The 470,009-nt window shown below is 41.8% G+C and overlaps 19 protein-coding genes, 1 long non-coding RNA gene and 1 other non-coding gene across 32 annotated transcripts; 15 read left to right on the top strand and 6 right to left on the bottom strand.

Moving 5' to 3' along the window:
- The first annotated feature begins 1,117 nt into the window (after positions 1-1,117).
- On the top strand, positions 1,118-15,366 carry rab5c (RAB5C, member RAS oncogene family). Of its 2 annotated transcripts, none has more exons than XM_034220318.1 (6): positions 1,118-1,244; positions 9,612-9,954; positions 12,861-13,012; positions 13,311-13,433; positions 13,542-13,635; positions 14,116-15,366. In XM_034220318.1, the coding sequence occupies exons 2-6, from the start codon at positions 9,789-9,791 to the stop codon at positions 14,241-14,243; spliced, it is 663 nt and encodes a 220-aa protein (XP_034076209.1). In that variant the 5' UTR covers positions 1,118-1,244; positions 9,612-9,788; the 3' UTR covers positions 14,244-15,366. The 2 variants fall into 2 exon arrangements, with proteins under 2 accessions (XP_034076209.1, XP_034076210.1); XM_034220319.1 differs by having other exon boundaries at positions 1,126-1,244; positions 9,698-9,954.
- Positions 15,367-16,655: 1,289 nt separating this feature from the next.
- kat2a (K(lysine) acetyltransferase 2A) lies at positions 16,656-30,793 on the top strand. Its single transcript, XM_034220313.1, has 18 exons — positions 16,656-17,077; positions 17,428-17,551; positions 17,694-17,839; positions 17,946-18,035; positions 18,193-18,374; positions 18,494-18,685; positions 19,590-19,696; positions 20,333-20,437; positions 22,699-22,835; positions 22,906-23,114; positions 27,055-27,181; positions 27,348-27,458; positions 27,543-27,686; positions 27,775-27,889; positions 27,966-28,002; positions 28,320-28,383; positions 28,664-28,748; positions 28,891-30,793. Exons 1-18 carry the CDS (start codon positions 16,853-16,855, stop codon positions 29,082-29,084), a joined length of 2,394 nt encoding a protein of 797 aa, XP_034076204.1. The 5' UTR covers positions 16,656-16,852; the 3' UTR covers positions 29,085-30,793.
- Positions 30,794-32,534: 1,741 nt separating this feature from the next.
- Positions 32,535-38,423, top strand: dhx58 (DEXH (Asp-Glu-X-His) box polypeptide 58). Its single transcript, XM_034220314.1, has 12 exons — positions 32,535-32,657; positions 32,862-33,052; positions 33,150-33,354; positions 33,453-33,643; positions 33,747-33,860; positions 34,296-34,428; positions 34,920-35,102; positions 35,228-35,478; positions 36,304-36,615; positions 36,699-36,889; positions 37,459-37,552; positions 37,665-38,423. Exons 2-12 carry the CDS (start codon positions 32,876-32,878, stop codon positions 37,851-37,853), a joined length of 2,040 nt encoding a protein of 679 aa, XP_034076205.1. The 5' UTR covers positions 32,535-32,657; positions 32,862-32,875; the 3' UTR covers positions 37,854-38,423.
- A 28,574-nt stretch (positions 38,424-66,997) lies between these two features.
- On the top strand, positions 66,998-68,449 carry LOC117548829. Its single transcript, XR_004569371.1, has 3 exons — positions 66,998-67,075; positions 67,922-68,005; positions 68,149-68,449. It is a non-coding gene; the product is annotated as an uncharacterized LOC117548829 (long non-coding RNA).
- A 9,359-nt stretch (positions 68,450-77,808) lies between these two features.
- Positions 77,809-253,401, top strand: znf385c (zinc finger protein 385C). Of its 2 annotated transcripts, XM_034220315.1 has the most exons (10): positions 77,809-77,923; positions 143,637-143,960; positions 230,942-231,084; positions 236,219-236,329; positions 239,938-240,130; positions 246,245-246,613; positions 246,708-246,895; positions 248,112-248,210; positions 248,783-248,872; positions 250,396-253,401. In XM_034220315.1, exons 2-10 carry the CDS (start codon positions 143,639-143,641, stop codon positions 250,618-250,620), a joined length of 1,740 nt encoding a protein of 579 aa, XP_034076206.1. In that variant the 5' UTR covers positions 77,809-77,923; positions 143,637-143,638; the 3' UTR covers positions 250,621-253,401. The 2 variants fall into 2 exon arrangements, with proteins under 2 accessions (XP_034076206.1, XP_034076207.1); XM_034220316.1 differs by lacking the exons at positions 77,809-77,923; positions 143,637-143,960 and adding an exon at positions 207,022-207,576.
- LOC117548827 (chromodomain-helicase-DNA-binding protein 8-like) lies at positions 124,056-129,121 on the bottom strand. 3 transcript variants are annotated; one of them, XR_004569370.1, is made up of 8 exons: positions 129,038-129,121; positions 128,281-128,350; positions 128,087-128,199; positions 127,801-127,899; positions 126,297-126,408; positions 125,977-126,105; positions 125,721-125,839; positions 124,056-124,341 (listed from the first exon to the last, which is right to left on the bottom strand). XR_004569370.1 is itself a non-coding variant. In XM_034220321.1 (6 exons), the coding sequence occupies exons 4-6, from the start codon at positions 126,049-126,051 to the stop codon at positions 124,164-124,166; spliced, it is 372 nt and encodes a 123-aa protein (XP_034076212.1). In that variant the 5' UTR covers positions 126,052-126,105; positions 126,297-126,408; positions 127,801-127,899; positions 128,281-128,302; the 3' UTR covers positions 124,056-124,163. The 3 variants fall into 3 exon arrangements, 1 of the variants encoding a protein (XP_034076212.1); XR_004569369.1 differs by having other exon boundaries at positions 128,087-128,350; XM_034220321.1 differs by lacking the exons at positions 128,087-128,199; positions 129,038-129,121 and having other exon boundaries at positions 128,281-128,302.
- A 4,821-nt stretch (positions 253,402-258,222) lies between the features above and the next one.
- On the bottom strand, positions 258,223-262,941 carry nkiras2 (NFKB inhibitor interacting Ras-like 2). The gene is made up of 4 exons (XM_034219872.1): positions 262,786-262,941; positions 260,403-260,519; positions 259,427-259,668; positions 258,223-259,264 (listed from the first exon to the last, which is right to left on the bottom strand). The coding sequence occupies exons 2-4, from the start codon at positions 260,494-260,496 to the stop codon at positions 259,022-259,024; spliced, it is 579 nt and encodes a 192-aa protein (XP_034075763.1). The 5' UTR covers positions 260,497-260,519; positions 262,786-262,941; the 3' UTR covers positions 258,223-259,021.
- On the top strand, positions 262,840-269,671 carry dnajc7 (DnaJ (Hsp40) homolog, subfamily C, member 7). 3 transcript variants are annotated; one of them, XM_034219869.1, is made up of 14 exons: positions 262,840-262,955; positions 264,153-264,241; positions 264,374-264,498; positions 265,233-265,346; positions 265,620-265,694; positions 265,772-265,890; positions 266,153-266,306; positions 266,437-266,601; positions 267,122-267,213; positions 267,373-267,446; positions 267,675-267,821; positions 267,927-268,079; positions 268,243-268,317; positions 268,392-269,671. In XM_034219869.1, exons 1-14 carry the CDS (start codon positions 262,882-262,884, stop codon positions 268,427-268,429), a joined length of 1,494 nt encoding a protein of 497 aa, XP_034075760.1. In that variant the 5' UTR covers positions 262,840-262,881; the 3' UTR covers positions 268,430-269,671. The 3 variants fall into 3 exon arrangements, with proteins under 3 accessions (XP_034075760.1, XP_034075761.1, XP_034075762.1); XM_034219870.1 differs by having other exon boundaries at positions 262,849-262,955; positions 268,246-268,317; XM_034219871.1 differs by having other exon boundaries at positions 262,886-262,955; positions 264,347-264,498.
- Positions 269,672-269,921: 250 nt separating this feature from the next.
- On the top strand, positions 269,922-275,599 carry ttc25 (tetratricopeptide repeat domain 25). Its single transcript, XM_034219868.1, has 11 exons — positions 269,922-270,113; positions 272,959-273,090; positions 273,231-273,384; positions 273,499-273,560; positions 273,726-273,876; positions 274,025-274,246; positions 274,333-274,540; positions 274,626-274,712; positions 274,872-275,068; positions 275,243-275,343; positions 275,439-275,599. The coding sequence occupies exons 1-11, from the start codon at positions 269,988-269,990 to the stop codon at positions 275,472-275,474; spliced, it is 1,476 nt and encodes a 491-aa protein (XP_034075759.1). The 5' UTR covers positions 269,922-269,987; the 3' UTR covers positions 275,475-275,599.
- Positions 275,600-276,813: 1,214 nt separating this feature from the next.
- Positions 276,814-281,918, top strand: cnp (2',3'-cyclic nucleotide 3' phosphodiesterase). The gene is made up of 4 exons (XM_034220130.1): positions 276,814-276,958; positions 278,300-279,961; positions 280,061-280,188; positions 280,577-281,918. The coding sequence occupies exons 2-4, from the start codon at positions 278,338-278,340 to the stop codon at positions 281,024-281,026; spliced, it is 2,202 nt and encodes a 733-aa protein (XP_034076021.1). The 5' UTR covers positions 276,814-276,958; positions 278,300-278,337; the 3' UTR covers positions 281,027-281,918.
- A 1,835-nt stretch (positions 281,919-283,753) lies between these two features.
- Positions 283,754-305,603, top strand: aclya (ATP citrate lyase a). Of its 2 annotated transcripts, XM_034220248.1 has the most exons (28): positions 283,754-283,915; positions 286,136-286,315; positions 287,824-287,946; positions 289,824-289,886; positions 290,010-290,200; positions 292,325-292,404; positions 292,860-292,990; positions 296,368-296,486; positions 296,993-297,129; positions 297,218-297,279; positions 297,372-297,489; positions 297,596-297,750; positions 298,701-298,794; positions 299,619-299,760; positions 299,915-300,083; positions 300,531-300,635; positions 300,731-300,927; positions 301,000-301,081; positions 301,171-301,281; positions 301,392-301,519; positions 301,643-301,736; positions 301,821-301,975; positions 302,066-302,216; positions 302,420-302,563; positions 302,766-302,879; positions 302,989-303,071; positions 304,003-304,079; positions 304,184-304,284. In XM_034220248.1, the coding sequence occupies exons 2-28, from the start codon at positions 286,157-286,159 to the stop codon at positions 304,276-304,278; spliced, it is 3,279 nt and encodes a 1,092-aa protein (XP_034076139.1). In that variant the 5' UTR covers positions 283,754-283,915; positions 286,136-286,156; the 3' UTR covers positions 304,279-304,284. The 2 variants fall into 2 exon arrangements, with proteins under 2 accessions (XP_034076139.1, XP_034076140.1); XM_034220249.1 differs by lacking the exon at positions 283,754-283,915 and having other exon boundaries at positions 286,157-286,315; positions 304,184-305,603.
- A 562-nt stretch (positions 305,604-306,165) lies between these two features.
- On the top strand, positions 306,166-310,916 carry LOC117548285 (kelch-like protein 11). 2 transcript variants are annotated; one of them, XM_034219446.1, is made up of 3 exons: positions 306,166-306,252; positions 306,672-307,148; positions 307,655-310,916. In XM_034219446.1, the coding sequence occupies exons 2-3, from the start codon at positions 306,685-306,687 to the stop codon at positions 309,237-309,239; spliced, it is 2,049 nt and encodes a 682-aa protein (XP_034075337.1). In that variant the 5' UTR covers positions 306,166-306,252; positions 306,672-306,684; the 3' UTR covers positions 309,240-310,916. The 2 variants fall into 2 exon arrangements, with proteins under 2 accessions (XP_034075337.1, XP_034075336.1); XM_034219445.1 differs by lacking the exon at positions 306,166-306,252 and having other exon boundaries at positions 306,422-307,148.
- A 5,091-nt stretch (positions 310,917-316,007) lies between these two features.
- LOC117548656 (cytosolic 5'-nucleotidase 3-like) lies at positions 316,008-326,944 on the top strand. The gene is made up of 10 exons (XM_034220041.1): positions 316,008-316,148; positions 316,459-316,557; positions 316,649-316,718; positions 316,811-316,857; positions 317,325-317,410; positions 317,500-317,589; positions 317,682-317,844; positions 317,916-318,116; positions 325,835-326,179; positions 326,245-326,944. Exons 1-9 carry the CDS (start codon positions 316,146-316,148, stop codon positions 325,943-325,945), a joined length of 870 nt encoding a protein of 289 aa, XP_034075932.1. The 5' UTR covers positions 316,008-316,145; the 3' UTR covers positions 325,946-326,179; positions 326,245-326,944.
- LOC117548654 (peptidyl-prolyl cis-trans isomerase FKBP10-like) lies at positions 326,932-336,663 on the bottom strand. The gene is made up of 10 exons (XM_034220040.1): positions 336,391-336,663; positions 333,184-333,329; positions 332,021-332,210; positions 331,801-331,946; positions 330,943-331,132; positions 330,717-330,862; positions 328,799-328,988; positions 327,899-328,041; positions 327,656-327,819; positions 326,932-327,579 (listed from the first exon to the last, which is right to left on the bottom strand). Exons 1-10 carry the CDS (start codon positions 336,576-336,578, stop codon positions 327,397-327,399), a joined length of 1,686 nt encoding a protein of 561 aa, XP_034075931.1. The 5' UTR covers positions 336,579-336,663; the 3' UTR covers positions 326,932-327,396.
- A 2,112-nt stretch (positions 336,664-338,775) lies between these two features.
- Positions 338,776-343,981, top strand: p3h4 (prolyl 3-hydroxylase family member 4 (inactive)). The gene is made up of 7 exons (XM_034219692.1): positions 338,776-339,329; positions 340,259-340,408; positions 340,500-340,671; positions 340,973-341,101; positions 341,190-341,335; positions 341,762-341,845; positions 343,391-343,981. The coding sequence occupies exons 1-7, from the start codon at positions 338,889-338,891 to the stop codon at positions 343,538-343,540; spliced, it is 1,272 nt and encodes a 423-aa protein (XP_034075583.1). The 5' UTR covers positions 338,776-338,888; the 3' UTR covers positions 343,541-343,981.
- Positions 343,982-344,434: 453 nt separating this feature from the next.
- On the bottom strand, positions 344,435-366,866 carry LOC117548407 (disintegrin and metalloproteinase domain-containing protein 11-like). 3 transcript variants are annotated; one of them, XM_034219691.1, is made up of 26 exons: positions 366,360-366,862; positions 365,509-365,699; positions 362,305-362,381; positions 361,881-361,947; positions 359,211-359,293; positions 359,006-359,069; positions 358,848-358,908; positions 358,156-358,337; positions 357,751-357,822; positions 357,406-357,572; positions 357,222-357,306; positions 356,578-356,668; positions 356,036-356,087; positions 355,029-355,128; positions 354,484-354,555; positions 354,301-354,393; positions 353,500-353,580; positions 353,355-353,405; positions 353,210-353,273; positions 353,011-353,116; positions 351,660-351,779; positions 351,412-351,580; positions 349,900-350,011; positions 347,810-347,900; positions 346,642-346,659; positions 344,435-346,293 (listed from the first exon to the last, which is right to left on the bottom strand). In XM_034219691.1, the coding sequence occupies exons 1-26, from the start codon at positions 366,418-366,420 to the stop codon at positions 346,278-346,280; spliced, it is 2,346 nt and encodes a 781-aa protein (XP_034075582.1). In that variant the 5' UTR covers positions 366,421-366,862; the 3' UTR covers positions 344,435-346,277. The 3 variants fall into 3 exon arrangements, 2 of the variants coding, with proteins under 2 accessions (XP_034075582.1, XP_034075581.1); XR_004569329.1 differs by having other exon boundaries at positions 347,810-347,965; positions 353,210-353,405; positions 366,360-366,866; XM_034219690.1 differs by having other exon boundaries at positions 353,210-353,405; positions 366,360-366,865.
- Positions 366,867-375,047: 8,181 nt separating this feature from the next.
- si:dkey-208k4.2 (uncharacterized protein LOC570186 homolog) lies at positions 375,048-377,951 on the top strand. The gene is made up of 9 exons (XM_034220283.1): positions 375,048-375,314; positions 375,409-375,509; positions 375,590-375,686; positions 375,824-375,912; positions 376,153-376,226; positions 376,455-376,538; positions 376,618-376,847; positions 377,033-377,086; positions 377,395-377,951. Exons 1-9 carry the CDS (start codon positions 375,174-375,176, stop codon positions 377,656-377,658), a joined length of 1,134 nt encoding a protein of 377 aa, XP_034076174.1. The 5' UTR covers positions 375,048-375,173; the 3' UTR covers positions 377,659-377,951.
- Positions 377,952-396,920: 18,969 nt separating this feature from the next.
- On the bottom strand, positions 396,921-420,775 carry LOC117548832 (SH3 and cysteine-rich domain-containing protein 2-like). 2 transcript variants are annotated; one of them, XM_034220325.1, is made up of 11 exons: positions 420,262-420,775; positions 411,965-412,313; positions 410,480-410,574; positions 408,576-408,660; positions 406,354-406,469; positions 405,505-405,574; positions 405,214-405,314; positions 405,024-405,112; positions 402,203-402,254; positions 401,025-401,162; positions 396,921-398,998 (listed from the first exon to the last, which is right to left on the bottom strand). In XM_034220325.1, exons 1-11 carry the CDS (start codon positions 420,346-420,348, stop codon positions 398,900-398,902), a joined length of 1,281 nt encoding a protein of 426 aa, XP_034076216.1. In that variant the 5' UTR covers positions 420,349-420,775; the 3' UTR covers positions 396,921-398,899. The 2 variants fall into 2 exon arrangements, with proteins under 2 accessions (XP_034076216.1, XP_034076217.1); XM_034220326.1 differs by lacking the exons at positions 405,505-405,574; positions 406,354-406,469.
- On the top strand, positions 400,275-400,347 carry trnar-ucg. The gene has a single exon. It is a non-coding gene; the product is annotated as a tRNA-Arg (tRNA).
- Positions 420,776-424,027: 3,252 nt separating the features above from the next.
- fbxl20 (F-box and leucine-rich repeat protein 20) lies at positions 424,028-439,295 on the bottom strand. The gene is made up of 17 exons (XM_034220083.1): positions 439,216-439,295; positions 438,824-439,026; positions 438,332-438,518; positions 434,977-435,038; positions 434,135-434,189; positions 433,910-433,984; positions 433,112-433,206; positions 432,924-432,992; positions 432,053-432,148; positions 431,583-431,709; positions 430,114-430,188; positions 429,433-429,563; positions 428,580-428,640; positions 428,366-428,410; positions 428,216-428,272; positions 427,901-428,113; positions 424,028-427,182 (listed from the first exon to the last, which is right to left on the bottom strand). The coding sequence occupies exons 3-17, from the start codon at positions 438,371-438,373 to the stop codon at positions 427,075-427,077; spliced, it is 1,311 nt and encodes a 436-aa protein (XP_034075974.1). The 5' UTR covers positions 438,374-438,518; positions 438,824-439,026; positions 439,216-439,295; the 3' UTR covers positions 424,028-427,074.
- A 1,435-nt stretch (positions 439,296-440,730) lies between these two features.
- On the top strand, positions 440,731-469,781 carry cdk12 (cyclin-dependent kinase 12). Its single transcript, XM_034220082.1, is given in 15 exon segments — positions 440,731-441,598; positions 441,600-442,726; positions 443,556-444,236; positions 445,117-445,302; positions 445,394-445,533; positions 445,645-445,815; positions 454,753-454,942; positions 463,319-463,375; positions 463,774-463,875; positions 464,885-464,962; positions 465,081-465,197; positions 465,286-465,417; positions 465,630-465,847; positions 466,142-466,564; positions 468,162-469,781. Coding segments are annotated over 15 exon segments (4,077 nt in total). The 5' UTR covers positions 440,731-441,541; the 3' UTR covers positions 468,560-469,781.
- The last annotated feature ends 228 nt before the right edge of the window (positions 469,782-470,009 follow it).

Genomic DNA, 470,009 nt, shown 5'->3' with positions numbered 1-470,009 from the left:
GGAAAAACATACATAGAACGTTTTAATTTGCATTATCCAGATACACAATTAACAATCCAACAAATAAATAAATGTCCAATAACATAAAAACGATATGTTACTGTAAATACACATACTCTAATTGTGTACTTAAGTACAGTTCTTGAGTAAATGTACTTAATTATATTATCTCTGTATTCAAGTCACATAGAAAGGTGCAGTTATCTTAAATATAAACCGGATTATGATCATGTACACTACAGCATATTGATGATTTGGTGCATTATATATTTCTAAATCTCTAAATCAAGATCTCAATCGAAAGATTCTCAATCGCGAGTACACATGCTGCAGAGCAAAACATCTGTGATAGTGAGCACTTCTCCTTTGCCGAGATAATCCATCCCACCTCACAGGTGTGGCATATCAAGATGCTGATTAGACAGCATGATTATTGCACAGGTGTGCCTTAGGCTGGCCACAATAAAAGGCCACTCTGAAACGTGCATTTTTGCTTTATTGGGGGGGTCCGAAAACCAGTCAGTATCTGGTGTGAGGGTTAGGGTAATGTTGTGAATCGAGTGGCCTGTGTTCGTCGTCCATAACATACGCCTGCCCATACCATAACCCCACCACCACCATGGGCCACTCGATTCACAACATTACCCTAACCCTAACCCTCACACCAGGTACTGACTGGTTTTCGGACCCCCCCCAGACCCCCCCCAATAAAGCAAAAATGCACGTTTCAGAGTGGCCTTTTATTGTGGCCAGTTTAAGGCACACCTGTGCAATAATCATGCTGTCTAATCAGCATATTGATATGCCACACCTGTGAGGTGGGATGGATTATCTCGGCAAAGGAGAAGTGCTCACTATCACAGATTTTTTCAGATTTGTGAACAATATTTGAGAGAAATGGTTATTTTGTGTATATAGAAAATGTTTTAGATCTTTGAGTTCACCTCATGAAAAATGGGAGCAAAAACAAAAGTGTTGCGTTTATATTTTTGTTCAGTGTAAAATAGTTGCTCTGCAGCAGTTTTACTCGCGATTGAGAAACGGCCTGTGTCCGGAGGGACCCTGAACGCCTCTCGGTGCGGCAGACAGTGGTGTCTCGTGCTGCTGCTGCTCTCATTGGTCAAACTGCCGCTGACAAAAAGTGGGACGTTCCCGGAAAAATCGCTAACCGGAAAGGAAGGCCAGAGCCTCAGAAGAAGAAGACAGCCGTCTCCGATGAGACCAACGAAAGAAGAAAAAGTACTGTAAGTCAAACAACTTAAACATATATAATATGTCTGTGAATAGGGACATTGACCGCATGTTGGACTTTCTTTTCGAAGAGCTGTTAACCGTATTTGGACACGCTTTGTCTCATTTTGGTCAACTGATCAGCCAAGTCCGGGTTCAGCCGAAATGTCCATCAGACAGGATCCACAGAGGCAGAGTGCCTATCCCTGTGAGACCACATCATATGTCAAATGAGCATTGACACACAAAGTACTTAGAGGCACAAGACCTATGTATCTGCCAGAAGCAGACACAATTACAAGTCTGAGTCCTCCAGTTTGTCCAATGTCAAAAAGCAGACGACGTGGGGCCGAGAAAAAGGAAAGTTGTCTAATGACGTTTGCGCTGCTAACCTAGCTAACACCATCAGTAGCCAGTATTCGTTTCCCAGAGTTAAGCATTATTGTTTTGTCGGCAATTCACGCTAGGAAGCTAGTGCTAATGCTAAGAAACTGCCAATGTCAATACTGACGTTAGCTCGTCGACGTTAGTTAGTAAGTTGTTGGCAAACTGCTTAGCACAACTGACGTTATACATGCTAGTCAGTTGTATGCTATCCAAGTTATTGAGGGGCGCTTTAATTTGACCAGCTGTCATAGCTAACGATAAGCTAGATGGACAAACACATTTTGGTTAGCTTAATATTTTTTAACATAAAACAGTATTCAAACTACGTGCTAAATTAGCTTATCACTCTGCTAAGCTAGTGTTGACCACCCAGAGTAAATATTTGTAATTTACTTGCTTTTTACTTTTAGATGCAATTTAACTATGCAAGACATATTTGGTAGCATGCACCTTTGCTATGATTCCTCTTAGCCCGCCGTCACAGATAACTGTCAAACTACTTGTTTTATTCAAGTAGATCTACAAAATAGATAAACTGAGTTTAACCCTATTTTGAAATGTCTGATGGATTTATAGCATGCACAATTAGCTTTGCAGCTTTAACTGGGGTTAAAAGCCGGTTCACAGTTCCTCACACTCAGGTCAGTCAATACAAAATAAAGTCATTAAAATGTCATTATTGCTGACACCATTTGTTATTGTGCCAGTTAACATTGTTGAGATTATGAGTGTGCAGTTCTCCATGCATTTAAAAGCAAATGCATGTAAAATGCCTATATCTCCGCACTAGCTCCTCCTTATGGCTGAATAAGGGAAACAACGTTCAGACCTTTGAGACACTGGGGATTTGCAGGTACTTGCTTGAGCTCTTGTTTCGTTTATTGCGTATGGACCTTGTTCTCTTAAAGTGGAGACACATCTTGACTAAAAGGACTGTTCATTTCTCCACCATCTGTATAATGTTTGGGCTCAAGGAAATCACATACGTTGTAAGTCTGTACTTTTAAACTTGCAACCTGGGCTTAGTTATGTGTTTTAATTTACCAAAGGACTTTATGACCTCAGTATGCGTTTCAAGTCAGTGGTGGTAAACTAGAGAACAAATTCCGACGCACCTTTTTTGTATACCAAAAACATGACTGGGACAAAGGCTTTTGGGGTGACTTGATGGGGTGTGCGAGGTCATTTCTTCAAATGCGTGCACAAGACTTCCTTTTTTTCTTTACCGATGTAAAGTTAATGAAAAATGTGCAAGACTCAGACATACTAAAACACATCTCATGTAGTGTAAGTTTGTGTTACTTGGCACTTTATAAACTACTCTTGCTCATTCAGCCACTGAATAATTAGTAACTTTTGAATAGTTGTTTGTGATTTGGCAAGGAGGTGCAGGTGTGTGCCTCTCCCTATGAATGGCTTTGGACTTGTTTTTTGTTTGGATAAAGATGTGTTCCCAATAAGTCACGAGAAAAGGAAGTGTTTGCTGTGATTTCCTGCCTTGCTAAATGCCAGTGATGAGTATGTTGGCTTTTCCTGTGTTATATCCCCAGTTTCCCTGTGACTGTTTCCAAAGCCATTCTTTCTTAGAAACCTGAACTGTTGAATAGCTTACCTTGGATCAAGAGCATTTTCTGTTTCATTATAGACAGTTCTGCTTTTGTGTCTTTGTTGTATATGAATGCGATTTGCCAATAATGTGTAGGTTATGAATATACAGTTTCACTGTACATAGAAAGTTGCTACTTCCTTGCCAGAGTCTGACTATTACGCATAATAGACACAAGGAGGATGGCGATGCAGCCCCTCATATCTGACACCAACAGTTCTTCCAGGACCCCACCCTTTAAGTGAGCAGAACTGCACAAGTCCCTGCTTGTATTGTTAAAACTGGTATAGTGGCCCCAGCCGCAGTTTGTTTGACTGCTATTTAAATAGATGTGTCACTGAGGGAAGTTTTTGACAATACACGTTGGCACACTGTGATGTTACTTCAAATGAAATGCATTTTATTTCTTTAAATAGTTATGTTCCCTTGCGAATAACTTATTCTCTTATAATGTTTTTTTTTTTTTAATTGCATGGCACTGGAGAAAAAACCCCGTTTGACCTTACATGTTCACGCTAAGGATGAAGAGAAGAATCCAAACTTTCTATGAATATCTAAAACTACACAAAATACAATACAAATGCTCCTCTTTACTTAGAAACAGGGAGTCATAAGAACATGTTAGGAAACTGTACACAGAATCTCTGACCATATAGTTTTATAGGCTTTTATCTGCTACTAAGAATTATTGATTTGCTTTATTACTGGCATTAATGAGTCATATCACTGTCAGTATGTTTTCAGTTCTTTTGACTGAGCAGTGAACAGAAATAAGTCATATGAATTGTATCTGTACTTTGTTTTGTACCGGTTTTGCATTTAAATATAACGGCAAAATATAATTAGGTATTGAATTGGTGCACACATTGTTCTGTACGAAGTTGTTCAAAGCACTTGCCGAGCATACAGGAGGTCACGATGAATATTTCACAGATTCTCCTTCACGTTCGCGCCCCCCCCCCCCCCCCCCCCCCCCCCCCCCTTTCCCTGACCCATGTGCCACAGTCTCTCTGTGACCCACTTTGCGGCAGAGGTCTTCGGAGCCCATTAGGGATGCCATCAAGGCATCCGTCATCGCAGACTGCTTAAGATGTGAGCAGGTCTGTCTCAGAGCAACAAAGAGCCTTTTCATTGCAAGCTACACGGCCACTTCTACCTTTTACATTCTGTGCATAGATGTTAACGCTCAAAGGTTCCCACTTCATCAGTAGGTAGCTGACAGTGTGCATATTTTGCTAATAATAGTTGTGTTCTACGATATCTGTTAACCAACAAATATTTACAAGCCACTACACATGATCATTCAGGGCTCGACATTATAAATGGCCCGCTGGCCCGGAAGCACTATTTAGACCCCCCGGGCCAGCATAACGTACTTTCCACTTGTCCGCTCGGGCCACTAAAAATATTGCTTTAAAAAAAAAATGGTCCTGTGGTATTGGTGTTTTGACTAGCAATTTTGTTAAATTGTTTCCTTTATTAACGCTACAACATAGCGTTTCGTGAGTCGGTTGTCGTTGTTGGGTGAAAAGCAAACAGCTGTTTGCTGCGGATCGCAGTGCGAGCAGGCTCCTGTGAGCGCGAGCAGGCTCCTGTGAGCGCGAGCAGGCTCCTGTGAGCGCGAGCAGGCTCCTGTGAGCGCGAGCAGGCTCCTGTGAGCGCGAGCAGGCTCCTGTGAGCGCGAGCAGGCCTCCTGTGAGCGCGAGCAGGCTCCTGTGAGCGCGAGCAGGCTCCTGTGAGCGCGAGCAGGCTCCTGTGAGCGCGAGCAGGCTCCTGTGAGCGCGAGCAGGCTCCTGTGAGCGCGAGCAGGCTCCTGTGAGCGCGAGCAGGCTCCTGTGAGCGCGAGCAGGCTCCTGTGAGCGCGAGCAGGCTCCTGTGAGCGCGAGCAGGCTCCTGTGAGCGCGAGCAGGCTCCTGTGAGCGCGAGCAGGCTCCTGTGAGCGCGAGCAGGCTCCTGTGAGCGCGAGCAGGCTCCTGTGAGCGCGAGCAGGCTCCTGTGAGCGCGAGCAGGCTCCTGTGAGCGCGAGCAGGCTCCTGTGAGCGCGAGCAGGCTCCTGTGAGCGCGAGCAGGCTCCTGTGAGCGCGAGCAGGCTCCTGTGAGCGCGAGCAGGCTCCTGTGAGCGCGAGCAGGCTCCTGTGAGCGCGAGCAGGCTCCTGTGAGCGCGAGCAGGCTCCTGTGAGCGCGAGCAGGCTCCTTCACTACAGAGTATTGCGCCACCTAACCATTCGTTTTTAATACCACCGGTAACCGGCCAAGCGCCGGGCAAAAAACAATCTTCAAATAAAAGAAAGTCACCGGAGGAGTTCAAGGAGAGTGACAGGGAGCATGATGCCCCGGCCACACGAGGACGAAAACGGCCGTTTGCGTTACTGTTTAGTGTCATATAGACCATTCGGCCACACGAGGACGACCGCATACGGCACTAAACGACTGAGGAAACGACAACGGGTCCCAAGGTGGATAGAACGGCATACGCAACGCTCTGGGGGGTCAAAACAGCTCCGTGTGTGCGCCCTATACGAACTGTTCTGATAGTGATTGCGCAAATAGCCCCGCCTCTCCCCACCTCTGCTGCTCACCTCCGCGTACCCCGCGCCATTGCTGATGTGTTTCGCCACCAACAACAACAACAATGGCGGATCGCAGAGTTGCTATCGTGCTCCGGACGCTACTGACCATGCTACAGTTCTTTGTGCAACATCTACAGCAGACTTACACATCCGGGGGCGATCTTACTCGCTGCTTTTGTGGATATGTACTGCAGCTTCAGCGATCATTTTCTGATAATGATATAGCCCCGCCTCTCCCCACCTCTGCTGCTCACCCCCGCGTCAAAGTAAACTGCACACTGAATTCAGATTATTTATCTTTCTCTCGATATGGACATAAACGCGAGTGAAGTCTAATCTGACAGGACGGAGACACCTCTCAAACTACCTAAACTAGTTATAAATATGTTTATTTTTACTGTCGGCCGGGTCACTCATTACTGGATCAGCTGCTGCATGAAACAGACACTGGCGCTGTCCGAAGAGAGGGAGGAAAAAGAGAGGCTCCATGTATTTTATTATTATATTATATAGATTCGTTATTCATTTGTTTTAAAGCTCAATAAATAACAAAGAAGACCTTTGTCCGGCACTTTTATAATTTTGTCGGAAGATTTCAACTTTAATACACGTTGACTGGCGAAAAACTCTGCCCGGTTCCCTCGGCCCCCACCGCGGAGAATAAACAGAAGGGCAACCATGACAACCATGCTTCTTCGCTGCTTTTGTGGAGGAAGTTACAGCGCCACGTACAGGCTCCTGCAGTACGCAGCTTCTCCAGCGGTTGGAGCTAAGCGGAGCGGTCTCGTGTGGACAGACACTATCCGGATAACTATTGCGTGTGGACGGAAGCTTTTTTGCGTTTGCGTTAATCCTATGCGTTTAGCCGTTTTCGTCCTCGTGTGGCCGAGGTCTGAGAAGAAGAGGGAGAGAACGTTTCAGCCAGCTTGATCGATGGAGTTGGCTTCTAAAACCGTCCTAAAACCCTTTTATAATCTATCGATTAGATTTATGATTCGAACATTATAAAAGTAGGGTAGACATGTGGAGATTATCCGGCTGAACAAAACGTGCATTTATCAAACAGGTTTGTTTTCCACAGACCTTATTTACAGCTATTTTCCAAAACCCTGTGGAGAAATCCCATTGTTTTTTTGTGGAGGGAACCAGCAGCTTACTTCCTGGTTTTAGGACGCGTCACTGCACCTCTCAATATGATGCCAATATAAACAAGGTCTTCTGTCGGCTCTGTACATCAATGCCGACCTATGCTGACAAGTAAGTGAAGAGTAGAAAATATAAAGGTATTGGCTATCGGGAAATGTCCCAGCAGTTTAGGATAATGAAGGTTCTAATCTAATCTATTACATAGCCATTACATTTCTAACTCCTAATGACAGGAAGGCAGAAAGCGCATTATACTAATAATAATAATACTCATAATAGCAGACATTTTTTAACAATGACCACAATATCATTATTTTAATAAACCAAATATGAACAATTGAGGAAAATGAGGAAGAACTGATGATTCAAATGTTGTAGAACAAGTAGTAATTTAGTTAGTGCATAAATGACTATTGCAACAAATGTGTTAATTTTCTTCATTATTAGTCGATTTTCTTTGGACGAATGCTCCGGAGGGCCAGTGGGTACAATGGTGGGGCCAGTGATGGTACAATTCCACTGGTCCTCCGGGCCAGTGGAATTGTACCCTTAATGTCTACCCTTGTCATTTTTGCAACCTTTGTGTCCGACTGTTATTGGTTTAGTGTTAGCAGTGCAGTCTACTCCCTGTTATGAACTATAGGACCCACCTGTCTTATCCAAACCTTCTATACAAGTCGTTTTCCTTAGGCTACCAAATTAACAATTTCATACAAAGGCTTTCTCTTTTGCACAAGAAACGTGCATGCATGGAGGACATTTTCGAGTTGATTTAAAGCTGAATTACAGCAAGTTTTTCCGCACACACTGTTCAAGATAATCCGAGGATAAGCAATTGGGTTCCATTTTGCGCTTTTGCTTGTCAGTCTCTTTTCCCAAACGCATTTCGGCCCTCAGTACAGCTTGTCTCTCTCCGGTCAGGAATGTGAACAGGTGACGGCTCATCTCTGCTGCCTGCTTTGAAGGATTCCCCCTGCTCTTTCAGCCCTGTGTGATTGTGTCAGTCTGTTGGTTAGAGTCCACTGTGACCTCAAGTGCATTGCTGACGATGAAGTCTGATGTGTTTGCAGGTTTACTTCCATGCAGCCTCTTTCAAATCTATATCAAAAGTAAACAGATTTGGTAGCATGCTGAAATTACAGACTATTTCTTTAACATGTGTAAAGCCACATTTTGTAAATCTGAGTAAAAGGGGAACACTGCAAAATACCTGGTCTTTTTTCTAAAATGAAACTAACGCTGCAAAACATAATGGCAGAAATGTGTTCCATCAAACATTCAGAAGTGGCATGCTTCATTTGACTGAGTCATGGTCTGTCACATGCTGAAGCTTAAGTCTGGCTCAGCACCGAGCTGAGATAAGGCCTCGCACAACCAAACTCTAAAGACTGTCAGCACTGACGTCTTACTTTAGCTCTCCACATTTCACTTTTCATTCAGCAAAGGTCTAACCTACTTTTCTTCAGTGTGCTTTTCTGCCAGAAGTTGGGTCAGTGACAAAGCTCAGGCTATCCCAAGTTTTAACGTGCTCAGCAGTAAAATGTCTTCTGCAATCTTCACTTCCTGCTTTGAGCTGAGTTGTGTTTCCTGTCCTTTGACCAAGCAGAAGCTGGCTGACCTCATGTGTATCACTCCTCTGCAAAAACAGATTAGGCAAGGTTTCATAAACGCAAATAGGCTCAAGTGAAGGGAGAAATCGTTGGCTCATTTCTATTGTCTCTGAATGCTGTTATCACGTAAAGTGTGTGGAGAGGTTGGGCTGCATTTGGCTTGATTAAATACTTTAAGTAAACCTCTGTGTTAGGCTATTGGTCTTATAGCTATTTTTCTGTTGGTAAACTCTCTATTTACAACAAGACTGTCCAAATAAAGTTTACATTTACTAATACAACTTGAATCCATGACAAACAAGATGTGATCACCGAAAGTTGCAACATTGAAAGTAATCTATTTTTGACTTGACAGTCATTCTCTGGTTTTGCTATCATTACATGGAAACAGCCACAAAGATGTTCACATGATTCACTGGAAGATATGTTTTAACTGTATGCTGGAAAGCACTCTAATTTCCTGCTTTAACTGTTTGGTCCATTGAGTCCCTCCAGTCTCTCAGTCCACGGTGATGTCATTCAATGTCTTGTTTTGTGAATCCAAAAACAAAAGATGTATGTTAAGTATGAAATGTAACCGAAAGTCATGAGAAATATCCATATTTGAGAGGCTTAAAACGGCAACTTCTGTTATTTGAATTACAAAAAATACTTGAAGGATTCATCTAATATCAATATATGAAGTGTGTACATTTATTTCTCAAATCTTTTCTGAAGTAAAGCCAAATCATGTGTTGTGTAGTGAACCATATACATGAGAGAAAACATGTGTTCTCCTCCAGCACTTGTTTACACTAAACATGGTTCAATGATCAACTCTTTATCCAGAGGCCCCGCCCACTGTGTTTCTGTGTCAACAACTTCAACTCTATAATTGTCAGCTGGGAATCTTGGCTAAATAAAAAAAGATAGATAAGATAGTGTTTGAATAATCTCTTTTTGGAACAAAGAATTCCTCTCTGTTGAGTTTAGATGAAACACTGATTATAACATTCAGCAGACATCCTGGGAAGCCTTTGTTCCGTTTAGAGCAAACTGTAACATACTGAATATGTTTTCCAGCTCCCACTGGTGAGGTCTCCTCTTCCTCCGGCTCATCTACCTGCCTGACTGAACTCCCCCCCCCCCCCCCCCCCCGTCTGTCTCAGCCTCATCTACCCCCTGCACCGACCCAGGCCTCGAGTCAACCAGACCTCCTCCCGACTTCTTCTCCTTTCTCCTGATTAAAAGAACTGCGCTATGGCAGGGCGAGGCGGACCAGCACGGACCAACGGCACCGCAGCGAGCAACAAGATCTGCCAGTTTAAGCTGGTGCTGCTGGGGGAGTCCGCGGTGGGGAAGTCCAGCTTGGTGCTGCGCTTTGTCAAGGGCCAGTTCCACGAGTACCAGGAGAGCACCATCGGAGGTGAGGGTCCTGGTTGTTCCCATGATTATCTCTGCTGTCTAATGCTTTAAAGGTCACCTATTATGCAAATTCCACTTTTCCATGTCTTTTCTACATCAACACGTGTCCCCTCTGTGTGAAGACATTCTGAACCTTTCAGGAAAAAAGATTCGCTTACTTTTTGTCCTCGTCTGAAAAGGAGCTGATCAGATTTTGGCCACTTTGTGATGTCATAACGATGTTTTGGCTTGTGTAACCATTAGCCAATCAGCAACCAAGGGAACCCCCCCCCCCACACATACACACACACACACCTTATCACCTGAATCTCCTCCTAGGAGCACCATTGTGTTCTTTTTAACCAAATGTCTCTCAGAGGGGCGTGGGGAGGGGCTCCTTATTTTCATCTACAGTAACAGACAGAGAATCAGCACTTTGGAAACAGGGCTGAAACAGAGGGGATTATGGGATGCTGCAATGATCTGTTTGGTGTTTGGAGCCAAACACTTCAGAGACATGTTTTGTATGTATCTGAGACCTATAAGATATTGATGAAAAACAGTTTAATAGGGAACTTTAAGAAAACACAACTGTACATTCCTTTAGATGTAAATCACAGCTCAGAGGGATTCAAGTATATAATCAATTACATTGCAGAACTTGCTCTGCATTTTAAAACCAAAGTACTGATGAGTCATTACACAATTGTAATTGAAGTACCCTTGTCATAAATGATCATGTGGCTGAACAGAATCTCCATTTTGAACATGTCCATAAGATGAATGCTGAAGCAGTGAAAACATGTCTCTGCCAGCTCCGAGCAGCTGCTCCATGTGTTCTGTTGTCAGAGCGCTGCAGGAGTGGCAGAACCAGTTATTGCGTCAGATCACCTGACTTTCCTTATGAGCCACACAGCTCCTCACACATGGCAGACGTTTATATTGATTTAACAGAGACGTATTACATTTCTAAATATTGTGTTGACAATAGAAGCTTGACCTGGACAGATCAACTCTTTAGACTGTCTTCTGGAAACAGCAGTTCCTAGGTAGCAGAGGAGTGAGGTTACTTGAAACAGGAAGGAATTGAGAAAACAATGGGGGTTTCCTGGACCTCCTGTAGCACAGGGGAGCTGGTGAAACACTTGTGTTTAGGTTTCAAACAAGAGAATGATAATGTGTCCGTAGCTTTGACATTTTGCAAAGGTAGGGAGTTAAATGACTGGGATAGCTTGAGGGCTACATAGGCACACTTTTAACTTGGCTGTTCAAATCCTCCAGCTGGAAAAACCACAGGGACAGGTTTCCACTGGAGCGGCTGACTTCTGAAACGTGGCTTCATTATTTCATTAAAGCTAGGGAAGGTACTTTGTTTTTAGCGTCATTGGGCAAAAACAACATTTTCTCTCCATTTCTGAAATGCTTAGCCGATATTGTCAGACTTTATTTGTGAAGACTTTCTCTTGTGTCACTTGCTTTGCTGTGTGGACAGTTGTTGCTAATGCATGAATAGTATCTTCTCTGTGCTTTCACCATCAGAAAGTCCTGCTGATGCGGCTTTGTAGAAAACCCACTAGGAGCGTTTTCCTCCCGAAACGACCTGTGATTGGCCAAAGTCTTCAGTCACAGGCTAGACTTTCTACAAACTGCAAACCAAACAAAGACGATCGGCAGAAGTTTTCTTCGACATCCCTAGAATTACGATATGCTGAAAGGCTATTATTTACTCACATCTTTGATTCTTTCCCACTGGCCTTAACACTGACTCTAAGGGTCTGAACACAACCTTTAAAACACTAATAAATTGAATTGTTGAATAAGAAAAATCGCTTGGATATTGAATACCTAGTCGATAAGGCTGCAAGAAACATATTTGTTGAGCCCAATATGATGTCTTCAGTTAGCTTGTTGTAGGAACAACAGTCTAAAGCTTTGTGTTGATGTAAAACAGAGAAGCAGCAAGTGGACGAGCGGGAACTTGTTTCTTCTTTAAACATTTGATGAATGGACTCATTGTCTGTGTCTAAATCGTAAACGTTATCTGGGAACATGTGGCGTTCACTATCTGGTGTAATGCTGTAAGGTCAATTATATGTCATATAGAAACAGAACTTCTTTTGGTGTCAACTCTTTTTAATGTTGCGTTAAAAACAACCTTTATTTGTCCATGTTTCCTTCGTCCTATGAGTAATGTGGCTGTAGGATGTGGGGACAGGATGCTCAGTGCTTACACACACCAAAGACTTACGAGTCAGCATGTTTTATACTGAATCCTGTGGTCAGCTGAATGCATGGTCAAAGATTACAAAGCTTTAACGTATGTACAAGTTAGTGCTCAGGCTCCTGACTCAGCGAGGTGTCGTACCAGCTTGTTGTGATACAGTATGTGTTTACTACACATTTTCTCTTTTTCTTTTTTTTCATGACACTATTCGTGCATTTCCCTGACAGTTTTTCTGACCTGTTTCCTACTTTTTGCTAATTCTCAGGGGGTTAGTTAGTCAGGACATTCATGGCCATTTGTAACTGATAGACACATTGCACCACTGCCTACCAGAGACTATTCCGCTAACAGTCAACTCAACGAAATAGCGTCCAACAAACAAAGTAACTTACAGTAGCCATCCCAAGGGAGCTGAACAACAAAAGTAAAATATATTGTGGAAACTCTCCCGTGCAAAAAGTCCTCATTAATGGAGGAAAAGAAGGTGCAGGGGGAGAGTCATGAAAAACATTCTTTAAGTTGGAAAGAGACCAACAGTAATACGAGGGGAAAGTTATGATTCCTTTTTTTTGTTTTTTTAAATGCATCACTCCAGTGAATCCTTATTGATTCATCTTGGTCTCAATCCAAACGTTTGGATTTGAACTTGCGGACGACTTTTCTGTGAGTTTCTGCTCTTATATTCTTTATGACTTTCTTTCCAGCTGCCTTCCTCACACAGACGGTATGTTTGGATGACACAACAGTGAAGTTTGAGATCTGGGACACTGCCGGACAGGAGCGGTATCACAGCTTGGCGCCCATGTACTACAGGGGAGCCCAGGCCGCCATCGTGGTCTACGACATCACCAACACAGTAAGTTGTTTTTAAAGTGTCTTTTGTTTGCCGACCCTTGTCTTCCAGTTTGGGTTGATGATCCAAGTTTCTTTAGCTACAGTGTAGATATGGCAATGAAACGCGTCACAGGCTCCTCCAGCAGTGCAACATGAATATAGGACATAAAACAGATAAAATAGTGCAAGAGAATTCCTCGATTAAAGACGGCTACAGACCTTCGCCCTTTTAACTCTTACAGTCAAATGTGACTTTTAAAAACATCAGGGATTTACATTTTAAAGGAGCAATGTCTAATTGTTGTTTTGTTTTTTTAAAGGATACATTCACACGTGCAAAGAACTGGGTGAAGGAGCTCCAGCGACAAGCCAGCCCGAACATTGTGATCGCACTGGCAGGAAACAAAGCCGACCTGGCCAACAAGAGAGCCATAGATTTCCAGGTAAAGAAGGATTTTGCTGTCTGATAATGAAGTTTACAATACATTCATTACATGTTTTAATTAATAAATAAATGCTGTATATTTGTCCGTGTTCCATTTATATTTTAGGAAGCACAAGCATATGCAGATGACAACAGTTTGCTCTTCATGGAAACTTCCGCCAAGACTGCTATGAATGTCAATGAGATTTTTATGGCTATAGGTAAGTGCTCCTCAGAACTAACAAGGCAACATTGATCATGATCATACATATAGTTGAACATTCGTTCTATTGATCATCAGTTACCGTTTAACCATACAAAGATTATTGAGAGGAGTATCTCCTATATCTGTGCAGATATTCATATTCTACCAACTAAAAAGCGAGATTACTCTAAACTTGAAATGAATATTGAGGTTAAAATCAGGTTGTCCTCATTCCAACATGAAATGGTTCAAACATGGGAATTTGCTTTACAATACAGTGAATATAATACATTTGGATTTGAACTGAGGGACTAATAAAACAGGGAATCAAATATTGAATGACGTCATCTCTAGAAAATGGTTTCAGTCATTTCTGATGTTTTAACGAGAAAGCTATCAGGAAAATAATTGGAAGAATAATCTAAATGGACAATAGTCATTTGGTGCTCTGCCATGTTGCCTTTATGCAAGTCCTAATTGATTGTACTCCAAACAGCCAAGAAGCTTCCTAAGAACGAGCCTCAGGGTGGAGCGGGGGCCGGCGGGCGGGCCCGAGGCGGCGTGGACCTGCAGGAAGCTGCACCGCAGGGCAGGAGTGGCCAGTGCTGTGGGGGCGGGAACTAACCAACACAACCAATCAACAGCTTCGATCAACCAGACCAGAGATTAGCCAGCTGTCAAACAATGTCCCAATGGTCGAACCACTCCACGGTCGGACCAACCACCCAATGAGCATCACGGCACCAATTAACTGTTAGGCAAACGAGTCCCTGCCAGACCCCTCTGACGGTTGAACCAAGAAAACAACCCACAGGCCCATTTGCAGAATCATGTTTTAACCCCAGGACTTGCCAATCCATGACCTCTCGATCGATGATGGACACTTGACGTCACCTTTAAGGGGAAAAAAACAAAACATCCCAATCATGGATGAAGGAAAAAAAAAACGTCATTGACACAGATGACACATCATAGCGCCATCTTGCTCACCTTTTGTTTCTTATTTGTGTAGAAGATAAAAAAGAAAGCAACAGGAATGAATATAAACCAGCTCATTGGCCCCGTCCTTTCTCTTCTGCTTCCCCATGCTCCATAACGTTCTTAAGTGTTTCCATCATGGTCTTATGACACTGCTCAGACCTCCAGGTGCATGCAGCAGCCCTTCACTTTTCTGTCTTGTTCCTGCTCATCTTCCTGGAGAAGAAGAAGAGAGAAGGTGGAGAACAGGAATGGACAGATAATTCCTTCTTGATAAAGATGTGTAGATTGAATTATTACATTGTTATTGTTATCACTATTATTATTATTATTACTTCCACTTCTTATGACACAGGCTGTTCAGTTTGATTTTAAAGCCTTCATGGTCTTACAATCATCCATCTTTGTTATCAAACCATAAACAGTAAATAGTACTTTATTAAGATTGTCACCCATAAGTAATGTTAGCATTAATGTAATGTTTTTGAATCATGAGTGTACTATGACAAATACATAAAGCAAGATTTGTTTTCTTGACCAAAATCACAACTGTGTGTTGACAACATTGCTGTATTTGTATCAGACTTTTCAAGTTTATAATCAATCAGTAGTTATCGTCAAAACAATATGTTCCCAATCTCTACATGATGTTTAACTAATTATTTTGTGATGGATTTTTGTACGTGTTAATTTTGTTTTCTTCTGACATCTATGGTATTAAATGCACTGGTTCTGTCTCATCATCTTGTGTATTGAGATGTTATCGTCAGCTATATTCCCTTTTCTTTTCTGTCTTTATGTGTACTCTTCATATCAAGGGAGGGGTTACTGTCATCCTGTTATGGCATCAACAACTAGCACAACAGTACCTGCACAGCAGCCACTGCTGTGAGGTGGGTGGGGGGATAATGGGGAGGTGGGTAATGAGTAAAGAAACAAGAACAAATATGTAATTTTACCAATAAACAAGGGCAGGGTATAATTTCTGTATGCCTGTTTAATCATTTCAACATAACCTATCATTGATGACTCAGTCGTTTTTATAGCTGCCAACCGCCAGTGGGACATTATGTTACCTTTTAAAACTGGGTTGTAGTTCTGACTTCAGTTTTCTTTAATATAACACTTTTTACTTATAGATTTTTCAGTGTGAAACCATTGAACAACATTCATAAATACAACTGACTTGTGTCCAGAAACTACTTTACCCACAATCACTGCAATCAAATCGTGTTGCTTTCAGGTGCACTTTAGATGCATAAACAACCACGAAGAATAAGACATTATAAACCAAGGCAGATGTAATCACTCTTCCAATTACATTAAAAGAATACATGAAAAGCGATTTTATAATATGAATTTATATCAATATAATTTGTACTTACAATTATGTAATTGCAGTCTGTAAAAGCAAGTAACTGCCAAAATAATACTTACACTATCATTTTAGAATGAAAACAGTTACATTCGATTAGAAAAGAAAGCACTGAACCTAAAAACTTCTGTTTTAGTATAAAGATTTTTCTTAGAAAAAAAGCTGACAACATAATTTAAGGTAATTTGCAAACGTGGGTAACGAACAATTTACAGCGCAGGATAACATAACAGTAACACCGACTAGACTTATATGCAAATAATGTTAAAGTTAAGCAATACATAGAGAATACAAAATAAATATACAGGACATTAAATAATTACAATTTAGAGACGTGATACTATCTATCTAAATATCTATTTGAGAGTTAAGTCTATTACATCAAACCACATTTTATGTCAGTGCTGTTTTTATGGCCCGAGGTGTAGCTTCGCACTGTGACCACTAGAGGGCTCTGAGCGCAATGAAGAAAGCATATTTCAAGAGTTGGCCTAACAAAACTTCCGGTGAAGACATTCAAAATAAAACATTGACATTACGAGGAGGTGTCGATAAATGCCGTAATATAGATAAATGTTTATGATTTATATAAGTTTGAATGAGATGTAATGATGCCTATTGTGTTGTGGTCACATAGTTTGGGAATGTTGAAGTGACAGACCGACACAATTTTACTTTGAAAGATTAAAAAGTCTACTTAAAGCGTAAATCAGTGATATTTGCATCGTTAATGTATGTTGTCAACACGTCAGTTTTCATGGGGGTAAAAACGTTTCACACTTCTTAACATTGCGTCGGTCCTATTAAGTCTCGTTTTGCCGACAGCACTTGAAGGCAGCATAGGAAGTAAACGGGAGCAGAGGAAGAGCAGCGCGTGGATATGTCGGACCCGACGGCGCAGGCCTTGCAACCCCGGCTTCTCCAAGCCCAGTCTGTCGGCTCAGCTGGGTCCAGCACTGCCGCCACAGTCTCCGGGTCAGGGAGTAGTGACCCGGCCAGACCAGGACTTAGTCAACAACAGCGTGCAAGCCAGAAGAAAGCTCAAGTCCGAGCTTTCCCACGGGCGAAAAAGCTTGAGAAACTTGGCGTATTCTCCGCCTGCAAGGTAGCTAGCTTGGCTAGCCAAAGTTCACCACAACAAAGCACTCCCCGGGTAGTATTAGCACCAGTGTATGGGGATAGAAAATGGTAGCACGGTCAAGGCACTGCTATCACAAGTATAAACGAATAGCGTAATGATTTGAAGTGATTGTTAACTTTTGAAGCTAGCTAGCAAGCTATATAGCGAGTTTCCCGTACACTTGTACTATTCACCTTAACGTTAAGTATTTGGAGATGAATGCATTATCAGCTAGCCTAACCTCACTGTCATTCATAGGCGTGCCATAACAGCAGGTTGTGTAACCGTCTAAGTCGCTTTATTTGGTGTTGAGCATTCTTTGTGTTTTTTGTCAGGCCAATGACACATGCAAGTGCAATGGATGGAAAAACCCAAATCCACCATCAGCCACACGGATGGACCTGCAGCTGCAAGCCGCCAGCCTGAGCGAGCCCTGCCGCAGCTGTGGACATGCTCTGGGTACAAACTAACCGTCCTCCACATACACACCAGCATATATACCTACAGCAAATGCAGCTATATTTCAGGGACTTCTTGTTTCACATTATTGATTGACATCTTACTGTTTGGATTTTAATTGTATGTAATGCCTTGCTTACAGCTGACCATGTGTCCCACTTGGAGAATGTGTCTGAGGAGGAGATAAACAGGCTGTTGGGCATGGTGGTGGATGTAGAGAACCTTTTTATGTCTGTACACAAAGAGGAGGACACTGACACAAAACAGGTCTACTTCTACCTATTCAAGGTAAGCAGTGCGACAGGTAAAACAGACCAACATATAACTTGTTGTAACAAGTCCACGTTTATTAAATGTCTTGCCCAATTTAACAACATGCAAAACTGTCCCTTAGCTGCTGAGGAAATGCATCCTGCAGATGAGCCAGCCAGTCGTAGAGGGATCCCTCGGAAGTCCTCCCTTCGAAAAACCCAACATTGAGCAGGTGACATAACACTTTAAGAACCTACATGTCATTCCCTGATCTAAAGCAGTCACTGAAAATGTGACTGGTCTATAATGCTTGTTTCATATTTCACAAATATCTTACCCTCTTTTTCTCTTGTGCCTCATTAACTTGCACTTTTCTTTTCCTCATAAAGGGGGTTTTGAATTTTGTTCAGTATAAGTTCAGCCACCTGGCACCAAAGGAAAGGCAGACCATGTTTGAGCTGTCAAAGATGTTCCTCTTGTGCCTCAATTACTGGAAGCTGGAAACCCCTACGCAGTACCGCCAGCGCACCCAGAAAGACGATGGGACAGCCTATAAAGTGGACTACACCAGGTGTGTGGGTGTGTTGTTGTTATAGAAAGCAGGTACATGCTTTTACCTTTTTAGATGTCTCTGTTTGGATGTTGACATCAGTCTATACATTAGCAGCGTTTCTTCTTTATTACTTCCAGGTGGCTGTGCTACTGCCACGTCCCCCAGAGTAACGACAGCCTGCCGCGCTATGAGACCACGCACGTGTTCGGCCGCAGCTTGCTCAAGTCCATCTTCACTGTGACCCGGCGGCAGCTCCTGGAGAAGTTCAGAGTGGAGAAGGATAAACTGCTCCCAGAGAAACGCACACTCATCCTTACACACTTCCCCAAGTAAGCAGATTCTTGAAATTCAGTGTGTGGGTTTTAATAATGGCGCTATTCAAAAAGCTTCCCTTATTTATATTTGACTCGATCGGCCGATATTCACTCTCTGCCGATCGGGAGGGCCTGCCCTATCACATGACGTAAAATACATGACACTTTTCTCAGTGCGCGGCAAAACAAGCTCGCCAAAATGGCTTCACGAGTCTGGCAGTATTTTAAGGTGTCCGAAAAAGACGATAAAATAGCAGTATGCAATGTGTGTGAGGCTGAAATCCTGCAGCTCCACCCGCTGTGACGGACCGGTGAGCGGAGCAACACACACACTAAGAGTTAGACTTAACACACTTAGCTATTTTATCTAGCTCTGGAACAAGCTAAACTAGTTATAAATATGTTTATTCTTCACTGTCGGGTCACTCATTACTGGATCAGCGAGCTGCATGAGACGATACTGACCGGCTGTCAGGAGGGAGAGAGGAAAAGAGAGCGCTGCCTTCCGCTCATTTCTCCCGTGTTATTATCCAAAGTTAATGTACTTCATTTGAACGTAATAATGATGTTGTTTGTTGAAGCGCCAGTGAATGAGCCCCATTAACTGAGTTTTAACCATCACTTTAAATGGAAGATCCCCATAGCCCCCACCCACTCGATCGGATCGGTATCGGCCGATACTGATTCCGGCGATCGATCCCAAAATTGGCGATCGGAGCATCCCTAGTCTCCATGATCCCTGCTATAATTAGTGTCAAGGCGCAAGACTTTAAACTGTATACAGAATGGATACAGTGCTTATTTCTGAAACCACATCTAAGGTTTGATTCTGTAGCTCCTCTATCACATCCAGTTTTAGTTTGGCTTCCCCAGCTCCCTTATTTACCTTTGCAATAACATTTACCCTGACTGTCATCAGGTTCCTGTCCATGCTGGAGGAGGAAATCTATGGCGATAATTCACCCATCTGGGAGGCTGACTTCACGATGCCCGCCGCTGACGGCACGCAGCTGGGACATCAGACAGGTGGGGAGACTTCAAACCATGAGAGCTATTTGAACGGGATGAGACAAGTAGGTCAGAGTTTATATAAGCAACGGCTTATGATTCAGCCTTTGGACTGTTCATAAAAGCTGCCATAAGTTCCTATCTCAATCACAAGGGCGGTGGTGGCGAAGTCGATAGGGACTTGGCTTGGCAACTGGAAGGTCACAAGTTCAAGTCCCGGCAAGACCAAGTGCCACCGAGGTGTCCCTGAGCAAGGCACCGTTCCCTACACTGCTCCCCGGGCGCCGTTCAAAATGGCAGCACATTGCTCCTAACACTAGGATGGGTCAAATGCAGAGAAACAATTTCCCCACGAGGGATTAATAAAAGTCCATCTTATCTTACATCACAAAAATGATTTAGTATTGTTGTTAACAAATATTATTTTTCTAGGGTTTAATAATCCCCAGAGGAGAAATGCACACTTTACAACTTGCAAAGAAGCAGGGTACATGGTTATAAAACAGATTAAGAACAAATAACAGAAAGTCTAAATCAGACAAATGAAATTCAATAAGCTTTTTATTTTACAATACTATAGTTTAATGTACACAATATATGTTTTTTCTTGGTTTTGTAATGATGAACCTGTTCCTTGGTGTGTCTCCATTGCAGTGATCAGTCCGGCTGCAGTCTCCGGCTCCCCCGCTCTGTCCAAAGGTCTGAGCAGCATCTCCTCTCTGGGCAGTGCAGACACCGGAGGAGCAGAGCCCATCACAGGTCAGCAGCTCGGCTTCTCTGATCCCCCACAACCCCCCTGCCAGACCCTCAGTGGCTACAGCAGAACACTTAGAAAGAAGTTGCATACAGTTAGACCATAGGAATATTGTGCAACGTTAATATCCTGTAAAGCAACTAACACCCAGCCTCTGACTTCACGTTAGCGGTTGATGATTTCTTAAACCCTCACAAACCCTGGGAGCTCTGGTCCCATTCATGGCTCGTTCTCAAAGCGCAAAACTGTCACAGTGCATGACATTAAGGATTTGGGGAGATGGCCCTGTGGGCCATCTAAGCTAATTTACAGATGGCCCTGAGCCCAATAGAGATTTCCCTGAATAATGAGCGTGGACGAAATGACGCACGAAGGGTTTGGGGGGCCTCCCCCTAGAACATTTTGATTTTTGCAGGTCTTAGATGCTGTCTGGTGCATTCTCTAGACTGAATTATAAGATGAACCACCACAATATTATATTGTTTAATTTTATTCTTCATTTCACTTGTTTGTTTGTGTTTGCTCGCTTGCATGCCCTGCATAGCTATAAGAAACACTTAAGTTGTTGGTCAAGACACTTTCCATCTGATGAAGGCAAATGCCTTCCCATATGTAAAAAAGTAGAACACATTACATTCAGTTATAACTGCCAAAACAAACATTATTTACACTATTATGGCCCCTGTTAAAAATGTTTGTAATGTTATCTACTGTAAGTTGGTCGAACGAATGCCTCCTCATCCGGAAGCTGACAGAGCAGCAGTCGAGAGGAGCCGAGCGCATCCGCGAAGCACACAAAATGGTGACGTCAGAGTTCCCGTTAGCCGGCAAATCTAAATCTCTTCGGTCAAAATGTCCGGTCAAAATAATTTCCCTTTAGCGCAATACCGCTTCAGTTGCGCCACTTATGTGACAGACAAGAAGAGTATGTGACAGACAAGAAGAGTATGTGACAGACAAGAATAGTCAATTCTAATGTCTAACACTTAATGTGGAGAAAGAGATGTCCTGTATGGGTTGATTGTGCGTTGATCTGTTGGTAATGCCTCGGGGTTCCGGTGGGCATGTAGACAAATGCATAATGCTGCGCTATACTTGTGGCCTCACCCGGTTGCGTAGCGACACTTATTGTTTAAGTGTCTTTTAATAAGCAGGTAGTCATATCATTAGCTAGAACTAGCTGGATCTGATCGATATGGACATAAACGCGAGTGAAGTCTAATCTGACGGGAGAGAGAGATCAGCTGCTGCTGACGAGTCGACAGTCAGCTCTGCATGATCACATGCAGCGGTGAGCGGACAAAACACACACTTCAGGTTATAATATCACACGTAGCTATTTTAATTACCTCTCAAACTACCTAAACTAGTTATAGATATGTTTAGTTTTACTGTCGGGTCACTCATTACTGGATCCGCGAGCTGCATGATACTGGCATAATAGATTGCCCGATCGGGCAACCAGCAGGTGAGGCTTCATTGCCCGAGCTAAATACTAGATGGCCCCGGCAGCCCTTTTTTTTTCTTGAGTGCGTAGAAGCTGTTCTTGCCTAAGAACAAAACAAATAAATAGAATAAAGTCAAGAATACTGAAAAGATACCCGAAGAGGATGGAGCACAGGACTCAAAGAAAACTTCAATAATTATGACGTTAATGTGGTTCTGTAAGAGGTGAATGCCAGACAAGCTTCATTTAGAGTGGTACAGTGACGCATCCTAAAACCTGGAAGTAAGCTGCTGGTTCCCTCGACAAAAAAGCGGATTTCTCCATAGGATTTTGGAAAATAGCTCGAAATAAGATCTGTGGAAAACGAACCTGTTAGATAAATGCACGTTTTGTTCAGCCGGATAATATCCACACCATGTCATTTTCGAATCATAAATCTAATCGATAGATTTATGATTAGAAAATGATAAAAGTAGGGTAGACATGTGGAGATTATCCGGCTGAACAAAACGTGCATTTATCTAACAGGTTCGTTTTCCACAGATCTTATTTCCAGCTATTTTCCAAAACCCTGTGGAGAAATCACATTGCTTTTTTGTCGAGGGAACCAGCAGCTTACTTCCAGGTTTTAGGACGTGTCACTGCACCACTCTATTGAGGAGGGTCAGTAGTGGATACCAAAAAAAGCAGGATTTTTATCTCATTAAGAACCTAATGTTTTGTTAAATAATGAAAATAACTATGAAGTTAAGTATTCTAAATGCATTGTTAGCTGTCCCCTTTCATTATTTTAACCTTGTTACTGTCAATTCTGATCAGGAGAGAAACGTAAACTTCCGGAGGTGTTGACCCTGGAGGACGCTAAGCGGATCCGTGTGATGGGAGACATTCCTATGGAGCTGGTCAATGAAGTCATGATGACCATCACTGACCCCGCTGCAATGCTCGGACCAGAGGTAAGATGTTTAGATCGTTTATTAAGGCGACATGTTGACTGTAGTGCTCAGTTTTTGTTTATATTTCCAGACTAATCTGCTGACCCCAAACGCTGCCCGTGATGAGACGGCCAGGCTGGAGGAGAGGCGGGGAATCATCGAGTTCCACGTCATTGGAAACTCACTTTCCCAGAAGTCCAACAAGAAGATCCTGATGTGGCTGGTCGGCCTGCAGAATGTGTTCTCGCATCAGTTACCTCGCATGCCCAAAGAGTACATCACACGGCTGGTGTTCGACCCGTAAGTACATGTTCTCACTCCACATGTAGATGTTCTCACTCCACATGTAGATGTTCTCACTCCACACGTAGATGTTCTCACTCCACACGTACATGTTCTCACTCCACATGTAGATGTTCTCACTCCACACGTAGATGTTCTCACTCCACATGTAGATGTTCTCACTCCACACGTACATGTTCTCACTCCACACGTAGATGTTCTCACTCCACACGTAGATGTTCTCACTCCACACGTACATGTTCTCACTCCACATGTAGATGTTCTCACTCCACACGTAGATGTTCTCACTCCACATGTAGATGTTCTCACTCCACACGTAGATGTTCTCACTCCACACGTACATGTTCTCACTCCACATGTAGATGTTCTCACTCCACATGTAGATGTTCTCACTCCACACGTAGATGTTCTCACTCCACACGTAGATGTTCTCACTCCACACGTAGATGTTCTCACTCCACACGTACATGTTCTCACTCCACATGTAGATGTTCTCACTCCACACGTAGATGTTCTCACTCCACATGTAGATGTTCTCACTCCACACGTAGATGTTCTCACTCCACACGTACATGTTCTCACTCCACATGTAGATGTTCTCACTCCACATGTAGATGTTCTCACTCCACATGTAGATGTTCTCACTCCACACGTAGATGTTCTCACTCCACATGTAGATGTTCTCACTCCACATGTACATGTTCTCACTCCACATGTAGATGTTCTCACTCCACACGTAGATGTTCTCACTCCACACGTAGATGTTCTCACTCCACATGTAGATGTTCTCACTCCACATGTAGATGTTCTCACTCCACACGTAGATGTTCTCACTCCACACGTAGATGTTCTCACTCCACACGTACATGTTCTCACTCCACACGTAGATGTTCTCACTCCACACGTAGATGTTCTCACTCCACACGTAGATGTTCTCACTCCACACGTACATGTTCTCACTCCACACGTAGATGTTCTCACTCCACACGTAGATGTTCTCACTCCACACGTACATATTCTCACTCCACACGTACATGTTCTCACTCCACACGTACATGTTCTCACTCCACACGTACATGTTCTCACTCCACACGTACATGTTCTCACTCCACACGTACATGTTCTCACTCCACACGTACATGTTCTCACTCCACACGTAGATGTTCTCACTCCACACGTAGATGTTCTCACTCCACACGTACATGTTCTCACTCCACACGTACATGTTCTCACTCCACACGTACATGTTCTCACTCCACACGTACATGTTCTCACTCCACACGTACATGTTCTCACTCCACACGTAGATGTTCTCACTCCACACGTAGATGTTCTCACTCCACACGTAGATGTTCTCACTCCACACGTAGATGTTCTCACTCCACACGTAGATGTTCTCACTCCACACGTAGATGTTCTCACTCCACACGTAGATGTTCTCACTCCACACGTAGATGTTCTCACTCCACACGTAGATGTTCTCACTCCACACGTAGATGTTCTCACTCCACACGTAGATGTTCTCACTCCACACGTAGATGTTCTCACTCCACACGTAGATGTTCTCACTCCACACGTAGATGTTCTCACTCCACACGTAGATGTTCTCACTCCACACGTAGATGTTTCTCACTCCACACGTAGATGTTCTCACTCCACACGTACATGTTCTCACTCCACACGTAGATGTTCTCACTCCACACGTAGATGTTCTCACTCCACACGTACATGTTCTCACTCCACACGTACATGTTCTCACTCCACACGTACATGTTCTCACTCCACACGTACATGTTCTCACTCCACACGTACATGTTCTCACTCCACACGTAGATGTTCTCACTCCACACGTAGATGTTCTCACTCCACACGTAGATGTTCTCACTCCACACGTACATGTTCTCACTCCACACGTAGATGTTCTCACTCCACACGTACATGTTCTCACTCCACACGTACATGTTCTCACTCCACACGTACATGTTCTCACTCCACACGTACATGTTCTCACTCCACACGTACATGTTCTCACTCCACACGTACATGTTCTCACTCCACACGTAGATGTTCTCACTCCACACGTACATGTTCTCACTCCACACGTACATGTTCTCACTCCACACGTACATGTTCTCACTCCACACGTAGATGTTCTCACTCCACACGTACATGTTCTCACTCCACACGTAGATGTTCTCACTCCACACGTAGATGTTCTCACTCCACACGTACATGTTCTCACTCCACACGTAGATGTTCTCACTCCACACGTACATGTTCTCACTCCACACGTACATGTTCTCACTCCACACGTACATGTTCTCACTCCACACGTACATGTTCTCACTCCACACGTACATGTTCTCACTCCACACGTACATATTCTCACTCCACACGTAGATGTTCTCACTCCACACGTACATGTTCTCACTCCACACGTACATATTCTCACTCCACACGTACATGTTCTCACTCCACACGTACATGTTCTCACTCCACACGTACATGTTCTCACTCCACACGTACATGTTCTCACTCCACACGTACATGTTCTCACTCCACACGTACATGTTCTCACTCCACACGTACATGTTCTCACTCCACACGTACATATTTCACTCCACACGTAGATGTTCTCACTCCACACGTAGATGTTCTCACTCCACACGTAGATGTTCTCACTCCACACGTAGATGTTCTCACTCCACACGTACATGTTCTCACTCCACACGTACATGTTCTCACTCCACACGTACATGTTCTCACTCCACACGTACATGTTCTCACTCCACACGTACATGTTCTCACTCCACACGTACATATTTTCACTCCACACGTAGATGTTCTCACTCCACATGTAGATGTTCTCACTCCACACGTAGATGTTCTCACTCCACACGTAGATGTTCTCACTCCACACGTAGATGTTCTCACTCCACACGTAGATGTTCTCACTCCACACGTAGATGTTCTCACTCCACACGTACATGTTCTCACTCCACACGTAGATGTTCTCACTCCACACGTAGATGTTCTCACTCCACACGTAGATGTTCTCACTCCACACGTACATGTTCTCACTCCACACGTAGATGTTCTCACTCCACACGTAGATGTTCTCACTCCACACGTAGATGTTCTCACTCCACACGTAGATGTTCTCACTCCACACGTAGATGTTCTCACTCCACATGTACATGTTCTCACTCCACACGTAGATGTTCTCACTCCACATGTAGATGTTCTCACTCCCACACGTAGATGTTCTCACTCCACACGTAGATGTTCTCACTCCACACGTACATATTCTCACTCCACACGTACATGTTCTCACTCCACACGTAGATGTTCTCACTCCACACGTAGATGTTCTCACTCCACACGTACATGTTCTCACTCCACACGTACATGTTCTCACTCCACACGTACATGTTCTCACTCCACACGTACATGTTCTCACTCCACACGTACATGTTCTCACTCCACACGTAGATGTTCTCACTCCACACGTACATGTTCTCACTCCACACGTACATGTTCTCACTCCACACGTAGATGTTCTCACTCCACACGTAGATGTTCTCACTCCACACGTACATGTTCTCACTCCACACGTAGATGTTCTCACTCCACACGTAGATGTTCTCACTCCACACGTACATGTTCTCACTCCACACGTACATGTTCTCACTCCACACGTACATGTTCTCACTCCACACGTACATGTTCTCACTCCACACGTACATGTTCTCACTCCACACGTAGATGTTCTCACTCCACACGTAGATGTTCTCACTCCACACGTAGATGTTCTCACTCCACACGTAGATGTTCTCACTCCACATGTAGATGTTCTCTCTCCACACGTAGATGTTCTCACTCCACACGTCACCCTCCTATGGCTGTGCACTGTTCTGATGTCCTCCCATGTCCACAGGAAGCACAAGACCCTCGCCCTTATCAAAGATGGCCGAGTCATCGGAGGCATCTGTTTTAGGATGTTTCCCACTCAGGGCTTCACAGAAATCGTCTTCTGTGCCGTCACATCCAATGAGCAAGTCAAGGTATATAACGACCGTTCATGAGTTATTTGTTGTACCTTTATTTTTCCTGCACCATACCCTTAAATGCAATAGCAGTTGGGTATAGAAAGTATAACATAGTACGGAGATTCTGTAATGTGTAAAATCACACTTTTAATATCTTTTCACCTGTGCTTTTTAATGTAAGGGCTACGGTACCCACCTGATGAACCACCTGAAGGAGTACCACATCAAACACAACATCCTCTATTTCCTCACCTACGCCGACGAGTACGCCATCGGCTACTTCAAGAAGCAGGTACTGCAGCAAGGACCTGCATTAGCTCTGCTCCGTCTTCCCCCTCCAACTTCTCCTTTTTAGTAATTTGGTCTTTCCTCGCAGGGCTTTTCCAAAGACATCAAAGTGCCGAAGACTCGTTACCTGGGATACATCAAAGACTACGAGGGAGCGACCCTCATGGAGTGTGAGCTGAACCCCAGAATCCCCTACACTGAGCTCTCTCATATCATTAAAAGACAGAAGGAGGTATGCGAGACCCTCTTATTAAAGCTCAATCATGTTTCTGCTTTGAATCTATGTGCTTAGAATAACCACATGAATCTTAATTTGTCAGATTATTAAGAAGCTGATTGAGAGAAAACAGACCCAGATCAGGAAGGTTTACCCAGGTCTCACCTGCTTCAAAGAAGGCGTGCGGCAGATCCCGGTGGAGAGCATTCCAGGCATAAGTGAGTCTTTGGTTTTTCTTACAAAAAAGATATTGTTTAAATGAAATCATATTTCTGACAAGTTTCTTTCTTCCAGGAGAGACCGGCTGGAAACCCAGTAACAAGGACAAAGGGTAAACCTTTAGCAATAATTATAGAAACAATTTTGTTTTGGTTATGCTTGGGTTCTCGCTGATGTAATATTCAGAAGCTGTGGACTTTACCATTTTGTTATTGCCACTGGGGAGCGCCAAAGCATCACAAATTCATCAATTCTACACGCATTACCTTTTTGTTCCCATGTCACAATTACACTTTGCAGTAAGCAGTTTAAAGTCCACCGTTTGTCCCAAATAGAATTCACTCATTTAGAGACCTAAGTGTTTTTCTCCTTCTCCACAGCCTTATCTTGGTTGGGTCAGTGTTGTACTTATCATTGCACATTTTACAGGAAAGAGGTGAAGGACCCTGATATGTTATACAACATGTTGAAGAACCTCCTGGCCCAGATTAAGGTAAGACTCACCTGGAGACACCTGGCAGGAACACACACATGTACAAGTAACAGTAGTTGTGTCTCTTATTTTAGGCCAACTTTGAAAAGTATGCAAAAAATATCTATCTACTGGCTAGGATCAAATCAAACTAGGCTCAGCAAACCGTACGTCCATCAGAATTGTATAAAGTTGTTCCTTTTTTTTATACAGCTTTTCTGTAATTAAATCCTAAATGTGCATAGTAATATGTTACTTAAAACCCGGCTATGGACTTACCAGGTCTTTATTCCCTGAGCAGACTCATCCTGATGCCTGGCCCTTCATGGAACCAGTGAAAAAATCTGAGGCTCCAGATTACTACGAGATCATCCGCTTTCCCATCGGTGAGCAAGAATCTGTTTTAGATTATACAGCATCTTTTTAATTCTTCATGATTCTATTGTTTAGGCCATGATCATATCATACGCTCCTCATTCAATTGTTATTGTTCACATTGATGATGTTTTCCCCCGTTTCCCCCCACAGACCTGAAAACCATGACGGAGAGACTGAAGAACCGATACTATGTGACCAAGAAGCTTTTCATTGCCGACCTGCAGCGAATCATCACCAACTGTCGCGAGTACAACCCTCCGGACAGCGAGTACTGCAAGAGTGCCAACACCTTGGAGAAGTTCTTCTACTTCAAATTAAAAGACGGAGGCTTGATCGAGAAATGAACTCGGCCACAGAGTTATTTACCAAACAACAAATTGACGCTAGCTGTTGTCTTACGAGTTATTAAAAGGGTATGTACAAGACTGACATCTTGCAAGAGAATAGATGGGCAAACATAAAGGAGGGTTTTTCGGTAACACCAGATCAAGTAAAGCATTACAAAGTGTCAAAATGGCATTTCCATCCCCCCTTTAAGTTGTCATCTTCTCGTTTTAGTACTCGCAGTGAGTCAATACTCTGCATATACATGTTTCATTAAGTGTACCAAAGTTATAGGTCCAAGTTATAACAATGCCACACTTTTTACGAGTATTTATAGTATGATTTGAGCTGGTTTTGTTGCATTTATTGACGTTGGATCCAATTTGCTTAAAACACTCAAGCAGAAACATGTAGTGTTGAAGTCTTTCACAGAAGTCTGGACCTCGGGACCTAAAGCCGCGATGCCTTCCGCTACTGACAGACACTTGAACATCCCAGCCATCTTCATGGGTAAACAGATAGACATTCTATGAGGAGTGAAGTCCCCGAAACATTTGGGCCTCAAATATTCTAAAAACAACTTGAAATGTTGATTATTGAAAATGTAATGTGCAAAATTAATGAAATACAATTGGTAAAGTTGTTAATGGAGTGCAAATACTAAAGTTACTACTTAGATATCTGGATATCTTTGGAAGGTTGGTCAGAAACAAGCAAATTATTTATCATTTATGCTATAACTAGATTCATTTAAAAAATCTTCTTTATTCTAAACAAATAATTAAAAACCTTACAGATTAACGGATAATACAAAGGGTTTGTGCACCCTACTGGAGTAGTGTGAGAGACTGCTGATGATGGACTGGGTGACAACTATTTCTAGCACTTTAGTGCTGGACAAAATAATTTCCCCAATTGTTGCCTTCAACATATGTTGACATCAACATAGACATTCTTATTTATACAGTAATTATGATGCAAATTGTTTATACATCCATTTTTCACTGGCAAGATGAGGTCACACATTAGTAAAGCTTTACCATGCTTGCAGGTGATACTGTAGTTGTCATTTATTTGTTGCGTTGCTAGACTCTAGTACAATTACTTCTGCACACACATGCTAAGGATTTAGTGTACAGCCACGTGTTTACTGGATAGTTTAAAAGATCATAACAGTGGTGGGGGGGGGCGAACCAGCAGTCCTCATGGACTGTGGCCTTGTGTGGAGAAGATGACTGGTTTATTTATCACACCTCACACAAGCTGTAGTTGGTGTTGATGCATGGTTGACAGTTTATACATTTGAATTCATAGAAAAACATCCAACTCTTTTTATTATTTTTTAACAGTGTTACAAACGGTGATATGTTTGTTATGGCGGTCAGTGTCAAACGGAGTGCTTCCTGAGATGCATCCACTTATTTTATGCTGGTTGAGCCTGGTTGTTGAATGTTTCATGTGACATTGATTTGTGTGTGTGTGTTTATTTTGTACTTGAATCATGACTAGCTTTGAGTTTCTGAAGTGATGTCTGTTGCATTATTCAGGGTTGTCTATTGCGTACTCCTCCCACGATCTACCTATGCTGCATTTCAGATGTCCTTACACGGGTCAGTCTGAGTGAACTTTCCACCTGTTAGAGGATGGCTACCCTGTGTAGTTATGATGAATGCCATTTACTGTATCTGTAATACTGTTCATGACAATAAAGGTTTGTTTTTGTATAAACGGGGCGTGTACTTGAGTCACTTGACTTGTACTGCAATGAGAATGTATCAGGATGTTAGACATGGCAAAGTAAAAGACCTGCAAGACAGCTTTCGACTCGTGATAGTCTCACAGATTAGACAAAATAACATTTAGTATTTCTATAGACAGCTTCTATGTCATTTAATGTGTAATTATAGTTCCACTGTGGTGCATGCCAAAGTCCTAATAAGAATTGTATTGCAAAAGTAATATGGACCAGTGCAATATCAAACATCTTGACAGAAGCAATAAATGCAAAGATATGTGACAACATATTCAAAAGTAAGGATTGTGCTGATAAAGACATGCCTAGAGTTCTTCAATTACAATTTGAATAATAAAGCTAAAACCATAATTTCCTCGCTACTACAATATCGGCATCATCATGTTATCACAATTACATTTCATCAAAATCATCCAGCTCTATTGTCTCGGCTGTTCACAAATGGGTTAGTAGTTATTTTCATTAGTGTCCTACATTACTGTCTTAAGACTGCTTTAATTTAATACCATTTAGTCCCTTTTTAAACATATTTTATACCTTGTTTTTGCATTTCTCGCAAAATTATAGTTCATCTGTGTATAATATTCTTATTACTACCAAAATGTACTTCTCCTCAACTTGTGTTTGAAGCTGCAGCAATAGGCTTTAGGTTTCATTTTCCAGTAACAAAAAGCCCACACCTTTTTGTTTTTCTCTCAAACAGCTGATCAAACAAGCAGGATTATTTGAATGCTGTCTACATGTCAATCACTTCAACAGACAGATTCTGGTTTAATAATGTGTATTTTATGTACTATAAGTGTATGTTTCAATAGGTCCTGTGATTCCTCTTGAGCCTGGGTAGTAATCCCAGTACCTATCATTTGTAATATCTTGTACTTGTTCCTAATTATCATGTGAATCTTCATCTGTAGAGCTAATTCATCCAATATGTTCTACTAATGCATTTTCATTGTTCCTGTAATCCTCCTTTTGCTTAGCTTTGTACATATGTTGGTTGAGGCCAGAATGTATTCTGAATTTAGCATGTATTTTTCCTACTTGGGATATAAATATTTGATTATTACAGTTTAGTATGTATAGATGTGTATAGCTCTTCTGAAATAGTCAGGATATGAATATTGGTGTTCAGCTGCATGCATCTAGTTGCTTTGTTTAGAAGCTGTTATTTGTATTACTTTGTTGCAGTTAAAAAGGCAGTATTGCCATATGGACAGTTAATCATTCAATGCTGCATATTGATACATTTACAGCTTTACTCAAATCACAAATGTTTGCTTGATTTACGATTGACTTTAACTAAGTCCTTCCAAACAATGACTGGCAACTGAAATCAAAAAGTTGCTGAAGGACAGAGAAGATCCGGTTTCAAGAGTTCCAGTAAAAGAGCTGTGGGGATTTCCTCATGACAACAAGGCTACGGTAGGTTTCGTTTTCCTGATGGAATGAAGAAACTGATGGGGCCCAGTCAGGGAGTTCAGCACTCTGCAGAACCCCCTCAGCGCTGAGCCACTAATACAGTAAATACATAATGTGCAATCATAAGTAACATATTTTCCAACCACGATATTGACGTAGGCATGGCTGCATTTAAAACAGCTGTAATTTATCTGTTTTATGTCAGTTTTAGTCAGGATTCCTCTGTCATTGGATAGTGAGTTGTATCTGTCGTTCCTCCAGAGCCTCCCTCAACAGGCCCTCTTGTCTGAGTTCATAGGGCTTTTACTTTCGTTTAAGCATATCTGCATCACACAGCTGTCCTGAACACAGTTTAAAACCCCACACCCACACTGTGGTGTTAGTGGACAAGGAGAAGCCGTAAACTACACACAGCTGACTGGTGAGTTAATAAACCAACTCTATAACAGCTTAAAGATAAATTATGCTATAATTCAACACGTCTCTCACAATGCATGTTTGTCTAACTATAACTGCGATATAGCCAGGCTTTATAATGTTAGTGATCACAGCTCTGATGTACTGGTACGAACTAATGTCTTTCTTTTCTACCATTATATTTTATTTTTGACATGTGATCTAATAGGAGGAAAGTGAAGCATGGCAGGTTTTGAACTGTATGCATACCAGAAGGAAGTGGCTGAGAGGGCTCTTCACAAAGAAAACATCATCATTTGGCTGCCGACAGGAGGTGGAAAGACCCGAGCTGCTGTCTATGTGGCCAAAAAACACCTGGAGGCCACCCCACGGGCCAAGGTGGTGGTCCTGGTGAACAAGGTACCCACAACCAAAAGGAAATAAAGACGTTTACGACAGACATGATGTTTTACATTCAGTGTTGCTCAATACAATGTGTTTTTTTAATGTACTGTAGGTTCACCTTGTAGATCAACATTACAAGAATGAGTTCAAACCTCACCTGGGACGAGACTACAAAGTGGTGCCTGTCAGCGGAGAGAAATTGGAGAAGGACTTCTTTGGGAAAGTGTTGCAAGAAACAGACGTTGTCATCTGCACAGCACAGCTTTTGCATAACGCTCTGATAAACAAGGAGGAGGACAGACATGTGGAGCTCTCAGGTGAGTAAAAGGGAGCGTAAACATCTGTGACTATAGAGCTGTTATGTAGAATCACATATAGAGATTGTACCCATGATAATAATAATGATTCCTTACAGATATTACTCTACTGATAATCGATGAGTGTCACCACACCAACAAAGATGGAGTCTACAACAAGGTGATGACATTCTACCTGGAGAAAAAACTAAAAGGAGAGAAATCATTGCCACAGATCCTGGGTCTCACTGCATCACCGGGGACAGGGGGTGCAACGGACTTACACAAAGCTGTGGAGCACGTACTGCAGGTCAGAGTTTACCTATTTGCATACCAAATTTCGCACAGCATGAGCTGGGCTGTCTGATCTCCCATTAGTCTCTTCTTCATGAGTTCCTTTCTCTCTCTTACAGATTTGTGCCAACCTTGACTCAGCCATAGTTTCAACTAAAAACTGTGTCTCTGAGCTGAATGAGAAAGTCCCCAGGCCCAAAAAGCAGTTCGACATTGTGGACCCAAGACCTGAGGTAAACCTGATTTTTGTTTAGCTGCCACCTGCAGCTCTATAGCCTGCTCTGGTGAAAACATTTGTCCCCACAATTTAGCAGCAACTGTGTCCAACTAGGAGGCAGACATTTGGCAACGAGGTCAAGTGATGGTTGGGTTTGTGCTGTGATTGCATGACATGTGGATGGATACATGCACGTTCAATGTGGCAGCTTTAAAATAATTGCGCTAGTTCCTCATCTTTTAAAACATTGAAACCTATTTTATTTTATATTTAAAAACATATGCTGTTGCAGACGGTAATGCACCCTGATAATTACTTCACACCCCAACTGACCTGACCTGGGGACATTCATTTATATCTCAATTGTCGTTTATTTAAAAAAAGAAAACTTCAAAGCTATTTAAGAGATTTAAGTTCTAAGTAAACTAAAAACAATACTTTTTTCCTTTAGGATCCGTTCGGGGATCAACTGAAGTCCATGATGCTGATGATCCATGAGTTCATGAACATTCCTCCAGGCTTCAGACTGAGACAGTGTGGCACTCAAGAGTATGAGGCAGATGTGGTGGAACTCGAGAAGAGAGGTACGTTTCTTTTGTCAACTTCTTTACTTGAATGTAGTCATCACTTGTGATGGCAAGGAGAACACTTTAGATTAAATGTAAAACAAAAGTCTACTGTTGACGCTTGTACATTATTTGTTTACATTTGCATCACTTCCACACCAACACTATGTTGCATCACTTCCACACCAACAATATGTTGCATCACTTCCACACTAACACTATGTGCAATATACCATCATTACAATACACTCGCTGCTATATAACATGTGCAATATTAATATTAGTATTATTAATAATATGCTATGAGAATGTGCAATTATGTAACTGCCACTACGTTTTATTTTTTGCATTACTAAATACTGCTAATAATTGCATTGATTGTGTGACCTATGTTTCATGTTTTCTGTAAATGTTGAATTGCTCTTTTTACTGCACTTTTAGTGTACAGTTTTGCTGTTATGCTGCTTGTGTCAATTTCCTTCGGGATAAATAAAGTCTTATCTTATCAGGAGTCAAAAAGGACGACAGACTGCTTGCACAATGTGCACTTCACCTCCGAGAGTACAACGATGCCTTGCTCATCAACGACACGCTGCGGATGATAGATGCCTATCTCTCCCTGGAGGACTTCTACAGCAAGATAACCAGAGAAATTGATGGAACAGACGTCTTCCTGGTGGGGCTTTTCCAAGGTAGGAATCTATTTGTATACATATCTCTTTTATTATTTTAGTGTCTATTTGTATACACATCTCTTTTTATTATAGCAAACTCATCATATTCTAGCATTGATTAATATTACTGTCCTTTTTAACAGAGAATCAGGCGGAGCTGGAGATATTGGCAACAGATTCTCGCTATGGGAACCCAAAGATGGACAAACTAAAAAGCACTCTGCTAGAACAGTTTGTTTCAAGTGAGAATTCGAAGGGGATCATTTTCAGCAAAACCCGTAAAAGCACCCACTGCCTGCACGACTGGGTCCTCAACGATAAAGAGTTAAAGGAAGCGGGTATCAAGCCAGCCATCCTCACTGGAGCTGGCAACGGGATCTCTCACATGACATTGGTGTGTTTATATTCAATCTGTGAGCTTAAAGGTCTCCTATCATACAAAATGCACTTTGTAATGTCCTTTATACATAAATATGTGTCCCTGGTGTGGGAACTCACCAAGTGTCAGAAAATAAAACCCTCTCTTTTCCTCCGTACCCTAATCTCTAAAAACGGGGGTACAGCGGAGCTGATCCAGATTTGCGTCCGATATGACGTAATATCGGAAATGTGGGCTGGCTTTACGCCCACGGCCCTATCAGAAACATCGCTATCAGAAACAATGCGCAACGTGTTTTGGACTTAATATGGTCTTTGTTTACATTAGCAAGCATCGCTAACACTCAGAGCTAACCTGTACTGGAGAGAGTATTTGTAAAAAAGCAGGAAATAAATAAAGGAACTCACCTTGTGGTAAACCCACAAGTGAAAAGCATTTGAGCTCCATACTGTTACATACATAATCCTTGATGTGGTTTGTAACATGATATGGCGTTTAATCAGGGCAGCATTCAGCTGTATCTCGTAGAATTCTGAGCAGGCACAAGCTCCCTCTCCGCTCTTTTTTTTTTCAAGCTAAGGACCCAGAATCAGCACTTCTCTAACAGGGCTGCAATAGAGGGATATGAGGGATGTCTAAAATGCATGATCTGTTTGGTATTTTGAGCAAAACACACCATAGACATGTTTTTACATATTTTTATATATCTGAGACCCATAATATATGCCTAAAAATAGCATGATAGGAGATCTTTAAAGTCATTTCAATTCAGTTACAACTTATCCATAGATGTGTTTCTGTTTTATCTGACCAAGTCGTCCTTACATGCTTTCCTTGCAGAACGAGCAGTCAGAAACAATCCGCAATTTCCGCCGAGGTGCTGTCAACCTCCTGGTCTCCACCAGTGTGGCAGAAGAAGGCCTCGACATCCCTGAATGCAACCTGGTGGTACGCTACGGACTGCTTACAAATGAGATTGCCCAGCAGCAGGCCAGCGGACGCGCCCGAGCAAAAGACAGCCTGTATTCAGTGGTCGCCCAGAAAGGGGGGCGGGAAGTGAGGCGAGAGCACACCAATGATTATCTGAAAGAGCTGACAGAAAAAGCTATTGCTAAGGTCCAAGAGATGAGCCCCCGAGAGTTCTCCAAAAAGGTGAGGCTCTCTGTCCATCTCCATCATTGAATCACGCTGCTTTGGGATTGTTCCATCACCTATGAAATATTCTATGTCTCCAGATAGCTGCACTGCAAAGGGAGGCAGCTATTCAAAAGAGTCTTGATGAGAAACTCAAAATGGAGAAGAGGAGTCTCTACCCTGCTGCTAGTGTCAACCTGGTGTGTCGAAGCTGCTTCACCTCTGTGGCCCCTGGCAGTGACCTGAGACTCCTGGATGGTGTGCACTATGTCAACGTCAATCCTGACTTTGAGTGAGTTGAATTCTTTGCCGTTTTAAAGGTCACCTACTATGCAAAATCCACTTTTTCATGTCTCTTCTACATCAACATGTGTCCCCTCTGTGTAAAGAGATTCTGAAAGTTTCAGGAAAAAAGATTCTCTCACTTTTTGTCCTGATCCATTTATATAAAAACCTGTCTGAAAATGAGCTGATCAGATTTTGGCCACTTTGTGATGTCATAATGTTATTTTGGCTTGTGTAACCATTAGCCAATCACCACCTAGAGCACCACTGTGTTATTTTTAACCAAATATCTCTCAGAGGGGCGTGGGGAGGGGCTCCTTATTTTCATCTAAAGCAACAGACAGAGAATCAGCACTTTTGAAACAGGGCTGAAACAGAGGGGATTATGGGATGCTACAATGATCGTTTGGTATTTCGAGCCAAACACTGCAGAGACATGTTTTGTATATATCTGAGACTTATAATATATTGATGAAAAACCATATAATAGGGAACTTTAAGAGTTTATGCAAAACACATTAAAGGCCAAATTCCTTTGTCTTTACTGCTCTTATCATGGCTCATCTTTGTTCTCAGGAAAAACTACAAAGTCGGTGGGCAGGTGGTGCTGGAAAAGAGTTTTGAGGACTGGGAGCCTGGGTGTAAGGTCTGCTGCAGAGAATGCGACAAGGTAAAGGCTTTCTACCAAATATTACTTTTGAACTCGGAAAATATTTCCCTGCTTAACAAAGTTTGGCTTTTGGATCGTTTTGTGGTGTGATTTATATTCTTTGAATTCACAGGACTGGGGATATGAGATGAAATACAAGGGGGATGCCCTGCTGCCAAATCTAAGCATTAAGAATTTAGCCCTGGATACCCCCAATAACGGCAGGCTCACTTTGAAAAAGTGGAAGGATATCCCTTTCATTGTGGAGGACTTCAACTATGAAGAGTACTGCAATGAGAACCACCCCGACCTCTTCGATTGAGACAACAACAACAGAGTGCACTACTAAACATGTTGTTTTGTATCTGTTTTTAATGACCGTCTATTGGTGTTGGGCTATGCTCAGTTAGTGAGCATCATTGTATTGTTGGAGGTCCCTTTACATGAACACTGGCTTTGTCTTAAAACTCACTCCTCACATGCATTAACTTGTGCTGCCGGGTGCTAAAACCCATTAACCATCGATCATGCTTGAAATGAGCATGACAGCTTTGTTTATGCCCAGGGTCTTTACCCCCTTTGCAAGTATTTCCTCTGCTTTCTCTCAAGTCAAGCACAGATAAAGCAAACAATAAACTCTGCTGTAATATAAATGTTAACTATCATGAGCACTTTTCAAAGAGGATTCCTTATGAATTCTCTTTTTGATATTTTAAAATGTTTGTAAGCTTGTTGTAAGATATTGAGGGGTACTGATAATCTGAAGTAATTACTGATTTGAAGTTAATTGTGTTGCGTTGCTGTATTCTATTTATTGAAAAACAATTATGGTCAATTTTTGTATAGTAAAATTACATTTGCGATTACATTTTAATAAACATTCCTCTTGAAATTATGTTTGCATTTATGAACCACTAGGTGTCAGTGTTGGTTAGCCAATCAATTCAGGCAAGTAAGGTAGTTTTTAAATGTTTTTTATTTTCACTTTTGCATTTCACTATCCTGCTTCTACGTCACAGGTTTATGTATTTCGTGGAGTTTTTATTGGATCATTTCACATTATTACAAAGTGAGGAACAGCTTTATCAGAATAACACAAGATACATTTACTGCACACTTTTCTCGATTTCAGCAATCCCCAAAAGACAGATTGAGCCAGCTAAATGCACACTTTCCCTACAGCAGATGTGTTTACATACATTAATTAAGCTTGATATACAGCAGCACAACTTCAACTATAATGAGCAGTTTTAGGAAAATAATCCAGATTATGAAATGGCAGCAACTGGAAGCCATTACATTCAGGCTGGCAGCTGTATGAGAGAGTTTTACTTTTGATCCACAACACCCCTTTATGTGATTCTCTGGGCAGGACATGATTAGGTCGACCACACTGTGTCACATGGATCATAAGCCTTTCAAACTGAGAGCTGGAGTCAGTGCTGCCGTGGACGTAATCACACGAACAGGCTCTGTTCCCGTGCAATGACTGATTCAGATGCAGGAGGGCGGAGAGAGCCGTACAGTGTATGATTTACTCTGATCAGACTCAGGCTCTATAATCAACGCTGATTACTTCCTTTTACTTCTCAGCTCAACACCCCATGCATCTTAATTGCAATTAGCTCTGTTCTGAAATTAAAGCAGCTTGGAGCATTTGAGCAAAGGGTGATAACATGATGTGTTCACATTTATAGTGCTTTTATTTATTGGTATCTATTCTAGGCCATACATGTCTATCTGTTTACAGGATTAATGTCCAATTATGAGTCCTTTTCTGATTCATTACTACTATACTACTAATACTATACCTACTACTACTGCTCTGTGTAACCATTTTGTTTCTAGCAATTTATTTAAGATCTGAGCATTTGTAGGTCATGCAGTACAGCTTTGAACTCGTTTTTCATTTCAGTTTCTAGGTTTTGGTTTCCAGCAGTGCCGTAAAATGTATTTTGGATCAACAGTTACTTTGTCATTTCACAATTCTGAATTTTAAGCAATGCTTTGCAATTTATTTTAGCTTTCAGAAGTCACCCTTTTATGCAGGAAATGGATTTCGGTATCTGGGACATACACGTGTATGGCTCTACTGCATAAGTGTCCAATGATAAGTCTGTTTATGAATTCCTTGATTTGGTGAGGAGAAGCAAGTCTCACGCAGAGGATCTTATGGTCATCATGTCTGGTATTTACTAGGGACGGGACTTTAACGCGTTAATTAAGATTAATTAATTACACAAAAATTAACGCGTTAAAAAAATCAACGCATTTTAATCGCACTTATTTTTGCACCGCGGAACGTTTCTCACTGGATGAGTTTCAGGCGTACCGATTATACTGGAGCACCAACTAACGTTCATGACTTCAGACAACAACAAACCACGGTGAACAACAGTGGGAAATGTTGTTTTAAAAAACGGACGGATGGAAGCGTTGATAAGAGCACGGTTGTGTGCAAATTATGCAAAAAGGAATTCGCATATCACCGCAGCACATCAAGCCTCAAGTATCACCTCAATGCAAAACATATAGCAGCTAGCGTGGACGTTAGCCTCTTTTATCGCGTTCACACCAAAAAGAGCCGGTACTAAAATTAGTTCATGAGAACCTTTTTACCCCCACGAAAGTCCCTGCTAGTACAGCTCTCTTGTGAGAAAATAGCTATATTTCTGATTGGCTGGGCGGATTGCAAACCACGCCCCGTAAAACTCCCAAAAAGTTTGGTGAAGCCGCCATTTTATTATCCTCGCATTAGCATTATTAGCATTAGCCCAGCGCAGAAACGCAGAGAGACTAACTTATGGCAACACAAAATAAAACATGGGAGCGGTGGAGATGAGGAGGTGTCGGCGTTCTGGCGATTTACTCGGAAGGCTGCTGGGACTCCCAGCAGCTTCTACTGAAGCCAGTCCCCAACTCCGGGGACTTCCGGTGTCAGTACCAGATATGTTCGGGCTACCAGATATGTTCGGGTGTATTTCCGTCGCATCCGTCATCCGTCATATCCGTCATATACTCACCTCCCTCTGCTCCCAGCGCTCTGCTGCCACACACCGGCCGTCTGCGGAACTGCAGCCGGAAAAACTCGGGACAGCTTGTTATGTGTGGGGTGCTATGGTGGGGTCCCATGTAGGCCTACTTGTGCACATAAATAATATTTCTAATTATTTACAATTAAAAAATATATATATTCTGCGTTACTTTAGCCAACACTTTTATAAGGCCACTAGATTAGATAATTACGAAATGTGTAGATAGAATACATATATTTCAGGTTGTTATTTTGTCATTATGTTTAATGTTTTATTTACCTTTTAGTATTTTTATATAGTATCTGAACTTTGGAAAGGAGTTGGGAGACACACGACACATCAAATCACATCTACAGATCAAGGCGAAGCGAATGGATGTACTCCCATACTCCTAGCGTGAAAATGTTTGTGAAAACGTGTGCAAAGTCTCCGAAAATCCTAAAAATAAGCTCATATTTGAATTCCCCATAAAAAAACACATCATTCAGTAAAAACAAGGCCCCACTGATCATCTACTCTCTGAGACGATTCCATGGATGTCTGGCTTGAGTTTCGGCCACCAGGGAAAGTGGACAAAAGTGCCCGAGATCAGCCTCTTAATTTACCCAGGGCCTAGTGCTTGGCTTTGGGCATGAAAATTCAGGAAACTCCCCTGAGTATTTTATTAAATATCTGAACTTTGGAGAGGAGTTGGGGGACACACGACACATCAAATCACATCTACAGATCAAGACGAAGCTATTGGAAGTACTCCTAGCGTGTGAAAATGTTTGTGAAAAACGTGTGCAAAGTCTCCGAAAACGGAGCAGTGGCTGTGATGCTAGCTTTGGGGCTAGCGGTTAGTTGTTATTGTTTGAAGTTGTTGCTATGGAAACAACATGACGGAGAACAAATTAATATCTTCTAGATATAATAACGGACAAAGTAAAGAATGAAGTGTAGGCTATGCCTGTTTGAAGTTGTTGCTAAGGAAACAACATGACGGAGAAAAAGTATAATCTTCTACATATAATAACGGACAAAGTAAAGAATGAAGTGTCGGCTATGTTTAAATGTTCGGAATTTGACCGTGATGGCCCTCTTGAGATGCCGTAAAATATGACGAATATGACGGATGACGGATGCGACGGAAATACACCCGAACATATCTGGTAGCCCGAACATATCTGGTACTGACACCGGCCGGGGACTTTGGGCGGCAGTATACGCCGTGAAGTGGTTTGCGGCCTGCCAGTAAACCCAAAGCAGAAGAAGAAGAAGTGACGTCAGTGGCTTAATTTGTTCTCATGAACTAAGTTCTCATGAACCTTTGTGGGAAAAGTACTGCGGTGTGAATGCGCCTAATGGTATACTAAAATCCATGTGAAAAAAATTGCTTCTCACTGTTCTTAGGTCAAATATTTATATGCGATTAAAAATGCGATTAATTTCGATTAATTAATTACAAAGCCTCTAATTAATTAGATTACTTTTTTTAATCGAGTCCCGGCCCTAGTATTTACATTTGATAACACTTAGACAATTTGTAAAATCAGAATATGGCCTTGTCTTATTCCATTTTCATTTACAATGTGGAAGCAAAATGTATCTTTTATGCCTGTTTTATCAGAAGATATACAGATAGGCCTACCCTTGTTGGGGGGGGGGTCATGTTTAAACAAAACTAAAACTGTGATAACTCAGACATTAATTGTGTTAATTCAGAGTACATACATTCTCAAAAGTATGTTCTTAGTTGTTTTTTTCCATATGATAAGTAGGCTAGATGTTAATCTTGAATATTGTATAGGCTATTGGGAAATTCTAATGGCATATAGGCTACTCACTAGCTACTTTTAATGCAGGATAGCTGACATGTGAGTGTTGACCTATGCAAGGAAGTCAGCAGAGACCTTGGAACTTATTTTGATTTTTCACAATAAAACAGGATATTCAGCGGGCATTTTGATACTCACAACTACACAACATGTTTAGTGCATGATTAGTGCACGATCCGGCGCAGCGGGGCACCAGGTGAGTGTTTCCAAATGAATTGCTAATTTGCAGCTATTTTCATCTACACGTTTACTTTTAAAGTTGTAATTCTCGGCGTAGGATTTTACATTCATGGCGTTGCAGTGCATCATAGTGGTTTACGAGCAGGTGTCCACCTCAGGTGTGTTAATGGCAGTCTGTCAGCATGACAACAGTTTTCTTGATGTTTTTAAACATAGCTAAGTTGCTGGGATTTTGATGGCACATTGTTAAACGCTCATCTCCCAGAAATATAAAGTTCAAGGCTGTGATTTTTCCTCGTCAAATCTTATCTATTTGGCCTATGGTTCACAATCACATGCTATACCAGCAACACAGGCACATGTAGCCTACAGCATGTGCTTTGGTATGCTAACATCAACGTGCTATGCTCACGATAACAGTGCTAGCATGATGATGTTAAGCTGGTTTAGTTGATTAGATAACATGTTCTCCTTTTTAACATTTGGCACAGTATGGATAGGCTGATGGGAATGCCATTTGTTTTTGCAGAATTTGGTCGTACACTAAAGTATTGGGCAGTCATTTAAAAAATAAGTGATTGCATCATGCTGGGAACGTGAGGAATCACCATTTGATTCATCCTCTGGTAATCATGAGTATGCCTGAGTATGCCTATCTGTATCAAATGGTATGCCATCCATTTAGTGGTTGTTGAGATATTTAGGTCTGGACCATAAGGACATTGTTACCATGGCTTCCACAACTGATATGCAATGGTTCTGTAAGCCCTGTATTCAACATTTTGGATGTCACCACCCTGGGTTTTTGCAAGCACAAGTGACATTAACGGGTTTATCAAAATACACTGAATATAAAAAAACGTTAGAAGAATAACATGTCACGACTAACTCTCACAACTGAAAACCCGTGGAGAAAAGCTGAATGTTTTAAGAAGAAAAAATAAAGCACCCAGACTGGAATATGCCATGGTAGCAGCATGTCCATCATAATGTGACCGGCCCTAAAGCCTGATAAGGCCATCCTGCTTCTTCCTCTTTATTTACTTTAAACAAGACCAAAATTACATCAAGTTGTATTGAAGGGGAAAGGTTTTCTGAGATAGTAAATCAAGTAATAAGTATGGTAATTCTCTCTAGGACTTTTATACAACTGAACTTCTTATTGCAACCTGTCGAGGCTCCCCTTGATATTCGAGAGATTGCAAGTCTGTGGCTCTTTTGCATTGGCTTTATTGTCCAGGAACTCGGATGTCGCAGCTTGTTGTGGACCCACAAACAAATCCACATTTCCGCCCATAACATATATCATGTGATACATTGGGTTGTACCACCATTTTGGGAAACCGTGCATTACATTATACTGTATACTAGGTCTGGTACTGTAATAATTATAAATTGTAAATTTGACCCTCATTAGTTCATATAAATCAGGGAAGAACATATCTAACTTTCTTCACCTTTTATAAATGAATAAAAACTGTATACATTCTGTACATACAATGAATGTGGAAAGCCTCTTCATAAGAGTGGACCACATAGCCCATCACTATATGTCCTGGCTGCAGACAGAAGTCACACCTGTTGGGCCAGGGTCGCGTATGAAGCAGCAACACACTGTCAACGGGTTCAAACCACACAGTTGCTTTCTGCTTGTATAGTCGACGCACACAGATTCTCCCCAGGACAAAGACAAAGACAATGACCGACACAAATATCTCGTATAGTCCAGTGAGCCGGTCACCAGAACGGGCATCTCCTTTGGGACCGGTCTGCTTGTCAGCCAGCTGTCTGAGAGCTTGCTGTGTTACTTGTCGGCCCTCTTGTCGAGGAGAAAGGACTTCACACGCTCTATTCTCCTGGCAATAGAAGAGGATTAGGTTATCTGTCAGTGACAACATAGGTGATGACATTTGCAGTGTCCTACTGTATGTTGTTATGGTCGTCTGTGCATTATTTGTAGTTCAAAGCGGTTATCAAGCTGCCGCCAAGCCTGTGTGGTTTGGACGGAGCGTGGGTATCTTTGGCATCTTTGTTTTGTATGCTATGTAACCATTTGGATTTGTCTTGGCAGAGCTTTTTACATTTTACACACAGCATTCATTTCTTAATTTTAACTTCATGGTAGGTTACTTTGTATCACCCAGATGTTTGAAAACAAGTTTGTGTGTATTATTAGAGCAGCGTAAAAGCAATTATAGTACGCAAAGGGTGCATCTTTGGTGTCGCACGTCTCCTTTGATTGAGGATGTCGCTCTCTGAAGTGGACTGGAACTCTGCTGTTGGTGCCAGAGTCGAGAGTTACCCCAGCCTATTATAGAGCAGATAAAAGAGACACTTGTCTTTGCTGTCTGGCACTTTGTGGCAGCGCTTTAGTCTGCTCCTCTCTCTCTTGCCCCTCTTTCTGTCTTCCTCTGAACAGAACTGCCTGCTTGATTGTTTGAGTCTAGAAGCTCAAGGGTGATCTCCCAATAAATTATCTGTCAGGATCTTTAACTCCCTTCTAGATGATACAGCTGTTTCACTGGAAAATAATTCACTCTCAAAACCCAAAACAAGTGCAGCTCCCTGTGTTATTATTCCACAATTCATTATAATAAATCAGCAGTATAACCATTAGCTCTCAGGTTGAAATGTATGGGAGTAAGAGACACTGTTGACAGATTCATGTTCTGAAGTAATCATAGTGCTTTGGGTATTTATTGGAAGTGTGTCCATGTGCATAGCAGTGTGTGTAGGTTGGTTTGGTTTGGACTCAAATAAATGCCTGTCCTCCCTCTATCCCTGCCAGGGTCGGCGTCATGGGGGGTCATTCGAGGGCCATGCCCCCCCAAATGAGTCACTGTGCCCCCCCAACGCAGGGTGAGCAAGCCTTGCCACTTTGCCGTTTTTTTTAAAAATACATCAGAAATAAAGAATACAAATATAAAACACAGCCTGAGCTGTGCTCACTGCTGCTCTCTGATTGGTGTGTTGCTTGACCAATGACTCCCGCCTTTTGTTTTGTTATCATTACGTGGCTGTGTGTTTAGATGAAAGCCCAGTGGCGGTCTGTTAAACTGATTATACAGTAAAGCCATCGAAAATAATATGATATACAGTACAGTACAAGTACCCTACTTCTGGGTCTCTGTGTTTCATTCAAGCTCGGCTCTGTGTGTGTGTGGCACGATCGCATTTTGTGAGTGCGCGAGCGGTAACGTGGAATGTTGTTGTTAGCATCTGGTTAGCTAGCTATGCTAACGGATATAAAGAGCTGTTTCTACACCAAGGTGGAGGAGAGTCCTCTCCTGTCAGACTGAGAGGATCTTATAACGTCAGCTCAGTGAGGTAAGGACTCTCTCAGTGTTTAGATAGTTCACTTTAGTGTAAGTTATCTCAGTGGGTCTCAAACGGTTTGGTCACCATTTATGTAAACAAGTATTTGCGAGGAACACATTTATATGATCATTAGCCTATAGTTATTAAAAAAAATAAGAGAATAAATGAAAAACGGGAATGAAATACTATAGGACAGTAACACAAGAATACCATTTAAAAGGGGAATGATTAGTAAAATATCCATAAAGAAAGAGTAAATCTGTGTACAGTTCTGTTTCATATGGATGCTGAGAGATGTAGGCTATCCATAGATCTCTTCATTTTGCTCTCAAAGTGCACCAGATTGATGCATTTAACTTCAATATTTAAAAAATAATCTTCCCGGGGGAGCATGCCCCCAGACCCTCCTAGAGGAGGTTAGGTCCACCCCCACCTAAAACATGTTCACATGGATAGGATACTAAATACATTTGCACACTTTTCATATGGTGGCCTATGTCCATATGTTTCTGTTTTGGTGATCGTGCCACAACCGTGCATGTATGCACAAGTCATAGGTGCGCTATACAATAGCACTACACCCCTGCAATGTGTGTGAAAGACAATAGACTTTACAGCATGTTTTTTGAAGTTGCGTTGGTGTTTGTGTGTTGGTTGTTGACGGCAGTGTGTGCCCCCCCCCCTTGGTAAATTATTTCCCCCCCATTCGATTTGTTCTAGAGCCGACCCTGATCCCTGCCATTGACTGCAGTTTGTGTCACTCTAATCCCTGTTATTAATCCATGTTGAGTCATTCAGGCTGGTGGGGATTATTGTGGACTTGTATGACGGCCCACCGTTTTTATTTACTCTTCTGTACGCGGATCACTGGAGTGCAGACTTGTTTGCATGGGTATGTGTGAGATGTTTCAGGGTTACCTCAATCAATTTTTGAATTATCCCAAAAATGTTGTGTACTGGTCTGTGACAGTGTTTAATCAACAAGCTGTATAGATTCCACTGTTTGGAAGTGACTGGCATAACTATTTTATGTGTACATAGTTTTTTGCTTAGATTAAACATTGCTTTCCTACCTTTGTAACCACATGTTAAATAAAATGTAACAAAAAAACACAGATATAAACTACTAAATTGTCTAATTCTTCAGCATGATGATTCCCAAGGGGTTTGATTTAAATTGTTGTGTTGTATTTTGCAGTGTTAGTTTGTTACACAGTAGAACAAACCCGTGTAATTAGATGTAGACATAGAATTGTATTGAATTGATCAGCCTCATTATTAAAAATACCGATCGGCGTTTGAGTCAGTGTCAGTTTACTGCTTCCCAATATGAAGAGATTGCTTTTGTTTCTGGAAAATGTGACTATTTTCTGACATTTTATTGACCAAACGATGGTTGAACTTTTTCAGTTTTATTTTAAATATTTGTCAGAATTATCAATAATGAAAATAAATGTTAGAACTCACAACTCTGTATGAACTGTACATTTGTGTTTGTAGTTTATACGTGAGCATTGCAGTGTGTGACACAGAGTCTTTATTATCAAGGCAAGGCCAGGGGCACTTTTCATTGGCTGAAACAATTGCACACACAAGAGGAACCCAAAAGCATTTGGCTATCCCTGAGGGGGGTGCTGAGGGTGATCACATATGCCATGCAAACCTCACTAACATGAAGCAGGCGAGGCTTAGGCATGCAAAGTCTGTTATTTCCAATACCAACTTTAGAAATTAGAAAAACTGGCCAAGTTAAAAAAAAAGCAGCCTTAAAAATATGTAAGAGAGAAGATGATGAAAATAGAACAAGAGGGGCACAAAAAGGAAAGACATGTTGATTATAGAAGGGAGACTATGGAGAGCTATGAATACATGCATAGAGGGTAAAATGAGCAAGGTTGAATTAGAGAGGAGGAACAGCCGCATATGTCCTGAAGAGGAAATACTAACGTACGAAAGTGAAGCCGTTCATCATCTGCAACCTTGCCAGAACACATGACAGACTCAGAAATCTGATGTAAACAGAAATAGACAACAACACAAGGATCTGAACGGACTGGTTGATTTATAATGTTACAGTCCCCAAGCAGCCCAATCCAACCTAGACAAAGCCTTGCTTCCGTGTTCCAGTTGGAGCCAGAGATAAGTAGAGGGCTCATATAGCATACAAAGATTTCAACAGATTTATGGGGCTCTGGCACAGCAGCAAGGTATTGATCCCTCTCCCCCATCCAAAGCCAGTTAAAGGAAAGTGGAGGCTACTGCAAACCTCACTATGGTTTACTTCCATTTTATATTTTGGGTTTAGGTTGTGCTCATCTTCAGAGTGACTTGGGAATATGAGATTCCCAGAGCTACTGTAAAGGGCAGAGGGAAGTCAGCAATATGGATTCTGAAGCACCATCAGTGTCTGTGGATTATTAATAACAATATTAGGACTCTGTAATATTTGTTGCTTTTTTTGTGTGTTTTTCAGTCATTTAAGAGACATACATAATATCCCACTCACCTTTTATTTCTGGATGGCAACAAACCCTTTACCCACAATTATCTCTTGGTCAAATTCGAACCTGATCCGAATAGGCTACACAAGGGAAAAACAAAACATATTCTTGTTCTCAACCCCAGAATTTAGTCATTTGTATCTATTATTTTCTACAGAAATGATTTGTGATTCAACCAACCTGATGCAGGACTCTTACAGACATCCCTGAAAGTGAGTGTAATATTAAATCCTTTAAATTAAGATTTGTGTATAAAGAATTGGAAAAAGACAAAACCCCTTTTTCGGACAGCTGTTGTAATACCATAGCAACTGTAACATGCTTGAAAAGCTTTACATTGTATTCACATTCTTGGCATTTCAATTATTTGAAAGGTGGTGTCTTTGTTTTGTGTCTTTCCAAAGCACAACACACAAGGATTTAGTCAAGATAACACCAGGGCCGCCCCTCCCTACAGGCAGATCACGCAGACTGCGTGGGGCCTCACCTCACGGAGGGGGCCTCATCTTGCGGAGGGGGCCTCATTTTACGGAGGGTTCTTCATTTTGCGGAGGGAGCATCATCTGAAGGTGCACCTACAGTGTAAGCGCGCAGCCTGTCCTCCTACAAAAAACGACCATATAGGTCGATTGTTCAGCAGCTAAATACGACCCAGAGTCTCGTTTTAAAGTGTAGCACCTCTAGTGGTCGTGTAAGAAACAACATGCTCCTGTCGATTGCAAACGCTCCGGAGGGTCGTTTATTCACAAATTACCCTCTGGAAAATCCTAAATTGTGGAATAGTTTGGCCATTAAAATGCTTTTTTATTAGATTTCTAGCGAGAAGTGTATATTGTACTTTTATAATCTACGTCCAGTGGATGTGTAGGATCTACAGTTTGATAGATATACGAAGATGATTTGAGGTCTTGCCAGGAGAACGTGTATATGGGGCAGCTTCCATGTAAAGTTAGCATGGGTGAAAACAGTATTTCCGGTCTCGAAGTTTTCATAATAAAACCGGAAGTATTCCCCACACTGTCAAATGATTACACAGTGATATCTCCATTACTCATCCACTAAAAAACATCAGTTTATCCTTGTTAATTACACAATATGATTGGTTTAAATTGTGTACAATGCTTTTGTGTTTTTAACCTTCGATTCGGAGAAACAAATAGTTTTTTCGGAGTTTAGACACTACAGAGTTTCCGAAGACACTACACTACCCAGAATCCCCAGCTATCGTTTGGGACTACAACATCCACCTTGCTTTACAAACCCCGTGATTAGCCCTCAAGCTCTGTGATTGGATGTTGGAGTGGCAGTGCGACAAGGTTACGCCGAATGTCAAACAGCTCTTTGAAATGGAATGGAACCACGCCAGACTATCCAAAACTGGACTTGGACGGGTCCAGCCCAGCCCTCCCCCCCAGAATTACACATGCTGGCTATTGTGTGTTTCGCAATATGTTCTATGGCACGTCTCTACTGGGAATTGTAGTTTTATAAGACGTTTTCGTATTTCCCACAATTAGAAGTTGCCAGTATTAAACTGTATAAATCCCTGGAGGTTTAGGGGATACGAAACACATTGGTGTTATCAAATTTAAAACATATAATTAATACATGGGTGAAAATTGCTTGTGCCCATAATGGGCATCATTAATATACCCACATGACAGCTAAGGTCAGAAGAGCTTTATTTAACAGCTGGTCTTATGTCTGTGACCCCTCCTGTTGTTAATTGATAAGCCTGAAACATGCACTTGTCAAGGTTCAGATGCACATTTTGCAAATATGGCAGTAGCCATCGATCATCTTAAGATAAGATATACTTTATTGATCCCAAGTTGGGAAATGTTTTTGTTACAGCAGCATGTACTACTTTGTTCTACTCCACTACAATTCAGAGGTCAACCTGGTATTTTTACTCTACTACATTTATTTTTGTTACTTTGCAGATTCTGATTAATGATGTGAAATATAAACAACCCTTAAATCAGACTTTCGTTACACCTGAGTAAAATTCAGCCTTATCAGTTTGTCTGTTTTGCACATCCTCCTGTTAATATCTTTGGACGTCCTGCACTAAACTGTTTTATTGTAGAGATCACAGTATCTTCTTGATATTTTATATTCTATATTTCTATCATTGACCCCTATTTTGTATGTAGGCTACTCTTAATATTTAAATGTTTTCATAAAAATTAAACTTATTCAACAACTAAATTCAATAACGTGCTTTAACCACTAGGAGGTACGGTTTAAACCAGTGGTCTAGTTAATAAAACATAATAATATCAAACATAATATGACTATTCACTTTATTGTGAAATTAAAACAGAACGGTAAAGGAAAATACAGTTTCAGTCTCTCAATGTGAAGCGTATGCATTGTACCATAAACTTTCATAGACCTGTAACAGTCAACTGCATGAGGAGTTGGAAAGGTAGTTCAGAAAATCAGTAATATCTTTAAAAACTACAAAAAAATCCCTTTCTATCAGCTGTGCACCGTTATGGTGTAAATACAGACTATCTACTTATTGGATCAAATATAAAAGTCAGCCGAATTAGTGTTGATACTGCAAGGTGACGTATTGTGTGAAAATAAATGGAAGATGTTGTTTAATTGTTGATATTTTATGGTCCACGTCACATATTCAGTTTTGGCTGCATCTCTTCCAGTTTGTCAAAAGGTCTTCTGATCAGGGCTCTATAAATACATATCTACGGCAGATATGTAATATTTAATGCAGCCGAACCGTGTATTACAATGCCGTTATGTGATGACTTTCAAAGAGAAAAGCAAAAACACTCGGAATAAAGTATTATTTTTATTTTTTAAAATGTTTTCCGATTTCATATCACATAAACACCATATCCCGACGTGCATTGCGGCGTGATTTTAGCCTATCAAAACCTCTGAAAAAATAAATGTGTCTCTCAGAATCGAAAGAGAAAACCCTATGGGAAAAACACAAAAGCATTGTACACAATTTAAACCAATTAATGTCGTATAATTAACTAGGATAAACTGATGTTTTTTAGTGGATGAGTACTGCAGATATCACTGTTAAATCATTTGATCATTGGTTTTATTATGAAAACGTCGAGACCGGAAATACTGTTTTCAACCCGTAACTTTACATGGAAGCTTGCCGCATATACACGTTCTCCTGACGAAACCTCAAATCATCTTCGTAATATCTATCAAACTATAGATCCTACATAACGACTGGACGTGGATTCTAAAAGTACAATATATACTTCTTGCTAGAAATCTAATCATAAAGCGTTTTAATGGCCAAACTATCCTACAATTTAGGATTTTACAGAAAGGGTTATTTGTGAATAAACGACCATCTGTAACGTTTGCATTCAACGGGAGCACTAGAGGCCGAAAACTTTCAAACGTAATTATAGGTCGTATTAAGCGCTTGAACAAACGACATATTTGGTCGTAATAAGGGCTTAAACAATCGACCCATTTGGTCGTATGAGTTGGAGGACTTGTTGTAAGCGCGCCACAGTTTCGCCGCTGCGAGGCTCCACTAGCACCCACCGTCGACGCTCGCGACACAGAGGGCCTCATCATATAACTTTGCGTGGGGCCACAAGTTGGCCAGGGGCGGCCCTGGATAACACTGCTACCCCAGCCAAAGTATATTATATAATTAATAAAATAAGTTAGACCTCAGCCTTTATATCTTTTGTAAACAAGAATAGTCCTTTACACTACTGGATAAAAGACCATATATCATGTTTTTTTTAACCAACAATGTCAAAATCTGTTTGCTACAATTTATCAACGTCAGCCCAGTCAGAAGCCTGTTTTCGACTACTGCTGACTGAACCAATTTTGAACCAATTGCTTTGGAAAATTCTATTATCCATGTGGTCATCGGCATCATCACCACCAATAAAAAAAACAGCAGCAAAATAACAAATGGAGCCATCAATCACATTTTGAGAGCTGCAGGTCATGGGCTGCAGCTTTCCTTAATAGAGGCAGTACATTAACTGGTGGAGAGTTCTGACAGATCCAATTAGAATGAGCTCCATACCTCTGCCCTGCCCTCCAAGCCAGCCTCACACCAGCAACTGTACGGCATCCACGCTCCGGATCATCCAGTCTATTTAGTCTCTTTTATTTTGCTTTTGTAGGTAGACCAATAGCAACGAGCAACATTCCACATTCTTGTTTTTGTGTCTGTTGTTATTCTCGGCTTTGGATATTCTCCTTAAAAGGTATTATACACTGATTACATGCATGTTACTAGAAAAGTAATGTTTCCCCACTGAATACTTTTCATGCTGCTACCACACCCCCCGTTTCCATAGCCGTCAAAATGTCTATTCCTGTCTTTGGTAAAGCTGCCTTTCTTTCGTCTATCCACAAATGTCCAAATGATAGGTTTTGTGTCAAAGGAGAAAAGAGACTCATGCTTCACAAGATGGAGCACAGCAAAAACATCTGACTCCTGCCAAGGAGAGGAAACAAAGCAGGCTAATTTTTTTTGCAAAATCTATTCTTTTGTCCTGTTCTGTGGCCTGTTTTCTTTTGTGTATACCCCTCACTCTTCCTCCAGCCGCAGTCCTCCCTCTCAATTATTCCTGGGAAACAACCCTATGGAAACAATGCATTTGTCAATCTTTTTCTCTTTTTTAATAGCTAATGGTCTATCTATCCCTCTTTGCCCAACAGTCAAGCCAATTAATTCGATCAAGCTGTTGAAAGTCATTTTCAGCCGCAGCGGGAGTGCAGTGCGAGACTGACAGTGTTGACTCACTGTATCCATTGTTATGAGACGAACAACACTGAGTAACCGAGGTAAATTAGCCTGAATGGATCCAGAAGTAATTTTATATCTGGACTATTCAATTATATTTCTGTGTGCATCATTTCACTGTCATTTCGGTAACACTTTACGGTAAGGGTACATGAATCATCATGAATTCATGCATGAAAAAGCATGAATTCATTCATGTAGTACTCATGCACTATCAGTAATGTACAGGTATTAATAGTATCTCATGCATGACTTAATGCAGGAACAATACCTTAATTAATGCATCAACTAAGGTATCTCAATCATCATGACTTCCGAGTTATTAATGATGTTCATGTCTTCTTCATATCGATCTGCAGTTAAAGTGACAGGCCAAAAAACTGACGAGTCACAGCAAGTGTTGTGATCATGGTTTAACTAAGCATGACTTTGTCATTACTTCATCATGTTTGTGCCCCTTCAAATAAAGTGGTGACCTGTTCCATCGTTTACACTGATGACTAACATATGATTAATTAACACACTGAACAGGGTTGGGGTCAACACTTTGAATTCAACAGAATACATGCACTGCTATGACCGGGTCACCACTTTATTTGAAGGGGCACAAACATGATGAAGTGATGACAAAGTCATGCTTAGTTAATCATGATTACAACACTTGGAATTGCTGTGACCGGTCAGTTTTTTGGCCTGACACTTTAACTGCAGATCTGAAGAAGACATGAACATCATTAATAACTCAGAAGTCATGATGATTGAGATACCTTAGTTGAGCATTAATTAAGGTATTGTTCCTGCATTAAGTCATGCATGAGATACTATTAATACCTGTACATTACTGATAGTTCATGATTACTACATGAATGAATTCATGCATGAATTCATGATGATTCATGTACCCTTACCATAAAGTGTTACCGTTATTTCTTCACACAATGAATGTGTGAATATGTGTATTTTGGCAGTCACAGTCAGTGTGAAACCCAGTTTTAGTTTGTTGCATGAATCAATATGTCCTGTCAGTGTGAGCACATCGGAGACTGAGAAATGCTGTTTTTCAGTCTGTCCTTGACACCTGAGAGATGGCATGTGTAGAGGGCAGTTTGTCTTTTTCATGTGTCATACTGTACCATATACCTTATATTTTGTCGCCTGTAGAAACGGATCAAGCACTCTTGAACAGCTTTCCACTCCTCAGTCTCAAGCTTTTATTTGACTTTTCCAAAAGAGAGAGTGTACAGTATAACCTCTGTCGCAACTGCAGAGAAAGATGATGAGTTGTCCAAATACTGTGGAACGAGAATTGTGTATGAATGATTTCTTTCCTTCTTCCCTTTTCTTTTCGTTTTTTTGCTGATGTGAGCTATCAAACCCCTCATGCGGGCCTTTGATGTAGCTATCCATTGTCTTGCGGAGCTGCAGGAAATTGAAAGGGAAGATCAGGGGAGTGAAGTAGAGAAGAGGTGGAGGATGGTAGTGACACGCAGCATGACAGGGTTTTCTAGGACATTGCACACGGAAATGAACAAACCTTGCATGACCTGCTGGAGCGTGCTGTCCAAGTGATGGAGATATACCTGGCAAAGAAGCAAGAACAGTTCTATGAAAAAACACCAGATCAAAGAAGTGTTTTTTTTGCTGCTAAAAAGACTCCAAGTTATTTTTTCTGTAGCATCTTTCCAAGCCCACGCAGGTTCTTACCAGTATATGCTATTTATTTAATTCAACGAAAAAGCGAAACCTTTGGAGAATTACACAAAACACACTCGAACAGCTGTAAAAAAAGAGCGTTTGTCCCTGGAGTGTTGAAAGGGAAGTTTTAATGGAAGCACACTTTGATTTAAAGCTCTCTGAGAAGCTTCCTTTCTCCGTCATTCACCTCCACAATGTAAGTGCTTTCTCTCCGTCTGTCAATGAACACACACTTTCCCCTATTGCTTCTCGTGCAAATGAATTATAATGAATGCACGAACAGGCTGTTTCAGGTTGGAGAGTACAAAGTGGTTTTAGGTAGCGTTAATAAATCCATTTCTGCTCTTTTGTGCGTTCCTGGAAAGTGGAAAAAGCATTTCATTGCAGGATGGCTCCTGCATATTTGTGTGGCTATATTAGAATATTTCCTCGGTCCATATGGTGTACTTCCATATTGAGTCTGTAAATACTTAAAAATCAATAAAACATTTAATTTGCCTATACTTCAGCTGGATGAGATGTAGTGTCTGTCCTAATAAATACCACTTTAAAAAACAAACTTTTTAAAGGGGCCCTATTATCCTGTTTAGGGTATTCCAGTAGTGTGTTAAAACGTTTTTTGTGCATATAAATGGTCTGCAAAGGCTAAAATCCCAAATGTCACGCCAGACGGAGTTTCACACACTTGCCATCTGAAACACCTCGATTGGACTCCTTTGTTTACATCGGTACAAAAATGACATCACTAACACTTGCTCTGCTATTGGTTAGCGCTCCAGCGCATTGTACATGATATATAGCAGGGGTCGGCAACCGGCGGACCGCGATCCGGACCCAGACCTATAATCAATAGGGGATTTCAATTTTGACGGGGTGATTCTAAACAAAAACTAGGGCCAACAGGGTGGGTGGAGGGGGTCTGGAGGACGGGCTTGGGCTGACAGTCCAGGGGCACAGCGGAGGACCCGGAAGGGGTCTCGGCCGGACGGCCCGGGGACAAAGCAGAGTCCAAGGTGGGGCGAAGGCCAGAGCGGGCGAACTCAGGGGGCCGGGCTCGAGGGCGAAGACCAGACAGCTCCGGTGACCGGGCAGGAAAAGCGCTGACGGGACAGCTCCGGAGGCCGGGCAGGACCCGGTGTCGGCCGGACAGGAACCGGAGCCGGTGGGACAGGCTTCGGCAGGATCCCCCACGGAAGAGGACATGGGATTGGCAGGACCCCCGGCAGAAGAGTCGTCGGCGGGACCCCCAACGGGACAGGACATGGAGCTGGCAGGAACCCCAGCGGAACCTCCAACGGCACAGGACATAGGGTTGGCAGGACCCCCGGCAGAAGAGTCGTCGGCGGGACCCCCAACGGGACAGGACACAGGGTTGGCAGGACCCCCGGCAGGAGAGTAGTCGGCGGGACCTCCAACGGCACAGGACATAGGGTTGGCAAGACCCCCGGCAGAGAAGTAGTCGGCGGGGCCTCCAACGGGACATGGAGTTGGCAGGACCCCCAGCGGAACCTCCAACGGACCAGTACATTGGGTAGGGACTTGAGACGTGACTCGAGAGGGGACTCGAGAGGAGAACCAAGGGGGAACTAGAGAGGGGACTCGAGAGGGGAACCAAGGGGGAACTAGAGAGGGGACTCGAGGAGGTACTAGAGAGGGGACTCGACGAGGGACTAGAGGAGAGACTAGAGAAGGGAACTCGAGAGGTGACTCGAGAAGAAACTGGAGAGGGGACTCGAGAGGAGACTTGAGAGGGAACTCGAGAGGAGACTTGAGAGGGAACTCGAGAGGAGACTTGAGAGGGAACTCGAGAGGAGACTTGAGAGGGAACTCGAGAGGAGACTCGAGAGGGAACTCGAGAGGGAACTCGAGAGGAGACTCGAGAGGGAACTCGAGAGGAGACTCGAGAGGGAACTCGAGAGGAGACTCGAGAGGGAACTCGAGAGGTGACTTGAAAGGAGACTCGAGAGGGAACTTGAGAGGGGATTCGAGAGGGAGCTGGAGATGTGGCTTGAGAGGGGACTTGAGAAGGAACTTGAGAGGAGACTTGAGACGGTCGGTTCGCCAACAGAACACGGGGGGCTGGAGTCGGCCGGAATGCCGACAGGGCATGGGGAGCTGGTGTCGAAACCATGGCTGCTGGGGGCCAGGACTGAGGCTGGAACCATGGCTGCTGGGGTCAGAACTGGGGCCGGAACCATGGCTGCTGGGGCCGGAACCATGGCTGCTGGGGCTGGAACCATGGCTGCTGGGGCCGAAACCGTGGCTGCTGGGGCCAGAACTGGGGCAGGAACCATGGCTGCTGGGGCCTGTACTGGAGCCCAAAGTATGGCTTCTGGGGCTAGAGCTGCTAGCTTGGACCTGCGACTCCTTCTCTTAAGAGCCTTTTGGAGGCTCCGTGGACCTCCAAAAGCCAGACGAGTTCCAGAGAATGGCTCCTGGACAGGAGCAGGAACTGGGGAAGAAGCAGAGGCCGACTCCAGACGGAACACACCGAGGCGTATGGCGCCAGGTTGGGAGTTGGGAGGCAGGGTGCTAGCATGCCTGGGGCTAGCAGGCCGAGAATCACACACCGAGAGGAAGTCCAAAATCCAGCCAGGTAAGAATATCACTAAACCTGGGTTCTCTATAGCCATCTGGTGTGCCTCAGCCAGAGCAGCCTCTCGCTGCTGAACTCCAGACGCTCCCCTCCACTTATCAGAGCAGCCAGCCAACGAAAAAAAAAAACTGAGTAATTCCAACTCAAAAGGATCTGCTGGGCCCATCCTTGGTGAGTTCCTTCTGTCAGGGATGAGCGAAGCAGGCAGGACCCAAACGCAGATTTCTCAGAAAAAACACCTTTATTCCAAGGCAAAATTAAACCAAACAGAACTCTTCCCCGTGAACAACGTCAAACTACAACAAGGAACTCACAAAGACTAACAGAAAACATAGAACCTAAATGCACACAGGACTAATCAAACAAACAAGAGACAGGTGAGGAGGGAGGAGAAAACACAGGGGCACCAGGTGAACACAATCGGGTAATCAGGGAGGGAAAACAGACAGAAAGCAACAGGCAAGACAGAAGGTGAACACTTTTCAAAATAAAACAGGAAACCAAAGACAGAAAAAGACAAGACAAAACACAACACAGACAGATCGTGACAGATACAGGGAGAGAAACACAGAAGAAGAGACGAGAGAGCGGCAGAGAGAAGCGGAGAGGAAAGTGAGTGAAGAGAATAATTAGCGATACAGGGAGAGAAGCGGAGAGGAGAGTGAACAGGCGTGTTAGCGGCAGACAGGGAGAGACAACTAATTACACATGGCGCTCTCCAAGAAGAGGAAAGTGGACAGTGAGAACAGAGCTTTTAACCCTGAGTGGACGGACTCATTCATGTTCATCCTGCCCACTGGGAGCACAGAACCAGTGTGTCTAATTTGTTAACGGCCCATCCACACAGCGGCGTGCGTTGAAGCTTCCAACGCTTCTGCCCATTCACTTTGAATGGGGTGACGTCACTTTTAGCCGAACTGCATTTTGGGAAGCGACGTGGAGCGTTGCTGGCATTGCTCGCTTCAAAAGTTGAGCAATGTTCAACTTTTGGCGCCTCAGCAGAAGTGTCAGCCAATGAAATCCCGTGTATGCAAATCTGCCAGTACAAGTGCTAGCCAATCAAACTGCCTGTATGCTGGGAGAGCCTACACAGGTCATTTCCTCATATTCCAAAAAATGGAGGGAAAATTCATTATAGCGGTAGTGAATCATTCGGTGCTGTATGATCAGTCTCTGTTCATCTACCGGGATACAAACCGGAGGAGCCAGGCATGGAGGGAGGTGGCAGAGACAGTGGGTGAAACTGGTAGGTTTTCGCCTGTTTGGGGAGTTTATATCCAGTTTACTTCGTTTTAACATTGCTATTGCTTTGTATGTCGGGGGCGGGAGATTCATGTGATTGGTTGTTGGTCGCGTTGCTCGCAAAAAATCCCCAAGCTTCAGATACGCCCACCTCCAAGCGTCAACGCACGCCGCTGTGTGGACGGGCCGTCAGAGACCGTGGCGCTCATTAAAAGTGCCAAAACACAAAGTGTTTGACCAAACATTCCCTCTCAAGTCAGAACTGAGGTCACACAAACTAAATATCGTTCCAGGGCAAGCTAACCGAGGCTAACCAATGAGCACCTGCATGTGTGTCTGAGAATGGCCCTGATACAATTTCAGCCCAGATTTACACTCCTGGCAGGACAAGCTCGAGCTCAATTCTCGCACTGAACAAAAAAAAGTGAGGGACTGCAATATAAGAGGGAAAGAAAGAGAAACTTAAAACTGTTCAATTGTTATGATGTGTAAAGACTGATATTGTTCTATAATCGTCTGAAACTGTTAAGTCATGATGTGAAACGGTTAACAAAGAAAAAGGGAAACTCAAGCTGCTGCTACACTTTATTTTATTTATCTAAAATTAACCACTTTTAAGATGCACACACATTTTCAAAACCTATTTTATTTTTAAATGCAGCCCGAGAGGAACATTACACATATCCACAGTATTTTACTGTATATCTGTATAGTTCAGTGTTAATTGACAATAAATATTGTTGTTTATGAATTGTACTTTCTTTCTTTATTTGGCAGTCAGTTGTTGATTACATGCAGACGTTGATAAAGCTACAGGCTACTTCAATATATATCACACTAATTAATAAAGCAAGTTAGACATTTTGATGTTCCAGACCTTTGCATGGGGAGATTTTCTCTAACTGGACCTCGTCGAATTTTAGTTGAATACCCCTGATATAGGCTAAGGGGCAGGACATCTCTAACCAATCAGAGCAGACCGGGCTCTGGCAGTATGAGAAAAATAAAGACCCTTTTGAACACCAAAGAATGTAAACATGCAGTCAAAATAGAGGCACAAAATAAAAAAATGAACCTGAAAATCAGCATAATTGAACACCCTTTACCAGAACATGGGTATTTCTGGTTAAAAAAGAGCTAATAACAAAAGGAATGGGGAAATGTGTGGCGCAGTGGATAGAGCATTGGTGTTCGGATCAAGGAAGCACAGGTTCAAACCCCACTGCAGTCAGCATGTCGTTGTGTCCCTGGGCAAGACACTTCACCCCAAATTGCTCCTGTGGGGATTGTCCACAGTATTGAGTATGTAAGTCGATTTGGATAAAAGCGTCTAACATGTAAAGTAATGTGTAGCCCATAAAGTTGCAATAATTGTGTTCCTATTTAATATTCACTGTGTTTGGAAGAGATTGATTAATAAAATATTGTGAAGATATACACTTTATGCATCAAGAATAAATCACATTGTCACAACCATTTCATGAGAAGAGGTAAACATATTTTATTCCAACTTAATGGGCAACAGTGTATATAATATTATATACATTTATAGCAGAGCTTCTCCCATGTGAGTCTATTTGTTTAAATGGAGAACGAGAGGGAGATGAATACAGAGGACTGAGTAAGCAGTTCATTATATTGAAATGACTGAGCGCTGTTCATTTCCCCCTTGCTATTGTGCTCAGGTAGTGCAGCGAAAGAGGTGGGAAGTGTGATGTGCAACATGGCAGGTCAGACCCGGGAAAGTGGGTTTGCTCTGGCGGGAAATGGCTATTTACGTAGCTGAAAATGGAGTGGGCCTTTCTGACATTTTCATAGCCCTGCAGGCAAGAGTAACCTTCAGCAGAAAACAGAGCGATTAAGATACGGGATGGGGGGGAGACAGAGGGAGAGGTGGGGCAGAGAGCAGGTGAAGTGATTGCATGGGAGAGTCGAAAATGATTGGAAACTGAATTTGGGAGAAAGATGTGGAGAAGGAAATAAAGATGGACAGAAATAGACAAAAGAGGTTTGGAGGTCACGCAGAGCTGTGAGGAGAACTCACACAGATTGACAGGTATAAAATAAAGGGAATAATTAAGGGTAATGCTGTGCAAGGTTAGCAAAACACTTTCATCTAATTTACAGGTGTAAAGTTCAATAAACAACACATTTCAGCCTTTTCTTACAGCTTCACACCTTGTTGCACCTCTTGAGCACTGCTATCAAACCATGCACATCTTTCACGCTTGAAACGTCTGTGCTGATGTGACACGACAGAGAAGTTATGCATGTATAAATCATAATAGCCACGCACAACAGCGCAAGATAATATTTCAGTCTGAAATAGATTTGACATGATGATGTGCACCGTAAAGTGTCCTCTTCCCCATTATTGTCTTGTTTGAGTGAGCATCTGATCACAAGCAGGCATCTCTGTCAATTACTTGTCACTTTCAATCACAGGTCCAGTCAAGGTTTGTATATTTCTGTTGCACAAATAAAAATAAAGAAATACAAATAAAATTAAAATGTACTCGTGATATTAACAACATTCAATTTAAAGAAATACCTGCAGGCAGAGTTTTCACTCCATTGAACCTGCATGCCTTAAGACTGTGTGTATACATCCAAGCATAAACACGCACAGGCATGGCATGAAATTAAAAAAAATAAAATGGGACCTCAGAAGAAAATTACTATTATTGTGTAAAATGTTTTGAATTTCCATTATAGACAAACTGTTTGAGGCTTTTTGCCGTTCTTCTAAGTATCTGTCTCCTACACCTTTCCTTTTAATAATTGTGCAAATTACCTAGCTTCCTGATTAAATGTTAATCCGTTGCTAGGAGAACTTACCAGGTGATCATCAGACAGACAGAATTCAGGAGAAACTGGGAGAAATGAAAGATTTTCATGTGCCTGTGTAGCCAAAAGAGAACAGATTATATCATGCTGCTAATAGACCATGATTATGAGCAGCCTCATTTCCTACAAATGACTCTTGCTGAGCCACGAGTGCTGGAATATATTGTCTTTCTTTCACAGCATAACAATGGGCCCATGATGAGAAACTTTGTAAAGACGGAAATGTGTTCAACCTATGCATTTATTTCCTAAAATCTGTCCCTCTGTCTCTGCCATGTAATTATTTAAGGCTACGCGTTCATGAGCTATGACTCTTTCATTACTTCTCAATAGGCTAAGATGTGCTGATATGGGCGAGAATGAGATATCAATATCCACTATTATTCAGGTCTTTATTAATGTTATTCCACCATTCACTGCATTCTTCTCATTCAGTATACCCCCAAGGCTATACATGAATAGAAAGTGTTTTTACACGATACCCATTTAGTGATTCACTCACTTCTATTGAAGTGTTTGGTTATATAACCAGGAGTTTAGACATGAAATATAAAACATCAATAATGATAATTTCCTGTCTCTTTGTAATAAATGTGGAGGTATCATTGGTGGAACAAGTACTCAGATGTTTTACTTAAGTAAAAGTAGCAATACTACTGTATATAGTAAAAATACTAGCAATAGTATTTGCATGAAAACATACATAATAAAAGTCCAACAAGTCCTCCAACTCATACGACCAAATAGGTCGATTGTTCAGCAGCTCATTACGACCTATAGTCACGTTTGAAAGTTTATCACCTCTAGTGGTCTCTAGAGCAGGGGTGCCCAACCTTTTTTGAACCGAGAGCTACTTTTAAAGTTGCCAGTCTGCCGAGATCTACCAGGCCAAATAGAGAGGCGTAGCCATTACTGATAGCCTACTACCAGGTAAATACACACTTCTACTTGTATAAAACTGACCTTTGTACGATTAATACTTCATAAAATACTGCAGATCCTTTATCTTACCTCTTTCTACTCTACACACATACAAGTATTTAACTGAAGTTACACAACAGTGTTGTTGATACAGAGTTGGAGTTTATTCACACGTCACATACTACAGTGGGTAATGTTTTCAAGAAACATTGAACAGTGCTGCCACATATGACACAGGAAAAAAAGAAAAGAAGAAGAAAAGAAAAAGAAAAGAAAAGACACTGAACCCTTTCTTTGCCATTATATAAAAATAGTGTTGCTTATTATACATCCATGCTGTTGACACGGACAACGTCAGCGAACTAGTGCACTGCCCACCAGCCACGCCCCGACACATGGGGTCACACCGGCCAATCACAAAGCTTGGATGCGTTCAAGTGCATTATTCTGGCACAGGAAGATTATGTTATAGGACATAATAAAACAGAATATTGTTGTTCTATTTTTAGACGCATCTCGCGATCGACTGGGAATCTGGTTGGGCACCCCTGCTCTAGAGGGTTATTTGTGAATATAGGACCCTCCGGAGCGTTTGCAATTGCCGCAAATTGTTGTTTCTTACACGACCACTAGAGGTGCTAAACTTTAAAACGTGACTATAGGTCGTAATAAGCTGCTGAACAATCGACCTATTTGGTCGTTTTTTGGAGGAGGACAGGCTGCAAAAGTCAAAGTACTTGGTACTCTAAATGGCTTATTTCAGAATCATAAATTACTATAATATTAATGTGTAAGTGTGTTTATCACAGCTGGCACATGTAGAGCTTGAATTGCTTTATATACTGCTGCTGGATATTAGAATTTATATGTCAAAATTGAATTAACAGATTTTATATTTTCATTTAGCTAATTATCCAAATCCAGAAGGTAATTAGTAATTAAAGCTTTTTTTTTACTGTGGTTAAAAGTATGTTGTTGGCTTCCAACATGTAGTGGAGAAGAAGAATAGAGGAGCATAAACTGAAAATACTCAGGTTAAATACAACTCAATATTGTACTTAAGTATAGTAGTTGAGTTACTATCCACCACTGGAGGTAACATTGTGTTGAAATCAATATACCAGTATTTAACCATGGTCAAAAAGATGAAAACTGTGTTGCATTGTTTCACAGGGAAGGCTAAAATGACTACATTACTCTTCCTGTTGAGACATGGTCATATAATGTAGGTTCAAAAGTAAAACAAATCCCATTCTCTACAAACTGAAGTGCTTCTCTGGACTCTCCTGAAGATTGGAGCTAACAGTTTAAAATATTTCACAATAAACAGTCTTTCGAGGTTGCACAAAAGAGTATACTCACATAAACTAAACACGCCAGAGGGTGGGCTTCCTGATAAACGGACAGTGCCTCAACACAGCTGCAGACACCTCCATGTATAAGGTGGGGAAAAGGCATTTATACTTATTAATATGTATAGCTTTTGCTTCCTCGTCCTCCCTGTGGAATACAAATCTGATAGCGTGTAGTGAGGTTAAGCGCCGAGTTATAAATCACACAGACAGTTTGGTGCTGTGAACATATGGCTGCTGTTACTCTCCTGCTGTGCCAAGAGGTTGTCATTCAATACCCTAGTATAAGATAATTGTCATATTCCAGGTGAACAAAACCTAAAGAAAAAACACATATACTGAAAATAAAATGGGACCCTCCTTCCATTTGCAAGTTTTGTAGTGTGCATATTATTCTAAATCCTTCAAAGATTAGTCTTCAAATAATTTAATTGAGAAACGAGTTGGAGAAAAGGTGCATTTCACCCACACGTCTTTTTTTTTGTGTTCATGAAAATAGCTGGAATCTTCATCTGACGTATACTAATACTCAAAAAGTAAAGGTCTTTTGGAACTGCCACTGAGTTGAAAACAATTATTTAATTGTATGGAAACACTTGGTTAAAACACTATATTGAAATTAAAGGAATACTTTACGACCAAAAATAATTCTTTTTGTATTCATGAGTCATGACTCATCGTGTGTTACCTTGAATTCTTGAAGATGATTTAAGAATTAAACCCTCCCACCCCAATCCCAGGACCTCTCAGGACCAATGACTGCAAACAAATACATCTGTTAAGATAGGCTAGATCCGTTTCTTAAATTTTTCAGCTGTCGACACCCATAAACCGATATTGGACTCCTTAACTCCAATCACGCGTGCAGTAGACGGTTCCATGTAGACTACGTCAAGAAACATTAGTAACCAGCAGGTCACTGAGAGCTTGTCGGGTTGTTTCCACCTCATAGCAACCAATTTCTTGGCAGCCGTAAGGCCAGCATAGAGAGGTCTTTTCTGGTACCCAGTAGCCGGCAGCTGAGATAAGTCATTTAAAAGAAAAACAGATACAGGTACAGTCAAAGAAAATATGTCGGACAACTTAGAGGAAACACCGTTCCAAAAGCGAGCAACAGGCGGGCATTCCCAGAACATATGGAGAAATGTACCAGGAGCCCCATGGAGCAGAGGGTACACCGAGCATCTGCCAGAAGACCCATCATATGCAGCCGCCTGGGTGTCAGGTAAGTTATATGCGCATAGTTCAGGTGGATTTGTTGGTGGTCGGGATTGCGAGACGCCTGACGAATGTTAGCCCAGACTGAATCCCAGTTCAAATCAGGTCTCAATTCTGGGACATCCTTCCTCCACAGTCTATCTAAGGGAAGGTCACCATAAGAGGACTCAAGTAGGTGAGTATAAAACATAGAGACAAAGCCCCTGGATGTTCTTCTATCAGTGATGAGTATGTGGAATGGATGCCGTGCTAGTTGTTGATCCCACGGGACCCCATAAGCCTTAAGGGCTGTCCTAAGCTGTAGATAAACAAAGAAAGAGGTGCCTAGAAGGTCATAACAGCCTTTAAGATCCTGAAAAGAGCGGAGACCACTGTCACTGTAAATATCTCCCAAGGTGTGAAGACCCTTCCTCCCCCATTGGGAATAATTAATAGGCCTCCACCCTATGAGTAATTGGTTGTTATTAAATATTGGCGAATTGAGATGCCAGGGGCATTGAATAGCGCATCATTTCTGTGCATTTCGCCAAGTCTGAATTACATGAGTAATCAGAGGGCCGAACCTAAGCTGACATTGTTTGATAGATATGTTTGTGTAAATTATGTCCTGAAGTCTCCGTGGGGAGACTAACTTCTCTTCTAAAGCCCGCCATGAAACCACAGCTTGGGGTCAAACCAATTAATCAAAGGTCTTAATGAAAAGGACCAGAAATACAATTTAAAATGTGGTACTGCCAGCCCCCCATCAAGCCTCCTTCGTTGAGTAGTGGACATTTTGAGTCTAGGCCGCTTGTTGTTCCAAATACATTTTGAAATTGCCGACTGTAGTTTCTGCCAATGACCATTGGGGGGGCGATAAAGGAAGCATTGAACTGATAAAATTAACTCTAGGCAGTATATTCATTTTAATTATTGAAGCTCTGGCTTGTAGTGAGTTGGGCTGGCTCGACCACCTATTGAGGTCCTGGAGAACCTTGTTGTACGTGTCTGTATAATTATTCTTTATAGTCTTGTTAAGGTTTGGGAATATTTCAATACCAACTTATTTTAAATGTTCTACCACAGGAATGTTTGCAGGGAGAATAGCTGATTTGGCAGCGTCGTTGAGAGGCAAAAAGGCAGACTTGGGCCAATTAATCTTAAAACCTGATAGGTTGCCAAATTCCTCTATTACACTAAGCAGACGTGTTGTAGACGTTGAGGGGTTCCGCATAAAAATCAGTACATCATCCGCATACAGGGCAATGTGATGAAGCGAGCCTTGGATAGAAATGGGGATAATATCCTGTGATTGTCTAATAAATTGGGCCAGTGGCTCGAGCGAGAGGGCGAAGAGCCCTGGTCTCAAGGGGCAGCCCTGTCTGGATGACCTTGCTACAGAAAAAAGCGACAAGATAGTTTTGCCTGTTAAAATCATTGCTGAAGGGGCAGAATAAAGTACTTTGATCATATGGATGAACCCCTTACCTAATCCCATAGACTCTAGAACAGCCCATAGGTATGACCATTCTAGCCTATCAAAAGCCTTCATACGTAGCATCCAGAGATAATACAGCCGCTGGTGTTTTATCATCTTTGCTAGCGTCAATGATGTGCAGCAATCGCCTGAGATTGTCCGAGGCTAGGCGACCTTTTATGAAACCGGTTTGGTCACAGTGAACTAGAGATGTCATAAAGTTCTGTAGGCGACGAGCCAGGACCTTTGAAATTTTTTTTTTTATTCTGCCTAATTTTATGCCCTTGATGTAATACGTTTACATTAATAATTGAATAAAGTAAACACCCTTTGCACCCCGGGCCGGCGGCAACATTTAGCAATTGCCCTGTACGATGGGCGCTGTAACTGTAACTGATGGTCGCTTATCTGGCACCCACGGGCCGCGACTCACAGCCAAAGTGACGCGGCAGCTCCAGCTGAAAGTGTCAGAGATTGCAACGATACAACAGCAAAAGGCAAACAATTAGCATTATGAAAAGGTCCAAGCCTTCAGGGGCAACGGGAAGGAAACGGAAAAAAGAACAGGAGGAATCGAAAGTCAAAGACAGAGGTACGTCGGCTTGTGTAAAAAAGAAAAAAGTCAGTATGTACTGTACCGTTAGACATTTGATTTTAAGCTAGCTAGCTAGCTAAGGAGGTAGCCTGCCCATGATACAGCTTTGATGCCATGCTAGCCGCGAGCCTCTGATACAGAATGATAAATACAAATGATTTAAAGTTTTTATTTATGTGTTATTATTCTTATTTAATCTTTTTGTAAATTATATACTACTTTTCTATTGTGATAGCTGTAAATTGATCCCCCAATAGTGTTTAATTTGTCAGATAGTTTGTTTTCACGGTCAACTTGTGTGTAGGCCTATATATATATATATATATATATATATATTTATATTTATTTTTCTGTTTATTTTCTATTATATTTTAGAATTTGTTTATTTTCTGCTCTTTTTTAATGTCTAATCATTGTGCAATGCTTTGTTTTATATGCTTCTGTAACGAAATAATGTGAATGTTAGCCAGAAGAAAGCTATCTGGATAACTGCTCTTTTGTATAAAGTGAGGCTGACCAACCAATATGGACATGTGTTATTATTTACATTACATGTCATTTGTTAGACGCTTTTATCCAAAGCGACTTACATACATTCAGTAATGTGGACAATCCCCACAGGAGCAATTTGGGGTGAAGTGTCTTGCCCAGGGACACAACGACATGCTGACTGCAGTGGGACTCGAACTTGCTACCCCCTGATTCAAAGTCCAGACCTAACTTTTATATAGGCCAGTTGTGAACTTGCATACAGCTGAGGCAGATTGCAGCAGTTATTTTTGCCTGACTGTATATACATGTTTTTGCTTGTAATGTGCTAATATCTACCCTATCATTTTCCAGCTGCACTTGAGAAATACCTCAAAAAGCCCCCAGTTGCTGGAGAAGGAACATCTGATCTCCCATGTACATCACACTCTGAAGAATGTAAGTTTTGCCAAACATTTATGGTCTCTGTGTAATCGTTAATACACTACTTTTTGTCATTATTATTATTGTTATTATTATGATAAATAATGAAAACTGAAGCATGAATAACTTCTTTGCATGTTTGGATTGCCTGCCTGCAGGTGAAGGAATAACGAGCACAGTATGTGAGTCCACCATTGCAGCCCCCTCAGATCCTGCTGACTGCCCAGGCCCATCTGAGTCCACCATTGCAGTCCCCTCAGATCCTGCTGACTGCCCAGGCCCATCTGAGTCCAACATTGCAGTCCCCTCAGATCCTGCTGACTGGCCAGCACTGAGTGATACAGTGAGAAAAGCCATGTGAACATCACATTGAAATCATGGTCTGATACCAGATGGGAGAGTCGGATCAACAGCATAGAGGCTGTAAGGTATCAGGCTGCAGAAGTCAGAGATGCACTTCTAGAGGTGAGGGATAAAGCCACAGATGGAGTTGTAAGAATTGAGGCACAATCTTTGGCTGAAGAGGTTGGATCATACCACTTTGCAATATGTACTGTGGTATGGTATGACATCCTGACCAACATCAAACATGTCAGCAAAATGTTGCAATCAGTGTCAATGCAGCTGGATATTGCTGTTGACCTCCTGAGAAAAACAGAAGTTTCTTTGGTCAGCTACAGAAGCAATGGATTTGCTTCTGCCCAAGCATCTGCCAAAAGACATCTGTGGCCAAATGAATGTGGAAGCTGTTCTCAAGCAGAAGAGGCTGAGAACAACCAAGAGACAGTTCTCCTATGAGTCCCCGGAGGAGCAAGTGAGTGATGCACTAAAGAAACTCGAAGTTTCTTTTTTCAATATGGTGGTGGATGTTTCCATTGCATCACTGCAGGAGAGATTCAAGGCCTTAGGTGAAGTAGAGGAAAAGTTTGGGGTGCTACTCAACTTCCCTGACCTGCCAAAGGAAGATCTGACAAAGCAGTGTGAAACACTCAGCAACACTCTGAGCTGGGGTGGACAGTCAGACCTGGATAAGAGGGAACTTGCACTGGGGATGCAGAATTTCCCAGCTTTGCCAAAAGCCAACATGACCACCCTGGAACTTCTGACTTTCCTACAGGAGAAGAAAATGAACGAAGTGTATCCAAATATGTGGGTGGCCCTCAGGATCGCTGTCACTATTCCAGTGACAGTTGCTGCTGGGGAGAGGAGCTTCTCCAAATTGAATCTCATTAAAACATACCTGAGGTCGTCAATGGCTCAAGAACGCCTCAATGGATTAGCTTTAATAAGCATCAATCGCAAGGTTTCGGGGCAAATATCATTTGACGATACAATAAATGAATTTGCAGCAAGGAAGTCCAGACGTGTCCGACTTTAAGGATGTGGACTAATTAAAGGACACAATAACATAGCAGAGATGTGTTGTTCTGATTGCCTGTTTCATTTGATTCATAGTGTGTGTAATGTTGTTCATTATCTTAATTTAATTGCAATAACCTCAGTTGTAAGAGCTCCGTTGGCTATATTTGTGTCCACGTTTGCACTTTCTTTTCTTAAAGTTTTAAGAGAAGCTACTTTTGTTTGATGAGTGATTTTGATTTAATAACTACAATATTAATAATAAGGATAAAATAAATAAATATGTTACATTTATTTGTTATTGGCTGTGGGTTATTGGTTATGTTCACATACTTATTTGGTTATTAAAATGTAAACCGATCTTTTTCATATGGGTGTTTTAGAGTTGTACCTCCTATCAGGTCTCTAGTAATTGTGTGCTCAAAGTGCACCAGATTGAAGCATTTTACTTTAAAATGTTAAAAAAATAATCTTTCCGGGGGGGGGGGCATACCCCCAGACCCCCCTAGAGGATGTGACATCCAACCCCCAATTAAAACATGTTCATACAATGAATACATTTGAAACCGTTATGTATATTACCTATGTCAATACGTTTCTGTTTTTGTAGTGTATTGGTCTTTTATAGAGATTTTTCATTTAGTCTTTATATATTCTATTGTGTATTGCTTGGAGGGGGGGGGGGGGGGGCACTAAATCATAATCTCGCCTAGGGCCGGCCCTGGCTTAAGGGCCTGTAGCTGATACAATCAGATGGATCTTTATCCTTTTTTAGAAGTAAAGAGATAAGAGCTGTATTAACATCTCTGGCAAAACTACTTTGTTCTATTGAAAATTCAAACATGGAAAGCAACAGCGGGCCCAAAAGGTCCCAGAAGGTCAAATAGCGCTCTGGGGGGATGCCATCCCACCCAGGCGCCTTACCCTTTTGCATGTCGAGGACCGCTGCTTTAAGTTCCTCCAAGGTAATAGCCTCAGCCAATTGTTTGGAATCATCCTCTGTTAAGCATGGTAATTCCAGCTCATTAAGAAAAGCCTCATATTTAGTTTTATCAAAAGTGATTTCAGGTCTATATAATTCAGAATAAAAGGATTGGAATGCATCATTAATCCGTTTAGGGTCGGTGGTTATCTCCCCTTGCTGGGTTTTGATAGAAGGGATGTCAGCGAAGTGTTCATCAGCACGAATTGTCATAGCCAGCAGGTGACTAGGCCTAGAGCCGTGGAAGTAATAGTGTTGTCTTGTGAAGTGTGTGAAGCGTTCAGATTAGCGTACACATTTTCTAATATTTCCAATTTGGAGAGTCGAGCCTTTCGCAGATTAGATGCAAATAGTGTTGAATTGCTCCTGATAAATCCCTTAATTGAGTCCCACAATATCCTAGGATCTTCGACAGATCCTACATTGAACTCTAAAAATTCGGTGAGTTTTGCCTTAAATTGTTTACAGAAATCATCATTTTTAAGCAAGTGTTAAATCGCCACCTAGGGGCCCGGGAAGAGAGTCTTCTTAGTGAGGCGGAGAGTAAGATGCCTTTGTGATCGGAGAGAGCTATTGGAAGCATGGAAACATCAGTGCTGTCAAAGAGATGGGATGAGGCGAACAAGTATACGATTCTAGAAAAGGTTGTATGTCTGGAGGAGAAGAAAGAAAAGTCTTTCGAAGAGGGGTTAATCAGGCGCCATTGGTCCACTAGCCCTGTTTCGTGAGCCCACGCACGCAGGGCGGAAGAAGCCCTCCTTTGGTCTGATGTCTCAGAGGCTCCTGATCTATCTATAGCTGGGTCCCATATAGTATTAAAATCGGCCCCTACTATAAACGAGTAGTCTGTCAACTCTAACATGGCGGCAGTGAGCACATTATAGAAATCTCCCTCAAATGAGTTAGGAGCATATGCTGAGACCAGCGCAATTTTCCTATTAGAACATTCAACTTTTGCGATAGTTATCCGGCCTGTTGTGTCTGCCCATACATCTAAAACTTTTATATTTAAATTGCGCTTAGCCACTATAGTCACTCCCCGGATGTTAGTACTTGCAGAAGAAGATGCTATGACATGATAGAATTTGTCAACCAGTCTGTGTGTTGCCCTCTTGTTTCTACCAGCCTTTTGGCCATTAGTGCATCAATGGTCAGCCAACATAATTAGGTGATCTTATTGTACGCTTCTAATTAAAACCGATGCCAAGGGCAAGTGACCATGCTAAGCAGCGTGCCCCTCTAAAGAAAGAGCACAAGTAAACCATAAAATATGTTACAATGGGTTATGGGATTTTAAGTAGCTTCACATTTATTTTCAACCCGGTATCACGGCAAGACGTGAACATGTGACGATTTACCATGCTGGGAGACGTGAAGATGTCACGGTTTCGTCCCCTTCAAACGTGACAGCTATACGGTATTGTTAACCCATGTTAACCAGTGGAGAAATAACCGGAAATACCAAGCAAATGCTACCCCGACGTAATGATTTAGTTTTTAATAGTCACACTCGATTACAGCGATTTTCTTGTTGCCCCAGCTGGTCGACACCTCTTTTAGCATAAACAAAGGCTACATTAATGTATTAAATCGATGTTAATCCATGTGTGTGGATGTGGAATTAACGGACGTGACGTTGTGCGATTGAGTTGCCAAGCAACAGCTTCGGTTCATGTTAATTTACAAACTATTCAACTACAACCGTAGTTATATTTAAAAACATGTTAGAAGGCCTCACGAAATACTTTAATGCACATTAAAATGTAAATGTGAAGGAATGTGTGTATAACAAAATACATTGGTCATTAAACGAAACCGGAAACAGACGTAGGCAAGATCCTCAGCTCGATGATTGGATGGTTATCCGCAATGCATGCTGGGATTTGGTGTTTATGTGATGTGAAATCTGAAAACGTTTTTTTAAAATACAATAATACTTTATTCCGAGTGTGCTTGCTTTTCTCTTTGAAAGTCATCACATAACGGCATTGTAATACACGGTTCGGCTGCATTAAATATTACATATTTGCCGTAATTCTCTATTTATAGAGCCCTGCTGAGAAGACTTCTAGACAAACAGGAGAACTGCCGCCAAAACTGAAGACGTGACATGGATCATAAATATATAAGCAATTAAACAGCATCTTACATTTCTTTTCACACAATGCGTCTCCTTGCAGTATCAACACTAATTCGGCAAACTTTTATATTTGATCCAATTGGTAGATAGGCTGTATTTACACCATAACCGTGCAGAGCTGATAGAAAGGGACACCTGGTGGTCAAAGCACGTTATTGAATTGTATTATTTCATTATTAGATATTAATAGGAGGATGTGCAAAACAGACAAACTAATAAGGCTTAATTTAAACATTAAAGAGTACTTTCGGTTAAGGTCTTATTTTGAATAAGAAAAAAGCTTTAAGAAGAATATGGAGGGATGAAACCCTCTTGAAACCGCAGGTCCTTCCTTCAGCGGTCAGACTTTACAACCAGCACTGCCCTAGTAGACCCTCCTACACACACCACAACACAGACTATAACACCCCTTGCTGCTAAATACAAACCAACTTTGTGCTATATGTGCAATATATATATGCCATTAATAACTGTGTAATGTATACCTGGCCACTAAATCAATATATATGCCGTTTTGTTTTTGATCTGTATTTTTGAAAATGATGTAACTTTTTATCTTTTTTTTAGCATATTGTTTATTATATTATAACTTAGTACTTTTTAGCATATTGTTTATTTTATTCTAACTTAGTACTTTTTTAACGCATGTAAGATATGCAACACTAAGCTGTCTGTGGCTCTTTCCTGCTGTAACGCTGCACATTTCCCCTCTGTGGAACTAATAAAGGTATTCTGATTCTGATTCTTTAATGGTCACACATGCAGAGCACACAGCACACACAGTGACATTTGTATCTACAGATAAATATTAAGCCTGACAAAGTACTTAACGTCTAATATATTGCTTTCCTGCAATGTTAACTATGTTTAAGCACTTATTTGTTTATTATTTGTTTATTATTAAACTGATATTATACATATGTATTATACTCTTATAAGATGTATGTAGATAGTATAAGAAATGTGCAGAATGACAGTTTAATGGTGGAGTATACACACATATTGATAGATGTCTTGTAATGCACTGTTGAGGAACCTGCGACCCAAGTTTTTCATTCATTGCATAACTACACAATAGTTGTGTATAATATGATATGTCAATAAACCTTAGCTTAGAAAATCTTGAAAGGGATGTGCAAACTAGTCATTATATACAGTCTTTAATGAACTATTAGTAGAGAATAACGAGTAATGAATATACTTTATAGAGATCCTATTAATATCTAATAATAAAATTCAATAACATGCTTTGACCACCAGGTGTCCCTTTCTATCAGCTCTGCACGGTTATGGTTTAAATACAGCCTATCTACCAATTGGATCAAATATAAAAGTCAGCCGAATTAGTGTTGATACTGCAAGGAGACGTATTGTGTGAAAAGAAATGTAAGATGTTGTATAATTGCTTATATATTTATGATCCACGTCACATCTTCAGTTTTGGCGGCAGTTCTCCTGTTTGTCTAGAAGTCTTCTCAGCAGGGCTCTATAAATAGAGAACTACGGCAGATATGTCATATGTAATGCAGCCGAACCGTGTATTACAATGCCGTTATGTGATGACTTTCAAAGAGTAAAGCAAGCACACTCGGAATAAAGTATTATTGTATTTTTTAAAAACGTTTTCAGATTTCACATCAAATAAACACCAAATCCCAGCATGCATTGCGGATAACCATCCAATCATCGAGCTGAGGATCTTGCCTACGTCTGTTTCCGGTTTCATTTAATGACCGATGTATTTTGTTATACACACATTCCTTCACATTTACATTTGAATGTGCATTAAAGTATTTCGTGAGGCCTTCTAACATGTTTTTAAATATAACTACGGTTGTAGTTGAATAGTTTGTAAATTAACATGAACCGAAGTTGTTGCTTGGCAACTCAATCGCACAACGTCACGTCCGTTAATTCCACATCCACACGCATGGATTAACATCGATTTAATACATTAATGTAGCCTTTGTTTCTGCTAAAAGAGGTGTCGACCAGCTGGGGCAACAAGAAAATCGCTGTAATCGAGTGTGACTATTACAAACTAAATCATTACGTCGGGGTAGCATTTGCTTGGTATTTCCGGTTATTTCTCCACTGGTTAACATGGGTTAACAATACCGTGTAGCTGTCACGTTTGAAGGGGACGAAACCGTGACATCTTCACGTCTCCCAGCATGGTAAATCGTCACATGTTCACGTCTTGCCGTGATACCGGGTTGTTTATTTTACACAGCTCAGTATGTTTACAATGCAGCAAACAGGAATGCAACAGTCACATTAAAGTAGCACATATACAAAACCATGAAAACCGAGAAATGCCTTCTTGAATAAAATGAGCCCTTCAATTGGAGGTTGTTATTATTCCTTTAAGACCAAAATGCAAGTAGTGTTATTTTTTAAAGAAGATGCAGTGTATATCTACACATTTTAAAACATTTTGTCTTTTAAATAATCATACTGAAAATTCAAAGAAAAGGATCGCTGTTTTCATGCATTACTGTCTTTTCAGCCTTTTTTTTTTTATAAACCTCACATTTCCATATTCCATTATGTTTCTTTGTACATGCCACTTTGTCTGCTTTCACGCTGAAGTTAATCAACTGCCTGAAGTGCCATCGTTCCTTCACCCGCCCTTCCTTTGTTTAATTTCCAACTGCACTCACTCTGGTCCTTCAAAGGCTTCATTTAAAGATGTTTTTTAAAGTTCACGTTGGATGGACACAGCTTGCCACTTTGGTTGCTATGGAAACCATAGTGACGCATGGACAATAGGTAGTTGAGAACAGTGGGAGAGGGAGTTTAAGAGGCTATAGAGGCCTGTCAAAATGTATGGATTGAACTGTACCGTTATACAGTCCTAGTGTCAAGTATTCACCAGAGGAAGGGAGAGAATAGACCAAGAAGAAACATTACTCAAAACCAAAGGCATTTAACAAAAATAAAAGAGTTTTCAAGCATACAGATCAGACTTATTTACCTTTTTTTAAAAAAATCTTATTATAAATTGAAAATGTAAAAGGTACTGTGCTGGACTGTTTCTCGGACAGAGCAGCTGTAAAGCAACCAGCAGATCCTCCAGAAAGTGAGAAAGCAATATTTCATATAAGTTTGTACAACTGAACAGGGCTTGGTTAACTGTTTCCATGGCTGGAGTTAATCATTATTTTTTATATTTCAGATTAATCTGACATGTTTTTTTTATCTACTTTTGGTTTGGTCTTTAAAATGTCAGAAAATGATGAAAAAAGTTATTCTCAATTTCTCAGATTTAAAAAAAAAATGTATTCTGATATTCTTTTATACAATATAAAAACATGAAATCTCCATATTTGAGATGCTGAAAAATCCTTTTTGACATACTTAGTGAGATGGGTGTCTAAGTTTCACATCTAACATTTCCTTAATGGACAACAGCCTTCATTTACTGTTTCTGTCTTTTGAGGAGTTGATTTAAGACACTGCACAAAGGTCACAGTTTATCCACCTCCTTTATTTACCCCTACATTTAAGTCTATAATCAGCACTGTCAGCACTCAAAGGGCACGTTGCACCAGCAGTGTGGTGTGGAATCTCGTGTGAGGCAGGTGCATGCTGGGTTGAATATGGTGTAGGGTTGAGCAATCAGATGATTCTAGCTCTGAATCAGACAAACATCATACCATTCAGACATCCCCAGGGGCTCTGTGCACATCCAGAGAGATCTAGTAATGGTGTTGGAAAACCAAATAAATTAGTCAAATGAGAGAAAGGTGTCATGCTTTTAATAAGAATTTGTAAAAGGCGGCACTACACCACGAAAAAGAAATATTCTATGAATGAATTAAAGACATTTCAGGCATCTTAATGAGAGGTGCTAACGGCTGGTGTTAGTGGCAAGAAACGATGGTGTTGCGTTTCATTCACTGTGGTCCCTATGTTCTTGACTGGGTTATTTTTATGGTCAATCCTTGTTCGAGAGCCAGCTCATTTACATGAAGAAGGACATGTCAAACGGTCATAAATAGGAGACCTATAAGTATTCATCACCTCCATGGTGACAACCTGCTCCTTGCATTACTGTCAGTTTGTCACGCTACTTTAATAGCCCCCAGCAATCATGGCACTTGACCTTTCAGTTAATGATGTCAGAATAAAATGAGTATGAAGCCAAAAGGAAAACTGAATGGTAAGTTTAAAAAGGCACTAAAACTGGAAGTTTTTGAATCCCAAAATCAACAAATTAAAAAAACTAAACAATGTTTTTGTTAGTTGGTGAGGACAAGGCTGGTGCTGGGGAATGTTTATTGTTCCTGCAGTAACTATTTTTGAGTCTGGGAAACTGTTCAAATCTGCCAGCATAAACACCTCATTGACTACACTATACACTGTCTGTTGCTTTCAATTTGACCAATAGTACCGGATGGACATTGCATTACACTTCAGGGTTCAAACGAATGATATTAATAATTATAATAACTTGCAACCACATCAAGGTCCTTTTTAGAAACAGTTTTTTGCTAAAAATGATTTGAAAATGTTTTTAGGGAGGCTTGTGATATAAAATGAACCCAATAGATACACACGGCATTTATTGCACGTCTGTCCGTCCTGGGAGAGGGATCCCTCCTCTGTTGCTCTCCCTGAGGTTTCTCCCATTTTTCCCTTTAAACTGTGGGTTTTCTCCGGAAGTTTTTCCTTGTACGATGTGTGGGTCTAAGGACAGAGGGTGTCGTATTGTCATACTGATATTCTGTACAAACTGTGAAGTCCACTGAGACAAATGTAACATTTGTGATATTGGGCTATATAAATAAACATTGATTGATTGATTGATTGATTTTCATGATAGGGTTATCCTTTCAATGCACATGAGGTTATGACGTCAATATTTGTATTGTTAAAGTCACAAATGTAAAGAAAAATGTAAATCCGTGATGTGCTGCTGGATTTATAAGACCAGCGGTCAGTTTGAACTGACCAGCACCACTCGTAAAGAGAACGACATCCGGTCATGAATTTCAAAATAAAACTCACTCAGTTTAATGTCTCTTGTGTGATCAAATATAAAGTCGAAAATAAAAATACCTATTCATCATTTAAGTGTTGAGCTATGTTGTAAAAAAATCTTCAAACTTGTTTTTCATAGTAACCACATGGTCAATAAAATATGTGTGTTGCCCAATGCCATAATACCTCAAAACAGACAAGTTAAACTCATACTGCTTTGGGGACTTTATTGTTTTTCATTCATTGATTATAATTGTTTTGTACTGCTGTTGTATGATCGCTGCTTCTCCGCATTTATTATTAAAAGGCGTTTCCGGTCTCAGTTAGTGTAACGATGTCTGACTTGATAAAGCGCTGCCCTGGACATATCTGCTTCTCCTGTGTTGGCAGCCAGTCTGTGCCAATCTGTTTCCACTGTTGCTGGGCACGGACGAGCACCGGGAAAGTCGGAAACGGAACGCGACCGGTAAGCGATCTCCTGTCTGCTTGTATTGTCTCACGTGAAGAAGAGAGCTGTCTCTGCAAAAGTTTCTGATTTCGCTGGAATTGATATTGATGCCACAGTTTAAGGTGCATCGTGGAGTTCTGGAAGGCTGGAGTTAATTGCATGTGTGGTGTCGTAAAGTTTTTAATTGTTGTCGTTTTTCGGTTTGGATTAACGGCACCTATGTTTGGATAACAGATCGTAGGTTTTTAAACCTTATGCGTAATTGCGCATCAGGAGCACCAGACTTCTAACCCACTTTCTCCACACTTGTCATCCTGTCAGAAAAGCTGTTTTATTTGAGATTATAACATGTTTTACTGGATAAATATTACAATTCATATAATCATAACAAATGTCCCTACATGTTTTTAGTGCGGATGATATATCAGTGTTTCCCGGATATATTGATGTTTTTTTGGTACCTTCTTAATACATTCTATCCACAAATGAGGAAGGACTTTCTTTAACATCTATTAAAGGTTATCATATTTATAGTCAGCTGAGAGTCGATGATGACAACATTCATACTTATGAACTCAGTCCTCCTCTGTACCCAATAAATATGCCCCCATACCGACTTAGTGTATCATCTTACTTAATGGAATTTTACCTGACAATTTTCATTGAGTCTATATCCTGGTTATTTATTTTGATCTGCACTGCAGCCTATTGATTCTCAGTATTAACTTTGCTCTTTAATTGAGTTTTCTTTTTCAAACTTTAAAAGATGAACAACATTGTAGTAACCTCTATCTATTATAAAAGGGAATAATATTCAGGAGATAATCAATGTTGTAACTTTGTGAAATGTTTATGCATATTTATTCTTTCCTGCTGATGGCAATGAAGCTACATAATAACTGGCCAATGTTTATTGTCCTTAAAGTGGCCAAAAAGTGGCTTGATGTAGAGAAATTGACAAAGTGCGGCTGTTATGTACAGACTTTATTTATGGTTAGCACCTTTTAGAACTGGCTTCTCCCAATGAATAGACCTGTCTGATAAATGCTGCAATCTGTCTTGCTGTTATGATGAAGTGTTCAATGACTTTCTCACAGTCATTTGTATTTGTTATTATCCTTTTGTAAAGGATGTTTGGCATATAAGAGTTTTTACCTAGATTGGAGGAGGAAGAGGAAATGGTGGGTTTTTTTGCAAATATTTGTCACAAATTGTTTTTTTGTTGCAAATATTTGTCCAACCCACAGCTCATTGCTGGATTTTTTCGCTTCTCTATTCCCTTTATGTCTATATGTCGTGACTCTACTAAAAGAAAAACCCCAAAACATAATCTTTCTTTTGAAAAAGTGCAAATTGTACCTGTTAAACCTTGTGTCTGTTGTTAGATTTGATCTAAATCGTACTATTACTTCTTTTGTTATGCCAGCGACATCGTTGTACTGAACAGAATAAGAAAGCAAATATGGAAAAACATCCTTTTTTATCTACATCCCCTTTTTGGGTTATTACTGATAAACCATAACCCTCTCAAAGCAGTCATTGAGATGAAAACAGCATTCTGACGTTCTCCTACCTAGAGCATGAAGTGCTTGAGTGTCTCTCATGTTACTCATACTGACACACTACTGTACACACAGTGCATGCAGATATCTAAGTGTCCTAATTTGAGTTGCTAAACCGTGGAAAAGGCTTAACCACCTCACTCAGGTTTAGCAGACTGCAGATTCTTCGGAAAAAATCAGAGCTCTTAGTATAGCTGTCAGGTATTTTCTCTTTGCATTCATCATAAGCAAGAACATAAATAGAAACCAGCTGCACAGTTGTAATGTTTGCAGTCACTAATTGGATTTACCGTGTAGAAAAAGGGTAACATCGCACGTGTTTTGACACCACAGGGGGAAACAAGAAGTTTACAAAGATGATCAAGATTTCAAACATCTTGCTCTTCCTCACCAAAGAAATGTCTGTCTCACACAACCTCAAAGCCACCTAGAAGGCGGTCAAATTGTTTTATTTTATAATTACTCCTAATCCTTACAAATTTCATGTTTTTTCAACCTTACATTTTTTAAATTTTAATGCCAATTTCAGGTATTAAAGGGATTATGAGCTGTTTAGACTTGAGATCATTCGTTTACATGCACTGCTAAACTCATTAAATTATATATATATAAAACATGATCAGCATATACTCCCCAGCTGCATTGTTTTATAGTAAAAAAGGGTTTCTTCCACTGACCCTTCTTTATGGAAAACATACACAACTTATGAGACCAACACTTTTTAAGCATCTTTAATACTTTGACTTGGTGATGCTGTGTTACAGGACCGATTATGTTTCTCGAGCCAGTGTTTCAGTTTGGAAAAATAAGACTTTATTTACTTAATGTGCAAAAACCACAGTATGAACTGTAGGTGTTCATGTATCTTCACCCTGAGACGATAAATAGGTATGTGTTTGTTTTGGGAGTTATTGCTTCGCTTCTAATAGTCTCTTGTTGGCAGCGCTGATAACTGGCAAGAGACAAACAGCCTCTCAGTCACTACATGTTGTTGAGGTAGATACTCGTGTTGACTTCCACCTCAGGTGGCCAGTGGGCAAACATGCCATGGCAAAATGCGTTAAAGTGGATTCATGCTCTTTATGTTGCTCTATGCTGAAGACACTTATTCATCTCACTGGGTCATTTGACAGAAAGCATACATATTAGATGTGAAAGGGGTCACTTTGGGGCTTCCCTCCACATTCTGACCACTTAGAGAAACGGAAGAGTTTTCTCTTTTTTGTAGACGTTATCAGAGATTGTTGGCGTAGGATTGCGCCTCGCATGCAGGGGGAATTGTAAACATGAACCCCATCCGTGTGTAAAGAGAAAAGAGTAGATACAGAATGATAGAGGTCAAATATAAACAATAAGAGTGAGAGGGCATGATTTGGGAACTAGGAAAGCATCCACACACCCATCCCACATATCTTGCTGTAGTGTAAACTGTTTCCGACAGGTGGAGTGTAAGAGTCCTTGTAGACGTAGCGCTGAGTGGTTTATAGTGACACCATCATCATGAACACGATGTGGGCTGAAGCACAACGGCTCTCCCTCTCTGTGTCTTGACAAAAACTATTTTCCTTGAACTCAGCGCCTCCAGCCTTTTTCTCGTCTCCTACAGCTCAGGGTCAGGTTGCTTGTCTGGCCTTCCTGTGACTTAACATCATGTCACATGTGGAACACACAAATGAATATGTCTCTGTATTTTGAGCCTTCAGTCATGCGTACTGCTACTGCTGGTCAAGACTCTATCGGTACATTATCTATATGCGCAAGGTATCTTTTCAAACACTCACCAATGTATGTCTTTTTTAATTTTGTATTGTTTTGCTCTGGGCCTCTTGCTCATACAGTATATCGCTTACCATATAGTTCGCTGCTATTCGAGTGACCTCTCACTATTTTGCTTGGACTTTTCTTTTGATCCTCTTCTTACTGCTGTTATCTGTGGTATCATCGCCTGCTGAGCCAAGGTGACCGGCCCGCTCACACACAGCTGGAGCCCGCAAGGCCTGAGTCTTATTTATACACCTTTTGTTGACCTCTCTTGTTCTTTTTCTCCCTCTGACTCTGTGTGAATATTACCCTTGATTTCATCCAACGCTGAAAATAGTGAGTAGCAGCACGGTGACCTTCAGTTGAATTCTATGAAAAGTTTGCTTCAAGAACTCTGACGCACTTGCTGGTCGCTTTTCCTATTGCCAATACAAACACACAGTTTATTTCCAATTAGCTGAGGAAGCTTGGCACTGGAGGACATCACTGTCAGGCCGACAGAGAAGCACCGTCACAGCTGACGCTATGCAAACTAAATGTATAAAAATGAAACAAAAACACTCTGACTATCATGCATTTAACATCTATTTGTGGGTTGTGCTTTCTGAAATCACAGGTTCGCAATGATTCTGATTTCTTTTTATTCTAAAACTACCACTCATTTTTATAGTTACTGCTTATGCATTGAAATACCAATGCTTCTACTTATTTTGTTAAACATGTCTTTTGGGTGTGCTCAGAATAAATCAGAAATATTCCCAAATGTTTTACTTATTCAGATTTTGTACCTCAAATGACTTTAACAAGCAATCTTAATAGATTATACATTCCCTTGCCAGACTCCAGGGGTTGGGTGAGGAGTGACAGGCCAGGTAACAAGCTGTGCAGAGCTGGTATGAAATAAAAAAGGAAAATCTCTGTAATAAAAAGCCATAATCACTGGCCGTGACTCTCCCTAAAGGAGCGACACGGTAGTACCCTTCAACCCCGGAGTCCATCCTCTGTCCTGAGTTAGTCCTCTGTGTGAAGCTTGAGGTGGCAGAGAGAGGGCGGGGGTCACTGATTATGACAGATGCACGAAGCCTGACTCAGGCCTGCAGTTGCGAGCCCCCCCCCCTCTTCTCCAGCGCCCTGCCTTGCAGACTACCATGCCCAACCAGAGGTGCACAGCCTGGGGATCGACTCTTCAGGCTCTGCAGTGGCAAGCTGGAGAAGTGATACTGCATAACCCTGGTGAGGAAAGGTTTAGGTTTCACTTTCTACCTACCCCCGCACCTCCTCAACCTCCACTCTAAGTGCCCAAACAGGAGGTCATCTGGCAGCAAGAAGTCAGACAGAGGAGAAAGGGGGAACAAGAGTTGGGTTTATCCAAAGCAGAGTGCACCCCCCCTTCAATTGCACATTCACCGTCTGTGTTGAGCTTCATTTGATCCCATTTTGATTCGTTGTTATGAAATCATTATCCTCATTAAACGGAAGTGGCAGAAGTCTGCATCACCACCATGAGCCTTGGATACACACGCCCTCACACTCACAGATGTGTAATGACTCACACTGACAGTGGCCCTAGTGTTAGTGCGGTGCATTCACTTACACATGCGCGCACACACAGTGGTGCGTTTATGCTGCTGAGCTGTTGGTGAATGACGGTGCTCTGGGGTTAACACTGGCTCAGTGTGCTGGGCCAGGTAAACCTCCTCAACCAGTCCGCACAACAACAACATGCGATAAATAGGCCGCCTGTTTGGGTTCGACTGCAGGAAGGGCGGCGGCTAGAGTCTTTTGATCAGAAACATGCAGTTATAGATCGCAGTCATGAATATGCAGATATTGTGTGTCTGGTATTGACTTTTACATTTATTTAAGTAGGTATGCTTGGCTTTTTTCAAAAACACCCTGCTTCACATATACTCATTTATTCAGTTACACACATTCACACATCTGCACAGCACAACCACAGTCTTTCAGTGGAGTTCTGTTGCTGGAGCTGTGAGTGGTTAGTTGCATTGCTCAAGGGCACAATAGTCATTAATATTGAGGGGAGAGTTTTACTCCTTTTATTTATTTATACCTGAGAAGACTGCTTTCTTAGTCTCCACCATGCGTTGAGCTCTTGTTCTCATGTCTTTCCAGGATTTCCCGTACCAAGATTTATTTGAGCAATGTAGGCAATTCATTAAATAAGATCATATTGGAAGTCAGTTTAAAAGACATTTTACAATGTGAAATTTCAGGTAGTGCTGCAGTAAAAGAATCATCACAGGCTATTTTCCCGATTGTTTGCTAAATCAGAATGAATAAAATGCATTAGTTAAAGTAAAATATATTCAGCTGAGGGATTATTTTGAGGTCACATTTCAGAATGAACCTGCACTCTAAAAGCTTTTGAATGATATTCTATGTTTAAACACAATTTGTCCTTACTTAACTTTAGCTTTTGTGTCAACATGTTGTATGTTGAAGAGCTACGTAAGCTTAGTAGCTTTCTCCACTAGTCTGTCTTGATAAAAGCTATCTTTGAGGTCATTATTCCAAGGAATTGTGTCACAATAATGTATATATAAACTCCTGCTTTCTTGTATCATTCTGAAATAGGACTTTAATATCACTGGAAGTATGAAGATAAAGCTTTGAAGAAAAATAAACACTGTGGCTTACTGTAGCATTAACGTTTGAGTCGGGAAAATCGTTTCGGAGTAAATATTAAGATCTGCAAATCATAAAGAAATGTCATCTGCAGGCTGCAGACATTTGGCTGTCACCCAGATATGAAATAGTAGCAAATGATAACACTAGCAGCCATCAGCGAAGACAGACGCCCCACAGATACTCGGATAAGCTATGTGTCGTCTATTTTACATTCAGCTAACGGGGGCTAAAAGAGAATTTGTAACTGTCTGTACCTGTGATATTCATCCTCCTATCGCAGTTAACATTTTTGCTCCAACGAAATATTGTAGAAGTTCAAAATGTTAACAGCTCCCAGAGCTTGTTGTTTTACAGAGATGCTTCATGGCTCTGTCAGTAAAGCTGTTGAGGGATTCAACAGTCACACTTGTCTTGCACTTGACCTGAGTCCTCTTGGTAAAACACAGCGTGCTCAGGGGAGGATGATGCTCACACAAACCTGTTCCATCATTAATTTCCCAGGCAATCAATTCAGAAATGATCTTTTCAAACTTGAGGATGACAACTTCATTTATTAACTGCATTTGTTTTGTGCTTTTACGTTGACATCCATTCTACCGTCCTTTCGGAGCATTGCTGTTTTTATCTCCTGCACAGTTTACGGCTCCTCTTCTGCCCCCCTGCTGCTCCACTATCAGCAATCACAGTCATTACAGCCCGCAGGAGGTGGCACTAAAGCTTCCTCCCCCCCACCAAGCCACCATTCCCCCCCGACTCCATCTCTCATCGATCGGAGACTGGAAAGACATGTAATCCATGCTGATCACAGTAACCTCCAACGTCTGGGGGAGGGAGGGGGGGGGGGGGGGGGGAGTCTCAGACACACACTCTCGTTTTACTTTGTCTCTTATTGAACCGTGCCGGCTGTGAGGACAGGAGGCTGAGTATCGATAGGTGTGGTTCAGGTCGCCCCAGATAGCCTGATAGCGTTGGTGGTGATGCTGAAGATGGACCTGTGGTGCTACTATTGACGTAGCCGCTGACTCAGAATTTCTGATATCATTCAGCTTCATTCAGGTCTGCCTCCTCTTCCTCCTCACAATGAACTAGGGCTTAGTGAACAGGGGCGGCCTGGCCTTTTGATTCAAAGTCAGATTATCACTCTTAAACCATATGTGGGCTAAGCAGCTCTAGGAAACTGACCTTGTTTATCCTTTGAACAGTCTTAGTATTATTTAGTTTGTCATCTATGCGTGTTTAAAATCTTCTTCCTTCATCCTCTTTTTTTCCTCCAGCTGTGGGGTTTTTCGTTTATAGGCTGCACGAATGTTAGCTATGCCCCTTTGCACTCTGCTTGGGGCCTCTTATCATGTGTGTCAGAGTGGTGGGCTGAGAGTGGGAGAGGAAAGCAAGGACAGCTCTCTTCTCTTGAGAAGATCCCACATTAACTCCACTTCCTCCAGTTTAAAATCCCTCTCAGCCCTGCAGCAGCCGAGACATCAGCTCTTAACTCACAAGGCTGACGCGCACATCTACTCACTGATCCACTAAATCACTTCTGTTAACTGCATTGATTCGCTGTGTCCCTCTCCATTTCTTACCTGTTTGGTGAGTCACTGCTTCTACAGTACATCCGGCATGTTCTAAAAGTTAAATAAGACTTCTTCTACCAGTGATTCATCGACTTTTCACAGTCAAATTAGAATTGTGTTGATTTTTGAATTTTGTCCTACCCTATCTCGGTTCAGGCCATCACAAACTCCGCCTGCCTGACAGCCCCTATAATTGAACCATATATTTGTGTTCCTCTCAGTAAAGAGAAGAAGGGGCATCTTTCAGCGCTCTGCTCCTGGGAACATTTTTGCAGACAAAACAGGTGCTGCGGAGGTTGGGTTTACAATTGTAGCGACACTGCTGTTGGAGTGGGGGCACAGCAAAAGATAAAGGGAGGGCAGGATTAACTCGCTTTTTGGAAGAACCTTGAACAGTGGGAGAGGACAGAGGACAGTACAGATGCTGACTTTAAAAGGCTCACTGTAAACAACAGTATTGTGTTTTCAATTAGCATTTCCTTTGCACTAATACATCCCTGCCTCACTATTCAAATCTTTATTTAAAGGGATGTGTTTTTCACATCTGATTGAATAGATTTGGACACCTTAAGTTGATCATCCTTTTTTGTAGTGCTTTTATTGAAGATGTTTCACTCAACCCATCTTTTCTTTCAAGTATTTCTCATTATGCTTCTTGTTACATCTGTGAAATATATTATAGATTATTTTCCAAGTATTTATGTACTTTTTCATGGCATGGGACCTTTATAAGAAAATATTCTTACCATTATCCTTGCTAAAATAATTGGGATTTTTGTTCCAGTTGACAGACTGGCACACAGAATACCAATTAACCTAAAGGGAGCTTATCGTGTCTTAATTCCCCAAGGAAATACTCTTGCTAGCAGCTAGCAGCCAGGAAGTTTAGCTTAGCATAACAGTGAGAAACCGCAAGGATTTCTGTTTGTTCCTGGTGTTTCTATTGATTGCCTGAAGCTAGCTCTCAGCCAATAGAATAGAATAAAAATGTAAATCTTAAATGTTCCTAATAAATATCAGTACCACATAAGGACAGTATGAACTCAGATGCTTTAACATTTTCCTTGTTCATGAATGATATCAAAGAAGTCGTTTTGAGTAACAGGAAGACTCTGTTTTCACAGCTTTTCATACACTGGCTTGAAATCCTCTTGACAGCAGGATGGAAATGTATCAAGTGTAAATAATTCATTTAATATTCCTAACACTGTGCTCAGTCATTGCCTTTTCCCACTTCACAGCCTCTATCAAGGCACTCCTCCTTCACTGTAAACTTTTATGTGGCACATGAACACACAGGCCTCCTCTGGTTGGGGCTAACGTCTAACCCCAAAAGCACACAGTGAAACCTGCCTGCAGGGCGGCTGACCCCTCACAAGGTAGGGGAAACACAGAGAGGAGCCCTGTTCCCCCTCTGGCCCGGGACACAGGGGCACACTGGAGCCTTCAGAAGGGTGAAGGCAGGAGGACACTAATGGTGGAAAGGACACACATTGGAGCTCTGTGTTTCTGTATTGAACTTCCACCTCCCTCTGGCACAGCCCTCTCTCTACACCATCCCATTTCCCTCCTGTCCACACATACGTCTTTGAGATAACTTGCCCCAGAGTTGCATCTGATTTTGGCGGCTGCTATACAGTATGTCCTGCTTTCTTGACTGTTTTTATAGTCTGCTTTGTGATCGCTGAAGCCCACGAGCTCAAGCCAAGTTGAACCATTTCCCTCTGTACCTGTGAGCCCAAATCTTCCTTACAGCATGGACCTACAGAGACTTTATCAAAGAGAGAGTGAGCGAGAAGTGAGAGGAAGCCTGTCTTTCAAAGAGATGAGTAATGGGCCCTGAGGGTACTTCTCAGCCCCCGTTGAAGCATGCTAGCCCTTGCTTTTTCACATGCCAGAGAGATGTTGCATAAATGACAGAACATCCTCGATGGCCACTTTTTGTATGCTAAAAGCCTTCTCCCAGGTCGCTGTTTATGTTAATGACTGTAGTCAGGGTTTGAAGTGCCTGGATGATGAGCAGCTGGCCTAGAAACTAAGGAGTGAATTTGACCTTGGCCCACTTCAGGGAAATGCTCTGGTTTCTGACTAATAGAGATGCCCTATTCTTTCTCCCACAACATGCACTCAAAATAGCCCAGGCAGGCCCCATTAAGCAGCATTGTAATTGTTAACACGGCATACTCTGTCCTTGGCACACATTAAGTACTTCCTTTAAATGTCAATCCCAATTAAAGAAGGGCAGAAAAGATGGTCGTTTAACAATCGCCATTATCAGCTTTTAAGGGAGTTGGAGTGCAATCTCAAACATGAACAGTTTTTTTGGTTATCACCTGATGACTCAGAGGAACTATTAACACTTTTATTTTTTGTGGTTAAAGCTAAGATCTGTTTCATTAGCCATGTGTATTACTATTCACCCCTTAAAAAGGTTTGTTTCTTCTCGGGTTCTGGAGGAGCTTCATTAAGCAAAGGGAAAATAAATATGATCTGAGCTAGGGATAGGAGACAACGGAAAGCCAATATTACAAACAGCGAGTAACAGTTTAAAATGTATTTGCATTTACCAAAACCAAAGGTTTTAAAGACAGTGTTATGTTTGAAAAGAACACTTGTATGATGTGTTGGCTGACCAAACACCTACACTGGAAGGTTAGGTGGAAAGCTATATTAGATTGCTTGAAAAGCCGGGCTCTGTGGGGTAAATGCGGTGCGATGCATGTCACTACAGTTTCCAGTCCCAGGCTGCTGCAGTGCTTGGCATTAGAAAAAAAGGTGATCTTAATTATCGTAAAGCGGTGACAAAGCAGAAGCCTGTGACGGATGTTTGTTTCTCAGTGTGTACACTCTAAAAACAAATGCCTTGGCTCAACAAAGAAAATCAACGCAACAGTTTGCATCGATGTTTATTGAGTTAAGACAACTTTTAATGAAATTGTCTTAAAGCAACAAAGTTATTTGAGTTAGGGGAGAAGGCTTTTCCTCTACAATCAGACGTGTTTTTAATTACCACTTACTTAATAATTGGTAGCATAAACACAAGTTTTGAAGTTGATTACTCAAAAGATTAAGTTGTTCTGACTAGTTTTACCACATGATTTAAAAGGAATTTTAAACAACTGCAAGTTGTATGTAATTAATTACCCTCATTCGGGATACAAGTTTTTAAGTTGATTACTCCAAAAATTAAGTTGTTCCAACCTGTTTTACCGTATGATTTAAAAGGATTTTAAGTTGTTTGTACTTAATTACCATCATTGTGAACACACATTTTTAAGTTGACAACCATTTATAAATTAAGTTGCTCCAAATATATTGTATTCAATAGTTTTTTTTCTTGTTGTTGCCTTTTAAATAAATAAATTAATTGATTCCACAACAAAAATATTAGGCAATTCACTTTTTATTTTGAACTGCAGTTTTTATTTCAACACATGATGTTTCAATCAGGAGAGACTTCATTTAGTTTGTACATTTATTGACACATGCCATATGATAAGGTGCATGAAACCTGAAATCACAGCTGACTGCAGGAGAGAGGAGAACCATTAGTTTGGCTGCAGCACGTTGATTGGCTGCTGGAGAATGAGGTGAAATGTAATAGGTTAAAGAGAACGCCTGTGATGAGCTGATTATATGCAGCTGCGGAGTGAATGTATATACACCCAGTCTTCCTGAAAGAACTTGTGCTGAGCTTCATTTAAATCTTGAAAAAAAAGATAAATAACACAAATTTAAATTGCCCCACAAATAATAAATAAACACATTAGCCATATTACCATGGGAAATGGGGACACAGCAAATAAATGCTGCCATCACAACGAAGTTAGAGGCCTTTGCATATTTAAAACCAGTGCCAAATATGTCAAATCTGTAAAGTCTTTGTAAAACTACAGAAACAAACTCTCAATGGCCACCAATCTGATCACACACATCCATTTTACAAAAGATGTAACAAAGATGTTTACACTGCCGACAGTCATTATTTCAAACAGTATGAACACATTTAACGCAGAATGCTTGCTCATTCATTTGTTTCCCTCCACCACGATGGTTGCCATCGTATGGTCAGGTCCTGGGGTGGACCGGTCACTGATGAAGGCGATATTCATGTCCTTTTGAAGCACATTAAATAATAGGTCAGCACATAAGAGATAATGAATTAGGTAATTGCATACTTTTTAAACTGTCACTCTTAGCGAATTCAGAGCCATTATTACCAGCTGCTAAAGCAACGCTGGTATTGTTTTCCCCTTTTGAGTCTGCATGTGTGTGTCGTCATGGCAATGTGGTCCTGAAGACACACAGAGGTGCTTTTGAGTACTTTGCCTAGTGTTTAAATGCATGTGGACAGATTTTGTCAATCCCAACCGTGCAAGTTTTAGTGTATCTTCTCATCTTCTTTGCAGGTTCCATACAATACTTGAACTGGTTAAGTGAAGAGCAGAAGCCACTTCTCAAATGTTACACAATCCTTTTCCCATGCCATTGCTGTCAACACCTATCCATGCTGAACTTTGCTAAGATATTATTGATTGGGGTGTGGCCAAAATTGCAATATGCTTCAAAATGTAGCTGACAGAGAGCAGTGCTTTTGTCCTGTGTCACTGTGCCCATGGATTGTATGTTATTTCAAGATTTTTTATTACGTCGCTAAACTCCTTGAAAAGGTCCTCTTCCTTTTCTCCAAGGTACACGACAAGGCAGCGGATGGCTATAGTTCTCTGCGTACTTCAATTGTATTGTGCTATTTTTTAAAAAGGATAAAAAAGAGAAATGACCTAAATGAATATATTCTGAATGGGTGACTGCCAACAGCTTGCATTTCAATGACAACTCTAAATAACGATCCTACCTCAAGAAGCATGTCCTTGATCTGCTTCACCGAGATTCATTTTGAATAAAAAGCGATATCACTATAGTAACCAAAGTATTTTTACTCTCACAGTAGCCTCTACTACTGTGTATCCTCTACTACTTTGTATCCTCTCACAGAACTATTCACAGTTCAAAGGCTGCTAGTTTTGGTCAAACAGCAATTTGCCATACAATGCAACTACAACGCTATCTACTGTATTTGAATGACAAAAGATGACACTCACCTTAAAATGTCCTTTGCATATTTCTATTTGTCTTAACTGTCAGAACTTGTCCAGGCATGTTAAGTGGGAGTGGACTTGACATCCTTAACTCAAGGTGTAGAACAATTAAGTTATCAAGCCAATTGCATTACTTACTACAACTTGAATTTAGTTTTAAGTCAATTAACACAGAAATCAGAGTTCAAATTACACACAATATTAAGTTGATGTAATTACCAACATTATTACGTCAACACAACCTATAAATTAATGTTTGCAACTTAAAATGTTTATCTAAATCAATTAACTCACATTTTTATCTTGCAACCATGCATTTAATTAAGTGGAGGTGAAAGGTCGCCTGAATTCGTTTTTAGAGTGTACAGTTCCTCCCTTCCTTCCTCTTTCTGTCGCCCCTGGCTTTACCCTCAGTGAAAACTTCCAGTTGGCACAGCCCCCCCCCCCCCCCCCCCCCCCCCCCCCCCCCCCAACCCAGCCTATAGCCTGCTCAGCTGGGACTCAAACCCCATTTCCCCTGGAGAGTAATGCTAGCATTAGGTTCTGCACGGAGTGGTGTCAGCCCAGGGGCCTGGCATGCAATCGTCCTCGGCTGCAAACAGGAGCACACAGACCCTGAATGCATTCCCAGCGCTGCAGTAACAGATGGATGGCAAACAGGGATGCTCCCAGGTCTAAATCAACTCCTGCAGCTGGGTGATGGAGTCCCGCAGCGTTGAGAGGCAGTGATGGGACCTATTGCATCTTGTTTTTCCCCATTAGCTGCCAAATAGGTCTTTAAGCTGTCTTGATTCTGTATTGTCTTAGAATGTGCGTGTATGCTTTGGTGGATATATATGTGTGAGAGTCTAGCTGCTTGTTATGCACCATCTGATAATGGGCAATGCATCGGTGGCTGCCTGCCTAATGACTTAGGTAGAGGTACTCTTATTGGCAAGCAGGCGCAGTGTTGTCATGGGGATGATGTGTGGGCCTCCCCTCCTCTAGTGGAGTGAGCGGTGCTTGATTGCCCATCACAAAAAGGCGCAAAAACGCAGCCACACACATGCTTACACACACAAGTGCTCATGCAGAAGTACCAAACGTTGCAGAGTGGATGAATCAGTGAGCTCTAGCATCTCAAAGAGGAGGGGGGTGGGTTGTCTGGATTGATCAAGTCTGATAATGCGAGCAACAATGAATCACAGTGTTACCCCGGGTTTTAATCAACACACTTAAGCTACAAATGAGTCACTCGTGGAAAAGCGCATCATTTGCACTTTTGGTTGTTTGCTATTTTAATGCTAATGTGTCTCCCGGGCCCACCACCCTACTTGAATACATTTCATAATTTACTCTTTTGTTTTATAGCCTCTCTCTTTCTGTATCTCTCTATCTCTTGCGCTATCAACCCCTCCACCCACCCACCTTTTCCTCCCATGTCCCGCAGCCCCCCTACTTCTGTCTGCTGCCATGCTCCCATGTCTCCCATTAGGAAAGGAAATGAGGCGAGGTACCGATGCAAATATCTTGGACCCCTCGCTGCTCCCTGACTCACCAACCGGAGACAGAAACCAGGACGGAGTGAGGAAGAGAGGAGGGAAGTGAGGGAGGAAGAGGTGGTGGCTCACAGCGATATAGACATAGAAACAGACTTACACATAGTCGTTGATTGGTACACAATGAAAAAGCAGAAAAGAGGTATATGTTGCTTTATGAAGACAGACTATCATCACGCAGAAATCTTTCTCCGAGTGTAGAACAACAAAGATTGTACAAACCATTGGACGCTGCATTATTTCTTTCCATTCTCCAACCTTTTTTTTGGTTTAACAGTTATTCAGCATGCAGTGCTATTTCAGCAGTTCTGAGGGGGTCATTCCTTTTCTCTGCCTCGTGCCTGTCTATCTGTAGTGCACTTGATTGTTTTGTAGATTATAATATAAAGGGCTCAGCATTGCAAGCTCACAGATTAAAAGCACAGTTTGCTTTTCATTAATATGTGGTCAGGGAGGGTTTGAAGGGAGCCTACAATGCGTTTCTGTTTCTCTACAATTCCTTGCTAGAGACAGATGGGGTGATGGGGAGAAAAACGAGTCATACATTTAGCACAAGAGGGTGAAAACTAAAAAAATGTCACAATTGCTACAAATTTGGCAGCCTTCACACTCTCAGAAGTGCTCAGCTCCATCAACCAGCTGTGGGTGGAACACAATTCAGCACATTCATTGTGTGATTATAACACACTTTTATAGCCACACTATTCAGTGAAGATGTGAAAACTTTAATGATTTTCTTGGGTATATTAACAGCCACTCCCCTTATCTACAGGATTATGCAAATGTAGGAGGATATTGCTGTGACATATTCACAGGAGTTCGAGTTGCCCCAAATATAACTGCATCTTGAAGTGGCAGCTACATACAATTTTTTTGTTTGATCTCAGGAAATTGTCAAGATGCAAGGACAACCACAATTTAACCATGAACGTTGGAAAGTTCCAGGCAAACAACTCAAGCTTTTATACAGGAGGTCAAGTTGTCAACAAAAATCCTCAATTCCAAACTAAATGTATCAAAAGCAAGATTTTACGTTTTAATATAACGGCAATTGGATCAATTGAGCTACATTTTAAGTCCCAAGTAATTAAATAAAAATGGAAAAACAGTAGATTGTTAAATGCCCAAATCTCAGAAGTAAAGTAGGAAAATGTCATTACAACTGCTTTAAACTGACATTTTGATTAGGTATGGTGATAGCTTTTTAGACAATTAATCTAATGGGAAAATGGTTGACAAAATGAATGGCTATAGATCTATCAAAGGTTTTTTAGCAATTTCACCTAAAACTGTCAACATAATTGTGGGGCAAGATATAAGTCAAGGAATAGTCTGTAAGATTCATCATACGGTAACTCTTAATTCCTGTAGATGTTGATTTATTCTAAGTAAGTTTAGTAAGCTAGTGGCGCCAGGGGATCACCAAAGTCATTTAATTGTAATGTCTGCACAAAACGTTATCCAACAGTTTTTTTTAAATATTTCTGTCAAGACAAAAGTGTCAGACAGACCTACGTACCGATAGAGGGGTCGGTAAGATTGCCACAGAGCGATCCTCTAGCATGTCTAAAAAGAGGAATGAGCTTGTATAGAAAACTAGAATCTGCCTTCAAGTTTTGCTGTTCTGTCAATAAAGAGACAATGCACCGCCATGTGAAGACATTTGTCTCAGCTGGGTGTCTGGCCCACAAAGCTCAGCCATGCCTCCAGCATGAGCGTTTTGCTCCAATAGCATGGGCATCAATAATTTTAACGACGGCACAGTGGAATCGTAATGAGTGTAATGATTATCTCTGTGGCCAGCTGAGCCATTTACCCCGCTGGACTCTGACTCTGGTGGATCTCCTGCACCATTCATGCTGTTTGATAAGCTATATGAACCGAGAGGGGGAACATTTGTCTTTGTCCTCGAAGGGGAATATTTGTATCATCCAGATGAAAGTTGAAGCGTCTGTTCAATGCAGTGCCCCCTGGGAGCCCAGTGTGTGTGTGTGTGTATGCCAGTGTGGATTTGTGCAATACACTTTATATCAGTGTGAACTCCAGCCATGTTGCTGCCTCATACATTTGCTTTGAATTATTTCACTTCATGTCGCTATCTCTCTCTGTTTTGCCAATAGGCTAAATAAAAAAGTAATTAGGCCATAGTAAGGCAAGGAAAGTTTATTTATATAGTGTAGTGCCGAGAGACGGGAGTCGGAGGAGGGGTATCAAAGGTACAAGCTAGACTTTTATTTAGCATTTGAAAACACATGTAAGCAACTTCATGCCCGGGAAGCAAAAACCGGCGGAAATAGGAAGTCAGGTTCACTAAAATGTCCGTGCGGAACAATACTCCAACCCATAGATCCGTGGGTGAATAATGTCAATCACCACACAAGCCCCCCCAGTATTCACCCATAGTCAAAATCCTCGTGCCTGGGAGGAAGTACCATCCGACCCCGGTGCATACGGACCACAGGGGCCAAGGAGGGTGGGGCCGCAGGCGAGGGCAAGGGCGCCAACAAGGGCGAGGGCATCCACCCAGGGTGCGGGCCATGGGAGGGTGGCTCCGACGTGGGGGCATAGCCAACTCCAACGGCCTGGAAACGTCCACGTGAGCAGGCTTAATCCGATCAACGGACACAGTCTCAGGTCTGCCATCAACGTCCACCACCAGGCTCTTGTCCCTGAACGGACCGTCGTAAGAGGACTGCGGTGGGCGTTGTGGCGAATAAAAACGAAATCCGCCGACCGTAATCCGGGGGGACACCCGGAAAGCTGGGTTGCTGTGCTGTGACGTGAGGATGGGCGTGAAAACAGGTAGGTGAAACCGTGAGAGGGGGGAAGCGGACCTACGAGGTCGACATTGACATGGTCAAACCTCCTCTCAGGAACCACAAAAAGTTCAAAAGGGGCCCTAGTATGGCGGTGGACTTTGGCCCGTTGACAGGCCACGCACGAGTCGACCCAGGACCTCACGTCCTTCTTAAGCCCCTGCCACACAAACTTCTGCGACAACAACTTCACGGACGGCTTCCTACCGGGGTGGGAAAGATTGTGAACCGCCTCAAAAACGGGTCTGCGCCAGTCCGCAGGGACCAGCGGTCGAGGCTGGCCCGTGGAGACGTCACACCACAGCTTCGCGCCAGAGTCACCAACCGTGACCTCCTCCAGGCGTAATCCCGTGACCGAGGCCTTGAGGGTCTGGACCCCGTGGTCAGAGGCCTGGTCAGCGCCCATGAGGAGGTAATCGAGGCCCAGCTGCACAGCTCCAATGACCGCTCTGGAGAGGCAGTCCGCGACCAGAGATGGTGTACTCTGAGATGTACGAAAGCTGGCGTTGCTGTCGGTTGGACCACGGCTCTGCCACCTTGGACATGCAGAAGGTCAGTGGCTTGTGATCCACGAACGCAGCAAACTCCCAGCCTTCCAGCAGGAAACGGAAGTGGTGAACCGCCAAATAGAGACCAAGGAGTTCTCTGTCGAAAGCGCTGTACTTGCGCTCCCTGGGAGTCAACTGGCGGCTGAAAAGGCGAGCGGCTGAAAAGGCGAGCGGTTGCCAGGCGCCGTCGACCCATTGTTCATGCACCGCGCCCACTGCGTAGTCAGACACGTCGGTGGTGATAGCGATGGGGACCCTGTGTGACGGGTGAGCCAACATGGCGGCTTCGCTCAGGGCGGCTTTGGTGGCGTTGAAAGCGACCTCCCTTTCAGCCGTCCAGTCTATGGCCTGGCCGGGGGACTTGTCCTTGAGGGCCTCGTACAGCGGGCGCATGGTGTGGGCCGCCTGGCGGATGAACCGGTGATAAAACGTCACCATCCCGAGGAACTCTCGGAGCGTCCGAGCTGTAGGCGGTCGTGGAAAGGCAGACACGGCCTCCACTTTCGGCCAAGCCTAAGGGCTGTCTGAGCGGCGGATGATGCCCAGACGCTCCATGTTGACGAACTCCGACTTGGCGACTGCCAGCATGTCAGGGTTGAGCCGTCAGGCCCTAGCGTAGACAGGGGGGCCTTTAGTGTCAATGTGGTGCTCTACCCCGTGTTTGGTAGTGGCAGCGGAAAAGGTGGGCTGCGTCAAGTCGGGAAACTCACTGAGAAGGTGCTGAAACTTGTCGCCCTGTGAGAGTGAGCTGGAGAGCCCGCTGAATGACGCCTCGCCGCGGGTACATGTGAACGAGGCAAACGTCAGTGCGTCCACCAGGCGGCTGTTCTTGACGTCCACCAGCAGTCCGTGAGCGCACAGGAAGTCTGCGCCGAGGAGAGCGAAGGAGATGTCAGCCGTGACGAAATCCCATTTAAACCGCTGACCCTCGAAGCACAGGTCCACTGTCTTTGTGCCATAGGTGCGAATAGGGGTGTCGTTAGCGGACGTTAAAGGTGGGCCGTGGCCCCCACCGGCGGCGTTCTCCACGGTAGCTGGCAGGACGCTCCGCTGGGCTCCTGTGTCACAAAGGAGTCTGCGACCAGAGAGGGTGTCCCTGATGAACAGGAGCCGGCGTTTCCCATTACCTTGTAGGCACAGGGGGGACGGCACATCTTCGCTTTCGCCCCGTAGCGTGCATGGTAATAACACAGGCCAGGGCTGGAGTTGCTGACGTCGGCCCCAGGGGTTCTGCTAGGTGGCATGCCTGTACCAGGGAAGGTGCCGCTGCGTGTCGGGGCCAGCACCTCAGGGGCAAAACGCTGGGTTGCCAGGAAAAACCGGTCAGCTTCTTCGGCCAAAGCGCGGGGCTCAGTAATAGCCGTGTTAGCGAGCGCTGTCTGTACATGCGGCGGCATGTGCCTGAAGAAACAGTTCTATGAACAAAAAATTAGGCTCTTCCGTACCCAGCAGACTGAGCATCATCTCCATGTGATCAGAAGGCTTGTTGTCCCCCAGGCTATGAATAGCGAGCAGGCGCCGGGCCCGTTCCGACCGTGACAGCTCGAAAGTCTTTAGCAGGAAAGCCTTGAATGCTGCATATTTATCCTGGGCAGGAGGAGATGTAATAAAGCCCAGTGGAGCTCCCCAGCGCCGAAACGACGTGAAAATAGTGTGCTGTGTCGTCAGTCACTCCGCGGAGGGCGAACTGAGCCTCCGCCTGAGTAATTAATTAATTCACAAAGGCTGCTAGATCCAGAGAGATTTGTTGAGAAAAATGTTCGCTAAAGCCGTCATGTTAACTTCTCTCTGAAATTAGATTTTTCACTTTTTCACTTTTTGTTGAGTGATCTCTCCCTTCATTTCTGCCTGAATATGAATGTATGATATGTATATTGCATTGTGAGTCCAGGTGAAAGGCACTAACTAGTTATGGACTAAGGCCATGGTTCTGACAATAACATAATTATGTTTGACTGTTGCAATGGTCACTTTTTCAGATTAGACGATTTCTTAGTAGTGGAACTCTTGACTTGACTTGACAAAGACACTTTGAACCAAGACCAGTCAACGCTTGCTATCTTTCCTTATGTTTGACAACGCCTTAGAAATAGGTGAAAATGTACTGACCTTTCCTTGGCTTTACAGTTTCCTATGCAACACCAACATCGTTATCTTTCGCATCATTGATCTTTCACTTCACCATGTTTACAGTTGAAGAGCACTCCAACTGTGTTACTACTGTTCAAGGTCAAGGTTGTGAGGGAACATGTTTTGGAAGGCCAGAGCAATTCTTACATGCTAGTTTTTCTCTCTTGATGGGGTCCAAGATGCCGCATTGGTTGTTGTCTCCTACACGGGATAAAACGAGGCAGCCAACGCTCATTGTCTTTCCCAATCCAAGCCAACACAATGGCTAGCTCAGGCTTTCATCTGTCTGATATGGGGTAGTCTGAACCAGGCATGCATAAGATGATGAGAGTGAAAGGCAACTCAGGATTTTCACACCAATCCTCTGAAGGAATCTTATTAAAATCCCTTTTGCTTGAAGGTTTTACACTCTTTTTTTTCTATGGCGAATTTTCCCCTGCTTCCTCTGCCTTTTTGAGTGTGTGCATCTTGAGCAAATTAAGACCTAGCTTATTAAACAAGTGAGCCAGTTACAACAGACTGGCCTTGCATGCATGGCTGACTGTCAGACCCCTCTCCCCTCCATCTCCAGCAAAAAACTAGCATAACAGGGAGGGTGTCCGTCCATTCTCGGAGAGTGGCCTGATTTAACACCACTGAGATGGAGAGTGCTGTAAGGGTGATTTAACATGATGTTGATGTACTGAGTAGTGTGTGCCTGCTTCTTGTACTTTTGTCTGCTTAGAGAGGGGTAATGAAGGTGAATGTTGGTGCTACTTCAAAAGCCTTTCCTCCCTCAGTTGAAAGTAGTTTTTCTTTGGCTTGATTATGTTTGAATCTTGACAAATGTAGAAGCCTAGTTTCTGGCTTTCATAACTTCCTGATTGCCTTTGATGCCCGGTACTTATTGTGTCTCGCTCTTTGTGTGTGGAAACAATGTGCTGATAGAAATAGTTTTATTTTGGAACAGCTGAGAGGATGTAGCTGTAGCTGAAGAGTTTCGTTTTCCGAAAACTGGATGTTTTTCTTTAGTAACGGCAGGGTCTACATTTTGTCTCACTGAGGATATACCTATTCTCCCTGTTATATGTAATACTTTATGGTAAAACTTGCATTTATAAGACAGATTTCTAGTGTTCGAACCACACAAAGTGCTTTACCACTTCTCAGTGTTCAATCATTCATAGAACTGGGTGCCTGCTCATACATTTAAACAAATACTCAATGCACTAACCGGTGTTCTATCCCAGCCTGCTCACCCTGCATGTCTCACTGGTTGTGTCTAGGGTCACCAGATGTCCCACTTTGTGGGTCCCACTGCTCAACATTTTTATCATTTTTCCTGTGTCCCACAAACTGAGACAATGTCCAGCATTTGATTGATAGTCGCTCTGAAAGTCGAAACTTGGCTTTAATCCAATGGCTGTTAAGGCACGGACACACCAATCTGACAACAAAGAACTGACACAGACGGACCCGACTGTTGCGTTGCCTCGCGTCTCTGTGTTTTGGCCATGTGTCGCACTGGAACACACCGCAAAGACTTCAGCCGACGGCAAAGAAGCACGTACGAACTGCGCATGCGTGAGTGGCAATAACTCTCCTTACCAGCAGGTGTCGGTAGTGTGTATTCGTCATTCAAAAGAGGCAACAACCGGAAGACAGACTGCTTGATACACCGAGAGAAGAAGAACAGACTGCGTGATATAAACAAACAACAAATAGCGTGTGCGTTCCATTTTCACTCTACAACGAGAAGCTAATGGGGCTTTCCCGAACCTGTGTCGAGAGCTGGAGTTAAATTAAATCTCAGATTTGCCTTCTTAATAGTTTGTTTGGGTCCCTCACTTCCGTTTCACTTCTCATGCACTGATTCGCTAGCTGAACAACCAATCAGACTGATTTATTTCGCCGACTGCCTTTGGCCGACTGCCCACCGATTCAACATGTTGAATCGGTGGGTTTACGGCCGAAAAGGCGAGTAGGGCGTGTCGAGGCTCATCGTCGGCCTGACGCCCACCAATGCCGATAATCGGGTTGGTGTGTCCGTACCTTTTAGAAAGCAAAAGAGGCTATCACCATTCGCTGTGTCAGATGTCAATCAATCAACAAAATATGTATTTACTTATGGGTTTGGCCGATGGAGTGTGGATTTCTAGTGTTCTAACTATACAAGGTGCTTTACCACTATATTCAATCATTCATAGAACTGGGTGCCAAACTGCTCATAATTCAAAAAAATACTCAATGCACTGACCGGTGTTCTATCCCAACCTGCTCAGCCACCCATTATGTCTCACTGGTTGTGTCTAAAATAAGTGCAAATGTAAATGCACGCTGTTGATCACAGATGAATTTAGGTCCTTGATCAAGAGGAGCAGTTAAGGTTATATATTTGCTCTGTGTTTTAATAAAAAACACAAAATGTAGTAATTCAAAGCATGACCAGAGAACAAGTATCACATTACATTTCATGTTGAGGTTCTTTATAATTAGTTGGCCAATTATTCCTTGAGGTTGAGAACCAAATCAACAATTTGAATATGAACTTTCTTGTTAACATATTTTAGATTTGATTTGACAGAAACATCAACCTTTTGCATTACATCACACTGCATTATTGCTGAGTAACAAAATATTTTGTTTTAGAAATATGTGTGACGTCATTAATTAACCACTCCCTTAATCAACCATCACTGCTATACGAGCATGTTCTGGGGAATAATGACCTCTATTTTCACACAGCATCTCTGTAGCATCTGTGGTAAAGGTATAAAGATTCCAGTTACAGGACTTCTCGCTCCATATCTTTAAATATGGTTGTGGTCGATAGGTCCTTTCAGCAGAAGTGCAATATCTCTAGGGCACAATACAGCAGTGGGTATTGTGTGAACACACCAAAGAAGGGTTTAATCTGTTTGAATCTGTAGGGGATCTACCAAAAACACATACGTTATCACATCTCAAAACTGCTGAGGAGTTAGACTTTATCTTCGAAAGATTTCATGATTTATAGTGTTCTGACTCCCTTGAGGTGGATAACATCTTTGGGTACTGTAGGCGGTGTTTAGAGCACTTTCCTTTGTCAGGCGAGCGTGGGTTGATTCGATGGAGTGTTTCTGTCTAATTTGAAAAGGAGCAGGGGGCTAAGGAGGAGAATTGGTGTGGGAGGAGTAGAACAAGCTCTCAGGTCTGCTCTGAGCTCTCAGGGGTCTGGAGCAGCAGAGTGAGGATGAATGGACACCTTTCCTCTTTTGCCCACCACAAACTAATTAGGCACCTGCAATTAGGATGCAGTTCATATTTAGACCTACTCAAGCTAATTATGCACTACAGTAAATGACTGCAGTTGGGTGAATATTTAGCAAGAAGTCTAGGTTAAAATGTGGCAGAAAGTTAAATAAAAGGTTACTCCAGAAACGTTACCTCTCACATTCTACCGTCAGTCAGCTGTGACTTGTCAACCAGAAGATTAGACTGACTCATTCGGACATGACATCACCATTTTTTTTTTTACTTAAGGACAAGAAATGTCAAAAAGTCTGCCCAGTGTCACATCTCATGTATTTCTCTCTTCCTCTTCTGCACTACAATCTTCAGTGACCTAGCTCTGTAGCCTGTAGTGTGTGTGACGCAGCGAGCCGCTCTCATCCCTGTTGAAGGAGAAACATATGATGTGAGAGAGCTCTGAATGTGCACTACAAAAGGTTATGTTTCTGACATGTCTGTGACTCAGATATTTCATCTGTGTCGGAGACTTTGCCAGTCTAGATTGAAAAATGTGTGTATGGGTTTATTTCAGACTGCCTCAGGCCATACTCTGTATCTATAAAGAAAGAAATGTTGTTTTGTGAAATATTTGATCTTGGTTAGTCATAGTGTTTGCCCTTGATATAACATCAACATCAGGTATATTGTGCTCATTTTAATCTAGCTTCTATTTTGTATTGTGTTTTCATGTAAATGTGTGCTCTTTTGGTAGTTCCTGCATATGCAAACCAGATACAAATTCTGTGATTTATAAGCAAAAGAAAGACAATCAAGTATTTCGTATGTTATTTCTAATATTTTGAACTTTGTAACTTAATCAGTGAGTTTTTAAAATGTACTTTTTAAAATGATGTGTTGAACTCAAACATTTGAATGATTTGAATCAGAAAATAAACCCTAAATATATGTTTTTCTGAAAACTGTGCTTTAGTTTTGGGAAAAGCACAAGGACAACCACTTTAATGTAATGCAAATGATGCTGTGTTTGAATGGAGGTCCCTGCTAGTTACCTGGCTATAGCAGCATGTTATAAAGGTTGATACACAGTGTGCTTATGTATATGATTCAGAACACCATTTTGAGGGAAAACTGAGCACCAGTTCTTGTATTCAACAGTGTAAGACACATAAATGAATACGCTCCTGGGTTTTACAAACACCCATACTGATTTTGGATAAAAATACACAGTGACAAACTATAAGGCATAACAACAACTTATATTGAATTAAAACTCATTCACAACTATGCTTTGTAAAAAGCACTGTTATTTTCTACACCCTACTTTTCAGACACATTCAAGTCTAAATGGTTTTGTCTGTCGTGATTGTCATGTTGTTACAGCTAGTGCCACTCCAGATTCTTGCCATAATGCGAGCAATTGTCTTTTGACCTTTTTTATTGTTGTCATCTTCCAATATGTGAAAGGCCCATTAGCTGACTAGGGTCACGCAGCCCCACATAAAGCCCTAAGCCTCCATAATGAAGATGAAATGTAAGCGTAACATATAGAGACATGCTGGAGTAGGCTCTGCCTGGGAAGCCATGACCAATTTCCCACAAATTCTTTCTCGTACTGTATCTAAGATACTCACTGGCTCGAGTATTTGTAGTGTGTATATATAGAGAGAGACCATTCATAAATAAAACCAGTGAAAAGCTTCTTAAAATACACCCAGGCTCATCCAGGAATGTCAGCAGGCTCATACAGTAGTCTGACGTTTCTCGATTTCTGATTCTGCCAAATACTCAAACTGTATTAACTTTGAAAATGATTGGAGTGACGTTCTCCTTATTTAATCCCTTGTGTCCTTGTGTCCGTGTGTGTGTCTGTGTGTGTGTGTGTGTGTGTGTGTGTGTGTGTGTGTGTGTGTGTGTGTGTGTGTGTGTGTGTGTGTGTGTGTGTGTGTGTGTGTGTGTGTGTGTGTGTGTGTGTGTGTGTGTGTGTGTGTGTGTGTGTGTGTGTGTGTGTGTGTGTGTGTGTGTGTGTGTGTGTGTGTGTGTGTGTGTGTGTGTGTGTGTGTGTGTGTGTGTGTGTGTGTGTGTGTGTGTGTGTGTACTAAAACTAGAATAATCCACCAGAAAATGCTTAAATGCAGGGCTGTGGTTTGACAGTAAGGAGGAGTTGAGCATACATGAGCCACATAGAAAAGAGCCAAGTATTTGATCTCTAACAATTGTTTCTCTGCTGGTGTGTCAAATGACATAAATGAAAAGGGACAGGGTGAGTAACTGCAACAACGAATATCCCAATGATTCACAATAAACAAAAATAAATACTGTGATTTAAAAACTAGCTTTTTTTATCAGATGCAGTTCCTTTTATACATTGTTTGGACTAAAATTACAACTTAATGTCTATTATTGCAGCCATAATGAGGACATAAACTGATCCACTTTGATTTAGACTTGTGTGTGTCACTGTTTGTTTCTGGCCGAGTCAGTACAGCAGGTGCCTTCCTCATTGACTGGCATGTTAATCAGGTGGGATTAGCCCTCAGTTGAGTACAAAAGTGATGGAAAATGGTTTGAATTACATGCTAAGCCCCCACTGGCTGTAATCCTCCGCCCTTCGCTTGGGAGGGTCATAAAGTGGGATAAACTGTGTGTGTTTTCATCCACGTGCCAGCGTGTGCCTTAGTGTGAGACATACAAACATGGGCCAATCTTAATTGCAGAAACATCCAGTGTCAGAGTTTTACCCCTGGGAGTGACTTCATTTGCTTTTTTTGGCTTTTCTGAAAGGACACATTAGTCAACTAAAAGGCCAGGCTGAGATCTCAGACCCTCACCAATGCCAATGACATAAGTGAAAAATAACTTGTGTATCAGCCCTGTAATCCCCAGTTAATGGGTCCCTCCTTGTCCCATGATGTACCTTCTTCCAAGTTTCATGATAATCAGACTTTGTGTAATTCTGTTTAAAATCAAACAAACTCAACCAAAAACAGAACAGTATATAACAAGTTGATGTGTGGAGGGATGGAGGAAGTTGAAAAAGATGGACAGGAAGGGTCTTGCTGGCTCGAGGCCCCCCCTTGGTGTTTTTTGAGCGACATGTAATCATCGTGTTTGTCCTCTGAGCCACAGACGGCCTGGATGAAAGAAGTCATGCCAAAGCAATAGATCAGTATCTCAAGGACAGTTTACCCGTGTCATAAACTAGACTGTCTTTGGGACAATTAGTTTTACCCCTTTCCTGTCAGTCAGTTCTCATACCACCTGTTATCCCCCTCTACCACAGAAACATTCAAAAATCCCCCACCCCGAAGTCGCTCATTGCCCCTCTGCCAGGTGGTCCAGGCTTCATTATCATCAGAAATCTGCATCATCTGCACAGAGAGGATGACATCCCTTCAGTGGATGAGGGAAGGTTAAATGTTTTAGACATCCAAGAACTGGGTTTGTGTCTGGAATATGTGAGTAAGGAAAAGTGAATGTTAATAAAATCTGAGGATCTATGCTTCTCAAATAAACCAACATCTGATAGGACACTGTGATTGCACTTTTCTTTAAGATCAGTTTACACATTCTTCAAAATTGAAACCTTCAATGCTTGAGTTAGACTTCAGCAGTGAATTAAGCAGTGTCAGAAGCTGTAAACCTGAAACAGATGTTAATAGTTTCATTTGTATCAATACTAGGGGTGTAACGGTTCACAAACATTTCGGTTCGGTACGTACCTCGTTTTTTTGGTCACGGTTCGGTTCGGTACGTTTTCGGTACAGCAGAATTTTTTTTCACAAAACAAAACATATATATATATTTTTTTTTTTTATTATTATTAAACTGTGGATAATGTATTCACTCAAATACAAAATATAATAAAATAAACATTAAGGTGCAGCATTTCGATTAACTGAAATCATCTGTATTTGAACTGTACTGTACTAGCACCTAAGCAGCCAGTTTGACATTATGACTTGCTTGTCATTGTATTTTCATGTTTTTTTTAAAGAAAGATGAACTTGTCCACCTTAGGCGCATTCACACCGCAGTACTTTTCCCACAAAGGTTCATGAGAACTTAGTTCATGAGAACTCTTTAGTTCTCATGAACTAAGTACAGATCGCGTTCACACCGGAATAAATCCCTGGGGGAGGATTAGGCAAATTAAGCCGCTGACGTCACTTCTTCTTCTTCTGCTTTGGGTTTACTGGCAGGCCGCAAACCAGTTCACGGCGTATACTGCCGCCCAAAGTCCCCGGCCGGAAGTCCCCGGAGTTGGGGACTGGCTTCAGTAGAAGCTACTGGGACTCCCAGCAGCTTCCCAGAACGCCGACACCTCCTCATCTCCACCGCTCCCATGTTTTATTTTGTGTTGCCATAAGTTAGTCTCTCTGTGTTTCTGCGCTGGGCTAATGCTAATGCTAATAATGCTAATGCAAGGATAATAAAATGGCGGCTTCACAACACTTTTTGGGAGTTTTACGGGGCGTGGTTTGTAATCCGCCCAGCCAATCAGAAATATAGCTCTTTTCTCACAAAAGAGCCACTCGAAAGTCCCTGCTCTCTAGCAGGCAGGGACTTTCGAGTGGGTAAAAAGGTTCTCATGAACTAAGATCGCATGAACCTTTATGGGAAAAGTACCGCGGTGTGAATGCGCCTATTGCTTGCCGAAAGGGCAGATCTGCTGGCACTAACAATGTCTCCTGCTGTGGAGAACACCCTCTCTAGGGACAGAGGTAGCAGAAACAGCCAGGTAGCGCTTTGCTAACATGGCAACATAAGGATATTTGGCGTTTGTAATAGCTTTGGCTCGGTCTGAACTTTTTGCGATTGGTGGAGGCTTAAATGCTAGCGGGAGTTGGGTTTGCACTTCAGTCATTTTTCTTTTGGGACCGGTGATATTCACGTTCGGGTGATGCCTTTTCAAGAGTGCAAGTTTGATGTATTGCCAGCCACGTAACCAATTTTAGTTGAACAATGCCGACAAACAGCTTTCGTTCGGTCCACCTGTCTTTGTCCGTCATCCTTGAACGTAACTGCGAAACCAAAATGTTCCCAAACCGGAGACTTCAATGATGCTGGAGGATTTTCGAGCTCAACTTTATCTGCGTTCGCCATTAATTTTCGACAGTTCCTCAAATTACTGACTAAATTTGAACGCATCCCTCTGACCAACTCTCATAGTATGCCTCTCGTCCAATGAAATGACTTGCTCGCTCTATGACGCGTTGAACCCAATGTGAGCAAATTACTCTGAATGCTGCGACGCAGCACCTGAGATTACTTCCAAGAAGTTGTTCACGTTCTCAATTTTTTTACGTTTAACGTTATATTCGTTCGGTACACTTCGGTACACACGTGTACCGAACCGAAGGGCCCGTACCGAATAATTTCGGTACGTGTACCGTTACACCCCTAATCAATACACATCTGATCATTAATATTAATCATGCAGCTGCCAACATTGAGTCATCATACCAGCGTAAAGTTAATTGCAACTCTTTTTTTTGCCCATAAAATGTCTTATTCAGTGTTTGGTTGCGTACTTTGGTTCTACCCTCTCCCGTCACTTCTGGTTCCATTACATGGCCTCAGCCAAAAACCAATATGGAGACCGCTTAATTCCAAACTTGAGGCTTACAAACCATAGTCCACAAACCAAGGGTTTGACATCATAGTGGCTACATGCACTTGTTAAATACAGTCTATAGTGGGAAAGCTGTTCCTGTAGATTTTCCTTTGAATTCAGCTTGCATTTTTAAGGTTTTTAGCCCCAAAAACCAAATACCATTGGGCTCTAATTTTTAGGGCGAAGCTATCTCAGGGACAGATACCCAAAAAAGTTTTTGCAGGCCAACAGACTCAAAATTAGAGGCATACGGGGTCCACAGGTTGTTGGCCTTCTTGGTTGAACTAACTATTTAATACGAAACAGGGAGTATACAGTTGATTTTCCTTGGATAAATAAATGTCTATGTGATATATTTCCACAAGCTAAGATACCGATCTCTCTGCAGTGTTCCCAGAATGTGTAACACACACACACACACACACACACACACACACACACACACAGATGCTTCATGAATAGAGAGTAGGGTCATTTGAAATAAGTGTTGTCAAAGTGACTGTCCTCTGTGGAGGAGAGGGGTAATTCTCTTTCACGAGTCATTAACCCTGTGTGTGTGTGTGTGTGTGTGTGTGTGTGTGTGTGTGTGTGTGTGTGTGTGTGTGTGTGTGTGTGTGTGTGTGTGTGTGTGTGTGTGTGTGTTGAGCATCTGCCGCAGCCAATGAGAGGTGTTCATCAGTCTTGGATCGCTCCAAATCCAGCGCACTATACGATGGTGTCTCTTTTCTGTCTCTTCTCTTGTCTTGGGACCAGCCCTCATTTCCTAATGTTTCTCCTCCTCCTTTATGTCATTCTTTCCTTTTCTCTCCCTATCTCAGTCTCTCGGTGATAAAGAGGCACGATCACTCTTGTTTTTGGCTGATAAACCATTTGGTGATGGAAACCTGATTTCATTTCCCTCCCATTCAGCAAGCTCTGCTGCTGTTATCATTTGTTATGCAAAATAGGTTATAATGGCCGCCATTTTTCTATACCTCGGGAAATACATGAATGAGATCATGACAATGGGATGATTTGTTAAAGAATAATGTGTGCTCCCTGCCTATGTATGGTTGTGAGCTATAGGTAGATGTAATGAGTGTACCTTTTCCACTGCTGTCCCATGTGTCATCATTATCATCAACTGATTATTTTGACAGCCACAGCCATCATAGTGATGACTGTGCTAGCTGTGTATCAGTAATCACACACCATAACCTTTGCCTGCTATCTATCTATAATATGTTCCATAAGTAATAACAGATAAATATGAATCCTGACATTTTTCAAATGACATTCTACTAATAAATAGAGCAAAGCTGTGAGTCAGTTCATAACAACTTGTCAGATAATGTATTTGGTCATATTTATACAAAAATATTGAGTGTTTGGGACATAATGGCTGTATGGATCGACAGCAGATAAGTGGATTATACTGAAGGGGCAACTTAATGTTTTCATGGATGCATGAATGGTGTTGCTCCGGGGGAAGCTCAGGTCTCTTTTGGGAAACTATCCTGTGCTGAACATAATAATACAGAAAAACTAGTGTCTCTTTTAGGAAGTATCAACACATTCACTTTGCTCATCATAACAGCTTACAACAAGCAGCTCAGTAGGACGTTTCACGTTTTTATTTCAATCAGAGTCTTATTTTGCTTTAAGAAACATTTATTGACGTGTGAACAAGATGATATAAATGTGAATAGTCTTAGACCCCAATCGTGCTATCATATGCCTAAACGGAGAGTTGCAGCCGTAAGTTGCACCCCCCTGGGGTCTAGGCACTGGTGGTTCTGTTGATGGGATTGGATTTGATGAGGAAATGGGATGAAGAGGATGCTGAAGATCTGGATTTGACGAGGAGTGGACTTCTGATCAGCTCACGCTGGGCACTGGATATGATGACCGGAGGTGGGCCGCAGCATTAAAGCCTGAAATGACAGCTGACTGCAGGAGAGAGGAGAACAGATTTAAAGTTTGACTGCAGCACGATGATTGGCTGTTGGAGATCATGGCAAAATGTAGATTGGTTAAGAGTGGGTGCCTGTTATCAGCTGATTAGATGCAGCTGAGAAGTGATAGTTGTCAAGCTGGTATTCATGACTAAACTTTAGCTTCATTTTGTCACTGCGGCTGCCCAGATATGGAAATTAGCCGTGTTTTAGAATATTTTACCTACAGTATGGCCTTATATAACCTTAGACTGTAAGCACAAACATCCTTACTAATAAAGTGAAGGATAAAGTCGAAGCCCATTTAAAAGATGGTACAGCAGGAGGAGAAATTGTGATCCTTTTTCATTCGCACCAGCATGGGGGGTGGACAATGCTTTATTTTCATTACAAACATCTGTAGGGCAAAAAGACTCATGCCACACTTCATTTAGTTCATTTTTCCTCTGCTTTCCATACCCACACATGCTTGCTGAAAATATACTGTCATATTCCTCTTGAGTCAGAAATCTTGAGGGATGGATATTAACTCTATGACTAACTTATCACCCAATAAGAGAGTGTGTTAGCTTGAATTTCTCAATTTGTGCTCTCTCCTCCTTACAGCATCTCTCATACGTCATTGTTTGATATTAAAAAAAGGCAACCATAAAACTGTCCAATACTAGTTGATAATCCTCTGCCAGGTGGCCTGCAGGTTTTAAGCTCCAGGGTTTGCTGTTGTCCCAGGGAGAGAGATTTAGCTCTGACAGTGAGGCTCCACTCTCTTATCTCTGCTTTTGCCAGAATTTAGTTTGTTACAGTCTGTCTGTTTCTTTGTGTGACCATCATGGCATCAAGCTTGTGCAGCAACAGTTGGATCAAACTCCGGCTTAATCATTTTTCCAGCAAAACACCTACAAAAAACAATCAAAAGAAACTGGACAGCTGGAGTGAATGTCTCCCTGTTCAGGCCCCAGAAGTCAGTCACAGTTTAGCTGGTGACTGCTGTTGAATTTGAAGTTGCACTTGTCAATAATTCAAGTGGACAAAGCCAACGTTCAGAGTGACTGTACAACCATACATCACACAGCACCTAAGTATAGTGCTGCTGTGACACACAGTGACATACTCACCTGTCATCACCGTATCCACTGATCTATCACACTATTCTAAGATTGTATCCTGTAAATGGCAAAAGTGGGACAACAACAGCTTATTGTGTCACACTGACCCACTGATGGGGGGAACTTCTGGTAAACAGCCAGGTTGGATAGGTTACTTTGAATAATGTACTCCTTTAAAAATGTCTCATTGTGTTGTACTGCCATTGTTATAATAGCATACAGTATCCATCAAAGGGATAACTCAAATTATTCCGGTTATATTTTTTGCAACAGTACTTTGATATTGACCCTTGATTGTTGGTTGTATTTTTCATTTTTAGTTTAATTTGGATTATTAAAAAAACCATTTGTGACTTTAACCGGAAAACAATAATCAAGGACCAGCCTGAACTCCAAAAACAAAACATGTATAATAATGTAGCAAAATATGGATTGCTCAAACTTTTCTGATCATCTTTCCTGCAACTGTACTTTGAAATCGGACATTCATTGTTACAGTTTTATTTTAGAAAATATTGTCACCCCGATCTCCTAAAACTCCATCCATCCATCTTCTCCTGCTTATCCGTGGTCGGGTCGCGGAGGTAGCAGTTCCAGCAGAAAGCCCCAAACGTTATTTTCCCTGGCCACATCAACCAGCTATGACTGGGGGATCCCAAGGCGCTCCCAGGCCAGTGAAGAGATATAATCCCTCCACCTGGTCCTAGGTCTACCCCTTGGTCTCTTCCCAGCTGGACGTGCCTGGAACACCTCCCTAGGGAGGCGCCCAGGTGGCATCCTTACTAGGTGCCCGAACCACCTCAACTGGCTCCTTTCTACGCGAAGGAGGAGCGGTTCAACTCCGAGTCCCTCCCGGATGACCAAACTTCTCACCTTATCCCTAAGGGAGACACCAGCCACCCTGCGGAGAAAACCCATCTCGGCCGCTTGTATCCGCGATCTCGTTCTTTCGGTCATGACCCATCCTTCATGACCATAGGTGAGGGTAGGAACGAAAATGGCCCGGTAGACAGAGAGCTTTGCCTTCTGGCTCAGCTCTCTTTTCGTCACAACGGTGCGGTAAAGCGACTGCAATACCGCTCCCGCTGCTCCGATTCTCCGGCCCATCTCACGCTCCATTGTTCCCTCACTCGAGAACAAGACCCTGAGATACTTGGGGTAAGGACCCATTCCCTACTTGGAGTGGACAGTCCATCGGTTTCCTGCTGAGAACCATGGCCTCCGATTTGGAGGTGCTGATCCTCATCCCAGCCGCTTCACACTCGGTTGCGAACCGATCCAGTGAGTGCTGAAGGTCGCAGACCGATGAAGCCATTAGAACCACATCGTCTGCAAAAAGCAGTGGTGCAATCCTTAGTCCACCGAACTGCAGACCCCCTCCCCCACGACTACGCCTCGAAATCCTAACCATGAATATTACAAACAGGATTGGTGACAAAGCGCAGCCCTGGCGGAGGCCAACCCTCACCGGAAATGGGTCCGACTTACGGCCCGTCCACACAGCGGCGTGCGTTGACGCTTGCCGGCGGGCGTGTCTGACACTCGACCAACAACCAATCACATGAATCTCCTGCCCCAGACACACAAGCCCGCGGTTTGATTGGCTAGAGCTTGTACTGGCATATGATTCGATCGGCTGACGCCTCCGTCGAGGCGTCAAAAGTTGAACATTGCTCAACTTTTGAAGCGAGCAACGCCAGCAACGCTCCATGTCGCTTCCCAAAATGCAGTTAAAAGTGACGTCACCCCATTCAAAGTGAATGGGCAGAAGCGTTGGAAGCTTCAACGCACGCCGCTGTGTGGACGGGCCGTTACTGCCGAAGACCCGGACACAGCTCTCGCTTTGGGAGTACAGAGATTGGATGGCCCTGAGTAGAGAACCCTCACCCCATACTCCTACAGCACCTCCCACAGTAACTCCCTGGGAACCCGGTCATACGCCTTCTCCAAGTCTACAAAACACATGTAGGTCGGATAAGCGTACTCCCAGGCCCCCTCCAGGATCCTTGCGAGAGTAAAAAGCTGATTCGTCGTTCCATGACCAGGACGGAATCCGCATTGTTCCTCCTCAATCTAAGGTTCCTCAGGTTTTCTCCTAAAACTAATAAACCTAAATACTGACTCTGACTTGTGTTAAAAAAATACAAGTCAGAGTGAAAAACAGAATTTCCCCATAGGGGGATTAATGAAGGTTTATCTTCTTCTATCTTCTTCTAAATAAGGTAAAAAACATAATTTAAAAAAAACGGTACAAGGCAGTATTATTTAAGTGTTTAGCCAGTATTGACTCCCAAAGGCCTGCTGTCTACACCTTGCTGGTCTCTAGAGCGTCTCATGTACTGTAGGTCCTGTGTGTTCGTGCCCTCACTGTTAACATGCTCATTACCTTGCTCAGCTACTGCAAGGTAATCCTCTGCTAACAAAGAGCTAGCAGTACGTTTATCCCTCTGCAGTTTGATCGATGAGCACCAGTTGGCTCTGTCACTACTGCCAAGATGATGAAGAGTGATGAGGAAGGCCCCTCAATGTAGCTTTCAACCCGAAAACACATTAGGAAACAATCCTATAACCAACAGTGAATTGCTGTACACTCATACACGCATGCACAATCTGTTTTAGTGCCCAGTGCTCGTTAATTGATACGGTGATAAAACTATTTTCCTTCAGGAGTCATTCCAGCAGTAATGGCTGATGTGGAGGCAGCAGCGAAGTGTTTTGTTATAAATAGCCCGTTAATTGAGAGTGGCAACCTGATTGATTCCCTTCACTTCCCGTGAGAGCTATTGACGACTCACAGACATTATCACACATCACACACAATCATGAAAATGGCTCCTTTCTCACAAACGCTTGATTCATACGCACACACATTGTCTCACACGGTGATATAAGTGTCTGCCACCTAATTAGCCTAGTTTAACAGTGTTAATGTGTTCCTCGGGGTCTTTTACGTGCCGTTACAGTAAAGCGGGAAGATATGCCGGCAACTGCAAAGAAGAAGGGCGAATGGTGTCTGTGCTGGTGATTGTGGGTGTGTGTTGTTGTGTAGTACAACTCGTACTTTAGCACTACATGGCTTTGTCTCTGTTTTTTGTTTTGTTTGTATACCCCCCCTCCCAAATGTAAAGCGTCTTTGGGTCCAGAAAAGCGCTATATAAAATTAATATATTATTATTATTATTACATCATGTCATTACACCGAGCCATGCTGCAGAGGAGACTACAACCCTAGTCTCGCAGGTCCCTCAACCTTCTTGCAATACACAGAAAACTGGCAATACGCTTAAAGGCAAAATCAGGAGATGATAACATAGTCAGCTAGTGGTGTGCCGAGTGAAGAGTACAACGTGGGGTTTAGCTGTTCAGGGTGGATGTGGTCACAGTGCAACTAAATTGACCAACAGAGTTCAAAGGTCATGGTACTTTTTCTTTTACAAGTCACAAGAAGGACTTCACAACATGTCTGGTGTAGCAGACAAATACATGTATACGTTTCAATTAGATAGCAGGGTTCTTCTGTCAATATAAACATGCTACACATTGTAAGATTGGATACATTACTGTCATGGAAAACAAGAAAAACATTTATAAAAAGAAGTGATGACCCAGTGTCCTATTGGGTATTCCCAATGTTGACGGGCATTTGTTATAATGATGAGATTTGTTATGTCGGTATGCCAGGTGCTGTTAACTCGGTTGGCGTAAAACTATAGCTTTGTTATTGTAACTTCCTTTGAGCTAGATCAGATGAGTGAATAGTAATGCATGTGTTATTTAAAAGCGTAATTATATTCACATTACTGGCTGAAATAAACTATTTGTTTTTGTGGGATGTCAGTGTTTGTTCCTTTAATTGAAATTCTAGTGTCATGTTTCTCTGTTAAAAGTTTTCATGTGATGCAGATACCACTCAGAGGTTTTGTAAAGCTGATCTATTACTGGGGATGTGTCTAGACTCTATTAATTTGTCTGTTTTGCTAAGCCTGCTCACTTGAGCTTGTCAGCTCTGACCCTGTTTATGACCGTGTTTTGGAGAGCATCCAAACACAGAATGAGCCAGTAGCCTTTCTGTCAGAGCGTTAACAAAGCAGATACACTTCCTCATCGAAAGTTTGGCATGGATAATATCCATATTACAGAAGTGTGCCCGCCCGGTGCCAGTCGCCCTCCACCCTCACTCCCACTGCTCTTCATCTCTGTCTTCATTCTTCTCTGCAGGGGCAGCCAAGTACAGCCTCGCTCTGATTGGCCCATCAGGAGCACAGGCTCAATCACTCGCTCACATTCGACCTTAGACCTGATTATAATCTCTTTCATACATATGCAGTAGACACACAGGGTAGCATTTTAAATCCTGAAAATCTGTCATGCTGTTAGTAATTGTTGTAATTTTTTAAAAGTATGTCCGGCCTTTAAAATAGCCGCATAAAAAGACAACTTCCACTAAATAGATCAGCAGTGTTGAACAATAACTTGTTTTGTTCTGTAAAACTGAAATATACATGAAGTAATTTAAGGTAACTTTTATTTGCTAATGCTAATTCTTTGGAACAAGTGGATTGAATCTGGAAAGGCTTTCCAGCCCGCGCAGATTTACACTTTAACTCCAATATATTCCCATGTGAAGGACTTGTTGACAAACAGATCTAGACTATCTATATCTAGATTTGGATTAAATTAGATCATTGGATGAGATGAAATTAGAGATGTGGACAGGATAAATCCAGAGAACACTAACATTATTATGTGGCGTGTAACAGCAGGGATCAAGAGCAAGAGTCATTTGTGTCTTTGTGGTAGGTGAGATGCATGGAGGTTTACAGTCTGTGTGACGTGGGAACTCTTTAACAGAGGCCAGAGTTAATGTGTTCACTGAAATGAACTCAGCAGGGACTGTGTGCGTCACTAGCATCTATTCACCAAGTCTTTTTTGCAGCATTGTTCTCCTATCAACTCATTTACTCTCCCCTGGTAGTACTGCAAAGAGGCAATTCAAGTTACTCATAATATCCTATTTTAACACAATTCAATCCTATTTAAAGTCTTTCATTGTTTTAAGCACAATTTCTATGCCAATATTAAACATTTTTCAAGTTAAAAGTATGCCAGACAGTGACAATTCACAAAATATTTTCTTTTGTTGAACATTTTTAAAGGCATTTCTTTGTTTCTTAAACTACAAATCTATTTTACTCTATATAATAGTATTACATATATATCATATGGTTGACTTGAAGTAGATTTTAAACTGGGGAGATTGTGCAAGCCCTATTTTAAGAGCACACAGGCTCATTGTTTTGTTTTTCTTGCCTTAAATTCTGCTCTCTTCCATCAAGTTTCTGGCTACAGGCAGCAGCTGTTTTCAGCAAAACCCTCCGATAACACACTGTACAATAAACTGTAAAGCTATACATAGTGTAGCATTTGGCAGCTGAAGAGCAAGGTATTTTATCAACAGTTGGTGCTGGTTGCTTGAAGGAGCTTGAACAATGGCCTTACATTCATCAGTTGGCCAGAAACATGACTTATTATGAATGAGTGCTAATGTTGCACTGTGGATGCTAGATGTTTAGATAAGTAACAAACAATAATACATTTGCCAAATCAACTCTTCTAGTTCGCAAATGTAAATGTTTTTAACTTTATCCACGGCTAACCAGTTACAAAAATAAGAGACATATTGAGATGCAGTTTTAAAATGTTTTGGATGTTTTGTTGTTGGATGTTAAAAGTTGCTCTGGATTACACAATACATTTGCTTTTGTGTTGAAGGGATTTGTTTGCAGTATATGTGCAGCACCATGTTAAGCCCACTATATTTACCAATATTCTGAGGCTTGTTTCTGTAACTGTACTCATCTCCCCAGCATCTATATTAATATACCCCCTCCCAAATCTTTACATTTTGTGTTGTTTTTCCCTGCGAATATGGCAACATAAATTAGGAGTACTCTCAGTTCTGGGAAAATAATCCTTACTCTTTGTTGGAGCTGGCGGTGGGGAATGTGATGGATGCTGGGGAAGCTTATTGGCAAGGACAGCTTGCATGCCAGCATCAACACCAGAGTTGATCCCCGGATAATACAGTTGGATACTCACGCTTAGATAATGCAACACACACACACACACACACACCCACACACACACACACACACACACACACACACACACACACAGAGCTATACATGTGCCGCTGAATTAAACTCACTTACCCCCATGCTGAAACAGCATTTCGGCAGCAACGACTCTTTATCGCCCTTTATTGGGGCTTTGGTCTTTCCTCTGAGACAACTTTCTGCAGCACTGATGGCGTGTGTGTTTCACTCCGTGTGTGCATATGTATATGTTTAGTTTTATGTAGTCTGGCGCATTTGAAATCACAGCATCTCTATGTTCAGGCTGCTTCGTTTCCTTCAAAACATCCACATTTGATGCCAGGCGCTTTGAGTAGAAGTTGCTCTGCTGTTTGCGTGCTCGCTGAATATATCTCCGTCTCCGAATTGCATTTGTTTACAATGGAGCAGGCAATTTGTCAGTGTATCTAATCACATGTGAGGGAGACTCAGCTCTCCTTGTCTAATGAATTCCCTCCGACAGAACTAATGTCATTAAGGACAGGTAGCGATGAGGCTAATGCAATCACTTCCTCGCATTAATTACAACTGTCCCCAGCCGGGGCCCAGATACGACACAGCGATGAAAAGTAGCAGCTCATTAGGAGTGCTTGTAAGAAATACTGCGTAGGCACCTCTTCTCTTGAAGGTGTCATCAGGTAGATTCAGTGAGTGGAAAACATGTGTTGAATCTGGCAGTGTAAAATCTACTGGAAATTATTTTTAATGAGGCAGGACAAAAGTGTCACCAAGCAACATCCTTTACTCCCATTCTCAAAGTGTGTGTCCAGTGTGTGCCAAGGTGAACAGAGGAGGAAGAGGTGGCAGAAAAGGTGTTACTGTGTCTCTGTCTGGCTCTAAGTTACGTTGGTGTGGAGACGCTAATCATAAAAAATAGACTTAAACCTAATGTTTATCATATCCTTAGTTCATTTTATGTACTACAATACTTGTAGTTGTTTGATCCTATTCATTTGAACATGTTTAAAGCGTTTTTTTATCGATATTATGTATCTAACCTTAAAGGAGTTTGACATTGCAGTCTTTTTTATTACACACATCTTAAAAATCAAAGGACCAATAGTTATCTTTCTCATATTTACTGTATATTTATTAAGGTTTTCAAAAAGTTATGTCAAAATCAGCAATCTTCAAACTAACTTTTTTGAAGAACATCTTAAGCTTTTAAGGCAAGACTGTTTTGCCGTAGGCGGTATGAAAGCATTACAACAACAATTTTTAACGCAACAGTGACTTGTGAGGTTGCATGCTGCTGGAGAAGAGGAAGACTGTTTTAATGTCATGACAGCAGGGCTTCTTGACTTTCGCCCCCTGTTTTCCCAGCTTTTTCTGAATCTGTTTTCTTGTCTAAAGTTGTTGGTTGTTAGCGGATTCCTCTTAAACTCGGCTTATAAAAAGCTCTGTGAGGAAATGTCTGCTGCTCTTAGAGGCTGTTCCTAGCTGCAGGTGTTATCTGATTCACTGTGGTGCACTTTATATCCAAAGACTTTGAAACATCTGCTCACTTGTTTAAATATCAGTGACATAGCGTGTTTACATGAAGGAAGTCGTGGCTGTTTTTGTCTTTTTGTAAATATACTTTGTGCTGTGAATGCAGGAATGTAAAAGTAGAAAAGGAAGTTCCTCTCTAAGAAACCATTTTCAGTCTGTGTATGAAAAACAATGTTACACCTGTGCCCAACTCCATCCCTCTTCCTCCTCTCTTCTGTCCTAAAGGCAATCTGTTCTCTCCCCATCTCCATCAGTCATGCTATCCAGCCTAGAGATAACTCTCTGCAGGGTGTATGCAATGCCTGTTTATCACACTGTGTAGGAAAATAACATGGTCTTCACTGCTGTGTCTGAGCTTGTATGGTCTCTGCAGATAACTATTGGAGCGTACTAGACCTTTTCAGCATTTTTAAATATATGCAAGAATAGAGTCTCTTATCTCAAAGCAAAAATGCATTTACCCTGAAAAATCTGTATCCTGCATGTCAGCTCTGAATTAATCCTATTCCCAAGATGTCTGACAGAACACGCAACACCAACTGCGTCTTGATACTGAGTGATACAGCTGCATGAAGATTTATGGTCAGAATGACACAAGCCTAGACTTTCCCCTGTGATGGAGGACTGAAATGTTCTGGCATAATTTTGAGTCAAAGTGAGTGAAGGGAAGGCCAAGGCTAGTCAGCTGGCTACTAACAATTCTGAGTGATTATCTGATTTATACAACCAGCAGTGGCAAATGTCTTTGATGCCTTTTCTGAATCTGATCTTCAGAATTCCTGAGTGTTGACCAAGCACCAGTGGCATGGCTCCTACACTGCCCTCTTTTCCGTAAAGCCAATGGATGCCAGGATAGACATGCCCACTCCTTGAGAATTAAATGGATTTATTCCTGGCTGGTAACACATTTTTCAACACTTCTTCCACATTCTGCTGCGTGTTGTTAGGATGTTTCAGAGCTTGTCAGATGCTTGCTGAAACTTGCAATATTAGGGTAACTGCAACAAAGTACACACAACAATCTATTTATATCCGAAAGGGTTAGTGTGTGTGTGTGTGTGTGTGTGTGTGTGTGTGTGTGTGTGTGTGTGTGTGTGTGTGTGTGTGTGTGTGTGTGTGTGTGTGTGTGTGTGTGTGTGTGTGTGGGTGTGTGTGTGTGTGTGTGTGTGTGTGTGTGTGTGTGTGTGTGTGTGTGTGTGTGTGTGTGTGTGTGTGTGTGTGTGTGTGTGTGTGTGTGTTGTGGGCCTGGGTTTGTCCATGTCTAAGTATATCTAGTGTTGTATGGAACCTCTCCCAGTGTCTGCGGTTACTCCTATTGGGCAGTTCCCCAATTGAGTCTGTGGTGAAATGTGAACAAGGCGAATATGGGACTGTTTTTCCTGTATGGGATAACTTTAGCACACTTTGGGCAGACAGATGTTTGAATAGTGGTGCAAAAACTGGACTGCTCTGTTCTATTTGTGGTGGAAAAATGAAAAGGGCCACACCGGATGGAGTCAGCATTTTCAGCACAGCGGTTGTTTTCCTTTTTTTTACAAAATTATAAAACCCGGGCTGAAGTCGAATAGTCCATTTAGCTTAGGAACCTTCAGTGGCAGCCATGATAAGTGCCGTTCGAATTCTCTAGATGATAGGAAAGGAGGTTTCAAACTTCCTTTATAACCTCCTTTAACTTAGGAACCACTAAGCTAATGTGGTAAGTTGCCAAAGTGCTTTGTTTTGAACGTTCATCAGTATTATAATCAAAAAGAGAAATATGAACGTTAGTTTTTACTGAAATGATCAAATAAAGTCAACATTTCACAGTCTTTACTGAGCTGTGTGGAGTTTGTTCAACTTTTAAAAGATGTTTGAATGGTGATGTACACAGTGATAGGTGTTACTAACGTATCTGTTAAGATCTGTTCACAGTTCATAAAATCATACGTATTGGGATCATTTGTATTAATGTAGACCGGAGGGAGAGGGTGATGAGCATAAGTTTCACTTTCCTTTTTTATTTCAATTCCAACTTTGGTCATGAAGAATATGTTTCTCTGTTGTCCACGTTCATAAAGCATAAAGCAGGGGTGGGGAACCTCCGGCCCCCGGGCCGTATACGGCCCGCGAGACCATTTGGTATGGCCCTCGAGGTAATTTATAAACACACGCAAAAAAATTAAGAAATCTAATAATAATTAATAATTCCTTACATTTATTATAGCGCTTTATCAATGACTCAAAGCGCTTTACATATACACACATTACACATATATGATACATGCAATGGTCAGATACTGTGGACAATACCCACAGGAGCAAGTTCAGGTGAAGTGTCTTGCCCAAGGACACACCGGCAATCTAGACCGCAAAATAATTAAACAAGCAAGTGCCTGTTTTTCCTGGCAACGGTCATGGTCCTTGAACACAACACGAGCCTAACGTGTCATCACGTGGTATATGTCTCGTCTGACAGGGGTGCAGTTCTGACGGAGAGCACCAGAACGCCGCTCCGGGACTTCAAAAATTGCAGTAGGCCTACCCATAAATCCGTACACATGCTGCAGTTTTTGCGTGGCTGTGTCTTTAGTTGTAAGCCCAGTGGCGATCTGTTCATCTGTCATTCTGATCATACAGTCAATAACTTTGTTGTTATTAGCATCTAGCTATGCTAATGAATATAAGAAGCTTTTTCTCCAACCAGTGAGGTAAAGGCACATCTTTATATGATCATTATAGTTATCAAAAAACAAGAGAATAAAGTAAACAGGTATAAAATACTGTATGACAGTAAACAAAAGTTGTTATTAATAAACAATAATACAGTTTGAAAGGAGAGTGATTTGTAAAATATCCATAAAGAAAAAGTTAATCTGCTTACAGTTGTTTCATATGGGTGTTGACAGATGTTTCCATAGATCTCTTCATGTTGCTCTTAAAGTGCACCAGATTGATGCTTTTAACTTCAATATTTAAAAAAAAATCTTCCCGGGGGAGCATGCCCCCCGGACCCCCCTAGAGGAGGTTAGGTACCCCCCCCCCACTTCAATCATGTTCACATGGATAGGAGTCTAAATACATTTGCACACATCTTGTGTCCATATCTTTCTGTTTGGTGGTCATGCCACACCGTGCACGTGCATGCATGCGCGAGTCATGGCAAGATATCTGGATTAAGAGGTTGCTTTTTCTTTGCACAGCATGAAAGAAAGGCCAAATGAATGGGCTGTGATTTTTAAGCAGAGGTCAATAATTTGTACGGCCCTCGGAGGATGTTGAAACAATTGAAATGGCCCTTGAGAGGAAAAAGGTTCCCCACCCATAAAGCAACAGCATCAGAGCACGGTGCAGAGTCTCTAGATTAGTTTACAGTAGCCCGTCGTTCTTATTATACATCCATGTTGTAGTCCGCTATAGAAAACTGTAGTTTCCATAGTTTCCCCACAGCAGCAGACGCACATTCATGACGTCCGCTGGCGCATCATAAACACGTCGGATAGTGAAAGTGCATTCAACTGCAACCCTGGTTCTTGGGCTGCTTCTCAGGTCGATTAAATGAAATCCTTGCTTCCCTCACTTGCGTCGTTTCCCTGCGTTTAGTCCCTCCCACCAGGGAAGCATGGAGAGACGCAAGGAAACCACGAGAAGCAGGGAAATGAGTTTTAAGAGCAATGGGACGTCCTTTCCTCCGGAGCGTCACGTGAAGCGACGTCCGTTTGTGATGACGCCGCACAGCTGATCGTCTGACAGCAGCTCTGTTCCCGTTATTTTCACAAACACCCCCGCTTCTGTTAGTACACATTTACTGACACAAACATTTGTATCATCTGTTGTAGACCCAAATACATTAAATCAAATAAGATCTCATTCTCAAAAAAGATAAACGCCATTCTTAAAATTTATAAACGAACAATAGTTTGATTAATATTGATTAGAGTGCACAAAATAAATAAAATAATTGAGAGAAGAAAAAGAGATGTTATCTATCAAAACCCAGTTAGATTAACATTCATTGGATTGCACACTTTGTTTGTTTGTTTGGATATGTAGTAAATTAACATTTCAATAGCACGTAATGACTGACTGAATGGAAATGACAATAAATGAAAATGTAAAACGAAAAAAGCGATCATGAAAATGTTTCCAAAAAATGAATTAAATGATTTTTGACCACTTTGTTGTTCAGATATATCACATATTTGTAACTAAATGAAACATGAATTGAAACAAAACACGGTATAAACTGAGGAGTGACTCCCGTGAGATTCATGTATTTTCTTCACTCTGCTCTCATGTCAAGAAGCATCAGATCAGTGCATGCGCTGCATCGTCCAATCAGTGAGCGATACACAGTAAGGGGGCGGGGCGAGTATCTGAGGATTTCATCGGAGGATGGTCTGGTGGTTCCTCGGTTATCGCTCCTCCATGATCGCTCCTCGCTCCTCGATCCTCGGTCCTCCGGCAGAAATAAGAGCCATGGGACGGTACTCAAGATGGCGCAGGCAAATCAACTTCCGGTGAGACCGAGGACCGAGGAGCGAGGAAATTAAAATAGTCGACCTGAGAAGCAGCCTTGGCATCCAGGAAGGGAAGTCAAATATGTAACATAACAAGAAAGACAGTTTAAAGAGACAGGACACACAACTAGCATTTATGAAATGTTGATCACAAGGTTACAGTCAAAAGGAAAAAATACAGTAGTACTTAAAGTCACAATGTAAAAATTGCTTTATTTTTAAAGTGTTGTGAAGGACTTTTAAAAGATGGAGAAAACTGGAGAATGTAATGTTTGCATCTTAACCCTCTGGAGTCGGTGGACGCAAGTGCACATTTATTTACGTATTTAATCATAGATTTTCGCTTGTAAGGAGTAGAAATATGATTCTTATATCTGCGGAATCGCTAGAATCGTAGCTTTTCAAGAGTATCTCCTGTGAGACTGTACCCAGGGCACAACAGCCAATATTGCCGCTCAAAGCAGCTTGATTACACTGTGATTGGTGGATTTGTGTGTCAGTCAAGGACATCTCGGCCGGCCGGCCGGCAGCCATGTCGGTCTGAAATGACCAATGGACACTCGAGAAATCTAAGGACCTACCCACCAATAAAAAAACATATAACAGGTGTCTCCCATCAGTTTCAGTATTTTAGTCTGTGAAGTATGGAATGCCATTTAAGCCAATATTAAATAAATAAATATATACATAAATAATTAAATAAATACATATATATATAAATATGCCTATGAAATAAATTATAAAATAAATAAATTATAAAATAAATATGTATACATGTACATTTAAATACACATTTATTTATTTCATGGGACTTTTATTTCATAATGACACATTTATTTATTTCAAGAGACTTGTATTTCATAATGACACATTTATTTATTTCAAGAGACTTGTATTTCATAATGACACATTTATTTATTTCAAGAGACTCGTATTTCATAATGACATATTTATTTATTTCAGATGACTTGTATTTCATAATGACGCGTTTCTTTATTTCAAGAGACTCGTATTTCATAATGGCTTATTTCATGTGACTTGTATTTCATGATGAGACATTTCCATTCCTTATATGCAAATGAACGGGGCGTGGTTAGCTCACAGGTCCAGAGACCCAGACCAAAGCAACAGCACCACACTGACTTCTCGAGAAGAGGAAGAAAATGGAGGAGAAGGACTATAAGGCAAACTACTAAATTCTCAGAGTCAGACATCGCATGCAATCTGATACTCTAAATTTCACCCGCCAGAAATGTTCGCTTCTTCTTCTTCGATGTAAATTGTCCGTTGGCAAACCAGTTGACTTCTTCTTCTCTCGGTTTTTTGGCGGATTGCAAACAACTTTAAGGTGCATACCGCCACCTACTGTACATGAGTGTGAATCATCATATCATTCCATCTCTTAACTCATGGACGTATCTATGATCTAATCCAAAAATAAATAAATTAGGGCTGTCAAACGATTAAAAATTGTAATCAGATTAATCACAGTTTAAAAATTAATTAATCATGATTAATCACCATTCGAACTATGTCCAAAATATGTCATTTCTTTATGTATATTGTTGTGGGAATGGAAAGATAAATGAAAGAAGGCGGATATATCCATTTAACATGTTTATTGTACAAAAAATCTGTGTGTCAAAATGAAAGAGAGCACCTATCAATCATCAAACCGTGGGGTCTTAATTCATTACGTATTGATTTCTATCTTACTTAGAAACTTCAGGAAAGTCGACGGGGGGGCGGTGGAGTGGAGTACTTCGTGACCACAGAGTGTGAACGTTGTGATCAGCTGTTTTAGCGCAGTTCTCCAGTGAAGGGAGGAGTCTCCCTCCGTAGCCGGTTGGCGTAGTTTTGGCACAATTCCGTTGTACAGACCGACGTTAACAGCAGCCCTGTCTGTGCACACGGAGACCGACTCTGTCGTCCGGTGATCTAACCGCCTTCTGGAAAAGCTTCACAAGTACGTCGGTACGCAAATGCGCTTTGTGACACAAGTGACGGTACGCATTTCAGATTACGCACATAACCTGCGTACCAGTTGTGTGTTACCTGTACTACAGCTAAAGTATTCTCCGTCGGGACTTCCTGCAACAACACCACGCCGTTATCTTGATTCTGATTGGCCAGAAGACATTATCAAAGATGTTCTATTGGGAAGACGATCACTACGTGACAAAAGTTTTCAAAACCGTTTCTGGTCTTCCGTATTTCCAGACAAGTGGCTGCTGAAATCAATCTTACTTACTGCTGTCTGTGCAATTTACTCCGCGCGAGTTGGCGGACTTTATTTTGCTTACTTTAACATCATTTTTCATGGTGGGGCTAAGCCATTTATTGGTATGGGTGTAGCCTACCCCAGCCATACCCTGTCTTTATAGATATTTGTCTGCTGGCATACCAGCAGACCAGCATTTATCTATCACCAGCTTATGTTAGTATTAACTATACAATGTATTCTGGTAACTATCAAAATAAAGACATTGTATAGTGTTCATAACAGTATTTTTATTTAATAAATTATACTTAATACAATAATATTACAAAAAAAACCTACATCTAAATAAATATATCATCTAAAAAAGATGCATTTGATTTAAAAATAACAAATATAATTCAAAATGTAAACAGCAACAAAGAAATTATAAACATTATTTTTCTTTTTCTTGTTAATATCCATTATCTTCTCTGTTATGTATCTTCGGTCTTTGCCAATCTGGCCAGCATTTCTTGGTCCTCCACGTCTTTCTCGTGCAGCCACTGCTTGAAGCAAACTGAAAATAAGAAACAACAATTTTTTAACAAATCTTATTCAATTATGTGATGATAGAACTGCAAACAGAATAGCTGTAACTTTAACAAAATAAATAACTCAGTTACCTCTAATCATTAACCCATGTTTGTATCATTGAGTTAACTCTGTGTGTTGCTGCTAGCATACATAATATATACCTGACGTGGAAACGTTACTCGTGGATGGGGCTACAGAGCTACTAGAAAGACAGTCGAACCCGGTGCATTCCTCCGTCTGAATGTGGAGCACTTTTGCTAAATGTTTAGACAAATAGCTTGTGTTACCGCCCTTACATGCTAAATTCTTATTGCACTATTGGCAACTAGCATTTTCCACCTCAAGACCAAGCCCCCAGGAAGTGTGCCGGACTCTGAGGAAAATATTCGTTGTGTCCAAACGGCGGTACTACAATTTCCTTATCAGTCTGTGACGTCGACCGGCCCAGAAATACTTTTTCCCATTGACTAACATTGGAAAGAGACATCTGTAACTCGGTGGATAATTTTTTTGAAACTAAATAAACTACCCAGTATGAACTATTGTATAGCCCTAGAATCATTAAGTTCTTAAAGTTGTAAAATGCACTAAAAGCCGAATCTAGATTTATTCTCTCTCTCCATTCTTTCTAGTGAGCCGAGAGTGTGTGCTCGGGGGGCAGGGCTTAAGGGGCGCATGCTCTGTGAGCGCACAAACGGGTTATTCTGCTCTGACAGCCAGGCATGACGGGTAATCTGTGACGTTTCGATCTCTCAAAAGTTGGGCCATTTTGACTTCATGCGCCAATGAGCAGCTCTCATAGGAAAGAACGAGGCCCCTCCTCCGACGCTGTATCCAGTTCTTATTAAACATCCATGCTCAAGACGGGTAACATAACTACCCTCGGGGCGCTTAGTTCTCTCCGCCATGTGTTTGTGCGCGCGTGCGTGCGTGCGCGCGTGCGTGCGTGCGTGCGGCATGCATGTAGCAGGTTCTGTGTGTAAACTGCCCCACCCCCTCGCACACCGACAGGGGAGAGAGATCTCGTCTGGATTGGAAAGATCGAAAATAAATCAGACGCACTTTGTAGTCTTATTGCATATTAGAAACGGAGTTGCAGTAAGACTGCGATATAATGTTTATGTAGATATAATACATATGACATCTATTTTTTAAATGTCTCCCGTAACGATAAAAAGATTGATAACATTGGACGTTAACGGTACCACGGTCTTTAATAATTCAGCCCCGGGGCCCCGTTAATACTGGGGCTCGGTACCCATCCCTAGTTTTAATTATTACATCATCAATATTACATTTCAAATAACCAAGTACTTGGTTACCAACACAAAGCGCAAGTGGCTAGTGCTGCTAAGAACATACCTGGTGATGGTGATGAAGGTGGCTCTTCGCTGCAGGATCTGGTCGATGTCCATGATGGCGGCGTAGGCTCCTTTCCTCAGCAGGTCCTCGATCTCCTTCTTGGAGAACTGCTGGACCGGCTAAAGGCGACGCAGAGAGACATTTACACAAGTGGATTTAGAAAACTCTTTTTGAAAATAAACTAAGCGTACTGCAACAGCGACTGACCCAAAAATGACTTGGCATCTAGAAATATGACAGATTTTATTTTTCTCACCCCGTTGTTGTTGCCACTCATGCTCTGCAGGACGGGACGGTCCAGCCCGAGCTTCAGACTAGCTTTATCCAGCATTTCACACCTCCACCGCCTTAGACTGGCCAAAACGATGACGAACCGAGCTTGAGCCTGAAATAAAAAATTAAAAGAGGGGTCAAAAGAGCATCATGTGCAGCTGCTGTTCAACGTTTTTAAGCATTAAATGGGAAAATAATATACACTTAAAGAACCGAGGGAATAAACGGAAAGACTGTTGTTGTTGTAGCCCTATTGAACTATCTTTAGGACGGACAGAGCAGATATATATATATATATTGTACCTGCAGGTCATTTTGAGGGTTCCAGTCAGAGTGGAATATCACACAGGTGTCTGCAGCAGTGAGGTTCACAAGCTCTTGATCAGGTGTTTGATGTGGGCTGGCATGATCCTTTCTGCAGCGATGAATAAAGAAAACAAAGAAGACATTATTAATAATAGTAACAACAATAATATTAGTATAACTATTTATATAGCACTTACACAATAATTGCAAAGTGATTCTCACAACAAAAATAAAGAACAAAACAATAAAAAAACTAATTATTATAGGAATGTTAAAATACAAATAAATGATAAACATTCTGAGAGGCCGACTACAAAAGGTAGACTCATACCCCGGCCACACGAGGACGAAAACGGCTAAACGCATAGGATTAACGCAAACGCAAACAAGCTTCCGTCCACACGCAATAGTTATCCGGATAGTGTCTGCCCACACGAGACCGCTCCGTTTAGCTCCAACCGCTGGAGAAGCTGCAGTACATATGCAGGAGCCTGTACGTGGCGCTGTAACTTCCTCCACAAAAGCAGCGAAGAAGCATGGTTGTCATGGTTGCCCTTCTGTTTATTCTCCGCGGTGGGGGCCGAGGGAACCGGGCAGAGTTTTTCGCCAGTCAACGTGTATTAATGTTTAAATCTTCCGACAAAATGATAAAAGTGCCGGTCAAAGGTCTTCTTTGTTATTTATTGAGCTTTAAAACAAATGAATAACGACTCTATATAATATAATAATAAAAATACACGGAGCCTCTCTTTTTCCTCCCTCTCTTCGGACAGCGTCAGTGTCTGTTTCATGCAGCAGCTGATCCAGTAATGAGTGACCCGGCCGACAGTAAAAATAAACATATTTATAACTAGTTTAGGTAGTTTGAGAGGTGTCTCCGTCCTGTCAGATTAGACTTCACTCGCGTTTATGTCCATATCGAGAGAAAGATAAATAATCTGAATTCAGTGTGCAGTTTACTTTGACGCGGGGGTGAGCAGCAGAGGTGGGGAGAGGCGGGGCTATTGCGCAATCATTATCAGAAAATGATCGTATAGGGCGTACACACGGAGCTGTTTGACCCCCCAGAGCGTTGCGTATGCCGTTCTATCCACCTTGGGACCCGTTATCGTTTCCTCAGTCGTTTAGTGCCGTATGCGGTCGCCCTCGTGTGGCCGAATGGTCTATATGACACTAAACAGTAACGCAAACGGCCGTTTTTGTCCTCAAGTGGCTGCAGCCTCAATGGCTCTTGATGACATCAATGAGTAGTCCCAAAACATGCTGCTGTATAAAAAGAAATAGGTCCAGATTTCTTCTATTTAGTGTTGGATGATTTGTTGTATTGATTGCTGATGGATGTTAAGATATGTTTTACAATTATAACAAAAAGATTATTGTAATTGGAATCAAAAAGTTTACAAATCGTAGTTTTAATAAAATGACTAGCAATATAGGATTTATTCAACAGCGGTAAAGTATTAAGTTACTAAATTAACGTACACTGAACTATAAAACTTACCACTATTTAGGAAAGGACCTGATCAGAAGGATTGACTAGTAAGACAGCAAAGAGGCGGAGGAGGTCTCTGTCATGTACAACCATTGGTAGATGTTACACCTGAAAGAAAGATAAGGAAATAAGACAACACAGGAGGACAAACATCTTCTTAAGTAAAAGACCAAATCATGTCAAGCTTTAACTTGAGGCTGTTTTTTCAGTCTTTACAATGCACAGTTGGAAATTACATTCCAAAAGCTAAATTCAAACTCAACACCATAAATAACTGGGTACCAAAGTGCTTTACCTGATACGACACGTTCCACACGGAGCAGCAACCATCCGGCTGGGCCGTATGCTGCATATCATCTCCTCCCTCTCCACTGTTTCCAGTAGATCTCTACTGCCTGTCCAATAAAACTGAAATGCCCCAAAACAATCATATTTCAAAAGTTAAAAACAATAACTTGCTTTTGGCATTCAAATGTATTATAATCTCACCTTTTTCCTGGATGTCAGGAAGGCGTTCCCTTCAAGTCCACAACCAGTCATAGGAGTTCAAATGCAAAGCCTGAAAGATGACAAGAGCGGGAGACTTACATGTTACAAGATAAGTAATACCAGAGCAGTGTTTAGGACATGCAGAGAACAGATCAAATCCCCTGACAGGCTCACACACGTTGGTGATGTCCTCATCTGATAATGATGTTTCATTTTTAGCAGCAAAGTAACATTACTCAAGGTATATGTTGGACCCAACTCATGTACAGTATGTTTTGCATCTCCTCAACAATGGTCTGTATAGTTGAGTAGAAACAAACTGTCCCTACAGTTTCAGGTAGATTAACAAAGAAAAGTTTGCAATGAAGCACAAAACCCCTCTTTGTATTAAGCTAGCTGCCACAAAAAGTACAGCTTAACATGCTAACCTGGTGGAGTTAGCTAACTTCATGTCCAACACAAAACCTCTAACGTGCATTACATTGACGATTTTAAACACAACTTAACTCTCTCAACTTGTAAAATAACGTTAATTTAACATACCCTTAAATAACTACATCACGTTTTTCAGGGGCAACACAAACTGCAGAAAACGTTAGCTGCTAACTGTTGTTAGCTAAGACAGCTAGCTCGTAACGATAGCCTCCTAGCAAACGTAAGGTTACGTTAACATTAACTTAACGTTGTAAGAAAGCAAAACGAACCTTCGAGACATATTTTACTCTCAGACTGGGTGTAATTGTGTAGCGTTGCTTACCTCCAGAAGGACTTTTAGCTGTTTCCCAGTAGAGACTAGAGAGAGCTGTCAGAGCGGTTGCTCTCAGAAGAGCAGCATTGGCCGGACCAGATAAGACCCAGTGCTGGAATTGGGCCGGTACTCACCGGTACGCAGTACTGGCACTTCTGGTTCTGACCCATGGAGTACCGGCACTTCTTGCTCAGTACCGGCATGCTGGCGGTACTCCGGTACTCATGCACCGTGCCAGTACTCAACACTCTCCCGCCGTTCTTATTATACATCCATATATATATATACAGCCGCCCGGTACTCAGTAGATGCGTCATGAGGTGCCGAACGGACATTCTCATCGCTCTAACCGCTGGAGTTTCACAGCGGCTGTCAGCTGTTTACTCCTGTCATTCAAACAGAACGTGCTGGAGAGGGGGCGGGGCTTATCTTCTCCATGTAAATACTGTGGTGGAAACGACTATGTCAAAATTAACCTATTTGACCGTGATTTAATAGTAATACACGTTTCAAAATAATAATAATAATAATAATGCCGAAGTAACAACATACTGAAAACTGTTAGTAAAACCATGTTTTAATGCTTTACAATTTACATACCTAGATGCACGTGTGTTGTGTTTATGCAGTGCAACTCCCACCCAGTGGGTGGCTATGTAGAGTGATAGAACAGAGCAGGCACGCCCCCGAGAGAAGGAAAGCAAGTCACGTCACAAATTAGCATTTCTAAAATGTTAGCATGGATTAATAAAAGTGCAAAAAGACAGCGGTTGTCGCCGGAAGAAACTTCAAATACAGAGAATGCTGTGCCTGTGTTGGAAATTGTGTCTGATGGGGAGCTTTCTTTGGTTGATCCTCCTGCTCCAAGTTCTAGTGCATTAGCATTAGCACTAGCTCCGCCGCCTCCTCCAGAGTCTCTAACGTTAGCTGCTGCTGGCGCAACTGCCACCACCAACACCGGGCAAAGCGATGCACCTGACTGCTGGACAACGGACCAGGTGCAATATTTTTGCAAGACCAATGCATGGCTCCTTCTTAAAGATAAGAAGCTAGGATGTCGGATATGCAGAGATGTCAAATCTTTGGGAATACACACTGGACAAGGACTGAAACTGTCAACTGAATGGGGTGAGTGTGAAGTGTCTCATTTCGGTGTTGACAAGGGCAAACAACAAGCTAGCCTGAAAAAAATCAAAGAACATAAAGAATCACAAGTCCATGTAAAAGCTGCTGACATCCTTACATCTGCTTCACGTGAAACTATTCAACATCAAGTGCAGTATATGCATAAATCTGAATTAGACACCACTATCAGAGTTTTTCGAACGGCATATAAAATTGGCAAACATAGCCGGCCATTCACAGACATGCCAATTGATTTGAATGTACAGAAACTGAATGGGCTGAACGTGGGCAGGGTTTTGCACTCCAATAAAAGCTGTGGCGAAATCATCGACCACATAGCTCATGAGCTGAAGAAAAAAATGGCAAAAGACATTACAGAAAACCAAAGAAAACTCTGTGTTTTGGTCGATGAATCTACCACTATTAGTGGTAAAACGGTGCTTGTTGTGTGTCTACGCTCAGCATTAGCTGATGCTGAGCCCGAAACGTTTTTTTGGGAGCTGATCGAGTTGGATGGAACAACGGCTGATGACATCACAAAGGCGTTAATGGAGTGTCTTGGAAGAGATTTTAACGAGGACTTTTTAGGTCAGTGTTTCGTTTCTTTTGCATGTGATGGGGCTTCAGTCATGCTAGGGAAGAGAGCAGGCGTTGCTACCCAGTTGTGTAGTAAATTCCCAAGCCTGTTTGTGTGGCACTGCTCCAATCATCGTCTAGAGCTGGCAGTTGGGGATGTGGTCAAGGAGGTCTCAGGGCTCAATCATTTCCAGATCTTTTTTGACAAACTCTATTCCTTGTTCCATGCCTCCCCCAAAAATCAGGCAGTTAGCGCAGTGTGCGCAAGCAGTCGGACAGCGTCTCCTGGTGATAGGGCGTGTTTTGTCCATCCGCTGGGTGGCTTCAAGTGAAAGGAGCGTCAGAGCAGTCTGGGAAAACTACCGAGTGCTTCATGATCACTTCACAAATGCTGCAAACGACACGAGCAGGGATTCCAGAGACAGAGCAAAGTACAAGGGCCTGGATGATGTGCTCACATCTGCAACATTTGTCAGCAATCTGGGACTGATGTACGATGCGCTCACAGAACTCAGCGACCTCTCTCGGCAACTCCAAAAAAGAGAGATGACACTGCCTACAGCAGATAGGCTCTTAACTCGAGAAATACGAGTTTTTGAATCCATGGTCACCATGCCTGGCCCACACATGACTACAGTTCATACAGCTCTAGCTGAGAAGTCCTTCAAGGGTGTTCCCTGCGTGAGAATGGCAGGCTTGTACAGATTCATGCAGGTCAGTTTTTCCGCAGTATGGTAGAGAATCTGAGACACAGAATGACTTCCACAACCTCCTCTCATGTCAGCACAAGAGAAATCCCATTACATGGCCGGGAGGCCCGGGACAATCAGCTAATCCAGGACATGAAAGTTATCCATCTTGGAAGTTGGCCTGAAGAGGAGTTAGACGTACAGTATGGGGACGTAGAGGTGCTACGTTTGTGCGAAGTGCTGAAAGTGGACAGAAGAGAGACTGTTCAGGGCTTTCGCGAATACAAGGAAACCAGGGCACCCCGTACACCTGCTGCCATGGAGCCTCTACTGAAAGCAGTCCGAACCATCGCTGTCTCCACTAGTGAGTGTGAGCGGGCATTCAGCTGCATGAACGATATCCTTACTGCAAAAAGGAATGCTCTCTCTGTCAGCCGACTGTCCAGCCTGGTTTTCATTAAATGTAATGGACCATCACTAGGACAGTTCAATCCGGAACAGTATGTGAGGTCCTGGCTGGAAAAGGGAAGGAGAAGTGCTGATGAAAGAGCCTGTCCAGCTCCAGCCCCTGATACTGATGTCCCCAAGGCCTTCTGGAGCCTTTTCTAACAATGTGAAGTATATTGCAAAGCAGCTCACCCAGTGAGAAGACTTTTGGCATAATGTGCCGATTTGTACAGATCCTGGAGATAGAAGGACTTCAGACCAACCAGGGAGTTATCTGATCAGCTTGGTGTTCAATGTAACTCTTTACCATGGCTCAGACTTTGTTACTTGCAGTTACAGTTTCTCATTTTAGATTGTGCAAATTTTGCATTTGTTTTTACATGTTCTTTGTTCATGCTCTTTATCATTTTTCTGAGTTGGAAAGTTAGATTGCATCATAGTTTACTTTATACATATTTGTATTCTTCAGTGGTGAAGTATATTGCAAAGCAGCTCAGCCATGTGAGAAGACTTTTGGCACTTTTTCGTTTTTCGTTTTCTGAGTTGGAAAGTTAGATTGCATTCAAAATGTACAGAAATACTTAATTTTGTTAAAGCTTTTATAAAAAATGCTTCTGACCAGAGCTTTGTTTCCTTGTCATTAATGTTGAACACCACCAGAGGGGCTCTCACCTGAAAGGTCTCTGCTTCATGTGTCTTCAGCAGAAGATCTAGACTTTGATTGCTATATTTTCAGTTAATATTGACCTTACTGAGCTTTAGCCATATCCGCTGCCTATCATAAAAAATGTTAAGTACAGTGAACCTTTCTAAAATATACAGTAGTAAAGAGACAAACCCACCAGCATTATAGTAGCCAAATTCTTGTTTGTGGGCTGTATATATAAAATTGACTTGAAAAAGTTGCTGATTTTAGAGTACTGGCACCTTTTTCATTCCAATTCAAGCACTGATAAGACCAGAGAAGACCAGAGAAGACCAGATAAGAACCAGTTAAGTCTTGGAGCCCACCGACGTCTTCCATGTTGTTATTTTCATTCAGTAGTTTGCCTTATAGTCCTTCTCCTCCATTTTCTTCCTCTTCTCGAGTAGTCAGTGTGGTGCTGTTGCTTTGGTCTGGGTCTCTGGACATGTGAGCTAACCACGCCCCGTTCATTTGCATATAAGGAATGGAAATGTCTCATCATGAAATACAAGTCACATGAAATAAGTCATTATGAAATACGAGTCTCTTGAAATAAAGGAACGCGTCATTATGAAATACAAGTCATCTGAAATAAATAAATATGTCATTATAAAATACGAGTCTCTTGAAATAAATAAATGTGTCATTATGAAATACAAGTCTCTTGAAATAAATAAATAAATGTGTCATTATGAAATAAAAGTCCAATGAAATAAATAAATGTGTATTTAAATGTACATGTATACATATTTATTGCCTAATTTATTTATTTTATAATTTATTTCATAGGCATATTTATATATATATATGTATTTATTTAATTATTTATGTATATATTTATTTATTTAATATTGGCTTAAATGGCATTCCATAGTGAAGAAGATAGAGAAAATGGCTCGAAGGAACTTTACCGTTGCGGACGCGCTGGATTTTATTTTCGCGAGCGGCAGTGACGAAGATGGCTCATCAGAACCTGAAGGCTTCGACTCTTCTGAAGAAGAATAATACAGGGACAGCAGGGATCCATTTGAGGATGGGTAAGTGTAAATATAACTTGTAGTGCATTTGCCATTTTGTGAGGAGTACCGCGAAAATGAACAATGGATTTATCAACCTTTTTATTTTCCCCTCATGAACTTTTTCTCGGGACAAAATAGACTCTTGATTAGTAAACGTTTACTCTGTGTAAATGTTATTGATGTGTAAACGTTATGTTGGCATGTATAAGTAAGGTTACATGTGTAGTTGAATAAAAATAATCCTTTATTCGTCCCACAACGGAGACATTTATAGACATGTATTTTATTTGATCATACTGTTCTGTACAGATGAGACTTTGTCATAGACTTATTTACATGTGTGTCTGTGATTATGTTTACCATACTGTTCTGTACAGATGAGACTGTCATATACTTATTTACATGTGCATTTGCCATTTTGTGGGGAGGAGCACGAAAATGAACAATAGATTCATCAGCCATTTATTTTTTTCGTCATGAATTTTATCTTTGGACAAAATAGACTCTTGATTAGTAAACGTTTACTCTGTGTAAACTTTATTTATGTGTAAACGTTATTTTGGTGTGTATAAGTAAGATTACATGTGTAGATGCATGAGATAATCCTTTATTTGTCCCACAACGGAGACATTTAATTTATTTATATGTGTGCCTGCCATTTGTGGGGAGTGCTATGTAGTAATGGGGAGTACAATACATAGGTGTGTGTGTGTGTGTGTGTGTGTGTGTGTGTGTGTGTGTGTGTGTGTGTGTGTGTGTGTGTGTGTGTGTGTGTGTGTGTGTGTGTGTGTGTGTGTGTGTGTGTGTGTGTGTGTGTGTGTGTGTGTGTGTGTGTGTGTGTGTGTGTTGAACTTCGTAATAATTATTGTCCCACAATTTTTATTTGTTTTACAGAGAGGTTTCACAGCTGCCTGGGCCTAGCGGCCCACAGATGACATTTATCCAGGAGCCTCCAGCTGTGCCTGCCACCATGTTGAGATCTACCGTGGATCAAGGGCCCTCACCACTGCCATCCCCACCAAGGACTAGCGGACCAGCATCACGACAGCTGCCTCCATCTCTGCCTGCGACGAGGTCAAGATACACCTCAGCTCCACCACAGCCACAGCCATCACCATCAACCCGGACAGCAAAGAGGTCTCGTAGAGCACACGTACCTCCCACACAGCCACCAGCTGCCCATGCACCATCACCCCCACCTGCACAGCAGCCAGCTCCACTGTCTTGGAAGACAGGCGAAGACCCTGACACTGCTCCCCCTGTCTCCAGGTTTCAACCTGCTCGCACACCCGGGCCACAGCTCAGCTCAACAGTATCAAACAAACCCCTTGACCTGTTCAAGCTGTTCTTCAGTGCACTAACAGTACAGACACTCTGTACCAACACAAACAAGCGGGCTGCACAGGAGATGGGAAAGGGTAAAACCTACAAATGGACTGACTTGACTGTAGAGGATTTCTATAAATACATGGGGCTGCTTCTATACATGGCCCTGCTGAAACTGGACAATGTATTGGACTACTGGAGGAAGGATCATTTTGTCAGTGTATAATGAATAGTTGGTTGAAGGAAAAAAAGTTCTGATGTTCAATATTGTAAATAGTGAGATTTTGCAGTTACATTTATATACATTGTTGGTATTATAATAAATTGTGGGTTGAAAAAAAAAGTTCTAATGCTCAATTCTTTTTTTTTTACACATCACATGAACCTTGTTATGTATTATGAAGTCATTATTCAGTCCTGATATATCTCAGTCCCTGCTGTGGTGAAAGTAGAGTGATTGACAGCTGTTTTACTCAGAATTCGAATTTATAAAATTTCATTTTAGACATGAAAAACACATTTATATACAGTGTAATTCAAATATTTCACTACTTTTGTAATCCTAAGACTTTGGTAACCAAATCTACAACACCAAAATAATTCGATCACATGAGTACATTTGTGTTTTCACAAGAGTTTTGAAGATTTTCTGAAAATCGGATGTCAAATTTTAAGCTTTTGAGCTACTTATCTCATCAACCAGTGCTCTAAGGTGAGTAATTTGCATATATAGCAATACTAGAGATTGTCCTGAACATTTTGATATGTAACACATGGGTGCCATGTTAGAAGAAATACATTTAAAAGGTGATTTAAGAAAACATCTAAAAATCGAGAAAATACCCTTAGACTCCAGAGGGTTAAAATAATAATGGCAATATAAGCGAACACGAAACTAAAAAATAAAACCTATAGACTGATCAACTAAATGTATTAGTCCAAGCAATCACTCACCATTCTGGCACAATATATGATTATTTATTAGTTATGAGAGATCATAAAATAGATCTATCATCTTTTTTGATTTTGCTAAACAGCAATATGCGATCACATGCAGATAGGCAGATGTTTTTCCTCATCCTGCTGTAAACCTTCTCATACACCACATCTTTAAAGCTCCATTTACACCATCTTTTCTCTACAACTCTATCAAGTACCACTTACAATATGAATGTGGAGCAGTTTTTAATAACATTTCAAAGAGAACATTAAACTGCACTCCAGAGAAAATATAGAAGATTCTCTATTTTCCTGTCTTTTTTCATCTGCAAGTTCACAGGTGGCATGCTGATATTTTATTATGCAAAGTGTGTCACATTAAATAAGAAGGTTTAGTAAATGCAGGATCGTGTGGATAGTTTGCATATGTAATTGTGGATGTGCTTACACACAATGTTAGACCATCCGACACACATTAATAGCTGTTCTCTGGGGGCTGCATGTTGGAGAAGTGGAAATATATCAATCTGGGACCAAGCACAGTAGTGAAGACTAGAGAATACAGACGCACACATTGTGTACTCCTTGCCTGTGTGCGTGAAAGGCATTTAGAAACTGCTTGTTGACTGGATGCTTTGCATGTTGGGAGGAAAACAGGATACAAGCTTCAAGATTCAAAGGCTTTATTGTCACATGCACAATAGCTGCAGTGTAGTTGTTGGCAAAGACAATCTTAAATCCCAGGCTCCAACAATGCAATATACAAAAGACACAAAAAGAAGCCAGGAAGTAAAAGTGGGTAAGAGAAAACAGTGGCTCAGTCTGTAGGGACTTGGCCTTTGAACCAAATGGCTTCTTCTTCTTTTTCTTCTTCTTAAACAGCATAGGGGGTTGAACAGCAAACTCACAGTGAACTGCAGGATGAAGATGTTTATCCCAGCCAGTCAACCAACCTCGGATCATAGAGTGGAACAAAGACTGTGACTGGACATGGCCTCTGTTCAGGATGTTGCCTTGTTTATCTGGTCAAATTATGGCTGCAACATAGAAGCTAAAATGTTAATCCAGTGCTTTTGTTCAGAGTGAAATATATCCAGCTTTGGAGGGATTGGAATAAAAAGATACCTCAAAAGCTGTAAGTGGCCATCGGGCTCTGCTTCATTAGCAAAAAGAGGGACTCAGGCTAAAGAACCTGATTTGATTTAGATAACTTGCCTTCCATCTGATGCTTCAAGCCAAACTTTACATTTGCAACCCACTAATGGAAAAGTTTCTAAGTGAGCGTTGTTAAAGTCCAGTTTCTATCATGTAAGGAAAAGTCTCAATATCCCAAATTGAGACACTCTACTTGTAAATTAACATTAGACTTGACCCAAACTACAGGTTTACATGAATCTACGTCAGCAGAGGGACACAGTCATCCTTAAAATAAACCTGTGTGCATATATTATCCATTAGGCCATGGAACAGATTGTTCTGACTAGTAAAATGTATGCAGGTTTATTGACTTGTTATGAAAGCCTTCATGTCTTTATTAGCCTGTTCCTTTATTTAGAACCCCCCCCCTCATATTCATCACATCTGTCCCAAATATGTAAATGCAATATGTCAGGATCCCTTTGAGGGAATTTATTAAAATGATGCACAGACTTCCACTTATATTCAAGGATGAACTGGTTACACTTGAACAAGGTCACTGTAAGATAAAATGATGTTTTCTAAAAAGATATTTTGGACTGACTCGGATGTTAAAGGTAACCTTTTTAACTTAAGCAGGGGTAGAACATCTGCAAGAGAACCAACACTCACTGTCACACACAACTCTTATACTGCCGGGGGATCAGAGGTGGGAGGAGTACTGAGATCTTGTACCAGAGTTTAGGAATACTCTGTTACAAGTGAATGTCCTGTATTCAATATGTTACTCAAGTAAAATTACAAAAGTGTTAGCATCAAAATATACTAGTAAAAGTACTTCTTATGCAGATTGGTCCATTGCGGAATAATATATTATATGTTCTGATTATAATTATTGATGCATTAAAGTGTTTATCAAAGCTGGTAAAGGTGGAGCTAGTTACTATGTATACTGCAGGGTAGCTTGTGAAAATACTCCAGGTGTAACTAAAGTCTTATTTAAGTGTTGATTATATTTCACATTATTCATCAAAAGCTGTAAAGTAACTAAAGGCAAAACATAAATGTAGTGTAGTAAAAGTACACAATTTGCCTCTGAATTGTAGTGAAGTAGAAGTACAACATAGTATAAAATGTACTTTACAAGTAGCTCAAAATTGGACTTAAATACAGTGAATAAATGTACTTAGTTACTTCCCATCCCCCCCCCCCCCGGTGAAACTATTTTTAGGCCAGGACACATTGACACACACTCATGCACAGGCAAACACTGCAAAAGAACGCCCCTCCCTGTGCGTTGCCAAAGAACTGCTGCAAACAAAGATAAGAGAAAACACATCCATTTCTGTGCCACTGCTTTTGACTTACTCTCAGGCCGGGGCTTGGGGTGACAGAGACTGCAAACACTGGGTCCTATTTCCACTCAGAAGCCAGCCGCACTGTGGTTTTAACTCCTTTTTTAATCGGCTCAGAACTGATTCCTGTATAATTACACTCATTATTAGAGAACAGTAGCCTGGACTTGACATAATCAACACTGATACACTGGACACAAAGACATGGAGCTTCAAAGACCTCAGGCCCGTTCTGTAGTTGCAGTAATGACAATACAGCGGTGCTGACAGTAATGATACTTTGATGATGCCAATTTACAAGTGCCTTTGTACTCTCTTCTCTCTCTCTCTCTCTCTCTCTCTCCTCTCTCTCTCTCTCTCTCTCTCTCTCTCTCTCTCTCTCTCCTCTCTCTCTCTCCTCTCTCTCTCTCTCTCTCTCTCTCTCTCTCACTGTTTCCATATGTCTCCCTCTGTCTCTGCTATCACTGACCTGATGTAGTGAAGTGCCCCGAGCTCTGGTTGATTTTCAGGGAGATTTTGATCTTCAACCGCCTGATACATCAGATCAAATCTGAATCAGAAATCCTTTTTAGGGGCATTCACAGTGTAATAAAGGTACAGTACAGTGCAAATAAAGGCAAAATAAGTAGTACACAACCATGAATAAAAGTAGCAGCATTTAGTAACTAAGATAAAATGATTGAAGGATAACAGAATGTCCTTTCCCACAGTCATATTACATACAACCCTCACTGACTACCTTTTCCTTTTTCTCTAGGCAGTTTATATCCTCTAAAGCAGTATGTCTGTCTACAGAATATGTTTGTTTTGGCTGCTGTGATTCGTGTTGGCTTCATTGGATTACCTTTTTTATCAGGCTTTATTTTTTATTTCGGAAGCATGCTGAGTAGAGCACACATGTATTCAAATGTACCGATTATATATGCATGTTTGCAGGCGTACTCACTCCTTGTTTACAGAATTTGAGGGCCAGTTTAGTTTGAAACTGCTCCTTTAACTGTCCACAAGCATGTCTGTATGCATGCATGAGTGTAACTGTATCTTGCTGACAGTTTGTTTTGAATGTGTGAGAGTAGCTGTGTCTCATCGACTTGCACCCTTGCTGTCGGCGTCCCCCTCTCATCAGTGTGATTTAGGAGCTGCTAACATGCCTGTGGGGTTTGCACTGGTCCATCCTGAGGCCAGTTTTGTCCTGAACCAGGAAGAGCTGACGCCTCCATGCCAACTGTGTCCACAGTGGATGGGTGGGGGTGAACGTCGGGGTGGGTCGGTGGTCAGAGCTGGTTTGAGCCTGGGAAACTGTAATAGTATTTCAGGATAAGTGAGCAGCAGACACAAGATCATAAATAGATTTTATTGCGGGGCAGCTATGCTGGTTGAGCCTGGGTCTTTCAGCGAGATCAGAGCAGTGATTGATGGTTCCCATATGCCGGGGGGGAGGGTGTGCGATAAAGGCCGAGGGGCACATCAGGCAGCGGAAACAGCAGTCATGGCAACGCTGGCAGACCCCTCGCTCACACTTCCCCCCCAGGGTTACCCCTTGACAATCTCCTGTCCTGTGTCAGCCTACAAATATGTGTGTGTGTGCAGACACAGTGGGGGCTCCTGTCTCACACAGCTTCTACCTGGAGCCGAGACCTTTAAAGTCTCCGCAGGCTATTCGTCTCTAACACAAACTCACTTGCGCACAGGTGAGATTTGTAAAACCCCTTTGGATCCGGGTGATTCAAAGCCACTGTACACAAAGGTATCCTATCCCGTTCACTCTCCAGGTACCGGGCACTTCAGAGTGAAGGGCAGGACACTCAGGGTTGGTTTAGAGAAACGGCCCCAGACAGGCAGCCATTTGTTTTGCTGTACAAAGTCTCAACAAAAAAACTAAACAAACTTTTTGAGTTAGATTAATATGGTTTGGTTTTTAATATATGTAATCTAAAGGAGTCTCTTGGGGTTGTGGACCAACATGCTTTTTTTTGGGTTGCTCTAATATATGAACACATTTTTACTGATTCAAACTGAAAAAGAGTTTTCTTGTTCTGCTCCGCTGGCCTTTTCATCTCAGATATTGCTGTTTGTAAGGGTGGCCATTTTTTATGATGATAAAGGGAACAGAGCATGCCAGATCAGCATCACTTATTAATTATCATAATATTGTTTAAAGTATAAGGCTGCAGGGATTAAGGGAGAGGGTGAGAAATGTGAGTTGATAAAGGAGTGAGAAATATTTACATTTACATATTTTAGGTGGTGCTACTGAGAGACATTTAAAATTCCAAAACGACATGTTATATACATTTTAGAATGGTGGTTTGTTGTCTTTTTTGTCCAACGTTAATAAATATAGATGTAAATGTAAATTCATTATGTAATTGTTTCAGTCCCGGAGAAAAAACACTTTTTGTATAGCCGTGATGACATGGCTCATTAAATATGTGTGACTAAATCAATATAGTCGCAAAAATCGTATTAAGTTATAATTTAACAATCGGAAGCTTTTAAGCTTTTTTCTTAACATATATACTTAGGTGGATGTGGATCAATCTCATTTAATTGTCAGTGACAAACAATCCACCAGGTGTGATCAGTCTCTGATTAAAATTCAGCTTAGTGCACAAGAGTAGAAATGACCTTGAGTACTGCCCACTGCAGAGTAGATTTGGCAACAAAAAGCTGTAATTTCCAATATGATATAACCAAAACTGTATAATATTTAGCAGAACCCATCCCTCATAGGGAGCTAATTGGAAAGTTAAGTTATTCAGGGCCGCTTAAACAAGTTTAAGGTCATAAATGACTCAAACTAAACTAAATCAACCCAAAATAACACCAAAAATGAGACAACTCAATCCTGAGTAAAAAAGATATGTTCACCTACCAATACATTGGAAATATGAAATGGCTTTGTTTCTGTAGCTCTATAACAATGTGGGTTTCACCTTGCAGATGTTTGAAATGATTCTCTAAGGTTAATATTATGCAAACCTGAAACAAAGATAACAAAAATCCCTTTTAGCTGCCAAAGCTTACATTATGTTTTTTCTGTGAGAAAATGTTGTCATATCTGTGCCAGGCTGGTCTCTATGGTAACGACCATCATTATGCCATTTCTGAAGAAGGCTAAACTGCATCAAAAAGATGGCTAACATGAGGTTAAGACGCACTGCTTGGGCCATGGTCCTGCTTTTTGTCTTCAGCAACTCGGGAGATCTTTGTGATCATATTATGGTCTGTTATACAGTATGAGTGTGCAATGAAGGACTGCCTCTCAGTACAAGGTGACAGAGGACAGAGGGACGTAATATGCTCTGTATGTTAAGTTCTGCAGGTCTTCACTTGAAGTTTTGTTTTTACAACCATGCTAGTTTTGGGCAGCTAGCTGAGTTGTTTGGCAAGAGTGTGAGGAGGTTGCGTGGTTAAGGACCACAGACATTTTTTTCATTCAGTGCCAGAAAGCAGCATTGCTCAAAGCTTTTGAGAAAACATCTGATGGAGCCTCTTGAGTGCTCCCAGATTGTCAACTTGAATAGCAGCTTTCATGGAGGCGGCTTGCACTAATGTGTTTTGGAGCAATGGTGTGTGTGTGTGTGTGTGTGTGTGTGTGTGTGTGTGTGTGTGTGTGTGTGTGTGTGTGTGTGTGTGTGTGTGTGTGTGTGTGTGTGTGTGTGTGTGTGTGTGTGTGTGTGTGTGTGTGTGTGTGTGTGTGTGTGTGTGTGTGTGTGTGTGTGTGTGTGTGTGTGTGTGTGTGTGTGTGTGTGTGTGTGTGTGTGTGTGTGTGTGTGTGTGTGTGTGTGTGTGTGTGTTTTTTAACGCTTGTATGTATGCATCATAGACTTCACTTTTTGGCTGTTTACATAAATAACTCGAAGCAGAGGCAGAAAGCCAGCAGCAGAAACACACAGCTGGGCATATTTCGGGGACTTTTTCCAGTGGTGATGTCTCAATCCTTCACAGATATATATGTAGACCTACCTTTTTATTTATTTATAGAGACAGTAGCTGCATATGAAACAAACAGCTCTTCTCTCTGACTGTGTATCCCGGGAGTGCTTTTTCTCTGACCAAAGAGTCCTCCATGGAAAAGCTGAAGGGTTTAAACGGCTGTTTTCACAGAAAATGTCTTTTTCGACTGTCCTACTTTCCTGTTTACCCCCACTCCATGTATCCAGGTTATGACAAGTTATAGTGCTTGAACTAATGCTTATTTCCAATATGGATATGCACATTATTGTAGGTTAATTGATTCATGTGTAGAGAGATGTCCATTCCAGTCAGTCCATAACGCAAGAATATTCCTTTTATTTTCTATAAAACAGAGAAACCAATTAAATATTCATATTTGAAAAACTGAAAATAGCATTAACCATGTAAGATCAATTTATTTAATGAGATAGTTGATTTTTGAGGTTATCATAATAGTTGGAGATTTTTTTCTGTGTGCTATTACAAACACAGTCAAAGAAAGACATGTTTGAGCTTAAGCTCCCACACACTTGTATATTTAATGCAGTTGCTGTTCTGTCTGTAATTCCAGCATACTAATCTGAACCCTAATGTCGGCAGACAGAATCAAAGCTGTTTCATAAACCCCTAGACTCCCAGTTGATTTCCTCTTTCTGATTCAGGCACCGCTTGGCTGAGGTCCTCACAGAACAGCTACTGCTGCAGGATTTTGGCCCGCGGGGGTGCACAGACAGCATGCAGTCATCAGAAGTAAAGCAGCCTGAAAGAGGGGCCTCACTGGTCCTTAGAGAGCCACACTGCAGAACTCTGTCTCCCCCAAGTGGTGCGCCGCTACAGCCTAGGACCACCGCCGCCTGGACTTCCCACTGTACATTGTGATCATGTCCATTTAATGCCCACTCCCTTTTGCTTCCTGATGTCTTCATGAGCATGTGTATACGGTGCATGTGTCACTTTGTTCTGTTGGTGCTGACAAGTGCGACTTACAGTATATGAGACACGAACAAGGTCAGATTCCACACGCTCCTCTGCAAAGCTTTGGGAATCGGGGGTATTTTTGCTCGTGTGTCCTCTGCAGCTCAGGTTTGAACAGGCTGGCTTTGTGCGCTGTGTGAGCCAGGTCATGCCAGACTGGGGAAAATGATACCTCCATCCACAGCAGTCTGAACACACTCGCTCTGTTCCATGCTGTGTTGAACATGCTAACAACGGGGCGATTCAGAAAGGGAGGTAGCCTCAGATATGTGAACTCTATGGTCATGAAGGGGTCTGACACCTGAGCAGTAAAGTAAACCTCGAAATAATATGTCCATGCTTTTGTATTCATCCCGTCCTCCTCTTCTATCACAGGTATGAAACGTCCGTACAGCCCAACACTTCTGCCGAACCCCGAGCTGGACAGGAGGGTGTTAGGCCTCGGGCTGGGGGTGCAGATGGATGGCGAGCCTTGCTGCGACACTGAGGATGAAGTACAAGACGAGGAGTCACCAGGGGGCGCTCTGCCTTCTGCACTCTGCAGAGCCAAAAGGGAGAGGAAGCAGCGGAGCTATACATTGTGTGAGGTCTGCAACATCCAACTCAACTCAGCCGCACAGGCCCTGATCCACTACAACGGCAAATCCCACCAGAAGAGGCTAAAGCAGATCAGCAACGGAAAGATGCCAAGTAGCACAGGTAGGCTACGCTCCACTGACCACCATGTTTGTTTATTGCTGCAAAATCTGATGTAAATGCAGAACATTGGATAAAGTCCTGTGCCTCTGGATCTTGTTACCCATGTCTAGCACAATACAGCCATGCACATTACCAGAATCCCACACAGTGTCCTCAGCACACTCTCACCATCCTCTGCCAATCCCCCTACGTGTATCCAATAGAAGTTAAACAAATGCAATTCTATTTGCTAAAATGTCTTCAGACAGAGCCGTGGGCTGAGGACACACACACACATCCACAAACACACATATACACACAACTGGAGCAGTGCTGAGTGAAGTCAGCAAGTGAGACGCTAATTGAGTGCTGGTTGTGTTTGATGGTTGTGTTCCTGAGAGTGATGCGGCTGGAGTGAAGTTAAGCGTTTTGTCATTCTAGTCACAGTCTGATTAGGACTCGGGCGCTTTGCTCTTTCTCCAGCCTTGCCAACAGGAGGAAATAAACCCGCAATGCTCACACAATTATGCAGACAGGCAATAAGCTCACACTCCACTTTCGAAAATTAAAACATATATACATTTGTAAACCTTGTTCAAGCTTAATTAGCCAGATGAGTAGATTTTTTGTAGCGACAGGTCGACTGTAAACGGAGGTCGCAGTTGTTCTCTGAGCTGGAAATCGTCTATCCCATGGTCCACATACTGTATGTCCTCCAGTAATGGTGGCGGCGGCGTGTGGCGCAGTGGATAAAGCCTTGGTGTTCGGATCAGGGGGTCAGGTTCAAACCCCACTGCAGTCAGCATGTCGTTGTGTCCCTGGGCAAGACACTTCACCCCAAATTGCTCCTGTGGGGATTGCCCACAGTATTGAGTATGTAAGTCGCTTTGGATAAAAGCGTCTAACAAGTGACATGTAATGTAATGTAATGCACACTGCCAACAGAGCATTGTTGAGGATTTGCAAATACGAGTTCATTTATGTTCATTTATGTGTGTCTTTCCTCTGCACTCCTGAAAGAGCGTGGCAGTATAACACTTGCACCATCTGAATATGGCATAAAAACATGATAGGATAGAGAATCCTTCAAAGCAAACTAATTAATCCCTAGCAAAGCGATACATGTATATGGCTTATAAATATGCAAAATAGATATTTCTTAGGCAGAAAAGGACTGATGCCCAAGGAAGTAGACTTGTTCAAAGCTTACATTTTCAAGACAGCTGCAAAAATATATATGACACGGTATTACTATCTAAATTATTTATTTCTGTTAGGGCTGTGATTTAAAATAAAGTGTCAATGCGATAGATGCATAATGAAATGTACCTTTTAAAAACAATGGATAACTGTTTGGGATAACTGTGCAGGTGAAGCAGTACCTTTTGATTACCTTGATGTATGGAGTGTACTGTGTTGTGTTCAGAATTGGTTTGTTAACCTGTTTTAATCTTTATAATTAGCAGTTTTCATAGTAATTGTATGCTATTGAATTACATCACAGGAGCCACACCTCTCTTACTTAAGTAACATTAATCCGTGAATGCGATGTCGCTGGTTGCTGGTGGTTGGTAGAATAATTTAAATAAAGAAATTAATAAAGAAAATACAATAAGTAAGAACAATTTAATTCATTGCGCATAAGCTCACACTGCTAACAAACTCCACATCTACTCAGTTATCTAATGTTAAGAGGCCATCTCCTGTAGCCTGTGATTGTTCCTGTAAATGCTCTACCTTTTTGGGTTTGTCATAGACATGTTTTTCTGCATTAGTTTGAAATATTGATTTACTTCAGGAGTCTTATGCAGCACCTAAGGAATTTGTTAGGCAGCAGTTATGACAGTCGATCAAATCACTCATTTAGTCTAGCTTCATCTGACAACCGACGCACAAAAAACATGTCAGCGACAATTCACGGCTCTATTGTTGCCGACAGCTACTGATCACAAAGGAGAGGAGTGTGTCATCAACAGCTATTGTCAGAAGTATGAATGTGGAGTTTAGTTGCTCAAAATAAAAAGAGGAGAAAAAAGGACATTTTAATCGATTTGTCAATGTGGGCAGCAAAACCTTCAGAGATGAGTTCGGAAAATGCGAGCATGGACAGAAAAGTTTCGAACCGGAAACTGAGTTTTCAGTTCCATCTCATCACAGCCTGAGATCAGCACATACTGTAGGAAATGTGCTTATTCTGAGCTGAAGATTGTGTTTATACGCAAAGTGCTTAGATTTTACTTTTTGGTGAGAACTTATTCACCGTTAAAACACCCACGCATCGTATTTATTTTTTATATTGCTTAGGGACCATAGTAGGGAACATATGTTGCACACACACACACACACACACACACACACACACACACACACACACACACACACACACACACACACACACACACACACACACACACACACACACACACACACACACACACACACACACACACACACACACACACACACACACACACACACACACCACACACACACACACACAGTATCCAGGGCCCTGGCTCTGTTGTTTCTAATCGGCCCTTATCAGCGTCTGTTTGCCCGACTCAGCATGCTGGGTGTGCAGCGGAGGCAGCGGTGAGATGGAGCTGTCAGGCTGGATGTTTGCCCGAGCGAAGCAGAGATTGTACCGATTTCATTCAGTAAATCCTTAATTTCCGACTCCATGTTTTTCCATTCTTTTTTGTTTAACAAACAAAGGTCTTTAAACCGACCACTTAAGCTGAAAGCAAGAACTTTTACAGTTCTGCAACTTTTTTTAATTAACACAATCCTTTAAAAATGGCTTCACATTGAAGGTCAAATGTAGGATACTGTGTTTAGTTTGTGTCTCCGTCTTTGGGGTTTCTGTTTGGATGACACACTGATCAGTTACTTCATCTCACAGATTAGTGCGGACACACGTCAGCTTGCTGTCGGCTGTGCTCCAGCTCCAGATATTAAAGCAAAGTGTTTATTATGCGTCCTTCACCACCACTATAGCTCCTTGAGCTGCTTACTGTACTGTAGGTGCAGCAGAGCCGCTAGCATGGAGTACATTTAGTCGATTATTTTTAATCCCAGAAACGCAAGGCCACGTGTCATCAACATTCTCAGTACACTGCTGGAGGTGATGCATATATAAAAGTACATGTTTATGTGTTGCGTTGTGTGTGTGGCGCAGGGCAGGCTGAACTGTTGTGGTGTGCAGATTCTCTCTGACATGCAGTCACAATCACACAGCCTTATCTCTGCTCACCTTCTGCTGACTCCCTCCGGCAGCCAGCCCTGATGTCCTCGGCTCCACCACAGCTCCTCTGCCTGTGTGTGTGTGTGTGTGTGTGTGTGTGTGTGTGTGTGTGTGTGTGTGTGTGTGTGTGTGTGTGTGTGTGTGTGTGTGTGTGTGTGTGTGTGCATCCTGCATGTCTGGATCAGATATTTTTGGAATTCCTAAATGTTGCAGAGACAGTCACTTGCACTGTGGAGACATAATATGTGCTTCAGTGCGTCTGTGTTTATATCAGGCATCTGTGTGTGAGATACGGATCTTTATTTGTTTAAAATAATATCATGCCTTTTCTTTTTTAAATCAATGAGTGCATGTGTATGTAACTCCAAGCAAATCCTCTCCACGTCGGCGTGCGTTTTCTTTCCTCTCTGCTTCACCGAGCTGACAGTGGGTTCAGGCTCTTTTTCCTCCTTCCCTCCTACCTCCCCTGCTTCCTCTGTTTCCTTTCTCTCTCCCTTATTATGCCATGGATGCTGGACATGTGGCGGAACCAGTCCCAGTGAAGGATGAATGAAACACTGATTAAGTGATTTCCCATGGTTATCTTGGAGAGTCATATGTTAAGAAGCTTGCTAACAGATCATGATGGAGAGAATAAGTCTGAATAGTTCTTTGGGTGACATGTTTGAGTGAAGATGTCTTGGTGACAGTTAGTTCAGGTGTAAGTTTATACCCTTTAAAATCTTAATGTTTCATAACGAGCAATATCAAAAATGTGCCAATGATTTATTCATGTTAAAACACCATATGTTGCGTTCAGTTCAAAGTGTGCCCAAGAAAGATGTAATCAAACACATTCTGTGGCAAATTGATTTCCTGAAGATAAAGAAATAACAAATCACAAGACTTTTGTTGTTGTCATGGTTCTTCTGTGGCTTCTAATGCTGGCTATATTTCATCCTGTCCAAAAAGAAAAACAATCACAATGCTGGCAATAATTCAATGCCAAACACATTTTATTAACCAAAACTGGTGGTGAATCGATATTTTACAGATTAATTTACTGATTAAAAAAAATCTCTCTCAACTCAAGTGCTCTGAAACTTTGTAAGCCTTTTTTTAATCTGTTCTGTTTTTCTATTCTTTTGGAAAAACATATACCCAGGTGAACAAGATGACTCATAGTTTGAGTCTTACTCACAAAATCTCTTTAAGTAAAAAAATAGGAAACCGAGGTCCACACTTGTTTTCTGCTCTCGTTCTTTTCTCATTATGTTTCTAGGAATGTTTTGCATAAAATTGTGGCCATCACGGCACAATCCATGTCAGGGCATCATATGTGTGATGTGAAGCTGCAGTTCATCCTAACATGTGCACAGAGACATGCGAGGCTAGATCTGTAAAGTTAGGTTGGTGTTGAATGTATTAGTGCAAGTAGAGCTATAATCCAATATGTGATAAATGTTTCAATGCTAATGTATTGTGATAAAATCATACATTGAGATATAGTGCTACATATGACATCATCTAAAATGATATAATTACAAGCACATAGTCATTTATACTTCTGATTTCAATTATTTTGAGGGAATAATTCTAATTTAATAAAACATTTTTAAAGATTTTGCTTTAGTTTTTTCATCATATTTTGCATTACCACTCAGTTCAATGTGACAAATCAAGCTCCAGGAAAGTCAAGCTTTTGTCTTAAGCTCTTTGAGCACCAGGAAAAGCGCTATATAAATGTAATATATTATTATTATTATTATTAATAATGTTAATACTCTATGTGTATGCTAATATAGTCAGGCAAAAGTAAATTAATTAAATGAGAAAAACACTTTTCAAGCCTATATAATTCACAAAAGACCATGACCATAAAAATGTACTACGTTTTTAAACGTATTGTTATCGAGATATGAAATAACCTATATAACCTATATCATGATGAAAGATGTTCTCATATCGCCCAGCCCCAACTACAATCATGGATTTAATATTATTTAACATTTGAAACATTTAGTTGACACAAGCTGCTGAGCAGAAAGACACATTCAGTTAGCTACTAGCAGTCACATGTGTGATGGTTCATAGTGTGGAATCCCTCCGCAAGATGAGGCCCCCTCCGCGAGCTGAGGCCCCACGCAGTCTGCGGGGGCAGCCCTGATTATTATTTTTTAATGCAAGCCGTCATCGATTCGCCACGGAGGAGTACACAGCCTCTGTAGTTGTAAAAAATAAAGTAAGAAATCATTCCAATGTGTAATATAGGACAGTGAAAGAAAAAACAGTTTAAAAGGGGAGTGATTATTAAAATATGCATAAATAAAAAGAAAGAATGCTAACTAGGTAACATAAGATAAGAATAAACAAGTTTAAATGACTTGTTATTGGTTGTGATGATATTCTAAAGATGTTTGGATTATTGAAAAGTATACAGCTCCCTTTAATGAGTGTTGAGAGCTGTATCCATAAATTCATGTTGTGCTCAAAGTGCACCAGATTGATGCATTTAACATTTTAAAAAATATGGAGCATGACCCCGGACCCCCCTAGAGGAGGTTAAGTACACCCCCAAATAAAGCAGGTTAAAATTATTAAATTGCATACATTTTCTTTTAGTATACACTGAAAACGGGTCCCACAGACCCAAACAGCACACAAAGGGTAAAGGTAAGCATATAATAACGTTAAAATGTGCTAAATATTGTAAGGGGCTGAGAGGCAGGGTAGTGGGAGGCACCTACATTCCCAACAGGTGGCTCCACCCTCTTCCAATTAGCAGTATTGGGAGCAGGGGTGGAGACCTCACACCTGGTGCTAATCACTCCCTCAAGGGAGACAAAGCACACAGAGTTGCTCAGTTGTGTGTGGCACATGCGGGAGCAGGAGGCTCCCAGTGTGAGGAAACGTTTTGGTAAGCTGGTAAGTCGGTTAGCGGCCTGGCTACGTTAGCCTTTGTTTAATGGAAGGTATTTTTGAGTTTGGAAGCAATAAAGCCTTTTTTTGGATTTGAACACTGCCTCTGTCATGATTGCTGCACTACCACTTTCCTCTTTATCTGCCCAGTCCTGTTACAAACACTGCAAAAAACAAAAAAGAGGAGTAAAAGTAGCCCCTGACTTGTTTTATTTTTTGAAAGTAGCTCTCATCTTAAAGAAGGTTGGAGACCCCTGCTTTAAGCCATAAGCATTATTCATTTTGGTCAATGACATGAAGCCAATCCCACAAATCAAGAGACAATTAAAAGACACCATGCCTCTGAAGGACGTGCCTTATGCATACACTCACAATGTTGCATTACATCCTCAAATATGAGGCTAAACTGCTGCAGACATTCCTCCTTTTCAGAGGAGACGATCAAATGTTGATGGAAGGGTGTGGAGAGAGAAAAGGGAAGGAGAGAGTGGACAGCAGCCTGGCCTGATGTGACCCACAGAGGCCCCTGAGGATCGGTAAATCTAACAACCTGACAACACTCTGCTTGCCTCTGTGTGGTTGTTTGTATTTTCTGTTGCGTTAATCTTGCTTAGCTTTGTAAGGAGGCATAAATCTGTCATGTGTGGACCTGTTTTCTGTGACACAAAGAAAGCGAGAGGGGGGGGGGTCTGCAGTGGTTGTTTTTCATGGTCCTCCATCACTCAGTTTCCTTTGATATATGCATTTTTGTTGTTGTGTGTTTGCGTGTGGGTGTGTGAGTGTACTGTACGTTTGTGTAATGTGAGCCTCCTCCTCATGGCGAGTCTCTTCATCACGGTTCCTGTCTGACTCCCTCTCTCTGGCTCTGTTTTAATAAAGTGTGAGGAATTGGATTAAAGGCAAGGATTTTCTGCTTGAATGCAATTGCGCTGCGTTTTATTTTTGTGCTGCTTTGCCGTTTTCCCATTTTTGTTTTCCCCGTTGGAGTAAAATGACTTCTCCCTCCCCACGCCTTTGGACATACATGTGCACACTTACTGCGTGTGATGTTTGTGAAGCAAGCAGCGTTATCTTGATCTCTGTTATCAAGTGTTGCCTGCCTCTAGTCCCTTTATTAATCAATGTATACTACTATGTAGCTGTTTGGTTGTTGGCTATGTCGAATGACTGAAAACGCTTCCCCTTTATGACATGCAGGCATACTTTTAATAAACATTGAAAAATAGTTAATGATCAAAACTATTATAATAACATATGCTTTAAATGTATAAATAATATGAAAGGTAAATAAATATCACAATGATGACATGTACAGTATAGGAGGTTTCAGTGACCTATTTTATATTTGCACAAGTTAATCAATGACCTTTAATGATTTTAGTGATAAAAAAACCCGTCCTTTTCGTTGCAATTGTGCAACCTTCTGTACTGCAATGTGGCTGTGGAGTCGTGCACTTTGTTCGAACCCCTCCACCTCCATTCCCTCCGCTCGCTGTCCTTCTCTCTCTCCCTCCTCTCTGTATCGCCCCAGGGTGCTCCTTTCTGTGTGACGGCAGTTCAAAATCTGAGAAAAAAGGTCGGTGGGTGTACCGGGTCATCACACAGAGCCCAGTGGAGCGAGAAACATGAGGAGCGGCGTTTATAAGGCCACAGGGAGAGGGTCGCGTCCCTCAGAAATCATCCGATGTCTGTGTTTACCCGGGTTCTGACAGGTCGAGCGGCTCTGTCTGCGGATAAGGCCAAACGAATCTCACTATGAGCCCTTATCTCGCCTGTCTGATACACAAACCCATATTGCATCAGCCGCCGCAGACATATCTGCTAAATGAATTTAACTGTTTGCCAGATTCCTAAATGTCAGAAAATATCAGTCAATTTCAACAGTATTTTGTCAATTCGGTCACCTAGCATGACTTTGTCTTTCTTTTTCTCTCCCTAGTGCTGCGTACCGGTACGCCGAACCGGTACTGGACTTGTAAAAAGTTTCGGTTCAAGTCCGGTTAAAACCGGAACGTCGGGAACCGGTACTTGGACTCGCAAAAAAACTAGCACTTACGTATATTCTGGTGTCTGTTGTTATTTAAACATTCCCTGATAAACGTTATTCAGCCTCAATAAATGAGTGCTAATCCCAGTGTGCTCAGTGTACAACATCACATGTCAATTCACCTTCGATTTACGGTTTGAAAACGTAGCATTTCGCCACATGCTAATGCTAACCGGAACTGAAGCATTTTCAGAATAAAAGTATTAAGTTAATAGTGTGAACTTCCGGTTTTTTCAGAATAAAACTGATTTAAATTAAATAGTGTATTTAATTCAAAATTACGCCATATCAACATTGATTTTAATTTCTAACAGTATGTATGTACATCACTATGTATGTAGTATACTGTATAATGTACACATGTAGAGTTGTAGAAAATACATGGTGTACACAGACAGTACAGTACACTCTGACTGTACAGTCACTACAGTGTACTACTGTATAGTAGGTGTGTAACAGTGTAATGCATATAGTCTACTCTACACTCTACCTTTCAGCAAAGCTTTAGGGATTTAGGCTCAGTCAGCTCAGGGACTGTTTGGTTATTTTAGTTTGGTAAATGAAATACATGTTTGAACTTTGTAGTAGTTCACTGTAGTTGCTGTCATAAGTCATTTGTAGACTAAGTGGCAAAAAGTGTTTACATTTGTACTTTGTAGAGAAATGTAGACACAAGTTGGAAGGGAGCACAATAAACCTGACGAGTTTGAATTTGAGTTGATTATGATAATTAGCTCACAATAAGTTCACTTTAGTTACTCACACAACTTGACACAAGCCAGGTTCAGGTCCGGACTTATAAGTCCGGACCTGAACCTGAACCTCTGGACTTGAGTCCGGACCTGAACCTGAATGTCAGTCCAGGTACGCAGCACTACGTTGTCTTTGTTCCTTTTTAAATGTGTCCTTTTTATTCCTTATCTGCATCAGAGTTTTGTATACATGTCGTGGAGGAAATTACAGCTTCTGCAATACACACTGAGCATCAGTATATATATATTGCACATATGATATAGAAAAAACAACGGTACTATGTGACCTGATGAGCCTTTCTTTTTCTCTCACTCCACCTCTTTCTCTCTTGGCCAATTTCACCCTCTTCCCCCAGTGGCTCATTGTTAAAGGACCATGAAAGGCTTTCTTTCTGGGCAGAGACGAGTCCTTTTAACCCCCCCACCCCCCCCCCCCCCCCCCCCCCCCCCCTCATCTCGCCTGCACCTTAACCATCCTCTGAGCCCCATCATTACAGGCCTTTAGAAGGGCAAAATTACAGCAGAGTGACTTATTACCAGCTGCATCCAGGGACAGGGATGGAGGTTACAGAGGGAGAAGGTAGGAATTAAGGTGAGATGGAGAGTGATGAAGCAGATGAGGAAGAGGAACAAGGAAGATTGAACCTCTGAAGGAAGGATCAGTGAGATGGAGAGAAGGGGTAGAGATGAGGAAAGAGATTGAGAGGCTGGCTTGAATAGAGAGAGTGGAGCAGGCATAGACAAACACTGTCATTTACCGAGCGAGGCCGAGCTGTCGGCTAATGGACAAATGTTACATGGCCTCAGAAAGTTTGCTCTGCCTCACAGTTCCCAAAGTTCCCATGTACCTCCCATCCTTCACATGCAGTGCTTCGCCAACAGACGCAATGCACTATGGGATTCAAGACCCAGCTCTCTCAACCCAGTCTCACGGCATTTCGTGTTCACCAACACGATTTTTAATCTATTGATTCGTGTTCACCAACACGATTTGCCCCTTTTTTTTTCGTGTTGCACAGCACGATTTTAAAAGCAATGTATTTCTACTGCCTGCAGCACGTCTTTTTCTCCGGTCGGGTCGAGGAAGACCGGAAGCTGTGTGGTTCATAAAAACATGTTCTTACTCAATATCAAGCCACAGTTATTGCTTTTATTTGAAATCGTATAATTTCGGACTTTTGTTGCCGTCTGTGAGGAAAATAAATGGGGCTCAGAGCCTCAGAATACGGAAATCTGTATTTTTAAATATTTTTTTCCTTCTAATTCGATATTCTTTTTAAAATAACACACTGTTATTTACTCACCAATAACACACAATTATCCTTGCTTTTATTTATTGGTTTAATTCCATAATCTCGGGCTTTTTTGGCGTCCGTCAGGAACTGAATTTCAAAATAAAAATAACCGGAAACAGACGTAGGCCTATAAGGGACATTTCGAGCATCATTGCGATTGTCAACATTTCTGAGTTTAGGATGGCCGAAGACACTACACTACCCATAATCCCCAGCTATCGTTTAGGACTACAGTCCCCGTAAGGTTACGCAGAGCGTCAAACAGCTGTGTGAAATGGAACGAAACCACGCCAGACTATCCAAAACTGGAATCGAACGCCCCCCCAGAACTACACATGCTGGCTATTGTGTTTCGCAAAATGTCTATGGGACGTCTCTACTGAACGTTTTCGTTTTTCCCACAATTAGAAGTTGCCAGTATTAAACACATTGGTGTTATCAAATGTAAAACATATAATTAATAAATGGGTGAAAATCGCTTGTGTCCATAATGCGCAGCCTTAATACCCACATGACAGCTCATTGTTACTTTGTAATTCTACTCCACTACAATTCAGAGGTTAACCTGGTATTTTTACTCCACTGCATTTATTTGAGTTACTTTGCAGATTCTGATTAATTATGTGAAATATAAACAACCCTTAAATCAGACTTTAGTTACACCTGAGTACAATTCAGGTAAGGTGATTGTCAAGTGCCAACAATCAGGAGAGATATTTGATAGTTGGTGCTTGAGAAGACTAAACATGTATCTGCAATTGACATGAATGGAAACGAGTAATAAAGTATATTCATTACTCGTTATTCTCTACTAATAGTTAATTAAAGACTGTATATTATGGCTATTTTGCACATCCCTTTCAAGATTTTCAAAGGTGTATTGACATATCATATACACAACTACGGTGTAGTTATGCAATGAATGAAACACTTGGGTCACAGGTTCCTCAACAGTGCATTACAATACATCTATCAATATGTGTGTACCTCCACCATTAAACTGTCATATTCTGCACATTTCTTATTCTATCTACATACATAAGAGTATAATTCATATGTATAATATCAGTTAAAATAAGTGCTTCAACATAGTTAACATTGCAGGAAAGCAATATATTAGACGTTAAGTACTTTGTCAGGCTTAATATTTATCTGTAGATAGATACCCCCAACGTTTTTTTCTTATTTAAAAGAAGACCTTAATCTGTTATTTAATGTTTAAATAAAGGTTAATTCGTTTTTCTGTTTTGCACCTCCTCCTATTAATATCTTTGTACATTCTGCACTAAACTGTTTTATTGTAGAGATCACTTATAGTATCTTCTTGATTTTTTATATTCTATATTTATACTTTCCCCCTATGAAAGTATGTACTCTTAATATTTTTTTAATCAAATAAAACACAATAATTCAATAACGTGCTTTAACCACTAGGCGGTGCACACAAGGTACACACAGCCATAATAACTTTGTATTATTAGTGTAGGACACTTATGTTTTCGTACAACATCTGAAAATGTGTAGTTTTATGCATGCTTTCACATAATTTTACAGCATATGGCTATACTATTTCAGACTCAGTATTTACATTCTTACATTCAAAGAAAATCAGTAATATCTTTAAAAACTACAGTCCTTTTATATCAGCTGTGCACCGTTATGGTGTAAATATAACCTATCTGTGAATTAGATCAAATGTAAAAGTCAGCCGAATTAGTGTTGATACTGCAAGGAGACGTATTGTGTGAAGAGAAATTGAAGATGTTGTTTAATTGTTGAATATATTTATGATTCACGTCACGTATTTAGTTTAGACGGCAGTTTCTCAGTTTTTCCAAAGGTCTTCTCATCAGGGCTCTATAAATAAAGAACTACGGCAGATCTGTAATATACAATGCAGCCGAACCGTGTATTACAATGCCGTTATGTGATGACTTTCAAAGAGAAAAGCAAGAGCGCTCGGAATTAAGTATTCTTTTATTCTTTTAAAATGTTTTCCGGATTTCATATAATATAAACACCAAATCCCAGCATGCATTGCGGCTAAAACATCCAATAAACGAGCTTAAAACCATAGCTGAGGATCTTGGGAAATCGCTCGAAATGCCTACGTCTGTTTCCGGTTATTTTTATTTTGAAATTCAGTTCCTGACGGACGCCAAAAAAGCCCGAGATTATGGAATTAAACCAATAAATAAAAGCAAGGATAATTGTGTGTTATTGGTGAGTAAATAACAGTGTGTTATTTTAAAAAGAATATCGAATTAGAAGGAAAAAAATATTTAAAAATACAGATTTCCGTATTCTGAGGCTCTGAGCCCCATTTATTTTCCTCACAGACGGCAACAAAAGTCCGAAATTATAGGATTTCAAATAAAAGCAATAACTGTGGCTTGATCTTGAGTAAGAACCTTTATATATACAGTCTATGGTAAGAACATGTTTTTATGAACCACACAGCTTCCGGTCTTCCTCGACCCGACCGGAGAAAAAAACGTGCTGCAGGCAGTAGAAATACATTGCTTTTAAAATCGTGCTGTGCAACACGAAAAAAAGGGGCAAATCGTGTTGGTGAACACGAATCAATAGATTAAAAATCGTGTTGGTGAACACGAAATGCTGTGAGACTGGGTTGGCTCTCTAGAGGGGTCACAAAGTGTTTTGACCGTCAGCTTTGGGCATCCTTTTTTTTAGAACTTGATATGATCTCATTAGAGCCTTATCACACCAAATGAGATGAATCAGCAGCAAAGTAGTCTGACAGTGTGTGGACCTCCAGAGACCCTCACTGTGTCGTACACAAAACTGAAGCAGACAAGCTTTAGTAAACAGATGTAAACTAGGTGGAATGGGATGAGAAGGAAAGTGGGAGGAGGGGACGTTTGGTGCACTAACAAACAGAAATAGACATCTCACTGGGGTAGGTGGGAGTAGCACACACAAATAAAAACACACACACATCCTTGTGTCTTTGTTTCACACTGACATATTTTGCATAATGTTAATGTGCACTAAACTCAAACTCAATCACATGATAACACATATTAACTAAGTGCTAACACATACGACGGTAAAGTCCACTAAGACAAACGATACTGGGCTGTAAAAATACACTTTGATACTATTCATGTGATAGGACACAAAGGGATGCAGTGGGAAAGTCAACTTTAATAACTTATTGTCAGTCTGAATGAAATAATTTTGCCAGCAAATCATTATTTTATTATTGTAATTGATATTTTTAACTGATAATTATGAGGATAGGCAGGATTTTTTTTAATGCATGGTTCAAACACTGGGGATACTTCAAAAAGCTAATGTGGGATGAGCAAGTTATTTAGCTGGAAAAAGGGAACACAGATATTTTTAGCCTTTGCAGACCATTTACATACACAAACGTATCAAACTACAGGAAAGGCAAAACCCAAAAAAGGGCCCCTTTTAACGTTCCTGTAAATTACAGATTTTGGTTTTAATCCTGACTGACCGAAGTCACTGCACAGGATGTGATGTTTCTCAGGACAGGATTGAAGATGACGCAGTTTGTAATGCAACATTTCTTGCCCACCTGACTTTTGATGTTAGTTTCCGTACTGTAGGTATGCCAGTTCTTAGAGGTTTTATGCAAACCCATTCCCTGTTGAGCTGGGCTAAAAGAGACAACTACAGCTCCTGCTGACTCTCACACACAATCATGACAACACACACACACACACACACGCACACTGCCATTTAGAGAGCGAGCGAGGCAACTCATGGACCATTTTCATTGTTATTCATATATTAATTTATACGGTCATGGCAGATGTGAAACAGGGCTGTAATATGCAGATGTGGGTTTGTTTCTCGATGGGAATTTTCCGGTCCACTGCCTCTAGCTGCCACTAATAATAAAGACAGGCATGGAAGGTGGAGGAGGAAAAGGAGGAGGGAGAGAGAGAGCGAGAGAAATGGGAGCTTGGAGTTGTCAAGATGCCTCCAGTCATACACCACCTCTAAAACACCTCGACTACTCCCTTTTCCCCACACACTTTCAGACGCACACATGCAAGCACTGACCAGGTGTGATCTAGCTGTGAATAGGCTTGTCCTTGACATGAAGGTGAGCATGTAGAGTTGTCTTCTCTTTTGTTGACAAGACTCCTGAGCATCTGCAGGCTGTTGCTCCTCCGTCTTTAGATTGGCAGTAAAGGTGGATTTTAAACTGGCTATTGTTAATGCAACAACACATTAAGTTACTTTAGGAAACGTGCGGCCCACAGTACACTGAAAGCTCAAGATGTTGCTTAATATAAGGCTTGACAAACTGCAGAGGAATACGTTTTGACCCTTGTCAACATCTGGCTTTACTTTTCAGCTGATAAGATAATGAATATCTCTGTTGTGCAGCTGCTAAAAAGCTAATGCATTTGCATGTGCTGCTTTATTGGAATGAAGTCTTGGTACAAGCAGTTGAACAAACTGACTGTGTCACTGCCCGAGACATAAATAGCCAGGGACTGTTAGTCACCCTGTAGGCAATTGGCTGTGAGACATGTTGTTTTCTGTGTGTGCTGTTGTTGTGTGGCTCTGGGGTTAGTTCCTGCGGGAGGGTCATAGACGGGAAACATTGCTTGCCGGGGGAGTAATGATGTCAAAGACGAGATGCTAACAGGCTGCGAAGGATTCACTCTATTTTCTCTTCACTGCTGCATTTATTAGATATTAACCCCCTCCTGTCTCCATGATTGAGTGGAGGGATGGCAGCTAGAAGAAAGAAAGGAGAAAGATGTCCCGGAAGAGTTCAAATAGAAACGGATCCTAATACAAAGCCAATCACACAGCGGTATTACTCAGATGTTGAGCTATAAAACGGGATATGTGACAGGCGAAAATAAACTTTGGATGCAGTTTGCAGTTACCTTCAGATAACACAAATAAAAAAAAGATGTATAACCACCATTGCAAATAAAATGCTGAATTATTTTTTGATTTGATTTTCAATGTTATACTCTCAGGATGAAAACAACAGTTTAAGTACAATATGGTGTTATATCATACAAGTCATTTCTGTACCCAGTAACTGACAATCACATATCATGTGCTTGAATGATGATGCATAAACATGCAAGAAGGAATGTAATGTTGCAGCTGCTTGTTATATTAATCTGCAAAGTATTAACTTAAGCTCTCAGATGAGTGCAGTGGTGGACAGTAACTAAGAAACTGTTCTCAAGTACAATACTTAACTATAATTTTTGGGTTGCTTTGGCTAAAGGTAGCTTAGCTTAAACTTCTACCCCTATACATTTATGAAATGGAGTACGTTTACTTTAGGATACTTGTGTGCTTTTACTTTCATAAAGTAAACCTTTGAATAAAGACATTTGTTGTAACAGAGTTATTCTATACTGTGATTTTATACGTTTAGTGCAGTCAAATATAATGATTATATAATGTGAAATAATGTTTCCCTCTGAACATTTTTGTGTCAGTATACCCTGCCAGAAAATGTTAAAAGTCTAGAAAGTTCCTCAGAATTGCACTTCATTAGCGTAATTTGAAATGGACTTGTTTACCTACATGTTCTAAACACAAACCTACAGCATCCACCATGTCTTGTTCCCCCCTGATTTGTAGACACACACACACACACACACACACACACACACACACACACACACACACACACACACACACACACACACACACCACACACACACACACACACACACACACACACACACACACACACACACACAGGGCTAACTGGAGCTGAAGCCCACAGGCATGCGCCCAGGCCGTAGTCCAAGCCGTGTCAAATCAGCGTAGTCTTCACCAGAGGCCAAATCTGTAGCGTATAATTAGCTTTTAATCAGCACCCTTATTCAGGCGAGCAGTAAAGATTAGCCCAGCTTGGGCTCTGCTTAAAATAAGCATTCATAAATGCGTGTGAAAGCATCTGACCCATCGCATCCAATCATACACACACAATACCAAGCTCCCTCCCCAACGTCCTCTCTCTTCCCGTTTCCCCCTGCTCATGCATGTGAAGCTCCCCTCTCTTTTCCCCTCCTCTGTGAATTTGTTCTCATTTCCCATGGGCTTTGGTCAACTCAACCACATTTGTACAGGACATTCAAGTTTTATTTATATAGCACATTTCTAAACGATTTTTGGTCGAGCCAAAGTGCTGTACATATAATAAAAATAGCCTACAGTAGAGACACTTTACAGCAAATACAACAGCACAAGACAAGACATGTAACAGCAACCTCTGCTGTTGAAATACAGATAAATGATCACCACACTTCAAGGGCACGAGGACACAAGCCGATACATAACACATCACGCCTGACCTTCATGACACCTCATGTGCTGGAGGGTCTATTTGGATAATCCAATATGGCGAATTTAAAGCGAGTGTATTTATTAAATAAAAACTGCTGGGGTTCGAGAGCGTAACATTTTAGAGCAGCTCGTCTCGTCTAATCCCTGCCTCTCTGGGGTGAGCCGCAGCATTTATGCCAGTAATGAAGTGCAGTGAGATGAAAGCCTTTTTAATGGGATTTAGTTAAACTGGGACACAAACCAGAATGTCAAGGAGTGGGGGGGGGGTACACTTCCTCATCACATCACAGCTAACGTCATTGTTATTTCTGCTTGCATACTGTGATTATTTAATGAATATGTGTCACCTCTCTTTTTCTATTGGCTGTGATAAATGTCAATCGCAGACATCCTGTAGTGTCTTGTCATTTTTGTGTTTTTTTCTTTTGCTCCTCCACTGGCAGACCTCATCCTCTGTTGGTTGACGGTGAACAAGAGTGACTTTAGTGTGTGTCGCAGGTGGAGCGGCATGAGTGTGTGACTTGATGGATGACAGGCTGGTTGGATGGTTCTGTCTCTAACAGCACAACATGTTCCGATTCAGATCTACATTATGTGTGTGCAGAAAGAGCCCCAGCTTTAGAGATCTGCAAGGTGTGTGTGTGTGTGCGTGTGTGCGTGTGTGTGTGTGTGTGTGTGTGTGTGTGTGTGTGTGTGTGTGTGTGTGTGTGTGTGTGTGTGTGTGTGTGTGTGTGTGTGTGTGTGTGTGTGTGTGTGTGTGTGTGTGTGTGTGTGTGTGTGTGTGTGTGTGTGTGTGTGTGTGTGTGTGTGTGTGTGTGTGTGGCCTACCATTACTATACTTGTTGGGACCTAAATCTGTTTACACAGTCACGTGTGGGGACTCGCCTCCCTTATGGGGACAAATTGGAGGTCCCCATGAGGGGAATCATTAATTTTAGGGTGAAGACTTGGTTAGGTTTAGGGTTAGGTTTAGGGTTAGGCATGTGTTGGTTATGGTTAAGGTTAGGATAAGTCTCCAGGAAATGCATGTAAGTCAATGTAATGTCCCCTGAAGTGATGTATACATGGTGTGTGTGTGTGTGTGTGTGTGTGTCCCACACTGTACCTTATCTGTCTATTGAGGCATTTTCTTGTGTGTATAGACAGTCGGTGTGTAGAAGATCCTTAGCTGGAAGTTGAGACACAAAGCTAGCAGCCCCAGGCAGTCTCTCTCTTCTATGATCTGAACGAAACCCCTGACACACACACACACACACACACACACACACACACACACACACACACACACACACACACACACACACACACACACACACACTCAAACACACACACACATACACACACACTCAAACACACAACGAACACATCACAGCTTTATTAAAGCACCAAGAGACCCAAAGAAGCGTAAAAGGTACAAAGTACTTTTAAGAAAAAACCCATAATTGTTAGTGTTCTAAAAATAGAAATGATGGGTCTTAAGTGTGAAATAATTGAAGAAGTTTGGGCTGATTATAGACTGATTGCACCAAGTAGAACGTGAGTTGGTTGTTTCAGCCATCTTCAGTTGATTGTTTGGAGAAACATTTGTCATTTTTGAGTAGTGATATAATTTGCCTTATATTACATTTGTTCCCACTGATTCCAGGTTGACTTTGTGGATCTCGTGATGGGAATTAGGACCATTGTTGTCTTATAAGAGAAGAAGAAATTACATTCTGGGCTTGGTATATATATTTTCTTGTATTCTGCATGTCAGATCCCATCTTTAGACGTGTCACTATCCACACCCTGTGGATGAGGGAAATTGGAACATGCTTATAAGAAAACAAAATCACTGCAAACTGCTGTCGCGTTCAGCCTGCGAGAGCCGGTGTGTGTGACCAGCGGTGAGTCCAGCACGCTCCAGCCAGCCAGCGATCCTGCTGCTGCTGCAATGAGTTTGGCTCCTGACCTCCTCTGGGCCGCACTGCCATACTGGCCCCCTGCGTATTGTTCTGTCAACAGCATCTGTTGGGCCTGATAACAGGATTAGACCAGCCCCCTGTAGGCCTGATGGAGCTAGCCTGGATTAGCCAGTGAGGCCTATGTGTGTGTGTGTGTGTGTGTGTGTGTGTGTGTGTGTGTGTGTGTGTGTGTGTGTGTGTGTGTCTGTGTGTGTGTGTGTGTGTGTGTGTGTGTGTGTGTGTGTGTGTGTGTGTGTGTGTGTGTGTGTCTGTGTGTATAACATATAATAAAATTAACTCAGTCAATCCCTTATTTCCTGTCAGAGATGTCACACTGCAGCAAAAGAGGTCTGAAATCCGCTCTCATCTTTTCTCTCATCCAGCAGATAAAACCTAATTTATTTGTCTTGCCGTATCATTGTCAATACTACACTTTACATGTCTCTTATAGCACAGAGAGCCTTTACTATAGGTTCACCACAAGAATGGACATTTGTCTAAAGAATGGACTCTGGAGTGCAAAGTAAATCGAGCATTATTATCCCGACCGTTGGATTGAAGGTCGTGTCAAGGTCCAGTAGTGTGTTGCTCATGAATATAACATGTTTCTCTCCAACTCCATTACACGCTGTCCTGGTTTTCCAGGTAATAAACTGTTTTCTGGATCAGAAAAGCAGGCATACTAATACATCCCTGGATTAATACCCCAAGAAAAGTAAAGCTGTATGATAATAATCTCTTTCCGACTGTAGTGTTGTTTGTTGTGGCATCTTCCTGAGTAATCTATTAGAAAATCAGTACCAATGACAAGCCAACAACAGCTCTTAACGTCAGGAAGACAAGCACACACACAGGTCGATAATGGCCTTGGCACCCTGTAGGGATGTGAGAGGCACACAGGAAGAGCACAATCCCAGAACAAACAGTTGGAATCTCACGGGAGAATGGTAAAATCGTCCTGACTTCCCCCTGGGATTCACAAATCCCACTTCGCCATGTTTTTCGCCGCTGAGAATACCTGCCAAAGTGATCGTCCTCATGAGACATTCCTGCCAAGCCCAGCACCCGCTGATCTGTTCAGTTCCATTTGACCCAGGAATTTGGCAGTATTTTGAATTAAAAGTGGAAGGAAGGTTCTCCACTGCATGTTAGACTTGGTGTGTGTTTTCCCATGGCTGTGTGTTTCCGTGTCAGACAAACAGCTGAGACCTTTGGAGTAAAAAAAAAACACTGCTAGTGACTTAATGCAGATCAGTGACTTTTTTAGTAGGAGCTGAAGAGAACAGTAAAATAAAGTAGTGTCGGTCACGTACCACTCCCCATCCTCTCTTCTCCGCTCCGTCTCTCTAATCCGCATCCTCCTTCCAGAGCCGTAGCCTGGGAAATGGACTTCCAGCTGCTTAAAAGACGAAGCTATTGTGCAGCTTCATGTCATGACACACTATCATAGCTAACATTTTTCACATAACCACCATTTCCCCCCCTGCTCAAAACGAACAGCGCATTGCCATGAAAATGAATGCAGTTTTCCTGTTTCCTGTTCCATCCTAGGTTGTCAAAGAGCTCTATTTAACATGGCTGGCAGATGCCACGCTGCAGTGTGGTGATGGTTGGCATGTACAGTGTGTCACTGCGACTCTGTGTCAGGAGGCAACATTCATTCCCAGCACTCAGATTAAACAAGACACTCTTCAGAAGAGGCCACTGGTCACATGCTCCCTAAGAAAAGCAGAGCTGAGGAAAGGGCTGAGAGGTGCAACTTTAATCTTTCCGGGCCACCCAATACCCCTCAGGCTTGTCGCCTGTAAACACCATTTGCTCCTCAGGAATGCTCAGTATACTGCTTGCACGATACACAGCACAGACTATATTCTAGTATATCAAATATCAAACCTTTGTTTAATGAAAGATCCAGTGTGTATACTCTGAGTTCATTACAAATAGATGTTTTAAATGCATTGGTTTGTAGCATTGGACAATCATATGCACATATCCTTTAAGAGTTGATGTTGTATAAATGGATAAAAAGTAAATGCAATGAAATTCATGGATCTAGTTATCGCCATAGTTGTGGCCCGCCTACAAAATAAAATGAGGATGTTTTTGTCCGAAGCCAGACATGCTGATTTTAGGAGAGTCGACAATAAGAGTGAAAACTAATCGATATAATCCCTGCAATATCACTCTTTTGCTGTCTTCTATTGAAGCCAATTAATCAATAATAGTCTATTTGAATTGCCAGACAATATTGGCATTATAGGTTAAAGTGAGCTTCAGTATCGTTCTCTCTCTCTGTGTGCTGAGAGAAGGAGAGTGCTGTAAGGGCTAGCAGAGAGCTTCAGAAGCTTCGTTTCGCAACTTTGAACAGAAAAGGCGCTCTTTCCCTCCGCCTGCTCCTCTTCCTCCTCTTCTCCTTTCGCCCCCTGACAGAGCTCGTCTATCTGTCTATTGTCTCGCCATCACATTGACTCCCTGTCACTGCCTCTATCTATTATTCGAACTCTCATGTCTGTCAACCTCTCCTGCGCTCTCTTCCTCTCCACACTGTTAACCTGTTTCTGTCAAACAGTTTCTCATTCTGTGTCTACTCGTCGGCCCCCCGCTCTTCATCCCGACATTTGCTCTGTCTTATTTTAAGAGGCATTTTATCATATAACCATGTCTGTCTTTGTTCGTGCACACACTCCAGGCACCCCCCCCCCCTTTTCCTAGGTAATCTAGATGATAAGTGCACACATAGGTCCACGTCATCATACACACACACACACACACACACACACACACACACACACACACACACACACACACACACACACACACACACACACACACACACACACACACACACAGACACAGATGGTGTGCAGGTGTAAGATGTGACACAGTCCAGATAACAAGCCATGGCCTCCTCCAGTCCAAATCGCAATATGAAACGGGGCTGGATTCCACCGGCAGCTCTTTAGTTTCCCTTTCCCTTGTCTTTCCTTTTATTTGTGTCCATCTGCCAGTGGCCCTTGTGCTGTCCCTGGTGATAGTCGCATTAGTTGATAAAATGTTGTCTGGTGGTTTTTATTTTGCCCACGGGAAGCCAACTAGACAGTTCTGTCTGCTCCATCCAAACATTGAGAATGAAATACTGAGCTTTTACTGGTTTTATGTTTGCAATTATTATATAATTATGATTATAATAACAGTCATTAATCATAACTTCTAGCAGAAAAATGCAGCCAGCTTTATGATGCATCATTATGCCCTCTGGTACGACTCCTACTAGTACCGTACTGACACAGTTACGGATGCATACACACTGAATGTGCACAGTGGTGCTCATACACTGTTGCTATGTGGTTTGTTCTCCATAGTATGTATGTTTGTTTATGTGTGTGTATGTGTGCAGGGGAAGGGGTGGTGGTAGAAGATTGTGCTCGGTCCAGTAGACCCCTCCCAGTCAGAGCATAGCTGTCTCAGCTAGTCAGCATTAAACTCGCCTGGCACCCTGATCCGCCTTGACAGTCAGCCACAGGAAACGATGGGACGTGAAACTGCCCTTAGCACCCATGTGACCCGGTGTGCAGTCAGGACTGGGGGGGGGGGGGGTTTGGATGTGATGGAAAAACAGGAAGGCAGCAAGGTGATGTGTCCTCACAACAGCAGAGGCAGAAAACACTGCCCTGCCTAGCACAACACAGACAAGACACACAACATCTTGGCACACACACACGGACATAAAACACACGTACACAAAGAGACACACAGAAAAATACACACAGAGACTTTGGGTGCACGCCACAACTGCTGTGATATGTTATCCGGTTGAATGGCGGTGAAATGTATCTCAGCATGCCTGGCTTTAGACCTTTAGGAGCATGCCATTGTCTTTAACTCCACATGCTCCAGCTACCACAACTAAACACGAACACAGACACGGACACACACACACACACACACACACATATACACACACACAAATACGCAGGTGGGTCCAACCTGATCACAGAACAAACACAGTCTGCCCTGCACTGCAAGAGCACAGTGTAAATAGGTATTTATTATTACTATTATTAACCGTCTCAAAGATCTAGAAACCAAATGACCACTTAATGATGATGAGCCGATGAATTGGTGGTTGGTAAATGCAGTCAATATTGCCTGGATTTCACATCTAAAAGTAGAAATGTCAAGCATATTCAAATTAGTCAATACAAGACCGGCCAATGGGGTTAGTAGATTCCACTTTTAAAAAAAACCTTTTTCAAAAATGTTATTCAAATCTAATGATTTTGAAAAAAAAATGTCTGCGTTCACTCAACTATAGGTCGACTATATAGGTCAAATATATATATACATAGGACATAGAATAGAATATAGAATACATACATAGAATACATACATACTGTACATACATTAGGGCTGTGCGATTATGGCAAAAATCATAATCACGATTATTTGGGTCAATAATTGATATCACGATTATTTTGACGATTATTCATTGACCATTTATTGAACTTTAAAACAAATAATATTTTACCAATAAACAAGATCAACAAATATGTTGGAGCGCACTTCCAAAACCATACTAAACATATATTATTAATATGATAAATAAAAATAAATTAGACCAAAATAAATGAAATCAAACATGTTGCAGTGCACTGTCACAACCTACTGAAAACTCCTTAACATATAGCCAACATTTTGGTAAAACATATTCAACATATTCCACTCAGTTAAACGTTGAAGGCTGGCCAACTGTCATGGTCCAGAAGTAACAGGAAATAAATGTTGAACTACAATTTAAGACCAAATAAAAATGTTTAGGCCACCATGGCAAATGCTGGTAGGACTGCTCATGTCATCTCTTAAAGATTGTTCGCAAGAAACACCAGCCTGTTTATATGGTCTGGTTTCAGAGATGAGCGCAGGCAGGTGACAATATTGCCACCTGTACTGAAGACCCTCAGCCACGCTCCGACACGACGCCGGCCAATCACAAAGCTTTGATGCGTTCAAGTGCATTATTCCGGCACAGGAAGATTATGTTACAGGACATTAACGATAAAACAGAATATTGTTGTTCTATTTTTAGACACATCTCGCGATCGACTAGTTGGGCACCCCTGGGCTAGACCATAGGTCTGTTGTGGTAGCAAAGTAGTCAGCTGAAGCCACATCTCTCTCAACTTCCCCACGGCATTTGTCATATAGCGCAGGCAGCGCAGACCTGCTGAAATAATACCGAGACGGCATCGCGTAACGCTTGTCCAACGTGTTGACAAGTTGCTTAAAGCCCTGGTTGCTAACAGTGCTAACTGGACACATATCTTTAGCGATGTGAAATGTAATGGCACCTGTAATATCTCTGTGTCTCTGCGAGCTCGTCGCGTAGGCCGTTCTGTACAATGCGTCCTGAATCGATGACTGTGATGATGTGGTGGATGAAGTCGAGCGGGCATCTGCTTTTTGTTGTATTATTGCCTGGTCGTATTGCACTTTGTGGTTGTATTTCAGATGATTAAAGAGATTGGTTGTGTTAGCGTGTGGTGCCAACACAACCTGGTAACAAATCCTGCACTGTACTTTGTTTTGCTCCACGTCGGACTCCTGAAAGCCAAAGTACTTCCAAATAGTGGAAATAGTTGTACCCTTCTTTTTAACGAGTTGCTGCTCTTGTTCTGACATCTTCGCTCGCTCTGAACACTCACAACACATGTCACTCCCACGTGGCCGAGTGGGCTTTTAGGGAGGGGCGAAAGCGCACCCAGCAAAAATAATCGTATTTTGTCAATTATGCTGTTTTCATAATCGTCGCAAACCATAATCGTAATCGCGATTAAAATACGATTAATTGCACAGCCCTAACATACATACATACATACATAGAATATATAATACATACATAGAATATATACATAGGACATACGACTATATAGGTCAACTATAGGTCACTCAACTATACTCAACTATATATTAAGTTAGATAGAGTAACTCATATCTATTGAGTTTCAACGGTATAGTTTCAATTTGAACACAGGCTTGGACTTGCCCGGACTTTGCTAGACCGCATGTTGAGTTGGAGCAATCTGTGTTCATCCTGGAAGCAAAACACTTGGTAGAAGTGGAACAACAGGATTTTAATATAATAATCTACCAAGTAAGTAGCCATTTTTGTTCAGCTTAATTTATAACAGCTGCTTACTGCATATACAGTGTAACACAAGCTGCATTAGCTACTTGTTTTATACTGCATGCATAGCATACTGATTAGCTAGCTGTTTGTATCCTCCTGTATCCTTTGTTTCACAGATGCAGTCAAAGTTCATTGCTTGTAATAGTATGTATGTATGTATGTATGTATGTTAGTATGTATGTATGTATGTATGTATGTATGTATGTATGTATGTATGTATGTATGTATGTATGTATGTATGTATGTATGTATGTATGTATGTATGTATGTATGTATGTATGTATACATTTTCGTGTTAGTATTAACGTTACATTTGATAAAAACTAATTAAAAATATATATGAACAGCAACTGACAATACTCGGCATGTTCAGTTTTTGCAAACGAGCCTTTGTTTTTCTTTCTCAACATTCAAATGTTCTCCTTTTAACGATGATTCGGTGGAAAGAATAACAAATGTTGCTATCCGGTGCTTGGTGGTGTGTCTTCATAAAAAGGAGGATCTCTTCAATGAAAATGTAAGTAAGTAAAGAAGATGCTTAAATAATACTGTAACTTGTGTTAACCCGAAACACAATGCAATGTTTTCAAATCTAAGTGCACCAAAAACACTGAAATGTATTTTCTAATCTACTTATTCCAGGATGGTGAAGTGGAAGTTAGCAATGAGGTGCTGAAGATTTTCTTGACCAGGGCTGCGGATGCAAGAATAGTGATTGAAGGAACAGAAGTCCTTCAAATCTCGGATGCGACAAGAGCCTGTGCGATGCTAATGGGGCTAATATACAAACTCAACCTAAAGTACCTAAAAGAGATGTTAAAAACGTTGGAAGCAGGTTCATGCCTTTAATTTAATGTTTGTATTTACTTTTATTTCATATTTAAGAACATTTGTTATAAAAAGGTCATTGTGTAATGAACATTTTGTGATGTGGGGTAGGTAAGTTTCAGAAACCGGCTGGAGTGCACTAAAATTTGAAAGTACACAGCCGAAAAGAATCCGCCCCTTCCTTCAGACTTCCTTCCAGAGCACCTCCTCCAACACACATGAACGCGCACATGACGTCAGCAGACTGGTGAAAGTGGCCGCCTGTTGCTGGCGAGTCATTGAAGTACTGCTGTGCACGCCCAATGACGGCACGCCCAATGAGGGCACGAGATACATTTGTGCGTGCACAAGATGGAAGGCTGACAGACAGAGCGGCATTCCAATCCGTTTAGCCGGCCCGGCTAAACGGATTGGTTGTACTTTTTACAGTACTACGGCTTCCACAGATGACATTTTTTAATGGATTTTTTGTCAAAGCACTTTAGATATTCATTGCTATCGGGATGTAAAGAGCATTCCATGGAATATAACAAAAAGTGTATCTCGAGCCGGTTTCTCAAACTTACCTACCCCACCTTTAAATGTGTATATTATTTTTGACTCAAATAAATGAGTTTCTAATACTGAAACAAATTAAGGTAACAATTTGCATGGACCTTTTTCAGTAGTATGGACTTAAATAAATAAATTACAATAGCTTAAATTAAACAAAATGCAACTTAATGTCACTCCATCTTTACAATTAAAATTAAGTTGGTTCAACTTAATTTAGTTTTTAAAGGTGAAAGCAAATTATGTTTGTAGTACTGAACTAATTGACTTAATCAGATTACAAATGGGTACTCGGATTAATTTAATAATCAATTAAATTGGAAATACTTAAAAAGATCAACGCAAATTGTCACCTCAATTTATTTAAGTAGAGCCGGCGTATTTCTTTTTTTAGAGTGTATGCCATGACTGTAAATGTGCAATTTTTTAAGAATTATTTAAAAGATTGTATTTTGGATTGACCTGATGGAGATGGTCTGGTAATTTGTTTTTGATAAAAAAATGTAAAAAGTGTAAATATAATTAAATTATACCTAAGAAATATGCCAAACCAAAATAATATTTCTTACTGAAGATGCCTGTACTTAAAAAAAGGAAGAATATTAAAAGGGCTTATTGTTTGTCTTTCTTCTGTATGTCACACAGAGGCAGAGAGGTTATGGGCCGGGTGGGGCTGTAACTTGGTCTTGATGTGAAGGAAGAGGACAGGGAGATACTGCATATACAGGCTTTTTCCAAGGCTCAACCCCTATAGCCTTTCACATTTATGGCCCCTTTTTTTACAGATTTTCCATCAGGTGCGTCAGACGCTGTCATATTTCCAGCGCAGAGAGAAACCCCAGTGTTTCCACTGGCCCATCCTTGGCTCAGTGCATAATTCCTGGTGGAATTCTTTCCCCTCTCACCTTCAATATCCCCCTCTTACTTTTATTTTGAACCACATCTCAAATCATATGTTCATCCTCTCTGTGCCTCTGTTTCCCCACTGTCTGATGGTCTGCTTCCATACTGTCACTTCGTGTTAATCTAACGTGGAGAGCAAGAGAGCTCCTTTGCTTCTTTGTAGTACTTTGGTTTTAATGTCAACCACAGGCCGGCTGTGATGCCTCTGTGGTGGTTTCAAGTGTCCAATATTGCACTGCTGCTCCTCTAAAGCACAAAGCCTTGTTCAGAAACAGCTACAGTATGGTGAAGAAATGCTCATCTTTACATTAAACAGATACAAATTGCAAACACATGCTCAAACAAGTAGTTTGACTGTCATTGGTTGTGTCTCAGATACCTCGTATGGCCCCTTTCTTTCTTTCACTTTATCTAAATAAATGCTACGTTGACCTTGCTGATTTTGAGGACAGTCAATAGCCACATTTATTATGTGAAAGCCCTTGCCTTCGACTCTGAATAGCCTTATCTTTAGTGTACAAAGCAGCATTCTGTGACTAAAGGACTGTCCTTCCCTTTATCTGTGTCAGCGAGTACACTTGCATCCACTGACTGCCACATTGTATTATTTATTGGACCCAAAGACACAAACTCTTCAAGGTGAATACAACCAAAATATACCAACATAGCATGCTGTACCTAAATATATATACTGTATATTGTGTGTATATATATATATATATGTATTGTGTATAATCCAACATTGAATAGCCCATTGTTTTTCCTTGATATTTTAAGAGAATTACCATTTGTAACCTCAAGGCATTACAAGCTAGAAAACTCAATCGCATGTGTAGACATTTACATTTTGTAATACTTTATAGACAGAGCAACTCATCAGTATGTGTGAACATGTGTAGCTATTAGTGGTCTATTTGGTGGTAATGTACAGCCCGGAGCCACTACTCTGATATAAATTAGAGATTGATTTTTGGCATCATGCTATGTTTGTCTGCTGTGGTAGAGCAGACAAACATAATTTATTCAACGTCAGTCAACCTGGCTTTTATCTCTATAATCTTTTACATATTTTCCAGATGACTTGCATAGGGGCTTTACTTCAACATTACAGCATAGTCTTTTTTTCAATACTGAATGTTTTATAAGGTTGTTTGTACAGCACTAAAACAAAACAGTAATGCTTTTCAAGGCTAAGATTCAACTCTATTTCCTTTTCAAATGCTTTCTCATGTGAAGCAACACTGCAGAAGTCAGTCTGAAAAATAAATAAATGTGTAACCCCCTTTTATTACAGTTTTGAGCGCCACGGCAGCAATTATTAATAAAAGTACAATCCATCAGCATTAGTCACTCTCACCCTGCCTTATTAGTCAGAAAAGGAAATATAGAAGAGAGAGAACCGTACCAAGTAATGATTCATCATCTGATTAAAATGCAGTGGATTTTATAGGAATACAGGCTTTTTAAGAAACTGTGTCGTGGTTTATTTTGTTAGTCATTGGGACACCAAGGTAGTGGGAAACTAAGGGAGCAATTAGGGGTCAATGGATTTCAAACACATTTCATGCAACTTTTTATTAGTTTAATCCCTGTGGCTGTTGGGCTCTGTGACTAAAAGAGCCTTTGCCTTGAAGATGTTAAGAACAATCATAATGTGCTACAGCTATGCAAATCCATAACCTCCCGAAGAAGAAAACAGCAGTGAGTTGTTTCTCCTGTAAGCATGTCAGAGAAGGAAAAGCAGAAAAGTTGTTCAACTTGACATGAACCCAACTGAATGCAGCCTTTTTTTACGTTACAATATATATACTTGTGTTTATGAGTTCTCATACGGATCTTCCACAGCCAACGCGTCCGGTTATTTTTGGCAGCAGCTACGTCAGGATGCCTGCAGACGCTCTTGTGTTTCCCATTCCTCTCGGAACACGAAGCAGACATTAGGTTTCCCACCTGCCTGTCATTCCCCTCAGCCAACAGTTTCCCCTCCCCACCTGATCTGTTTCTCTCTCTCCCCCCACCTTCCCCTCCTCATGCAGCATCCCTCCTTCATCTTCCACTCGTGCACCCAGCCAAGGCAACGAAACACATTAATGATTTATTAATCGTAGGGAAGCCATCTTTCCCTTTTTCCTTACAACTCTCAAACATATACACACACACACACACACACACACACACACACACACACACACACACACACACACACACACACACACACACACACACACACACACACACACACACACACAACTTTCCCTCTGTCTCTACTTGTGTTTGTCTGGCTGTGAAACCATATGTGACAGTGATGCTAAATGGGGCATCCGTTCTGCTGTTGTGATGAAATAAGGAATGTGCAGGTGGCAGAACTTACGAGAACAACACACACACTCACATGATCGAACTTTGACACTGTGTTCTTCTTTTTTTTAAATAAATGCAATGTGACACTATACTGTAGATGACGACTTCTGCCATAAACGCTGTTACCGACAAAAGTTATGCATGTATATCCATTATTTCAAGAATTTCAAATATCTCCAGCTGGTCATATCTGCTGTAGTAGCCCGGGTTATTTTTGGAGCAGTTTACTGCACAGTGACTGTGAGCATCAGTCTCGCCAGCCATCGCCCACAACATTCACATTTTGTGTTGGGGGAAGTCTGCCGAATCCAACCTTATGTTATCTGTACATATACAATCTGACTCATAATAGAAACTGATTTCCTGGCCATTTACATTTACAATTTAGAGTTAATATGCAGCAATCTATACAAGGAGTTTTATACACTTTTTGTAATGGTTTTATTAATGGCTCATATCAATTACAAGCCATTTGTAAAACGTTGTCTGAATTATAATGTTGTTAAATATCTCTTATTGTTTTATCTTTATATGCAAGCTATTCATTCTTCAGCAACATAACTTCAATCAATCAATCAATGTTTCAATATCACAAATGTTACATTTGTCTCAGTGGACTTCATAGTTTGTACATAATATCAGTATGACAATACGACACCCTCGTACAAGGAAAAACTTCCAGAGAAAACCCACAGTTTAAAGGGGAAAATGGGAGAAACCTCAGGGAGAGCAACAGAGGAGGGATCCCTCTCCCAGGACGGACAGACGTGCAATAGATGCCGTGTGTAAATCGAAGAGATAAAATTACATTTACATCATAGGTGGACCAAATGTTTGGAAATGCATGTGTCTTGTTGGAGCGCTGAAGACGGTGGTCTGAAGCCCACCTCGGCTCCGCGCGTCCCTTGATGAGCTGGTTAAATTATAAAAGAAGGAATTCGAAACACCAGGATAAAGGATAAACGATAATCTGTTTTAATGGTAAAAAACAACAATACAATTAAAAGGGGTACCCCTGCTCTGGTCCTATTGCTGGGAGATCTTACTATCTTGGCAGCAGGAGGAAAAAGAGACCGGACCGAGGGCACAACAGGGCTACATGTAATTCCAACGGGAGGAGTTGTGTTGGATGCTCCTCCCACAGGGGTCATCTATTGGGAGATACAAAAATGATGGCCTGTCACAACGAATCAGCGCGAGCCAGCCGAGGCGACCCTGAAACAAGAGTCTCTTAAGTTTGAGGTATTTTGCATAGACTTCCTTCTCTCCGGCCCCCTCCCCCATCAGTTTAATACACACAGTTTCACATACTTTTGGCATTTTTAAGATATGTTTAAGATATAGTTGTTTATAGTTGGCTAATACATGTAAGTTACTTTAATATCAATAATAACGAGGAAAACATTACCTCTGCTCTCAAGCAGTCCCACAGCAATGCTTTGAAGTAGTAGAACTTTACAGAAACATATGGCTCTTCGACAGAACGCACACACATTTCACCATGCAGCCCTCCAGATGTCCGACACGCTGTGTCCAAACAAGGACATCCCATCTCTCACATCTCCACCACTCCCAATACAAATGTTTCACTTCTCATATTTCCAGCTTCTTGTTATACAGACTGCTACCATTTGATACAAAGTAATTAAGCACACACATATGTTTAAGCAAACTCATATCTGGACACTGGGAACACAGGTTACTTTAGTCTATAATAAGAAGATGAATCCACGAGGATGTCAACAATCCTGTGGGAGCCATCAGGGAAATAGTATGATGAGTCAGGCAGGACCACAGTGACAGGTTCAGCCACGACTCGAAGTCCAGGACTCAAATCCAGAACTCAGGATAGAGGATCCAGGACACAGGATCCAGGACACATGACTCAGGATCCAGGACACAGGACCGCAGCAACAGGATCAGCCACGACTCAGGATCCCGGCGTAGATAGACACCAAAAAGAAATTTGGGGGAAGCTGGGTTATTCAGAACATGAGTACACATGTACAGACAAGGGCTGCACGATATTGAAAAAAACTGACATTGCGATATTTTTTTCCACTGCGATATATATTGCGTTTTTTTTAACTATATTTAACCGGATGAAGGCTTTTAGTCACGGACGTCTGGATCTTAACTGGTTGACTCATCATACCTTAAGTCATGATCGAACATGTCATGATCATGGGCGTAGGAAGCATTCTGAATGTGGGGGGGACCCTAACCCCACGAAAAAAAATAGATTTCCTGTATTCTGGTGCATTTTAACAGGTGGTTTGATACTTTTATATGGCTATACTAGCATGAGGAAAATGATGGGTACATTTTGTAATTTCATCCAGTAGTAAAGAAAGGAAACATATTTTGCCTGAGATCGCATGCTGTGGTTTTATTAAATGTGACAAGTGCTAGGACTGTCTTAGGGAAGAAAGCTTTTAGATGTGCAGCTGCACTAACATGGAACAGTCTGCAAAAAGAATGGAAAATTACCAAGCTAGTACCACTACATGTTTTTAAAGCTCGGTTGGATGCTACAAAATCAGATGTTGTTGGTACCTGTACATGTGGTTAGATATGTAAATTGTAATCCCTGTACATTTTGCTGTATGATGTCCTTTTATTGTTCTGTTGTTTATGTTTTTATGTCTTCTTGTGGAACCTATACTGCTGCAGGTCTCCCTTGAAAAAGAGATCATTGATCTCAATGGAATTTTACCTGGATAAATAAAGGTTTTGAATTGAATTGAATTTGATTATTAATTCAGAGCCGTCTTTGAATTAATAAAAAGCAGTTTAAATGCCAATTTTTTTTACATTTATATACAACAATAAATATTTGTGAGTGCATTGAGAGATATTGTTGTGGAGTCATTTATATATAAATCGCAAAATACATTTGTGAGCATTTATTAATATTGAGACTGATCTGACTCCATACAGATGTTAAGTTCACCTAGGAATGGTATCATTGACTTAAATGTTCAAATAAATGTTGCTCTTCTGTCTATATTGGTCATATGATGCCCCTTGACTGAAATGCTTCCTGTTCAATATCCCCACTGATTTCCTTAAAATTCTGGGATGAGAGTCCACATCACAATTGACTCTAAACTGTCATTTCCCTTTCATCACTCACCTCAGCAACGGACCTCTCTCCACTGTCCCTGTGTTCTGCCTCTGACTCACTCTCAAGCGCCTAGATGTCAAGAAAGGTCGTGAAGTGATCATTATTTATTGAGCAGTATACTCTTTCACATTGAATCATAACAAGTCATACTGAATGTAAATACAACTGACTCTAAAGTAAGTCCCAGTCTGTGACATTGGACATTTTGAAGACTCAAAGTCCCAAGCAGTAGGTAGAATTTTAGCTAGTCTATGTAATGTGCACAGAAAATAAACAGTTAACTGAATACTGGGATGGAAATGGCCTATAAGCACTCAGTAAAACATAAACACACACAAAAAGCTTCTGAATGATAAGAAGTATAATTAAAACATAATGCACATTACCATTTTGAGAGAGAGTACCGAAGTTAAAGAACTCAGAAAATAATCTCTTATCGAACTGAGGCTCCAGTAAAACACACTGACTGCGTCTCTACATGGACATCATGGTGTTTACATGAGCAGAGAGATCGGTTATTCATGTTCCCTGTTTACATTATAAATACTAGTAACCTGGCATTTCGATGCCTTTTCTCATCTAAACTATTCAGTATTTGTATCTCTCTATCATGACATAAAGACGAAACTCCTCTCCAGAAGTGAGACGCTTTTGCCGCCCCGCCATCACTGTTAACTGATTAACTGCTACCAGCTGAAGACTTACTTTCCTATTCTTTGAAAAAAATGTTGTTATGTCCATGTTGTCTGGGGGAGAAAACATATCAAACCAAGAGATCGTCAGCTTTGATTTTCGCTGTATTAACAATGTCCTGAACACTTGGTGTGTGTGCCTTACCTCCGCTACCGGCATCGCTTCATACAACAGATCTGAGCTGTCCAACTATGACAACACTCCTTGAACATGCGCACGATATGGGAGAATCTATAGGTTACTTACGTAACCCCAGTTCTCAGAGTAACATGAAGTGAGATGTCTCACTATGGGATGCGCCTCATCGCGGAGCAAACAGAAGTATCAATCTCATTACGCCAATCCTGATTGGCTGGAGATCTTGACGTCAGCGTCAGGGAAATCACCCCCTATAAGTAGCTTGCGCCACAACGCATGCGCCATTCAAAATAAGCACCTCTTCTCGTTTCACCATAGCAAGGAGGGCCGTCTGGTGAGACATCTCACTTCATGTTACTCTGAGAACTGGGGTTACGTAAGTAACCTATAGTTCTCATTCATAACACTCCGTTCGATGTCTCACTATGGGAAATTGTAGCTCCCGTATTGCCAGACGAGCTTATCTCGAAAATCACCAAACCAACCAGAACTTAACAGGTAGAGCTCTGACTCAACCAGGTGCCCAGCACTGCTTGAGTCACACTGGGAGCAGAACGTCCAGCCTGTTAGGAGGCAGACAAAAGTGAGCGGCGAGGACCAGCTCGCCGCTGCACCAATGTCTTTGATGGGAGACATCCTGGACAGAGCCCAGGATGCAGCCAGACTCTGAGTCGAAAGAGCTCGCGGACCCGAGGGTGCCTGCGAACTCTGACTCGTATGAGCCCCAAAGCAATTGCTTCCACAGACCAGTGGGAGAGCCGTTGCTTAGTAACAGGCTTGCCCTTATAAGGGTTAGCCCAGGACACAAGGGGTTGGTCATTATGACAAAGCACACTTGATCTGTCCCTGTACGTGCGTGAAGCACGGGCTGGACACGGCAAATCCGGCCGCTGTTCCCCGGAGGAATACAATGGCGGGGAGGATGCCTTAATGTCAAATGTGGTACCCGAACCGACCGCCTTAAGATAAAGGCAGGGTCAGGTTTCAACCACACTCTGTTTGCCCTGGGGCAAACTGAGTGCATGAAAACTGTACAGATAGTGCATGAGTGCCACTGGCTCGCTTGGCAGCTGCCAGGGTCAGCGTCATGTCACACTGTATTCAGATTGTACCACTCACGGGCCAGGCCCATAGAGCCAAGCGCTCTGGGTGTGGGTGAAAGATCGCCCCCCCCCCCGCTTGGGACAATATGTCCCTGCGTAGTGGGAGCTGCCATGGCTGCCCGCACAGCAGCTGATATATCTCCGCTAGCCAGTACATAGCTGGCCAGTGCGGAGCTATCAGGATAAGTGTGTGGCGTTGCTCTCTCACTCTGGCCAGAGTTGGGGGTATCAGAGCCAGGGGTGGGAAGGCGTACAGGAGGCCCGGGGGCCAATTGTGCGCGAGTGCATCCACGCCTAACGGTGCATTTAGATCGCGCATTGAAAAGAACAGCTGACACTGAGCGTTGTCTTTCGATGCGAACAGATCCACCGCGGCTCTGCCGTAACGCACCCACAGCTGGCTCACAATCCTTGGATGTAGAGTCCAGTCTGCATAAAGTGGTATACCTCTGGACAGTAGATCTGCCCCGAGGTTCCTCACTCCCGGTACGTGCGTCGCTCTCAGAGAGAGGAGACGCCTACCGCTCCATAGGATAAGTTTGCGCGCCAGTGTGTGTAACTGGAGAGAACGCAAACCCCCTTGGCGGTTAATATACGATATTGTGGTCGTATTGTCTGTCCTCACGAGGACGTGATGTCCCCTGAGGAAAGGCAGAAAGCGTTTTAGGGTGAGAAACACCGCTAAAAGCTCCAGGTAATTTATGTGCGCCCGCTGAAGGTCTCTGCTCCAGAGACCCCTCACCGGGCGACCTTCATAAATACCTCCCCAACCTGTCAGACATGCGTCCGTGGTGACCACTTTCCGTGAAAGGACAGCACCCATAGGCACACCTCGTACTAGAAAAGTCGGGTGCAGCCAGTGGCGCAGTGCCATTACGCATTTCACAGTAACCATCACTCATGGCGCGCGGGGTTTAGTTTTAGGGCGGCCACCCAGCGCTGAAACTCCCTCATGTGTAAGCGTCCCAGTCGTACGACCAGGATGGCTGACGCCATGAGCCCCAGCAATCGCAGGCATGATCTGAAGAGAACATGTTTGCGCAGCTGGAAAAGAGCGAGACAAGCTCTGAAAGCTTTCACTCTATCCGCTGACAAGCGAGCTGAAAAGGGCACCGAGTTCAGTTGTAAACCCAGGAAGAGTATAGTCTGCGCGGGGCACAACATGCTCTTCTCTGTGTTTATTATGAAACCCAGGTTGAGCAGGTGCTTTACGAGGACATTTGTCTGCGTAACAGCCTCCTGCTCCGACTGTGCGAGAAGCAGCCAGTCGTCCAGGTAGGTCGCCAGGCGAATACCCTGTTGTCTTAACGGGGCTATCGCGGCTTCCGTACATCATACAAACACCCTTGGACTGAGAGACAGACCGAAGGGGAGTACTCTGTATTCATAACAGATCCCCTGAAATGCGAATCTCAGATATTTCCTGTGTGGATAATATACTGGGATGTGAAAATACGCATCTTTCAGGTCGACTGATGTGAACCAGTCGTCTTGTCGCACGAGCCGCAGCAGAGATGTGTGAGTGAGCATTCTGAACTTATATCTTCTTAGATATTTGTTCAGAGCCCTCAAATCAAGTATTGGCCGAATTCCGTTCCCTCCCCGTTTGGGAACGAGGAAGTACTTGGAATAGAAGCCGCCCTTACTCTGCTCGGCGGGTACAATATATATAGCCCTCTTTTCTAGGAGAGAGAGAATCTCTTTCTCCAGAATATGGGCTGACTCTCCTCGGGCCTGCGAATGCAGAATGCCCGAGAAGCGAGGGGGGGGTGACAGCGAATTGGAGTCTGTAGCCCCGTGTTACTGTCTTGAAAACCCAAGCAGATGATGTGAGCATCTTCCACTGCATGCTCCTTAGAGCCAGTGGAGATGTCACATCTCTTCCCCTCTGAGTCTCTATTTGTTGTGTTATGGGGCCCTCTAGTGTCTGAACACAGTGGTGCCCCCTTTCGACAATCCCCACCGACACTGCGCATGCGCATGCGCATGACGGTGGTGCCTTCACAACCCCAGCCGGCACTGCGCATGCGCGTGGCGTTGGTGCTTTTAAAACCCCAGCCGGCACTGCGCATGCGCGTGACGGTGGTGCCTTCACAGACCCGCCTGTAATCCGCCTTTTGAGAGATGCCGAAGCTGCTCTCAGAAGGGGAACAGTTGACGGGCTGTTTATTGGTTTTATTGTTTTTCTTATCATTTTTTTGAGCTGCACCCTCGGCCTGAAGCCTGGATGCGTCAGCGGCAAATGTTTAATGACAGAGGAACAAACAGATTTGTGACATGTGTTTCTGCGGACTTGAGGATGGTGTTGAGGCATCTCTCGAGGCGGCGGGAACACATTTAGAGCTGGGGAACCGTGGACTTCCAGCTCTGTCACGGAGGGGAGAAAGAGGGGCTGTCACGCCGCTCGCTTCTTCTTCCTCGCCTGCTGGCCGAAATTCTGGGTTGGCTGCGCCTGAGTTGCAGCCGGAACCGGAGATTTTCTGGGCCAGCTCGCCCTCGTCTCCAGCCTGGGCTGGGGACTCGGGGCGGGCTGCGACCACTGCGTTTTCGGTGTTTTAAACCGAGCAGGGTTCAAGGCAGCTTGGGCGAAGGACTGCTGCTGCGAAGGCAGCGGCTGGACCCTTCGAGGGAGGCAGAGGTGGAGTGCCTCGTCCTCCCTCTTTTTCGACTCACACCTCTTTTGCATGGAAGCAAGAGCGGAGCCGAAAATTCCCTCGGGAACGATGGGCATATCCAGCACATCCTCCTTTTCCCGGTCTGGGAGGTTGGTGAGGTTGAGCCATCTCGCTCTTTCCTGCACCACCATGATCCCAATTGCCTTACCCGTGGCCTGGACGGCGCAGCGTTGGACACGGAGACATATGGCTGTGATCGCTGCCATCTCGTCCAGAGTGGCTGCCCCCGGGTTATACTTACCTCCATCTCGAAAGTCATGGAAAAAATAGTATATGAACAGGTCGAAAAGTACCTCGCGGAAAAGAAACTAATCTATGAATTTCAATCTGGCTTTAGAACATCCCACTCCACTGACACATGCCTTCTTTATTTGAGCGACCACATCAAACAAGAGGTGGACGAGGGCAAGTACTGCGGCATGGTGATGCTGGACCTACAAAAGGCTTTCGACACTGTCAATCACCCCATTCTGATTGACAAGCTAAAAGCAATTGGTTTTGATAAACTATCGGTGAGCTGGATGCAATCCTACCTGGAGGGGAGAGAACAGATGGTGGAGGTAAACGGTACTCTGTCCCCCCCCCCCTCCCAGTGAGCTGTGGTGTTCCACAAGGAAGCATATTAGGTCCGTTACTGTTCCTAATTTATGTAAATGACATGTCATCAGCATGTGACTGCAACTTGTTCCTGTTCGCGGACGACTCAGCCCTGCTGGTCTCTGACAGGAACGGGTTGCAGGTTGAAAAAACCCTCAGCTCCGAGCTCGGCAGAATCTGCACCTGGCTCGCCGATAATAAATTATCATTACACCTTGGTAAAACAGAGTCCATTCTCTTCGGTTCGAAACATAATCTCAGCAAATCCGATGACTTCTCAGTTGCAGTGGGCGACATTATTGTCACAAGTAAGAAGGAAATTACATACCTAGGATCTATTCTTGAGGCAAACCTCTCCTGTGACAAAATGGCATCCAATGTAATAAAAAAAGTCAATCAAAGAACTAGATTCCTATACCGGATCTCCTCTCTGGTAAACAAAAACACCCTGAAAACTCTGGCAGGAGCACTCATTCAAGGGTACTATGACTATGCTTGCATGTCATGGTACCATAGCACCTCCAAGGCGCTAAAAATAAAACTTCAAACATCGCAAAATAAACTGGTCAGACTACTGCTTGACCTTTCATCTAGAACCCACCTCACCTCTGCCCACTTTGACAACCTAGGATGGCTTAGAGTAGACGACAGAGTACAGCTACTTGCAATGGGCCTGGTCTACAAGATCCACTACACCTCTATGGTACCCATGTACATGTCAAAATTCTTCCCAAAGGTCAAGGAATACCATGATCATAACACCAGAGGGAGCTCCACAAATCATGTGAAACCCAGATTTGGCACAAAAAAGGGGGAATACACGTTTCGCAATTATGCCACATCAAGGTGGAACGCTCTTCCCACAACTGTAAAGGAAAGTAAAACTATACTTACCTTCAAAACCTCTCTTAAAGAGCACCTTCGGGGGAGAGCATTGCAAAACTGGCCCCGGTAATGGTACAAATCTCAACCTGTCGTTCAATGGACAGCTCCCCCCCCCCCCCCATCTATGTATATACTCGCATTTTAGACTCTGTTACTAACTGTATATCTGTAGACTTGGTATGTCTTAAATGTCCGGTTAGGATGTATTAGAACGAAATCTAAAATGAAAATTGTAAATAAGCAATCTGTATGTAAAAAACCACCTGTATGTAAATTGTAAATAAGCCATCTGTATGTCTTATATGTCTTAAATGACATGATGAATTGGAAATGGGGGACCCTGATGTAAACAAGACGAAAGTCTTTCTCTGGTCTGCATCCCCTTAACAATTGTATGTCTTGAGCTGTACTGTACTGTACCCAATATACAAGCTGTTAATAAACTTCTCAATCAATCAATCAACCCGACAGGTCCTCGCAGAGCTCCGCTTGGTAAGCGGTTAGCAGCGAGGCCACATTCAGGGCCCTGGCGGACAACGCTGCGGCTTTGTAGGACCGTTCAGTCATTGTCGACTGAAATCGGTCCGACTTTGCCGGCAGCGTGGGGTTCCTGCTTGGTGACGGGCCCATCCTCGGTAGGAGGTGGGCTGCTAGCAGCGGTTCCATGGGCGGCATGCGGAGCAGGCCGAGCTTCTCCATTCCGTCACAGTCTAGGGAGGAGGCACCCTGGATTGGGACCTTGTTGCTGAAGGGCCGGTCTCTCCACGAGACCGACACCTCATCCAACATCTCCGGGAAGACCGGAAGGAGTTGCCTCTTTGTCCGCGCTGCTTGAGGAAAATGTTTCCCTTCGTAGCGGGACCTGGAGGTCTCCTTGGCCATTTCAGGCCACGGGATGTCGAGTCTGGCCGCAGCGCGTTTGCACACGGCCTGCAGGTCCATACTCAGACAGGGCGAAGCTGGTGTGCTATCGTCTGGGAGAGCAGCCCTCGCTCCAGGCTTTGCAGCCTGAGCCGATGACATGAAGATGTCCTCTTCATGTTCATCCGATTCGGACCGGAGGAACACTGAGGCGTCCTCTTCGTCCTCGTCGTAGTGAAGCTCGAGGACATCCTCCGCGGGTGAGACCATGGTGAGGTCTAACTGAGAGCCCCAGCTCGGTAAAGCGTGGGGTCCCGTTCCCGCGTGTCTTGCCGCCACCGGGTCCCGGCCTGCCAGGGCGCGGGAATCCGGTCCTGCGGCCATCTTAGATACTGAGCCCCAGACCGACATGGAGAGGGGTTCACTCTCTGTGGCAGATGTCCCCGCGTCTTGACTGCCGGCCGGCAGGTCAGAGGACATGGGGGTTTCCTGCTCCGACAGGCTAGCTTGGCGTGCTAGCCGTCGGCGGAGGCTCTTTACGGTGAAGCGGACACAATGTCCGCACGAGCCGGGGTTGTCGATAGCGCCTCGGGCGTGTTCCAGCCCGAGGCAGGACGAGCAGACCTGGTGTGTGTCTGTGCCCGAGATTTTCAACCCGCAGCCGCAGAGTCGAGCCACCGAGTCCCTGACTCCTCTGGTGTGAGGGAGAGAGGCGTCCATCTTGTTCGCCTCGTGGCGTGGAGAGGACCCGCTCTCAACAGGTAAGTTGGGAGAAAAAAGGTGTTACCACCCTGTCCTTAATCCGGAGAAAAGGACGGTGTGGGTCTTTTATTCCCGGAGAATACTGACTGGTGTGGCAGTATGCTCCTTTTAATCCTTTCCTCCTCCGTGGGGAAGAGAAATAAAAGACTTCCTCGCTACCGTGGTGTCGGTAGTGAGGGAGCAAGCTAACGCTAGCTTGAAAAAATCAGACCTAGCTTACTTTCCGGGGAAAGAGAGCGGCGAGGTCGATTTCAACAATAACTAGCGTTAGTAATTACCGTCTTCCTGCGAAGCAGAAGGAGTAGCCGGCAAGCGCCCGTTGACCGAAATGGATATTTGGGTTCAGTCTGTGGACCGTGAAGCTTGTCCGGCTACCATAGAGATGTGCTCTGAAGCGAGAAGAGGTGTTTGAATGGCGCATGCGTTGTGGCGCAAGCTACTTATAGGTGGTGATTTCCCTGACGCTGACGTCAAAATCTCCAGCCAATCAGGATTGGCGTAATGAGATTGATGCTTCTGTTTGCTCCGCGATGAGGCGCATCCCATAGTGAGACATCGAACGGAGTGTTATGAATGAGAACTTCCTTGGTACAAAGTAGCAGTGAAAACATGGTACGGAGTTTCATTGATTTGGGCATTCTCTCAATAAGCAAGTGGAATGGATTTGATAGTGAAGCACTGACACAGCGCTCTATAAAGTGCGGCGAGTGGAGAGACCGATTCACGGACTTTCCAAATGGTAAAAGTGGGGGGGTCTAAACTAATCATTTGAAAAAGTGGGGGGGACTTGTCCCACCCTCTTATAATAGCTGCGACGCCCATGGTCATGATAATGCATGTTGCTTACCGTCAAATAAGGGGGTTCATCTGTGAATGAAGAAGAGAAGAACCTTTTTGTATCCAAAATAGTTCCAGATGGCAGATGTTGCTTTTCTTTTTGGAAGTAAATCTTCATTCTCGGCGGTATTGCCCTCCTGTTCCTCGCTCATTTTTTACCGGTGTTTTGATGGTCTGCAAACTAGCGGGGCAGGGCCTGCTGTGATCTGATCAAGAATGATTGTGATTGGTGGTTTACTGTGCATGCAGAGCCTACATGTCACTCACTCAAGTACCCCTGACATGAGAGCTGCGCACGTTTTCCTTTTGTAGCAAGCAGCAAAATAATTGTAACATGACGTTTCATCAAATCGCACGTCCCTGTGATGTGAATATCGCGCATGCGCATATCGCGGTTATCGCCATGACACGATATATCGTTCAGCCCTAGTACAGACAGACAGAAGGAAGAAGTAAGATGTCCCCCAACAGTCTAAGCCAGGGGTGCCCAACCTTTTTTGAACCGAGAGCTACTTTTAAAGTTGCCAGTCTGCCGAGATCTACCAGTCCAAATAGAGAGGCGTAGCCATTACTGACAGCCTACTACCAGTTAAATACACACTTCTACTTGTATAAAACTGACCTTCGTATGATTAATACTTCATAAAATAATGCCTTTATCTTACCTCTTTCTAATACCTCTTTCTAATCTACACACATACAAGTATTTAACTGAAGTTACACAACAGTGTTGTTGATACAGAGTTGGTGTTTATTCACACGTCACATACTACAGTGGGTAATGTTTTCAAGAAACAATGAACAGTGCTGCCACATATGACACAGGAAAAAAAGAAAAGGCTCTGAACCCTTTATTTGCCATTATATAAAAATAGTGTTGCTACAAAATTAGGCTTACTAAGACAACTCAGATCTGAAGCTACACAGGAATCTGCTGCAACAGTGCAATAAAAAAGACAAAATTAATAGAATCAAACCCTTTTTTTGTTGCATTTTAGTAGATTATAAAAAGAAATGCCTTTAAAATAGAATGCAAGCAACACTAGTTTCTTAACCTGAATTGATAGACTATAATCAATTTAAGTTTTCATTCTTATACCATTTTGTACAATAATTATAATGAATAAGTTCAAACAAACTAAAACTTACAGCTGATTAATAACGGTATCTAACTTGAGTTTTTATTATATCAAAAACCTGTTGAAATGCTACCGGTTTTTACTGTCCCCCAAAAGTGCGTCGCAGCCTCCAGGAAAGCTTCTTTCACAACTTCGCCGTCTTTGAAAGACTTCATGTGTTTCGCAAGAACGTGACTGACACGATAAGATGCTGTGGTAGCAGCCTTGCTCTTGTTGTTGGGCCTGGTGAAAATGGACTGCTGTGCATTTAGCTGTCCTTTCAGGCCCCTCCCCTTTTGGGAGCGTAGGGCAGAATTAGGAGGGAATTCCGTCTCGTAGCGTTTGTGCACTGTTTTGAAATGCCGCTCCTAAATTACCCTTCTTCGATAAAGCTACGCTCGCATTGCAGATGAGACAGATGGACTTTGAATTGGAATAAATACAAAAATAATCATCCTCCCACTCGGAGTTAAAATTATATATGTTTTGCTTCTGCCATAATTGCGGTCTTGTTTGTGTGCGTGTCTACGTACACGGACTCCCTTAGGATAGGTTTGAGGGAAAGAGGTAGCAAGTAAGATGTAAGGAACAGAGGTGGAGAGGCACAACGTGTCTACGTACATGCACTCCCTTAGGATAGGGTGAGGGAAAAGAGTAGAAACTAAGATGTATGCGCCACATCTATACCATGAGCGCATTGTTCCTAAAAGCAATATCTTTCTGGCACTGACACCAATCAACAGTTGTGCGTCGACTCGGCAGGGATCAAGGCACGTGTATGCCTCTCCCTGCTTCCACCGTCTACACACACAACCTAATTACATATATACCATTAGTGAGGGAAAAGAGTAAGAACTAAGATGTATGGGTGAAGAGGCACAACGTGTCTACGTCAATGCACTCTTATTCGATTATTTTTTATTTTATCACTATAAGCTTTATCAAAAAGGAAGGTCTTAATCATACTCTTAAAAACGGATAGGCTGTCTGCCGCCCGAACACAAACTGGAAGCTGATTCCACAAAAGTGGAGCTTGATAAGAAAAGGCTCTGGCTCCCATTGAACTTTTAGAGACTCTAGGAACAACCAACAACCCTGCATTCTTGGAACGCAATGCGCTAGTAGGACAGTAGGGTATAATGAGTTATTTAAGGTAAGATGGCACCTGCCCATTAAGGGCTTTGTAGGCGAGAAGAAGAACTTTAAATTATATCCTGTGTTCTATAGGGAGCCAGTGTAAGGCAGCCAGAACAGGAGTAATGTGGTCCCTTTTCCTAACTCTGGTTAGTACACGCGCTGCAGCATTTTGAATCAGCGGAAGCGACTTAACTGACTTGTTGGTACACCCTGATAATAAAGAGTTACAATAATCCAGCCTTGAAGTAACAAATGTATGGACTAGTTTCTCTGCATCGTTTTGAGGCAAGATACAGTGGAGCAAAAAAGTATTTAGTCAGCCACCAATTGTGCAAGTTCTCCCACTTAAAAAGATGAGAGAGGCCTGTAATTTTCATCCGAGGTATACCTCAACTATGAGAGACAAAATGAGACAAAAAATCCAGAAAATCACATTGTCTGATTTTTAAAGAATTTATTTACAATTTATGGTGGAAAATAAGTATTTTGGTCAATAACAAAAGTTATTTCAATACTTTGTTATATACCCTTTGTTGGCAATGACAGAGGTCAAACGTTTTCTGTAAGTCTTTCTGTAAGTCTTCACAAGGTTTTCACACACTGTTGCTGGTATTTTGGCCCATTCCTCCATGCATATCTCCTCTAGAGCAGTGTTTCTCAAAGTGGGGTCCGTGGCACTCTGCCAGGGGGTCCGTGAAAAGTTTTCAGATTCATTAATTTAAATTATCATGATATCATTTTTTTTTCATTTTTTTATTTTTTAAAACAAATAATATATATATTTTTTAATCTAAAATATTTCATAGATTACGTTCAAATCTAACAAATAGATATATTTAAAAATCAAGCGCGTTACCGTGGAAACAACAATAACTGTTACGTCAGTCAAAGAGCGCCGCTGCAAGCATCATAGAGATATAACACGGCTAGCATACTACGAAGATGGACAGATTTTTAAAACGACCGGTTACTTGTTAGTTTGTAGCCTTTATTTAACCAGGTGAAGCCCCTTGAGATCAAAAGATCTCTTTTTCAAGGCTGATCTGCAGGACATTAGTTACACATGTAACATAAAAACAACAGAACAACAATAAGGATGACATACAACATAATGTACAGGGTACAGTTTACAAACTCTATTTACAGAGACAGGTACCATGAGTATCAAACAGCATGCCACCCAGCTGAGTTACGGCTACAAATGAAGTAAATGAAAAACAGACAGGTCCACAGAAAACTACCGGTATGCTTAGTCCTAACTTACTTTAGTTACTGTACTGCAAAAAGCAGACGGCGCTGCGCTCAACACATCAGACAGACTTCAAAACCAGTGACACACTGGCACAACATTAAATTACATAAACAATTTCTAGGCCTAAATTGCATAAGCTACAGTAGTGCAACTAAGCAGACAGTTCCTCTCTCTCTATCTCTATATCTCTATATAATCCTTATCCTCTCTGATGAGCGGAGAGCGAGAGAGCGAAGATATTCTCCTCTGATCTAGAGGAGCTCTCTCTCTCTCTCTCTCGAGAAGGTATCTCTCCTTCTGTCTCTCTCTTTCCCTCTCTCCTCGTCTCTCTCTCGTCTCTCTCTCGCGCTCTCTCCTCTCTCTCTCTCTCTCTCTCTCTCTCGCCTCTCCTTGTCTATTCGCGACGATCTCTCTCTCTCGCATCTCTATCTTTCTCTCTCTCTGTGTGTGTGTTGAACAAATTGTAATTTAAAACACATTTCCTACATGTCTACACCACCTTGCCCTCTTTGGATTTAATCAAGAAACATTAACCCTGTATAATGTTAACCAAAACTGTAAAATTATGTTATATTACTAAAAACGTATTATTGGGAATCGCGAGAAGTTTCAGAGCGACAGAGACACAGAGCGTCCCCGTAACCATGGTAACTCACTCTCACTCCTGCCTGGTGCGCATGGCGCGAGAGGAGAGGGAGAGACGCAGAAGTGAGACTGATTACTTTGAGCAACATGCATGGGAATAAGTTACAATATAATACATTTGTGTATATTTCTCGCTATTCAGATGGTCATGGTGCTGCTGTTGCGCAATGTGCAGTAGTGTCTTATTTTCGCACCATGACATTATCAGTTATGAATTTGTTTTTCACTGCTTGAGAAAACGGACTTGTGGCTGAGAGCGTGTGAAAAATGTCAATTGTGTGAGAGTTGGCAGCCCTGTGAACTCGCTTGACATTATTATGTATGAAACTGCCAATCAGATTTATTTACTTATTAATCGAAGGTGCCGGAACGCTGTTCTGGATCGTTCCGGCCCACTTTAACCCCTGTGTGTGTGTGTGTGTGTGTGTGTGTGTGTGTGTGTGTGGTGTGTGTGTGTGTGTGTGTGTGTGTGTGTGCGTGCGCGCGCGCGTGCGTGCAACAGAAATGTCAGATATGTTGCATTTATTGATTTAATTTGATATGCGTGTCTTCACTTGCAGAGAGAAGCAATCAGCTTCATGGACTGCCTTGCATCACTCCAATAGTGTCCAGAGCTGGCTGCCATTACAAGTAGTGGTTTGGGATTGTAGCAATGCAGTTGCAGTTGTTTTGCAATTTACTTGATATATGTTTCAATGCAGGCATGTGTTCAATTGTTTATAACCTGCATTTATTTTGCGATTAGACTTTTATAAATAATTTAACTAAGAGTGAAACACTTGATGTGTTATCTTTATGTGTGTGTGTGTGTGTGTGTGTGTGTGTGTATGTATGTTCTGATATGCACTTCAAATGATCACTTTTCTCTTGATTTCCCTTTGATATTTTGTTTAGGTACAGTGTTACTTGCAGCTAATTGATTGATTGTTTTATGGGTATTCTGTGTTGAGATGGTGCAAATATTTTTAATATATATCCAATATCTTTCTAATACATTTCTCTTGTATTGTTCTTTCACATAACTAAGACTATAGAAGTGTAAAACATAGGCTACATCAGATTATTCCAAGGGACATACATGTCAAATCAAGTACATTTTTATTTATATAGCCCAAAATCACAAATCAAAATGAGGGGGTCCTTGGTGTATTCTCTATCTTGTAAGGGGTCCTTGGCTAAAAAACAATTGAGAACCTCTGCTCTAGAGCAGTGATGTTTTGGGGCTGTCGCTGGGCAACACGGACTTTCAACTCCCTCCAAAGATTTTCTATGGGGTTGAGATCTGGAGACTGGCTAGGCCACTCCAGGACCTTGAAATGCTTCTTACGAAGCCACTCCTTCGTTGCCCGGGCGGTGTGTTTGGGATCATTGTCATGCTAAAAGACCCAGCCACGTTTCATCTTCAATGCCCTTGCTGATGGAAGGAGGTTGTCACTCAAAATCTCACGATACATGGCCCCATTCATTCTTTCTTTTACACGGATCAGTCGTCCTGGTCCCTTTGCAGAAAAACAGCCCCAAAGCATGATGTTTCCACCCCCATGTTTCACAGTAGGTGTGGTGTTCTTTGGATGCAACTAAGCATTCTTTCTCCTCCAAACACGTCTAGTTGAGTTTTTACCAAAATAGTTCTATTTTGGTTTCATCTGACCATATGACATTCTCCCAATCGTCTTCTGGATCATCTAAATGCTCTCTAGCAAACTTCAGACGGGCCTGGACATGTACTGGCTTAAGCAGGGGGACACGTCTGGCACTGCAGGATTTGAGTCCCTGGCGGCGTAGTGTGTTTACTGATGGTAGCCTTTGTTACTTTGGTCCCAGCTCTCTGCAGGTCATTGACTAGGTCCCCCCCGTGTGGTTCTGAGATTTTTGCTCACCGTTCTTGTGATCATTTTGACCCCACGGGGTGAGATCTTGCGTGGAGCCCCAGATCGAGGGAGATTATCAGTGGTCTTGTATGTCTTCCATTTTCTAATAATTGCTCCCACAGTTGATTTCTTCACACCAAGCTGCTTACCTATTGCAGATTCAGTCTTCCCAGCCTGGTGCAGGTCTACAATTTTGTTTCTGGTGTCCTTTGACAGCTCTTTGGTCTTGGCCATAGTGGAGTTTGGAGTGTGACTGTTTGAGGTTGTGAACAGGTGTCTTTTATACTGATAACGAGTTCCAACAAGTGCCATTAATTAGTTAACGAGTGGAGGACAGAGGAGGCTCTTAAAGAAGAAGTTACAGGTCTGTGAGAGCCAGAAATCTTGTTTGTTTGTAGGTGACCAAATACTTATTTTACCGAGGAATTTACCAATTAATTCATTAAAAGTCCTACAATGTGATTTCCTGGATTCTTTCCCCCCATTCTGTCTCTCATAGTTGAAGTGTACCTAGGATGAAAATTACAGGCCTCTCTCATCTTTTTAAGTGGGAGAACTTGTACAATTGGTGGCTGACTTAATACTTGTTTGCCCCACTGTATGCCTGATTTTTGCAATGTTACGTAGATGAAAGAAGGCGGTCCTTGAGATTAATTTTATGTGGGTGTTAAAGGATAAATATAACACCAAGATTCCTTACAGTCTCACTGGAGGCCAAATGAATGCCATCCATAACTAGTATATCTTTAGGTAGTTTGTTTCGTAGATTCTTTGGGCCGAGTACAATAACTTGTTTAACATGAAAAAATGTAAGGTCATCCACGTTTTGAAGTCCTTGAGGCAGTCTTGAATTTTATTTAGATGATTGGTTTCATCAAGCTTGATGGATAAATATAGTTGAGTATCATCCGCATAACAATAAAAATGTACAGAATGATTCCTTATAATATTGCCTAACGGAAGCATATATAATGTGAACAAAATAGGTCCAAGCACTGAGCCCTGTGGCACTCCATGGCTCACTTTGGTTTGCATGGAAGATTCATCGTTGACACACACAAACTGAGACCGTTCAGATAGATACGACCTAAACCAGCCTAAAGCAGTTCCCTTTATGCCAACTAAGTGCTCTAGTCTTTGTAATAGGACTTTATGGTCAATAGTGTCAAATGCAGCACTGAGATCGAGCAAGACAAGAATAGAGGGGGAGTTTACGCTGTTGACAGGAAGTTGTTGTTGCTATGGAAACACCAGATACCATTTCGGAGGGATATGATACATATTAACTTTCAATGTTATGCATTTCAGTTCCTCAATAACATTACTTAATTAACACTTCACTTTCCTGACACAGTTCCACTAACATACATTCACTGTCGATTGTTATTTTTTAATATTCTTTGCGGAATTTGGCAGTGTAAAATGTCCTCTTGGGTTGCCGTACAGCCAATGCGTGACGTCATTAGTAAGCGTAACGGACCCCGTGCTGATCTGGTAGGCCCATGGATGTATAATAAGAACTGGATACAGCGTGGGAGGCGGGGCCTCATTCATTCCTATGAGAGCTGCTCATTAGCGCATGATGATAAAATGGCCCAACTTTTGAGAGAGTGAAACGTCACAGATTACCCAGCATGCCTGAGAAGTACCCGTATGTGCACTCATAGAGCATGCGCAACTTTAACCAAAATGCTCGTTCACATCAAACACGTCAATTTGCGTACACGTAACAGCACCGCGCGTTCATGACAGCATGGTAATGGATGTTGTTATCATGGATTTGATATGAACGAGGCGGCAGTTAGCAGCTAGCGGCTAGCTAGTAATGATGCTAATGTACACATCAATCATTATGTACTTATATTACGCTGTAACAGGATCTAGTGATATCCAACAGAGCTTCATTTAGCATGAAATAATTATTGCACTGTATATATATATATATATATATTTATATACAGTGCAATAAGCTTCTTAGTGCAATACGAAGCTACAGGGACGTGTGGTGACACGTTATTGGACATAATTCACCTTGCTTATTGTGTTGCCACACGGACCCTTTAGTGGGGAACACCGGTAGCTTTAGCTGCCATTCCTGCTAGCTCATCAGGCAGAGCAGTGCATGTGTTAACCTCTCTGAAAGGAATGGATAATAAAGATTGGAACTCCATTCTTAATACACCGCCTCCGACTCTCTTTTCACGGCACTACACTGGTGACCCTGACTTTTCCGAGAAAGTTTCCGGAAAATTAACGAACATGGCTGAGCGCGATGTTTTCATAAAGCTGCCGGAATTCTGGGAGCACACCGCGGAGGCATGGTTCGCACACGTGGAGGCACATTTCGCCTGCCGACAGGTCCGTGACGGGGACCTAAAATACTACCATGTGGTAGCAGCGCTGGGGAGCTCCACGTCGTCCAGGTTGGTGGGATTCATCGCAGCCCCCCCACATCATGGCAAATATGAGGCGATTAAGGCCCTTCTCCTTAAGACATTTAGCTTATCTGCTAAGGAGAGGGCCCGCCAGATACTTGACATTCAAGGCCTAGGAGACAGCAAGCCATCCCAGCTAATGGAGAAAATGCTAAATCTGCTAGGGGGGGAAGATCCCCGTATTTTATTCACGGAGATTTTCCTGCGTCACTTGCCTCCCCGGGTACAGACGGCGCTGGCCAACACGCCTGTCACGGAGCCCCGTGCTTTGGCTGAGGAAGCGGATCGTTTTTTTCCTGGCTACGCAACAGCCCGGAGCAGAGACGTTAGCCGCGACGCTCAGCGGCCCACCGGCAGTCAAGAAAGCGTGGCGGAGGCCGGACACGGCTGTGGCTAGCCGGCGTGGAGACGCCGGAGAGTGCGTTTACCACGCACGTTTCGGGACAAGGGCGAAGAGATGCATCGCTCCGTGCAGCTACAAACCCCCGGGAAACGGAGGGGCCGGCGCTCAGTAGTGGCTCTGAGCGTCGGCGGCACGTGCAGGCTCCTCTTCGTCAGCGACAGCGTTTCGGGGAGCCTGTTTCTGTGTGACACGGGCGCTCAACGGAGCGTAGTTCCAGCGTCGAGTGAAGACGTCGCCCGTGGGGGGCACGGACCGCGATTGACGACGGCTAACGGCAGTCCCATTCGCACGTACGGCGTGAGGCCTATGTGTTTGTGCATCGGAGGACAGCGTTTCAGCTGGGATTTTGTGACAGCGGACATTTCTTTTCCCCTCCTCGGAGCGGATTTTTTGTGTGCTCATGGACTCTTAGTGGACGTTAAGAATAGGCGTTTGGTTGATGCCTTAACGTTTTCTTCCCTCGTGTGCACACTTGGCAGCGCAGCGGAGCTGTCAGGCTCGCTGTCAGGTGCAGACACGTTTCTCAGACTGTTGGCCGAGTTTCCAGACCTGTCGCTACCCACCTTCTCTGCGCTTACCACTAAGCATGGCGTGGAACACCACGTCACTACCGGGGGGCCTCCTGTCTACGCCAGGGCTCGGCGGTTGAACCCTTCTAAGCTGGCTGTAGCGAGGGCGGAGTTCGCAACCATGGAGCGCCTGGGCATTGTCCGCCGCTCCGACAGTCCTTGGGCTTCCCCCCTGCACGTCGTTCCCAAATCGAACGGCGGGTTCCGCCCGTGCGGGGATTACCGCCGACTCAACGACGCCACTACGCCTGACCGCTATCCGGTGCCGCACATTCAGGACTTTTCGGCGCATCTGGCCGGTACGGGGGTGTTTTCCAAGGTGGACCTGGTGCGTGGATACCACCAGGTGCCCATGCACCCCCTGGACATTCCCAAGACAGCAGTGATAACGCCTTTTGGACTTTTTGAGTTCCTGCGGATGCCTTTTGGACTCAAGAATGCCGCTCAGACGTTCCAGCGCCTGATGGATTCGGTGCTGCGGGACCTGCCGTTTGTGTTTGTTTACCTCGACGACATACTCGTCGCCAGCGCTTCAGTGCAGGAGCACCTGTCCCACCTCCGAGCCCTTTTCACACGGCTCAACGAACACGGATTAATCATCAATCCTGCAAAGTGCCAGTTCGGGGTGCCGGACATCGATTTCCTGGGGTACCGCGTCACCAAGGGCGGTGCGACACCTCTGCCAGCGAAGGTGGAGGCTGTTGCGGCGTTTCCTCGCACGCTCACAGCCCGGTCGCTCCGTGAGTTTCTGGGGATGGTGACTTTCTACCACCGTTTCATCGCCCGGGCCGCACACATCATGCGGCCGCTGTATGAAGCGTTGAAAGGCAAGACCCCCGTCCAGGAGATCAACTGGACAGCAGAGGCGGACGGCGCTTTTGCTGAGGTCAAGACCGCGTTGGCTCAGGCGGCTTTGCTGGCACACCCATCATCTACGGCTCCCATCTCCATCACCACGGACGCGTCAGACTACGCGGTCGGCGCAGTGCACGAGCAGTGGGTGGAGGGCGCTTGGCAGCCGCTCGCCTTTTTCAGCCGCCAGCTGACGCCTAGAGAACGCAAATACAGCGCCTTTGACCGGGAGCTCCTCGGACTTTATTTGGCCGTGCGGCACTTCCGTTTCATGCTGGAAGGCCGTGAATTTACGGCGTTTGTCGACCACAAGCCGCTCACCTTTGCCATGTCAAAAGTGGCGGAGCCTTGGTCGGCACGTCAGCAGCGGCAGCTGTCCTACATATCGGAGTTCACTACGGACATTAAGCACGTGGCTGGCAAGTCGAACCTGGTTGCTGATTGCCTCTCCAGGGTCGTCATCAGTGCCGTCCAGTTGGGCCTGGACTATACTCGCATGGCGGCAGACCAGGTCACAGATCCCGGCGTCCAGGCCCTGAAGGTGGAGAGCGCGGGGCTGCGCTTGGAGGACGTGGTGTTCGGCGACGCGGGCATTACTCTCCTGTGTGACGTCTCTACGGGCCTGGCGCGGCCTGTCGTCCCTGCCAGCTGGAGGCGTCCTGTGTTCGAGGCTGTGCACGGCCTGTCACACCCCGGCGTTAAACCTTCGGTCCGTTTGGTAGCGGCGAAGTTCGTTTGGCAAGGACTGAAAAGGGACGTGAGGACTTGGGCCAGGGAGTGCGTGGCTTGTCAACGCGCTAAGGTGCACCGCCACACGAAGGCCCCATTGGAACGTTTCCTGGTGCCTGAGAGGAGGTTTGATCACGTCAACATTGACCTGGTTGGTCCGTTGCCTTCCTCTCAGGGGTTTTCCTACCTCCTCACCATGGTGGACAGGACGACCCGTTGGCCGGAGGCGGTTCCGCTCGTTTCGACATCAGCCGCAGACGTTGCCCGGGCCTTCATTTCAACGTGGGTGTGTCGTTTTGGCACCCCGTCAGACATTTCCTCAGACAGGGGCTCTCAGTTCACGTCCGAGCTCTGGAACGCTGTGGCAGGCGGTTTGGGGGTTAAGCTGCACAGGACTACCGCTTACCACCCTCAGGCTAACGGTCTCTGCGAACGCTTTCATCGCTCCATGAAGGCGGCCCTCAAGGCCGGCCTTACGGACGGTAACTGGGTCGACAAGCTGCCCTGGGTGATGCTGGGCCTGAGGACCGCACCTAAGGAAGATCTGCAGTGTTCTACAGCGGAGATGGTCTACGGTCAGCCGCTGAGAGTTCCGGGGGATTTCCTCCCAAATGCATCGGCTCCCTGGTCGGCGTCGGCCCAGCGGGCTTTCCTGCGTGACGCCGCTGAGGCCTTTGTTCCGATCCCTACTACTCAGCACGGTACTCAGGTGTCCCAGGTTCCCGCAGAGCTCCGCTCGGCGGAGCACGTGTTCATCCGGCACGATGCGCACAGAGGCCCCCTGCAGCCCCCTTATGATGGGCCTTTCCGGGTCTTGGAGCACAGGGACAAGCACCTTGTGGTCGACCTGGGTGGCAAGGCCGAGCACGTCTCGGTGGACCGGGTGAAGGCTGCTCACCTGGACTTGGACCAGCCTGTGGTGCTGGCTCGACCTCCGCGACGGGGCCGCCCCCCGGCCTCGTCCCCTGTCACGGATTTAAGACCTGTTGTTCCGGTCCCTCCCCTTCCGGGGGCCGCACAGGCGGGAGTCACTTTTCCGACTCCCGTGCTCAGGAGTCGTGGGGGTCGGCGTGTCGTTCCTCCCCGCCATGCTGATTTTGTTTATGTGTGAATTCTGGGGGGGCTTGTGTGGTGACACGTTATTGGACATAATTCACCTTTCTTATTGTGTTGCCACACGGACCCTTTAGTGGGGAACACCGGTAGCTTTAGCTGCCATTCCTGCTAGCTCATCAGGCAGAGCAGTGCATGTGTTAACCTCTCTGAAAGGAATGGATAATAAAGATTGGAACTCCATTCTTAATACACCGCCTCCGACTCTCTTTTCACGGCACTACAGACGTTAATAATGTCGGTAATATTAACTTTATTTAATACAACATTTACGGTACAAGATTTAATCATACAGCCCATGTAGTATGATAATGAATTACAGCAAACATGTGCAATATATCCATTATTACAGCTCCGTGGGGTGGCAGTAAGACGATATGGGTCCGTTCTTATTGTGCATCCATGGGTAAAGATAAACGCAACTCACATTGGTTTCTCAAACAGCATCTCTGTAAACTACGTGTATTCACTGAATTTCACTCTCTGCCTTTAACGGCTCGTTGTAGCTCCAATAGCTCCAATAGCTCCAGCCCCCACCCTCCCTGTGAGCAGTGTGCTCTGATTGGTCGGGACACGTAACATGAATGTGCCGGGCGGCGCGGTCCCGTGGGTTAGATGCGCGTTCATAATGCAGAGGGAAATAACTCTCAGAATAACGTTATTAGCACATTTTTACAACTTGAGGAACGAATGTTTTTAATAAGGGCTATACAAACGTTCATACTGGGTAGTTTATTTAGTTTAAAAAAAATTATCCAACGAGTTACAGACCACTCTTTCTCCATGTAAGTCAATGGGAAAAAGTGTTTCCGGGCCTGGCAACCAAACGGAAGTGTAGTACCGCCGTTTGGCCAGCACGAATATTTTCATCTGAGTCCGGCGCACTTCCTGGGGGCTTGGGTAGGCCGTGCAGATATGGTTGTCACTGTCACTACCCGATCTGCAGCTCTGCCCGATCTGCAGTGCGCATGTGCGAGATGGTCCGCCATATTGGACAACTCCGGACGGCAACCCAAGTAGGACAACATTGACACAGTGGCTTTTGGCAAAGCTCAAAAATAAAACGAGAGAGAGATGAGTTATTGTTATTACAACGTGACTTCATTATTATTTAACAACTCTATATATTGGGTTCTTTTATTTGGGGTTAAGTACATTGTCAGAATAAGTGAGAAATGGATTTAACTTCTGTTAGACAGCTATCATACTGAATACTTGCTGTGAATGTGTGCAAAACGTATGGCATATCCGTCCGGAGTTGTCCAATATGGCGGACCATCTCGCACATGCGCACTGCAGATCGGGTAGTGACAGTCAGTGTCACTACCCGATCTGCAGCTCTGCCCGATCTGCAGTGCGCATGTGCGAGATGGTCCGCCATATTGGACAACTCTGGACGGCAACCCAAGTAGGACAATATTGACACAGTGGCTTTTGGCAAATCTCAAAAGGAAAACTCGAGAGAGATGAGTTATTGTTATTACAACGTGACTTCACTATTATTTAACAACTCTTTTTATTGGGTTCTTTTCTTTGGGGTTAAGTACATTGTCAGAATAAGTGAGGAATGAATTTAACTTCTGTTAGACAGCTATATGCCATACATTTTTGCATACATTCACAGTAAATATGTATTCAGTATGATCAGGGCCGGCCCTGACCAATTTGCTGCCCTAGGCAAGATTTTAGCTGGCACCCCCCCCCCCCCCCCACCCTAACCCTAACCCTAACCCCCCCCCCCCCCCCCCCCCCCCCAGATGCAGACACTTACACTTACTATGACTTGCGCGTGCATGGTTGTGGTGTATATTGTGTAATATTGAAGTTAAAAGCATCAATCTGGTGCACTTTGAGAGCAACATTAGGAAATCTATGGATACATCTCTCAACACCCATATGAAACAGAACTGTAAGTAGATTTTCTTTTTCTTTATGGATACTTTACAAATCACTCCCCTTTCAAACTGTATTCTTGTTTATTAATAACAACTTTTTTGTACTGTCATATAATATTTTATACCTGTTTTTCACCTATTCTCTTATTTTTGTATAACTATAATGATCATATAAAGGTGTGCCTTTACCTCACTGAGCTGAGGTTATCAGAGCCGCTCAGTCTTTCAGGAGAGAGCTCTCTAAAGCTCTCCCCCCCGCGGCCGCTTACACAGTAAATTCCAATGTTAATAAAAGCACACAGAAGCTGTGTACGTTTTTTGGGAGTTTGATTTATTTTAAATTAACACAAATATAAAATTAAAACCTATAATTGCACACTACCATTATTAAAAAAAAAGAACAATTTCACATAAACCTCTGGTTTTTACTGGGGCTGGGGCAGTTCAACTTGATTTTTGGGGGGGGTGTGTGCCATAGTTTATGGGCGCTGTACGCAATATAGTCGTAGTTCTGTTAGTATAAGATAATAAGATGTACTTTGTTGATTCAAAATCGTGAAATTGTGTTGTTATGAAATTTAAAAAATATATTTTTAATTTCTAACTTTTTTTTTTTTTTTTCTCCCCAATTTTCGGCGCCCCCTATGGGTTGATGCGCCCTTAGCATTCGCATATACTGCCTATTCAGAGGGCCGGCCCTGAGTATGATAGCTGTCTAACAGAAGTTAAATCCATTTCTCACTTATTCTGACAATGTACTTAACCCCAAATAAAAGAACCCCATAAAAAGAGTTGTTAAATAATAGTGAAGTCACGTTGTAATAACAATAACTCATCTCTCTCTCGTTTTATTTTGAGCTTTGCCCAAAGCCACTGTGTCAATGTTGTCCTACTTGGGTTGCCGTACAGAGTTGTCCAATATGGCGGTCCATCTCGCACATGCGCACTGCAGATCGGGCAGAGCTGCAGATCGGGTAGTGACAGTCACTACCCGATCTGCAGCTCTGCCCGATTTAAATGATTGTGGAACATAGCCTGATAATAAATACATATTCATAATATTTAATAAAGAAGTGTTAATTAATGGAAAAACGTCCTTTAACAGCTTAGTTGGAATTGGGTCTAACATGCACGTTGATGGTTTAGAACAGGGGTGCCCAACCGGTCGATCGCGAGGAGATTCCCAGTCGATCGCGAGATGTGTCTAAAAATAGAACAACAACATTCTGTTTTATCTTTAATGTATAATGTTCCTGTGCCAGAATAATGCACTTGAACGCATCAAAGCTTTGTGATTGGCCGGCGTGACCCCATGTGTTGGGGCGTGGCTGGTGGGCAGTGCACTATTTTCGCTGACGTTGTTGTCCGTGTCAACAGGAGTGACAGTAAAAAAGCAAAAAAGCCCAAAATATATAATTTTCACTCCGAGTGGGAGGATGATTATTTTTGTATCTATTCCAATTCAAAGTCCATCTGTCTCATCTGCAATGCGAGCGTGGCTTTATCGAAGAAGGGTCATTTAGGAGCGGCATTTCAAACAGTGCACAAACGCTACGAGACGGAATTCCCTCCTAATTCTGCCCTACGCTCCAAAAGGGGAGGGGCCTGAAAGGACAGCTAAATGCACAGCAGTCCATTTCCACCAGGCCCAACAACAAGAGCAAGGCTGCTACCAGAGCATCTTATCGTGTCAGTCACGTTCTTGCGAAACACATGAAGTCTTTCAAAGACGGCGAAGTTGTGAAAGAAGCATTCCTGGAGGCTGCCGATGCGCTTTTGGGGGACAGTAAAAATAACAGTAGCATTTCAACAGGTTTTTGATATAATAAAAACTCAAGTTAGATACCGTTATTAATCAGCTGTAAGTTTTAGTTTGTTTGAACTTATTCATTATAATTATTGTACAAAATGGTATAAGAATGCAAACATTAAGATCTGTTCCGTTTAAATTGATTATAGTCTATTATCAATTCAGGTTAAGAAACTAGTGTTGCTTGCATCCTATTTTAAAAAGGCATTTCTTTTTATAATCTACTAAAATGCAACAAAAAATGGTTCGATTCTATTAATGTTGTCTTTTTTATTGCACTGTTGCAGCAGATTCCTGTGTAGCTTCAGATCTGAGTTGTCTTATTAGTAAGCCTCATTTATACTTTTGTAGCAACACTATTTTTATATAATGGCAAAGAAAGGGTTCAGAGTATTTTCTCTTTTTCCTGTGTCATATGTGGCAGCACTGTTCAATGTTTCTTGAAAACATTACCCACTGTAGTATGTGACGTGTGAATAAACTCCAACTCTGTATCAACAACACGGTTGTGTAACTTCAGTTAAATACTTGTATGTGTGTAGATTAGAAAGAGGTAAGATAAAGGAAGGATCTGCAGTATTTTATGAAGTATTAATCGTACGAAGGTCAGTTTTATACAAGTAGAAGTGTGTATTTACCTGGTAGTAGGCTGTCAGTAATGGCTACGCCTCTCTATTTGGACTGGTAGATCTCGGCAGACTGGCAACTTTAAAAGTAGCTCTCGGTTCAAAAAAGGTTGGGCACCCCTGGTTTAGAAGAAAGAATCATTGAATTTAATTGTTCAAGGTTTATGGCTGAAAAGCATTCTAGTTTACTATCTAGTGTAATATTAGAACTTACGTTTCCGGGAGCTGTTGATAACACTATACTGGTCAAAGGCAAGAGGTCATTAATTTTGTTTCTAAGAGTAACAATTTTAACATTAAAAAAGCACATAAAATCCTTACTACTGAGTGCTATGGGAATAGAAGGCTCAATAGAGCTGTGGCTCTCTGTCAGCCTGGCTACAGTGCTGAAAAGAAATCTTGCATTATTCTTATTCTCATCTATTAATGAAGAGTAGTAGGCTGCTCTCGCTTTACGCAGTGCTTTCTTATATTCATTGAGAGTAATATGCCAAATTAAACAAGATTCTTCAAGTTTAGTGGAACGCCATATCCATATCAAGTTGTCTCGACTTTTTCTTTATTTTGCGGGTTTCGACATTATCCCATGGATCTAGTCTATGTTGTTTTATTTTCTTCTTTTTCAAAGGAGCAACAGAGTCTAATTTTATTCGCAGCGCATCTGTAGCACTATCAACAACATGATCAATTTGGGGTGGTGTACATTTTGTATACGTTTCTTCTCTTACAGACATGCTATCGAGTTAAGTATTGGTGGAATCTCTTCCTTAAATTTGGCTATAGCACTAACAGATAGGTTTCTGCTGCAGGAGCTTTTTGTAGTCTAGTAACAGTACTTCAAAAGTTACTATGAAATGGTCGGATAAAGCAGCATTATGCGGTTCGACTAATAGTTGCTCAATTCCAATACCATAAGTCAGAACAAGATTGAGAGTGTGATTATAGCAGTGGGTTGGTTTATTTACACTCTGACAGAAACCAACAGAATCTAATATAGAGTTAGATGCAACAGTAAGGCTATTTTTATCGTCGTCAACGTGAATATTGAAATCACCTACGGTAATTACTTTATCTGTTTTGAAAACTTAAGAGGATCGGACATACATCTATTATCTTTCTTTTAACAAGTCCTTACCACAACATTAATAACTCCAGATGTGATTGATTATTAGAGGGAACTACAGTATATGAAAAGACAAAGAAGGGGGATGTAAAAATTAGTTGTAAATGTTACGGTAATAGTTGGCACGATGCTCTGCAGCTCTTTTAAACTAGTGGTGAATTAAATAATGGAGCACATCAGCCAAATGGATTTTTTAAAACCTGGCAACCGAAATGATGTTCTTACAAATGAGCTCTTTTTATTAATGAGCCATTTTAGTTTTTTTTCTCCAATAAAAAATATAGACATAACAAGGCTTTAGGGTCAACTCTCTATTCGTCCACCACTATCAAATATGTTCCTTTTGTAGCATGACAAATGCTTTTCTACATATTGGGTTTAGATAATGTAAACAACAAAGTAATGGGAAGATATTACAGGTGAATAGGAAGAACATGTGAGCAATCTTTCAGTGACACACGAATAATATTCTTATGTGCAGGTTGACCAACTAGCTTATCACCTAGACTACACACACAGTGAGAGTTGCCTTCGGGTGCTGTCATACAGCAGGGCATCGTACACTGTCACCCATCAGCATCTGTCTTTCGTGTCCACCCATCTTAAATTACTTTGGCTGCTCACTGTCAACGCGCTCAGTCCTCCTCCAGCCTCCTGTCAGTCTTTCTGTCACACAGTTAGTTAGTCTCTCTGTCAGTCAGGTAGCCGGGCAAGCCGTTAGGAATCCAGGGCGTTCCTTCCTAATGTCCTTCAATCCAGTGGATTGTTTGTCAGAGAAAGAGGAAAGAAGAAGTGTGGAGATATATAGAGAGATTTTGGTCTAGTGAGACATAGTGAAGTGGAAAAAATATGCCAATGAATAAGCAAATAGCCTGAGGGACTGAGAGAGAGGGAGACAGTGCGATGTCAATTTAGGGAGGGAGAGCTTACTGTCAGATTTAAAAAAAATAAGAATGTGAGAAAGAGAAGTTAAAATGACCAGAGTTTACTCTAGACAGAAAATGTGATTTGCGCTAGAGAGAGAGGAAGAGTGAAAGCTTTTTGTTTGGAGAGTGAGAAAGAAAAACTGTTAGTTTTAGAGACAGAGAGAGACGGAGTGATAGATGGCTGTTTGCCTCGTGTGCGGCTGCCAGTCATTACCTAGCCGGCCTCAGCGGCAGGTTGGCAGCGCCGGCTCTAATTGAGGAGGCCGCTGGCTCGGAACAGCAGACAAAGAGGCAGGGCTAGCTTTCCTCTTTGATGGTCCATAAATTAGCCTGTCACTCATTACATCCTGGCATGTGGTTGGGATCAGAAAACACAATTTCCAAACTAATTTGCATTTGTCATACATTTATATAATATAAAGCAAACGCTCATAAAGCCTGGCTATGCTGATTATTTGTTGTGTTTAAAGTGAACACCACACACGTACGCTGTGAACTTTCCGATGATCCCTTTACAATGAGAATACAGCAGAATAATGAATATATTCTTCAGCATTGCATCAATATCTATTAAATCAGAGTGGCAGCAGCAAGTGTCTTGTTTAGAAAACAACACAACTCCTAAAGCCACATTCCCACATTCTTATATGTGCACCAGCTCATCAAAAACAGCTGTGTCACTCTCATCATGTTCTTGCTTTCCCTCTGGGTATTGGAAAACAAAACGTTGGACATTACGAGGCTGTCACACCATGACAGCTATTGATCAGGCTGCTCCTGAGAGACAGCTAGATAAACTTCACATCAGCACCAGGGAGAGGGTTGCTGGGTATTTGTTGCCGTCTGTTAATGACCAATGAATGCCGGGATATGTGGGGAAAAAAGAGAAAGAGGAGGTGAGTAGGTGGATGTTGTAGGGATGCACAGATGCCACCGCTAAAAAGATGTCACATGGTATTAGACTTGCACGGCGCTGTCATCTTCACAGGTGACAACAGCTATCTCCATATTTCACGCTTCCACTTACTTCCTCCTCTCATGTCTCTTGCCCTCGCTGTCATGCCTTCAGGTAGCACCCAATCTCCCCCCCACCACTTTTTCCCAACCATTTATACCCACACCAACCCCACTGCTTATCCACCCCGAACCAACCCGGCCAGCTGCGGTGACAGCGCCGGCATGCAACAGCGAACACACTCTGCATGATAATCACAAGTCGCTCACCTCTTCTGTAGTTTCCACCCACCTTCCCATCCTCAAAATCACACACACCATGTAAACAGATCTCGATGCACCGACAACATTTCTGATACATCTTTCACTTCTAGTATAGAAATCCAGCATTGAAACTTTTAGTATTTGCAGAAATAAAAGTGGCTTTAGCTGAGCAGAAAAGTGCAGAGCTGTAAAAAGACAACACCATTTGGTGTGACAGATTGACCTTCTCTTCTCTCCAGGGTCCGTCAATCATCACCATAGATACTCGGCTCTCGGCAACTCAGTAAATACCATAAGCACGTCCACCGGTGTTAACTGCACATTCAACTCATGAAGAGACACAATCATGCTTGAGATCATTTCTGCTGACCTGAAATGCATTAGTATCACTTGCAATGTAGCAACTGGAAAAAGAGCGAATATGTTAAAGTCATTTTAACCATGACATAGTTTCAAAGGGTGTCAAATTATGGCCATCTCTCAGCTGCCTGAACTGTGTGACCAATAGAGTGACTAAACTCTGGATAAGCACTGTAGGTGACTTTATGTTTTTCAGGTCGAGAACTCTATTAATTTACTATTAGGTCTTAAAAGATATCTGCAGTGAGGTGAGCTAGCTCTGTGATTGACATGTTTTCCAATAACTTGCCTTAGTTCATGGTTTGGAAAGCCTGGAAAAGCCCCCCCCTCGGAGCACCAGGCCCGCCTCCCACTTTGCAAAACCCTTGGCTTGGTTATTTTTCAAAGAATACCATTTTATAACGTAATACTACATTAATGCCTGGATAATGTTCCTCTGCAACACGTTTCTAGATTACGCTACACAGATTGTTGTAACCAGAGGCATTATGCTTTGACACCTGTTGCAAATAAGTAGTATAACAATGTATTTTCTAGTAGAGAGGTTTGTAAAATTAACAATGTTGCAGAGGTAGAATTTACCACTGAGAGATGTGACCATATTTTCTTACTCCAGTGGAGTTTTAACATATCGTACAAAACGGTTCAAAAAATCATTGCTGAGGCTGACTGATGTAAAAGCTTGGAGCCCTTCCCATGTATCTAATTAGCCCCAGCTCTGGCATGCCAGCCAGCAGACCGATGGTTGGCATGAGGCAGCAGGACAGCCCAGCTGCCCCCGTGTCCTCTTCTCTGCCTCGGGGGGTACTTTCTGGGTCCACTGCTGCCTCGCTGAATGACGAGAAACAGAAACCTGGATCAGAGGGGAAAGGTAGCTCTCACCCTGCATAACACTCTGTCAGAGGCAATATTTCATGCTTAAAGGGAACTCTCCATCAGCAATCTGATCTCCTCACTGCTGCCACGCTCCACATTCACACTTGCAGTGTAACCCTGTAAAACAGCGCATTCACTACAACATAACAAACTGACTGCAGCATCATGAGTGGGTTATTGATATGCAAGTTTGAAAATACAAAATATAAATGCACAGTAAGGACAGCGGAAGAGCTCTTGTTATTTCTGGGTGCACAGAGGGAAGAAAGATCAAGGCGCAAGCCTTTTCCCACGATGACGGCACGAACACTGCAGCTCCAGCGTGCATTTGTGCCAAACTGGCGAGTGCAGGAGAGGGGGAAAAGAGAAACAAGAGATAAAGGCAGAGGAAGACGGAGAGAGAGGCATGTGTAACATTATATGGATAGACTTTTTGAGGAGAAGGAGTTAGAGAAGGAAGGGGGAGAAAAGGGTAAAAAAGGGGAAGTGAACTAAGAGTGGGCGAGCAGCAGAGAGGGAGCAATTTAATGCTGTAATTAAGTTCCTGATAGCACCCTGGGAGATGTTCTTTGGCTTGGCTCCAGGACAGCTTAGCGTTGCACCAAGACTCTTCAACCCACTATCTATGCTTACACACACACACACACACACACACGGCATTTGAACAAACTCAAATTTAATACGCGCCGGCTCTCTTTGCTCTCGAGCCAATTCCGAATCCCCGAATATGTGTCAGCTTCACCAAATTATGCATTGACAAGAAGAGACACAAAGGAGAGCAGACTGGCAAGAGGGATGGCTGTGAGAAACCATCACTTGCAGTCACTCTCCCGTCGCTCTTACTCACACTGCCGTGCACACGAGGCAGCTGCCTTGACAAGTGCTAGCAAATCATCCTTATGAGAGCACAAATGGAAACCTGTGTCAGAAAATACTCCTTTTCTTTTCCTTAATGTTAACAGTGCTCCTATCATGCTTCTGCCACCTGAAGCCTGTCAGAACCTTTCCACCACACCTGGTGTTTCTTCTTATTCACTCGCTGCCATGGCAGGGCATATGTATGTCTCAAACATTTGATGCTGACCTGTAAGACAGTACGTTTGACAAGAGGGCTTGCCGAGTAGTTATGACTGTGGATAATGGCAGCTTATTTCCCCATCTGTGCATTCTTGTCAAGTGGAAAGGTGCTCAGTGAGAGAACGAGAGAGAACGAGGTAGGACTACAGAGAGAAAAAGGATGACAGGGATAGAGGAGTCAGAGAGAGAAGGGGAGAGAGAGAGAAGTCACAGGCAGTACACCCAGCCTCTCTCCTACAGCCCCATTCCTCGCCTCCTTCAGGCCAAGCGGAGCAGCAACACGAGCGATAGGATTTAACTGAGGATACCGCGCATCAGTAGGATCTGAGATTTATCGGGGATTTGTCACCAAAAGACTGAGAAAAAGAGGATACATAAGTTGTCATTACAGAGACAATAGAGTGGAACAAATCAATTGGAATCTGTCGGGGCTGATTCTGCTCTTAACAACTACAGGACGCGTCTGGTTCGCACCTGTCCTCCCTCTCCGGGGATAAAAGTGCGTAAAATATTTACCGTTTTTTACGCACGGTGACTCGAGCTGGAGAGACTCGTATACGGTCCCGGACGCACGATGTTGATCGGTGAGTGTTGAACACCTTCAGTACTTCACTATTTACCGGTGATGATGTGGCTGCGCTGACTGTAGTAACTTGAACGACACATGTATAAAGGATAGCAGAAATAGCACGGCGTAGGTCCATGTGGATGTCAGAGAAATAATGCAGCGGCACTTTGAGAAACGAAATTATATTTAATTATCTTATTCTGTCACTCAAAACACGCAAAGTATCTGACAGTCAAAACACATTATTGAGAGGAACAGAAGTGGCTGTCAGGAATATCAGAAATGCGGAGGATTCTTTCTGAGGAAGTGTAATCGGACGCGCACGGGCAGTGTTAAAAGAGAATCGTTTTATGATTGAATTGTGTGTGGAATTTATTAATAGCCTTGGTCTCGACACTATAATTGTGCCGGCATTATTTCTACTGTATAGATCAAGTTATATAAAGCTCCAAATAGATCCCCAAATCCAAATGTGTGTCTTCTTACCGGTGCGGAGTTACGGACACCTCAGCCTCTTCCTCATTCCTCCATAGCGCGAACTTTTGTCTCATATTGGGACAACAAAGCACATTCTTGGGCACATTAATATTGATAATGTTAAATGTCTGATCTGGAAGTATCGAATGCATCCTGTTAAGATAGGCCTATGAAACCTGACCTTTCGTTAAGAATTGATTGTGTTGAAATGATTTGCTATTTGTGAACCAGAATTCGTTTCATAGACAGTGTTAGGGTCACTGTGCAGAGGATATACATTTTTTTTAATATACTTCATATCTGCTTGATAATACAAAGAGTCAGACATGCTTCTGAGTAATAAATCACTTATTGTACCAGAGAGTCTTCAGAAAATAACTTGATCTTTAGTTTTTATTTAAAATTATGTATTAAATTAGTGAGTTTATTTTTTAAAGGGAGGGAATGCATGCTCTACATTATATTTGATACTTTTGCTTGAATTTTATATAAATATAGCTGCCAATAGGGTGGAAAACCCCATTAAATCTAGAATAGAGAACTTCATTTCATTTCCATAATGAACTCCATCTCATCACTCATAATATCAGATAATAAAGGTGTACATTTTTCTGTGTGGGCTGAGCGGAGGAATGGACCTGCGCCATTGTGCTTTATATGAAACACTGATTTATAGTCATGGCTAAATCTTGTCTACCTTTCATGCATATCAATGATTTTTTCTGAGTGGACTATACACTTTGAGTCCTTACTTATATTTCAGAGATGAAGCAATCGAAAACCAAAGAGAATACGAAAAGGATGAGATTACAAAGATCTAAAGGGAATATGCTGTCAGTCTTCTTTACTGAATTGGATTGAATGGTTATATACTCACACACTCACACAAAGGTACACCAGACCTTCCAATGTGATTGATCTAGCTTTAAGTGAGATTGTGGGGTGCTTTGACATCTCTTTGCTCTTAAAATGGCTTCGGTGCATGGGCCAATGACTCGTGCAAATGGTGCCACATTAGCATTTCTCCAGATATTTACTTCCAACAACGCCACTTCCAAATCCGATGGATGCAGCCTTCAACATTCAGGTTCATCATGTTTGTGCTCTTTCTGCCTTTTCGTCAGCTCATAAAAGTGCAGCTCTCCTGTCAATTGGAGCTCTAACTGCTCTGGCCTTTGCCTTCTGATGATTCCAGCTTGGCCATTATGTCCTCTTAAAAGCCGCTTGGTGGGTCACAGGGGAGCTCTGCGGCTGCATCGGCTTCTTCACAGTACTAGATAATAACTGTCATTATTTGACGACGGCCATTATTATTCAGTGTGTTGTTGTGAAAAGGGGCAGGGCTCTGTTCCTATTCAGTATTGACTTGAGGATGAAAAAGGGCTGGTGGTGGGGGCTCAACCTTGTCTGACTTCACCCATCCGCTCATGACCCCCTGCCGGGCCCCCAGGCGGGAGACAGGCTGTGGGGCTGTGGGAGGGCTGATTATAGGCCTGTCCCTCTGGGAGTGGGTGACATTCTTCCTCTTCCACTCTTTTTTTATCTGCAGGATCTAAGGTGGGGGCGTTGGCAATGCATGGGAAGCGGGGCTAATCGGCGCTAAACAGGGCCCCAAGCTTGATCAGGGCTAATTACATGAGGTTAGGGTTACAGGCTGTGACTAGAGTGGGGTCTGGCCACATCCTTAAATCAGGGCTGTGAAAGATTGATGGACAATAAGAAGATAAAAGCAGTGTGTTTTTTGTAGTAGACGAGCATAATTATAGCATACTGTATGTAACCCAGCAGTCAGTGATCGACCTTGAAATTTCCACTTGCCATTGGTTTCAGCTTTTATGTGTTGAGGCTTCAGGGGTTCCCAAGCAGTGGGCAGCGAACGCACGTCTGTTTGAAGTGGTTGTGCAGGGGGAAGGGGAGTGAATGGGGGGGTTAATTAAAAGGTTGGACTGAGGGTCCACTTCCCACCAACTCCACATCTGCACCGTCAGCCTCTCAGACAAACATGGGCTTCCTCAAGTGTTTGCTTTAGTGTTCGGTTTAAGCAGCAGTGGGCTTCCATCTGAGCTGACTGTGTGTGTGTGTTTGTGTGTCTGTGCACTTGCATGCAAAAGCAAAGTGTGTGAGGCAATGAGACATGATGATGGATGGATCTCCTGAGCCTCCCGTCTCTTTGTTCATCCCTCATGGGCCAGAGGGATGGAGGTGGCAGCTCTCCAGCTCCCGCTCAGCCCATTTCTACCCTCTCTCTCTCTCTCTCTCTCTCACACACAGCAGCAGAGACAAATAACCCACTGCTCTATTAGCTCAACAAACACCTCACCTAAAATGACAAATATGTAGTCAAACTGACTTTTTTATTTTTCATTACCTCTGCGCCTATTAGTCTGCGTCATCTGAGTAAAGACTCCTGTGAGAACGAGAAGAATGCTACTACTACCACTAAGTGTATAATATATTATTTCATATGTATTGGTTCTCATCTGACTGCATTTTATACCTCGTCCCACTGATGTAAAGTTCTATACCACTTTTATGCAGTAGTCGATGAATGTGTGTGGCTTTTTTCACTTTAATGTGCCAGTCAGTTATTTATTCCAGGAAACAGGAAATGTGGGGTGTGTTATTATCCCTCCTAAACTATTTGTTTTCTTCTTCTTTGTTTTAGTCTTGCTAGACACTTTTCTTGATCTTGTTTTATCTTTCCCTGTAGCGCTCAGTCAAGGAGGTGATGAGAGTTTTAAAGGAGGTTTCTATTCAAGGATGCTCTCACAGTGTTGTGTGTCATCAATGTCTGATGTTTAGTGCTTTTCAGGAGTCGTCTCGCTCTGCTATTGGAGTCACAACTTCTACTCATAATGCTCTCTTCCTTTGGGGCTAAGTGGAAAAATAAGAATACCTGACTAAATTCTGATGGATTTCTTTCTGTATCATTGCATTATGTTAAAGGAGCACACCAAATGTTACATTCTAAAGTCTGTTTACATGTCTCGGGGAGTACTGGTGCTCATGACAGAGAAGTAATATGAAGACTGTTGTGGCTCCTGAGGGAGGTGCACAAAGAAAATCTGTGTAGCCTTGTTCATACTCGTATTTTTGCGGGAATTTAGGCAGCAAGTTTTGACGAGCCTGGAATAAAAAGATATATATCTCTGGTTCTGCTGCATCAAATTTGCTTGGGTCGAGCAATATAACAAGAGTGCAAAGGCCTTGAGCTGATTCTAAAACATGGACTCACACCAACACAGACATTTTATGTTTATGTTGTATGTTCTGTCTGGGAGTTGTCTCTGAATAAGTTGGTGGACATTATCTTCACCAAACTCCACTGTCTCTGACAGAACCTCTACTAGATATATGCAGGAGTATAACATCATACATTAAAGGGAAATGCACATTTGTCTGTACATTTGTTTGAGTGTTCAGGGTGGATTTTGTGTGTGAATTGTATGGAAGATTTAGAGAGTGGGTGGACCGTTGAAGTGACAATAATTAGACCTGTCCTCATGGGTCTGTATGCGCCTTTCAGGCAGGTCAGGGGTCAGCACAGAGCAGAGGTCACAAGTCAATGAAGTTACTGAAACATGACCAATTCTGTGCTGGTTTTCCCTGACCCCAATAGTTATTCATGAGATATGTTTCTTTATTTGCATAGAGACACTTGTATACTCCTTGTATTGCTATTAATATGTAAGTATGTGATTTGTATTGTAACATAAACTACATTTGCTTTTCACATGCAGCGTTTGTATGCACAGTTCATATATGCACCTTCCTGGCCTCAGGGGAAGCCCCCCTGTGGGGAAAATGCCCCTGTGTGAGTGACAGTCCAAGTCATTTTATTGAAGTGACAGCGAGGGTTTGATTGGCCCGCCTGCTGAAGTGATGGCTTCTGGGTGCTGAGAGCTGCCGGCATATGGGAGGCCCAGCGGGGGCTTTGACAACATGAGAAATGGTCCCGCGCTGCTCTCGGCACCGGAACCTCAACACTTAGCCTCTCATCCCTGGGTGCAGGGGCTAAAGATGGAAGACCTTGAAGGGGAAGCAGCGGCACATCATCTCCCACTGCAGCATGTTTGTGTGTGTGTGTTGTTCTGCACTTGCAAATGAATCGGTCTTTACCAGTTAGGGCAGCTTTTAACTGAGGTGGGCCACATCCTCTGACCTTGACTTGAATGAGCGAGAGAAGAGTTAAAGGCTGTTAAGAGACTTAAGGATGAGAAGAAGCATGAAGAAAAAGAAAGCAGACAAACGAATAGAGCTAGAGTAGAAACTGAGACAGGTGCAAGTAGAGAGGATTGAAACATAAAGGGAATACAACTTGAAAATGATATCTCCCTATCATGCTCTCCCGTATTCTCCGTCCTCATCTCAAGTGTATTTGTAAGTCATCAAACCAGACTGTCTTTATAACCACCCGAGCTCTCCAAGCAGGTGGAGGATCATCAGTAGCTGAGAGAGTAACAAAGGCCATCGATTTTACAGTCAGCTCCAGCAATCAGAACATGGTGCCCTGTCCACCGATCTGCAATACTCCGGGGTCTAATGCTCACAATAGAGTGCAGCTAGTGTGTAAATGGTGGTAAGTGTAAACAGAAGACTCTGTGATCCAGCTCTAATGGCTGTATCTGCTCCAGCTCTTTGTTACCCGTCAGGATGCTGACCTCCTCCTGTACTGCACGGCATCTTTTTAACAGCTCACCGCTCGCCGGATTAATTACAGTGGCTGGGAATTAATGTACGAACGTTGCACTGGATGCACACAAATATAACTTGTATGGAAAATCACAAAATGCCTCCAGAGAATAACAAAAGCAAACATTAGACGCTCTCTCTGTCTTATATCTCTTGAATTGATTAACAGCCATTTCAATAAACAGAATACATCTAAAAACAACTAAATCTAGTTGTTTCATGTTTCTGTTAAATGTTTGATGATGAGTTGTACTGTAAACAGCATTAAAAAAAGTAATTTCTGTTAAATATTATATTTGATTAGATTAAACATATTACAAAAATCCCAGGAAACGTAAGGGTTGTACGAAATGTATAATTATTCGAAAACAATTAATCCCAATTCATAAATTATAGCTTCTTTTTTTGTGTGAACACACTTAAAAAAATTAGACCTCAGCTCTGAATTGCTGTGCCTTAACACCAAAGGAATAAACATAAATCAATTCACAAAATGCAATCACCAAAATACATGGTTTGCAGTTTCTTTGCACACACGATTCAATCTCCAATGTAAATAGTAAGCATTTTCTGCACACACACACACACACACACACACACACACACACACACACACACACACACACACACACACACACACACACACACACACACACACACACACAGACAGACAGACAGACAGACAGACAGACAGACAGACAGACAGACACATACAGTGACATGTACAAATTGTCAGAGCTTGTGGCTAGCAGAACACACTTAGTACATTTATGATACACATAAATCAAATTAAAAGCCACAAATACAGAAATGTTAGCAAGCATTTTTGTTCACGCAGACGCACATTTAAATGCAATCACTGGTTTGTTGTGTAATGGGAGTGCAACGAGTCCTCACAAACAGAATATGAATATACATAAATGAGTCTTTAAAAGGCAGATGCAAGTACACACATACAGTATAGGTGTGGGTGTTTTTGCGCGCGAAAAACATAATTATATATGGAACACATCGAATATGTACAAGCTTTTGTACATAAATACATCCCAAGTCACCTGCTGTTCAATGCAAACGCCTCACTTTTTCTCCGTGTTGATATTTTGCAATACAAATGTTTCTGTGTGTTGGCTTACATTTCCTACAGAAATTGGCATTCTCTTCTGTACTGAGCCGCGGTGGAGAGAGCCTGACTGGGAATGATCAGCTCTAATGATTTTATGAGAGTCTACATGATTAATGTTGGCACAGCAGTGTGTTTGCGAAAAAAAGCTCTTTCTCTCATTCTCTCTCTCTCCCCCTCCCACGCCACCCTTCCTCCCAGGGAATATCCAGTCTCACTGCGTGCTGATTTCTGTGGCGCTAGCTGCCGTTTGCCACATTAGTGTGTGACAATGGGTCTCTTTGAAGTGGGTTATTGTAGCGCGGCCCACAGCCCGGCGCAGCGGAGAAGATGTGCCAGCTCGCTGTGCAGACAGGGCCAGATACGAGCACAGGGATAGACAGAAGGCACGGACGCACACGTGCACGCCAGCAGAGACTAAATACCCGGGGTCAACAGAATAGCTTTTACACCCACATCCTCTAAATACGCTTTAGGTAAGCACTTCCATGGCAGACAAAAGCCACGCACTCCTCCTCTGCAGGCACACATCTGTCTGCAAGCGCAACACAGCACCATCCTCCCATCACATCATCAACTTTCTACCCATCTTTCATCCATTCATCCATTCATCCGTCTTTCCTCTGTTTTTTTTCACACCCTCCTCTGTTCCCTCTGTAGGCCCAGGCCAATCTGAAAGCTTAGTTGAGCTCCGTCTCTCTCGGCTTATCGCCAAAAGCTGCCTCTTTCATTTGAGTAAATGCCTTCATTCCCAGCTCCTCTATGAGGAAGCTGATAAGAAATGTCTTTTATCCAAAGAAGATAGCCCCCCCCCCCCCACTCCCAAATGCCCAGTGTGGGTGCATGTGTGTATTCAAACGCCTGCACAGCATATGCAAAATATGTATGAGATTATACGTGTCTGAATTTATTTTGTATATATATTTTTTAGAATATGAATAGTTTTATGCATGAGAATAGCTGATGATTCTATGGTGTGCTTGAAGCCGTCTTCCCATGCTGCTTATCATTCAAATGTGACATTTCTATGATTACACATAATCACACGAGGCTGCTGCTACCTTGCAGGTGTCTCTAATAGGAAGTGATTAAGTGGGACAAGCTAATCATCACTGTGCCACTGTGTGTGTGTGTGTGTGTGTGCGTGCGTGCGTGCGTGCGTGCGCGCGTTAAAGAAGACGCTGTCTAACCAATGGATTGGGGATTTGTTAGCAGGCATGGAGAGATACGTTTTGTCTGTGTTTCTCTCGGTCTAATCCTTTGCCAAATGCTGCGTTCTGTCCCGCTCTTAGTAAACAAATACATTGATCGGTCTTTGATGCGTCACATGTCGCGGCGTCATTGATGGCAAGGCAAGGCAAGGCAAGTTTATTTATATAGCACTTTTCAACACAAGGCAATTCAAAGTGCTTTACAAAAAATGAAAGAGATTAAGAAAATGGCATTTAAAATCAGTCATTAAAAAGAAAAGCTAATAAAATTGAAGACGTGTTTAAGTGTTCAGAATCAGACTAAAGGCAACAGTCTGTTCCCGACCCTCTCATTTCTCATATTAATTGTCATTCTCTACATGGCTCAACTTAACTGTCCCTTTTGGCTTTCCATCAGAAAAAGTTAGGAATACTACCTGGTAGAGAAGTCATTTTCAGCACCTGGTTCCAAACAAACTAGCCAAAGTTTAAAACCCTGCACACTGCTGATTACCAATCATTACTAATGATGCACATAATGACAAAATGTATAAGTCAAGCTACTTTCATTAGCAAACGCAATCCTTTTATTTACTTGACCCAGTTTTTAAAAATGGCAGCTTGCAAAAGGATGCTGTAACATTGGTGATGTACAGGTGTTCCTGTTTGGCTTAGTGTCTTGTGATAAAATAGTAATCCCGCCTACAATAAGGAGGTACAATCTGCATTAAAAAACGTAATACATAAAAGGACCTGGTAACTTAAATGACTCGAGTCCTGCAGAGCTGTGCAATGCAATGAAATCGCTCCATAAGTGTCTTTTTTCTCATTGTCTTCATGCTTCCGTCTTTCTTGCGCTTCAGTCCCAGGGGACGTATCCTGCTGTGTCATGGAGATTAGGTTATGGGGGTTTCAGCAAGTAGTAGCAACGTTGTTCTGCTTCTTTTTCCTGATCTGGGTGAACATCTCTATGTGTAGTAGTTCAGGGCCAGAGGATCTGCCGCTGCCCTTTTCTATCCTCAGTAAGACACAGCTTGTCTCCTCAGATATGCATATTTGCAACATGGCCCTGCCTGTTAAGAGCTCCTGCCCTCCCCTGAAGCATCAGCACGCTGTGGTCTGTTCTCTCTAGGGACATATGAATAAAATGTGTAAAGCTATTGGAGCCACAGCAAGAAAAATACACCTCACTGCTCCCCGCGGAGCCCCAACCTCATTGACCTGGGTTTGTTTGCCTGAGGCCAACGATTGTGTACCGGCTGATCTCCGCGGAGTAGCGAGTGCAGAGTCAATGAGAATGATGCATTAGCAGCTCTGCATCTATTAAAGCTGCTTGCTGGAGTTGAAGCACACACCACTTTGAAGGGATTTATCAAGCCGCACCAAAAAGAGGTGATTTAATTTATTTGCTTACTAATGAGGAGGGATTGCGAATTGTACACTTCCACGGCTACACTTCCACCTGCTAAAGCCATTTGCTCATTACTGCAATCAAATACAGCGTTTGTTCTGTATAATCAAACCTTTTTGTCAGCTCATCAGCCGCCTTTGTGCATTTTTGGTACTCAAAGTCATTTGACAAGGCCAGTCTACATAGTGGAGCTAAATGAGTAGCTTAATTTAAGTCTAGTGCAAAACTATCTGTATTGCCTTATGTTTGGGTGAAACATTTCACTGATTTATTTGTTATGTTTGTGCACTTAAACATATCAACAAGACAGATTGGTCCAAACCACACTATTAAGTATACTTCCAAGAAAGTGTGAGCAATTTGCAAAGGACTAACTCAGGTCAGAGTCCTCTTTTAACTCTAATTTAGTCTGTGTTTCTTTTTTTTCGCTTGATCCTACACAAAACAATCAAGAGTAATTAAATCCAATCAAATAAATGTTGGCTCTCGTTTGCTCTCCCTTTCTCTCAGTCAATCAGCCGAATTGATTTTATTAGAGGTAATTGTTCCCCGTTTGATGTTCATGATGTCTTGATTAGTCTTTTTCCCTGGAGTGTTGTCTATAGAGAGCATGCTCTCCTGCTGTTGTTTAGTCCAGATTAACTCTAAATCCTCTTTGTCTTAGCAGACAGACGCAGACTGGCTTGAGTGGGTTAGCCGAGTCGACTATCAGTCAGACGAGGTTACAGCATGTTAGCCAAGGGTCAACAAAGCTCTAGTTACACCAGAGTTATGTCATCAACTTTATAGGGAGGACTCCCTTAGATGCTACCTTTATAAATATAGGATTGATCTCCACGATGTAAGGACTGATGTAACTGTTTGGAAAGATCTTGTACCGCACACTCAGCTGAATGACATATCTCACATTTAATCATGCATTTGTTTCCTTAAAATCTACTTTAAAGCGGCCCTATTATGCTCACTTTCAGGTTCATATTTGTATATTGTGCACTTACTATGACAGCGTAAATGCTTTACTGTTAAAAAAGCTCTTTATTTTTCTCATACTTCCTGTGCTGCAGCCCCTCTTTTCCCCCTCCGTCTGAAACCAGAGCCCAGTCTGCTCTGATTGTTGATAGGTCAACCATTTGAAGATGTCCAAACCCTTAGCATATCACGTATAGTGTTTTGGAGTGTTAGCCAATATACGTGTTACATGGTGATGTCACTTTGTCCAATGGAGGCGTTTCAGGCAGGGGCGAGTGTGTGGGAGACGTACTCCCTCTGCAGGGAACTTTGGGGTTTTAGCCTTTGCAGACAATTTACATACACAAAAACATATATAACACACTACAGGAAAGGGAAAACCACAAAAAGCACTAAAGGGCCTATTTAAAATAGAAATGTATTCAAAGATTAATACAATTCTAGCCATATGAAAAGTTGTGATTAATGGTATGTGTATTGTAACCAAAGCCACACTGTAACAGACCTCAATGTGCAACAGTGATCTGATTAAGGGAGGCAGCTCACAGCCTGGGCCAGGCCACAGAAAACGCACAGCTCCTTTATGTCTCACACATTTATTAATTGGAAGCAGCAGCTTATCAGATAACCTCAGGGTTTTGGAGGACAGTGACAAAGGTAAAGGTCACTGAGATTTGCTGGAACTGTTCAAAACTGAAAAAATAACTTCACCAGTAAAATAAGTTGATTTAACTAAAGTCCTGCATGATGTTAAAGATCCTTATCAGCCTGCTGCATCCAGTGACCCCTGGCAAGTGTTTAGGCAGTGATGCTCAGTGAAGTGAAAATAAGTGAAGGTGAGTGCCTTAACACCTTGTTACAGATGATATTTGTTGAGTTTGAGTGTCTTTCAGATGCCAAAACTGTGATTCTCCTGTTGTTACAAGTGGTGGGAACATGAGATTCATGCAGTTCCAACAGCAGCAGCCAAAGCAGGCAGACTGAGTCTTTCAAATCAAGACTTCACGTCATGATGGTCTCGTCTGTGGGCTCTTTACAGTCCTGCCCGCTTCGTGGGTGTTTGTCCATCCCAAATGACCTCATAGCTTATTGTCTTTTCATTGGATCGTCTCCACTGTGCTTTCCAGCGATAAGTAGCAATGCTTTGACGCTTGAGGACACTTCAGCGACTTTCAATCGAGACTAATCTGTATTTGAGATCTGCCAAGGTCTGCGTGGATGCACAGCGGAGAGAGAAATAAAAGGCAGTTGCAGAGATCGGCCATTTGTAGCTGCTGTCTCGGAGACGTGCTTCCATTCCCTCTTTGCAACCAGAGGGGACAGCTCACTATATCATCCAGCCCTTTGTGATTTTGTCTGAAGCAGGAGTTGGCCAAAGGGGGAGAAATGTGAGTCTCTCTTCCCAGCTGCCTGAAGGTGAACCCCATGCATCACAGAGAGTATGAGCTTCTGTTTGCATGCATTCTTGTGTGTGTGTTCATGCCGATGTCCACATCAATATATGAGAATAAATGGGAGGCTTACTCTTGAGCTATCAGGTGTCAGAGACTATTGTTCAGGCTGAGTGAACCAGATTGAATTCCGTGTGATTCAGTTTGGTATTTCTTTGGTGTTAAACTAAGCAAACCAGACGGGTAGACTGTGTTTTTTGACAACATCTGCTTATTTCCAGCCCTTACCCTCTTTGTCTGTCCAACACACCCTGTTCTCAGCAGTTTTCCTCTTCTTTTCTTACGTGACAAACCCCTCAAAATAAATACTTATACTTGTAATACAGTTCTCAAAGAGCTGAAACTGAGTCATTGTGGACTCCATGTTACTCCCTAGGTGTATATGGGCATTGTGTGGTCACGAGGAGTTGGAGGCCCCAGCCCTCCCCAGTGAATCGCAGTGATCCGCGTTTCTGCTGCTTCTGCTGCAGTTATTAAAAGCCAGGGGAAAGGTTACAGTAAATGCCACTCGGCTGATGTGCAGCTCAAGCTTGGCAGACCTCCCCGACCCCCACTGCCACCCTGGGTGTTACTCTCGCTTTTAGGGGGAACAGTCATTTACTTGCTTCCCCCCCCCCCCCTAAAATTGGCAATCCTACTCTCCTTTCAAAACACCTTCCATGGAGCCGTACATAAAAGTCTGCTGAAGCTGCATGCCCTGCCACATAATTACAATTATAAGGATGAAAAGCAAAAGCAGACCCAAACCGTACCAAGCACCTGAGTCTAACAAATTGGCAGTTTCCTCTGAATCCCCCCCCCACCCTCTCCTCCGCCACGTCTCCAGTGCTGTCCCTCCGAGGCGTCCTCCCCCCCCCCCCCCCTCCTTCCCTTCCCTTGTCACCACTTCTTCCAGACACCCTGGGCACTCATCACAGAGGTCGCGCACCTGTCGCCTGCTGTAAACAGGAAATGAATAATTCAGGAGTCTTCGCTGGCTGACTGCAACAGCTGATGGTCTCTCTGTGACGAGCAAAGATTTATCTCAAGGATTCGCATTATAATCCTCTGCTGGAATCACGCTAATGAGAAACGCTCTGTAGAGAGTCTGAGGACCCACTCGGAGCCAGACTGCAAGTCCTTGACCTCTATGGGTGATAAAGTTGGTTTGAAACGGCAGCCTGTAGTGCAACAAGGAACTTCTGCCACACTTCCTGCTTTGCATTGTTAGGTTTGCAGGAGAAAGGTGCAGATACAGTAAAAAGAAAATGCACTATAGGCCTAACTCTGAATAAAAAAAGCTTCTCTCTTTGCCTTCAGTATCTCCTCTCTTGTTTCCTACTCTCTTCTCCCTAGGCAAAAGCCCACTGTGGAGCTGACCTATAACAGAAAGCCGGTTATATTTGAGAGAAATGCCCAAGTAGCAGGTTGAGAGGCAGCAAGACGCCAGTTGGGGCTGCCGGGTAACTGGAGTGATTGCTTTTCGTTTCTTATCACCACACCAGCAGGTGTCTAAGACGCTCTGTACTGCGGGACCCTGAGGGGATTCACAATTATAACACCCTGGCCAACAACTCACCCATCACACCAAACACACACACACACACACACACACACACACACACACACACACACACACACACACACACACACACACACACACACACATCCATCCCTCTGCGCTTCTTTTCTTACTCTCTTCACATTGAGTGAAATCCTGCTGGCCAATAGTAACTCAGGAATCCTGTTATGGCCTCACTTCTCCAAACACCTGCACACTCTCTGATAAGAATCCTTATCTGCTCAGCTCCTTGTCTCTCCTCTGCACCGGACAGAGCAGGAGGACCCTACTGCTGAAGTACAATGGGTGGTCGCATTGTTTGTTTTTTAACCATATTGTGTCTGGTGTGTTAACTTGTTGAAAGGGATGAGGAAGTAGTCCGTCTTTAAATGATGTTCTATGGTGAAGATCTCCCATTTAAAGGCACGCAGGCTGCCCGGGTGTGCCGCCTACAGTACAATACCTCATGTAGAATCATCCCTTTATGCCACTCTCCCATCTTTGTAATTACACATGAGGAATGAGAGGAGACATCTGCATGCCAGCACTTTGAGGAGAGGAGGAAGAAGACAACAAAGGACAGAGCAGCTTCTCAAAGGCTTTCTAATTTGCAGCTTGCAGCTGTTTCTCTTCAGAGAGCTTGTCAGCCCGTCCTCTCTCAGCCTGAAAGTGGCTCACAATTCCAATCGCTGATTTCTGAGCCGCATTTGAAAACTATGACACTTTTCCTCTTGTTAAAATGTGTTGACTGTGTCTGAGCCTGACTCTTCTCCTCCATTAACAGGTGGACATGATAACAGACCAATCATTTGCTGATGACAGTTATTCACAGCGGCACTCACATACATCACCTTCTGCTTAGAGACATGGGTTTCTGCGTTTGTCCTCATTGCACACTTTGTATAGGTGCTGGTAACCATGTGCATGTGAGTGTTTGGTTATTTTCCTTCTTTTCCTCACCATGTCCCCCTCTTTGTTTGGCTCCATATGCTTTACAAGATTGAAAACCAAATGAGTCTGGATCCACAAGGCATGGCACTGCGACCCGTAAATGAAGTCCCACAGATGTGCGTCTGTAGATTAATCTTCACGCTCCTGAGCAATTATACTGGCAGTGACGATGAGGCGTGAGGTTGATTTGAAACAATTACAGCACAGGTTGGGAAAGATTAGCTCATTTATTTCACAAGGCCACTGCTGATTGAGAGTGGGGGCATTTTGCAACCAAGCAACCAAGGTGTAATTAGTTTTTAACATGGGCTTTGTCCTTCAACTAACCTTTCAACCTGACCACGGACACTTTAGGGTTAATTCATTTCTGTAAAATGGCTTTCAGTCAACACAAATGAGTCATTGTTCATATTGTGTAAGCTACTTAATTGTATTTTTGTATTATCTATGAATTGCTACTGTGTTTGTTTTTTTCTCGATGTGCTATCTACATTATAGAATGTAAGCTAATTTATGCATTACTACAGTTCACAGCTGGAGGACTTTTATTACCAGAGTCGTATTCCCGTCCCATAATTCTCATGTAACTGCATTTTCTGTTCCTCAAATATTATAAAAGCTCTCTCCCACTTCCCTGCTCTGTGTTAAGAGAAAGAAACGTGGCCCTACAGCTAGGACCTGAAAAGAAAAGGAAAGCTTTGCCTTTTTATAGCCAGTACACATTTCCATTAAGAGTTTTAATTGGTCAGAGACACATGCCTGAAAGGGACATTTAAATTAGCTGTGTTATATGAAGATAAAACTAAGAACTTAAAATACGTGGGAAAGTGTTGTTATGAGAAAAACTAATTCAGGTGGGATATGGGTATATGATCAGCAGGCCATTTGATAAAAAAAAAGGATCTGCTGGGGGAAAGCAATTGACTGGCTTACTGCTAATACAACTTCTTTAGCAGGAGCTCTTTTGCATAACAATGAATGTAATAATACACAAGTAATGTTCTGTACAATGCTCTCTGCAAGCATTTTGCTAGTGTCGTTTATATAAATAAAAGGACCGTTCCCGCCTGCGACACCTAAGAATCTCAAAATACTTGAAGCTGCGTAAATGAATCATTAATTTATTTTGAAGAGCTTGTCTCGTGTGTGTGTGTGTGTGTGTGTGTGTGTGTGTGTGTGTGTGTGTGTGTGTGTGTGTGTGTGTGTGTGTGTGTGTGTGTGTGTGTGTGTGTGTGTGTGTGTGTGTTGTACACCGTTCATCTCTGATGAGAAATTCAGGAGAGGATAGTTCCACTGTGTTCGGCGCAGCTACAATTTCAATTTCATTTCCCATTCGTCACAGCCTCGTAACCACCTTTATGTCTGCCTCTCTGTTTTCATCTCTTGCTGCTCTCAACTCATCAGCTGAGGAGTTTAAAATTAGAAAGCAACCTCTGTCTTGTCTTATTCCTCTTGCACGCCACATCCCTCCCTCTCAAAGATCCAACCAGTCCTGCTCGCCTACCATATCTAATCAATTTATAATGACCTGTCACAGTTGGCATGATGGCTGCGTGACGCTTGGTTGACCAGCCTGATATTTATTCATGTAAAAAATGATGTCGCACTTAATGCCACTTCCACAAATTGCTGAGGAAACGAACCTCATCTGAGTTCCTGTCAATCCTGTACAATTCCCAGCCCTTTTTACGTTGTTATATGTGTTGGCTAGGCACTACTTTGAATTAGTTTATATTCGTTTTTTTTGACAAGATGCTAGTTATGGTAAATGAAAACAGAGATGATGCCAATGTCGCCTCTCTCCGCCAGATGTTTAAACTGCTTTTATTTTAGCTTTGATCATCTCCCACCTTCTCAACCGCACATTTCAGAAGTTTGTTTGTACCTAGAGGGAAAGGTCCGACAGCTGCCATTATCTTTGTAAAGCAAAGGAAGGAGATTAGTAAAAGTGTGGGTGATTTCAATAAAGCTGCTCACCCTAAGGCTTGTAAGCAAATACAAATGTATTTTCTGATTTTCTTTTTTGCCGTTTATCATTGAGTTTTGCGTGCAGCTGCTGCTTCTGCAAAGCAATGGCTGGCCATCGGCACCATCTGCATAGATTAATGTGTTTGATATTTCCCTACTTCTCTTCCGTTTTCCTGTGTAGAGAATCAGAAATCCAACGCATCTCTGTTGCCCGCCCGTAGCTTGCCTGCCTCGCAGGGCTTCGCAGTGGGGAAGCTGAGCAATTTGTTTCTGGATGGCTCCAGGCTTATCCTCCCAGCTTGACAGATGGGCCTTGCCTCTGCTCAGGTTGGGTTCAGTAGCTCCGCTGTTCGCTGCTTGCCTGACAGAACTCATTACAGACACTCTACATGAGAAGAAGCTTCTCCACCAGGTCCTGTTACCACTGTCCGACTGCCATGACTATAAAGCCAAACATACTAAAACTTTCTGTATAGTCTATGGTGAATGTGTAGGATTATATAAAACTGTTCTTATATTTTCACGTCAAAAAAGCAACAATTAATGGTGAGATTAAACATAATATGATACTAGAATGAAACAAATAAATACAGTGTTGTTAACAGGGTCGTGTTGGCCTCACCTCTCATTGTACAGAACTTGTCATAATTTATTAGGGACCCTAACTGTGGTTTGTCATTGGCAGTAACACTGACAGGTTTATATTTTTCTTTGGTGAGGCAGCAGCTGAATATTGATCTTATTTATTTTCAGTCATATTTTATTTATTAGCTTTAAATTACACCATATACCTTCATCCACAGTGTGATAGAGCTGCATGAAGGCTAAATATCCTCATAAATCTTCTTATCTCACGGTATGCTTCTTCTCATTTTGTGTTCTGTGATTAATGAAGCACTAAAATGATGATGTTAATTTACCCGAGCCAGCAGGAGAGCAGACGCCCGGCTGAGTACAGGTGAGATGTTGGGGTTGACTGAGAGATTAACTCGACAGATCCAGTGTCTTACTTTGTATAATTCCTCTAAGACTGCATGTGGAAGTAAAGTTAAGAAGTCTTCCCCCTTGCTGAGAGTGCTCTATTTTCAGTGGCAGGGCAAACTGTGCTTAGCCTTGCATATAATCAGGACACATGGAGCAATCTGGCACCTCCTGCAACACAGGGAAACGGAAGAGAAAGGAGGGCAGAACTTCATATGAGATTTTTTTCTTTAAAGATTATCTTAAAATAGGGTCGCAGACAGAAAGTATTAGTGCTGAGATTAAATGTAATCCTCATAAGAACACCCTTCACAACCTTATTAGAGCTTGGATCCAGTTCCTCTGCTGGAAATATCTCAGCCAACCTTTTATCATGCAGCTCTTCTCCCCCTCACATGGACACAAACGTAAGATGACAAGCCGACACTTGATTGTTCACACATCAAACAGGGTAAAGTTGGAGCTCTTTTCTGCTCAAATATTCCTTGCACATATTTACCGAATAAACTGTATCTGCCTGCTGCACACACACCAGAATACAAACTGTCATGTGCAGCACACAACTCACACACTCCAGTACACAATACAGTCACATTGCAGCCAGCACGGCATGCCGAGTGACCCAGAAAGAAGAGCAAAACATGATTCAAATAAACAACTTTAAAGGCTGTAAAGTTAGGAGAGGAAACGGGAGAGGAAGGAGGGTAAAATGATGGGGCTCTTTGTAAAAAATTGAATAACATGCAATTGTTAATAGTTAATAGTTGTTAATAGGAGACATAAAAGTCTCCAAAACGGTCAATTTGATTAGAAAAGCAGCTGAAATTATGTATTTATATACCCTCTTTCAGGATTTGCATCTCATTCAGAATAACGCTTTATTCGTCATGATGAGATCATATCTGCAGCTTAAGAGAAGCATATAATTATTGCCTGTTTCATGCATCTGAACCAATGAAAATGTCTTAATTGCGGGCTAATTGAAGACCTTTCATCATCTCAGCCCTGTTTCATCTAATCAGCCCAGTAACCTGCTATCTTAAAATCAGGTTTGCAGATAATGATCATATTTTAAGGGGAGTGGAGAGTAGAAAGTGGATAATAGAAGTTAGGGAGGAGTGGCTGGGGAAGGAAAGAAATAAAAAGTGTCAGTCTTTAATTAGAACTGATGGTGGTTAATGTTCTCCGTCCATGCCATAATGGTTCCCACATTGGCCCTCACACCAACTCCTGATCAAGCGGAAGCTAATTGGCTGTTGAGAGTCACTTTCCTCTCCCCCTGTTTGTCTCGCTCACTATGTCTCTCGGTGGAGTACATTTGGACTTCAAGAGGCAGTGCAATGTCATTTAATGCCCTTGAATGGCTGTGAGCCTCTAATAAACTACGATGCCAATTTACCATTTCCAGGTGCAGAGCTTGTGATATAGCCATTTGTATGCATAGCATTTTGGGGGTTATTTTAATTTTAAAAAAGGCCCTTGTTGGTTGGGTTATTGTAAGGAAACAACTTCAGTTCTATATTTAGATGGAGGCATGTAGTTGCAGGCTCTTCCTGCCCTGTCAGATCCAGTCCCATCAGAGGCAGGACGGCGGCTGCTGGGAAATGTGCGGGGGGGCTGGGGGATGGTGAAACACTGTGGCAAGAATGTGGCAGATGCACAATGAGCATCGTCGTGTTATGACTCCGATTGTGTGTGTCAGGACCATAGACGGTCAGGACTCAAGTGTATGCACATTTGGTAGAAGCATATAAGGACGGTGATAAACATCATGAAAATAATAGAATGATTATTATATGTACTTGGCCACTGACAAAACAATCATCCACATGGTGCAGAGTTATTATGCTCATATAGTGCCTGCAATAAGTGCTCATCATTTCCCCGGTCAGCAATTTCCCTATTCAACAGATTCAACTCAGGATGTGTAGATATTCATTATCGCAGCTGGATAATCAGATCAGAAGCTGAATGGCGAAGGTCTGTCTGACAGTCCAACTGTTTCTCAGCAGGCAGGCAATACATAATAGCCTTCAATTCTGCAGAAATCAACAAAAGGAAGTGCTCCGAAAAAAGAAAAAAAACAACACAAAACCCAAGACAAGCTAACTCCATCTGTGGTGTATTCTTTTAAAATATTCTTACACAAAGGATTTCATCATGTTTTCTTTTCTGCTAGGCCTTAAGCAAAATATAAGTCATTATTTTCCTGGTATTCCCTTCTCTATTGGGGTTGTGGAAGGATTTGGCAGCATGAGAAGTCTTGTAAATTATTTTACTCATCAAGCAAACTTTTTAAATTGTATACAAACATTATTGAACAAGTAATTTGTCTCCTCGAGGATCCACAAGGGTACATCACTAGCAGCAGTACATGGTCTTGGTTTTTTTCTGTCTCTTGGGAATTAAGACAGAGAGTTCTGCTGTCTAGAGTCTAGACCATGTGTGTATTGATAACCAACGTGTCTACAGTCTCTTCTTGTTTGTTTGTAGCCTTTATTTAACCAGGTGAAAGCCCCTTGAGATCAAAAGATCTCTTTTTCAAGGGTGACCTGCAGGACACTTTATACCAAAGTGAAGCCAAAATATCCCAGATCGGGGGATTCCAACTTTTTTGGACGTTATTTTGAGTCGACTCGGCGCTGTAGTTCTTTGGTGGCTAAAGCGGCGTTATTGAAGTCCCGCCTATACATTAGCCAGATCACAAGTCAAGCAATGAGCCTAAACTAGCTTTATTTATTACAACCTCACTTATCTGAAAAATGTAAACATACAATGTTAGAAGAAATACCTAAAATGATAGAAAACACACCTGCGAAAATATTATTTGATGTGCACTTTTTAGATGCCCCATGTCCCATCTGCAAACATGGCGGGTGTGATTTAAGATCTATACTGCAGCCAGCCCCTAAGGGAGATTGAGATGTTTTATCTTTACTTTTTGGAGTTTTCATGTCGTCCATATAGTCTATGGACTGGAAAAATAACTTTTGAAAGAAGGTGTTGACATGTTTCTTATATTTTTTTGGATGACTGTTCCCATATTTTTCTGTTTAAAGCAAACACCAGAGCCAGGCTTTTTAGAGCACTGTCTCAAAATGGCACCTGTTACAAACAACTTAATTCAAAGCCAAATTGTGGGTATTTTTTTTGAGAGGCAACAACAGACAGAAGGAAAAAGAAGGTGGAGATCTACTCAACCAACTGTAAAACCCTGCTGTGCCAGCATCTATTCCCACATAATTACACTGGGCCGCAAATAGAAAGACAGTTTTCTCTCCTCCCCGACCCTCTGCATTTCTCCTGCCTGAGACGCTAAGCAGCACTTTGCAAGGATACGCACAGCACAGGGGGCGGCGTGGTCGTATTTAGATGTGAGAAAAGGCAATTTGTCAAAAACCTAAAGAGTACCGGAGTAATGACAAGAGAATTACAGCAGAAGGACTAAAAGGTTGAATTGAGATAATTCTGTCAGCGCGGTAGAGGAAGGCTCAGTAAGTGTGCTTGTTCACGTTGGAATCCATTGTTTTCTCAGATGAGCAAGATGAAAATAATTAAAAAATCAACATTTTTAATTTTATGGCTCAGATGCACCACACAAACATACAGGAATCGGAGTAGATGCGATGTGACGGCGGCTGTTGTGTAACTAAGCCCAATGAGTCATGAGAGGGAGGAATGCGCTGTTGTGATGGTTGGAGGAGGAGGAGGTCTGCCTGGGGAGAGACTGACGGAGAGAGTCAGATCCGTAAGCAAAGTCATCTGGGAGAGAGAGGAAGAGGCTGGACATTTGATTTCAGGCCATGCCTCAACTTGTCTGGACCCTGGACCACAAGTGAGGCGTAAATAAACCTGAGCCTCCAAGCAGACATGGCTCCGGACAGAATGAGCCCATGTGCACATAACCACATACGCATGTAAACATGAACATATGTGCACACACACACACACACACACACACACACACACACACACACACACACACACACACACACACACACACACACACACACACACACACACACACACACACACACACACAATATGAAATGACTGGAAAATCACGCAGTGTGATAGAAGGAGGTTACCATGGGCTGCAGGCAGAAATAAGCCATCCTATTTTGTTGCACACACACACACACACACACCCACACTTTGCTTCAAAGTATACACCTACTGGATGTGTGTGTTCGTTCATTTGATGTGACTGTGTTTATATTGACTTCCCCCTTACCCTGGGAGCTATTTGTTTTCAGAGGTGCGTAGGCTGTTTGTGTGTGTGTGTGTGTGTGTGTGTGTGTGTGTGTGTGTGTGTGTGTGTGTGTGTGGGTGTGTGTGTGTGTGTGTGTGTGTGTGTGTGTGTGTGTGTTTGTATGTGTGTGTGTGTGTGTGTGTGTGTGTGTGTGTGTGTGTGTGTGTGTGTGTGTGTGTGTGTGTGTGTGTCTCGTACATGCATTTGAAGCACACACAGTCCTGCGCTCGTTGTCGTACATGCCTGGATCCGGGTTGCGCCTCCATGGCTGCGTTATCACCCAAAGAGGCAAACACCCTGATTTAATAAGCTGCCTAGGGAGTCACAGAGAGGTGGGGAAGCACTATCAGCTGATAACTGTCCTCCCTGCAAGCCCAGCTTTTTCTCTGATAGCCCTGCCAAGAGGAGACTCAGCTTTGCCTCGTCTTCTGTGTGAATGTGTGTTGAGTGTGTGAGTGATCCCCTGCCGGCTGCTGCCCACGTGTCTGTAGGCTGGCTGCGCCCATGCTTTGCTGCATCTCTGGAGGTGTCAGACAGACAGCAGAGGAGAGCCCACACATGGCAAAGGCAGGCCTGCGCCCAGCACTGAGGAACATATGCTCAGAGCTTCCGTCTTTCAGCCCCCCCCCACACACCAAAAACATACACCTCGCGTCATAGTGCCAATCCTGCCAAGCTGCGCAAACCATGGGCCAGACTACTGACAGATCTCCCATTCGGTTCTGTACTTCGCACAGGCCATAGAGCAGAATCATCTCCTTGAAACAAGTGCTAGGAGAACAACAAATACTACTATTATGCTGAAACAAACAAAGAAAGAACACAGCTAAATTGGATTTTCTATTGATGTTTCTGATGGCTTTGTAGTCATACTTGAGTAATCTAGGGGAATGATCAATGGGATGGCTTTATAATTCATCCTGTCCATGCAGTCTTTCTAAGAGAAGTGTAGGAGTGTCCTCCTTGTAACGAACCAAACAATAGGGTTATTGGTGCATGTTTTTTTTCTTCAGATTTATAATTTAAGCTTTTTAATGGTGGGATGTATTTTTGATCAGGTGTAGTTCTAGAGAAGATTCAGTTCAAGATGTGCTCACCTTTTTTGACCTGCCTCTATGTTTTTAGCTACATAAGTGCTGGATTTTGCAGTGACTGGAGAATGCAATCCTTTGTGTTTGAAATTAATCTCATCAATTAATCATCCTGTGGTAACTTCCATGTGTGATAAAAACCTTTTTTTGCATGACTCCTCAGTGAACAACACTAAACAGAGAAGTCTTGATGAATTGAACGTCTGTTTATCTTGAGTTTTTAATTGGCCGTTTTTATCAAACATGCATTCTACTGTAGTGAGCATCAGAGTTTGTACACTATGTTTTTATATAGCATTGATAAAGGGGTAGTACAGCTTTATATTTCTACGACTCAGTGTTGAATTACGTTTTTTTTCTCATAGTGATGTTGTAAATGTACTTCAACAACATGCTTGCTATGTAACAAATACAGTACAGAACAGTGCCATACATGATGCACAGTTATGAATATATTACTGTAGCATCTTTTTACTGTCTCTCTCTTCACCTTTCCTTTTTGTAATCCCACCATCTGTCTCTGAAATTGCACATCTCCATTCCCACCCAGAGAAGAGGCTCCTTTTGGGCAATCTTTTGTATTTTCTAAGCCGCTGGTATTATTGTTGGTGATTGCTTTTTGTATGTGTGTACGTGTGCGCATGTGGGTGTGCGTGTGTGTTGCAGTAGGGCTCACATGATAGGCATACTTTGGTGTGGCCACGGTGACCTGAAGCTGACACCGATGATTGATCCTGGTGCTGCGATAAGTGCCTATGCACCGGTGAGCACACTGGTCTACTGAAACGCAGCCAAGCGGAAAATTAGAAATCTCTTCATCCCTGGTCCATTTGAAATCCGATATCTCCCATCTTTCCCTCGCACAGGCACCTTTCCTCAGCCAATAAATCAGTAATTAAATGATGTGTATGTACATGAGGACAGGTGGCTTGTCCTTGGGGGATCAGGCCGCTCAGCTTGGGTGATGGGAGTATTAAGTCTCCAGCTGGACTGCCCGTGTACACCTCCTTTTGTCCACTTGAAAACCGAAACACACGCTGTATTGTCCCGGGTACAAACACACTTGTACACACACTTTTGAGTGGTTCTATGTGTGTGCTGTGTGTCAGCTGAAGGTGTAATGTTGCCTCTGGTATCAAATAAATCAAAGTCAGGCCCCCTCTGAGAGCACCTCACCTTTTGGAAGTCATTGGTGCAATTCTGCCCATTCTAGAGCAGAAAAGTCCCACATGTTCACTTTTTAAGTTGTTTTCTTAACTTCTAGCATCAACCTCTTTGTGTTGTCCAGGTACGTCGGCTCAGGGCAGCCCCCTCCTCGCCTCCCTGCCCCTCCCGGGACGGCCTCTGCAGCCGCAGCTTGACCTCAAACATCTCCTGCCCTTCAGACTCAACGGATCCTCCCCCCTCAATCTCTTTCCTAACTTCAACACGGTAAGTGCAATAGATCCCAGTTAGATGAAGTGGAACTGATTGATCTATGACTTTTATCTACAAGGATTTTTAAACAATAAAGGTCGCTGGCAGAGGCCGACCTGCAAATGATATACTACCCAATTAGATCCACCAGAAATATCATGTGAATAGTTGGCTAATTTCACAGAAGACATTTTTTATGTCTACACTGTTTTGTAACTTGCTTTTTATAGCTTGAGAACAAAATGTCTTTGGTCCTGTCTCGTCTTGCACACACTTGCAAATATCAGTGTATTTGAATTAAAGACATGTTAACCCCAACCGACATGTAAACATCTTTTTGTACGCTGGGGCAGGAACTACCTTAATTTTATGTGTCAGGGTTGCGAGCCCCATACTTCATAAATTCAGTTTCAATGTTCAACCCCATGATCAGGTAGAGGGATAAAGACAGACAGGCCATAAAATCATGTCCTTATTCATCAACTCACTATCTTTACTGCCAGACCTTAGCCTCCAGTACGTGTCCCATAAACTCTCCCCCTGTCAGAGGCCATCCCTCAGGTTCGGGGTGCTAATCTTCATTCAAGCAGGGTTTCACCTCTCAGCATTCTAGTTGTCACCTCAGTATCAGCATCTCTACAGATGAGACCCTTATTACTTTGCTTCGAATGTCAGCAGCAAACTGTTCAGTTCTCAAGCACTGAGGCTCTGAGGCTTGCCTTCCCTCGGTGCCTGGAATTAAAAGCCTGTATCTTTGATCCTTTACTTACCAGCGCTATATCCATTGTCGTTTTGTGTGAGTATGTATGTGTGTAGGCACTTCTGATATCCATAGTTTCACGGTATGTGTGTGTGTTCACCTCCCTCATCGCACACTGTGAAACCATCTCCAGTTCTGTAGTCTGTAAATGAAACATAAGCTAGAGCTTTCTCTCCTGCATATGCTTTACACCTTTTCAAACAAAGCGAAAAAAGGCAGAGAGGAGGAGAGAGGGCCACACAGACATCTGGCTGGCTGGTTCAGACAGTGGGTGATATGTGCAAGGGGTGGGGGGGGGACAAACATGTGCTTCATGTGTGTGATGATGTGCCATGTGAAAAGTGCAGTTTATTCATTTGGTCAGCCACCCACTGCTGTAGGTCGGGGGGTCGCCTGTACTGCCCTATGGAGGAGGGAGTTTGCCTTGCAGCAGTAGCAGCATGGAAAACAATAATCCTTCTAACACCCTCATGTATTTGTATTGGTCAGTGTTATGATTATGTTTCAAAGGTTCAATTGCTTTTTCTATTCTCAATACAACGTATTGCCTTGCAGCTCTGTTCAAACCTTTATGATGACTGATAAAAACAATGTGTGACATTCCACAGCAAATATATTTCAGAAGTAGTCAAATAAACTCATTGGGGGGGCTACATGCTTTCTTCTTTAACATAAAAGGGAAAAGCATTAGAAACCTTTACTGAGGAAAAAAAAGGCAGTAGATTATGAATGCGTGCAGCACAGCGACTTCACAGGAAATCCAATCAATTGCAAAGATATTGAGTTCTTCAGTCATTGTTAAGGAGAATACAACTCGCAGTAGGACGGGAAATCAACCACAACCAGAATGCAGAAATGGTGATAACTGTGGGAGTAATATCAAATCAGTGTCGCTTCAGTCCCGGGAGGAGATGATTAGCCTCCATAACACACTGTCTGACGGCGCAGCTGTGGCATTAATCACAAAGTCCATTCAACTGGGAGCCCCAGGTTCTCTTAGCACTGATAAGGCCCACGTTGTCCCGGACGTGTGCAGGGGGGAAGATGAATGCACCTGTCTTCAAAACTAAATATCCTCTGGTCCCTCGCTGTCCCTTATCCCCCCCCCCCCCCCCCCCCCACCTCTCTCTTTCTACCTATTTCTCTCTACCAATCCTGAAACCCCATCACGTCTCAGCCGCCCGGCGCAGGATAAGTCCTGTCTGCACCAGGATGGAGGGGGAGGACGGAGGGCTGGGACAAAAGACTCATTTATAGCAGTCGGTTCAGGATGGCTGCGGACAGACAATGGGCACATTCTTCAGTTCCCAAAACAAATAGCTGTGTGCAGCCTGCTCTGCTCAGGTGCACGGGGGGCAGCAGGAGTGGGAGAGCTAGGTTTCAGCGGTCAGGCTTCGGCTAGGGAAGGGAAAAGTCAGTTGCTCCCAGAGGTAGCTTTTAGTCATGTAGAAGAGGCCAAAATAAAGCAACATAAGCAGAGAGAGCCCTGAGGGAGAGATATACCTCCTGCATAGTGGTTTCAGTGTCAGGTGTGTTTATATTCCCTCTCACACCTGGCCTTCTTGAGGAATCCATAGTAAACAGACGCCACTCTTGCAGAGGAGGCAGCTGCAATGGACGAGCCACAGCTCTTTGTGTGATAGGAAGGGATCTAATCCTGTTCAGGCTTTTGTATCAGAAGTTAGGTAAGGCAGTGTTCAATACAACAACACCCCCTGATCTCTGGGCAGCTGAGGCGTTCTGCCGTGCCACCGGTATGGTTCCAGGGATTGGTGTGTGAGAACAGCGCTCCCCTTGCCATCCTTCTGCCATGCGAACAGAGGAATGAACTGGGCCACTCTGGGGGGAAATCTAAGATGATTGTTATATGAAGGGTGCGTCAGTGAAATCAGCTGTCATGATGGCATGCAGACCTTCTGATGTAGCCTCGTCTGTAACTGTTTTTAGTAGGCTGTTCGTCTGCAGACAACACACAGACGGTTAAACCCTAATTATGTCGGTCCAAAACCATCTTCTCTTTGGGCTGCAATATCATGACAGAACAGACACATAGCTGAGATTACAATGAACTCTAACTGCATTTAAAATATGAGCTGTTGCCTGGCTCCTAACAAAGTGAGAATACAGCTGTGATAAGAACAAACCCATACTATAAGGGTTAACAGGAGTTCCCCTTGGATACCTATCACGTAGGTTTGATCTATAGTAACTTAAAATGTAATTTTATCATGTCTTATCTTGTTACTTAATAGAAGAGTATCACTGTGGAATCTCTGTGTTTACCTTACATCCATTCTTTCAAAGCGCTGTCTGTAGATCTATAGTGCAATGGCTTTGCTAGATGTGTGTTACTGAAAGAGAGTCTTTGTTCAACTTCTTTAATGTTGTCTTCACGCTCAACTATCTCTGTAAGTATCACAAACCTGAAGGAGAAAATACCATGACGAGGCTGGCCAGTCGTAGTTCTTTAAGTCACTGGGAATTATGTCTACATTTGTATTCGTAGGATCATACTTATCCATGTGGGTCTCTTGATAGAAACTAACATCTTAAGCGACTGGTAAGGCGTTCCTCACAGTTAAAAAGGAAGAAGGGATATGAAAGTTTGAAATGCACTACGGATGATACAAATCTTGCCTGCAAATGTGAAGGCATTTTGAGGAGTATAATATCAGTAGGTTGTAATTGGGTGATTTTACACTATTGACCCAGGAAAACATACTGTAAATTGAACATTTGACCTAAGAAAACAATATTGCTGAGAACATTTGTCCGGAATCAATTTTGAATCAAATAACCTAAGGATCATAGATACGCTCCCGCTTATGGTCCTGATGTATAGTTGCATTTTATAAAGAAGGCTCACATGTATACAATATAGTATAGACCCTTAATGCAGAGGTACATCTAGCTTATTACAAATGGCTTGTTAAAGACGGCAAAGATCATTGGCATCCAGCAGATATCTAAATACTCTTCTACTTATGGACATTCTTGGGCTGGGTGGAGTAAAACGTTTAGATTTTGATGTCAGCAAGAATCATTTATGGAGCCATTTTTTCAGAATTGTTGCTATTTCTATCCTGGACACTTGCATAAAGCCCCAGCTCTCTATATACAGCATGCGGTCTGTTTTGGCTCGGCCCCATTTTTTAGGTCTGGTTGTTAAATTATAGGGTCTTTGTAGTGGTTAGAGGGTGGGGGAGTTCTATTAATATATTCCGCCCTGTGAGAGCAGGGGGCGGCAATGGTGATCGCTTAAGCTTGCAATGCATTATGAATTGGCACACATCCTCATTATCTAACACCGTGACCAGTCACATACAGCAAAAAATATTGTACACTAGCAGAATGTCTTATGTCTTTACAATGAGGGAAATTAAGATAAAAAAGCCACCAATAACCATATCTGAAATCCAAATATTTGTGCTTTGATTGTAATTCATAACACAAAAGTACTCATGTGTACAATAAAGTGTCTCCCAGACCTTCATAAGTGCGTACAGGGACGTACTTTCAGGTCATTACATTTCATAACATTACACTTCATTGGGCTGACGCTGAAGCGACTTACAAAAAGTTCAAAAAGCATAAAGAGTCAAACTCCGAACAACAAGGAAAGTGCAGATATTTTCACTTCAAGCAAGTCATACCATTGAAAGTGCTGGTGAATTAGTTACGAGGCCTAAATTAACTTTTTAAGTGAATTCACTTTTTTATTTAACTCCTACATTTAATATAGCAGGCAAAGGTGCAATCATTGAGCCTTCGAGCAACAGCACCGATACCATATATACTGAATATTGCTAATTAGCCTACAGTGTTATGAGTAAAGCTAAATGATATTGCTAAGCATAATATTTGAAGCAATCAATCTAAACTCACTGCAGTAGGAAAATATTTCTACAACATAAATTGTTTTGGAATTGTGGTATTGTTAAAAAAACTAGTGCAATTAATATGCTAATGCTATACATATGTTAATCAATATGAGTGGCATGTTCTCTTAATGCCCTCTGGTAGCAATCAGGAGGTTTTAAGATTGTGGCAGTACCACAAACTAGAGTCTCCAGAATTAATATTCAGGTTTATCCACTCTTAGCTTTAACAATAAATTAACATGTGTACCTCCGTGACCGGTAGGATTTATTGCAGGACTGTTGAATTAAAATGCATTTGTTTTATCTAACGTTAACCTATCTTATTCTGAGGGGCTGAAACAACGTACCTCTAACTATTGTAGCTGCTGGAAGTATTTGCATGAGATGCTGCACTGTCCTGGAAACAACCTCACCTCTGAGTAGTTCTGCAGCACAGGCAATTCTCTTTTGGGAAAATAAAGTCTTCCAGAACGTCTGTTGTTTACTATCTTTTCTCTCTGTCTCTCAGATGGACCCTGTCCAGAAGGCAGTGATCAACCACACATTCGGTGTCCCTCAGCCCCTCAAGAAGAAACAGATTATCTCCTGCAACATTTGCCACCTGCGCTTTAACTCAACGGTAAGAAATGTTTTAGTGGCTTTATGTCTCGGTGTTTACGGGAATTACAGAGAGGTTGTGGGCATGATAAGACTGAGAGAAAAGCTGGCATGCTGTGAGATATACAACATAAAAGTGATCTGTAGTCTAGCCTCAGAGAACATCATCTCTTTGTTTTGTTTTTGAATGGCGGTCTTTTAATTACCTTAGCCATTATCATCCCCGTTAGTGTGTTTGTGTACGCTGAGTGTTTGTGTGAATAACCAAATGTGGATATATTTGTGTCTTAACGCAAAACAAAAACTACTAGTAAAAACTTTTTACAAATGATGTCAAAGTTAAGGTTACTCTTTTCATTCGTTTTTTCTACTTATGTGCATATAACAGTTTGTTAAGTTTCCCTTTCAGTGATTTTGTATGTGTGTGTCTGTCTGTTGTTTGGTGTGAGGGATTAGACAGCAGGGAGAGCTGTCGTTTATCTGCAGAGCGCAGAAACAATCAGCAGCCCCAGCAGGAAGCAGCATCCTCGGCTCATCGCTCCATTTTTCCTATCCTTGCCACCCCTAACACACAGATTTACACACACTCGCACACATACTGCACACTTGCTAATATGCACACTAGAGCACAGACTTACACACATAGACACACTGGCAAATTCCCATGATATTAATTGCATATTCACATAAACAAATAGATAATAGTCGAGAAAGCCCTAAGACAACTCTTGTCTGGGCAAAGTAAAAGCACACTCTTTTGGTCTCCATCTTCAAAGAAGGGCTGAGGCACAGGGGACAGGGAGCTGAGGGGGAGAGGAAACTCCGACGTGCTCCCAACACACAAGAGCAAATCCAATTCCCCGCCTCCACACTCCAATTTAAAGGAGAGTGTCAGGTCTGACTGTTGCTTTATCTGTCTCTCTGAGAGCATGAATACTTTCCTAACACTCCCATGTACCCTCCTCTGAGTTTGCTCACATATTATACCAAGCTATCCTTATGCATAATGCTCAAAAGTGAAATAAGTAACCTTTCTCTGCTTCTCAGTGTAGCACAAAGAACAATCTAACACCAGTTTATAATCTAGTTTTTGCTGACCTCCTGTGGTTATACTTAGCTGCAGTGATGTAGAGGTGTACCTCAGGGCGTGTTGGTGCACTGTGACATAACTGCTGGGTGTGGTTGGGGTGCAAAAGAGCACATTTCTTTATTGTGCGAATGCTCTAATCAAAGATAAACTTAATTTGTGTACCCGACCCGTGATTCGTCGCACACACACACACACACACACACACACACACACACACACACACACACACACACACACACACACACACACACACACACACACACACACACACACACACATATACAATGGTATGGGTTCTTGCTTCATCCATGCTACACCCTTCCAAGATGAACATATATCTAGACATCAACATTTTTTTCCAATACTCCTCTGAAAAATATCCAACAAGCAAAAGTTCCTCAAATGTCACACTAAAGGAACAGCTTATATCCCTGGTTTTCCTTTAACCTTGCTGCTATAAAGCTAAATTGCCCTCTTCAATCCGAAGAAGGGAAATGAAAAGGATTGAGAGTTACTACAGCATTTTGCAATAGATCTATCTGCAATAGATTTGATTATATTTCAGTTATATTTCTTTTTTTATACCAAACAAATAGATAGTAGGGCTTCTTCTGTCAATGGCTTTTCAAGACAGCTAGTGCCGGTATATATTTTAAATGTTATGTCTTTCCTCTTGTTCATCATATTCAATTTAAATCCTGATAACATAAAAGAACACATTCAAGTTACACATATTTATAGCTCAGTGCAACTACAAAAACCTTCAGAGACAACTGACTGGCAAATAGACTGGCTTTTACAAAAGGCGATATTTTTGACCGACATATTTGAGGAAAAAACATGCACGTCCACAACCAAACAGGCTGCTCAGTGATTGTCTAATCAGGCAAACTGGCAGATCCATTTGAATTCTATGTCTTTGTTATTTTTGCTACAGGCGAGTAATTTTGGGGAGAGAGGATTCATTTCAGGGCTTATGGGAGGACTTGTTCCACCCACTACACATTGCTATGCACCAGATAGTGTCCAATGTTTACTTTTAGCCGTAGGATTGCTTAATCACAGGACAATAAAAAATCCCTCAGAAGAGTAGGCTATACTGTGTCCTGCTGGCCGGCATGCTGATGTGAAAACCAAAGCTCATTTCACACCTTGTCCATATGCCTCCTCTGAGACTAAAACGGACGGAGAGAATGGTGGCGGAGAAGGCGCTGGCTGAATTTATCACATCACGCTAATCTCTGAAGCCTTTTCACGGCAGTTCAGTCACACGATGTGCTAAAGTGTTGGAGTTGTTTTAACAGATGCTTTGACAGCCACATTATTCATAGGCCTCCACTATGTCACACCATTAGGCTTGCTAATGTGAAGTGTGCATGTTTAACTCCATCCCCAGTCTGCTGGTGTTTACAGAGAGCTAACACAGGAGACAGGTGGTGTGTGTGTGGCTGTTACCTCACAGCACAAATACACATCATATTAATCGCTAACGTGATTTAATGTATTGTTGATGGTAATCAGAGAAATCCAGATTTAGCTCCCACTGACATTTTTATTTCTCACTTAAGAGTCCTTCAAAATGAAGTCCAGCCTCTTTACTTAACTTGTGTGGTCCCTGAGGATTTGCATGATTTATTTCTTGACGTATTAAAACTGGATGAGAGCTAGGAAGGACACTTTTAATCATGGAGGAAAGATTTACCTTCTCCACATGTCAAATCATATACCCTTCAGAAAAAAAGGCTACTTAATTTCTTAATCCATCACTCTTAATCCGTTTATCTTTTACATTTGGACGGGATGAAATGTATCCAACTCAGTGTTCACTATAATTCGAGTTATTTCGGGACATTTAAGATTCCGTTCACACTTTGGATTTAATTTAAACAAAACCCCTCATTTAGACAGGTCCTGCTCCTCCCTTCTATAAAAGCTTCTATCCAGGAGCCGATGAGGGCCGATCCCCGGAGTTTGTTTTGGCTTTTAATGAGTGATCCCTGTATTGATTTCTCTGCTATTCCTACGTATCCACGCTCGCTCTGACAATAGGGGCTTTGTTCTCAGCTTGAACCGGGCCGTGAGAATGATGAGAATGTGAAGGTAAACCTCAATCCAACCGGAGGGAAATGTGTGTAAACGTATTAAATGCTGCATCACAGTCAGTCAGTCAGAATGTGTGTGTGCGTGTGATTTGTACGTGTGTGTTTGTGTGCTCAGATGTGTGTATGTGTGTTGTCACGTGTCTAGGATTTGCAGCCTCTTGCAGCGCACATTAATAGGGTAGTTTTGGAGATGGGATCCTCTTTCTTGTTGCATATTACACATGCAATTATACCTCTGGCCTCCCGATGTGCCAGCGCTGTTATCAGGTGGAAACAGACTCTCGTCCTTGCAGCCTGTGCATGCCTGCAAGAGAGCGAATATTCAGGCGTGCATTTTAACAATTATTGCACGTCTTTCCAGCCGATAATGCATTGAGTCAAACACTCCTTTCTGCTTCCTCCATCCTAATCTGTTTTTTTCCTCTCATTTCCCTGCAGAACCAGGCAGAGGCCCATTATAAGGGTCACAAGCACACCCGGAAGCTCAAAGCCATGGAGGCCCAGAAGAACAGGCAGCGAAGAGCTGGGGAGGCCTCATCCACAGGAAGAGACAGAGAACGAGACAGAAGCAAGACGTCCACATCAGAGCCTCTTCCCACGCTCATGGATACAAGCTTAATGGAGGGATCAAGTACGTAAACAAAAATCCTCTCTTGATGATAACTCATGATGTTTTAGTTCAGGGGTGTCCAAACTTTTTTCTCCGAGGGCCACATATAGAAAAACATACAAAGGTCTGGGCCACTTACTAGAGGAGCGGTATATTGCCTCATAAGTTGAGTTAGAAGTTAGCAAAATCAATCAAATGTAGGCAAATGATGCTTTATACTTGAATATACTTCTTTTTTTTTTAAACAGCCAATATGACAGCTCTCCTTAAAACATAAGCCTCAGATTGCCCATAATAAGAGGACATAAAGGGTATATTTCGAGCTGGTTATGGAAATAAGTTATTAGGCTTTTTTTATCAACTTAGATTTGTTAGAAAATGTTTTCAACTTTCATTGATGGAATTCATTTGAAAAGTGGGCTTATTAACACATGAATACTACTGTGTAATATATGTTTGCATATATATTTATGAAGTACAATACAAGAAAAGCAAAAGTTTCATTTGGGGGCCATATTTCATTATACTATTTGAATTAGCTGTGGAGCGATTCAAAATGGCCTGCGGGACGCATTTGGCCCCCGGGCCGTAGTTTGGGCACCCCTGCTTTAGTTCCTCCCTTTTCTCTTTCTAAACCCCTTCCACAAATCCTCCTCTCACATCATCGACCGCTTCCAACCTCCTCCTCCATATCCTTATCTCTTCCCTCCTCCATTGTGTTTCTGTTGGAGATGATATCTTCTGTACACCTTCAACATCTGTCGTCTCTGTGTTTCTGTGCATTCAAACCTTTAGCTTATTCAACTTGCACCGGAGCTTGCTACAACTCTCTGACCTGACTTGTCCCTGTGCTATGTGATGGATGGTGGACTACAAAGCTGTGGGATCATGGGATGTCTAAGGGCAAGAGATGTTGTGTAAATAAAGGAGCCGGCTGAGATCGATCGAAGCCTCACTGGGGTTGTTCTTACCCCCTATGCCTCTTAATTTCCACTGCTTGACTCTTGTGCTCCCTTCTATCTCTCTCCGTTAGATACAGAGGGTAGCTGCAGAAGCAGAATTAGTGTTTTTGTGCAGCATGAAAAGAACGACACACAGCTCTCACTGAATTGAGAGGGAGGAAAATAGTGCTGAGAGTTTTCATATAAGGGGCTGTCAAATCAAAGGCACTCAACTTATTTTACAAACAGTTCAAATGTTTTCATTGGTGGTGTGAATATAGACATTTTAACGTGTTATAAAGAAAGAGGACTGCATTGGTTTCCTTTCAGCAGAATATGAATGTTTACCAAACGCCATTGCTGCAACTTTAGTCAATAGAGCCAAAATTGCTCCGATGTCATTTTGACTGCAGAGTGAGCCCATTACCTTCTCATGTTGCACTCGTCTGGGTCCATACTTTTCATTTATCCATTGAAGGTGCAGAGCAGTTCCCCTCCCTCTCTTCTACTTTCCTACTTCATCCTCCCCTTCACTTTCCCTGCCCAAAAGAAGATCAGTATCTGAGCAGAATTTCAAAATGCGCCTGGATGCTAGATGGAATATCCGAGATAGCATCAGGATGCTGGGTGTGGAGGGAGACATGAGACACGCTCATGTGCACGTGGATGCACATGCTCACTGTTTTGCCTTGAGCACTAAGAGTCTCCTTCAGAAAGGAAAAAGTGGACAAAAGACTGGGGGCCTGATAACACTCTCATCAAATCTCATTTTAATATTCTGCCATTGCAAAGGGGGAGCTCTGAAAGAGGGAAGCAGCAGTGGAGACGAAACAAGATGAGTGGAAAACGAAAGATAAGATGAAATGAATGAAGGAGACACAGAGAGAGAGGGGGGAACAATGGGGAGGAAAGGGGTCAGAGGAGAAAGAAAGCAGATAAGTCATTGCCAGTTTTTATGCTGTTAATAATTGTACAGTTCTCAGGCAGTTTTGTGAGGAGGAACCCTTTTTAATAAGCCCAATTGTGTGATTGTCATTGGCCTAATGTGAAATTGAAATGCAGCAGTGCGAGCCAGTGGTGGCAAGCACCACAATGCCAACCTTTAATGGAATAGCGCTCCAAATTAACTATTAAATGAGTTATGTCTGCCATGAAACATACGGCTGGTGGGGAGCTGTCTGAGGGTAATGCCCACATTGTCTGCCATCAGGAACTAATAACAAACCTGTCGGCACTCTGTCTGCCTCAGAATAAACACACTCTACACCCCCAAGGTCAGCCTCTTCAGCTCCAAATGAAGAGCCCTCTACCATTCATATACATGGACCACATTTTGACTGTGAGCTTCTACATAACGTCCCTCGTTTTTCCAATTATAATTAAATTATTAAACTAATTATGAAACACAATGGCAAGTTTATTTGGAAGAGTAGAATGGGCTAGGCTGTTAAGATATATGCCTTGTCAAAAGGTTAACAAAAAAACAGAATACTTCAGAATGAAATAGAACATTTGAGGGTTCCAGACTCAAAGCAGGTCCATTAACTAGATGCTCCAACCATTTTATAATAAACTATAAAAAGTATAAAATTAAATGTGTTTTTTACAAGGAATTAAGTCAAATGATTTGCTATTTCTTTGAAGATTGAAGGTTACAATTTTAAAGGGCTTTTTTTAGTAGGATGGAATTAAATGAATGAGTTTTGACAATTTAAATACTCTAAATTGACTACCAAATATCAACAATATAAACTTTTTAATTATATAACTTTAGCAAATGATGTTAATGAACTAATGTCAGATTATTAAAGGACTGTATTATTTTTTTAGATTGTATATAAGTCCATGAAAAAAGGACCTCACTTCTCACTCAGTAAACATATTCCTGAAAAATGTATGGTTTTGATTTCAAGTATGGGTTAGTTTCAAGTCTTCAATACAAATGCATGAGCAGCGGTTCCCAACCTGTGGGCCGCGGCCCCCTAGTTGGCCGCAAAGGCATTGCAAGTGGGCTGCCTAATAATTTCATGTTTTTTCATTTCAATTATTATTTATATTTTTATTTATTTGTGTACAGGCTACAGCAGGGGTGGGGAACCTTTTTCCTCTCAAGGGCCATTTCAATTTTTACAACATCCTCCAAGGGCCGTACAAATGATTGAACTCAACCTCTGCTTAAAAAAACTAAAACCACAGTCCATTCATTTTGCCTTTCTTTCATGCTTTGCAAAGAAAAAGCAACCTCTTAATCCAGATATCTTACCATGACTCGTGCATGCATGCACGTGCACGGTTGTGGCATGACCACCAAAACAGAAAGATATGGACACAAGATGTGTGCAAATGTATATTCTATCCATGTGAACATGATTTAAGTGGGGGTGGACCCATCCTCTAGGGGGGTCCGGGGGCATGCTCCCCCGGGAAAAATATTTTGATTCTTAAGTGGGCCCTGTTTTGAAAAAGGTTGGGAACCACTGATCTACCTGTAGTTTACAAAAGATAAATCTGTGTATGCTTGGCTACCTTGTCAATTGATAAGTCGTCTCTTCCACTGGGTTGTCCGGTTAAGGTGTGTAATTTTGTTTTACAACTTGAAATCTTCCGCTGTGTAATTTTAATTGACATTGACATTTTGGCTGTCTAAAATGTTGACAGCAAGCTTTAGTTCTATTACATTACATTCAAACTTTCCAGCATCTCTTACATTCTAAAATTATTCTGTCTTTAAGGGTACCACAACTAATAATACAAGAGGGAGGGTGACGGGGAAGAGCAAAGACAGCGTTTTAAACCATACAAAGGGATTAATCAATGGTTATAAACCATGTCCCAGACCAACAAAGGAGGGAGTGAGCACGCAGCGAATGAGCAAGTAAGCAGCAGTCTGGTGCCTAGAGACAGAGGGCCTGCATCAATTGTGACAAGCATCTATCAGCCTCCGCTTTGATTGACTCCGCTGTTAAAGCCATTTTCACTGGGATTGTCAACACAATAATGATGATTTAAAGCGAGGATTTGTTCCCCCAGGGAAGTTGTTTATGTTCTGCTTCGAATCAGCAAGCTTGTGCATAATGAGTCCGATATTCATTTTCTGTTTGGCTGTGGTGGAAGTTCTCAACAAATCAATAGGCTGAATTGAGATCTCTCTTGATGTGTTTACACTCTGAAAGCCTGTCTGAATTAATTGGATTATTAAGAAATTGACTGAATTATTTAATGTTAAAGAAAACTGATGATTGCCTGCATAATGTTGATCCAAATGTCAATGATTTGCCGCTGTGTAGTTCTACCCCACGGAGGCCCTGCTGGCACTCCCAATTCGCTGGCCTTTAGCCTGACACTTTGCCAATGTCAGTGTCAGTTTCTCTTATCATGTAGAGGGCCAGAGAGCGAGAGGCACAACTAACACTGCACGCATTTTCTTAGAGAAGAGGGTTGCACAGTCTTTGTTTGTCAGTTCCACAGGATGATCAAAAACAACAATTTGTACAGCTTCCCATAAGGCTTGTAACTAATGATTGTTTCCATTATCAATAATGTGTGCTGTTTTTTAATAAATCAATTAATCTTTGCAGTCTTAAATGCAGAAATGCCACTTTGTCACCGCCGCTTGATAAATGACTGGGATGATTATTAACATTTCCTGTAGACTGCTTGATTAATGGAGCAATAAAGATAACTTTACTGGGGTTTAATATCTGTTAAAGTTAAAGTTTTTTAAAATAGGGATATATTAAACTCAGCAGGGAACAGCTGAATTGATTCCTTACTGAATGACGTCCTTCAGGATCTAAGTCTTTGGATTTTTGAGCATGTTGATTCCCTCCCGCCTCCAAATCTTCCTCTGTCAGGTTCCTGCTAAATCCATTGATCAATATCACTCCCCCCCAGAGACTTCTCAGGTGGCCCTGTCTTTCACATAAGCTCAGGATCATACCAACACCCACCTACCCGAACAGAGCAGTTGAAATCCCTCAGGGGTCACTCTCATTACGCCGAGGGAAGCTCTAATCTTGCTCCTATATAGTTTCTTTCTTCTTTGGCGGGAATGAGAGAGGAAGACCCTTATCTCCAATGATGAATTTACTCTAAGACGTAAAAGGGAAAATCAATAGAGCAGGGTTGTACAGAGGAAGGTTGTGACTGTGTGCGGGAGAAAGCACTAAATGAAAATGAGATATTCAGTGAGCGTAGGGCACAGTGCTCTGGGGTGAAGTGTGTGACTCCCTCGGGAAGACGGGGGTGAAGGGGAGATGTGTAATGGAACTCCAGTGACTTATGGGCCAGCCCCAGCACTCGATTGGTTTGTTTATATTGACTGAGACCCCGGGTCCACTTGATATTTGAATAGTAAGGGGGAGAGGGAAGAAAGGGGAAGGGAACAAGGAGAAAGCCTGATGGCATTTTTCTAGCCCAAACCAAAACTAATCCAGTGTGTTCCACGTGGTTTAAAGGAAAAGGCTGATCATATATCACAAAATGCCACAAAGCTGGTATTTGAAAAGCCCTATTAAATTGGTTCAAGCACTCTGGCTCAAATGTTGTATTAAAAGAGAGAAAGTTATTTGGAGATTAATTCAGCCAACTCCGTCCTTGCACTCAAAACTTTCAGTCATTCAGAAGAGTTGGATGGAGATTATCAGCAGGCATGCTCACAGTTAACAACCAAATAGGAGTACAATTTACATCAATAAAATAAAGATAGTTAGCTATACATGATTGTACATGATACAAAATATAAAACACACACATTTATATATATACACACATGCATCCACACATGTATACTCATACATATACTGTACACATACATACAATGCATACAATACAATATCACATTCACACAATTAAAAAAGACCACAAAAGACTTCAGTTCTCTCTATAAACACACCATGGTGAAGATAGTGGAGAATTTAGCGAATGAGACATATGCTTTCCAGAGGAGTTGTTTGGGACTAACAACAGTGAACATTGGAAATAGATCAGGCCAAATGCACGACTCCAAATGAATGATAATGTTGCTCTGTAATTGCTGGATGTGTAAATAAGCAACTGCTGACAAGGAAATAGTCAATGTTGTTTTCAGAGCTTGTTTTCGCTGCTCCCAGGTGGCAAAACAAATCAATTTTTGCAGGTTTAAATGAAACACACTTTGCTGATGTTATCCTCGATATGAACTTCTTTTCTGCAGGTCTTCTGTCTGACCAGGAACCAACCAATCTGGAGGAAAAGCTTGACGAGAGTCCGAGGATTTCAGTAATGCTGACGCCAGTATCTGAGGTTTCCTCCGTGGAGTTGGTCACCCTTTCCCCTCCTCAGATTTCGCCTTCCTCACAGCTCTCAGAGACCGCCTCGGACACCAGCGGCCCTGAAGTCCCCGAGGCCATCGATACTGAGGGCCCAATCACTGAGGCAGGCAGCCCTGTGGACGCCTCCAGCATAAAGGAGGAGCCACGTACAGATGAGGACCCCGACTCCAACAAGAGCAAAGCTCACCTTCATTGTCCTGTCTGTAAAGTCACAGTCAACTCCACCTCCCAACTGGATGCACATAACAGCGGTATTAGGCTTTTTTACATATGTTACTGACCTTGAACAAATACATTTTATACATTTACCCTTTCCCTAAAACAGCTCTCTGTTCTCTCCACCAGGTACAAAGCACAAACTGATGCTGGAAGGTCACAGTGTCCTGCCCCGGCGCAGGGGGAAGGTGGTGGCAGCTCGGGCAGGGTGCAAGAGCAAGAGGCTGGCCAGCAAAGGCAGCGTCGGGGTGCCCAGCAAGAACTTTCAGTGTGAAGTGTGTGAGATCTTTGTGAACTCAGAGACACAGCTTAGCCAAGTAAGTGTCAAGAGAAACACAATAATATGTAGGCTGTGTTGCATATTATGTATAGTTTTCCAATTAATAGACCATTGTGAATCGAGGACATTGTAAAATAAAAACTCAAGTCTGTACAAGTACATGTATGATATCTGGTATAATCAGATAAAGAAATGGACAGAAATGTTCATGGGAAGCAATGACCTTTGTGAAAAAACCAAACATATATACAAACGTTTTGGTTATGAAGAGCTTTCCCTCTGGAATTCCTCTTTCTGTGATGTATGACGTGTATGCTGAGCACAGAAACGAGGGCTTGAGGAAGTCCTGCAGATTGGTCGTGGCAAACTAACCTGAGTATATTGAATTGAAGTACAGTTGACTCTGAAGGGAAGAGCACTCCTGCCCAATCACAACAGGCAGTGGAGAAAGAGTTGCATATATTTACCTCACCTCCACAGAATGAATCTGCCTGCTCAGTTAGCACTTACCTTACACATGAAGAGATATGAACTTAGACCAAACGGACCTATAATGTTACAATCATAAAAGCTATCAGAAATGCTTTGCTTTAAAATGATAAAAATGCTTGCTGCTAATTTGAAAGACCTTACATAACAACACAAGAGGCCATTTTAAAACCACCTTGGCTTAAATTAAAGCAGCACTTTCATGTACAGCCACATGATTGCAGCCATTGAGTACATTCAAGCAGCAGCCATTTTTCCACATTAGACGGATAACATCTGATGCCATGACTAACTGCAAAGCTCTTCAGTGAGCAGGCATTTATTTCACACTCATTATTGCAAGCTACTAATTTCTCCTGTATTAAATGTTCTGATTATGTTGGCATCGAACCAAGTTGGCGAGGTAATTTCTCCTCCTTTGATGTTCATTAAATACTATATCACATTTTCTTGGAAACTTTGCATAAGCTAGAGTGTGGAAAAGATGCAGGATATGCTGGCGTGTTTGAACAACCGGCCGTGAATGCATTCCACCAGTCTTATATAAACAACCTCTATCCCAGGAGAGCATAAGCCCGCCGGTACCGCAGCCAGAGGGAGATAGTGTGGCAGCCGTAGAAAGTAATGTGATGTAATGTATCTGCTCTTCAGTCATACTCAATGTGTATCCATTATGAATCAGCAGATAACATTTGAAGTTGTTCCACTGTGGTACAACAGATGCTTGTTAGCTCACTGACTGTGTTTTCTTCTGGTCTCGGCAGCACATGAATAGCAGAAGGCACAAGGATAGGCTGGCCGGAAAACCACCCAAACCCAAATTTACCCCCCACAGCAAGATCCAGCCAAGCACCAGCTTAGCGGTAAGTCTCAGCATAAAGACACAGACAAACAGAACACAGTCCCCCAAATATGTGCGCATGCACACACACTTAGGGAAGACAAACAACTCGTAATTGCCTTTCTCTTGCAGCAGATATGCTTGAACAGGCTGTACACGTTGGCATAAATGAAGTCTAGCTTGTAAACTAATGCATTTTTAAACACCAATTCATCTCCAGCTACAGTAAACTGATATGAACCTGACTCCGACAGGCATTCCGTTAAGAAACACACCCATGGATCTCATTACTTTGGGCTCAGGGGCTTCTACAGTTTGTCTCAGGGAGGCAGCATGTTTGTGTCATAGAGGTTAAGCACACTGTTGTTCTCTGTGAGTCCTCTCCCCCTGAGACAGCTCTAAAATAGTTTGATCATCTCTCACAACAGCAGCCTGAATCAGCACTCCAGATTAATCAATTCTTTGCTCCTGTCATAAACACACCTCTCTTTCTCCCCTGACTCCTCCTCCTCCTCCTCCTCCTCCTCCTCCTCCTCCTCCTCCTCCTCCTCCTCCTCCTCCTCCTCCTCCTCCTCCTCTTCTATCGTCCTCCAGAACGTGAGATGGAGTGGCTATGCGGGCCTGGCTGTGTCTGCCATGAAGAAAGCGTTCAGCCAGTACAATCTCACCTCCCTCTCCGTGCAGGTCAGTGACAGGAGAGTCTGGGGTGTGATTTATAATAAAACACGGTATTTATATAGCACCTTTCAAACAGAGTGCTTTACATAAAAACAGAACACAGTTAAATACAATGAATGAAACTAACTAAAGACCTTGTAAAAGTAAGGAAGTAAAACAAAGTAAGGAAACCATTATAGAACACGGCGAGTATAACAAAGTAATTAAACATAAATAAAAGCCATTCTAAAAAAGTGGATTTTTAAAAGAGCAGATGGAACTCAAAGCCTGGCCGTGGGGCAAGGACTGATCATGAAGAAGTCATGTTTATATTGAAGGGATCATTTAGTTTTCTTTTTCCCCACAATGTTTTACCCATGTATTCAATCAATTGATCAATCAATAAATAAAAAACTTTGATTGATTGATTATTCACTAATGGTGATCTCAATAGAGTATATCTTTGGAAAGAGTTATTTCTAAGGTGGTATTCAGGCGCAAACAGGTCATCTGAAAATCAGAAGAACTTGTGTGTGTGTTGGATTTTGCCTGTGTTTTTGAATTGGCATAGCCTATTTGCTCTTGTATACCACCATACTGTGTGTTTCAAGTGCCCCTGATGTCTTGAAGAAATACATGTTAGTGTAGAAAGTTGCAATGATCCTATTGTTCTTTCAGTAAGCTAAGAATCATCTAATTTAAGGTTTTTCCAATTCTGTTATGTGCATCGATAATTATAGGAGGCAGCTAAAAAATACCCTGATGAAGAAACTGATTATACAATCTGCATCTTAAACAAATGAACGCCTGGGTTTGTGATCATTTTCTGATCAATTCAGTTACCATAGCATCTTGTTTTCTTCAAATACTCATTTAAAATGTGTTGCTCTATCTGTAACAATGGTAACTATAGCTCATTGGTATTATTTTTAATTGATCAAACTGACAGACAAGACTTGATCGCCCAGAACCAAAATTCAAACAATTAAAATAATTGTATGATGCTTGAATCTCCACTTAGTTCCTTTTTTTAATCATTAAACGATTTTAGTTGCGTGACAGACAGGTCTGCACATTATGCATATCAAATACTAACTCCTTATAGGCTTGAGAACGTTTATAGTTTGTTCATTCTCAGAGGAAAGCAGCAGTCAGTTTGGCTTTACACTTGGATTAAAATGACAGCCCGGGACACAGCTTCAAGAACTTATTAAAACATTCATAATAACTTTTGCACTAAAGCCTTTTTTCATCTGTGTGTTCCAAACAAGTTGTGCTCTGCAAATACATTGCTAAATATGCTACAAGGAAAAGGTGTATGTGATAAGTGCTGTATTCAGCAATTCTGTTGAAAAATTATTTCCATCAATCTTATAACTGCTGCTACTGCGCTGTGTGAAAGCGCAAACTACAAATGATTTTAATGAAAAAATGTCACTTTATGTCAAAAAGAATCTGAACCATCTTTTAACATCCAAGAGTTTAAAAGTTAAGTGTTGCCATTGTATGGTGAAAATATGCTAACGTATGCCCCCCCCCCCCTTCTCCAGACCAAACTGGCCTTGCAGAAGCAGCTGACCAAGAGCTTGACGACTGGCTTCCTGCCCAGCCCCCTCACCCAGCCCACCCTGTGTACAATGGCTAACCCACTGGCTCTGCGCCACCCAGTGGGCACCACCTTCATCCAGAACCCCTTCCTGGGCCCTGCACTGTTTCGGCCTGCCCCGGGGCCGCTGAGGGCCACACACACACCCTTCATCTTCTCCCCCTACTAAAGACTAAACGCCCTTCCCATCTGAGCTCCACCCTTGTCCCTTTACCAAACCCCAGGCCCTCCTTTAGTGTGTCCCACATGACAAGGCCACACGCAAACTATGCAGCCCGCCTGACTTATAATAGAGAGAGAGCACAAGTCCTCATGCTCAGTAGGCACTTATAGGCCTGACAGCTGTTCCTATCATAACGGCCAAGATCCCCCATCATGCCTTCTTTCTGCTCCTCTTATAATGACCAAAGGAGCAGGACAGGCCTCCAGACAGTGACTGGTGCACAGAGGCCGCTTTTATAGCCATTTCATGGGTCATCATGGTTTGGATTATGGATATTATTGTGTAATTTATTAGAGAACAAATATAGACAAGTCTAGATGTATGTTTAGTGTGGTTGCCACAAAAGAAGGTCCCTTTACTTGATGCTCTTTTAAAACGTTTTAACTTATTGGTTTGGGGGTTCAATGAAAGGTTGGAGGATCATAAGTCATTAAAGCAGCTGAACCGAGGCATCGTTCTGAATGGCTGGACAGGAGGGTGGCATTGATCAGTATTTTCATGTTACAAGCTTAAAGGATCATCATGTCTCTGATATGGTAATTATCTAAGAGTCCACACTGTGTGATGCTATATCTGTATGTTCATATATTTAAAACCCCACCACCATTTTGCACCTCCAGCTGTTTTCTCAAGCCCTTCACTCTTTCTGAGTCACAGACACAGTCATAGCCTCTCCAGACTTGTTCTTCTCTTTCTGTATCCTCAGGATTAAGCTCTCATTAAGATCAAGAAAAGGTCAGCTTGTCAACTTGACATTGTTTCAATTTGCAAATCTGTCTTTGGAATTATTTTGTTCTGTGTGTCTTTTATGTATGTCTCGCCAAACTAGCGGTACGAAAACATGTGTGCAGCTGTGGATGTCTTACATTGAAAAATGCCATTATTTCTTCCTCCTTGTGGCTGCTCATTTCCTTTCTCCTTCCCCCCACTCTCACCTCGTCGTTGCCCTTGATTTTTCTGTGGCGTGATCTCAGCATGAGATGATGATAAAGAGCATTGAAAGCCTCTCGCACTACACGAATGCGCAAAATCACACATGATAAAACACAATGGATCATTTAAAGACTTGCTTTCAGAGCTCCGCGGAAATGTTGGATGACAATGGGGGGGGGGGCTGCTCAGCAAGTATTTGATTGACAGCCTGTCACAGTGTCAGCGCACAGCGTGGGAGGGAACAAAGCACAGTGCCATGGCAACCACATTAAGAGCACCTTAAAACTAATTTAGTTACAAAAGCAATGAAAATGGTGTTGATATTTGCCTTTGTGTTGCCCTAGGTGTATGTTTTTACAATCCCATGTTAGTTTGAAAGGAAAAAAAACAATCAGGTGAGAATTTACACGTTATGGTTCATTCATAACTAAGACAAGTCTCTCACATTTAAAGCAATACATTCTGTGAGTTTATGTTTATGATGTGTTTTTAGTGTGTCAATAGCTTTATCTATTCTATACTGTACACACATGTATGAAGTACTCCAACACAGCCAAGGGTTCACTCTGAATTGAGGGGTGGTCCTGCCGGTGCTGGCCTTGATGCTCACGGTCCGCCTCCACGACTCTGGACCGAGCTGTTCGTTTAAAGCCGCTCTGAGAGGCGGCTTCAGCGCCATATGATGTTCCTGTTTCCCTTTTTAGTGCAGGAGAACTTTTGTATGATTTCCACTGAGCAAAACAACGTTACGTCAGAGACAAGTGTTATGGGATATGTGTCACAAGCGCATCATCAACTGTCATATTGCTGTTCATGCGTGTGGGCCGCCCCACCCCTCCCTCATTACCCAGGACATCTACTGACACTCAAACCCTCCCTCTGCCAGAATGGACTGTTGGCAAGATAGGAGCGTACATGTGACCCTTCCTTCAACAATCATACACAATCATGTATTCTTAAATTACAGTAATGGAGCAGATCCTATGCATTTCGCATTGTGCAATATGTATCGTTGTGTGTGATGCAACAGTGCCATCTGTCGTGAAAACCCTGTAATGCCATCCAGTACTAGTGCTTCTGAAAACCTTTGCTCTGTGTACCTTTCTGTTTAAGAACCCCCAAGTCCTTCTGGGTAAGCGAGGCCATACTGATGTGATTCTCCCAAGTCGCACTACTCCAGCCAGCCTTTAATCTTCATTGTTTGTTTGTTTCTATCGCTCAGTGGGAACTCTGACCTAAAGAACTGAGACCTTCTTAACATAAAGAATCTAGAGATGGAAATTATATGTAGAAATCATAGAGTAACTATAGAGATTTTATCAGAGTTGCTATTGTTATCTGTATCATAATGAACTGCTATCATAGAAGAGAGTAGATTATGTTATTGTAGGCTCTGTGCGGCATACAGGGAAAGGAAAAATCCTTTGCTTTCTTTTGTTCTTTGTTTGTTTCTTTACATGTTTTTTTTTAAGTACAACAAAACTTATTTAAAACAAAAGTTTAATGAGTGAGTTTTTCTTTCCTTGATGACAGTGACGGAATTAATATTGTAATTCAAGGCCTTTTTACACAATATCCTAAAGTCACATTAGTCAGGCCTTCTCAGGGGTGACAGGTTGAGCAAACGTTAACATGACCATCCATTCAGGGTATCCCTCAATAGCTCTAGGGAGCAGGAAACACTGTACGCATGGATGGATTGAAAAGAAAAAACCAACCTTACAGTGCTGTACCATAGAGAGGACAAGGGATGGATTTTGGACAATAAAGCTTTTAGAACTTGTACCAAAAAAATGGTTTGAATGATTATCTGAATGTGTGTGTGTCCCTGCATCATGGGTAAAAATGAAAAACAGCATCCCACAAGGCTATACTTTGACTCTTTGATATTTGAGCGGTTACAACATGTGTGTGGGTGTGTGAAGAAAAAAACCAAGAGGAGACACAGGCGGAGTATTGATAATGAATCAACATGAATGCTCAGATTTGCAAAGATGCTGTTTCAAAATATTAACCAGAAATTGAAAACTGAGTATATCCAGCTCTCAGGAAATAAAACAGATTTGTATTGTGATCCTGAATTTGTGCTGGCTTCTACGGAAGTGTGCAACACCCTCACAAAATCTGTTCAGCCCACAGTTACTCCTTTTCCAGTCGTTTCATAGAGGCAACTTGTGACAGCAGGGCTGGTGTTTGGTCAAGATACGATGGTGAATGCAAATGGAAACAAGTGTCTGAGCTCTCATGCATCTGTGGCACACAGAGGAGTGATACAATGATATACCTGAGTGGCTGATGTGCTTTAGAGCCTGGCTAATCTCCTTTATCTACAGATGATTCTCCACAGATGGCCATCGCAGAGTGAATTGTATTCTGGGATGGCTTTAGCGACTGCAGGAAGATCTGGTACTTAACGATGAATCCTCCTGAATTTTTCAACCGCAGCTGTTCGCTTGCCAACATGATACAGTGTTGCCCATCTCTGCTCATCCCTAAGGCCAACTTTACGCAGTGAAACAGTTTAACTGAGCAGAGAGACATCTAAACATCTAATCATGTATTTAGCTCTGTGTCAATTTTACAGTGTTGCTTGTTTATTTAAAGGAGAGCCCTTGTCCTCTATACGTTCTTTGTGGAAGCACATCGTCCAGGTCTGGTGCCAATCAAAGGGATCCACTAAAGTGAAATGGAAGAAGGACATGATGACCTTGTTGAGCTGTGACACTGGTGTGTATCCGCTGTATTGATCCATTATCTTATCTTACTTCTCTCCATGGAGAGAGTGACACCCTTATCTCCTGTTGTGTGTCTTCCCTCAGCTCTAGAGTCAACCCTTATACAAATAAATCAAAAAGACAAGGCCAGTCCTTGTGGTGCCACACTCAGCTTGATAATTATTGTATGGGAATTATCATGACAAATAATGTAACATTATTTCGAGTGAACATTTTTATATTTTACAACAGTAGCAGTTTATCTGCTGCTGGTTTTAGTTTCATTTCTCAGGTTTGCTTTACATATTGGACACTTGGTAATATGTATTGCTGACATTACAGAAAATTATTGATGTTGTTTATTTCGGTAATGCAGTACAATTATGTCTTAGATTCAATTATCAAATCTAAAACATTACTAGTCACGATAGGTCAATTCCTTTTTAGGCGTTATTATTTTATTGCAACTATTATATGGAGTGTTATTCAAATAAAGCAATATATTTTAAATTCAAACCCATTTTAATTCCTCCTAGCTCACTGACATAGAAGTTATTACATCATTTTAGTGTTGAAGCATTTGACAAAAAAGGCGTCAATATTTCTGCACTGTTTGTACGTCAGGGACAAGGAGACAGATGATTGGAATGAATCCATTTGTTTTTCAGATCCCACATTGCCTTTATGTATTCCTTTATTGAGCTTAAGTTGTCTTTTTATTGACTGGTGAGAGAAATTGTGTCAACATGTCCCCATGGATAATGTCAGAGGTGTCAAACTCTTTCATCATATCACAGCACAAACTATGAGCAATAACTACGATCCAATTATTGCACATTCTGACTTATCCCACATGAAATCCCCTTGTGATCTTAGGACAAATGACCTGTCTCAGAGGCTCGTGGGCAGCCAGCATGACGACTAACATTTGACATAACTAATGGCTCCAGAGCTGCTGGTATTTCCAGCCCACAGAATAAAAAGCCAGATAGCACAGAGAATAAAGGTGGCACTGCCATTTAGACCGTATGTGTTCACTCCTGTGTGGAATTGTTTTGTTAATCTGGTGCCTCGTCGTGATGGGGACAGTGAAACAAGGGTCAATGGAAGATTAAGTCTAGTTTATCTTCTAAAAAGAAACTGAAACAAGTGAGGGATCAAATGTTATCTATTTCCCCTGGGGGAGCAGGATACTCAGCTGTCATAAGACACACAGTCATGCAACAGTAAAAGGGTATTACTGGTAAGGGCATCGCCTTGTTGCGTTGCTGCGACTGAGGCAAGCAAGTGTGCTTTTCTCTTTTGTGGTTAGTGTAGTCTGAAGGAAGAAGAAGGTTCATAAATCACACAGGCATGTGACAAATCGATCCCCGCTCTGGCACACTCGCAGGGTTCCATGTTTTGTGTTGTGGATCTTTTTCTCTTTATGTGGGTCAGTACATATGTTAAGTCCTTACACAGAAAGGCTTTGAAACGTATTGACAACTTCTCTTCCTTGCTGTTAGAACTTGGGGACATAAAATGACCACAAGTGTGTACTGACATAGTCCAAATGTGTGGTACAATAACTAAAGCCTGTTGAGTGAAGTAACTGCTGCGCACTGGCTCTAGTCTAGTCATTAAAAATAACATGATTGAAATGAGATGGTAAATGATAACACCCTCGGGGGAAACTCAGGTGAGTGTACCATCATTTCATAAATGTTCCACTTGAGGTTTTCTCATTATCTTGCATTAACCTATCCAGTCGATATGCCCGTGTGGAACTAGAAGAGCATTTCCTTTGCCTGAAAATCGTTGACATCGTCTGACCTTCAGTGTTTTCCTGCCACTCACAAACTGGTTTGAACAAAGCAAAGGCAGCAACAACAACATTGGTCAGATGGATATAGAATGCCAAACTAATTCATGATACAGAAAATGTTCAATGTGTACCTTATTCACTTTAGTGCATTGCAAAATTTTAACATGAATATTTGATACATGAAATACATCTGTACTATCATTGATTTATTAACATGTTAATGAATGACTGTACACCACCACTCTATACAAACAATGTTGTCTAGTGTTGTGAGGACGACAAACACATATTACTGACATTTGATGCAACTAAATTGTAAAATCAAGGCATAAATTAAAGATTGTTGTAACTGCAGATTAGATACAGTATAATGCAGAGATCCTACAATGAATCCATCGCATGGATATTTATTACCTTTAAAAGATCATTGATAAGCCCTTCTGAGTAGATATAAATTGTTTTACTGGAATATCAGAGACATCTACTGGCTATGAAAAATACTACAACATAAATTAAAGCTGCAAGCACCAATGAATGGGACAGATTTTAGATCTGGTACAAAATGTGATATATAAATCACGTTTTTTTTACCAGATCTAAAATCTATAAATGTTAAGGCCTTCAAAATAGCAATTTACTTTTAGGAAAAATAATAAGAAATACCTGATGGATAGGCCCTCCACTCTGACTGTTGTTGTTCGGGACCTAATTAACTATACTAAAAGTAATTGACTGGGATTGGATTTATTTGTGGATATGAGTTTTACTCTCACTTAACTTGAGACGATAAGTCGTTTCAGCGGAACATAAAAAAAAAAAATACTACTAATAACCACATTTTAATGTCACAACTCTGACGAAAGGGCTTTTGTAATAAAACAGTCGTGCTGTGTCTAAATACAACCACAGATTCTGGTTCAGCACAGAAAATTTTTTTTATATTGTTTACAAAAGCATGCAAACAAATATCAAGTGAACACACACAAAAGCTTGAATCACAAAAAAAGTTGCAAGTTTGATACATAGTGTTAATGACACAAACACATGAAACAAATACTACGTTAACACATTTCCTCTTTTTAGTCATACAAACAATAAAAGCCGCTCATTCTTTGACTCATGTAGCACCCGAACTAACAGTTCTATGGTCTACTAATGAATAGGAGTTGTATTCTACACCTTAGATAAACATATACTAGCAGTAACTGACGGATTATATGATGAGTCATGTTATTTATGCTAGGACGTTTTACTATATACACTGAACAAAAATATAAATGCAACACTTTTGTTTTTGCTCCCATTTTTCATGAGATGAACTCAAAGATCTAAAACATTTTCTATATACACAAAATAACCATTTCAAATATTGTTCACAAATCTGAAAAAAATCTGTGATAGTGAGCACTTCTCCTTTGCCGAGATAATCCATCCCACCTCACAGGTGTGGCATATCAAGATGCTGATTAGACAGCATGATTATTGCACAGGTGTGCCTTAGGCTGGCCACAATAAAAGGCCACTCTGAAACTGCATTTTTGCTTTATTGGGGGGGTCTGGGGGGGTCCGAAAACCAGTCAGTATCTGGTGTGAGGGTTAGGGTAATGTTGTGAATCGAGTGGCCCATGGTGGTGGTGGGGTTATGGTATGGGCAGGCGTATGTTATGGACGACGAACACAGGCCACTCGATTCACAACATTACCCTAACCCTAACCCTCACACCAGATACTGACTGGTTTTCGGACCCCCCCAAACCCCCCCAATAAAGCAAAAATGCACGTTTCAGAGTGGCCTTTTATTGTGGCCAGTTTAAGGCACACCTGTGCAATAATCATGCTGTCTAATCAGCATCTTGATATGCCACACCTGTGAGGTGGGATGGATTATCTCGGCAAAGGAGAAGTGCTCACTATCACAGATTTTTTTCAGATTTGTGAACAATATTTGAGAGAAATGGTTATTTTGTGTATATAGAAAATGTTTTAGATCTTTGAGTTCATCTCAAAACAACACAAAAGTGTTGCGTTTATATTTTTGTTCAGTGTAGATTGGCTATGTCTTTCATGTGTCACAAACAGAAAAATAAATAGCACCTGAGCCTGCAGAAACCACCTTTCATTCAAACAATGTTTATCATGATATTTACATTTCTAAAGCCTGTAGAGAAGGCAATATGTGGTGAGGAATGTCAAACATTCAATCAACTGCATCCAACAGTGAATTTCAGCAAATAACAAATATAGTGTAACAAATCTCCAGATCAACAAACAGCACAGTTACTGTACATCAATCATGTATCAATAATCAATCACCTTTAAATCATTTACAACATGTGAAATTCAGCATTTGTGTGATTCAATAAGTAGGTAACATTAGATAACTGCTGCCTTTTTGATTACATCTGTGTAGTAGCCAGTGTACATGTGTGCTCGATCATACGGTATCTATACAGTGGGCACCATGATTCTCTGAGCTTGACTGGTTAAGTATAAATTACATGTTGATTGTCAGTAGTTTAGGAACTAAATAGTGTGGGTCCAAAACATGAATCCTGATGTCAACAGCTGTTATTGTAAAGAATGTGGATGAATAGTTTGACCATATACCAAGTAAAAGAGGGTTGAAAAACAAAAGCAATTTGCTTTCATAAAATTCTTAGCTGATAAAAGATCAGCGGTTTTTTCAAATTTATGATAAAAGTGTTTCACCAAGATACCAACAGTGCTCACTCTATATAAATATTTATACAATCACCCTGCCTTTTTGTCATCTCAGTCTCCTAATCTAATTATCCTTCATATTATCAAAATAGTTTTTCAGCCAAGCTAAGATCCCTTTAACCTATTTCTTCTTCCTTGTTCCCTTCTCTTTAACGTGACAACAGTGTCTGATAACTCAGCTGTCTGTGGAACCACTGCCCTTGTTCTTATTGCGACTGAGTGGGAAAGTGGACTTGCTCTGAGGCTGGGTCATTTTGCTGGCCAGGTAGACGAAGGGTTCGATCAGGGTTCGGCGTTCCACCACCGACACCTCCCACAGACGCACCTTCTCATTTTTTGCCCAGTTCTGAACCATGTTAGAGTCCACTCTCCTCTCATCCTGCTTGTCCAGCTTGTTACCCAGCACAACAATGGTCACCTGTGGATCAGGGTCAACAGGTTAGTCCCATGTCAATGTAATCTACTGTCGACATCAGTGCATTTCGTCTCAATACTAGCATGAAAACAGCTATGGCAGGTTATCTATTGGGACTTTAAGAGAATCAGGAGTAAATAACATTCAACTGTGTTCAGTCTTTACCTCTTTCTTGTCTCTGTGACGGTCAATGTCCTTCTTGAGGGCCTCCATCCGCTTAAAGGACTCTTTACTGTCAATGCTGTAGACCAGTACAAAGCCATCTGCAAAAGTGTAGTAATGTCGAGGAAACTCCATCCCATCCCTGAGTCCGCGGGTGTCATAGAATCGCACCTGCTCTCTTGTGCCACGATCAGTTTCTATAGAGCCGATGTAGATGTCCTCCAGGGTCTCCATGGGCTCTGAACCTAAGCATGCATAACAAATACAGGTAAACATGGTGTAATACTGCGAGAAAAGTAAGACATAATTAAAACATAAGTGAGCACTTTTAAACGTTCTTATTTAAAACAAATAGCATTACATATAAAACATATGCAGGTAATCTGTTCGACATTACGCAGAAGAGTAACTGGGGGATGGGGTTACTTACTTAGTCATTTTTAGTAAACAGGATTCTAATTTGGCAACAATCATGTCAGTGATGGTAAAGTGTGTGCCAATCAGAAATAATCCATTTTCAAAACATGCAAACAAATATAAAGTAAACAGAAATCTAATTTGGCAGATCATGTTAATAATTTTAGCAAATTAGTTTTTTCCCAAAGAGAACTTTAGAAACTGAAAGCATATCATTGGTGTTGCAGTAGTAACAATAAAAAAGATCTAACATCTCCAAAAAATAATGTACGTTTTTTAGGGCTGGTGCTGAATTTCTGAAACTTTGAAGATATCTACGTGCAAAAAATGAATATGCTCTCTGGATTACGCTTCATGACTTTGTACTGCAATTCAAATAATATATGCTTGTTTAATGTCTGTTCCCTAATGATTACTAAATGCATGTTGGATAACTTAACCCTAAAAGTACCAGTATAGGAGGAATACGAATTGCTATCAATATAGTGCATCAGAGGCGTGTCAATAGGGTTCGTTTGAACGAATACATCAAAAGTACATTCTTATCATTCAATAGGAATACCTGCAACATGGTTGGCATACAGCAGTTGTTCCAGTACAGCCGTTTTACCCACTGCAGCCTGGCCACAAACAACCACCTTGCAGCTTTTTCCCATGGCTTACTCTCAGGTCGGAATATCTGTGTTTCGGAGAAGACACACAGGAGGAAAACTGTCAACATACTTTATAAGCGTTACGGTGTTAGTGCATACAAAAAGCATGCGTTTTGGGTAAGGCAAGGCAAGGCAAGTTTATTTATATAGCACTTTTCAACACAAGGCAATTCAAAGTGCTTTACAAAAAATGAAAGACATTAAGAAAATGGCATTTAAAAGCAGTCATTAAAAAGAAAAGCTAATAAAAGAAACATTAAAAGAAAAAATACATGGATAAAAGTTACAGTGCAGTTTAAGATGTGAATAGTTCAATTAAAAGCAGCGACAAAAAGAAAAGTCTTCAGCCTGGATTTAAAAGTAGTCAGAGTTGTAGCGGACCTGCAGGTTTCTGGGAGTTTGTTCCAGATATTTGGAGCATAATAACTGAACGCTGCTTTACTATGTTTAGTTCTGACTCTGGGGACAGAAAGCTGACCAGTCCCTGAAGACCTGAGAGATCTGGATGGTTCATAATTTAGCAGGAGGTCAGAAATGTATTTTGGGCCTAAACCATTCAGTGCTTTATAAACCAGCAGCAGTATTTTGAAATCTATTCTTTGACACACAGGAAGCCAGTGTAAAGACTTCAGAACAGGAGTGATGTGATCCACTTTCTTAGTGTTAGTGAGGACTCGAGCAGCGGCGTTCTGAATCAGCTGCAGCTTCCTAATAGATTTTTTAGTGAGACCTGTGAAGACACCATTGCAGTAGTCGAGTCTACTGAAGATAAAAGCATGGACAAGTTTTTCCAAATCCTGCTGTGACATTAGTCTTTTAATCCTAGATATGTTCTTTAGGTGATAGTAGGCTGATTTAGTAACTGTTTTAATGTGACTGTTGAAACTCAGGTCAGAGTCCATGACTACACCTAGATTTCTGGCTTTATCTGTTGTTTTGAACATTGCAGACTGAAGCTCAGCGCTAACTTTTATACGTTCTGCCTTGGCTCCAAAAACCATTACCTCAGTTTTATCTTTGTTTAATTGGAGAAAGTTCTGACACATCCAGTCATTGATTTGTTCAATGCACTTACTCAGTGTTTGAATTGGAGCATAGTCTCCTGGTGAAATTGTTACGTACATTTGTGTGTCATCTGCATAGCGATGGTAACTTATTTTGTTGTTCTTCATTATCTGAGCCAGTGGTAGCATGTAGATGTTAAAGAGAAGAGGCCCCAAGATGGAGCCTTGAGGTACCCCACATGTCATATTTGTCAACTCAGATGTGTATACCTATAGAAACAAAGTTGTTTCTGTCCTTTAAGTAGGATTCAAACCAATTTAGAACTGTTTCCGAAAGTCCCACCCAGTTTTCCAGTCGGTCTAGTAATATGTTGTGGTCAACAGTGTCAAACGCAGCACTGAGATCTAATAATACTAACACTGAAGTTCTGCCACTGTCTGTGTTTAAGTGGATGTCATTAAAGACCTTTACAAGAGCAGTCTCAGTGCTGTGGTTTGGACGAAAGCCTGACTGGAACACATCGAAACAGTTATTTAAATTCAAGAAATTACTCAACTATTGAAAAACAACTTTTTCAATGATTTTACCTAGAAATGGCAGGTTTGATATGGGCCAGTAATTGTTCATTACTGAAGCATCTAGATTATTCTTTTTTAAGAGCGGTTTAATGACTGCAGTTTTCAGGGCCTGTGGAAAAATACATGAGTGAAGAGATTTGTTTACTATATGAAGTAGATCTGAGGCCATGCAAGGCAAAACATCTTTGAAAAATCCTGTTGGAATAATATCAAGGCCGCAAGAGGAGGACTTCAGAAGTTGTATAATGTCCTCTAGGTTTTTATCATTAATCTGATGGAATTGTGTCATGATGTCTGAATTGATGTTAAGTGGAGATAGGGACAACACATTTGCTGTTCCTGATGCAGAGGCACTGACTGCTTGTCTGATTTTCTGAATTAGGTAGCAACATTGCTAACATATGATGGTGTTATAATCATCTACTGACTAAGAGCAGATCAAGATGACCAAATATAACATTAGTCAAGCTAATAGTATTACAGTAACGCTAGCTAGCTGAGTATGCTGACGTGTTTACAGTGTATGAACTGAAACATTAGCATAGCATTAGCTTTCGGTGAAATCCAGGAACAGTATTTTATATACCAAGGTAATGTAACGTGAAACTGACTAACCCGAATCAATGTCGTGTCATCAAAAATACATACACACGGGTGTTGGCTACATGCAAGGAGATATGTATACACATTGGTTTTATGTTTTACTTACAAGCAAACTGCTCTTCTTTCCTAACGGGCTACTTCCTGTTTACACTGTACGTAACGACTGCAGTAAGTGGCCCCGCCCCTCCCCATTGACGGCAAAATGGCGAAGGAGAGCTGTGATGAAGTGAACATGGACCCTGATATGGATCTCCTGAGTGACGAAGAATTAGAAAGGTAATACAAATTGTAGCCGTGTTGTCAGAAGCAGAAAAACACATTTATCGAAGCGTCTTACTGACATGTGTGATAAGATGCCCTTCCAGCATTAATTATCTTCGCATTTCGCACTATGTAAGCTAACTAGCGCTGTACCGCTGAATGCGGGGTCTCGTTTAGCTTGGCTGTCCTCCTCTTTTAGCTAGCTCCTGTGCTAGATTTCTGCTTTACAGCCAGGCACATTGTCCTATCCATGCATTTGTCTCAAGGTTCACCAATATTGAACTATTGCACTCTTTTGCAGTATTACCAGTAGGAAACTTCCAGAATAACTAGTCAATGACCGCTCCTCTCACTGTGTGGTCGTGATGTAAAACATGACAAGACTTCCAAAAAAAGTAACGGCGGTGGCCCACAGCATGGTGTCAGATGTTGCTGGCTTTGCTCCTTGTCAGCTTCACAAAATAGACTACGTGTAGTAATTTGTGCCCTGCCTGCTTGTTAGGCTCTTTCTATGTTTAGCTAACTTTCCAGCAAGCTCTCCAATGCACACTGTCAGTCACAATCCTGGATATGCTCTCTTTACACATGCTTATTAAGGTGATGACTACACTTTTGAATTCAAGGAGCTTTTTTGCCATGGAAAGTTGAAGAACAATGTTGCCAAAGCATCAAGATATTAAGGATATTATGTCCATGTGGACACTACACAAATGACAGTGATCAGTGATGTGTTGATTAACACAACATAGAGATATCAATTATGTACACTATAAATATTGTCAGCAAGACATGTCACATGTCACTTTCTCATGGGAGTAATTAAAAAATGTTAAGGCCATGAAGCTGTCTTAAAGTGTACCTTGTTAAAGTAAAGCCGGTCCTTATTTTATCAATCGTTTGCCAATGTACAATGAAGTACATTTCTGTCTTAGAATCTCCTGTCAAACAGAAACTACATATTCAATTGTACTCTTTTGGTTGCCAGGATTTTTTGTGTCTTCCTTTTTAAATATTTCTGGTCACTGAGCCTATACTGGTTTGGGATCTGTCTTGTCTGCCTTCAATCGCTGACATTAGAGAGATTCTATAACATCATTATCTCTTTTAGGGCCAGATCACTTTAAAATCTACATTTAGTTTTTTCTTTCCAATGTTCCAAACAGGTTTCTTTTAATTGCTTTAGTTGCTGTCTTTCTGTCCACTTTAACACAGGGATGCAGAGGTCTTCAAGGAGCAAGGCAATGCCTTTTATATCAAGAAGGATTACGCAGAAGCATTCAATTATTACACCAAGGCCATAGGTAATTCAAACAATGTGGGACTTTCTTCCTGTTAGTCGATGGGGTTATTCTGATTTTCCTGTTTCAATAAGAAATAAAAGTTTGAATTCTGTCTGTCCTTGATAGGATGTCAATAACTTGTTTGTTATACAGACATGTGTCCAAAGAATGCAAGTTACTATGGAAACCGGGCAGCCACGCTAATGATGTTGTGTCGGTACAGAGAGGCTTTAGAGGATTCCCAGCAAGCAGTACGACTAGATGACGACTTCATGAAGGTGGGTTACATTATATTAAAGGAAAAATGACTCGGCTTGCAAAAAGAAATTATTTTCAAGTGTCATTTTTGTTTTGCTTACAAACACTGTTACTCAGCATCTTTACTCATTTCTTGCTAAGAGATTTCTAACATTTGTCCTAAATGCTGTAGACAATGCATAGAAAAGGGACATCACCGCTTTTTGAAATAGCAGTAATATTTTGTGTAAAGATTCTTTTCATCTTTAAATTGTTGTTTATTGTGCGATGTGGCTCCTAAATACATTTGTTATAAAAACCACACCCCTATGTAATACTGCATGCCTGAATTAAAGTATGTGGTTAAGATATGCTTTAGAGATTTTACCATTTCAAGATTTTTAAAATAATTTTAAAAATAATTTTAAACTTGTCTTAAAAGGGTTGTTGCTAACAAATTACTTAATGTGTCTACAGAGGTTGTCAGGGACGTTAGGGGTCATCACGTTGGAAACCTGCTCCTGTGGTTTGTTTATAGCCCAACATAAGCTTTTTTCTTCCAGTGATTCTCTTGCTGAACAACATTTGTCATTATCATATACCTATGTTGGCCAAAGAGGTTATTTTCTGCTCTTTTCCAAAACTGACAATAACAATGTGTTACATTACAAAGGTTTAAGATAAAGCTAGTCATGGTTTAATATTACTTCTTTGAACCAGGGAACTGAGTAAAGTTATCAGCTTAGTTTGTAAACTGTAAATCTTTTACCCACAGGGCCACCTGCGAGAGGGCAAGTGCCACCTGACGCTCGGCAATGCAATGGCTGCCAGACGCTGTTTCCAGAGAGTTCTGGAGCTGGAGCCTGACAACGGCCCGGCTCAGCAGGAGGTGAGACTGACTCAGTTTGACAGAGCGTGAACTGACAACTTGGACATGATTTTCCACTCTCAGACGAGCTTTGGCCAAGCTAGTGCAAATAAAGTGGAAACAGGCTGATACTTGGCAGCTTAAGACGAGATATACTAGAGATGGTGTTAATGCTCAATGAGACAACCATGAGGACAGTTTTAGACACAGAAGAGAGGCCATTGGTAGCTGTTTAGCAATACATCTACTGCAGGTCTTTGAATTCTTTATCTGACTACCACAAATTCCTTACAGGTCAAGAATGCAGAGTCCATCCTTGAATATGAGAGAATGGCAGAGATTGGATTTGAGAAGAGAGACTTCAGGATGGTAAGCTACACATTAATTACAATCTAATGATCCCAGTTGTGTATGTCACCAGTAACACAATATGTGATTGTGTCCAGGTTGTTTTTTGCATGGACCGTGCCTTGGAGTCAGCTGCAGCCTGTCACAGGTTTAAGATACTGAAGGCAGAGTGCTTAGCACTGCTGGGACGCTACCCTGAAGCTCAATCTGTGGCCAGGTAAAGCAGTCATTCTCACAATTAAAAGGTACAAATGAACAGTTTTCGCTTGGGCCCTGCTCCCATTATGGATGACATTTTACTATCAGTTGCTAAAAGTCTCATCGCTGCGGGGGAGCATATATTAGACATTTAAATGCTGTTTTCAGATGTGAACTCACCCTTTAAATATGATGACACAAAATGTTATTTCTCCTTTGGTGTCATTTTTGTATTTGTGCTTTTTTTTCACCATAAATAATGTTTTTTTGTTCCTGTTTAGTGATATACTCCGAATGGACTCCACTAACGCTGATGCTCTGTACGTGCGAGGCCTCTGTCTGTACTATGAGGACTGCATTGAAAAGGCTGTCCAGTTCTTTGTTCAAGCCCTGCGCATGGCACCTGACCACGACAAGGCTCGGCTCGCATGCAGAGTAAGTATTATTAATCAAACATATTACAAATAAATTGTGAATTCCCTCTCATCTAATTAAGTCCTATTGAAATTGAAGTTACTGTGGCCCAGAGTAGCGTTTAAGGTTGTCCTATGTCTTCTCTTTCCAGAATGCAAAAGCACTAAAAGCCAAGAAGGAGGAGGGGAACAAGGCGTTCAAGGAGGGGAACTTTGAGGCAGCCTGTGAGCTTTACACTCAGGCCCTCACAATAGATCCCAACAACATCAAGACTAATGCCAAGCTGTTCTGTAACAGGGCCACCGTTGGATCGAAGGTGAGGAACATGCACAGGAGAGATGCTACTCATTTACATCTGACGAGGTGTTTTGTGTGTCCAACAACTGTACAGGTCATCTTATCATACTCTGTGTCTATTTGCCTAACGCCACTGCAAACACATGTGTTGCTAAGGGGGTATTGTAGCTAGGATACTTGTAATTGCAAATGAGTCATTAGATTTGTAAATATTGCATATGAGACTGACGAGAGGAATATGGATAAAGGTAAGCAAAGAAACATTATCAACCTTACAAAAAGTACAGAACTGCATCCAATGAATTAGTCTTGATAATAGAAGTTTGATCAGGCAATAATTGATATTTAAGTAAACAAGTTATACTTTGTGTATAACACACATATTCACACCCTAATATAGTTATTCATATGTAAGCACACGCATTGTTATTGTCGCCATATTATACGTTCTTCTGTCACATGAAGAGAATTGTAGGCCATCATTATTTCTCTCTCTGCCCCTCTCTTGCATTATCACACATCCCTCTTTTTCTTTAAAGCTAAATAAACTAGAACAGGCCATTGAAGACTGCACAAAGGCCATTAAACTGGATGAGACCTACATCAAGGCCTATTTACGGAGAGCACAGTGGTATGTCCCAGTTTTTCTAACTTGGTTGTTAATAGAGAGATTATGTTTTGTCGTACTTTCTCTTCAAACAGAGGACATTATCATTATCTGCACTTCTCCTATTGTATTGTTCAAACTGGACTGAGAAACAATTTCACATGTGTGCTCTCTGTGCTGCAGCTTCATGGACACAGAGCAGTATGAAGAGGCAGTGCGAGATTATGAGAAGGTTTACCAGACAGAGAAGACAAAAGGTGAGAATCCAACCCCTCTTTTTTGACAGCTGACTCAGTTTCAGCATTACTGAAGTGTCTCTACTGTAGGCTAATTTTATTATATGTACAGCACTTTGGCTCGACCAAAAATCGTTTATAAATGTGCTATATAAATAAAACTTGATTTGATTTGATTTGATTACAAATATCTCCTCTTTCTGCTTATTGTTTTTTTAACATGTCCTGTCTTTTTATGTTATCCTCTAGAACATAAGCACTTCCTGAAACAGGCCCAACTGGAGTTGAAGAAAAGCAAGCGGAAAGATTACTACAAAGTGCTTGGAGTGAATAAGAACGCCACAGAGGAGGAAATCAAGAAAGCATACCGCAAACGGGCACTTTTACATCACCCAGGTGCTTAACTGAACAGAAAAGTTCCTGTAAAAACAAAGCAATCATTGTGCAATTCAGCGTATACTGCTCGGTCTATATGTTTATTTCACTTCTCCTTCCCATCAGACCGTCACAGCGGAGCTAGTCCTGAGTTGCAGAAGGAAGAGGAGAAGAAGTTCAAGGAGGTGGGCGAGGCCTTCAGCGTGTTGTCAGACCAAAAGAAGAAGACACGCTATGACAGTGGTCAGGATCTGGAGGATGACAGCATGAACATGGGAGGTCAGTTCTGGGCGATTCTTGGGGTGTGGAAGGGTGAACAGAATAAAGGGAACGTCTGAGCTAATAAACCGCCTTTTTATTATTATTAAAAAGCAGTCTCCATGGTGAGAATACGGCGTGAAAGTTCTCTGCGATTATGTTAATTATTCCTTTTTGTCTCCAGCAGACTTTGATGCCAACAACATTTTCAAGGCATTCTTTGGAGGCCCAGGAGGTTTTAGTTTCGAAAGTCAGAAATGTGAGTTGAGTTTTTTAATCTTTTAACCATTTAAATTTGATATCAGATATTGACTTATCTGTTTTATCTTTCAGCATCTGGTCCGGGAAATTTCTTCTTCCAGTTTGGTTAATCGGAGGAGGATTTGTCTACCTAAAGAGTTACTACATCAGGACTTTTCAACAATATCAACCCCAACCCACCATGCGTATTTAATGACTGGCTAATTGCAAGTCAATTCCCTGTCTATGCCATTGACTGAATGAATGCAACCCAATGACCACATGCAACAAGCGATGTACTTGCATGTATTGCAACGAGACCAAGTGCACAGGATGAGTTGATAGCATTACTGCTTTTAAATAGTTTTTTATTCTTTTCAGAATGAAACACACTTTAAAGATAGCAATGGCTGCCAACAATGGTCCAAATACTTGCTGATAGCAGAGATTGTGCAGCTATCATATCAGAGCTTTTAGGGATGCATACAGGAAGTGACATCTTTAGGAAACTTTGGAGATGCAACTAAGCCAGCTTTTATCCAGCTCACCTTACTGCTGAGGCGGCACTCTGCATGAAAGTAATAAGTTGTTTAATGATTTCTGAAGCAAATCACTTAGACTGTCTCTGTAGAGGCAGACAGTTGGCTGCTATAAATTTGCACTAAAAACTGCCTTCTTGTCATAAGCCAATAGAAGCTCTTCAGCGTTTAGTTTTAAATTCACAGCTGGTGTCTCGAGCTCCACTCGCAATACAGCTGAAGTACATTAGAGAGATGGCAACAAAGACAGCGGTGGCCCCCTCCCTTCGTTGCCACAAGTTTTATGTTTGATGTTGCCATTCACAGATTGCTGAATTGTACATTTTACTGGAATGGAAAGTGTTTATTTGTGATTTTTTTGATTTGTATATTTATTGTAAATTTGCTGTCTAACAGAACCATTGGTGTAAGATGAGGACACTTTTCTCTGAAAGGTTTGTAAGAGTTTATGATCAACCCTTTGACACAAATTCAGGAAGGTAATTGTTTTTGCTTGGCCTACACATCATATTATGCTGAGATTATACTCCATGTGTTCATTGACTGTGAAGCAAGTTATCAAATGTTACTCAATTCAACATATGACCATAAGAAAATAACCTATGTGTTTGCTATTGTCTAAGAAAGTCAGGCAGTGTGCAATGGTGTATTCCTGGTAACGTTCAGTTACTTCCTGATGAGTGTTGTTGTTCTATTGGTGCACTTAATGAAGAAAAGAAAAGCGACCTCATCTTTACTCATTGTTGTTGCCCTTATGGTGAAACCATCCTCTTTATCCTTAAAAAAAGTACCAGCCAAGTCAATAAAGTTGGCCTCCTCTGGGTTTCCTCTAAACTGTTTTTCTTTCTTTGAGTTGCATAACAATTAAAACTTGAGTTAATCTATAAATATTGAATATTTGCGCCTAGAACATTGTTAGTATTATTAGTATTTGAAGAGATTATTAACAACAAAGTTGTTAAAAATAGAATTGTTTACATGTCATAAAGATGTATGTGTAATACGTAGGTCGTGAAGAAGATGGCACTGTTTCCCACTCTCGGTTTGTTATTGTTGTTGCTAGGATACCAGTTGACCGGAAACGCTTATGAGTTAAACACACGCTAAAGTTAATGTCTGCAGGAGTTTTTACACAACAGTTTGCCTAAAAATGTCAGACGCAGGCCTAGATCAAGATGGACAAAAACCAAAAGGCGTATTCTCTACTTTAATGGCTGATGGAGATTGGATGTACACTAAAGGGGAGTACAAAAAGGCGATACAAAGCTATACAACGGTAAGTAACGTTAGTTACTAGCTAAGTAACGTTAGCTACCTATGCAGGGTGAGTAGCCTACAACAACACTCAAGTTTATCATGGTATGGTGATAACTACAGAACATTTTCAAATTAAAATACGTTAAGGATGTCAATGCACATTTAATATACGTTTTAAGGCCAAGTGTTCAAAATAGACTTTGAAAGTACTCAACAACATTACACAGAAAATAGAAAAGAACAACACAGTCATTCAGATATAACAAGGGTAAGAAATATAAGTGCTTTAATGCAGGGGTTCCCCCGGTCCGCGGAGGTACTGCCGGGCCGCGAAATAGCTGTGAGTTTATCGTAATATTTGCAGAATTATAAATATATAAAAATATTTTATCATAATATTTTTTTCAAAAAGTGTTTAATGTTCGCACCTATAGGCTACCTATATTATTTCATCCAGTAGCCTAGTTAATCTTTCACCAGATAACCGTTGAAAATGTCTTTTATGATGTTCCGAGGGATTTGGCGGCTCAGCCTGGGCTGCTTCTCAGGTCGACTATTTTCATTTCCTCGCTCCTCGGTCTCACCGGAAGTTGATTTGCCTGCGCCATCTTGAGTACCGTCCCATGGCTCTTATTTCTGCCGGAGGAGCGAGGAGCGATAATGGAGGAGTGATAACCGAGGAACCACCAGACCATCCTCCGATGAAATCCTCAGATACTCACCCCGCCCCCTTACTGTGTATCGCTCACTGATTGGACGAGGCAGTGCATGCACTGATCTGATGCTTCTTGACATGAGAGCAGAGTGAAGAAACATACATGAACCTCACGGGAGTCACTCCTCAGTTTATACCGTGTTTTGTTTCAATTCATGTATCATTTAGTTACAAATATGTGATATATCTGAACAACAAAGTGGTCAAAAATCATTTAATTCATTTTTTGGAAACATTTTCATGATCGCTTTTTTCGTTTTACATTTTCATTTATTGTCATTTCCATTCAGTCAGTCATTAAATGCTATTGAAATGTTAATTTACTACATATCCAAACAAACAAACAAAGTGTGCAATCCAATGAATGTTAATCTAACTGGGTTTTGATAGATAACATATCTCTTTTTCTTCTCTCAATTATTTTATTTCTATTGTGCACTCTAATCAATATTAATCAAACTATTGTTCGTTTATAAATGTTAATAATGGCGTTTATCTTTTTTGAGAATTAGTTCTTATTTTATTTTATTTATTGGGGTCTACAACAGATGATACAAATGTTTGTGTCAGTAAATGTGTACTAACAGAGGCGGGGGGGTGTGTGGAAATAACGGGGACAGAGCTGCTGTCAGACGATCAGCTGTGCAGCGTCATCACAAACGGACGTCGCTTCACGTGACGCTCCGGAGGAAAGGACGTCCCATTGCTCTTAAAACTCATTTCCCTGCTTCTCGTGGTTTCCTTGCGTCCCTCCAAGGATTTCATTTAATCTACCTGAGAAGCAGCCCTGGTCTCAGCCTCTTGTGCGCACGAGAAAGTTACCGGTGCGCCAAGTAGGAAGAGGAGGGCACAGGAGACAACCGTTTAATTGCAGACTGTTATGTTTATGTGGGGAAATGACAGTGCATACATTATTTGAGATATATTTCAAACTCGGACTTCAAAGGACATGTCGGCCAGGGGTGTAGAGCTATATGTTTATGTTATTAGCTTTTCTTTTTAATGACTGATTTTAAATGACATTTTCTTAATGTCTTTCATTTTTTTGTAAAGCACTTTGAATTGCCTTGTGTTGAAAAGTGCTATAAATAAACTTGCCTTGCCTTTGTTTAAGCACCGGATTGGCAAAACAGGAGAGTATACCAGTCTGCCTTGATCTATGAATTCATGTCCGGGACTCTCACGGTATCTGCTGCCTGCCCGCAGATACCGTGAGAGTCCCGGACATGACATACAAACAAAACCAAAACGTTGATTTATCTGTTTTCCCGTTTTGGTTTAAAAACTGAATAACGTCGGTTTTTTGGTTTTCCGTTTTTCCGAAAAACCAAAAAACGACAACGGTTCTAATATGTTTTGGATGCATATTGTTCTAGTAGCCTATTTGTTCAGGCTGTTACATACAATTAGCCTCTGTTGCTAATGCTACCTGCTGGTGAGTAAATATTAAAATCTGTTAAAATTGACAACCGGTCCGCGATTTTGTTTTAATGTATCTGCCGGTCCTTGGCACAATAAAGGTTGGGAACCCCTGCTTTAAGGTACACACGTTTGTGTGGTGGAAAAGGGGTATATATACAAAGCACCATTGACCAACAATATAAATATTGTTTTGATATACAAGGTAAGTGTTTCTGTAACCTGTACACAAAGCAAATATGTGTGTTGGGAGCAACCCAATGGAGCAATGGAAAAGAAAGGCATATCCTTCTATATCCGACTCAAACCACTGCAACCCACTCTACAACTATGGCAAGACAAGTGCTTTCTGCATGCTTCTTAGGTAACATTAAGCTGTCTTTGGCTCTTTTCTGCTGTAACAATTTCTCCTCTGTGGGACTAATAAAAGTATTCTGATTCTGATAAACCAATGGGCTCCTGTTATTTCTTATTGTAGATTAGATTATGTGAGAAGGCACCATGTGATCTGATTGGAGTTTGTCCAAACCATATGTTCTCATTGAATTGTTATGTTTCATTGTCCTGACAAAAGCAGCAATGTATAGGAAACATACTGTAGGTATAAACACGCCTTTCGTTTATTTATTGAATAATTGTAACAGTTAACAGAGTAATGTCATGCATATGGAAATACACTTATTTTTTCCTGAGAGCATTATGTAATGACTATTTGTTTGTATTGTTCTAGGCACTGACATTAAAGCCTAATGATAAGACATGCTACGTTGGCCGATCCAAATGTTACCTGAAGATGGGGCAATCTGAAAACGCTTTGAAGGATGCAGAGGCTTCACTCAAAGAAGACAAGTCCTTTTTTGAGGTAACCTAGGTGACAGAAATTGTAATGCCTGTTAAAGTTGTCTTATATTTACAGAGAGCCAACAACCCTACACCCAGTGTAAATATGAAATCAGTTATGAAAAGTGAATCTAATCTTTATTTTACTCTGACTTTTTTTAGGGATTGTACCAGAAAGCAGAGGCCTTGTACTACATGGGGGAATTTGAATTTGGGCTGGTGTTTTACCACAGAGGACAAAAGCTACGTCCACAAATACAGGAGTTCAGACTGGGTATCCAGAAAGCACAGGAGGCCATAGAAAACTCTGTTGCAAGTAAGTAATTTGAAAATAACACAAAACTAGTTACAAAATAACCTCAAACAAAACACATCTTCAAACAATCCTCCTCACACCTAAAAACATTCGTTCTTATCTGGCATCTTCTAGGCTCTTTCTCTGTAAAACTGGAGATAAAAGGGGACCTATCATTTTTACAAAAAGATGAGGAGGTAAGTCTTTTTTGTATTCCCCTTTGTATAACCCAGTATTTAACAGGAAAGGTGAAGGTAGAGTGGCTGTAAGTATACGTGTCCACATTTCCCAGACTGAACATGTATTGGTATGCAAAGTTCAACCCTGATGCACAATACTGTTTTCTTTCATAATGGGTAAAGAGGGCCCAACCAATAGCTGCTATTCTGAATCTGACCACGGAGAAAAAACTGCAGACAAAGAAGACGCCCAAAAGTGAGAAGACAACCAAACAACTGCTTGGAGAGTTTTACAGTGATAAGAAGTATCTAGAAACCCTGCTCAAAGATGAAGGTACTGGGGGATTTGCTTACTGCTGTGATTTTGTTTCTGTGCGTATTTCATTTGCTGGCAGCACAGATATTGAAAATGACCAAAATTCAATTGTTTATTTTCACTTCTTTAAGACTAATATCTAAAAGTGTTGCACAATGATCTGCAGATCTGGTAAAAGGCAAGACAAAAAGTGGGGAGCGACTTCAGGACGTCATTCAGGGCTGCCTCACATACCTTGACTCTTGCACTGAGTTTTGGAACCAGGAGAGACCTATTGGTGCACACAAAAAGGAGCGCAAGGTCAAGCAAAACAATTGCACTAAAGGGCACAGCGCACCCTCTGAGACTGTTCAGTTTCTTCTGAAGAGCCTGGATGGCATTGATGCAGGTAAGGCAGGCTTCTGGCTGATTTTGTCACCCTTGGTGTTTTTTTAAGTCTGCAAAAAATGGCTTTCTGTATGTTGGTTGTCGTAGAGTTGACATCAGGAAATGCAGAAGGTAGCCTGATGAAGGCAGAAGAAGTCATGAAGGTAGTGCAGGGCTGGTCCGAGAAAGAGGTGCCTAATAAGAAAGAGGTTATTGGCAGCCTGCACAGTTGTATTGGGAATGCCTTGATCGACCTGGGAGACATGGACAAAGCTTTGGAGCATCATCAAAAAGACTTGGAGTTGGCTAAGCAGTGGTGAGAGTGTACAGTTGGACACAACATAAGTGAATATATTTGACAGCAAAACATCACATATGTAATAATGTTTTTGTGTCAACAGCAAACTCCCAGATGCAATGTCCAGGGCTCTGGACAACATTGGGCGGGTTTACGCCCAAATTGGACAGTTCGCACAAGCCATCGAGTTGTAAGCTAAACTGCAGCTGTCCTTTGCAAAGCATGTTTTTTTACCGTTATCTTGTAATCACACCTCTCAACATGCATGACTGAAGATTAGTATATCGATTATTGTATCTTTTGATGAACATTAGTTTCATTTTATTGTATGTGTCTGTTTCAAATTCAGCTGGGAGATTAAGGTTCCCTTGGTCTGTGGTGGTTTGGAAAAGACCTGGTTGTTTCATGAGATCGGCAGGTGTTACCTGGAGCTCAATCGCCACGAAGAAGCCCGAGCCTATGGCGTCCGCTCAGTGGCTGCTGCCGATGAAATTGCTGATGAGAAATGGCAGATGAATGGCCATGTTTTGGTGGCACAAGCAGAATGTAATTATCTGTTTTTTATTTAATACTATTCGACATTGTCCAATATTTATAATTTGGGAAACTGTGACATGTTATCTTATTACTCAATATTTCAATGTATATGTAATTAGTGTCAGGGGGCTGTTGTCAATCAATGATCCATCTGATAAATCAATTCCCTTCTGTTTCTCTCAGTGAAACTTGGAAACGTTGGATCTGGTGTCTTTCACTTTGAGAGAGCTTTGACCCAGGCCAGATTGCAAGAAGATGACTCTGCCATGAATGTCATTCAGAAGGTTTCCTCTTTTTTGTCTATGCTTGTCTTCGCCATATTTTGTAATTCCATTTAAGGAAATATTTGTATTGCTGACATTTGTCATTCTGTTTTCAGGCCCTTGATGAAGCCAAGCAACACCTTCCACAGTGAGGATGACCATCGCAAGATATGTGGTGCTTGAGTGTTAATTGAGCAGAAGGCATACAGAAAACACATATAATAAAATGGAAAATTGTAGAATAAAAATATACCAATAAAAGGAAATTGGCAACTGAGATATTATAATTTGTACTTCTTAAAATGCATGAATGCATTTTGATGGTCGCCTTGGAAACACATTTTTCAATAGAACTGTTTTAAGACACAATCATTTATAAGCAAGACCCAGTTTGATTTATGTAATAACTTCTTAAAGGTCACACACGTTAACCAGATCCTGGATCTCAGGGTTGTACTGTAATTCTATCACTTATTTCAGCTAACATTGAGCTCACAATGCCATAGAGTAGTGCTTGTGCATACTGTTCTCTGAAGTAAAAGATATGTATATGGAGAAGTGTTGTGAAGCTCAATATCTGGCCTACATCCTTATTTTCAGTTATCGCCATATACAAAATACAGAGGGATCTTATCACACGTTTTTACATGCACACCGTTACCTGCCATCCATAAACCTTGTTTGCTCTTGATAACTTATAAGTTCCCCATACAGAGCCCTACTTGCTGCAGGGAACTTCCTCTTGTTGTCACCTCTGCAGCTGTCTAAGCACGGAGCTATTAGCATACAGATGACTGCTTCCTGCAGTGCTTACACTTATACTCAGTATATGTGTATTGTTCATGTATGGTTCTGAGACAGTAAAATAGCAATTAATGGTCATTTCCTGCTTTTGATAATAGCTTACTTTTCCTATATATTCTTTTTTACGAATGTGAAACAAAGTGGTTAACAGTTTAATTTCAAAGGGTTTGGTAACGTCAATTTAATTTTGTATTTATTAAGATATAGTTCTGAGCCTGAAAATTGTGCAAGTAGCCCTAAGTAAACATTTCCACAACCATTTTTCATGTGAACTTTGTCACTTCATTTATGTGTTACATAGCTGTGTCAATATATCTTTTGCATATTGTTTTATTAGCTTACAGACTACGTAAGGCACACACAAAATACGAGAGAACTGATAACAACAACAAAACTAAAGGATTTTTTTACACTTCATATTATTTATGCATTTTCAAACTATACAAAAAAGATTTTAAATATATGTAAATGAAAATAGTTAAATGAATTTGGAGAAATACTACAAAGCTGTATCAATATTTTTTTTGCATATGGTTGTATTAGCTTACAGGCACACACAAAATACGAGAACTGATAACAACAACAAAAGTAAAGGATTTGTTACACTTCATATTATTATTTCTTTTTTCATATTTTAAATCTTCTCCAGTGGCGTCCTTCCGGTCCTCAGGGGCGTGCCCGTGACCACGCCCAGTTGCGCGTTACCGGGAATTTCCGTTTTCCTCTTGAAGAGCGAAGCGGGTGCATGTGTGTGCCAGGGTTTGCCTTGTCATTGTATCCTGAGAGAAACGCGTGGTCAGCGGCCACCGACAGCTCCACTGCAGCCTTACCGGTAAGCTGGCATTTCAGCAAACAAAAGCCTTTCATACAGAGTGCTACTGCTCGTCCTTCATATAATAGTTACTTAATAATTGCATAGACAGCCTGCAAAAAGTTGCTCCGATAACATACAGTGATTTGTAAACGCCAGAAAGACATGATGTTAGGACGTGGCGCTGTAGCTGGTGATGATATAGCCAGCATTACTGACTGCCAGGCTAAATTGTTTTTGTCTAGCGAGCTAGGTGCACGCCACTCCCCGCCTGGCCACATTGTGCAGCCAGTTCGTAAAAATGCAAGGATTTGGGTTTTCTCTGTGTAAAACAAATCAAAACAATATTTGAGTTCACTTGGACCCCGTCTTCGAAACTTATTTCCTAAAGCAATATTCTTAATTATATTTTGTATTTAATCTAAACTTGCTACCATAATGCCTCGATGCGACATTTACTGATACTGTACCCTTCTTTTCATATCGAAAGAGATAACGTTTAATACATGTGAAAGGGTCCTTATTTTCCCTTTTACTTCAGTTTACTTTCGCTTTTTGTGTATACCCTAACTGGAAAAATACTGTTAAATGTTTGTCTTTGTTGACACATTGGGTTGCTGTGAGAGCTTCCCCTTCTGTCTCATGACACAATGTGGTTTCACACGTAGGCCTATGTTTAATCCTGCCTTTATTTCCAAATATTTCACTAAAATGTAAAATAACTTGGCACACGGTACACAATACAATGAAGTCATCATTTTTCAGCATTATCCCGTTTTGTAAGTGCCCTTTGTCTATTTACTGTAAAGGTTATTGCGGAGGTAATTTAGCAATGGTAAGGTATAGTGTTTTTGCAGGCATGCTTCTGTGTCTATAACACTATCTTTGTGTTTTTAAGCCATTTTAATTATTATTTGATTGAGCTGTGGTGCCTAAATGTTGCCCACCACTCCTACTGTATGCCCAAGGGTATAACGCCTCTACTGAACCCAAATGTGTCCACGTCTTGCCCATTGAAAATGTCTAAAACGTTTATTATATTATTAAAAAAATCCACCTCCTTTTAATTCCTGTCTCTTTCTCAAATCATTGATATTGGGTAACTTCCTGTTTGAGACATAAAAACCACAGTCCTTATAAAACTATTTGATTTTGGCCTCTAGGGTACAAAATGCAGTCGGAAGTGAAAGTATAAAAGCATATTCCCTTTTTTTTATTTCAGTTAAACTAATTTCAGTCAGCTTTAATTTAGAATTATGCTGTACCACAGGGCCAACGTTTCTGAAGCTTGAATCTATTTAAAAATTGTTTCCAAATTGATCTAAATATATAATTTCTCTCTTCTCTAATTTTATATTTAAGGTACATGGTTCTGTGTTAAGTCCGACTGTAGGCTAGACATGGACACTGGAAAGAGTGTTGAGGTTTTAAACGCATCAGAAAGTCCACAGCAAGAGGACACTGACATGGAAAAAGGGATTGTGTCAAAGTTGGAGACTCCAGAAGAATTCTCAGAGCCTGAGAACCCCCCAGCTGTTGAGGACGAGACCGAGCAGCTGGCGGTGAATGGCCATGATAAAGAAGTCATAAACTTGACAGAAACAGAAGAGTTGATTGTGACAGAAAATGTCGTGCTGTCTGAGGAAAAAACTAAAATGGGGGACAACTTGCCCACAGAAAAATCTGAAATGGAGTCTGAGGCTAGTTTGGTGGCTGAACTAGATGAGTCATCTGAAAAGATCTCTGACCCACATGCAGCTCTACACGCAGAACCAGAAAACATCCAGCTCTTGCCAGAGAATGACCCAGAACCTGTGCCAGTGCAAACACCTCTGGCCGAGAGTGCCCCAAAACCAGAGTCAGAGAAATTGGCAGAATCAGTTCCACAAGAGCAAACATTGCCTGAACCAACTGCGCTGCTGCCGGGAGTAGATAAGCAGTCTCCTAGCAAAGAGGAGGAAACTGAGACAGAATTGCAGATGACATTAACTAGTGGGGAAGAAGAAGTTCCAGAAGAGAGGGTTGTGGAAAAAGATGTCCTAATTGAGCCTACAAAGGAAGTGGCAGAGACTGTGTTGGTGGCAGGAGAAAAAGTGGCGGAGACTGTGTTGGTGGCAGAGGTTGCCTCAGAGAAGCCAACAGAAGCTGTGACATTCGCTGAGGCAGCAGAGCCTACAAAGGTTGTGGAAGAAGAAAAATCAGCTGAGACTGTGTTGGAAGCAGAGGTTTCCTCAGAAAAGCAAACAGAAGTGGTTCCATTGAAAGACGAGGCATCAGCTGAAGTTGCATCTGTGAAACCTTCAGAGGCCGAGAAGGAAGTTGAACCAGATAAATCAGTGGAGTCTGATACTCTGAAAGGAGCAGCAGCTGAAACATCTGAGAAGAACGATGCTGAGGTTCAGAAGGAAGAGGATGCAGTCCCTGCATCTGGCTCCCTGTCCTTTGCCCTCCTGGAACAACAGAAAACCAAAGACTCCATGCGAACCTCTCGTACACTTGTCGTCCTCAGAGGCCTTCCCGGAAGTGGTAAAAGCTTCCTGGCGCGTGCCATAGCAGATGCCTACGAAGACCACTGCACTCTTATCACTGCTGATGACCATGGTATAAAGCCAGAGAATCCAGAATCCTCTGTGGATGGGTACAAGGCTCTGGATGAGGCTGTGGTGGCCTGCTGCACTGCAGGAACCACCTCCTCTGTGCTGATAGTGGTGGACGACACCAACCACACCCAGGATCGGCTGGCTCGCATGGGTGAACTTGCCGAGCAACACCACCTTGTTACTGTCTTTTTGGAGCCACTTACTGAATGGAGCCGAGATCCAGCTCAGCTAACTAAGAAGACCAGGCGTGGACTGGAGGAGGCCCAACTGGAAACCATGAGGGGTCCACTAGAGGAAATGTCCCTTCCTCTCTTCTTTGGCTGGTTTCTTCTCCCCTCCGTCCAGGACAAGGTCCGATGCACATCAATGGACTTCCTGAAAACGCTGGACACATTGGAGGCCTTCAAGAAACACTTGAGTGACTGTGAGTGTATCTTATGTTGTGTTAATTTATTGCAAACTATTACGTCTTTAATATGTTTGGCATGACTAAAATGCAACCAATATCGTCTTGTGTTTACAGTCACTGGGAAAGCTGAGAAGGAGGTGGATTTGGAACAATACTTTCAGGCCAAAGGAACCCTCCATTGCACTACGGAATTCTGTGACTACGGAAAAGCTCCTGGTGCCAAAGAATATGCTCAGAACACAGTATGATCTGTCATTTTATACTTTCTTAATATGTGTATTTATTTTATTTGCAGTAAGTTACCAGATACATATCAATTTGATGGCTTAATGTGTTTGAATGATGTGTACAAATATTAGTGTAAGTGAACAACTGACTTATAAAGAGATGTTTTACAATGAAGAATTAATTGAGATATATATTTTCTAAACTCTGCAATTGGCATACTTCATCACGCTACATCTCACATGTTAATAGCTTGCTCGTTACAAATAAACTTCCCTTTTTGAAATATTCCGCCCCTTTACAACCCTAGTTTATAAGCTGTTAATAAATAATTGTTTTATTTCGTGCATTGTTAGTGCTCATTTCAAAGAGTTTTCTCATCCTATTCTTTCCTCTGCTCTTCAGACGGTCAAAGAATTCTACGGTTCTGCATTCGAGTTGTCCCTGAGTGCCCTCTTTGTGACTCCTCGCACTGTTGGTGCCAGAGTGTCCCTCACCGAGGAGCAGCTTCTGCTGTGGCCAGCTGATCCCAAAGAGGAGGCAGGGTCCACCTCCCTGCCACGGGGAAGCCGTGCACACATCACCCTGGGATGTGCCGAGCATGTTGAGCCAGTTCAAACGGGTCTGGATCTGCTCGAGATCCTGACCCTGCAGCAGGAGGGCCAGCAGGGGGAGCCCATCGAGGAGATGGAGCTTGGCTCGCTGACCTATTACGGCGAAGGAAGGTGGCTGCTCACCCTCAGGGAGCCGATCTGCACCCCGGCCTGCTTCTCCAGCTTCTACGGGCGCAAGGAGGTAGAGCCGACCAAAAAAGAACCAGAGAAGAAGAAGAAGCAAAAGTGCACCATACTGTAAATGGCAAACATGGGGATGTGTGGCCGGGATGACTGGTGAATTACGGTTAGGCTTACTCTGTGCAAGGTTTGTGTGTTTGTGCAGTGTTTAGGGTTTCAGTTATAGCCACCCTAAATCCACAAGCTGTGTGCCTTTTTTACTGTTGATTTGCACCACAACCTAAGATGCCTTTAATACAGACAGGCTTGTTGTCAACGTTTTTCGGTATCTTGTTTCACAGATCTGTTGCATTTCCTGGCTATTTGATGAGGAGGTAGCTGCAGTTTTAGACTAATGTAGTATAGCATCCCCCTACAGGTCCACAGTTATCAACAAGTTAGATTTCCTCCTCGGTACATGTCTTGTCTCTCAGTATTCAGATGTTAAAAATTAGGTACTTTCATTGCATGCATCCCAGTATTGGTATAGTAGCAACTGTCTGCCTTTCTAAAAGAACCTTTGCCGCTTCCTTTTGGCTTAGTTGTAAGTGAAAAAGATTAGCTGTCATTTCGGGTCGTGTGTGTTGCCTATGAAATAATTGTTACAACAGCATATGGGCCAAAGTTGATTAAGTGTATTAAAATGTATGTCATTAATTGAGGTCCTTCCTTGTAAAATCTTTGCATAGTTTAAAGGGAGAATGCTGATGAATTGTGTTTGTTTTAACAGCTTGCACTTGTTCTTATCAAATGCTGTGAATCCAGGTTCATATTTTGCAATCTTTTCTACTGTTCAAGGCTGCATCATTGATCTGTTTTATTGTCTTTGAACAGCACTTCCATGTCTTGCATTTCAATTTGTATCCTTTGTGACTAATCTTTGAAGGACAGTTCCTACTTTGTGTAGCTCTTACGAATCACTATTTTTGCACTTGTTTTGTACACTTAATAAAAAAGAACATGCCTTGCCTCAATTACGCAGTCTGTTGTATGTTCAGTACCGCTGTTTGGTGATTAACATGCAGGCTAGTTGCTGCAGGTTTATTTGCACATGCTCATTTTCTTAAAGTATCTGGCTGTAGTTAACCATATAAACCAGCAGAGGGCACCCATTCTTTGTGCAATGTGTACTGACCATAGACTGGTACTGACCAGTTGTAAAACGTTTAATAGATGAATCTGTATTAGCTTCTGGTGCATTGTGTCAGAATGTGCTTGCGCAAGAGATCTAAACAAATAGTGTATCTTCAAACATTGTACCTGGATTGCACCATTTTATTTATCCCCCCTGTGTTGCTTAAGAATCTGGCAGTGAAATTGCTAATCCTAAACGGTATCGCTGCCAACAAAACAACGTCCAGGGTGTAGCTTCTGATGGAGCAAATGCTCAGTTTAACAAGCTCTTTCTCCATATCACAACTCTACTTTAAAGCTTTCATCCCATTTGTTTTACCCAATGCATTTGTGCTTCATGTAATGGCCATACATCTCTTAGGTTATTTTTGCATCTTATGTAGGTTAAAACAAATACTGCTTTCTGTTTATACTAAACAGTGGGGATGTACTTAGTAATTCCTGCAGTCGGCATTTGACTTGACACAAATTAATGTAAGGTATTAGAATCAACACATACTTAGCAAACACAAAGTAAAAGTTATTTTGTGGGATGGCTTGTTATGTTTTCATTATATCATTGATCTACATTTTTTATGCACAAATCCCTTTAATGTTGCAGCTGGTAAAGGTGGAGCTTGTATAACTACATATTTATTTCCTGATAGCTTGTACATTTCATAGAAGGATCAATAAAGTATTATCTCTATAATACGTGTTTTGGATTGCGTTTTAGTCCATAAAGTAACTAAAGGTATTTTGTATAGTTAGAAGTTACTTTTACAGTAATTGAGTAAATGTACTTTGTTACTTTCCAACCTTCTGTACAAAAATCAATTTAATTTAAATTAATGTAAAATACAAAGAAAATGCCATTAAAACATGTTTTATCATGCACAAATCTCCATACATTAAATGTAAGCTTGTTGATGCTAACTACAACTTAAAGACTGTTTTAATACTATAAGTGCCAATTAACTGAAATATGAAAACGTGTGAGTGATCTCCACTCCACCACATCCTTGAAAATATAACTATTGGTTTATGGTCAAGGACAGGTAAAAGAGCATGACCTGGTGCTCTGCATTCACATTGTCCCCTCACAGTGCACGATGGTCCGTGCAGGACACCTGATGTGTTGGCTGTGTGCAAGATGAAGCGATTTCCTCATTGGTTGCTGTGTACATAAAGAACAATGTCAACCAATCATCATCAGCCCTCCTTCTCAAAGACTCGTGTGTGTGCGTGAGTGCAATGAGAAGAAACAATGATACCTTCAAGTACTTCCCGTAATCACTGCAGTTGATTTTGTCCAATAATCTTATTTTGTTATATGTGAAGTTTACGGAAAATTCAAGTGCTTTTAATCAAACGTATTCAGATGATGTACTTATGTTCCTTACTGTCTCAAAATATGATGAATTTGTGTTTGTTTCTGATAAACTGAAAGATGTTGTGTTTTTCTGAGCACTTCGAGTTGCACATTAATTCTGAAAAGGGTTTTACCCAAACAATGTTTAAATAGCCTACATTTATTTAAATAAATGCTCTGAATATTTATTTCACCATTGCTTCTTTGCCCGTTTGAATTCATTATTCTATACGTGTGCCTTCCACCGTGTTGTTGTAATATGTCCTAGTGTCCCTGAAGGCATCAATAGAGCATGGTGTGGATTAAACCAATCATAAACCAGGAAACATCAGACAAGCCTATCGGCAGATGGGCGACGGAGACAAAACTCCCAGAAAGCGCTGCTCTCCGGTACCTCTGGTATCCACAGTGAATCAGCACTGCCGATAAATTCCGCCTTATAACTGCAACATACTTCCAGAGTCGTCTAAGGAAGAAAAAGACAAGGTAAATAACTTATTGTTATTAAAAATAACCATTTAATTCACTTTTTTTCATTACCTGTCCCTCTTTCACTGTCTCTTTCTGTATCTGACACGTAGTGTAAAACAAGTTGAACTGCTCTGTCAAACCCAGCAGCTCTCCTGCTTAAACAGATGATGAAGAAGAAGTTATAGTCATCATCACTAAACGTGTTGAATGGTGATGTGGATATTTGCCACACAAATATATAAAAAAAATCATTGCTGTCTGGCCGGTTCGTTAATCAATGAAAGAGTTGTCTGAATCCTCTCTCTCTGGGATCTTAAACCGTTAAAAAGTCAAACAGAATTTGTGTTAGTACGTGAGTCTTGAGTGAATATATAAGCTTCACTTGAATTTGTTTACCTCCCTGTCTGTTTGTTTTTGCTGTAGTGTGCACTTGTCCTGATTTAGAGCTGTGCCTTCATATAGCCCCCCCCCCCCCCCCCCCCCCTCCAACCCATCCCATCCATCACCCCCTACATCATTTTCAATGTTATTGTGCATCATCTGAATCAGTTATTGCTGGTGTGAAGCAGTAACATTCAATACATTTGACAGGTCAGTTGCACAGAGAAAGTGGATGTTATATATTGTCCCTGGATGAGCTTTGGAAAAACCATGTTCTTGGTGACTCAGGGACAAGGAAGATCAATAGTAAGGACCAGGACAGTCCCATTAATCCATTGAAGGAATAGCTGCCAGGGCCGCAGTGTTTGGGACGACACCAGAGCACTCAGCCTAATGAACCATAGAGCCATCCTGCCAAGGTTACATGATAGAGTTAAGCTTTGATTTAGGAGAGATTGTAATAAAGCCTCATTGTGTTATAGCCTTAATACGCAACTTTCTTCAATACTGATGTACATTTACTGCAAGGAGTGATATTATTTGCCTCAGAGGGATCCGTTGGAGTATAGATAAAAGCAGGTGCTGCAGCAAAAAACAGATACTGTTGCATTCAATTGACCCTGCCAAAAAACCTTTTCTTAAATCTAACAACACTTCTATCAGTTTGAGTCTACCATTAGAAAACTAAACGCTTTGGGTATGGATACAAATTGATGAATTGATTTAAAGATTGATGTAAAAAGGCAACAGCAAACATCTGGGAGAGGTTCAGTGGCGTAGCAATCCTTTGGACAGCACCATATTGTTGTGATGTCATTCTAAATAACACACAAAAATCGATTTTTCTATTTTTTCCCGATCGTCATTGAAGAAAAATTATTCCATGCTGCGTCATATGCGCTACTTCAAGAGAGAGATGAGGATTTGTTTACGTTTTGAATCTATATTATTGTTTTAATGGGAGTTGGCATTGGTGGAATTCTTCACCTTTTTTCATGACTTTGCTCTGATAATAATATTTGCTGTATTGGTGTATCCTCGAGGGAATAATGATGTCAAATCCCTGTTTTAAATCGTCCTGTTGTGAGCTGTGTGTTTCACCACTTCTTGAGATTACCTTGAGAGAAGCTTGAGGCCAAAGTGTAAAGGTCACAACTCCTCCCTCTTGTCATAACATTTATGGATGCTATTACAATTTAATTTCATACTTTACTTCCGGCACAATAAATGTCAGGTCTGTGCTGCTAATAAACATTCACATCTGATCAGCCTGTTACTTGTGTATATTATTGTGAGAGTCTTGTTCCTTCTCTGTGTAATCTCTCCAGTAGGAGCCTGATTGTTTGAGTAGCAAATAATTGCCCATTACCTCACAAGTGTGCAGGTCAAACAAACCAAGGCTTATCGTGCTGCCTTCAGCTTCCCTGACTTCACTGTCTGTGTCTTGCTGGTTTCAGCACACTTAATAAACAATGTGACTGCAAAAAGACAGGAGTCCTGCACTTCACATCAGATTTTCTAGCAGTCTCTCTTAATTCTGTGCAGTTAAACAGCATTACGGAAGGCTGTTCATGGAAAATACAAATAACAAGGCTGTCTTTCACCTGCTTACCAGAGCCTTTCTGACTGATCTGACAGCAGAGGATGTCAAGCAGGTTTCTTTTCCTCATTCATAAAGGGGATTAATTCAGAAAGCCAAACAATAGAAACCCTCTCTTTCAATTTCTCCATTTTCTTTGTCTGCTTTTCCGGTTCCCTCCATGTCCCCATGTCTATTTATCTGTATTCATCCATCTCACTGCTAATGTGTATATCTCCCAATCTATCTCTCTGTGTCCATCTTCCTCCTCTCAGGCCAGTCTAGCCTCAGCAGTCATGTCGGCAAAAGCCATCTCCGAGCAGACGGGAAAAGAGTTCCTCTACAAACACATCTGCACATCGGCAGCCGTCCAGAACAGATTCCGATATGCCAACGTGAAGGCAGAGACCGACTTTGACCAGCTGGCAAAGGAGCACCCATGGCTGCTCACAGAGGTGAGGCAGAGGAACCAGTTTGACGAAACTGAAGGTGGATCATGACGTTAGATTTTCTTAAGCTGAGTGAGCAGACAAGTTGTTATCTCCTATCTATAGCCTTTTTAAAAAGCCTATAGCGCAGCCACTTCATCTGGCACAGAAAATGATCTTCCCTTTATGGAGACAATTACTTAGGCTGCAGCAGAGTGCTCTCCTGATGCTTGTTAGCTGACGTCTCCGACAGAAGAGCAACCAAGCAATTGGATTTGAAATGAAGCATTAAACAGAAGTGTACACAGCAGAGAAATGCTCTTTTGTCTTCCATTCTTTATAGGTAAACAATGTTTCTCACTTGCAGAGTAAAGGGAGGTCAAGGTTCAGCAAGGGTATCATTTCTTGTAAAAAAATGTTCTCCAGGTCGCCCTGCTTTCAGATCAACTCTCTGTTCCTCATAGCGAAGCACCAGCAGATAGACAGGCTCTAATAGGAGTTAATTGAATGACGTCGTGACTCATCCTGCAGGGTAAGATGACATTCTCCCCCTGTGTCTCCATACCGGCTGAAGGATTTTTATCTGCAAGGTCTGAGGAGGAGATATGTGCTGCAGTTAGGATTGATTAGGAAATCACATTAACTTTCACCCTCTTACTTTGCTCTCTGGCGAGCGCCCAGATACTAATGGTCCGCTGTCATAAGTCATTCTCTTTATCTGTCTCGCAACTGAGAGGAAGCAGGCTCAGTCGGTGGGGGTTAGGTTTTGCATTTGCGTCAGAAGGGAGAGATCCCACCTCACTCTTCAGGTGAAAATAACAAATATTGTTATGGAATCTTGAATTTGTTGATGCATCACAGAATCAGTAAACATCTGCCGTCACATGTTTGAAGTCAAGATGTAGAGAGTCGGTTATGGAACACACTCCCGTGCTATATTCCTGTTTTGTGTTTTTTATGTGTCAGTTGTTGGATAAGGCTCTAACTATAATATGTTTGTATTGATTAAAACATCTAAATCACTGCTTAATAAATGGTACAAAAAAAAACATTCACAAATGCCCATCACAATTTCCAAAAGCCAAAGTGGACAACTTCACACAGTAGGTTCATTATGACAAGAATCCAAAACGTAAAAACTCAATTGACTATTATAGAAAAGGCAGCAATTCACATTTAAGACATTTTGACATTTTAGAAAGTAAATCTGGATTATTATCATGAATCAAAAATATGTGCAGGTTTTAAATGTTACTACTCATTTCAGCTATCTGAATCTAAAGAAAACGAATCCAGAGCAGTGTCTATGTGAGAGGTAATTTACATTACTTGACAGTTTTACGAGGTTTGAATTAATTGGATGTCAGCTTGTTGCTTTCAACAGATCAATATTCTGTCAGGGTGTAAATGCTACAGAGCTGTTTGATACATCATATCTCAAACCAAATGCAGTCCTTTAAAATATTTATTTCAGTGAAAGAAATCGTCAGTTTGAAGGTTGGTGAAACTAAACATTGTTTATCTTCCTCCTGCAGAGGCTGGTGGTGAAGCCGGACCAGCTGATCAAGCGTCGAGGGAAGCTGGGGCTGGTCGGCGTGAACCTGGATCTGAGCGGCGTCAGAGAGTGGCTGAAGACCCGCCTCATGAGAGAGACGACAGTACGTCACCCCCCTCCCTCCCCCAATGTTTGAGAGAGTGCACTTTATTGAACACTCCTTCAATCAATATTATCCCTGAGCTTCAGTCAGACCATCCTCCTCTTGCCCCTTCCTTCACCCCCTTCCTGTTCTATGTTTCTAACTGTGCCCAGTTTTATGAGGGGTTCACGTGATCAGTCCACTAGCTTTAAATCAATGCAGTCAATTGTCAATAAACAGTCAGTCTATCTACCCAGTCAGCACAACACAATATACAAGATACCATTACTGTGGACCAGGAGTAGCTGCTGTGCCTCATAAACCAAGAAGCAAGCTCTCTCTGTCTGTGTCTGTGTCTGTGTCTGTTGTGTGTGTGTGTGGTGTGTGTGGTGTGTGTGTGTGTGTGTTGTGTGTTGTGTGTGTGTGTGTGTGTGTTGTGTGTGTGTTGTTGTGTGTGTGTTGTGTGTGTGGTGTGTGTGTGTGTGTGTGTGTGTGTGTGTGTGTGTGTGTGTGTGTGTGTGTGTGTGTGTGTGTGTGTGTGTGTGTGTGTGTGTGTGTGTGTGTGTGTGTGTGTGTGTGTGTGTGTGTGTGTGTGTGTGTGTGTGTGTGTGTGTGTGTGTGTGTGTGTGTGTGTGTGTGTGTGTGTGTGTGTGTGTGTGTGTGTGTGTGTGTGTGTGTGTGTGTGTGTGTGTGTGTGTGTGTGTGTGTGTGTGTGTGTGTGTGTGTGTGTGTGTGTGTGTGTGTGTGTGTGTGTGGAGAAGATCTCTTCACAGATGAGATGAAACTGTCAGCTGCTGCTAGTGGCAGTAAACAAGAATAAATGAAGCTATAACTGTAAAGTGGGCAGTATTTCAGCTTGTATCTTTATCGTGCTCTTAAGAGTATATATACATATAAAGAGTAAGAGTAATTATGCAGATGTATTAGCATCGTACATTGCTGACAAATGCAGACATACTAGTCTTATAATAGGTAAGAAAGCTACGTTTCTTAATAGTATTCAATTAAAAAATAATATTGTGATTGTGTATTCAAGTGTTGGGGAGCCATAGGAGTAAGTGTCCTTTTAAGAGGGTAAAGAAATAAAAAGGAGGGTTTAGGAGGGTTGATTTTTCTTTATCTGTTTTTTCCTTATAAATGTATAATTAATCTTCATTTCAGGTTAGTTGTCCTTTGTATATAATTAACTTGTCTGGCCTCTGAGCTTTTCTTCAATAGATCAAGCTCTGTCAGATGTGTCGACAAAAAAGTCGTTGTGAGAGATTTCGGGTTGTCCACTTCAAGCTGCAGTTGCCCATAATTTGTATCTTTATAAATAATCCATATTTTGTGTGCACAAGTGGTTAAATTGAATCATTCATACACAAATTGCATTCACAAACAAACCGCTTTCTGTTCCTATGTGAGGCGGTAACGGAGGTGTCAGTTTATTTATCTGAATCGGCCTCAGCCCCCTTGTGGGTTTTTCAATCAGATCGTCTTTCTCTTTTCTTCTGCCTATTATCAAAAACCTTTTTATTCGGACACTTCAAAATGGCAACTCCCTCTCTGCCCTTTTAATTCTTTTTGCTCTGTTCTGTCCGGCTGGCTGCTCTCAGCGGCTGCCTGGTTACTTTGTGCCGTTGGCCTTTAACAGAGGAACCATGACAGCCTCGCCAAATGAGCTGTGGCTTTGCTGAGACCATTACATGACATTTTCTTTCTACTCCTTCTCCACCTGTCTCCTTTCCTCTTCTGAAACGTTAATTGGCCCACTTTAATCATTTTGCTTTAATATCCCTTTCATCCCTTCTGTCCAGTAATCTGAAGATCAGTGAGTTCATGATATGCATTGTTAGCGCCTGTTTCTTTTATCTACTAAGCATTTTATCTCCTATATATTTTTTTGTGATCCTCAGGTGGGAAAAGCCAAGGGCGTTCTGAAGAACTTCCTTATTGAGCCGTTTGTCGCCCATAAGCAGGTAAAGCCGTCATTACACCTACTCTACATCTGTCCAAATCACAACTAGACTAGAAGCAGTGATTATACAAGATGTTGGTTCAAAAAGATTCTCATTTATTGAGGACTGTTTTTCATTATTCAGGAAGAGGAGTTCTATGTTTGCATCTACGCCAGCCGGGAGGGGGACTACATCCTGTTTCACCATGAGGGGGGGGTGGACGTGGGGGATGTGGATGCCAAGGCGAAGAAGCTGCTAATTGGGGTGGATGAAAAGATCAGTGAAGACTCTGTGAAGAAGGAGCTGCTGACTCACGTCCCCAACGACAATAAAGCGTGAGTAACTTGGAAACAGTTGGCAGTGCATATGCAAACACTTGTGCATTTTGTCAATAATGGAGAGTAAAAGACAAACATTGAGTGGATACAATGTTGACAATAGTGGAATATAATGCAGGACAAAAGCCTGAAGTGTACAGTGTTACTGTGTCAGAGATGTATATGTATTTATTCTACACTGGCAATGTTTGATGCTATAGTTTTTGTATCATATGGTAAGGTTGAGATAGAGCTCTTTAAAATGATTCATAAACACAGACTAGTGATTAAAAAACTGGCCCTACAGTTAAACCAATAACTAATTCTAACATTTCAAAAAATATCTAATTAAAGAAGCTATAATACTAAATAGTTTTAAGTAAAATCATTTGGCTTTTGTATAAAATTAGAAGCACAATCATGCATTTGGCTTTCTCCAAATGCAGTTAATTGACCAAGTTCATTTCTGCAAACAGTTTTTAGATTTGAAGTCACAAATTCCAGGTTAGATTCATTTCAACCCTGTGTTCCCAAAGCCCAAACAATCTTTAAGCTTCTAACTCACTACAGATGTGTTTAAGTAGCTTGAAACCAAATAACAAAACAAGGTGGATTTTTTCCTTATACATTTGAATGGACAGAAAAACCAAAGCACGACAGAAATATAATAATAGAAAGCACTTTGATATTGCCAATAAATGTGGGGGTGCAGGAGGAGATGGATGGTTTCCATTAGACAAATGACAAACTCCCCTCTGCCCTGCCTTCTTTTCGATCAGCCCCCACCCCCAGCCTCTTTACGCTACAGCCACATTCAGAGCACGTCCCTGTTATTGTGATGGCTACAGTACATTGCCCCCCCCCCCCCCCACCTCAGACCCTATCCATCTCTCCAGCAGATTGTGGACAGACTCACTGTCTTGGCTGACATTGAGGAAGCTGACCCAAAAATCTCCCTGCCAACCCCCGCTCACCCCCCCACCCCCAGACTCTCTGAAATGAAAACAAGAGTGGCACTCTAGCGGTTTTCCTGCCCCCCCCCCCCCCCCATCAGACCCAGACACGTGAAGCTGAGTCACTCGGGGGGGCTTCAGTCCCAGTCGGCCCCCACGGGCCGGTCACAGTCCTGACAACAGGCTCAGAGCTGCCTTCATAACTGACAGGCAGGAGAGCAAAACACTGCCCCCCACTTCCTCCTCCAGCAACCCCCCCACTCCTCACTGCTCTGTCTTGACATGTGAAGGAGGAAGTAAATTAGATTTTTCCTTCTCCGCAGAAAGCACATTTAAAGGTGGACTGTTTCCTGTCGAGCTCAAGCAATCTGTCAATGATATTGCCTGCAGTTTGTCATGGTTTGAATTATGTGGAAATGATATATTAAATTGTTTTTGGTTTATTTTTTATCGACCAGGAATATGTTCTACAGGAACATTTTATTGCAGCACCCAGTATTAAAGATTCAAATATTAAATGCTTTGACTTTATCTTTACTCTGTTGTAGGGAAATCTTAGAACAACAACAGTTTGCTAATAGTCAAAAATGTATAGGCAAAATAAGACTATACACATTAAATTATATATATATACGGTTTTTGAAAGATGGCTTTGGGGTTGATTATGTTTTAATTAACTATTTATAATATAAATATATGATGAACGTAAACAAAAACAGTGAATTTGTTTTTTCAGTTTCCCATTGGAATACTGTCAATGTTTAGTAGATAAGTTGGAAGATAATTAAATGGACATTTGTCGGTTTAGTTTATAATTAAATGTTTTATTTTCTTCTAGGCTAAAGTGATCTTACACATTAAGGGCGACAACTACTGATTATATAATTTGCCTATAAATCTAAAAATGATTATACTGATTAAAAAATAGTTTTGTCCACAAATTGTAATAAACGTTTAAGCTGATACCAGCAAATGTTTACCCTTTTGCTTAAAACTGATTCAAATGAGTAGTCTGTTATTATAAAAGTTGCAGATTAATGTTTCTCTATAGATTGATTATGACATTTATTCTGATGTAGTTGGATAATAAACCCCTCTTTATTTTGTGACATGATTGAATCACTGTATATTCTGGTGCTGCAGAAACCAATCAGAAGCTGAGTGTCATGTGTTGACTGTCTCTCTGCAGAGTGCTGGCCAGCTTCATCGTGGGGCTCTTCAACCTGTACGAGGATCTGTTCTTCACCTACCTGGAGATCAATCCACTGGGTACGTTTCTTTGCTCTGTTTTTATTCCAACACAGGTTCATAAATATATGATCAGATTATGAAAGGGGGACATCAAACGGAAATTGAAGATGAAAACATCAATGCATAATAAAACATTATCTGGAAACCAACATTTTTAACACTGAGGGAGGAAACCAGTAATTCATGCATGCATCTGTTTGATGAAGGCAGCGTGTGTTTATTTTTAATGGAGTAATTGGGCAGCAGTACGTGCCCTCTGGCAGCTGTTCCTGTGGAAGTAGCGGGGGTTGCTTTGATTTCACTCCAACCACCCCCATCTTCACTTTCCTTCCACCTCCTGCAGGGACAGGAGGAAGGTGGTGGTCACCTGCGCCCGAGCGTGGTGCAAACATAATGAAACTCAGCAGGTGGGTGCTCGTAAACCTTGTAGGAGTATAGATCTCAACACTATTGTTGTTCCCCTCTTCTCTCAGTGGTAACAAAAGATGGAGTTTACGTGCTGGACATGGCAGCCAAGATCGATGCCACAGCGGACTATCTCTGCAAGGCCAAGTGGGGCGACGTGGAGTTCCCCCCCCCCTTCGGCAGGGAGGCCTATCCTGAGGTGAGGAAGGCATCGGAGATACAGAGCTAGGAATGCATCACATTCGTCTGTCAGTAAATTAATTCAACTTTTTCTGAACAGCACTTTTCATACAGCTTAGTGCAGTTCAAAGTGCTTCACAGATGAACCACAAGCCAATCATAAGACGGACCTGAGGGCCAAGACCAAAACTATTCAGCTACTCGAGATAAATGAACACAAGACAATAAAACAATAAATATAATTGTATGCTATATAATGAAGGTAAGAGCAGTTAATTAGTGTGAAGAAATGTATTATAGAAATACAAAGTTATAGAACAACTTGTAAATACAGTAGAATAAGTGGAAAAAAAACTATGTAAACGTGTCAAACGGGGTAGTGGTGGTCTAATGGATAGTGAGGCGGGCTGAAGATCGGAAGGTTGTGAGTTCAAATCCCGTCTGGAACACCACCACTAGTGTGCCCTTGAGTAAGGCACTTAGCCCTTAATTACTCCAGGGAGAATGTCCCTGTAATTGGTCATTGTAAGTCGCTTTGGATAAAAAGCGTCAGCTAAATGAAATGTAATGTGTCGATAGACCATTTCTAATCAAAGGTCTGGCTGATTTGATTTATGTTTCCACACTCGCTGTCCGCATCATTAGGCTGCTGTGGTTCTCCAATGAGGGAGATGAAACTGTATGAGGTGTTGAGTAGGATTTGAAATTGTGAAAATTACAAATACTAGAGGTGACCAAAACATTTGGATTGGAGTATTTACAATATCTTCAATAAATGAATTGGCTAATTTATGACTGAAGTAGTTTCCCTCCCATATAATGAGTGGATTAATTACTTATGTGTCAGTCTTAAGAGAGGTGAGGTAACTCGCCACATGTGACCCTATCCCAGCTGGAGTTAATGAGGAAGGGCAGTAACAACACACAACCATTAATCAGCCTTTATGACTCATTCTGGAGAGCTATGAAGACGTGGAGACATTTCCAAGTAAAGGTCGTCTGGGCAGAGACCTGCGTGTAAAAACTTGATAAATAATGTAATGGCGTCATGTTTCAATGTCATCATCTATGAGATGCCTGTTTGGAATAGAGCTTTGTGGTGAACCTGTTAAGCCCCAAAGACCCCTTTGGGCCCTTTTTTTCTGTGTCTCAGGGCATCTTAATATTTAAAAACCTATTAATGTGTTATACCAGATTAACGGGAAGAATCTCAGCTAACTGACGATACAAACCATTTTTACCAAAACAAAACACAAGTCTCATAAGAAGCATCTAAATGACCCCTGAGCGAAAAATGCTAACGTACTTTGGCACAGAACTCAAGATAAAGATACCATTATTACTTATCGTAACTTCACATACAAGATATCCGATTAAAGCTGAGACTCCACAGATTATATAGGTATAGTATCATCACTGAGTGATCAGAACTCGCGACAGGGGAAGCAAACACAGACATCACAACACGTAGCATTACGGAGGAAAAAAGGGGCCATCGTCTCACCTTAGCGGTTATTCTGATCAAAAGTCGTGTTCAATGGCATTAAAACGAGAAAAAACGCAGGTTAATTGAATGTGTCTGTCACTTTGAAAAAATTATTTATAATCCATAATTCCATTTTATGTAAAAATCGGAGAGTAAAAGTTAGCTGCTAATGGTAGCTACCAGAGTTATCGCAGCTTCCGGTTTTGGCTATGCGTCACTCTCACTCCTTATTTGGTAATGTGTGTATGTGGGAGTTCCCCTTGATTCCATTGGCTCTGACGGTTAGAAAAATATGTCAATCATCAAAATCGACCAAGGGGGGCCAGAGATATGGAAAATCCACCCAAATGACCCCAGAAGTGTTTTTTTGTGCTAAATCTCTCTAAAAAGATCACATTTCACTTGTTTTGCATCAATATTGATACAGGGTACTTATTATATGTTGTGGTTTGGATTCCTAAAGCTTTTAGTCTACCATCCCGTCATTCAAGGGTGGTTTTCACTAAGTAATTTTTTTTTTGGACCGACACAATCATTTACATTTTTTTACTGTGTTCAATCTGAATTTACTTTAAAATAAAAAGATCTATATTGATGCTGACACTTCTACATTCAACTCACAGATGTAACCTTGCTTTGAGAAAAAAGATTATTAATGTAACCCTTTTAGAAGGGAAGATATGGTCATTTGTTCTGGGAATGTCATTTTCGAGCCTGAGACCTGAAAAACAGGCTCGGGGCTTAACAGGTTAATTGTTTTGCTTTTTAGAATGTAGGCTTATTGTAACAAAGACTTGTTTTTGTGAAGGTATTTGATATATTATGTTTACTCTTGAAGAACATCTGATTCACCTGCATGACAGGGCTCAATTTAATATATGTTTGGCAGATGCATGTAGGAGCTCCTCAGAGACAGACGCTGTGTACCAGACGGGCTCGTCTAATTGGGCTGGGGTGGAGACGAGGGACAGCGTGGGCCTTTGATTGGGAGCCTTCTTTACACTCAGCCACCAGCTGTGGCCCTGACTGGCACAAACAACCACTGAAGCACATCACATCCACTCTTAATATTTTTCACAATATTTTCATTTAATCAATGCAGGCACAAGAAACTAACTATGGTCAAATAGACCACTTATGCTCTGAGGTGGAAGATGTACTCAGGTATTTTTCTGAATTAAAAGTAGTAATACTACAGTGTAAACATACGGAGCCCCTAAAGCAGTGTTTCTCAAACTTTTTCATACCAAGGACCACTTAACCAATAAAAAAACACTCGCGGACCACCTAACTCCACAAATATCCAAAAACACATCGTTTTTTACAAATCGCCTGAAAATTGTACAAACAAGTGGCAACATGTGTGATGAAGGTGCTTATCTGGGCTATATCATGCAATCGAAAGTTAAACTTAAGCTCGTTCCATTGCGGAGATATTCCCGCGAGAGTGCGAACAACTTAAATAAATGTATTTATTTCAAATGTGAAATGTTACCAATATACTCACGGACCACTAGGGGGCGCTCACGGACCACCAGTGGTCCGCGGACCACACTTTGAGAAGCACTGCAAAGGGACATGGAAAAAAAAGAGAGAGAAAAAAAAAAAGTTTAGAAGTTTTTTAGATATATTTCGAACTTCATCGGGTTAGAGCTTAAACAAATAGCTCTACAGCCCTAACCCGTTATCCCGACTGTTTTATTTATTTCTCTGTCTTTTTTTTTTTTTTCATGTCCCTTTAGGAGCTCCGTATTAAACCAGTCAGTAAGTAGGCCTACAATATTGCTCTCTAAGATGTGGTGGAGCAGAAGAATAACAGAGCCTTAAATGGAATGGCTTATCTTAAATATAAAAATATTTTAGTACTGTACTAAGGCATTTTTATAACCTTTTTTCTTGTACTTTTACAGGAGGCCTACATTGCGGACCTTGATGCAAAGAGTGGTGCCAGCCTTAAACTGACCCTGCTCAACCCCCGAGGCAGGATCTGGACCATGGTGGCAGGGGGGGGCGCCTCGGTGGTGTACAGGTACCCACACTACTTAAAGCAAAGCCTGAATAAATAGGACGCAGTAGCCATTTATCTGAAATAATCCACTTGGATGTTTTCCTCTGTTTGCTTAAATTGTCCCTTGACTTTTTCCTAATTACATTGATTATACTACGCATAATTGAGTTTATGCTCAGACTTCAGCTGCCTGCTGAAGTTGATTCTCAGATGTTTACATTTTGGTGAGAGTCTGGAGGAATGAGCTGTGTCTGCCTCACTCCACCGTCTGTTGGAGGTGTGAAGCGTGACACGCAGACACATCAGCCATGACTAATTATTCCCTCTGTGCACTGTTAAGTTGTGTCTGTTTACACTACATTATTCATTTATAACTGATGCAAAAAAGTGCATTAAGTGTCTAAGTGTATCTTAAGCTTAGTGCTAAAGTTAAGTTGCTGTCTTATAAATGTCTGTATAATTGTGCCAGCTTTGGACACAAACAGCTGTTGCTTTTCGTGTGGTTGACTAATGTAAACCTCTCCTAGTGACACAATCTGTGACCTGGGAGGCGTCAACGAGCTGGCTAACTACGGGGAGTATTCAGGAGCACCAAGTGAACAGCAGACCTACGACTACGCCAAGACCATCCTGTCCCTGATGACAAGAGAGAAGCACCCTGACGGTAAGAAAACAGATCCAGCTAAACTTTCTGTGTGCACTCGAAGTGGTAATATCCCCTAAAATACTGTTTTTATAATGATGTTTTCTAGGAAAGGTTTTGATCATTGGGGGAAGCATTGCAAACTTCACAAATGTTGCAGCAACTTTTAAGGTAAAGTATCAAATTCTTGTCAATTATATGCTAACCTAAATGCTAAACTTAAATATAAAGTTTTTCACAGAGCATGTTCTTATCTTTTCTAGGGGATTGTCCGAGCCATCAGAGACTATCAGGTGCCACTGAAGGAGCATGAGGTCACCATCTTTGTCCGCCGGGGGGGCCCCAACTACCAGGAAGGTCTCAGAGTGATGGGAGAAGTTGGTATGTTTCACATTATTTAAACACACTTCTTGAGGGCAGTTTTATCCGCAAGCACCTGCTCATTTCAATGCACCTTAATTTATTTCCCTCTACCTGCTCTCCTCAGGCAAGACCACTGGGATCCCTCTCCATGTCTTTGGCACAGAAACTCACATGACTGCCATTGTCGGCATGGCGCTGGGCCACCGGGCAATCCCCAACCAGCCTCCTGCCGCTGCCCACACGGCCAACTTCCTTCTCAACTCCAGCGGCAGCCCCGGGGTATGACAAATAGTGACTCCACAGAGACAAATTGGCTGTGGTGATGTTGTTCCAGCTCACTGTGTAGTGAATTCACATCGTCAACCCCGCCGAATAGTGTGGTAAAGTTTAAAGGCAGAGTGGGAAAAATACTTGAATACCTCAGCCTGTGTTTCAGTTATTGTCTTGCCCTTTTAGTGAACCAGATTATCAGAACCCTGAAGGCTCTTTTCTATAAAAGCATTGAAGTGCATGGTGGACTCCTCTCACTCAGGAGTCGTGAGACTGCAGTCAGTAACGCACTGCACCGCCCCGAGGGATCCATTAAGACTTTGCAGTGCGTAGGCTTTCAGTAAAGTGAGTGTGTGTTTCTGCAAACGGCTACACATGTGTGCACTGTTTGCTTCAAATGTAGAGGTAGGAAGAATACTAAAAATTGAAGATTTAATATTATACTATATAAGAATCGGAACCAAAAATACTTCCGTGGGGGAATTAGGTTAGATTACACTCGCTCTCATTCAAGGATATAAATATATTTAAACATAGAGCACATTGTAAGAAATAAGAAATGCATATTTAAAACTTTGCATTGTACTACAATATACTTTATAACAACAAAACATATGATTATTACAAAATAAAAGTAATAGCAAAAATATTTTTTATTAAATTATATGACAATTCTTTCTAAAAGCTTTTGATTCAAATAAAAGTGTCCACTCTAAAGCTTAAAGCACTGACATCCAGTTAGCTTTCTTAAGTGGGCGATGCATAAATAAATTAAACTAAGACTCGTTGTGTAACTGTGCGCAGATGACATCAATCTCCTAAAATATAAAGGATCACTGCCAGTATTTACAGTTAAAGCAGATCAGTTCTCAGTAGAGCTGTCCCTATTAGCACAAATGTTTTTTAAATATGCAGGGCAGAATACAAAATGAATTGATCCTTTATTGTGTCGTGTCCAGACCCCAGCATCCAGCAGAACTGCTTCTTTCTCTGACAACAAAGCCAAAGTTGAGGACTCACCATCCAAGAAGGCCAAAGCTGGAGCTCCCATCGGTGAGAAAACACTCACCCACACTCACTCAGACTCACACACACACAAATGCACACTGGGAAGGCTGAGGCTTTGATGAGTTCTTATGTATGACTGCACAGCTGGAATAGCCTTGTGATGCATGACAGAGTTCAGGTATGCTAGCTCCCCCTTTGGGCAGGAAAAGGAGTGCAATCCACACTCACTAAAATGGAGCTTCGGTGTACTGATATATATTAGCACACATACACATCTATTCCTGTACACAGGGCCGCCCCTCCTTACATGCAGATGGGGCCTCACCTCGCGGAGGGGGCCTCATCTTGCAGAGGGCGCCTCATCCGTAGCGCAAATGCGGCGCACCTCTATGCTCTTATGCGGCGCAATTACTGTAAGCGCGCCACAGTTTCGCCGCTGCGAGGCTCCGGCGCGTGCTCCACTATCACCCCCCCGTTGACGCTCTCGACACAGGGGGCCTCATCGCATAACTTTGCGTGGGGACACAAGTTGGGCAGGGACGGCCCTGTCTGTACATCTTTAAGATCAACATGTCTTTGTTATTTGCTCTGAATATTTAAAACTTAATTAGGCAAATTATTTAGATTTACAATCCCTCTGTAGGATTGAAGTTAATGAGAGACTTTTTCTTTCAACCTTATAATATTATTTATGGCCAAAAAGGTGTCGTGGCCCTTTGTAAAAAAAGTAAAAGTGTAATTATTTTAACCTCATTCATTTCATGTTCACCTGCCCCTTTAATGCCCATGTGAAATATAGATTACTCAAACTTTATAAGAGGTTTTGTAAATGCATGCACACAGTATGTGACGGCTCTCTCTCCCTGTAGCCAAGGCAACTTCCCTCTTCAGCAAACACACCAAGTCCATTGTGTGGGGTATGCAGACTCGGGCGGTGCAAGGCATGCTGGACTTTGACTATGTCTGCTCCAGAGAAGAGCCATCCGTCGCCGCCATGGTCTACCCGTTCACGTGAGTGTGCTCCGTCCTTCCTCTTTAGTGTGTGTTCACTTTGTGGAGCTGGCAGTGTAAATGCTGAGGAGTTATTTAAAATAATAAAAATCTCTTTAAGAAACTGTGTCCTTTCACTGTGTGACAAATGCTTTTCTGCATGGCTGCCTTTCAGTGGAGACCACAAACAGAAGTACTATTGGGGCCATAAAGAGATCCTCCTCCCTGTCTATAAGAACATGAGTGATGCCATGAAGAAGCACCCGGACGTGGACGTGCTCATCAACTTTGCGTCATTGCGTTCGGCCTTTGATAGCACTATGGAGACCATGCAGTACCCTCAGGTAAATGCACCATCATCCCGTACTTAGTTTGAACACTTTTTACCACCTGGCCATCAGGTTTCTAAACGTACTAAGTATTATATAGTAGTGCACTTTTTAAGTTTTACATCATCATCATACTAGTGCCTTTATGCCGGAAATATGACATACCTTTGTAAAAAAAAAAATTGTAGTTAGAAATCCTCTATTTCATGTGAAAGCAGTTCTATATTTGTTGTATCTCTCTCTATTATCTGGTCCAAAACATTAAATTATACCAGAGTAACCATCTGCAAGGCAGATAACAGCTAAGTTATTTATTTGTTTTATGTCTTATATATATTTATGTTGCATTGTTGAAGGAACCTGTGACCGAAGACTTTAATTGCACAAATACACTGTAGCTATGTACAGTATGTGAAAAATAAAACCTTTGAAGTTAAGCTTTTTTGAATGACTTGCTTTCAGATTCAAACCATTGCCATCATCGCTGAGGGAATCCCTGAAGCCCACACCAGGAAGATCATCAAGGCTGCAGATAAGAAGGGTGTTAACATCATTGGACCAGCAACTGTTAGTCTTGCTTCACTCTTTTTCATCACAATTTCACTCTTTGTTATTCTATCTGAGCATACCAATAAAACCTCTCTGTCTGTGTTGTTTCTCAGGTGGGAGGAATCAAGCCAGGCTGTTTTAAGATCGGGAACACCGGAGGAATGCTGGATAACATCCTGGCCTCCAAGCTGTACCGCCCGGGCAGCGTGGCCTACGTGTCCCGCTCAGGCGGCATGTCCAATGAACTCAACAACATAATTTCCCGCACCACCGACGGTGTTTTTGAAGGCGTAGCCATTGGTGGGGACAGGTATGTAACTATCTTATATCCGCAGAATGTGATCTTGTTTGAGTTGCTCTTTACACTTTTACTTGTCTCCAGATACCCAGGCTCAGTGTTTACTGATCATGTTCTGCGCTACCAAGACACCCCCGGAGTAAAGATGATCGTAGTTCTGGGAGAGGTGAGGATTAAATCCACACACATTGTTGCCTGCAGATTTGAAACAGTATTTGATTAGCTTCATCCTGAATCTGTCTCTGCCCTCTACAGATTGGAGGCACAGAGGAATATAAGATCTGCCAGGGTATCAAACAGGGCAGGATCACAAAGCCAGTGGTGTCCTGGTGTATTGGCACCTGTGCGACCATGTTCTCCTCAGAGGTGAGAGGGCAGCGTCTGGTGCCTTTCAGTGCTTTGAACAAAGATAGATCAAGGGCATACGGAATGGTTTTATTATATTTCTGACCCATTTGGCTTCTTTTCCCCCTCAGGTTCAGTTTGGCCACGCAGGAGCTTGTGCTAACCAGGCCTCTGAGACAGCATCGGCTAAGAACAAAGCTCTGAAGGAGGCCGGTGCCTTCGTCCCCAAGAGCTTTGATGAGCTGGGAGAGATCATCACGTCAGTGCATTTTGTCTTTTATTATTCCTTTAGTGCTTAGATAAATAATCAGTTTGACAAAAATGTTGTTAGTATTGTTTAATCCTGATTCCTGGGCCTTCTTTGTGTTTTGATTCCATGCAGTTCTGTTTATGATGGCCTTGTTGCCAAAGGGGTTATCGTGCCAGCCGAAGAGATGCCTCCCCCGACTGTGCCGATGGATTACTCTTGGGCACGAGTAAGTACGCCTCTGAACACACCTGAACATTATGAATCATTGGTGATTGGTTGAGGGCAAGACTAAACTAAAATGTCCCTGCAGGAGCTGGGACTGATCCGTAAGCCTGCTTCCTTCATGACCAGCATCTGTGATGAGAGAGGTCAAGAGCTCATCTACGCAGGCATGCCCATCACTGAGGTCTTCAAGTCAGAAATAGGCCTGGGAGGAACTCTGGGGCTTCTCTGGTTCCAGAGGAGGTCAGCCTGTTAACCTCTATACCTTAACTCTTTGTAGTTCAGTAATCTTTAAACCTCATAAACCATTGTTGTTTATCCCTTCGTGTGCAGGTTGCCCAGATATGCCTGCCAGTTCATAGAGATGTGTTTGATGGTGACCGCTGATCACGGCCCTGCTGTTTCTGGAGCGCACAACACAATCGTCTGTGCTCGAGCTGGCAAAGACCTCATCTCCAGCCTCACCTCCGGCCTTCTAACCATCGTAAGATCATTTCACCTGTCATTCATGTTTTAGTTTAGTTCGGTTTTTCACAGACTTATAGAACAACAAAATACACATGTAAAAAAACAGAACAGAAAACCGTACAGAGCAGTTCTATTTGCAATACTTCTAGCTCTCTTCTGTAACATGTACTGCAAAAGCTGAGTCTGAGCATTTCTTTGTTCCTGTCTGTCACTTTTCAGGGTGATCGCTTTGGGGGTGCTTTGGATGCTGCAGCGAAGCAGTTCAGCAACGCTTTTGACAGCGGCATGCTGCCCATGGAGTTTGTCAACAAGATGAAAAAAGATGGCAAGCTGATCATGGGCATTGGACACAGAGTAAAGTCGGTGAGTCCAATGGCTCTGAAGCGCCTGATCAGACGTAGAAAAATTAGATTTAATATTGTGTTTCATAGTGAACAGGGGTGTAATACACTGCCAGTGTTGGGGCTACACATATAATGTAAAGGACAAGTAGAGAGGGAGGGAAACCAGATTGAATGGAGGATAAAGATTTCGACTGAAAGGGAATTGTCTGTTTTTTGCTCAGATTAACAATCCAGACATGAGAGTCCAGATCTTGAAGGACTTTGTGAAGAAGCACTTCCCCTCCACCCAGATGCTGGACTACGCTCTAGATGTGGAGAAGATTACCACGTCCAAAGTAAGATTTATCACTTCCTCTAGCCAATCACAGCCTTTATTAAATAGTCACATGATACATCTTTCAATTACATGTTTGTTTCCCCCTGTGTGTTTATTTGTTGTTTTAGAAACCCAACCTGATCCTGAACGTGGATGGTTTCATTGGTGTGGCCTTTGTGGACCTGCTCAGGACTTGTGGTGGTTTTACAAGGTGAGCCAATAAATATGGACATTTTTATGTCTTTTTACAGTTACAGTTGTTTAAAAAGGGACACCTTCACTATATTTGAGACAAAATTGAGAAACAGGCATTCCAATTTCATTTTTATATTGGAGCCATGTAGTGGGAGATAAGATCCTTGTTTTCTTGCTTTAACTAAATAATACTCTTTACTTTCATATAATAAATAGGTGAAAACAAAGCAGGGACAGCAAGAAATCAAACAGTATTTGTCCAAACAGAAAATGACACCTAATTCCAACATTGCATTTGATTTTTAATCAATTACGCACCCTGTGTCTCTTTTAAATTAAGATATACCATAATGCATCTACACTTAAAGGTGGGGTAGGTAAGTTTGAGAAACCGGCTCAAGATACACTTTTTGTTATATTCCATGGAATGCTCTTAACATCCCGATAGCAATGAATATCTTAAGTGCTTTGAGAAAAAATCCATGAAAAAATGTTCATCTGTGGAAGCCGTAGTACTGTAAAAAGCACGACCAATCATTTTAGGCTAAAATAACTGGATGGCCTTACTGCCTGTCAGCCTTCCATCTGTGCACAAACTTATCTCGTGCCCTCATTGGTCATGTGCGCGTTCGTGTGTGTTGGAGGAGGGGCTCTGTAAGGAAGTGGCAGATTTCTTCCGGTTGTGTATTTTTTTATTCTAGCGCACTCGAGCTGGTTTCTCCAAAATTACCTAAATTTGTGTTTTAGTTTTCTTCAAGAAATCAAGGTAACATTGGGTGGGTTATTAATATGCAAATGATTATTTTATGCTGGAAGTATTCCTATAAATTAAACATGTCATCCTGCACTTTTATGCGCTTATGATTTACGTATTATGCCGATATTGTATTTAACAATCTTTTCAGTGCATCCACTCTTATCCCTGTTTTCCATCATGCCCACCACAGGGATGAAGCTGACGAGTTTGTGGAAATTGGAGCTCTGAACGGTATCTTTGTCCTGGGGCGCAGCATGGGATTTATTGGTGAGTCACTTCTGTGTGCAGACACATTGATACGCCACAGTATGTAAGGCTCTGAAGACTTCTACCCAGTATGACAATAATCCTTCCTCTTTGTATCTCTTTAGGACACTACCTGGACCAGAAGAGGCTGAAGCAGGGTCTGTACCGCCACCCCTGGGATGACATCTCCTACGTGCTGCCAGAACACATGTCCATGTAATCAGAGGGTATAAACCATAGAGTGTCACCCAAACCTTCATCCCCCGCCCACACCGTGATCTTAACCCCTAAACAGTGGCGTTATATAGGGAAGATATTACTATCGCTGTAAATTGCAAATGTTAAAAAGAAGAGTATGTTTTAGTTTTGGGAACCTGTCGGTGCTGCAGCTCTGTGAATATTAGAAAAATCTGGTACACTGTGAAGCTCCAGTAAAGCAAAGTCAGGGTCTAACTGAGGGAGATTTTAAAAGAAATCAAGTGAAGGAGTAAAAGGGGATAATCCATGGCTTTTTAAGTAATGTTGTTTTCCCCAAATATGTATAATTGTCGTATTAACCTAGCATGTCTCACAGACTGTTGTGTCTCTGTGCAGCTCTCTTCCTCGTGCCAATTAGATCATGATCTTGCCACAAAGGGGTGAACATGTAGTGCAATAATACCTGTAATAGAAACAAATACTGTAGACCAGAGCTTTATTTATGTATAGATGTATTGTCGGTGAAATTAAATGGTACAAGAATGATGTAGTTTATGCTATTTTATTATTTTGTTTACATATTTTTGAAGTCGAAAATATCAAGCTGTGACAAAGGGACCGTGTTATGACATTTGGAGGCAAAATGATCTCTCAGCTGGTGGAACATTTGGGAGTACTTTCTAAAGTGGTTTAAATGGAAGTTGAGTGTTAGTCATAACACAAATAAAAATGTTTTTCTTTCTGAAGTTGTTGAGTGGATTAGGGAATTGTTGCCAAAAGCCCCAGGATGTGTTTATAATATGATTTTCTATGAGGAATTAACAATGAAAATAATCATATTCACTATTTTTCTCCATTACACTTACATCAGTCTTTAGAATACTTTGATGTCAGCACTTTAATAGGACAGCAAATTATTTTATCTGTTAAATACCATCATTTATTTTATGTCTTCACATCTTTTTGGGAATTAATATTGTTAACTTCTCTGTTAATATTTTAAGTGTCAAATAATGATCATGTTACAATCTGGAAAGAAGCTTTATGTAGACAATCTGCTCATTACCATTAGAGTGCAGGACAAAACTTAAATTCTCTTTGAAACAAGAACATTAAACATTCTCCCAAAATGCATATAGTCCAAAACAAAATCTTTGACAGCCATCACCAGTACGAATGTAACAAAACAGTCAAATAAATCTTCTGACAACTAATAACCTCAACAGTGTTGTTGCAAAGTGTATGTCCTTAACTCTCTCAATGTGAACTGAATGTGCCTCTGTACTGATTTGTTGTTAGTTGACAACTGTGTAATTGAGTAAAATAAATGTCATTAATGTAATAATACAATGTGTGTTCAGTGTTATCTTTCAAATATAGTGTAACATTTGCAAGTGAGCGCATGTGTCAGGTTTAAGGAATTATGTTTGATAAGCACTTTATTACATTGAATTACTACTAATTTGATAATGATTGCAAACTATGTTTGTGTGCCATTGTGCATCAGGCCCAATTGCTAGGACACATAACCACACAGCCATTATTAATTACGCTTGGGCTTTTCCTTCCATTACAAGTCAAACGTCTGCAATGAGTTGCATGCTTATTCTGTCTGAATTAGAGTATGTTAATTAAAGTGTTTTATATATTATTTTTTTTAAATCAGTCCGAAAAGGCAATAAACAAACTCAATATATAGCAGCAGATTTAAACAATGCAATATACTAAGATTTATATGTGGATGTGCATTTATTGCAAGCTTGAGTGGTTTGACCTTCCCTTTCCCTTTGCCAAGGCAACTATACGTGTAAATGCAACTTTTACACCATGTGCAAATCAGAGCTCCATTCAGCAGAGGGAACTGCCCCTGACGTCAACGACGCGGTCACGCCTTTCACCCACTGCGCATGTCAGGGATTATAGCTGTGTTTACCAAACCGAAGTTGGTTCCGTATTCGTCGTTTACAAAAGATTTAATCTCTTTGATATAAAAAAGGTAAAGTCATTATGTTTTAGCTTGTGTTTGAATGGTAAAGCCTTTATAAATATAGGTTAATACCCTAGATATTGTGCACAGATATTTAAATAGTTACATTTAGCTGTGTAGGCTACGTGTTGCATAATCCTTGTTGTTTTGTTTTAAATCTACTACTATTTTGATATGAAAATTAACCCTTTGTTTAATTGAAAACCAGAATATGGTCATCACAATATTGCAGTTTGTAAGGACGATGTGTTATATGAATGACTTTTTATAAACTACCCATGTTCTCCTCTTAATCGAGGATATAAAGCTCCTAATACGAAACGCGCTTCACTGTCGTTGTCTATTTTGACTCCATGTATGTGTGGCTGCGTATGTCGCCTTCTCTCCTGCACTAGTTTACTTCATTTTCCCCCATTGCTCACCTCCAGAGCCGGCAGCACGATGGCAGCGGCGGCCCCGAACCCGGAGGACTCGGCCAGGAGCAGCGCTACCGGCGGCACCAGCACACCCAGCGCCCTTGCCGGAGACGGGGACGCCGAGGAGTCCGAGGACTTCACCTCCTCCTCCCACTGCTCAGAGCTGTCTCGGCGGCAGAACGAGCAGCGGAAGCAGGGCTTGTTCTGCGACGTGACGCTGGCCTTCAGCAGCGGGGCGGCTAGCGGGAGCGTGCAAAGCTGCGAGTTTTCAGCCCACAGGTCCGTCCTGGCTGCGGCCACAGATTATTTCACCCCCCTGCTGGGAGGACAGTTCTCCGAGTCCCTGTCCGGACGTGTAGAGATGAAGGAATGGAGCTCAGAGCTGGGACCAGACCCGGATACGGTGCAGAGTGTCATCCAGTACATGTACACAGGGGAAATACGCGTTAGCACCTGCAATGTACATGAAGTATTGGAGCTAGCTGACAGGTACGATGTTTACAATGATGTTTTTACAGTTAATGTGTCAGAACATTTCAGGTGCATTGATTGAGCACATTTAAAAACCACAAACCATATCCAGAGTGCTTTACAAAGAGGTTTAAACACAGCCATAGGGAATACAAGTCAATTAATAAAAGTATATCATTTAAAATGGAAGCAAATGGTATACTAATACGCAAACAACATTGCACAAACAACATAATTAAATACAAACTATTAAAATGTAGATTGTGGTCAGGTATGTATGTCATGATAAGTATAAATATTATAACAATAGAGATGGGTTTTATATCTGATGGACCTCAGAAGGTTAACATGAGGCCTTTTGTGGCTGCTCTGTTGTCCAAAACAATTGTTGTTTTGTGCTCTGCTTGCAGAAAGCAAGACTTGCCTGGCCCAACTGGTTGAAACAGAGTAGTATTATCTAGTTACAGGAACAGTTCATTCTGATGACATCCTATACTGTATTCTCTCTGTTGGTTCTGTATTAGGTTCCTCTTGCTGCAGCTGAAGGACTTCTGTGGGGAGTTCCTCAAGAAGAAGCTGAGCCTGACCAACTGCGTGGCGGTGCACAGTCTAGCCCACATGTACACCTTGGACCAGCTGGCTCTACGGGCTGCAGACATGATCCGTCGCAACTTCCACAAGGTCATCCAGGATGACGAGTTCTACACGCTGCCCTTTCACCTGGTTCGTGACTGGCTGTCGGATGCAGAGATCACAGTGGATTCTGAGGAGGTGCTTTTTGAGGCTGTGGTGAAGTGGGTGCAGAAGAACCCAGAGGACCGCAGCCGCTACTTTGAGGAGCTGTTCCGTCTCCTGAGGCTGCCTCAAATCAAGCCCACCTATCTGACCAGGGTGGTGAAAACTGAGCTGCTGGTGTCCAGCAATGAGGCCTGCCTACGGCTGGTGTCAGAGGCCGTGGAGGGTCACGCTATTCGCTTTGAGAACCTCAAGTCAACGGATATGGAGTTCTGGTCTTCCCACATGGCCTCCTTTCAGCCTCGCTTTGGCCAGAATATGGATGTAATCATGGTGGTAGGTGGTGTGTCAGAAGGAGGGGACTACCTGAGTGAGTGTGTGGGCTACTTTATTTATGAGGACCGCTGGGTCAACCTGCCTCACATCCACAACCACCTGGACGGCCACGCCATCGCCGCCACAGAGTCCCACATCTACGTAGCTGGTTCTATGGAGCCTGGCTTCGCTAAGACCGTAGAGCGGTACAATCCTAATCGCAACACCTGGGAGCAGGTGAGCAACCTGACCACACGCAAGCACTCATTTGGCCTCACCTGTATAAAAGATATACTGTACAGCATCGGTGGCCATGGTAACTTCAGTCCAGGTTTCAAAGATGTCAGTATATACGAGCCAGAGCAGGACAAGTGGCACAATCTGGAATCAGCTCCCAAAATCCTGCGGGATGTGAAGGCAGTGAGTGTGGAGGACCGCTATGTGTACGTCACTGCACGCACACCTGTCGATACGGATAATGACGATGGACTAAAGACGGTGACCACGCGCTATGACACAGAGAGCCGCCAGTGGCAAGACGTTGACTCCTTGCCACTTATTGACAACTATTGCATCTTCCAGATGGCTGTGGCTTCTACTAACTTCTACCACACGGCCTCTTGCTGCCCCAAGAGCTACACAGTGCGGGATGAGGTTGCCAAGCAAAAGATCAGTGGGCACATCTCTGATGAGATCCTGGAGAGCCTGCCACCAGAGGTCACCAGCATCGAGGGTGCTGCCATCTGCCACTTCGATGAGGACGTCTTCATCATCGGAGGCTGGAAGAACAGTGACGATGTGGACAAGCAGTACCGCAAGGAGGCTTACCGCTACTGTGCAGAGAGGAAACGCTGGATGCTGCTGCCGCCCATGCCTCAGCCTCGCTGCCGAGCCACCGCCTGCCATGTTCGTATCCCCTACCGCTTCCTGTACGGCTGCCAGCGCTACCCCATGCCCCAGAACCTGGCCCGCCAGCGAGACCGCATGCAGCAGATGCAGCAGCTTCACCGGCGCACGCTCACCTTACGCCGGCAGCTCCAGTCGCAGATAGAGTGCTGAGCAAGTCGGCGAATGCTTAATTTAAAAACGACATGATTTATCGGAGGATACACTGCAAACATTATCTCCATTAAAGCCATCTTCATTGACTCCCTCTCATTCATAACATCCTGCAGTGGGTCTTGTTTGGCTATCATACTGGATTACATGAAACTGAACTCGTGCCATCAGCTCCCATGCTGTGTTGTGTTAATGGCTGATTTGTGGAAAGCCATGAAGTGTTTAGACAGATGTCTGTGAGGAGGAACAAGGGAAATGTAAACATGTGAATAAGAGTGTTATATACTATAGCAGCCAACAACTGAAAATCCCTTTGTCAATGTTGGCATAGATGCTGTTTATCTGTTTGTACATACATAGGATAAAGCTGTATATGTAAACATTTATGGATATTTTACATTCCTTAATTGTATGCCTGTACTAGGTAGGCTATGTGACATTTCCAATAACTGCATTCCTACATTCAATCCAACTCGCTTAATGAAGTCTCATTCCATTTGAACACTGTGACAATCTCCTCATGCAAGTAGAACATCTGTCCAAATGTCTTACATCTAACTTATATATCATTACTGCTTTATTAGAACGGCTCTGCTTGTTAAAGAGCAGCCTCAACAATTACATGTTAATTCCTTAAGAAAGGCTGTCAAAATCCCATAGACTAGTTTACTTTTGGATTACAGTTTCCCTTCAACGTTTGTACTGAGTGTATCTAATATCAATTAATTTGTGTTGCTCATCTAATATTTGAAAACTAGTCATTTATCTCATGGTTTCTGAGGTGGGGAAATGATGAGAAAACTGTGATGTTGAAAAGATGTGATAAGATTGAATTAAACGAATCCCTTGATTTATCTTAACGTTTAAACAAATATATATTTAGCCACTGCGTTTGGTGTCCATCACTGGCAATGGCTCAATCATTCCTTTCATTTGCACTTTGGCAATCCATTGCTCAGTGTGTTCTCATTCACTCGAGAAAAAGACATTGAAAATGTATATTTCTGCGAGTGGGGGAGTATGATTTGTGTTTGCAGAGAGGAGTTTCTCTACAACTGCACTTTTTGACATCCAATTGTTTAAGTCTTACAGAAGCATAGGGATTTAAGTTGCCACCGCACTTTGACTTTACTTATTTAATTTGTTTCTTATCAGACAAGGTGATTGTAAAATGGAAAAGCTTTGTTTTGGCCAGCAAACTCAGTACGTTTTGATCTTCTTTTTAAAAATAAAAACGTTATCATTATCTGCAGATTTGTTTCCAACATTAAATGTCATGGTAAACCTTGTTATTGTACTGCTCTTACAGTTGGGTGTATATTAGAGAACTGCTATGTTGTTCTGTGGTCTCCTCTCACCCTCCTAAAAGTCTTACAAATAAGTTGAAAAAGAATCCGACTTATAGACCAAGCTAACCAGATTGTTATATAAATGTGTTGTGACTGACATTCAGAGATTCCCGCTGTCCTTGCAGCGCTTATTACAGCATAAAGGTTACAGAGCGCAGAAATGATATTCATTTCCACGTTATGACCAACATAAATAGCACTGTAAATATGAAGTGGGATATGCTATGTAATTTGCTTCGCATGTGATGGTTCTGACATTGTGTGCTTATATTGGATGTAAGAAATGCTAAGGTCATCACTTGCAATTAAAGTTGTTTTGTAAAACAAATGGTTCCATTTAAAGTGTATTAATATTAAGTTGGACTTGTTAAAGAGTATGATGATAATACTTTATTGTTGAATCGAGTGTGTATTTTTTCTTGCAACACAGTATTTCCATTCGCAACATCAACAAAGACTGTAAATTACGGGGGGAAAACAATAATGCATACATTACATTACATTGCATTTAGCTGACGCTTTTATCCAAAGCGACTTACAATAAGTACATTCGACCAGGAAGACACAACCTTGAAGAAAACAGAATCATATAAGTACATCAGGTTTCATAGAGCCAAACATTTCAAGTGCTACTCAACTGGCTTTAGATAAGCCAGTCCTTTATTAGTATATAAGTGCTTTGTTAATAAATCTATCGCTCGAAGTGGAGTCGAAAGAGATGAGTTTTCAGTTTGCGCTGGAAGATGTGCAAGCTATCTGCTGTCCTGATGTCAATGGGGAGCTCATTCCACCATCTTGGAGCCAGGACAGCAAACCCACGTGTTTTTGCTGATGGGAACTTGGGTCCCCCTCGCAGTGAGGGTGCAGCGAGTCGTTTGGCTGATGCAGAGCGTAGTGCACGCGCTGGGGTGTACGGTTTAACCATGTCCTGGATGTAGGAAGGGCCAGATCCATTCGCAGCATGGTAAGCAAGTACCAGTGTCTTGAAGTGGATTCTAGCAGTTACCGGAAGCCAGTGAAGGGAGCGGAGGAGCAGAGTGGTGTGGGAAAATTTAGGAAGGTTGAAGACCAGACGAGCCGCTGCATTCTGGGTGAGCTGCAGAGGTCGGATGGCACATGCAGGTAGACCAGCCAGGAGGGAGTTGCAGTAGTCTAGGCGTGAGATGACGAGAGCCTGGACCAGAACCTGCGTCGCTTTCTGTGTCAGCTGGGGACGTATCTTCCTGATGTTGTAAAGCGTGTATCTGCAGCATACATTTTATAACATTACAATTAAGTCCTGTCAACATATACTTGTTAAAGGATTCATCTCCATATTTAATTTTAGGATTGACTGGTGCATAAAAGAGTGTTTCAGTTGAACTTGTGGGATTCTGTATTACTAAATACATGGTAATTGTTTTTTATTTAGCTATTATACTATTCATTGAATAGTATAGGCTAAATACACTGAACAAAAATATAAACGCAACACTTTTGTTTTTGCTCCCATTTTTCATGAGATGAACTCAAAGATCTAAAACATTTTCTATATACACAAAATAACCATTTCTCTAACATATTGTTCACAAATCTGTGATAGTGAGCACTTCTCCTTTGCCGAGATAATCCATCCCACCTCACAGGTGTGGCATATCAAGATGCTGATTAGACAGCATGATTATTGCACAGGTGTGCCTTAGGCTGGCCACAATAAAAGGCCACTCTAAAAATGTTCAGTTTTATCACACAGCACAATGCTACAGATGTCGCAAGTTTTGAGGGAGCGTGCAATTGGCATGCTGACAGCAGGAATGTCCACCAGAGCTGTTGCCCGTGAATTTAATGTTCATTTCTCTACCATAAGCCGTCTCCAAAGGCGTTTCAGAGAATTTGGCAGTACATCCAACCGGCCTCACAATCGCAGACCACGTGTAACCACACCAGCCCAGGACCTCCACATCCAGCATGTTCACCTCCAAGATCGTCTGAGACCAGCCACTCGGACAGCTGCTGCAACAATCGGTTTGCATAACCAAAGAATTTCTGCACAAACTGTCAGAAACCGTCTCAGGGAAGCTCATCTGCATGCTCGTCGTCCTCATCGGGGTCTCGACCTGACTCCGGTTCGTCGGCGTAACCGACTTGAGTGGGCAAATGCTCACATTCGATGGCGTCTGGCACGTTGGAGAGGTGTTCTCTTCACGGATGAATCCCGGTTTTCATTGTTCAGGGCAGATGGCAGACAGCGTGTGTGGCGTCGTGTGGGTGAGCGGTTTTCTGATGTCAATGTTGTGAATCGAGTGGCCCATGGTGGTGGTGGGGTTATGGTATGGGCAGGCGTATGTTATGGACGACGAACACAGGTGCATTTTATTGATGGCATTGTGAATGCACAGAGATACCGTGACGAGATCCTGAGGCCCATTGTTGTGCCATTCATCCACGACCATCACCTCATGTTGCATACAGGGAACTGCTTTAGGCTGGTTTAGGTCCTATCTATCTGAACGCTCTCAGTTTGTACGTGTTAACGATGAATCTTCCACGCAAACCAAAGTTAGCCATGGAGTGCCACAGGGTTCAGTGCTCGGACCTATTTTGTTCACATTATATATGCTTCCGTTAGGCAATATTATAAGGAATCATTGTGTAAACTTTCATTGTTATGTGGATGATACTCAACTATATTTATCAATCAAGCCTGATGAAATTAATCATCTAAATAAAATTCAAGACTGCCTCAAGGACTTAAAAACGTGGATGACCTTAAACTTTTTGATGTTAAACACGACCAAAACTGAAGTTATAGTACTTGGCCCGAAGAATCTATGAAACAAATTATCTAAAGATATACTAACTATGGATGGCATTAATTTGGCCTCCAGTGAGACTGTAAGGAATCTTGGTGTTATATTTGATCAGGATTTATCCTTTAACGCCCACATAAAATCAATTTCAAGGACAGCCTACTTCCATCTACGTAACATTGCAAAAATCAGGCATATCTTGCCTCAAAACGATGCAGAGAAACTAGTCCATGCATTTGTTACTTCAAGGCTGGATTATTGTAACTCCTTATTATCAGGGTGTACCAAGAAGTCAGTCAAGTCGCTTCAGCTGATTCAAAATGCTGCAGCTCGTGTACTAACCAGAGTTAGGAAAAGGGACCACATTACTCCTGTTCTGGCTGCCTTACAGAACACAGGATAGAATTTAAAATTCTTCTTCTCGCCTACAAAGCCCTTAATGGGCAGGCGCCATCTTACCTTAAAGAACTCATTATACTCTACTGTCCTATTAGAGCATTGCGTTCCAAAAATGCAGGGTTGTTGGTTGTTCCTAGAGTCTCTAAAAGTACAATGGGAGCCAGAGCCTTTTCTTATCAAGCTCCACATTTGTGGAATCAGCTTCCAGTTTGTGTTCGGGCGGCAGACACCCTATCCGTTTTTAAGAGTGCGCTTAAGACCTTCCTTTTTGATAAAGCTTATAGTTAGGGCTGATTAGATTCAGCCCCTAGTTTTACTGATATAGGCTTAGTTTGTCGGGGGACATCTTACTTCTTCCTTCTCTCTGTCTATACCTGTGTACTCTCATGTTCCGATTAACCCAACTTCCCCAAATGTCTTTCTTTTTGGTGTCTATATACGCCGGGACACGGAGTCATGGATGATCCTGCGGTCCTGTGTCCTGGATCGCGAGCCCTGGATCTTGAGTCGTGGCTGTGGTCCTGGATCATAGGTCCTGGATGGATATCCTCGTGGATTCATCTTCCTATTATACACACATGCATTTCCAAACATTTGGACTACCTATGTTGCAAATGTATTATCTTTTCAATTTACACACGGCATCTATTGCACGTCTGTCCGTCCTGGGAGAGGGATCCCTCCTCTGTTGCTCTCCCTGAGGTTTCTCCCATTTTCCCCTTTAAACTGTGGGTTTTCTCCGGAAGTTTTTCCTTGTACGATGTGAGGGTCTAAGGACAGAGGGTGTCGTATTGTCATACAGATATTCTGTACACACTGTGAAGCCCACTGAGACAAATGTAACATTTGTGATATTGGACTATATAAATAAACATTGATTGATTGATTGATTGATTGATTGATTGATTGATTGATTGATTGATTGATTGATTGATTACAGCATGATAATGCACGGCCCCATGTTGCAAGGATCTGTACACAATTCCTGGAGGCTGAAAACATCCCAGTTCTTGCATGGCCAGCATACTCACCGGACATGTCACCCATTGAGCATGTTTGGGATGCTCTGGATCGGCGTATACGACAACGTGTTCCAGTTCCTGCCAATATCCAGCAACTTCGCACAGCCATTGAAGAGGAGTGGACCAACATTCCACAGGCCACAATCAACAACCTGATCAACTCTATGCGAAGGAGATGTGTTGCACTGAGTGAGGCAAATGGTGGTCACACCAGATACTGACTGGTTTTCGGACCCCCCCAGACCCCCCCAAAGCAAAACTGCACGTTTCAGAGTGGCCTTTTATTGTGGCCAGCCTAAGGCACACCTGTGCAATAATCATGCTGTCTAATCAGCATCTTGATATGCCACACCTGTGAGGTGGGATGGATTATCTCTGCAAAGGAGAAGTGCTCACTATCACAGATCTTTTCAGATTTGTGAACAATATTTGAGAGAAATGGTTATTTTGTGTATATAGAAAATGTTTTAGATCTTTGAGTTCATCTCATGAAAAATGGGAGCAAAAACAAAAGTGTTGCATTTATATTTTTGTTCAGTGTAGAACCATGTCCTGAATACTATCAGGACATGGTTCTAAGATATTTTAAATTAATTTTCTATCACATACTATACTATGATTTGTATTGCATAATATTCATAATATTGCAGGTCACCCTTGAAAAAGAGATCTTTTGATCTCAAGGGGCTTTCACCTGGTTAAATAAAGGCTACAAACAATTCTGTGTTTTTTTTGTTACAATATTTCTCATTACATATTCTATATTTTGGCTTTCTATTGCATTTTTATGAAACACTATACAATAACCTTTTCACTTAAACACACTTCACTAATATTGTATTACCATATAATGAAATTGTATAACGTTTTACGATATTCAAGTGGGAACCTTCTATCTGTGCCTTTGCCCTGGGTGGAGGAATACATGACGTCCCACTTGAAGTTATACAAGTAGTGGTGATGCATTTAAGTGTTCACCATCAAACTCGTACTTGTGTATATTTTCATACGGAAATAAATGCTTGGAATCTTTATGTCGCAAAATAAATGATATTAGTATCTTCATATTTTCTGTAATATATTTCCATTCATCGCTCCTAGTACACGTTACATTTCAGCTATGGGGAACAAAACATTACTGTTCACAACATTGTTTTAGTCACTTGAAAATAAATTCCTACACTTTGGTCAGTACCGGAAGGCAGCATCACCGCTCTATCAGCAGATGTCAGATGATTCTTGAGCTCGCTCTCCCGTAGCAACATTAAGGGGACTTATCAACGGAGACTGGCAACTGTTGAAACATCTTTTATCAACATTAACTGAGCAGCAACCTATATCCAGACAATGGTAATCATATGTTTTAAGTTAAAGTTGTTAGTGTGCCATGCACTAAAAAGAAAAGCAACAAACTTGCATACTAGCTAGCTAGGTCAGCTAAACGTACCTAGCATGGCTGTTGGCATCACTGTGGCTAATATTAGCTTATGTTCCTCTTTGTTAGCTGCATCGTCTATAACAGTACATTCAATTATTATTTGTCTATGGTGTCAATGTTTGGTACTACTGGCAAATGGTGTGCGTTAAAACAGCTGTCTGGGGGACATTGTGGTTTGTTTGTGTAAGACTAAACTAACCGGCATATGTATTCAATGCTCAGATTCCAGAGTTGTCCAACCCCTCGGTGTGTATGAGGGACCCTCAGAGGGTGGAGGAGATCCTGCAGTCCATGGTGAAGGCTGGCTCCAACACCGTGCAGGTACATATCCACTAATACCAAGTGTTTTCCCTAAATTACACGTGCAATGTGAAGAAGTGTGATATTCTATTTCTATTCCTATTCTATTCAGGTGATCGCAGATTTTGACATGACTCTGACAAGATTTGCATACAAGGGCAAAAGGTGCCCTACATGTCACAGTAAGTGCCAGATGTAGTTTGGGGTTTTCATGCATTCAAAGGTTGGTCTTGGCCAAATGTTGTAGACATTTTGTCTCTGATTTTATTTACAGATATTCTTGACAACAGCAATCTTATCTCCAATGAATGCAGAGAAGAGGTAGGAGTGAGCCTTTAGTGCAAAAATAATTGTTTCCATTTGTAGGACTATTTACAACTAACTTCCAATATATTTTTCTGTAACTGTAAGCCGCTTCGGAGACACAATGCAGTTAATGCACGTTCAAATAGTTAGATATTACAAGTGAAATATATGCATATTTGCCTTTTTTATCTTAAGTGAAAATGCTTACATCTTAAGAAGCAGATTACCTTAGTACAAACAAGCACAATTCTTTGAAATACCCAGTAAGACCAAATATTGCTTATTATTTGGGTGTACTGTATATATTCATTTTAAGAGTGTTTGGACATTATCAGCATTTTAAACACAGAAAGAAACACATTCCAGAATCCCTAGGACAAAAATAAGTTGTAAACTGACAATTATTTCTAATTTCTCATTGGGTAAAAAGCAGTAGTTTCCTAACTGTTACAGTGCTCTAAGTATTGTCCTGTCTCTGTCAGCTGAAGGTTCTGCTCGACACATACTACCCTATAGAGATCGACTCGGCACGATCAATAGCAGAAAAGCTGCCCCTGATGGTGGAATGGTGAGTATCTAACACACCTTTTACTCAAAATATCATATTCCTTACTTTAATGTGTTAATACAACTGAGTCACCCACCTATATGTCACAGGTGGACTAAAGCTCACAAAATCCTGGTGCAGCAGAAGATTAGGAAAGACCTGCTGGCCACGGCGGTGCGGGATTCTGACGCCATGCTGAGGTCAGAGAGAGTGATCCCTCAGAAGACCAGAACATCCATTTAATAGTCTACATGTTGAAAAAGATGTGTATTAACGGTTGCTCTTTCATCAGGGAGGGCTACCAGCTCCTCTTCGACCACCTGCAGGAGCACAGCATCCCCCTCCTCATCTTCTCTGCTGGAATTGGAGATATCCTAGAAGAGGTTATCCGCCAGGCCGGAGTCTTCCACTCCAACGTCAAAGTCTTCTCCAACTACATGGACTTCGATGAGTCTGTGAGTATCCGCGCCTCAAACTACGGTTGACCCCCGCACCAGGGATTGACTTCATGTATTTGCTGCTACAGGGATTGTTGAAGGCTTTCAAGGGAGAGCTGATCCACATCTACAACAAACGGGAAGGCGCTCTGCTGAACACCGGTCATTTCCAGGAGCTGCGGACGCGCCCCAACGTGCTCCTGCTGGGAGACTCTCTGGGAGATCTGACCATGGCCGACGGGGTGCAGGACATGGAGAACATCCTCAAGATCGGCTTCCTTAATGACAAGGTAAATACAACCTGACACACAGCTTTTATACACCACCTGACTCGGGGACAGTTTATCCCACAGGCCATACGACTGCTCATCTCCTGAGCTTGCATTTTGTATTCTTTTTCTGTATTCATTTGTTCTATTTCGTATATGGCTTCGCCCTCTAAGGCTATCGCTATTGGGTTATCCCTCTGCGCCCCCGTGCAGCACTGAAACACTTGTAGTCCACGCCCATCCGCCAGGTGGGCCCCACCCTCGGGCCTCCTTCCGGTATAAATAGGAAGGGTGCCCGGCAATCTGCTCCCTCTTTTCTTCAGCAAACCAGCACAGTTACTGAAGCACAGCCTACCTGGGGTCAGAGCACGCATACGTGGCTCTAAACCAGCAGGTAGCATGCACACACTGCGCTCCCCTCCCCTCGGGCGACAGGAAGCGGAGAGCGGACGCTCTTGCTGCTGTGGCCGAGGAGGACGATTGGCCCGTCCAGGCTTACGAGCCCGCGGACGGGGCCGAGTGTCCCTGGGGCCGAGTGTCCCTGGGGCCGAGTGTCCCTGGGGCCGAGTGTCCCTGGGGCCGAGTGTCCCTGGGGCCGAGTGTCCCTGGGGCCGAGTGTCCCTGGGGCCGAGTGTCCCTGGGGCCGAGTGTCCCTGGGGCCGAGTGTCCCTGGGGCCGAGTGTCCCTGGGGCCGAGTGTCCCTGGGGCCGAGTGTCCCTGGGGCCGCGTGTCCCTGGGGCCGAGTGTCCCTGGGGCCGCGTGCCGGGCAGGAGTCCGAGGAAAAAGGCAACTCCTGCCCCGTCTCCCTCCACAGTTCGGTTCTCCCCTCCCTCCTCTCCCCCGGACGGGGGAGACAGAGTCGGAGCAGGGTGCCAGCTTGGTGGCCGAACATGCTTTCCCCCTCTCCGTCACCACAGCACGGCGGCGAATAACATCGCGCGGCTCTCCAACTCGGTGGGGACACTGGTAGAGCGGTCCACCACCGAGGCAGAGGAAATCAGCAAGGCGGCCAGCACGGCGCTCATTCTGTGCGCGTCCGTCGCTGGCAGGTGAGGATTTCTGCGTGGGTGACACAGATCCAGCGCCACCTTGGGCTGAAGTTAGTGTTAATTTCGTCAGCTATTTTTTTATTTAGTTTTAGTCTTAGTCCTTTGTTAAATTTCCTTTTTAGTTTTAGTCATATTTAGTCACCTTCATCCTGTTTTTATTTAGTCAAGTTTTAGTCGACTAAAAGTCTGAGCATTTTAGTCTTATTTTAGTCGACTAAAACAGTAACTATTTTAGTCAAGATTTAGTCGACTAAAAGTCTGAGCATTTTAGTCTTATTTTAGTCAAAGAAAACTAATTATTTTAGTCTACTTTTTGTCAATGAAAACTGTTGAGTCTTTTTTAGTCATCAGATTATATAGAACATTTCAGTCAAACTAGTCTAGCCAAAACCAATAATTTGTCATTTTAGCAAATATAAATAAATAAGATTATATATTGTCCTTATTTGATGAAAACCACAGGTTGAATGATTAAGAAGCTTTGCAGAGAGTATCTGCTCAGGTTTGTGGTGTTTTTACCTGTGTTATGGCCACATTGCTTCCCTTCTGATGAAACAATGCATTGGCGTTTTTTCTCCGCCTCATTGTAGCAAAAATGGGCCCAAATATCACGTCGTTTCTTTCTCCCAAGCAGTGGTGGCTTAAGACTTTTTCGTTGTCAGTCATTTTGACGGACAGGATCGTAACATTTCCGTCATAATTCATTATTACCCGTCGAGTACACAATTTATCACTCACTCGCACTGACGGGGGGGTATTTGGTTAACGCGAGTGCGACCACTGCTCCCAAGCCCTGTTGTTGCCATTTTATTTTATGTTGAATAAGGTTAGTTAGAGACCATGAGTTAGACCCGAGTCTTCCTGACAGTTCATATTGTGCCGCTGCCCGGTGTAATTCAAATGTACCGCCGCGCGCAGCACAGACACACAGCTGCTGCCCTGCCGCAGCCCCGGAAATGGAACTGCTGGGAGAAAAACTGACTATCAGAGATGTAACGTTATCTTTGATAATATGTGCTACTGGACGCTCCAATCAGCCCGGACGGGCTGCTCGCGCCCCAGTTCCACGCCATGGTGGAGTCCATGAAGACGGCTGCGGAACAGGTGGACGGCATTCGCCAGCATGTACAGCTGGCTCCAGCTGGCTGAGCTGCCACAGCGGCATCAACGCCCGCAGCAGCTGCGGCGTCTACGCCGGCCACAGGAGGCCACAAGCGGAGAGACGCCCACAGCAACCGCCTCGGCGTCAGACTCGCCCTTCGGCGGCTGCAGGGGCTCCGTCCCACGTCTCCACTCCGCCGCCACCCCAGAGACAGGGTCTCCCGGCGGCGAGTCAAAGGGGAGTGAGGCTCCCCGCTCCTGGTCTGCTCCGCGAGAGCCTCCGAGGAAGCAGAGCCGGTAATTAAGCCGGCTGCCACTAATCTGTTGATTAAGTAGACAGCAGGGCTCCCTGCAGAAGCCTGCTGGTTTTAACCTATCGGTTAATAACCTGCAGAGCTCGCGGCATTCCTCTGTCCGAGATACGCCTCCTACACACGGTCATAATAACCCATGAGCGCCGTTTTAACGCCTCATGTGGACAGCACTGCACACACCTCCACTCATCCCCTGAGCGTGTACACGCCTCATGATGACAGCTGGAGTGAAATGCAGCGTGTGGAGGCTTCCTCGCAGCCCTTTCGCGGCTGCCACTAATCTGTTGATTAAGTAGACAGCAGGGATCGCTGCAGAAGCCTGCCGGTTTTAACCTCGGTTAATAACCTGCAGAGCTCGCGGCATTCCTCTGTCCGAGGTACGCCTCCTACACACGGACGCCTCATGTGGGCAGCACTGCACACACCTCCATCCATCCCCTGAGCGTGTACGCGCCTCATGATGAGAGTCGGAGTGAGACGCAGCGTGTGGAGGCTTCCTCGCAGCCCTTTCGCCTCACGGGCAGTGGCGGCGAGGGTAATGGCGTGGCTCGTCACCAGGACGACCATTACAATGCATCACAGAGAAGCCAGAACGGGGGAAAGAGCAGTATTCCAGGTGCCCCCAGCGGCAGCGCCCGCAGCGCCACGGCGTCAGGGCTCGCTGCAGAATTCTGCTGGTTTTAACCTATCGGTTAATAAACTGCAGAGCTCGCTAATTAAGCCGGCTGCCACTAATCTGTTGATTAAGTAGACAGCAGGGCTCGCTGCAGAAGCCTGCCGGTTTTAACCCCTGTTAATAACCTGCAGAGCTCGCATTCCTCTGTCCGAGATACGCCTCATACACACGGCCTTAATAAACCCATGAGCGCCGTGGTAACGCCTCATGTGGGCAGCACTGCACACACCTCCATCCATCCCCTGAGCGTGTACGCGCCTCATGATGAGAGTCGGAGTGAGACGCAGCGTGTGGAGGCCCCCGCGCAGCCCTTTTGCTCTAGGCCCACCTTGGGTTGCCTCACGGGCAGCGAGGGCTCTGGCGTGGCTCGTCGTCATGACGACCACAACACATCTCGAGCATGTGCGCCCGCTCAGTGTTTCTCGGAGTGGCAGCGCGTGTGTCTGATGGACAGATGGAGGAGCAGGCTGATCAGCAGAGGGTACACCCTGCAGTTCGCCTCCCCCCCACCCCCACAGTTCAACGGGATACAGGAGACACGCCTGTCATCCCAAGAACAGTGGCTTGCGCTCCAAGCAGAGCTACGGGAACTCCTGTTGAAAGAGGCTATTTCCAGGGTTCCCCAAGAGGAAGAAAATCAGGGCCAGCTGCCTCCAATCTGTTGATTAGTAGGCAGCAGGGTTCGCTGCAGAGGCCTGGTGGTTATGACTTTTCGGTTATTAAACCACAGACCTCGCGGCATTCCTCTGTCCGAGATACGCCACCTACACACGGTCACAATAAGCCCATGAACGCCGTGGTAACGCCTCATGTGGATGTCACTGCACACACCTCCACTCATCCTCTGAGCGTGTACGCGTCTCATGATGAGAGTCGGAGTGAAATGCAGCGTGTGGAGGCCTCCTCACAGCCCTTTCGCTCTAGGCCCACCTTGGGTTGCCTCACGGGCAGCGGTGGCGAGGACTCTGGCGTGGCTCGTCGTCATGACGACCACAACACATCTCGAGCATGTGCACCCGCTCTCAGAGTGTTTCTCGGCGTGGCAGCGCGTGTGTCTGATGGACAGATGGATGAGCAGGCTGATCAGCAGAGGGGACACCCTGCAGTTCGCCTCTCCCCCCCTCCCCACAGTTCAATGGGATACAGGAAACACTCCTGTCCTCCCAGAAGCTTGCGTTCCAATCCGAGCTGCTGGAACTCCTGTTGAAAGAGGATATTTCCAGGGTTCCTCAAAGGGAGAAAAATCAGGGGTTTTCACTTCCGTTATTTTTCTAATCCCAAAAAAGACTGGGGCAATGAGACATCCTCGTTCTGTCAATATTCCACATGCTGACGATCAAACAGGTGCTGGAATGTGTTCACCAGGACGACTGGTTAACTTCCACCTGAAGGATGCATACTTCCACGTACCCATCATCCCGAAACACAGGAAATTCCTGCGGTTTCTCATTTCAGGGAATATCAGACCAGACAATCGTCTGCCGTTTGGATATTTCCTGGCTCCTCCCATTTTTGTGTAGAGAAGGCTGGAGCCGCTACACAGAGGAGGGATGAGAGGGTGGTTTCCTCTGGACGACCTGCTAGTTGCTGGCTCGCTCCAGGGAGGAAGTCGCTTTACAGACGGTACATCTCGTATCGCATCTGTCAAAGCCTGGGTTTCATAATAAATTGGAAGAAGAGCTGTTCTCTTCCCTCTCAGACAAACGTTTATCTGGAGTGGAATTAAAAACTCAGCCAGCAGCAGAGCGTGCTCTCGCGGCAGCGAGTGGAGAAACTGACAGCTCTCCTCCGGCGTGTCACAACCCACACAGCACTCTCCGTGACGCAGCTGCTCGGCATTGGCGTCAGCTGGTCACGGGGGGGATTCCCCTTGGTCTCTTCCAACTGGGGGACACTCCAGAGGTGCTTCATTCACTGCAGAAGCCTGCTGTTTTAACCTATTGGTTTATAAACTGCAGAGCTCGAGGCATTCCTCTGTCCCAGATATGCCTCCTACACACGGTCATAATAAATCCACGAGCACCGTTATAAAGCCTCGTGTCGATAGCATACACACACCTCTCATCCTCTGGGCGTGTACGCGCCTCATGATGAGAGACGGAGTGGAATGCAGCGTGTGGAAACTCCCTCGCAGCCCTTTTGCTTCATGGGCAGCGGTGGCGATGGCGTGGCACGTCACCATGACGACCATTACGGCACATCACAGAGAAGCCTCTCCCCCCAGCAGTTCCATGGGATACAAGAAACACTCCCGTTATCCCAGGAACAGTGTCTTGCGCGGTTTACTCCCGCTATTTTTCTAAATCTCGGAAAAGAACGGGGGAGTCGCCCCGTTGCTGTACAATCAAACATGTGTTGATTTGCACAGACCACGGCTATGGAAGCAGCCTACCTCAATCGCCAGGGAGGAGTACGATCTGCGCAGCTTCTGAACGCAGCCAGGCGGCTGCTGTTCTGGGCGCGCACACACGTTGCTCTCCATCAGAGCAATGTATATTCCCGGCGAATTTAACCAAGGGGCTCGCAGAACGCAGCAGCCGTTGTATGCGAGGAGTATGGAGACTCAGACCTGTGTCACGCACACTGGCGACTCAGTGGGATTTGGCTTTGGTGTTACGCGCACTAAAGCAAAGCCCCATTTGAACCTGATCAGGTTCCCCTTAACTGTATTCAGCCAAAGTAGTACTGCTCTTGGCTCTATCAGAGAAAAGGGTGAGTGATTTGTCTGCTCTCTCTGTGGCTCCGTCATGTCTCCGGATCCAAGGAGATGCAGTTCAGCTGTTTTACGCCCTAACCCGGCTTCATGCCTAAGGTCATCACAACTCTTTTAGGTCAAGAGTGATCACCCTGGCTGGCTTCTTCCCCCCTCCTTACAGGTCGAAGGAAGAAGCCACATCTCATCTCCTCTGTCCGGTGCGCGCGCTGTCCTGCTATGTGGCGCGCACGGCGGCATTGCGCCGTTCTCAGCGCCTGTTTGTGCATTACAGAGAGCGCTCGATCGGGCAACCTCTGTCTACACAACGGCTGTCACACTGGCTGTGTGAGGCTGTGTCACAGGCATATGTCTCCTCTGGGGTGGAGCCCCCGGAGAATATCAAAGCGTACTCCACCAGAGGAATTTCCTCCTCCACGGCGTTGCACGGAGGAATGTCAGTGGAAGATATTTGCACGGCTGCATCTTGGTCTTCCCCCTGTTCATTTATTCAATTTGATTTGAGGGATGTCTCCCTTTCCTCTCTGACGCACCCTGTACTGGGTGTCCTGTCAGAGTGAGTGACGTCAGGGATCCAGCTGTGCGCCTCTCTCCTGCCTCGCGGCACACAGAGAGCGGCCCTTTTTTCCCCTCGTATGAGAGGGATGTTCCCTTTACTCTGACACACTTCGTATGGAGTGCCGGTCAGAGTGAGTGACGTCAGGGATCCAGCTGAGCGCTCTCCTACCTGGCTGGCACGGAGAGAGCGGCTGTTCCCCCTCTATGATCGCAGGACAAGGTGGGACCTTCGTCTCTACTTTCTCACAGCGGTCGGTATGTATTGTTCCCAGCCTTCACCCCATCAGGAAGAAGATAGACATGTTTTGCTATGTTCCAGGTACGGTGATGCGCCATTACGCATGGCACAACAGGCAGGGGGGTGTTATTAAGCAGGTATGTCTGTGCTTCTAATGCCGGACGGACCCAGTGGGGCGCAGACTACATCATGCTTCGCCCTTAACCCAATAGCGATAGCCTTAGAGGGCGAAGCCATATACGAAATAGAACTGAGGTTACCTACTGTAACCCAGCTTCTATGAGTATTGGCGCAGCCCTCTAAGCGCTGGGCCCCACTGGCTCTACGAATAGCTGAAGAAAGGTTATTTTGTATGGGAGCAGATTGCCGGGCACCCTTCCTATTTATACCAGAAAGAGACCCGAGGGTGGGGCCCACCTGGCGGGTGGGCGTGGATGTGGACTACAAGTGTTTCAGTGCTGCGCGGGGGCGCAGAGGGATAACCCAATAGCGATAGCCTTAGAGGGCTGCGCCAATACTCATAGAAGCTGGGTTACAGTAGGTAACCTCAGTTATGTCTTGTTGTGTATACTGTATTTATATTGCATTGTTGAGGAACCTTTGACCCTAGTTTGTCATTACACAACTACACTGTAGTTGTGAATAGGACATTAACCCTTTGAGATCAAAATTACCACATGGTTACCACTTTATATTTATGACAATCTTAACCTGTTTACATTCAGGGCATTGTGTACATTTGGTTTTCGCACCTTACTGATAATCTGTGTTTACTTGCACTCTGTCTTACATTTCTCCTTAACTGCTACAAAGAATTGTGATCACCTGCTGCTCCGAGATGAACACTCACATTTAACTTCTAAGAGAACAATAAGCATACATTTGTACGAAATCATGTTATTTAATGACTGTATGGTGATATGAATTTGGACACTGGTGATACTAGTTGATGGAGAAACTTTTAAAAACTAAATTTCTCTCTTTAATTGTTTGTATATCATTTTGTTAATGTAGCTTTTATGTTTTTTGAAAATCCACTAAAGAAAGTGTAAAAAAACCTACTGACTTCACATCTCCTTTTTCTCCTCAGGTGGAGGAGAGGAAGCAGTCTTACTTGGACTCGTATGACATAGTGTTGGTACAAGATGAGACCCTGGAAGTCCCCAATGCCATAATGCTCCACCTGACAGGCAATAAGTAAAGTGAGCACTGCTGTTTTCTATTGTACGCTCCAGTGCCATCAGCTGAAGCTCAGAAGGTGCCAGTGGAAGGCTTATTTCGAAAGTTACACGATTGTTTTACAAAACTCTTCACAAGTCCAGTTTACAGACACGGCTCACGTTCACCATGTCACCCTTTGATATTTTCCTCCATTGGCCTTCCACTCATGTTTATAGTCAAACTGACCATACTGTGTGTGATTTGTTTGGTGTGTGGGGGGGGGGGGTTGTGTGTGTGTGTGTGTGTGTGTGTGTGTGTGTGGTTATGTTTTTATTTGGGGGAAGAAATAAGATAATATTGTTTTTGTTGGTGGGTCTGTTTTTGTCTTCATATAGGATGTCATGATAAAGGGAAAAAACGTTACATAAGTGGCAGCATTGGACATCTGGTTTGAAACCAATTCCTTACAATAAGCTCTTTACCAGCAGATACAAACTTGAAACTTGATTTTTTTTTCAAAAGCGTTTTCTTACAGTGTCAAGTCTTCCAGTTTCTGGACTCATTGTAAGTTTACAGTACAGGTTGTATTTGTTATGAACATTTTTACATTTTGCAATGTTTTTGTTAACATTATAAGGGGTTAACTCTGGCAAATACATCAGATTTTAAGCTTAAAATAAATAGTCATTTTTTAAATGTGGTGGAGTGCACTGAAAGGTCAACGTATTTAAAATGACTAACATCTATCTCATAAGTGTTGGTATTAAGATTATCATAACTTAGTGTGTTTACATGAAGTAACCTTCTGTCATTTTAACAACGGTTGATTCAAAAGTGTGCACTGCAACAAACACATTTGTTTTTTAATTCAATAACCAGTTTAATAATTAATTTTTCATATGGATAATAAAATAAATGTAGTTTGATTCTGTCACACATGTCATACCTCTATCTCCTCCATTTCGACACAGTTGTCTGTCAAATCAAACTGAAACATGTATTATGATTGTGTGAAATAAAGTTTCATTTTACTACAAAACTGTTTATTTTATGTTTCACAACACATTTTGATAGAACATTTTATATAACAAACCTTCTGATATTATACAAAAAAGCTACTCCAACGTAATCTGTGTTTTTTCATCATGTTTAGATGAGGCATTGATTTCGTATTTAATAAAGTTGTATTCTGGAAGAGGGGCCCAGCCCAAATGCTTTTTACGGTTTGTAAATGGAAAGATATCAAATTTGCCTCGTTCAACAGAACACAATTTCACTACAGACGATTGTTCTTCCTTTCACATTTTCACACCTGTTTCATGTTCACACATTATTTTAATAAAACCAAGTTAAGTAGGACTGCATTAAAAGGCTCAACAATGTTTCTATCTCCGAAGCATTTTCAAAATAGTTGCAGGACAGATTCTCATATGACGACTTCAGCCACTGCCTGCCTGTTCCTCTCCACCAATACAATACAGAACGTCCCATTTACAGCTCGTCTCGTCTCACTTGTTGAGACTCCCCCTGAAGTTTCAGTTCATCTTCAATAATCTTCCCGTCTTTATTTAAGTCCTGGTTATTGAACATGTCCTGAATGATGGTGTCGGCATCAAACCCTGGCCGCAGACGACCTTTGGCCTCCTTAACCTGGAGCATGATGAAGGCCGAAAACTGGAGGAAACAGGAGATGGTTGTTAAAACATATTCACTGTGTATATCCAGGCTGGATAGATTCAGTTACTCTTACCTCCTCTAGAGGGACCTCTTTGTCACCATTGAGATCCATGGCAGGAAAGAGGGGGTCTGGGCTGTCCCCCAGCCACACAAACATGAAGCCTTCCGGAATACCTTTCTGCAGCTTCACTAGCTCCAGCTCGAAGAAGAGCACGGCGCTCCCGGGAACATCACCAGCTTGGGAACAAAAACAGAGCAGAGGAAATATGAGTTGGGGTAAAAAGAAAAGTGTGTTTAGAGTGAAGTTCATACTGACCTCCATTTTCACCATGTCCCCAGTGTGGTGGAGCGACCACCTCCCTCCTCTCGCCCACACACATGCCTCTCAAACCTTCCTCCAGACCCGGAATCACCATATTCGCTCCGAGAGTCGTGATGGAGGGGGAGTCAAACTGGTCCCTGGAAAAGGACCGATAACTGGTTAAGGCTTTTAACAGTGGGGAGTTAACCTTTATGCATCAGGACATTTTGGCTCTTTCATTTGATTATAATTGTCGATGCGTCATTGATGCATATTGCATATATTTTAATTTAACTGTGTAGCCAACAAAGAGACAATCAGAAACCCCCCCCAATTTGACATACAATTCTTTGATACCCGGGCTTTAAATCATCTCAATCTAAAGCTCTGGCTTTACATTTTTAATTTTTAACTGTTTTCCACAAAATTGAGCTTGTTTTTAATGCTCAGGAATGTTTTGCCTATTGGGACATGCCGCCGTCCTGTTTTAAATTAGGCATATCCCAAACTGTGAAAAAAATCTCCCTGGCATTAAAAACACAGAAAATAATAATTCATCAACAGTGGGATTATTTATAAACTTGCATTTAAAGGGTTACAATTCAGAAAGAAATATTATGATAAAAAACTGAAGTAGATTAAAAGATCTAACTTGAGGGAAAATAGAAAAATAATAATAATTTTAAAAAACACTTTTTTTCCCTCTAAGAACATTAAATCAACTTTTTTTTTAAAGGGATGCAAAGGGTTAAAAATGCTAATTAAAAACCTATGCAGGAATATGTGTTGTAGTCACGGATACATAAATGGAGTTAGATCTGCAGTTCTAGTCCCACAATAAATCGATGATTACATGCATGCAGCAGCAGGGGGGTGCAGTGTAGCAGGGGGTGCAGTGTAGCAGGGGGCGCTCACGAGGAGTACAGCAGGGTGCCGTCCATCAAGGAGCAGTTATAACGATACTGAATCAGATCATCAGCTTCACTGGTCACTGTGCATTCCTGGGGCTTGTGGGTAACTTTAATGTCGACTGTGTCTTCGGGGTTGTGGAAATCTATGACGTGAATGTCGAAGACCAGAACAGCAGAGCCAGGAATCAGGTCAACTGGGGGGGGGGGAAATAAACAGGACTAAGTGGTTTGTTGGTTCATACAAAGTGTCTTTTGATTTTTCTTAAAGGTCCCCTATTATACTGTTTTTCATTACTTTAGAATAGATCTCAGATATATACAAGACATGTCTCTGAAGTGTTTGGCTTGAAATACCAAACGATCATTGTAGCATCCCATAAACTCCTCTGTTTCAGCCCTGTTTCAAAAGTGCTGATTCTCTGTCTGTTACTTTAGATGAAAATAAGGAGCCCCTCCCCACGCCCCTCTGAGAGATATTTGGTTAAAATAAACACAATGGTGCTCTAGGAGGAGATTCAGGTGATAAGGTGGGGGTTACCTTGGTTGGTGATTGGCTAATGGTTACACAAGCCAAAACATCGTTATGACATCACAAAGTGGCCAAAATCGGATCAGCTCATTTTCAGACAGGTTTTTATTAGGGCTGGGACTCGATTAAAAAAATTAATCTAATTAATTAGAGGCTTTGTAATTAATTAATCGAAATTAATCGCATTTTTAATCGCATATACATATTTGACCTAAGAACAGTGAGAAGCAATTTTTTTTCACATGGATTTTAGTATACCATTAGGCACATTCACACCGCAGTACTTTTCCCACAAAGGTTCATGAGAATTGAGTTCATGAGAACTCTTTGAACCTGGGGGTGGATTAGGCAAATGAAGCCGCTGACGTCACTTCTTCTTCTTCTGCTTTGGGTTTACTGGCAGGCCGCAAACCACTTCACGGCGTATACTGCCGCCCAAAGTCCCCGGCCGGAAGTCCCCGGAGTTGGGGACTGGCTTCAGTAGAAGCTGCTGGGAGTCCCAGCAGCCTTCCGAGTAAATCGCCAGAACGCCGACACCTCCTCATCTCCACCGCTCCCATGTTTTATTTTGTGTTGCCATAAGTTAGTCTCTCTGCGTTTCTGCGCTGGGCTAATGCTAATAATGCTAATGCGAGGATAATAAAATGGCGGCTTCACAAAACTTTTTGGGAGTTTTACGGGGCGTGGTTTGCAATCCGCCCAGCCAATCAGAAATATAGCTCTTTTCTCACAAGAGAGCCGTACGAAAGTCCCTGCTCTCTAGCAGCTCTCTGCTCTCTAGCAGGGACTTTCGTCGGGGTAAAAAGGTTCTCATTAACTAATTTTAGTACCGGCTCTTTTTGGTGTGAACGCGATAAAAGAGGCTAACGTCCACGCTAGCTTTCACGCTAGCTGCTATATGTTTTGCATTGAGGTGATACTTGAGGCTTGATGTGCTGCGGTGATATGCGAATTCCTTTTTGCATAATTTGCACACAACCGTGCTCTTATCGACGCTTCCATCCGTCCGTTTTTTAAAACAACATTTCCCACTGTTGTTCACTGTGGTTTGTTGTTGTCTGAAGTCATGAACGTTAGTTGGTGCTCCAGTATAATCGGTACGCCTGAAACTCATCCAGTGAGAAACGTTCCGCTGTGCAAAAATAAGTGCGATTAAAATGCGTTAATTTTTTTAACGCGTTAATTTTTGTGTAATTAATTAATCTTAATTAACGCGTTAAAGTCCCGGCCCTAGTTTTTATATAAATGGATCAGGACAAAAAGTGAGCGACACTTTTTTCCTGAAACTTTCAGAATCTCCCACACAGAGGGGACACATGTTTATACATAAAAGACATGAAAAAGTGGATTTTTTTCATAATAGTTGACCTTTAAACGCATTTGTCCAACTCACCAACTCCTTCCTCGCCGTACGCCATGTGAGGAGGGATGGTAATCCTCCTCTTCTCTCCTATGCACAGCCCATGCAGGGCTTTGTCCATTCCTGGGATCACGTATCTCTTGCCGATGTAAGTGTTATAGGTGCTGTTCCGCTTGTAGCTGTCAAGAGAAGCGTTACACTCGATTATTTTCCAGTTATATGTTTTATTTCTCTCCTGGAAATGGAATCCTATGTTCACCTGGAGTCGAAGGCGGTGCCGTCCTGGAAACTGCCGTTGTAGTGGTAGCGGATGTAGTCTCCAGACACCGTCCTGCGGGTGCAGCCTTCAGGCACCTCCTTCACCACAAACATGAGATCATCTTTAGGGTTGAACACATCCACCAGCAGCACCTCAAACACCAGCGTAGCCTGAGGAGGGACCGAGGTTCCTATTGGAAGAAAAAACAAAATGCGTCTTTATTTCAAATTCTAATTTGGTATGCAGTAGGGGGGAAGTAGTGGAGTACAAATACTTCGTTACTGTACTTGAGTACATTTTTCTGGTATCAGTACTTTACTGCACTACACAACTTTTTACTTTTACTTCTTACATTTTTAACACAAATACCTGTACTTTCTACTTCTTACATTTTCAAAACAGGCTTGTTACTTTAGTTTTAATCTGCGTTTGTTGGCGTGATCATTATTATTTAGAGTCATTGCGTGCCTATTGATTTTAACACGATCCGTGTATCCATCATTTCCTGGTCTTCTCTAAAGAAGAGGGACCAATGAAAACGTTGTCATGTTGCCATTGTTCAGCATTCATTAGTAACAATGACCTTATTGTTCTATTAATATAAAGGGAGGTCAGTTACTCTTTAAAACAGCTGGTAGTTATGGGTACTTTTTACTTAAGTACATTTCGAAGCCCATACTTCTTTGCTTTTACTCGAGTAAAGAAGTTTAGTCAGTACTTCTACTTTTAGTATTTTTAAACACGAGTATCTGTACTTCTACTTGAGTAAAGGATCTGTGTACTTTTGCCATCTCTGTTGGTATGTGAAATGATAAGCTATTAGCCAACTTTAACTCAAGATGATTTATTAGTTAGTACCGTGGCCAGTCTCTCCATACGCCAGGAAAGGTGGGACGATGATGATCCTTCTCTCCCCGACACACATGCCCAAAAGCCCCTCGTCCATGCCTTTGATGAGGTCGCCCTGTCCCAAGTAGGCGTCATAGGTTGAATTCCTTGCGTAACTAAATCAAACACAAGGTAGGTGAGGATGGAGGAATCCCACAACAGTCACCTTAATGTTAGAACCTAACCTCACCTGGAGTCGAAGGCTGCACCCGACAGCAGGGTGCCGTTATAGTGGTAACGGATGAAATCTGATGTCTTTGTGGTGCGTTTGCAGGCTGCAGGTTTGCCGAAGGAGCGGATATCCACCTTGTCCTCTTCGTTCCAGATGTCCAGCAGGAGAATATCATACACCAACACAGCGTCAGGAGGAATTACACCACCTGGGAGGCAAACAGCACAGATTTGGCCAACACCAGTACAGATTATGCATCCAACAAAGGGCTCTTAATCACCCATAGGGTTTGACAGTTTGAATCTGGATGGAGTCAACGATCACTTAACCATGGTTGAAAAGTTATGAAATCTATACATCATTTTTAAGATACGCTAATATTTTTTATTTCCCATGTCACATCGGTATCACTTTCAAATGCACCTCGTGGAGACCAGTAATACATATTTTGAGTTAATGTAAATGGAACTGATTGTGTTAAATATATATCTTATATCGTAACCTCTTCTAATTGAATAGATTTGAAAATATTTTTAAATGTGATATTGGATCCTTAGCCAAAGACTCTATTATATCCAAGGCCGGATTAACCATGGGCAACCTGGGCTATATAACACAGCTTTTCTATAGGGTCAAATTACTGTAGGTCTCACTATGTATGCGCTCAACTTTATTACTAAGCGGCGGCGGTGTATAGCTGAATCACAGCCCCACCCTTGAGCAACCACACAATTTCACTACATATTTTATTTTTGTAACTCTCAATGTTTGTGACTGAGAACTCCTCGTGTACTTGTACAGCCAGCCAGTCATATTTTGGCATTAAGTGGGGTGCTGCTCTGAGGTTTTGATTGGTATTACCTAGGTATTCCTGAGCCATCTTGGGATCTTATCCATTGTATCTTTGTCTTGTGTTTTTTGACTGAAAGGGCATGGTTGAACTATGTGGCTGCGTCGCTGCTTTTGACAAATAGGTGTGCGATTTGACATGCCAGATTGACTGAAAATTCTAAATATTGGTCATGTTGGTAGGATTGGGTAGGCGTGGTGTTATTTGTTGGTATGTGGGTTGGGGGGGGGGGGCCATGAGTGCTCAGTGCCCAAGGGCCCCTGGAGGTACTAATCCGGCCTTGATTATATCATATCATTTTGTGAAGAAACTTCATCATGTGTTTCTTCACCTGCCCCAATGCTCCCATAGGCCAGGTAGGGGGGGATGGTGATCCTCCTTTTCTCATTGACACACATGCCCTGAAGGCCACGGTCCATCCCAGCGATCAGTCTGCCAAAGCCCACCTGGCTGATGAAGGCCTTGCCTCGGTCATAGCTGTAAACAAAGAAGAGAGCAGGGTGAGAGGGCATAATCAATGGAAACCACTGAAGGTAAGTAGGTTGAAGGATCCAATTAGAAGGCAACATAAGAAAAAAGTTATGTTCTATTGTAAAAAGCTAACGTCATGGTGCTATGAAAATGTTATGGTGAAATAAAGTAAGCATTCAATGTTCCATCCACATTAGCAGTATTATAAAAAAGGACAATATGGGATGCATCATAATCAACCATTTTTTAAAAATATTTAAACTTTAAAAACTGGGAAGTCAACAAAAGACACAATTGATTTTGAATACTTAATTAATGCCTAGATTAAAGTCCTATTTATATACAGGGTTCTTACACCTTTTCCAAAGTCAAATTCAAGCACTTTTCAAGCATTTTCAAGGTGCATTTTCCAGCTTTTCAAGCATCTTACAGCTGTTGTAAATTACATATTTATATACACATACTCAAATGATTATTTCCCTACCTCACATTAAATCAGATGTTCTTTATGCTATAAACAACCAAATGTGTGTTTCGTGATAGCCTTCTACACGAGGATGAAAAATTAAAGAAAATAAAACTAAGTTTAATATTTCAAAATGAGTGACCCATCTGTATGTCCCATATAACCTGTCTGAGCCGATATAAAACAACCAGCCAAATAACTTTTCAATACATTATTGATTACTATTTTTGAGGTACTTTTAGGTTGGCAGTAAACACAAGTCAGAGGTACATGGTGTACTTCTACTCCACTACAGTTCAGAGGTACATGGTGTACTTCTACTCCACTACAGTTCAGAGGTACATGGTGTACTTCTACTCCACTACAGTTCAGAGGCACATGGTGTACTTCTACTCCTCTACAGTTCAGAGGCACATGGTGTACTTCTACTCCTCTACAGTTCAGAGGTACATGGTGTACTTCTACTCCTCTACAGTTCAGAGGTACATGGTGTACTTCTACTCCACTACATGTATTTAATACTTTTAGTTACTTCACAGATGTGGATGAATGATGTGAAATCTAATCAAGTGTTAAATCTATGGTTCCACCTGGAGTAAATCCACAAGCTACCCTGCAGTATACAAAGTCATTCAAACTAGCTGCACCTTTACCATCTTTGAGAACACTTTCATGATCAATCATTATAAAACACATCATATATATTATTCTGAAATGGACCAATCTGCACAACGACTACTTTTACTGTCGCTACTTTAACTATATTTGGATGAGAATACTTTTCTACTTTCACTTGAGGAATATTTTGAATGCAGGACTTTTACTGTGACAGAGTATTCCTACACTCTGGTACTTCTACTTTTGCTAAGTACAAGATCTGAGTACTTATAATTTCACTACAAGATCTGAGTACTTGTACTTTTACTCAAGTACAATACCTGAGTACTTATTCCACCTCTGGTAGCGTATTAGTCTGAATTGTAGCCACAAAATCATGCAGAGCTGCATACAAATAGACTCACAATGGTAACAAGTGGAAAATAATATTTACAAATGTGTACAATGATTTGTAGGTAATGCTGACTACTCAAGACACCTGACTTATACATCTTCAAAGGAAGACTGTGTTCATTCTACAATTACATGGGATTAAAGCAACATGTAGTTTTACTTGTATAATACTTCAATTTTATATAAAGACAGTTTGTTTTCATCTGTTTTCAAATAAACAAAGTCTTGGCTTTCAGAATATTAAACTTGTTTCGGCAAATTCAGATGATAAATACAACTTTAAAGCTTCGGCATAATTACAAGCGGAGAACTGAGTAACTTAACGTCACAGCAGGCATAACAACAGCTGGTGTTTCTTGTGAGTGTTTCCCCGGGAAACAAACGCAAAAATACACAAACACACTCGCGAGCTTCCCCCAGACCAGTAATACAAACGAAAATGTGTCTTCGGGTCAATGTGACTGATTTCGATAGAGCAAGTCACATTTGGTTTAGGCACGAAACATACTACCAGTAGAAATACATTGCTTTCAAAATCGCTCTGTGTCGAATCAATAGATTATATTTCGTGACTATAACACGAAATGCCGTGAGTGCTTCATCCTCTGAACACCACAGGATGGCGACTGTAACGCACATAACATAGGTACGCTCATCTGAAATGATTGTCCCCTGCAATTATTATTATCCGTCAATCGAGTTCGCTAATCAGCTAGCTAACGTTAGCTTAAACAAACGTAACATGCAACGTTAGCCTAATCTGAAATGCTCTACTACGGCGTACCTTTCATGTGGCTCGTCAGCGCAGACTCTCGCATCGTTATTTTTGCAAACTTTGCAGGAGGCTACTCGTGGGCTTGACCCTCGTCTTAGCCATGGCTTGTATTTGTCTTCTGCTAGCCAACGCTCGTTGAAACTGCAACCTCCTGGCACACAGTCATCTATCACTCTCATCAGAATGCCCAGGTCACACATAACACAAACACTTGTTTGCGGAGCTGTTTTATGTAAAAGCAAAGCAATTATTTTCTTTTAATCTAAAAAGCGAACTATTCAGTCAGACAGCAATTTATTGTAAAAGTAAAGCATTTACATTTTCAAGCACTTTATCTCAATTTCAAGCACCATTCCCAAAATTCAAGCACTTTCCCAACCTTGAAAACACCACGTCAAATTTCAAGCATTTTCAAGGATTTCAAGCACCCGTACGAACCCTGTATATAGTTCCATTGACAATTTCAATGTGATATGGCGATTGACACGTCTGCAGTTGTAATCTCAGTAAATGATCTGTGAATCCATCAGGAAAAATGGTCGCATTTCGATGTCGTATTGTCTCCAGGAAAGTAAATAACAATACCTTATAAATACATTCTTATCCCACTTTGCAACACAATTTTTGGAAGAGCTAATATGACATGGTGCATGCTGGGTTCCATTATACTTTTGCAGATGCATGTAAGGTTTGATGTTACTGTAGCTCGTTGTTTACTTCACAACATATGTAGAGAGACAAACTTAAGGCTGTGAATGAGCTCACTCTAAACTAATTGTATTTACATTCAATTATGTTTTTTGCTGTAACTGCACCTGGAGTCAAACTTTTTCCCGTCTTCAAAGAAGGTTCCGTTAAAGTGATAACGGATAAAATCGTCAGTCCCCACTTCTCGAGGACACACTCTCGGTATGTCGTACCGATCCACAACAACGTCCACAAAATTACAATAAACAGTAAGTACATGAAGGCAAAATGAAGCACTATATATTAACAGATCCATTTGAGCAGTTGTGACAATAACTGCGGAAGAGAGTCTGTAACGGGGGAGTGATGAGGTTAAAGAAGAGTGGAGAAAAGTACAGACAGACGAGCTGGGTCAAGATTGTCGAGTTGAGACGGACTACTTCCGGTTAAAATTACAAAAATAAAAGCCTTCTAATAGAATAAACGGATACACACACAGGCAGAGGTGGAAGTAGGCTACTCAGATCTTGTACTTGAGTGAAAGTAGAAGTACTAGAGTGTAGGAATACTCTGTTACAGTAATAGTCCTGCATTCAAAATGTTATTCAAGTAGAAGTAGAAAGGTAAAATCATAGGTTTCAAATATACTTAAAGTACCTAAAGTAAAAAATACTCATTATGCAAATGTGTCAATTTCAGAATAATATAAATTATATGTTTTGATTATAATTATTGATGCATTAGACTAGATCACTTTGCATGCTGCAGTATAGCTTGTGAATTTACTCCAGGTGTAACTAAAGTCTTATATAAGTGTTGTCACATCAATAAAACCAAATCTGCAAGTAGCCTAATTAAAGAAATGTAGTCGAGTACAAGTACAAAGTAGCATAAAATGGAAATACCGACCAAATTTCTTTCACACAAAAGTATGGTTGAACTATACGATCAAGCTTGGTAAAAACGCATTGGAATAATTCTGGTCAATATTTATTGTGTACATTTTCAATAACTTCACAATATGTTATAGTAAGTACTAAAAGTACTACCAAATGATCCTCTGTTGGTTGCACTTCACTAATACGTTATACGTTTTTTTGTTTTTTTAAACTATTTAACAACAACAATGCTTTGCCACATAAATGATCGACTGCTAGTTGTGCTACACTGGTAAAATATGCTTTAAACAAATGTTGGTGTATATTTACATTGAACTATTTTCAACAACTTCACTCTTTATATTTATTTTATTAAAGAGAAAAAAGCATTTACTTTGTGCTTTTACTTTGGACTGGAAACGACACAACTTCCGGCCTTTGTTGTCTCTGTCTTGCTTGACGCATCTTGGGATCGTGAACTCCTCAGAGCAGCAGGAGGTGTGGCCCCTGGGCCCCGCCCTCTTTTTAATGGAATTCTGCAAACGTGTAATGCCTGGCCCAGAGGCCTGACTGCCCCCATAGTCTCACTCATGAGTTGAGCCGAAAATTCTAACTCTGTATCATCTGAAAGTAATCTTTAGTTTCAGAGAAAAAAGTTTGGCTTACTGTTATACTGCAACTTTCAATCAGTTATTATTACACACTTTTTGGAGACTTCTGTCTGAATCACAATAAAAGGCCCTGGGTCCTAATCCTGCTCAGAGTTCTATCAAAACATGCCTAGTCTGATATTTATGAATGTGGAATGATACAGATATTGCAGACTCAGGTGTTATATTTGCCCAAAATCAAACATGCAAATGATTTTGTATCTCACCAACCCAAGTCTCAGCCTGTCAGTTTGAGCCTCGGAATGTGGGCAACCAAGATAAAAAACAACTCTTAAAACTCTTTGGACAAATGTTCAGTCAATATCATTTATGAATACACCATATTCCCACAGTTAGAGAGCTGCAGGGAACATTAGTTCAAGTAGCCTATATACAAATTAAACGACTATATCCCTGTTTTTAAGTTACATTTTTGTTCAGGGGTCTGTTGAGTGTTATGACCCTGTAAATCACTGAGGAAGCTGGACCCTATGTTTTTTTTGTTTTTTTTTTACCAGGTCCTATCAGTCTAAATGCTCTCACGTTTGTCAAGCACAACATATTTATCATCATGTAAACCGGAAGTAAGGACTTGTTTTTTCACGGTCATTTCATGGCAGAGACCATTTTACCTGATTAATATTGCAAGTTTTTTTTTAAATAAGTTTCTTGATCAAAATGATTTAAGTAAATAATAATAGAGAAGTCTACTGCAGGCCAAAACAATTACTTAAAGATTAATAAATGCACAAATTACGTTCCTGTTTTTTGTAATTAAATGAATGCCTTGTGGAAGTAAATGGAGTGGAGACAAACCACATACAATATCTAAAATACTCAGCCTGCTAATTGAGACTTGTTTCATTATAAATATATATGTGAACATTGGAGTAAATGTGCCCAAAATAAAAAAGATCCATCACACAAATCAGTGCAACCTTTATTTTGAAAATCATAGCCAGAAGTTCTTGTTTTCAGCATCTGGTTGGCCGCAGCTTTCACATACGTGCAAGCAGACATGTACATTCCCTGGTGAAGAAAGGAAGTTTCCTGCTCCATTCAAAACAAGAACTCCTGCTGGAGCCGGCCGAGGTAACGATGCTCCTGAAGGGCTTATTTCTGGCCCTGCTCCTCCCGGCCCTGGTGCAGGCTCAGTATGAGAATTACAGCTTTAAAAGTTTCCCCCAGAAGGACATCATGCCGCTGGACTCCTCATACAACTACGCACTGGAGCAGTACGGGGCCGAGAACTGGGCAGAGAGCATCAAGTTCCTGGAGCTCAGCCTGAGGCTCCACCGGCTGCTGCGGGACAGCGAGGCGTTCTGCAGCCGCAACTGCAGCTCAGTGAGCCGGGACAACGGCTCTGTGTCCGCCGACTGCAGCCTCCGCGTCGTGCGCCACATCCTCCTGAGGGCTGCGTGCCTTAAAAAGTGCAAGGCAGATTTTCCAGTGTTTAAAATCTCATACCCACGGAGGGATTTACTGGAAAGTTTCGAGAAAAGAGTACCGTATCGGTACATACAGTACGCACATTACCAGGTGAGAGCAAAGGCTTGATGTGTCGACATTTGTGCCAAAGACTGGATGCAAAATAAATGTAGGCCTACGTTATGAAGTTACACCAAAGTGGATGTTATAAGAATGTCAAATAAATTGCGATGTGGCTGTTATGGTGTCATTAGAATGTATAATAACAGTAGTATACAGTAGCCTACATGTGATTGAGCATTAGCTGTGCGTAACGGGCGCTATTGCACAGCAAAAATCATTTGCAGTCGGTTTCCTAAAGCACATTGACTGAGTTTGACTCACGGAGAGGTAATATGTGGCTGGTCGGTGTGCTGTATAGTTTCCCTGCTGCTTTGTTGCTCCCTCCTGCTGAGCGAGCCGGAGTTGAGCATGTGCCACGTCTCTTCCAGTGTTCCCCCCAAACAACCCCTTATTATGCTCTGCCGGCAGGGTGATGAGGACAGGTTACAAGGCAAAAACACTGACCTTATTTAGCTTTTCATAAAGTCTTTAAAGATCTCCAGGTAATCTTCTTGTCATTGTGAATACACAGCCACCACCACAAGCCCTTTAACTGTGCTATGATCCTCCATAAACTAAATTAAATTATTGACATGACACAATTGAATTAGAATGAATTGGAATAGTTTAAATTATTCTTGTAAATTCAAAGGTGAATCAAAGCTCTCAATATGGTGATAAAAAACCCACCCATACACTTTTACATGACTTTGATTTTACTCACTATTTTTGTTTTACAACCATGAACATAAGAAATTGTTGTAAGTGTCAGTATTTCTACCACATTTCTGCATAAAGCACCACAGCAGTCTTTTCCCTGACTCAACACAAAATCATATTCTGACATCAGTGGTCCATGATGATATCAGTATGAGAGATGATGTTTCATAATTAAATGAATATAATACCCCAAATGCTTTGATATCCATTGTCCTCAGATGAACAACTTGGAGAAGGCCGTGTCAGCGGCTCACACCTTCCTGAAGAAGAACCCAACTGATCCCTATCTGATCAAGAACATGAACTACTACAAGACACTGTTTGATGTGGAGGAACATATCATCGACCAAGAGGAGCAGCCGTATGAAGTTTGTAGAATAACATTGAAGTTATTATCCAGTGGACGAATTAAACCCATGCTAAACTATCCCTATCCACACGTCTCTCTTTGTTATCCAGAGTGTTTTCATGAAAAGTGTGACGCTTTACAACAGCGGTGAGTTCAGCAGCAGTGCCCAAAACATGGAGCAGGCCATCACGCAGTACTTTGAAGTGTACAGTCTCTGCTTGGCAGGCTGCGAGGGCTCATATGAGATTGTGGAGGTCAAAGACTTTTATCCCACCCTGGCAGGTAAGGCGACAAACCCCAGACTTAAACACTGTTTAATTGAACTGGTGAATTCTGAAATATTGGGCTCTTTTACTTATATAACATCTTTCAGACTAGTGAAAAGGAAACATCCATTATATTTCAGGACGAAAAACTTTTTAATGTTACTTATCATCTGGGGAGGTTTCATAGTGATATCTATCAGTTGAAATGTGTACATATTTTTTATCTGAAGTGTGTCCATGTAAGAAGAAGGTAATTTAAAAGCTGTTTCTGTTCAGAGTGTTTTAGATTCTAAATAATATGCTTGTTTTTTCCCCAGATCTTTACACTGATGTGCTGAAATGTAAGGTAAAATGTGAAGAGCACCTGAAGCCCAACGTTGGAGGCTTCTTTGTGGAGAAGTTTGTCGCCACCATGTATCACTACCTCCAGTTCTCCTATTATAAATGTAAGAACTATGACTCTGGATTCAGGCTTTTGACAGCAGTATGTGTAGGATTGTTTTTTAACACATATTATTTTGTGGTCCTTTTCAGTGAATGATGTAAAGAACGCTGCTCCGTGTGCAGCCAGTTACATGCTGTTCGACCGTAATGACCAGGTGATGCAACAAAATGTAGTGTACTATCGCTTCTACCGGGAGCAGTGGGGACTCGAGGAAGACGACTTCCTGCCTCGGCCAGTGAGTGAAACAAAGACCTTATTACTCTTCTGGGTGAACCAGAGGCAGCAGAAAGTGTTAGCACATTTAACACAGGCTGTTCTTAACCGAAGAAGGAAAACTATAGCATAAAGCGGTCTTGGCGTTAAGATTAACACGATCTCAGGGTGGTCATTAGAAAGCCATGTTTTCCTGTAAAAACACTTGCTTCCTATATTTTTTCAGCTTGTTGCAGAGTTGTCAACAGCTGCAGTGTACTAGCTGTTTTTCTTCTGAAGCGGCCCCAGCCTCAATCAAATTTGGCCCTGTTGTAAATACTTTAAGGCTTCCACAGCGAGAGGCAGTAAACAAAAGGACACCAGGCCAAATTTGTTTTTCTTAGCGGCGTGAAATAAAACAGGCTTTGGCTTGTTTGTGCCTTCTGCTGATGTTCTTTTTGTTTTTCAGGAGGCCCTGAAGTTCTTTAATGAGACAACCAAGCAGAAAGAGATGCTGGAGTTTGCACTGAACTACCTACAGACTGACGATGAGGTATGTTTCTAATGGGCAGCAGAGTGATAATGTTAGCTCAGATAACTTGCTTAATGTCTGGATATTATAATTGAGTTATCCCATGAAAATGTCTGTAAAGCAAGCCTTTGTAACTTTTGTTAAAACGGCACCACTGCATACATAAGTGACAATTGTAAAAAATAATGTTAAATGCTTAATCAGTGTAGCAGTAGCTGTAATATATCTATACCTTATGTCTGCTAACATTAGCAACCATAAGCTAATTGTCATACCAGACTGTAGCTGAAAAAAATCATACATCTATGTATACATTTTTCTATACATTCACAATATGTTACAGAATCCTTATTAATATATCATCTGACAAATGAAAGATTAAAGGACCATTTCACCTAAACAAGACGTGTAAAATGACTTACCCCAAGTAGTGGTATCTCAGTATGATTTGATCTGATGACGTTTTCAGATGTCCATTCCAGAGATTATTTTTTTAACTGCACAAACACAATTCCATCAACCTCTATTGTGCTAGAGTGGCGGCTAGAGTCAGACATCTCTAAACCTCAGCAGATAAAACTGTCTGCATGACTAGACAACCTGAAGGGTGCTAATGTATCCGAATGTGAACTGACACTTGAACTTGTCTCAACAATAACTAAAGTGGATGTTGTTGTGTGAGTTTGGGCTTTTCTTTTGTTTATTAAATCATTTAAAGAGGCCCTATCATGCTTATTTTCAGATTTATTGGATTTCTGCCTCTACTGTGTGTCTAAGTTTCCATGCTTTAAAGTTCAAAAGGCTCTTTATTTTTCGTGCTGCATCACCTCTTTTCACCCTCTGTCTGAAACCAGAGCCCAGTCTGCTCTGATTGGTTAGCTGGCCGGCTCTGTTGTGATTGGCCAATGTCCCACACCTTAGCCTTTCACGTTCAATGTGTTGGAGCAATAGCCAATAGAAGAGCGACTGTTGCATAGTGATGTCACCATGTTACATGAGTAAACCAAGGAGTCAAATGGAGGCGTTTCAGACAGGGGGGGGGGGAGTGTGTGGGAGTGAAACTCTCTGGAGGGATTTTAGCCTTTGCAGACCCTTTACATGAACACAAACCATAGCACATACTACAGGAAAGAGAAATCACCAAGAAGCCCCTAAAATATTTTTGGGGATGTAAACGTTTACTATGCAGGATTTAACTAGCAGACTAAATGCAAGCTGCTGTTGAGGTTATGGAAATGGAAGCAGGACAAAAAAGTCTAAGAGGATGAAAGAGATAGGAAGAGAAAGCAGGAGGGGGGCTGCGCTTTCCGCCAGCAGCGTGTGGTATGTAGCTGAGAGGTGTTGGCCACTGAGGCTGTGCCACATCCATTTATCTCCGTCAGCCCCTCCCACCCTGCCTGGACCTGAGGCTGGGGGGGAGGACGCAGAGAGTTTAAACTGAATTACAGGGTGCACAAGTGACAGATTTACAGACATGAAAAGGAAAAAGTAGGTTTTTGCTAGATCAAATGAAAGAATGTAAGATGATTGCTGTTGACTGTGAGTACTGTGTGTTATCTTTTTAAGGACGAGGTGAGTCCAGAAGAAACGGCCTCCCCTCACACGCCGCAATCTGACGCTGAGTTCGAGGGGATGGGAGACTACGAGGAGGCCTTCCTGGCTGACTGGTGGCAAGAACCCAAAACTAAGTGGGACGCAGGAGAGGTTTCAGACTGACCTGGCTTCCTGTGCAGAACGCTTCTTCATCTGGCTCTATTCCACCTTTAATGGCGACAAACCAAAGAATGCTGATCTCCATGCACACAGACACTGACATGCACAACAGTATTTAGCAGAAAAAGCACAACTAGGCTGTGTACTTTCATCCAGCTGAAGAATAAAACGACAAATATATCCATCATGTTGATCAGGAATCAGATTGACATATTGTGTCTGGGCTGCCATCAGCCTTTTTAAACTGTTATTGTTTTATTAATAATTGGCCTCTATGCCAATACCTGTCAATGACTTTTATGCAGTTTTTATTTAATGAAAGCTGAATGCCTCTGTGTGGTGATTTAAGGAAAGTGATTTTGCTTTTAAATAACAATTTCTCATTCCTCAACTGGGTTTTTGTTGTAATAATTTGCTTATAAATAAAGTAATATTTTAATATACCTTTTTTGTTACTTAATATTCCATTAGATTATCAGAAAAGTATAAGGCGCACCATCTCCCTACATTTGATTGGTTTAGACTGGTTGAAAATAGTCAGATGCCTGTTCCACGTTCACAAATGTCAGGTCTTGATGCTTTTTCTCATTTTTATTTTGTAAATTGTACCGGTTTTATCTATTTAGCCGGATTAAAGACAAATGAACAAATCAAAGACGCCAGTTTGGACTCTGAGAAACTAACAGTGATTTTTGCAGTTAATTGATTTTACATGAATTAATAATACAAATAATCGTCAGTCAAATATAGATGGATGATCTTCAAATTGTACATAATTTAAGTCAAATTATGAATGTTTCATTTAAACCTTTGCACCCTTGTTTTCTTTATACCCACTATAATATATAATCATTATATATCACAATTATGAACTTTCAGAAGCAGAAAACCAAAGCATTGAAAAAGTATAATCATTTATTAAAATCATGAACTATAAATACCAAAAAAAAAGCAAGGTAGCCAGAGATGAAGGTGTGTTTTAAATGTTTCAGTATTTTATTTTCCTTCATTGTCAAATCAACTACAATCTTTTAGTTAATTTCTCTCTTTTTGTCTCAATTCGAAAAGATTGTGTCTAAAAATATGGGATACGATTGATCTTATTCTCTTTTTTTAATTTACCTTTTAAATCAAACGGATTGTATTTCATACCGCTGTACATTTTCTAATTACAATAGTGCAGCTGCCATAGTGCAAAGCTCAAATGAACCAAACTGACCTACGTACAGTTTCAGACGAGCTGCCTCCTGGACCCCCCCACTAGATCTCTTTAATCTCATTTACAGCGGCATCATTACAAAGCCTCTTGGTGGAGCTGTTCACCCAGGGCTCAGGGCTATCAACAAACGTACAAAATATCCTGGACATCTAAGGGACAGCTGGAATGATAAGAGTGAGAGATTCATGGACAGTGTTGAATATTGGAGAGATCTGCAGATGTCTTGTCAGAATACAACTCATTATTTTAACATAGCTTTTAAATACATCTTCATACAGTGCATTCAGTCATTCTTGCACATATTTACAAATAAGTGTGCATACAGTTGGCTAGTGCTCCTTTTCTGTAGATACATTAAATAAAAACAGTTTCATTCTGTATTAATGTGCTGCCTTTATGGTTCCATGGCTGCCGTTTGTAGAAAGAGATGATATTCTAAGGTTCAAAACCTGCCAATCTACTGTGATAGGAGGAGTGTTAAAGTGTACATGGACACAAATGGCCCCTAGCACTAATGTAAACACACATACATTCTTACTTTCTTTAAAAAAAAATCTCTTACATGCGTACATTCATCTGTGAACAGACATACAGATCCGACCTGGGAGAGGGTACACACTTTGGGTCAGAAAGTGGTGAGCACACAGACAGATAAAGTGGAATGTATGTCGGCTGGAAAGCACTAAGTTACGGTCTCTGCTGAAGTTCAGTTGTTTTTAAAAATGATCCCAAAACCATGACACCTTGCTTCCCTTTTTGTACCTGAACACTTGTGTAAGGGGGCAGGTAAGATGCCTCAAGTTTAAAGAACAAATAACGACGAACATAAACTCGGTTATCAGTCTGGGATCTGGCTAGTGACTGACTGGTTTTTGAGCCTTCGGTTGAGCCCTTCCACATCAGTCCAGTGTTTTCTTTTCAAATTCATGGTGCCAGACTTGTGGATTGAAACAGACTATTGTCCACTTTGAGGGCCTGTCCTTTGAGGAACTGTGCCTTGGGTCATTTTCAAAAGAAAGCATTCAGCTCCTTTTACATTAGTTTAGTCTATTAGAAGTCCAGTCTGTCCAACATTTAGCTGTGGACTCAGTTGGTGGCCAGATTAATTTGTATCCAGACAGGCAGGCAAGACAAGTCTGATATAGAATTGGACGTCGATATGATCTTCACCAGACTGTTCAAAAGGAGGTGCACAGACACCGAATCACACTCCACCAGACTGGAGGAAGACCCCGGTGTCTCTCAGGGGACGGACCCCCTGCTCGGGCCCACACACAGTCCTCGGTGGCGACGATGGAAACAGCCACAACAAGTCTGACTTGGCTGGTTTGGTGAATGGAGCTCCGCAGGGCCCGGATGGAGGACGGACGATAGGAGGAGACGGTATTCAGTAGAGGTTTGGAGAAATTTGAGATGTGGAAGACTTTTTTTTTGTTTCCCTCTTCTCTGATGTGGAAAGGACACAGTGCGAGGAGGAAGACAGGAGTAGACAGGACAGACAGACAGAGAGACAGACACATCTTATCCACCGCCAGATCTGAAAGAGAAGGGAAAACGGAGACAGGTAAGAGAAAGAAAAACAAACTGTGTAGGCGACAGGAGAGGAAGTTGATTTAGAAATGGGAAATGCTATTCTGCCTTGCAATGATAAAGGGAATATTATGGGATAAGGGACAGGAATGGGGAGTTTTTTAAGCAAGAATTGGAATGGGGTGAAAGCAGAAGGAGCAGTGGGATGAACAGGACGCATGAGGCACTGTGGGGACAAACCAAGGGAAGAACTTGAGAGGGTGACTGAGGGAGTAAGGATCCATGGTGAGGGGTTTTGGGATGTTTTGTGATGCTGCTCCATGAACAGAATATCAGAAGATTGTGCAGGTTATACCTTCCTCTCCGGATGTTCCTGCATCCAGTGAAGACACGTCAAGAGAAAAGACAAGAACAAAGACATGTCAATATCAAAAGGAAATTATGAGAAACTCACAAGTAATTACCTTTTTAAGAAGCATGTAACGAAGATGATCATTCAAATTGCATGGAATCAAACAAACAAGCAGGCTTCCTTTGTGGCTTCAATCAAGCTTTAGTTCTGCAGTAAGAAACCAAATCATTCAAAAGGCAGATGTTATTTTATCCCATAAACATTACCCTGTCAACAATGTTAAGTTAAAGCAAACAAAATAACTGGTATATTGCCACTTCAATTGTCATATCAAATCTGAATGAATATTTGATTTCCCTTATAAGATTTAACAAAACTACACACAGTAATTCCTTCAGTCCATTATTCATCTTCCAGTCCTCTCCAAAACATGTTTTGCCAGATTATAATGATGGCATCACATGCAGCATGTACAGGAGTCATTGGACTGACCCTTGGCTGAAGGGTGTCTCATTCGGATAACTTCGTACAGCTTCTCACATGCACAGACTCTTACCTCTGGCCCTAAAAGGACTGGCTGCATGCCATCAGTTATAAACATGTTGTCTTCAAATAACAAGGCTTTTCATCAGCCTCGATTATCTTATGAATCTAAGAGCAGTCCTTTTAGATCAAAGTGTAAGGATTGAACCAGAGCAACATGCAGAGGTAGAACAGAGCAAAATGAGCGCATTAGGGGTTAGGATGCAGCCTGTAGGAGAACAACTGGGTATTGCGGGCTAAGGGAGCACCAGCGGTTAAACACATATTTCAGAAAAAGCCTATTTAATTAAATGTTTTCATAAAAGGATAATAAATCTAGTGGATCCAAGAGAAGCTCTGCAGCGGTCTCTGGCAGATCAATGTCTCTGTCCTGCCCTTACACTAAAAGGGACGGAGAGGTGCATGGTGTTCCTCAGGGTTCATTAATGGTTTGATCAAAACAAGGAAAACGGTGTGACGTTGCGTAAGGAATTTGGCGCTAAAAGCAGCATTAGAACAGACAAGCTCTGACTCCCTTTTGGACGATGAGTTGCAAACGGGCATCTAGTGGTTCTGAGTGAGAGTGGGAGGAGCGGGGGTCCTTTAGGTAGAAGCAGACAGGTACACAAAGGCATGCCAGAACTCTTACTTAAATCCCCATCCTGTCCCCCCTAGGACTATAGCTGCCAGGAGAATAGCCCCTGCGATGGACCCTATTATGATATTGGTGCCACTGGGACCTGCACAGAGGAAGGAGTAGGGAGGAAGAGTGCGGAAGAGGAGGGGCAGAAACAAAATAACACCACTAAAAAACACACGTTAGAGGACAGCATCAACACTGTACATCAACAACGACAACTAGAGAGAGAGAGAGAGAAATGCAGATGGTGGGATACCTGCAGACAGAGAAAGAGAGATGGAGGAGAGGAGGATACCAGCACATTGGGTGGAGGTGGGAGAACGGGGAGGTGAGTGAGGGAGGTCAGGGAGACAACAGTAACAAAACAAAGGAGAGAGAGTTTTATTACTTTGTGTTTATTCCCCCTCTCCTGCTCTCTCAGCTGGACACCCTCTGGTGCTTTAAGGCCCTATGAGCTGCTGCTCTATTGCTCTGTGTCAAGGGCAGACTGCGAGAAAGTAAGGAAGACACTTAAAGATGGCACTGTGCCTGCAAGATACACACACACACACACACACACACACACACACACACACACACACACACACACACACACACACACACACACACACACACACACACACACACACACACACACACACACACACACACACACACACACACACACACACACACACACACACACACACACACACACACACACACACACACACACACACACACACACACACACACACACACACACACACACACACACACACACACACACACACACACACACACACACACACACACACACACACACACACACACACACACACACACACACACACACACACACACACACACACACACACACACACACACACACACACACACACACACCACACACACCCACTCTCTCCCAACATTGAAACCAAGACGCGGCAGAAGGGAAAACACTGTGGTCTAAAAAAGTGATGTTAAAGGGAGAGTTTAGATAGTTTGAAGTGGGAATGAATGAGGGACTTATCAATAGGCATTGAGATGATGGTAGGCGGGTCCCAGTTTTGAGAAGCAGACAGGAGTAGAGAATAGAATATAGAATAGAATTGTTTAATGTCATTATACAGAGGCAGAGAAGCTAAGCAATGTACTGCTGTGGAGGGGGGCAGCAGCAAATGAAAAACAGCCCACCTAAATAAATCAGTGTTGTCTGTGTTAGGCAGGTTTGATTAACCTTGCTGTCGGACAGCCTGAGGGAAACTGAAGCTGTTATCCAGTGATGGAAGAAGTACTCAGATTATTTAGTAAGTAAAAGTACAGATACTATGGTGTTAAAATACTTGATTACAAGTCGATTTCCAAGTAACGTTTTTGTTTTTCAAAAAAAGAATGAAAGTATTACAATCAAAATGTATGTAATCTTTATGCACATTGGTCAAAATTGCAAAAAGTACATTAACTTACTTTCTATCACTGCTGTTATCTATGCTCTTGTCAAAGCCACCAGACTATATTGACAAAAACAGTCCTTTCAACTTGTAGAACAGCTACTCCCTTTTTCGTCTTATTTTGTGACTTTTATTATTTCGGATTAGCTAAAGTCACGCATTAACACAAGCTGAGTAAATGATCGAGGCAGTCTTGTTCTGCAAGGTTGAAGTGCTGTTTCTGTCAATAAGGTCTGGTGGCTTTTGAGAAAGCGTTGATGAATATAACGGCTTCAGTTCTATGTTGAATAAAAACTGTCTGACAGCAAGGAGAAGTGGTGAACATATTCAAACAGACATAGAGCTGGCCTTTCTTTTAGGTTGCTACAATAACTTTTGCTGCATCTTCAGCAGCACGTTTATTTGCTCCTGTGCCCGTGCAACCACCATCTACTGTAGATCACACACTGACTATGGATGAGAGCATCATAAGACCCCCTTTAAACAATCCAAAGTATCCCCTTTGACTTACAACCATCAGCAGAACTACTCTGTGTGTTGAAAAGGATGAGATACTGTGCTCTGCTCAGTACATAGAGAAGCTACAGGGATGATGGGTAGAGACTATGAGGGGGTATGAGAGGCAGACAGAAAGAGAGACATGGGCAGGTGGGGAGGGGTATGGACCTTTCTTCTCTGGGCCTGTTGGGACGGTTGGCTCTGGGATGGGGTCGAAGACACTGCAGTCCTTGCCTGTGTAGTCCCTGTCACAGATACACTTCACTTCATTACTGCAGGTCTACAGAGAGAGGAGAGAGAGAAGGAGAGATTAGTGTAGTGTTCAATAATAGCTGCTAAGAAGAGAAAGATGTTTAAACTACATCAATGTTTAAAACACATTGTAGCTAGTTAGTATGAAGTCGGTGAAATGCGTCACTCTGGTCCAAATATGTCACTCTTTCCTACGTGAACTAGCCAAACTGTTGTAACCCATAAGGACCCACCGTGACACAGGTGTCACATGACCTTTAAATGTTCTGGAAAGTTCCTTAGACAACTTTAGCCTTTATTTTATCTCATGAAGTCCCTAAGTGACACGCACTGAACAGTTTGGTGGGTCATGGTCCAGGACATTTGATTTTGTGTTCCCATGACAACTTGTCCAAGATGTCCATGTGCCAGAACTAGCTACATTTCAGAAGCTTGTTTTTTGTTGCTAAAGGTACAATTCAAGCCATTTAAGAATTAAAATGCTTACATAACATGTCCTTTATTACATTTAACCTGTTTTGGAAACATTTCTTCATCAAATTGATATGAAACAAACATCGCTGTGACACTGATGTCACATCGGGACTTTAACCCTAAACATTCACAGTAAACCCGGAGGGACATATATGTACAATTAGAAATATTATGATCTGCTCAGTTAATTTAGCTGATTCAATTATATTGAGTTAATATATTCTTTATTCTTCAATTCAAAGAATGTTCAAACTAATTTAAACCAAAAAATCTTCCTCCTTAATTAAGTTATAAATAACAGTTACTTTACCATTAAAGCCCAATTTGACATATATGTCACTTTTCAGATATTTGACACTAGGGGGGGGTTACTTGTCAGAAATGTGTTCTAGGTGGTCTATTTAGTCTAAATTATGTTCCCCTTAATTTCCCCAAAAGTAGAAATGGGTCCGGGTTCTTATGGGTTAAGGTTGTTTTTTGTCTTTGGGTGGATCTATGTTATTTTTGTATTACTATTTGTCATAGTTATGCTTTGAAAATGATAAGCAATAGATTATGAATGCATCTAATTAAGTATAAGGTTGAGACATTATATTCTTGGTGGAACTTGGGAGCTTTGAGTATAAATAATCTACTTATATTTTATTTATTTTTGTTCTTAATTTCAGTGTATACATACATATGCTTTGGTTTGTCCTAACTTGGAAATGGCTCATATTCTTTTTATGAATGGTTTATATGTGAATTTAAATTTTAAATAGAAAATGAAATGAATAAACTAAACTATGACCACTTTAATACAAATACTGTAGATATATGTTCCCCTAATTGTCACCAAAATGAGCTTCATAAATATGACACGGCTGTTGTTTTAGATGCACAGGTATTCCTTAATGGTGTATGTAACTTGTATGACTGTAAATGTTGAGTTGTGAGCTCAGGACTATTGTTTACCCCGTGGTCGGAGCAGATGCGCCCAAAGGTAGATCCCGAGCAGGTGCTGAGGTTGAACGTGGCCACAGGGAGGCAGCGTCGCTCCAGACACATCATGTTGGGCCCGCAGGGGGCGCCGTCCTCCACATAGCCCAGGTCGGAGCCGTCCTCCAGCAGAGCATGGCCTGCTCTGAGGGGAGCATCACACATGTGAGACAGGTAGGAGAGCAGGAGGAGAACTACACATCAGATATATGTGACCCACTGACCTGCAGTCCAAGTACTTGTTCTGGTGGTAGAGGGTGAAGCTGGTCACCTCCCCCTGCAGGTCTCCAAACTTTGGCTTCATGGTGACGTTGGCACAGAACAGGAAGCCGCATAAAACATCCCTACACAGGAGGAGTGATGTCAGAGAACAATGGGGGCTTTGTTCACAGAATTCAACTTGAATAAAAAAAAAAGCTTCAAGTAGAACTAGAGCTAACACATGGAGCTTATTTTGGTGACTGAGTTATTACAAAGGATTTGTTGCAACATAGTTTCAGGCAAGGCAAGGCAAGTTTATTTATATAATGTAGCACCTTTCAACACAAGGCAATTCAAGGTGCTTTACAAAAATGAAAGACATTCAGACAAAGGCATTTAAAAACAGTAAAAGATAATAAAAGAAACATTAAAAGAAAAAAAACATGAATAAAAAGTACATGAATAAAAAGTTACAGTGCAGTTTAAGATATGAATAGTTCACACAGAAGTTCCACTTTACTGATGAACACAACGGCTCAGTTTCAATTAAAAGCAGCGACAAAAAGAAAAGTCTTCAGCCTGGATTTAAAAGTAGTCAGAGTTGCAGCGGACCTGCAGGTTTCTGGGAGTTTGTTCCAGATATTTGGAGCATAATAACTGAACGCAGCTTCTCCATGTTTAGTTCTGACTCTGGGGACAGAAAGCTGACCAGTCCCTGAAGACCTGAGAGATCTGGATGGTTCATAATTTAGCAGGAGGTCAGAAATGTATTTTGGGCCTAAACCATTCAGTGCTTTATAAACCAGCAGCAGTATTTTGAAATCTATTCTTTGACACACAGGAAGCCAGTGTAAAGACTTCAGAACAGGAGTGATGTGATCCACTTTCTTAGTGTTAGTGAGGACTCGAGCAGCGGCGTTCTGAATCAGCTGCAGCTTCCTAATAGATTTTTTTAGTGAGACCTGTGAAGACACCATTGCAGTAGTCAAGTCTACTGAAGATAAAAGCATGGACAAGTTTTTCCAAATCCTGCTGTGACATTAGTCTTTTAATCCTAGATATATTCTTTAGGTGATAGTAGGCTGATTTAGTAACTGTTTTAATGTGACTGTTGAAACTCAGGTCAGAGTCCATGACTACACCTAGATGTCTGGCTTTATCTAGGCAGTTTACTAATTATCCTCCAGGTGTATGTAATACATACATTTTGTATTTGTTTAATTGTAGGTCATTAATCAGCTAACAGCAGTTTTGGTCTTTTCATGGAATTAGCTTTACCATTTGGTAAAAACTGCACAAAATGCCGCTGAGGCAGCACCGTTTTTGCAAAAACAACAACATCTTATTCTTCTATGAAATGATCAGCAGACTCACGGCTTGTTGCACTGCAGCCAGCCCTGGCCCTCAGGACCCGGACCACAGTTTCCTTTCTCTGTCCCCTCAGCGTTCAGCTTCTCATAACAAAACCTGTCTGCTGAATCTGGGAGGAAAAAGAAAAGGAGAATAAGACTACAAAGCCATAGATAAAAAAAAAAACCTTTACAACTATAATCTTCTTGTGCTCTATACTTACTATAACCCCAGAGGCCCCTACACTGTCCATCACGAGTCCTACATCGTCCTCCGTAACAGCGGCCCTGAAGAAATGAGGTAACAACAATCAAGAATACATCATAACTCAGAGTGAGCAGCAGACTAGAAAACAAACCTGCCTTTACCTGACTCGTATCACATATGTAGCCATCCAGCTTGTGCACATTGTGAGGACACTGCAAGAGAAGAGAAGTACTTCATGTTCTGAATACTATTGTTAATCTTGTAGTTCTGCCCCCCCCACTGGTATTACATAACAGTAATCTGTACCTGGCTGGAGTCTCCGGTGCAGGTCTCTGGGATATCACAGTCGTTCACAGCCTCTCGACACACCACGCCTCTCTGCTCATACTATGTCACAGCATGAAAAGGAATCAGGGAAATGCTGGATATGAAATATTCATTAAACATTTCCATTATGTTTGCCTTTTATTCCAGTTTAACTTTTAAGTAGTTGACAGGATGCCTGGTTTCTAAATGTGGTCCAACAGAAATTACAGCATGCACAACACATTTGACTATTTTAAGTGGAGGCAATAAAAGAGCAGAGTAGCAAATGAGATACAGATACCTCCATGTGCCAGGGCTCACTGAATAATTGGTGAGTATAACAATGATGTGAATACAAATGCTTTGTCCGTTGAAGTGGCCAGATCACAACCCAGTTTCACAGTTAGACCATCATGAAAGACATCTCCAAAACCATAGTTTTTATAATAGAACAACTATTCTTAATTGTATCCTATTAAACTATGATTGTCTCTGATACTTTATGTCCTTTTCCCATGCCTGGCGAAGTTTGATTTCTGCTGTACTTTGATCTTGATCTCAATTACCTGATCAAATGAAGTTGGTCTATATAAATGAGGGAACATGTGGTGGAGGAGGACTGGTGTTTATCCCTCCCATAAAGTCCCACAGACTTGAACAAGATGCACTGCAGCTATTCTCGAGGCTTGCCCGACTCTAAACTAAGACACTTTATGTTGGTTTTTCCTTTCATTTGTCACCTATCAATTTACATCTGGTTCCCGTTTTTGATCCCCTGTCATATACTGTAAGTGGGCTCACCTTGCAGCCGCTGCAGCAGAGTCCGTTACTGCACATGGCATCATGGGTAAGTGTGCACTTTTTACAGCAGGCTCCTCCGCTACGGGCGCACTCCTGCAGCCACAGATGGAAAACAAACCTTCAGCTCATTTCCAGAAAACAGCTTACAGTAAGAGCTGGCACGGTGTCCGACTGGGTACTCACCACCTGGGATCCACAATCACACTCTTCCCCCGGCTCCACGAAGCCATTCCCACACTCTGGAGGGTCCAACAGCTGATGGAGACAGACAGGGACATATATCAGCACTTATTTATATAAGTGGGAGTCAGATGGACAAGAGAGGAAATGTGTCAGTTGTATAGGAGATGAGCAGAGATACTAATATGAATTACTGTAAAGAAGAAGGAAAGAAATTCAAATATGTGTTTCCAATGGAAATGAGACCACAAGAAAAATAATAATAACACTAATTATAATAATTATAAATATAATAATAATACAAAATTAAATATAATAGTCCGTATTATTAAAATTAGAATAATAAGAGACACTTTACATGGTAATACAAAACAGAAAGCAATAACAGTACAAATAAATATTAGTCATCAAATATTACAAGCAGATTTACATAGTTGAGTGTGTTTTGGAAAAAGGGCAGTCGGAGGGAGAATGTCAGAAAATTAATTAGTATAAAAATGTTATGCAGAGAGGCTGCTCCTCTCACCACATCCCATCATGCCCCTCACCTTGTTTGGCTTGTTGAAGAGGCAGCTCCCGCCCCCCTGGAGCAGGAACTGGCTGTACTCATCAACACTGCAGCGAGAGAACTTTCTGGGAAGATAGTATCTGTGTGTACACACACACACACACACACACACACACACACACACACACACACACACACACACACACACACACACACACACACACACACACACACACACACACACACACACACACACACACACACACACACACACACACACACACACACACACACACACACACACACACACACACACACACACACACACACACACACACACACACCACACACACACACACACACACACACACACACACACACACACACACACACACACACACACACACACACACACACACACACACACACACACACACACACACACACACACACACACACACACACACACACACACACACACACACACACACACACACACACACACACACACACACACACACACACACACACACACACACACACACACACACACACACACACACACACACACACACACACACAGAAAGAGATTGAGACCAGGACGTGGCAGAAATGTCCCATCACTTTGCAATCGGACAGTAATTGCATGATCTGTAGTAGGATATTATACAAATGAATAATTCAAATCTGTATTGCACCATCTGGTCAGCAGACACATCTAAATCATGCATACTGTGTAGTAAATACAAATTCAATATGTAATTCTTGGTTAGCATGCTGATGTTTGATATATCAACACATGTTCCTGTTGCATGAAATCCAAGCTGTGATTATCACAGGCATGGCTCATTGAAGACAGAGTACAAGTCAAAGCATCCCTCTGCTACAGGTGTTTAATTCTATAATTGAGTGAAATTAACGGAACAAATCACAGCTTAGGGTGAATGCGAAAAGAAACAGTCCTGCTGTTTAATTGTGTCAACAAACAGAGAAGAGATTGATGTTTTGTTTTTGTTTAGTTCAGTGTGCTATAATGAGGATATTTACCCCGTGTCCTCCATGATGCAGCCCAGCCAGGCGTCTGGACACCTGCAGTCTCCTGTGAGGAACACCAGGAGGAAGAAGAGCACAGAAACTTCAATAAATAATGTAAAATAAATAACGTAGATCAGCATTTAACATCCGAGCTGTGACACTTCACATGCTGCAGCTCATGAGGAAGATGTATGATCTGAAAGGAATAGAACTGATGTCTATTGGAAGATAAATGGAGAGCCTATAGTGTGCGCTCCTGGCATTGAATAATGGACCTGATGGCTCTTCAACATTAATCACAGAGCACATTGTTCAGTTGCAGCGAGGCTCTAACCCCCACCCCCGCCTTCTTGGAGGCAGGTGACTAATCACCGAATGGAAAAGTCTAATTACAGACGAGACCTGCTGGACAAGGTTACCCACAATGCTCTCCCTCCCTGCCTCCATCCTTCCCCCACTGATCCTACTCTCTTGCTTTGATAATTAATTCAGTTCTACCATTAGTTTATAGATGTCTCTATCCTCCCCCATCCACATTCACTGTTATCGTTTACCTGCAGAGTTGCGCATGTTGTTCCACCTCATGCCGATGTTCTGGCCGAGACTCTGGCACAAAGTGATGGCCATCGCCCCTACATTCCCATACTGCAACAATCACACAGAGAGTCCACACACAGGAGAGCTTTATTGTGAGATGGAGACAACACTGATATAAAACGCTTAAGGAGCTAGGCTTTGACCAACATGATGTTCTGCAAATCAGGATTAGAGGAAGATTTTAGCAAGAGAAGATCAATATCACAACACATAGCAAGCTAGCAGTTTTCAGTTTTTTCCATTATTGATGCTGAACTAACGTACTGCTGGTTCAAGATAAATGTTTTACTTAAACACGAGAGGGATCAGAAGCAATCATCTCTTATAAATCTTCTTCTTAAATAGCATATTTCCCACAATGTCAAACTATTTCTTTATATCAAGATTAGCTAACAAACTAATTTGAAACCTATAATATGTAAAATGCAAACATTTCTTCATCTCTTGATTTAAACCTGGCAATGTGGAAACAGACTTTACCAACAATTCTACCTCTGAACTCGACTGGTTCAAAAGAAAAAACCTTTTCAATCTTAGATTCAGATAAACCTCATGTTCTAATATACAAAGGAAAATAGATATATTTGTAGCTTTCCCTCACCTCGTTGATGCCCCCTCCTCTTGTTAGAGAGCACACCCCCCCGGTGTAGGCCGTCCCACTGCGGCTACTGTGAAATGTACGCCCTCTGAGGCGGAAAAAAAAGATACCATCGTTTAGAATCAAACGTATCAAGCACCCAAAAATCATCCAAGCCTTAAATCTCCAGATATTTAAATTGCCTTACGAGAAAAGTTGGACGAGGTCACTCTGATCTTTGATGTTGTCTTTCCTGTATCTCATGAAGTTCTGCAGCGTTATCAAAGGATCTTCCAATACTGGCATCATATTTTTAGAGGTCCAGGTCTCCATGGCAACCAGCACGATCCGCGTGTTCAACTGTTCCTTGTAGATCTGAGGACGGAAAACCGCCATCACTTTCCTGCTTTGTTGGTGCGACACCTGTGCTGTCAACACTCTGTGTGCTATCTGGCATGAATTATTGGAAATAAACACACAGTCCCTGACAGGTGGCTGTGTGCCGAGCAAGCGGAGTTTAAGAGAAGGAGGACTGTTAAACAAAGCTCTTACCCGCATCTGCCATGTTGACCACTGCTTTGGCAAAGTTCTTGGTTTGGCTGCTGGAGTGACGCAGCTGTACAAACTGTGGAGACACAGAGATACACAGATGGTGTGAGAGATCTCCTTCTATCTCTCACACACAAAAGGAATACAGACAAACAAATATATAACTGATCCAATCCATCCATATATCCGTAAATTCATCCAATCATACATTTATACATCCATCCAATGTCTCCGGCAGCCAAAATGTAGCTTTCATTTTCATTTGTCTCCAGATCTCCCTTTAGATCTAGGTCCTGTTAAACAGCCTCATTGACTCAGACAATTCAAATTTCTCTGTACGACAAAGACCACCAGTGCAGATGTCTGACGTCTAAACAATCTTAACCGGAAAGAGTACTTTTTTACTAACCATTTCGTTGTCGTTGACCACCATCAACTCAATATATTTGGTCTCAGTCTGGACAGAGGGTTTGCGGACAGATCTCTTGGATCGCCTCAGCCCCCCTGACACCTGCTCTTCTGTGGTTTGGTCCGGTCTGTCGTGATCACCATCACCTCCTCTGCTATCCCACTCACTGTCCTCTGTACAGTCTGGACACACAGAGAAGCTCCAGGCACTCAGAGCAACACTACTTTTTATAATGCTGTATGGTACAGTGCAAATATTTGTATCTACATTGTCAGTCAAAGATTTAAAGATCCCAATCCAAAAGCTGAATTGTACATGGGGGTATTAGGACCATTGACTACGGCTTTGTATTCAAAACGTGTTATTCCTACAGTACATAAAACCTACGCCTTTGTTCACTTTTCTCTTTCACTGATGTGAAGAATTCCTCTCTTTGACCTCAATGAGAAAATAATTACTTTTTGTATATAGGAACATTTTGGAGTGTTTTTGTATAGTGACATAACAGTACCTATGAAATATTAAGCAACAGTGCATTTGAAATGATTGCAACAGTGGAATGAAGTGAAATCTAACTTGAGGCACTGCGGTTATATTAAAATCTAATTAAGATGAGAAGATTAGAAAAAATACTTTAACGCAGTATTATTCTGATGTGATGCGAGTGTCAGTAGTTTGTTTTAGTAATTTACCTGTGCAGTGAGGGGAAAGTCTGATATCAGGCATCCTGCGGATTAAGTGAGCACCATCCTCCTATAACACAATCAATACAGATGACATTACACACATTAGTACCTCAAAATTCAACATCCAGATCTCAATATTGTATTAATATCACTCTCCTATTTACCTGATTGCTTCCATTTTGAACAGGCTCGATACCGTAAGAGAAGAAGCCATCAGAGAACATGCCGCTAGGAACCAAGAGACGGGTGGTGAGATGTAGAGCAGAAAGAGACAGACAACTCGTAAATTAAGTACAGTTCATAGGAAATGTGTTTTTTAACAGGACAACGAATGTGATTTTATAAATAAAGGTTTACTGTGGGGCTCACCACAGGCCGTGGCAGGTGGAGAGCGCTGCCCAGGACTCGGGTAAACCTCGTAACCTTCCCTGGTAGTAGCAGTGCTCTCCTCCCTGTGGACACAAGAAACAACCTCTACTGACACACTTCAGGCTCACTTTCATACTTCATTGGATATTATAATAGGTCAGCCCTGAGTAGAAAACCTCCGCAAAGGTAACTCCCCGCTCCTTCTTTCCACACTCGTGCATTTACGGCACAGTTTTTGACCTACTTGTGTCCTCTTCTCTACCCCACTCTTTTCTGCTTCACTGCCAATAAAGGTGGAGGTAAATCCTTGACAAGGATCTCTTCAATAAATCATCAATCTTGTTGCCCACACAGTTAGATCTGAGAATTTAAAATGGGATGACTAGTAGGTAGGTTGCAACTGAAAAACACAGGGTGAGAGAAAAAAAAGGAAATCGCGCTCTGCTCTTTCCTGTCCTAGTAACCTTGAAAACCACAATAGAGCGTTTTGCCTCCAGCTAACATTTCCTCAGAAGTGGGCGCACCGCTTCACGAGGTCACAGTGAGCAAGATGAATCACCAGGAAAGGTGAGAAAAGTGAGAAACATTGGTTCACCACGACCAAATTGAGTTCAGCAGGGTGTCTCAGCCTTGCCACAACAGCTCGGGCAACAACAAAAATGCCTCTTGCTTTAAATGGAAACAAAAGCCGGGGTAACAACACGTTTTCCATTTGAATTTATTTCCCCATCGGACTCACACTTCCAGACCTCTCTGTTTATTTTAGGACCACATTTGACATCTGAGTAAAAAAAAGCTTGATGCTTATTGTTACAAAATGTTTTTAAAATCCAAGAGTTACATTTTGACTATGAAGGCTATTATGTTGCCAAATAATTGCCAGAGGATTGAAGAGTCTGTTTATTTGCTGATATAAATCAATCAACGGAAACCCACAGGATTTCAGGCTGTAGAAGTACATCAGTGTAATATTATTGTTTTTTGTACCTGTAACTGTATACTTTCACTCCAGACAATAACACAGAAGGGATTCATCTATTCACTATTTATCAGGGTATTTCAAAAGAGAACTTAAGTGTATTAATGTTGTGTTTCACGGCACCCTCTCATACATTGTTACCATTCTGGAGTCAATGCCAGTAAAAACAAACTTCTTGTATTTACATTTTTTTCAAAGAATTCTACACTTTATATTTTAGAAAATAAAAAGAGGTCTGGAAACACAAACATCCTTCCGTACTCTGTAGTGTTTTCTATATAATGATCAGGTACTATCTGGATAAATAAAGGTTTTGAATACTATAAATTACTGGAATACAATTCATTAGTTTTCCATGTTGTGTAGGAACCCTACAAAAGCATTTTGGCGACTGAGAACAGTCCGGTGACGTGCTGCCCTGAATGCATCACACCTGCGATGTCCAGCAGCACAGAGGCATGATGGGAGGCCACCGTCCAGCTGAGAGACAATCTGTCCTGACCACAGGTCTCCATCCCGGACATTTTAAGCCTCCTCCCCCTCCTTCCCGCAAAACTGGGAACAAACTGATCATCTATGACCGCACACACACCCCCAAAATTATCCAAACTTATATTGCCTTTGTATTCAATGGCATTTAACACCTCAATATCCTCCTTCTCTTCTCTCGCCGGTCTGCTCTTCCCTCCCTCTCGCTCTTCTTCCATTCTCCTCACCGCCAAGTACTTAATGACACTGCTGAGCTAACTGGTTGCTATGGAAACAGGCTTGTGATAGGTCAGGTGGAGTGAGGGAGAGTTTGGCACGATTGTGGGTGGGGACATGTAGTGCTGGTGGGTGGGTGGGCTGACTGCTAGGGGGGCAGTGAGTGACACATTTATACAGAAAAGAGCCATCCCTCCTGGGTAGCAGAATGCAGTGACATTCCTCTAGTCTATGCTCAGAAGCGCACATCACATTAGATGTCGAGGCTTTCATCCAGTTTCCTGTTATCTCCTAATTCTTTCTCTGAGCTCGTGGATTTTACACCACAGGCATCTGCTGCCTTTCTTCTTGGCTGTCGGAGAAAGGCCACAGCAGAGAGGCATCGTGCACTCCGCTGACAGGAGAAACCCACGTATGTACAGCACGGTAACATACATCATCTTAACAGCTACATGGTAGTGTACTTTGAAGCAGAGAGCACACAATGCTCTTTCTATAAATAGTTAAAACAAGAAGATGAGATCAAACTTTAATAAAACATCACATCAAAATCCTCGAAAGATAAAAACAAAATGTCTTTTGTTGCTAAATGGAGACTTTAACCAAACAGATCTGTGTTAGATGAGCCTAAAATATATATTTCATATCAAATATAAATTCACCCTTCTCTTGTATTGGTTATATGGCTTTTATCGTTTCTGTTTTTATTACCATGATAATTGCCTTTGAACTTCCTTTTAAGTAAAATGGTGTTGTATAATGAGCTCTGGTGAGGCATTGCATCTGACAAACAAAACTTTACTTTCATTCTAACATTCATGGCAACAGCAAGATGTGAAAAGTCTCAGTTTCTGCATCCAAAGAACTGAACGCTGCACTGCCATTCTGGTCACATCATTAATATGCTGAAGTCTTTGTGCCAAAAGATAAGTTAACTCACTAGAATCGTGTCAGTACACACCCCCACCCCACACAATCAGTCTTACCATCGACTGTGAGGGTCTGCCATCATGGTTAAAGTGCCGCTCCACATATTCTGAAGACAGGAGGTGACTACAAAGAGAGAAGAGACACCATTAACATCCTTAACAGCATTATCTCAATCACCATGTCATCAAAATTGGTTATCAAAATGATGAGTATTCTCAACCTCCCCTCAAATGTATTTCACAAAGAATACATATTAACATGTGATGTTAATAAAAATCAGTGGAAGCTCATGAAGATGCAGCAGTGTGTGTTTGCCACATTGGTATTCCCCGTCTTGTCATGCAAAATAGAGGGCTAAGTGCATTTGCTTAAGTGCTGGTAATTGCTAATGAGTACAGCTGCAGTGGATTAGGAGCACCTACTGTTACAAGCGTGTGCAAAAAGGCAGACCTGATGATTTTTTTGGATGGTAATACTAACTGGTTTAGCTCCAGGTCCAGAGTGAAGGTGTGTCCAAACGCTTCCACTTGAAAATAGCTCTGGGCCAAGTGGACAGGCTGAAAAACAACAAAGAGCGAGAGCGAGACAAATTGAATAGTTGATAAATCAAAGTGTAACAAAACAATTGTGGATAAGAGAGTCGCTCTATAACAGCCACAGAGTGATTGTGAAAACAGTGCTATGAATAATACAGCAGATTCAATAGTGTGCGCGCTTTAGCAACTCAGCAGCTGATATAATATGATTGATAACGTCTCCATTGATCGACAATGGCCGCCAGCATTTAGGCAGGCCTGACTGCAGAGAGTTATGGTTGTTAAAGAGCTAAACTAGGATTTCGTAAGAAGGTGGGAAGAGGAGGACAAAACTTTGCTGGTATCGTCCCAATTAAAAAAGAGAAAGACTAGGACAGCACAGATTTGATTTCTTAGTATTGCCTTCTATATTGACTGGTAATCTTACAAATTCAAATTGGAGTGCTGTCATAGTCTTTATTTGTTCAACATTTGCATTAATGATCTGGAATCCAGTTTAGTGTTTTAATTTCTATGGTCTATATTCAGCCATGCTGCCCTGATGGACATCTGGCGGAGGAGGTGAGGAGGAGACAGCAGGGCCAGGAGAGAGGAAGGCTCACTGCAGACTGAACAGTGTGTCTCTGTAGCAGCTCTGGACTTTGATCTCAGTCTGGAGGAACCAGGCTGATCCAATGCATCACTTTGCAGGAATCATTCCAGTGAGCATGGACAACAGACGTCTTACTGCCTTGTTACTGTCTATAGGGGCTTCTGTCTCTGTACAGTGCCGTGTTCCACAGCTTTATATTTGTGTTCAGATCATAAAGTGTGACTGCTCTTAGGTAGGTGAGAATGGAGAAACCAGCTCGAGTGCGCTAGAATTTGAAAGTACACAGCCGGAAAAAAAAGGCCCCTTCATTCAGACTTCCTTACAGAGCCCCTCCTCCAAAACACACGAACGTGCACATGACCAATGAGGGCACGAGATATGTTTGTGCACGAGATGGAAGGCTGACAGGCAGGTAGGCCATCCAGTTATCTGCCGCGGCCCGAGGAAGACAATTGGTCTTGCTTTTTACAGCGCCACGGCTTCCACAGATGAAATATTTGTATATATTTATTGTCAAAGCATTTAATGTATTCATTGCTATCGGGATGTTAAGAGCATTGCATGGAATTTAACAAAAAGTGTTTCTGAAGTGAATTACCTACCCCACCTTTAAGGTGGTTGCCAAACCTTTTATTTATCTGCTCAGAAGGATGTCTATGTTCAAATGTAAATTTGCTAGGCACCTGAAGGACTTCTAATTAAGGTTGTTCAAAAGGTGAGATTCATTATTTCTTCTTGACAAAAACAGCTCCATTTAGAAGCTGCTCTCGCAAATGTTACCCTGAAGGAAAAAGTACTTAGTTAACTTAGTTTTCATAAAACTTTGGTGGGGGGCTGTATCATAGTCCAAGTCAGAATCCGGTACATGTTTGGAGCTGAATCATGCTGCGTATACACACATTATGTTTTTGTTACGGAAAGGGTCTTGACAGAGGGCTTCATTCAACAAGTCCCCTTCTACTTTTTAGATAATAAGTAATGCCAAGGAAGTTGAATGACCTCTTTATGTTAAGCATAAAAACACATGTGGGAATTGTTCTCAAAGTGGTTGTTTCACAAATGACATACAGGGCTTTAATGAACCAATCAAATCAATTTCAGATAACCTGACGGTAGATAACCTACCAGCCAATAATATAGCTGTCCTTGAACAGCATGTCAACTGCTAAACCAGAAATGAAGTCTTTATGCTAAATAAAACAGAAAGAAAGGAATCTTATTATTAGTTTTTTAGGGACACAAATAATTTATCACAACAAAAACAAGTACGGCAAAAGCACTGTGTCAACAATTTTCATCGCAGCATGATGTGACACAAGAGAAAGAAAAGGGTCAGCTCAAGATCCCCAGCTGCTTCTAAATGTATCATGTCCCTCACTCCAAGTGTCTTTAATATTTAAAAAAAACAAAACACAGCAGGTCTGGAGAAGAGCAGCAGCTAAAACATGGACCTCTGAAACATTGTATACTTGAACAGTGTCCTTATTTGTATATTCTGAATGTCTATCATGTGAGATGCTGTCGTGTTGTATTCATAGTAGCTTGCTCTCCAGGGGCAATAACATTCATTTGACCTATAGTCTTTAATCATGTGCTCTCTCATAACAGTTACATGAACTACATCATATCAGCATGACCAAAAGAGAGAGATGGGGGGGTTTGCTAAAGCCTCTTTGGCCATGCAGTATTTCTCACACAGGCCTGCTTTATAATGAATGGGGACATACTTTAACACACCACTGAATAATGAAGAAGTGGAGAGCTCAGCCCAGCAGCCGGATGATCGGAAATAATGAGTCAATATTTCAGGGCGGGCTAAGCTTTATCATGTGAAGATGAGAGGCACTACACACAAACATTTAAAGACATTGTTGGTCAACTGTGCATTTACTACAAAGCTTGCACGGTAAAAAGAGAAAGCAGGTCTAAAGGTTCAAGTTGGCTTGAGTTTAGGCAGAAGAAAAAGGCTGTAAAAAACACAATGTATGTCTGTGCTTCCTCTCAGCTGATATTACTTCACGGTGGACATTCAAAGGTATTTTCAGTGACTAACTAGGTCAAAATCAGAGAGGAGTCTGCTGCAAAACAGCGCCCTGCCATCCCCGTGCAGCTTCAGCAGCACTGTTACAGACACTGGAACAATGTGGTTCCCACCAGCGGAGTAACAGTCTGTCTTAATGTCACACACACACATGTGCACACACACACTTGGTACAATGTCCCTAATAGTGAATCTTCCTCAGTAAGGTTGTATGATGATACTGAACACTAGATAAAACATATTCAATGATTTCCTGAACTCACAAACTGCATATCAAGCTGCAAGCCCCCGCTCCAGGTGATTTTGGTCCAGAAAGAAAATGAACCAATCTACTCCTGATTTTTGCTGGGGGATTCTTAAAACCCTATCAAAGCCCCATTGATGTTCCTCACCCAAAACACTTAAAACACTACGACCACTGAACTCAGAATTTCAGATAGAACCAATGTGAAAATGAACAGAAGTGGGGATATGAGAAATAATTGATGCCAAAAGCTGTGTTACTTAGAACTTACCAAAGTGTTCTCAGTGCTGTTCTTCACCCTGGTATCCAAGTAGTCACGAGCCATTTCCCCCTCCGACTCGATCTTTTGGACCAGCCGCTTTGGATAGGTGACCTCGATGGCAGTGTCCCCGCTGTCCGGCTGCCCTGCTGGGGTGAACCAGTCCCAGATGCCTCCATCCTGCACTGGGCTCCTGTCCACACCTGCAGGACGAACAACAGAGAAACTCACAGGGAGGGAGGGCAAGGGTGTGTTGGCCATGTAGGCAGGCACACACCTGTCTAAATTGGCTGGTAATGTGAACATTATAGAGGTGATATATTGTTTAATAAAACACAATGTGGGATGACCGAGATAAGTGTTTGTTTCTTTAATTGTATGGTGATGTAATTGATCACACTGACGAGTGAATCTGTCACTGATCTATTCTAATGTAATGGCCACAATAAGATATTGTAGGAAATAATGAATGTGGCAATTTGCAATAGTTTTTAGGCTACATTGTAGACTGACGCCCATCTTAATAATTGCACAGGGCCATAGCCTCACATTTCAGCAATCGTTAGACAGGCTGTCAAACACGGTAACTGGTGTTTGGCAGGTTATATCATTGTGCGTTTATATGAATTAAACACCGCTGGTAATGGTTATGGATAAATGCGAGGGGGGCTGCGATGGGAATGTGTTGATGCAGCAAATCAATCGCCTCGGAGACAGAGTGCTGCTTGGCACCGGGTGACTCCTACAATAAAATCGCCGGACTTAGAAAGTGCTGGTGCAAGTGAAAACAAATTGTGGATGCAAAGGAAACGAAAAAGGGTGCTCCCGCTCTTTATCCAAACCTCCCTCACACTCTCTCTTACCTGATACCGTAAGCCTCTCGCCCACTGCAGCAAAGACCATGAAGCACCACACCGCCAGCATGATCTTCACATATTCCCTCGGATTACAACATCGAGAGCCGCAACAATGTCACGAACTCGGCCGACGGTAGGGAGGAAAAAGACCAAGAACCGCACAGCAGGAATGACGGCGAAGAGCGAGAGAGGATCTGCTAAACATCTGATGATGCGGGTCCTTTCATCTCTCCCCCTCTCTGTGTTTCTCTCTCTCTCCCTTTCTCAGACAGACACCGAGACTTTGGTGAGCATATCAGAAGGATCAAACGCGAATCATAACCCGGACCTATGGCGAAAATTATATATTGATCAGTGCGGAAATAGTGAGGGGAAGGGAGAGTGCGCGCTTCGGATGCATCGCTCCGTGGGAGAGTTTGGGTGTATATGGGTGTGAGGATGTATGTCAATCTGCGGTATGCGGAAATGATGGCACGGGGAAGCGGAGAGAAATGTGTCTGCGGTGAGGAGGGCACGTGGGACAGCGGGACCCTCCCTCGTCCCGGGCAGCCTCCTCCTCCCGTTGCCAGGGAGAGGATGCGACAGGCTGGGTGCTGCTGAGGAGGTGAACCGCGGAGCAGGAGCCGGGGGGCATTCATGGCCTCACTGCACACGAGGATGAATGGGTGAATATATCTATGGTCCCCATCATCATGATTTAATTCCCCCCTGTTTCCATGGTAACCAAGTAAAACTGTTTATATGTTTGTCAATCCTTTTTTGTTTCATGTAGGCTAGCCTAACTTATTGTGACATAGCCTATAAGTCCATGTCTTTCTCTTCTGTTAAATGTACAATAAAGTCAAATTTCATGAAACCACACAACAGTTCTATGACTTATTTTCCTGGAATTGACGAAGGAAAGACTACATCATGTTTTTATTTCTAAAAACGGTGTGATGATTGAAAAGGATGTTAGATGTTCCTATAGTGTCACGGTAGAGCGAAGGAAGCAGGACCCAAATGCAGATTAACCTGATATACCTTTATTTCAAGGATAATGAAAAATAGAACTAGGACAGACAGAACACTCACCGGTGAACACAGTCAACAACGAAAGACAAACCGACAGAAAAACCAGAACTTAAATACACACAAGACTAATCACACAAACAAGACACAGGTGAGGAGGGAGGAGAAAACACAGGGGCCACAGGTGAACACAATCGGGTAATCAGACACACCAGGGAAACTAACGCAGACAGAAAACCAAAAACAGATCTAGACAAGACAAAACACCACAAAGACAGATCGTGACAGTACCCCCCAGGGGCGGAGCTTCCTACAGGCGATACAGGCGGTTGCCTAGAGCGCCACCCAGAGGGGGGCGCCAAAAATTGCACACAAAAAAAAAAACTTTTTTTTTTTTTTTTGTTGCTTGGCGTAGTTTTGGCGCCCCCCTCTATATCTGCAACCATTATTCTTACATAAAAAAAAATTCTAACATAAGGGGAAATAAGACAAAAATCTAAAACGGTCGGTCGGTCTAAGAGCCTCGGCTTTAGGTGTTCACAGTCAGAACATGCTAGAGCGCTGTGCATTGATGAGTATCGGTCAAGTGTTTCTAAATTGAGCGTTGAGGAAAGAAAGACTAACGTTAGAGAACTATGAAGAGGCAAAAGCCATCCGGGGCGCAGTATAAAAACAGAAGAAGAGAAACGTGCCAAGGTGAAATGTATGCAATTTTGATTGTATTGTCAACATTAGCGAATGGATCATGTAATCTTGCTAGTTAGCCAAGCCAAAGTTAGCTAGCCAGCATTTGTTATTGCCATTCAGTCGAAACTGTCATAAGGCTATTTTCGTTGTGTCATGAAATAGAAATATTAGTAATAATAACAATGTTAGTTTTGGTGTAGCGAGCTAGCCAGTGTGGTGGAATGTTAGTTAGTTGGTAACGTTAGCTAACGTTAAGTTTACCTCAGAAAGCACATTGACTATCCGAGTCAAACATTTGCCAAATTCAACCCTGTTATAATGTGCGCTAACGTTAGCTAACTAGCTCAGTGGTTCTCAACTCCAGTCCTGTTGAATGTTTTAGTTCCAACCCAGAACTAACACACCTGGTTCAACTGTTCTAATAACATAGGCATAGCTCTTGATTAGTTCAATCAGACCTGTCAGGCTGTCCAAATGCTTACTAACTAAATAATAGCTACATTTAACAAATGGAAATTATTCAATGTTGATAATACACATTTTGTTATATCATTTTAGATTCACTTTTAAAATATCTGGGACCACCTGCTGCATCAGTTGACAAGGAACAAAAGCGGCTGAAGTCAACAAAGAGGCACTTCTCATATGAGTCTCCTGATGAGACATTGAGGGATGCCTTGCAAAATCTCGAGGTAACCTTCCTTAATGTGGTGGTGGATGCTGCAGTGTCAGCACAAAAGGAGAGGTTTACCACTCTTAAACATGTGCAAGACAAGTTTGGCATTCTGTACTTCCCAGACCTGCCACACCAAGAGCTGATGAAGCAAGCAGAGGCAGTTGCACACACCTTAAGCCATGGAGGGAAATCGGATTTGTATGGGAAGGAGCTGGCTCAGGAGTTGGAAAATGTACCTGACTTGCCATCAAAGAGCATGACAACTCTTGAGTTGTTGAAATTCATACACACAAAGCAGCTCACCGAAATATATCCCAACTTGTGTATTGCTCTGCGGATCAGTGCAACGCTACCAGTAACAGTAGCTTCAGCCGAGAGGAGTTTTTCCAAATTAAAACTCTTGAAAACATACCTGAGGTCAACCATGGCTCAAGAACGCCTCAGTGGTCTGGCTGTAATCAGTATTAACCATGAGGTTGGTGGTCAGATTTCACATGATGATGTGATTGATGACTTTGCAGCGAGGAAGGCCAGAAGGATTGCACTGTAAATGGAAACCAGTAGGAGCTAATATGTAGGCTAACCTTGTGTGATGATAGTGAGTGGAATGTAAATAGTTCTTAATTTTTATTTATTTGTTTAGCATATTATATATTGATTATTTGACATGTGTAACATATTTTACATTTCTTCTTAATTTTCTTTTTTTGAAATTTGAACATTCTTTTATTGTTTGTTATTATTATTATTGTTTGTTACCTAAGTTGTTTGTTTTAATTCTTTAGTGTGCACTTTACATTTATTCTTAGCTCTTGTCCTTGCTTGTAATAAATAAAGGTGCAGTACTTTACTGTTAAGATGTTTTGATATTGCGGGGGGGGGGGGCGCAGTGGTGAAGCTCGCCTAGAGCACCAAATGTGCTAGGTCCGCCCCTGGTACCCCCCCTCAAGGGACGGATCCCAGACGTCCCAAAAAAAGAACACAAAAGTCCAAAACCTCAAGCAGGGTGGGTGGAGGGGGGTCCGGAGGAGGGACGTATCACTAGGCCACCAGGGTGGGTGGAGGGGGTCAGGAGGACGGGACTGAGCTGACCGCCCAGAGGCACAGCAGAGGACCAGGAAGGGATCTCGGGCGGACGGCCCGGGGGCAAGGCAGAGTTCAAAAAGGGGGATTCGGGCGGACGGCCCGGGGGCAAGGCAGAGTCTAAGGTGGGGGACTCGGGCGGCCGAGCATGAGGGCGAAGGCAGCGGCAGGAAGAGTCAGGAGGACGAGGGCAGCGGCAGGAAGAGTCAGGGGGCCGGGAACGCGGGCGAAGACCATGGCTCACAGAGGGCCGGGATCGAGGGCGAAGACCGCGGCTCTCAGGGGGCCGGGCTCGAGGGCGAAGACCACGGCTCACAGAGGGCCGGGATCGAGGGCGAAGACCGCGGCTCTCAGGGGGCCGGGCTCGAGGGCGAAGACCAGAGAGCTCCGGAGGCCGGGCAGGAAGGCGCTGACGGGCCAGCGCCGGAGGCCGGGCAGGACCCGGTGTCGACCGGAGAGGAACCGGAGCTGGTGGGACAGGCCTCGTATGGTGCCAGGTTGGGAATTGGGAGACAGGGAGCAAGCATGCCTGGAATCACATGCTTGAAGGAAGTCCAAAATCCAGTCAGGTAAAAACTCAACAAAACATGGTTTCTCTGCTGCCAACTGGAGCGCCTCTACCAGATCTGGGTCCATCTGTTTGTCGGTTCGTTCTGTCACGGTAGAGCGAAGGAAGCAGGACCCAAATGCAGATTAACCTGATATACCTTTATTTCAAGGATAATGAAAAATAGAACTAGGACAGACAGAACACTCACCGGTGAACACAGTCAACAACGAAAGACGAACCGACAAAGACAGACAGAAAAACCAGAACTTAAATACACACAAGACTAATCACACAAACAAGACACAGGTGAGGAGGGAGGAGAAAACACAGGGGCCACAGGTGAACACAATCGGGTAATCAGACACACCAGGGAAACTAACGACAGGGAACCACAGACAAAACACAACGCAGACAGAAAACCAAAAACAGATCTAGACGAGACAAAACACCACAAAGACAGATCGTGACATATAGAGGCCTTTCAAGGAATACTGTAGATGAATTACTTTAGAAAATCATAAAATAAATGTTAGGCTGTTGAGCATTGGCTGAGGTGAATACATGTGCCCCTCACTTGGAGCAAATTCAGAAACAAGACAAGTTTGTTGAGAAATAAAAAAGGCTTTTTTTGGCATAGGTCTACAATTGCAAAAAAACATTACAGCCCATAAGATAAACTCCACCCCTGAAAACCGTACACATGGCATTACTTCAATGAAATAAAAAATATTAGTAAAATGATTTATCATAGGCAGGTCACCTGAAAAAGTATATTGATAAATACTACAAACATCAGCATAAACATTTGAATCTGTAGATGTACTCTGACAACATTAAGTAATACACTATTTAAGTAAACATGAGCGGGTCTGTATGATGTGTGAATGTATTGTGTGAAAGATATTGCAGCAGACAATCAATTGGTTTTTATGAGGACCCATACAAAGATCAATCAAAGAATGAGGCTGCAGAGCTAAGTGTTGCTGTCTCAGCCCTGTGACCTGCAGGATTTGCTTCCTTGATAACGTTAAGTGTTCCAGCAGCCATCCTGCTAATGGAGGCACATTGTGCACTGATAGCCCACTCTGAATATTTCATCTGCCCCCCTTTGAGACAGGGATCAAGAGATAGTGGGGAAGAGATGGAGCGGAAAGCAGCAGGATGAGGGCAGCATCCATGCTAAATATGTGCTCGTTCTGACAAATTGGAGTTCTCCAACTCGAATCAGAAACCAGTTAAGACTGAGCCTTTCTTCTGTTAATCTGAATTCAAACATCACCACATGTGCCTTTTGGTGCCTTACATGGGATGAACATCTGATCACACAGTGCTGCTCAATTAATCAGCAGCGTTGAGTAACAAAAACTCCAGAAAGAGCTCTGAGAAGTCAGGCTGCTTCAGAAACTAAATGATTATTATGAGCTGTGGTCCAGATTTAAACAAGTGTTTAAATCCTTTACTGAGGTAGAACCATCGATGCCAAACTGTGAAAACACTGCATTAACCCTCCTGTTGTCTTCGGGTCAAATCTGACCGATTTACTTATTATAACTTTTTTGTTTTACATTCGATTGCATTAAGGCTTTATGATATCCTTCACAATTTGAACATATACAATTGCTGATCACTACTTTCATAGAATTTTGGATGATTTAGTCAACTTTGTAACACCCATGGTGTTCCCGGTCAAAAATGACCGCCATAAAGAAAAGGAATTAGTAACCATCCGGATCAGATACACACACACACACACACCACACACACACACACACACACACACACACACACACAGACACACACACACACACACACACACACACACACACACACACACACACACACACACACACACACACACACACACACACACACACACACACACACACATACTCTAGATGTGTGTCCCCCATGTGCCCAATCCCCCCATGTGAATCACACCTGGCACACACGAACACACAGAACAATTTGACACATTTCCCGCTCTTATGTGCCCATCCCCCCACATGGATCACACCTGGCACACGCAATACATGTTCAGTGTCTAGTCTTTGTGTGAGGGAATAATTCTCCTTTACTCCTAAGATATTTAACCTTATTGCCTGTTGACGTTTACGACCAAACCCTAGCTCTGTTATCTCTCTTAAGGAATGGGAGGCTCCAGCTGTCTTGATAAACCAGTTCAACTCTCGGTCACAAAATGGTTTACGGCTGTGGGAACGCTGGCTTTCTAAAGCTCCACAGATGTTTACGCCTCCCCCATTATGCTCATTAACTCTCTGTAAACTAGTTAAAAGGTATATTGAGAGATAGGCTGATCAGAATTGACATGACAACCCACCCGTGCAGTCAGAACCTTTTGCTGCTGTGACTTGTGATATGAATTCTCCGGCCGTTGACTTGTAATAAACTACCAGTGTTTGACATCAAAGCTCCAACTCTCCTTGTGTCTCTCTGAGTCCTGACTCTCCATTGCTGCAGAAGTTTCCCTTACACTTTGTATATTTTATTTACTGCAGTTTTTCATGTATACCAGTAGTGAAAGGGTGTTAAATGAAATTTGGTGATGATTAATGGTTTTTGTGTTAATGTAATGGCAGTTAAAACAGGACCGGTCAAATTTGACCACGAACAGCAAAGTAAGGGGGGGAAACGAAGACAATAGGAGGGTTAAGGAAAGGGCCTGCATTGAAAACCTTAACTAAGTTAAATAATAGGTATTAATATGAAAGTGTACTTCAAGTATCACGCTAATAAAGTAAGCACACATTGCAGTTATTTGCTAACGGTCAGCGTTTTCATTCTTCATAGACTGTTGGATGTTTAATCTACACAGCAATGCATCATATTCAATAAAACCATCATTTGTAACTTATAGCTATCATGTGAGAACCACCTACCAATCATTCAGTTTCCTGAGCTCTGAAAAACAGCCTTGTTTGAGCCTTGTGATGATGCATTTAGAACTAATCCAAAAGGGTTTTGAAATAGTGTATTTATAAGAAGTTTTCACAATTTATGAAGACATTTTTAATCCTCCAGTGATATCAAAAAACTGATATCATCACATTCAAAGAAACAAGATTTTACCTAGACAGCAAGGGATTGAAAACAAATATTTTGTAAAGCAGAGCTGTTAGCTATAGTTGAGTACAAAGTATAATCATTTAGTCACAAATGTAGTGCAGCAAAGTCCAAAAGCAAAACAACTCCACCCTGAATAAAATTAGGAATTAATGAGACGTAAGTCCTTATAAAGTCTAAACATATATAAAGTTATAAAGTTATATAAGTCTCTTATAGTCTGATGGTTTGACCTGATATGAGAGAGACATGAAGGAAGTCTTTTCCCTAAAATACATTTAAAAAAACAGAGACACTAAGGAAGATCACAACAGGACTTACCCAGATATTACAAAAACAAATCCAAACAGTGTACAGTCAAAGTAAATGCCAGTGAGCCAGAGACACACTACCCTCTACTGTGCAAATAGCTGCATCACACTTACAACAGGCTATTTGCAACTATCAAGTCAGCCAGGAGAAGGGCAAATATAACTCTGACCACTTTTGGAAATAGATTGCTTTCTTTCTTCTGCCATTGTGTCAGGCGTAGTGTTATTAAGAGTGGAGAATATGCCTTCTAAAAAGTTAAGAAAGCATTAAATGTGTTGATAATCACATTCTTTGGAAGAGTTTTTTTGATAGAAACTACTTCACAGTGTATTATTGTACTAAATACTAGTGATGTTACGTATTGCGCCGAGGCTTCGGAGCGTGTGTCGAGTAATCCCCGAAGCTTTTTGTGAAGCATGTATCGAGGCTTGTATCGTTTTGGGCCAGTGACGTCATCGATGACAAACGAAGCCTCGCTGCCTGTCGATACCACGTGACGTGGTCGGAACATGTCATAAGTATAAATAGATGCAAGCATAAATAAATGTAGGAATAAAAACATCAATAAATACAGGAATACATATCGTGCAGTGTTTCAGTGAGCTTTAGTGTGTGTGCTGTGGCTCAGCTGGAAAGCAGTTAACTCATGACCGCAGGGTCCCTGGTTCAACGACTGAACAATACGTATTTTTTGTTGTTTATAAAAGCTACAGCTATGAGATAATGTAGCCTAGTTAATAAATGTATTCTTTGATATGGTTTAGCCTTTCTCAGGCTACAACATGGTTAAGTTTATGAATATTATTAAGGAATACAAATCCCTCTTTGCAATGTTTACCAGCCTCCTTAGGCTTTTCAATCACAATCATTAAACTGGAATAAATACAATATTGTTAACATGAAAATATGATTTTATGTTCGTTGTTTAGAGTTATTATAAGGCTTTACTCAATGGGAACTCGGTATGAGATGATGGAGCACACTGTTGAGATGTCCAACCTGCCTGTTTTACATTGTTCAAATGAAGCCCATGATGAAGCCTCATGAGATGAACCCTTTTGCGAACAAATTGGCTGGAAAGCTTCAAAGCTTCATAAGGCTTCATCTCGCCATCACTAATACAGTGCGAGTCTCTTTAAACACTGATAGGCAACACATTAGTGGCGTTAAAAAGTTGGTGCATGTGTTGGCTTGCCCGTGTTTTACGTTTGTTTGCACACAGCTGAGCTGCGCAGGGCAATCAAGTAAATTAGTTTCAGCTTCACTTCTTGAGCCGAGCCAAGTGCTAAATCATTGAACACATGCTGGTGACCAGGCGCTGCAAATTAACCAATTAGCTCTCCCTATAAGACAGGGTGATGAAAGTGGCAACCTTTCCATTACATTTCATCTTAGGAAAAGTGATCACATATCGAAGAAAATGAATGGTGTACCCAACGGGAAAGCTGTCGTCAGTCCGCCGCTTCAGCTGTTCAACTGCGAGCAAGCTCACGATGCCTGTGGAGCGTCGTTCATCAGAAAGTGGAGACTGATGGAGCACCAGATGGTGCACACTGGAACGGTGAGTTAAATGTTCAGAATTTCTAAAGTAATACATCAATGTAACTTTTAAAATGCATTTTGCCAAACAAACATGACGTTGTTCCGTCACACAGCGCCCGTGTCTCTGCACAATTGCTGGCTGTGGTCATCGTTTCACGAGAAAGTCCCACTTGAGCCGCCACATGCTTCAGCACAGAGGGGTGAAGAAATTCCAGTAAGTCACATAATGTCACTGTCCTGTTTCTCCTCACAACCAAATCCCACGTCCTCATTCTTTAATTTCCCTTTTGGCAGATGCAAATTTGCGAGCTGCACGCAGAGTTTCTTCCACACAGGCAATCTGAAAAGACATGTTCACTACGCCCACGGAGACAAAGACACGTATTTCAAGGTTTGTCTTGGTAAACGAATGTTCCCACAAGATGGCGCCAAAGGGTCGTATTCAAACAGCGTCCCCTTAAATGTACTGCTTGACGTTCAATAGCCAGTTCAAGTCCTTTGTGTCATTTTAATATTTTTCTCCTACAGTGTAACCAGCAAAACTGCTCATTGACATTCAAAAAACGCAGGCTGTTTAAACTGCACTTAAAGGAGCATGGATTGCCTTCTAACTCAAAGTAAGTCTGTCAAAAAAGATTAGCTTACATGTCAGAGTAGAAGACTACGATGTTCTGTAATTTAAAATCAGACCGTTTTGTCCTATGAGTTAATTAAATGCATGTTAAATAATATGCACTTGCAATTTATATAATAAGATCCTTAATACCTGGCATGCAGGTTCTAGCAGAGATAAATTAGTGGGTGAAGTTGATTTTTAATTCATTTGTAATTCTTCCTGTCCTTGGTGGGTTACTTAGGTGTTCGGAGGCTGGATGTGCTGCCATGTTTGACTCCCATATTGAACGCAAAGCCCATGAGAAGAGGCACGCAGGTTGGTCTATTTCATAGCAGGTGTCCTTTAATCTTCTAACCCTGTGAAATTCTTTAATTAAAAAGGGGGTTGTGGCTTCATTTGCATGTAACCTTTTTGTGCATCCAAGCGTATTATTTTAAGACTCATAACATGTATGCCAGTTCCTCAAATGGATCCAGAAGGGAGCCAACTGGGGCCGATCCTTTAATTTCCCCACTCACTGGCCTTGTTGTTTGGTCCCTGCAGGTTACAGCTGCCCTCATGATAACTGCCAGGTGTTAGAACACACGTGGAGCAAACTTCAGAAGCACCTGCGTGCCAAACACCAGGGTAAATATGCTCTAAATGTTCTAAAGTAATTTGTACCAACATTTTGTTTTGTTTCTCACACTTTGAAAATGTGTTGTAGCCACGTTCATATGCCAAGTGTGTAAGAAGGAGTTAAAGAAAGCAGAAGCTCTGCGGAAGCACAAACGGATCCACGCTTCCCATAAGCCTGTGCTGGTTTGTCCCAAGGAGGCCTGCCAAGCCTACTTCTCTACGACCTTTAACCTGCAGCACCACATCCACAAGGTGCACCTCAAGCTCTTCAAATACAGATGCTCCTTCCCTGACTGCCCACGCACGTTTGCCATGAGGGTAGGTAACCCTGTATCCTGTAAGGAGATTTATCATTTTCTTTGTAATTAATGGCTTTTCTGGCACTGTTTAGGTAAGAATTGTTAATTTCTGGTTGTAAAGAAAATGCCGAATTAAGTGTTAATAACATGGATGAATTACATAATTTATATTCGTTAAATGTGTTTTCTTGTATTATTACATAGGAGAGTGTGACCAGACACCTGCTTCGCCACGACCCAGACGCCACTACACTGAAGGCAAGTCTGCAGATGTGATCTAAAGCACCACACATTAGTGAGCTCTAGAGCTAACTGGGAATATTGAATTGGGTTTTCTCTTTGAAACCTGTTTATCTGACTCCTCTGTGCTTCTGGCCAACTGAAGCTTTAGAAAGTAAGGGGATATGTGAATATTGGGGGGATGTATATGGTAAATTCGGCCTTGGATTTACATGATCTTGTGTCCAAGCATACCAAATACTATTTAATCCAAATGTGACATTGCACCGCAAGAACAGCCATTTTTTTTCAAAATCGTTCTCATAAATTGCTTAATTTCTCAACAGAAACATCGAAGGCCTAAGAAGTCCTGGATGAAGCGTCTGGACGGACACCATCTGCCCCTTGTGGAGGAAGACCTGCGTAATCTCTTTGCTCTGCGCATGAGGATCTCCAGACGTGCCAAAGTGGAAACCAACCTCCATGGCCTCTTCAATGAACGCAAGATCCGTCATTATGTTGACCCTGAAGTCAACCTGCGCAACTTGTTTGGTATCAAACGGCCTTATGTTTTCGAAGAGAAGCCTGAGGTCGAACCACTAAAAGTATGAATGATAATCCCTCCCAATAGCAGCAAAGTTTGAATATCTGTTATTGGACTGATTTTTCTTTATTTTTGAGAAAATTGGGTCTCTTTGGTTTAGTTGTATTTAATGTAGATGACATACATTCAAATATTTGTATTTCAAAGTAATTATTTGAATATGACTTGACACATTGATTGTCAAGCTTTGGTGAATTTCAAAGATTGAATTCTAGTTCTTGGAGACAAAGGGTACTCTTGAAATGTTTAATTTGTAATATAACAGGTAAATAATACCCAATAAAATGAGTTACATTTTGATCAAAGTTTAAATGGCGTTTTATCTTTTTTGGCTCATCAGGTATCATCTTCCAGACCTAAGATGCTCAGTCTCATTTTGTTGCAATGTAAAGAGTATTTAATTGTTGCCAATATTTAAACAGTCATTTTCTTCCAGAGCATCTATATGTTATGCTTGCCTTGGCTTCACATATTGGTTGATATTTTCTGAACATTTTGGATCTCATGAAGTATGGACAAAAGGAAAGGACTTTGAGTAAGAGCTGAGTCACTGAAAGTATGTCACTTTGGGGGTGGAGGAGACCTTTGAACACACAGTCGATGAGTAGCAGCTGTCCAATCTTTTAAAGGTTAAGCTTTTAAATTTTGATATGGTCCTTACCAACATTTACATAAGATGGTGCTTGTGTGTAGTTTAAATGCTTTTAGTTACTTTGATTAGTCTAAAGTGCTTTCTAGGTTTTCATTACAACTGTTTTTATAATTTTTCCAATGTATATGATGGATTTCTGTTTCGTGTTGGAAATGTATTTAGATCATTTACAAAGTAAAAGTAGCAAAACATATTTACAAGTAAAAGTATTTCATTCAAAACTACCAAATAGTTATCAGCAAAATTGTGAAGAATAAAGTAACTACAATCCAAAATATCAGAGCAGCATTATATATATTATACCATTTTAAATATTGCTTTACTTGAAGCACCTTATTGTTTGTCAGAAGATGCTCTAATTCTGTAATTTTTTGTAAAATGTGCTAAATATGCAGTTAATTAACGTTAGACTTACATTTGGGTACAAATCTAGAATTTCCTCTAGCGTAGAATCAAAAATAGGTATACTTAAAACACGTAAAGAAGGCCCACCACTTGACTCATGCCCACTAAATGTAGCAGACTCCATTACTCTCCACCCCTGTTGTCAAAGAACCAATGACAGCGAAACCTGGCGTTTCATTCCCAGGTGAACTATAGGCCTACCAATTTTCTTTTACCACAAAATAATGGACATGGACAGCTAAACTACGGAGCCCCCTAGGGGACATGGAGAAGAAAAATGATTTGCGAGATATCGCACAACCTTTGAGAGATCTTGCAAAACCTTTGGGTGGGCTTTAGGGGGCTCAGTACTAAACATACCTGACGGAGAATCTCCATCTTATAACTGGCCGCTGCAGTTTCTACACAGATTAGACAAAACAGAAATAAATGCTAGCAGAACTTTGAGCTACTATAGCAGCGTCAACATGGGAAGACGTATCAACAAATTCGAGCAGTACAACTCAGTATTTGGAATTAGACTGTATTTGGATAGTATGTTTTACGCATAGACTGTATACAATTTGTTTTAAGCGGCAACCCACCTCTCTTCTTTGTTCTTCGAATTACCGGCACGTTCCGAAGGGGTTAAAACAACCGTAGAAGAAGAAAACACGAGTGTCCTTCCTAGTATTTTCTTTATGTTTTGTAAAGCCTAAATATAACATCTTTATGAATTAATGGAATTACTAGCTTGAGCTTTCCTGCAATATTTGCATAATGTGTTTTTATTTAAAATAAATAATCAATCAATCAATGTTTATTTATATAGCCCAATATCACATTTATGTTACATTTGTCTCAGACTTCGTGTTTGTACAGAATATCAGTATGACAATACGACACCCTCTGTCTATAGACCCTCACATCGTACAAGGAAAAACTTCCGGAGAAAACCCACAGTTTAAAGGGAAAAATGGGAGAAACCCAGTGGCGAACCGTGTCTATCACAACTGGACCTTCTGCAGACACACACCACATTTGGCAAAAGTGCACCCCATTCAGACGGAGGAATGCACCGGGTTCGACTGTCTCTCTAGTAGCTCTGTAGCCCCCCCATCCACGAGTAACTTTTCCACATCAGGTGTTATGTATGCTAGCAGCACCACACAGAGTTAACTCAATTTTACAAACATGGGTTAATGATTAGAGATAACAGAGTTACTCTTTATTTTGTTAAAGTTTCAGCTATTCTGTTTACAGTTCTGTCATCAGATTATTTAATACGATTTGTTAAAACATTGTTGTTTCTTTTGATGTGAAATATTATTTATTTAATTTAAATAAAAAGCAATGTTAATTTTGTAAACAATTTGTTAAGTTAATTTAATAATATACGTATTTTTGAATCAAGTATTCATCTTTATTGTCCTCATTGTTAGTTTCCACATGCCTAAAACAACCTCAAGCTAAATCTAAAAGTTGATGGCTAAATAAGAGCGTTTGAGAAATTGTGCAAGGCATACAGTAATAGTCCGAATAGTCGATTAATCGTTTCATTAATCGATAGATTAATCGATTATCAAATTAGTCGTTTGTTGCAGCCCTATTGTAGTTATCCATGTATAAATAAAACGTGTTATTCAGCAACCCTTGCAATTTTGGATTTTATTTTTGGTTGGTAGACCTCAGTGAGCTGGTCATTTCAAAAGTAGCTCACCAGCCAAAAAAGTGTGGGCACCCCTGATCTAGATCCTCTGCCTCGAGCCAGTTAACTAGCGGGCCTTCTAGAGTACCCTGGAACCGAGGGGAACTCTGAAAGAATACGCCCATTGGCTACAAATCAATATATGATTGGTTGATCAAACTGTCAGTCCAAACGTACGCTCTCATTCAGTGCAACGGCCAGGGCATTCTATCAAGGATGTAGAATACCTTGGTTGAAGGATATTCTACCCAGAGACCCAGAACAAGATCTGATTGGGTTGCTTTCTTTTCTAACACAAAACCACTGAAATGCGTAGTGCATGGTCCGAGAAGGACAAACAAATCAACGTAACACTGTAATATTACAGATCATCAACACAGATATGATTCTCATTTATTCATTTTATATACATTTTATTTATATAATTAAATCGATTTTTTGTTTGTTTTATCTGAGTGTTCCAGGGTATTCTGAAGGCCCTGACGGTTCGCCACTGGAGAAACCTCAGGGAGAGCAACAGAGGAGGGATCCCTCTCCCAGGACGGACAGACGTGCAATAGATGCCGTGTGTAAATTGAAAAGATAATACATTTGCAACATAGGATTCCTTTAGAATTCAGGGATATTGAGCTCAGCCCACATTTTAAAACGTTTGTTACAACCATAGACTGTATAGGTTACAACATGCACTAGGTGTGGCATGTATGGCTATACTATTTTAATGATTCCTTCTGGTGTGGTTGTGGTTGTAACATAGGGTTGTAAGTTAACCACCTGAGATTTCAGGAAGGTCTTATGTGAAGAAAAGTCGCAGAAGTGAAAATAGCAAAAATTGTCCCGGAGTACAGATTTTATTAACAGGATGTTGTGGTATGTGACCAGTTACATAAAGATGTCACACACTGTTGAAAACTGTAACCAGATATTTTTACTTTTTTAATATTTCCTTTAAAATTGATGATTCAAACTCCCAAATAGTTTATAATAAAAGTAATGTTCTTGTTTTAATTATTGATTAATCTAATAATCCTTAATATTTGCATCTAGAACACAAGATTAAACAAGAATAAACAAAAGAAGATTATACTTCACATTTTGCTTTAGTTTGGTTAGGGCTATAGGTTAGGGTAAATAATTATATTTATGGACGCCTTGGTGTTTTAATATAGATTTTGTTTAACAACTTATCCTGGTGTTTGCTTACATTAAGAAGTAGGAGAGGAGCTTCATACAAAAATGAAATATACATTTTTAAACAACATTTTTCCTAAATGTTGAAGGGGCCTTGTTTCAAAAGTTCTTTTAAATGGCTCCTTTTTGCATTGCAGCCTCAGGCCACCTCTCTTCCCTTAGGTAACATACATTAACCTATCTGACCAGAGCTGACCTGCAACTGTATCGCACTGCAGCACAGCTTCACAACAGAAACAGGTGCTTCAACAGCTGTCTGTTTCATTCCTAATTATCTTCCGGTAAGTTATTGTACGTTTCATTTCTTTGTAAGAAAACAAGCATCAATCAGACACTGAGTGCCTCTTAACATTATGGCAATGTGTTGGATTAAGCCTTTCAAAGTCAGCTCAGGATGGTCTTGTTCCTATGGTGATCATTTTTTAACCTAGTTTACTGTGTTGCATGTGTGTGTTGTTAGAATAAATAGACTGTGTTTGCAGGTGTTCAGCAGGTGTGGAAAGTACTCAAGTGATTAGATGTTCCTTGTTTACTCCAGAGTTGTTTTCCACCAGTGCTCTCGAGTCCCAGAGTGATGTAATGAAACTGCAGGTTGTTTTAGGGGCTGAGGCCCAACTAGCAACACTTTTAAACTGTATCACGTATACCAAAAACTTCACCAGCACCCTCTGATGCTCCAGAAAGGCCATGTCAATTATACACAGAGTGAGCATGACCTTTATTGTAAAACACCATGCTTGATTAGCAGAATATGCATCACAGAGCAGCATAGGGGAAAAGCCACGACCACAGCAAGGGACACTCATTCCAAATGGCACAGAGGGACTAGTTCAAAGGCCCCATGAAAATCTACAGGAATGGATAATTAATGTCAAATGAAAAAATAAGGAAAAGCCTCAACAATCAGTGTGTTCATATTTTATACAAAGGCTCACAATGTGTCTTAATCTGCTGGAAAAAGCCGTAAAAGAGAAGTGGTTTCATTATTATTACACCGTGCCAAAGTGGTACAAGGACTTTTATTGCATATTTTTTGTTCAACTATGTATGTTTTTATAAATATTTATTTATTTATTTTACTGGTGCAACCATCATGGAACCCAATTTCCCCTTGGATAAATAAAGTATTCTGCTTATCTTATCTTTTCAGTTTCGATCGCAACTAGCATACATTTACCTGGTTGTTGGATGAAATACTTTAATCATCTTGAATCTTTTGTGAATCACTTCATCCCATTGATGATAGCTCCTTGGGAAAACATCACCTTGACCAACTACGGGAACAAGTACTTACTGAGTGACTTGGCAAGCGACAAAATTATGACATGATGTCTTCACTACAGTAAAAAACTGAACCTTTTGCTTTTACTACCAACACAGCAACTCCTAACACTAAAGTTCTAACTCTGCTATACTTTTACAGATCGACCTGGAAACAATAAGGTTTATTCGTAGTTGTGATTCAACTATAAATATAAAAACAAACATTGCATAAATTAATTTGGCCAACATTTTGTGCAAAATGTATCAACCAAAATGGAAACAATAGATAGAAGACAAAAAAAATGTAAGCGCATTATTCCGAAACAAACCAATTAGAGGACATGTTTCAAGTGCTAATACATGCTAGATGACTGAAGATTTTCTTTTTGAAGTAATTTCTGGGATAATGTATGGGGCAGTAGTCTTGACGTCTAACTCTTACTGTTTTTTCACCCTTTTATTAATAAAACATATCCTTTATTTTTTCTTATTCAAGCAGGAACACACATTTATTTTTTCCTTTTCACTTTACAGAATGTACAGGGGAACAAACAAGCAATCATAGAACAAGAAAAAAACGTTGCCTAAAAAACCGAAGCAAGGAGATAAATCAAAGTAGGTTAACCATACAGTCGTCATGCCCTGATTTAGCCTGCTTCCTCCAGAATAGATGACCCAAAAGCTCTTCTACCCTCCCTTTCCTTCCTTTTCCCATGGCCCTGTTTGGAGAAAGGTTTTCTAGTTATAACACAACTGCATGCCTGCTGAAAGTGAAATGACAGGATTAACATAATAAGCATAAGATAAGGAGCCCATTGCACAGGTTTAAACTAGAGGTGTAAACATGCTCAGCTCCTCTGCATTAGAAGCTTTTTTACAAATTGTGCCAAGCAAAAAAGCTTTGAAAATTCAAATGACATATGCAGACCTGATTCATTTGTGTTCCTTTGTGAGCACATGCCAACAAATATAACAGTATTATTTGAAGGTGTTACCTTGAAAACAGTTGAATGAGTCTGGATGTTAGCCAGATCAGATTGTTTGTGTCTTGTGGCTCTCTGTTTGATTCTGTCATTAACTCTGCTTCTGTGAACACCACAGTCTGTAACTCTGAAAAAGGTGTTTTGGAAAACCCTTTTAGTTTTACTCCTTTTACTGTTGATGTTGTTCGTGAAGTTTTAACCAAGTTAGATCCTAAGAAACCGGCTGGCCCGGACAATTTAGAGCCTTTCTTTTTAAAGATAGCTGCTGATTTTATTGCTCCACCGCTCACTACTCTTTTTAACCTCTCCCTCAGCACTAACACAATTCCAAAATTGTGGAAGTCAGCTTATGTCCTGCCTTTGCTAAAAGGAGGGGAGGCCACTTTATTAAATAATTATAGGCCCATCTCAAAATGGTCAGTTCTGGCGAAGGTGCTCGAACGCCTAGTGAGTGAACAGGTAAAGGTGTTTTTATGTACAAATGACATCCTGTCTAAACATCAGTCAGGCTTCAGAAAGCAACATAGCACCATCACTGCCACAATGAAAGTGGTGAATGATGTGGCGAGTATTCTAGACAATAAGCAGAGTTGTGCAGCTCTATTTATTGACCTGTCCAAAGCGTTTGACACCGTCGATCATCGCATTTTAAAGCAGAGGCTAGCCAGTATAGGCATGTCCAGCCATGCAGTGGGGTGGTTTGAAAACTACCTCTCTGAAAGGTCCCAATGTGTTCACTTTGATGGGCTGTCTTCTGAGTGGTTAAATATTGCTAATGGTGTTCCTCAAGGTTCTGTTTTAGGTCCACTTTTATTCTCCATCTACATCAATAGTTTAGGTGAAAATGTGGATGAAGCTACTTTTCATTTTTATGCGGATGATACCGTGATGTACTGTGCAGGTCCCTCCATTCAGGAGGCTGGTGTTAAATTACAGGCTGTTTTTAACATTATTCAGACTCAGCTTGCTGAATTAAAGCTTCTTTTAAATATTGAGAAAACCAAGGTAATGCTCTTTTCTAAAGCTAAAAAGACACCAGAGCATGTTTTATATATTGTAACTACACAAGGAACAAAACTTGAAGTGGTTACCTGTTACAAATACCTTGGTATCTGGCTTGATGATTGTCTCACTTTTAAACTTCATGTCAATAACCTGCTTAAAAAGCTGAGGGTTAGGCTAGGTTTCTTTTACAGAAATAAGTCCTGTTTCTCACTTGAGGCCAGGAAAAGGCTAGTCACTGTGACCTTTTTACCTGTGCTGGACTATGGTGATTTGATGTATATGAATGCACCTGCCAATTGCCTGGTCAAGTTAGATGCTGCGTATCACAGTGCACTAAGATTTGTGACAAACTGTAAAGCATTAACCCATCACTGTACCCTGTATGCAAGGGCTGGTTTGTTTTCACTAACTGTATGGAGGCTCAGTCACTGGTACATTTTTATTTACAAAGCCATGTTAGGGAAACTTCCATCTTATATCTGCTCCCTGATCTCACAGAAAATTGTAAGTGGCTACTGCCTGAGATCGAATGCTGTGGTTTTATTAAATGTGCCAACTGCTAGGACTGTCTTAGGGAAGACAGCTTTTAGATGTGCAGCGCCACTGTCTTGGAATAGTCTGCAACTGAAATGGAAACTGAGCAATCTGGTGCCACTAAATGTTTTTAAAGCTCGGTTGGATGCTACTCAATCGGAAGCTGTTGGTACCTGTACATGTGGATAGTTATGTAAATTGTAATCCCTGTGATGATGATGTAAGATGTCCTTTTGTTGTTCTGTTAATGTTTTTATGTTTCATGTGGAACCTACTTGAGCAGGTCTCCCTTGTAAAAGAGTTCAATGATCTCAATGGGATTTATCTGGATAAATAAAGGTTTGAAATGAAATGAAATCACTGCCGCAGGAGAACAAATGATGGAGGTTTCATTTGTCTGAACTTGGATGCCAGAAGGTTCATGTCATGACTGATGGTAAGCGTTAAATAAAGACGAGTGGAGATAAAAAATGAAAAACTTGTGTTTTGAAATATGTGGCTTTTGAAGCCGTTGCTAAGAAAAAGAGGAATGAACATGACTAATAGTATACAGCCTGCACAGCCATGTGATTAAGCTTAATGCTAATACCAGCATGCTTACAATGATAATGCTAACAGGCTGATAATGTATATCATGTTCACCATCTTTTACCACGGTACGGTATCATATGCTTATTAGGTACAACTGAGGCTGGGAGTATGACTATGTATTTTGAAGGCAATAGGTTTTAAATCAAACTGTTGAACACATTTACATTTTAAGTTAATTAAAATCACGGTGACATGCACATCAGTTCAAAACTGCATGGGAATCCTTAAGATATTTGAGTCTCGATCAGTGGTGGATGGACAGACCTCTTCATTAGAGATAATTATTTTGAGACATTTCAGCTTTTTACCTCTGAGCTATACTTACACACAATTGAGACAACAGTTTTGGAGTTTTATTCCAACAGTGACATTTATCTGAGATACTGTACATACTATACCTGTTGCATTGTTGGAGGAACCCGGGACCTAAGATTTTCATTGCCATTTCTACACTGTAGCTTATGACATATGACATTAAAACCTTAGAATCTGTTGCATTATTCTATAAGGGCTTCCACTCCATCCTACCCAACATGATCTTTAAATCCTATAATCCCTTATCCTATCATTCAGTCAGTCATAGAACCTTGGGAAAATGTAATGCACAAGTGTGCTCAAGCAAACACGCCATTGTCTATTCCCTCACTAAGCTTTTTATCAAGATGATTCTGTATTCCATGAATGTTTTAACAGTTTAAAAGGGCCAGTTTTGCCCCTGCTTTGTAGTTCAACTTCAGTCAAAGTTAATTGTAAATCCAAGCCACACATACAAATTAGCTATTGAACAAAAGCAGCAGAGAGAGACTTCACACAGACACACATTTGTTAAAGGTGAGCGGGTTTGTATGGGACACTTTGGTAACGATACAAAATAACCCTTCATCACTCAAGCCAAACTGAAACGTGAAGAGATTTTTTTTTTTTTTAAATGTGACCGTCCCCAGACATTGGGGTTGTTAATGACACCTTGTTCTGGGTTAAAGGCTGAATAAAAGATATCCTGTGTTTTAAATCTGTAATGTTTTTAAAATGTTTGAAGAGATCGATTTTACAGAGCTCTACACATTTCTCAAAATGAGGAAGATAGCAAAGAAAATGCAACCTGGCTGGAAGATGACGTTAAATCAGAAATGTCTTATTATTTTATTTAGGAACCAATCCCAAACACACAAAATAATGGACAAAAAGAAAAGAGGTTTTGTACATCACTACCAAATTGATCACACTTGTTAAAAAGCCACTATACAATTATTTGTCACACCACTGGATGAAATGTCCACTTGGCTCCAAGTGGCCAACAACTGACTTACAGTGAAGCTGTGAATTCAGAGAAAACGCTTTTCACTCAGCTTGAGCACTTCATCGAAAACTCTGTCAGGTACATTTGGTCTATTGACATGACAAAGGACATCTATTTTTGCCTCTCATCCTCTTTATATAAGCGGCCCTCAGTGACCTTGGCCGTAGGCTGTTTATCATGTTTTGTTGATGTTAAGATTCTGTCAAACCATACATCAAAGCGCTCCTTTGCTTCTCTGCTGTTTGTCTCTGTCTTCTGTTAGGTACATTTCCATGGCATAATATTCACTTTTCCAGTACATTACTTTATTAAGAGGAATTAATATGCATATTTCAGGAAGAGACTGACATAATCTTTTCATAACAAATCGCTTTGTGTATGTTGATAAATGATATGGTGTAATACATACTTGGGTAGATGCAGCACAAGATAAAAGTGAATATGAGATAATGAATAACAGATGAATGGCTTGAAAATATCCATAGTGTTCCTTCACTGTGACAAGAATTAACATAAATCAGTCGTGTACGCAACAGGAGTCTCTGAAATGATCTGCTGACATGTTTTATCTTGGCAGACTATCAGAGTTATTTTGATCAGATTAGATGTGATATTCTTAGCTGCTGATCTGTGTTGCCTGAGATGAGACATGATTACCAGAGACAACAACTTAGGGTTGATTGCACTTCCTCTTGTTGATCACAACATCCAAAATTGCCCCTATTTCCTCGTATTCATCGTGTTTGCATCTTCATCAATCAAAGCCTGGCCTCCAATAAGTGTCATGTTCTCCAAGCCTGGCCAGTAATTAAAAGTGCTACGAGGGAGCAATCAGGAAATGTGACAGCTACCTTGTTTTTTAACACCTGAAATGTCTGGCCAACATTTCTGGCCATTATGATAATTTATCAAAGCTGCCAAAAATGGAGAACCTAATTAAATCGACCATGATACACACCATATCTCTCTGCTAGTAATGTTCATTTTTCATGAGCTGAAGGTTGTGTGTCTGCCTGTGTGAGACGTGCAAAGAGTCCCTGATTGATTTGAACCTGCTGTTAAACCATCGTTAAGGACAACGCACACAGAGCAGCGGGGGGACCAGTGTTAAATTACCAGCCATGTAATCCTGAATGATTAGTTTACATGAGTTCAACAGCATGAGGAGAAACAAGTTACAAATCAAGCAGTCTTGGAGGAGCCTGCTTTATATGCAGTTTCGCACTAAATAAATATTATGGATCCCTTTGGGGTCTTTGAGACATGGTGGTAGCAAAAGTAATTTGGCTGGGATCAAATAAAGTGGATGTTAAGCGCAGAGAGGAAAATAGGATACTTTGAAAACACAAAATAGAAGACAGTAACTGAAAATGGTAACTGCAGTGATCTTATCTCAGATTGTTAATCCGGCTCTATTTTTAGTTCCCAAAGCTCTTGTGCAACAATAGAATCACTATGGTTTGGTATAGGTGTGTGATGGGGATATTACACAGAAATGGTAATGTAGTAGTTCAAAACATTAAATATCAGATTTTCAAAGAATTCATGGAAACAGCTTCACATTTTGTGAAATGCTTTCATTTGCTTTCATTTCATTTTTGAAATGAGAAAATCGATAACAGTCACTAAGTAGTCAAAGTGGTTAATTTACTTTGGTAAATCATCCTGACCCTAAGAAGCTGTCTTTACATTTTTTTAGAGAATAGTAATGAAAAGGCCTACTTATCCTCTAAAGTTTAAACGATGTCACTGATTTCATTTTCAGAAGAATCAGAATTATCTTTATTTTCAGTATACTCGGGTACAATCATTTTGCATTGCATTGTGTGTATTCAGGAGAAGGATATTGTTACAAAGACTAAAAAGTCAGGCACTGAGAAGCACACACTTACAGTTTCATTTAAACTCTACCGTCTCAAGTAAAGGTCAGCTGTGTGGAGGGAAGGATGAGTTGATGAGCTCTATAACAGCTTGTGTGTAGTGTGTGTGTGTATCTGGGTTTGTGTGCCATGAGCGATGCCTTTAGTTGTTAACTCTCTGGGAGAGAGAGAGAGAGAGAGAGAGAGAGAGAGAGAGAGAGAGAGAGAGAGAGAGAGAGAGAGAGAGAGAGAGAGAGAGAGAGAGAGAGAGCAACATGAAAGTGAGCAAAAGAGAGAATGCTCAGTGGGGCGGATGAGGCTCATGTTTCATAGGGCATATCATGCAGTGTGTTTTTGTTGTTGTGCGTGTGCATGAGGGGATGCAGGTCACAGTTGACGCTAATTAGAAGGAGAATGTGTTAAACACATGTAGGGCAATCACTGATTCACAGGCGGTGTGGCATCCATGTGAGTCTACCTCTAATCAGCGCTGATCAGGGGCAGAGCACTCTGGCAGAGCATTGAGACACTTTAGGAAGAGTGATGAGTCAGCAGCCTGTGCTGAGTCACAATCACACCAACGTCTCCTGTCATTATTTTTTATGGTGAAGGGTAGTGAAGCTCCCCTGTCTATCTCCCTCCTCACCTGACAGTCACTTCCGATCATCATACGTGAAATTACTTCTGACTCCTGACCTGTCTGCCTGTCTCTTACTACCACCGTGATTTATTGTTGACGTATGCAACCATGCTCTGCTGCCAATGCACATTCACAGCCAGCCTCCTCAGAGATGAAAGGAAACAACAAGAGTGCTATCAGATAAATAAATCAATGCATTTTGGAAAAGGTGTTCTGGAGGGAGTGTTGGTGCTTTGGTTTTGATTTGTCATTTTACTAGAATTCCACATTGTGTTTATTTTGTACTTTTTGTTTTTGCTGTCAAATTCAAAAAACAAGTTGTGCTTGTGGTTCTAGACTTTGAGGGTAACATTTCCATTTGACACAACAACAACAAAAACTGAGAGTACCAGAACAATTGACCAGACACTTGAGTGATGATGTTTATATTGAAAGTGTTTGTTTATCACTGGTCCAATCCCCCCCCCTGAATCTCTGCTTATCCTTCTGACTCCCTGCTCATTTGTCACACAGCACTCCTTATTCTTAGATGAACACCTGCACGCTGCGAGAAACAAAGAGGTATCATGTCATCAGCAAGTTTTACTTTAAAGTAATGAGTGAGATAAAAACAGGACTGTTGATCGTCTTTTTAATCTCACTCTAAAACTTGCTCAGGCGGCCTTTAGTTTATCCTCCAAATATGTTCACTTGGGACAATGTGCCGCCAATAGCTTGTCTGTATATCTTCTTAGTTTTCTTTCAGAATAAAAAGGCCTGTGTTGGCATTTGACTCCCATTCATGACATGTTTCTCTACTGTGTTATACAGGAAGACAATACAATAGAGGGGATGTAAAAGAAGAATAACCGTCAACCCTGGTGCCATGTGTACACTTTAGTATTTGCATTATATATTGCTTTTTGTCTTTTTCTCTTTTTGTCTGCCCATACTCTCTGTATATGTATGTGTGTGTTAGCTTGATTGCTATTGCTTGATTGCTCACTGTGTGGGTGAAGTACAAAGGGTAATGGTAGGTTGTACTCACAGCTAAAGGACACTCCTTTATGGTTCTGTCAGCCTCCATGACAGGGTGGTACTGTATGTGTTGTTGTGTGTATTCAAGCAAGCTGTGATTATGACTATCTTTAGAAAGACTATTTAATAGCCATTATTTTTCAAATTGGATTCCCTGACAGCTGCTATTGTCATTATTTGCTTTGCCTCGTTAATCGCTTGCTTCCACCCCGTAAATAAAAAGTGTGAAAATGCATACTGATTAAAAGAAACGTGTGTGTGTTAGAGTAAATGATTTCGCAGAGGATTTGGAAAAGCAAAATGGTAATTATACTGTGTGACTTTTCCTTTTTTAGTAACTGTACGTATTGGTTTTATTTGTGCTAATGAGGGATTAGGTTTTCGCATAATTTGGATGTTGTCCATTTCTGTATCTCACACAGATGATTATTATGGTTCCTTACCGGGTCCTAGTTCTATCATAGTGTTTAAAAAAAACATTTTCTGATTCTTTAGATGAAGTATTTATTTAGCCGTATTGCTTGGTTTGTTCTTGTTTCCCATATTGTTATTCTGGTCCACACCCAAACCTCTATACACCGCAAACGTTTTGATGTTAACTAAAAACGATCCAGGATGAGCGATAAAAGACGAGGAACACAATGTTCAGAGAAGCAGCTGATGCTCTCTCTTTCTCTCTGTTCGTATCTATTGATGTGATGGGGTCCGTTCACCTGGACCGAGGGCACAAGGCACAGGCTGTTAGTCCTGACACTTGCTTGGAGGCACAGCAAAAGGTCACGAAACGTAATAATAACAGCTGGGGACATTCTGAATAATGGTGGTGGACATTTCTTTTACAGGAGCAAACCCCTACAGCGTGTGTTCAGGGTCAGCGAGATATGAAACTGGGTCAGATTGAAAAAATAACCACATTTACACCTGGCTCTAATTATTCCCCTCCTCCTACCAAAGAGAGTAACCCTAATGGCCGAGCTGAGCTACAGCAGCCAGCAGAAATGAGCCGTTATTAATGCATTTTACTTTTAGCAGCTTCCCCAGTTATTTCTCTATAATAGAATCAGCCGAGGAAATACCAGATAGAGCCTCCGTCAGTAACCTAAATCATAAGCTGTGTCAAAACAAGAGCTGATCAAAAAAAAGGGATAGGAAATAGGCATAATTCCCTTATCTGCTTATCTCAAGAGTAACTCATAGCCAGACTGATGCAAGAAAGAAATCGGCATGAAGGTGGAAACTGATAGGAAAAAAAAGAACCGAGAGACAGAGCTGTAAGATTAAGTAGAACAGTACAAGAGAGGGGAGAGTCTAACAAATGTGCATCAATGTCTGTAGGATGAGAGGAAAAAAGGAGGCATGGAGTGATTGGGTGGAGCAGATGGAGCCAGTACAATGAATTGAGAGGATTAGAAGAGGAAGAAGAAGATGGAACTGTTCAACAACGCTCCTCCAAACTAGCAAAGTTTCATCAGCCTCAAAAGGCTCCCTGTGGTCTGAGTTACAGCAGATGGGAAGCCCTGTCAAGTGTTAATAGAGGTATAGCAGGCACTGCCGGTGGTGAATCCCAGCTGCTTCATCACCCGAGCTAAGATCCCTTCTGTCAGGACACTTGCTATTCTTCAGTTGGTGTTAAACAAACCCAAATTAATAACCACAGATAAAATATGCATCAATAGAGTTGGCCTTCAAACATTCAGCCAAAAACATTGCCAGTGTTAATCCACTGTAATGTCAAAACTTCAGTTTGAAAGTACATCTTAAGGTTAGAATGTGGACTAAATCTTCAGAACTGCACGAAAGGCTCCGAAAAAGATTGCGTTAATGCGCTTAAAGCTGAATACACAGTTATTTTCCTTATAGCTCTGCTCAAAATGTGACTTATAATGCAAATTACAGTACTACAGATCTTACTTACAGATCAAGAAGGAAGAAGAACAGAATTTGTTCTATATAAAGATTCAAAGGAGAGGATGACACGCTGGCAATTAGCAGTTAGTTAGCTGAGCTTCATCAAGTAGTAGAACTGTCATTGATACACATTGACTTGTGCATGGAGTATGAAAAAATACACAAATTCTAATCAAGTGAGATGCTTGTTCAAGCTCTTTTATTTTGTGGGACATCACAATTGTCACTTGCCTACTGTACAGTTGCACATACAGTACAGTAGGTGTAAACATAAAAACAGCTTGAGTTCACATCAACTACAGAATGAACCCTTGCAAGTATACTTTTATCCATCTATCCATCCATCTTCTATGCTTATCCAGCGTGGAGATATAATCCCTCTATCTCAGGGGTGGCCAACCAGTCAGAGGTTAAGAGCCACATTTTTTCTATGTTACTGCAAAGAGCCACATCAAACACACAGTCACTGATACCGCTTGTTTCTGTTTTTTGTTTTCTGGAGACAAGATTTCAACCACGTCACTGATGCATTTTTGTGGCATTGGGATATATATTTTTTAAATCCTCTGGAGCAGAGAGAAGAGCTGTGGATTATTGTTATTGATTATTGCATCAGTGTTTCTTAGGGTCAAAAACACTAAACTCACAACTTCAAATGAAAGCGTTTAGTTTATTTAATAAAAGAGCACATGTTCAATGTGAAAAGTGACAATAGTTATAGATTATTTGCAATTTGGTGCTATATATATATTTAAAAAAAAATTATATATATTTTTTAAACACCTTGAATTTCAGGGGGGGGCGCGGGGCTCCGTTGGCGGGGTGCAAGACAATGGTATGGGAAACACTGGATAGTAGTGTTTAATCAACGATAGGTTTTCCCCCCCTCAAAAGGTGATTGGTTCACTGCATCGCAGGTATTATTGTGATTGGCTCTTGGGCCACATCAAAATTAGACGCGCTGTCATCCTCTCATACTGACACCTGACACCACACATACACACGTAGGGAGAGCCGGACGAAAGTAACACGGGACGAAAGTAACACGGAACGAAAGTAACGGAGCGATTTTATCCGAGCCCAAACAACTTTGACCGGCCAAATTACGTCAGAATGATCAGCATTCAATACTTAACAGACCTACTAAATATCAGGTTTAACTGTCAGGAGTAGCTGGTGTTGTCACGATACCAACATTTTGGTTTCGATACCAAGTCAAGAATTGCGATTCCGATTATTTTTCGATACTTTTCTTAAAAAAAAGGGAAACAGTCTTAAATGTAATTATTGTGCTTTATTTCACACCAGAACCAGAACCATAACACAAACTTTTAAACAATGAGAACAATAAATAAAATAAATGACAAGAATTCGTATTAAATACAATTAATACATCTCTTACAGACAGGCCTCGTGGTGTCCGTAGGCTTGCCCTCACTGTCAGAGATATAGCTCAAATACATCAAAATGTCGCTTCTGGCGTCTTTTTTGTCAACAAGCCGAGGCGCAGCGGCAGTTGCACTCCCACTTGCAGCCATGCTTCTCGTTTTCTCACATGCTCTGGCAGCTAGCGCGTGCACGAGAGCGGGGAGGCACTTGAGCGTGCTTGAGAGGGGCGGGACTGCAGGCACGGCTGCAGTGCAGGGAGTGGAAGCAGAGCGCTGAACACACACGGCTCTTATTAAAACGGCGCTTTCTCACCGTCATTCTTAAACGGAGGAATCGTAACTTTTTTAACGGCAGGGTATCGCGGTATACCTTTCAAGTATCGGTACACCTTGCACCACTAGTCAGGAGTCAGTGTCTCTCCCCCAAACTCACACATATAAAATTCAATATGAACTGAAGAGCCGCATGAAACTAGGCAAAGAGCCGCATGCGGCTCGAGAGCCGCAGGTTGGCCACCCCTGCTCTATCTGGTCCTGGGTCTGCCCCTTGGTCTCCTCTCAGCTGGACGTGCCTGGAACACTTGGCGAGCCGTGACTTTTATACCTAGGCCCTAGAGATACTAATACTAGATACTAGATACTAATTATCTCTCTAGGGCTCTGGCATAGACCTCACAGGGGGCGGAACTTGTCATAAAGGCCGCGAAAATAAAGCCCGCCCATTTAGAGGGAAGATATAATTGGTCAATTGTACTGTCATTTGACATTACTCTCTCGTTGAGTTACTATAGCTGGCCCTCTGTGAATGTAGAGCAAGCCCCCAGGAAGTGCGCCGGACTCAGATGAAAATATTCGTGCTGGCCAAACGGCGGTACTACACTTCCGTTTGGTTGCCAGGCCCGGAAACACTTTTCCCCATTGACTTACATGGGGAAAGAGTGGTCTGTAACTCGTTGGATAATTTTTTTTAAACTAAATAAACTACCCAGTATGAACACTTGTATAGCCCTTATTAAAAACATTCGTTCCTCAAGTTGTAAAAATGTGCTAATAACGTTATTCTGAGAGTTATTTCCCTCTGCATTATGAACGCGCATCAAACCCACGGGACCGCGCCGCCCGGCACGTTCATGTTACGTGTCCCGACCAATCAGAACAGGGAGGGTGGGGGCTGGAGCTATTGGAGCTACAACGAGCCGTTAAAGGCAGAGAGTGAAATTCAGTGAATACACGTAGTTTACAGAGATGCTGTAGGAGAAACCAATGTGAGTTGCGTTTATCTTTACCCATGGATGCACAATAAGAACGGATCCATATCGTCTTACTGCCATCCCACGGAGCTGTAATAATGGATATATTGCACATGTTTGCTGTAATTCATTATCATACTACATGGGCTGTATGATTAAATCTTGTACCGTAAATGTTGTATTAAATACAGTTAATATTACCGACATTATTAACGTCCCTGTAGCTTCGTATTGCACTAAGAAGCTTATTGCACTGTATATAAATATATATATATATACAGTGCAATAATAATTTCATGCTAAATTAAGCTCTGTTGGATATCACTAGATCCTGTTACAGCGTAATATAAGTACATAACGATTGATGTGTACATTAGCATCATTACTAGCTAGCTGCTAACTGCCGCCTCGTTCATATCAAATCCATGATAACAACAATCCATTAACATGCTGTCATGAACGCACGGTGCTGTTACGTGTACGCAAATTGACGTGCTTGATGTGAACGAGCATTTTGGTTAAAGTTGCGCATGCTCTATGAGTGCACATACGGGTACTTCTCAGGCATGCTGGGTAATCTGTGACGTTTCACTCTCTCAAAAGTTGGGCCATTTTATCATCATGCGCTAATGAGCAGCTCTCATAGGAATGAATGAGGCCCCGCTTCCCACGCTGTATCCAGTTCTTATTATACATCCATGATGTAAAGAGGGACCAACAAACTCTCCCGTCTTCACATAACTCGCAGAGACGGCATTTAACCCTTCACATTCCAACAGAAACTGAACAGGCAGATTCGAAGGATTTATTTATTTGGAAATGTTATTTTAAATACAATTAAATCAAGTTATTTTGGTAAAACTAATGAAAAATGTAACAACAAAAACATATAAAAACATTTTTTTTTTACTTTTTTTTTTTTTTTTTATGTTTTAAAATATTATTTTTTAGAATATCTTAGGGCCTCACAGAGGGCCTAGAGGGCCCTGACGGCTCGCCACGGCTGGAACACCTCCCTAGGTATACGTTCAACAACAGCTAATCACAAATTTGGGACATGTTTGGCTTCAGGATGCTTGGTTTATAACATGCACTCTTGAGAATTGTTTTCAGCTGCTCATTTATAACTGTTCTAGCTAACTTGCTGTGCAGGCAAATACATTTCCCCGTTGAGTGAGTGAACAAATAAAGGGCTCGATTTTATTTTTTGCTACGACTAAAGCCCAAATCCGTTAAACAAATTGGTGCTCTTGATTTGTTTGATTAAAAAAAAGTAATCTTGTTTTCTTGTAGATTTGTAGTAAATAACTAAAATGTCTGAATCTCTCTCCCCCATCACAGAGCCATTTTGTGATATCCATGTTGCTCTCAGTCTTTTGGCAGTCCTCTGTGCACAGCAGTGTGTTACTAGATGGAGGATGGTGCATTATGCATAGACGGCACTTAAACTCTCAATTACAGCGGCCTATTCGGGAGCTCGCTGCTATCTTCGAGATCATGAATTTATTTTCAAATACAGAAAAACAACAAAAGCTACGAGCTATCATAATGCCCTATACAACAGCATTCAGTGTCCATGTAAGGGACGGAAACGAATTTGTAAAGATGTTTTATTAAGGTATGTGGCCAACCAATGACATAGCTAGGCACAATGCAAAAAGTGGTAACATGGGTAAAAATCATAAATCCAGTTTTGCTTTGACAACCATTTGAGTACGACAGCTATGAAGGAGACACAAAAAGCACAATTTACAAAGATGGGAGGAAATACATTTCTATTCTCGTTATAACAAGAAGAGTAGCTTATGTCTCACAGTCGCTAAATGCTTTCACATATATTAAAATGTAGACTAAATTATATAAGCTAGATCTCAGTTCTCTGGAAGAAGACATACGGTTCAAATAATTTTCAATGCCATCATTCTACTGTTGCATTTTATGCTTCAAACCAAAATGTTCATCCTGTTTGTGACACAAGATGTAGTTCTTTTGAAGAAAACTATAAAAAAGGGTAAAAAGAAATCGATGGATGTCTAAACATCAAAAGTCTACCTCCATACATTGGAAGAAAATCGCCTTCACTTTATGTCATAACTGACATAATAAAGAAAGGCATCGATAAAGAAAGGACGAGTGAGGCCAAACAGGGAAGATGGACATGACATTTGATCAATGATGACTGATGCACCCTTGGCTACAACACTACCTGCATGCACTGACTCATAATGGCCCAACGCTGATGTCATTCCTCTCACTGCACCTCCTCCAAGCTGTCAGTGAAACTTAAACTCCTTGTTATGGTCACAGAGATCCCCATTGACATGTTTTTATTTCCCACTGCTCCAGCTCTAGTGATGTCCTGTAATAACGCGGTGCAACATTTGCAACACCCACTGCAGCTCTTTGGCTGGCCTCTGAACAAACCAAGCCTTTTATGCCTGTCAAGCTCCTTTATGTGAAAACAGGAGAACTGCTGCAGCTACAGTCGGAAGCGTTTGCTCTGTGATCAGCCCCCATGCTTTTTAAGAGAGACTATTTAAAATATTTTCCCTCTGTTATATTTAACTGAAACAAAAAGAGGACAGATTAAGACCTATTTGAATGTAAGATACTTCACACCCAAGTGTATTCCTGTAGGGATATGCAATTTTTCAGAAGAAAATTAAAAGGATTCTTTCATGAAATCCCCGTAAGTTTAAGATGCTGTCGAGTAGATAGCAAAATTCAGCTGATTCATGCTTTCTACCCAGGAATTTAAATATGCCTGAGCACTTTTTATACTATATTTTCATTGTTATTTTATATTGAAAAAAGTCAAATGAAAAATAATCCCTGTGATCCTCAAAGCCTTACATTTTCCTTTGATTATCTTCTCGTCTCTGCCGTCTCAAGTTGGCGAGTGCACTTATCACTCACACATGCTGAGGATTTTCAGATTGTGTCTTCTCCTTTCATCTGAATCTCCTCTCTGTTTACATGGCAGCAGTTTTCTCTGGCAGTGGTTGTGCTTGGCAATTGTCCAATGTTATGATGCCCTGACATGAGCAGATATGGATTAGACACACAGGGGGTGAGGAAACAAGAAAATCACTCGGACAGAGACACAATATTCTCATGACAGGACTCAACCTCCTCCCACGCTGGTCGACATCTTTATAACGGAGGAAAACAATATATTGACTGGCATCTGGCAAGCATATTCAAATCCTGTTCACTTTCAACATTTATCTAACTAAACATTGGTCTGGTATTGTTAAGATAAAAGTGCTGAAAACAGTTCCTCTCTAAAACAGGACTACTGCATATCTGAAAACTCTTGAAAGACAGTAGATCAAATCAATTGGAAACCGTGTGCTCATGAAGGGCTGTGGTCCCGGATCTTTGCAGAAGTGTTCGTTTTTTTTCCCGTCCAGTTCATCTGTGTGTTTGGTTTGAGTCAGGCAGGATTGGTTGCAGAAGGCTGCAGCTGTTGTTCTGCAGAGGGGAAGGGGGAGGAGGGTTGATGCTGATAGTCTGAAGATGGGAGCCTCCTGGGGGGAGTAGAAGTGAAAGGATGGTGATGGGAGCACAGAGGCTCAGATCTCCTCTATGGAGTCAGCTGGGACCAGCCCTCTCTTCTTCCCACTGCTCAGCTTCAGAAACACATCGCCTTCTTCCCGCTTCCCCACACAGATCTGAAAGGAAGGGGGAAGAAAGGAGTCATTACATTTTCTTTTAGGTAAATGATAAGAAAATGAATAGCACTTTTAAAATATAGGTTTGTGTTGGGGGAATTGCCCACAAGAATATCCATCTTGGCAGAAGATGATGTGGAGTGTCTTCATCTTTCCCTGTAGCATTACCGCCATCAGAATGAATGAAAAAGCTTGAAGTAAGTGACAATGGCAGACAGGTATTGAAAATAATGAATGCTTGGTATATCTTTGTTAGAATCAACTTTTAATACAAAATAAATAGTCTAGTTTTTGACAGTTTAAATTTAGAAATACTATATGAGACAACTCATTTGTGGTTATTTTTCATTATCAAGAAGATTTTGTAAACTGCGCTTAAGGAAAATGGTGACTATGGTAAACTATGGTGACAGTAAACAGCGTTTTCTTATAGTGGACACACAACCTGTTTTGGATTTGTGAAATGAAGTAAAAAACAAAAATATGTGTGTTTTCATGCTGAGAGTGTGTAAAAGATAATGGAAAAAAGCATCATAATAAACACACAGAGACAGAAATGATTTTGTTGCCAATCTTTTGATCAAACACCGATCAGGATGTGTCCCGCCTCTCACCCAGTGTGTTATGGGATAAGCTCTCGCACCCTGCAACTCTGAACAGGATAAAGGAGTACCACAAATAGATCATCCCAACTACGCAGGCTGACAAATTCTCCTTTAAAGTGTCAGTGTAGTGATTTGCTCCTTGACCCTCTAACATATTACAAGGACTTGGGTGGGGGACCCCAAGAATAAACTATTGCAAGAAAAAACTAGCAATATGTTTTCTTTATTTCATGACATTTTTATGTAATTATCTAAGCCAGAAAAAAAAATGCATATATACGTTCTAAATAACTAATACATTAATAAAGTTAATCTGCATATTGGGTTAAACCAAAATAGACAGAGTACATAAAGTCATCTCTGTGTGTCTAAATCAAAATGAATACCATACTACAGTATTACATCAGGGTCCATGGTGTTCATTTTAACTATGTATCCTATTTGTCTTGTTAAAGGTCTCCTATTATGCTATTTTTAGGCATATATTATGGGTCTCAGATATATGAAAACATATCTAAAAAACATTTATATAATGTGTATTGCTCAAAATACCAAAGAGATCATGCATTTTAGACATCCCTCATATCTCTCTGTTTCAGCCCTGTTAGAGAACTGCTGATTCTGGGTCCTCTGATGAAAAAAAACAAAGAAGATGACAAGATCCACAGCGTGGCCGCGTGGCCTAATGGATAAGGCGTCTGACTTCGAATCAGAAGATTGCAGGTTCGAGTCCTGCCGTGGTCGTATTTTTGTAATTGTAGATGACTGTTTTCCGTGGCATCGTTGCCTTCAGAAAAATGGTATTCCGTTATAGGGTGGTGGCGGCAAAGTCCATAGGGACTTGGCTTGGCAAGAAAGACCAAGTGCTACCGATGTTTCCCTGAGCAAGGCGTCGTTGCCGTACTTAATGGCAGCACTAGGATGGGTCAAATGCAGAGTTCAGTGTCTCAGTCAGTCGGGGCTTGGACTGTCGCAGGGTTTCATCCCTCCAATTCTATCTATCTAAATGCTGCCGTGATTAAATGCCATATCGGGCACAAATCTGGATCAGCTCCGTTGTACCCCTGGATTTGAGGAAAGAGAGAGGGTTTTGTTTCTCTTACACTTTGTGAAAGACATCAAAAGGTGTATTTTGCATGATAGGTCGCCTTAAATATTGCATTGGCTGAAAAGTGGGTACTTTTGCCTTGTAAAGTGGTGTTTTTAAAACCAAGAAAACATAAAACTCATTAGGAACAAATTGATTAACACAGTAATGAAACATTGGAATGATCATATAGGCATCTGCGACATTTGAAAATAAGTATTACCCTGGGGTCCATGGGTACACCAACCGGATGAGGGTTGAGAATCATAAACATAAATGAGAGAAAGACACACAGTGGAATAAGTCATTAAAAGGTTGGATCATCTCAGTGTACCTGGGATTCCTTCACGGCCATGTGTCCTCTCTCTCGGTTTCCTGGAAAGCCCTGGACGACCCGCCACACTCGCTCCCCCGGCCGGACCCTCTGCACAAAGTTGGCAGGAAAGAAGCCTACTTTGTCGCCACTCTTGCCCTGGAAAAACAAAGGAGAAAAACGTGGGTGTCAGGATAATCATATACTGTTGAAAGACAACTTAGTATGTACCATATTAGTTGTCCCTGTGTGGCTGATGATGAGAATGTTTTGTCTGACACAGAGGTCCAGACTGGCTTAACGTTTCTGAACTTAATAATGTGTTTCATCATGTTTCATTGGTAGAAAAGGAGTTTCTCCATTCTGAATAGTAATGGGAAATTAAAAAACAAAGTGAGATCAAAAGTGACACATTTCTAACTGTGCAGTGATGAATCATTGAGGCTGCAGAGACTAGTAAAGAATTAGGAAAACAGAACACTAAAATTACTCAAATTAAGAGGCAATTTCATTTCTGAATACAGAAAGAAATTGCTTCACCTTAATACCACATTCATTCTTTATGTAGTTAAAGAAACAGCAGCGGGCTGGAATAACAGCAATGCAGCAATGATTCCGTTTATCACGCTCTGCCTCAGGTGTTGATGTGCATATTGAAGTTATTCACAAACCATTCATCAGTTATGAACAGATGATTCACAAATTAAACAGAATTTTGGAGCGGCAGTGTATATTTGTAAGTGCTTAATGACTGCTGCTTCACTTTACGCCACCTAAGTGCTAGTAAACAGGTACGCTGATGGAAGATAAACAGACTGCACTTTATTTAAGACTTGGTGCTTCTTCCTTTTTCTGTGATGGAAAACCTACACTTACAGAAGCACATTTGTTTTCATCAGGAGCGAGCAATGCTCATTACAGACTCAATAAAGACCTCTTTGAGGTTACAGCACTTGGCAGGTTCATTATGTTAAACTCTGTAATTTTCAGAGGAAATTATGTTCTATTTCTGTCTGTGGCTGCCTGCATGTTTATGGAAGAAATTAAGCAGGCGTCAAGCAATAGTTGTTTTAAAGCCTCAAATTAACACATGCACACAATAAATGCACGTACACAAATGTCTCTCAAACACACACTATCTACACAGATACCCGCCAACAAGCACACACAAATACGCCTGCAAGTGAATTAATACCCACCTTCCACCACTCCTCACCAGAGTCGTCAGTGACCTGCACACGATCACCAGGTCTAGAGGAGATAAGACATGAGAGACGGTAAAGGAGGCATAAAGGGGAGGGGATTGAGGGGGAGGGAAGTTGGATACATGATGGGGAGAAGGAGGTGAGAGGGTGAGAGCAGCAAGCACATCAAGAAAAAAAAAAGAGTTGAGTACAAGGGCTGAAGACCACATTATTAAACTGCCAGAGAAAGCTGTTGTACCCATGGTTACAAAGTGGTTAAAGTGGTGTCGCTCGGCAGAGTTTACACAGCAGCAGATACCAAGTCATCAGGTCTCCATGAATTATGACTAAGTAGTGTCTACTGCAGAGGGAAAGGCCGGACCAAATCTGCTAACCTGGCCTGAATGCTAATGTCACTACCAGATTTTTTTATTTTTTTTTGTAAACCAACCCTCCACCCCAAAAAGGAGTACAAGTTGTCCTAGTTTCACTGAAACTGCTTTTCGGGATGCATTTCTGTACATGCAGTCTCCTGGGTGTCTGCTCTCTGCCCTCTATGATCGCCGCAACACACACACTTTAGTTTGCACACTTACATCAACTCAAAGTAGGGTAAGACCCATATATCTCAAACTTATACTGACCATGTTTTACATATGAAACAATTATTTGTTACACTAATGTTTTTCACAGCTATTTAAAAGAAACACACAATTAAAATGTGTATGCTGAACAATGGGATCGGCCTAGTTAAATACATGTCCTTGGAACTGGCAGATTTGCTCATTTGTGTCAGAAAGAGCACATTTAATTATTCTCCAATAATGGATAGGGAACATGTTGTAATTTAAATAAATGTCATTTTGCAATCTTAACATTTGGAAATATATCAAATGTTGCATCAGTATTTCCTGTTTCTGTGCACCTACAGCCAGAGAGGAAAAGTAGCTCAATGTGAGGGATTTGGTTTTTCTGGGTTTTCTCTTAATGAAATGGAAACCGGAGAAAAGGCAGAGTAGAATACATTTATCTTTAGGCATCTTACGGGGTACAGAGTCGCTTAGATAAGTGGGGGAGTGCATCTGACGAAGAGATAGGTTGTTGTGCTCCCTATCTCTGTTTCTTATCTTATATCTAATAGAACTGCTCGGGTCTTGATAGATTGAGTGGGGAAGTTCATGAGATCTTTCTAGAGGGTTATCAAGAATAACTTTTATCCAATGACCTTTTCCCTCTCTGTCTGTGTCTGTGTATTCTCTTGTTCTGATTAACCCAGCCAAATCTTTTTTCTTGTTTTGTATCTATATCTACGCCGGGATCCGGAGTCGAGGCTGATCCTCTTGCTGTAGTCCTGTGTCTTGGATCCTCTATCCTGAGTTCTGGATTAAGTCGTGGACTTCGGGTCGTGGCTGAACCTGTCTCTGCGGTCCTACCTTGGGTCTCGTCATGCTGCTTCCCTGATGGCTTCCACAGGATTGTAGCTGACATCCTCGTGGATTCATCTTCCTATTACAGACACATACATTTCCTAACATTCGGCCTATATGCTGTAAAATGTATTGTCTCTTCGATTTACACACGGCATCTATTGCACGTCTGTCCGTCCTGGGAGAGGGATCCCTCCTCTGTTGCTCTCCCTGAGGTTTCTCCCATGTTCCCCTTAAACTGTGGGTTTTCTCTGGAGGTTTTTCCTTGTACGATGTGAGGGTCTAAGGTCAGAGGGTGTCGTTTTTCTCATACTGATATTCTGAACAATCTGTGCTGTTGTATTTGCTGTAAAGTGTCTCTACTGTAGGCTATTTTTATTATATGTACAGCACTTTGGCTCGACCAAAAATCGTTTATAAATGTGCTATATAAATAAAACTTGATTTGATTTGATCAGCTACTTTTTTCATCCTATTCAATTTATGAATAAAGCTAAACTAATCTTATTTCACATTTATATTGAAGGCTTGAACATAAGCAAGGTCTAGACTTGTGTAGAAAAAATAGGAATAGGAAGATTGCCCTGAAATTACACTCTAACAATTTTAAATGACCCAAACATAGATCTTTTTGTATTTGTCCAGTGCAGTCTTCTCTTAAAATATCATTTTCAGGCCACACCAGTGCATGCTTATCACTCAGAATCTGTCATTTGAACATGGCTTTGGGTAAATGTGCAATGTGGGAAAATAATTAATTAGAAGTAAAGCTCTTACATATCTAATTTGAGTGCAGTACATGCTGCTAAAATCCCTGACTGAAGCACAGAGACACACTGCGATTTCATTAGCCCACATATATTGTGCAGTTACAGACACATAGCCACGGCGCAGATGGCTGACAACAGTCTCATTGTTGTCCCTCCATTGTCCCCTAACCATTCATACACACACATCCTGTCCTGCTTTTTACTATTCTGTCCTTCCTTTCTTCACCCTTCCTTTATGGAGCTTTGACTTCTATAGCTGCACTTTTCGCTGCCTATTTTCCCATTCTCTCCCTCTCTGCCTATAATAGACTTCAGCTTCATGCCTATTCCCCTTGTGTCTGTCCGCTCTTTCATTTCTCGGTTGTTGAGTTTCTCCATCCTTTCCCCTGATGGGTACACAGCTCAGACTACAGCCCTGTAAAGGGACAGGGATGGGCTGCCGGTTTATAATTAGTCGTCCTTAAGGGCACCCCGGCCCCGTCCTCTACAGATGATGGAGACATGTTATCCTGCAGGAACAACAGCTGGGGCAAAAATGCAACCACTAACAACAAGCAAATAACACGAAACAAGCGCTGTGGCATTTGTATTCCAAAAAGAGAAAGGTTCCTGTATGTAATCAGTGTGACTTCTACTCACTGGAGTTCCAGGTCGTTCTGTTCTTGAGGCAGAAACTTGTAGAGCGCTACGTAGGTGTGGATGGAGTGAACTTCAATGCGCTTGGGAACCTGGACAAAGGGACGAAGATGTCGTGATACAGAAATACACGCTCCAGGGAGGAAAACAACAAGATGTGACAGTCTGCACAGTGGGATAAAAGAGAGCGTACCATCACATTGCTCTCCTCTGCAGGGTCCGGAGCTTCTGCGAGATTCAGCTGGCTGCCACTCTCTTCCTCCTCCTCCATCTCAGCGTCGGGGAAAGGGTTGTCTGAGGGCGGCGAGGAATTTTATTAGAAGTTGTCAGGCATTCACATATATGCAATCAGGCGTGTCCTTTTGAACAAGTAAGTCTCTCTCACACACAGAAAGGCATGCACAGTAAACACAGCATAATAATAGACACAAAAGCATGGATACACAGCACATATGCCGATCCACAGACACACAGCAGTGTTTACCCCCTGTCTCCTGAGTAATCTCTTCATCCATGCTGTACTGTCTCTGCTGCATCTCCTCACCTCCCTCCCCCTTGTCAAAGAAGGAAAAACAAATCAAAAGTTAACACCAGGATATCAAAGAGTATACATTTGACAGTGGGCGTAGAAATGTGTCAGAAGCACAAAAGACAGATCAGTAGTACTTGGTGTTGTAAACAGATCTGCATACATGCCATAATCACTATTGAAATAGTTTTCGGTGGGTTTGATTTCAATAGGGGACTAGCATGACCCTAAAAGTAAGGAATCTTTTAAAAAGCCTTGTTTTTAAGGAACAGTTTTACAATTTTAGGGAACTATGTTTCCTCATTTTCGATAAATGTCCCAAATATTGTATATTGCTTTATTTATATTGTTTGTATTTGATAAAATATTTTAAATGTTTTTTTTTTATTTGTAATTGTTAATTATCTTTTCCACTTTTTTAAGTATTTTAAGCATTGTATTTTCATGTCTGAACAAACTTCTGCGAGAAAATTATTTCCCAAATTGGGATCAATAAAGTATAAAAGTATTAATATATCTATCTATCAAATCAATATCTAATGTGATTTACAGTCATTTGTTAGATGAGGCCAAAAGCCAAAGAGGTAACAATCTTTCCATCTATTGATATTTTTAGATGATTTGCTAAGTTTTTAGAAACTATGGAAGAATATATGAACTTGGGCGTGTAGACATCCCTGCACTGCAGTATCTAGGGTCTCCATAATTCACCAGTGAGTTAACAAATGGACGGATCTCGTAAAAACGTCCTTATCACACGGATCATACTGTCCTCAACCCCAACACAGGGTGATGATGTCATACCAGGCTGCGTGTTGGTGATTCTGACAAACTGCCAAAACTGGAGCGGCTCATATGCGCCAAGGACGTCCCGAAGCGCAGGGCGGCGTACACAGGGTCCACACGCATCCTCGCTGCCTCTGAAACACACAAACACACATTCATAAACTCATGCACAGTTATATTCACTTTCTTTAAGAACACATTGAAATGATTCACGCAAAGATACAGCTCCACGCACATCTTGGGCTACACTGAGTGCCAATCTGGAGGAACCAGAGGGTCTAAATATAACTAAAGTAGAGTGCTGGGCCAAACTGACCCACTTTAGATCTGACAGAGAACAGCAGCCAAAAGTGAATGAGACATCAAGACTTTACAAAACTTTACGCGCTTTGATTTATTTAATACACATACTTGATGTCAGTAAATGTGTTTTAGTCTCTAATAGTTAATTTGAGGTTATATAAGGTGAGCTGTTGTTGGGGAGAAGTGGAATAAGAGATAAGATAAAAAAAGATGGAAAGCCTAAAAAAGTCCTTCATTTCATGTGGATGGCAGCACTTGGTGCCATGAGAGTATTACTGAAGTGAGGTATTAGGTTTTCTGCTCCTTTTTCCATCCATATCTAAACGATTCAAATGATGACTTTCCTCCAGGGCCAGGCGCTCTGGCAGTCTGAAGGATGAAGACATAATGATTTGCAGTTCCATATATCGACGTCAGCGCCCTTAAAGCTCTTGGGGATAAATTAAACAGGAGTGCCTTCAGTGCACCTGCTGTAGGTAATTACAGGTGATAAGGTTTACCTGTGCTTTAAATAGGTTGGAGTCTTTTCAGTGACGCTGGCAGTTCTGCATGTTAGAGCATGCAGAGGAAGAGAGTAAAGAACAGAAAGTCTTACTGAGACTAATCATTATTTTCACCAAGCAAGTGACCTTCAGCTTTCCTTTCAGTGCAGAAAGGAGAATTGTGTGTGACATGGCTTCATATCTATTTTCGATACCTTTTTCAACCTTATAGGCTTTTGTGACGTAATTACTTTGACAGACTATAAGCTATACACTGAATAACAACCAGGGTTTGACAAGTGACTCATTTTTGAACCCACATTTTGGGGTTGTCTTTCATTTGGTCCAAAAAGCTCTTTCACCATATATATATATATATCAACCCAACACAGCTGTGTTTTTTTTAATGAAGAATCCTTGCACACATTTCAATTGGTAGCTAATACGATTTTAATTGTGATTCAGAGATTGCAACCTATAACATTGAATGTTAAGTACTTTGCTCCTGCAGCTATTCCTCTCACACTCATAAATATGGTTCAGTATGGCACTGCTTTGCCAAAAGGCAGTTGATGGGAAATGACACGATCTGTAACTAAATCTTATGCGGGTTCAGCATTTCACCAGGCCTTTAGTGAGCATAATTACGAGAACACTTTGAAATGTGTGATTGTGAGTTTGGCAGGTTGCAGCCTCAGCTGGAGGAGTCCCAGGCGTCATGCTGCTCCGCTCGGGGGGTGACAGAGCTGTGGGTTAATTGTTCCCTGCTCTATGGAAAGTGCAAGGTAGTGACAGCATGAGGTGTCATGTCTGATTCAATGAGTTATACAGTCTGGGAGGTGAAAGACTGTATCTCCACATATTATATATATATATATAATAGTAATATATAATATAATATCTTCCGAAGGTATAGGCAAGGAAAAACAAGTTCTTATTTAGAGATGATGATGAAAAGAAGAACAAATTCAGTGTGTGCTTGTCCTTGCGTTTTAACCTTCTGCAGGTTTACTTGACAAAGAGAAACGAGAAAGTGTCCAATTTGTTTGCTTCCATTATTGTAAACTAAATAAAATGTACATCATTTTTTGAAGAGTTATAATGCTGAGGCAGGTTAAAACCAAATGAAACTGAAGTGCAAGGAGTAACAATACAAAGCATAAACAGAAGTATAAAAATGTATGAATATTTATTCACATACTTTCAGGGTGCGTCCGTCAGCCACCAAGAGAAGCTGAATTTGTTCTTCCTCTTTACATTTTCCCACTTCATGCTCCTCGGCCGTCAGGTGAGATGGAGACAGTTCTGGTTTTATTACAGTGCATGCACAAGCACACAAACATCTACAAATAAACCAAAAGGCTAGACAGCAGCAACATCACGAAACAAAAGCACGTACATAACAAAGCAGTCACTCGTGAACACACACACACACGGTCTTTCAGGTATGCTCACCTTGGCTCGGTTGAACTTCCTTGACGACAGACAATTGATCGTTGACCAGCAGTGGTGAGCTGAAGTTTCGCTTGAACGCTCCAGACTAACGGAGGAGAGCAGAAAGAAGGATTTTTAAAAAAAAATGAATTATTTGCATTTTAAGAAATTATTCACAAAGCATACATAACAAAATGAACACATAGGTACATAAATTAACTACATAACAGTTGACAAATCCGAAAGGAAATAATAATAATAATAACACAAATAAAAGAATGGATACACTATTAATACTCAGGTATACATTAATTATCAATTCTTACCTCATGTTCCTTATAAATCTTTATTATAGTGTTCTATACTTTACCAAGTTTTCCCACCTTTCCTCAAAGATATGCATTTGGTTTCTAATTCTCATAGTTGTTTCCTCCATTACATAGATTTCATTTACTAGGTTATTCCATTGTGAGTTTACTAAGTTATTATCTTGTAGCCAATCCCTTGTAATTTCTTTGATGATCGCTATTCTTATCACAAGAACTAGGTAAGAAAGGATGATTTTTAATTATTGTTTATAGACTGAGCTGATGGGGAAAATGGCTCCATCTATGTAGTGACATTGGGACATTTAAGGAGTCCTTTGAAATGACTGAGGTTCTATTTACTGCTTATAATGAACAATACATTCAATCAACCACCGAAAATATGCAAATGACTTTAACACAAGCAGGGACATGTTATGCTGCGTGTGTCTGCGTGGGTACAATTTCACACTGAATTAAGCCCAGTAAGTGACTCGGCTGAGGTATCAGTTTGTCTTTGCATTGACTTGCAAATGAGCCACCCAGTTTATATATAATGATGACGAGAGTAACACACTGACACCAGCGCTCCTGTTACAAAAACCTGGTTGTTGTGTGATAATATTGTACCTTTTGCTGCCCTCATCGTTCCCCTGGCTCTCCCTCTCTGTGCATTTCTATCAAAATGCTCTGAGTCGATTTGGACACAGTGCTCTTACATTTTCCAAGTGGCTCTCAGAAGGTCTCGCCTCTTTCTCCATGCTAATGTCCTCTAGCCTGCACGAGAGGACAAACCCAAAAGCTCTGTCTGAAATTCATTCAAATTTGAAGCCTACTCTCCTCACATCAACAGTGTTCACATGTTTTTATTTACTGTGCACAGTTCGAAACACTGTTCCACTAATATATTTAATTATTTGCGAATGCAGGTGAAATTGCGTAATAAAGCAGTTCAGTTTTATGGTAAAGTTACCATGGTAACAATGTTCCTGCTCAGGTTATTTAAATCATGATGTAATCTGAACTGTTATTGTTGCTGGTGTGTTTTTAATCCGTCCCAAAAAAATATGTCAGGGAGAGAAATTGGAGGAACTGGATTAGGGAGGAGAAATGTATTATCTGCAACAAAAAAAGGGCAAACTGAGTAATCGTAATCTCAAAAAAACATGATAAACTGTTACTGAACGGCGAACGCACACTATATTATGTGGTGACCTTTATTTTACATCTTTGTTGTTAAAAAGCATTTAATATCGAAACCACTCTAATAATTGTTGTTACATATGAATATTGCAGCCGGCAGCGGGTTAGCTTAGCTCAGCACAAAGAATAGAAACAGCCAGTTAACCTTTTCTTACGACGGTAACACAATCTGCATAGTCCTAAAGCCCGCCACTCAACATGGGTTGTTTATTTAATCCTGACATGCTTCGTTTGAGAGAGGTTTTTATTTGCTGCTCCAAAAAAGTTGCCAAATAAATGAACACAGAATCACAGATTGGTTCACAGAAAACTGAAAAAAACCAAGATATTCATACATGTTTCTGAAAAAATAAAATGTAATATATATATATATTTAAAGGGAATGATATCATCAAAATTCTGTGAGCGTATTCGCACCTTCCCATGACACAGCTGCTGCGAGAGTTCAGAGGTGCACCACAGGTGAGCAGCCATCTTGCAGGTTTTACACCGCAGGGCCTGTTTGGAGTTTCCTGCAGAGAGGGACAGAGATGAAAGAATGACGCAGACTGCCACACTAAAGAAACAGACAGCAGGCTGCAGTCCTAACAAACCAAAGTGTCCTTCAGATCATATGTACATGTTTCCTGCGCTCAGGTAGAGAGTTTAATCAAGAGTTGTCCCAGTTGTATTAAGCTGGCACTGACACTAACAGCTTCACAATCAACAGCTCCCCTTCAAAAACAACCTGGAGAAATTGGAAACCAGCTGGAGATATTTCAATCATAATTGATTTGGCCCGTTGCTTTTTCACATTTGCTTTCAGGTGCTTCAGTGATAGAAATGTTGAGCATTGAGATGTTATGCAATGATAGATGTTTTGATTTGTTGTAGATGGGGAAGCAAACTACTAAAAATCAAACTACTGCTTCTGCTTTGAATGGACTGCAGGAGCAAGGTGATGCATTAGAGAGAAACAAATCACGATGCATGCAAAAAAAAGCCTGCAGAGGAGCAGGTTGGAGGCTGAAATTAATCATAGTGACATCAAGTGGATTTAGCAAAAATACTAGCAGCAGCTAGGAGTTCATACAGGCAATTAGGGATAAGAGCACTCACATATCTGCAGCAGGCGCACTGCTTCAGATAGAAAGTGTAGGAAAGCAGCATGAAGACTAACGTTCCAATGTGGACTGTTATTCTAAATAAACCGAGCAAGAAAATCTGGCATTGAGCTGAGGTTATTTAAAATGTGTCTTTAAAACCAATTACCTTCATGCTACCATCTTTCTATAACATATCTGGCTGGCAGAGAACCCACTGCTCCATAGCTTCTCTTTGGACAACTGGACACACTATACATTTTATGTTTATATTTCATTTTATATTCCATTCCCTACACAGTTAATGTGAATAATATACTGCTTTATATTCTGTCTATTGTCAGAGTTTATAGATTTTATATCTTCACGGCCTACTGTATATTTTCTACTTTTTAATGCTGTTTTAATTCTATTTTGAGATGTTTAAATTCTAGAATTTATTTCTACTCTTTAATTTCTACCTATGTGCAATGCCTTGTTTTGTTTTGCAGTTTTGTATACTGCTGCAACGCAAACATTTCACAATTTCGGATAAATAAAGTGTCTCACATCTTATCTTATCTTATATGTGGAGGATTTTAACATGGTTAATGTATGCATTTCCACAAACATCTGACTTTTGCTCTTAGGTGTTGCAGACTCAAATCCTTCGGTAGTAATAAAGACATGATAAAACAATGATAAATGCCTCAAGAATAATAGGTGTTGTTCTCCAGGTTGCACTAGATGGGATGCATACTGTAAATATGAAGACATGGATGGCAGAAATCCTGTGAAAACTGCAGATATGAGTTGGCTTGATGAAGAGCGGAGGTCTTACCCACTATCATGTGCTTGCAGTGCTGGCAGTTGGTGGGCTTGCGAAAGACATGGTCCTGGAAACAGTGGGTGATCTGAGGTTGGGGAGGCTTTATGGACAGTGATGGAGAAGGACTGAGATTTGGGGAATGGGAAGCGATGGAGGGGTTGGGGCTGAGGGATGGTGATACGGAGGGGGAGCGGTGGCCGACGAGAGGGGAGCCAGGCAGCAGTGGGGGGGAAGGAGGAGGTGGGTCCGTGATGAAGTCTGGGGGCAGGCGAGCGTCGCTGTAGGACCTCTGGAAGAAATTCTCCACGCTTTTGCTCCGCATGATGGTCTTGAAGGACATCGAGCGTTTTAGTCTCTGGAGCTGCACACACACACATTGACAGAAAGAAAGAGGGCACACTAAGTATAAACAATAGATAAGCAAGAATGCAGCGGCATACTTGGGAGCAATAACAAATGTCCAATATGCCTGCAGGGCAGCACATGTAATATCTCGGACTCATAAACACAACACTCGGCTCCAATCTGTATACCATCGGGAAGAGGGTGACTCATGAAATGCAATATCACCTCATATGGAAACAACACATTGATAGCTGAGATACTTGTATGTTCCCTTTAACGGATTACTTTATAACCCTAACCTATGAAAAATGTTTTCCTCACATGCCTTCACGGTGAACAAAGAATCAAAAAAGTATTGAGGAATTAAGTAGCTGTTTGTAAACCCTCACACAACCTGTGCAGGTGTGAGACTGTTCATGCGAAAGTCTTCTAAATAGTTAGATTTCAGCAAAAGATTGTGAAAACTGACTTTTTATATAAATTGGAGTATCTATATTGGAGAATATATATATATTTATATATATTGCTGTTTTTCAATTAATCAAGAATTTTCTAAGTGGAAGCATGCAAGAATAATATTTTATGAATAGTTCAAGGTCACACAGACAGAGTGATGAAGAGTAATTTAAAGGGTGATGTATTCCTTTAGTGATACAACGCATATCCTTTGCAGACACACATCTAACAGAGCAGCGTGTGCATCACAGGGTTTAACAAGATAAGCCTTGCCTCTTTCAGAATGCCCACGGCCATACCTTGAGGACTACTGTGCGCATATGACATTTTCTTCGTGGCAGGGGGGCTATTGTGATGAAATAAAACAAGACAGTTTACAAAGCGTTATCATCTATCAACAGCCTATCTTCAGGGCCCTTAATCTGATGGAGTCTGATCGTTGGACCGATTGATGGTGCCACAGGCCTGCACTAAGCAAACAAGGCCTACAACATCCAACCATTTCAAATTGCATGTAACCTCCTGTGTATTGACATAACGGGCCATGCTTGTATTTTGTCCGCTGCATTGACCAAACAGTCTTCAACAATTGATGGTTTCTGCAATTCAACAGCAGAACAATCAGACAATGACATGTCACATGAGCTACAAAGCTTGTAAGCTCTGCTCTCTGCGGCCATCAAGCATTGATTGGCTAGATAAATGCATGTTTCCTGACGTTTTCCTCTGGCTCTGTGAACAGATGATGATACATGCAGTGGCAGCGGGTGAGCAGTGTCAGGGTGTGGCCGTGTCGCAGGGGAGAGAATGGATCAACACAGACAGACAAGCAGACAGATCATCAGTAGGCCACAGACCCTCCGTGTGCACACGCTCTGCCTCCCTGCCTGTCTGCCTGTCTGCGCTTGCTCTGTGCTCAGCGCCAAACATAATCACTTTACAGGGACATGCTGTTTACAGCTCCACACGTCTGGGAACAAGATATGAAAACAGTTTGTCTATTTCAGTTTGTGTGTGTGCGTTTGTGGCACACATAGGCAGAGCAAGAGAAACACAACTCTATGAAAGTGTGTGCATATGCTTCCTGTAAATCTCCATTAGACAATTTCCTTCATCAGATTACACTGATGAAGGACAGCTAATACAATATTGTAGCTTTGGTTGCATAGAATGGTGTTATTGTGTGAGTCAGTCTGACTCATGGCCTTGATTGTAATTCAGTACAGTTTTTAGCCTCTGGTCGGAGATTGTAATTCTATACTATAATCTAAAGACAAACTACCGGCATTGATATATAGCCTGTGCTCATAAACAGTTTAGCTTAAGTGCAACAGACGCTGCTTTAAGTGACACCACTTGAGGAAATGTATCAGACTTCACACAACTCCCTCTGGGTCAATTCAGGTTATTCAACTTTTTTCACACTCTCTTAGACTGTATACAAAAATAGGATGTCATCATTGTGATGCAACCAATTGGTGGAAGGTTTTGAGGCCTCGAGCTTTGTAATTGTAATTGTCACCATTTTTGTGCATCCAGAAGTGGCAAGAAAGGGTGACACAAAGTTTAACCAAACACAAGACGTTTTTAGGCGACTGAAATGTAACAATTAACATAATGAACTGAAGTTTAACTGTTAAAAGGTTAAAGTTGTAAGACAAAAACACAGAGAACAGCCAGACTGGAGAGCATCACGGTACATGTCAATCAAAGGGTAGCCTTCCCCTAAAAGCATTTCCTGCTTCATATTCTATGTAACTCTAAATGAGACGCTAATTCAAATATTAACATCATGTTGAAGAGGATGAAATGTTAATGTGTCTTCGGTGCAGCGTCACAGTCTTGAGCTATGCTCTCTCCATCAGAGCAGCTGAGTAGTGGAATAACAGCTCTGGCTAGAGCACATGTCTCAATTACAGCTAATCGAATCATCAGTCAGTGAGCGTGCCTAAAAGTATTGCTGTTTGGTTCGATTTGAACATTAGCCGAGAGCATTATGATTCTGAGTCAAGCCAGAGGGATACCACATCCAATGGAGGAGGGAGGCCGATGTTTAAAATGAGGCAGATTGAGAGCCGAAGTTTACCAGGGGTCATAACCTGATTGTGATGTATGTTCTAGTCCTATGTATTATTGATCCCCTGTAATTTCATGACAGTACCTGTCAAGAGAATTACCGCACTATTCTTTCAGTTCTCTACTAAATGTATTTCTTACTATAACTATATTAAGCAAAAAATGCAGCGTTCCCAAAAAGAAACATTTTGGTTCAGTTGAGCTTGCTGATGTTTTTCTCTAAATCAATTATTTATACATTTAAAAAATGATTCACAATTCCATGCAAAATGCAAAATGTTGAACACACGCACTTGCACTGACAATATTTTTCAAGCAACAGACCAGATGTAGGCAAGTTATCTCAGCAGACCCGTAAAAGCCCATCATTTTCAAATCTTCGATCCACATACCAACCTCCAATTGTTCTTATGTAGCCAAAATAGATCAAAAATCAATGCTCCATATGGACTGTTTGAGTAGACATCATTCAATAATAAAGCTCTTATTTCATACAAACATACAGCTCCTCCTCCCTCCCTCAGAGCTGTATGGGCCCAGGCTGACGTATATGCTGCAGCCTGTTTAGACGTCAAGACTGAACAACAAAAGATGAGTCCTGCCGGGAATATGATCATAAATACAGCCTGTGGCCATGACATACTTGAGTACGAGCCGTTTTAAATGATTCACCAAGTGGATAGCATTTCAATTTCAATGAAGGTCATCCAGTAAAGTCAAAATATAATCTCACTTTGGTGAAAAGGTTTTGCTGGTAGAGTTTGCATTACTTTTGTATTGGTCTTAAACCAACAGTCAAACAGTTACAACGCTTAAAGTAAAGAGTGGTAAGGTGTACATGGGTCTAAAAATGGACAGAATTGTGCTGCTTTTCTCTAAATATCTGTTATTCTACCACCATCTTCACTCCTGAACGATGCCAATCACACCTGTGTACGAAGCAGCAGAAGAAAAGGAAGTGCAGAAGTCATTGGGAAAACACAACAACAGATATACACCCCGACTTTGCAGTTTGAATCAAAACAAAATCCATGTACATGCAATATTTAAGCCTGTAATTTGAATTTTTGAATCCTGTCCTAGCGCCTTGCCCCCCCTCAAATACTAGGTTCTCTTTTAACAACCTGTCTTTCTTCATGGCCACCGTCATAGTGTGCGACCTTGTTCTAGATGAGGATGTTTGCGTCTCAAGAAGGATAGCTGTGCTGAGAGAGACACAGTTTCCTGGCTAAATCCAGGTCTAAGACTTCAGAATATGTGCTTTCAAGGAGAATTGTCAACCTCAGGTACCAGGTGTACATGATGCATTCACAGCCTCACGGCATGGCTTCATTTGTTTTGGGTAAGTAATGGACAACCTTAATAAGAAGATAGGAAACAACTGGTAAAAACAACCTGAATTATTTATTACAATGACACACAGTATGGGACACAAAAAAGTACACGTATAAATAAATCTTTTAGCATAGCGTTCAAACAGCTTTGGTCTTTGTCATTACACAGAAACTGTGTAAACCAGTTTCATGTCCCCTTCTCGGCTAAAGTTTGTCATTATGCACGGCAGCATGGCAGATCCGCTTTGAATACAAGATAATCACAGGCTGCTTCCAACTGCTTCTGTCCCTATCAAACACATACACACACAAGCACAGAAAGCCAATCACAGGCTAGCTCATACACACTCTCCCCCTGATTGTTTATTGTAGAGAGAAACTGTGTTTGAAATAGTAGCATGGATTAGACCCACTTCCCTCACTGCAGTGTAATTCCTCACACCCACATTCAGCCAACCCTGCCACGCAGCTCTGCCCTGGTAACTCATCATCCAACCATTTTCACTCACCCAATCACAGTTCACACACTGAACACCCCAAGCACGGTGGCTGTCATTGTCTGACGACTGGGGGGGGATGTTATTTCTGAGTGAGCATCAAAGGCGACAAATAAATCTCCCAAACAGATACTTTCTTCCCCTCGTTAGCGATACACACAGATATACAGCCAGTTATCATATAAGCTACTTGTTGCCTCCTAGTATCCAGTTCTTCAGCAGCTCACACCTCGTTCGTTAGTGTCACATCAATGAACATCACAGCAGTGAAGGTGTCACATTAATCAATAAAGACCTTGGCCTCCCTCTGCAACTATACCTCCCCGCACGCGTCTCTGCATAAGTGTCATCTCCCTTCATCTGAATAGAAAATAAATCCAAATGTGAAGTGACATTAGGTTTCAAATAGAAGGTGGAAGAATACATTGTGAAAAGACAGCATAGTAACTAGAAATCATCGATGTATACCCTGTACATCATTAGCATTAGCAGTGTGATGTGAGTGAGTTAACACTGGCCTGTGTAAATAGGTGTGAATAATAAAACTAGACTGCTTAAGTGCCTAATCACGAGTGTCTGAGAAACAGATTTTGAAATATATTCAGACCCATATTTGATGCCCCTATTAGCTTCTCTTGCCCTTAATATTGAAATGGATAGAGATACTTTCCTGAGGTCTGGTTTTAGAAAAGCTAGCAGCTTGGCTGAAAGGATATCACTGTCTGTCAGTCGCTCACTCAACCAATTTGCAATTCACTTTTGCACAGGGACTCATGGTCCCCAAAAGATGAATCCTGCAGATTTTGGCTATTTTTTTAGAAATTCCCTTATCAATCTTGTTGAATTATTTAGGGGAGGCTGTCGCTCAGTGGATAGTGTGCTGGACTTCAAATCAGGGGATAGCAAGTTTGAGTCCCACTGCAGTCAGCATGTCGTTGTGTCCCTGGGCAAGACACTTCACCCCAAATTGCTCCTCTGGGGATTGCCCACAGTATTGAGTATGTAAGTCGCTTTGGACAAAAGCGTCTAACAAGTGACATGTAATGTAATTTAATGTTTCTTCTCGTGCGATCTACAGCACCTATTATGAAATGTTAGCATGCGTTCACACTTCACAAATATAGTACAATGCTAAGCATCCACATGTTAGCATGCTCACATTAGCATTCAGCTCAAAGCATCTCTGGGCATACAGCCTAAAAAACCTGGCTTTTCTGATATTGTTTAAGTATAATTATCGCAAACGACTACATTTGGCACACAATTTATTTATTCTATTGTTCCAAAGCACAGTTGTGCATTACATCCGACAAAACAGTTCTAACTGTGACAGACTGGTGTTTAGATTTAGCTATGAAGCGGCTAAATTCTCAATTTTCCACACCTAGGCATTTCCAGACACATTTTATCACTCTGCTGACTGAGCAAGTGCTCGCATTGAGTGAAGAAATGTGTGTGAAGAATCCGGAGGGACACAGAAGAAACTAATGTTCTTGTCAGAAAGTGGGCGAGCTGACAAACGGGCCGATGTCCCAAAACACGGTGGAGGATTTATATCATTTTTACATCTTGACATCTTACACTCAGAGGTTTCTCCTGTGCACTCATCATAAAAAGGAGATGTACCTGTGTAGTTTTATCACAGAAAGGCTCCCAAAGCTTTAAACAGTCCTTATGGAGCAAACAGCTCTCTACAAAGAGCGACAGTGTATGCCGCTGATAGCTGCTCAGGCATTTCATCTGCTCAACCAATCACATTTCTGCCAGCCTTGGCAATACGCCACAGTACATTGTTGGGAACCAGAGAGAAAGTCCATGCATCCTTTCCTCTTAATCCTCTGGCACAGACTAGTTCTCCTCTCTTCCTGATTTCTGATATCCATCTTGGTGGGGAATTTGCTTCTGGTGAATTTCAGGGGGGAGCATCAGTTATTAGAGCAAGCAGTGTCATCCTTATCTAATTAAAAACATCATGGACACATGGCTGTGTGTCTGATTAGATTCCCTCAAAGGTTAAACCCTTGGGCTGTGATTTTTACTTGTATAGGCCTAGGTATGGTTTTGATTGAGTGCTTAAAATAGATATGGGTGGAATATTGATGTAAAGAATTTCAATCTCCTGGGAACACATCATATGATATCCTGGCTGACATTAACTTCAATAGTTTCCTGTAAGATTCCTTAAAAGACTTGGTACTACAGGGTTGCAAATTAGCATTGATTGATCTAGTCGCATAGAGCTTTCACTCCTGGACATTAAAAGGAGGTTCAAAAGATAGGCAAGTACAATTACGTTTTTCCCCAAACATGAAACAAACCTTATATTAACCATGTAATGAGCATGAGAGCTGAAGATTAAAGTCAAATCCATTCAACAGAGCCCTGGAAATCAATCGATTGGAAGAGCAGGGGGATTAGGTGATTGAATGGTCGCCACATTACTTTGTGGCAAAAATGTTTGTGATGTGGTGAAGCTGGCCAGTGAATGATGTGAATACTAATCAGTCCCGCTTGGCACAAGATACCGCTTGATTTTCATTGGTAGCAGCTGGTGAGGAGTTGGAACTTGAGTGGAATACACAAGAGACAGATTGCTATACAATGCTGACTTTCTGCATCTCACAGAGGACATCAAATATTTAGATGAAACATCTGAGTGTCACTTTTCCTCAAACATTTCCACAGCATGTGTTTGTGCCTTGGCGGCTAGAGGAAGCATGAGACTCAGCTGAGGAAAGTTGCATCATATTTGGACCTGATGAATCAAGTGTCCTAAAAGCCCTTCATTAAACAGCAGACATTCAGAAAGCTTTCACCGCTCCTGCACTTGGAGGACAGCACTAATACCTTTGTTTATAAAGTCTAGTCAACAAATTGGATGGAATCATAACTTACACTGTGCAAGGACACTTGAGCCTCAGACAGGCCCACACTGTACTATAAGAGATCCAGGTCTGCATGTAAATAAACGTGGCCATTTGTGTTTATTGCAATAAAAACATTCTTACCGCATATGGTTTACAACAAAGTGTGCATGAAAGCAGCAAGGAAGGGAAATATATGATTTCATCAAGTCATTCTTGAAAAAAAGGAGCTTCCAGTAATACATCTGAAAATAATGTAGTGTTCTTCCAAGAAATCCTTACTCGTTCACATGCATATTAATACTAAGCATAAATGTGTGAGTGTGTGTGTGTGTGTGTGTGTGTGTGTGTGTGTGTGTGTGTGTGTGTGTGAGCAGGAAGTGAATTTGGAGTGGCAGAGAGAAAGGGGCAGACAGAGTGACATCACACCTTACGCGTGAAGTTACACCTAGTGACGCAGTCATGACAATACAACTGCAATTGTGAGGGATTGACATCAATATTACATAAACCAGTGGAATAATGAGGAAGGCATTAGCAACAATTAACAATAAACAAAACAACACAGATACCATTAAAAGAATTTCTCCCCGTTATTCGGACAAAATCATATTTTTGTTTGAGTTTGTGAAGGAAGCTGCTGTGCAAAGTTGATCGCCTTTTTTCAGGTCGTTACAGAGATCTGTAACTGTAGGAAATTACAGTGTATTTAATTTACGGAGCAAAGCTCAACTTGCCTTGGATGACATCGGTTGGATGGACATGGTGCTTGGGGAGCGCTGGAGCTGAGTGTCGCTCTCCATCTCATTGTTCTCAGTCATCATTGACACCGTAAAGAAAATAGTCGTTGAGGACACACACAATTAAAAAAAACCTCTTCAAACTGTCTCCAGTCGATAAGAAATATCGAGCTTTAGCCATATAAAAGCTTGGAAAAGTGTAACAGATCCACATCACAGGAATGTGTGCGCGCTGCGATGTGGACGCCTTATGGCCATTAACTCTGCACACACCGACTGCAGGTTGATTAAACACTTTCTAAACATAAACACACACCAGCTGTTTATATTTCACTCCTGCCATGCAAGGACAAGCATTCAGGATCCTGTATGGCGCATTGGAAACTCCAATGTGTCATACAGTTTCCCAACAACAAAAAAGATTGAAAGCAGCAAAACGTCGATGTGGAAAAATATCTTAGTATGATTACATCCAAACAAAGCTTGTGATCTGGAAGGCGCTGGCTATAAATCCAAAGCGAACTGTGTCCTTCACCACTGCACAGACTTAAATTTAAGCGCAACCTGAGGCACGCCCTCTCGTGCGTCTGGGGCGCATGATTGGTTCAATTTTTACAACTCTACCAGGATTGATTTAGACACAATCAGGATTCACTGTCGTGGGCGGATGCTTTAAGCCCAAATATAGACTACCTTTCAAATTGTAAGCAAGAGCTGGGTTTCTCTTTGAGGAAATTAGTATTTTATAACAAAAGCAGGATGTCTTTATTTTTGTAGCCTATCCTAATTGGTGAAAATCTAAATACTGCAAGTGCATAATTGCAACTAATTCCAACAGACTAAATATGATACAATTTGCCTTTTGTTAAAAAGCTATTATATAGAATACATAGGGTTGAATGGGTTTCAGACCACTGCAAATGTAAGCAAGCACAGACACAACATGATGCAATACTAGAGATTAGAATGCTCCATTTTAGTCGACTAATTGGTTGTTTTGGTCTTAGACGACTACTTTTTTTTTATGCTGAATAACTTTGTCCAAGAAACCTATGAGCGCATCTATAATATTTGAAGTGGTGCTTTGTCCCTTCTGGAAAATCTCTGTGATACAGATTTACATATGATAATATAAAGAAGAGTAGTGCTCTGATTATGTGACTCATTTCATTGTACTTGTAATGTTGACATTACATGTTACTTGTTAGACGCTTTTATCCAAAGTGACTTCAATACTCAATACTGCGGACAATGCCCACAGGAGCAATTTGGGGTGAAGTGTCTTGCCCAGCGACACAACGACATGCTGACTGCAGTGGGGTTTGAACCTGTGATCCCCTGATCCAAACACCTACGGACAACCCACTACCCCACACGCCTCTGTAGACCTCTGTCAACCAACTTGAGACCAACAAAACAGAAACTTAAACTTGATTTGTCGAAGACAGCCTTCTAGCGACACCATATAAAAACAACATAAAGTATGTCATTATTATGAATCAATGTCAGAAGAATGCTGAAGTAGTGACGGAAGAGGGTGGATGACATTGAGGCAGGACTTTCTCCAGGCTGTATAACAAAGCTGTGAGTCACATAATAATGTGTGGGTCATTATTTCCTATAGCTGACCCATGACCCATGTGGGATGAGCTACTTTCAGTTTGTTTTTTGGGTGGTAAAATAAACACTGATTGTTTAAATGTATTCCATGCCATTTCCCACCTGCCCTCGGAGGCACTGAATACTGAAGCAGCTGTAATGCAGAGTTAAGGCTAGGCTATATTTTCTTCACATTATATATTTAAAGCAGCTACAAGGCTCGATGATTGCCGCCCCAAATGTCAAATTCAATCACATTTCATACCTGTTTTCACCACCCGTCAGGGGGGCTTTTCCATTGATTGCCCCTTTAGAAGTCATCACATGAAAGAGAATGAAGTAATAGGGTGCAGTCACAGCTGCTGATTTTGGCATTAACCCCGCTAAGGTATGAAGACAGGGATAGTTTATCTAATAGGAGCATTTTAAAGGTGATTCAAAGCAAATACTGCAAAGAAATGGGATTAGAGTGTATATTTTTTTATCTAAGTCTGACATCAAAGTTCTTTCCAAGCTGTCAGAAAGTGCTTGTGTGTGGGTGTCTTGGAGAAAAGAGACAGGAGGAAGACAAAGGGAAGGAGCCTCTGTTATCACGTTAATTATTGCTTCACAGCAAGGGCAGAGCAGATAGCAGAGTGACTGCTGAAGGGAACACTTTGTGAAGAAACAAAACAAAAAGCCAAGTCAAAAGTTTTCTAGCTGTGGCTTCGCCGTCAAAAATAAACCGAGACACAATGTCTTGGTGGGGCATTGTGCAGTGATCTGCCAGCAATTAAAGAAGAACACACAGAAAAGTGAAATGCTGTAGGAAGGAAACACATTCCAATGTCTCCTACCTTTCATCCACCATGTGATCCCCCAGGTGCCGGAACAAGGCTGCTAAAAATGAACATTAAGACGACAGTGGAAACACATTACACACTCAGTGATTTGGAGACAAGGGAAACTAAAGGAGGATGAGAAGAAAATGAGTCCCATGCGGCGGAAGACAACTCCCAGCCATGACAGCAGTCGTCATGGTGCAGTAACAGGGCCGGAGCTGCTGCTTTTTCCACTGGAACAAATTGATCGTGATTGTTCATCTGTGATTTCACCTCAGAAATGTGTACGTAAGCAAACACAGAATTGACTCTGCATGCAGTGTCCAACGTGCTCAGACAGTCACATTTTGAACCACATGCCCCCATCTGACAAAGGCTGTGCTTTTGGATTCTTGTGGATTGTAACATAAATCAGCAAATTGACAAACAAGCTGTGCTTGTGAGTAAATTATGTTATAATATAATAGACCCAAAAGATTAACAATTTTTGCACTTATCTTCAGATAAACTTGTGAATATATACAGAAAAAGGACTATGTAGTTTGTCCCCGATCGCCTACAATGCAAGTGTATTAGGGCTCTTTCAATAGCCAGTATGCACAGGAGGATCATTACAGCAAGCTAAACCTGCCTAAATGTTCATATGGACGCTTGACTATTGTTTTCAATGGACTAGAAAATCTTCTATTACCCAAGTGCCAGCTCTAATCCTACAAGATATTTTCATCTTTATAACTGAAAGGAAAAGGAAAGCATGTCCACTTGTGTGTTCTGATGTGGTTTATTTGGTCCTCAATATCAAATGTACCCTGCTGTGGCAAAAAGAAAGAAATTGTAACAGCAATCAACACATAAACCCTTATTTAACAAACATTGCTGTAGTGGTTTTGTTGAATAGAAATAAAAACGTTTACAGTGTACATGTTTTTATAAAGAATTTGAAGGTAAAAGTTCACAAGAATATGTATATTAATGTGAGTTACCGCAAAGTACTATAGAATCCAGTTTTTTTTTCCCTTAAAGAAATTATCCATTGGCCAAGATTTTTTATTTTTTTTAACCAAACTATTCACCTCGATCATTTTATTTCAAATAAACCATGTATAGCAGTCTGGGAACTAGAGGTTTAACTCACTTTAACCCTGACTAAAGAAAATCAATTGGACTAATTAAATAAGCTGACAGACCCTGAACCCTGCCTCCAGCTGGCCTGAGATCAGCCCTGCAGTGATGGAGCGAGCATTACAACTGAGTCATTGCTGCCATCTGCTGTCTGACAACCAGAAACGACTGTTAGCTGTGAATTGAGATCAAGTTCAACACCAGAGAGAAATCCAGACGTCTTAATAATATAGGTATATATTTATTCATACGTACATATTCATTTATATCGGTTAATAAAAAAAGAAAGAAAAAAAGGAAAAGATTTACAGTAATTATATGAGCTACAGTCATTGTCAAAATTGTTTTTTAATTTTCTCAGGTGTCAATTTCCCACGAACACACACCTTGGATTCATCTCTTGCCCTCTGTCCTCACTCCAGTGTTTGGGACATAAAACAAACACATCCAGAGCGCAGAATCTCGACCTCCGAATGAACAGGTGGAAGGTCTGACAGAAGGACGAAGCGGTGTTTGATACAGTGAGGAAAGATAAGTTTGCTTTGTAGAGCCTGTAGTGTATACTGTACCATGAAAAGACTGATATAACATTTATTTTGTTCATATAAAACCATCCGGAGCAGGTCAAAGATTACCTGCAATCCCTTCAATGTGTCGGACTTGTTTGAGCACTAGTGTAAGAAGCACTGCAACAAACAGTGCACGCCAAGGGTTTTAACAACCAGGCTCACAGTCTGTAATCCTGCAAACCTCTACTTTTTCCTCCAGTTAACCTCCTTAACCCCAAAGGCAAGTGACAGAATACATTACATATATCCGCCATCTTGACTCTAAATTGTTCCCTAAGCTCCCGTAAACCCCCATTCAAAGAAAACAGATCAGACTGGATTACACTGAATCATCGCAGTTTGTATTATTCCGCCTGCTGAAGCCGTCAGATCTCAAAGTGAATAGAACAGTCATTATAGATTTAGTTTTTGGGCAGGGTGCATTTTGAGAGGGCAAGGCATACAATGAAGGTCAGCGTGCATATGGGAGAAAAATCTGATTCTGCTAATGTGGCAAACTATGCCTGAACAGCCATCCTGACGACTTCCCCTTGATGGAAACATTCAATAAGAAGAACCTACATCATACATACTGTATGTCATCGTGAACCCCTTCTGAACTCACATTTGAAAAAATCCAACTCAGATTTGAACATTTATTACAATTGCACTGGCTCCAACACTTCCCCTAGACAAAGGCTACACTCTGGACATTTAGTAACAATAAACTCTGAATAAAAACACAAACACCATCAGATCAAAACTGAGGACTGGAAGAGGGCTCAAACTCAACTTGGAGACACTGAACTCATGACTTCAAACACAAAGCAGGCGCAATCCAAACCACACCAAAACAGAACTGCGAAAGAAGAGGGAAAAAAAAGGTGGAGGAAATCAGAAAGAAAAGCAGTAAAAGACACATTTATAAAAAGAAAATTTGAAGAAAATGAGACAGAATAAAGCAGGTGCAAGTGCAGGAGAAGATAATCCATAAGAAAAAGGCTTCAATACTTCATAGGGCGTGGCTCCGAAGTCCATTATCGCCCTCCGATGAGACAAAAATCATTCTATCATATCTGTCAGTAGGCCAGAATTGTGCGCTCAAGATTCAGTTGACTTCCTCGTTCAGTGACTGATCTGGTCTATACATCGGGCAGCGTCACAGCTGGCAGGGTGTCACACGCTGCAAGTCCTCATGGGAGTCGAAAAGTCACCGCTGCACACCACTTCCTCGTCATCAGAAACGTCACCGATGCAAAAACAAGATCAACTAAATGAAATCAAACTTACTGAAAATAAACGTACTTGGATTGTTTCCAGTTGGCTTTTTCTTTCCATTCTTCTCGTCTGACAACATGAATGTCAGACTTTTTTTTTTTCTCCAGTCAAAACAGCGTCTTTTTCTGCTGTTGACAGAACCGTTCAGAGTCCAGTCACAGTCAGTTCTTCTGTCAAACTCCAGATTAAGTGACGGCTCATTTTGATGGTCCATTAAGCGCCAGCACATATTTCGAAGACACTTTACCCAGCATGTGTGAGCGTCGCCATAGTTCCCTCGGAAAGACCCACTGACAGAAACCTCTGCCCTGATCTCATAACATCATCTGTCGTTTAGCTGGCTTTGACTCTCGGACTCCGCAGTCCAAATTTATTTACAATTCGATTTTAAAAAACTAGAGGTGTTACATGCAACATTTGGCATCTTTTGGAGACCCAACTTGTGAGTCTTAATTGGGGTCCATTTTTAGAAAAATATGAAACTTTGTCTTTTTTCCTCTTCAGTATATTGAAGCATCTGATTGTAACAGAGAGACAGAGAGAGGCGACGGTACGGGTGTAGCAAGCTCAGTGTGTGCATGGAGATTTGTAGTTGTGTGTGTTGTTAGTAGAATGACAGTCTTAGATTCTGAGATGGTCATCTTTTTAAAGTGTCTCATCCTTGCTTTACTGTAAGTGCAAATAACTGCAAGTATTTTTTTTTAAATCACAAAAATAGGCTTTCTGCTGCTTTCTATGTGTGTGTTGGAGGTGTCGGCAGTTTACTAGCTGCATCGCTGCTCTTTTCGACATAAACTGCAGAACAAAGCTAACACGGGATCTACTCAAGTGTAGTTCCCGTCTAGACGGTAGCTGTTAACACTGAGGGAAGTATTTGGGAGAGGTTAAGAGGGCTTTTTCAATTTTCTGTTTAAAGGCTATGACTGTAATCCGTCTCAAAGTGCTAAATAAATAGTATCACTCTTCTCAAATACAGAACGACGGTTTTTGGATTTGAATATTATTATTTACTTTATATGATTGAGAGTTAAAACCCTTGAACAGTAGGGACCGCATTGTATTTTACATAACCCTCTTTGTAATAGTGGTTTGTCCACTGACCACAGACCAGGAATGTTGTGACATTCTTCGAAGAGTAAATCGGTGTGTTTAAATGTGTGTGTGCACATCGGAGAGTCAGCTGTGCATGAACTGTATTTGTGTTTGAGGAGAGATTGGGGAATGTTTTTTGGGGGAAAGTTACCCAAGATCTTGTAGAGTGGTTTGGCTCTCTCCCTCTCTCTGCAGCTCAAAAGGGTGGTAGGGTGGTGGGGCGGGGGGGGGGGGCACACCAGCACGTACTCTGACGGGGTGCCAGGAGGAGGACAGCAGGTCAGGGGTCAAGTGACGAGCTGCGGGGAGCGTGTTCGAGGGAGAGGGAAGGGGGGGATGTTGTCTTTACATCATAGCAGGACGCAACAGCGGCAAAACCTCTGACGGCTGCCCCCGACGGAGGGGGGCGGAGTGACGGGGGCAAAGTACGCATGCACTTTGATGTTAGGCAGATGGGTCTGTCGAGAGAAAATAATGAAAAATGTCTTAATAGATTGTACAAATACTTCAAATACAAACATTTCACTCACTTGATTCATCACTGTGTGGGTGGAGAGCCGACTCTGAGTTTAATTTGGATAAAGTGGAATGAATCTTTGACATCTAAAACTCTGTTGCTTCCCTTACCAGACTGATGGAAACATATATGTCTTCATAAAAATCAATCTTTGTTTTGAAGCTGAAATGATAGGCCATCTTGAATTTCATGCATCATTTAAACCACTACTACTACCCAGGAAGTGAGTTGCTCCACACCCAACTGACTATAAATATACTTCTCTAAATAGTTTATACTTTCAACACACTTTCATCAATAAGTTGCCTTATTGAGTTTTCTTTAAAACACAACACATTTTGAATACATTATGTGTTGCAGCACGGAGCTTACACAGGTTATAAGGTTGAGAGGTGATGAGCTGTTTTGGTAAAGGACTTCTTTACTTCAATTAATAACCTTCCAGAGTCCAAAACTAGCCTGGATATTTGAGCCTGAACTCACAACCAATGGACATTTAGGGTTACAACATCATTACCTTATAAAGGCAATTAAAACATACGGTCACTGATCAATGAAAACAACATTGCGCCAAAATTGAAGTTCACAAATGTGGCGCTTACAGTACATTCTAGATATGAATCAGCGCTTTCTCACTAATGTCAGTCCACACAACTCACCCTTAGTCTCTTGATGCCTGCGCGTGTGATCTGCTGGCAGTCGTAGAGCTCGATGCGGTCCAGACTGTGGCAGCTCTTCAAGTGCTCCAGCGAGGCGTCTGTGATGAGGGGGCAGTTGTCCAGCTCGATCACCTCCAAGCGGTCGTGAGCGCAGGGGCCGCCGCCCAGGTGTCTGATGCCGTCATCCGTGATCAGCTCGCAGTGAGACAGGCTCTACAGGAGGACCAACACAGGAGCTCCATTACTCAGCTGTCCGCCAGAACAAGATGTGCTGGGGTTTGGGTAAACGCTACAGGAGTGGCTAATGACACTCACCAGGACTTGCAAACGAGGACAGTGGATAGACAGCTGGATGAGTGTTCCATCCGTGATCTGAGGAGACAGAAAAAGACAAATGTCACAAACTGCAGTCTTGGTGCAACAGCGGCGGGAAACGTGTTTGTGTTGCTGGGTTTGTTTACTTACCTGCACACATTCTTCTAAATCCATTTTCTCAAGCTCATGACAATTCTGCAGCAGAGAAAGTGACAAACAGAGGGGAATGTCTGATATAGCGTTGGGAATGTGGAAATATTTTTGTTTTCAAGATGATTTTGGAATAAAAGCAAATGAGACATCAACTTCAAATGTGTGTTCATTAAGTCTTTGTTTTTGCATGTAACCAAGATGGCACACTCACCCTTGCTAATGTAGTGAAGCCCACGTCTGTAAGCTGAGAGCAGCGAGCCACTTCTAGTATTCTGAAATGAGAAAAAGAGGAGCAGAGAGTTATTCAATAGCACTACTTACAGTCTGGTAATCTATCTGAGTCTACTGTAGTACAGCTTGAGATAGCTTTACTGCAGAAAGGCCAATGTTTGTATTCTTAGCCATCAGATTCTTATTCTCCATGCTTCAATTGTACGTATGGCAGGATTATCAATTACCTCTGCAAAGGAGGTCATTGATCATAATTGCCTGTTTGTCAGAAGGATTGCAGAGAGAACTACTGGCCAGATTTTTCTTGAAACTTGGTTAAACAGTGTAGCAAGGGCCAAGAAAGAAAAACACATCAATTTGCAGCAGATTGAAATCACAGAGCAGATACACACATTATTTGTCACTTATTTAAACAGCCTTCAATGAGGTCTGCGTGTAATTAGTGAATTCCCTTCTTGTTAAGAGTTTTTATTACAAATATTTGACAATGACAAAAACATCCTTCCCTGAAAGCAATTCATTCATATATTAAGTGTTAAAAACCTGTTTGCACGAATCAAAAATGCAAGAGAGAATAACAAAATGAAGTGGATTTTTTTCCAACATTTCAGACAAGTCAAAGAAATCAGTTTTCAAGGATCTAGAGTTTCAATCAGAATACTTTAATTTAATATATAGTACTCAAGTAAATTTGTGTTACAGTGTAAAGACGATAATGACTCAATAAAAGAAAGATTTTCAGACTAAATGTAAAGAAATAATCCACATGTGCAGTGTCTAGGAAGTGGTGCGTGCCTCAGTATGAGGAACAGTGTGTATGTGTTTGAATTGACCTGAGGCGAGGGCAGTTCTGTCCCAGGGCATGCAGGATGGCGTCTGTGATGTTGGCGCAGCCCGACACACACAGAGACTGCAGGCGGTGACAGCCCCTGCAGATTGTGATGAGGCCCTCATCTGTGATCTGCTGCTCACAGAAAAACAAGAGTGGTGTTTGTGAGACACTTAAATCCATCTAAGGGTAGATGAGAAAACTTTTCCCGTGCATAAAAGTAGCTATGTGCAATATAACATATCTATTCATGAATACCACCTCGACACTCAGAAAATGACAGCAATTTCTTTTTCCTTGCATTTTTAGTTTCAAGCAAGTCTCAAGAAAACTCTTTGGAGATCAGGCCGAGGATAGATAGGTGAGAAAAAGCTAGGCAAGGGAAGGAACATCTGGGACAAGAGGAGATGATGAGATCCTAAGGTGTGAGATGAGGAGAAGATGGAGAGATGAAGAGCATTCAGGAGGTGCTGAAGGAGGGGGATTTTGAAGACGGGTACCGCCAGAGAAATATATCCGCGTTGTGTGGATTATAGGCTGTAACAGCTGGAAGTCCACAATGAGATTGGAGTTGAAATTTAATTTTAATTTAACCGACGAGCATTCAATTTGAAAAATGTCAGTGAAATTGCAAAAAAAAGGACGTTCTCCACCTTCATCTTCTCGCCTTGTTGTCTGTACTTACTGAACATGTCTGCAGGTTGAGTGTGACCAGCTCCGGACAGTGAGCCCCGATGTGCTTCAGAGCCTCGTCCTCTAACTGGGGGGGAGAATGGCAGAGGAAAGACAGAGGGTGAACATTCATTAATGTTTGGTACTTTGATAATACATTTAGTACTATTATTATTTGGTAAATGTATCATCATCATCATCATCATCATCATCATCATCATCATCATCAATATTGTCATCCAACATAGTCTATTCAGGGGACTAGCATTGACCTCTTTTACAGCAAAGACATGATTTCACATTCATATGGGCCAAAAGGAAATATCATGTACGATACAAATCTAAGTAGTAGCTTGAAAGTGAAGACAAACTCTAATTGAATAAATATATAAATAAATAGCAGACGTGTCTGGCAAGAAAGATATAACGCAATAAAAAGTGTAAGATTATTAAAGAACACATTTTATTGATAAGTCAGTCTGCCTAAAAAGGAAGGAAATACAACAATGGAAATAACATGTAAAAAAAAAATCTAACAAACCAACATATAAGGATTATCACACCTAACCCCTCTACTGTCACTGATATAAAGAGTTGTTCTACAAACAAACATATCTCGATTCAACACAATATAATTGAACAAACGTTAAAATGACTGTTCGGTTGAATCGGCGGCTCTGGCAACACAGCCTCTGTTGTGATTTGTTTTGTCCTTTAAATAGATTATTTGTGACAACCCTAGATACATATGTGGTTGTATTTTCACACTGCAGTGTTGACTGTTAATAGAACCGGATGGTGCTATATGAAAGCGTTCACATTTGCTGTAAACAGTGTCTGGCATTGCATTCCTCAGAAATACTGTCTATTGCACAGGAAGTGTTTGCAGTAGCAGCAACTGGTTGTATTAGAATGAAAATAAGAGGAACTTGGTAGTTGGTGAGATAAGTGATGGCTGCTATGAAGAAATGTACAAAAACCGTTAAACCTAGTGCAGTGCTGCACTACAGTTTTCCAATATCCCATACTGGCTAAGGTTACTCATAATGTATTTTATATAAAATGTTTAAATTCAAAGCTCAATCAAGAACTTACCTAAATCAAGGGCTCCTAAAAAGTAAATTTGTGAAAAAATAAATAAATAAATCCTACAATAGTTTAAAACATTAAAAATCAATATTAAAATGATCTAGTTGGTAGAATATTATTTTACGCCAGGACTTCTCTGCAGCACCAAAATACTTTCAGATATTGACAAATATTGCGCTTACTGTGATTCAGATATTGGGATTTCGATAACATTTCGATTAAGATTCAAGGCTTTATTGTCATATGCACAGTAGCTACAGTGTAGATATGGCAATGAACAATTTAAGTCCCAGGCTCCTCCAACAATGCAACATTAATATATATAGGTCATAAAACAGATAAAAACAATAAAAATAGGGGCAGAAATAAACGAATAGAAATAATTGGGCATACCTGTGTGCATCCCTTGAGGAAAAGGCCTTTGAGCCCAGGACAGCAGCGCACCAGGGCCTGGATGCCGTCCTTGGTGACCTGATCACACCAGGAGATGTTGAGCTGCTCCAGCAGGGGACAGCCCTCACTGACAAGAGGAAATAAGGAAAGGTCAGGAAAGAAGATGGAAACAAAACCAGACACAGATCGCAAAACAAGAACACAGCAATGAGAGAGGGAGAGCATATACAGGACAGAATGTACACAGAAAGTACACAATGTGAGGGAAATCTTACAAACCTTTTGTGCAAACCAAATACAATAGGATTGTAAAGTGTGGGAGTATTTCATTAAAATCTGATTTGTTACAATTGTGGCTTGAACAAAGGAAATAAATGAGGGATGTAAGCTTGTATCCGAGTGTTGAATCAGGGTGTTTTAGATGTTGTAAATGCAGTGGAAGTGTACAACACAATGTTGACCGTACACACCTGAGAGCTTTGAGTGACAGGTTGGTGATTGAGGTACAGGAGGCGAGGTCCAGGTGCTTCAGCTTTGGACAGAACTTACTGAGGCTATTACACGTGCTGCAGAGGAGAAAGACAATGAGCCACTTCAAGCAGAAGTAATAATAATAATAACGTTTATAATAGCTAATATCAAAACCAGTTTAACAATGTGCTTTACAATGAACATATAGACCAGGGGTGTCCAAACTACGGCCCGGGGGCCAAATGCGGCCCGCGGCCCATTTTGAAACGGCCCTCAGCTAGTTCAAATAGTATAATGAAATATGGCCCACAAATTAAACTGGTGCTTGTCATATTGTACTAATTAAATATATGTACAAATATATATCGAAGTATTCATGTGTGCGCACTTTTCAAATAAATTCAATCAATTAAAGTTGGAAACATTTTCAAACTAATCTTAGTTCATATAAAAAGCCCAATCACTTATTTGCATAACAAATCTTTTTATAAGCAATCTGAAGCTTCTGTTTTAAGGGATGATCTGCAAACTAAATAAATGAAACCCTATGGAGAGCTGTGATGTAGGCTGTTGTGTTTCTTACAGCATTTTCAAGTATCAAGCCTAATTTACCTACATTTGATTGATTTTGTTAACTTATAACTTAGCATATGAGGCAATATACCTCACCTCTAGTGAGTGGCACAGCCTTCATATATTTTTGTGTATGTGGCCCTCGGTGAAAGAAGTTTGGACACCCCTGATATAGACACAACAAGATACACAAGTTTTCAAATAACTAGGCAAGAACTTACGAATACACATAATAAATACACATAAGAAGATCTGTAGAATTCATCAGACAGACTTTCAAAAGACACATAAGCATACCTGTCAGTGATTTTGGTGCAGCCGTTCAGACTAAGCAGCTCGATGTTCCTGCAGTTCTGCGAGAAAGTCCTACGGAGAAAAAACATTGTTTATGTGATGTCAGTTACACAGAACTCGCTGGTCTCGCTCGCCCCAGACTCTGAACTAGAACTAAGATTTCTGTCAGGCCATGTCCTCTCCAAACTCACCTCAGGGCGCTGTCACCCACACCCAGACACCCCCGCAGGCTCAGCTTCCTGAGGAACCCCCCACATCGCTTCGAGATGTTCTCCACCACCCGGCCCTGCAATCAAAAACAATTATTTCAGCCGGCTGTATCTGCTTCTAAACCTCAACTTAAAGTAATAACATAGCAAATAAAAACATTACTTTAAAATCAACTGCTCACCCAGTGTTACCTTGAACTCTTAAAGAGAACTTGTTTTTTCCAGCATGACTCCACGTTGAATAAAGAATCCAAAGACGTATTGAATTCAGATAAATGGGGGCCACGCTTAAGAAGAGCAAAACTAATATCACCACATCCGTTTACAAACAATAGATATCCAAGTCTCATTTATCTCCACAGAAACAGTGTCAAGCTTGCAGAGACGTGCTACAAGTACTGTAGTGAGAATAGAATCAAATAATAAGGTTTTAGAAAAATACATGTTTATTAGGAAGTAGTGAGCATATGACTAAGTACGTAGGACTTTGTTTATACGCTTGAGATTGTGGGGGTGTTAGTGAAAGGATGTTTTGCGAAAGATTTGTAAAACACGGACCCCATTTACTTCAATTCATCAAAACACTTCTTTGTTTTTTGATTCTTCGATCTCTTTTTAGTGAGAAACGTTTTTCTTCACAAATCTAGGTAACACAGGGTGAGTCACTGGTATACCAACGATCATGTTGGGTTTGAGTACTCCTTTTAGCGTGAAGGGAAGAGTACATAACAAGGACTGAAGTTAAAAGGTAGGAGTAAAGTAAATGAAGATCAGATTTACCTCAATGTCCCTCTGAAAGTCGAAGAGGTCGATGCGTTGCCAGTTGCTGCCATCCAAGGCCAGAACGTTCCAGGACTGAGAGCAGGGGGGAAGAAAGACGTTTAGGGTCAAGTTTGTTCTCAAACATACCACATACACACACTAAAACACACAGACAAACAGGCACCGTCACGCACATATGCATACCCACACATGCATACACACACCTGGTGAACACAGACTCACCCGTGAGACCTGGGCACAGCGACAGAGTGTCACCACATCCAGAAAGGAGAAGATTCTGGAAGACAGACAGGGACGGTTTAGAGACCCTGAGGCCAGTTGCGAGAAGCTTCCTCTTTACAGTAAACCGCCCAACTCAACCCTGCTTCTGCTCACCCTCACAACACACGGGTGTCAGTAAAACAGCTAATATTGTCTTTGACTAAAAATGTATGTACCCTGTTTGTTTATGCAAAGAGAGGGACCTGGAGAGGAAGACACACAATCTGCTTCTAAGCAATAGAGCTGGAAACTTACTATAAGCTTCACTCAATGCAGCAAAACCTGTGTTAGTGTTGAGGCAGGGATGCAGTGAGTCCCATTGCAGCCTGCCAGCCTCACAAATCAGGGTGATGAACCTGGCCCACAGCACAGGCAGCTGGGCTGACGAGGCGGAGGCTGGAGTTATGGCCTTCATTTGCTGTGTGCTCAGGGGCTCTTGGATTTTATTTATATTTTTTAGCCTTAACTTGATTGCAATGCTTTATAGCCTCAGGCATCTGTTTTTAATTACAATGCGACTATAGCAGGGTGGGGAACGAGGGGAAACTTACATCTCAGTGGTTAGTTTAGTTCAAATATTTGCTAAGGGGCATGTAAACACAACAGTATATGATTGTGAAAGAAATGCACAACATTTGGAGGTTGTTGAGAAGGAGCGTAGTGCAAGGCCAATTGTGCTTTTGTGTATGATTGGATGTGCCGATTGGGAATGTAGGCAGGGAGGGGAGTATACAATAATGCCATTTTCACTTGACAAAAACCCTAAAGAGATTCTGATTTAAGTGTTTTGAAATGTCACTCACCGTAATAACAGCTCCTTGGGCAGCTTCTTATTGATGACCGCCTCATCACTATTTGTGAACATCTGAAAGGTTGCAGAGGATAATATTAGTCCTGGTAGCCAGGGCCCCCTCTATCCAATCGCCTCACACAAGGACAACCCCAGCATAAAAACAAAGAGACATTTTCTAGAAGCAAAATCAGTGCAACATGCATATTTTCCGCATGATTCCGGTGTTGTTTATACTGTTACATTTCCATCAGTATTTACTGAGGATTTACCCTGGAATTAGTTACAATATATAGTTTGAGAGTCTACAACAAATTGGTCCACATTCTTCAAACAGAAGGCTTTTCCACACAAATCATTGTATGTTGTTTCAGCAAATACAGGTCCTTGACCCACAGAAAAAGCCTAAGTACACAGAAGCATGGATCAAGATCCAGATACTTAAATACACAGTTATTGATGACTAGGGTTTCCATCATTTGTAAACTGGATTTGCAGAACTAAGACCGTCATTCACAGAGTCGCAAGAAGGCAAATAAAGCAACGTCTGGCCAAATGCATTTTCCTCCATAGATTCTTTGGAAGATAAATCTAAACAGGGGACAGAGTAATTGAGAGGCGGGGGCTTAAGTGTGTAAATAAAACATGCACATGATATTTACAAGAGGCAAACATCTGTGTCTACATCAACAAGGAATTAGCATGTTCTTATTTGCGCAATTCTTTACAGTTACAAATATGAAGCATCCATGATCCCAAAATAAATAAATAAAAATATTTATTGTGTAAATACATTGATTCATGGGTATTAACATAATTTACTGCGTGCCTTTTTTATTATAGGTGTCTGTCCTTAAACGTTATTCACAATAGTTTCTGATTTTGAGGGACTTACACAATTCTATTCATCAGCTCATAAAAACAAACTGACAGGTCTGCCGTTTTAGAAATCCAGCCTTCTCTGGGTCATAGCCTTTCTATGTCTCTCTGATAAACAGACACACTCCACAAAATCACAGCTGTCTATGCAGGGTCTGCCTGCCAGCGCAGATGTTTGAAATTGTGACGGGGTATAAAGGACAGACATTTCGCATTTGGATTTAGGGCAAATTGACTCTGACAGCTCGCCTTCCACAGCGCTACTTTGTGGCCAAATAATCCAGGGCCATTTCCAAAGAAGCAGATGGTCGACAGGCATACACTGTCACCTTTTGTAATCTAACAAAAAATTAACCTGATGCTGCATGAATGCAGAGCATTATGTTTTCTCCACTGGTCAGCTATAGCTAGTGAAGCAGGCCTGGCAGGAGGTAGAAAACTGGGTGAGCTGTAACCGCCAGCTAGAGATTATTGTAAAGCAAAACACAAAGTGAATATATCTTTTGGAAAAATCGTTTTGTATGTTTTCGCTTGAGATTCTGACGAACTAATGTAAATGAATTCCTATTTATTTGGGAAATAGAATTAGGGATCATTAATGCCTGTCAACTTTTCAGAGGGCTGTATTATTTTGTTTAGAGCTGGTATTCATCAGATCACTATCTGCTGCAGAGCAGTAAAGCCAGACAAAGTGCAAGAGGAAGTTTCTGGAAATGCCTGTTAAAATAAAACTCTCCCCACAAACAGTTTAGAAATTGCTTTTGTAACTATTTGATCTCAAGTCTCAGGCTTCAGGCTTTTTACAATTAGACTACTGGGCTAACTCTGGACAAGTGAAATAAGCCAAAATGATGTATTGTGTTTTAATCCTATATGCTTCAACTACTTGGAAGCCTAGATACATTGCATTTATTTTCAAAATCAACCAAATATGAATAAGCATTGTCTTTGACAAATAAACTAAGAAATATATGACATATTTACCTTTTAAACATGGTAAAATATCAGATCAATCATGCCATCAAACATTTCACAGACTGCATGAGTTTCTCAGATAAACGTATACACAATTTTAAGTTTTGTTATCAAAGATTTGTAACAGCCACTCAATGTTATACTAAGATACCCTATGGGATCCGACCCAACCAACTGAGAAGTAATGTATTCCTGATGGACTTTTAAACTTGTCCACATTATGTTTATTATTTACTGCCCCAATGGAGACATCACAGTTTTATAATGTCTACATATACTGACTATGATGAATACAGGATGAAACATACATATTAGAAATAGTATATGGACAATGTTTTTTTTTTCTAAAGCAAAGTGAAGGGAGCTGATTTGTAAAACGTATACTCAAAAGTATACATAATTAAAACCACATTTGCCGCTAAACCAATACTAGGAGACTACAAAAAAAAGACTGGTGTTTTCTCCCATTTAAACGAAAAATCTTTAAAACAGGTACCTCAAATTAAAAATTAAAAAGATGAGCCCATTTTAATTTGAAGTCTAGTTCGTGGCACTTCCGGTTTCCTACCCCAAATCCCCTTAACTTGACAAAGCAGCTCTACCGCAGCTGTCGGGTCAGAAGGTAACGGCCTGAATCTTCCGAGTAGTCAGCTGTTGCACAGTTAAAAATAAATAAAACCACACACAAATCCCACGCTAGTCGGGGATTAAACAACACCAAGTGCACAGGCCACGCCGCCCAATGTCAACGGCCGGATACAAAGCGTTTGAGTGCAAGTTTCACCAACATATTCAGCTACGCTTCTTGCGGCTGCGACACAAAGTTTACTCAATGGTAAATGCTACATAACACCGTAGCATGTGTGTAGCTTCAATGTGGCCCTGGTGCTATCATAACAGGTTATGGTGCGTTACATCGGGGTGGCTTGGGCCTATTTGTTGATAGTGTCCGTGCTAACAGGGGGTTCATGTAGCAGTCACTACCCGAGGCCCCCACAACCGCAGCGGCCATTCACAACAATACGGCTCGACAGACTCCCCAACAAATAAAGTCGGTAAATAATCACACCCTGGCATATATGAAGAACATAATAAAACTGCTTCTTAGAAAAGTGAAGCCCACACATTTCTTCTTAATACATATGTTAATGTCTGCCGGAGATGTCCTCGGCGTGCTTTGTGTCTTTGTTTTGACGGCGAAACGAGTGGAACATTTGAGGTCCTTTAAAGCCCTCTCATTCATCGATTAACAGTCGGGTATGCTAACTGATAATAGCGACACGAGTCCTGAACGACATAACATGCCATGCTTAGGATATGTTGTTTGAACAAAACAACAGCATTTGACCTAATCCCAAACATTGACTGCGGAAGCTGCATCAACAGCCTCACCATAAACGCAGATTTACAATAAATACAGCGACAGCCTCAGTGTAGGCCCATATCCTAACTTGTTAAACAGCTACGTTGAATGCGTGTCAGTGACTGTCAGGTAATGTTGATGGTTAGCTCACCTCAAACCGACTCCGCGAAACACCGTTTACCTCCTTCCCCATGTCGGACACTGGTGGTTACCGACTCAATGGATTCGGTGCAGGCGAAGTAAAATACAGACACGGGCCGTCTTCCGCCGATTCCCCTCCACGGACTATCATGCTACCGTCCTCTCAGTGGGGTGCGATGTCGTTGTTGTTTTTCGGCCTGTAAAACAAACGTCAATACCTCTTATATTTGATTAAAAGAATATGAGCTACAGGCAGCAGACAGCCAATAAGCCACTTCTCTTATCTGCTTGCTTGCTTGCTTCGCCCTCACCTCCTCCCCCTCCTCTCCCCTACACAGCTTCCCATCCATCCACACAAAAGACCGAAAGGAATAGGCCTGGCAGCCTAAAATGGAGCAGTCTTACGCCTACATCTTCTTTAAAAATAATAAATATAAAGACATTGCACCGAAGCATGTATAGGCCTATTTCACAATGCACACGAGTGACTCTGGCTACTTACTTGCTGGCTGTTCCTTAAAACCAAAGCTCGCAGTGCGGGTCCAGTAGGCTCCAAGCTCATATGAGCAAAGATAAATATCAAAGTGGGGTGTCAACCTTTCGACAGCCCACGTAGCACGAATGCCTGGCTAGAGGCAACAGGTTTTCAGAGCTATGTTACATTAATTTAGTTTTATCCCAGGTGGTCGGTATAAATTGCCACCCCTGAAGACAAAGAAAGACAAGTTAGGATTACGTGAGCATATAGTCTGTGATATCTTTCAGACAGCCTTCCTCTAATAATAAATAGCGCTTTTAATGTCGTTTACACTAGAAGTCCCTGTCCTAGAAGTGTACAACAAAGCGCTCATAATTATTATCACAATTACATTTTTCCTATTAAGACACACTTACCATATCAATGACTTAGAGTATATTATTAACTCTTATTTATTCTATTGCATTCATTGTAACTTTGTTATTATTGTAGAAAACACCACTTCCTTGTTTTTCATTGGACACGCCCCAGTTTGACAGTGGAGCCAATCAGCATCCATGACGGCTGCTCGTCATTCTGCGTAATCGAACCAAGGAACATGCTTGACAACAGTGCTTTAAACATGGAACCTACTTTCTTTGTTATTGCACTTATTGTTACAATTAAGAAAACGCTCTTATAATCACACAATAAATCATTCATAACAGCAAAACAAATTGCAACCTTGAGGGTTGATAATGTGTTATCCTCAACACATTGAATAATAGCATTACAAAATTGTACAAAACATGTATCTGGCTAACTTATTGATCTCAAGATTGGTGGTCCTTGATTACACATTTGAATTTTATTTAAGAAAATAATAAGAAATGATTAGCATATTTTTAGTGAATGTCAATAAACATTAGAATTATGGAAGAAAATTAAGGGTTATTTTAACTCAATTAACCATTAAGCCAAGGATATACAATTACACTAGTAAAACAATAACTAGAACGTTTAGTGGACTGTCAATGTATTAATTGAAACAGGAACTTCACATGACTAGGTTCACCTTGTATTAATGCATGGTAATTTTGGATTACAAAAAGTAGCCTCCGTACCAAACCCACACTAAAGACTGATAGCAGAGACATGAGGGCCTGAGGTGGTTTAAACCCTGTTTAGCTCTGTTTTGGATGTGCAATTTTGTATCCCTCAATCTGTTTGATTTAAATAAACCTAGCTGTTTCCTGACGTTTGGAATGTTTATATTTTCAATTTACTGTTATTCTTTATAGTTACAAATTATTTACACACTGTTACTGCTTGCAATACAGGCCTTGTGTACATCTGAGTTGTGCACCTTATTGATCACCTTAATTGTTCATATTTTATTCACTCTTTATGTTTTCCCTATTTCCAACATCAGCCTACTACAACTGCTGCATACGGATTGATCTGTACAAATTGTTTTATGTCATCTCAGTGCAATTTTTACATTTTTCTCTGTGTTATGTATTGGTATAACATGGCCACATGTAGAGTATTTAGAATGAACATGCAATGAGTTAAGACACAAAGGCCAGTCTCAAAGAAAATGAGACAGTAAAACAGGACCTACTAAATGTGCCCTTATCACATCAGTTGTTGTTGTTCTTTAATGGGTAATTGTCCTATTTTAAATTAGACCAAACCAGATGACATACATCTTGGCGTTCGCAAGACCCAGGGGGAGCTTCCCACTTTTGTGTTACCAGTGTTTTTATATGTTCCTTCATTTCATGGTTAAAACTTTATTTATTTGTTTGTTTTTTCTTGGACAGATTGTTGCATCTCTGAGCATTTTGCGCAGCTGTCGCTCGATCACGTGTACAGTAGGCGGAACATTGTGTACAACAGTGTTCTGATTGGCCGTTGCTTAGATACGTCACTTGATTGACAGCTTTCCTGTTTCCGGTTCATTCCGCTATGAGCAGAGATTCGAGAAGTTGCCAGTCACAGGAGCCACAATGGCGTTTGTAGTCTCCTTCAGATAGGGCTGTGGATAATATTAAATCCACTAGCATCGCCCTAAATATAGGCCTGGTTGATTCCCAGAGCCATTGATAATAAACTGGAACATCTACTGCACACGAAAATACTATGATTTCTAAACAATATTGAATTTATAGTGGATAAAACTTGCATTAAAAAGGGAACATGTAAACAGTACCAACCGGGTCAAGTTTTCATTTTGTTCGAGAAACGAGCTGCTTTTAATGAAGGCATTTGCTTGTTTCTTAATGCTTAAACCGTAATTCTGTGGAATAAAAGCACCTTTACTTAACTTGGCACCGAACAAGGACACCTTTCACAAAGGGACTTTTTCTTTTTTACGAATCAGCTCGCTAGCCGCCAAGCATTAGCTAGCGGTGCTAGCTATATTTGAGACGGAGACGACCCCACAATGCTCCGATGTCTGCTTGGGATCTTTTTCATTCACTGACTAATTCAAAGTACTATACTTTACAGCACTGGAAAACCACCTTGTCATCTTTCAGCTTTGACGAACTATGTTGGGGATCTCAGAGGAATGAATTGGCTTTGAGGAGGACTGGACGTGACAGGCCTGGTGTGTTTATTTTGTGTATTCTTGCCCAGTTTCTGCTTAGTAACACGTTTATTTTGGCATTTGGAGTGGAGTAGCTACTGTTCTCTTGTGAATGAATTGCTGGACCACCGAGGCCCAGCGCAGGAGAGGCACCGACGCCGGCGTGAGGGATGCCTGGGTCGGACCGACACCATGGGACCAAGAGGAAGCCGGAATCCAGCAGCCTATAGCGGCGTGCCACAGCAGACCCAGGCCTCGACTCGTACCTCCGCTGGAGACAAGACGAGCAAGGAAGGCAAGGTGCTTGTAAAATCTTCAATGTCTTCTTCTTCTACAAAACGCAAACGGCATAAATTAACCAAACATAATCGGGAATCCTCTGCACCTGGAGCCGAATATGTTACCCTCGGCGATGCGGCGGCGGCGCCACCTGGTGTCAACACGGTGAAGCCTCTCGTGGAGTACGACGACATCAGCTCGGACTCGGACACTTTTTCAGACCCACCGTCCTCCAGGCCCTCGGAGAGGGGGGGCGGGGACTTACAGGAGCCGTCACCAGACTACGATAGGCAGGTGGCCGGGGCAGAAACAGGTGGCATGGAGAACAAGGGACACAAACATTCCCGAAAAAAGCCCAAGGACCCCAACAAAGTTAAAGACCCTGGGAATGGCGAACGTGGCATCAAGAAAAAGAACAGCAAAGACCACGAGAAAGGGGTTGCTGTAAAGAACAAGGAGAAGGCTGCCTCCTCAGGTACCTCCTCCAAACGCCATGTCCAGCCAGAGGGTGACTCTAAACGTGCGGAGCTGATGCTCACCACACAGCCTGCAGCCAGTGTAGGTAGTGCTACTTCCTCCACATCCTCATCTCGCAGCAAGGAAAGCAGCCGCTCAGGAAAGACTCGCAAAGAGAAGCAGCAGCGGAAAGAGGGCCGAGCAGAGGAGGGCAGCCAAAGCTCCTCCCAGAGGAACCGAGCAGACAAGACCCACCGCAAGGCCTCCAAGAGCCTGAAGTCCAGCCCTAAGGGCAAGTCTTCGAATAGGGGTAGCCCACGCAGGAAGGGCGCAAATGCTGCTCATTCACCCAGTCCCAGAAGAGCGGCTGGCAGCGAGAGTCCACAGGCCAGTGGGTATGGACAGCAGGTGGATGACACCTACTCCAGGCGGAGGGTGGCCCAGCAGAGCCCGAATCCTTATGGGGACACTTCCCGCCGCAGCAGACAGAGATCAGACAGCCCCTATGGCAGCAGACACCGGTCCTCCAGCTATGAGAGGGACAGCAGCCCATACTCAAGGAGACGCTCCATCAGCCCCTATGGCACCCGCAGGTCCTCCAGCAACAGCCCCATGTCTCGGTGAGTATAAACTGCAGGTTGGTCTTTACATCTTAGGGAATAATAGCTTTAACTTAAACACTTGTTTATTGGAAACGTGTTAAGTATCTTCAGGCATGATGACATAGAATACCAATTTAACCCTCAAGTCATATTTGGTATTATGTTTGCATAGTGAAACTTGATTTGGTGTTTTATAATTGAGCTTACAACTATTCCAACTATATGATTATAAAAACCTGAATTGTAAGTTTAAAGTCAGGCAAACTTGTTGTACTTGCAGAGTCCCCAACCCTCTAGCAAAAATAGTTACTGTTAATGAAAGCTTGTCAATTCTCTTAAACACCCTATACTGTAGACATAAGCCTGGGGGTGAAAACATGAAAAGGCTGAAAAGGTACTGTGAACACAGGCAGGTGACCGCATGGTTTCACTTCAGCTGTTTAATTTTGCATTGCAAAATGTATACCACAAACTTTGGCTAACAGGACATGGTCAACTCGACTTCCTTTTTTAAATCACCTTACATGCAGCCCTAAGTGATCCAAATTAGAATAACAGAAATACAAATCAATTAATAAAAGCAAATTACAAAAAATGCAATCCTATGATTGTAGCTTAAAAAAAGCAAGGCTATAACATCACCACTGACTACAAATTAGACCATAACCATCCTGGTCAAAGCCACTAATTATTTCCAGTTGCCACAGTAAGGCATAGAGCTGCAGCTTGTGATTTAACAGTAAACGGTTCAAAAACTCACTCTTAACAAAGCTCTCTTTTTTTAATGTAGAAATGCAGTATATTAGAAAATGTTTATGGCATTCTAAAATGTATTTCTTTTGTTTAGCCGCTCTGGCCGCTCCAGGAGTCGCTCCCCGATGCACTACTCGACTTCTCGTCGCTCCACCTCTCGTCCCCGTAGCAAGAGACATACTTCCTCTGTTGCAGCGGGGGCCAGCTCCCACAGCAGTCGGCCAACGAGCCGCTCTCCCCCCTCCCGCCTGCCACTCAACTCCAGCCTGGGAGCAGAGCTAAGTCGCAGGAAGAAGGAACGGCAGGCGGCTGAGGCGGCTGCTCGTGCTAGTGGTGGTGCTTCCACCCCTCCTCCGGCAGTACGTAAATCTGCAGGCACCTCCGCCCTAAGGCCCACTAAACCTGCACCTCCCCAACCAGAAAAAGACTCTGCAACACCAGCTGAACCTCTGCCCGCACCACCTGCGCCCTTATCCCAGGATGCTCCCAGCGCTGAAGATCAGTTCTCTGCACCTCTACCTTCCTCTTCCACCTCATCTCCTGCACCTCCTCCTCCCTCTCCTCCTGCGCCACCCGCCCCAGTCATCCAGATTCCTCCACCGCAACCTCAGGCCGAAGCAAGTATTCAGCCTCCTACACCCTCAACCATATCCCAGGCCAAATCTCCAGCTCCGGCTCCTCCACGCAGCCCTGTCCGCCAGATGCCCCTTCACAAGACGTCGACTCTGCCTCTCCTGCCTTTACCACCTGCACTGCTGGGAAACACTCAGGGGAGGTGAGTACCCCCTCAAGGTTACAGACATACACTATACGTCCCACTGGTCCTAATGCATCTCTTATATGAAGTGAAAGTGATGATTTGTGCAATGAATTCTATCCCTTTTTGCCACCAAACCATACTTAACATCATTATGACTCTGGAGTCATCACTTTTTTTGTTAAGTTGTGACAAGTTAATGCTATTACTTCAGACTCTTTCAGTTGTTACTTAATTCCAATCATTTTTATACTGCAACAAATATAACGTCACACATCTTAGTTTAAAGTGACGCACGCCATTTCATGCATCAAATTTGGATAAATGGGTAATAAGTATATTGACCCTTAAGATGAGCCATTTTGTTTTCAAGTGTGTCCTTAATGCAAATATACCAAAGTACAGTACATGAAACAAAACAAAACCACTCGTGCAAACAAAAGCTCTCCCAGGTCTTGCTACTTCCACACCTGATTCCCCCCAAAAATGTCAAATGCATGTATTTAATGTAAATGTTCACATAGAAAGATATGAACTTGAGCCTCAGGTTAAAAGGAGTACATAACAGACTCACAAACAAGTTACTATTGACATTTTTTCCCCATAATTTGCATAAATTATCATAATATTCTTACTGTATGTTAAATGCTCTGTTAGGCCCCCATGTTTAACCTTTCTAAGCAGAGTAAGAGGCAGCTGATAACTTTGATAATAAATGATTACAAATCCTCTATTAATGTAAGGTCCAAGTCCCATGCGCTCATGGTCTGCTCTGTCCCAACCTTAGAGTTACATTGTTGTTCGTCCACAGTTTTAAGTATATATTTAATGTTTGTTTCTCTTGTCGCTTCAACAATTTATACTTTTCTCTAAAACTCTTTTTATTTTGTTCCGTCAGTCCAAAGAAGTCCACCCCTCCTCAGAGGCCATCCAGGAAGGAAAAGGAAGTTCGCAGCCGGACATCACTGATCGACCTTCCATTACCACCCTGCCTGCCTGGAGGCGACTCCTCACCCCCACAGTGCCCCATCCGCCAGGCCAACAGCCGCTACCCCACCCCGGCAGTCCTTAAGAAGAGACCAAAGTCAGTTTCTTTCATTACTTACCCATGTCCAAAACTTCCCCTTCTTCATCCCAAATCAAGTCACATTTTTATTTTATTTGATGGTTTACAGGATTTGCTGCGCGCGATATGGTGAGCGCAAACACACCCAGAGTGACTGGGGCAAACGCTGTGTAGATAAATTCAATATTATTGGCATCATAGGGGAAGGCACCTACGGCCAAGTGTACAAGGCCAAGGACAAAGAAACTGGTAAGGGAGTTATAGCTAGACGCGAGTCACTATGATACTCCAATGTGTTTAATGTAAATACAGGCAGAGTGTCAATTCTCATTGTGATATGTTCTCTTTTTAACATGGCAGGTGAACTGGTCGCTCTGAAGAAAGTACGTTTGGACAATGAAAAGGAGGGTTTCCCCATCACAGCCATCAGAGAGATCAAGATCTTGCGGCAGCTCAAACACCGAAGTGTGGTCAACATGAAGGAGATTGTCACTGACAAGCAGGATGCACTTGACTTCAAGAAGGACAAAGGTAAAATAATCTGATATTTTATGCCATAACTGGGTAACATTGACACATATACACAGTATTCTAACCTACTAAATTGAGGCTGCGTGCTATATGCATACAATTGGGACATACTACTGCAACTTGAACATTGACCCTTTAGCTCAGATATCCCCTGTGCAATGGATTGTGGGTAAGTAAAGCCAAAAAATAATGCCACCAGATGCAGAAGGTCATCCTCAAATCTTTGGGCATATAGCATTTCACATACTATTTATTTAGGCATACTAAATATTTTCCTGGCATACTGACTAATATGACAGTATGGTTTTGAATAACACCGTAGGTAAACATTTCTGAGCTGGTCAAAGTACATGACAATCTTTGTGCCACATGCCCAATTCTCTCAACCCGAGACTTCAAGTATCAGGCTGTACAAATTGTAGACATTTTTTAAGCTTCACTTAAACGGTCACATAAAAAATCAACATTTACAATGCTGTACAACTTTTTTTTTTTCAATCTCATTATACAATTTAAACTCTACTTTTGCACAGTTGCAGATATAATAATTAGGGATGGGAAGGATTAATTGAATATTCAAAATGATTCAGGTATTCGAATATGAGTTATGAATATTTTTATTGTAATTTTTGTTGCGAGGGATGCCTAAGTTGATTACATATTATCAAATGGAATTATTCAATGTATACGACAGTGCCATAGCTAAGTGTGTTGGTGTGTTTTGCTCCGCTCACCGGTCCCTCAGTGGGCAGAGCTGCAGGTGCTGATCTCTCTCTCGCGTCCGGTTATACTTCACTCGCGTTTATGTCCAAATCCATCAGATCTAGCTAGTTCTAGCTAATGATATGGCTGCTGCCCCTCCCTACACGCAGATCACACAGACTCAAACCTCATCTTATGCCCAAATTCCAGCTGAGAGGGACTTCTCTACAGCTGGCCTGATTGTGAACCGTTTCTGCACCCGCCTCTCCCCTGAGTAGACATGCTCATATTCTTAAACAAGAATGAGTATTGAATAGCTGCATTCTGTGCACAGGCCCTGTTACAGGTTGTTGATCTCTGTTGTAATAGGGTTACGTTGCCCTAACCCAGTGGTTCTCAAACTTTTTCTGTCATTCCCCACTTTGAACAGGTGGGCCTTTTCAAGCCCCACCTGTTCCTCATCGCTCCAATAAAATGGTAGGCCAAGCTTAAAATTGTCAAATGTATCGTTCTATAACAGGGGTCTCCAACCTTTTTTAGGACAAGAGCTACTTTCAACAACAAAAAAAGGTCGTGAGCTACTTTTACTCTTTTTTTGTTTTTTTGCAGTGTATATATTTAGCACATTTTAATGTTATTATATGCTTACCTTTAAAGGAATGCTCCACTCATTAGATAATTAATCAAAACTTCAGTATTTAGTGAAACATTATGTTTAAACCATACCCTGAAAAAATCAGCGATATTCCCCGGTAAATAATGATTTTATAGCTCTTTTTTTATCAAAACCTGTATATTCCGTCAGGCCGCTGCCATTTTGCCCATTTTCAGTAGTCACGTGATGGTCGTGACGTCATCCATGCGTTCACTTTGTAAACACACGAAAACATGGCATAGTATTTGAGTTCGGACTCGTCAGCCGAGGAAGAAGTTTTGAGCAATATGAAGAGATTGGATGGGGGAATTCAGCCATACAGGTTCGAGCCTACTTAGTACTACTTAGTAGATACAATGATTTTGATTACTAGATATGTATGCATGTAGTACCACCCTTGCTAGCGATTCCCTCTCTAGTTTAGCATACTCAGCCTCGTTGTCCCTGGCCCTAGAACCACGATTTGATGGGGCCGGAAAAACTGGGGGAAAGTACCCGCTAGCCGGTACTACGCTATATGGAAAGGCCACCAAAAACTGGCCTGGCCTGGACGATAAAGGACGTTTAAACGGGGCTACCCGCTGCAATGGAAATGCGCCATAACATACCTTATTCTTACTCCGAGCACTACTTCTGGTCCTCCGTCGCTTCACACTTGCAGAGGGCGATTTCTCAACTGGCCGAACTGGTGTTCTGGTCGGTGATGACACCAGAAAGACCGATGGTACTGCATCTCCATTAAGTAATGGTTGTTCAATAAATCCCATGTTATGTTTTATCATACTCTCAGAGTAGTCGTCCGGAAACTTGAAATGTTCGCTGCATACATGCGCCTGTGGATCTTTCGGTTCGGGCCGGCCACATTTCGCTAGCCACTGCCTCCGAACGTACTTCCTACGCTTACCTTTTGGCAACAGATGGAACCGAGCATTCCGTGGATTGTTCCTATCAGAATTGTGGCAATGTTTCGCGATACAATGAGGCATATTTGAAGAGAGTAACTACAGTAAATAACATGAACATCAACGTGTCCTCGAAACCAAACGCATGGTTTACGTCACGTCCGGTAAAATGGCGCCGCCCACAGTGTTGATGTTATTTCGGTAATTAATCAGTTTAAAATCACTGATAATGTCATCGGATTAAAAAAAAAAAGAAGAAAGACTGGCAGAGACTGGTCTGTTTTATCGGATGATAATTATTTTAAAATGAGTGTCATGAGCATACCATTCCTTTAACCTTTGTGTGCTGTTTGGGTATGTGGGACCCGTTTTCAGTGTTTACTAAAAGAAAATGTATGCAATCTAATTATTTTAACCTGCTTTATTTGGGGGGGTGGACCTCACATCCTCTAGGGGGGTCCAGGGGCATGCACAATCTGTTTATGGATACAGCTCTGAACACTCATGAAAGAGAGCTGTATACTTTTCAATAATCCAAACATCTTTAGAATATGATCACAACCAATAACCAATCATTTAAACTTGTTTATTCTTATCTTATGTTACCTAGTTAGCATTCTTTCTTTTTATTTATGCATATTTTACTAATCACTCCCCTTTTTAAACTGTTTTCTTTTTTTTAACTGTCCTATAGTACAGGGGTCCCCAAAGTGGGGGTCGCGAGATGATTTAAAAAAAAAAATTGAAAAGAAAATGTTTATAATTTTTTTTGGCCTTTATTATTAATAATAACGTGTGCATAGACATTTTTCAGGGGCGGACTGGCCATCTGCATAATTTCCCCGCAGCGAGGCTCCCCCCGTTGACAAAACACTAGCGCAGTGTTTCTCAAACTTTTTCATACCAATGACCACTTAACCAATAAAAAAACACTCACGGACCACCTAACTCCACAAATATCCCAAAACAATAGGCCTGCTCACCACTCCAACAGTACATAACAGCCTAATAAATAGAGAATGCAATTCCTGAAGAAATTGCTAGTGGGAATGCTTTATGCTGAAAAGCTGACGCTGAATTGCTATTCTACCTATGTTGCAAATGTATTATCTTTTCAATTTACACACGGCATCTATTGCACGTCTGTCCGTCCTGGGAGAGGGATCCCTCCTCTGTTGCTCTCCCTGAGGTTTCTCCCATTTTCCCCTTTAAACTGTGGGTTTTCTCCGGAAGTTTTTCCTTGTACGATGTGAGGGTCTAAGGACAGAGGGTGTCGTATTGTCATACTGATATTTTGTACAAACTGTAAAGTCCACTGAGACAAATGTAACATTTGTGATATTGGGCTATATAAATAATCATTGATTGATTCTGAAATGTAATGTGTAAGAAGAAAGTGAAGAATGTAGATTTAAATGATACATGAACACTGGGGGCTTGAATGTGTGATAAGAGAAGAAAATAAAGTAAAAAAAGCTTGGAAAAGCAGCAGAATATTTGAACTGCAAACTATTGAACTCATTTGATGACGAATGATCTGTCGCCATGGCAACGGTATTTGATGACACCCCATAATACGCTTAGATGTTTTGATGGCTGCATCGTTACCAAACCTGTGAAGTTTTGGGCCGTTTGGAGCATTTTCACTGAAGTTATGAGAACCGCGTTTCATAGCGAGCATTGTGTATTTGAAGAAATTTCAAAACTGTCACGTAGATGTCTTCATGGCTGGACTGTTAGCACACGTGAGCTTTGAGCACTTTTTGACCATTTTCATAGGAGTTATAGCAATATCGTGTTTTACGGCGAGGGATGCCATGGCAACAGCTTTTGAGGAAAACTCAATAATGGCACATAGACATGTTGAGGGCTGGACCATTAACTGTCACCTGAAGTCTGGTGGTGTTTTGACCATTTTCATATCAGTTACGTCAACATCGTGTTTTTTGGCGAGGGATGCGTTTCCATGTAAACAGCCTATGGTGAGATCTCAGATTTGGCGTAGAGCTGTTGAGGCATGGACCGGTGATATACAAGCAAAGTTTGGGGGACGATTGGACCGTGTCCATTGGAGTTACAGCGACATCTTGTTTTATGGTGAGGGATACGCATCATAATTGACGTAGAGCTGTGTTAACCATTATCTGAAGCAGAGTTTCCGTTAGCCGGTAATTACCGGCCTTTGACCGGTAAAATATGCTGAAGACCGGCAAATCTAAATCTCTCTGGTCAAAATGTCCGGTCAAAATAATTTCCCCTTAGCGCAATACCGCATCAGTTGCGCCACTTATGTCATAGACAAGAATAGTATGTGACAGACAAGAATAGTCAATTCTAATGTCTAACACGTAATGTGGAGAAAGAGATGTCCTGTATGGGTTGATTGTGCGTTGATCTGTTGGTAATGCCTCGGGGTTCCGGTGGGCATGTAAACAAATGCATAATGCTGTGCTATACTTTGCGGCCTCACCCGGTTGCATAGCGACGCTTATTGTTGAGGTGTCTTTTGATAAGCAGGTAGTCCTATCATTAGCTAGAACTAGCTAGATCTGATCGATATAGACATAAACGCGAGTGAAGTCTAATCTGACGAGAGAGATGATCACCTGCAGCGGTGAGCGGAGCAAAACACACACTTCAGGTTAGAATATCACACGTAGCTATGTTAATTACCTCTCAAACTACCTATACAACTAGTTATAGATATGTTTATTTTTACTGTCAGGTCACTCATTACTGGATCCGCGAGCTGCATGATACTGACGGGCTGTCAGGAGAGAGAGAGTGCTCCGTTTATTATTCCTGTGTTAATATAAGCTCCTGTGTTACTGTACACTTTTGAATAATGTAGTTAATCTACTATAATTAGTTTGTTTAATATCGAATCATATCAATTTGTTTTTAAAGCTCAATAAATAACAAAGAAGACCTTTGACCGGCACTTTTCTCATTTTGTCCGGAAGATTTCAACTTTAACGGACATGTTGACCGGCAAAAGAAAATTCGAATGGAAACTCTGATCTGAAGTCTGCTGCTCTGAGCATGTCAGTTGGAGTTATGACATCATCGTGTTCGTAGGTGTTTATGTGCTAACGACTTGTCCAGAGATCAAAGGTTTCCATGGTGATGTGCAGTAATCAGTGAGAGGAGAGCATTTTCTTTGTTCTGAATGAGATAAAACCTCTTACATGTGAACGTTTTGTTGAAGAACCGTAACAGATATAGGTGACATTGCGTGAAGCATGTCAAGGAACTTGAGCATCTGAAGTGTACTTTTTGTGTACTTTCGGTTAATAATGTGGCCTTTTTGGCAGATTAACTAAAGGTGTGCGGCTGCTGTGGTGGCAGGGTGTCCGCGGGGTCTTGACAAGTATTAAAAGTTGATAAATCAATTTAGCGAAAATGAAGGCTATTAAAAAGTATCTTCGGCATCTTCCAAGGTATTACTGTGACGGGGTTCTATTTGTCCGTTCGAAACACTGGCCCAGTCGGTTGTTTTAAGCTCCAAAACTTTAATTACAGCAGCAACAAAAAAAATAGCGAACAGCACAACTTAAACAAACAAAATAAAAGTCCAAATCAGGCCGTCCATCACTCACGGAAAGTAAACGTGTTCTGCTGTTGCCTTCTCTGCAACGATCTCTCGAACACGTCCCAGCTGTTGCCTTCATTGCAACATTCCCCCGAGTGACCACCTCCAGGGCCAAACCCCGTCCCTTTTGAACCCAAAGCCCCTCCCACCAGGCTTACCGTCAACAGGTGACACAATTAAACTTCAAACCACATTGTCAACATAAAAATCCAACCCAAACATAAACAGGTTAACTACCTCTTAACACAATCATTCCCCATAATTTAAAAAAAAGCTAAATAAATAAGAAATTCAATGGTTCATTTCACGGAAGAGAGCAGGAAATGTTTGGTGTGTGTGTCGGCTGTCAGTGGCGGAGTCAGTCACTCTGTGATCCGCTCCGTCACAATTACATTTTGTAGCTTGTTTTCAATAAGTATATCAATTGTCCAAAGAGGTTGTATTTTAAACAGGACATCGCACGCTCACTGCTTGATAGCGCGCGAAGGCCCGTTTACGCCGGTTGTTAAACATCGTTATGGGGAAATGCAAGTTTGCGTCCAAATGGTTGGAAGATAAGGAGGAAGGACAATCAATACTGTATATAGTAAATGTGAGGTAAAGTGTGTCGCCAATGTAACCGGTTAATATCTTAAAATGTATGAAAAGGGACTAAAAAAAGGTCCTACAACGTATTACATTTGACTTCAGGATTCCTGCATATACCCTGGGTGGGGAAAGATGAGGCTGAAATTACAATGGGTTTTAATGGAGACATGTTGAACGTTTTTGTCACTTCATGCCCTCAAGAGGCATTTTGTTTAATTATTTTTGCTTAATATTTTTTAATTTTTCAAGCAATGAGATGTTTTCCTACGTTTCTCATGAAAAATTATGTCTCAGGAATGTAGGGTTTGGGAATTATGGCAGGTTTAAAAGAAAATATGAAGGCAAAATTAAATCTGTTTTCCACTCTAGCTGTGACATCACGCACTGTAAAATCTGAAGAAGGCCTCTTTACCTAGGTCTGAACAATGTTTAATATCTCTAAAAGTTCGAATCAGATTTAAAAGTTGTGTTACACGAATAATGTCAGATGTAACATTTTAAAGTTGGAATGAGGTTTCTGAGTGAAAGTATGAAGGAGCAGTTGAAGTTGCATGAAGATTGTTCAAGTCTGAAAAGTTTCTCCATTGACTTCCATGTTAAAAATGTGATGAATTATGGGATGTATCTCTGGAATTATGAAAGTTATGAATGATAAAAGTAATAGCCATCGATTCCCGATCTAGCTGAACGTTTTGATGTTTGAACGGAGTTTCTGCGATGGAGAAGAAGAGGTGCAAAATAACCCGGCGGAATAATAAAGAATTTTGTGCGTAGCATAACAGATAGTTGCAATGCTGTATCAGCATTCCCACTAAATGACAGCTTAACCTTCTCTATATCGCCTCGTTCACACAATAAATCAACAATACAAATACAGATTATATAAGCATTTAGTTCAAATGCGATTCAAAATGCTCAGGTTTTACACCTCTTATGAAATGTAGACTACATTTATTATGGAGTTTATGTCCGAGCCAACAGACTCACAGATCGTTGGCTACTGAGAGATATGCAAAATACACCGCATGTAGTACGACACAAACCTCCGCTGAAGATTTTCAAAATAAAATACAGTAAAACTGGCCGCAGGCCCAAGTTTAACTCTGAGGTCGAAGCCCTTTTTTCACATGTTAGGCTCGCATTTTACATATGTCTGTAAATGATTTTGGTTTTGTGTGTGTGTGTGAGCAGGCTCGGATTGGCCATCGGAAGATTTGGGACTTTTCCCGGAGGGCCGCTGCTGTTGGTGGGCTGCTGCCTTTGGGGGGGCCGCTGGCTCTGGCATAGGTGGGCCGTGGACTTTCACAGCGCCGGTACCGCATCCGCAAACACCCGCCGTTGCCAGGCTCCGGCGCTGTGAAAGTCCACCGCCGTTGCGAGTCTCCGGCTGTAACAGTCCACTACCATCCGCGAGGCACCAGGTTCGATTCCGGCCTGAGGTCCAAAACATTTCTAAAAAATAAATAAATAATAATCTCCCATTCATCGCGTCCATTCGCGCCCCACACTTTGAGAAACGTTGCCCTAACCTGTTATGTTGTTGGTGTGTGATCCCTCTTTAATTTAAAAACCAAGTTATGTTTTAAGCATGAAAGCTGTAGGCCTATAGCTGTCAACTGTTCAAACTGTGATCACCAGTTCAATACATTTGACAAAAGTTTTTGCAATTTCCACTGCAGGACCTAGCACGGCTTAGTACGGTATGGTTAGGCTCACTCTATGCTGCGTTTCCATTACAGTTTAGTTTACTGGGGTAGTAACTATAGTAACGCAGTGTGATTGGCTGTTCGGCGGGCGGAGCAAGTACAAGTACAAACCACAGACTGTCTGTGTCATGGCGAATACAGTCGCTGGTTTATTGATGTCTGTAGGCCGTTGTTGTGAGTGTGGACGGAGCATATGCAACGTTAGCTTAGCCTGATCGATCCGATCTCCATTCAGAAAAACACGCATTTTAAAAGGTTTTTCGCCTGCCGTCTTGTCTGCAGACCGGTATCAGTATGTTGTTACTTGGGCATCATTTTGAAACGTGTATTACAATTAAATCACGGTAAAATATGTTCATTTTGTTGTAGTTGTAGCCCCCTTGCCAGCGATTCTCTCTGACCAATCAGCAGTCGAGTGTTTACGTCACTAGTTTAGCATATTCAGCCTGGTTGTTTGCCCGGTAAGAACTTTGATTTTGGAGGGCCAGAAAAAAGGTGAAAAAGTAGCCCTGAGCCGGAACTCCCCCTAGTGGAAAAGCAAAAGAAAACGTGCTGCAGTGTAAAAGCACCATAAGGGAACAGACGAGTTATATTCATCACAGACAGTTGATTTAAAAAAATAAAAAAATACTTTGTGTTCAAATTGTTCTAAAGATGTTATTTGTGTTGGGGTAATGATGTCATTAATTATGATGAGTCTGTTAAAAGCTTTATTCCAAAACCTCAAGCTTAAAATGTAAAAATATGAATGATGATGTTTCCCAGTTCTGAATCTATCTTCCTTGGGTTCAGGTGCTTTTTACCTGGTGTTTGAGTACATGGACCATGACTTGATGGGCCTGCTGGAGTCGGGCCTGGTCCAGTTCTCCCATGAGCACGTCCGCAGCTTCATGCGCCAGCTGATGGAGGGGCTGGACTACTGCCACAAGAACAACTTCCTGCACAGAGACATCAAGTGCTCCAACATACTGCTCAACAACAGGTAAGAACAGGAGACATGGACACCAGAAGTGAAATATTGTTGTTTAGGTATACATGCAACTTGGCTTTTACAATCAATTGTTTAGCAGTAACAGCTGGTTCAAATAACAGTAATGAAAGCAACTTCTAACAGACACTTGCTTTTTACAATTCTGTGTCCTTTCTACAAACATAGAGGATACAAGTGAAAGCTAGAAGATGCTAATAAATATGAGCTGAAACGGAGCATTTAGAGCAGAGGTCACCAACCGGTCGATCGCGAGTGTGGTGCGGGTAGATCGCGCACTGTTCGAGTGTGGTGCGGGTAGATCGCGCACTGTTATAGAAGTTTAAAAGAAAATATTATTTTTAGATGTCAGCCTATCATCCACCACCCCGTTAGCAGGTGCCACTTGATTGACGTATCTTTGAGACATTACCTGTCGCTCCCGAAAATAATAGACTGACTTAAAGTATTTTGGAACTCACTGCACTTATGGTAGATACCAACTACAACAAAATGAACATTTTACCTTGATTTAATTGTAATACACTTTTTTAAATTATGCCGGAATAACTACATACTGATACCGGTTAGTAAAAAGCATGAATTAATGCTTTGACAAGTGTGCAGACAAGACGGCAGGCGAAAAACCTTTTCAAATGCGTGTTTTCTGAATGGAGAATGGATCGATCAGGCTAAGCTAATGTTGTATAGGCTCCGTCCAAACTCACAACAACGTCATACAGACAGAAATAAACCAGCGACTGTATTCGCCATGACACAGTCTGTGGTTTGTACATGTTTAACTTTTGTCCAGTTTTTTGAACAGATATGAGGAGCTGTGAGCTCTGTGTGCGAACAGCTAACTGTTTATGTTTTGGTTTTCTGATTCAACGTCAGTGGCTGAGATCCTCACCGCTGATTGGCTACCGCGCGAACGCGTCATTCGCATCAACCGCGTCATTCGCATCAACCGCGTCATTCGCATCAACCGCGTCTGTCTGTTATTTATACCAGTGGCAGAGCTGGGGGGTGGCTGGGAGTGGCCACGGCCACCCCCAGCTGAATCCTGGCCACCCTATTGGCCACCTCAAACACCCTCACCACAGGGGCCCAAACAATTTTAGAACATTAAGAAAAAAATGTTTAAGTAACCTTTCATCATTCATCAAGAATTAACTTTAATAGGACGTTATATCGTTAATGTACTCACTAAACTTACAATTCATTTAACTTATTTTCTTCCAAAAGTTAATTATCCAAAGCCTCTGTACACCCCCTTCTATTTACATGTAATGGTTTGGTCCTGCCTCCAAACGCGGTGCAGCACCGCCAGCACTTTCTAGCAGAGAGTGAGAGCAAGAGCATGTTAGGAGCAGGGAGGCTAGTACTTACGTGTGTGCCATGTCTCAACGACTCACAAAGTCAGGCTTTCATAAGAGAAAAGAAAGGAGAGAAAGACAAGAGAGAGGGATTAAAGGGCCACAGTATGTCACCCAGTTTTTCAAAGAAAAGGTGGGTGTGGTCTATGAGTGGTGGAAATGTGTCTGTTAGCTAAGTGTAGTCCATTGTAAATAATAATTTTTATGTTTTTTTTTTTACTAAGCTGACATTAAGTACTGTTAATATCTATACAGGTTTTTAATTTTACACTTTTAGCTGACATTTAGTAAATGCAGTTACATTTTTAGCAGCTATTCATACTAAATCAGTTGTCCCTCACCCTGGTGCCTGGACCAACAGATCCATCTCTAGGCTCAGCAGCCCTGTCCCCCCATAAGTGTTATATATTGTGCGGTTAGTATTGGACTACGAGATAGATGCAAGCCTGTACAGGTAGAGTTATTTAAAGCATAAATGAGGCGGTTGGGTTCTGGATGTGTGATTACAGCAATTGTGCTTGGTTGACGTGGCCTGGGGCCTCATTTATAAAGCTGTGCGTAGGATTCACGTGGGAAGGTTGCTTACGTAGTAGAAATTTAAAAAATAGGTACAGACATTTTCCGATTCACCAAACATTGCGTACTGGCGAGGAAAGTGCGTACGGCACTTCCTACGCCGGTTTCCCTTTATAAATCACAATTGACTCGAAATGCGGTGCAGCTTTTGCGGGCTTCACGTAACGCCCATATTTGCCTATAAATAGTCAAAGAAACGCCCATTCATTCATTCATTCTGACTGACTTTATGAAGAAGATAGCAGGAAATGACGACAGAACAGCTAAAAAAGACATCTCACACCGTGTCAGATGTGGGTTATTTTGGGGAGGTCGAGATAAATCATATTGTTTGTTGGATGCAGTTTGAACCAGAGTAGCAGCATGGAGGTCGGATCGTCACCAAAATAAATAAATAAATGGCCCGAAAAAGGTTAAAGACAAAAAAAATACACATAGCCTTCCTCAGGCAGTGTGTTTGCACCGGGGACAGGAGATACCCCCTTGATGAGAAACTGTAAGAAATGATCGGGGAATCCCTCCGGAGTGAAGTCATGACGACTGGATCTGAATTATGTTTTTGTATTTGGTGGTTTGTGTCCCTGTTTGTGTTCTCTCCATTCTTCCTTCTGCCAACGGTGTCGCAGTTTCTCGTCTCTCCCGTTTTTGTGCTTAGTGCGTACTAGGGCTGAACGATATACCGTGTCATGGCGATAACCGCGATATGCGCATGCGCGATATTCACACCGCAGGGACATGCGGTTTTATTCATTTTTTTTTTTTTTTAATGCTAACGCACTTTAGCACAGAATTCTAAATAAAGATACCCTTATTACTTATCGAAACTGCACATACAATATATCCGATTAAAGCTGAGACTCCACAGATTATTTAAGTATAGTATCTAAGCGATCCGATCTCGCGACAGGGGAAGCAAACACAGACATCACAACACGTACCTTTTACGGAGCTTCTAGGGGAGATCGTCTCACCGTAGCTGTCAATCTGATCAAAAGACGTGTTCAATGGCATTAAAACGAGAAAAAACGCGGCTGAATCGGTTGATCCATAGGTTGATAATGTATCTGTGGCTTTGAAGCAATTGTTTATAATCCATAATTCCATTTTTATGTAAAAATCGGAGCACAAAAGTTAGCTGCTAATGGTAGCCACCAGAGTGTATGCAGCTTCCGGTTTTGGCTACGCGTCACTCTCACTCCTTATTTGGTAATGTGTGTGTGTGTTAGACTGCGCTGGACTGCCGCATAGCCAACACCGGAAGCAGCAGCCACTACCATTAGCTACCATTAGCAGCTAACTTTTGCTCTGCGATTTTTACATAAAAATGGAATTATGGATTATAAATGAAATAATTTTTTTATACAGAGACGTTAAAAACCTATGGATTAACCGATTCAGCCGCGTTTTTTCTCGTTTTAATGCCATTGAACACGTCTTTTGATCAGATTGACAGCTACGTGAGACGATCTCCCCTAGAAGCTCCGTAAAGGTACGTGTTGTGATGTTTGTGTTTGCTTCCCCTGTCCGAGTTCGGATCACTCAGTGATGATACTATATACCTAAATAATCTGTGGAACCTCAGTTTTAATCGGATATCTTGTATGTGCAGCTACGATAAGTAATAAGGGTACTTTTATCTTGAGTTCTGTGCCAAAGTGCGTTAGCATTTTTCGCTCAGGGGTCATTTAGATGCTTCTTATGAGACTTGTGTTTTGTTTTGGTAAAAATGGTTTGTATCGTCAGTTAGCTGAGATTATTTCCGTTAATCTGGTATAACACATTAATAGGTTCTTAAATATTAAGATCCCTTGAGATACAGTGTCGTGAAAAAAAAAGTAAAGTACCCGCCGGGACTTTGGGGCTTAAAAAAAACGCAATATATATCGCGATGTCAGTTTTTTTCAATATCGTGCAGCCCTAGTGCGTACGCATGGGTTAGAGTTTGCGTGGAGGACCGCATGTTTTCCTGTCAAGTTAATATTTTATAAATCGCAAACATTGCGTAGAAACTGGCGTACGTCATTTTTTGAGCGTATATCCCTTTATAAATGAGGCCCCTGGGCCTGGTGGTCGGGCCCAATGTAATATATTTTCATGGGGCCCAAAATCCCTAGCATTGTTAGGCTGAACAAAAGGGCCTTTTAACTATATAAATGTAGTCTTTTTTAGGATAGCTAAAAGTAATGTTGTAAAATTACAACTGGGGGCCTTACAGGGTTAAGGGCTATTGTTTATTGTTATTTACTTTAAGATGTTTATTCTTAACCTATAATTTAATTTAAAAACTCTTTAACCTCTTAAGCCCTGAGCCTGTTTTTCAGGTTTCAGGCTCGAAAATGCCACTAACACAACAAAGACTATATCTTCACTTCTAAAAGGGGTAAATTAATAATCTTTTCTCTCAAAGCAAGGTTACATCTGTGAGTTGGATGTAGAAGTGTCAGAATCAATATAGATGTTTTTATTTTAAAGTAAATTCAGATGGAACATAGTAAAAACATGTAAATTCTAATGTCCGCCTAAAAAAAAAAACATTACTTATAGTGAAAACCACCCTTGAATGATGGGTTAGTAGACTAAAAGCTTTAGGAATCCAAACTATAACATATAATAAGTACCCTGTATCAAGATTGAGGCAAAACAAGTGAAATTTGACCTTTTTTAGAGAGTTTAGAAAAATAAACATTTGGGAACCATCAGTTCCATTTGAACTTTTTCACTGTAAAAATCATTTTATTACTTTGAATTATCACTATAGGTATTCATTCCATCCAAATACAACTGTTGTGAAAAAAATAAAAAAATAAAACATACTCTGTTATCCTCTTAGGCCCCACGGACCCGAAATCGCGTCATTTGCAGGAAACAACGTCTAAGGAACCTTAATATTTAATAAACTATGAATATTTTATATCTATTTAACGGGGAAAAACTCATTTAACTGATCTTTTTCATTTATTTAAAAAAAAAAAACACAATGCTAACAGTGAGCCTCTGAATTAGCCCAGAGCGAAAAATGCTAACCTATTACTGCACCGAAAATCACTCCTAGCTCCCTTATTACTTATCCTAGCTGCACATCCAACACATCGTTTATGATCGTAAAGACACAGAATCTAACGGTGCCCACCTCAACACTGAAAGATACAAACTCGCGAGGTTATCAACAAAAACGTACATCAAAACAAGTGGCGCTAGGCTAACATGGCTTACCTTCCTCTTTGTCTGGTCTAAACTGGTCTTCAATGGCATTAAAACGATGATGTAGTTAATCCATAGGTTAATATCCAATGGGGCTGTGTCCCCTTTGAAATGTTCTGATAATCTATAAGCAATAAAACTGCAATTCCGTTATCTGCTGTCCGCTCTGTGCTCCGTGCGCTCTGGGTCCTGCAATTCCTGCTTTCTTCCGTAGTAAACAATAAGTAAAGTCTGCTGCGTAATGTACTTACGCTGGCTGGCATTCTTTATACTTTACGAAGGACCATATCTCTGGAACCCATTGGTCGATTTGGGTGATTTACACCTTTTTCTTAACCATTACATCCAATAGAATCGATGGGCAGTTCTCAAATCCACGTAAACATTACCATTGCGGACGTAATAGAGAAGCAAACTAAGCATATCTGAAAGTACAAACCTGGACGGCAAAACTTTATACCCAGTATATTGCCATACATATAATGATGGATTATCAGTAAAAATGTCTACGTGACACAAAGACATTGGATTAACCTTGAGCGGCGTTTTTATTCCGTTGAACACAACTTTTGATCACAAATCTAAAAAGGTAAGACGTAATTATTGTAATATTTTTTAAACCGGATGTTGTTTACTTTCTCTTTTCTGGCTGATAGCTCCAGGAATTCGGGGTCGTACAGTGATGACATTACATGTGTGGAATCTGTGGAGTCTCAGCTTTAATCGGATATCTTGTTTGTGCAGTTACGATAAGTAATAAGGGCATTTCTACCGTGAGTGCTATGCAAAAGTCCGTTAGCATTAGTTAGCATTTTTTCGCTCCATGCTAATTCAAAGGCTTGGTATTACTCTTGTGTTTCTTTTAGCTAAAAATGGTTCACATTGTCAGTTAGCTGAGTTTCTTACCGTTAAAAGGGTATGGAACATTAATAGTTTCATAAATGTTAAGAAGCCCTGAGACATAGTCTCGTAAAAAAACGGTGGGAGGGGTCCACTGGGGGGACCCTCGGGCTTAAGAGGTTAAATGATGTGTCTCTGTATTCCTGATGATACACTGAGAGAATGAGCTCATTGTGCTGCTGATCACCATAAGCTAAACAGTCTGTATATTGCATTACATTTGTATAATGTAAGCTTTGTTGATACTTTGCCCGCGGGAATACGAAAAAAATAGTTAATATACTGAATATTATTTGATCTATTCCACCACTTAATCCCAAATAATGTAGAGGTGTGTGTAGGTGCCTTAAATAACCCCTTATTTTCTAATGAGATGTATTTTTATGTTCATATAATAGTGATTTCAATGCCACCCCAAAATGATGAGCGTTCACCCCACTGAAAATGTCCTGGCTCCGCCACTGCTTTATACATCCATGGTCCGTCCGCGTCTTTGCATTGAATTTACATGTAATCGCGCCGCCCCAAAAGTCGCAACGCGTCCGGTGTGAACGCACTAATGGATAAAGAATGTTGTTAGAATTTTGAATTTGTCAGAATTGTGTTAAAATAACAAGTTTTTAATGTTAAATGTTGCACTTGCATGAAGCTTCAGTGGACAGGCCTCACGCCCCGTCTACACTACAGGCATCAAAAAATCTTGAAGCTGGGCGTGTCTGAGGCTTGGCGATTTCTCGCGCCCAAGGCGACCAACAACCAATCACATGAATCTCCCGCCCCCGACATACAAAGCAATAGCAATGTTAAAACGAAGTAAACTGGATATAAAATCCCCAAACAGACAAAAACCTACCAGTTTCACCCACAGTCTCTGCCACCTCCCTCCATGCCTGGTTCCTCCGGTTTGTATCCCGGTAAATAGTTCTGGTCGTAAAGAACCGGTGATGTGCTACCGTAATTTCTCGTTTGGAATATGAGGAAATGAACTGCGGTCTGGCTCTCCCAGCTTGCACGCGATTTGATTGGCTAGCGCTTGTACTGGCGGGATTTGCATAAACGGGATTTGATTGGCTGATGCCAAGCATCGAGCCTCAAAAGTTGAACATTGCTCAACTTTTGATGCTCGCGATGCTTGCAAAGCCACGCTCCGCTCCCCACAATGCAGTTCGGCGAAGATTCAAAATCAACTACGTCACCCCATTCAAGTGAATGGGCGAAGCGTTGAAAGCATTTTTCGATGCCTGTAGTGTAGACGGGCCGTCACAGTTAAAATGGCACTTTATGTTATCTGCTCACTGCAAGATGTTATTTTTTTCGTTGTTGTTGCTGTCAACAAAATAATTGACTAATTCACTCAAACTACGTACATTTATATTTAGGATTGTAATGAAACTTAAAATGATATATGATGTAAATATATGTATTTATCCTTTTTGACATGTTAGTTATGTTGTGTTCTTGGTTTAATCAAATTGGAAGTTGCACCAAATGATTTGATGTAATTCAGATGCAATTAGCCTACATAAAAGGCCTCAAATTGGAAGTATGGTCTGGGCCGTCTTTTTCACTCAATTCTGCAATAGGTGGATCTCGCCTTTCACCAAGGCCAAGGTCGGGGATCTTGGGCTTAAAAAGGTTGGTGACCACTGATTTAGAGCAACACTGCAGTATTGCCTCCCTCTAGGCTCTACAACTTAGGTTTATTTAGATTAATGACTATCTGAAAATTATAATTTTTCTTAATAGACTGTTTGGTCTGTTCAATCATGAGAAAAAAGTGAACATTTTCTATCAGGTCTTATTGTCTAAGCCAGGGGTCGACAACCCTAGACGCGTGTACCGTAACCAGTGGCACACTATAATAATAAGTGGAATAAGTGCAAAATATTTAAATTGTATTTCCGGATCCTGAACGAGACCGCCGCCAGAGCGTGTCTCCCCGTTACCTGTGCAGAAGGAACTAATGCGCGCAACTTCTAGGCCCCGCTCTCTTTAACTCCAGTCGACTTGCTGCTTTCCTCCGTGGTGAAACGATCAGGGGTGTAGTGCTGCCGGAGCGCACCGGAACTTCACAAATTGCAGTACCCATAAGGAGCTGTACACATGCCGCAGTTTTTGCGTGGCTGCGCTGACAGGCGAAAGAGGTCCATAGCTTCCCCGCAGTGAGGCTCCGGGGAGGCACTTGAATCAGTGTTTAGCAACCTGAATCAGATCAAAATAGCTTTATATAGTTGCAGTAAGCTGTTCATAATTTTGTTCTATGCAAACTTGTTATTGAAAACAACCTGTGCATTGTGGTTCCTAACCCTGGTTTATTATGCGTTTCTTTGTATAGAGGTCAGATCAAACTTGCAGACTTTGGTTTGGCTCGGCTTTACAGTTCAGAGGAAAGGTAAGGGAATAGTTTTTGTGCATATCTACATATATATCCCTGTAAATATAACATAACAACATCAAATGCTTAATTTAAACATGTTAATGAAATGATATGAAGTATGAAATGATTATGAAAAATAACACTTTTGCTTGTTATCCAATACTTGTATATATAATGTATTCTTATTGAGTGTATATTAAACTTTTGGATGTAAATATATATTAAAGCTCATGGAGACATGGATTATCCTCTTCATTTTCAATGCATCTCCACTAGATGGCAGTGTGTGTCAGATTGTTGTCAGATATCCCTGTTAGTGAAACCTGGATTGTGTGTGTTGTGCACTCGGTTGTGCACATGCTTTGCAGTGTGAATGTGTACAGAGTCTCACTGTCCTCTCTTCCTGCCCCCAGTCGGCCGTACACTAATAAAGTAATCACACTATGGTACCGCCCCCCTGAACTCCTGCTGGGAGAGGAGAGGTACTCTCCAGCCATCGATGTATGGAGCTGTGGGTGAGTAGACTGTCATGGCAGTACATATCTGTTCTACATTTACATTGTTTCATCTTTAACAATTCCATTGTTTCATCTTTAACAATTCCATTCTATAACTTTTCTCATGTCGTGTAATCTTCATAAACTAATGAATGGGTGTAGTTTCTCTAAGCCCTTATTTTTTTTTTTAAATAAACATAAAATATGGCCTTTTCATCCCAACATCACTGAAAAAATGAGAAGTCATCAAAGCTATATCAACCTTTTTTTAAAGAAGATTGTTTACAAATGTTCTTTCTACTTGGTATCCTCTTAATAGAAAACACTTGTAATTGTTGCAGAGTAATCTTTGTGCCACAGAGTCAGTTATTAATAAACATGGGCACCAAGAGGCAAATGAAGCTCAGTGAGATGTTTTAGTTTTCAAGCAGGCTGCCAAAATCTAGTGTATTTATAACAGAAGACTATTTCATGCAAATTGGTTTCTTATCTGTTGAAAAATAACATTGCTGTGAACATTTGCACTAGCTATAATGTACTTCACAATGTCGACACTTGTATTATTTATGATTACTAAATCAGATAGGAAATGTTATCTTAAAGGATGTGTTCTAATTGAAATGCATCATATTCAGAAGTAGTATGATGTATTGGTCACTGTTGGGAGTCATTCACAATTTCAGATAATAAAAAGATAATGCCTACACACTTGCTCCATGCCATTTAAGTTTTCAAAAATGTTATAAGGGATGTCATACATATTTGTATTCAAACTGGTCATAATCCCCTCCCATATTTTTCAGTCAACGTTTTCACAATTTTGACACCATTAGTTTTGATTCTACTTGGATGAGTCAACAAAGTATAACAAGTAATGTTAGTGTGCAGGTGCTACCTTTTTGTTATTGATGGAGTTTTTCTGATACATTTGCACCTGCTTAAAGTGTGTATTATTTATCCTCTGAAACTGTTCGTATATAAAACTGTATATTTGTTTACTAACACTACACATTCTGTCATGTCTCAGGTGTATTCTGGGAGAGCTCTTTACCAAGAAGCCCATCTTCCAGGCTAACCAGGAGCTTCTACAGCTGGAGCATATCAGGTAGGCTGACCTTTCTGACCACAGCCCTTTTTAAAGTAGAAAACTTGACTGCAAACTTCCCACACTGAATTCTCTGTTTCTTTATCACCCATATTTGCCTTTCTGTCATGTCCCTCAGCCGTCTGTGTGGTAGTCCCTGTCCTGCAGTCTGGCCGGACGTCATTAAACTTCCCCTCTTCAACACCATGAAACCCAAGAAGCAATACAGACGCCGCCTGCGGGAGGAGTTTGCCTTGTAAGTAGCGCTGCTGAGCGTACCCACACAAACTGTAATCTACCCTTAGTTTGTTTCTGCAGTTTTAAAATCTCTACCCTCTGCACAGTTTACCTTCTGCTGCCCTGGACCTGCTGGACCGAATGCTGACCCTTGACCCCGCGCGGCGCTGCTCAGCAGAGCAAGCTCTTGTCAGTGTCTTCCTGAGTAATGTTGAGCCCAACAAGATGCCACCACCAGAGTCAGTAGCCCCATGGCCGCCGCTTTCACCTTTTGTTTATATAGTATCATATGTTGTGTTTTGTTGTTGTGAGAGATAATGAAAGAGCATTGAAATACACGCTGTGAATACTTTGTTTGCTTAGGTCTTATCTAGGACTGTCTTATTTTCTTCTTAGGATTTCTTTATTAATGGTTGTACTATAATAATTTTGTTTTTTTGCATGCCTCCAGTCTTCCTCACCATCAGGACTGCCACGAGCTGTGGAGTAAGAAGAGACGACGTGCACGTCAGAGCGGGGTGCCCGAGGATGTGCCCAAAGTGCCCCGTAAGGAAACGACAGGGACCTCGAGCGGGGAGAACAGCCGGCCCCAAAGCAGCCCGGCTGTACCCCCACCGCCTCCCCCAGGAAAACCGGCCCCCCCAGTCACCTTAGAGAGTGAGTTGTCAGGTAACGGATACATCTAAATAAAATGTTACCACAAAAAAAAACATGGTTATAAGATATGTACTCTGTGTTATGCGTGTCATTATTCCAGTTTGCGTACACAACGCAAACTGTGAACTACAGAGCAGGCCTTTAATGCATTTTCCCTCTGATTATTCTATCATTCCTCTCTTACTGCAGTATGCTTTCATACTGATGAACTGCTTTCCAAGGAAAAGTCGTTTAGAATTAGACCTCTGTGTTTGCACTGTATTGCATTTTCATAGATTTGAATTGTGGTTGTGTGACTTCGTCCAGGCCTGGGAGTAGCAGCAGACCAGTTGAACCCGACAGAGCTGGCCGTGCTGATGAACCTCCTCCAGGGGCAGACGGACCTCAGCCTGCCCCAGGTGGCCCAGCTCCTCAACCTCTCCACCCCAGAGACTCTCAGCCAGTCGCTGTCAGCCCTCAGTGAGGCCTCTGACCAGCAGGGGGCTCCAGAGGACCAGGCCCCCACTGCTGCCAGGTCCCAGCCCCCGGAGCCGCCGCCTGAACCCCAGGAACCCTCGCCGACATCCGGAGACCCCCCGCTCAGCCAGGAGGACCAGGCCAACCTGCTCGCTCTCCTTTTGGGCCACATCATTAAGCCCCAAAGGGAGGAGCAAGGCGATGAGAGCAATGGTGTCCAATCAGAGGAGGCACTAATGCGCGGCTCGTCCGCCTCTACTACTGAACGCAAGGGCAAGTCTGGGTTTAGTCTCTAGATGGTGGTAAAAAAGGCGAACTAAGCTCAGGTGAAAGTCACTGGGGACAAGAACGAAGAGAGCAGAGTAGAGGAAAACATAATAGGAGCTGACTGACAAAAAATTCCTATATACTCTAATAATGACGCGTTAGACTACCTGACAAAATCAACAAAATGGTCAATTAACCATATGAATTGGGCCAATAGACTTATAATTCATCTCCCACCCCTTCCTTCACCCTGACATTCCTTAAACTCATGCTCACCATCGTCCCCTTTAACCACCTCACACATTGAAAAATGCAGTACTTCGCAAAATGTCTGTCGAGTGTTCGTTGTCACGTGACCCTGGTAACCAGACAAAGGTTTGGTGCACATGGACGTCTCTCACTGGTGTACCCACTAAACCAGAAGAAGGAAGAAAAGGTTCACATTGTATTGTTCCCTTCCACTCCACTGTTCTTCTACTTTCTTGTTTCATTCTGAGTTTTTGTTTTTCTGTATCAGTCCCATCCTGTTCACATTTCATTTTCATTACAAAGGAGGTCTCATGGATTCTTCACAGAAAGCGATGTTGCTTTAAACCGTCTGTAATGTCCACCTTTTTATGAAGAAAGTCTAATAAATTATCAAGTGGAAATAAATGTTTTGAATCTTTAGGCCTCACCTGCATGTGTTTCTTTACCCTTTTCTTTGTCACACATTTTTATTTATTTGTTATGTTCACTTCAACTCTGATATTAATTCAAATGTTTTTAGCAAGTGAAATAAAACTATTGACTATGCTGCTGACACTGGAATGGTAACGGTCCTGTTTTCTTCGGGTTATTTCTCTTTTCATGCTGCTGAAACCCTTACCCTCGGTTGGCCTTGCACGGCTTTGGATTGAAAAACGTTTCAAGACTAACCTGTTAGTGATCTTGTCCTGACCTTTAAAATACTTAAAATATTCCTACATAAGTCACCCTTTCCAGTTTTCCAGCTTTACATGCCCTTCCTAATGTTTCCTGCATCTTTTTAATTTTTTTAAGGAAAAACTAATTCAGCTGCATCTGTTTTGCATACATTAATGCCATTATTTTGGGACCATTATAGTGAACAACTTCAATCCTTAACTGTGTTAAATAATAACTGATAGTCACGGTAAAACCAAACTTTCTTTCCCTTCTCAACATTGATATCTAAATAGGGGTATTGTTGGAGGGTTTTCATAGGCCTGACATCTTTGTTTTCAGGGCTAAATAATTGTAGCATTTAATGTACCGTATAATCAATGTCAGTGTTGGCAATCTTAACTTGAACTAATGCAAACTGTGATACCTACAGATATCTTATGTTTGCCCTTACAATGGTCATGTACTTAATGTGAAGATGCACTTCAAGTGCGTTGCCCTCCCTCTTGTGGTGAAGGTAGGGATGTCACATTATTAGGCCCATTTGATTCTAAACTAAAACGTAGTGACTGTAAATAAGACATAAAAGGGCAACTAGGCGTAAGGGTCTTTGTGTAGATAGCCTAAAATTAAGTGAAACATTACATGTCAAATGTGTTCTACCTAATGTTTTGTCCTCCTTCCTGTTTGTCCCCTTCAGATGGTGCAGTATCAAAAAGGAAACCGCTGGGTGCCAACCAGGTGCCTCCACCTGGGGAGCAGCGTCCCCCCTCTCCACCCGGTCCTCCTCCACCGGCTCTCCTCCCTGGAAATGCCCAGCAGGCCGGGTCTGAAACGCAGCCCAGCCAGGACATCAGCCCTGCTGTGGCAGCTGCTTTGCTCCAGCTCATCTCCCAGCAGGACTCGGATGATGGGGCCCCCCCGCGCAGCAAGGACCCCTCTCCTGCTGCAGAGGCCCGGGGACCGCCCCCTCCACCCTGGATGGCTGACTCCTCACCTAAACCTTCGGCTGCAGCTGAGGCCACAGCAGGACTGAACACAGCAGCACAGTTCCCCAAGGACCAGGACCTCCGCTTCTCCCATGGAGCTGCCCGCTGAACCCCCCCCCCCCCCTGAGAGACAAACCCTAGTAGGCTATCTTAGGGCAGCTCCAGCAATCCTTGCCTGAAGGACACGCAGAGGAAGAAGACAGAGGGACACCTACAGATTAGGATTCACTGGACCATGAGCAGGTAGTTAAAGTTGAATCAAAGATGTTGTAAGGGGCCTCAGGTCAAGAACATCACTTCCCTCTGTCGTTTTGAATCGGAGGGAGTGTTTGGACCTGACCGTAAATTAATTTGGGAACGTCACCACCTGCAGTCCCTTTTCTCTCATCCTTGACTGAAGGTCCCGACTTGAATGAAGTTTAGCTTTTCAAATTGAGTGCCATGCAGCTGACACTCAAATTAAAAAGCAGCTTTGATTTTTTTTTTCAAAACAAATGATTGTCATGTCCACTGCAGTGCCCAATTCTAAAAAAAAGTTCCACGAGCTTTATGAAGATGAAGTCATTTTTGCTCCACTCTGTAATGGGGCGGTGTCTGTCCCAGTGTGGTGGAAGCTAAAGTCCTGTGTATCTATATTTGAGGCTTTGAGCACACTGATAAGAACAATGGAGGTTTGTGAAGTTGTGTCTCATTGAACCTCACATGCTGGATAGCTCCCGTTTCAGCCTTGTGCCTCGTTTGTGACCCCAGCGACCCCTGAATGATCGCGGCTTGGCAAGAAAGTGTGGGTTAAGTTTCCATTTTTGATGGCAATAGCGTCCATCTACAGGACTGATTTTCGTTTTACTCAAAGGCTGTTCCATATTGTATTCAGTTTCTCATCAATTAAACTGAATTGCGATATGTTTTTGGTCCATATGAAGATTTTCCCAAACCTGTGTCATAGCAGTGCTCACTTTATCTGTCTGAAAGATGGATCAAACCTCTACATCTCAACGTATCGCTCCATGATACACTTGTATAAAAGCTAGACACACACACGTACGTATGCACACACTGACTTCTCTGGCTTTTTCTGGTGGGCTGTGAAAGCCTTGTATAATATGTCGTTGCCTCCCCGCCAACTTGTGCAACAAAAGCTTTTTCTTTTGCTGCAGTTATTTTCTACATAAAGAAAATGATACACGCTTTGAAAATGGTCCATGGTTTCCGTTTGCATTTTTTTGGTTTTGAAGGAGAAAATTATTTGTGTATGTAAAAAAGAAAAAAATATTTTGTAATATGTGTTTTCTTGGTTCAGTTTATTAAAGGAAGTTATGCGACCAGTTGAATTCTCTCTCTTGGCATCTCTGAATGTTTCTGTGAAGTGGCCACTAGATGGTAGGCATTCCCTCATACTTCAGATCAAACTACAGGAAGTGCGCACAGTTCGGCCTCCGCAAAGCCTGGTTATAGTTGAAAACCTCACTATCACCTAAGATATAAATGCTTACTCGTAGGACCTGGAAACTCATGTTTACACATTTTCATTCTACAGGAAGTTCTGTCGGATCATAAAA

This window comes from Gymnodraco acuticeps, unplaced genomic scaffold (assembly GCF_902827175.1).
Source record: "Gymnodraco acuticeps unplaced genomic scaffold, fGymAcu1.1, whole genome shotgun sequence".
Lineage (NCBI taxonomy): Eukaryota > Metazoa > Chordata > Actinopteri > Perciformes > Bathydraconidae > Gymnodraco > Gymnodraco acuticeps.
Note: the sequence above shows the minus strand (reverse complement) of the source record. Positions and strands in the feature narration are given on the sequence as shown.

Coding starts and splice junctions, on each gene's coding strand:
- rab5c (XM_034220318.1), top strand. CDS start 9,789: ATGGCAGGGCGAGGCGGACCAGCACGGACCAACGGCACCGCAGCGAGC. Junction 9,955..12,860: donor CCAGGAGAGCACCATCGGAG/GTGAGGGTCCTG, acceptor CTTTCTTTCCAG/CTGCCTTCCTCACACAGACG. Junction 13,434..13,541: donor AGAGAGCCATAGATTTCCAG/GTAAAGAAGGAT, acceptor TTTATATTTTAG/GAAGCACAAGCATATGCAGA.
- kat2a (XM_034220313.1), top strand. CDS start 16,853: ATGTCGGACCCGACGGCGCAGGCCTTGCAACCCCGGCTTCTCCAAGCC. Junction 18,375..18,493: donor TATAAAGTGGACTACACCAG/GTGTGTGGGTGT, acceptor TATTACTTCCAG/GTGGCTGTGCTACTGCCACG. Junction 18,686..19,589: donor ATCCTTACACACTTCCCCAA/GTAAGCAGATTC, acceptor GACTGTCATCAG/GTTCCTGTCCATGCTGGAGG.
- dhx58 (XM_034220314.1), top strand. CDS start 32,876: ATGGCAGGTTTTGAACTGTATGCATACCAGAAGGAAGTGGCTGAGAGG. Junction 34,429..34,919: donor GGTGGAACTCGAGAAGAGAG/GTACGTTTCTTT, acceptor TTATCTTATCAG/GAGTCAAAAAGGACGACAGA. Junction 35,479..36,303: donor GGATCTCTCACATGACATTG/GTGTGTTTATAT, acceptor CTTTCCTTGCAG/AACGAGCAGTCAGAAACAAT.
- LOC117548827 (XM_034220321.1), bottom strand. CDS start 126,051: ATGCTGGATAAAGCTAGTCTGAAGCTCGGGCTGGACCGTCCCGTCCTG. Junction 125,840..125,976: donor TGAGTGGCAACAACAACGGG/GTGAGAAAAATA, acceptor CGTCGCCTTTAG/CCGGTCCAGCAGTTCTCCAA. Junction 124,342..125,720: donor ACCTTCATCACCATCACCAG/GTATGTTCTTAG, acceptor TCTTATTTTCAG/TTTGCTTCAAGCAGTGGCTG.
- znf385c (XM_034220315.1), top strand. CDS start 143,639: ATGAAACGTCCGTACAGCCCAACACTTCTGCCGAACCCCGAGCTGGAC. Junction 236,330..239,937: donor ACCTGCGCTTTAACTCAACG/GTAAGAAATGTT, acceptor ATTTCCCTGCAG/AACCAGGCAGAGGCCCATTA. Junction 246,614..246,707: donor ACTGGATGCACATAACAGCG/GTATTAGGCTTT, acceptor TCTCTCCACCAG/GTACAAAGCACAAACTGATG.
- nkiras2 (XM_034219872.1), bottom strand. CDS start 260,496: ATGGGAAAAAGCTGCAAGGTGGTTGTTTGTGGCCAGGCTGCAGTGGGT. Junction 259,669..260,402: donor GTATGCCAACCATGTTGCAG/GTATTCCTATTG, acceptor ATGCATGCTTAG/GTTCAGAGCCCATGGAGACC. Junction 259,265..259,426: donor GTCACAGAGACAAGAAAGAG/GTAAAGACTGAA, acceptor CCTGATCCACAG/GTGACCATTGTTGTGCTGGG.
- dnajc7 (XM_034219869.1), top strand. CDS start 262,882: ATGGCGAAGGAGAGCTGTGATGAAGTGAACATGGACCCTGATATGGAT. Junction 265,695..265,771: donor AGAAGAGAGACTTCAGGATG/GTAAGCTACACA, acceptor GATTGTGTCCAG/GTTGTTTTTTGCATGGACCG. Junction 266,602..267,121: donor GGGCCACCGTTGGATCGAAG/GTGAGGAACATG, acceptor TTTTCTTTAAAG/CTAAATAAACTAGAACAGGC.
- ttc25 (XM_034219868.1), top strand. CDS start 269,988: ATGTCAGACGCAGGCCTAGATCAAGATGGACAAAAACCAAAAGGCGTA. Junction 274,541..274,625: donor TTGGAGTTGGCTAAGCAGTG/GTGAGAGTGTAC, acceptor TTGTGTCAACAG/CAAACTCCCAGATGCAATGT. Junction 275,069..275,242: donor TTTGGTGGCACAAGCAGAAT/GTAATTATCTGT, acceptor TGTTTCTCTCAG/TGAAACTTGGAAACGTTGGA.
- cnp (XM_034220130.1), top strand. CDS start 278,338: ATGGACACTGGAAAGAGTGTTGAGGTTTTAAACGCATCAGAAAGTCCA. Junction 279,962..280,060: donor CAAGAAACACTTGAGTGACT/GTGAGTGTATCT, acceptor TTGTGTTTACAG/TCACTGGGAAAGCTGAGAAG. Junction 280,189..280,576: donor AAGAATATGCTCAGAACACA/GTATGATCTGTC, acceptor TCTGCTCTTCAG/ACGGTCAAAGAATTCTACGG.
- aclya (XM_034220249.1), top strand. CDS start 286,157: ATGTCGGCAAAAGCCATCTCCGAGCAGACGGGAAAAGAGTTCCTCTAC. Junction 286,316..287,823: donor ACCCATGGCTGCTCACAGAG/GTGAGGCAGAGG, acceptor TTCCTCCTGCAG/AGGCTGGTGGTGAAGCCGGA. Junction 301,520..301,642: donor GAGCTGGGAGAGATCATCAC/GTCAGTGCATTT, acceptor GATTCCATGCAG/TTCTGTTTATGATGGCCTTG.
- LOC117548285 (XM_034219445.1), top strand. CDS start 306,601: ATGTGTGGCTGCGTATGTCGCCTTCTCTCCTGCACTAGTTTACTTCAT. Junction 307,149..307,654: donor GTATTGGAGCTAGCTGACAG/GTACGATGTTTA, acceptor GTTCTGTATTAG/GTTCCTCTTGCTGCAGCTGA.
- LOC117548656 (XM_034220041.1), top strand. Junction 316,858..317,324: donor CCAATGAATGCAGAGAAGAG/GTAGGAGTGAGC, acceptor TGTCTCTGTCAG/CTGAAGGTTCTGCTCGACAC. Junction 317,411..317,499: donor CTGCCCCTGATGGTGGAATG/GTGAGTATCTAA, acceptor TATATGTCACAG/GTGGACTAAAGCTCACAAAA.
- LOC117548654 (XM_034220040.1), bottom strand. CDS start 336,578: ATGGATCTGTTAATATATAGTGCTTCATTTTGCCTTCATGTACTTACT. Junction 331,133..331,800: donor GTATGGAGAGACTGGCCACG/GTACTAACTAAT, acceptor TTCTTCCAATAG/GAACCTCGGTCCCTCCTCAG. Junction 328,989..330,716: donor GTACGGCGAGGAAGGAGTTG/GTGAGTTGGACA, acceptor CCCCCCCCCCAG/TTGACCTGATTCCTGGCTCT.
- p3h4 (XM_034219692.1), top strand. CDS start 338,889: ATGCTCCTGAAGGGCTTATTTCTGGCCCTGCTCCTCCCGGCCCTGGTG. Junction 341,336..341,761: donor ACGACTTCCTGCCTCGGCCA/GTGAGTGAAACA, acceptor TTTGTTTTTCAG/GAGGCCCTGAAGTTCTTTAA. Junction 341,846..343,390: donor ACCTACAGACTGACGATGAG/GTATGTTTCTAA, acceptor TATCTTTTTAAG/GACGAGGTGAGTCCAGAAGA.
- LOC117548407 (XM_034219690.1), bottom strand. CDS start 366,420: ATGCTGGCGGTGTGGTGCTTCATGGTCTTTGCTGCAGTGGGCGAGAGG. Junction 361,948..362,304: donor CTGGACCTGGAGCTAAACCA/GTTAGTATTACC, acceptor CTCTCTTTGTAG/TCACCTCCTGTCTTCAGAAT. Junction 359,294..361,880: donor GCAGACCCTCACAGTCGATG/GTAAGACTGATT, acceptor TTGTGTCCACAG/GGAGGAGAGCACTGCTACTA.
- si:dkey-208k4.2 (XM_034220283.1), top strand. CDS start 375,174: ATGAATGGTGTACCCAACGGGAAAGCTGTCGTCAGTCCGCCGCTTCAG. Junction 375,510..375,589: donor AGAGGGGTGAAGAAATTCCA/GTAAGTCACATA, acceptor CCCTTTTGGCAG/ATGCAAATTTGCGAGCTGCA. Junction 376,848..377,032: donor CACGCACGTTTGCCATGAGG/GTAGGTAACCCT, acceptor ATTATTACATAG/GAGAGTGTGACCAGACACCT.
- LOC117548832 (XM_034220325.1), bottom strand. CDS start 420,348: ATGATGACTGAGAACAATGAGATGGAGAGCGACACTCAGCTCCAGCGC. Junction 405,113..405,213: donor CAGAGGAGAGCAATGTGATG/GTACGCTCTCTT, acceptor CCCTTTGTCCAG/GTTCCCAAGCGCATTGAAGT. Junction 398,999..401,024: donor TGGCCGTGAAGGAATCCCAG/GTACACTGAGAT, acceptor CCTTCCTTTCAG/ATCTGTGTGGGGAAGCGGGA.
- fbxl20 (XM_034220083.1), bottom strand. CDS start 438,373: ATGGGGAAGGAGGTAAACGGTGTTTCGCGGAGTCGGTTTGAG. Junction 432,149..432,923: donor TGCACCAAAATCACTGACAG/GTATGCTTATGT, acceptor TCTCCTCTGCAG/CACGTGTAATAGCCTCAGTA. Junction 429,564..430,113: donor TCAACCTGCAGACATGTTCA/GTAAGTACAGAC, acceptor TTCTGTGAGCAG/CAGATCACAGATGAGGGCCT.